Source organism: Pelodiscus sinensis, chromosome 7 (genome assembly GCF_049634645.1).
Source record: "Pelodiscus sinensis isolate JC-2024 chromosome 7, ASM4963464v1, whole genome shotgun sequence".
Classification (NCBI taxonomy): Eukaryota; Metazoa; Chordata; order Testudines; family Trionychidae; genus Pelodiscus; species Pelodiscus sinensis.
Genome location: NC_134717.1, coordinates 46,391,432 through 46,827,448, shown reverse-complemented (window position 1 = coordinate 46,827,448; position 436,017 = coordinate 46,391,432). Strand labels below are relative to the sequence as shown.

At 40.2% G+C, this 436,017-nt stretch overlaps 6 protein-coding genes across 22 annotated transcripts; 4 read left to right on the top strand and 2 right to left on the bottom strand.

The window, feature by feature from the left end:
- The first annotated feature begins 3,190 nt into the window (after nt 1-3,190).
- Nucleotides 3,191-329,623, top strand: TTN (titin). The gene is made up of 323 exons (XM_075934411.1): nt 3,191-3,413; nt 5,758-5,861; nt 10,358-10,561; nt 11,523-11,810; nt 13,170-13,258; nt 13,352-13,596; nt 16,950-17,250; nt 17,480-17,623; nt 18,113-18,229; nt 19,767-19,904; nt 23,264-23,401; nt 25,206-25,343; nt 27,763-28,029; nt 28,150-28,275; nt 29,611-29,889; nt 30,207-30,272; nt 30,748-31,006; nt 32,669-32,729; nt 32,847-33,059; nt 33,843-33,985; nt 35,029-35,234; nt 35,368-35,598; nt 36,178-36,422; nt 36,978-37,201; nt 37,305-37,469; nt 37,568-37,736; nt 38,269-39,959; nt 40,111-40,392; nt 40,670-40,936; nt 41,041-41,313; nt 41,427-41,690; nt 41,783-42,043; nt 42,421-42,681; nt 43,164-43,427; nt 43,533-43,793; nt 43,940-44,200; nt 45,296-45,556; nt 45,653-45,794; nt 45,881-46,046; nt 46,640-46,871; nt 47,684-47,968; nt 48,072-48,197; nt 51,924-52,112; nt 52,802-53,176; nt 57,496-57,552; nt 74,048-77,917; nt 78,725-79,003; nt 80,130-80,693; nt 81,152-81,433; nt 81,531-81,809; nt 82,302-82,580; nt 82,677-82,955; nt 83,084-83,371; nt 83,490-83,768; nt 83,897-84,178; nt 84,278-84,556; nt 84,649-84,927; nt 85,044-85,322; nt 85,437-85,724; nt 85,843-86,121; nt 86,216-86,497; nt 86,605-86,883; nt 87,005-87,283; nt 87,392-87,670; nt 87,802-88,089; nt 88,346-88,624; nt 88,861-89,142; nt 89,750-90,028; nt 90,140-90,421; nt 91,109-91,387; nt 91,487-91,774; nt 91,999-92,277; nt 92,374-92,652; nt 92,746-93,024; nt 93,143-93,430; nt 93,558-93,845; nt 94,755-95,036; nt 96,039-96,317; nt 96,424-96,705; nt 96,814-97,092; nt 97,212-97,499; nt 97,658-97,936; nt 98,083-98,361; nt 98,466-98,744; nt 98,864-99,151; nt 99,289-99,576; nt 101,073-101,354; nt 101,562-101,840; nt 101,940-102,221; nt 102,312-102,590; nt 103,112-103,399; nt 103,560-103,838; nt 103,928-104,206; nt 104,297-104,575; nt 106,460-106,747; nt 106,896-107,183; nt 107,758-108,048; nt 109,934-110,212; nt 110,328-110,615; nt 110,815-111,093; nt 111,221-111,499; nt 111,601-111,879; nt 112,007-112,294; nt 112,442-112,729; nt 114,628-114,909; nt 115,183-115,461; nt 115,573-115,854; nt 115,956-116,234; nt 116,759-117,046; nt 117,207-117,485; nt 117,574-117,852; nt 117,944-118,222; nt 118,861-119,148; nt 119,299-119,586; nt 120,170-120,460; nt 124,047-124,334; nt 125,687-125,779; nt 125,897-126,179; nt 126,526-126,712; nt 127,386-127,475; nt 127,576-127,843; nt 128,308-128,589; nt 130,029-130,307; nt 130,419-130,700; nt 131,766-132,044; nt 132,576-132,863; nt 132,991-133,269; nt 133,358-133,636; nt 133,727-134,005; nt 134,656-134,943; nt 135,103-135,390; nt 135,981-136,271; nt 137,580-137,867; nt 139,142-139,234; nt 139,349-139,634; nt 140,418-140,601; nt 140,980-141,069; nt 141,173-141,440; nt 142,417-142,626; nt 142,728-142,805; nt 142,914-142,940; nt 143,827-143,874; nt 145,837-145,893; nt 146,010-146,087; nt 148,125-148,388; nt 149,780-149,869; nt 150,496-150,573; nt 151,282-151,362; nt 151,971-152,054; nt 152,277-152,351; nt 152,584-152,661; nt 153,015-153,098; nt 153,622-153,705; nt 154,299-154,376; nt 154,531-154,614; nt 156,171-156,263; nt 156,837-156,911; nt 157,256-157,333; nt 158,841-158,918; nt 159,221-159,292; nt 161,391-161,474; nt 163,792-163,872; nt 164,118-164,192; nt 164,535-164,612; nt 164,838-164,921; nt 166,514-166,594; nt 166,782-166,862; nt 167,148-167,231; nt 167,500-167,574; nt 167,937-168,014; nt 168,229-168,312; nt 169,196-169,279; nt 169,604-169,675; nt 173,335-173,418; nt 173,647-173,895; nt 176,266-176,343; nt 177,028-177,111; nt 192,437-192,517; nt 195,211-195,248; nt 196,451-196,499; nt 208,052-208,132; nt 209,818-209,922; nt 210,507-210,584; nt 211,028-211,081; nt 211,860-211,940; nt 216,633-216,683; nt 217,523-217,918; nt 218,133-218,408; nt 219,164-219,439; nt 219,575-219,714; nt 220,231-220,357; nt 220,447-220,710; nt 220,816-221,082; nt 222,037-222,300; nt 222,395-222,534; nt 222,653-222,779; nt 222,889-223,155; nt 223,258-223,524; nt 224,167-224,433; nt 224,532-224,671; nt 225,557-225,683; nt 226,779-226,921; nt 229,481-229,604; nt 230,174-230,440; nt 230,604-230,701; nt 230,837-231,005; nt 231,102-231,368; nt 231,472-231,738; nt 231,830-232,108; nt 232,210-232,618; nt 232,736-232,860; nt 232,952-233,218; nt 234,509-234,778; nt 235,037-235,339; nt 235,452-235,754; nt 236,319-236,506; nt 236,601-236,715; nt 237,269-237,553; nt 237,770-237,921; nt 238,060-238,207; nt 238,328-238,505; nt 238,603-238,724; nt 238,823-239,110; nt 239,209-239,505; nt 239,611-239,797; nt 241,634-241,749; nt 241,845-242,144; nt 242,574-242,873; nt 242,962-243,067; nt 244,171-244,367; nt 246,101-246,406; nt 246,508-246,786; nt 247,899-248,198; nt 248,299-248,601; nt 248,704-249,078; nt 249,170-249,472; nt 250,253-250,552; nt 250,643-250,939; nt 251,048-251,332; nt 251,428-251,721; nt 252,224-252,523; nt 252,631-252,939; nt 253,035-253,225; nt 254,455-254,884; nt 255,488-255,796; nt 257,887-258,035; nt 258,121-258,153; nt 258,242-258,371; nt 258,467-258,766; nt 258,856-259,173; nt 259,282-259,578; nt 259,679-259,978; nt 260,536-260,850; nt 260,948-261,096; nt 262,367-262,517; nt 262,604-262,885; nt 262,989-263,291; nt 263,377-263,679; nt 263,797-264,078; nt 264,564-264,863; nt 264,952-265,254; nt 265,344-265,652; nt 265,739-266,020; nt 266,600-266,899; nt 267,053-267,346; nt 267,444-270,410; nt 270,517-270,837; nt 270,948-271,232; nt 271,451-271,750; nt 272,394-272,696; nt 273,454-273,729; nt 273,832-274,131; nt 274,219-274,521; nt 274,872-275,171; nt 275,303-275,590; nt 275,682-275,978; nt 276,062-276,364; nt 276,472-276,777; nt 277,588-277,875; nt 277,979-278,269; nt 278,374-278,661; nt 278,840-279,430; nt 279,521-279,625; nt 280,122-280,319; nt 280,408-280,704; nt 280,814-281,401; nt 281,496-281,798; nt 281,916-299,021; nt 299,312-299,608; nt 299,715-300,302; nt 300,392-300,694; nt 300,828-301,124; nt 302,065-302,352; nt 302,926-303,225; nt 303,323-303,625; nt 303,752-304,057; nt 304,158-305,924; nt 306,033-306,329; nt 307,773-308,060; nt 308,160-308,459; nt 308,545-310,611; nt 310,708-311,010; nt 311,419-311,724; nt 311,814-312,104; nt 312,236-312,535; nt 312,640-312,945; nt 313,216-313,521; nt 313,624-313,905; nt 314,215-314,808; nt 314,905-315,192; nt 315,303-315,602; nt 316,090-316,392; nt 316,709-317,011; nt 317,107-317,691; nt 317,822-318,127; nt 318,232-318,531; nt 318,775-319,350; nt 319,440-319,745; nt 319,835-320,428; nt 320,556-326,503; nt 326,596-326,749; nt 327,902-328,189; nt 328,321-329,623. Exons 2-323 carry the CDS (start codon nt 5,771-5,773, stop codon nt 328,617-328,619), a joined length of 110,289 nt encoding a protein of 36,762 aa, XP_075790526.1. The 5' UTR covers nt 3,191-3,413; nt 5,758-5,770; the 3' UTR covers nt 328,620-329,623.
- LOC102451731 (uncharacterized) lies at nt 57,559-69,612 on the top strand. Its single transcript, XM_006119440.4, has 2 exons — nt 57,559-58,512; nt 58,662-69,612. Exon 2 carries the CDS (start codon nt 58,709-58,711, stop codon nt 66,635-66,637), a length of 7,929 nt encoding a protein of 2,642 aa, XP_006119502.2. The 5' UTR covers nt 57,559-58,512; nt 58,662-58,708; the 3' UTR covers nt 66,638-69,612.
- Nucleotides 324,018-351,934, bottom strand: PLEKHA3 (pleckstrin homology domain containing A3). 10 transcript variants are annotated; one of them, XR_012905415.1, is made up of 11 exons: nt 351,017-351,934; nt 350,118-350,234; nt 347,306-347,461; nt 345,547-345,683; nt 344,455-344,619; nt 343,278-343,321; nt 342,802-342,914; nt 337,125-337,243; nt 335,255-335,327; nt 334,733-334,956; nt 324,018-331,287 (listed from the first exon to the last, which is right to left on the bottom strand). XR_012905415.1 is itself a non-coding variant. In XM_075934408.1 (10 exons), exons 1-9 carry the CDS (start codon nt 351,054-351,056, stop codon nt 335,286-335,288), a joined length of 933 nt encoding a protein of 310 aa, XP_075790523.1. In that variant the 5' UTR covers nt 351,057-351,934; the 3' UTR covers nt 324,018-334,956; nt 335,255-335,285. The 10 variants fall into 10 exon arrangements, 3 of the variants coding, with proteins under 3 accessions (XP_075790523.1, XP_075790524.1, XP_075790525.1); XR_012905416.1 differs by having other exon boundaries at nt 324,018-334,956; nt 337,107-337,243; nt 351,017-351,932; XR_012905417.1 differs by lacking the exon at nt 334,733-334,956 and having other exon boundaries at nt 337,107-337,243; nt 351,017-351,932.
- Nucleotides 351,935-351,976: 42 nt separating this feature from the next.
- FKBP7 (FKBP prolyl isomerase 7) lies at nt 351,977-359,395 on the top strand. The gene is made up of 4 exons (XM_006119443.4): nt 351,977-352,417; nt 353,789-353,940; nt 357,598-357,731; nt 359,020-359,395. Exons 1-4 carry the CDS (start codon nt 352,200-352,202, stop codon nt 359,179-359,181), a joined length of 666 nt encoding a protein of 221 aa, XP_006119505.2. The 5' UTR covers nt 351,977-352,199; the 3' UTR covers nt 359,182-359,395.
- Nucleotides 359,396-370,571: 11,176 nt separating this feature from the next.
- On the bottom strand, nt 370,572-393,825 carry PJVK (pejvakin). Of its 4 annotated transcripts, none has more exons than XM_025182793.2 (7): nt 393,379-393,825; nt 387,839-388,013; nt 381,300-381,495; nt 380,581-380,722; nt 376,746-376,863; nt 374,177-374,272; nt 370,572-370,889 (listed from the first exon to the last, which is right to left on the bottom strand). In XM_025182793.2, the coding sequence occupies exons 1-7, from the start codon at nt 393,457-393,459 to the stop codon at nt 370,588-370,590; spliced, it is 1,110 nt and encodes a 369-aa protein (XP_025038578.1). In that variant the 5' UTR covers nt 393,460-393,825; the 3' UTR covers nt 370,572-370,587. The 4 variants fall into 4 exon arrangements, with proteins under 4 accessions (XP_025038578.1, XP_025038579.1, XP_025038582.1 ...); XM_025182794.2 differs by lacking the exon at nt 393,379-393,825 and adding an exon at nt 390,924-391,933; XM_025182797.2 differs by lacking the exon at nt 393,379-393,825 and adding an exon at nt 390,924-391,933 and having other exon boundaries at nt 387,839-387,871.
- PRKRA (protein activator of interferon induced protein kinase EIF2AK2) lies at nt 392,095-410,951 on the top strand. Of its 5 annotated transcripts, none has more exons than XM_075933724.1 (9): nt 392,095-392,446; nt 394,953-395,122; nt 396,805-396,886; nt 399,458-399,525; nt 399,753-399,793; nt 403,068-403,185; nt 405,513-405,610; nt 408,728-408,902; nt 410,178-410,951. In XM_075933724.1, the coding sequence occupies exons 2-9, from the start codon at nt 394,963-394,965 to the stop codon at nt 410,333-410,335; spliced, it is 900 nt and encodes a 299-aa protein (XP_075789839.1). In that variant the 5' UTR covers nt 392,095-392,446; nt 394,953-394,962; the 3' UTR covers nt 410,336-410,951. The 5 variants fall into 5 exon arrangements, with proteins under 5 accessions (XP_075789839.1, XP_075789835.1, XP_075789838.1 ...); XM_075933720.1 differs by having other exon boundaries at nt 392,107-392,421; XM_025182802.2 differs by lacking the exon at nt 392,095-392,446 and adding an exon at nt 392,506-392,953.
- Nucleotides 410,952-436,017: the final 25,066 nt, after the last annotated feature.

Genomic DNA, 436,017 nt, shown 5'->3' with positions numbered 1-436,017 from the left:
GGATATGATATATCATGAGCTAATTTAGCTTAGTGGACAAGGCACTGAGAATTGGGCAATCTGGGTTCAAGTCCTGGCTTTGCCACTGACTTGCTGAGTGATTTTGATGCAGTCATTTCATTGCTCGGTGCCTCAGTTTCCTCATCTGGAAAATGGGGACGATGATATTCACTTTTGTAAAGCCCTTTGTGATCTAAAGAGGAAAAGCCCTGGATAAGAGCTATGGATCATTATCTAAGGAATTGCATGTGAACATATTTTGATTTTTTTTAAGGCAGTGGGTAGATCTTCAATTTGTCACAGCAATAAGGACAATGTGGCTTAGCCAGTTTTGAATCTGCCCCAATACTCTTATACTACAATGATCTTTATGTAGGTGGAATCACTCCAATGTAACAAAACACAATGTATATATGCAAAAAAGGCTGATGTTAAGTTAGTGAATGCAGTTTTAAACATATACTTTGCAGTTAGAGAACACTTTCCATTTTTTCTTCATGTTTGGGTATAAAGCTTTAGTTTTCTGTGATACTTCATAACTTGCTTTAAAGGAATGTTGTCACTCGTGGGATTTTTTATCCCCTTTCCCAGCAGAAACAGTAATGTTGGGTCACCATCAAAATTCACTTATTGGAAAGGTAACAACATGTCAGCTTTTAAAAAAGATTTTTTAAATGATTAATTTTACTCAGTGATTTTCATGCTACATTCTTAATTTTATGTTTGTCTCCATAACACCACCGACTTACTTTTTTTTTTAAAAAAAGAGAGAAATCTGAAGTCAATATGATATTACAGACATGATTTTTCACCAATTTTACCATTTGCACAACTTTGCAGACATTTTTACTACCTGTTAATATTGTTGTTCTAGAGTAATTTCTATTCACTATGAAAAATTTAGCAGTTATTTTTAAACCCCTTACAATCCCATAGGTTTCTTTTGGCTGTCATACATGCTTTGGTGGAGGCTAAATGAATCTTCCCCCATATAAATCCTAGCTATAGTCAAGGCCTGTCTCATATTATGACAATAAATGGATGCAGATGGACTAGCTTTACATCCATAGACTATGATACCAGTCTTCCAGCACTGTGAGGTTGACACTACATCAACGCAGGTGATTATAGTAAACACTACTGCTTCTTTCCTCTTACCCTTGTGCAGCAAAAATGCCCTTAAAGATGACCTTTTTAACCAGAAAGGTAAATTAAAGGCTAGATCAATTCCTTATATGTAAAACACCTTAGGAATGGGTGAGATGGTATAAAACTCTGAGATTCCCCTCACAAAGTTTTCCTCAGGTCAATCTATGAACAGGAAATGATGTATCTCCTGTTCTCCCTTCAAAACAGCACATTGCAGGGTGCTTCATCCATGAAGAGATATCGCATCTCAGAGGCTTCCTTTCCTTTACTCCAGCACCCTGGCAATGTGACTCCCCAATTTTCAGGCTGCCATGGAAGGAAGAGGGGTTCTTGAGCATGAAGTGGATTGGCATACAAACAGAAGATTTTCTATTTCTTCTGTTACAAATTCCTTGTGAAATATGCGGTGGAACATTGTTTACTTTCCCTTCCTCCTCCCTCAGCCTCTCTTCCTCCAATCTGAGTGTCTGGGCCTACATGGATCCTTCTGCATATTCTGAGGAGGGGGGGACAGTACCACAGAAAAGGTTCCCACCCTGTTGCCATTCCCCAGCCCTTTTGCAAGTGCTAGGCACATCTGGCCTCTTTTCAGTGTGTATCGTGAGGCATAAACCTCGTGTCTAACAAAGCATTTAGGCACAGTTGAGAAGGCATTTAAAACTGTGAGACGTCATGGGGAACCAATTAAGCACATGCTTAAGTAGTTGCTGGATAGGGGCCTAGGCAGATAAGAAAATGAAGGTTAGGTAAGGAGGCTAGGGTTGCCAGGTTTTTGACAGGACAGTCTGTTATTTCTTGTCCCTGTGTGGTAAAAAAAACAAACAAACAAAAAACCCAGAAAATACTGGACATGTAAAATGTCCGATATTTCCTGTCTCTCTCAGACGGAAGGACGGCGGGGACAATCTTCTTAAAGGCACAGCAATCTTTTTTTGTTCTGGTCTCCTGTTTTGGGTTTTTTTGGTTTTTGGGGTTTTTTTTTTTTTTTGCTCAGCCAAGTTTTTTTCCTGCCATATTTGGGAATTTTGGTGAAAGCATCTGGCAAGCCTAAAGGAGGCACTAACACCCTGACATACAGGCGTACACGGGTGCATTGGAATGATATCTGGGTCTGCGACGACAAACTGTTCCAGGTGGAGAAGACAGCACAAAGGCCTCTTCTGACTCTGACTTCTGGTTTTGAGGCAAAGGCAGCTGGTGACACAGTTAGCCCCACAGCATGGTAAAGCTGGGCCTCGCTCAGTCAAGGACCTGTCAACAAGCAAAATGGGAGAGACATTGCTGATTAGTTGGGGCTACATGAGTCATCCACAGCCCGCCCCTTCTTTTCTCCCCTTCGCCTGTCCCTTTCCTCCCCTCCCCCCCCAGATAAGGAGGGAGGTCTAAAGACTGGGTTTTAAAGCATGACAAAAGTTGCTGTTGTGCGTGTGCCTTCCTGACATTCGTATTTCTTCATTTCAGACATTGGTTTTGACAAATCCTACCGAAAGACATATTCAGTTAGCAATAGACAGATTTTTTAACAATAAAAAAACCAGTTATATCTACCTTGTATCAAACACAAACCTTCAACTTGTAATTAATATATTTATATAAAATAAGTCCCATGTATGAGGTCATCTTACTTATGTGACCTGATGATTGACAGATGCATTTGGTAGCTACTTAGTCATTGTAGGGGAAGAGACTGTAAGGTTGAAACTGACTGACAGTACCACTATTGATTTGGCTGTGTTCTGTGCTTTAACAAAAATCCTTCCTTGTCACTTTTTTCTTAAGTTTGTGATGTAACTAATTAGCACTTGCAAATAAAATGGTTGGACTTTAAACTAGAATATACTCTGAATATACACATCCATTTTGTCAGTGAATCCCTTTTGTGCTTCCAAAATTAACATTGTCAATCAGACCAACAGGTGGTGTATGATTTGCATCTCCCATGATGCTTTTTTTTTTAGCGAACCAATCAGAAGTGGCATGGACATGATGTGCAGAGCTGTCAGCAGATCAGGGGTATATAAAGTAAAACAACTATGTTAGCACTTCTGAGCAGTCGTGCATTCCCAGCCTCGCCTCGGGTGTAGGGATTGCAAAGAAAAGCAAAACTACACTGTCAAGACTGTGTAGTTTTGTTTTTTTTTATGATTAGAGGCTCAACGATTCTCCTATTGGGATTGTCTAAAATCTTACTCTGGATAAGGACGTCGTTTACAAAACTTTCGCTGGGCTTAGCCCACTCCTTATAGGCACTCTTGAGAAATCAGGTTAGTAGTATTTTTTTTTAAATAGTATAACTACATTTCTTTGTCAGTCATTGGTCATTTTGATAGAACACAAAAATACAAATTTATATTTATGGGCATATGTTGTATGACTATGTAATAAGGATATAGCATATGAACACTGAAGTTTTTTTATCAGGAATGATGTCTTATATTTTGAATGAGTTTTGATAAAATTCAGTTAATAGCCCTTTAAGTGCATGTGATATTTTAAAACATTTTAAATGTATATGGAAATGTCTGGTTAGCTTACAAACTTTTTTATGTATACTGAGAGTGTTCAAGGTTATATTACTCAGAGATAAACTGAGAAGCTCCAAAAATAGCTCTGATAAAATGCATATGGTATCAGCTAAGCGCTGATGACTTTTTAAGGGAATCAACTGCGAAGGTATCAATTACACAGCAGCTCTGGAACACTTGTCTGCTGTCAGTCATAGCTGGGGAGGTTATTTTTGGAGCCTGTTATTTCAGATGCAGACCTTTTAATCGTAATTATACAAAAGCCTTATAAGTTCAAAACCTTAATAATTTAAATATGCCTATCCAATGAGAGATTTAAACTTTCAATAAATTCAACATCAATTATACTTAATTAAATAATTCCCAACATATTTCTAGAGTTTGGAAATAATCTATATAGTTTTGATACTGTTTATTTAAATACTAAATTATTTTTCTTTCAAATACCTGTCAAATCATTAACCCACAATTGAAGTAAATATGAGAAAAATAAGTATATGCTAAAGTTATATGTACAGTCTTGTTGCACAGTTTTGGAAATTGTGATCACCTTGACATTAAATGTCAGTTATTCCTAATTTGTTTAAACTTTTTCACAAATTGAAAAACTTCAGAAATGAAACAATCACTCTGTACACCAAGTTAAAAAGTTATCTGTGCAACCCATTACCACACATGAAATCACACAGCTTGCATTTTCAAAAGAAGCCTTACAGAAGTTTGGTGTCCATATCCCACTGAAAGTGAAGGGAACCAGGCTCCTATAAATCTGGGTTCCTTTGAATAGCCAAGCACCAATTTCAATGAGTCTGTTCTAAGTATTTTTCAATTATGTATGGCAGGGGCTGGCCCAGACTTAGAGAGATTTAAATAAAGGTTCATTCACAAATATAAAACTATGTCTGATACTGTGGCAGTATCAGGCACAGAATCAAAAGTGCATCTACAAATCACAGTATAAGGGAATATATCACTACAAAGTCCAGACATCTTGGTAATCTTTTCTAAAGCATGTCTTATCTGATGAATCATGATGATTACAGTATATCACATAATATTTTAATGAAGGAAATTATAACTTCAGTTTTAAATAGTATGGCCTTATTACTAAAGAGATGGGTATCCATGCATTAGAAATATCTAAACGCAATTCATTTAAATTCAACATACAATTAAAATAAGTCCTTTTTAAATAAAGTAAAAATAACTCTAACATGTACACTTTTCTATGGCTTTCGGTCTGTTTATTTTATACAAAGAATTATTATGCATAGGAAGAGAGAACACTGTTTTTCTTTCAGATTTCATATCTCCCTGCAGTTGTTCATGTCATCAGTGTCCGTGACTACCTTATCCCCTAGCTCATGTTTCAAAGAGAGCTGTTTCTCAGTATTCCAAATTCCACTGAGTGCTTTTCTGAGAAATAGTTGAATTTTGTCTGCGTTCTTAATGCCAATATGCGTCTGTATATGATTAAATTATTCACTACTTACTATATACCTTAAAAAAGGGAAGCCTCCCAGCTGTCCTTTAGTAATTAAAGGCCAAGTAGATTGCAGACATCCACTTTCCTTTTAAGCTGCAGTTTAAAGCCTAATTCTGCTCCCAGTGAATATAATGGTGGTTTGCAGTTACAGAACACTTTCAATTCACCCCCATTTTTGGACCTGTATGAATAAGGATTATTTTCCCTTTATGACAGATAAGGCAACTGAGGCACTGTAATTCCAGGATATAATCAACAGTAGAACCCAGGCTTCTGGTGCCATACTTAATCCACTAGACCATAGCTCCTGCCAGTGAAGAAAACAGGTGTTGCATTATTGTCTTCAGTGGGAGCAGGTGTAGGCCCCACACATGAAATAATTATATCCTATAAAGTTCTACCAAATCCAGATTCTTTTTTTCTCAATATATCCAATATTAAAGCATAATCAGATCAACATGGTTGATGCCTGAGAAAGATAAATCATTCCAGGTCATGTACTAATAAAAAGTGCTAGTACAGTAAGAAAGGAGAGGAAATTAACTGTTTAAAGAGCTTAGCATTTGACATCTAATTATATTTTCCTGTTACTTTCAGAGTGCCTATAAAGATGACGACAAAAGCGCCAACATTTACGCAGCCGTTAAAAAGTGTTGTGGCACTGGAGGGTAGTGCCGCAACCTTTGAGGCTCATATTAGTGGTAAGACTGACTCCCTTCTTTTTACCTGCAGTTCTTGGTTCTGAATTATTTATGTTGTGGAAATGTAAGTCAAACATTCAACTGTCAGTGCTTTAGATAGTCCTATAATGTGAGGGATAAGGATTGTCAATATGTGAATATATCCAAATCTGACAGCACAGAAAGGGTCAAGTAATACAATGCCATTTTTTCAATGGATTAGCCTACTCCCAGGAGTGTTCTCAGATTCCAAGAGACAGATTGTGCACTGAAGAATTATGATGGATCTGAAGCAAAGGCCAGTTCCACTACCCTTCAAGTCTGTTGCCAGATTCTTACGCACTTTAATAAGAGAGGACTTGGGACTCCGAAAAGTAAAGGAATAAATAGGAATAAAAGTTCAAACTGTGCTAGTGAAAGATCTAGGGATGTGGACACTAAGTCTACAGAGATATGACAGATTGAGGGGCCAAGCAACAGAAGGTTCGTTGCTGATCTAAAGAAAAAGGGGGCAATTTTTTTTGTGTTGGGCACACTGGCTCATTTTCTGTTGATTTCTGTTTAACCCCCTCAACTCTATGATTTTGGTGGAGTGGTAAGGGTTGTAAGCACAGAATTTGGGCTTGTGTTCTCACTCAGAATGGTAGGAAAGTCTTTTTAGAGGTAGTGTAAGATTGTCCAAATGTAACTAAGATCATGGGGCAACTTAAAGAAGCACCTTCATTTTTTAAATGATGTGCCATATTATCAAATATTTACATGATAAAAATAACAAATGAATGCGTATCAACATGGAGAATGTATCAAGCCCCACTCAACCCCTATTCGTCAATCAAAATAAGTGCCAGAACAGCTAGTGCCTTGTTCCAGGACACATGCGCAGTACTACAGAGAAGTGATATAGAATGGAATGATTAAGGAAGTGTATTATGTGTTGGCATTAGCATTGTAACTGCCCTCACACTATAAAACAAATCATCCATTTGTACAATTACTCTTTGGCAGATATATAATCTGTCTAGCACCATCATCAACACTGCCATTTTCTGTGGCTGATATTCATTGTCCTATGGGTGTTTAAGATGTACTTACTCCAAAATGTGACTGCCATTCATGCTTTTGCATAACAATATTTTGGACGCTTTGATTAACATATAATCATTTGGGACATTTGAACACCTCTCTATGCCTTTTTACCTGTGAATTATTTTCAATTATTATTTTTACCTGTGAACTCACTTTTCAAAGTTTGATCCTCTGTTCCAGTGTTAGCCATCCCAAACTTCTGTAAAATGTAGGTTGATGTGCTGAGGAAACTCACCTTTGTAATAAATCTATGGACCAGAAAAGTAAAATAGTTAAATGTATCATTAAAACCAGTTATAATGCTGGCATTCTTGATGGATGTCTAATTTCAGCTTTTTTCTTTTCATTTATAATATCCTGTAATATTTGTGAGTGCAACTTAATTTAATACTATTAAAAGAGACATCACTTCATGTCTCATTCTTTTATTTTAGGCCCAAACCTTATGCAAACCAATCTTTCCTTAGCTCTTATTCATGTTGTAGGATACTGGAACATCCCTCCCCCCCTTTAGCCACTCATCAGATCTGACAGCTCTTGCAGTGATTCAGTATTAAGTTTTTCTAATGTACAAAAAATTGTTGACGTTTCATTTCCTTGAACCCGACCTTCTAAATTGCAGACAGTGTAACTTCATTTCTGTCACATGGATTGTGGTCTCTTTTATCAGTCATTTGAATATTTTTGTCAATCTTTGTCTTTATCTTTAAATAAAGCCATTTTATATGTCAATATATTATGCAGAATCCTAGATTGAATAGGAAGAGCACAACTAATCTGAGTGCACTAATGGTGTGCTTAATAAACACTACCGGATGCAGCCTATGACACTAGAGTAAATAAACTAAATTATACATATGAACCATACTGTGAATTGCGTGTGTGTGTGTACATTTCCACAGTATTGTTTGGATTTTGCATTTATTAATAAAAAGTTCACTTGGACTCTGGTTAATTTACTTAGGTTATACCCTTTCAAATACTGCGCAAGGCAAATATGCATTTACAAGCTTCACTCTGATATGCTCTGCGCTTGTAAAACTCAGGCCCAAAGTATCTCAAATTGGTCCCCTGACAATTGTGCCACCCCCAAATCATTGGTATTTGCTTAGCTGCATCTATGAAACAATAACCATATAAATGTGTTTCTATTTTTGGTTTGAAAAGTTTCTCTTTCCAAGACTGGTCACATATTCTTATAGATCATGTTTGCATTATTTAATTTTTATAAGTAAATATAAAAACCAAATAACTCATTTGTATTTTGAGAAACAGCAAAATCTGCAAATTTTCTAAACTAGAATGATAGTAGACTCTCAACAAAAACTTTTACAGCTCAGATTCTTCTTCAGTTTATTCTCATGTAGTCAAATCCTTGTCCTCATACAGAATTCAAATAAATAACTCTGTTCTTTAGAGTGGTTCTTTGTAAGTGATGGGGGTGGAATTCTGAAGCCTCAGGTCCTTTGGAACATACAGAGATAGAGTTTCTGTTGAGATTGCAGTAGCAGCTGTAGGACAACTCTACTAGTGCAGCCTCAGGGCTGCCTCCTGAGGCTAGAAAGGGCCTTTATTCAATGGGACTAGTCCAGTTCTGCAGTTGGGCATTATTGGAAGAGGTCATGCATAAAAGCACAGCCGTGCCCTGCACAGAACCCAACATTATAGGGACTTCTACAAGGCTGTTCATAAAGGCGATTTGAGATGAAGAGGCATGGATGAGAATAGTGATCCACCAGTTAACCAATATTTGGGTTCCTCCGTCTTAGATAAGGGGTTTCTTGGGACCACTGGGTACGTCTACACTTGCTCCCTAGTTTGAGCTAGGGATGCAAATGTAGCCGACCGAAATTGCCAATAAAGCAGGGATTTAAATATCCCGCGCTTCATTAGCATAATCTCACCCACACGTTATTCCACTCAACAGCTGATTCGAACCAGGAAGTGCGCTCTGGGACGTGTTAGTTCGAATCAAACCTCTTGGTTCGAACTAACGTTACTCCTCATTTTTTACTCCATTTTTTGAGGAGTAATGTTAGTTTGAACCAAGAGGTCTGATTCAAACTAACGTGTCCCAGAACGCACTTCCTGGTTCCAATCACCTGTTGAGCGGAAAAATGCGCAGGCGAGATTATGCTAATGAAGTGCGGGATATTTAAATCCCTGCTTTATTAGCAATTTCGGTCGGCTACATTTGCATCTAGCTCAAACTAGGGAACAAGTTTAGACGTGCTCACAAAGAGTCCTATCAGCTGAAATAGCTTCCACAGGGCCACTTGTCTCCTGCTCTGTGACGTAGGTAATAGACCAGCTGAGTGACTTAGTCTGCATGCTGGAAGAGGATTTTCACTGTCCAGTTTGTCGCCCTTTGAACCAGAAAGCTAATTATAACTACCCATGGAGTCTATACTGAAAGTGGGAGTCTTGCATGAGGGGCTTGCCCCTAAAAACAATAAGAAATTTGAACAGCAAAATATCTGACCCAATGTATCTGCTAGATTATATGAATCCCTCATTCATTCACTTTCCAGAAGCTTTGCTATCATCCTCTCCAGAAATATATGAAGATAACTTTTGATTTTACTTTGTGTGACAGTCACTTTCAGTGATAGCTTATTTAATAAATTCATTATTAGGGGAAGTACTATATTTTCAATTTACTCCTTGTTTCCTAATGCTTGGATTATATAATTTAATTACTCGGAACCTGGACTTTACTTTTTTATACTAGGGTGTGTCTAGACTAAGGAGGTTTTTTTTAAAAAAGTGGCCTTTTTTCTAAAAAACTTTACCTGTATCTAGACTGCTGCCGCCTTCTTTCGAAATTAAATCGAAAGAATGCCGCAGTTTTTTCGATCGCGGAAAACCTCATTTTATGAGGAATAACGCCTTTCTTCGAAAGTGTTCTTTCAAAAAAAGGTGTTATTGAATGCAAACAGTGCTTTTTTGAAGGAGAGCATCCAGACTGCCTGGGTGCTCTCTTTCGAAAAAGCGGCTCTCTTTTCTGAAAGAACTGGTTGCAGTCTAGATGCTCTCTTTCGAAAGAGGCTTGTAATCTAGACGTACACCTAGTGAACAAATCAAAGCCTGACCAGCTGCATGAATTTCTCAATTTTTCATATACCACTTAAATGCCAACTCCCTTGACAGGGCTTCCAAATGCTGCTAGACACTGTTTGAGGAAATTCTTAATGTGGCAACCAGTGAATTACACTAAAACCCTATGTTCTGTCAAGACATCTGCAACAAGGAAATGCCTTGAATGTTGTGATTTTCTGCTGTTGGTATTATTGCAGACCTGTGCATATGCAGCAGTTCCCTCAGGTGGTTGAATGCTGCTATATACATATTCGTAATTAGCAGAGGTATTTTGGGGCTCCTGGTCTAACAGCGATGCTCAAATGACTTTCTTTATCTACCACTTCCTATAGGTTCCCCAGTTCCTGAGGTGAGCTGGTTTCGGGATGGCCAGGTAATCTCTGCTGCAACTCTGCCCGGCGTGCAGATCTCCTTTAGCGATGGCCGCGCTAAACTCGTGATCCCCGCCGTGACAGCAGCCAACAGTGGAAGATACAGCTTACAAGCCACCAACAGATCTGGGCAAGCCAGTAGTACCGTTGAGCTACTTGTCACAGGTACAGTATGGATAAGGAGAAGCAGCAAACTACTGGCATTTCCCCTGCTCCTCAGTGGCGGGGGAGTTAAAATAAAAATAAATAGATCAGGGATTTATATTTATATTTATTTAAATAAAATGCATAAGTGTTATTTTTACTTTTGCATAAAAATAACACAGAGATATGATTTGGAAAAACTATACAAGATAGAAAAAGCAAATAAATTCTGTACTCCTAAAGCAAGCTAGTTTTCACAAAAACGTCAATATATGCTTAGATTCCTTATAGATATAGATAGAACTCTTCATCACTTCATGGTGAATTTTCAAGTATTACTGTTACAACAGTCTTAAAAAATATAAACTATGAACCAGACAAACATTCATGAGTATAATCTTTTCAGATGTCTGTACTAACACTAGAAGCCTTTATTCAAGAATCATCTTTACTCACATAAGTAGCATGAGAAACTTTCAATGGAATTAGTCATGTGAGTAAAGATTACTTCTGTGAATAAGGGTTCGAAGGATAGGGCCCTTATTAACTTCAGTGGGATTGTACTCACATGACTATAGAATGGATCCTTTGTTATCAATATATTATAGGCCCTGATTCTGCAAACTATTATGTGCATGTTCAACTTTACTCGTGAGAGTAATCCCACTGCCTGCAATAGAACACGAAGTTAAGTATGTGTATAAGTGTTTTCTGGACCAGGGCTTTACTTATGTGAATAAAGTTAAGAACATGTATATGTACTTGCAGGAAGAAGGTCTTAATTTATTTTAATTTTCAACAATGTAGCCCTCTTCTATATCAATACAACTGGAAGATAAATAACAAGACAGTAGTTAATATAGAAAGGGAATTTGTAAAGCATTTAAAGTCTGTGAATGCTTCTCGTATTAGAAATTTTTAGTCCTTATGAAGTTGACTTAATAGAGTGCATTTTTCTTTAATTTTTCTAATCAAATTGTAGCTGAAACAGCACCACCAAACTTTACACAACGTCTACAGAGCATAACAGTAAGGCAAGGAAAGCAAGTTCGACTTGATGTAAAAGTGACTGGAATCCCTACACCTGTGGTGAAGTTTTATCGGGATGGAGCAGAAATTCAAAGCTCCCTCGATTTTCAAATTTCACAAGAAGGAGACCTCTATAGTTTAATAATTGCAGAAGCTTATCCTGAAGACTCCGGAACCTATTCAGTAAATGCCACAAATAGCGTGGGACGAGCTACTTCAACAGCCGAATTGCTGGTTCAAGGTAATAGAATAGAGGTTATAATCCATGAAAATAAGAGCATGGACATTCTTGTTATGATATAAAGGGCACTCCTGCAATTAATGGTGATCAGAAATTTCATTAATAACCCATTTCTCAAGACTTTATAACCTGGTTGTAAAAATTTATTCCAAGATGAAACTTGGCATAAAAGATTCCAGGATGATCACAAAATGTTTGTTTTCAACATAAAACAATTCCCTCAGCTAGACAATTTTGAATTATATTAGTATAGTATAGACATCACAGAAGGATTTCTTTTAAATGAAAGGTTGTTTTGATTTGCTCTTGCAGACTTTTTAAAAAATTAGATTTTAAAACCAAGGTTTTTTTATCTACTGCTGTTGGTAAATTGAGCAAAACTCTTACCGACTTCAGTATGAACAATACTGTTTTTAATCTGCTAAATGATTATTTGTCACGGCAAAAACAAATTAAAGCACATTTTGATTTTTGCAGTAAAATGGGTATATATTAAAACTGCAAGAGCAATGTTAAAATGGCCCCATTTCTGTGCCTTATCAGAAGTTCCTCACTAGAGGAATTTGTGAGATATACATAGCAAATGAATGGTAGGCTAGCTTCATGGGGTAACCAAGTTAGTCTGTAACTGGAAAAACTTAAACAACAACGAATAATCTAGCAGCACTTTAAAAACTAACAAAACATGTAGGTGGTCTCATGAGCTTTCATGGACACAACCCACTTCTTCAGATGAAAAATATTCACGGTGAAATTCACAAATCAGTGCACATTAACTTCAGGTCTCTGCTCTCACAATGTGTCTGCAAAGTGTGAACTTGAAAATTCTGGAAGCTGCCCAGACTGAGGCACAGCAGAATTGCCCTTTCTGATCAACTCATTCCTAACATACATATTTGTAAAAGTCTGTACTTCATCTACTGTATTTTTTAAACTGAAAATCACCAAGACTGAATTGTACGTTGAATGGAGCCCTATCAATCATATTTATGATGCCATTATACACCAGGCAGCCTTTCTTGGCTCACCAGTTAGAACACAACTTTAGACTAACTATGTATGTATTTGGGAGACTGCAATGAATTTGAAGCATGCATTCAAAATCTTGTATAATTAATAAGCTTTTAATTATTTTGGCCTAATTTCATAGCTACACAAAAAGGCTAATCTTATTTCAACTGGTTTCACAATTATTTGCCTATAGATACCGCAAGAAAAACAGATGGCTGATTAATTCTTTCTCTGGTGTTTACGCATGCTGATATATAATTGGAATTGCACATTTAATTCCTTCTAAAAAGCGATTATTGTTTATTGCCACATAATTCTCCTGACTACTCATGTTTTACCTTCCAATAGGCGAGGAAGAAGCAGTACCCGCTAAAAAGACAAAGACAATTGTTTCGACTGCTCAGATTTCGCAAACAAGACAAGCCAGAATTGAAAAGGTCTGTGTTTTTTAAAAGCTAATAATGTTAAAAGCTTTAAATGTTGATTCTTAGCATTGGAGTGTCTCACCATTGTTATTTCTTTCATTATAGAAAATAGAAACCCACTTTGATGCTAGATCACTTACAACTGTTGAAATGTCCATAGACAGTACCACAGGGCAACAGCTCCCACACAAAGCACCTCCACGAATGCCTCCTAGACCTACATCAAAATCGCCAACTCCACCAATCAGTGCGGCGAAAGTACAAATGGCACGACAGCAATCACCATCTCCCATTAGACAGTCACCATCACCTGTAAGACATGTTAGAGCACCAACACCATCACCAGTCAGGTAAATCATGTTAACTATCAAGGAACGATTGAAGTTTGAGTCATTTCTACCAGTGAAATGAAAAAAAATGAAGAATGGTGCTGCCGCAAACTGAAAGCACAACATGGAATGGAAGAATATGGGCTTGTTCTGAGTCTTGGTTTTGCACAATTGTCAAAGCTTCAGGAGGAGGATTTTGGCAGTCGTCTGCAAATGTTCCATCCTCTCAGATAGGTTTAAGAAATCTTTCAAGAAAATGTATAGTTTCAGATTCTGCACTGTGTTCAACCACACAGCTAGAGTAATGCCCTATTTTGCTGCAGCCATACGTGATTAAGTTTGATCAGAATCTGGCCTTTGGTAATTACTGTATGGGAACAGAGAAAAGACCAAAGGCATTTGGCGAGTTTCATGTAAAATGGAAAGGTCAAGAGAAAAATCACTGTGAATATCTGTGGAGACAGTATATTGTGGACATGTTGGTAATGATTCCAGAATGAAGTCTGTGGAAGGAAGCAAAATGAGCATGGTTATGGGGAAATGAGGGTTTAGCTCTGCCATGTATAGAGGGCCTCAGGAAGGAAAGGGAGTGATTTGAAATGCACAGGCCACAGCTGTTGGATGGCACAGCCCAATTTAATTGCACTGAGGCACTGATGAAGAGATATTAGACTTTTCTGACTCTGTTGCCTCAACTCACCCCTGCACCAAGAACTGGATCGGAGAAGCAAAATATCTCTGAGCTGAATGAGGCCCCATTTAAACCTTTATGCCAGCTCTGCTTTGTGGTGAAGTTCAACACAGTAAGAACAGCTATTGTATGTGCAAGAAGTAGCAATGGATTTGTGGTATAATTTCCAGGAATAGTTAATACATGAGCACCTGTGTAAATGCAAAGCTATAGCAATGGCGCCATCTAGAGGGCATAATGAACTAAAAATACACTTTAGGAAGAAGACCTGTGTAAAATATATTGGCTCAAAAATAACATTTCTATTTGTATTAAATGTGAACATAAACATAAAAAGTATAGTGCTACAATGGTTCCTAAAGTGTCAGTATTGAAACTTTTGCATGGTACAATAGAGTCCCAATTATTGGACCTAAATGGGACCGGCAGGTGGTCGGATTACCGAAAATGTCGGATGATAGGGACTCTACTGTAGCTGGAGCCGCTTGTTCCCCATCCCTGCCTGGCCCTGGCCCCTTCCTTCCCTGCAGCTCCCGGGGCGCGGGCTGGGAGAATGGCCCTGCTCACTGCCCCGTCGCTCTCCTGGAGCCGCTGATGCCGGCACCGCTTCATCCCCGGGAGCTGCAGGCATCAGCGGCTCCAGGAAAGCAATAGGGCAGCAAGTGGGGCCAGTCTCCCAGCCTGTGCTTTATCCGACCCTGCAGCTCTCGGGGACGAAGTGGTGCCGGCAGAAGAGGCATCAGCGGCTCCAGGAGAACGACCAGTCAGCGAGCGCGGCCATTCTCCCGGCCCCCGCCCTGGAGCCACTGATGCCTCTCTTGTTGGTGCCACTTTGTCCCCAGGAGCTGCAGGGTGGGATAAAGTGGAATGTCAGATTACTGAAGGTCGGATAATCCAGACTCTACTGTACTAGAAATGTAATATAGGGGAACTCATTGTGGGCCAGAGATGTATTTAGTAGTGTTGTTATAGCAAATGGGAAAGTATTTTATAACCACATATTAATGCTCACAATTTTTTTAATTCCAGTCTTTCAAAAGCTTGGTTTATCCCTGTAACAGCAGATAACAATTCATGCTTCTGTGATAGGTAAAAGAAAATGTTGCAATAGAGATAGATCCCAATCTTGAAATGGACTGATCAAAGGCAGACTTCATGATTTTTCACTGATTTCAGTGGGGCCTTTAGCAGATGAATGTTTTGTAGTAAGAAGTGGACCTGAAACATAAGGCCTTGCATTAGAGAGCTGGTATGAGGCCTGGGCTAAAGCAGTCGTCAGTGCTGACATAAAGCAAAGTTAGGCTGTGAGCTAGGCAGGGTCTGCTCACAGAATCTGAGAAGAACAGGGCTAATATTGCAAAAACACACATTCCTAAGAAGCACGAGGCATTGACGATGTGCACAAACACATTACAAAAGGGTAGTACCAGAACCCTTCAAAGCCCACAAATTCCGCAAAATATAACAGGAATATACTAACTCTTCTTTAAGATAAGGTTGGGATGACAGTATGAAGGATACAGATGTTTTGATCGAACCAACATGTACAAAGTAAGGGGTGGCACCTACATACATCAGAGAGGCAATATGAAACTTGTCTGTATCAATGTATAAGAAGATATCTCAGAAGGAGTGTCCTTAGCTGGCATAGGGGATAATGGAAAGTCCTTCCTTTAATTGAGCTAGTGCATTGCAACAGACATGTATTAAGGCACCTGAAACCATTGAGCAAGGACATTAGGGCCCTGCTTAATTCACAATAAACCTTACCTAATGCCTTTCCCTAGGTCTGTGTATTTATTGGGCAGCTGTGTCAGAACTTGCTGTACAGGCTATCCGGCCAGCATGCAGTAGAACATGCAGAAAGAAACACACTCAGCCATATACCTGACAACATTTAATCACAAGGCTCATTGCAGCATTGGGGCCACATTTAGTACATAATGCTCCAATTGTATAGTCCGTTCCCAAAACTCCCATTACCCGAATAAGTCTATATAGTCTTTGATCCAATGTAAACTAACCATTTCTGGCACTTTTAAATTAAATGTATATTCCTGAGTGAAATACATTGTGGTGTTCTCTCTTAAGTCTTCATTGAAAAGCCAATTACGTTATTAAAAATCCATAAATACATTAAGAATCTGAAAAACTTATAGAAGCAGGAAACTTCCTCATGTCCATCCCTTTTTGCAGTGTCAAGCACATTGATGGTTTCCAGTAAATAAGTAATAAAACAATGAGCTCTCCCTCCTATTTACAATTTACATTATGTTAGTGTCCAAAATATCAGAGAGGATTAGGGTCCCACTATATTGAGAACTGTATAAACACAGGAAGACTGTTCTGAGGAGCATAATTTCAAATGAGAGAACAAGTGAATGTAAAAAACAATGTAAAGGAAGAAAGAGAATGGGAATATGGTCAACAGATCATATATTCTAACAATTTACACAATTTGAAGGTAACAAATCAACAAATATACTTTACTATTCTAAACAAATAAATCCTTTGTTCCCGGCTGCCATTCAGCCTATCACCATTGATTGGTAGATTTCTTGTAGTCCTGGAGTCTATAATTAGAATTTAGTCAACAAATTTCAAAATTCTCTTACTGGGGAGAGGGAGAAGAAAAGGAGCATGTGGTTATTTTATTACCAGTAATGTTATGTTTGTTCATTAGGTCAGTATCTCCTGCTGGAAGATTCTCCACTTCACCTATTAGGCCTGTGAAATCTCCATTACTGACCCGTAAAGCACAGGCGACAGTTGCAACTGCTGCTGACGTTCTTCCTCCTTGGAAGCAAGAAAGTTTTGTCTCTGCATCAGAAGCACGGATGCAGGAAACTAGAGTAACTACAAGTGCTACCCAGATAAGGACGGAAGAAAGATGGGAAGGGAGATATGGTGTTCAAGACCAGGTGACCATTAGTGGTGCGGCTGCTGGTGTCGCTGTTGCTGGTGTAGCTGCTGGTGCTAAAGAGGTAAAGAGTCTTTGAATTTGGAAAGGACATTGCTTAGGTTCTTTGTAATGAGACATTGTTGCTGAAGAGAGCTGCTAAATGTAATTTGAAAGACTGTGGGGAGTTTCCCTGTAAATATTTAAATAGACTTTTGAGATCAATATTCTGTGCATGTATTTGTCATATGCTTATTCTGTGTATGCAGCTTATAAAACAATATCTTCTGATGTGACTAATTTTGGTCCTACAGGACATTGATAAAACAGCAGCTGTTGCTACTGTACTTGCTGCAGTTGACCTGGCTAGAGTGAGAGAACCAGTTCCAAGCCCTGTAGAGCAGGTTGCTAAAAGGACAGCAATGACTGCGGTACACATTCAACCTGGTCAGGAGCAGGTAGAAGTGAAGCACAGCTGTTATATAATTTCCTCTTACTCCCTCATCCTACATGCAAATAAAGCATGTATTTTCACAGTGCAAAATTAACAAGATACTAAGTGCTTCACATAGCATGCATTATTGGTGCAGAAGCATCTGGACTGTAAGGGACTGCTAGTGGTCATTTCATCCATCACCTTACATCATGACCAAGTTGACTTAAACATTCTTACACCATTCCTGGGGAATGGGTGTCATGTCTTGTGTTTAATAACTCCAGTGCAAGTGATCCCATAATATCCCTTGGCAACTTACTCCATTACCTAATATTGTTCTAATACTGACAAAATAAATCCTAATATTTAACTTGAATTTTTCCAGCTGAGCTTAAAATAACTATTCCCCAGCATTTTCCCCTTAATTTATACTACTTTTTTTATATATTTCATCTCTGCTATGTGTTTAGATGTATTTTAAGGTTTTTTTTTCCCCTCCTATAAAAATCAGATAAGAAAGCAAGCTATGATAGTAGTTGCTACTGATAAATCCAAAGAACAGGAAATAATATCAAGAACTAGAGAAGGAATTGCTACCAAACAAGAAGTACACATCACTCGTGAAAAGGTGAATACAGTTGTTACAGGTGTAATATTGCTGGTTAAACCCTACTTTAAAGACAAACTATAAATGCATTTTTCTTTCTTTTTTTGTTGTAACTTATTAACTAAAAAGCCCAGCAATACAAATTGTGTTACCATATAACTCTTCTCCCCTAGTTTTCATTACTAATATCACTCACTCACATTAGTTTTCAATACGAGTATTCTCATAATTTTCTCTTGATGACTGATCTTTTTGTATAAAATATTTAAATATTATTGTGGCTGGTACTCTGTGAATATTATAGATTAAAGAGATTTTTAAAAAATGACTTTAAGGAAAAATGCCATTTTCCTACCATCTGTTGTATAGCTATAGAATACATCAAATGTGTATTCTTGAATTCTCCATTATTCATGTTTTTAAGCTGTTCCTGAGCTTATTTCATGTATGTGACATTTTCCTGTTAACAAACAACGGATAAGAGATATTAAAAAGCAACTTATCCTGCACTGAAAGCAATGTGAAACAAAATATTGTGACTGAATTTCAGATAACTTTAAGCATGTGTTTTGTTTTACTTTTAATTTTCAGATACATTTATTTTAACTTAAGCCCTGTTTCTGCAACAAGCGTGCATATGCTTAACCTTACTCCATATTCAAATGAGCAAAGTTAACCAAATGCACAAGAATTTGCAGGATCAGGGCCTATTGGTATTTCTTCATTCTATTTATGGATGACTCCCAGGAGTCTCATATGAAGATACATTAACTTCTGCCTCCCTCCCTTAGAAATGGTATATTTCTGCATTCCATCACCCTTTCAGTTTCTCCAGGCCAGACTACTCCTAAAGAAAGTAGGTGGGATCAGTCAAGTGCTGAGGTCAGGCTTCAAACTGAGAGGATAAAAAGGAATCTAGTGTTGAGGGTGGGTAATTCTCGATCTGAACAAGGGTTGAGTCTAGTATTGAGGATGGAATCTAGAATGAAATAACAAGGTTCAAGGTGAAAAACAGTCTGGACGGGGGAGCTTTACAGAACTGAGGGATAGAAATAAATAAAAAAACCATTAGATAGGGAGGAGCATGTTCTGTATTTTCATCTAAGCCTCCTAGATAGTTAAATTTACTAAAAATATGCATTCAAATTCATGGTTATTCTCCTGTTGATTATAATGCAGATAAGTTTCTTCCCATCCCAGTTTTTTACTTACTGCTCTTAAGTAGAAAAATGACGGTCTCTGTAGTAAGATATATTTTTTTCTCATTGTATATTTCATGAAAGTTCAGTTGTTGATGCCAATATTTAAAATCATATAAAACATTGGATTTTTCCTAAGAGTTGTCCTCATATATCAATAATATTCACTTGTATGCAGGATAGTTAACCCAGGGTGCAAACAGAATGACTCACAATCCCTTCCTTCTACAAGAACCTACAGCAAAATGCAATCTTCTTTCCCTCTACTAATTCAGCCTCTTCTCCAATGTTGTATAAATGTCATGTAATTTGCATTTGAAATCATACGTAATTAAAACTCTTTTTATTGTAAAAATCAGATAAGAAAGGAACCAGAGAAAACACCTATACCCAAGGTAATAATTGCTGTTGACAAAACCAAAGAACAAGAAAAAATATCAAGAGCTAGAGAAGAAATTTCTACAAAAGGAGAGCAAATTCACATCACTCATGAAAAGGTGAATAAAGCTGTTACAGATATAACTTTATAATACTGAAATAACAATCAATTTCATTAACATTTTTATGTACAGGCAATCCCCGGGTTACGTACAAGATAGGGACTGTAGGTTTGTTCTTAAGTTGAATCTGTATGTAAGTCGGAACTGGCGTCCAGATTCAGACACTGCTGAAACTGACCGCCAGTTCTGACTTACATACAGATTCAACTTAAGAACCCCAAGCGTCCCCAAGTCAGCTGCTGCTGAAACTGATCAGCGGCTGATTCCAGGAAGCCCGGGGCAGAGCAACTCTGCCTCGGGCTTCCTGTAGTCAGCGCTGGTCAGTTTCAGCAGCGGCTGACTTGGGGACGCCTGGGGCAGAGCAGCTGGGGTGCTGCTGGGTTGCTCCAGTAGCGCCGCTCCTCGGCGCTACTCGAGCAACCCAGCAGCACCCCAGCTGCTCTGCCCCAGGCGTCCTGATTCAGCCGCTGCTGAAACTGACCAGCAGCGGCTGAATCAGGACGCCTGGGGCAGAGCAGCTGGGGTGCTGCCGGGTTGATCCAGTAGTGCCCAGAGCGGCGCTGCGGGACCAACCGGCAGCGCCCCAGCTACTCTGCCCCAGGGTCCACAACAAAAGCCTGGTCTGCTGGGGGGGGGCACACTAGCTGCGCCCCCCCCCCCCCCCAAGCAGACCAGGGACACGGGGAGCAAAGCCGCAGCGGGGTGCTCTGGCAAAGCCTCAGAGGCACGGGACCCCGCCGCCACTGCGGCTTTGCTCCCGGTGTCCCTGGTCTGCTGGAGACGGTCCCCAGCAGACCAGGGGCACCGGGAGCAGCTTTTCTCGCCCCGGAGGTCGAGGTGGCGGGACTGCTGCCTGCGAGCTCCGGGGCGAGAAAGCCCCGTTCGTAAGTGCGGATCCAACATAAGTCGGATCCGCGTAAGTCGGGGACTGCCTGTATTTTCCTTTGCTTTTTATGAGCTGAAGGCTCCAACAGTAGAAATTTTGTTTTATAATGTACTCGTAACTGTTCCATAAAGAGGCCCAGTACTGCAGTTCCAATCAAAACTTCCACTGACTTCAAAGGAGTTCTCACTAGTCTGGAACTGCAAGACTGAGCTCTTAATGTCATCAGTAATTTAAGTACAGTATTGTGGTTGTCATTACTAATATGCCCTTAATTCTCAATTGATAATTACTGACTTGTATGAAGGTGGGTTTTAAGAGAACCTTTTTATTTGGTTAGACATCAGAATAGAACAATACTCGTTTATACAAAGGATTTGAGCCAATGAAGTTTTCTGGAAGTTGTGCCTGACCGCAAACTGTCTGATCAGTGTCGCAGCTAATGCCAGATGATTTCGGAACCCTTACTCACATTGAATAACTCTTATTTAACTGAGTAGCCCCACTGGCTAATAAGAGTAGATGATAAGTCAGAGTAATGTCCATTTCTACGCACATGTTAAAATAAGTTTTGTGTTATGAGAACACAGTGATGATCACTTACATGTAACTAATAGGGGGCGAATTCCTCCCTGATTCTCTCTCTCACAAAGTAACCCTATTGAATTTAATTGGGTTGCAGTTTGTGTAAAATGGGTCAGAAACTGGCATATGCAAAATAGTTATTCCATTCTATAAGTGGCATTTCATCTTCTTTCCTTTCCATTATCTCTGGAGTGGTGGCCCACCCACTAAACCTCCAGGCCCACTCAAATCTGAATAAGGGTGCTGCCACAGTGCCCCAAAGCATCACTCAGACACCTGAAATCCAGGACAGAGCTATGCTGCAGCTATTGCCTGAGTCCATGTAGAAGTCGAGCTTGGCAGATGAAGCACTGTGTCTGGGGGCACCAAAGCTAGGGAGAGGGCATGGCATCAGGGGAGTAGCTGAGCTAGCAGAGTCTGTCATTATCCATCTACTTGAAAGCTGGAGTCCACCCAAATTTCTACTCCTACCTATGCCACTGCCTTTTCTACATTACAGGCAGTCCCCGAGTTACGCGGATCCGACTTATGTCGGATCCGCAGTTACGAACGGGGGCGTTCCTCTCCCTGGTCTCCAGCAGACCAGGGAGAGGAAGCAAAGCGGCGGAACACGTGGGCAGCGGACAGGGCTGTCCGCTGCCCACGCGCTCCGAGGCTTGGCTCTGCTTTGCCCCCCCCCGTCCCCCTGGTCTGCAGACCAGGGGGAGGGGGGGGGGCAAAGCAGAGCCAAGCCGCGGAGCGCGAGATCAGCTGACAGCCCGGACGCGTCTGGGGTGTCAGCTGGCCGGGCGCTCCGCGGCTTGGCTCTGCTTTGCCCCCCCCGTCCCCCCCCCCGTCCCCCTGGTCTGCAGACCAGGGGGAGGGGGGGGAGGCAAGGCAGAGCCAAGCCGCTGAGCGCCCGGCCAGCTCAAAGCCCAGACGCGTCCGGGCTGTCAGCTGATCGCACGCTCCGCGGCTTGGCTCTGCTTTGCCCCCCCCCCCCATCCTCCTGGTCTGCAGAGGGGGGGGGGCAAAGCAGAGCAAAGCCGCGGAGCACACGGGCAGCGGACAGCCCAGACGCGTCTGGGCTGTCCGCTGCCCGCTGCCCGCGTGTTCCGCGGCTTTGCTCCCCGTCCCTCTGGTCTGCAGACCCGGGGGACGGGGAACAAAGCAGAGCAAAGCCACGGAGCCCGAGGGCAGCAGGACAGCCACGGCGCGTCTGGGCTGTCCCGCTGCCCCCGTGCTCCATGGCTTTGCTCCGGACACCTGTGGTATGGCAGCTGGGGCGCTGCCAGTTGGTCCCGTAGCGCCGCTGTGGGCGCTACTGGACCAACCGGGCAGCACCCCAGCTGTTCTGCCCCAGGCGTCCTGATTCAACCACTGCTGGTCAGATTCAGCAGCGGCTGAATCAGGACGCCTGGGACAGAGCAGCTTGGGTGCTGCTGGCTTGGTCCAGTAGCGCCGAGGAGCGGCGGTGCTACTGGACCAACCCAGCAGCACCCCAGCTGCTCTGCCCCAGGCGTCCCCAAGTCAGCCGCTGCTGAAACTGACCAGTGGCTGACTACAGGAAGCCCCTGCCCTGGGCTTCCTGGAATCAGCTGCTGATCAGTTTCAGCAGCAGCTGACTTGGGGATGCCTGGGGTTCTTAAGTTGAATCTGTATGTAAGTCAGAACTGGCGTCCAGATTCAGCCGCTGTTGAAACTGATCAGTTTCAGCAGCGGCTGAATCTGGATGCCAGTTCCGACTTACATACAGATTCAACTTAAGAACAAACCTACAGTCCCTATCTTGTACATAACCCGGGGACTGCCTGTACGTTACATCAACCTGTCCCACTTTCCTGAAAAAATCATGTAATTTAGTTTGAAACCATATATAATTGAAACTTTTTTTTATCATTAACACCAGATAAGAAAGGAAGCTGTGAAACCTTCTGTGCCTAAAGTAGTTATTACCACTGAAAAACCTAAAGAACAAGTCATAATATCAAGAACCAGAGAAGAAATTGCTACCAAACAAGAACGGGTACAAGTAACTGATGAAAAGGTGAAAGGAACGGTAATAAACGTGATATTCAGTCTCCTGTGATATCCCCTTTGCACACTAATACTTCCCCTACAAATACTAACTACAGGCAGTCCCCGACTTACGCGGATCCGACTTACGTCGGATCCGCACTTACGAACGGAGCTTTCTCGCCCCGGAAGTCGGGGCGAGAAAGCCCCGTTCGTAAGCTGCTCCGGTGCCCCTGGTCTGCTGGAGACCGTCTCCAGCAGACCAGGGGCACCGGGCGGGTTCCCGCGCTTCTGAGGCTTTGCCAGAGCAAAGCCTCAGAAGCGCGGGAACCGCTGCTGCTGCCCCTTGAGACCCGGTGCCTGTGGTCTGCTGGGGACGGTCCCCAGCAGACCACAGGCACCCGGACTGAAGCCGCAGCCGCGGGGGGTCCCGCGCCTCTGAGGCTTTGCCAGAGCAAAGCCTCAGAGGCGCGGGGAACCGCCGCTGCTGCCGCTCCAGTCTGGGTGCCTGTGGTCTGCTGGGGACGGTCCCCAGCAGACCACAGGCACCCTGACTGAAGCCGCAGCCGCGGGGGGGTCCCGCGCCTCTGAGGCTTTGCCAGAGCAAAGCCTCATAGGCGCGGGGAACCGCCGCTGCTGCCGCTTTGACTGAAGCGGCAGCAGCGGCGGTTCCCCGCGCCTCTGAGGCTTTGCTCTGGCAAAGCCTCAGAGGCGCGGGACCCCCCCGCGGCTGCGGCTTCAGTCAGGGTGCCTGTGGTCTGCTGGGGACCGTCCCCAGCAGACCACAGGCACCCAGACTGAAGCCGCAGCCGTGGCGGGGTCCCTGCCTCTGAGGCTTTGCCAGAGCAAAGCCTCAGAGGCGCGGCACCCCGCTGCCGCTGCGGCTCTGCTCCCCGTGACCCTGGTCTGCTGGGGGGGGGCACAGCTAGTGTGCTCCCCCCCCCCAGCAGACCAGGCTTTTGTTTTGGACTCTGTGACAGAGCAGCTTGGGTGCTGCCGATTGGTCCTGCAGCGCCCGTGGGCACTACTGGACCAACCCGGCAGCACCCCAGCTGCTCTGCCCCAGGTCCTGATTCAGCCGCTGCTGGTCAGTTTCAGCAGCGGCTGAATCAGGACGTCTGGGGCAGAGCAGATGGGGTGCTGCTGGGTTGGTCCAGTAGCACCCCAGCTGCTCTGCCCCAGGCGTCCCCAAGTCAGCTTCTGCTGAAACTGACCAGCGCTGACTACAGGAAGCCCGAGGCAGAGTTGCTCTGCCCCGGGCTTCCTGGAATCAGCTGCTGATCAGTTTCAGCAGCAGCTGACTTGGGGACGCCTGGGGTTCTTAAGTTGATTCTCTATGTAAGTCAGAACTGGCGGTCAGTTTCAGCAGTGTCTGAATCTGGACGCCAGTTCCGACTTACATACAGATTCAACTTAAGAACAAACCTACCGTCCCTATCTTGTACGTAACCCGGGGACTGCCTGTATATATTTCCAGGGTTTTTTTCTAAACCTTACTTCAACTAGAAACTTATGTCAACTATTAATTAGAATCTAGTTTTTCCTGGGTTGTCCTTCACTCCTAATTGTTTGCTTTAATAAGACCTCCATAACTCTCTTTCCATAACTCTGTCTGATTTCTTTGCAGTAAAGAGCATTTTAACTTTTGTAAACAATGTATTTTATTTAAATAGGCTTTAGGATCTAACAATACTCATTCAACATCTAATACAAAGTCACTTGGAGGCTGCAGTGTACAAGGATTTAAAACCTTAACCCTTTCCCACATTTCAGTTCTTTTTTAAATAAGACCAGATGTAATCTAAACTTTTTTTTGTTTTTACCATAATAATCAGATAAGAAAGGAAGCTGAAAAAACGACTATAATTCCGGCAGTAATTGCCACTGATAAATTCAAAGAACCAGTCACAATACCAAGAGCTAGAGAAGGAATTACTACCAAACAAGAACAAATTCATCTAGCTCGTGATCAGGTGAATACAGCTGTTGTAGATGTGAAATACACTGTTCCAACTTACTTTCTCTGCAAGCCTCCTTATGCTGTACCATCAGTTAAGAGCTACTTGTGTACTCTAGAATCCACTCAATTGCATTTCCCTTAATGTGTCTGCTTGACTGGAATGAGTTGACAAGGAAAAGAGTCAGTTTAATGAATCTCAGTAATCCTAGAAAATTAGCTAATGGCCCATCCATTTATGAAAAATATCACTTTAAACAGCATCACCTGTGGTTGTCTCAGAAAACCTGGTCTCAGCAGATAACTTTGAACTGGTGTTTGCTTATATACATTTCTCTTTCTGGTTTCCTTTAGTGTATGTAGGCTATTTGCCTTTTGATTTTATGGTTAATGGACCAATTGATCTCACTTTATCAGGATTTGTATTATTTTTGTTCTCACTATAATGCATATATTTAAAACAATTCATTTCTGCCCAATCTATTCTTATAAGCCTCAGATAACAGGGACCATTGTTTGTGTCTGTTTCCACTGGTACCTATGCCAGTTAAGAGGATTTCTAATGTAGTAAGGCTGAGTCCTGTCATCAGTGAAAGAGTAGCATGATTACGAACTATAAAATATGGCCAACTTTTTTCTTTGTGTAATTAATTAATTGAAAACATCACTGGTATGTTTACAAAATGTTTTCATTTTCAATGAAAAAAGTAAAATCAGAATAAATACTAGCATTTAATAATATAGTCATTAGTGTGCAAAGCCCACCTATCAATAGTAAAAAAAAAGTTTCACAGATAACCTCTGCCTGACCTAGCTTAGAGATATTACTTCACATGGTGAACTATTTTTAAAGTTGTATGTTAACTGTGTGAATGAAGACAATTTATTATTTAAAAGTGTTAATTTTTTCACATGCTGTTTTACTATAAACCATATCTAGGTTAATTATAATACTGAAAGAACAGCAGCAGTCTCTACTCAAATATCTGCTACTGACCAAGCCAGAGCTTGATGATGGAGAAGTAACACTCACATAAATTATGAAACCAGTGGATTAGGAAGTCATAAACCAGTGGTCCCCAACCTTTTGAGGTTGTCGGGCGCCAGGGGGCGTGGCCGTTTGCCCGCCGGGCACCAGGGGGCGGGGACACTAGCGCGCCCGGGGGGGGGGCCCCCCTTGCCGCATGCCCGGAGGCGGGCCCCCCCCAGCTGCGTGCCCGGGGGCGGCCCCCCCCAGCTGCGCGCCCGGGGGCAGGGCCCCCCCATAGCCGCGCGACCGGGGGCAGGGCCCCCTCCAAGGGCCGCGCGCCCGGGGCCAGCGCTCCCCCCCCTCCCGCCGAGTGCCGCGCGCCCGGGGCCGGCACTCCCCCCCCCCCCCCCCCCCGCCGAATGCCGCGCGCCCGGGGCCAGCGCTCCCCCCCCCCCCCCCCGAATGCCGCGCGCCCGGGGCCGGCACTCCCCCCCCCCCCCCGCCGAATGCCGCGCGCCCGGGGCCGGCACTCCCCCCCTCCCGCCAAGTGCCGCGCGCCCGGCGCTCCCCCCCCCCCCGCCGAGTGCCGCGCGCTCGGGGCCGGCACTCCCCCCATCCCGCCAAGAGCCGCGCGCCCGGCGCTCCCCCTCTCCCACCGAGTGCCGCGCGCCCGGCGCTCCCCCCCCCCGCCGAATGCCGCGCGCTCGGGGCCGGCACTCCCCCCATCCCGCCAAGAGCCGCGCGCCCGGCGCTCCCCTCCGCCGAGTGCCGCGCGCCCGGCGCTCCCCCCGCCAAGCGCACTCCCCCCGCAAGCGCCCGTGCGCTATGTGCCCGGGGCCAGGCCAGCCCCGAGCACCTGGTGGGCGCATTGAAATGCCCCCGCGGGCGCCATGGCGCCCGCGGGCACCGTGTTGGGGACCACGGTCATAAACAAATTCATCCTGTCACAAAAAACACCCTTTTCCTTTTACCAAAACACGCTATCAGTGATCCTTACCTAGTAGGAACTTTGTAAATTACACGAGTGCAAATTTTCCTTGGTTTGAAGTTACAGAAGTATAATTCCTACAGCTCATTGTGTGTGAATGGACAATGCAGTGTTTGCACATCAAACACCATATTCATATTTTGACTATTTCTCTTACCAATGTATGATGTAGAATTATGTACAGCTATCAGAAACTGTAGCTTTTTAAATACTTGTCTATTTGCATACATGTTGTATATACCATACACATATTCACAAATGTGCCAACAAAGTGATACATTGTATATATAGATATATGCATGTGCACAGTGTGTATCTATAGCTCTTCAATATAAATATATATTTACAGCTAGTGATTGTAAAATGTATATGTAGATAAATAGTCTTGCATCTTTTCCATAGTATGTAAAATATGGACATTTTCTGTCTCTGTAACATGTAAGTGCTATGTATGAATTCTGTAAATGTTCTCTTTAGATTGGACCTTACAAAAAAGCTGAAGCTGTAGCTACAGTTGTTGCTGCAGTTGATCAGGCACGCGTCAGAGAGCCCTGGGAGGTAGAGTATGCTGAAGAAGGCTATGCCGAGCAGACAGCTTTGGGATATGAATATAAAGAGCGTACAACTGCAGGTCACATTGTTGAGGTGCCAGCAGAACATCATGTTGTCACCAAACCAGTGCACGTGCCTTCTGAAACAAAAGTTTCCACCGCTGAAAAAATGGGAATGCATATATCAACACAGGTTAGATTTGATTTGCATTGCACTCCTTCTCTGGATGTCTTTTTTTTAACTGAAATTGTTTATTTTGCAGTTTGGTGATTATCAGAACATACTCACCAAACATTTTATTGATGAATATAGATTAAAAGAACAGAAGAAGCCAGAACCGAAAAAGCAGTCCTTGTGGAACACACACGTCCCCGGACTGCAAGTCCTCATTTTACAGTTTCAAAAATTACTGTTCCGAAACCAGATCATACTTACGAGGTAAGGAGTGGAGAAAGGGTATGTTAGGCAAACACAAGCTCAGTTAAAATAACTCATACGCTTTTTTTCCATATTCATGTTCCTCCTTCCCCCTTCCCTTACAGTGCTGTGCTACTCCCAAGTGCGGAAGAGGTTGCGCTATCCTTCTGATTTTGTATTGCCCTGTTCCCTAGTAAAAAATAAAAAAGCATAAATAAATGTATGTCCTTTATTTGTGAAATCCTTCCAAAAAGTGATTTTTTTTAAACCGCGACCCTTTCATATATTCAGAATGTATCTAGAACATGTGGTATTTAATTTATGTCTGGCACACACCTTCACCCTCTTTAAAGAATAATAAAAAATCCTTATTCATGCTCATTTTTGCATTAAAGCAATAATGCTTCGATAGCAGTGGGTTTTTTTCTTTCCAGTTGTTTTACTGCATACTAAACCAGTTTAGGAATTAACATACTCTATATCCCTAATCCAAACTATGTTTATGGTCCCATAAAGAACCATGTGCTTTTGTATTAATTTCAATATTAGGGACACAATCCAACTTAGTTATGTGCAAAGGTTGCACTTTGATATCTCTTTGGGCATTTTAATTGTTTCCTGGCATATAATTAGTTCTGTAATGCCTTAGGGTGTGTCTAGACTACAGGGGTTTTTCAAAAAAAGTGGCCTTTTTTCGAAAAAACTTCCCCTGCGTTTAGACTGCTGCCGCGTTCTTTCAAAAGTAAAAATTAAAAGAATGTGGCAGGTTTTTTTTGACCACGGAAAACTTCATTTTATGAGGCAGAATGCCTTTTTTCGAAAGTAATGGAAACTGTGCTTTTTCGAAAGAGAGCATCCAGACTGTCTGGGTGCTCTCTTTCGAAAAAGCAGCTTGCTTTTTTGAAAGTACTGGTTGTAGTCCAGATGCTCTTTTTCAAAAGAGGCTTTTTTGAAAGTATCTTTCAAAAAAGCCTCTTTCGAAAGAGGCTTGCAGTCTAGACATAGCCTTAGTGAAAATCTAAGTTCAGCAATAGAAAACAATAGATCATTTCCATTTAAGAGCTATGTTGCTATTTAAAGGACAAAATGCTAGCACAATATAATAGAGTCTATCACATGCTAAGCCACTTTAAGTCTGCATAACATAAATATATATACTATGTTATTTTACATATTTTACAGCATAGTGGTATTGAAAATGTTTTATGTAGCTTATCTAGTGTTAATAAATATGAGAATAAGGAATTAACAGATTCATATGTAATCTATCATACTTGCTTGCTTGGGAAATACATAGTGCATCTTTTGAAAGAAAGAGTAATACAACTCTAACTTTATTTTTCTTGGGTTGGTTAGGTTTCAATAGCAGGCTCTGCTATGGCTACTCTAGAAAAAGAGTTATCAGCAACTTCTGTTCAAAAGATCACCAGATCTGTGAAATCACCTCAAGTAAAGCCACATGAAACCAGAATGATGACAGAGAAAGTTGTCTCGCCACAATTTCCCTTTGGAGAGGCAGCTGATGCCTATAAGAGTCGTTATGATGTTGAGACCAAAAGAGACATAAGTGTGAGCATTACCGGTGGTGTGGTACGGGAGGAGCATATTGAATTAATGCAAGAAGGTGAAACCAAGGTTTGTCATTAAGTGAATTCCAATCAACTTGACTGACTTGCATCTTAAAAACAATATAGTTACCCTGTGTGTTCACAGTTTCCCTCGTTGCAAGTTTTGCCTTTTAAAATATCCCTGTTGAGCTTTGTCTATCTTAGGCTGTACTTTTTTTTTTTTTTTTTTTGCATGAGTATTTCTAAGATCCTTACATCACTTTGTCACAGCAAGCAACTGTCACTCTCTGCAAAGAAACATTTTCCTACATTAGTTCTGGCATGTCTGCTGTTTATTTCCTTAGCTTTATGGGAGGTTTAGTAACTCTGCTTTACATGTCCTAGGTGACAGAAACGGCTAGAGTTCCTGAGCCAGCAGAAGTCCCTGCTGCCCCGCCAACCTTAGTCTCAGTAAGTAGTGGAAATGTAGATATATGGTTACATTGTCTTCCTTCTCCTTACTTTTAAGATGTGTTGTTTCACCCTCATTTTGTCATGTATTTAATATGTTCAGTTGCTTTCTGGAGCTCTGACACCATTCCGTGTCTGTAGTGGGTTACCAGTCTCTGTTGCCATGTGACCTATCAGAATAATCGTTGCTGAAACGGAATAAGTGAATTCTCACAAATATCTGCCAAAAGATCAAGTTTCCTCTAGACTTTCCCTATGAAGAGTAACATATTCAGATAGCTCAACTCCAGCTTCAAAAGCTGTCATTTGAAAATGTCTTTTCTCTCTGATTTGTTTGAGGCACTGCATATCAGTACCTGGTTTTGATACAGAAGCTGAATTTTGAGTTTCAGGGCAATTTTAATTGTACAGTTGAAATGATTTGTTTATGAGTGAAGAGCCATATTCATTATATGACTGCTTTTGTGTGATACAGGGTCTGAAAAACATGACTGTTATAGAAGGAGAATCTGTCACTTTGGAGTGTTACATCTCTGGCCATCCAGCCCCGACTGTGTCATGGTACAGAGAAGACTATCAGATTGAGAGTTCAATAGACTTCCAGATTACCTTCAAAGCAGGAGTTGCTCGCCTTGTGATTCGTGAAGCCTTTGCAGAAGACAGTGGAAGATTTACTTGCACAGCTTCCAATTCAGCTGGAACTATAAGCACTTCATGCTACTTGCATGTGCAAGGCAAGTAGATTTGTCATAAGAAGAATACAAACACTTTACCCAATTGAAATGAAGAATACAAACACTTTACCAAGTTAAAACTTACCTCTATCTGGCTATTTCTGCACTATAGGGTTTTTTCGGAAAAACACATGTTTTTCCGAAAAAACTTCACTTATGTCCACGCTGCAATCGTATTCTTTTGAAAAAAAACCAAAAGAACAGAGAGGTTTTTCCTGCATTGTCAACCCTCTTTCTACAACAGTGTTTCTTAAACTTTTTAAGACCGAGGAACACCAAACAATATTTTTTTTATGAGGAAGACAAAGGATTTTTTTGTTGAACCAAAAAAAAAAAAAAAAAAAAAAAGGTTGGGGGCGAAAAGGGTTGGGGGAGGCCATTTTGAATTCTGTTGTTCTCCATGGCACACCTCCGACTGCCTCGCAGCACACTGGTTTGCCGTGGAACACAGTTTAAGAAACGCTTTTCTACAAGGAAGAAGCCTTTTTCTAAAAGAGCTCTTTCGGAAAAAGGCGTGTGTGGATGGCGAAGAGGGAGTTCTTTCAAAAGAAGAGAAAAGAGGAAAAAGTACAGATGCTCTGGTGGCCATTCCATCCATAGCAATCACAGCGTACAGGCAAGATAGTTTCCATTCAGTGTGGACGCTATCTTTCAAAAATGCAGATCGCCTTTTCCATGTGCTTTGGCAGTGTGAAAGCTCTCTTTCGTAAGTAATTTTTTCAGAAGATCTCTTCTGGAAAAGCTTGTTCCGAAAGAATCCTGCAGTCTAGATGTAGCCTCCAAGAACTAATAGTTCTAACAGTTATGGAAGCAGAGGGTGGGTCTTGTTTTGCCCACCCCAGACTACAGAGCTGGTAAACCTGCCAGCAATTCCTACTTAGTCTCTTCACCTAATAAAAGAATTTGTATTGACTGGGGCAAAAAAATCAAGGGCAACCTTTTAGAATTATACAGTATATGCAGCATCCCATTCCTGTTTTCACTTGAAGATATGTGGGGCTGCCACCCTTCACATTAGTTCCACATCTCCCCACTATTCTGGGGTCCCCTACTGTCAACCATCAGTAACAAATATTTCAGCTCATAGTGTCAAGACTACCATTCACTAGTAAGTGACCTAAAAATGCAAACATACATAGAAGGAATAAATAGCAAAGACCACCCGTCTCCCCCATGAGCATGCTCATTGATCATCACAAGTATCTGAGATGGGGAGGAAGAGTTTGCTTTGTTACTGAGCTATATTCAAGACAATCCAAAATCCACACTCTAAGAAACATTATGGCACTCCCAAGATCCCATGCACCAATAGGGCAAATGGCCATATAGGTCATATCAGATTGGCAAATACCACAGGAACAACAGAAGCACGGACCAATAATATATGAGAGAGAAATATTAAGGATGAAGGGTACTAAATAGCTCGGGAATGTGGATTGTGACTATTACAGCCATGTTGGGTAGTTGGGAGGGTCCCCAAGACACCTGGATGCCAGTCACCCAAGTCACCTGGATGCCAGTTATGAGCAAGCAGGTATTCCTGATTCACTGTCCCTGTGCAAGTACCTGGCCCTTAAAGCCAGGCAGCAAAAGTACCTTTTCTCCTACCTGCTTTGTCCACTTTTAAAATGTTTTGGCATCAACATTATATTTTCCTTACAGTGTCTGAGGAGATTGAAAGCCGAGAAACAGTTTCTGCAAAGGCTGTCACAGAAGAGAAACGGTAATGTTACTTTTCCACACAGACTGCTCATACTGTGAATTTTAGTTACTTCCATTTTATGTATTCCTGCTTCCCTTCAGCATCAGCTCATATGCTTTCTTTGAAATCTTCTTCCAGCTATGTGGAGTCAAAAGATGTGGTAATGGTTGATACCACTGTTACAGAACAAGAAATGTTTGGAGAAGCTGCGGCTCCTTATTTTTTAACCAAACCTGTAGTTCAGAAGTTAGTTGAAGGTGGAAGTGTCATTTTTGAGTGCCAAATTGGAGGCAACCCAAAGCCACACATCTACTGGAAAAAAGCTGGGGTACCTCTTTCTACTGGATACAGGTAGATAAGCTACTTAAACATTGAACTTTCTCTGATACACAAATAATACTTCCATAGACTTGACACACATTAGAATTCAGTTATCTCCTTTGAAGCAAGTCCATCCCTAGTGTAACCCCATTGAATGCAGTGGAGTGTCATTGGGACTGAATACGGTCTTCAGTTTGAAACTCCTCAGGCCATTCTTCCCTGTGAAGGGACGCAAAGGTTGCTTTCGTGGGTTAGAAAATGTATATTTTAAAAGGCTAGAAAAACAATTATAAAATACAAGATTGAACTAAAAATCAACACATACATTCATTTATATATAGAAAGGGAGACTTTGTTTGGAATTTTCTCTGCAATGTTCTATAGGATTGAGGGACTATTTAGTGAAGGAGCCATCTGAACACATTTTCTGGCACTCCTGAAATGTATCATAATTTAAGTACCTATAGAAAATGATGGAAATGATGTTGCCAAGAATCAAGCTCCCTGTATGTAAAAATTCTGATATCGGGAAGGTTATTGAATATGGTAATGGAGTCCTCAAGATTTCATGTACTGTCTTTGTCTCTAGGTTCAATTATTAGCATAGGTAGAGGATATCATTGAGCTTTGGTCACAGTGTTGTTATTTCGCTTGTGCTTATGTACTATTCCACTGAGTTGATATTGGCCTAAAAATTATCCCAACATTGGCTTTTTCAAGGAATAATTAGTCATAGACCTTTCAACAAGTAAATACACTAAGAGTTCTGCTGATCAGAATTATGGAGACTTTGTGTTTTCTGTGTTCTTACAGACACAAAGTGAGTTACAAAAAAGAGACTGGGGAATGCAGACTTGAAATTTCTATGACCTTTGCCGATGATGCCGGAGAATACACTATTGTTATTCGCAATAAGCATGGAGAAGCTTCTGCATCAGCCTCTTTACTGGAAGAAGGTATACATATGTGCATGATGGTGGGAGAGGAGGAATTAAGAAAAAAGTCAGGGATAAAAATGTGGAAAAATAAGACTGGAGTTTCTTAAGCTTGTTTTAAGGTTAGCAAGTTGTTGCCACTCAGTTTGATACAATGAAAACAGATTGGTCACAATGATTGATGAGAGGGTGTAGTATCTCATGCAATACTGAACAATTAAGTATTAAAAATGGAGGCATTCTTCTTTTAAGTGAATCTCCTAAAGGAGCTTCTGGACCTATGGGCACTTTCATGGAAGTTGTCAAACCATGATGATTTACAGAGCCACTTGCCAGTCACAGAGTGAAATCCTGGCCTCCCTTTGATTCTAATGGGGCCAGGATTTCACCCAGGCTGTTCACTTCTGTGGAAGCAAATAGTAAGGAATGGTACACAGACCTCCCTCCCTTCCTCCACACTTGCCCCTTCCTCAGAGAAAGAGAAGGTACTAGGAGCTCTGCTGAAAGATGAGTGTCCGTAGCTGCTTTCCTGTGGCACTGAGGATTTCTGCAGGAGGAAGAGAATGACCTTACGCTCGTACAGAGTTTAGAATTTCCTATTGAGTGTAGCTACAGAAGCCTTTCCTTTGCAGTACTCTTAATGCTATGCACAATATGTTGGGCCTTGTGGTTCTGGAGAAAGGAGCTGGTGATTGTGCTTGGGAAAAAGAAACTAATTTAAACTATTTAGCTGTCCATGTATATATTTATCAAGTACCATAGTTCCCGGAGGGAAGATGTGGAAGTAAAGTTAAGAGGTTGAGAAGAGACGAGTTTTCTCTTTTTAGAAGTGATTGGTGCTTTAAAACACCTGTCCTAGAACATGTAAATTATGAGGTTTTAATCAAGACTGGGTGGAGAGACTGTTGTACTGATTCTCAAAGAGCATCAGGATGTTCACTTGTTCCACAACAGCCTGTTTAAAATAATACATGCTAAATGATAACTGCTGCAGCTTATTTCTAAATTTATGCCAGTAAAAATAGACCGTGACTTATCAGAATTCATGTGTACTTAACTCCTAGCTGATTATGAGGTCTACCTAAAATTGCAACAAGAAATGATGTACCAAACTCAGGTGACTGCATATGTACAAGAACCAAAAGTGGCTGAGATAGCCCCAGCTATTTCATATGCTGACTATGAAAAAGAATATGAAAAAGAACAAGCTCTTATTAGGAAGAAAATGGCAAAAGACACTGTACAGATCCGGACTTATGTAGATGAACAGGTATGTATTTTAGCCTTTTGAATTATGATGGAAGCAGTTCATTTGTGTTTAGTTTCACACATGTCAGTTTTTCTACAAACTCTGTAAAATCTGTTCTACAAAATCTATCACAAAGCTGTTTCTTTTTGCATAGGAATTTCACATTTCTTCCTTTGAAGAAAGACTTATCAAAGAAATTGAATACAGAATTATTAAGACCACCCTAGAAGAACTCCTGGAGGAAGACAGAGAAGAGATGGTGGTTGATGTTCCTGAATCTGAAACAGTTGAGGCAGGATTTGATTTAGGATTAAAGAATTATAGAATCTTTGAGGGAATGGCTGTTACTTTCCATTGTAAGATGTCTGGATATCCATTACCCAAGGTATGCCAACACCCATAAATGTATGACACAGCTATTGTTTGTAATGATATGAAACAGGCCTGTTTCTATATGTGGAAAACATACTGGATGAGGTAGCTCCCTATCAGACAACACCTTCTGTATCGTACTTAGCTAGAAAACTACAAATTCCAAAAATAATGTATATTTTTCAATCCTTTGTTCTCCCATCAAGCTGAATTTCCATTTTGTAGCCTTGTACGATAGTTTATAGATAAGGAAATGTATTAGATTAACCAGAATGCTATGGTGGTTTTGCACTATTTAATCATCCTTGGAGTGTCACAGAGAAATGGTCACATAATAGTGAATCTGGCTTGTTTCTGTTTCATTCTTTATGTATCATAAAACTGTATTTTAATTTGGATACTGATTTTTATATCATATGCCACTGTTCTTTACGCATTTATTTCAGATAAAATTGTTTGCCTGCTAAATGTGGGTTACAGTCATGCAATAGTAGAAAAGTAGTGGGAAAGACCTACTGGTGTCCCAAGTAACATGCCCCTGTACTCTCATCTCCATGAGGGCTCACTTCAGTTTTTACTATTTCTTGTGCAGATTGCATGGTATAAGGATGGCAAACGCATTAAGCATGGAGAGCGCTACCACATGGAGGTTCTGCAAGATGGCAGAGCTAGTCTCAATTTACCTGTTGTTTTGCCTGAAGATGAAGGAATTTATACAGTCTTTGCCAGTAATGTTAAAGGAAATGCCATTTGCTCTGCAAAGCTATACATTGAACCCGTTGCGCCTGTTGGAGCTCCAGGTTATATGCCAGCACCAGATGTTATGAAAAGATACAGGTAAGTGCAGAGTAATATGCAAATCTCATGTTCATTCCAGTCCACTACCAATAAACAGGGTTCATTGGTCCCCATGTGTACTCCAAGCTGAACGAGCTTAGACTGTCAGTCCCAGCATTCCTCCATGCTGTTGGAAGTACTAATGTCAATTCAGTAAGTGGCACTCTGTTCTATTGTCAGCACTGAGCAATGTGATTCTGGAGGCACCATCTTTCACGTAATAGATTTAAACATAGTACTGGTTTTAGAACCCTAGTAACCACACCCTTTCTAATGTATTCCTCTTCACTTGGGGTTTTAACCATTGTGCACTGCGCTGTTTGAACAACTCTTACTTTCCATTACACAGATTGCTACATTTCAGTGGTCAGAGAACTTATCCAGTTCTAGATTATAAATAGGTGTTGTGTGTGTGTAAATGTGTACACAGTATAGACAAAAAGAAACAAATTATCAATAATAATTTTACCTCACCTTTCCTTCTCTATTCACTATTGCTTTAGCCTGGTTCTAGGTGTCATTGCTACATCACAGCTTTTTTTGTCTCCTCCTCAGGTCTCTTTCTCCCCGTTCACCAAGCCGTTCTCCAGCCCGTAGTTCTCCATCTCGTTCTCCTGCTCGCAGACTAGAGGAAACTGATGAGGGACAACTGGAGAGATTGTATAAGCCAGTTTTTGTGTTAAAGCCTAGTTCCTTTAAATGTGCAGAGGGGCAGACAGCGAGATTTGACCTAAAAGTAGTGGGACGACCCATGCCCGAAACATACTGGTTTCATAATGGTATCTTAATTTCTTTTCATAAGATAATTCTCTCAAAAAAATATTGTATTTTCCATATTGGGCAACAGTACTAAGTGTATAAACAAATTGTCTGTTTCTGCAGGTCAACAAGTGGTTAATGACTTTACCCATAAAATAGTAGTTAAAGAAGATGGCACACAGTCAATGATCATTGTCAATACTAGGCCTGATGATTCAGGTGAATGGACTGTTGTTGCTCAAAACAGGGCAGGCAAAGCTACGATCTCAATGACCTTGACAGTGGAAGGTATTTACTCTGAACATTTTGGAATAAAGTCTATCATTCTAAACTATAAAAGCAGCTACTTTAGTTTTGGTGTTGTCACTTTTATTTTGCTCTTTCAGCTCAAGAACATCTAGTGAAACCACATTTTGTAGAAAGGCTGAAGAACGTCAGTGTCAAGGAAGGTGCTAAACTGAAAATGGCAGTGAAAGCTACTGGTAACCCTAATCCTGATATTGTATGGTTGAAGAACAGTGATATCATTGTACCTCATAAATACCCAAAGATCAAGTAAGTGCTTCCCAAAGAGATGATATATAAAAACAGTAAAGATATCAATAAGCCTGGTCCTGCAAAGTACGAAGTGCCCCCTAGTATTCGTTGAATGCCTCCAGCTTCCAAAGCATGTGCTACCCTTGGCCTTTAAAGACTATGGGAATCTTTAATGAGGACTTCAATGAGGAATTGATCTGGCCTAAAAGAGTGTATATAATACTTGACAGGCTCAGGCATTCCTTTTGCATGGTATTGTACCTTTATATTATGTGTTTTATTAAAACAATCTACATAAGCTTTCTGTATCTACGGTCCTGCAGCAGTAAATGCAACTTGCACTGATTTCAGTGAGTGTTACTTTGTGTTTACAGAGTGCCTAGCACAATGAGGCCACATTCGTGTTTAGTCTTTAAGCACAACCATAATAAACTTGGTTAAGCATTATTTTTGGTTCCACCTAGAGTTTGCCTGCTTATGGGCTAAGGGATGGGTCCTAATTGTGAAGGAGATGCATGAGAAAATAATGTATATCTTTTTAATATTTCAGAATTGAGGGAACTAAAGGAGAAGCTGCACTTAAAATTGAGTCCACTGTCAAGCATGATGCTGCATGGTATACTGCCACTGCTATCAATAAAGCAGGCCGCGACACTACACGGTGCAAGGTGAATGTCGAAGTGGAATTTGCAGAACCGGAACCAGAAAGGAAACTCATCATTCCAAGAGGAACGTACAAAGCAAAGGAGATTGCAGCTCCTGAGCTCGAGCCTCTCCATTTGCGTTATGGTCAAGAGCAATGGGAGGAGGGAGACCTTTATGACAAAGAAAAACAACAAAAGCCATTCTTTAAGAAGAAACTCACTTCATTAAGGCTCAAGTGCTTTGGACCAGCTCATTTTGACTGCAGACTGACACCAATTGGTGACCCCACTATGGTGGTTGAATGGCTACATGACGGCAAACCCCTAGAGGCAGCCAATAGACTTCGCATGATTAATGAATTTGGATACTGCAGTCTGGATTACGGAGTAGCCTATCCTAGAGACAGTGGAGTGATCACTTGCAGGGCAAGTAACAAATATGGTGCTGACCACACATCAGCTACTCTTATTGTTAAAGATGAGAAAAGCCTTGTGGAAGAAACTCAGTTGCCAGAAGGCAGGAAGGGACTACAACGAATTGAAGAGATGGAAAGAATGGCTCATGAGGGAGCCCTTGCTGGAGTGACAGAGGATCAAAAAGAGAAGCAAAAGCCAGAAATTGTTTTGGTCCCTGAGCCTGCACGAGTTCTGGAAGGTGAAACTGCACGGTTCCGCTGCCGAGTCACCGGCTATCCACAACCCAAAGTCAATTGGTATCTCAACGGGCAGCTTATTCGTAAAAGCAAAAGGTTTAGACTTCGCTATGATGGTATCTATTACCTGGACATTGTGGACTGCAAATCTTACGATACAGGTGAAGTGAAGGTTACTGCCGAAAATCCAGAGGGGGTAACAGAACATAAAGTAAAACTTGAGATCCAGCAGAGGGAAGATTTCAGGTCTGTCCTTCGCCGGGCACCCGAACCGAGGCATGAGCCAGCAGCAGCAGAACCTGGTAAACTCCTCTTTCAAGTACAAAAAGTAGACAAGCCTGCTGAGACAACTACCAAAGAGGTGGTAAAGCTAAAAAGGGCTGAGAGAATCACTCATGAGAAGCTACCAGAGGAGACTGAAGAGCTACGCAGTAAATTCAAGCGTAGGACAGAGGAGGGCTATTATGAAGCTATTACTGCTGTGGAGCTTAAGTCTCGTAAAAAGGATGAAGCATATGAAGAAATGCTTAAAAAGACAAAAGAGGAACTTCTTCACTGGACCAAAGAATTAACTGAGGAAGAGAAGAAAGCACTTCTTGCTGCAGGTGAATTCACGGTTCCAGCTGTCAAACCAGACAAGCTTGGGCTTAGTCCAAGCATGGAGGCTCCTAAGATACTTGAAAGAATCCAAAGCCAGACAGTAGCTCAAGGTAGCGATGCACATTTCCGTGTTAGAGTAGTAGGGAAGCCGGACCCTGAATGTCAGTGGTTCAGAAATGGTGTACAAATTGAGAGGTCTGATCGGATATATTGGTATTGGCCTGAAGATAATGTTTGTGAATTGGTCATCAGAGATTTAACAGCTGAAGACTCTGCCAGCATCATGGTGAAAGCTATCAATATAGTGGGTGAAACTTCAAGCCACGCTTTCTTGCTAGTACAAGGTAATATGTAAATCCACTTCATGTACCCTGTTTGTTAACCAAATATGTTTTGTCTTTGTAGTCAACAGGTTATCAACTCTCTGTTTGTTTATTTATTTACTTTCTTACATACATACTTACTTACATACTTACTTACTTATTTATTTTGCAGCCAAACAGTTGATAAATTTCACGCAAAGTTTACAAGATGTTGTTGCTAAAGAGAGAGATTCCATGGCAACCTTTGAATGTGAAACCTCAGAACCCTTTGTCAAAGTGAAATGGTATAAAAATGGAATAGAAATTTTTTCTGGAGACAAATACAGGATGCACTCTGACAGAAAAGGTCACTTTCTTTCTGTGCTAATGATTGACATGTCGGATGCTGAGGACTACAGCTGTACATTGGTAGAAGATGAAACTGTAAAAACAACTGCTAAGCTTATTGTTGAAGGTAGGAACGAAAGCTTTATTGCACTCAATGTTTTTATAGTTATTTCTTCCTAGAAGAAATCAGCTATTATCCAGGAACACAGCAGCATGTATTTTGCTGCATAGCACACTGCTGGAATGTTTACACTTTGTTTATATTTTAATGCAACATGAAAGTCTGAAAATTATTTTATGTTCAGGATTTTAAAATAATATTTGATTTTGATTTATGTTTGCTTCTTTAAACTCGTATGTTTTTATAAGAAATCATTTGTGAGAATATTTTTGTTCCAATGCAGGTGCCATTATTGAGTTTGTTAAAGAACTTGAGGATATTGAAGTTCCAGAGTCCTTCTCAGGTGAACTTGAATGTGAGATTTCCCCTGAAGACGTGGAGGGGAAATGGTATTGTGGCGATGTGGAGCTCACATCCAATAGTAAATATGTGATTACGTCCCGACGTGGTCGTCAAATTCTCACTGTCAAAGATGTTAGTAAGGAAGACCAAGGAGAGTACAGCTTTGTTGTAGATGACAAAAAGACAAGCTGCAAACTCAAGATGAAGCGTAAGCCTCTTTAATCATGTGCCTCTTATTTCGTACAGCTTTAAGAGTAATTATTTTGTTTGTCTGTTTTGCGGATTAATTTATTTTTCTTTCATATTTCATAGCCCGTCCTGTCACTATTCTGCAAGGACTTACTGATCAGAAAGTCTGTGAGGGTGATATTGTGCAACTTGAAGTTAAAGTCTCTCTAGAAAATGTTGAAGGTGTCTGGATGAAGGATGGTATTGAAATTCAGCCAAATGACCGTGTGCATGTTGTGCTGGACAAGCAATCACATATGTTGTTAGTTGAAGATGTAACAAAGGAAGATAGTGGAAACTACTCTTTTAACGTTCCCAGTCTTCTTCTCTCAACCACTGGACGAGTTTCTGTTTATAGTAAGTGACTATTAGCCAATTCAGTGTTTTTTGAAGACATGGGTAGTCATTTGCTTGCTTTGTTTCTTCTTAATTTAAGAAGTTTTTACATGAATTTTTTTGTGACCTGCTAGGTGTGGACATAGTAGTACCTCTAAAAGATGTTCACAGTATTGAAGGAACAAAAGCTGTCTTTGAATGTAAAGTTTCGGTGCCTGATGTGTCTTCATCCAAATGGTACCTAAACGATCAACAAATAAGTCCTGATGACCGTATACAAGCTGTCTGCAAAGGCACTAAACAGAGGCTAGTGCTTGTCAGGACCCATGCTTCAGATGAAGGACACTATAAACTGATGGTTGGCAAAGTTGAAACTAGTTGCAACCTCATAGTTGAAAGTAGGTATTCATTAAGATGCACCGTTCTTAAAACACCTCTTGCTAATATAATAAAAGTGGTACTAATATTTCTAATGAACTTTTTTTTACAGAAATTCAGATTATTAGAGGCCTTCATGACATCACATGCACTGAAACTCAGAATGTATCCTTTGAGGTTGAGCTATCTCATGCAAATATCGATGTTTTATGGCACTTCAAAGATCAAGAGCTCAACGCTAGTCCTAAGTACAAAATTGAAGCACGTGGCAAAATATATAAACTGACAGTGGTGAACATGATGAAAGATGATGAAGGTGAATACACATTTTGTGCTGGAGAAAAGAAAACATCTGGGAAACTTGTTGTAGCAGGTTAGTATGTTTAAATCCCAAAACTCTTACACTGATTTTTAAAAAATGTGTCCAATGTAATAAGTGACTTACCTGGTGATTTTGCTCTTGCTATATCTTTCTCGTCTTTTTCCCCTCAAGTTTGTCTCCTCTTCTCTATCTTATTTTTTCTGTCTTAGTTTTGAATCAGCAGCACTTAAGTGGGTGCTTAAATGTTTTGTTAAACTGGAATCATATTACAGAATGATGCACAGTGCCTTCCATATGATTATGGAAATGAAGGCAGGATGTTGTAGCGGGTGGATTTCAGCAAGCCTGCATTTAAGTATAGGGGGGAAATAATATAATGAGACAGCTGAAACACTAAACAAATAATTTGTGCTTTTGCTCCCCAACAGGAGGTGCCATTGCAAAACCCCTCACTGATCTAACAGTGGCTGAATCCCAAGAAGCCATTTTTGAATGCGAGGTGGCAAATCCTGATTCTGAAGGCCAGTGGTTGAAGGACGGTAAACCATTATCTATGACAGATCGCTTCCAAAGCGAATCAGATGGTTTAAAGAGGATTCTTAATATTCCAGTCACCACCCTTGATGATATGGGTGAATATACCTACAAAGTGGCATCCTCAAAAACATCTGCCAAACTGAAGGTTGAAGGTCAGTAATTTCATCCTGACAATGCCTTTTAAGGACTTGCTTCAAAGGCCATTAAGATCAATGTCCTTTGGCTCAGACCCTAAGTATGATGTACATGATCATTATTAGAAACTGTATTTTGTATTTAAAGTGCATGATATCCGAGCCAGTAAATACATACAATTGTGGATGTTCCATGTTAAAATTTTACATATTTTGATAAAAACATATTCAGTGTACACTGTATGCCATTTAAAAGTTAACATTTGCCAACTGTAGAGTAGCATTTTAAACATAGGAAACTTTGTTAATCTAAGACATGACAGCTGCTGGGAAATGCAGGGTTGGAAGAGAGGGAGCTTTGAAAACCATAAGGGTATAAAATGTATGCTTTTGTATCTTAAAATAAAAGAAGATCATAACATATTTTTTAAAATGAAAATATTTAACTTTTTTTGAGTTTCAGTTCACTTTACCAGCTTTATTGGTAATTATTTTTCTAGCTGTTAAAATAAAGAAGACGCTAAAGAACTTGACTGTAACAGAAACACAAGATGCACTTTTTTCTGTGGAACTTACCCATCCTGATGTTAAAGGAGTTCAGTGGATCAAAAATGGCATTGAACTTAAATCAGATGACAAATATGAGATTACAGTAAAGGAAAATGTTTACACACTGAAAGTGAAAAATTGTGTTATCACGGATGAGTCTGTTTACAGTTTTAAGCTTGGAAGGTTAGGCGCCAATGCCAGACTCCATATTGAAAGTAAGTCAGTATGATCAATTGTGATAATTTCAGCAATTAGTTTAATGACTGATACAAAATGTAAGTCATATGGATGAATAAACTGTTATAATTCTCTTCCTTAAGCTGTTAAAATAATCAAAAAGCCAAAAGATGTGACTGCTTTGGAAAATGCCACTGTTTCCTTTGAATTGAGTGTGTCCCATGATACCGTACCGGTCAAATGGTTCCACAAAAACGTTGAGATTAAATCAAGTGACAAGTACAGGATGATCTCTCAAAGGAAAGCTCACAAGCTGATGTTGCAGAATATATCTCCCTCTGATGCTGGAGAATACACAGCTGTAGTAGGGCAACTGGAGTGCAAAGCAAAGCTCTTTGTGGAAAGTAAGTATTTCGTGTCACATTACCTCAGGTATTATAACTAGCTCCTGCACAGGATAATCTGTTACTCTTTGCATTTCCAATTTCATAAACATAATTTAAAAGAGAGTACTATCTGATTTGTTTCCATTTTCTTGTTTTTTTCATAGCTGTACATATTACTAAGACCATGAAAAATATTGAGGTTCCTGAGACCAAAACGGCCTCCTTTCAGTGTGAAGTATCTCATTTCAATGTACCTGCGGTATGGCTAAAAAATGGAGTGGAAATTGAAATGAGTCAAAAGTTCAAAATAGTGGTTCAGGGGAAACTCCATCAGCTTAATATCATGAACACAAGTAGTGAAGATTCTGCAGAATATACATTTGTCTGTGGGAACGACAGAGTTAGTGCAACTCTGACAGTGAATCGTAAGTGAAAAATAAAAATTAACCAAAGTGTTTTGTGTTTGGAAAATAGTTGTATTAATCTATGATTAAGGCTTCTTTGTGTTCAATATAAATGGAAACACACCTCATCTGCTGGTTAGAGCAGGTATATGAGAGTCAGGAGACATGGGATAAAATTCTCAAAAGAAGTACCTAAGGAGCCTAAGTCCCATTTTCAAAAGAAATGTAGGCACTTAGGAGCTAAGTCCCACTGACCCTTAGCATTCTAAGGTTGTGTCTGCACTACACCCATACTCGAAATAAGCTACGCAATTTGACCTACGCAGATTTCAAAATTTGACGCTGACTACACAGTACTTATTTTGAAATTAATCAACATTCTGAAATGTCCCTTACTTCTCACAGAATGAGGCCTTTATAGGGACATTGGAATACAAGCCCATTATATATTGAGATAATGGTCGTGCTCAAAAGACGTGAAATAGCTATTTTGGGATATCTTCAGTATCCCAAAATAGCGCTGCACTGTAGACATAGACTAAATGGGATTATGTTCCTAAATCATTTAGAAACTTTTGAAATTATTATTCCTTGACTCTGACACAATCTCTCTTTAACATTTCACAAATCATTTAACTGTTCAGTGCCTCAATTTCATCACCTATAAAATGGGGAATATGCCCCTTTCTAAAGCATTTTGAGATCCTTGAATAAAAGTCTTTATATGATTACAGAATTGCAAAGTTTGTGTTTTTGTATTTGTTTGATTTTTTGAGTTTAAAGCTCTTTTTTGTTCTAGAAAATAAGTTTATTCAGGTCACTCAGTATCTATGGGCTTTTCACTGGTTTTATAGATTTCTTTACTGAATTCACAATAATATGTGATAAATACAGACAAAACCAATCTTTGAATAGTAGTAACTTCCAAATAAAACGCTAAAAAGGCACTCTGTTTTTGATCATTTTTGTCCTAAATGTAAGAAGCCAAATTTCTATGAAAGGCTTATTTTATAACATTCTGCAAAACCAGTGAAGCTAGGACCTTGGTCTAAATGCAATCTAATTAAAGGATTGTAAAGCAATTCAGGCTCAATGTGGCTATTTCTTTCCTTTTAGCTATCCTGATTACATCTATGCTGAAAGACATCAATGCTGAAGAGAAAGATACAATAACATTTGAAATAACTGTCAACTATGAAGGCATCACATATAAGTGGTTAAAGAATGGGGTGGAGATAAAATCAACCGACAGGTGCCAGATAAGAACTAAAAAACTTACACATTCTCTTGCCATAAGGAATGTCCACTTTGGTGATGCTGCAGAATACAGTTTTGTTGCTGGGAATGCTGTTTCATCAGCCACTTTATATGTGGAAGGTATTTGTCTTCATAGTCTCTATATATTTAATTGACTTAATGGTCCTCTTGATGTATATCTACTGTGCTCATCGTTTATCCATGGTATTTCCCTAGCTCGTCACATTGAATTTAGGAAGCACATTAAAGACATTAAGGTTGTAGAGAAGAAACGAGCCATTTTTGAATGTGAAATCTCAGAACCTGACATTTCAGTGCAATGGATGAAAGATGGCCAGGAACTCCAACTTGGAGACAGGTAATCATTTTCTCCAGAATAAGATCCTAGTGTTCTTTATACCTTTTTAGAAAAATAGTCCTGTTCATTCCTCCTTTTGTTTTTAGAGTGAAAGTTCAGAGGGAGAGATTTGTCCATCGCCTCCTCATTCCTTCCACGAAGATGTCTGATGCTGGACAGTATACTGTAGTAGCCGGAGGAAACATGTCCAGTGCTACCTTAGTTGTGGAAGGTCGTGATATTCGTATCAGGAGCGTCCGTAAAGATGTTCAGGTACTATATATGAATAGGGAATAAATTCTTGTTCGCTCTGTTGTTTGAAGGAGGTAAATTGTTTGGGGTACTTCCTCTCCAGCCCCCTCCAAACAGCAATAGTCATGAGGTCAAAGCTGCCCAACAAGTTCTGATGGGCCACCCCCATCACCATTGTATAGATCGTGGGGATTCTAAAAGCCCATCTTCTCACCAGACATGTAACTTTCTAATCATCGATCCAAATAGGCAGGAGTGGCCCTAGATGAGCTGCCGGCAACTGGCGCCCTAGGCAAAACGCGCGATCGGCGCCCCCGCCTCCAAAGCCCTCAGTGGCTGTTTATCTTGGTGTCCTAGGCGACCGCCTAGGTCGCCTGGATTGACGGGCCACCACTGCAAATAGGACAGTAATAAGTTGCAAAAGAGAGTACCCCTGCCGCTTTGAGGCCTATAGAGTTACTTTTGGTTGATGCACTAAGTAGTAGGACATCCTGTGATCTGCTGCAGAGATCTAATTGAGCGCCTCATGAATCTTCTCCCTTATGGTTTAATGAATCAGGAAGGCAGCTGCAAAAGCAGTTAATATATGTAATATTTATTCTGCTTCATAAAAGGTCATTGAAAGACAACGTGCTGTAATTGAATTTGAAGTTAACGAAGATGATATTGAAGCTCGCTGGTATAAGGATGGCATTGAGATCAATTTCCAGATTGAGGAAAGATATCACTATGTTGTGGAAAGAAGAATCCACCAGATGAGCATCACTGAAACAAGATACAGTGATGCTGGGGAATATACCTTTGTAGCAGGAAGAAACAGAAGCTCTATTATTCTCTATGTTAACGGTATGCATGCTTGCAATATTGTTAAAGCCATGCTTGGTCATCAGATATTAGAGAGAGAGAATGTAGGTGAGGTAATATCTTTTATTGAACCAAATTCTGTTGGTGAGACAGAGACACAAACATTACCTCACCCACTTGGTTTCTCTAATAGTAAGTGTGGGCATTCGTTTTGCTCATCATTGCATTTCCTATCCTGTGTTTCCTGTACCTCTGTGAAAGGCTGTTGGCATTAAAATACTATAAACTTGGGATAACTTCAGAAAGAACCCTGGAACAGTTGGGGCTGCTTATGCTACATCACTTCTTTTGGTCCACTCTTTCCATTGAAATGGATACCAGATTAAAATGATATAGGACTTTTTAATCTCTGTATCTGCCTAAATCAGTCACTTCTCTTATGTCCAAGTGAATAAAACAGTAGTCCCTTAACTTTCATATCTCAAATATTTAGTATCAGAGGGAGCAACCTAATAGTTTTCAGAGATGTTGTTTACAATTTCATCTTTCAAAAAATCCTATATACTAAAACAGCTTGTTCTGAAACATTTTTTCCTGAGTCCTCTTTATTTCATCCCCATTTCAATATTCCTTGCCCAAGAAAATCACCCAATCAAGTAAAGGGAAAAATTCATTGAGTGAGAAATATTAAATTGGCTCCTTAGTCAGTGGGAACTTTGCATGAATAAGGATTGTGGATTCTGGCCAGTTGACAGTAGTACTTTTGTTTATCAGAGTAAGAAAGTTGTCTTACAACATTTGAATAATTTCAATAAGCAACACATATTTCAACCCTTTTTTTTTCCAATCTGCAGCTCCGGAGCCACCCCAGATTATTCAGGAGCTTCAGCCCACCACTGTGGAATCCGGTAAACCAGCCCGTTTTTGTGCTGTAATATCAGGTAGACCACAGCCCAAAATTTCCTGGTATAAAGATGAGCAGCAGCTTTCTCCAGGCTTTAAATGCAAGTTTCTTCATGACGCACAAGAATACACTCTATTGTTGATTGAGACTTTCCCTGAAGATGCAGCAGTTTACACGTGTGAAGCAAAGAATGACTATGGCGTTGCCACTACTTCAGCTTCACTTTCAGTAGAAGGTGAGTTTCCCATGTTCCTCACTGTGTATTTGAATTGTCATTGTCCCCATTTTGTGACATGTGCTCTTCCATGTGGCCTAACCTTTTGGTCTCTTTCTTTTAGTCCCTGAAGTTGTTTCTCCTGATCTGGAAGTGCCAGTTTATCCACCTACTCTTATAACACCGCTTCGAGATGTTGTTACTTCTGAGGGACAGTCTGCATGTTTTCAGTGCAGAATTACAGGGACAGGTTAGTTTAATGAAATCATATACAATTTTTATTACATTGGAATTGTTCAGTTGATACTCGAGCAAGTCTAATAGCATAAGAGCTGAAATCTATCTTTTTGAGGATTGTGTAACTATCTGTTATACATACGGAGAACAGTGTTGGCTGTATAATTGACTGGCAGCTAACAATTTAAAAAAGCTATCTCATAGCTGCCAGCAGACATGATATTTGAGTCTCCTAACGCTTAGCAGTTTTTTAATGGCTGGTTATGGGCTCAGTAGTTTAGGGATGTAAAGGAGTAGTCTACTAATACGATTAACCAATAGCCTAGGCTTATCAGTTAATCTAGTCTACTACTGGCTTTCCTCTTCCCCCTTGCTGCCTCTGTAACAGAGACAGGAGCATGGAGAGGAGGAAGGGGACAGGGGAGGCTGCAGCAACACAGCTTCTGTTCATGTTGGGCCCAGGCTCACCACAGAAAGAGGCTACTTCGCAGCAGCAGTCCCTGTCCACAGGGAGTCCGAGCTCCTCGTAGACAGAGACTCTGTCTGTGAGGAGCTTAGACCTCCCACAGATAGAGGCTGTTGCCACCCCATGCTGCTGCCTCTGTGTCAGAGTCAGCAGTGCAGTTGACAAGCAGCCGGTCTACGCGGGGAGCTGGTTTTTAAACTGGCTCCTCTCGCAGACCAGCTCCTGCCAGGCACCCCATGCTGCTGCCTGTGTATCAGAGGCAGCAGTGTGGAGTAGCAGGATGCTCCCCAACAGTTGCGCTGGGAGCACACTGGCTGCTAGCCCCACTCCCAGGGACTATAGAATAGTCAAATAACCACTAAGAATTCATGCGGTTACTCGACTATTCTATTACCCACTATCTAATATCCCTACAGTAGTTCTTACATTTTTAATCAGATGTGAACCTTTGTAATGCTCTTCAGAGAGACTGCTACATGAAGTTTAAAACCCAGTGCAGTGATATGGCAAAGCTTTGAAGACCTAACTGCAATGATGGGGAAAGCATTGTCCTATAAATGAGCATGAACAATGAACAAAGCTTTTGGTGCCACCTACTGATATACCATTTTAAAAAGATACAGATCAAAAATCTGCTCTGTCTTTCCCCTCAAAACCCTGAATAGCCCCAGGATGTGTCATTTTCTGTATCATTCACGGAAATGTTAAACTAAAAATATTACATGAAAATTAGCTTTTTTGTTTCAGCTAGAGTCAGAGGGGTTTTTTTTATTTTCACTTATTCAAAATATACATTCCTTATGTAAATGTACCATGTTATTTAAATAAAATACCATCTTATAACTAAAAAATTCATCCATGGCAGTATAGTGGCCAGTTTGCTAAATTAAGCTGCAGTAATAGTTGTGGAATTACCCCACTTATTCTTGGGCACGAATAATAATAATTAATAATAAAATATTTACATACTGCTATAGAACTATTTAGTGCCTAACATAAAACAGTACAAGATTCAGTCCCTGTTTCAAAAGTTTGCAGTAGATAATAGGCAGAACAAAGTCCATATTTAAATCATCTTTGAGTTGTAGAAATGGAAAAATTTGCATGAAATGAGTAGCAACTACTTTTTTTATCACTTAAAAGTACAATTCTTAAATTGGAAAAAGATTAGAAAACAAATCTGCTTTCATGATAAAAATTGTGATGAGACTCAGAAAATACATGTGGGACTTTATACTTGAACTACTAACATCTTAATTACAGCGATTCAAAGCATGCCAAACTTGTGTGTGTGCACCTGTATACAAACTATCTTTATGTGCATGTTGATGACTGAGAAATACATTAGCAGCAAGGCATATGGGGAGTCAATCTCGCAATTCCTGTGCTTTTTGTATTATTTACACATTAATGTGCATCTTTCTCAAATACAGAATGAAAATATTTATATTAGTTTAGCTGATATAATAATTTTGAGAATATATTATATATTTTCAAAGTGTATACAGTATGATAGTGTATACAGTATGATACTGTTTCCTGAAAACATGATGTTTGTAATACAATGACAGCACCAAGCCAGTTAAAATAATGTATATATGCCAGATTAGTGCAGTTAATGATGTCGTACACTGCCAAATTTGATGACTGGTGCTGGGCTCTTCCTCTCCAAGGGTATGTCTACACTGCCACCCTAGTTCAAACTAGGGTGGCTAATGTAGGCAATCGAAGTTGCAAATGAAGCCCGGGATTTAACTATCCCGGGCTTCATTTGCATCTTGCCGGGCGCCGCCATTTTTAAATCCCTGTTAGTGCGGACTCCGTGCCCGCGGCTACACACGGCACGGAGTAGGTAGTTCGAATTAGGCTCTCTAATTCGAACTACCGTTACTCCTCGTGGAACAAGGTGTAACGGTAGTTCGAATTAGAGAGCCTAATTCGAACTACCTTCCGTGCCGCGTGTAGCTGCGGGCACGGAGTCTGCACTAACGGGGATTTAAAAATGGCGGCACCCGGCAAGATGCAAATGCAGCCCGGGATAGTTAAATCCCGGGCTTCATTTGCAACTTCGATTGCCTACATTAGCCACCCTAGTTTGAACTAGGGTGGCAGTGTAGACATACCCCAAGGTAGCAAAGTCTGTGAGATCTAGGAAGATCAGCAGGCTTCATGCATGAAGCAAGAAGGTTTCTCACTGGATTCAAAAGTGACCTTTCTGGTCAGTTATGAACTGACATTAAAAAACTTAACAGAGGCCAGTACAACTAAACTAGAGCTTCTGCTATGATGATTTTCACTGGCTGTGAGGTTCCAACCCTAAGGTCTATAGGGTTAGTGGTACAAAAACTGGAAGGTTCTTGGAACTCAAAGAGAAAAACAGGCCAGAGAACAGGTTACTATTGTCACTTGTTTGAACAGTTTGGAGCAGCTCAATTATTTTATAACCTACTAAATGATTAGTTTTAAATGGGAATTTGAGATTTAAGGAGACTATAAAATGAAAGCAGTTCTCCAGGAATACAGTAATAATAAATAACAGCAGCACTTTTAAAAAACAAAACACAGTGAAATTTTCCAAGACACCGAGGATGCAATACCCTAAACAGCCAGCTATATTCATGCACTTAAGCATGCATCCAATTCTGCAAAATGGGGCATGCTTGAAAACAAAAGGGAAATGGACTCCCTACAACTTCTTCTGCTCCTTCCTTATGCCAGTATCCCACTCCTCCCCTTCTCATTCATTCCAGCAGCCACCAGACCCCTTTGCCAGGTACTGACTCCATGCTGCCTTCCTCCCATGTACAGCATCTCCCCTCTCCTTCATATACCTATAGCCATCAGCTTAGCTCCCACATATTTCTTCACAGGTGAATTCTCAATGGAGAGTTCTACTTAAAATGTGCTGCCAAGATATAACGGCTGGGATCTTTCATTTTTCATGCTCATTGACAATATTGGGGACCTTATTTACCTCTGCTATTTCAAAAATATCCAGACGGAGAAGGAAAAAAGCAAGAGATTTCCAGTCAATCTCTGAATGTAGCAGTAACAAAATAAGTTTTCCCTCATACATACTATGAGAAATGTAAAATACTCAATAAGCTACATGTCATTAAACTAGCCTCATTGTACATTATCAAGGAATGTTCAACTTCAAAAAGCTGTGATATAAGTGATTTCTAATTTTCACATTTTTAAAATACTTATTTGTGGATACTGTATCTTAATCTTACGTGTCTTTTTTTTACTATTATTATTTTACTTGGGCAGATCTGAAAATCTCTTGGTATTGCAAAGATAAGGAGATCAAGCCATCCCGTTTCTTTAGAATGACTCATTTTGAAGACACTTGCCAGCTGGAGATTGCAGAAGCCTATCCAGAAGATGAAGGAATTTATACTTTTGTTGCTAGTAATTCTGTAGGCCAAGTGACAAGTACTGCTAACTTGAAGTTGGAAGGTACAAAGTGCAGTTAAAAATACTTTAATTAAGGTGTGTGGTGATACTAATATTCATTAATAAATGTATGTGAGTTACTGTCATGTCATGTCTTTTAATTCAATTAATCAGTATCCCCTTACAATCTCCACAACATCCATTTGCAACTCCAAGACACAGGTCATGAACAGTGACGTTTCACAGTTTTTCAATCTTCATTGCACTTCACCTTTCAATTCTCTTCATTAGCAGTTTCCAGCATGCATCAATCAAGGAGGAATCCTTGTCTCTAACCATAGTCTATTAAACAGACTTTTACTGTTTTAACAAGCCTCTGCCTTGTAAAGATCTATAAAGAGTTTTTATATTGATAAAATGTTTTCATTTAAGAAACATTAGGAAATCTTAAACAAGGGCATGCCCCAGATTTGGGCAAATGAGAAAACAAATTTGCACCCATATCTTTTAAATTATTAATCACAAATTTCAGAACAGAAAATGGTCTAGAGAGTTTGCTATTTTAAACTTATGTTGTTCTTAGTGTTATTTAACCAGAATTTTTTTTATTTTGCAACAGGATTTATAAACTGGGGAATTAGTGATTGATACTGTAAAACTGCCAGGCCAAAAAGGAAAAAAAGAAATGTGAGAGACAGAACTTTGATTGTAGCGTAGGGTAAGAAATTAAAAGTTGGAATGCTTCTTTTCAGGATTTAAAAAGGTTGAAGAAGTTACATCAAAGTCCCAGTGGCATGTTTCTTCATCAGTTTCACTTAAGAAGGAGCCTGTTGGCCAAAGGCCCACCTTTATCCAGCCTATTTCAAGCTGCAACGTATGCAGCGGGGAAACAGTCAGATTTCAAGCCAGGGTATCTGGTATGCCAAAACCAGAAATCCAGTGGTTTCATAACCAACAGCTAATGTTGCCAACAAAAGATATAGTTTTCCATTTTGATGAGTCTACAGGCACAGCTATGCTTATAATAGTAGATGCTTATTTAGAGCATGCTGGCCAATACTCTTGCAAAGCAGGAAATAGTGCTGGAGAAGCAACTTGCACAGCTACACTTACAGTGACTGCCGAAGGTAAAGCCCCATTTTTGTTCAAAAGGATTCCGTTTGTTATATTCCACACTGTTACTAATTGCCTCCTTTCCTCTTATCACATCTTTTAGTTAGCAGCTAGTTCACTAATGTTGGTAGTTTTCTCTATAACCAATAAACCACTGTCATTTCTTCTACCTTAATATGTCATATAACTTAAAATCTCACAAAACTGTGTCCTATATATAGAAAATGTAGACATTTTACTAAACTAAAAAAGCACACACTTTAAACCAGAGCGCTGGTGACAGTCACACCATTGTCACATATACTCTACACGGGGGTGTAAAAGCTAACAGAAAATATGTCCGTAAAGAGTATCATAACAGATTATTTGATATCAGAATGGACAGCTTCAATGAAAAGAAGAGACGAAATATCAACTGTGGTTATCAATTGCATGAGTGCAAGTTATTTGCCATTCATCCACGTGAATTAATTTTCTTTTGTGTCAAGAGCATAATGCATCTGGCATGCTGAATTTTCCCATGAAGAATTCTTATTATCAATACCATTTTATTTTGTTCTGACGTTAGCCCATTAAAATACTTTAGATGTTAATATTGTTATTTTTTTGTTACTTGATTACACAGTGCAAGCCATAGATAGGCAAAGTTCTGGGAAAGATGTAAAAGAGTCTGTCCAGTCACAGGCAATATCAGAAGTTCATGTTGCTTACCCTTTCACAATGAAGGAAACCAAAGCATATAAAAAAGAAATTAAAAGAGTGCAAGAACCATCGTACCAGCGGGGTGTGCAGGTTTCGGAATCTCTAGCAGAAAGTTTAACCATGAAAACTACATCTGTGAAAGAAACAGAAACTTTCCACACAACTGTCTTTTCACAAACATCACAAAGCACAACGAAAGTATCGACTGCTGCTGTTCAGGAAACAAGAGAAGCATCCCCAAATATTCTCCTGAAACTCCACGACCAAACTGTGAAATCTGGTGAAACTGCACAGTTCATCTGTGCTTTAGAGAGTGAACACTTTCTAGAGGTTCTGTGGACCCATGAAGGTGAAAGGATAAAGGAGTCTAAACGAGTGACACTATCACAAAATGGAAGTGTCCTATTGCTCACAATTATAAATGTCCAACTATTAGATCAAGGACTGTACAGATGCACTGTACGTAATGATCATGGACAGACGACAACTGCTGCTGTACTAACAGTAGAAGGTGATTTTTAACATTATGACTTACCTCATTTCAACCTAATCCTCTCTGCGTATAGCTCACTCACATTGTCTAACACTAGTATTTAATTTAGAAAGCTATAGTTCAAGTTTTTTTCACATTTTGGACTCTATTCATAAAATATTTTTTCGGCATCAAGCATGGAATTTTGTAGCCTGTTTGAGGAAGTACATCATGGTTGTTTCCAGCAAGTTACAGTAAAATGGAATTTGTATCCATCAGTTTATCAGTGTAAGTCACTGATATCCAGTGAGACATTGAGAGAGTGAGAAATATACACTTGGAACAAAACACAGAATGGGGCAGAAGGAAACCATTTAATTTGCAAGTTATGCAGGTTTCTGAAGCTGGAATTTGAGATGATTTTTTTAAATAATGAAAAGGGAGGAATGTTAGATGAGCAAATGGTCCAGAGCTTAGACCACTCATTTGCACAGGGTCTCATACTGCTGCTAACTCAATCTGACTCCACCTTGAGAGGCACAAAAAGGCAACATATTTGCAAGGGTTTGTATTTTAAGCAATTTATTTGCATAGTTTTCTACTAGCACTCTAATTCTGGACTGTTTTTTACTCTTGAACACGTCCATTCATTGTGCTCAGTGCTACAAAATCCTCATTTATTTATTGGATTTAGGAGCTTCTCTTTCCCAAAGCAATATTCATGACCTACACAGTTTTTCTCTACATCTGTGTGCAGGTTGTTTCTTTTGTTTTGTTTTCTTGGTTTTTTTTTTATTCTTTTCCCCCTTGCCATTTTTCCAGTGTATTAAAATATCAGCAGGTTCTGCACATATAATAACATCTCTAGAGTACAGCCATTGATTTCCTTGACTCCTGTAGACCCCGAATGGGCCTCTTGTTCTTTTTCCACTGCTCACCATACATAATGTAATAGCTGCGTTTATGAACCCAGAAGATGAAGCAGCATGAACAAGAAAATAAAACTATCTCATACTGTTCCATGAAGTCATTTGCCATGCATCATTTATCCGGCTCTTATGCACCGGTTAACTTCTTTCTTTGCCATCAATCTAAAGTGTTGTCTTTACATGATTTTCTGTAGTTACCATTCAAAGGTAGTGGCATCACTTAAAATAAAGGCTCTCAATCACAAGTGATTTATATACACAAATTAACTAGATTTTAAAAAGTTCTCAATAATCACAGTTTCAATTGCACTGTTAATAATAGAATACCAATTTAAATGTATTAAAAATATTTTGGATGTTTTTCTACATATTTCAAATACATTGATTTAAATTACAATACAAAATGTACAGTGCCTTTATATTATTTTATGACAAATATCTGTACTGTAAAAAAGATAAACAAATGAAAAATATTCACCTCATTCAAATACTTTGGTGCAATCTATTGTAAAAATGCAATTTACAGAAGTAGAACCATTTTTTTTCATATAACTACACTTGGAAATAAAACAATGTAAAACTGTAGAGCATACAAGTCCTCTCAGTCCTACTTCTTGTTCAGCCAAATCACTGCAAGTTTGTTTACATTTACAGGAGACAGTGCTGCCCATTTCTTATTTACAATATAACCTGAAAGTGAGAACAGGTATCCACATGGCACTACTGTAGCCAGAATCACACAATATTTGTGTGCTACATATGCTAAGCATTTATATGCCCCTTCATGCTTTGACTTACAATTTGCACTTTATAATGTAAATACTTGTAATAAAACATAATATAAAATGAACTTCTTATGTCTTGTAATTGAAATCAATATATTTGAAAACATAGAAAAATATCCAATAATATTTACAAATACATTTAAATTGGTATTCTATTGTTTAACAGTGCTTAATCATAACTATTTTTAATCTTGCAATTAATTGTGATTATTTTTAATAGTTTGACAGCCCTAATTAAAACTAAAGTTGTGCTTGCTTGTGTTAGTCATTGTAGTCCAAGATGTAGTCCCATTTAAGTCAATGGGAAACATCCTACTGACTTAATTGGAAACTTGCTTTAGCCTAGCATGAATAGAGCCCTTAAATGTGTCATAGCTTGTATATTTCGTAGTTTATTTTTAGTTTGATCACTAACATGCTGAGCATTCCTTTTCCATAGTAAGGCTTTATTAAAAGTATAAGGGTGTTTTATTCCTGCCAACGGTCTAATCTAATGCTTTTCCTAACTTTATTCTTACCTAGCTAAAGAAGCACACGCCAAAGCAGTAACAAAAATTATGCTTGAATCAGATACTAAAAGCATTAAACCAGTCAAAGAGTCTCAGATTCAAACAACCTCCGAAATTAATGAAGAGTCTTCAAAGAAAACATCAAGCATATTAATCACATCAGCTCAAAGACCACAAGGAACTAAGAAACAAAGGAATGGAAACTACTACCCTGATGTCGTGCCATATGAAGAGATTATAGAGACTGGTGCCAAAGTACCAGTATTTCTTGAAACTCTGCTCCCAGAAACTATTGTAAAAGAAGGAGATGATGTGTCACTCTTTTGTCTGATAAAGGGTGTGCCTACTCCTTTTGTGATTTGGCTGTACAATCAGCTGTTAGTTGAGGAGTCTGCATTATGTTCCTTAAAACATGATGGGCCACTGTGCAGTTTAAAATTACTGAAAGTTGGTCAGAATCAGAGAGGTATATACAAGTGCAGAATAGTTAACTCTGCAGGACAAGCCGAGTGCAGCACTCATCTGAGAGTGAAAGGTTGGCAACTGCATGTTCTTTCCAAACATAAGTTCCTCTTGCATACCATCATTGCATTCAAGTACATTCAGCCCATGGGAAACAGTAAAGAAAGAAAAATGTCACTCATCTATGGATTGTTGAATGTTTGCTTCCCAGTGTTAAGGCATGTTAAAGGCATGCTAAATTGCAAACAAAAATCATAAAAAAGTCATAGACAAGTATACAATACAAATATATGTTTTGCAGCATTTGATCACTATTTCGTCAAACCTATCTGCTGTTCAAATTCGTTTAGCATGTACTTGTGTATGTGTGTGTGGATTTTTCTATCATTGCAACAGATATTCATAGTTTCAACCTTACAGCTCAATAACTGATGCTGTTAGCAATCATCACAATAATCTCTCTTTTTATTCTAGCTCCGGAAAAAGTTCTTCAGGAGAAAATAGAACAACAAATTGAAATGGAAGTGAAAGGTACAGTCAGATATGGATGATATGCTGAAGCACTGATTTATCATAAAGAATTAGTAAATCATCTAAAGCTTTTATTTGGTAAAATACCATATATGACAAGAAAAGTAAAACACACTTTGGAGCATATTTGAATATGCTGCATGTTTTGTTTTAATATGCTAAGGGTGACCTGCATTACAAGGTTAAGTTTTAAAATCAATTTAAAACTTTAAATTTATAATTGTGCAGCTGTACTTTTAACTTCTACTTCATGCTTTGCAGCTGTTTACTGCTTAAGCTTTTATTTGTTAAACTCTCTTGTTAATGCATGGGACAGTTTAAATTGGAACAAAAATTTAAAATCACAATGAAATTACTTTTAAACAAGTAAGCAACCTAACAATCGTTCTAAGGACACAATTTGATGGAAGGAGTACAATAGAAAATGTATGTTATTTAGGACATTTGAAAGCTACATATTCCCTTTGCATCCTTACACTTCATATACATACATTAATTCATCGTTATACATTTCTTACACTGGCTTGCAGATAGCATATGTGGTCCATGTTGCTTGCTTTTTTTGCATAATGTTGTGAAGTTAGTGGCTGTATTAGTTCGAATAAACGCCTTCTCATATTATTTTAGCTAATTATTTACAGCTACATTTTTATATATCTTTCAAAATATTTTTTCTCAATTGTTTGAAAAATTTACCCATAATCAAAGGGCTCAGAAAGGGCGTTTATTCTACTGTCTGCAAGTCAGGTAAGATTTTCTTCTTTGCCAACAAAAGACACACAGCTTTTCGGGCAGCAAAACCATACACCCCTCCCCCCCCAGGAACATGTTATTTTGAAATTCATTTTTGCTTGTTCAAGAAGAAATGTCCACAGTTTGAAGAAAGAACAGACAACGAACGATTTTCGTGTCAGAATCTTTAAAACAGAGCAAGGCATTGCGTTTATTCGAACAAATATGGTGAGTGAATTTTTTTTTTCTGGATTTGTGATGAAATCCGTAGCATGCCCCCTACTTAATTTAATATCTTGCCATTTCATTTTTTTCATATTATAAATATATGACAGAAGCAACAAAGTATGCTGTAATGTAATGTCATTCTCTTACAGAACTGTTCTTCAAGGAAGAACCTGCATGTCCGGAAAAGCGAAGAGAGATGCAAGATGTTTTCTACAAGACTGAAGACCACTTACACCATGGATTTGTATCTGCGCAGAGAAGTTCTTGGTCTGACAATCTTAAACCTTTTTTCACTCAAAAGCTGAAGTTTAGATCTGTTTTAGAGGGGGAACCTGCAGTTTTCCAGTGTAAAGTTGTTGCCTATCCAACCCCAGCAATGACATGGTTTCATAATAATAGGCCTATCCCAAAAGATCAGCGCAGAATAATAAAGACAGAGAATGATATGCAGATTCACAGCTCCAGCCTAGAGGTTAAAAATGTTCAGGAAAGGGATTCTGGGAGTTATAAAGTGTTTGCCATTAATAGTGAGGGTTCAGCCGAGTCAACTGCATCTCTGCTAGTTGCACAGAGCGAGGAGCAAAATGCAAAATATTTAGATTTCCTGAGAAAGTCCAGACAAGCCCATGAAAGTACTGAATGTCTGGCTCAGAAGAGGAAAGAGGATAGGCTGAAGGTTTATCTGCGGTGTACTGGCTCTCCTTTTGATAAAAGGCAGGAGACAGAAAAAATGTTAAGAGACTTGTCCCCAGAAAAGGAGAGGGTGAGAACTATAAGGTTTCCAAAACTCCTCGTAGCAAGGAAACAGGAGTTAGTGTACGATAAAGAACAGGTAGGGAGGAAACGTATTGCAAGGGATACAGATCATGGAAATTATGCTCTGCTTGATGAGGAAACAAAAATGAAGCTGCAACGACTACGTGAGGCCAAAAGAATCATGCTGGAAAAGAAGAAACTGGGCTTGTCACAGCAAGAGACTGAGTCACATCTTGAATCAGTGCAAAGCACAGACTTTAGAGATGGTAAAGAGTTAGGGACTCCTCTGGTCCATTGGGGCACTAAGAGTGAAGCAATACACTCTGACTTCCAAACAGTAAAACCAATCCATAAATGCACCTCTTCATCCAAAATGCCAAATGGTGAGGGGGGTGCTGCATGCCATGCTAAGCCAGAGAGTGTTAGGACACCAGAGGACTTTCACCTGCGAATGGAACGAATCCTAGGACTTTCCAAACCCTCGCAGAGTCCTCAGAACTCTTCTGAAGGAAACATCAAGGCAGAAACATTTCAAACAACATCAGCAATTGCACTGAAAGAACCAATGAGAGAGCAGGTTCTCGGAGACCCTCCATTAGAGCAACCAGAGCCAATTGTCAAAGCTACCTCCATCGACCATAGTCATACTCACAAGGAATCAAGGATAGATACCAAACCAAAAGCACAGCTGGGGAAATTCCAAACAATGACAGCCAAGAAAAAAAGCCCTGATTCTATAATCTATGTCCTTCTCTGCAATGGATTTAGTGAAACTACAAAATCAGAGAATGTGATGTCTGAGACAATCACAATAAACATCAATGAGCCTGTTGATACTTTTGAAAGTGTCAAAACAGAAAAGGCTGAAGAAAATGCAGTGTTAGTGCTGGAAGACTCTGCAGAAATCAGAGAGTCTGTATCGGCAGAAATCTGTGAAATAAAGGAAAAGCCTGCCAGGTCAGAGAGTCCTATTTTACAGCTTCTGAAGCCTGCCCCCCCTTTGTTTCTTCAGGAAATCGAATCTCAGGAAGCAAAGGAAGGAGCGAGTTGCATATTTGGTTGTAATTTCCGTGGCCATCCACAACCTATTGTCACTTGGTATAATAACGACAAACCCATACCACGTAATCAGCACTATGCCATTCACACAACAGAGAATCAGTCTACCTTGACTTTCTGCTCAGTTCTCCCACAGCATGGAGGATCCATCACATGTGTAATATTTAATGAGTATGGAACTGCCACAACATCAGGCATGCTCAAAGTGAAGATTAAAGAGAAGACTGAGGCTGAATCATTCACCACTTATAAAGCTAAGCTATTAAAGGATTATGCAGAAGAGGAAGAAGAACTTAGTCTTCTGTTTGACAAAATGAAAGAGAATCAACCAACTTTCAGTCATGACAGTAGAGCCACCCTTCATGTTCCTCAAGGTAACCTGTCCATGCCTTGTGTTTCAGACTTAGACCTGCTTTCACTTCCTGTGGAAATAAAAATAACTGCTCCTACTCCTACTCCAGAACAAGATGAAGAACTGAAGGACATAGTTCAACATGTTAAATGTATTGCTGAGCAGCCACCTCAGGACCAAGTTTCTCAGGCAATAAAACATAAATTTAAATTTTCCTTTGATGTGGTAAATAAACCACCAAAAATTGTGAAAGAGACACAAAAGTATATTAATTGTAGAGAAGGGGATTCTATTGTATTAGAGTGCTCAATATCTGGTGAACCTCAGCCAGTTATAACTTGGTTTCAAAATGGCAAAATCCTAACTCCAACTGAGAAGTTTCAGTTTGAGGAGGAAGAAGATGGTAATTACAGGTTATGTATTGATGAAGTTTCTGTGTCAGATGCTGGTACATACAAATGTATTGCTGAGAACACTGCAGGTGCAGTAGAAACTGTTTCCAATCTTACAGTAGACTCTAGAATGCAAAGCTTTTATAGTCATGCACAACAGATTAGTGATGCTGAAGAAGAAACTGTTCAAGATCAGAATGTAAAAATTCAGGAAGGGGCTACAAAGGAAATTTCACTTAATCTTTATGAATCCTCAGTTGGATATATTGCTGGTAAGTTTGATGATAGAGAGTATTCTGTAAGTGAATATTTTCATAATCTTAATATACTGAGGCAAGTAGAGCTCACAGAAAAGGAACAAAATGCATCCCCCAAAGAAACAGAATCTAAACTCCCAAGATTTATGTGTGACATTAGAAAGTCCATACTTACTGAGGATCTGCCAGTAACTGAAAGCCCATACTTCCAACGACAGAATGAAAAAGATGAGAATATAAATGTGAGTGAACAGGAGGAGTCAAAGATGGAAGAAGCCAAAGTATTCACTTTTATTGACAAGTTAAGCCAGGTTTCACTCCCTGAAGAATTGTCAATGTCTGAAAACCAAGATTTCCAATACCCGGTTAAAAAAGAAGAGACAATAAATGTTAGTGAACAAGTGGAGTCAATGATAGAAGAAGCCAAAATAGTCACTTTTGCTGGCAATTTAAGCCAGGCTCCACTTCCTGTACAACCATCAATATCTGAAAACCCTGATTTCCAATTTCTGATTGAAAAAGAAGAGAAAATAAATGTGTGTGAACAAGTGGAGTCAAAGATAGGAGATGTTAACGCACCTGCTTTTGTTGGTGATTTAAGCCAGGTTTCACTCCATGATGAAATGTTAGTATCAGAACGTCCAGATTTTCAGCACCAGATTGAAAAAGAAGAGATTATAAATGTGAATGAACAAGTAGAGCCAAAGATAGAACCCGAAGCATTTGCTTATATTGGTGATTTAAGCCAGGTTCCACACAGTGAGGATGAGCCAATGATTGAAAGCCCAGATTTCCAGCTCCCAATTGAAATAGAAGAGAAAATAAAAATGATTGAACAAGTAGAGTCAAAGATAAAAGAAGCTAAAGTACTTGCTTCTGTTGGAGATATCAACCAGGTTCCACTCCCTGAAAAGCTAAGAGATCAGTCTGTTACAACAGAGGAAATAAAAAAAGAAATTACTAACACACAGTTTTCATCAAGGAACCAACTTGAAAAGATAATTGAAAGTCATACAGAGAAAGCTACATGTATTAATATAGAAACTCCTGCAAGTCAGGATACTGATGATGAAGTAAAGAGTACAAAAGATAAAGATGCTGGTTTCGTGGAGAAACAATACTTAAAAAATACAGTTACTGAAGAATATGTTAGCAATATTGTTACTGATCTGCCCCAGGTTGACAGTGGAAGCACTCCAGGCAAATCCTTTAGTAATGGCAATGAAATGCAAATCCAGGGTGCAGGGTATTTTTCAGAGAAATCAGAGCCCAACCTACGCAGTCCTGCTCATGAGCTAACTCTCAGTGCACCTCCTGTGGTATGTTCTCTCAGTGACAATTTAGATGCACCATTTTCGAATGTAAATGATCAAATGCATGTCTTTGAGCAGAAGCTGAGTGCAAAGAAGAAGGAATCTGAGGATCATAGTTTTTTCAGTCCTATATCCAAGATAGTACAAGAAGATAAAGATCTGCATGAAAAACATGTATGTGACACTAACTTAAATAGGACATTTCAAGATTCAGCTACAATAGAAGAGAATGATGTGCCCTATTCTCCTGGGATATGTGATGAATTCAAAGGTACATCTGAATTAGAACAAGTTAGTTTTTATGATCCTAATGAAATAAATCATCCACAAGAACACATAGGGCAACAAAAAAGAACCATAGAAGGAAAAGAACAAGATTACAGAAGCTTTGTGCATGACGTAGAAGAAAATGTCTTTCTTCATGATAAAAAAATATCTGACTTTAGAGAGATAGAACAGAAGGAAACTTATTTTGATGAACAAACATTAGAAAAAAAAGAACCCGAAAAACATGACAGTTTATTTGATTTAAAACAGACTCCTTCTGTAGATCAAATTTTACAGGAAGAAGTTAAGAGGCAACAGGAAGAAACACATTTAAAAGATCAATACCGGGCCTGTGAACATGATGCAGCCGATATTGTATTTGATTTGAAACAAGTTTATTCTGCTACAGAAAATATTGGTCAAGAACAAGAGAAGCTGCAGCAGGATGAAATATATTTCAAAGGTCAACATTCTGTTTCTGAACAAATGGAACTTGATGCACACCACATGGAAGAAAATGTACAGAAAACCATATCACCTGAAGGTCAAAAAATTGATTCTTATCAAGAGTTTTCCAAAGAGAGTGAAGCTATTGGGGAAAATGATAATTCTCAAGAAGACATCTTATCTCAAGAAAAAGTAGAACCCCCAATCCAGGAATCAACATTTAATTTAAAACAGCATGTAGTGACTTTTTCAGCAGAGTTCACATCCGAAGCAACCGGTAGCACATCACCAGAAGAAATATGTTCCTTAAACAGAGTGTCATCTCCTGAGATCACGGAAACAGAAATGGAAAGAAATTATTTACAAAGAAATGACGAACTTGTAGAAGAAATTTCTTTAAGTGAAGAACTTCATGTTAATTACAAGATGCAGCTGGAGGGAGTTTATGTTCAAGAGCGGACTGTGTCAACAGAAACTGGAGTGACTGAAATGCAAATATTTAAAAGAGACCTAGTTGGCATTCCTCTTTCTACAGAACAAAGATCACCTGCAAAAGGAATTGATGAATCTGAGAAAAATGTATGTGTGGAAGTATTATCAAAGGAACAAATTAAAGACTTGACATTGGAGCAAACTGAGTCTATGCCTACAGAAGAATCCAAAGTGTCTATAAGTCAATATTTTCAAAACTTAGTGCAAGAAACAGACATTTCCGAAGGGGTGGAACCACTAAAGACCACAGACCCCAAAGCAGACAGTTTCATAGCAGACTTGAAAAAAGCTGCAGAGGAGAAAAAACACACTGCATGTAAACTGGAGCAGGAACAAACGCACATTCTTCAGGTACGGCATGATGCAATGAAAGAAATAAGCAGCTCTACTTGTAATGAAAGTAAAAGTGAAATTGTATCTTACACTAAAGAAATTCCTGAAGACTATCCTGCTATTCATCAGGAATCGGACACACAGGACACAGAGATTTCTTTTGCACAGTTCCTTCGTTCCTTAAGAAAGGAAGAATCCATGGTCCAGGAAAGACAATCAAGCAAAGAGTTAATTGCCTTGGAGAAACAGGAGCATAATTTAGCAGATCAGCTTGAAAATAAAATTTCATTTCAGACTAAAGAAATTGTAAATGCTGCTGAAGGAAATCTGGATGAAAGGGGCCTATCACAAAATGTTTTGCAATATCAAGAACTGAACACTGCTCAAGTTTCAGAACCTAAATCATGTGTGTCTCTCTCCAAATATTTACTTTCAGCCAGACAGCAAGAGATTCCTGATACCAAAGATTCTATTTTTAAGGTCTGTGACCAGAAGGAATCTATCACTTCTTTGGAAGTTGAAGATGTCACTTTCAGCACCGTTTATGACTATTATAATCAGCAGCAGGAGCTGATCCGTCCACTCTCTCCTGAATCAGAAATGTCAATAGAAATTGCTAGCATAAACGGAGATGAACTGACGGAGTCTGATCCATTCTATACACCACCATCATCAGTTGAGAATTTTGAATCTCCCATGTCTTTTGACTCTTACCACACTCCAGTTAGCACTCCTGAACGGTTCTCAACACCTTCAGAAGAACCATCCATCAAACTAAAGTCCCCTGAAGATTTGATAAGGGATGGTACACCACAAGAGGACTACAAAACTCCCACCGGTGAATATTCTGAACCCAGAACATTAAGTTCTCCTTTCCAAGAAAGGAGGTCACCTTATGACGAGCAACGTGCAGAGATGTTTGGCACACCATGTGAAGCAGTGGAACCAAAAGGAAATGAGATGCCTCCAGCATTTATCAAACCCTTGACCAAGAGGAAGATCTATGAAAACAGTTCACTGGGTTTTATAGCTGAAGTTACAGGCTTTCCCATTCCTGATGTGAAATGGTATCGGAATAAATCATTGCTTGAACCAGATCAGAGAGTCAAAATAGAAAAAGAGGGTGATATATGTATTTTGGAAATCCATAATGTTCAGAAATCGGAAGAAGGAGACTATATATGCCATGCAGTAAACATCATAGGGGAAGCTAAAAGTATCGCCCACCTAGAAGTTTTGCCTCAAAATGGAAGGTCCTTGGCATTACCTCCTCCAGTAACACACCAGCATGTTATAGAGTTTGACATGGAACAAGCTACAACTTCAAGGTCACCTTCTCCTCAAGAAATACTTCTGGAAGTAGAGCTGGATGAAAATGAGGTAAAGGAATTAGAGAAGCAGGTTAAAATAGTCACAACTCCTGAATTTAGTCCCAATAACAAAAGTATGGTGGTTTATCTTGATGTCCTCCCTTTAGCTCTGGTGGAGCAAACCACTGGCTTCACTGCACAAGGAAATGAAGATGTGAAAATTGATTTTGAAGTCACTGAAATGCCCCCACGCTTCACCACTCCCCCTTTTGATTTGGAAATTCTAGAAAATTCAGAGGCAGTGTTTGAATGTACTGTAACAGGTTCACCTACTCCCCAAGTACAGTGGTTTAAAGAAAATACCTGCATTACCGCAGATGGCAGGAGGTACATTGTGAATGATGAGAAAGGAAACCATAGTCTTAAAATTAAAAATGTAGGTCATTCTGATAGTGGCACATATCAATGCAAAGCAGCAAATAGTGTAGGAGAAGCTATGTGCAAATGCTCTCTAGTTGTACTAGATTCACAGAAAGCTCTTGCTAGCGCAAGTGGGGATGGAATGACAGATATAGCTCCAGGCAGCACTATGAGTAAGCCTCAGAAGTTTGATTTGCTTGTAGACAATACTCTTCCAAATGGCAGCCAAACTGAAATAGAGATTGAGTTTGAATTTGAGCGCAACATTGACGATTCTCAGAAAGCTGTCAAGTTGGTAGCTGCCACAGAACAAGAGTATGAAGAGGAAGGAGATAAATATGTCAATATTAATTTTGATGTATTTGCTGAGCCATCCAAAGAGGAGGAGATAGAATTTAAAGCAGAGAGTTCAGATAGTTGCTCCTTTGAATTTCAAGTCACAGAAATCCCTCCTAAGTTTATCAAACATATTTTTGACTGCACTTCATCAGTAGGTGCCTCTGCGTGTTTCCAGTGCCTTGTAGTCGGCTTTCCAAACCCAAATATCAGTTGGTACAAAGATGGGATACTGCTTGAAGGAGATAGGTACTGTATGGAGGAAAGGCAGATGGGCTTTCATAACCTGATTATTGGAAATTTAATCCAAAACGATGAAGGGGAATACAAATGTGTAGCTGCAAACAGAGCAGGAACGGCTGACACAAGTGCTGTGTTAAACATATGCTGAATTTTCAAATATGATTTCCAATACATGTTTGGATTAAACTCACAATAGTTTTGCACTGTTCTTAAGTTCTCTTTGTGAACATGTAGCATTCACTTTAGGTGCTTCCTTTATTTTAATGCTCATTGAGAAGTGAAATTCACAACTGGCAGGCACCACTCAAGTTCCACATGTTTCAGGAACTTGAGAGAGTTAAGTGTGGCAGAAGGCTTGTGCAGGCATTCTGCACAGTGATGAATTTCATTTCTTGCATGTTCTGCTAATGATACCCTTTTTATTGTTGTTATTCACATATGTAGAACTCCTTTGTCTGTGTCTTATATGTGTATATATACTTGTGTTATTTAAAAGTGAAATCATTTCTATGTTAACAGGTCTAGCACCATCTTGAAATATGAAATCCATTGTGTTCTTGTACTTTAAGTGTACAGAGTACTGGATTATACATACGCTTCACTCTAAATACACTACACCTACATTTAGTATTCCTCCTTCATAAGGCTTTGTCAGAAAACACTTTCATTCAAATCCTGAAATGCTTATGCATTATTAGCCTCTTTCCATCTTTCCCAGACCTGAAGAAGAGATCTGTGTAGATGAAAAGCTAGTCTCTTTCATCAACATAAGTTGATCCAGTAAAAAATATTACCACCTCCACCTTGTCCTTATTTTATACAGTCCCTATTCCATCAAATTGGCCATTAAAGACAATGTACCTGATTCTGATCTTGATAGTAAATCAGGAATAATTTCACCGCAAGCAATGCATATGTGATCAGAATCAGATCCAGTTAAAGTTCTCATGCAGTAAAGATTGAGTAGGAACTTCAGGATTTGTATCTTTACGATCAAATAATAAGCCTGGATACAAATAGATTTGTGCTGTACCTTTAGGAGTTACAGGAAGACATGAGGAGTTCAATATATCAACGGACAGAACACAACTATGAAATGATAAAAAAAAGTTCTTTTTCCCTGCACTTCTGTGCTGTGAATTCAAAATACATAGCAGTAAGAAAGCAGGAGACTTTCATGGAACATTTTCATTTTAAGATTAGAACTGAGTCTCCAGGGGTTCATATTTCTTCTATCAGTTATTATTCTATTGACATATAATGTTAAATACTGAACTGTTGGAAACAGCATGGATTCAGACTCTATATGAATCTTTATTTTAGTATAAGGACAGTAAGGGCATGGCTACACTAAGAAATTATTTCAAAATAACTAAATTCAAAATAATTCCCAAAATAACAAAATTGAATTAGCATGTCCCCACTACAGGGAAGCCTTGAAATTAGTACAGGGAAGGTTCCATTATAGAGGTTGTGCTTTCTCAACTTAGAGCCCCAGGAAGCTCTCAGGAATAACTGTGAATTACCCTGGAGAGTAGTTATTTTGAAATAGAAGCAGTGGAGCATCCATATAATGCTATTTTGAAATAACTGTTTTGAAATAGCATTATTCCCTGAGGAAAGCAGGAGTACAGTTTTGAAATAACCAGCTAATTATTTTGAAATAACAGACTTGGTAATGTGGATAATCTGCTTATTATTTTGAAATAAGTCTCTATTGTACACCAGGGCTTACTGTCCTCTAGATTAATTATATCTATGCAATCAAATATTTTAGGTTAAGAAGTAAGAAAGATAAACAAATTATTTAGGTGGAAGAGTCAATTTAGATTGAAGTGATCAGTTCAGGTCTAAGCTTAATTAGCTTACACAAAAATGTACACCCTGGTAAAACAATTATTTTTACATTTAAAAATATTTAATAATTCATTTGTAGAAAAAGAGGGAAAAACCTATAAAGTATGTGACTATGTAGCACTTTAAAGACTAACAAGATGGTTTATTAGATGATGAGCTTTTGTGGGCCAGACCCACTTGAAGTCGGTCTGGCCCACGAAAGCTCATCATCTAATAAACCATCTTGTTAGTCTTTAAAGTGCTACATAGTCCTGTATTTTGTTTCAGCTACACCAGACTAACACGGCTACATTTCTATCACTATCCTATAAAGTATATGACTGCTTTCTGGTTACACAAAAATACACGTGACATACAGATGAAATCCCAAATTCAGCAACCCTAGAGTGTTGCTTTAAATATGAATAATAATTCTTTTGCTTCCCTTTTACACAATACTATGGCTACCTAATAATTTTTGTCAGTTGACTTTTAAAATGTTTTAAGAGGCATGATGATTTAACACTTAAAAGAAATAATGCTTCTGTATAGTCAATTGTTTCATGCATGTTCTTATTTCTGTGTTTGACATGTATTTATATATGGTTCTGTATGTCTCAAAATGTTGTAGACATCACAGAAGCTACTCTATGTCACTGCATTAGTGGGGATTCATTCTGAACTTAGCATCCTCATAGAATCCTAAAGTTCCTGAGAAAATTGGGTCCAGTGGCATTTATCTTAAAAAGCCATAGCACATATGGGAAAATTTAAAAATTAATTCTTATTAAAGCTCCATGAAATCTATCAGCAGTATTCAGTCTGAAAATATTATTGAAGACACTTAGATGTTATAGTAGAAACATCTCCTAATTGGTGATAATGCTTTCATTATAATCCTTTTGAAGGCTTGCCTGTTTGTAGCAGTGGTTCTATGTGGGTGTTCTCTCAAGAGAGACAGGAAGAATCATCCATTAATGCAGATTTTAAATGGGGATAGGACAAAGGACTTAGGTGTAAAGAAAAATCCACTTTTTGTGGTTTGGAAAATTTTGGTTAACTGTAAAACAAAATATCCATTTCACCCATCACCACATTTTTGTATTCTGTTAGTCCAGAAATAGAAGTGCCCAAATACTTCGAAAGAGTGAATAGTTGTTGTTCTGATATTTCTTGTCCAACACAAAAGTGGAAGTATTGAAAATCTCACAAGTCAAACTATTTTTGTGACATTTCCAAAACTTGTTTTATAGACTCCGTTTACGTAATATCCATAAGGGAAGGGTATTAGACCTTTTGGTGCTTAACTGACCCAAATTTACAAACCTTTTGAGAGTCACATACCATGAATTTGGAATATACTCAATAAAATATCTAGCATTATTATTGAAAGACTCTATTTCCTGACTGTGTTATGGAGTTTGGAAAGACTTACCTGCCATTACACACCACAGGTGCCAAGTAATGATTAAATTAAACTGAGTGAATGAAGTCCATTGCTATATCACTTTCCTTAGCTAAACTCTACTAAGTACTATGGAAGACAGATTTCAATACCACTGATAACCACAAAATAAATAATAGTATACTTTGAAGTACGTATGTATTTTAAGTAGCTAAGATTAGTACAATGACATAGTCATTAAACCAGTTTCTGCTGAAAATGCTGGAGAATAAAAGAAATGAGAGTGGTTTGTTCCAACGCTGAGCTGGTTAGGAATGATTTTGTGTTGTGTCTATATTCATTCCCTGTACAGATGCACAGCATTTACTGATTTCTCATAGAGCAGAGGTCCCTAGAGATGTATGCATGAAATGTATTAATTAAATATGACATTAAATACCTGATCCACTGAAATGAATAGCCATACTGACTTTATATTAGAACCTAAACAATTATCCTAGATATTAAATATATGAATCTGGCATACATTTTTAGTAGAAATTGGGTAACATTAAAATTGCATCTCCAAACTCTGGGAAGGTTCAAATCCAGATCTGAACTTAATAGCTGAGAGTCTCTCTCTACTATATATATAAAATGATATTGAAAATGTCAGCTTCATGCACTGCATAAATTTGACCTAGGACACTAAAATAAAAATATTGTGTGCCAGGGTCTGATTTAAGTTTCACTGACATGAATCTGGAGCTATTCTTGATTTCAGTAATGTTATTCCACAGCTACTGGTGTAATTATGATCAGTATTTGACCCCATAACTTTTAAAGGTTGTGCTAAAATAGAACTTACGAAAATTAGTAATTTCATTGTCAGGTTAAATGTGGATTTTTTTCATTCTTTATAGATATTTTAAAAAGAGGGTACTCGATGTTTGTAATCAGTACTATATTTTAAATATTACTGTAGATGACATTTGTGAAATAAATATGTAAATAATTAAATGTGTTGTTTCTGGTATTTTATTAAACACACGTTAAAGTATTCAAGACACTTTGTGGATTTACTGTAAAATGTACTATCTTGGAACACACCCAAAAAACATTAAGTAAGCAGACAAAAGATATTTGTTGCTTTCCAGTCATTATTACTGTAGCTGAACTCATGGATTGAAATTCCATTGCACAGTCTTCACAAAGTATAAGAACCATCTTTACTCACATTGACTAGTTCCTTATTAGGAGAGAACTCCCTTTTGAGCTCTGTGGGATTTAAAATACTTTTCAACACTATACAGTGGGTCATTACCCCCTCAAGGTAATGGCCATAGCAGTTTATGATACATAGGAATCATACAGCACCCTTCTTACCCCAAAACTCATAAATCTACAGTATAAGCTCCTTTTTAAAAGATGATAATATATAAATAACTGCATGCATGTTTTTCTAATGTTTGTAATATTTTTTCCATCCATCTCCTTCAGTGATTTTTAAAATGTGTTGGGGTTTTTGGGGGAAGGGAGGAGAAAGATTCACAACTTCTAGTGATATGAATGACTCTGAAGGAGCATTTTATTGCTGTTTAGCTTTGTGGTTGGAATGCAGTATTTTCTCAAACCTACAACTGTGAACATGTAATTTAATTGCTAGACAACCACATATATTTTTGTACTAACTGTTTTTAATTTTTGTTGAAACCTCCCACATTCTTCTAGGGCCAAATACTGCAGGCCTTATTCAGAATTCAGTGGACATTTTGCCCAGTAAGGACTGCAGGATTTGGTTTCCACACTTTCTACATTCTGCTGGGGAAAAATATAGAAATATTGAAGGTAAACAACCTGGCTGTAACAATGGCTCCATTACTGCCTTTTGTGCCTACACAGGGCAACAGATATATCTATCAAAGTCTTCTTCATCTTCTTTTAAAACTACTAACCAAGTACAACAAATCATCAACATTAAGTTAACAGGAAGGAACTACTTTAATAGACAAAATCAAGGAAACAGAGTTATCTAGTATCTCTCTAGATACTGGGGGAATTCTGATGCTTAGCATCATAGATTTATTGTATCCCCTGAAATATCTTGGCATAACAGAAAACAATTTCGGGATAGAAATGGTGTTCCTGGCCTCCGTTTGTCAGAGGCTGGAGAGGGATGGCAGGAGACAAATCGCTTGATCATTGTCTTCGGTCCACTCTCTCTGGGGCACCTGGTGCTGGTCACTGTCGGCAGACAGGCTACTGGGCTAGATGGACCTTTGGTCTGACCCCGTACGGCCGTTCTTATGTTCTAATTAAAGACAGTGTCCCATACTGCTCCCAGTTAAGCCAATGTGATTGAGGCCACAGTTGTTAGCATAATGTATTAGTCAGACCCTTTTCGTAAATTTTACATAATTGTTTATTATTATGTATATACAGGCAGTCCCCGACTTACGCGGATCCGACTTATGTCGGATCCGCACTTACGAACGGAGCTTTCTCGCCCCAGAAGTCAGGGCGAGAAAGCCCCGTTCGTAAGCTGCTCCGGTGCCCTTGGTCTGCTGGAGACCGTCTCCAGCAGACCAGGGGCACCGGGCGGGTTCCCGCGCTTCAGAGGCTTTGCCAGAGCAAAGCCTCAGAAGCGCGGGAACCGCTGCTGCTGCCCCTTGAGACCCAGTGCCTGTGGTCTGCTGGGGACGGTCCCCAGCAGACCACAGGCACCCGGACTGAAGCCGCAGCCACGGGGGGGTCCCGCGCCTCTGAGGCTTTGCCAGAGCAAAGCCTCAGAGGCGCGGGGAACCGCCGCTGCTGCCGCTTTGACTGAAGCGGCAGCAGCGGCGGTTCCCCGCGCCTCTGAGGCTTTGCTCTGGCAAAGCCTCAGAGGCGCGGGACCCCCCCCGCGGCTGCGGCTTCAGTCCGGGGGCCTGTGGTCTGCTGGGGACCGTCCCCAGCAGACCACAGGCACCCAGACTGGAGCGGCAGCAGCGGCGGTTTCCCGCGCCTCTGAGGCTTTGCTCTGGCAAAGCCTCAGAGGCGCGGGACCCCCCCGCGGCTGCGGCTTCAGTCCGGGGGCCTGTGGTCTGCTGGGGACCGTCCCCAGCAGACCACAGGCACCCAGACTGGAGCGGCAGCAGCGGCGGTTCCCCGCGCCTCTGAGGCTTTGCTCTGGCAAAGCCTCAGAGGCGCGGGACCCCCCCGCGGCTGCGGCCGCTCCAGTCTGGGTGCCTGTGGTCTGCTGGGGACGGTCCCCAGCAGACCACAGGCCCCCGGACTGAAGCCGCAGCCGTGGCGGGGTCCCTCGCCTCTGAGGCTTTGCCAGAGCAAAGCCTCAGAGGCGCGGCACCCCGCTGCCGCTGCGGCTCTGCTCCCCGTGTCCCTGGTCTGCTGGGGGGGGGGGGGGCACAGCTAGTGTGCTACCCCCCCCAAGACCAGGCTTTTGTTTTGGACTCTGGGGCAGAGCAGCTGGGGCGCTGCCGATTGGTCCTGCAGCGCCCGTGGGCACTACTGGACCAACCCGGCAGCACCCCAGCTGCTCTGCCCCAGGTCCTGATTCAGCCGCTGCTGGTCAGTTTCAGCAGCGGCTGAATCAGGACGTCTGGGGCAGAGCAGATGGGGTGCTGCTGGGTTGGTCCAGTAGCACCCCAGCTGCTCTGCCCCAGGCGTCCCCAAGTCAGCTTCTGCTGAAACTGGCCAGCGCTGACTACAGGAAGCCCCAGGCAGAGTTGCTCTGCCCCGGGCTTCCTGGAATCAGCTGCTGATCAGTTTCAGCAGCAGCTGACTTGGGGACGCCTGGGGTTCTTAAGTTGAATCTGTATGTAAGTCAGAACTGGCGGTCAGTTTCAGCAGTGTCTGAATCTGGACGCCAGTTCCGACTTACATACAGATTCAACTTAAGAACAAACCTACAGTCCCTATCTTGTACGTAACCCGGGGACTGCCTGTATATAAAATATGCATATAAATGCAAAATGTTTATTCTACTACTTAAAATGCATAAATAACTGGAATATTAATATTTTATAATTGAATGAGTTAAAAAATGGGCCAGATGGTTCAATCAGTTTTTTGGCAATTCTCCCCAGTGATCCAGACAGGGAGTTCTCTATAAAAATGAATAGCATGATACAATTCTCAGTTTAGTGGAATGATTTAGTCTGAGTTATGACAGAAAAAAGAATTCGTGTTAATTGGTAAACTGTTATAGTATTGAAAATGCCATAAGGCATACAAAAAATGATATAACAGACCTTGTTTTATACATGTTCACTAGGAATTACTAAATAGAAATTTTCAGCAAAACAATTTAGTAAAACTACATAATTTTTTTCCATACAGACTTTTCTAGTTCTGTTGTTGTGTCTGCTGAGGAAGAAGGAACCCAACGTTACAGCAGCGGCCTGCAATTGTCTGATAGAGATAAAACACTTGAATGTATGCCTGAAAAATCAGTTTACTCCAGCAAATTAGAGATGAAAACAGAGGAGGGCAGTGTCCCAGTTTTCCTCAAACAGGTTTCTAATGCTGAAATAAGTTTAGGAGATGTAGCTAAACTCTCAGTTACTGTTATTGGCAGTCCAAAACCTAAAATTCAGTGGGTCTTTAATGGAGTAAAGTTAACCTCTTCCATGGATTACAAATTTGTATTTGATGGTAATGATTATAGCCTTATCATTCTGGATACAAAATCTGAAGATGAGGGTGAGTACATGTGCATTGCCAGTAACAAGTATGGAGAAACTGCATGCAGTGCCTATCTAAAGGTGAAGGCAAAAATGACTGGAGGAGTCTACAAAAAATCGGCCGTTGAACTAGAGATGGAGAAACCCCCGGAAAAGAAAGTAAGTCCTCACCGCCCTTGCTTTGTTAAGAAACTGGAACCTGCGCAGTGTGCTCAAGGTCTACCTGTTGTATTTGAGTACGCAGTGCTTGGCGAACCTGGCCCCGAGGTGCAGTGGTTTAAGGGAGATCAGCAGATTAATTCTAATGACTACTACACTGTGGTTCACAATCCCGACGGCTCGGGTTCACTAACTGTCAATAAATGTCAGAGTGATGACGGCGGGTTATACACCTGTAAAGCCACAAACCCCCTCGGCCAAGCCACGTGCTCTGCAGAGCTGCTCGTGCCCCTGGGCACAGCCAGCGGGAAGGAACAGCACGGTGGGAAACCGCTGGCGAAATCCTCCGAGGAGCCGGCAGGAGAGCAGACGGAAGAGTCCAGTTTCTGGCGGCAGGAGCAGGAAGCGTTGTGCACCGTCGGGCCAAAGGACAGGCAGCCGGTGCAGAGCGGAGAGGCGGCCCCGCTGCTTGAGGTTTCTCCCTCCGCCGCCAGCCTGCAGCAGGAGACGACTCTTCCCTGGCACGCGGCGCTACTCCAGGCCCCGCGGGCTGAAGGGTGCCTGGACGTTTCCCCTCACACTGCAGAGCCGGCGGCTTCAACCCCAAAGCCGCTTCCACCCGCAGCCTTTACCACGAGCGAGGTGCGGAAGCCCCTGAGCCTGCTGGAGCCGCGTCTTGAGCCAATTCAAAGTCCGCCAGTGGCTGAGCTGCCCGCCCCTCAGCGGCACGGGACGCCCGCGCTCTGTGTGCCGGTAGTGCAAGAGAACAGCCCGCAGGACAAGGAGACAGACCTGCACAGCGGCGCCCCGGGGACGCTCGAAGGGACGGCTGCCCGGGAGCCCAGAGCGCCCCTTCTCTCCGCCGTGGCCCGCGAGCAGCGCGTAGTGACCGCCAGCTCGGCGCTGCCCCTGCCGAGCACACAGCCCCAGGCCGGGACCGCCGGCCACGAGCCCCAGCCCTCGTTCTGCACCCCCCGGGTGGAAGACATCCTGGAGCTGCCGAAGGAAACGTGCTTGGCGCTCCCGGGACCCGCGCGCCAGGCGGCGCTGCTGCGGCTGGAAGGCGAGGAGGGATTTCAGCTGGCCGTGGCGCTAGCGCCGCAGCCAGTGGGTGAGGCTCATGCCACGGAGCTAGACGCCCTGGAGGTACCTGCGGAGGCAAACCCAGTCCAGGAACTGCCCGCGCCCTTGCACAGGCCTCTAACCGACTCCCAAAAGCTGTGTGCAAAAGAGGGCTCCTGGTCTGCCCCGGCAGCAGCTCAGTACAACGGGGCTTTGGCGCAGGAGCGGATGGTACACGCTGCTCTCCTCACGGAGGAAAAGTGGCAGCTCACGGGGGAACATGCGCACCAAGTGCCCGGACTAGACAAGCTAGTGGCTGCAGAAGCCCAAAGGGAAGGAGCGAGGCTGCTGAATTTGCCGGTGGTAGGTGGGCAAACCACACTCCCCAAGGAAGAACCTTGTAGTTTTGTGGAGCTGCCCGAAGATCACGCAGCCGCTAGGAGAAGCCCTACGATGCTGCACGCCTTAGTCTGGGAAGAACGGAATGCCCTCTGCGGTGAAAAGTCTGGTCAGTTTCCTGCCCTGGACGGGGCGATGAGCGTTCAGCCTGTCAAAGAGCTCCCTTCCGCCCTCCACCTCCACACAACTCATTCAGAGCACGTGTTGCCTAAGGAAGACATCCTGGCTTTTCAAAAACCTGTCTCCCATGTGGCTTTCCAGAGAGAAGAAAAAATGTGTAATCGGGCAGCCACGGCAGAGGAGAAGAGAGAATTATCTGCGGAACAACTGGACGGTTTTCGGAGCAGTCCGGAAGGAATACAGCCCACAGCTCTAGTGGAACCTCAAATACAGAACTGCCTTGCCACTGTGGCTGAGGATATCCCTGTGCCAAAAGAACAAATCATTAGTGCGACAGAAAAGGAGCAGAAAGCTGCCCTGAGAAAAGAAGACTCTCAAACAGTTATGCAGCTATCAAGCGTGATGGAGAGCAGGGCTTTAGCAGACCAGAGTCTCGATGAAACATTTGAGGAGAATCAGACAGTGAGCGGTGAGGTGAAATCGGAACCCAGATTCCTTTCGGAATCCGTTTGCACCGAGGAAAGAAGTGTTCCACTGGAGAGTGCAAATGTGTTAGAAGCCGCACAACATGATTTTGCTGCAAGAATACAAGAAGGTCAATCAGTGAGGCTTCCATTAATACTAGAAGAAAAGCAGCCTCTCCAAGAAGAACATGCAGTCGAACTACAGAGGTCAGAAACTGGAACCATAAAGGCAGAGAAGCAACCAAAGGAGACACTGAGAGCACATGAAATAGAAGACAGAGAAGTCCTGTCCAAAGAAAACCAGTTTGTTGTTCAAGTTCCTAAGAGTTGTAGCTTAGACATAAAGACTCAGATCAGAAGTGCCCTGAAAGCTGCAATCACAAGTGAACAACTTCTCTTGTCTTCCGAATGGCTGAGTGATATAAAAAATATTGAAGTAACAAGAGTGAAAGTCAACAAAGAACCTAAATACACAATGTGCACCTGCCTTATAACCATTGGGAGTTCCAGTGCCATAGAGATAACATTCTTTCTAGAAGAAATATACCCTCAGACAGTTGGCTTGAAGACTGAACTCAAGGCTGCTTTGTATTCGATTATTTACGAAGAAAAACATATTTTGATGGCAGAACAACCCCGAACTATGTCAGTAACTATGCCTCAGAAGTTGTTTATTACTCATGCACCTTTTGCAGAAATCTCATCTGCTGCCATAGCTGATAAGACGGTGCAGCAGGAATCCTCAAGGCCTATTTCTGATGTGTTGGAGCTGCAGCAGGGGGAAATAACCTTAGAATCTGAGGCACCACTGGGACAGCTTTTGTCCGCACGAGCAGTCAGCATGGTTGCTGTTGAAAGTCAGATCAGAGATGTCGGTGCAAACACAGTCACTGCAGACCTTGCTTTGGCAGCTGTGCCACTGGAGAAATCAGTGGAGACACTGACCGTGAAACAGAAAAAAGAAGAAATATCTGAGGACGATGGTGGAGAGGTTCTCTTAACTCAGGCAGGGACACCAGAGGGCAAACTAGTTAGAAAAGATTATCCTGTCATTCACAGAAATCTTGTAGACACTATTGTCGAGGAAGGCGATAGCTTAAGTCTGGTATCAGTAATAACAAATGTCCAAAAGGTGAATTGGTATTTTGAGGGTAAACTGGTGTCTTCAGGCAAACAGTTCAAGTGTTCACAAGATCATGACACATACACACTAGTAATCAACAAAGTACACAAGGAAGTGCACCATGGAGAGTATGCCTGTGAGGCACTGAATGAAGGTGGAAAAACAACAACATCAGCGAAAATCACAGTTGTAAAAAGAGGTTGGATTACGGGGATAAAATATTGCCTCCTAATATTCACTAATTTCTAATTAAATAGAACATTTATATCTGTATCTCCATATGGATCTGGATACAGATATGAAAAGTAATTAGTCTCCATTAATGTAATCACTGAACTAACGTAGTTTCCCCTTATTCTTTCTCCACTTCCAATGTCCTTTTTGACATTCTGTAAATTATTTATGTTACCTTCCCACTTTTTTCCTGAAGTTATTCACATTTTTTCTCTTCTCTGTAGTACTGTTAGTTGCCTTTTTTGCTTTTGTCTCACAAATGATCAGAACCCAGTCCTGCATAATAGTGTAGTCTTTACTTGTGCTTGCGGCAGAATTTCTTAATAGCGCATGCATCAACAAACACTTCCATCCCCTTATCCACAGAGCAATGGTCGGTTCACTTCTTTTTATCCTTCTCATCATTGCAACAGATCTTTATAACCTTTGCACCATTTTTAGCACAGTTTCATACACTTCTTCGTTTTCCACTGTTCCAGTACAACGTGGTATATTTCTATATCACATTGTTACGCATGTGTCTGGTAGTATCACCTTTTAGTACTTTTCTGGTTTCGTTATGCACTGCAATGTAGTCCATTCACTAGGTTTAGCACTGCTTATAGTCTGCTTCCATTTTGACAGTCATTTTGTTTTCTTTACAGTCACTTTCCTTGGATTGCTTGTAAATCATCTATTTAATTTCAGATGGTCATTTAATTATCAGGTTTTTGGGGGGGGGGATGTATGCTTATGAGCAGGTATTCAGATTGATGTGTACTTTTATTTCTAGTTGCGCCCATACTGAGGAGGAGAATCGAGTCGCAGGAAGTAGCCGTTAACCATCTTGCTAAATTTACCTGTGAGATTGAGACTGCTCCTAATGTCAAATTCCAGTGGTACAGAGCTGGCCGAGAAATATATGACAGTGACAAGTATTCCATACGTACTGCTAAATATGTGTCCACGCTGGAAATTCCAAGACCTCAGGTAGTTGACTGTGGAGAATACAGCTGCAAAGCTTCCAACCAATATGGCAGCGTAAGCTCCACTGCTATTTTAACTGTGACTGGTAAGTACGGCATCTTAATGCTAATTTCATTTTTGCATTAGCATCATCCTACTACTTTGCATTCATTTCACTGATTTATCACACAGGCTCAGTTAGCTAATTTTTCATCTGACAGGTCGAAGACAGAAAAGAATTGAATTTTGACACCACGAGTGTCAGGGTTTCCCCTTCCCCTTCTCCCCATCCATCTATGGAAAAATCATCTTGCAGTTGGTAATTGATTCAAAGGGTTTTAAGACGTCATGAGATGAGGAAGGGGGGGATCAAATCTGCCTTAAAATGATGTTATAATTATCTTATGAAATCATAATTTAAAATCATAAGATAATTATAGATTGATATACTTTATAAAAAGCCTATTATTTTGTATAACCACGGTGATCTCTGAGCCATCGAGTGAGAATTCAAGGTCTTCACCTCTGCGAGAATTCAAGGTCTTCAGCTCTGCGAGAAGAATTTTGAATTATTTTGTAATATATGACATTATTTGGCTTAAAGATTTGTATTGGAACCAGTTTCTTTGTTGTAGTGCTCAATATTTCCTTCCCTTAATTCATTTTCTAGCTGTGCTCTGCCTTATTTAACATTAAAATGCCTTGCTTGGATAATAATTACTGAATGGTTGGCTGTAGTGATCTTGCAATAAATAAAAGATGTTTACAGGCATATTCCAGCTTAGGGAATGTTATAAACACACCAAAAATACATTTATAATATCTTCTATGTTTCCCCCTATATTTTGCTCCGGTCTAAATGTACAGATTTATTTATTTATGTATTTATTCAGTTTCCATTTCTTATCGGATCAGACATTACTGGTTAAATTGTGAATTTAGCATAAATTAATAACAATCACAAGCATTTGACAAGCATTTTGGTCAGTCTTGCTAAATGAAATGCTGGCTTTTGGATCTCTACATGTCAATATATGGGTCCAGAAGGTCAAAATGTTTTCTTTCTTTTTCCACTTTTCAGTTTCTTTGTTGCTCACTGCTTAGTTTAAACAATTTTAACACGCGTGTCCGAAGACAGTCTTGTGCTCCTTTTCTCTTCCTTTGGAGTGAATAGTGATAATGGTGGCTTTGGTGTCAGCCCAATATAACCATGACACTATTTCTTTTTGCAGAAGCATTCCCTCCAACCTTTCTAACCCGACCCGAATCTATCACTACTTTTGTGGGTAAAAGTGCGAGGTTCCTGTGCACAGTGTCAGGCACACCGGTGATCGACACAGTGTGGCAGAGAGACGGCTCTGCCATCTCTTCTTCAGAGCACCACAAGATTTCAGCAGTTGATAATAAGCATATTTTAGAGATTAAACATGTCACAGTAAACGACAGAGGAATTTACACCTGCAAAGCCTCAAACAAGTTTGGCGCTGACATCTGCCAGGGGGAAATGATAATTATTGATAAGCCACATTTCATTAAGGAATTACAGTCGGTGCAGTCCGCTGTCAATAAGAAGATACGTTTGGAGTGCCAAGTAGATGAAGATAGGAAAGTGTCAGTAGTGTGGAATAAAGATGGGAACAAAATACCCCCAGGCAAAGATTACAAAATTTATTTTGAAGACAAAATAGCATCGCTTGAAATTCCTTTGGCCAAACTTAAAGATTCAGGAAACTATGTATGCACTGCTTCAAATGAGGCTGGAAGTAGCTCCTCTTCTGCAACTGTCACAATCAGAGGTAAGAAAGTTGTTCGTCTACTTTGAACATTTTATTTCATGAAATGTGTAAATCTATTAAATCTATACAGGCGATAGAAGGGATAAGACGATATCTACTTCCACTGAGAGAGAAACTGTTCTGGATCTTTGATTCCCAAAGTGTCCGGTCTCAGAATTCTGCATGGACTCCTGTCTTTCTTGAACCTACTTTGTCTGTTATTAATAAATGTTCCTTTTAGCTTTCAGTGTATTCCGTGGTATCTAATATTTCTTTTTTACTAATACGTTCTTTAGTTTATTCTGGGGTTGAAAGGATGTAAACTTCCTTACGTTATTTAAATAAGCACTTTTTTACAGGGATCACTAGAACTGTGGCTTAGTTGAGATTCCTGTTAGCACTGTTAAGTGTGAATGTTTTCTATCAGTCTTTCAGGGCTTCAGATTTCAGGTTTCTTTCTTTCTGAAATCTTTCTTTAGAACCACCATCTTTTCTGAAGAAGGTGGATCCATCTTATTTATTGACGCCGGGCGAGTCAGCGCATCTTCAGTGCAAAATCAAAGGGTCTCCTGAAATCCAAGTTTCTTGGTTCAAGAATAACAAAGAAATTAGAGAGAGTAACACCTACAAAATGTCATTTGCCAACTCTGTAGCTGGGCTTGTCATTTCCGACGTGAGAGTTGAAGATAGTGGAAGTTACTCTTGTGAAGCAGTTAACGATGCTGGCAGTGATAGCTGCAGCACTGAAATAGTTGTCAAAGGTTTGTTCTTACAGTCACTGGTAATTTTATTTGAGAAATTATTTTCTGATTTGGTGTCAGTAACTAATTCTTTATTGGTGCTTTAATACTTTTATAGAACCTCCTTCTTTCATCAAAACACTTGAACCGGCAGAGATAGTGAAAGGAACAAACGCTACACTTCAGTGTGAGGTTGCTGGTACTGGACCATTCGAGATTAGCTGGTTTAAAGACAAGAAGCAGATTCGCAGTAGTAAAAAATATAGAGTGATGTCTCAGAAATCTCTTGTTTTCCTGGAGATTTCTTCATTTAATAGTGCAGATGTTGGTGAATATGAGTGTGTTGTAGCTAACGAAGTTGGTAAATGCTTCTGCAGTGCAACATTCATACTGAAAGGTCAGTGGGCAAAGGAAAACTCTATGTAACATACTATAGAAGTAGAAGAAATCTACTCTCTTAAAAACTTTGTTTGTTGTTTCCTCCTATTTTCTTATTGCCATCTTAATGTGCCATCTTGTGTGTCTCTACCATTATGCTTCTGAATTTCAAAGGAAAGGCAGAAGGCAGCTTTTGCTAAAATTGCTACCAGTGCAGAATCTTATGCTAGACTGCAAGAAGTGAGAGCAGTTTAGTTACCTTTCACCCCTAGGGTGATTGAACACTTCCTTAAGTGATGTGTTCAACCCTTCACTTATCCAGGGTGGAAATGCAATTTTCCTCTTCCTTCCCCTCTCCCCTTCCCAAAACATCCCTACGGTTGTAGCTGATTAACTGGTGCATTGATACTGTATACTAGGCAAATAGATGTTTTTAAAAATAACATTAATGTACAGCAGCTAGGGCTTGGAAAAGGCGTAGTAATAAGTAAGTTTTTCTTTTTCGAATTAGAACCACCATCTTTTATTAAGAAAGTTGAAAATGTTACTGCACTTGTGGGAGACACAATTACCTTACAGTCCGTTGTGAAAGGGTCTGCTACTATTACTGTAACGTGGATGAAAGGAAAAGACATTATTAAAGAAGATAACAAAGTCAAAGTGACCTTTGAAAATGGTCTTGCAACGCTGCAGATCACGGGTGTCGATATTAGTTCTGGTGGCAAGTATACCTGTGTAGCTGAGAATGATGCAGGAAGTCAAACCTGTTTTGGAGAATTAGCGGTGAAAGGTCAGTGTAGGAACACTCTTCGCTTCGTAGCATTTTGCAGATAAAGGGAAGCGATTCCATGATGCGCCTAATGACAACTGTTTAATTCTGTTGTAGAACCCGCCCAAATTACTGAGAAGCCTGAGTTGATTCAGGTGACTGCAGGAGACCCGGCCGTTCTGGAGTATACTGTCGCAGGCACGCCAGAGTTAAAAACCAAATGGTTCAAAGATGGCAAACCGCTGCCTTCCAGCAAAAAGTATAGAATTAGTTTTAAAAATAACGTTGCCCAGCTCAAGTTTTATACCGCCGAAATACAGGACAGCGGCGAATACACATTCGAGATTGCGAACGATGTTGGAGGCAGTTCGTGCACCACCACCTTCACTGTGTTAGGTTGGTAACTTGCTCCATGCAGAGCGCCACGCGGGGCAGATTGAAAGCCCTCAGAGGGCAGAAAGCGGGCTAGACCTTGAAATGCTCATTGCACATGTTCTTCTTTTTCTTTCTTGGGTCCTGAGCAGACCGAACCATTGCTCCGTTCTTTGTTAAGCCACTGAGGAACGTTGACAGCGTAGTTAGCGCCTCCTGCCGCATGGACTGCAAAATCTCTGGCTCCCTTCCCATGCGGGTTTCCTGGTTTAAGCACGAGGAGGAGCTAACGACCAGTGCCAAATACACAGTCGCGTTTGCGGAAGGTTCTGCCTCTTTGGACATAAAACATCTAGACACGAACGATTCTGGCATGTACACTTGCAGGGCCACCAACTCTGCGGGCAGCAAAGAGGGCAGTTGCACTCTGGTTGTAAAAGGTTTGGCAGCTCGTTTTGTATTTTCTTCTCGATATGCCCATTAATTACTCATTTTCCCCCCGCCACGCAGGGTACACTTCTTACTCTTTGCAATTCTTTCTTTTGAACGCCCCTTTAGAGCCACCCAGCTTCATTGTAGAGCCAGAGTCCCAAGAAGTAGCTCCCGGGTCGACGGTGCGCTTGAAGAGTTCCTTAAAAGGGACGCCACCACTCACAATAAAATGGTTTAAGGGCGCCAGTGAGCTAGAGACCGGCGGAGCCTGCTACATTATGACTGAAGCCTTAGCGAGTTACTTGGAACTCTACGCTGTAAAGCCCTCCGACTCAGGGGACTACACTTGCCAAGTCAGCAACGTGGCGGGGTCCGTTGCATGCAGTGCAAACTTGTTTGTGAAAGGTTTGCATTCCCTTTCTTTATTGGCGTCTTTGGGTAGTTGGGCTGCTCTCAGTCACATGAATTGAGAGGTTGGCCTTTTGCATCTTGTGCCTCTTTCTGTATTCTTAATGCTTATCTTAAATCCATAGAACCTGCCACCTTTGTTGAGAAGCTAGAGCCATCCCTGCTGTTAAAGAAAGGAGATTATGTGCAATTAGATTGTCAAGTAGTCGGCACCAAACCGATTAAAATCACCTGGTTCAAAGGTGACCGGGAAATTCACGAAAGTGACAAATACAAGATGTCTTTTGTGGGCTCTAAAGCGACTCTGCAACTTACAGAAGTGGCAATCGAAGACAGTGGAGAATATATCTGTGAGGCCAAAAATGATGGCGGCAAAGATATTTGCAGTAGTGTTGTCTCGGTCAAAGGTTTGTATTCAAATTTCCCCAGTTCCTTCTCCAAGTTCGTTGCATCATTAAAAGGTCCCAACAATTAATACAAGCCACAATCTCTCTCTTGCGATATAGAGTCACCTTATTTTAGCAAGGAGTTTGAATCCCTGGAAGTACTGAAGGATTCTGATGTGGTTTTGGAGTGCCAGGTGTTGGGGACACCTCCATTTGAAGTCTTTTGGTTGAAAGACAACAAGCCAGTCAGAAGTAGTAGGAGGCACAGACTAAGCACTGAGGATTCCTTGATTAGCCTCCACGTGTTTAGGTTTGATGCCTCAGATGTTGGAGAATACCAGTGCAGAATAACTAACGCAGTAGGAAGCTGCGTCTGCAGTGCTGAGGTGACCCTCAAAGGTTGGTATCATTCGGGGAAATAGAGAACAGGTGTATTCCACCCTGACTTTCCCGCAGAAATTTACCCAGGGTCTGTTTTGTCTTCTCGATAGAGCCCCCGCAATTTGTGAAGAAGATTGAAAACATTAGCTCGCTTAGAGGAGGCACCGCTGTGTTTCAGGCCGCCCTGAAGGGCTCTTTGCCTATCACGGTGTCTTGGCTGAAAGATAACGATGACGTAATTGAGGATAGCAACATCAAAATGACGTTTGTGAACAACGTAGCCACTCTCCTTGTCAGGTCTATTGAAGTGAAGCATGACGGGAAATATTTCTGTCAGGCTAAGAACGATGCGGGAATACAAAGGTGCTCAGCTCTACTAACAGTGAAAGGTTGGTTGAAGCGCTGAGTGTTTTCAAAGATTTCGAACAATCTCATCTTAGCGTGTACGGTGTATATTAATACAATACACTTAACATACACATATATATCCCCGTATTTATCACAGAACCTGCAACTATAACTGACAAGGCCGTGTCAATTGACGTCACTGAGGGAGACCCAGCAACCTTACAGTGTAGATTTTCAGGCACTAAAGACATTACAGCCAAATGGTTCAAAGACGGAAAGGAGCTGACTTTGGGCCCGAAATATAAAATCAGTGTTACAGACCAAGTCTCCGTCTTAAAGATCATTCACACGGAAAAGAAAGATAGTGGAGAATACACTTTTGAGGTTCAAAATGATGTTGGGAGCAGCAGCTGTACCGCTAGCATGAATGTGCTAGGTTTGTATTGTTTCTAGTAGGGGGTTTTAAATATATCTGTGCTTTACTTTTGTGATACCAGAACTAGCACTATGGCCAAATGAGCTAATACCTTGTTTTTATTGTGTTGGATAGATCTTATCATACCGCCCAAATTCACAAAAAAGTTAAAGAAAATGGACAGCATTAAGGGTTCTTTCATTCACTTAGAGTGCATAGTGTCTGGTTCACATCCTATAAGTATCCAGTGGCACAAGGATGGCCAAGAGATAACGGCTAGTGAAAAATACAAATATTCCTTCCATGATAACACTGCATTCCTGGAAATCAATCAGCTGGAAGGTGCAGACAGCGGATCTTATACTTGTGAGGCAACAAATAAAGCAGGAAGTAACCACTGCAGTGGATATTTGACAGTCAAAGGTTTGCGCTTCTTAGTCTTTCACAAGAACAAGATCTTCCAATTTATTATTTATGACGTTTTTGGTCATACAATAATTCTTCTCCTCCCTTTCTTTCTCCTCCTCTGTTTTACTTGTAGAACCCCCGTATTTTGTGGAAAAGCCACAGTCGCAAGATGTTATACCCAATGCTAGAGTTCTGTTCAAAGCTCTTGTGAATGGCACCACTCCTATGCAGATAAAGTGGTTTAAAGATAGCAAAGAACTTATTTCCGGAGCTACTCGCTCTGTCTGGAAGGATGACACCTCAAGTGTGCTAGAACTGTTTTCAGCAAAGACTTCTGATTCAGGAAACTATACCTGTCAAATAAGCAATGACGTTGGGACAGCTACTTCCAAAGCAGCCCTGTTTGTGAAAGGTGTGCAACTCACAGGTTCTGTTTTTTATTAGAAAAAAATATTTCTTGAATATAAATGGAGTAAATAAAATCTTACCTTTTTGTTCATATTTAGAACCACCCAAGTTTATTCAGAAGCCTAGTCCTGTAGTAGTTTTGAGAAAAGGACAATCCACTACTTTCGAATGCCAAGTAGCAGGCACGCCCGCAATCCACATTACGTGGTACATGGATGGGAATGAAATAACTGACCCTGCTAAGTATGACATTGCATTCGTAGACGGTTTTGCCACTTTCAAAGTTACCAGTGCGAAAGTAGAGGATAGTGGGATTTATGTTTGTGAGGCTCACAATGACGCAGGTAGTGAAAGCTGCAGCATTGAACTGAAAGTGAAAGGTTAGTTATTAGTTTCACCCTACTCTCTTTTTTTCTCACAGCCCCGTGGGCTTTTTTTCGTATTTTCCTAGTAAGTTGCTATATGTTGTCCTCCTGCTTTTTTATAGAACCTCCCACATTCATAAGGGAGTTGAAACCTGCTGAAGTAGTGAAGGGTTTTGATGCCTTGCTGGAATGTGAAGTCTCCGGCACTCCTCCGTTTGAAGTAACGTGGCTGAAGAATAACAAGGAGATTCGCAGCAGCAAAAAATACGCCATGAGCGACAAGGAATCAGTATTCACCCTTGTCGTAACCAACTGCGATTTTTCAGATGCTGGGGAATACCAGTGCATTATATCCAATGATGGGGGTAGTTGTTCTTGCAGCACCAAAGTCAGTTTGAAAGGTCAGTTAAGTTACCGCGATAGGGAAGAGAACTCTAGGCATGGGGTTTCCTAACTATTTTTGATTCACTTAACTAGGATTAAACACTATCTTTTATTGTGGCTTCTTTTTGTGAAACACAGAACCACCCTCCTTCATAAAGAAGATAGAAAATGTCACTACGGTTTTGAAAAGTTCCGCTGTTTTCCAATGCACTGTAGCGGGTGCTCATCCGTTGACAGTGTCATGGATAAAAGATGAAAAAATTATCGAGGAAGATGAGAACGTCCATATTACGTTCGAGAACAATGTGGCCACTCTGAAAATAAAACATATTGATATTGGTCACCGGGGGAGGTACACCTGCCAGGCAAAGAATGAGTCAGGAGTTGAAAAATGCTTTGCTTTGCTCTTAGTACAAGGTTTGTGAGCTGTGCACTTTCAAGCTTATTTCGTAGAAGTAATTTAAAAGAGTAGTGCCCACTCCTAGAGATAACTATAATGAATCTACACTTTAATTCTTACTGCAGAAGCTGCTCAGATCATAGAAAAGGCTAAGTCAGTTAAAGTAACTGAAAGAGACCCAGTGACCTTGGAATGCACTGTGGCTGGAACACCAGAACTCAAATTGAAATGGTTTAAAGATGGCAAACAGCTTCTTCCCAGTAGATATTATACCATGAGCTTTGACAATAACGTGGCCAGTTTCAGGATTGAATCGGTAATGAAGGAGGACAGTGGTACCTACGCTTTTAAAGTTGAAAACGATTTTGGAAGCAGCACCTGTGAATCTGTTTTGACAGTGTTAGGTTTGTATTTTGCTTCATTGCATTTTGCTTTTTCGGTGGGGTGGAAAAAATTGGATTGCCTACCGGCATTTGTGAAGCTATTTGAGATGAAGGACATTAACTGTTCTGTTTTTACCATTGTGTTTGGGCAGATCAAACAATTCCTCCATCATTTACCAAAAAGTTAACGAAAATAGATCAAGTTCTGGGCTCGTCAGTTCATATGGATTGTAAAGTTTCTGGCTCACTCCCCATTACTGCTAAATGGTATAAAGATGGAAAAGAATTACATGATAGTGCAAAATACAGGAGCCTGTGCCATGAGAATACTGTATCAATGGAGATTTTAAATCTGGAGTTGGCAGATACTGCAAATTACACGTGTAGTGTGACTAATGTTGCGGGAAGTGACTCTTGCAGTGCCGTCTTAACAGTGAAAGGTTTGGAACTCTTTACATCTTCTCTTACTTTTAGTAGTTATTGAAAAAAATGTCTTTTACAAATAATTGCAATCTTACTTCTTTGAATAATACTGCGAAAAGTTACAGTATAATTTTTGCTCTTTCTGTGACGCTTCGTTTTCCTTAGGAGCTATTTAGAACTCTTTAATTTTCTTGATTGCTCACTTTGTTTCCTTTTCAAACATTCCTTCTGCCGAGGATTTAACTAAACGTATCCTTCCCTTGAAAACTGTAGAGCCAGCAAGCTTCCTAGTAAAACCCGAAAACCAGCAAGCCATCCCGAATTCTATGGTGGAGTTTAAGGCTGTGTTGAAAGGAACACCACCGTTTACAATAAAATGGTTTAAAGAAGATTTGGAACTTGTTTCTGGAGCTAATTGTTATATTGGGATAGAAGGATCAACGGGTTTCTTAAATCTCTATTCGGTGGATATTTCAAAGAGTGGACACTATACCTGCCAAGTTTCCAATGACGTTGGTAGCGATTCTTGTACTGCAACCTTGCTGGTAACAGGTGTGCACATTTGCTTGTTTTGTATTGCTCTCTTCTTGTCTGTCTTTTGTCGAGCCCAAATATTGTTCTTATAAATATTTCCAGGCTAGTTCTTTCTGTGATTTTGGTTTTAGAAACTCTTAACTCATGCTTAGAATCGGTTTTCTTTCATTCGTTCTTTTCTCTTTCCTTTTCAACATTAATTTAGAAATCACCTTTTCCTCCCCTATTCATTCCACTTTTTGTATGTTTCATAGAACCTCCGAAGTTTGTTAAGAAGCTAGAAGCATCAAAAGTAGTAAAACAGGGTGACTCGGCACGACTTGAATGCAAAATAAGCGGATCCCCAGAAATCCGAGTGGTATGGTACAGAAATGACAGTGAAATCATTGCCAGTGACAAATTCAGGATGTCGTTCAGTGATTCTGTGGCGGTGATTGAAATGAACCATCTGAGTACTGAAGACAGCGGGGATTACATATGTGAGGCTCACAATCCTGCTGGCAGGACGAGCTGCAGTACTAAGGTTATAGTGAAAGGTTAGAAATCACTCTTTCGCATATTAGTTTGTACTTAGATTTGTAATTCTCCCCTCCACAAGTACACATTGCTTATTTCTTTTCCTGGTGTAGCCTTTTTCTTCTTGTCCAGTTTGCCATTCTCCCTTATTTAATGGATAAGATTTTTTAAAGATGTAACCATTACTCCACTCTTCCCAGATGTGGAGAATAGTCCTAAATTACTCCTTGAATTGCACCATGATTCTCAGAATCCTGAAATCTGTTACCTCGTGGCGCTGAAATTTTAAGGACGACAAACCAGAAATCTGGTTAATTGTAGTTTAGCACAACAGTATTTGGTATGACTGCCTGAAGCCATGTGGGAATAACTCCTATTCTGTTTGTTTGGATTAGCTAAAAGAGTTGCTATGAAAGCATGTATCTGTCTTCTTATCAGCCTCCAAAATTGAGTTTATTATAGTATATGCCCAGAAAATCCGTGGAGAATGCAAATTCAGTCCACGGATTTTCCCCTAAAACATAAACTTGCTGTTACTGTGATGATAATCCTTGTAAGAATAATTTTATGTCTGTTACATAGACCCCAATAACTTTATAACGATGTCAACTGCTTTTCTTGTTGTAGAACCTCCTGTTTTTAGCAGGAAGCCTTCTCCTGTAGACATGCTCAAAGGCACTGACGTGAGTCTTGAATGTGAAATTTCTGGAACGCCCCCTTTCGAAGTTATGTGGTATAAAGATAAGCGACAAATCCGCAGCAGTAAAAAGTATAAGGTCACCTCCAAAAATTACCATGCGAGTATTCACATTCTTAAGGTTGAAGCCTCAGACATTGGTGAATACCAGTGCAAAGCACAGAACGACGTCGGGAGTGACTCTTGCATTTGCACAGTAAAACTGAAAGGTGAGTTTATTTGCACGGAATCTGTGTCGGGTCCTTCGTAGGAGACGCTTTTTGATGGTTTCTTGAGCGAATGCTGGAGGGCTTTACTACAGTCACGTGTTTCTTGTGCAGAACCACCAAAATTCGTGACGAAAATAAGCAGTATCTCAGTTGTGATTGGTGAACCAGTAGAATTACAAGCAAGAGTGGAAGGTTCTCAGCCTATTTCTGTCCAGTGGCTTAAAGACAAGGAAGAAGTCATCAGAGAAAGTGAAAACACCAGGATTACGTTTGTGGAAAACATTGCAACTCTACAGCTTGCAAATGCGGAACCAGGCAGTGCGGGAAAGTATATCTGTCAGATCAGGAATGATGCTGGAAGTCGGGAATGCATGGCTACCTTAACCGTTCTAGGTTGGTATCAAGGGTGTTGGCGGGATGCCGGGGTATACTTGCATCCTTTTAACATAAAAATGGCAAAGTGGGTCCGACCAAAAGTCCATCTAGCCCAGTATCTTGTCTTTTGACGGTGATCAATGCCAGGAGCTTCGCGAGGAGAAAGTTAATTAAATTAAGTTTCCCTGTCCATCCTTATAAAGTTCAAGCTGTTAGGTAACATATGAAGTTAACACACCTTTCTGAAGTGTGACCGCCTCTTTGTCCCCAACTATTATTAATCACGAAACCACTTCATAATTCGGCACCATTCATAATGCTTGTCCTCTGCTCAGGAGAGTTCAAAGAGACAGGGAGACTGGTAAAACGGCGTGGAGAAAATTTCGCCGCTTTGTCTTACACATCTGCACAGAAGTGGAGTCCCTAATCTTATTTTATTGTATTTTTATCACAGCGGTTAAAGTCCCCAACCAAGATCCTCGTTGTGCAGGGCGCTGCACAAACCCATAGTAAGAGATAGTCAGTATGAGACAGACATAAGGGAGAAAGGAAGTTTCATAAATTCCCCTGATTCATCAAATTGCTATGCAGTGTGTACCAGATGTGGCCAAAACAGCTATTTGTGCTAATGCGACGTGATTATGTATAGAACCTAGCGACTCAAGTACGTTGTTTACAATGGCTGTTGCTCGCATCTCCTTCCAGAGCCGGCAATCATTGTAGAGAAGGCAGAGCCAATGCGAGTGACTGTGGGAGATGTTTGCACATTAGAGTGCAAAGTGGCTGGCACACCCGAACTTTCAGTTGGGTGGTTTAAGGATGGAAAAGAACTGACAAGCAGCCACAAATACAAAATTACTGTCCACAACAAAGTATCTACGCTTAAAATTCTCGATTCAGAAAAGGGAGACAGCGGCATATATACTTTCGCAGTGCAAAACGATGTTGGGAAAAGCAGCTGCACAGCCTCCGTTGATGTCTTAGGTTAGTTCTGTAGTTCTCGTGCGTTTCACCAAGTTATTCTTTGGGAAATGTTCCCGCCTTTTAAACCTCTGTGGATTTGTCCACGTTTTTCTCATACAGATCGAATTATTCCGCCTTCTTTCACACGAAAATTAAAAGACACAAACGGCGTGCTGGGCTTATCGGCGCTTCTGGAGTGCAAAGTATCCGGATCGCCACCTATTTCTGTTGCCTGGTTTCAAGATGGAAATAAGATAGTTAGTGGAGAAAAACATCAAACCTCGTTTTCAGATAATCTCTGTGTTTTGCAACTGAATTCACTGAATGCATCAGATACGGGAGGTTACACCTGCAAAGCTACTAATGTAGCTGGGTCTGATGAATGCAGGGCAGTATTGACCGTACAAGGTCAGTATGGGTTGGACAACTAGCACGTTGCCATAAACCCACTTCTATAGAACATTCTTTCTTGGCTATGTCTCTTATTTTCTGGGTATACATTTTTTGGGGGGGGAGGCAGAGGATATTCATTAGAACATAAAATGTTTTGCTCTTTATTTTCAAATTGTACATTTACAAACCAGGCTCACTTGATACTGACTTGATTTTTTTTTTTTTAAAAAATTGTTTAGAATCCCCTTCTTTTGTGAAGAAACCCGAACCCGTGGATGTTTTACCGGGCACAAGTGTCGCTTTCACAAGTGTTATCAGAGGAACGCCTCCATTCAAGGTGAACTGGTTTAGAGGGGTCAATGAACTTGTGCCAGGATATAAATGTAACATCAGTTTGGAGGATTCGGTTGCAGAACTGGAGTTGTTTGATGTTGATCCGCTTCAAAGCGGAGATTATACTTGCTTAGTGACTAACGATGCTGGCAAAGCATCCTGTACAGCACATCTGTCTGTAAAAGGTTTGTAGAGATTCAAATTCCTCTTTTCTTCTCTAAAATATCGACACCTTTGAACAAAATCACTCAAATAATGTTCGACTTCTTATTGCTCATTAGAACCAGCAGTGTTTGTGAAGAAGTTGAGTGATCACTGTGTTGAGCCTGGAAACCCCATAGTTCTGGAAAGCACATACACTGGTAGCCTCCCGATCTCGGTTATATGGAAGAAGAATGGCAAGCCTATAACTCAGTCTGAAAAATGCAACATCGTCACAACGGAAAAATCTTGCATTCTGGAGATTCTTAATAGTACAAAAGAAGATGAAGGAGAATACACTTGCCATGTTGAAAACGAGGCAGGAGGGGATGTTTGTGAAGCACTGGTGTCGACATTAGGTGTGATCACTTTTTGCTTAATTATTCTCATCAAAGCGTCGTTTGCACCTAAGATTAACTGTTCCTTACTTATTATATTTGTGGTTTTTTTAGAACCTCCTTATTTTGTTACACAATTGGGACCTCTGGAAGTGTCAGTTGGAGATTACACGACTTTGCATTGCCATGTTGCTGGAACACCAGAAATAACAGTATCTTGGTACAAAGGAGATACAAAACTAAGATCTACTCCTGAGTATAAAATGTTCTTTAAAGATAATGTTGCTACTCTAGTGTTTAACAAAGTGGATAGCAATGACAGTGGAGAATATATATGCAAAGCAGAAAACAGTATAGGAACTGCAACTACAACGGCTCTCTTAACAGTTCAAGGTAATGATTTTTCTGTGAGCTTGTTCAAAACTATTCTTTGGAGTTCTTTCCCGCACAACCTTAAGCAGAGAAAATATCACACCAAGTATATTTATAACATACTTAATTTTTTTTACAGCGCGCAAACTTCCGCCTTCCTTTGCAAGAAAATTAAAGGACATTGAACAAACAGTTGGCTTACCAGTTAAATTTACGTGTCGCCTAAATGGCTCAGAACCTATTAGCGTGGCTTGGTATAAAAATGGTGTACCTTTAAGAGATGACCATTATGTGCAAACCTCATTCGTAGAGAATGTAGCGATTCTTCAGCTGTCTCAAACCGAGATGAGTCACACTGGACAATACTCTTGCACGGCGACTAATGCTGTTGGAACTGCTACTTCTAGCGCTAGGCTCACAGTCTCAGGTTCGTTTGCTGTTGATTCAAAGCTCCGTTCACGTTTTGATTCTTTGTACATGAACTGATATCAACAATGTTCGATTTAAGGAGAATACAAAGCAATCAGTATTCTACTTGTTCTTTTAATTTGTAGAACCCAAGCAACCTCCTTCCTTTGATATAACACCAGCATCCTTGGAAGTTCCGAGTGGAGAAAGTGCGGATTTTGAATGTCATGTTACTGGAACCCAACCAATAAATGTCACCTGGGCAAAAGATGGCAGAGAAATCCGAATGGGAGGAAACTATAATATTACCTTTATAGCAAATACAGCTCACCTGAGAATTCTGAGAGCAGGCAAAGGAGACTCTGGCCAGTATACCTGCCAAGCAAGCAACGAAATTGGAAAAAACTTTTGCTCAGCCCAACTTAATGTCAAAGGTATTGCTATTAAGTAGGCCTCACTAGTGTGGCTTTTTTAGGAAAAAAAAGTAGTTGCATTTTATTTTTATGCCCCCCTGCATCTTTAAACGTTGGAGTTAACCTGAGAAGGTCTTTTCAAATTACGTTAAACTGTGGCTATCATAGATTTTAAGTCTTCATTTTTTTTTCATTCTGCAGTGTGTGAGAGCACAAATTTTGAGTATATGCAAATGAGTTAATTTCTCTCTTAATTTCTCTTGGCATTATCCATGTTCTATGTAGTTTTACATACGATCACACATGTTCTTTTTCTAAGTTTGATGGAGTTCTTTGATTATTGATTTAATTTTTAAGTTAGAACATGGTGGCACTTTTATGTAGCCATGCTTAGAAGAATTTAGTTGGTAATATGGCAAACCGATAAAAACGTAGAAACTGGAAAAAAAGTAATGTTATTTTATATTTTACGGGATTAAATTAAGTCTTCAACTTGAATTGATATTCACTTACCGTTTATGGATGGGTGAACTACTCTGGAGTCTGAACCATCCAGGGACTTCACACAAAAACCTGCATGCGAGAGAAAGAGAGATCGAGATTTATATACACACAAATTTTGGCCCTGCTGAAGCCTATGACAAAATTCCAGTTCGCTTGATTGGGGGTCTGGATTTTCAAGACATTCATGCTTTGAAGCCAACTCGGCTGGGCTCACCTATTTAGCTGTAGATACGATTTTCATCTTCTCTCTTCTTTTTGTCACTTGAAGAGAAGCTTAATTTACTTTTGTACCAATGGTATTCTAGGAAGTTACAAGATTCTTATCTGCTCCAGGGCATTTATTCTGCACAATCATTCTGACAAATAAGAGAAAACCCTGAATGTTGAATGTTATTGTTTATTTGTATTCATTTATTTTGTTTATAGAAGCGCCAAAGTTTGTTAAGAAATTAGAAGCTTCACGTTTCGTGAAACAGGGGGATTCAGTTCAACTGGAGTGCAAAATAAGCGGCTCCCCGGAAATCAAAGTTGTGTGGTACAGAAACGACGCTGAAATCCATGCTAGTGAGAAATACAAGATGTCATTCAGTGACTCTGTGGCAGTTCTCACCGTTACTGATGCTGGCATTGAAGACAGTGGTGATTACATTTGCGAGGCTCACAATTCTGCTGGCTCTGCAAGCTGCAGTACTGTTGTCACAGTGAAAGGTTAGAAGCCTTTGTGTCACACCTATCACACTTCCTTTCATTCTTGCTCAGTGCCGTTACCTACGCTACTGTGCAGCCTCAAAATAGCAAAATCAACCTACAGGGATAGCGGCTTCAACAGAAGGCTTCGACGTAAATGGCCAAACACTTTTTTTTAGAGCAAGATCTCACCCTAACCCAAAGGACTATGCGTATCACACATTAGTGGTATTAACAGCAGTAGCATTTAGAGAACCCAGCGAGGACCCATAGTTCAAGGCACTGCATAAATATCCAGTAAGGAGGCAGTACCTTCCATAAAGACCTGCCATTCTTGCCTAATGGCAAGATGCAAGCAGTGAATGGAACGAACAGATGGTGGGGTAAACGGAGGAGGAAGAAACAGGAATAGGACAACCACGTTGTTTTGATGTAAAGTATTAGTGTGTTCCTTGTAGCCCGCTCTCTGCCTACTCTCTGTGAGCGGTCAGAGTTCCGCAAGTATGGCAGAAATGAAATGTGAGAAGGCATATTCGAAAGGTAGTGGATTTATCCATTTTGGGGAGCTATGTCATGCATAAGGGCTGCTTGGGAAAGAGCGTAGGCCAGGTTGGGAGAAGCAGACTGGCAATAAAATCTAGAAAATTTAGGAGAGAGGAAGCTGCAGTGGACAAAGAAAATAGATCTGAGCGTAGGGTGGGCTAAAGTAAAGTCCTAAACACAAGGTCACCCTTATTGACATCCTATGTTTGGGGAACCGAATAGGATTTCTGAATTCAAAATATGTGCGTAGGATTCCGATTTCTACGCTAGGAATTGATAAATGTAGAAATAGATATGACCTCAGTGTAAACTGCTAGCTGCTCATCACTTTTGAAAGCTAGATCACATTTAGATGTCTAAATATGACTTTGAGCATGACTTTTTAGGCTCCCCCTACTGACTATCTTGGACCCTGTTGTTAACCAGAAACCTCTTGCAGGACACACACTTATAGGTGCTGATGTTATTCTTTTTTTATAGAACCTCCTGTTTTTAGCAAGAAACCTACCCCTGTAGAGACACTTAAAGATTCGGACGTTGTCATTCAATGTGAAATTTCGGGAACTCCGCCATTTGAAGTGGCATGGTTCAAAGACAGGAGACAAGTGAGAAGCAGTAAGAAGTTCAAAGTTACATCTAAAGACTTCACAGCCAGCGTTCACATTCTGAACCTCGAAACTTCAGACACTGGGGAGTACCAATGCAAAGCCATGAACGAGGTGGGAAGTGACACTTGTGTTTGTGCTGTGAAATTCAAAGGTTTGTATAAACAAGGATAAGCAGCATTCACAATCCTTTTCATAGCATTATGGCTATTTCTTTCTAAAGTTGACTTATCTTTTACTGTGACTCTTTCCATCATTAGAACCTCCAAGATTTGTTCAGAAGTTAAGTGACACGGTAGCCTTTGTTGGAGAACCGACTACGCTGCAAGCTGTAGTGGAAGGCTCTCAGCCTATTTCTGTTTTGTGGCTTAAGGATAAGGGCGACATCATCAGAGAAAGCGAAAATGTCCAGATTTCCTTTATGGATAATATTGCTATTCTTGAGCTCGGAAGCACGGAAGGAGCCAACACTGGAAAGTATATCTGCCAGATCAAAAATGACGCTGGAATGAGAGAGTGTTCAGCATTTTTACAAGTATTAGGTTGGTAAAAGCTTCTAACCAAAAATAAGCAAAGTATCGTCATACTTCTCAGGCACAAAATCTTTACAAGTAGATTTGACCGATTTAAATGGCCTTTTCTTCTTTCAGAGCCAGCAGTAATTTTAGAAAAGCCAGAGCCGATGTCAGTCACAGCTGGGAATTCTTTTACATTGGAGTGCACGGTGGGTGGAACACCAGAGCTTATTACAAAGTGGTATAAGGATGGAAGAGAACTACAGAGCGGCCGCAAATATCAAATCACCTTTTTCAACAAAGTAGCTACCCTGAAAGTTCTTTCTGCGGACGGGGGAGACCGGGGACTGTATACATTTGAAGTGCGAAACGAAGTTGGTGAAAGTAGCTGCACATCCTCAGTTGATGTTTCAGGTTCGCAGGCTGCCCACTTTTAGCTGTCATTTAGCGCTGTTTTTTCTATCAACAGATCTTCCCCTCATAATAATAATTTTAAAAACCAACCTGTGGTTTTGTCGCTTTTTCCCGCACAGATCGCATTGCCCCTCCTTTTTTCACAAGAAAGTTAAAGGAAACATACGGAATCCTAGGTTCTTCGGCGCTACTAGAGTGCAAAGTTTCGGGATCGGCGCCCATTTCAGTTGCCTGGTTACAAGACGGAAATGAGATTGTTAGTGGCGACAAATATGAAATCTCTTTCTCAGACAACGTCTGTAGATTGAAACTGAATGCACTGGACGCATCAGATACAGGACCTTACACCTGCGTCGCTACAAATGTAGCTGGGTCTGATGAATGCAGTGCCTTTTTTATTGTACAAGGTTAGTAAAAGATGGTCAAGATGCCTTAGGCAAAATAATTCCTCCATTTGCTGGTATTTGTTCCTTGGCAATTTTCATAGAGTCTGTGAAGCGCCAGCCAAACTCTGATCTGGACCATACCGACCATATTAATTCATATCTGCTTTCTGTACATCTAGAACCACCCTCCTTCGCGAAGACACCTGATCCCGTGGAAGTTCTACCTGGGATGAGTGTAACATTCACAAGTCTCATAAAAGGAACGGCTCCGTTCAAAGTTAACTGGTTCAGAGGCATCAGGGAGCTTGTGTCAGACAGTACCTGCAACATCTCTTTGGAGGATACAGTAGCAGAACTGGAACTGTATGAAGTGGAACCATTCCACAGTGGGGATTACACCTGTCGAGTCACTAATGATGCTGGCAGTGTGTCTTGTACCACTCATCTTTTTGTAAAAGGTTTGTCTCAATAGTTGCTTTTATTTATTTGTTTGCTTGTTTGTTTGTTTGTATGTATGTATGTGTGTGTGTGTGTGTTTATGACTGTCGGGGTATTTCTAATTCTCTTCCTTTTTTATTTTTTGTCTTCCTATTTGTTGCTATAGAGCCAGCCACATTTGTGAAGAAATTAAGTGATTTCAGTGTAGAGCAAGGGAAATCCATACTTTTGGAAAGCACATACAAAGGAACGCCTCCTATTTCTGTAACATGGAAGAAGAACGGCATTCCCTTAACACAGTCTCCGAGATGTAGCATAACAAGTACTGAAAAATCCGGCATTCTGGAAATTCCTAGCAGTACAAAAGACGATGAGGGGGAGTACACTTGCGAGGTTGCGAATGATGCTGGAGCAGATCTTTGCCAAGGCCTCATATCAATCCTAGGTGTGTTGTTATCGCCGATTCCTTCAGTGCTCTTGTATTAATAACGGTCGCTATAAGAGTTGCTCTCTTTCCTGTGGTGCTGATTGCAATCTTTTGTGCTTTAGAACCACCTTATTTTGTTACACACTTTGAACGGGTGGAGGTGACAGTCGGCGAGTCCGCAACCTTTCAGTGTCAAATTTCTGGGACGCCGGAAATCAAAGTCTCGTGGTACAAAGACGATACAAAACTAAGATCGACCCCGGCTTATAAAATGTATTTCAAAAACAATGTGGCAACGTTAGTTTTCAACAAGGTGGAGAGCAGTGACCTTGGAGAATACGTCTGCAGAGCGGAAAACAGCGTTGGATTTGCATCTTCCACAGCTCTGCTCACGGTTAAAGGTGATGGTTTAATTTCACATAATTCAGTGATTACTCTTTATAAGATTGGCTTATTGTAAATGGAAATGGGAATTGTCTCCAGGTTGCAGGATGCTTATTTTCTCCTCCCTTCCTTGCAGACCGTAAGTTTCCACCTACCTTTGCAAAAAAACTGAAAGACATCCACGAGACCGTGGGTTCCCCCGTTACCTTCGATTGTCGCATCAATGGCTCGGAACCTATTGAGGTGTCGTGGCATAAGGACGGGGAGTTGCTACACGACGATGAGAACACACAAACAACATTCTTAAACAACGTGGCCACTCTCCAGATCTTGCAGACCACCATGACTCACTGTGGTCAATACTCGTGCTCAGCTCAAAATGCTCTGGGGAGCGCTTCTTCCAGTGGCAGGCTCCTCCTCACAGGTGGGTAGCAGCTAAATCTTTCCCTGGCCATGAGCTGTAAAACCCTGCATTGCTGTGTGATGCTAAACGAACTGCTTCTATAGTGGTGGTGGTGAAGCAGCTGGTGAGAGTTACTTTTTGTACCTTTCCACTTTTAGAACATCTGAGACCTCCGGTCTTTGATGTGAAACCTGTACCTATTGAGGTGGCTCTTGGAGCAAGCGGTTCCTTTAAATGTCACGTCACTGGATCAGCGCCACTAAAAGTCACTTGGGCAAAAGATAACAGAGATATCCGCCCTGGGGGCAACTACAAGATCACCCTGGTGGAAAACACAGCCAGCTTGACAGTTCTGAAAGTAGGCAAAGGGGACGCTGGACTATACACTTGTTATGCGAGCAACAGCGTTGGAAAGGATTCTTGCGCAGCTCAGCTAAGTGTGAAAGGTATTTACAAGTGCAAGCCTGTCTCCCTTTCTTGCCAAGTGCATTACCTTGTTAAAGAAACAAAACAACATTGAGCTGCTGCTTCTTTAATCCTTGAAACGGTGCAAAACGGAAAGCGTTCAATGGTCTGAAATCCAGACCCGTTGTTTTCTTACTGGGTTGAAGAGAGGCTAGGATTTTGACGGCAATAATTCTCATGTTGTTGATTATTTTACCTTTGAGTCATCTTGATCGCCGACATGATTGCTGATCGAAATCCTTTCACCTTTCTAAAGATAACTTCTGCTTCCCCAACCCAACAGTCCCTTAGAATTCCAACCTTTTAGCGCTGACAGTAGCTTGGGGACTAATTTTCACCACCGGTGCTCTGTTTGGTTAAATACATGTATTGTTGAAATGTTTATATTAATAGAACTTTCTTTGATATATCGATGGCATCAGCATTAATAACATATAAATCTCTCGGTCAGTTCCCATGTCCTAAAAACACCTTTCTTAATATCTGTTAGCTTAGGTATTTCCAACATATTGCTGAGTTTGCCCGTTTTTATTGCTCTCAAAACGCTAATCACAGTTCCTCTGTTGGCGTTAGTTGTTGTGCAGTGCAGATATTACTTGAAAATTAGTTCTGTACTAAAGCGACAGAAAAGGACCCATAAGAAAAATTAAAATACAATAAATGCAAAAGTTTAAAGAGAAGATTTATGTATCACAAATGTACTTTTGCCCCAAATGTAGCTCTAGGAATAGTCTTTAGGCATATGCATATATGCTAGAACTAAGCTATACAGCTCGCACACCCATGCACACACGTATACACACACAGATATCTATATTAAATACTATAGCAGAAACTTATGTAGAATTCTCTTCTATGCATGTAACATGAACAGAATTCAATATGAATTTCTATTATGGCTATGGTTACTAATCAGCTGGATTTTGGCATGGAACTTGAGTGGATTTGAGCAGAAATCTGGAATTTTAAAAGGCTGTTACCCACAATAAGAGGTGAACATTTCAGTGAAACAGCTCAATATATATCTAGTCTTGTGGGCAGGACCTATTAGAAAATTGAGTATATGATCTGTAAACTATTGAATTATAGCCAAAGGTAATGCTTAGATCTAAATGCTCGTTAATTACTATTATGGCAATTTAGTATGCAATAATCTTTGTGCTAAATAAATACATCGTATTATTTCCAAGAAACTCAGAAAATCATTCTACTAATATAATATGGACCATTGGCAAATACCTACTAAGAAACTTCATTGCTTTGGTTTGTTATGTACGCTGTTCATTTTTGTCATGCTGCCCCCAGTTACATTACTCATTAGCATAAATTCACAATCTGTAGATACTTTTACTCTTTTCCAACCCAAAAATGTATACGCTTTCGTTTAGATATTTCATTGATGTAGTAGTGTTTTAATGGATGAGTGCAGTGCACGTTAGTGAATCATCTTGTTTACTACTGTTGTTTGGTTTTATAGAACCACCAAGGTTTATTAAGAAGCTAGACTCCTCTCGAGTTGTGAAGCAGCATGATTCCACCAGATATGAATGCAAAATAGGTGGCTCCCCAGAAATCAGTGTCACCTGGTACAAAAATGAAACTGAAATCCATGATAGTGAAAAATATAGAATGTCCTTCATAGACACTGTGGCAGTCCTTGATATGCACAATCTCAGTGTGGAAGACAGTGGAGACTACACTTGTGAAGCTCGCAATGCAGCGGGTGCTGCAAACACCAGTACCTCATTGAAAGTAAAAGGTCAGAACCTGCACTTTTCCTTTTATTGATGAGTCCCTCTTTTAATCTTCTGTGGAAGGCCAATCAATCTTCTCTTCAGTCTTTACTCTCCCATATTAGTTCAACATAGTGACAGAATTTACTATTAAATGTTCTTTTCTCTGTTATGTCCCACGCTGATCTAAAAGTTCCTTTCTCTGCTGTGTTCCAAACATCTTCTTTTCCTAGAACCCCCTGCTTTCAGCAAGAAACCCCATCCAGTTGAGACGTTGAGGGGTTCAGATGTTCATTTTGAATGCGAACTTCAGGGCACTCCCCCATTCCAGATTTCATGGTATAAGGACAAAAGAGAGATTCGAAGCAGCAAGAAGTACAAAATCATGTCTGAGAACTACTTGGCTAGTATTCACATTCTTAGCGTGGGTGATGCAGACATCGGCGAATATCACTGTAAAGCTGTAAATGATGTGGGAGGTGACACTTGCGTTTCCACTATAACACTAAGAGGTTTGTATGATTTACACATCAGTTACATACCTGGCATCCCATCGTCCTCCTCGTGAACTTCCCTTATGATGCAAACATGACGTATTTTATCTTCACCAGCACCACCGATTTTTGTGAAGAAGCTCAGTGATGTCACTGCTGTAGTTGGAGAGGAAGTTGAGCTTCAGGCCACAGTAGAAGGTGCCCAGCCCATTTCCGTTCTGTGGATGAAAGACAAAGGGGATATCGTTAGAGAAAGTGAAAATCTTGGGATTTCCTATTCAGAAAACGTTGCCTCGCTACGGATTGGAAATGCAGAACCAGCCAGTGCTGGAAAATACATCTGTCAGATCAAAAATGATGCTGGAGTTCAGGAGTGCTATGCCACTTTGTCAGTTCTAGGTGGGTAACAAGGACATTCTCACCTCACTTAAACTGATTATATCTGCTGTCCTGAGATCAAATATGTCCGTGATTTGCCTGTCATTTCAGAACCTGCAGTCATTGTAGAGAAGCCAAGCCCAATGAAAGTCACATCTGGAGACTCGTGTACCCTAGAATGCACAGTGGATGGCACACCGGAGCTCACTGCTAGGTGGTTTAAGGATGGGAACGAACTATCTACCGATCACAAATACAAAATTAGCTTCTTCAACAAAGTGTCTGGGCTTAAAATCCTTGATGCAAGGGTAGAAGACAGTGGGGAATATACATTCGAAGTGAAAAACAGTGTTGGTAAAAGCAGTTGTACAGCTTCAGTGCGTGTTTCAGGTTAGTTGAACAACTTGTGACTACAATTTCTTTAAAAGGCCTTACGTAATACGCTGCTTTCACTGTGGGAGGACTCATTACTAATGTGAATTTAGGAACCCTCTATGGGCCAGCTAGCTTTGCAGAAATCACTGAGGCCAGGAATAGGTTGAAGCCTGCACCACATATTTCATCCTTGAGAATATGAGGATATTGCTAGGGTTCGCTCTCATCAACTGAGTCTGCACATCCCAGGTGGTGCAATATTTATTGCTCTCCTTATGAGAAAGTGTGAAAAAAATTAAAGGAGAAAGGTGTCCCTCAAAAGAGGTGAGAGGTATAGAGAGAATACTCCACCCCACTCTTATCTTCTCTCACAACGTCAGGCCTCAATGAGTTGACCTGTAAACCAGTTTTGGATTCCCTGAAGTCAACCTAGGTGTGTCAAAGAAAAGTGCTGTACTTCGGCTAGATGCTTGGGAAACACTTTCCTTTTCAGTTATTATGCTGTAATATTTATAGCTGTGTTTTATCCTGTACAGATCGCATTATACCTCCTTCTTTCACAAGAAAACTGAAAGAAGCCAATGGTCTCTTGGGTTCGTCTGTTGTTCTGGAGTGTAAAGTGTATGGGTCACCGCCTATTTCTGTTTCCTGGTTCCATGATGGACAGGAGCTCACTAGTGGAGACAAGTATCAGACAGCCCTTACAGACAATGCTTGCTCTTTGAAAGTTAATGCACTAGAGGAGTCTGATATGGGAACTTACTCATGCACGGCGAATAATGTAGCTGGATCTGATGAATGCAGTGCATATTTGACTGTTAGAGGTTAGTATCCAGAATAAGGCGGAGCTTTCAGATATAAAATATATTCTTTGTTGTTGTTTTTATGTTTTGAGGTCTGTACACGTGAGTCTAATCACCTGCGTTTTCTGTGGGCATATTTTACTCTTCATCAAATGCACTTCTCCTTTATGTGTGTTTGTAGAACCTCCTTCTTTTGTGAAGAAACCTGATCCCTTGCAAGTGTTATCTGGGGCAAACATCACCTTTACTAGTATCCTCCAAGGCACCCCTCCATTGGATGTTAAATGGTTTAGAGGTAGCGTTGAGCTATTACCGGGACATACATGCAACATCTCCCTGGAAAAATCAGTTGCACAATTGGAGCTGTATGGTGTTCAGCCACACCAAAGTGGAGACTACAGCTGCCTGGTGACTAACGAGGCTGGCAAAGTTTCTTGCACAACACAGCTCTTTGTGAAAGGTTTGTCAGTCTTGCAATTTCACATGTTTCTCTACAGAAAATCTTTCGGCATCTACCTTTAACTTTTACTTTCATATTATTCGCTACAGAACCAGCCAAATTTGTGAAAAAACTGAATAATCTGAGTGTAGAAAAAGGAAAATCATTAATTCTGGAATGCACATATTCCGGTACCTCTCCGATTGCCGTCGTGTGGAAGAAAAATGGATTTGAAATAGCTCATTCTGAAAAATGCAGCATGACTACCACAGAAACGTCTGCCATCCTGGAAGTTTCCAGTAGCACAATAGAAGATCAGGGACAGTACACTTGCAACATTGAGAATGATTCTGGACTAGATCTTTGTAAAGCTGACGTCTCAGTATTAGGTGCGCTCTTTTTCCACCCAGGTCCTTTCTATTCTAATGATTATTGTGGTATTTAATTTTTGGTACTAATGACGTGTCTCTGTTCTTCAGAACCACCTTATTTTGTTACACGCTTGGAACCTGCTCAAGTGACTGTTGGGGATTCTGTGTCGTTGCAATGCCAGGTTGCTGGCACACCGGAAATTACTGTATCGTGGTACAAAGGAGATACAAAACTACGAGCAACTCCTACCTCTAAAATGCACTTTAAGAACAATGTTGCCACTTTGGTTTTCAGCCAGGTGGATACTGGAGATAGTGGGGAGTATATCTGCAAAGCAGAAAACAGTGTAGGAGAAGCTTCTTCATCAGCTTTGCTTTCTGTTCAAGGTGAATATTTGATGTTATCACATTTAAAAGGTTGCCTAACAAAAGGGTACTTTCAGGAAAAATATCTTTTCTTAGGAACATTCTGTGTTTCTACCTGACAAGTTAGCACCCACTCCTGCCCTATCTAGAATCCTCTTAGCACTGATTACCTTCCGCTACTGAAGGATACGCTGGAAATGCATTTCCAATGCCAGTCCTGAGTTAACTAGTCCTCTCTCTAAGGCAGTGGTCACCAACCAGTAGATTGGGATCTTCTGGTAGCTCTCAGAGTCTCTGACAGGTGATCCTGACTGGCTTAACCAGGAAGCTATCAAGTGCTGGTGCTTCAGTTGCTCCTCTACCCACTGTCATGCTGCTCCTGCCCTCTGCCTAGGAGCTGCCCTCCCCTGTCTCCTGCTTGCTGTGCAGAGTGTGGGAAGGAGAAGGGGGGTTTGCTGATATCAGGGTGTTCCTGTTCACCCCACTTCTGTGCCCCATCTTCACACAGAGAGAAGGGGATGGAGGGAGCTTGGCAATGCAAATCTCTGTCACTCTCACACACTGTGTGTGTTTCTGTCATTCTCACTAACACACTGTACTTCAATCCGATCTCCTGACCCAACACACACGTAGGGGGTTGTTGTTATTTCTTTTACAGCTTGCAAAGTGTGTTAGTTTTGGTTTTTGACTGGTTTGTGCATTTAATAATTTTAATTTCTCTCTTATGCTTACATTTAATTCTTTGAGTGGTGAGTTATAACATGCCTAACCTGTCATTGCTGGAGTAATTATCCCTGTGGTAATTGCTGCTCCTGGAAGTGTCTGGCTTGTCCTAGAAGCCCCTAAGAAAGGCAGAGCAGGGGGGTCTCCAAATGCCACCCTTGCCTGCAGACACCACTCCTGCAGCTCCCAGTGATCAATGACGGGAACCATGGCCAATAGAAGCTATGGGCTCGGTGCCTGTAGATGGGGGGCAGCACATGGCACCATGGAGCCATTGCTGTACATGCCAGCTGCTTTCAGGAGTAATGCAAGGCTAGGGCAGGAGTAAGCCTGCCTTAACTCCACTGCTCCACCACCCAGAAGCCATCTCACTTAAACGGTGCCCAGCCAGAGCCTGCTTCCTGAACCCCTGTCCCAGCCCTGAACCTCCTCCTGCACCTAACCTGCTGCCCCAGACATGAGTCCCCCTGCACGCAAACTCCTTCCCAGAGCATGAACCCTAAACCCCTCCAGGACCCCAGTCTCCCACTCTGGGCTAAGTTAAGAGCCTCTCCCACACTCCAAACCCCTTGGCCCAAGACCAGAGCCTGCACCCCAACACCCTAACCAGCCTGGTGCAAGTGAGTGAGGATAGGGAAGAACAGGGATGGAATGAGCAGAGAGAGGCCTCGGAGAAGGGGTGGAGCAGGGGCAGGGCCTCAAAGAAGGAAGTGGGACAAGGGAATTTGGGTTAGAGGCAGATCTTACATTGAGCTTAAATTGAAAAAGTGATCATGTGGTTAAAAAAATTGGAGACCACTGCCCTAAGGGACACAGAATTCTGATTCTTCCCCTTCAGAATAGGGCATTCTTGATTATGGTTATTCTTCCATTTCTTTCCTATGTAGGAAATCTGAAACTATTAATCAAAAATTTGAAACTATGTTGACTGGTTGTCCAGAGCTCTCCTTTCAAACCAGCAGCCAAGCTAAATTATCTAACCTATAGTCACTTTCATCTTTTCTGCTAATTTACTGTTTTATGTTAGGCAAGTTGGTTGAAAACAAAGCCTGCATTTCCAGTATTTTCTTATTAATCAGCTGAGTCTTTGACAACATTTGGCATCTTCTTAGGTAGTGCTTACTGGAGAATCCACTAAGAGCTTTCCCAGAGTTTCATTCAGCAACTCTTCTTTCCTTGCAGAGCGTAAACTTCCTCCTTCGTTCACACAAACTTTGAGAGACATTCATGAAACTGTTGGCTTACCAGTTACGTTTGATTGTGGTATAACTGGCTCAGAACCTATTGAAGTATCCTGGACTAAAGATGGCGCACCTATCCGAGAGGACTACACAGTGCAAATGTCATTCTTAAATAACGAAGCAACGCTCCAGTTTTTGCAGACCGACAAGAGCCTTGCTGGGCAGTACACTTGTACAGCTTCCAATGCTATTGGAACTGCTTCTTCCAGTGCTAGGCTTGTGCTTACAGGTTGGTTGGTTGTTAAATCATTTCCCTTTAACACCACCAGGACGTTTTTCAGGTTCCATCTCAACTTAAAACAATTCTATGTAAGAACAAGATTTAAATCAATTGAGCTTCGCAAAGCTAAACGTGTTTTTCTGTTTTTATCCCGCAGAAGGGAAGAATCCTCCATTGTTTGACATCCCAATTGCATCCATGGATGCTTTTGCTGGGGAAAGTGCTGACTTTGAATGCCATGTATCAGGCTCACAACCAATTAAAGTCACTTGGGCAAAAAATAACGAAGAGATACGGACTGGAGGAAAATACCAGATCAGTTATGTAGAAAACATAGCCCATTTGACAATTCTGAATGCTGACAATTCGGACTCTGGAACTTATACATGCCAGGCTAGCAATGAAGTTGGAAAGGACTCTTGCACAGCTCAGCTTAGCATTAAAGGTATTGCCTGAGCCACGTGTATGGTGTGTGCACATTGAAATTCTATAAATTTAAAATAAATAAGTGACCTTGTTACTAGATAAATTGGACACCATCTTTTCACTCTATGAATTAGGAAAATGTAAGGATTTATCAGGAGGGACCAAAAGATTTTAAAAGGAATGTATGGGGAGGATTAAGGAGTGGAGATAATTATTTCTTCAGTGCTCTTTTCTTTGCATCTTTGCCAATTTTGCCATCCTACACTGTTAATATGAAAGTCGGATTACTTCTTCTTGCTTATACATGAAGTCTTGATTTCTTAAACAAAAAGACATTTTTTCTTAATGGGAGCCTACTTAATTTCTCTTATTACTTTTTAACTGCTAATCACAAAACATATTTACCCAGTGTGATGTTTTGCTATGCAAAGAGTAGTGTTCTTTTCATACTTTTGTAAATAATTTCCTTTTCAAATGTATGCAATTTCTTAACAACATACAGTCATTAAATGCATTTCTTGAAAAGACCTATATTGATTTTTTTATTTTAAAATTTGTTTTTAGAATTTAAGGAATATGTTCATCTCTTACAGAACGAAAAATTCCACCTAGTTTTACAAAGAAACTATCTGAAGCAGTAGAAGAAACAGAAGGCAACACCTTGAAACTTGAGGGTTGTGTTACTGGTTCTCAGCCTCTGACCGTTGCCTGGTATAAAAACAACCAAGAATTCTATCAGAGTGCTAACTGTGAAATATCATTCCAAAACAACATTATACTTCTGCTGATTAAGAGTGCAGGGCAGGCTGATGCTGGCTTGTATACCTGCAAAGTGTCCAACGAAGCAGGAAGTGTATTGTGTACGTCCTCCGTTATTATTAAAGGTTAGTTACTTTCACATTTTGCCTCCCAGTAGTCTTGGTTTTCTTTATTAACATGTTAGCTATCAATATATGTCTTCCAGAACTAATTGAATAATTCTTACTAAAAATCTTATAATTAGGCCATATATAATTGTGTGCAAACATCATGGACATTCAGTACCATATACACAATGAGATAATGGCAGCTACTTCTTTAGATATTCAGGCAGAATTCCTGTGAACTTCAATGTGACTTTTGTGTATCAGGATAGGATTGAGCACAATATGTTTATTTCTTATGACTTAAAATGAAGTACTAATAATATAATATAACAGTGATTGACTGATTTCCTTTATCCAACAGTATTACCCAGATCTTGGTGCTATCAGTAGATATTTGTAGCAAATAATGATCCAAAGCTGTGTATGCTACCAATGGCTAGATCTTTACAGTAAACCTTCATTTTTTTGTGGCAATTAATTAAATTCCAAATCTCGATCAGAATGTTTGTTCACTAACATGTGACAGATTTTTCCAGTGCTGTGTCAGCAGTTTTCAAAAACAGCTAAAAACTCTTCAGCTACTTGTGCAAGAGTCTCACAATCTATTTTTATTTGATATTATTTTATTGTGTTACTTTTTGTATGCTATCCTTTGGGTTCTAACACTTACATTGCATGCATTATTCCGAGTAAGCAGTCTGTGGAAGCTGCTACCCTGAACAGGCATATTGCATAGAAGTCTTAGAACATATTTTGTCAATTATTGATCTAGACCTTACTAAGCCTCATGGAAACACAATTTTTACTCCATTGCATATCTTTCTCTAGCATTTGTAGGTTTTTTCTAATCTCTTTTGGTTCCTATAAAATGGCATGTGTCATATGTTAAAGTAATAGAGAGGACTAAATTACCCATTAAAATGGGTTGAGTCCCTACACTCCATGTTGTTGTATCTTTTATACTATGTCTATGGAGTGATTTGCTTGACCCAAGACTTGCATGTAACACATTGCAAAGACTTGAAGCATGTAATGCTTTTTTTTTTACCTGTATTAATGTCAATATATTTGCTTTTCTGCCTTTCCCACCAATCACATTGTCTCTCTCCCTCACTCTTGCTCTCATGGGTTGCCACCTGAGATCCAGACTCGAGTGAAGCTACAAACGCAAGAAAATCTTTAAATTTTATGGAATAAAATCAGACTAAATGTTCCTGTAAGCTCTGAGATGATGATGGTTGATGATGTAAACAGTGGCAGGCAGTGTGAACTTTGAATTAAAGTTGTAAAAACAGAACAGCTTGGATCTTTAGTGATATAAAAATGTGACATCCCATAATATCCATCAAATTTTTACTCATTTTCTTTTCATGAGTCACAGTTTAGCTGTAAAGAAGGTTCAGCTTTTCTTTCATTGTTGGAAGGATCAGAACAAATCCCTCTCTATCTACATTTGCCTCACTGGGGGTAGTGTAATGTGGTAGCATGGGGTTTAGTGGTAATTGGTATGGAAGTATAAAAAAGCTCCTGAAACAATTTCTGCAGATACAATTTCTTTATAGCAGTTGTGCTTTAATTTTAATTCTCCTTTTAAAAGGAGTGAAAATACAACTAAAACTATTGCGTTGAGAGAATATGGCATACATATAGATTTCTTCATGCATGCTTGTGAAAAAGTACTCTCTTGAAAGTAATTTTCTTTTCCCAGACTGTGCACAGTTGGTATTACCAGAAACCAGACTTTTATGTATATTTCAAGCTGTAACTTTTTGCTAGAGTTAAGAAAGTACTAATAAATTGCTTTTCTCCCTTATCTTCTTGATTATGAACTAAATATTTACTAATCTGTTCTCTTGGCTTTACAATTAGATATTGCAGTTTACACGGCTTTTCCTTCTTTCAGAACCAGCAGTAATTTTAGAAAAGCCAGAACCGATGTCCGTTACAGAAGGGGATTCTTTTACATTGGAGTGCACAGTGGGTGGAACACCAGAACTTATTACAAAGTGGTATAAAGATGGAAGAGAACTACAGAGCGGCCGCAAATATCAAATAACCTTTTCCAACAAAGTAGCTACCCTGAAAGTTCTTTCTGCGGACGGGGGAGATAGGGGACTATATACATTTGAAGTCCAAAATGAAGTTGGTAAAAGTAGCTGCACATCCTCAGTTGATGTTTCAGGTTAGCAGGCTGCCCACTTTAGCTGTCATTTAGTGCTGTCTTTTACTTTAAGAGATTTCTCCCTTTTAATTAAAATACAAACCAACCTGTGGTTTTGTTGCCTTTTCCCACGCAGATCGCATTGTCCCTCCTTTTTTCACAAGAAAGTTAAAGGAAACATACGGGATCCTAGGTTCCTCGGCGCTGCTGGAATGCAAAGTTTCGGGATCGCTTCCCATTTCAGTCGCCTGGTTCCACAATAGAAAGGAGATTGTTAGTGGCGACAAATATGAAATCTCTTTCTCAGACAATGTCTGTGGATTGAAACTGAATGCACTGGACACATCAGATACAGGACCTTACGCCTGTGTTGCTGCAAATGTAGCTGGGTCTGATGAATGCAGTGCCTTTTTTATTGTAAAAGGTCAGTAAAAGATGGTCAAGCTACCTTAGACAAAATAATTCCTCCATTTGCAGCTATTTCTCTGTAGCAATTTTCAGGGTATTTCTGAATCTTCAACCGCACCGATCATATTAATTAATTTATGATTTATTAATTCATATTAATAATCTTGCTATTATTTGCTTTTCATCTTTATGTCTGTGTCTTAAATCCTTTCTAGAGCCACCCTCCTTCGTGAAGACACCTGATCCTATGGAGGTGCTTCCTAGGATGAGAGTAACACTCACAAGCCTCATAAAAGGAACGGCTCCGTTCAAAGTTAATTGGTTCAGAGGCACTAGGGAGCTTATGTCAGACAGTACCTGCAGCATCTCTCTGGAGGATACAGTTGCAGAACTGGAACTGTATGAAGTGGAACTATTCCACAGTGGGGATTACACCTGTCGAGTCACTAATGACGCTGGCAGTGTGTCTTGTACCACTCATCTTCTTGTAAAAGGTTTGTTTTGACTGTTGGTGTTGATAGTATTAGTACGTATGTACGTGTGCACTGGAACACATATTTTTGACTCTTCATATTTCCCTCCTTTTCTCTTATGACTTTTCCTTACTATTTGTTGCTATAGAGCCAGCCACACTTGTGAAGAAAATAAGTGATTTCGGTGTAGAGCAAGGGAAATCCATACTTCTGCAAAGCACGTACAAAGGAACTCCTCCTATTTCAGTAACATGGAAGAAGAATGGCTTTCCGTTAACACAGTCCCCAAGATGTGCAATAACAAGTACTGAAAAATCAAGCATAGTGGAAATTCTTAATAGTACGAAAGATGATGAAGGGGAATACGCTTGTGAGGTTGCGAATGATGCTGGAGCAGATCTTTGTCAAGGCTTAATATCAATCCTAGGTGTGTTATCGCCAATTCCTTCAGTGCTCTTGTATTAATAATGGTCATTGTAAGAGTTGCTCTCTTTCCTGTGATGCTGATTGAGATCTTTTGTGCTTTAGAACCACCTTATTTTGTTTCACATTTGGAACGGGTAGAGGTGACCTTTGGAAAGCCTGCATCTTTAGAGTGCCAAATTGCTGGGACACCAGAAATCAAAGTTTCATGGTACAAAGAAGACACAAAACTAAAGTCGACTCCTACATATAAAATGTACTTCAAAAACAATGTGGCTAAGTTAGTTTTCAGTCGGGTGGAGAGCAGTGACCTTGGAGAATACGTCTGCAAAGCAGAAAACAATGTTGGCTTTGCCTCTTCCACAGCTCTGCTCACAGTTAAAGGTGATGGTTTCATTTCATACAATTCATTTCTTACAATTCAATCTTTATAAGATTGGCTTATTGTAAATGCAAATGGGAATTGTCTCCAGGTTGGCAGGATGCTTATTTCCTCCTACCTTCCTTCCAGACCGTAAGTTTCCACCTACCTTTGCAAGAAAACTGAAAGACATCCACGAGACCGTGGGTTCCCCCATTACCTTCGATTGTCGCATCAATGGCTCGGAACCTATTGAGGTGTCATGGCATAAGGACGGGGAGTTGCTACACGATGATGAGAACACACAAACAACATTCTTAAACAACGTGGCCACTCTCCAGATCTTGCAGACCACCATGGCTCACTGTGGCCAATACTCATGCTCAGCTCAAAATGCTCTTGGGAGTGCTTCTTCCAGTGCCACACTTCTGCTCACAGGTGGGTAGCAGCTAAACCTTTCCTCAGCCATGGGCTGTAAAACAAAGGGTGCCCTGCATTGCCGTGTGATGCCAAATGAACAGCTTCCATGGTGGTGGCGGTGAAGCAGCGGGTGAGAGTTATTTTTTTGTTCCTTTCCGCTTTTAGAGCATCTGAGACCTCCAGTCTTTGATGTGAAACCTGTACCTATTGAGGTGGCTCTTGGAGCAAGCGGTTCCTTTAAATGTCACGTCACTGGATCAGCGCCACTAAAAGTCACTTGGGCAAAAGATAACAGAGATATCCGCCCTGGGGGCAACTACAAGATCACCCTGGTGGAAAACATTGCCAGCTTGACAGTTCTGAAAGTAGGCAAAGGAGACGCTGGACTATACACTTGTTATGCGAGCAACAATGTTGGAAAAGATTCTTGCGCAGCTCAGCTAAGTGTGAAAGGTATTTACAAGTGCAAGGCTGTCTCCCCTTCTTGCCAAGCGTGTTACCTTGTTAAAGAAACAAAACAACATTGAGCTGCTGCTTCTTTAATCCTTGAAACGGTGCAAAACGGAAAGTGTTCAATGGTCTGAAATCCAGACCCTTAGTTTTCCTACTCTGGTGAAGGGAGAAAGCACTGGCTAGGATTTTGACAGCAATAATCTTCATCTTGTTGGTTGTTTTAGCTTTGAATCATATTGTATCTTGATCGCTGACATGATTGCTGAGCGAAATCCTTTCACCTTCCTAAAGATAAATTCTGCTTCCCCAACCCAACAGTCCCTTAGTATTCCAACCTTTTAGCGTTCACAGTAGCTTGAGGACAAACTAATTTTCCCCAATACTCTCTGCTCAGCTGTATGGTATGTGGATTCTTCAACCCACATATCTCTAAATTTAAGATTGGATTAATTTACCCTTTTGTAAAGTACACCCGTGCTGTTGGGATTTTCACCAATGCGATTTCCTTCATGTGGGTGGTCCCTTTGGGTTTGTAGCAGCTGTTCAGGAGCTGTAATTTCCATTGATCTTTAGACAGGATGAATGTTGGCAAAGCCTCTTAAAACAGTGTACTTTTTTTTCTTTAAAGACAATTTTAAATAGTACTCAAATACTTATTTGCAGGACTGTTAGCTAATCACAGTTAACTGAAGATATTAGCTCATGTAAAATTAACTAAATTAAAAAATAGCTCTGATTAATCACCATTTTATTCACACAGTAATAGAATGTGAATTTAAATTCCTTGGATGTTTTCTTAGTTTCAAATATACTGATTTAAATAACATTACAGAATAAATAACTAAATAAAAGAAATAGTGTTTTTCAATTCACCTCATATAGGTATTGTCGTACAATCTATTGTAAAAGTGTACCTTAGAAATTAGAATTCGTAATTGTTTTCACCTAACTGCACTCAAATTTAAAAAAAAAATTTAAACTTTATTTTAGATTTTTTTTAAACTTTATTGCCTACTTGTCCACACTAATCCTACTGCTTTTTCCAGCTATTGCTAAGACAAACAAGCTTGTTTACAGTTCAGCGAAATAGTTCTTCCTTCTTCTTATTTACAATGTTACTGGAAAGTGAGAAGAGATGTTTGTTGTAGCCAGTGTTGCAAGGTGTTTACATACTACATATGCTAGAAATTGGTAAATGTAAAAGGTAGATCAGGAAACAGAGTATAGTCATATGCATATGGATTGGAACTAAGCTACACAGCATACACATACACACCAGGTATTTATATACTAAATATAAATTTCAGTCATCGCTATAGTCACAAATCAGCTGTAATCTAGTATAGAACTTCTAAAAGCAGTCTTCAAATATAAAGTATGCATTTTAAGATGCTGTCACCAACATCTTAAAGAGGTGAATATTTCAGCGAATTGTCACTATATATCTAGTTTTGGATGCAGTAAATATATGTAAATCTAGGTATATGAGATATAAATTACTTAATTATAGCTGTGGGTAATTCGTATATCTAGATGCTCTTGTTAGCTACTTATTTGGTAATTTAGTAAAGAATTTTGTGTAAAATAAATATGTTGTAATCTTTCCAAGGAACTCTGAAAATCATTCTACATATCATCCAAGATATTGGCGAGGACATACTAAACTCCCCTATTTTTCTTTGATATACATGCTGTGTGTTAGTTTTTGTCATGTTGTGCCATCAGATACAATGCTGGCAGTGTAAATTTTCAATCTGTAGATACTTTTACACTTCCCCTACCTTGCAAAAATATAGTTTTTTAGAATCTAACCATTAGATTTGCCATTGATGTCATCATTTGAATGAATCTGCAGTTTAGTAAACCATCTTGTTTACTCTCGTCATTTGGTTTTATAGAACCACCAAGGTTTATTAAGAAGCTAGACTCCTCTCGAGTTGTGAAGCAGCATGATTCCACCAGATATGAATGCAAAATAGGTGGCTCCCCAGAAATCAAAGTCACCTGGTACAAAGACGAAACTGAAATCCATGACAGTGAAAAATATAGAATGTCCTTCATAGATACTGTGGCAGTCCTTGATATGCACAATCTCAGTGTGGAAGACAGTGGAGACTACACTTGTGAAGCTCGCAATACAGCGGGTGCTGCAAACACCAGTATCTCATTGAAAGTGAAAGGTCAGAACCCACACTTTTCACTTCATTTCTTTCTTTCTGATGTTTCTTCCTCTTAAGATGATGCGGAAAAATTATAAATCTCTTTACTCAAGTAGGCTAGTATGACCTTCTCAGAAGCTAGGATATTATCCTTCTAATTTCCTATGACATGGAAGCTATCTGTTACTCTTCAGTATCAGTGCAATATAGTGATAGAATTTACTATTTAAATATCCTTTTTTCTGGTATGTTCTCAACTTAATTAACAGAAACCTAAATTTCTTCTTTTCATAGCACCCCCTGTTTTCAGCAAGAAACCCCATCCAGTTGAGACTTTGAAAGGTTTAGATGTTCATCTTGAGTGTGAACTTCGGGGCACTCCTCCATTCCAGATTACATGGTATAAGGACAAAAGAGAGATTAGAAGTACCAAGAAGTACAAAATCATGTCCGAGAACCATCTTGCTAGTATTCATATTCTTAGTATGAGTGATGCAGACGTCGGTGAATATCACTGTAAGGCCGTAAATGATGTGGGAAGTGAAACTTGCATTTGCTTTATCACTCTAAAAGGTTTGTATAATGATTTATCTATTGGATATATCCCTAGTATCCCATCGTTCTCAGTATTCGCCTCGTGCACTCTCCTTATGGTTTAAACATGACGTATTTTCTCTTTACTAGCGGCACCAATTTTTGTGAAGAAACTCAATGATGTCACTGCTGTAGTTGGGGAAGCAGTTGAGTTGCAGGCTACCATAGGAGGTGCCCAGCCCATTTCTGTTCTGTGGATGAAAGACAAAGGGGAAATCGTTAGAGAAAGTGAAAATAATTGGATTTCCTATTCAGAAAACATTGCCACCCTACGGATTGGAAATGCGACTCCAGCCACTGCTGGAAAATACATCTGTCAGATAAAAAATGATGCAGGAGTTCAGGAGTGCTTTGCTACTTTGTCAGTTCTAGGTTGGTAACAGGAAACAGAATAATACAGAATGATATTTTAACCTAACTTAACAAACTGATTATATCTGCTGTCCTGTGATCAAATATGCATGTCATTTCAGAACCTGCAGTCATTGTAGAGAAGCCAGGCCCAATGAAAGTCACATCTGGAGACTCGTGTACCCTAGAATGCACAGTGGACGGCACACCGGAGCTCATTGCTAAGTGGTTTAAAGATGGGAAGGAGCTGTCCACTGATCACAAATACAAAATTAGCTTAGTCAACAAAGTGTCTGTGCTTAAGATCCTCAATGCAGGAATACAAGACACCGGGGAGTATATTTTTGAAGTGAAAAACAGTGTTGGTAAAAGCAGGTGCACAGCTTCAGTGCGTGTTTCAGGTTAGTTGATTAACTTGTGAATTATCTTTGGTTCTAAAATGCCTTTCAAAGGCATCGCACAGTACGTTGCTTCCTTCAATGTTATGTCAGGCCACTCTCAGACTCCCTGCTAATGTGAATTTAGGTACACTGTGTGGGCCAGTTAGCTTTGTGGAGATCACAGAGGGTGAGAACAGGGTGAAGCCTGCATCACATTTTTCACTTTTGAGAATATGAGGCTGTTGCTAGGGCGCAGTCTTATTAACCAAGTCTGCATGTTCTAAGTCATGCAATACCAATTGTTCTCCATATGAGAAAGTGTTGAAATAACAACAGGAGAAAGGCGGCCCTCAGATGGGCTGAGTGAGAGGTTTGGAGAGCACACTCCAACCTACTCTTACCTTCAGTATCCCAGGCTTCCGTGAGTTGACCTGTAGAACTGCTTTGTATTCCAAGCCAAGCGAGGTGTACCAAAAGGAAGTGCTGTATTTCGCCTTTTAAGTTGTTATGCTGCACTATTTATAGTTGTGTTATATCTTGTACAGATCGCATTTTGCCACCTTCTTTCACAAGAAAACTGAAAGACATTAATGGTCTCTTGGGTTCTTCTGTTGTGCTGGATTGCAAAGTGTCTGGGTCACCACCTCTTTCTGTTTCCTGGTTCCACGATGGGCATGAGATCACTGGTGGAGACAAGTATCAGTTGACTCTCACAGACAATACCTGCAGTTTGAAAGTGAGCACACTAGAGGAATCTGATAAAGGAACTTACTCATGCACGGCGAATAATGTAGCTGGATCTGATGAATGCAGTGCATATCTGACTATTAGAGGTTAGTATCCAGAACAAGGCAGAGCTTCCAGATATAAAATATATTCTTTGTTGTTGCTTTTACATTTTGGGGTCTGTACACGTGAGTTTAATCGCCTGCGTTTTCTATGGGCATATTTTACTCTTCATCAAATGCACTTCTCTTTTATGTGTGTTTGTAGAACCTCCTTCTTTTGTGAAGAAACCTGATCCCTTGCAAGTGTTATCTGGGGCAAACATCACCTTTACTAGTATCCTCCAAGGCACCCCTCCACTGGATGTTAAATGGTTTAGAGGTAGCGTTGAACTAGTATCAGGCCATAGATGCAACATCTCCCTGGAAAATTCAGTTGCAGAACTGGAGCTGTTTGATGTACTGCCACTCCAAAGTGGAGAGTATACCTGCCTGGTGACTAACGAGGCTGGCAAAGTTTCTTGCACAACACAGCTCTTTGTGAAAGGTTTGTCAGGCTTGCAATTTCACAGGTTTCTCCAAATAAATCTCTTGGTGTCTATCTTTAATTTTTATCTTCATGTTGTTCACTACAGAACCAGCCAAATTTGTGAAAAAATTGAATAACCTCAGTGTAGAGAAAGGAAAACCATTAATTCTGGAATGCTCATACTCTGGTACCCCTCCGATTGCCATCGTTTGGAAGAAAAATGGAATCCAAATAGTTCATACTGCAAAATGCAGCATCACCACCACAGAAACATCTGCCATTCTAGAAGTTCCCAGTAGCACAATAGAAGATCAAGGACAGTACACTTGCCACATTGAAAATGATTCTGGGCAAGATATTTGTCACTCTACAGTCTCAGTATTAGGTGTGTCATCATTCCACAAAGAATCTTTTTTACACTAATGGTCATTGTGGCATTTAATTTTTAGTACTAATGACATGTCTTTGTTCTTCAGAACCTCCTCATTTTGTTACACGCTTGGAACCTGCTCAGGTGACTGTTGGGGATTCTGTGTCGTTGCAATGCCAGGTTGCTGGCACACCGGAAATTACTGTATCGTGGTACAAAGGAGATACAAAACTACGAGCAACTCCTACCTCTAAAATGCACTTTAAGAACAATGTTGCCACTTTGGTTTTCAGCCAGGTGGACACTGGAGATAGTGGGGAGTATATCTGCAAAGCAGAAAACAGTGTAGGAGAAGCTTCTTCATCAGCTTTGCTTTCTGTTCAAGGTGAATATTTGATGTTAACACATTTAAAAGGTTGCATAACAAAAGGGTATTTTCAGGAAAAATTTATTTTCTTAGGAACATTCTGTGTTTCTACCTGACAAGTTAGCACCCTCTCCTGCCCTATCTAGAATCCTCTTAGCACTGATTACCTTCCACTACTGAAGGACAAGCTGGAAATGCATTTCCAATGCCAATCCTAAGTTAACCAGTACTCTCCCTAAGGAATACAAAATTCTGATGCTTCCTCTTTAGAATAGGGCGTTCTTGATTATAGTTATTCTTCTATCTCTTTATAATTCAGAAAATTTGAGTTTTTAAATTAAATGTTAGAGATAAGTCCTGCCCTTATTTACTGTTTTGGAACCACAGTAACTGGTCATCCTCTTCCTGGCATCTCTGTGCAAAGCTGTCCCTTCACACCAACTGCCAAAATAAATGAAGTAACAAATAATCTCCTTGATTCTTTATGAGTCTCTTTCGGTATTTTATTATGGAAGTCAGTTGACAATCATGACTAGATCTTTTAGTTTATCTTCTTGTAAATCTTTCCAATATTCTTCTCAGGCAGTGTGTACTGGAGAATCCATCAAGAGTCAGATAAGTTCCCAAAGTTTCATTGTGCAATACTTTCCTTGCAGAGCGAAAACTTCCTCCTTCATTCATACGAACTTTGAGAGATATTCACGAAACTGTTGGTTTATCAGTTACGTTTGACTGTCGCATAACTGGTTCAGAACCTATTGAAGTATCCTGGTCTAAAGATGGCGCACCTATCCGAGAGGGCTACAATGTGCAAATGTCATTCTTAAATAACGAAGCCACACTCCAGTTTTTGCAGACCGACAAGAGCCTTGCTGGGCAGTACACTTGTACAGCTTCCAATGCTATTGGAACTGCTTCTTCCAGTGCCAGGCTTGTGCTTACAGGTTGGTTGTTATTAAATCATTTCCCCTTAATGTCACCAGATCATTTTTCAAGTACCATCTCAATCTAAACAGTAGGGACAACATTTATTTAACAATACCAACTGAGTTTTTCAAAACTATATGTGTTTTTCTGTTTCTTTCACCCTGTAGAAGGGAAGAATCCTCCATTGTTTGACATCCCAATTGTATCTATGGATGCTTTTGCTGGGGAAAGTGCTGACTTTGAATGCCATGTATCAGGAACACAACCAATTAAAATCACTTGGGCAAAAAATAATGAAGAGATACGGACTGGAAGAAAGTACCAGATCAGTTATGTAGAAAACATAGCCCATTTGACAATTCTGAGTGTTGACAGTTCAGACTCTGGAACTTATACATGCCAGGCTAGCAACGAAGTTGGAAAAGACTCTTGCACAGCTCAGCTTAGCATTAAAGGTATTGCCTGATCTATGTATATGATGTGCACAACTAATTTTTATATATCTAAAAGAAATAAGTCATCTTGTTGCTAAATAAATTGGATGCCATCTTTTCAATCTATTGATTAGAAAATATACATTTAAATCTCTGTCAAGAGAGATTGATGGGGCTTCAAGGAATATGTTTAGCAGAATTGTGGAGTGAAGATAATATTTTCTTCAATGTTCTTTTCTTTAAATCTTTACAGAGTTCATCATCTTAAATGGTTTATAGAAAACTGTTTCTCCCTTATTGCTTATACAAAAAGTACTCATTTGTTTAAAAAAAGCATTTTTCTTAAAGGCAGCATAAGAGAAATGATACATTTATTACTTTTTATCTAGTAAAGCTCCATATCCATTTACATAGTGTGGTGTTTTGCTATGGTAAGAGTAGTGTTATTTGCATACTATTTTATCTAAAAATAGTCCTCTGTAAAATGTATACAGTTTTTTACCACATGTACAAGTACTTAGGATATTTCTTGAAAAATCTTCTACTGAATATTTGATCTTAATATTTATTTTCAGAATTTAAAGAGTATGTTAATTTTTTTCAGAACGAAAAATTCCACCTAGTTTTACAAAGAAACTGTCTGAAACAGTAGAAGAAACAGAAGGCAATGCCCTGAAACTTGAAGGCCGTGTTTCTGGTTCTCAGCCTCTGACCATTGCCTGGTATAAAAACAACCAAGAGATCTATCAGAGTCGTAATTGTGAAATATCATTCCAAAACAACATTATACTTCTTCAAATTATGAGTGCAGGGCAAGCTGATGCTGGTTTATATACCTGCAAAGTGTCCAACGAAGCAGGAAGTGTATTGTGTACATCTTCCGTTGTTATTAAAGGTTAGTTACTTTCACGTTTTGCCACCCTGTACTGTCAGTTTTCTTTATCAACATGATAGCCATCAATATACATCTTCCAGAGCTAATTGAATAATTCTTACTAGAAGTCTTATCTTTAGGCCATATGTAATTGTGTGCGAACAACATGGAAATTCAGTACCATATACACAATCGGATAATGGCAGCTACTTCTTTAGATATTCAGGCAGAACTCCTATGAACTTCAATATGAATTTTGTGTATCAGGATAGGATTGAGCACAATATGTCTATTTCTTATGACTTAATATGAAGTACTAATAATATACGATAACACAGTGACTGACAGATTTCCTGCAGACTTCTCCATTTCTTTTATCCAACAGTATCATGCAAAGTTTGGTGCTATTAATACATATTATTAGCACAGAATTACCCAATGCTGTGCATGCTACCAATGTCCAGACCCTTATAGTAAGCCATAATTTTTTCTGGAAATTAAAGAAATTCCAGATCTCACTCTGAATATTTGTTCCTTAACATGTGACAGTTTTTTCCAGGATAATGTCAGTATTTTTCAAAAATAGCTTTAAATATTTTGTTACTAATGCAAGATTTAGAGGTTGTTTATATTTCTTATGGTGTCCATTTTAGAATCTATTCTTGCTTATCTTGTACATATGATTTTTATTCAATATATCTCTCTGGAAGCCTGAATATTTAATATGCATTCCTATCATTTAACCTATTCTGCTTAGAATGTATTTTTATAGTTTAAATAGCTTTTAGCAAATCTAGTACAAATGCATTTTATATCCCACTGTATGTATTTCTCTTTGTTTGCCATTGTCTTTATTTTCTCTTTTCCATACTTTAATTTTATGTCTGTCCTCTCTTAAAGTAATAATAATGAATAGATTACTGATAAAATTGAGAATTACATTTTTAATAATGAAAAAGAGATGTGACTGACTCTTCAGTTGTATAAAATATGATGTTCCATTACATCCATCAAATATCTGTTAATTTTCTTTACATGCAGTGGCAATTTTGCTGAGCAACTTTTTCTTTTATTGTTAGATTTGTTCCAATTCTTCCGTCTGTATCTAAATTTGTATAGTCAGAGAAGTGGTAGCATGGGAATGGTGTGGAATAATTGTTGCAGTATTAAATCATAGAAATTTAGGGCTGAAAGGGACCTTGAGAGGTAATCTATGGCAGCAGCTTGTGCTGTGGCAGGGCTATGGAAACCTTGACAATCCTTGACAAGTTTTTGTTCAGTCTGTCCTGAAAAACAGCTAAAGATGGAGATTCCACAACCTCCCTTGGAAGCCTATTTCCAGAGCTTGCTTAATCTTATCATTAGAAAGTTTCTCCTAATATCTAATTTAAACATTTCTTCCTGCAGATTAAGCCCATTACTACTTATTCTACCTTCAGTGGACACGGGGAAGAATTGACCGCTGTCCTCTTTATCACACACTGAACATATTTGAAGACAGTTATCAGGCTTTCCTTGGTCTTTTTTACAAGACAGTTTTATTTAAACTTTCCTTGTAGCCCAGGTTTTCTAAATCTATTATTATTTTTGTTACTCTCATCCACGCTCTCCAATTTGCCCACATCTTTTCTAAAATGTGCTGCCCAAAATTGGACACAGTATTCCAGCTGAGGCCTCACTAGTTCACAGTAGAATTAGACAATTAGTTCCAGATTTTACATAGGACACTCTTGCTAATACGTCAGAATGGTGTGGTCGAGGTCTTTTTTTTGTTTTTGTTTTTTGCAACTGCACTATAATGTTGACTCATATATAAATTGTGACCCCCTATAATCTTCAGAACATTTTCAGCAGTAGCACCAGCTGTGCAGTTAATCCCTATTTTGTAGGTGCACATTAGGTTTTCATTCTTAAGTAAGGTGCTTTCTTAAGTACAGTGCTTTGCATTTGTCTTTCTTTAATGTCATAATTTCTCCAATTTGTCAAGGTCATTTTGAATGGTTATCTTGTCATCAGCTGCAAAACTTACTCTCCACTAGGGATGTTAGATATTGGTTAATAGAATAGTTGAGTAACCACATTAATTCCTATCAGTTACTCGAATATTCTATAGTTCCCAGGGCAGGGCCAGCAGCCAGTGTGCTCCGACCCCCCTCCTGAGGAGCCCCCTGCTGTCCTGCATTGCTGTGTCAGTATCAGACTGGCTGCCTGCTGCCCCATACTGCTGCCTCTGATACAGAAGCAGCAGTGCAGGGTGGCAGCAGCCCCTGTCTGCGGGCATTCCAAGCTCCCCATGAACAGAGACTGCTCTGCCTCCTTCAGTAAACCTGGGCCTGCCACGGACAGAGGCTGCTCTGGTAGAAGACCTTGTCCGCTGGAGCTGCCTCTGTTGGTGGGATGTGAAGCAGACTCTGTCCACGGGGAGCTGGGACACCTCCGCAGACAGGGGCTGCTGCTGCAAAGCAGCCTCTGTCTATGGGGAATCCCCCCGCATACAGGAGACTTGAATATGGTGTGTTCCCATCTAGATAACATTTCCCTAGTTTGCTTAGGATAATATTATATGTGACCATATCAAAAGACATACTAAAATCAAGATGTATCACATCTACTGCATCTCCCCATCCACGAACCAGTAACTGTCAAAAAAGGAAATTAGGCTGGTATTGGCATAATTTCTTCTTGGCAAATTCATGCCAGCTATTGCTTATAATATAACCCCATTATTTTTCAGTGACTTACCCATTGATTATATAATAATTTGTTCCAATGTCTTTCCAAATATCAAAATTAGACTGGAGGGTAAATAATACCTCCGGTTCTCTTTGTCCCCCTTTTTAAAGTTCAGTAGTATGGTTGTCCTTATGTAGTCTTCTAAGACCTTACAAGTCTTCCAGAAGTTCTCAACGACTGACACTTTCCTTCATCTTTCTCTGTTCCCAAATTATTAAATATCCTCTCATATTGAGCTCTTATATCTTCCTAAAAGTAACTCATTTTAAGCCTTAGCCCTTTCTGATTTTGTTTCTATATGATTGTGCTGTTCTTTTAGCACTTTTTACAGGTTCCACTTTTTGTACAATTCCTTTTTGATTTTTAGATAATTAAAGAATTCTTCCTCTCTGTCCTTTACATCAGAATGGTTTGCAGTTTTGCCTTTAACATTATCTCCCTGAGAAACGACATCTTTTCACAACAACTTTTTTCCCCTTAACTATTTTTCCATTGGGACTATACTCACCAGTATTCTATGTTTTGTTGAAGTTTACTTTTTTTATTGAACTCATAGCTTCTGTTCTTCAATTATTTCAATATTCTTTAAGAACAAGTGCCAATTAATTACTGTATCAAGATAAAATGGAAGACATGAAGCTTTCTTTTTGCATGCTTATAAAAATTACTTTCTCTATACTATTTTATTTTCCAATACTATGTTGCATTAGTGTTCCCAGAAATGTATGTATCCACACACACTGCTTATCATTCTCTTATTTGTAGATGTGACTTATTTATTACAGTCAATATCTCATTTATTTCTGGTGTTTCTCTCATGTTCATAACACACATTTTTTTCTTGCTTATCGCCTAAAATATTTTCCTATTCCAGAACCAAAAAAGCCACCAGTGTTTGACCAACCTCTTAGGCCAGTGACAATAGCAGAAGAAGACATTTTGCAGCTCAGCTGCCACGTCCAGGGATCCCAGCCAATCAGGATTCAGTGGCTGAAGGCTGGGAAAGAAATAAAAGCTTCAGATAAATGCAACATTAGTTTTGCTGATGGAACAGCTCTTTTGGAACTCACTGCAGTTACTAAAACTGATGCAGGCGAATATATGTGCAAAGCTACCAATGTAGCTGGAAGTGACTCTTGCAAGTCAAAAGTGACAGTAAAAGGTATAGTAAATGGGAAAAACTCAGGTCATGTGATGAGAATTTAAACCAAAACTACAATGATCAAAGCTTTGTTTTCTGTGAAGTAAGTGGTCACAGTCAAATAGAAAATAACTCATATTTTTTGTTACTTTATAAAATATCACATAATCTGAAATATTGGCCTTATTGGAGCATTACAGTTAAAGATAATTAACTATAATTAGTATCATAAATATACATCTATACATTGGGAGAAGAACTGTAGTCCCAAACCTGAGGGTTTAGAATTTATCCTGCAGACAAAACAAAGATTTTTTTCTAAGATGAAGCTGACAGAGCGAATCTCCATCATCTCTGGCGGATGCTTCATGGGGAAGATGGGGATTTAGGCATTACTTGTAGAACATTACTCTGGGAGGCTGGTATATTGTCAGTGAGAACACTCCAGGCCTATGCGACATCAAGAGACACAGCAAAGTCTAGAGTGAGCCAGCCAGAAACATAGAAGAGTAAGGAAAAAGGCTGAGGAGAGCATTAAGAGAGAACACTCTACCCTGCTTAGGTGCAGCAGTGCAATTAATTGCGCTGGGTTACCTCAGTTTGAACTCACACTGCCCTGTCATTCGATTGAAATTAATACAATTTGAGATTAAACTCATTCTCTGAAATAGTTATCTCCCCACTACTATTGCAGATGAGCTCTGCAGAGTCTTTAATATATTAAAATAGAACCACACCTGGCATGGAGGCAGCAGTTGACCTAAGACTGGGTTAATCTCTTTAAACTTCTTGCTATTAGCTGATCATAAGACTAGGAAACCCTGTAGGCCAGGTCTTTAAGAAATGGGCACCAAAGAGAAGCCACTTGGTACTATCATGAGTGGGAGTTGCTGGGTAATACTTGATCAGAATTTTTGAAAACCAGGCCACTTATTTATGTGCTCTTCTGTGGATTTAGGAGCCTAAATTAAAGTAATCAGTTTTCAAAAATATTAAAACCTGATTCTGATGTCATTTGTATTAATGTAAATTTAAATTTACAAGCTATAACATAGTCAGTCTGACAGAATCTGCATCCATCTTAGGAATCAAATGACAACTTATAGAAAGTCATCAGAAAGTACATGATATTTTTTCTTTCACACAAGGAATGCATATGTTGCTTTATTAAATGGACTTTGCAATGTTTTTTATTGTTGCAAAGCCCATTTACTGAAGTAACATGCATTCCTTGTGTGAAAGAAAAAATATCACGTACTTTCTGATGACTTTCCATAATCCCTTCCCATTTAGGAGAGTGAAAAAGTTGTTATGGCTAAAACTGAGGTGTTCTTTTAAACCCTCCATCCTAATTCCTTAAATCTATTTTCCAGAAAAACCAGCAGCTGCACCAGCAGTTAAGAAAGCACCAGTGGATGGAAAGCTGTACTTCATCTCAGAGCCTCAGAATCTCAAAGTTGTGGAAAGTAAGCTTATTCCTCCAAAAGTGTGTCATTTTCTCTGTTGTATTGGTAGTATGAATGTATTTCCTGCAGTCTTAGACATGTGAAAGGTGAACATTTTGAATTTGTATTTCGCTATAGAGAGTGTTGCAACTTTTATTGCAAAAGTTGGAGGTGATCCAATCCCAAATGTTAAATGGACTAAGGGAAAGTGGAGACAACTCAATCAGGGAGGTCGTATTATCATCCAGCAAAGAGGAAATGAAGCCAAACTAGAAATAAAGGATGCAACAAAAACTGATTCTGGACAATACAGATGTGTAGCTTTTAATGACCATGGTGAAATTGAGAGCAGTGCCAACCTACAAGTTGAAGAAAGAAGACAAGAGGTGATTGAAGGAGATCTGAGAGCAAAACTGAAGAGGTAGGCATAAGAATGTTTTCTAGATCATTCTCTAGTTCTAAGTGGGGGATGCTATGTCTCTGATCCAGATGTAATTTAATAGTTCTCACAATCTATTGAACAAAATGACACCAATTATATGTAGGGTTTGATCATGGCAATTCTTATTCCTGTCAGTCATCCCTGAGTAGGCTAAGAATCCTTTTGGAATCATGTGCCTAACAGTTTGGATGAGAAGGACCCTCCAGCACAAACCTAAAGGCTCGCTCTATACCAAACAATTTTAAGCAGATTTGCTTTCCCTAAGTATTCTCTTAGAAAGGAAAAATATTGACAGGTGGTCTAATGATTCTCATTACTTAAACAGTACTCCAACCAAAAAGAAGGAGGAGGAGGAGGAAGAGAAACCCATTGATATCATGGAACTTCTCAAAAACGTTGATCCTAAAGAATATGAAAAGTATGCTCGCATGTATGGAATTACAGATTTCCGTGGCCTCCTGCAAGCCTTTGAGCTGCTAAAGCAAAGCCAAGAGGAAGAAAGCCATAGATTGGTAAGACCATCTCTTTTTGCAGAATATCTTGGGGTATGTCTACACTACCCCGCTAGTTCGAACTAGCGGGGTAATGTATGCATACCGCACTTGCTAATGAAGCCCGGGATTTGAATTTCCCGGGCTTCATTAGCATAAGCGGGGAGCCGCCATTTTTAAATCCCCGCTGCTTCGAACCCCGTGCAGCGCGGCTACACGGGGCTCGAACTACGTAGTTCGGACTAGGTTCCTATTCCGAACTACCGTTACTCCTCGTGAAACGAGGTGTACCGGTAGTTTGGAATAGGCACATTAGTCCGAACTACCTAGTTCGAGCCCCGTGTAGCCGCGCTGCACGGGGTTCGAAGCAGCGGGGATTTAAAAATGGCGGCTCCCCGCTTATGCTAATGAAGCCCGGGAAATTCAAATCCCGGGCTTCATTAGCAAGTGCGGTATGCATACATTACCCTCCTAGTTCGAACTAGGAGGGTAGTGTAGACATACCCTGGGTGACACAGCTCTTGTAAGAGGACTGATGAGAAAGATAAAGTGAGCTGTAGGTTCCCAGAAAGTTCAGTTGGAGAAAGATGGATGACTCTCCAGACTTTTTGGTGGGGGTGGATTTAAAACCGTGGAGCCTAGTTATTTCATAATAATGTTCCTTCATTTTAAACCATGTCTTGTCTTTCTACAGGAAATTGAAGTCACAGAGAGAGCTCGCAAAGAAGAACAGGAATTTGATGAACTAGTATCATTTATTCAACAAAGACTCACGCAGACAGAGGTAACATGATGGCTTTGGCTTGATAAGAGCACTATTTAATCACATAATAGGAATGTCATATTGAAGTGAAGACTCAATCTTTCAAATTAATATTTTTCAGCCTATCACTCTCATCAGGGATATTGAAAACCAGAGCGTTGTAGCAAATGAGGATGCTGTCTTTGAATGTGAAATTAAGATTAATTATCCTGAAATCAAACTCTCCTGGTACAAAGGAACTCAAAAATTGGACCCCAGTAACAAGTATGAAATAAGAATTAAAGGTGATCGGCACATACTTAGAATCAAGAACTGCCAACCTACAGATCAAGGAAATTACAGAATTGTCTGTGGTCCACATATTGCTAGTGCTAAGCTAACTGTGATTGGTAAGTGTACATTGAAAGTTGCCATTTGAAAGTAATTTGTACTCTTAAGTTACTCTTAATACTATATATTTTAACATGCTGCTGGAACATGCAGTAGAACAGAATCTTCATGATGCTACTTTCAAGGAAGGATGCATGTGCATCCTGATTTGTCATTTTTCTATCTCAAATGCCAAATCTCAGCGGTATAGCAATGGGAAAACCATTAACATAGGAGGGAGTCAGATTTCTCATCTTCTTTGCTTTCATTAACAGCACAAATTTCTCTCTTGACTGTTTCCTCAAATACTCTCCTTTACGAGCATCACATTTTGCCAATATTTCTGCTACTCACTCAGACTCATAAATTTCTGCTTTTGATTAGCTATTTCATTAATGTATTGATTAAATATTTCATTGATTTAATCATTTAAATGGATCAGTGCAATTTAGTATATCATTATGTTTTACCCTTTTCTTTTTAGAACCACCAACGATTATTACAAAGCTAGATTTTTCTAGAGTTGTAAAACAGCATGATTCCACCAGATATGAATGCAAAATAAGTGGCTCTCCAGAAATCAAAATCACCTGGTACAAAAATGAAACTGAAATCGATGACAGTGAAAAATACAGAATGTCCTTTATTGATTCTGTAGCAGTCATTGAAATGCACAAACTCAGTGTGGAAGACAGCGGAGACTACATTTGTGAAGCTCGTAATGCAGCAGGCGCTGCAAGCACCAGTACCTCATTGAAAGTGAAAGGTCAGAACCACAATGTATTTCTCTTCTCTTCTCTTCTCTTCTCTTCTCTTCTCTTCTCTTCTCTTCTCTTCTCTTCTCTTCTCTTCTCTTCTCTTCTCTTCTCTTCTCTTCTCTTCTCTTCTCTTCTCGCTGGTAATGAATACAAATATTCTCTAGTCATATTGGTGAGTACAAACTTCTCAGAATGCAGGATACATATTGTACCAATGTGGTATGGCATTGAAGCCATCTCTTATTGTGATGCATTTATTCACTGTTACATATCAGCTCAAAATAGTGATATAATTTACCAGAAGTGTAAGTAAGCCGATGTGCCTCAGTGTGGTGCTCTGGCAAGAAGTTGGCTGTCTGGAGCAGTTGGCTGCAATGGCAGGGGTGGGCGCTTCCAGTCTGGCTCCCAGGGCTTCCTGTAGTCAGCCGCATTATGCAACAGGCAGCCAGGAAGATTAGAGGGGCTGGTGGTGTGCCCCTGGTGGTACTTGTCCCCTCTGGGACTGTCCCAGCCCTTACTCCCTCCCTGCCACCATTTTGAGGGATGGGAGGCTACGGCTGCACATACTGGGTCCCCGTTGCTTTTCCTGCTTCCTCTGACTAGGAAGTGAGGGGAAGTGCAGAGCCTTCTGTGTTTCCCCTCTGCTCCTACCCAGGGAAGCCAGGAGTGAGAGGAATGCAATAGGCTCTGCACTTTCTCCTCACTCCCTGGTCAGAGGAAGCAGAAAGCAGGAAAATCAATAGGGACCCAGTATGTGCAGCTGCAGCCTCCCCACACTCCTAAATGTCACCTTTGCCTCCCTGCTCTCTTCCCTCCACACACCCAGCCCTGCACCTCCATACCCCCCTGCTCTGAGCCCTCCACACGCTCATAGCCCCCTGCCCTGATTAACCCCACTCCAACACCCTGCCTCAAGCCCCTCTGCATACTCCCAACCCTGCCTCCTGCACACCAGCCCCCTACACTGAGCCCCTCATACCTCCAACCCTGCCTCCTGCCCTTTGCCCTGAGCCCCTCATGACCCCCAACAATGACTCCTTCACACCCCAGCCCCCTGTCCTCTCCTCATACCCCATAACCCTGACTCCTGCACCCCACACCCTGAGCTCCGTGCCTTGAGTCCCTCCTCATATTCTCTATCTTGGACTCCTAACGCCCTCCCCCCAGACCTCCAGTCTCTTGCCCTGAGCTCCTCCTCACTCCAAGCTCTTGCCTTGAGTCCTGCTATGTCTCCCATATTGCCCCTTGCCCTGAGCTCCCCACACTCCATCTCACACTTAAATTTCTTTTAGGTGTTGTTGCATCACACCCTTCCCAGAGTGGTGTGACATGACAGTACCTGTAAGAAACTGAAGTTACTTTCACCCTTGCAATTTACTATTTAAATGTTATTTTCTCTTTTTTTCTGAACTGAATTAACAGAAACCCAAATTTCTTCCTTTCATAGCACCCCCTGTTTTCAGCAAGAAGCCCCATCCAGTTGAGACTTTGAAAGGTTTAGACGTTCATCTTGAGTGTGAACTTCAGGGCACTCCTCCATTCCAGATTTCATGGTATAAGGACAAAACAGAGATTACAAGTAGCAAGAAGTACAAAATCATGTCTGAGAACTACCTTGCTAGTATTCACATTTTGAGTGTGGATGCTGCAGATGTCGGTGAATATCACTGTAAGGCGGTAAATGATGTTGGAAGTGACACTTGCATTTGCTTTATAGCTCTAAAAGGTTTGTATAAAAACTTACACATCAGTTATAAACCTACCAACCTGTGATTCTTGTCATTCTCCTCGTGCACCCCCCTCATGATGTAAACATGATGTATCTTCTTTTCACCAGCACCACCAATTTTTGTGAAGAAACTGAGTGATGTCACTGCTGTAGTTGGGGAGGCAGTCGAGCTGCAGGCCACTGTAGATGGATCCCAGCCCATTTCTGTTCTGTGGATGAAAGACAAAGGGGAAATCATAACAGAAAGTGAAAATCTTAGGATTTCCTATTCAGAAAACGTTGCCACTCTACGGATTGGAAATGCGACACCAGCCACTGCTGGAAAATACATCTGTCAGATCAAAAATGATGCAGGAGTTCAGGAGTGCTTTGCCAGTCTCTCCATTCTAGGTTGGTAACAAGGAAACAAAACAATATAGAATGACATAGAAGGACAACCGTTTTCAGAGAGCAGTTATTAACATTTCACGATCATGGTGGAAGGGCATAACAAGTGGGGTTCTACAGGGGTCTGGTTTGGGGCTGGTTCTGTTCAATATCTTTATCAATGATTAGATGATGGCATAGACTGTGATTTTTAAGTCTGCAGATGACTCCAATCTGGGAGCGGTTGCAAGTGCTTTGGAGGATAGAGTCAAAATTCAAAATGGTCTGGACAAACTAGAGAAATGGCCTGAGGTAAACAGGATGAAGTTTAATAAGGACAAATGTAAAGTACTCCACTTAGGAAAGAACAATCAGTTTCACACATACAGAATGGGAAGCAACTGTCTAGGAAGGAGTACTGCAGAAAGGTATTTAGGGGTCATAGTGGATGACAAGCTGAACAGTGTTAGACTGTTGCAAAAAAAGCAAACATGATTCTGGGATGCATTAACAGGATTTGTGAGCAAGACATGAGAAGTCATTCTTCCGCTCTACTCTGTGGTGATTAGGCCTCAATTGGAGTATTGTGTCCACATTTCAAGAAAGATGTGGAAAAATTGGAGACAGTCCAGAGAAGAATAACAAAAATGATTAAAGGTCTGGAAAACATGACGTATGAGCAAAGACTGAAAGAACTGGGCTTTTTTAGTTTGGAAAAGAGAAGACTGAGAGGTGACATGATAGTGGTTTTCAGGTATCTAAAAGGTCACAATGAGCAGGGAGAAAAATTATTCTTCTTGGTCTCTGAGGATAGGACAAGAAGCAACGGGTTTAAACTGCATCAAGGCAGGTTTAGGTTGGACATTAGGAAAAACTTCCTAACTGTCAGGGTGGTTAAGCACTGGAATAAATTGCCTAGTGGGGTTGTGGAATCTCCATCACTGGAGATATTTAAGAGCAGGTTAGACTGTATGACCTTTCAAGGTCCCTTCCAGTTCTATGATTCTATGACATTTTAACATCACTTAAGAAACTGATTAAGTTTCCTGTACTGTGATTAATATGTCTGTGATTTCCATGTCATTTCAGAACCTGCAGTCATTGTAGAGAAGCCAGGCTCAATGAAAGTCACATCTGGAGACTCGTGTACCCTTGAATGCACAGTGGACGGCACACCGGAGCTCTCTGCTAGGTGGTTTAAGAATGGGAAGGAGCTATCTACCAATCAAAAATACAAAATTAGCTTCATCAACAAAGTGTCTGGGCTTAAGATCCTCAATGCAAAAGTAGAAGACAGTGGGGAATATACTTTTGAGGTGAAAAACAATGTTGGTAAAAGCAGATGCACAGCTTCAGTGCGTGTTTCAGGTTAGTTGATTAACTTGTGATTCTACAATTTTTTAAAAAGGCCCTACATAACACATTGCTTCCTTTGGTGTCACGTAAGGCTGCTTCCATACTGGGAAGAGTCACTTTCATTGCCACCTGAGGCACACTTTGTGGAGATCATGGAGTGCAGGAGTAAGTTGAAGTCTGCACCACTTTTTCACCTATGAGAATATGAGGCTGTTGCTAGGGTTCAGTCTCATCTATTGAGTCTGAATGTCTCAGATCGTACAGTACCTGTTGTTCCACTTATGAGAAAGTGTTTAAAAAATAAAAGGAGAAAAGGTGGCCCTCAGAAGGGGTGAGTTATAGCTTTGGAGTGTACATTCCAAGCTGCTCTTATCTTCTCTCTGTATCAGGCCTCAGTGAGTTGACTTGTAGACCTGCTTTGGATTCTCCCAGACCAATGCAGGTGTACCTAAGAAAAATACTGATGCCTGGGAAACATCTTCCTTTTAACTTGTTATTCTGTGTTTTATAGCTGTGTTTATAGCTGTGATTCATCCTATACAGATCGCATTTTACCACCTTCTTTCACAAGAAAACTGAAAGATATTAATGGTCTGACTGGCTCTTCTGTTATGCTGGATTGCAAAGTGTCGGGATCACCACCTTTTTCTGTTTCCTGGTTCCACGATGGACACGAGATCACCAGTGGAGACAAGTATCAGACGACCCTTACGGACAATACTTGCTCTTTGAAAGTTAATGCACTAAAGGAATCTGATATGGGAACTTATTCATGCACAGCTAGTAATATAGCTGGATCAGATGAATGCAGTGCATATTTGACTGTTCGAGGTTAGAGCAGTTTACATTTTTGGATTTGTTACATTATTCTAAATATCATTAAGTTGTATGGGAATATTTTACTCTTCATCAAAATGCAAAAGTGCTTATTGTGCTTCTGTGTTATGTGTATCTTTAGAACCTCCATCTTTCGTAAAGAAGCCTGATCCCTTGCAAGTTTTATCTGGGGCAAATATAACTTTTACCAGCATCCTACAAGGCACTCTTCCATTGGATGTTAAATGGTTTAAAGGTAGCGTTGAGTTAGTACCTGGACATACATGCAACATCTCCTTGGAAAATTTGGTTGCAGAGCTGGAGCTCTTTGATGTTCAGCCACTCCAAAGTGGAGAATATACCTGTGTGGTCACTAATGAGGCTGGCAAAATTTCTTGCACAACACAGCTCTTTGTAAAAGGTTTGTCAAGCTTGCAATTTCATGTGTTTCTCCAGATGAATCTCTTGGTGTCTGTCTTTAACTTGTATCTTCATATTGTTCACTACAGAGCCAGCCAAATTTGTAAAAAAACTGAATAACCTCAGTGTAGAGAAAGGAAAACCATTAATTTTGGAATGCACGTACTCTGGTACTCCTCCGATTGCCGTTGTTTGGAAGAAAAATGGATTCAAAGTAGTTCATTCTGCAAAATGTAGCATCACCACCACAGAAACATCTGCCATCCTGGAAGTTCCTTATAGCAAAATAGAAGATCAGGGACAGTACACTTGCCACATTGAGAATGATTCTGGACGAGATCTTTGTCAAGCTGACATCTCAGTATTAGGTGCGCCCTTTTTCTACACAGGTCCTTTCTATTCTAATTGTTATTGTAGTATTTAATTTTTGGTACTAATAACATGTCTTTGTTCTTTAGAACCACCTTATTTTGTTACACGTTTGGAACCTGTTCAGGTGATTGTTGGGGATTCTGCATCATTGCAATGCCAAGTTGCTGGCACACCAGAAATTACTATATCGTGGTACAAAGGAGATACAAAACTACGAGCAACTCCTACCTCTAAAATGTACTTTAAGAACAACGTTGCCACTTTGGTTTTTAGCCAGGTGGATATCGGAGATAGCGGGAAGTATATTTGCAAAGCAGAAAACAGTGTAGGAGAAGCTTCCTCATCAGCTTTGCTTTCTGTTCAAGGTGAATATTTGATTTTATCAAGCATAAAAGTTTACTTTCTTCCAGCGTGGCATTTCAGGAAAGAAACATCCTTTCTTAGGAACACTCAGTGCCTTTACTTGACCAGTTAGAGACTACCCATGTCAAGAGACCCCACAGCATTTATAATCTTCCAGTAGAAAAGACTGGCTTGAAAGCAATTTGGCCTGTGCTTTTTCTAAGACATGGTATCTTCTGTTTCTTTCCCTTAAGTTTATTGCATGTCCACAGTTATTCTTCTAGCTCTTTTCAATGCAGAAAATATGAGACCATTAATCATACTTAGGGCTAAGTTCTGCCCTCATTTACTACTTTGGAACCACATGGACTCAGTGAGTCGGAAAGAGTACAACTGGTCATACTCTCCCTAGCGGCCCTGGTTAGGGCCCTCACTATACACCAATACCCAAACTAAATTATCTTGCATATAATCTCTTTGAACTTTTTAGGGACTCTGATTTGTATATTAGGCAAGCTGGTTAAAAACAAGGACTGGATCTTCCAGTATCTTCTTGTATGTCTGCCTCACTAGATCACAATGCAGTATCTTTTTAGGTAGTGATTACTGGAGAATACATCAAGAGCTGATTAACTTCCCAGAGTTTCATTGTGCAATACTTCTTTCCTTCCAGAGCGTAAATTTCCTCCTTCATTCACACAAACTTTGAGAGACATTCATGAAACTGTTGGCTTACCAGTTACATTTGACTGTGGCATAACTGGTTCAGAACCTATTAAAGTATCCTGGACTAAAGATGGCGTATCTATCCGAGATGGCTACAATGTGCAAACATCATTCTTAAATAATGTAGCAACACTCCAGTTTTTGCAGACCGACAAGAGCCTTGCTGGGCAGTACACTTGTACAGCTTCCAATGCTATTGGAACTGCTTCTTCCAGTGCCAGGCTCGTGCTTACAGGTTGGTTGGTTGTTAAATTGTTTCCCTTTAATGTCAACATTATTGACATTTTTCAAGTTCCATCTCAAAAGATTAGGTGGAAATTTATTTAATAACAGGCTTTAAACCAATTGCACTTTTTAAAGCTATATGTGTTTTTCTGTTTCTTTTGTCCTGTAGAAGGGAAGAATCCTCCTTTGTTTGACATCCCAATTGCATCCGTGGATGCTTTTGCTGGGGAAAGTGCTGAATTTGAATGTCATATATCAGGAACTCAACCAATTAAGGTCACTTGGGCAAAAAATAACCAAGAGATTCGGAGTGGAAGAAAGTACCAGATTAGTTATGTAGACAACACAGCTTATTTGACAATTCTGAATGTTGACAATGCAGACTCTGGAACTTATACATGCCAGGCTAGTAATGAAGTTGGAAAGGACTCTTGCACAGCCCAACTAAATATTAAAGGTATTGCCTGAACTATGGGTATGTTGTGCACATCACATTCCTTTATATTTAAAAGAAATAGGTCATCTTGTTGCTAAATAAGTTGGAGACCATCCTTCCAATATGTGGATTGAAGTATCTATCCACAAATGTGTATTGAAGTATTTATCTGAAATTCTTTGACAGAAAGTGGTGGGAAAATTCTGGAGAGGAGAGAGTGTTTTCTTCACTGTACTATTCTTTGAAAGTTTGTCAACTTTTTCATCTTCAGTGGTTTATAGAAAACTAGTTTATTCCTAGTTACTTATACACAGGGCCTTTACTTTGTTTAAAAAGGGTATTTTTCTTAAAAACAGTATCAGTAATTTTTTTTGAAAGAATAATGTTTCACAGCCTTTACACATTGTGATGTTTTGCTGTTCTAAAAGTGATGTTCTCTGTGTATTTTTTTGTAAAAACAAAAAAACCCAATAACCTACGGAACCCTGTTTAAATATATGCAAATAGTTTTTAATAACATATAACCATTAAAGGTATTTTTTGAAAAATCATCTACTGAATATTTTATCTTAATTTTTTTAGAATTTAAGGAGTCTTTTCATTTCTTGCAGAACGAAAAATTCCACCTAGTTTTACAAAGAAACCATCTGAAACAGTAGAAGAAACAGAAGGCAACACTTTGAAACTTGAGGGCCGTGTTTCTGGTTCTCAGCCTCTAACTATTGCTTGGTATAAAAACAATCAAGAAATTGATGAGAGTCCTAATTGTGAAATATCGTTCCTAAAGAACACCATAGTTCTGCAGATTAAGAGCGTAGGACAGGCCGATGCTGGCTTATATACCTGCAAAGTGTCCAATGAAGCAGGAAGTATATTGTGCACTTCCTCTGTTGTCGTTAAAGGTTAGTTACTTTCATGTTTTGCCTCTTTGTGATGTATGTTTTCTTGATAACATGTTAGTTGTGAGTATACATCTCCTAGAGCTTACTGAATAATTCTCACTGGAAGTCTTATCTTTAGGACATGTGTAATTGTGATTGAAGAATATTAAATTCAGATAAGATTGTGAGATATTATGTGTGTCCCAAGACATACATTTAATACTCAGTGAAAATTTAAAATCTCTAATACTTGTTTCTTTTTGCCCATAAAAATGCCAATACATTTCTTCTCATATATTTTCCATCAGTTTCATTGTCACTATTCCTCACTTTTTCTGTTAAGGGCATCCAAGATGGCATTGAGTTAAATGACAAAATCAAGCTATTTTTTCTGTTTTTTTAGGTTAACATTTGATTAATGATGCTTTAAAATGTATGACAATGATGGTGAGGTAACCAGTTATACCTGGTGTGAACTGCAGATAAAGATTGCAAAAAAAAAAAAAAAAACCCAGCCTAAACATTTAGTGATATAAAAATGTGAGGTTCTGTAATAGCCATCAAATTTTTACTCATTTTTAATGTAATGCCAGTTTTACTATGCAAGGTATGCAGATTTTCTTTCATTGTTGGAAGGATGCCAACAAATGCATCTGTGTCTAAATTTGTACAGCCAAAGCATTTTGCTGTGATAAAATGGAATTGAGCAGTAGTTGGTTGTGTAATATATTTTATAGTTGGTCTTATAAAAAGCTTTACAGTAATACTTGAAGAATAGCACTTGTGCGTTAGTTGTTTTAATATGCTTTAAGAATGAGTGCAAATTGAAACTTCTGCATTGAAAGAAGATGGAACACAGAAAGTTCTCTTCTTGCATTCTTGTGAAAAACTACTTTCTCTATATTATCTTATTTTCCAGTGCTATGTAGCATTAGTATTCTCAGAAATCAGACTTATATTTATCAAAACACATTGCTTATCATTCTCTTACTTGTAAATATGACTTTTTAGCAAGGGAGGTGGGTGAAGATAGGGCTGAGAGAGGCAAACTCCCAGGCAGGCACATGGCCACAGCCTTCCCCAGGGCATTGGGAGAGTAGGTGCTGGGGACAAAAACACTCCACCCCCACTATGCCTACAGTAGGTGTTCTGGGGGTGGAGTGTGAACGGGGCTAAGTGGGGAGTTTGGGAAGGCTTTCCCTGCCTGTAATACCTGCCACCCTTGCTTTTTAGAGTCAGGATTTCATTTATTTCCGATGCTTCTCTCATATTCATAACACAAATTTTTTTTCTTGCTAATTGCCTAAAATATTTTCTTTCCTATTACAGAACCAAAAAAGCCACCAGTGTTTGATCAACCTCTTAGGCCAGTGACAATAGCAGAAGGAGACATTTTGCAGCTCAGCTGCCATGTCCAGGGATCCCAGCCAATCAGGATTCAGTGGCTAAAGGCTGGGAGAGAAATAAAAGCTTCAGATAAATGCAACATTAGTTTTGCTGATGGAACAGCCCTTTTGGAACTCACTGCAGTTACTAAAACGGATGCAGGCGAATACGTGTGCAAAGCTACCAATATAGCCGGAAGTGACTCTTGCAAGTCAAAAGTGACAGTAAAAGGTATGACAAATGGGAAAAAAAATCCGGTCATGTGATGAGAATTTAAAGCTAAACTGCAATGATCAAAGCTTTGTTTTCTGTAAATTAAGTGGTTCACAGTCAAATAGAAAATAACTCATACTTTTTGTTACTTTATAAAATATCACATAATCTGAAATACTGGCCTTATTGGAGCATTATATTTAATGATAATTTATATAGCACTATAAATACACATTGTATGCATTAGGAGTTCTGTGTTAAATGAACCATAGTTTCCTAACCATAGGGATTAGAATTTAAACTTGCAGATAAAACAAAGAGGTTTTACTAAGACCAAGCTGACAGAGTGGGGCCCAGTCTCTAGGGCATGCGTGCATGTTTAGGCATTCTCTGTATGTTTAGGGATTTATTGAAGGCTGTTACTGAGGGGAGCTTGATATAGTGTCAGGGAGAGTACTCCATGCCTATGTGTGGTACCATTCAGATACAACAAAATCTGGAATGAGCCAGCCAAAAAGATAGGAGAGTAAGGAAGAAGGCTTGTGAGGGTATTAAAAAATATTTTTTTGCCTAGCTAAGATGCAGCAGTGCAATTAATTGGCCCTGGATCAGCTTTAAACCACATTGTCCACTCACTTGACTGGAATTAATACAATTTGGAGATGAGATTTTATTTCACAATGTATGCTATAGCATCTGAGCTCTTCACAGCCATCCTCATACTAAGATAGCATAACCTTTAGCATGAAGGCAGCAGTGTGGCTACAGCAGCTTAATAAGTTTAAATTTCTGGCTGTAGATTGACCATAGTGCTAAGAAACTTTGTAGGCCAGGCTTTAAAAATAGATGTGCTAAAGAAAAGCCCTTTTTGGTACTGTCCTTATTTGGGAGTTTCTTGGTAACCAACTAATTAGCACTCTGGGAAATCAAGCCACTTATGTATGTGTCCAGCTGTGGATTAAAGAGCCTCAATTTAAGTAATACATTTTTTAAAATCTTAGAACGTGGTTCTGATGTAATTTTATTTACTTGCTATAATAGAGATCAGAATCAGGCCCACGGTGTCTGCTTCCATCTTAGGAAACAAATGAGAACTTAATGGAAAGTCATCAGAAAGCATGTGGCATTTTTTCTTTCACACAAGGAATGCATATGCTGCTTTGAGTCCACTACAATAAAAATATACTGATAGTAAATCCCTTCCCATTCGGGAGAGTGAAAAACAGTTTTATGGATGAAAGTGAGCTGTTCTATTAAACCCTCCATTCTAATTCCTTAAACCTATTTTCCAGAAAAAACAGCAGCTGCACCAGCAGCTAAGAAAGCACCAGTGGACGGAAAGCTGTACTTTATCTCAGAGCCTCAGAATCTTAAAATTGTGGAAAGTAAGCTCATTCTTCCTAAAATGTCATCTTCTTTATTTGTTATATTGGCAGTATAAGATCTCTTGCAGTCTCAGACACGAGAGATTAACTTCCTGATTTTGTATTTTTCTATAGAGAGTGTTGCAACTTTTATTGCAAAAGTTGGAGGTGATCCAATCCCAAATGTTAAATGGACTAAGGGAAAATGGAGACAACTTAATCGGGGAGGTCGCATTTTCATCCAGCAGAAAGGAAATGAAGCCAAACTAGAAATAAAGGATGCAACAAAAACTGATTCTGGACAATACAGATGTGTAGCTTTTAATGACCATGGTGAAATTGAGACCAGTGTTGAACTTCAAGTTGAAGAAAGAAGAAAGGAAGAAGCGATTGAAGGAGATCTGAGAGCAAAACTGAAGAGGTAGGCATAAGAATGTTTTCTAGATTACTCTCTGGTTCTAAGTGGGGGATGCTGTATCTCTGGTCCAGATGTAATTTAATAGTTCAGTCGTGCTCACAATGTATCAAACACATTTACACTAATTATATGTAGGGTTTGATCTTTGTAACTCTTGAGTAGCGAACACTTCTGTGCCTAACAGTTTGAAGGAGAAAGACCCTCCAGCACTAACCTGAAGGCACTTGGTCTATACCAAATGATATTAAGCAGACTTGGGGTACGTCTAGACTACATGCCTCTGTCGCCAGAGGCATGTAGATTAGGCTACCAGACATAGGAAAATGAAGCAGCGATTTAAATAATCGCCACTTCATTTAAATTTACATGGCTGCCACACTGAGCCGACAAACAGCTGATCAGCTGTTTGTCAGCTCAGCCCGATAGTCTGGACGCGCGGGTGTCAACATCAAAGGTATTTGTCGACCACCCAGGTATGCCTCCTGGGATGAGGTTTACCTGGGTGGTCGACAAATACCTTTGATGTCGACACCCACGTGTCCAGACTATCGCGCTGAGTCAACAAACAGCTGATCAGCTGTTTGTCGGCTCAGCGCGGCAGCCATGTAAATTTAAATGAAGCGGCGATTATTTAAATCGCCGCTTCATTTTACTATGTCTGGTAGCCTAATCTACATGCCTCTGGCAACAGAGGCATGTAGTCTAGACGTACCCTTGGTTTCCAAGGAATATCTTAGAAATAAGAAACATTGGCATGAGTTCTAATGACTCTCATTACTTAAACAGTACTCCAACAAAAAAGAAGGAGGAGGAGGAAGAGAAACCAGTTGATATCATGGAAATTCTCAAAAATGTTGACCCTAAAGAATATGAGAAGTATGCTCTCATGTATGGAATTACAGATTTCCGTGGCCTCCTGCAAGCCTTTGAGCTGCTAAAGCAAAGCCAAGAGGAAGAAAGCCAGAGATTGGTAAGACCTAATCAGACTGTAGCATCGGGAAAGTTATGAGTAATATGGTTTCTTGAAACAGTCTTCATGTCCTAGCTCTGACATTGCTGTATGCATTAAATTCGGATTCCAATCCTGAGCTTCTTGTTCTCACATCCCAAACTCCCAGCATGTTCTAGCACTGGCTGTCATAGTACCAACACTGACTCTTCTGTCCAAGCAAGTGCTGTTCCCCATGTTTTCACCTAGAGGTTAAAGTGAACTTTGGGTTTCCAAAAGATTCAATTAGCGAGAAAGATGATTCTATTGACTTGCTGATGGGGCAAATATAAAAGCATAGATCCTAGTTATTTCCCAATAATGTTACTCCATGGTAAACCATGTGCTGTCTTTTTACAGGAAATTGAAGTCACAGAGAGAACTCTCAAAGGAGAACAGGATTTGGAAGAACTTGTATCATTTATTCATCAAAGAGTCACACAGACAGAGGTGATATGATGGCTTTGGCTTGATAGTAAACTGTTTAATTAATTACATAATAGGAATGTGACGTTGAAGTGAAGACTGAACCCTTTACATTAATATTTTTCAGCCTGTCTCCCTTATTATGGATATTGAAAACCAGACCGTTTTAGCAGATGAGGATGCTGTCTTTGAATGTGAAATTAAGATTAATTATCCTGAAATCAAACTCTCCTGGTACAAAGGAACTCAAAAACTGGACCCTAGTGACAAGTATGAAATAAGAATTAAAGGTGATCAGCACATCCTCAGAATCAGGAACTGCCAACCTGCAGATCAAGGAAATTACAGAGTTGTCTGTGGATCACATATTGGTAGTGCTAAGCTAACTGTGATCGGTAAGTATATATTTAAAGTTTCCATTTGAACGTATTTTTTACACTTTTTAAATTTAACACTCTTAAATATCTACTAAAATATATATTTTAACATGGTAACAGCACCTGAAGTTGAACGGAATCTTCATGATACTGCTTTCAAGGAAGGACGCACATGCACCCTGATTTGTCAGTTCTCTATCCCAAATGCCAAATCTCAGTGGTATCGAAATGGAAAAGCCATTAAGATAGGAGGGAGATATTCAACACAAGTCTCAGAGAAAACACACAAACTAATCATCAAAGATGTTAGAACAGAAGACCAGGGACAGTACACCTGCAAGCTTCACAATCTAGAAACAACTGCAGATCTAACCATTGAAGGTTTGTAAGCAGATGGAAATCTCTTTGTTATGGTTACTTTAAAAAGTTTCTGGATGCTGCATTAACAAGAAGAGATTGAAAATAGAGTTTAAAACAAATGTTTCCAAGTCTGAAGATGGACCTGATGGAAAATTTTGCTGATCCATTCCTTTGAAGGAGATACCACTGCCAGGATAATCTAATAATATCTTGCTGTATAATTAATATGACCCATTATCCTGAAACAGTTTGAAAGAGTTATATTTATCCTGCTTAGTCGCCTATTTCTGAGATGCTTATATTTTCTTGAGATTTCAGATTTTCAGTGGGCCTATATACCAAGCATTCTTTATCTTTTCTTGATTGCCTTTGACGTCTCTTGAATACTTCTCAAAATAATCTTCTTGTGGAAATTCTCTTTTGTCTTCTTAACTTCTCTCCTAAACGGAGGACTTCAGGAGATAGAATGAAGAATACACATTTCTTTGTATTTCTTTGTCTTCATTTTCTTTTTCAATATCTTAGTAGAAGTCTATTGTTCGTTGATGGAATCACAAGAAATTATATAAGCAAACAAATAAAGATCTTTGGCAACAAGTATAACTAATATATTTTTGTTTTCTTTCCAAACCAGCTGAGCCTATTCAGTTCACAAAGAGCATACAGAATATAGTGGTGAGTGAAAACGAGTCTGCAACCTTTGAGTGTGAGGTTTCTTTTGATGACGCAGTAGTGACATGGTACAAAGGCTCCATTGAACTTAGGGAGAGTCGGAAATACAGCTTTAGAAGTGAAGGTCGCTGTCATTATATGACTATCCACAATGTCACTGCACAAGATGAAGGTAACCTTAATGGGATGTTCCCATTGTCACTGTTGTTTCTCATTATTTGTGTTTTTTAATGTTCAATACGAAGTATGAACTAAAATGCTTCCATGTTGTAGGTGTGTATTCTGTAATTGCTCGTCTTGAACCAAGGGGTGAAGCAAGAAGCACTGCAGAACTCTATCTGACAACCAAAGGTTAGTGTATATAGTGAACAGTTTTGTGAGTGTCGCCATGTATAGCAGCTGAAAGAGCATGTTGAAGAGCAAAATTATTCTAAATATAAATCTCTTGTTCTTTTGCAGAAATGAAACTAGAAGTGAAGCCACCAGGTAAGGAAAAATTGTGAATATGTCTATGAATCATTTGGCACTGATTTAATTTTGTGCCCTCCTTGTTTTTTTATCTTTGGAACTCCTATTTCTGGGTTTGATTTTAGTAAACCAAGGCTAACATATTGAGAAGGAATTTTCAGATCATAAAGAAGGAAGATTTTTCCCATAGGCAACAATTGTGAATGTTCTGATGACTCCACAGTTAGTGAGGAATTTATGGGCCTTGGGTCCTTTTTCACCTTACAGGAAGTCATCTTCACCCTTTCCTTGGGGCTCAGAGTGGACAGTGAATTGGGTATGGGCTATTAATGCAATATGGTGAAGCTCTGAGAGGAGGGAAAAAACAACCAATCAAAGATAGCCATCAACATATTATAGACAAGGAAGGGGATCATTCTAATTATACTTTCAAATCTTCCTTTCTATGGCTGTGTGTGTGTGTGAGAGAGAGAGAGAGAGAATCTACAACACTAAAATCTAGTTTTTTTTTTTAAAGACCAGAATGCAGGGAGTTAGGGAGCGATGCATTTGAAATGTTAATAGAATTAGGTGTGTGTAACTTGGCTAAACTATGATTGAGCAGGGGGACATGATAACTATACACATGTATTTTTATTATGTTAAATCAAAGGAGAAAGAAAAATTGCATAAGGTGGCCCAAGAGACCATAAATACATGTATTGAGTAAAACTGAAGAGAGGGAATATCATCTGAGTGTTTCCTAATTATGAGAATTCACAGGCTGATGAACAGGTTCCTATGGGAAGGATGGAATTCCTATCTCTTGAGTCATTTAAAATTAGACCTTAGAAAATATTGTGACCCAATCCTGTTAATCAGAATCTCTGCTTTCTATACATTTCTATCTATTTTGATTTTCTAGATGTTCCTGATGCCAGAGTTGCAGTTCCAATTGAAGCACCAGCTGAAGGTAAGATGAATAACCAGATTTTTATAATGGGATTTCTCTTTAAAATATAGGCAAAGGCACAGTGGGAATTTTGGAGATTCAGGAACCTCCAAGAAAATCACCCCTTTCTGTCCAAAGCTTGAATAATCTGAATTTGCTGGGGGGCGACAGTGACATTGTTACTTCTAGTGCTGGATGTATACTAGCACCCACTAACTTTAATATTTGTCAGGATAGACTGGCCAAGTAGATGTAAGTATGGGAACGGTCCCACAATCTTGAGGAATTTTTCTGGCTTCTGTACTACCCTGGGGGAATCAGACAGCAAAAAGATCTGTGTCCTCACTCCAGCTCCCCTTGCTCAGATGCCTGCCTGACTTCACGGATTCCTCTTCCACTCTCCTGCGTGGCAGTTTTCATAGCCCTAATAAGGAAGGGTCACTTAGGGCGAGGGTGTCCCCACTCCAGGATACTTTATCCACACCTGCTACTTCTCTGATCCATACTCCACTGATCATGCATTAAATTTAAACCAAGTACGAAGAGTGGTGTGGGAGCATTTTACTAGTGGAGGTGCTGAAAACCAGCCTCCTTACCCTGTCCACCTCCCCCACCCAGCTGGTAGTGGGCTTAGTCACAGGGGCAGAACCTTGTGGCTAGCAGAGAGGAGCTAGAGGGTGTGGCCACTGGGAACTAGAAGGGGAGTTGGCAACTGGGACCCCAGGCACCAGGCTGTGCAGCATCCAGGACCTGGGGAAATGGGGTAAGGAGCATTGTGGCAGGCAGGACTGCAGGTGTGGGGTTGGCAGCAGAGCCACAGCTAAAACTTGGGGGTGCTGCAGCACTGCCTACTCCCTTAGTTCGTACACCTATGTATACACCTTATTAAACAGCAACTGTAAGGAAAATAAAAAGAAAATTGAAAAGTTTAAAGGATCAAGGGGCCCTGCCCTATGGGCATGGGGAATACTAAACATCTGTTTCAGTTACTTAAGAAAAGTTCACAGAGCCTATTCCTCATATGCCCCAGCCTCTCTCCCAGGACCTGTCTGTGCTGCAGTGATACCAAGGGCAAAGCACCTGCTTAGGTGGAGGTACACATTCTCCCGTTGTGGGTGGCAGGACCCTTCTCCCCAGCATCAGGCCTATTGTTGGGTTCAAGGTCTCATTTCCCTTCCCACTAGATTCAGGTCTTCAAGGCTCTCTTGCCTGGTGATGTCTCCCTCCTCACTGGACCTTTGCTGTCCAGAGTCCCCAGATCCCTCTCTCCAGCTGCTGACCACTTTTGGATCTCCCCAGTTCTGGCCCTGCAGCTCCCTGAAGTAGCTCAGCCCTGTCTCCCCATCAGCATGGCTAAGTGCCATTGCTCCAGCTCCCTGGCTCCAGTCTGCTTCAGTTCCCACAATTCTGGCTCAGTGCTGATGCTGCTCTGTGTCCCAGGCCAGCTTTGGTGGCTGCTGCTGCTCCTTTTCCAGGCTACCTCTGTCTCTGGACTCTTGCTCTCTCCCCAGCTCTGTGGTGGCTGCTACTTCTTCCTTAGCTGTGTCCCTGCCCTACTCAGCTCCAGCTCACATAGAAGACAGGCCCCAGGCTCTTAACTCTCCATTGGCCTGTCTACTCTGTCAATCTGGCAGATTTATCACATGGGCCCTGGGGACTGTCAGTCACAGGACCTCCATTTCCCTTTGGCCTTTCTCCCTTTTTCTAGTATTGGAAGAGGGACCAAAAATAAAAAAAAAAACATGCTAAGTTTTAGTAGGGCAACAGCCCCCTTTACATTAGGATGAATATGCAGTTCCCACCCATGGAAAGTATTCTGACTGCTCCAATCCCCACCACAAGTACCTCTGATTTTTTTTAAAAAATTGTAATACTATCATTTTGTATGTCTGCATTCACAGTATATTAAGGACTTTTCACATATCTTTAGGAATGTAACATTGAAATACTTTAAATATAAAAGATACTCTTTATTTTTCTAAGATATCCCTATTCCTGTTTTGCTGCCTTTTACTGTTCCACCACCAGAAGACAAGAAAGGTAAGAACTTGTAGATTTAAAAGTGGAAATGTTGTCAAACAGAACTCACTGTGTTAAATCCCACTTTTCTTCTGATAGCTGTTAAATGCAAACAAAAAATGTGGGGTTTTTTTTAGAGACCAAGAAAGTTCTTGAAAAGAAAGTCTCCAAAAAGGTGGTTTCAAAAGTTCCTGAAGAAATTACGCCACCTAAAGGTAAAATGGATTTCTACATTATTTTTAAAATGGTATTTTTTTAAAAAGCAAATATATTTAATGAGAAATAATGAGAAGCTGTGGTGTTTGACTTTTTTATTTTTAAGCTATAAAAATGCTTATTTAAAGTCTAAAGGCTCATTCTTTAGGATATTTGAAAAATGTGTTCTGGAACACTGACATGTAGAAGTAAGGCAGAAGAAATTTCTCACATGATCCTCGTTAAACATTGTAAACTAGTGACACAAAGTATAGATAGAAAAAAATTAGCATGAACTATCGTACAATAACCTAAACTCTAAAGATAAAAAATATGAAAAACGTAGTTAAAAGACAAGCAAAACAAACACAAAAGTTACTCTGTAAACATGTACAACTCTTATAGTGTTATTTTATGAAATTGTGGTATGCACTTGCCTAATTAAAAAGACGTAGAGAATATTATAGTTTCTTGCTTAGTCAAAGGCCTTGATCTTGTGGATTAAATCATTTAGAATCAGCTATCTTTTCAGTGTTTTTCCCATTATGCTAGTTTATATCTATAAAACATTGATATCAGCAACATTGATGAAGCATATGTTAAAAACTCTCTTTAAATTAATTTTTTATGTATGTGAGTATTATTCTTTTGTTAAACTCTGTGCTGAATAAAAATATTTGGGGTACAATAGCATATTCTCAAGATGCTAGTTATTTGTTTCCATCTAGAAAAAATTAGGATGTAGACAATATGCAACCTGCTAAAAAAACTCCCATTGGTATTCCATCCTTTGACTTCAGTGGGCTTACAACAATACACTAAGGACTTGATTCAGTGACATTAAAATCAGTGGGAGACTTAACTTTAACAGGGTTTCAAAAAGAACTGTATCAGTTCTTGGAAGATAGGCCATCAATGGCTATTAGTCAGGATGGGCAGGGATGTCTTCTGTCTATTAGGGCTGAGAATGGGTGAACACTTGATGTTTACCTGTTCTACCAATTCCCTCTGGGGCACCTGGCAGTGGCCACTGTCGGAGGACAGGATGCTGGGTTGAATAGAGGTTGGCCATGCCTATTTTCACCATTCTTATGTTTCATCAACTTCAGTGGGTGTTGGATTGGGCCTTAAATGCCGAATTTTAGGCAAGGTACTAATTTCCTCATAATCCCCTTTTTTAGGGTAACATTAGAATTGATCCTGTAACATTTTAAAGTAATGGGAGTTTTGCCATTGACTTCAATGGGTCAGAAAATCTGTGCCTCCCCCTATGCTACATCTTTTAGAGATTGATAAAGGAGATATACCTCCTCAATATGCACCTGTACCTGCCTTTTTAAAGTGAATGGGAGCTATGTGTACATATCAAGGAGCGATTAAACCACTAAACATAACATGTTTCTACAGTTTTAGAGGTTGAAAAGAAACCAGCCTCCTGGCCTCCATCCTAAAAGTACAGAATATTGTTTCAACAAAATAAGTGTATCCAAAACATGTATACACAGAAAATGATCCTCTGTGGAGAAATAGGCTACTCAGTTTTCCTACCTCATGATAATCCGAATCAGAATTGTGCAGATTAATTCTTACTTTTTCTTGCACTCATCACTTTCTTGCATTCTTCAGACAGATTTCACATTGTTACCAAGATGTGCTGATGACACAAATTTGAAACATTTTCTTTCTTTTCTAACTTCCTCTTAGTGTTGATATATAAGGACTCAGTGTGGTAGTCTTCCAGTGAATAAATGGTAGAAAATTGCCATTGAAATGTGGGTCCTATAACTCAAAATAATGCTATCCTGGTTACATATTGAGGAGATAGCTCTGACTTTCAGCTAATCTATTAGTAAACTGAATAACTGTGTGTAAGACCAACCAAGTTTGGACAATATCAAGATCAGCAAAAGACAGTAAAACAGCAATATAATACTTAGACTACTTTATAAAAATGTTTAATATGCTACTTGAATTGCATAAATATGTATATTTCTTAAATTCAATACATACATTATGCCTCACAAACTCCATGTTTTAATATCAACCATCTTTTAAAGTTCCCAAAGTGCCAAAGGACAGACAAGAGATCAAAATTACTTCTGAAGCTAGAAGGGAAGAAGTTCATGAAAAGGAGGAAATATATAAAAAAAGAGAAGAGGTTTATGAACAAAAAGAAGAAATTTATGAAGAACAAAAAGAACCTTATGAAGAATGGGAAGAAGATTATGAAGAAGAACAGGAATATTATGAAAGGGAAGATTATGAAGAAGGGGAAGAGGAATGGGAAACTTATGAAGAAAAACAGGTTTATCGTGAAGAAGGTATATTAGAATTTCTTCATTTTCTTAATCTTTTTCCTCTTTTTGTTCTTTTTTCTTCACTTTCCCCATCCCTCTATTCTCTTGGCCTTGCTCAGTTTAATTCATTTGTATAAAAATGTTACTGCTGAATATAATGGAACATAAATATAGAAATTACGATTAATATTTTGTATCATTTTTCTTGACCTGTTATCTTTTAATTACCCATTAAAAATATAGTGACCTGTAAGAGCTAACATTTCAGCAGCTGCCATGATTTTTAAAGGACAGGCAACTTTTTTTTTCTTTTGGGCCCCTTTCACAAAAAGGATATATGGGCTTTCCAGTGTGTTTACTGGCTACCTAGCATAGCAGTGACTGCTTTATGTGTTGCACTGGGGTGGTGCAGATCTTCCTTACTCCTCCATTCTCTATGGATCTGAAACTGAACTTTTGATTCTGTGGAAGTTTTCCATTAACTTTAATGAAAGCAGGATTAGGCACCAAAGAGCTTGTATGAAAACAGGAATGAGCAGGTAGGGAAAGAAGACTGAAGCTCACCTACTATAAATCCACATTTATCTTTGTCAGGAATCTGAAGCCATCTGAAATGTATTTTCATTTGACTGGGTGCATTACAGCTGCAGTCTGGGAAACCTATTCCAAGTAGTCTTATAGTATAAAGTTTAGAGCAGCTTTCCAGGAATTTGAGTTTGACAGCAATTATTTCTTATTTACTCTTGTTTCTTTATATATTTTCCTTTGTCCAGTAATATGCCCTGATCTTACCTTATTTGTTCCCTAATTGGCACATTTTTTAGAATCTTTGTTGCAGTACTTTGGGGCATATTGTGCTATCAATCTGTATGTAGAACTTCCCAAATGAAGTAAATTGGTAAGTCATGGCCCATCATCAAGCAAGGCCAGGATGATTTGAACACAGCTCAAGCTGACACATTAGAATGTGGTTATTATTTTGTAGATTTTGAAGTTTCATTTCATTTCATTTCATATGCAATATGAACCAATCATTGTTTTGACAGTTACATGTTTTTAAATTATTTGAGAGGCTTTTCTTCACATTTCATCCTATCCCAAACAAAACTGACTTGGGTGGAATGTTCTAGAAATCTTTTTTTGAGCATTGAGAGCCAAGGACATGCTTTCCAATTACTTCATTGGGAGCAGTGTGTATGTAGCTGAGACAGACTGTGGTCCTACAGCCATTATCAACAAAGATGGAAATGAACAGATTTCCCCATGACAACTGTTGGATGTTCATGATTGTGCTTTTTATTTGTAAAATGTTATATTATCACTTGATGTTGGCTTGTTCCTCATCTTGAGATCAGGTGTATTTCTTCAGAGTTTCTATTTCTTCTTCATTAACTGAGATACTGTTTTTATTAAAGTGATTGGAGTTCCTCAGAAGCCTGTGCCTGAACATATCACACCAGAAATTACAGCTGAAAAGAAAAAGAAGGAAGTAACTGTGCATAAAGGTACACAAAGGGTTAAGACATTTCTGTAGAGGTAGGGTTATGGGCACTCTGAACAAGTTTCAGATCTCTCTTATGCTGATGTAAATCTAAACAGTGGGATCCTCCCCCAGATGCCTGCATTCCTATCTTCCCTATCTCTGACCCTGGCAGAATACATATGGGGCAAGAGGCTCAGGAAGACTGGGATCTCCCCTGTGTAAGAAAGTGGAGACTGGGGAGGGGATCTGGTTACAAAATGCTGCAGAGATTATTGGGAAAGGAAAATACAGGCCAATTCCCCCCACTCCCACCCTGATATACCAGTCTCAGGCAGCTGTGGCCAGGTGGAGTCCTTAGCAGAGCAATGAAGCTGCACTGCTATTCATAAGGATCATCTGGCCTTCTACGGAACCCTGGAGATCCACCAAGTTTGTGAATAAGCTGTATGAACCATTTCACAGGGGTCACCCTCACCCGTGATCCATGTGAATGGATGTTGAAGAGGGAATCCTGGCAAAAAAAAAATTAAAACATATCAAAGTCTTATTAAATAAGAGCTACCACACCCTGCTCTGACTGATCTGTATCTGGGTGATCATTTGCTAGATTAACTAAAATGTTGTGAAATGTCTTTAAATCACCTGCAGTTGTTAGGAAACCTGTAGCTGAGGAAGTTGAGATGACCACTCAGAGGCTTGAAGAGGAGGAAGTCAGACTGCCCAAAGGTACTGCTACCTACTGCATGATTTTAGCACCACAGTTACCTGAAAGAAGTGGGACGTTTGCACTTCGTGTGTTTGAAGAAACAAATGTTTTTCCTTTAACATAGATCTGACCAATTTTCAGTCAGTCTCTGAGTTACTGATGGTAACAGTCCTTGCCCAGCTTTAGTGAAAGGAAGATAAATGCAGCAGTTTGAGAGAGAGAAATGCTTATGTAACACCCAATACTTGAGGGCAGGGAGTTCTAATAAACTACAGTTGGGAAGGAGCATCCCCTTCACCCTTACTCCCCCCATATCTGACCTTCATTTCTCCTTCCTGGTTCATCAGTCAATTGTTTGGACATGTGGACACATCCCAGTTCCTTGCTGATTGGGCCCCTCCAGTTCAGCATTTTCCATTCCACAAAAGGGGTTACTCACCTGGAATCTAAAGCTTAAAAGAATGAGGAGACCAGGAATAGCCATTCAGCAGTGGTCACAAATTTCCTAACCCGCTAATAAGATTTGGAGAGTGGTAAGGGATCAAAAGAAACAAGCACTCTCCTAGTATCATTTTGTACTATCCCATGAAAGCCTAGCACAGCTCCAGGGCTGGATCATGTTACGTTTGTCTTGTTTGTGACATTTTCAACATATGCTGCAGATGTTAACTGTAATATTAATTTTAAATCCTCACTACATATGGGACTAACAATTGATATTTCTAAAGTGCCAGCAGTTCCCAAGAAAGTTCCACCACCAAAACCTACCCGGGTGCCAGTTGAGGAGGAAGAAATTACAAGAAAGAAAGGTACAGATCTTGTCCTCTAAATTACCTTTTCCATTCTTTCCAAAGTCACGTGTCGTTGCATGTGAATATATACGTGTCTATCAGTATTAATATCAATTTCACACTGTCCTGCAGTGACTACTTTCATTGTTTAATTAGTAGAATGTCCCATGCATAATTTTATGTCCCTGTATTTTGTTCTGTTACAGAAAACTTGTTTTTGTGTTCAATGTGTTTTCTGGGCAGCCTTCAAATTTTTAAATTCTGTACTTGGTATTGCAGTGTGATATGACTCTTCTTCTGTGTATTCTGTTTGCTGGCTTATATCTAAAGAGGAATGGTCTTTGCATACTGCAATTTCTTTGGAAAAGTGACGTCTATGTGCTCTTTTTGTGTAATAGTTACAAAAGCTACAAGCTCCTTTAAGATGCTTTTTGCACTGTGTAGATACTAAATTCATGTTTATTGCTTTTGTGTTTACTATTTTAGCACATACATACTAATTTTCTAAGTCTGTGCTTTAAGACTTAAATGTACAATAGACTCATGTATTTGATAAAGACTGATACATTGTCTACCACAAATGTGGTTCAGAAAAACACCTCTAAAATTAAATCCTATCTTTAAAGTACCGACTGTAGAAATGTGGACTATTTCAGAAGAAAAGATGTCTGTTTCTGTTCATGCAGAAGAAGAATATTCATATGTCCCAGGTATGTACAAAATGAAAAAGTTGTAAACACAAATTAAAATAACATTTCAATATTACTAGTTTCTTTTTATAGACAAATTATGTATTTTAAAACACATTGTACATTTATGTTTCATATTGCATTGCTTCTTTGTCATTGTTGTGTTCTTTTGTTTGATAGTCTTTGAGAGGAAAAGACTTTGAATATAACATCTTAACGTTATTAAAATGATTTTATTTAAAGAGCCAAAAGTACATGAGAGAACTGTCATAGAAGAAAAAGTACATGTTGAAATTCCTGAGGCTCCCCCAGTTCCAGGTAGATTATTTTAAAAATCTTATATATTTATTCATCTTTAATTCTTAATTATTAAAAATATAATCCTATTAATTGTGAGTATTCTTCCCCTCTTCAAATTATGCTGCAAATTTGTGAATGTGTTTATATTTGTGTTTTAGACAGCTTGCATACACATACAATATTCTTAAAATAACTTCAAAACTACTACAGACATTACCATTTAATATCCCTACATTTAATATCTTTAAAGTTCCTGAGGTACGTAAGAGAGAAGAAAAGAAAATACCTGCTGCTGTTCCCAAAAAGGTGGAGGCTCCACCAGTTAAAGGTAAATAAAATCTGTGCATCTGTGCTCAGGTATCTATTCTTCCAGTTGGCTACAGAATATAATGACAGACTTGCTCAGATTTCTCCCACTAATGGCTACTTCCTCAGAAATTATATGCCCTTATACAAGTATACAAGCATGAGTCTCAGCAAGTTAAGCCATATTCTTTAATGTTTGTTTGGTAAGCAGTTAGTATGTTCTTTGGTGCGTACAAAACATATATATGTTTAATACCAGGGTCAACTTTTTGGATTCCTTAGTATTTGTGGATGTACATGTTGAAAGTTGTTTTCAGTGTTTTGCTAAATAATTTTAGTAACCTCCTAAATATTCACAACTCTGTATCTTTAAAGTGCCTGAGGTGCCAAAGAAAACTGTCCCAGAAAAGAAGGAACCTGTTCCTGTCCCTAAAAAAGTAGAAGCTCCACCTGCTAAAGGTACTCCAATTCTTATGAAAAAAGCAAGGTCTTTTTGGTTTTTATTATTTTATTTTTTGTTGTCTTGCATACATTTGTGATTATACAACTTTGTTTTTACGTTATCTTTATCTACTGTTTGATTTATTTAAATATCATTTGTGCTGGAATACAGCTTACAATCACTTCATTTTAAACTTTGTCCTTCTTTTTCTTAGCCTTTTCTTTGACTTTTATCTATATGTAAATTGTATGCCCTTTGGTTAAGGGAGGGGCTTTTGTTTACTTCTGGAAGCACGATGGGAATTTATAGTGCTATATTAATAGTATTGACAATGCACTGTCCCTAGCTGTCAGTAATTTATAAATAGTTGTCTACATATCTTAATATCATATAGCTATATGTTGTGATATGTGTTGCAGTGCTTACATCCTTAATGAGTCCCGATAACTGTAGGCTCTAAAAAGGACTCTTTGGCACTGTACTCCGAATAAGTGTTCCAAAAACTAAAACACCACCATTTTGACAATGATATCTTTAAAGTGCCAGAAGTGCCCAAGAAACTTGTGCCAGAGAAGAAAGTACCTGCTGCCGTTCCCAAGAAAGAAGTAGCTCCTCCAGCTAAAGGTACATCACCTTTGAGTGTGTGCATTAACAATGTTTGTCTTAATCTTGTTGATTATTTCTAAATCTAACCATATGTTTTATGTAACTTTTATATCCAGTCTATCCAGTTTGTCTGTCTATTCTTTGTCTATGTATCTCTCAAAATCTTTTTAGAAATATTTTTTAAATCTGTTTTTAATATCTTTAAAGTGCCTGAAGCACCTACAAAATCTATACTAGAACAAAACATTCAACTTCCTGTATACACCTCTTTAATGTGCTGTTTTAAATATCTTTCGTACATTGTATATGTAAATAGTTTTGCATTAATGTCAGTGATTATTCGTGCATCTAACTGTATGTTTTATATACCACTAACTAGCAACAATTCTATTTTCTTCACTTAAAGAATGTGATCTTAAAATACATGTGTGCATATTCAGATTTTGGGTCTGATTTCTTCAGACACCTTTTCTTTTAGAAACCCATCTCTGTAAATTAAAGTATACAGCTTGTGTGTTATCTTCCTGAGAAGAACTGATGAGAACAGTTCTATAGTAATGTACCCAGTAATCAAAACTAGCATTCAGTATTCTAAATTTGATATTTTGAAGTGCCTGAGGTACCTAAGAGACCTGCCCCAGAAGAAAAAGTTGCTGTTCCTAAAAGAGAGGAGGCTCCACCAGCAAAAGGTATATTACCTTGTAGTACAAAAGACTGTTCTTTGGTGTTTTCGTTGTATTATGGAAATGTGTCTGAATGTAATTACCTCTTTAAATTTTCCATTTGTGTTATGTGTTGCTTTTTCCATTTTGTAAGTCCTAAAACTAAATAATATCTTTAAAGTGCCCGTAGTGCCTAAGAGAGTTGTCCCTGAAGAAAAATTACCTGTTGCTGTTCCTAAAAAAGTGGAGGCTCCCCCAGCAAAAGGTATGCTGATGGAGTGCTAGAACATGTTGATTTTTAAATAGCATCTATTCTTATCTTCTGTTCTTAAACTCTTGCTGTGTTTGTGTTGCTGTTGTGAGTTATATGTTAGTGAACTCTGTTTTTGACAGAGGATTATGAGTTTATTTTGTGTGTATTGTTGTTGTACTATTTTTGCTTTTATTATACAATATCACTGGTATTCAGTCTTCAAAAACCGAGTTACAGGAGTCTGTGATATTATCTACACATTGCCATTAGAAATTTATACATTTAATATTAGTACCTTTCAAAGTGCCTGAGGTACATCAGAAAGCACTTTGAGAAGAAAAAAATATATATTATGGAAAAGGGTATATCTGGTATAGACTCTAAAGGAGTGGAAGTCCCACCACCTGATGTTACATTGCAACCAGTGATCCATGTGACAAGAATCAGTTCTGCAGATTTTTCTTGTTGTCTTTTGAAGTGCAAATTTATTGTTCAAAGGCATGATTCCTAATACAGAAACGTGCCTCAGTTGTTATATGTGAATTTTTGCATTACATCATTTTACATGTGGAGTCCATAACTTCCCAGTTGTTCAGAGCTCTCTATGTAGTACCCAGCTCTTGAAAACTTAGTCCCTGATATGAAACCCATTGAAGAAGATGGAAAGATTCTTATTGATTGCAGTGGTTTTCGGATGAGAGCCTTAATGAAGACACTGTGGAAGTTAAGGATAACTGGAGAGTAGACACCTTTCAGGATTCAGTACCTAAGGGTTGTATCCATAACTTCCTTATCCACATGCAGAAGCACTATTCATTGTGCTACAGTTGAGAAACACTGGCTTGCTTTTGCACTATAACTCATTATCATTCTTGGGCAGATTCTAAGCTTGAATGTAGCTTGACTTCAATGAAACTAAGATCATTTACACCAGTTAAGGATCTGCCCCATAGTGTCCCAAGCCAAGATTCTCCACTTGTTCAATCAATTAATGAATAGTCAGTCAGACAGGGATAGTTAACTCATTTTTATTAAGATAACAACAAAAGAACAAAATTCCTAAAGTCCACATCTAAGTTACCGCGGTGAAACATGAATATGCAGAGAGGTATTTGTTTTATGTAAACATGTTCCTTTCTGCGTTCAGCTAGGCAAGCTGGCCTCTTGCCTTATCACAATTTGACTTTTTCCCTGGTTTCTCAGTTTATTTGTCAAGCACATCACCTGCCTACTTATTTAGTACTAGGCTTTCTTTACCACCCACAAAAAAGTAAGAAGGATTATTTAACTACTGCTGGTCCTCCATTGTAGCTGCCATGATGTTTGAGAAACTGTGGCACTCCACAGAAAAAACAGTTGAACTCTTAGAATTACTGATCATGTAGTTTGCCCACTGTCCCTAGTACATGGGCAAGGGACAGAATTTAGTGCAAAGCAAACATACACGTACAAAACACTTTGTTTCATGTGAATGGCTATAGTTGTCATATTGATTTTTATCATAATTATTATATCTCTGCTACAACCATTGTTCCACAAAACCTCTACAACTGAAACTGTCTTTAAAGAGCCAACAGTACAAGAATGGATAGAAGAAGAGGAGGAGGAGGAAGAAATGGTCACTTTTGTTCACAGAAAAGAGGAGATTTCATCAATTACAGGTATAACTAAAACTCAAAGGAATGTAGGCTAAAATGAAAACAATCTTGAAATCTTGCTATTTTAAAGTAATTTGTTGTTTTTTACCAAAAAGTATCACGTTTTCCCTCACTGTGTAGGTGGAGGCCTTTCATTACAGCATTTGTTTAAATGCTGGTAAAGTTTAATATATTATGACATTTTGCCACTGCTAACCATCTCTTCCACTTCTTCTGATCAGTCTTCAGCCAAACCCACCACAAAACAGCACAGCTTACAGAAAATAGATTTCTGGTTGCTTACAGAAAATAGATAAAAAACATCCAATCTAATCTTAAATATCAAAGGATCCCCTGTCCCTCAGTCTTTATGAAGATTGCTTGACCGACCAATTGAAAGAGCGTAAGGGGCTCTAAAGTATAACAACATTCTGTGGACTTCCGTAGACAATTCCATTATGTGTGAGAATGAACAAACCACAGAAACAGCTATCTCTTGCCAGTGTACGAAAGTGAGATTTGTGTGTTGCTTTTTTCTTTTTATATGTCTGGTATTGAAATTATTCTAATTTCCTAAAATTACACAATATTTTAAAGTGCTTAAGAAAAAACCACCAGACGAATGGATACCCCCTGTTCCTATTGAAATAGAAGAACCTCAGTTCACTAAAGGTAAACTAATGAAAATATTTTTTTCTAGAATCTTTATCTTTTCCTTTATCTTACACATGCTGTTTATTTGTGTTGTTTGTTTCAAATTTCTTTCATGTAAATATTTTGTGGTTTAGTGACAGTAACCATAGTCTGGTTATGTGTATTATCACTTGTTATCTTTATGTTGTTGTTCTAAATTGTTTCTTCTTCTTTTATGGTCCATTTTTGTATTAAGTTAAATTTCATGTATATTTTCTTTCATCAAAATCAAACAAGATTAAAAACTTTATTTGTATCTGCTCATTATTAAAGTGAATTCCAAATAGTACAATTAAATATCCCTACACTTAATATTTTTAAAGTGTCTGAAGTGCACACGAAAATTATCACAGAAGAAAAAGTAGCTATGGCTGAAAAGCAGGCAGCTCCACCCAAAAAAGGTACATTGCCTTTTGAAGCTATGCAACTGATGATTCTTTCTTAATATTGTCTTGTAACCTGACCTGTCTAATTGTGTCACATAAAATGTCGATTCTGGTGTGTGTGTTCATGTCCTCCTTACACTTGTAAAAATGTCAGGCCTCTATTCTTGTTGCCTACTTTCTGTCATTTCTGAGTAATTCAGTAGTTCTAAAAATAAACAATGTTTTTGAAGTTCCAAAAGTGCCCCAAAAATCTGTGCCAGGAGAGAAAGTACTGATTCCAGTTCACAAAAAAGTGGTTACTCCACTGACTAAAAATATTTCAGCTCTCTCTGGGGACACAGGAGACTTCTACATATCAAAATTTAGTGAGAACCAACAGGTCTTGGTTCTGTGAATTACCTGATTACAAACAATTTATATTCACTTGGTTATGAATTAAAAGAAACTTTTTTTTATCCAGTAAAAATGCAGAAAATTATGTGAAATGGTAACACACCTGCATTTCTTGTGCAGTCAAAACACAAGTATGCTAATTCAATAAGTATCATTCATATGCAGAAGCTCACTGCCTCTTTTCAAAAAGTGTATCACTATCTTTTCAGATCACTTTTATTTCAACTATGCGCCGATGTCCTTATCTTCTGTCATTTTCTTATGGACTTAAAAATCTTGCTTTTTTTCCCTTTTTTTCTGTGTGTGAAATTTTTTAGTTAAATACAATGTATTGGAAGCTACCAGCAACACTGAACAATCATTCATTTAAATTCCAGTGCCCTTAATATGCCATGCAAATATGTTTGTTATTTTTTTATGTACATGTCTCTTTCTATTTTTGTTTTCATGCTTTTGTAAGTATTGTTCCTGTAACTAAAACATACAATAATTTAAAATGTCTGAAATCACTGGGGCATTTACCCTCACGAATAAAACCTGGTGGTATTCTTAAAAGTTTATCAATTCCACAAGCCAAATATACTCTCATCTTCTTGTGCATTAAAATGTAAGTTGACTTGTTGTGTTTGTTAACTTAAATTTGTGTTTGTTTGTTGTTTGGTAACAACTCCATGTCTATTGAAGCTTACTTTCTAAGGGTACGTCTACACAGCAGTGTTATTTCAGAATAACTGATGTTATTCCAAAATAACAAAGAGCACACCTACATTGCAAGCTGTTATTTTGAAATAATGTCGATCTGGAGGACTTCTTACTCTGATTCCTGTAACCCTCATTTTACAGGGAGTAAGGGAAGTTGAAGGAAGAGTATTCTTCCTTTGACGTTCTGCTGCATAGACAGCACCAAAAGCCAAATTAAGCTATTTCAATTTAAGCTACACAATTGATGTAGCTGAAGTTGCGTTGCTTAATTCGAGTTTTGCCCTACTGTGTAGACGTCCCCTAAATGTGCAATCATTATGTACATGTTCATCCATAATTCCTTTACGTGAACATAAAAATAACAGAAAGAATCTGCATTTTGCAATTTACAAGTGTATTCTTACAATTACTATTTTTAAAATACCAGAAGTTCCAAAGCCAGTTGTCACAGAAGAAAGAGTGTCCATTGCTGTTCCAAAAAGAAAAGCACCCCGAGCAGCCAAAGGTACCCACATCCATGGATTAAATTATAACAGAAATGTTATAACTGCCGTGCTTTTGACCCTCCAGTCTGACTGCCATACAGCCCCAGTAACTTCTCTTCAATTCTGACATTCCACCAAAATCCCAGGAACTGCTAAAGGGCACCTGGGCAGCGCCATTTTATCAGGTGTCGGAGGTGGAAGGAGAGAATATAAAATATCATATTTCCCAACCATATTGAGAGAAAAGCAGTTATACTCTATCCCAATTACTGTTTCAGAGAAACAATGCTAAAACTAGACTTTGTCTTTAATGTATCCACAGTGGAAGAGCATTGGGCTTTGTCAGAAGACGTGTCCATCTCTCTTCACACAGAGGAGCAGGTTTCATACACAGGTATGAACTACACTGGAAGAGGTTTTGGCCCAAATAAAAATCGTTTAATCTTTCCATCATCTTTTTAAAACTATTTTGTTTCAGAAACAAAACTCCAGATTTCAAGCTGAGTATAAATTAATATTTTATATTGTATGTGGGGCATGTCAATATTATTCTGCAAAGTGGAGCCCTTTGATTTTTCTCTGTCCACAAGAGGCTTAATTCTTCTATCCTGACTTCCCTTTCGTTTTTTGGGGAATCTTATTCATTTACTTGGCTCCTGTCTTAGATGCAGCCCGCGTGCTGCCTGTCTCTCTGCCCTCTGAGGGGGAGCTGCCTGACCGGCTCCATCCTAAATACACAAGTAATCTCTTCTGGGTGGCCTGTCTTTCTTTCCCCCTCTCCTAAGGAAAGCCAACCCATCCTGAAGTAGTGATATAGGAAAGGCTTCTCTGACCCTTCCTCAGCTGCCCTCTCAGTACTTCATCTTACTCTGGCGCTGAGACAACCCAGAATGTCCCCAGGTATTGAAAAACCCCTTTGTTCTTCTCTGTTGAGAAACCTCTGATTGTTTCAAGACTGGGAGGAATTCAAAGACTTTTACAGGAGTGAGACTTGGCCTCACTGCAGCAGAATGACGGGTGGGATGGGCAGGGCAATGCACAGAGAATTGTGAGAAGAGGAGAATTGTAGGAGAAGGCATCTTGCTGGCCTCCCAAATAACAGTATGGGGGAGAAGACCAGCAAGCATCTTGGAGAAGAGCCCACACAGAGAGAATGAGCCAGGTGTCCCCCAAAGAGAGGGCACATCATGGTCTGTAGGCCTCCATCGGAAAGCAAGTGGAAATGCAAGGTGTGGGACAGAGTTTTCTTGGGCAGCAGAGTCTGCTGTGTCTGGTTTTGTAACCAAAACAATGAAAGTTCTCAGGCTCAATCTCAAGTTTATGGGTGAAGACTTACCTGGCACTTAAAATTAAACTTTGGGGCTCTTTCTTTATGTGCAGCCCAGCCAGAAAGTGATAAAGAAACTGGGCATGTTTCACATAGCCCTAAAATGTAGTGAGAATTTTGCAGGTTGTGGCTTTTGGTATCTAAAACTGCAGCCACTTGCTTGACGTTGACCCTTTAAGCAGCTTGCTGCTCCAAGCAAAGATTAGGTTGTTCCTTGGCAGAATATAGGTAGAAATATTTAGTGCAATTACTGCCAATTAGATTCCCTCTACCAAGAAGAAAGTTTGCTATGTCAGAGGACCTAAAAGGTCATCCAAATGCTAGCACACACTGGCTTTTCCAGGGTGACTTCTCATGTTAAAATATCTTCAGCAGTTTGAAAGATGGAAGAAGATATTACCCAGTACAATTTCAAAACGAGAAGACGCTCTACCAACAAGTGTGCACTCTTTCCTAGATAAATCTACACAGTTGATCATCCGTGCTTAAGCTTTTTGGAGTGTTTCCAGTAACTATCATGTCATTTTCTGGATGTAATCATGGGTTGCTTCCAATTTACTGCAAGCACAGGATCACAGCCTACTTCCATCTGTGCAAGCGGCATGTTTGTACCTGCTCTCCTATTTTACTGTAGGAAGACTAGGTTGGAATGTTTGGTTCTTCACAAATTCTTTGTCTCAGGTGACTGTCAAAGGGCTCTTGCTGTAGTTACTGGAGTATCTCAAAGAGAACCACAAAGGCATATTTTTGTGAAGGGGCCTGTTTTCCTCATTTGGAGAGGGAAAGTCACTGAGGTCACAGTGGGGCTGAATTTTTTCAGGATTGAATGGATTTTGTATCAAAGCTCTGACCTGGAATATGTATAAATACTCCGTTGGCAAGAAGTGGGTACAGCTAAGACCATCTGCTCATATGTATATGTTGAGGTGTTGGACCTTTTGTTGTATTAAATTATAGTGTAATGCTTCCGTCATACCTCATCAATCTGCACAGATCCCTTGCTGATATGAGAGCCACATATATGTTAGATACCCTTTTTAGATAACTTTCTTGTTTTTTGTTGACTTACACCATTGTCTATGTGTTCTACTTTTTACTCTAATATTTGTGCATCTGTACATTGTTTTTTAAAGTTCTTAAATGTGAATATTCTGTATCTTTAAAGTGTCTGAGATTCCGGAGAGAGTAGTCATAGAAGAAGTATTACCAATTTCTATCTCTAAAAAAGTGAAGAAGCCACCAATTAAAGGTACACTGTCTATAACATTAAATAGAATATATATGTGCTTTGTATGTCTGTACTGTAAACGTGAATTCCGCCTTGCATTTTTACTGAACGTTCTTCAATTGATGTTGCTGTTACTAAACTTACACAATTTAAAGTGTCTAGAGTGTCCAAAGAGTTTACCCAAGAGAAAACATGCTACTATTCTCTAAGAGTATGTCTACACTTGCACCCTAGTTCGAACTAGGGATGCAAATGCAGGCATTTGAAATAGTCAATGAAGCAGGGATTTAAATATCTCGTGCTTCATTAGTATGATCTTGCCAGCGTGTTACTCGGATCAACAGCTGTTTCGAAAGTGAAAGTGTGCGCCGGGACACGTTAGTTTGAATCAAACCCCTTGGTTCGAACTAACATTACGCCTCATTTTTTGCAGAGGAGCATCTGTATAAATTCTGAAAGCCAAATGTACATACAGCTCTTAGCACATTAAAGTTAAATTTGATCTGCTGTTTATACTAACTTGAACTCATGTTTGCTTGTTGTTTTGTGAGAATGAGCAAACTTACAGAGACACCTGTAATACAGGCAAAGAGCAGTGAGCACAAGGCCACTGACTAAATTTCCTCTGTTTATGAAATGTTGAATCTTTTTGTATCCAACTGGATTCTCCAGATGACAAATTTGAGTGAGATTTCCGTCTTTGTAAGGCCTCACTGAGGTCAATGGGAGAGTTTCAACTGGTTTCACTGGGCATTAGATCTAGCCCTGCAAAAAGCTGAGCAACTCTTTGGGGGTGCTGAGTGTTCTGGCCTGATCCAACTCCCAATTTAGTTATTGAGATTAGTTTCAGAGGAGGTTGGATCGGCCTTTGAAGGCTCTTCCTCCATACAGAAGCTCATCAGAATCATGTTCAGAGGTAGGAGGGATTTTAAATAAAAGTATTTATTTTATTATGAATTGATTTCCTTCCCTGTGTTTTTCTTAAGAGTTTGCAGAAAATGGTTGCATTAATTTTTAAATATGACAAATGAAAACCATGTTTTGAAATCTGAGCTAAAACCTTCCAGCAAATTATGTGCCTTTCATTTCTCCAGCCACTATTTCTCTAAACCAAGTTCAGCAAAGGCTATAATAATAATAATAATAATAATAAAAGACTTAGCTCAACACACATATTTCTACTTGAACTAAATGCACACATCCCCAGCCTAAAGTCCCCCTGTTGTAATTAGAAACCATCTAATCGTACATCAACACTGCAGCCTTCACTCTCCTTCCCCACCCTTCCCATGATAGTGAGTCTCAGAGCTTGAATCAACTGACTTGGTCTTGTGGGAGTCAAGTCAAGCTACAACACTAAAAATACCCGTGACAACATTCTGCTCAGGTTGGAGCCCAGCCTTTAAGACCTGCTCCCATCACTGGGTTTCCAAACCTGGCCTCCAAGCCAAGCAGGAACGGCTATTTTAAATCCATATAGTGAGAATCCAAGTAAGCTGACCCCATCTTTGAGACTTGTGGCTTCAAGTTTTGTTTGTTTGTTTGCACTGTAAACATACCTTAAGACTCCATTTAAGCAGCCACACCATTAGAACTTATTGTATGTCTGACTTCTTAGATACCAGTACGTTATTACATGGTTTGGCACTTGCTACTATTAATAGGCAGTACTCCTAGTGTAGATGCATACTGGGTGAATTTGATTTCTAAATCAAACATTCCACAGACCCACTAACCAAGAACTCTGTGGCTGTGTCTAGACTGGCCAGTTTTTCTGGAAAATCAGCCACTTTTCCGGAAAAACTTGCCACCTGTCTACATTGGCTTCTTGAATTTCTGCAAAAGCACCGACTTCCTACTGTAAGAAATCAGTGCTTTTTGCTTCTCCCGTTCGGGCAAAAGTCCCTTTTGTGCAAAACTTTTGCACAAAAGGGCCAGTGTAGACAGCTGAGATTTGTTTTGCGCAAAAAAGCCCCAATTGCAAAAATGGCGATCGGGGCTTTTTTCCGCAAAAGCGCGTCTAGATTGGCCACAGACACTTTTCCGCTAAAAGTGCTTTTGCGGAAAAGTGTCTGTGCCAATCTAGACGCTCTTTTCCGAAAATCATGCCAGTCTAGACGTAGCCCGTATGTCTTTTTCACAAAACAGTTTTTCTGAAAGTTTACAAGTATTCTCAAGAAAACAATTTGGAAGACCAACCAGCAAATATGTTGTGGGTGTCAGTACTGTATGTAGGTTTTTCCAATGATGTTATTACTTGTCAAGGCAGTACATGCAATAGTAGAACAAATACATATAATAGGTCAGTTGTGAATTCTAAATGTTAATATCTTTAAAGTGGCTGAAGAAGAGCCTTGCTATGTAGAAGAGGAAGTACCTGTCGTTGTTCCTAAAAAAGTTGAGGCTCCACCAGTGAGAGGTACATCATTTCTTTGCTTCCTTTCCTTCAATTTCAGACAAATACCTTTCCTTCAATTTCAGACTTTAACTTCTTAACTTGATGATTAAAATATAGCTTAGATGCTTCTAAATTTTTTAGCATTGAACATGTGCCTGTTTGTGTCATTGCCTGGGTACTCATGTTATGTGTGTGCTGCTTTTTCTTTTGGTTTCTTTGATATGGAAATCATTCAAATTTTCTAAAATTACAAAATATTTTTAAAGTGCTTAAGAAAAAACCACCAGAAGAATGGGTACCCCCTGTTCCTATTGAAATAGAAGAACCTCAGTTCACCAAAGGTAAATTAATGAAAATAAAATTCTCTAGAATCTTTATCTTTTCCTTTATCTTACAAATTTTGTTTGTTATGTTTCAAATGTCATGTAAGTATTTTGTGTTTTAGTGACAATAATCCTTCTCTGGACCTTCACTATGTAAAAACTATTATTTGTGCCCTTTGTTTATATTGGTTTTGTAAATTGTTTCTTATTTTACTGTCTCATTTTTGTATTGTGACATTTTATGTGTTTTCTTTAAACAAAAATTAGTCAAAATTAAAAAAAGACTTATTTCTTGCTTCTTATTGTTAAAGTGCATTCCAAATATTAAATTAAATATTCCCATCTATAACACTTTTAAAGTGACTGAAGTGCACAGGAAAATTATCATCGAAGAAAAAGTAGCTATGCCTGAAAAAGAGGAGGCTCCACCAAAAAGAGGTACATTGCCTTTTGAATCTATGCAACAGAGGTTTCGCTCTTAATATTGTCTTGTATTCTGACCTGTCTATTTATGTTGTATAAAATGTAGATTCTTCTGTAAACTCTAAGTTCTTTATTTAGTTTATAAAAATTTCAGGCCTCTGTACTTGTATTTTTGTTGTCTACTATTTTTGCCATTTATGACTAATTCAAAATTCCTAAAAATAAACAATATTTTTAAAGTGCCAAAAGTACCCAAGAAAGCTGTGCCAGAAGAGAAGGTGCCTGTTCCAGTACACAAAAAAGTGGTGGCTCCACCAGCTAAAGGTACATTAACTTTTTTTGGTGATACATAAAGCTTCTACATATCAAGAAATCAGTGAGAACCAACAGGCCTTGAACCTGTGAATTATATGATTTTTTTAAAAAGAGATTATATTAACTTCGTTATGAATTAAAAGGAATTTTGGTTTCTGCCCTGCAAAAATGCAGAAAATTATGTGAAATGGTCACACACCTGCATTTCTTATGCATTCAAAACTGCTGTAAATTATATGGTAATTTTGAGTGCACACTAATTTTGATAAACTGAGTAACACTCATATGCAGAAGCTCACTGTCTCATTGCTAAAAAAAAGTATTAATATCTTTTGAGATCATCAACTTTTTTTTCCAAAGATGTTCTGTACTTAACATCTGCCATTTCCTTGTTTGTGTTTAAAATGCTGTTATGTTTTTTCGCTGTGTGAAATTTTGTAGTTAAATTACTTGTAACAGATAATGCCAACAATGCTGAAGAATCTTACATTCAAATTCAAGAATCCTTACGTCTTACATATGCTTTCAACATTGTTTTTTGTGTGCTGTGTCTTTTTTTTGTTTTGTTTACATACTTTTATAAATATCATTGCTGTTACTAAAATCACACTGAGCAAAATGGGAAACTTTCAGTTGGCTTAGGTGGGCATTAAATCTAGTCCTGCAAAGCACTGAGCAACTCGTAGTGGTACTGAGTGTTCTGGTCTGATCTACCTCCCACTTAAGTCCTTGACAGTGATTCCATTTACTTCAGGGGAAGTTGGCTTCATTTTTGAGAGCACTTCAGATGTACAGCAGCTCAGCACCTTGCAGGATTGTGTCTAAAAGGAGGAGGCATCATAAAAGAGAAGCTAAAGTTAGCCTGATGAGATTTTCTTCCCAATCTTTTAGTTCAGAGGTCCTAGAACAGAGATGGGGAGCCTTTTTGGGTAGGAAGTCACTGACCCACTGAAAAATCAGTCGGGGACTGGAGTGCCAGAATGGGCTCCCCAATGCTGGGGGAAGTCCTAAGCCTCGGGAGCCAGATCAAGGCAACCCAGGGGCTGCCACCAGCCCTCGGGCTTTAGGTTCCCCACCCATCCTAGAAAATTACAGCACTGTATTTAAAATATGTGTATAAATGAAAACCATACTTTGAAATTTTGACCAAAATCTTCCATTACATTAAGCACCTTTCCTTCAGCAAACTAATGTTTCTCTAAAACAAATTCAACAGAGACTTCAATATAAGAAAGGACTTGGCTAAACACAGAAGATAACTGCTGACATAATTGTCTTTATCCCAAACCCAAATATACCCAGTTGTCTCTCCATTTGCTTTGTTGCAACTAACAGCTATCTAAGATTCCATTTGACATTCATGCAGCAAAAAATAAATGCCCCCTACATTTATTGTATATCCTGATTCGCAGATATTAGTAAATTGCTGCACAGTTTGGATCTTGCTACTATTTGCGGGACAGGCAGTACTCCTAGTGCAGGTGAAGACTAGATAAATTAGATTTTTAAATCAAGCATTCGATAGATACAAATTAATAAAGGACTAGATCAAATATGGTAAATATATCAATTTTATATCTTTAACATTAATATCTTTAAAGTAGCTGAAGAAGAGCCTTCCTACATAGAGGAGGAAGTACCTGTCCCTGTTCCTAAAAAAGTGGAAGCCCCACCAGCTAAAGGTATATCAACACTTACATATTAAATGTCAATTGTTCTGTATCTCAGCATTACTGAGTGTATTGTTTTTATACATGTCTCTATTACACACGTTATGTGTTACAAACTTCTTTTTTGAGTCACCAAGTGTTTGCTTACTGTTTTGATACCTTTCCTATCTCTAAAACTATACACTGTAATATTTTTAAGTGCCTGAGAAGCCTAAGAAAGTTGTCCCACCACCAAAAGTTCCTGCTGCTCCTAAAATTGAGGAAGCACCACCAGCTAAAGGTATAAAACAGTTACTGATTAAAATGATACTTACTTATCTTGAAAGACATGACAGAAGTCTTCCCTTCTCAGTTTCTTGGTTTCAGTGTCTGTTAATAAAGATGTGTTTCTTATAAATCAAAGTGTGACTGTTTGTATTACAGCTGTGTCTTCTGTTTACTATTATGTGTTTTTCCTTACTTAAACACGTTGGTTATTATCAAATAAAGGAAACACTATGATATTACAGACAAAATATATTCAGAATCCTACACATCAATATTTTTAAAACTTTTCTTTCTAAAGTGCCTGAAGTTCATAAGAAAGCCATTCCTGAGGAGAAAGTACCTGTTCCTGTTCCTAAAAAAGTGGAGCCCCCACCAGCTAGAGGTACATCAGTCATTTGCTTATAATTTGGAAATATGTCTTCCATTCTTTCAATTTCAGTCTTTAACTTCTTACCTTAATGAGTAAAATATAGCTAATATGCTTTTAAGTTTTTAGCATTACACATATACATGTGTCTGTTTGTGTCCATTGCCCATTGTATTCATAATCAGAGCTGTGTATTGCTTCCTGTATTTGTGTATTGCTTTCTTCTTTTAGTTACAGTATTGAAATCATTCCAATGTTCTAAAATTGCACAATATTTTTAAAGCATTAAAGAAAAAACCACCAGAAGAATGGATACCTCCAGTACCTATAGAAACAGAAGAACCTCAATTCACCAAAGGTAAACTAATGAAAATTATATTCTTTAGATGTCTTTATCTATTCCTTTATCTTACACATTTTGTTTGCTTGTTTGTTTTTATTGTTTGTTTCAAATGACTTTCACGTAGAGATTTTGTGTTTTTAGTGACAGTAACTACTGGTACTTCATTGAATATGGACTATTACTTGTGTCCTTTATATTGTTTTTGTAAATTGTTCCTTCTTTTGCTGTCTCATTTTTATATTAAATGAAATTTCATGTTTATTTTCTTTCATAAAAATACAATCAAGATTAAAAAGATTAATTAATAGCTGCTTATTATCCCAAAATGAATTCCAAAGATTATAATTAAATATTCCTATATTTAATATTTTTTAAAGTGACCGAAGTACATAGGAAAATTGTCATAGAAGAAAAAGTAGCTATGTCTGAAAAGGAGGAGACTCCACCCAAAAAAGGTACTTGGCCTTTGAAGCTAGCAACAGATGTTTCTCACTTAATAGTGTCTTATATTAGTAATACTTTAATTACATAGCCTAAAATGTAGATTCTAGTGCATGCATTTGTTTCCTTTTTTAACTTATAAAAATGTGAGGTCTCTGTATGTTTGTTGTTTGATTGTTTTTATAATTTGCAATTCAAATTTCCTAAAAGTAAACAATCTCTTTAAAGTGCCAGAAATGCCCAAGAAACCTGTTCCAGAAGAGAAAGTACCTGTTCCGGTACAGAAAAAAGCAGTGGCTCCGCCAGCTAAAGGTACATCACTTATTTTCTAGTGATACCGGAGGCTGCTACATATAGAAATCAGTGAGAATTGACAGGCCGTGAACCTGTGAATTATCTGATTTTAAAATGAACACTTTATACTGATCTGGTTATAAATTAAAAGAAATTTGGTTTTTGACTTGCAACAGAAAATTAGAAAATTATGTAAAGCAGTTGCTACCCTGCATTTCTTATGTATTCAAGACTTAGTAATTGCTATAATAGCTGCTAATTTTTATAAACTGAATATCAGTTGTCTGCAGAGGCTATCTGTCTCTTCTCTAAAAAAGTATCAGTATCTTTTCAGATCATCGTGTTTATTTCAACTATGCACAATTGTTCTTAAATTCTGTCATTTTCTTATGGGCTTAAAAACTCACTTTTACCTTTTTCATGTACTGGAAGATGCTAGCAACACTGAACAATTAAATTCTAGAGCCCTTAATATGTCATGTAAACATGTTTCAGTTATTCTTTTTATGTGCCTATGTCTCCTTCTGTTTTTCTTTTCATGCTTTTATTAATATATTACTGTTGCTAAAACAGCACAATGATTCAAAATTCTTTGGAAACTTACCTGAAGAAAAAAACTAGGTGGTATTCTTAAAACATATAAATTCCACAAGTAAAATGTATATCCATCTATTTGTGTATTAGAGTTTGAACTGACCTGTTGTCTTTGTTAACTCAAATTCATGTTTGCTTGTTGGTTAGTTAACATGTCTATGTCTATTTTTAGACACACAATCTTACTTTGTAAATGTACATTTATTTTGTACTTGTTCATCCGTAATTCTTTTACATGAGCACCAAATTAACAGAGCGTGTCCGCATTTTGCAATTTAGTATTCTTACAGTTGCTTTTTTTTAAAAGTACCAGAAGTTCCAAAGCCAGTTGTCACGGAAGAAAGAGTGTCCATTGCTGTTCCAAAGAGAAAAGCAGCTCCACCAGCCAAAGGTATCCACATCCATGGATTAAATAACAGAAATGTTATAACTGCCTTGCCGTTGGTCCTCCTATCTGAATGCCATGTTGTCACAGAAACCTCTCCTGAAGTCTGATATTCCACCAAAATTCTAGGAACCTTAAGCAGTACTAAGTCAAAACTATGGGTGCATTTTCCCTCTTTTTATCTGGTGCTGGAATTGGCAGGAAAGAATTTAAAATGTCTTATTTCTGTACAAAGCACACAGGTCGGATAACGAATATACATCCTCTACCGGAAATACTGTTTCAGAGAAACATTACTATAACTAGATTTTGTCTTTAATGTACCCACAGTGGAAGAGCATTGGGCTTTGTCAGAAGAAGTCTCCATCTCTCTTCACACAGAGGAGGAGGTTTCATACACAGGTATGAACTACATTGGAAGACTTTGGGCTCAAATAAAATCGTTTAGTCTTGCCACCATTTTTAAAAATCTATTTTGTTTGACAAGCAAAACTCCAGATTTCAAGTTGAGTGTAAATTAACATTTTATATTACACATAGAGCAAGTCAATATTATTCTGCAAAGTGGAGCCCTCTGATTTTCCTCTGTCTGCAAGAGGCTTAATTCTTCTATCCTGACTTCCCTTTCATTTTCTGGGGAAGCTTATTCATTTACTTGGCTCCTGTCTTGGATGCAGCCCATGTGCTGCCTGTCTCTCTGCCCTCTGAGGGGGAGCTGCCTGACCAGCTCCATCCTAAATACACAAGTGATCTCCTCTTCTGGGCGGCCTGTCCTTCTTTCCCCCTCTCCCAAGGAAAACCAGCCCATCCTGAAGTAGTGATATAGGAAAGGCTCCTCTGACCCTTCTTCCCTCTCAGTATGTCAACTCACTCTGGGGCTGAGACAACCCAGAATGTCCCCAGGTATTGAAAAACCCCTTTGTTCTTCTCTGTTGAAAAACCTCTGGTTGTTTCAAGACTGGGAGGAATTCAAAGACTTTTACAGCCACTGGAGTGAGACTTGGCCTCACTGCAGCAGAATGACGGGTGGGATGGGCAGGGCACATGCACAGAGAATTGTGAGAAGAGGAGAATTGTAGGAGAAGGCACCTTGCTGGCCTCCCAAATAACAGTATGGGGGAGAAGACCAGCAAGCATCTTGGAGGAGAGCCCACACAGGGAGAATGAGCCAGGTGTCCCCCAAAGAGAGGGTAGGTCATGGTCTGTAGGCCTCCGTCGGAAAGCAAGTGAAAATACAAGGTGTGGGACAGAGCTTTCTTGGGCAGCAGAGTCTGCTGTGTCTGGTTTTGTAACCAAAACAATGAAAGTTGCCAGGCTCAATTGATTTCATCTCAATTTTATGGGTGCATACTTACTTGGCATTTAAGATTTTGAGGCTCTTAAAATTCATGCCCAGCCCTGTATAAGGAAAGAAACCGGGCTTGTTTCACACAGCCCAAAAAGAATACTTGTTATAAGAATAGTGATAGAAATGTAGCCGTGTTAGTCTGGGGTAGTTGAAGCAAAATGCAGGACAATGTAGCACTTTAAAGACTAACAAGATGGTTTATTAGATGATGAGCTTTCGTGGGCCAGACCCACTTCCTCAGATCAAATAGTGGAAGAAAGTAGTCACAACCATATATACCAAAGGATACAATTAAAAAAATGAACAAATATGAAAAGGACAAATCACATTGCAGAACAGAAGGGGGATGCGGGGGGGGGGGGAGGAAGGTAAGTGTCTGTGAATTGATTATATTAAAGGTAGGGAGAGTGGGATGTTTGTGAGTTAATGGTATTACAGGTGATAATTGGGGAAACTGTCTTGGTAATGGGTGAGATAGTTCAAATTATTGTTAAGTCCTTGTTGGCAAGTGTTGAATTTTAACATGAATGACAGTTCAGAGGATTCCCTTTCAAGTGCAGATGTAAAAGGTCTTTGTAGCAGAATGCAGGTGGCTAAGTCATTTAGAGAGTCCTTTCTGGTTAAAGTGGCAAGAAAACAGTTTCTTGCCACTTTAACCAGAAAGGACACTCTCTAAATGACTTAGCCACCTGCATTCTGCTACAAAGACCTTTTATATCTGCACTTGAAAGGGAATCCTCTGAACTGTCATTCATGTTAAAATTCAACACTTGCCAACAAGGACTTAACAATAATTTGAACTATCTCACCCATTACCAAGACAGTTTCCCCAATTATCACCTGTAATACCATTAACTCACAAACATCCCACTCTCCCTACCTTTAATATCATCAATTCACAGACACTTACCTTCCTTCCTCCCCCCCCCCCCTTTATCCCCCTTCTGTTCTGCAATGTGATTTGTCCTTTTCATATTTGTTCATTTTTTTAATTGTATCCTTTGGTATATATGGTTGTGACTACTTTCTTCCACTATTTGATCTGAGGAAGTGGGTCTGGCCCACGAAAGCTCATCATCTAATAAACCATCTTGTTATTCTTTAAAGTGCTATATTGTCCTGCATTTTGTTATAAGAAGTGAGAGTTTTGGAGGTTGTGGCTTCTAGCATAGAATCATAGATTCATAAATTCATAGAATACTTGAGAAATCATCGAGTCCAGTCCCCTGCCCTCACAGCAGGATCATCCTGGATAGATGTCTGTCCTACCTGCTCTTAAATATCTCCAGTGATGGTGATTCCACTACCTCCCTAGGCAATTTATTCCAGTGTTTAACCATGCTGATAGACAGGAGGCTTTTCCTAATGTCCATCCTAAACCTCCCTTGCTGCAATTTAAACCCATTGCTTCTTGTCCTATCCTCAGACCCCAAGGAAAACAATTTTTCCCTCTGTCCCTCTGTCATCTCTTTTCTAAACTAAATAAGCCCAGTTATTTCAGTCTTCCCTCATAGATCATGTTTTCCAGACATTTAATAATTTTTGTTGGTCTTTTCTGGACGTTCTGCAATTTCTCCACATCTTTCTTGAAACGTGGTGCCCAGAGCTGGACATAGTACTCCAACTGAGGCCTAATCAGCACAGAGTAGAGCGAAAGAATGACTTATTGTATCTTCCTCATAACACTTCTTTTAATGCATCCCAGAATCATGTTTGGTTATTTTTGCAACACTGTCACATTATTGACTCATATTTAGCTTGTCGTCCACTATAACATATAAAACATCATCCACTTGCTTGACCTTGACCCTTCTAGCAGCTTGCTGCACTAAGTAAAGATTGGTTGTTCCTTGGCAGAATACAGGTAGAAATATTTAGTTCAATTACTGCCAATTAGATTCCCTTTACCAAGAAGAAAATTCACAACTGATTTGCTATCTCAGAGGACCTAAAATGTCATCCAAATGCTAGCACACACTGGCTTTTCCTGGGTGACTTCTCATGTTAATAAAACATCTTCAGCAGTTTGAAAGATGGGAGATGATATTACCCAGTGCCATTTGAGAAAGAGAAGAAGCTCTACAAAGGATGCACTCTTTCCATGTCTTAAGCTTTTTGGAGTGTTTACAGTAAATATCGTATCATTTTCTGGATGTAGACATGGGTTGCTTCCAGTTTACACAGCCTACTTCCATCTGTGCAAGTGGCATGTTTGTTCCTGCTCTCCCATTTTACTGTGGGAAGACTGGATTGGAATGTTCTGTTCTTCACAAACTCAAGTGACGGTCAGAGGGCTCTGGCTGTAGTTACTGGAGAATCTGAAAGAGAACCACATAGGCACATTTTTGTGAAGCAGCCTGCTTTCCTCATTTGGAGAGGGGCAGTCACTGAGGTCACAGTGGAGCTGAATTTTTTCAGGATTGAATGGATTTTGTGTCAGAGCTCTGACCCAGAGTATGTATAAATACGCTGTTGGCAAGAAGTGGGTACAGCAAAGATCATCTGCTCATATGTATATGTTGAGGTCTTGGTCTTTTTGTTGTTGTTGGTTTTTGTTGTATTAAACTATGTATAATGTTTCCACAGTTTGCACAGTTGTGTTGGTCATATGTTAGATACTCTTTCTTATATATCTTTCTTCTTTCTCAACTATTTGTGTTTCTGTATGTTGTTTTGTAAAGTTCTTAAATGTGAATATTCTGGTTCTTTAAAGTGCCTGATGTTCCCGAGAAAGTAGTCATAGAAGAAAGGTTACCAATTTCTATTACTAAAAAGGTGAAGAGACCACCAGTTAAAGGTACATTCGATATAGTTCTAGCTACTATATGACAGTTCTTTAATATTAGAACATACATTTTTTGTGTATCTGTGTTGTAAATGTATTGTGAATTCTGCCTTTTGCTTTTACTGGGCAATCTGGATTTGATTTAGTTCTTTTTATTGCAATGTGTTGTAGTTTTGTTGATCTGTTCATAAGTATTTTTGTGATGATGTTTGAAAATCTTAACATTAATATTTTTTAAAGTGCCTGAAGAACGTAAGACAGTTGTCCAAAAAGAACAAATATATGTTGAAGTTCCCCAGTATGAAGAGGAAGAGGTCACCCATTATGAAGAGGAAGAGAAAGTTACCCAGTATGAGGAGGAGGAGGAAGAAGAGGAAGTCACCCTCTATGAAGAAGAAGTAACCCAATATGAAGAGAAAGTTCCTCAATATGAGGAGGAGGAAGAGGAAGTGCCTGAATATGAAGAAGAAGCTCCCCCACCAGTGAAAGGTATAATGAAATTTTGGGATAAAATCAAAACAGAACTCTTCTGGTTTGCAAATATGTGAAGATTTTCTTTTAGTTATTCCAATACATTTTTTCTTTGTTATGACAATTAATTATTGGTGTTTGTTACAAAGTGTGTGACATGTTTGAATCCTTACAGTTCATTACAATTTTTTCAAATACAGTAAGTGTTCAATGCTGTAAATAATCAATTGCTAGTGTAATGGAGTCTGGGTAATCAGATAAGGCAATGAATGTATCAGTTTTATTTCATGTTGGTTATCCTCCATATTTTAAATGTCCATTGACCTTATTGAGATTTCCATAATCACAAGAAATGGCATTTGCATCCAGATGTTGGGCAGCTTAAGTGGCCAAAAGTGGCTAAGTGATCTAAGAATGCCAATTATATTGACTTTCATTTAGATGTTTTTGAAAATTCTAAATAATTGTGGGATGTTTTTTAACATCACAGAGGCCAGAAATGGAAAGGGCTCTTTAAATTATCCAGTCCATCTTCCAGAGCTTTTAAATATTTTCATAGGGAGAGTAGTTGATGAAGATGCTTAGAAGTCTCTATCACCCTTGCATATTAATCTTAACCAAAAAGTTAAGCAGGTCATCCCAAATTCTTGGTAACAAAAATTTTTCAAACAAGAAGGAATTTTTCAATAAAACATTGTATTATAAGACTATGCCCATTAGTTCAGTCTGAATCTGTTTACAGGAAATATTAGCTTTCAACTAATCTCCTTATCCTAATATAAAAATAAATTTTCAAACTATCCTGTTTTGATATTTAAATTTTTGTCAATGTTTGGTTTGAAAAAAATTTCTACAAGATGTTAGCTAATTTATGCTAACATTTTACTGTGTAAAATGATGATATACATTTTAATCAATCTAATCCCTATTTTTAAAAATAGTTGGTTCATGAGCATTTTTGAGATTTCATCTTTTTGCCCTAATTTGGAGATGGAAATTTTTTCAAAATCTGAAAAATACTCTTACAACAGAAAAGCTTTTTCTCATCCAGCTCAATGTCCAATATCTCACAACATAACGTAAAGATACAGCACAAAAATCTAAAACTGCCCATGTGATTTAGGAAAAGTCCCAATTTCAAAAGAAAGTTAACGGCTTACCAAAGGTCTTATTTAATATTTTCTTCATGACCACTCCTGGAGGCGAATTTATGGTTTACTCTGACCATCTAATGCATATCAAAACTATACTTTGAAATTCTTGTGTACAAAATTAAACCTGTCAGTAAACACACTTTACAAATATGCCTTTTTCCTTGTGAAAACAAGATCAGGCTATGCTCTGTGGAAGCAAGTATGTGGTTTGTCTAGTTTAGGAAAATAGATTGGGGTTACTTAAAATCTAACTTGACCATCTAAAAGGAGCTAAAGTTAGTTGTTTGCTTTGTTGTTTTGTTGGAGTGACATGGTTATTTTAACATCTTATCCTAATCTAGACAAAGCCAATGGGATGATTTTCTTCCTTAAAGTTAAGCAGGGGTGAAAATCATTTTTTAGGACAGGGTTTATTACCCTGCCCAACGGGGTGGCCAGTGACTTCTTGCAGTCTACCATGTATCCCATCATTCAACTTGTGTTGAGGCTTCAGGGTTGTGGAATTCATTATTTTTTAAGAAATCAATTTGGTGAAATCTTGGCTCCAAAGACAAAATTGTCCTGATTTTAAACAGAGACAGAATACCATCCTTTGTTGTTTAAGAAAACAGTCAGGTATATTCTGCCATTCACCATTACTTTTATATATGAATTAGTAGATGATTCTAATTAGCTAACAGTTCCATTGTGTAAGCAAGTTAGTTGATGTAGCGAGTACCAGCAATATACTCAAAATTTCTGAAAAAAAGAATTGAATCTTAATATATATTCCACATCTGGCCATTCAGCATTCTTAAATATAATGTATTAAGTGCCTAATCAGTGTAAGAGAGTAGTTTCAGGAAAAATATACTTGATATAGTAATAGGAGCTAGTGACATTTTTCATCAAACATTTTCATGTTGACCAAAAACTGTATTTTTTGCCCAAATTTCCTCATCACCACTACTATTTTTACAAGCTCTAAAAACCTAGTTTTAAGGGCCAGACCATTTTGTCTTTACTGAGAACTTGGACAATTGACATTAAGATAAATTTGCCTCGGTGAGAATTTCAGGTTATGGCCAAAATAAGCATATCCCTTTATAGTGCTTTTTTTTCTTTGGATATAAAATTGTTGTTGAATGGTACTTGTTTGTACTGGAGTTATTTTCTTGTGTTACAGTTGAGTTTGTGTAGTTTATGTTCTTGTTGTTTTGTAAGTAAATTCCTAAAACAAAAATGGTATTTTTAGTGCCTGAGGTACCCACAAGACGTATCCCAGAGGAAAAAGTACCTGTTCCCAAGAGAAAAGAAGCTCCTCCAGCGAAAGGTACACCACCTTTTCTCTGAAGTTATCAGACTTTCTTTTGTATTTAATTAATTTTATTACTTCTTGAATATTTGTTTCATAGTTGTAGCCAAGTGGGTCCTAGGATATTAGAGAGATAGGGTAGATGAATTAATATATTTTATTCCTCTATTTTCTCTTGGTTAAATAGACAAACTTTTTGGCTTACCCAGAGTTCTTCTTGCGGTCTGGGAAAAGTACTCAGTGAGTCACAGTTAAATATAAGGTGGAACATAAGGAGTTGATCATAAGGAGTTCACACAAGTTGCAAGAGACCAACATGATATGGACAGTTAGCACCTCTACAGTTGTATGGCATATGAGGGCTAGCTGGTTACAAAGCCATAAATCCAGTGTTTTACTGAGTCTATGATTTTTTAGTGTCTAGTAAAGTTATGAATTTAATGTCTCATGCTCATATTTTGAAGATATTGTCCAGGTCTACTTTAAGGATGAGAAAGGAGAGGTCAGATATGAAGTGATTTGAAAAGTGTTTGCCCTGGGATGATAGCTTGTTTTTCGTTTTTTTTGTTGTATGTTTGATATAAACATTTTTACCCTGTTCTTTGGGAGGCACATCTTTGAAATCTTTGGGGGCATGACTTTTTGCTTTTCTGTTTGGAATGACATGTGTGAGGTATTCTCAACCAAAGTAATGTTTTAAAGTGCCAGAGATGCCACAGAAGCCTGTGCCAGAAGAAAAAGTGCCCATTCCTGTGCCCAAAAGAAAGGAAGCTCCACCAGCTAAAGGTACAACAGTTTGTGATTCAATGTATACATCACAATCTTTCATTCTTTACTCTCCTTTTCACCATTCAGTGCATCATGATGAGAAAGATATATCTGATCTTGAAAATTGTTTTTTTAATGGTCTTATGTCTCATGTCACTGTTCTGTATCTTATGGTTCAAAAATGAATTTCTCAAAGTACAATAATGTCTTTAAAGTGCCAGAGAAAGCTGTTCCAGAAGAGAAAGTGCCTGTTCCAGAGCCTAAAAAAGTGGAAGCTCCACCAGCTAAAGGTACATTAATTTATGATGCATCCAAGCAATTCTGTTATTGCTTGTACATATGGAACATTACAAGTAAGAAGCCTGATCTTGTTTCAAGTGAATTCAATAGCAAAGCCGCTCATTGTTTTCAGTGGGTTCAGGATCAAACTCCAAACTGTAAATGTATCTATAATGCACCATTCAGAAAACCGGCTTTGTACTTTACACATTTGTACCCTATATTTTATGTTGTCTTTCTGTTCTGGAGTGGCAGAAAGGATAACAATGATTCATAAATCAAAATAATGTTTCGTTAAGTTCCTGCTGTGCTGAAAAAAGCTGTTCCTGAAGAGAAAGTTCCTGTTGCTGTGCCTAAAAAACCAGAACCTGCCCCTGTGCCTAAAAAATCAGAACCACCACCACCTCCTAAAGGTATACCACTTTCTAACTGAGTGTAATTTTATATATTCAAGGTCTGTATGTGTACACACTGTATAGATATGTTTATATATTTGTGTGTTTGTATGATATACTACTTTTTGTTTTATTGCATCTTTAATATTCAAAAATATTTGAGACACTTTCATGTAATTCTCTTCTTAAATATTGTTTTATGTATATATTTTCTTCTTATATGTTGCTGTCTTCTGTTTTATGTTTTCTGTGTTTTTTGATGTTTACTAAAAGTTAAATTTGTTAAAACAAAATATCTTTAAAGTGCCCGAAGTGCCCAAGAAAGCTGTCCCAGAAGAAAAAGTACCTGTTCCTAAAGTAAAGAAAGCTCCATCAGCTAAAGGTACAGCCCTTTGTGCTTTACGGAAGTGAGTGCTCTGTCATTTGGACATTGATATTTCAGTGGATTTTGGTGATCACAATTTAGATCCTTACTTCCAAACCCCACTGTCCATTGTTAAGGAATACTAGGGCTCAGACAGGGCTTGATCCTGCAGCATTGAAATCAATGGGAGCTTTGGCACTAACCTCAGTGGGCTCAGGATCAGACCTTTAATTATCACTTGGTTTCCAATAATAATGATCTGCCAAAAACAAAGCTAAGAGCCTTGTTGTATGCTAATCAAAGCAACAGTGCCCTCAAATAGTGTCTGCATGGCATAATGTGTCTTCTCAACAAAATGACTGGTAGGATTTTCTTTGACTTTCCCTTGGCCAATGATGTGGTATGATCTTACTGCCCTGCAGCATCTCCAATACTTAGCCGAGAGATCTGCAGTAAAGTATATTCTAAAATCTCATAGTAAGCACTGCCAAATCTACTACAGAAAAAGGCACAAATATGTCTGACTGGGTGAATAACAAGAACTCAAATCATAACTGTGTACAAGCAGAAATAAAGACTATTGTGTCCAGATATCACCTGGTAATGCTGAACAATTTGTGCCTATTCAGCGGAGTGGTTTACAACTAAAAACTAGAAAGCAAAAACACTGGCAGCTCTTAGTGTACACAATAAGATACTGGAAGGGTTTCTATGTCCTCCTTTTTTGCAATGTGAATATATGTTACTCAGGGTACCTCTAGACTACATGCCTCTGTCGCCAGAGGCATGTAGATTAGGCTACCAGACATATGAAAATGAAGCGGCGATTTAAATAATCGCCGCTTCATTTAAATTTACATGGTTGCCGCGCTGAGCCGACAAACAGCTAATCAGCTGATTAGCTGTTTGTTGGCTCAGCGCGATAGTCTGGACGCACGGGTGTCGACATCAAAGGTATTTGTCGACCACCCAGGTATGCCTCCTGGGATGAGGTTTACCTGGGTGGTCGACAAATACCTTTGATGTCGACACCCGTGCGGCCAGACTATCGCGCTGAGCCGACAAACAGCTGATTAGCTGTTTGTTGGCTCAGCATGGCAGCCATGTAAATTTAAATGAAGCGGCAATTATTTAAATCGCCGCTTCATTTTCCTATGTCTGGTAGCCTAATCTACATGCCTCTGGCGACAGAGGCATGTAGTCTAGACGTACCCTAATAGTGTTTGACTGGCAATGTGTTGTAGATTGCCATTAGAGCAGGAAGTTGCCCAAGCTGATCCTTTTAATCCAATTCCACTACAGTGTTGCTATGAAATACACATACAGAATATTCTTTGCATCAGTGATTATTGTTGTGTAAGTTTGTGTTCTTTTGTCTTGTATTGTGTGTGTCTTTCTGATGTTGCTTGGAAATGAAATTCTTAAGATGAAATAATATCTTTAAAGTGCCTGAGGTGCCAAAGAAACCTGTCCCAGAAGAAAAAATACCTGTTTCCGTTCCCCCCAAAATGGAGCCTCCACCAGCGAAAGGTACATGAATTAATAAATAACAAGGCAAAAAAGCAATGTTATTATTCCATTACATTTTTAATAACTTCACTAACATCCAGTCTCAGACTGAGTGTGCAACTACTGAGGTTTTGAAATGGACTTCACCAGGATTAGGCCTTACAAGATGCAGTTATAATTCTGGCATATGCATTTGTATTTTGGTTTCTGTGTTGTCCTTTTGTTTCTGATGTATAAAATTTCTCAAATTGCTATTATAACATCTGCAAAGTGTTTGAGTTGCCTAAAAACACTGGCCTTGAATAGAATGTATCTATTGTTTGTAACCTGATTCCATCTTAAAAATGCTTACAGTATGTTCTTTAGATCAGTTTTTGCTTTCATTGTGTCCTATCATTTTATGTCATCTTTCTTTTTCTGATGTTACTTGAAAATTAAATTTTAAAAATCACATCTTTTGAAGTGCCAGAGGTGCCTAAGAAATCTGTCCCTGAAGAGAAAGTATCTGTTCCTAAAAAGGTGGAGGCTCCAGCAGTTAAAGGTATAGTAGTTTAAAAATAAAAATATTAACACTGACACTAATGTGATTTATTCAACTTCTTAGCACAAAGCAGTTTATTATATGTGCTTTGTGTTTCTTCTGTGTTTGGATATTTGTTTGTAGGATTGTGTTTCTGTTGACTGTAAGTTTATGTGCTTGGATGTTGTTTTCAACATTGTGTAAATCACATAATATCTTTAAAGTGCCTAAGAAGCCTAAGGAAGTTGTTCCTGAAGAGAAGATACCTGTTGCTCCTCTTAAAAAAGTAGAGCTTCCCGCTGTGAAAGGTACATGCATTCTAGACTATGTGTGTTATATGTGTTAAAATTCTTGATTTTAATCTTTCTAACACTTACGTTTTCTGTGTGGTCTGTCAAATTCCCATGTATTCTTATGTGACAGATTAATTGTTGCAATACAAAATCATGAGATTGTGTTTTGTGTTGTGTTCTTATTTGTATCATTTTTTAAACTATTTAAAATCCCTAAAAGAAAGCTGTATCTTTAAAGTCCCTGAGGTACAAAAGAAAGCGGTTCCTGAAGAAAAAGTCCCAGCTGCTGTTCCTAAACCAAAAGAAGCTCCTCCGGCCAAAGGTATAGACAAGTCTTACTGAATTTCTTCAAAAGACCTATTCCTTCTGTTTGTTCCTAAAATATTTTGGACTGTTATCACTTTTCATAGAATCTCTTCCTTTTAACAAAAACTTCTTGTAGTTGTATTTATAGTATGTGGTTTTCTTTTGACTCGTTTTGTCTTACTCTGTACAAGTCATTTCCAGCCCTTCAAATGTAGTAATAGTTATAATACTATTTCCAAAGTTCATGAGGTACCCAAGAAACCCAGCTGGGAAGAAAGAATCTCTCTGCCTGTTCCTGCAGAAAAGGAGTATGAATATGAGTATGAAAAGTATGAGACCTATGAGGCTATAGAAGAGTTTGAGATTCCGGAACATGAAGACATTGAATATGAGGAGCTTCCAGAGCCTGAAGAGATTTATGAGGAGGCTCCAGAACCAGAAGAGATTTATAAGGAGGTTCCAGAACCAGAAGAGATTTATGAGGAGGTTCCAGAGCCTGAAGAGAAATATGAGCAGATTCGTGTGACTGAAGAGGTTTATGAGGAGGTTAAAAAGGTTGAGGAGATCTTTGAGGAAGCTTACGAGGTCACACCAGCTATAGGTACACCAACTCCTGATTTTTTCATGCTTAGCTGTGTATGTCAACATTCCCATGTATTCTTTTCCCCCCTCAGGTTCTGTCCTCCTTTCAATGCTCAAGTCTGTTTTTCTTGTCTTAAGTCCTCCTTCCTGTGTCTTAATTGGTAGTGATAATCAACTTAAGGACAATTTTCCCTCCCACACCTCAGAAAACCTATTTGGGAATAAGATGAGAAGACTCCCATGGAGCCTTCTAAAGCAAAGACAAATTAGTTTAATTGTAAATAAAGCAATTTACACATTGTATGAATGACAGCTTCTGATGCAATTTAACTATGTTTTACAACCAGTATAATTATGGGTTGCTGGATTATTTATTTTTTCAGAAATCTTTTGTCTAGCAATTATTTGTCAACAGTAGAGCGGTTAAAACTTAGGGCCTTTTTTCCATCATTATAATTTAAAATTCTTTATATCAAGCAGATGGTGAATTGACAATTATCATTCCCCACCCTGCTGAAAAATGATCTTCCTTAGTTTTCAGATGCTCACATAACTCTAAGCATAGTAATTGTTCTAATTTATGTTGGTGTGTGTGATAGGGATGTGGTTCTACAAGTATGTGATTTTTGCTCTTTATATCTTACATTCATCCTAATTCTTTGAAAGTAACTTGAAAATCCATAATAAAATGTCTTTCAAGTGCCTAAAGTGCCTAAGAGATCTGTGCCAGAAGAAAAAATACCTGTTGCTGTTCCTAAAAAAGAAGCTCCACCAGCTAAAGGTACATCAGATATTGAATAAATGTAAAACTAAAGCCCTCTGTCTCCCCAGAATCCCATCTTCCAATAATTTGGAATTTCCAGTAACCCCTCTAATTATTTGACCATTAAGACTAGAGTTTTTATTTACCAACCAAATCAAAATTAGGATTAAGATATCAAATCAACAATAATTCATTTAAAGTCTTGTAGCTCCTTTCTTAGAAGGCAGTTTTCTTTTTGGTCATTGTATGACATAGGGAATGGAATTATATTTATTTATTAAGATTTATAAACCTAACCTATTGAAAATGGTATGAAATTTATACAAACAAGGGCCTTCCCAGCTGTTCCTTGCTGATGAATATCATCAAATCTGTTAAACCTCTTTTGTCCCCTCCCCTCTTCATGTCAAATGAGTGAACATATCTTCAGAAATAGTGAAGCTCTTTCTTAACTATAGCTATACTTCTAGGGGGAAAACAAGACCACTTTGAAATCAATATGAACAGGATTTTACTCCTAGTCTGTTCCCTATGTCAGGCTCTACTAATTCAGATGAAGGACATGGATAATAATGCCACTGGCAGGGTAGCAGAGTTTCTGCTATAGGCCAGACCTCTATACATTTCTCGCTATTGGACCATATTTGCACAAGATACCCAAACTGTGCCAAATCTGCTAGTCCTTACTCATACAAATTATCCTACTGAAGTCAATGGGAGGCATTTTTTAGAAGGATTTAGGGTTTGATCCAGCTTTCATTGAAGTCATAAGAGAATCTCTCAATTGACTTTAGTGGGAGACAAATTGAGGCCAAAATTAAGAGTGTGGAATGGGAGCTTTGCTTGCATATCAATAGCTAGATACAGCTTCGTAGTTAATGCAATACTTCATCATCTGTCTAAGAGACCTCTTTAAAAGTCCATCCCAATTTAAAATTAATCCAACAAGGAGTTAGTCACGTGTATCAAAAGGAGGTTGAACACCAAGAGTCAGGAAGCAAGAGGCCTAGCCAGCTAGGTCTCAAACTAATAAATGTTCTGTATGATGCTGTGTGCTCATGTTCTTTTAATTTCTGTGATTTTTCTGTTGAATTATTGTTTTCTGTTTGATTTCTTGTCTCACCTTTATTCTTAAATAACATACATACTGCAATTCCTAAAAGAAAACAATGTCTTTAAAGTTCCTGCAGTGCGTAAGAAACCAGTCCCAGAAGAAAAAGTACCTGTCGCTGTTCCTAAAAAAGAAGTGCCTCCCCCTGCCAAAGGTACACCTATTCTTTAGTTGTCATTACAAAACAATAAACTCTTTAGTCTTTCATCTTCATTGTTTATTAAGTAAGAGAGAAGTATGCTTTGTCTCAGTCATTCTTTGTTTGTCTTAATCAAATATGACCCTGTGTCACATATTGCCTTTCTGTTTGTAATGAATCATGTAGTTGTATATGTAAGAGTCCTTAAAAAAATACTATATCTTTAAAGTTCCTAAAGTACGTAAGAGAGCTGTACAGGAAGAAAAAGTAACTGTGGCTTTTCCTAAAAGGAAGGAGCCTTCACCAGCTAAAGGTACAACAATCCTTCATGAAATGATAGTTAACAGCCCTATTCTTTTCTCATATTTTCATTAGCATGAATGTCCCGCAAGCATCATTTAATTCTTGCTTGTTTTACAAGTGTGTCTTTCTGGGTTCTTGTTCTTTTTTCTCCAAGAACTTTTAAAAGTTCTAAAAGATTTTTAAAAAAAAGTCTTTAAAGTGCCTGCCATCCCCAAAACAGCTGTCCCTGAAGAAAAACTACTGGCTCCTACTCCCGAAATAGAAGTTCCACCAATGAAGGGTAGAAGAAGCTTTGACTGGAATTTTATGGAAAGACTTTATCTCATTCCTAACTAACATCTTTTAAAGTGCAATTGATGTTCTTTGTGATATAGTCAAGGTCCCTCGTCTCCTGCAGCACCTTAGATTCTATAATGAGAAGTAAGAAACTCCGAGTCTAACACTTCACTTATGTAACAAAAGTGAATTGGAAAGTAACTGCACTTTCTTCTCTTGAAATTAAGGGGGAAGGGTCCCCAACATTTTAGTTCTAAAAGTATATAAGTAAATTTTGTTTAAATTGAAAATGTTAGAGAAATAACTTATACACAGTATTTGTAAAGAAAAAAAAAACGGAGGTCATTGAAATATTGTGCCACAGATATCAAGTTGAAACAATTCAAGGTAGTCCTTGGGAACAGAGGGCAAATACAAGTGAAAAAGAGTAAATGGCATCTATTTCATATGGTACCGCACAAAATAAAAGCAAACATTTTCAGTATCTTCAAATCATTCAAATCTGCAGTATTAATTCTGTACTTGAAGTAATATCTTCTCCTAAAGAATTGCAGGACCCTGGGGACTTTGGCAGTACTTTATTATTAGTTATTCTTTGTTGTCTTTGTTTATATTGGATTTTCGTTTTAAGATTTGCAAATAATTTTGAGAGTTTTAAAAGAAAGCCAATATCTTTAAAGTGCCTGAGGTTCCTGAAAGAGTTGTCCCTGAAGAAAAAGCACCCACTCTTATTCCTAGAGAAGAGGAAACTGCTCCCTATGAAGGTACATCAACTCTTCACTGGAGTTACAAAGCAATGAACTGGAGAAAATTAGGCAATCAAATTCATGGTGCCAATCTGTTTTCTATATAATTAGAGGGATACCATCACATTTAAATTTAAAGAAAAATGATCTATAAAGACTTTTAAGTTCACCTCCATCTCTACTCTTGGGTCTCTATGCCTTTTAATTCCAATCATATTTTTCTACTTTCAAAATATTTTTCTCTGAAATTAATGCCCATGAAAGCCCCACCAAGAAATGGGCTCAGACTCTGAGTCAGGAAAGCATTTATGCAATGCTTTTAATTCTGATAAGACTTGAGTGGGTGCAGATTAAATGCTGTCTTTCTTGAGTAGTGCTCTGTGCTCTCCTGGGCATAACTCACTACACAGCAAAAACTGTGAAACAGACTATCCAAGAGTGCTGTCCAATATACAAATTAAACTCACTTGAAAAACAGAGGAAAAATGTATATACCCTATACACATATACACACTCACACACTTCTTTAGTAATCTTAATTGGTATTGAAGCAACAATAGATAAAAAAAATCAAATAGAAGTGTGACATTTAAATTGATAATATCTATTTAATTTATGAATTTGTTCAGTAGTTATGTTGCTTTATATGTCTGCATATAAGTACAGGCAGTCCCCGGGTTACATGGATCCGACTTACATCAGATCCCTACTTACAAACGGGGTAAGGCAACCCCGCACTAGCTGCTTCCCCCCAGCAGACCAGGGAGACGCGGAGCGGCTTTTCTCAGCAGACACCTCAACTTGAGAATAAAGGACTGAGGGAAGTGAAGTGTAGGAGAATAAAACTGAGCTCTGGAGAAATGTTTGGCTAGAGTTTCCCCTACAATATGTACCAGTTCCGACTTACATACAAATTCAACTTAAGAACAAACCTACAGTCCCTATCTTGTACGTAACCCGGGGACTGCCTGTAATTCATAAAGCAAAGAGCTCCAGTAAATTACAGGTATTCATCCTAATGATTCACATCAGGTTCCATGCAAATAATTCATGTGTTCATTCTAACTACTCCTTGATTGTCTTTTGTGTGTGTGTCTTCCATTGCCCTTCTGTTCTTTACATTTTGTATTTTATAAATTCTTAAAATAAACTAATATCTTTTAAAGTGCCTGCAGTGCCCAAAAAAGCTGTTCAGCAAAAGAAAATACCTGCTGCTATATCTAAAAAAGAAGCTCCACCAATTACAGGTACATCACCACAGTCTGAAATCTTAATGAAAGAAAAGATATGTTTACCATATTTTCTTTAGCATCTTTTAAAGTTAATTTCATGTTTTACATGAAATATCCAAGGCCCAATTTACTGCAGTGGCTTAGATGTAGACTCTGTAGCATTTTAATTCAGAGGCACAAGCTACTACAAGTATATTTTTTGGAATTATTGATTTTTGCCACAAATGCTTCATCTTGGTATTACAGAAATAAAGGGTAAGACCTAAAAAAATTCTGTAATAGCAACATATTTTAAGGTGGATGCTTAATTGGTTGGAAAACCATTCCCAAAGAGTAGTTATCAGTAGTTCACAGTCAAGCTGTAAGGGCATATCTCGGAAGAGTAAATCTAGAGGAGAGCAACAAAAAATTATTAAAGGTTAGAAAACATGACCTGTAAGGGAAGATTGAAAAACCTGAGTTTATTTAGACTAGAGAAGAGAAAAGTGAGAGGGGACATACAGCTTTCAAGTATATAAAAGATTGTTACAAAAAGGAGGGAGAAAAATTGTTCTCCTTAATGTCAAGGAATAGGAAAAGAAGCAATGGGCTTAACCACCTATCAGCATGGTTAAACTCAGGAATAAATTGCCTAGGGAGGTTGTAGGATCTCCATCATTGGAAATTTTTAAGTGCAGGTTAGACACACACCTGTCAGGGATGGTCTTGGTAATACTTAGTCCTGCCATTAGTGCAGGGGACTGGTCTAGATGACTTCTCAAGTCCTATGATTCTGCAACAATAAAAATCCAGTACTGCAGAATGTTAAGGGCCTTAGATAATATTTTGTTTTGTTAGTGCTCTTCGTTTTTGTTTGTAGTTTGTGTTCAGCTTTTGTCCTGGGATTTTGTAAGAATTTAGAATTATCTAAAAGAACACTATTATCTTTAAGAGTCTGTGGTTCCTGGGAGAGCTATGTCACCAGAAAAAAAACCTACAGTTGTCCCTAAAAAAGAAGACGCTCTGCCAGCTAAAGGTACATAAATGCTTCATTAGAATTATAAAGCAGTGAATTCCAGAAAATCTGAGCCATTTGTTTTCATAGTTTAATATAATTCATTTAGGGTTTTTTTTCCCACTAACTTCTTGTTTTTCAAAACCGTGTATTTTGTTTATCATTATATTGATATTTTCAACATTCCTAAAACAAACTAATATCTTTAAAGTGCCTGTGATGCCAAAGAAATCTGTTCCCAAAAAGAAAGTACCAATTGCTGTACCCAATGAAGAAGCTCCACCTTTTAAAGGTACATCAACCTTTGACTGGAATTTCAAAGACAGAAGAATCTCTTAATTTATCCTGTACTTTTCTAACCTCTTTTAATATGTAATTAATGTTCTGTCTGATATAAACCCTAATTGTCTGTTTCAATTTAGTGATAGATTTGGCAGTGAGGATTATGTGTTTGTGGGAAAAAAGCTCTTTGTCTCAAGTTTGTTTTGGAAACTGTCCTTCTTTTATTACAAATTAATTTAAAAAAATCAATGAGAATGTTTTCCCACCTTATTCTTGAGAAAATAAATTGTTTTTGTTTAAAGCACAGAGAATTACACTCCTGGGTCACAGATTAAAGTGCCCACCATAATTTCTCATAAAGTTTTTAATGAACAAAATATTAAGGAAGACACAGATCTTCATGATTTAAATATTTTAATATTTGTAGTACAAATAGCTTTAAAAAAGTGAGAGAACAGAGCAAATCGGGGAGGCAGAATTAGATGCCAATCAGTCCTCCTATATAAAATTTCATAAAAGAAAAAATAAGCAAACTGGGTCCAGTTTGTCTGGCGGATGTCACTTATAATTTGATCTCTGGAAATAATTTACGATGCATCAATCCCCCTCTCCTCCCTGATTCCACGCTGGCTCACTCCCTGGAAATGAGATGCAAATCCTGGGCATTAGAAGTCTTTCCTCCATGCAGCAGGCAAGGGAGCACCCACCCACCCTCCCCTAGAGGTGATGAATGTCAGGTAGGGTTAGGAGTTGCTTGAGGGCATTGTACTAATAACTCTTTTTAGGGAGGCTAGGAAGGAATATTTCCCTCATCATGATATTTGCTGTGGTGGAGTAAGCTCTCAGTGTACTCGGCAGGTTTCAGAGAGGACATTTTCTGGTGAGGAGAAACGGTGGTAGGCTATAGGTGGTCACTTATTTTGTAGGTCTGGTGTGGATGTCCAGTACAGCTACTTGATAGAGAAGCCATCCAGTGACCACATAAATGGCCTCATTAAGGACTTAAAAGGAGATGCTGGATAAAGAACAGAGTGTGCGAGGGAGATGGGGACTCCTATGATTGGTACACCCAGGACCCAACCTCTCTTTCTTATAGCCCACCTTAACTGTCCTATGAGGGGGTAGATAGGAAGGTCCAAGCCTTTTGGCTGAGGGACCTGGATGGAAAATGAAGGGGGTTTGATGGAAACCTCTGGTAGTTGTTTGAATAAACATGGATTTGCCTGCACTGGACACTTTATCTACGGGGTAATCCCAATTAAATCCCATATTAAGTGTCTTTTGGTATAGCCAGGCAACAGATTTTGTTTAATGCATCAGCCTCTACTGGCAATTGGCATACTTCTGAGAAGCAGTGAAGAGTAGCTTTGTGTATCCCACTGCAGGATAGGGCCCTATGTCTGTTGTTTGTTGTGTTGTCTTTTTGTTCTAAGATGTTGTAAGTAATTATGAATCTTCTAAAAAAACCCTAATATCTTTAAAGTACCTGAGGTTTATGAAGAAATTCCCCCAGAAGAAAAAATTTCTACTGCTATTCCTAGAAAAGAAGAATCTCCACAAATCACAGGTACATCTCTTCTTCAAAGAATTTACAAATCAATGAACTCCAGAAAAATACAATAATTCATGCACATGGTTAAATTCATGTTCAGTATGATCAGTCATTGTGTTGGTTTTAATTGTTCCTTGCTTGTTTTACCAATTTGTCTCTCTTTGTTTTACATTGTATCTTTGTTTCTTATATGTTATAATTCTTAAAACCAACTAATATATTTAAAGTGCCTGATGTGTCCAAGAAAGCTATCCCAGAAGGAAAAGTACAAATTGCTGTTCCAAAGAAAACAGAACCTCCACCAGCCAAAGGTATATGTTAACTGATAAAATTGCAGTTTTTATTAGAGTCTTATTTTACTGTGAGGGAAAAAAATCATCTTTGTCTACGACTTTATTCATACTTTGTAATTGTTTGGTTATTTGTAAATTCTGTGTCAAACAGTTGTCAGAATGTGGCATCATTCATGTTATGTATTTCCCATTCTTATGTTTCTTTACTATACTTAATTGTTTGCATATGTCTTTGGAATTTCTACGTTCCCAAATTAAAATACATGAATATCTTTAAAGTGCCTGAAGTGCCCAAGGAATCTGTCCCAGAAGAGAAAGTACCCATTGCAGTTTCTAAAAAGCCAGAAGCTCCACCAGCTAAAGGTACATCACCTCTTCAGGGACTTTTCAAAGCAATGAACTCTAGAAAAATAAAAACATTCATGTGCATGTTTTAATTCATGTTAAATATAATCAGTCGTTTTGTTGGTTCTAATTGCTCCTGGCTTGTTTTACCAATTTTTCTATCTTTATTGTTTGTTGCTTCTCTGTTCCTTATATGTTATAAATTCTTAAAACCAACTAATATCTTTAAAGTGCCTGAGGTGCCCAAGAAAGCTATCCCAGAAGAAAAAGTGCAAATTGCTGTGCCTAAAAAAGCTGTGCCTAAAAAAACAGAACGTCCAACAGCCAAAGGTACATGTTAACTGATAAAATTGCAGGTGTTTTTTAGAGTCTTATTGTTCTGTGAGACAAAATTGTTCTTTGTCTAGGATTGTAATTGATTTGGTAATTTGTAAATTCTGTGTGTCAAACAGATGCCAGAATGTGGCATCATTCATGTTATGTATTCATGTTCCTCATGTTTTTTTAGTTTTCTTAATTATTTACATATGTCTTTGGAATTTCTAAATTCCTAAATTAAAACAAATGAATATCTTTTAAGTGCCTGAAGTACCCAAGGAACCTGTCCCAGAAAAGAAAGTACCTGTTGCAGCACCTAAAAAGCCAGAAGTTCCACCAGCTAAAGGTATAAAGCATCATAAATGAAATCATGAACAAAAATAACCTTTTCTTTTTCACTTGTAATCATTGTTTTTCCTGAAGTTTGTCCTGTTCTTTTTGTCATTGCAAATGCACAGTAAAGTCCTTTCATTTGCTAGCAAAATGCAGGACAATGTAGCACTTTAAAGACTAACAAGATGGTTTATTAGATGATGAGCTTTCGTGGGCCAGAGCCACTTAAAGTGGGCCAGGCCCACGAAAGCTCATCATCTAATAAACCATCTTGTTAGTCTTTAAAGTGCTACATTGTCCTGCATTTTGCTTCAACTACCCCAGACTAACACGGCTACATTTCTATCACTATTCTTTCATTTGCTAGTTTCTTCTCCCTTTGATCTGCAAGATAACTACTATTCTCAAGGCATATAAAAGAATATCAGATAATTGGCTGAAAGAAAAAGGAATGAAAATGTATTAAACATTGTAATCAATATATAATAATATAGCTAAGCCCCGCACATGAAATCCTTACAGTGAAAATGCTGCCACCAAATGGATATCATAGCTGTCAGAGTTTAAATAGGAAACAAAAAATGAGGAGTAATGTTAGTTCAAACCAAGGCTATTGGTTTGAACTAACGCGTCCGGGCACACACTTCCTGGTTTAAATCAGTTGTGATTCTAACTAGTGCGCCAGCGAGGGTGCAGGTGTAGACTTACCCATAGTGTCTGAACATATGTGTATGTCAGACAATGACAGAAAAGATGGAATTAGTAGAGGCTCATGTTTCCACATTCCTAAACACTGGGAAGTCCTTCAACTTCCATGCTGATTGTCACATCCTCTGATCACCTGGTCTTGTCATTCTTCAGTTTCTGGTCCATTATTTCTCCTGTTTGATGCCTTTTTACCAGAGTTTTTTATACATTTTCCATCCCCCAGATTACTTATCCTTTAACCAGTTGGCTTTGCCATAGAAACTATTTTATGTATGTTTCAGAGGCCCAAATTTCAGTTACCCATTTTTTCTGCTGGTGTTGCACTTTCTAGGTCATGTTGTTCTGTGTCACACTGCCCTGAGCCTTCCCAGGAAAAGGATATTTTTGCTTATCATTACATGTTTGTGTATCTCTTATTGACATCTTCCAGCATGTTATTTATTGTGCCAGCAATAATATCATTTTAAACAAATAAGTAATCCTTGTAAAAGAGTTATTGGCAAAACCACATTTATTTCAAGCAAGCTGTTATATTTGTAATCTTAGCTATACTCATTCACTATTCATAATTACAAATAATTCAAATATAGTAAATAAAACTCTTAATCTTACCATTTAACAATTCTTCATTTTTGATTTCTGTATCATATGTCAGAAAATGTATGTTATCATACCCTACTTAATCTAGTAAGTGGGGGAGTTATGGATAACACAATGATTCTTTAATTTCAGCATTTCTTATCTTTTTAAAACATACATTTTCAAATGCCTTTTTTAATTCAGAGTCCAGTTCTGTTTGTAAATCATAGCAAAAAATCTTTTAGAAACTTTTTTGTGTTGCATTTTGAGGGATGTCTCAATTTTACAGCCTTGCCCTTTAATTGTTTTTAGTGGTATCCCAACAGTAGTCATTATAAATACCTGCATGAGGTCCATCAAGTCCATTCACAACCAGCAGATAATAACATTGCAATGCTCCCATTTGGTAAACTTACATTAATATTAATGGACATTTAGTTGTTGACTTGCATGGGAACAATAGAAGACCCCCTAAGCCAGTTAATACTGGTCATTTGAGAGTCTCTAAAGTTGCCACTTTGGGTATTGTGCTACCACTGGCTAACTAAGAACCACTGAAATTCCTGTGAATAACATTGGCAACCACTTGGCTAGAATGATAGACCAATGGAAATTTTGTGATGAAAACATCCATTTGTAATTTGTACAGGATGTTTATGTTAAACTAATATTTGTATTTAGTTTCTTTAACGTTCTTTCATGTCCACTTGTTTTTCGTTACTTTTCTGTTTACAAAATTTTATATGTTATCTTTGGAATTTGTGAAAGTAAAAGACACTAATATCTTTAAAGTGCCTGAAGAGCCCAAGAAAGCTGTCCTAGAAGAGAAAATACCAGTTGCTAAAAAGCCAGTACCTCCAGCAGTTAAAGGTACATATTAACAGTGGGGTTGTCATAAAGAAAAAATATCTTCTCTTGAAAAGTAATGGTTGAGGTTATTTTTTAAAATCTCATTTACAGATTTCTTAACTAGAAGTAACACCGAATATGTGTATAAGAAATCACTCTTTGACATAGCTCATGTTCCTGATACGCTTTTATGATGACTCTTTTTATTCTTAATAATTTGCATACCCTGGAAATTCTGAAATGTAACAGAAAGTAATGCTGTTTCTTTAAAGTGCCTGAGGTGCCCAAGGAAGTCCCAAAGGAGAAAGAACCCGTTGCTGTGCCTAAAAAACCAGACGCTCCACTAGCCAAAGGTACATTTCATCACAGCTAAAATGGGGGGAGGGGAGAGAAAATGATCTTTGCTATGTTCTTGTAAATGTTATATGTCCCTCTGACTTTTCTATTTTCTGTTGAGAGAAACCTATTAATTTGAGGGCTCTAATCTCTTATCAGAGAGGTAGCCGTGTTAGTCTGAATCTGCAAAAGCGGTGAGGAGTCCTGTGGCACCTTATAGACTAACTGAAGCTTATGCTCCTACACTTCAGTTAGTCTATAAGGTGCCATAGGACTCCTTGCCGCTAATCTCTTAGGGTATGTCTACACTACAAAGTTAGTTCGAACTAACGGACGTTAGTTCAAACTAACTTTAATAGGTGCTACACTAGCGCTCCGCTAGTTCGAATTTGAATCAAACTAGCGGAGCGCTTAGTTCGAACTAGGTAAACCTCATTTTACGAGGACTAACGCCTAGTTCGAACTAGCTAGTTCGAACTAAGGGCTGTGTAGCCCTTTAGTTTGAACTAGTGGGAGGCTAGCCCTCCCCAGGTTTCCCTGGTGGCCACTCTGGCCAACACCAGGGAAACTCTATGCCCCCCTCCCGGCCCCGGACCCTTTAAAGGGGCACGGGCTGGCTACAGTGCCCGTGCCAGGTGCAAGCCTGCCAGCACCCAGCTAGCAGACCCTGCACCTGGCACGGCACAGAGCCACCCACCCGATGCCCCCCAGCTCACCCCCTCTTGCCGGGACCAGGCTGGCGGCTCCCGGGAGCTTCCCCTGGACCGCAAGAGGCGGGCACCTTCCTGGGCTAGTGCGGACATCGTGGACCTCGTCCACGATCTCTGCACTAGGCACAGGAAAGTGGCCGTCTAGGGCAGGAGAGCTGCCAGCCTGGCCACCCAGGACCAGGTGTGCATGAAAATCAAGGGGGTCCACTGAGACCCCCGACACTGAGCCCTGAGCTTAGAATGGCCGTCCTGGGTCAGACCAAAGGTCCATCTAGCCCAGTAGCCTGTCTGCCGACAGCGGCCAACCCTAGGGACCCTGGAGGGGATGGACCAAAGACAGTGACCAAGCCATTTGTCTCGTGCCATCCCTCTCCAGCCTTCCACAAACTTTGGGCAGGGACACCACTCCTACCCTCTGGCTAATAGGACTCCATGGACCCAACCTCCATCACTTTATCTCACTTCCCTTTAAACTCTGTTCTAGTTGTAGCCTTCATAGCCTCCTGAAGCAAGGAGTTCCACAGGTTAACTATTTGCTTTGTGAAGAAGAACAACTTTCTCTTACTAGTTTCAAGCCTGCTACCCATTCCTTTCCTTTGGTGTCTTCTAGTCCTTCTTTATGGGAACTCAGGAAGAACTTTTCTGAATGCACCCTCTCCACCCAACCCCTGCTTTTAGAGACCTCTATCCTGTCCCCCTCCGTCTCCTCTTTTCTAAGCTGAACAGTCCCAGTCTCTGTAGCCTTTCTTCATCTGGGACCTGTTCCCAACCCCTGATCATGTTAGTTGCCCTCCCCTCTCCCAGCCTTTCTCTTCCCCTCTCCCACCTCCTTTTCCCAGTCTCCCCCAGTTTTTTTCAATAAAGACAGAGTCAATGTTGGAAGAAACGTTATCTTTATTTTGTACATCAATAAGAAGGGGGGCTAGGGAAGGGTAAGTGGAAGGAGGTGAGGGAGGAATGGGGTACGAGCCCCCGATGGGGAGGACTGGGCTGGGTCTGCGGGCTTCTGGGGTGGAAGCTCTCCTGCAGCCCCCCAATTACTCCCTCTCCCCAGATGGCAGCCTGCGGCAAGTGCAGCCGGGCTGATGGCCGAGTGGTGTGATGTGCCCAGTGTGGGCACTCAGGGCACTCCAAGCCAGAACTTCTTTGCAAGCGGGGCACCCCTTAGAACTGTGTGTCCGGGGTGGGGGTCGGGACCCTTTAAGCGCAGCCCTCGGCTAGCCTGAGACAGCATCTCCATGCTCTAAGTCCTCCTTTTATGCCCTGCCGGCACTGCTTCCGGCCATCCTTAAGCCCTGTTCAGAGTCCACTCAATGTGGACTTGCTAGTTCGAACTAGCAAAACGCTAGTTCGAACTAGTTTTTAGTTCTAGATGCGTTAGTTCGAACTAGCTTAGTTCGAATTAACTAATTCGAACTAAGTTAGTTCGAACTAGCGCTGTAGTGTAGACGTACCCCCAGTTGTTTAAAACTCTCATCAATGTTAATGTTTGATAAGGATATTTGCATAGCAAAATAGGCAAGAGGGTCGACTTGAGGCAAATGTTAGAAATTTCTAGGAAAACTATGACAATTGTTTCTAAATAGTCAGAAGGTCAAATTGGATTAAAGCATTTCAAGGTGTGTGCTCAATGACCCAGGCTTCAGTTGGGGTGGGATGTGGTCCACAATGTGTAGATGGAGAGAAGCTGTAGAGATAAAAACATTTGAGGGATGTGGCAGATATGTGGAACAGAAAATGTCAGCCAAATGGCAATCTAAAATGACAGAATAATTTAACCAAGAAAGAGAAGAAAATCCATCAAGTACTGAAGAGCAGAAGGGGTATAACTATGAAATATTTTTATATTAATGGAAGGGAGGATAAAACCAATAAAAATGCGTCAGACTCATGGCTTCATTCATGATCTCCATGATTTCTATTTTCTTCTTAGGCTTAACATTTTGTATGTATCTGTAAAATGCCTTATAATAACCAAACCAAATATTCTTTCTTTAAAGTGCCAGAGGTGCCCAAGAAAGCTGCTCCAGAAGAGAAAGTACCAGTTACTGTGCCTAAAAAACCAGAGGCTCCACCAGCTAAAGGTACACATTGTCATTGATAAAATCATGGCAATAATTTATCCTGTTCTTTCTCTTGTAACTTTTTAAATTTTAATTTTGAGTTATCTTTCCCCTCGTGATCCGTGACTTTATACATTTTGTTTTGGGGGATTCTCTTCTCCTCTTGATACTCAACAAATCATTCTTATTCAACAGTGGAGCAAAGTAGTGTAATATGTACTATGTGTACTATAAGATCAGTCTTTTGAGCCGGGTATCACTGATGCTGTTTTGTGTCATAATTTCAGCTTTTCTGTTCTTAATTCTTTGTAGACATACGTCACATTCTTAAAATAAAATAAATTAATATTTTTAAAGTGCCTGAGGTTCCAAAGAAAGTGGTCCCAGAAGAGAAACTACCAGTTGCTGTGCCTAAAAAACCAGAACCGCCACCAGCTAAAGGTATATGTCATTATTTTTAAAATGGCAGGAAATCTTTTTCTTCTGACCATTATATAAAGACAAGAGCAAAGACCTTTCTCTGGTCTCTTGCTGTTGGCTGAGATTTGTAAATCTTACTTATTATGTGTGAGACAAACTGATTGTGGAATTTGGTATGTTCTTCAATATCGTTGAAAGCTCTGTGTTTTATGTTTTTTTGTCCTCAATATTTTGAAGCTATTTGTGAAATTTCTCATAGTGAAAGGTATTAATATTAATATTTTAAAGTGCCTGAAGTGCCAAAGAAAGTTGTTATTGAAGAAAAATTACCAGTTGAAGAGCCTGAGAAACCAGAACCTCCACCAGCTAAAGGTACATATTATCACTGATGAAATCATAAAAGTCTTTGTCTTATTTTCTGAATTATTGTTTGAACATACTGTTCTCTTTTTGCTCTTAGATTTGTAAATTGTTTTCATTGTGTACGGTGTGGTATGTGTGTGGGGTGGAAATAGAAAGAGGATTAAATTCAGCCATGCACAAAGTTCTAGAAGACTAATGAGTATGGAAAATTTAATGGAGAGAGAATGAAAAAGGACTAGATGTTTAGTTCTAACATCAGTGTTTTTGATGTTCCTGTGTTTTATGTTTCCTTAATGTTCTTAATATTTCAAACATATCTTTGAAATTCAGACAAATAATTTACACTAATATCTTTAAAGTGCCTGAGGTGTCCAAAAAAGAGGTCCCTAAAAAGAAAGTACCAGTTGCTGTACCTAAAAAACCAGAACCTCCACCAGCTAAAGGTACGAGTGCTCATCAATATCATCATAAGGAAGAGCCTTAGTCTTGTCCTCTTACACCTTTTTTTTAGCTGACTTTGGTCAGTCCGTTTTCTAATATTTAAGGTTTGTTGATTCTACTCAGTGAGAGATGTAATGCAAAGGTGTCAAACATCTGGTCCATTGCATATATCTAGCCATATATTTTTGGCATAGCTGTTTAATATATTCAAAATGCTCAAGGCCTGATTTTTTTTCATAGCTTATGGCTGTGAAGAAAACTTCCAAAATATGAACCCGATGTAAGCCAATACAGTGCTCTCTTTGAGTCTGCTGACAATATAGAGTGAGAAAGGTGTAAACAAGTCTGTCCTCTCCATCCTCCATTTACTTGAGCATTAACACCAAAATTTAATAGTGGCTATTAAATAAAATCATTAATTGGTGTCATTATAGCAGATAAAAGGAGGTATGGGGCGAGAAGTGCGCCTAATGAGCATGGAAGGCAATGCAGGAAAGGAATTATAGATAGAAGAAAATAAGAATCCCACCCAAACAGGAGTAAAAGGAGAGGAACAAAATAGAAACAAAGGCTAGAAATAATGATTATACTAAAGGGGAGTTTATTTGCCCCCACGTGATGCTGAGTGTAAATACTGAACAAACGCTGAATAATTATAATTAATAGTTTAGTTACTACATTAAGCTTAGATTCCATAATTGGATTCAGCCTCCCTTTGGGAGTTATCCATTGTGTAGGGAGAGGCATATATTCTTATATTTATATTCTGACATAGGGATCAGAAGTAAAAATGGAATTCAGCTTTCTCACACTGGGGCTACGTTTATACTGCAGGCTTCTTGTGCAAGAACACCTGTTCTTGCGCAAAAACTTGTGGAGCATCTACACTGCACATATGTTCTTGCACAAGTAAATTTACAGTAAGGCGTCGGAACAGAGGGCTTCCTGTGCAAAAACTATTCCTCTCCCCCCGAGGAATAAGCCCTCTTGCGCAAGAAGGCAGTGTGGACTGGCAACAGGGGTTTCTTGCGCAAGAAATCCCTATGGCTAAAATGGCCATCAGAGCTTACTTGAGCAAGACAGCATCCACACTGCCATGGACGCTCTTGTGCAAAAGCACATCTCTTAAGCAAAAGAACATGGCAGTGTGGTCGTGCTCTTGCACAACACCTTTTGCGCAAGAACTCTTGAACAAAATAGTTCTTGCACAAGAAGCCTGCAGTGTAGACATAGCCAATGTGTTTGACACCCTTGCTATAATCTCTGTGTGTGCATATATGTGTGTGTGTAAATGTTGTTTGAATATGAACTCGTTAATCTCTTAGGGTATATCTACACTACCACCCTAATTCGAACTAGGGTGGTTAATGTAGGCAACCGAAGTTGCAAATGAAGCCCGGGATTTAAATATCCTGGGCTTCATTTGCATCTTACCGGGTGCTGCCATTTTTAAAGCCCCGGTAGTTCGGACTCCGTGCCCGCGGCTATACGCGGCACGGAGTAGGTAGTTCGAATTGGGCTTTCTAATTTGAACTACTGTTACACCTCGTTCCACGTATTTTGTTGAGCTTTATCTTAATGTTTTTTGTCTAATGCGCTTTTTTCTGTCTGAGATCTGTAAAATGTACTCACTAAGTATAAGAATGTAAATGAGTAATCAAAGTCTGAATATTGAATCATCAATGTTTTTAATATCTCCGTTTTTTATGTTTCATTCTTCCTAATGTTTTGCACACATTTTGTAACTGTAAAATGAAACAAACTAATATCTTTCAAGAACCTGAGATGCCCAAATCAGCTGTCCCAGAAGAGGAATATTTTCTGGCTGTACCTAAAAAAACAGAACCTCCACCTGCAAAAGGTGTATATCATCAAAAATCTGTGTGTCATTTTTTTGACCCACCATTACTTTTCATATACTTTGTCCTGTCCATTTTCTATCACCTAAAATTTGAAAATTCTACTTATTTTGTGAACTGTACAGCTGGGGTGTCACTCACCTGACTCAATTACTATAGCCAATCCCAGGAAATATTTGTTTTCTTAAAAAAATGAAAATATTGTTATGAAAAAAACTTGCCAAATTTGAAGTCAACTTAAGGGCAGCGTACATTGCCTCTCTGCTCAGACTAAATGGTCAGTGTAGAAACATGTTCCAAAGTTCTGAATTGTAACTCTCTGTGTGGAAACTCTGGGTGCAAACTTAAAGATCCTGAGTTTGCACTATATGAACTCGTGACTTTTAAGTTCATTTCCACAGAGTCCACATGTTGGAGTTACAGTGCAGCACTTGGGTCCTTGATGCCGCCAACTCCCCCTAGCCCAAATTGCAGGTAAATGTAAACATGCCATTAACTTTCTGCAGTGCTCTCTTTGTGAGTCTGCTGACAGCCCATGGCAGTGTACATTAGGGTACGTCTACACTAGATTGATCTAGGGAGTCTAATGAGGTTGACCGGAATTGCAAATCAAGTCCGGGATTTAAATATCCCGCGCTTGATTTGCATGTTCCCGGTCGGTCGCCATTTTATAAATTGACTAGCCAGAAGTAACTGCCCTCGTCTACATGCGGCAGTGAAACGGGATTCCGATTTAAAGCCCTAACTCCAATTAGCTGGTATTCCTCCTGCAATGAGGAATTTTTAACACACTTTGTCCTGGGCATTTTCTGCTACTTACATTTATGAATTCTACTCATTGTGTGAATTGTACTGCTAAGATGTCAAATATCTGACCAACTTACTATATCTGGCTTGTGATGTATTCTCATCTGCTTCACATATTCAGACAGATCAGAATCTAAGAATTTATATTTTTTTAAAATGCAAGTATTTTTATGAGAAAACTTTCTAATTTTTACTTAATGTAAATTTATGCAGTGCTGTCTTTGTGATTCTGCTGACAGCCTAAAGCAATGGATCTGAACAGTGTAAAATTTTACACCCTCCCTGCTCTAACTCTCTCACATTCCCAGTGAAGCTGAAGATAAGCACAACATAGAATAGTAACCACTAAAAGTTTATTTACTACATAAAAGTCAGATTTCACAACTGATATTTATGTGGTCCCCTCCCATTGTGAGTATCTCTGTGCATTGCAGGAACTATACCTTAATTCATACCCAGATCAGGAATAATAATTGAAATATTATTCAGCTTTCTGACAAAAAAATTTTGACATCCCTGTTGTACCATGTGTGTGAGAGAGCCTCAGTGATATTTCAACATGATCTTATTTTGCCTTAGATATGTCCCGGTTTTCTGTTTCATTGTTTGCCTTTACTCTAAAATACACAACTTTGAGATTCATAAAACTTACTAATATCTTTAAAGTGCCTGAAGTGCCCAAGAAGGCTGTTCCAGAAGAGAAAATACCTCTTGCTGTGACTAAAAAGCCAGAGCCTCCCCCAGCTAAAGGTATATGTCGTCATCAGTGCCATCACGAAGAAAATCTTATTTTCTTGAGCATTATGTTAACATCTTTTTTGTTGTCCATTTTTTCCTATCTGAGATTTGTAAATTGTATTCATTGATTATATTTTCTTTCAGAGTGTGAGTGACTAATAAAAGCTTGAATATTGAATATCTGTTATTTATATCTCACCTACTGTGTTTCATTGTTCTTCATGTTTTGTACATATGTTGAGTACTATCATGTGAAACAAACTAATATCTTTAAAGTGCCTGAGATACCCAAAAAAGCTGTTTCAGAAGAGAGAGAACCAATTACTGTTCCTAACAAAACAACCTCCCTAGCTACAGGTACAGCTAGATCAGCATTACTACTTTTATTCTTCTACAGTATTTTAACATTCTTTTTCTTATCTTTCATCAGCTGAGATACGTAAAGTATATTTATCGTATGAATTGTATTGTGTGTGAGATATGTTAAGTTACTACTCAGTATTAGAATGTTACATCATAAATACATTTTGATATCCATGACTTTTGTTTATTTGTTCTTGTTATTGTTTCTTACACATCTTTAATAATCATAAAAGTAAACTGAAATATTGCCCTTAAAGTGCCTGAGGAACCCAGGAAAACTGTCCCAGAAGAGAAAGTGCCTGTGCCTAAAAAAGAAGAACCTACTCCTGTTCCTAAGAAACCAGAACCTCCACCAACTAAAGGTACATGTTGCCATTGACATGATCAGGAGGGAAAATCTTTGTCCTCTTCTTGAACATTTTTTGACATATTGTGTCCTGTCCTCTTTTCTCGGTTATGGAATTTGTACTCATTGTGTAACTGTGTGTGAGTGTGTATGTGTGCAAGAGAGAGAGAGGCTCTATAATATCTGAATATGGATGCTGTCATTAATGTTTCATCATTCTTTTTTATATTTTGTACATAGTCTTAAAATTCATGTAAGTAATCAGAACTAATATCTTTAAAGTGCCTGAGGTGGCCAAGAAAGATGTCCTAGAAGAAAAAGTAACTGTGCCTAAGAAACCAGAACCTCCACCAGCCAAAGGTACATGTCATCACTGACTTCATGAAGAAGAGGTTTTGTTCTCTTTTCTTGAACATTCATTAGTATATTCTGCCCTGTACCTTATTCAGTGATGGAATTTGTACTCACTGTGTAATTGGCACTCTGTGTGAGTCAGTGACAAAAAGAGGCTCTATAACATCTGAATATGGATATTAATGTTTTAATATCTCAGTTTCCTCTGTTTCTTCCTTCTCTGGAATGTTTTGTACATATTCTTAATATTCATGTAAGCAGAGGTGAGAATAATTCCGTCTGCCGCTCTGCTAAGAGCTGGGTGGGGTGCTCTACTGCAGAAGTAGCGGTAGCAGCACTCCCTGCCAGGCTCTCCTGCCGGCAGATGAAAGGAGATGTTTAGAGGGGTGGCCCACACCAGTCTGGGTCTGCCCGAGCCCCATCCTGGTGCCCTTTAGAGTGAGCAGGGGGCTGAACCTTCTCTCATCATTCCTATCAGTGCTGCTCGTTGCTGACTGTTCCCTTCCGTGACTGCCAGGGACTGAGAGGACAACAAACAACATCCCTGCATGGTTCTCCCTCCCTCCTGATGCAGGGACGGAGCAGAGGATTGCATGATCCACACTGTGTGCTTCCCCCTTGCTCCCTGACAATGATGGAAAGAGAAGAGTAAGCAACAAGCAACATCAGTAGGCATCGGGGGGTGGGGAGCTTCAGTCCCCCATTCCTCTAAAGGGCATCCTTGCCCACTGCATTGCCCTCTACACCCTAGCTCCCCAATCCTGAATCCTGCACTACCTTAAGGTCCCATCCCCTGACCTAAGCCCTCCCACACTCTACTCCAGTCTTAAATTTCTTACAGGTACTATCCTATCATATATACACCCAACCTCCTGCCCAAGCCCTTCCCTGAGGGCAATACAACAGTAACTATAAGAAATTTAAGTTACTTTCACCCCGTCTGTAAGTAAACAGAACTAATATCTTTAAAGTGCCTGAGGTGCCCAAGAAAGATGTTTCAGAAGAAAAAGTTCCTGTGCCTAAGAAACCAGAACCTCCACCAGCTAAAGGTACATGTTGTCATTGATGTCACCAGGAGGAAGAATCTCTGTCCTCTTTTCTTGGATATTCTTTAATATACTGTGTTCTGTCCTTTCTTCAGTTATAGAATTAGTACTTATTGTATAACTCAGGGCTACTCAACTTTGGAAGCCCCGAGGGCCACAATGATACTCACAGCACATGTGGAGGGCCACAACTTAAGTGTGCTTGCATATACAGGCAAATATATATGCAAATATCTTATTTCGCACTGGCAGGCATGAATACAAAGATTAAGGCAAGACTACACAACACACAGACCCCATTTAAGTCAGTTCTGCTGATATTAATAAAATGCAATATTTACCCGATTTGCACCCATATGACAGCACTTTTAATGAGCAATGACAGTCCAGGAATTTAACTATTAAAACACATATCAACAGAACACCATTATGTTGACTTACCGTTGTGGTGTGTGTTCCCAGTGGAGGCATTGTTCAAAGGATCCCACCCACGGGCTGCGTGTTGAGCCCCACGTAAACCCAAACCACATTGTGGGCCGCAAACAAATGTTGAGTAGCCCTGGTGTAACTGATACTCTGTGTGCATGTGTGTGTGTGAGATGGTCCATAATATCTAAATATAGATACCATTGTTAAAGTCTCATTGTCCTCTGTTTCATCATTCTCCTTAATGTTTTGTACATATTCTTGATATTCATGTAAGTAAACAGAACCAATCTCTTTAAAGTCCCTGAGGTGTCCAAGAAAGCTGTCCCAGAAGAAAAAGTTCCTGTGCCTAAAAAAATAGAACCTACTCCTGTGCCTAAGAAACCAGAACCTCCACCAGCTAAAGGTAGATGTTGTCATTGACATCATGATGAAGAAGAAGCCTTATCCTCTTTTCTTAAACATTTTTAATATATTATCCCAATCTTTCTTTAGTTATAGAATTAATACTCGCTGTGTAATTAATACTGTTTGTGTGTGAGTGACTAAGTGACAGAAAGAGGTTCTATAATATATGAATATGGATGCCATCATTAATGTTTTAATAACCCAGTGTCCTCTGTTTCATCATTCTCTTTAATATTTGGTACATGTTCTTAACATTCATGTAAGTTATCAGAACTAATATCTTTAAAGTGCCTGGGGTGCCCAAGACAGATGTCCTAGAACAAAAAGTTCCTGTGCCTAAAAAAACAGAACCTCCACCAGTTAAATGACATGTCATCATTGATATTAATGGGAGAAAGAATCTTTGTCCTCTTTTCTTGAACTTTCGTTAATATATCATGTCCTGGCCTTTCTTCAGTTATAGAATTAGTACTTATTGTGTAACTGATCTGTGTGTGTGTGTGAGAGAGGCACTGTACTATCTGAATATAGATACCATTGTTAAAGTCTCATTGTCCTCTGTTTTATCATTTTCTTTAATGTTTTGTACATATTCTTGATATTCATATAAGTAAACAGCACTAATATCTTTAAAGTGCCTGGTGTGCCCAAGAAAGCTGTCCCAGAAGAAAAAATAACAGTACCTAAAAAACCAAAACCTACTCCTGTGCCTAAAAAACCAGAACCTCCAGCAGCAAAAGGTACAGATCAGTAATAGAACCTTTTCTTCTTCTTTTTGAACACTATTGTAATATATTTTTCTTGTCTGCGATCAGCTATCTGAAATATGTAATGGGTATTCATCATGTGAGCTGTACTACGAATAAGAGATTGTTGCATAAGTGGCTAATCTGTGCTCGAATGTTGCATCGTAAATGCATTTTGTTATCCACCACTTAGTGTAATGTTTCTCTTTTATGTTTCATACATGTTTTTAACAATCTTAAAAGTAATGAGAACTAATATCTTTAAAGTGCCTGAGGTGCCCAAGAAAGTTGTCCCAGAAGAAAAACTGCCTGTTGCTGTGCCTAAAAAACCAGAATTTGCACCTGCTAAAGGTACATGTTATCACTGACATAATCATGAAGAAAAATCTTTGTCATCTTCTCCTGAATAATCTTTAACAAGTTGTGTTTTGTGCTGTTTTAGTTATGGAATTTTTATTCGTGTAAATTGTGTGTGTGTGAGTGTTAGTTACAAAGAAAGAAACTCAGCATTTTTTGTATCAGTTGTGACAGTGGCACTTGTCACAGTCAAGTATCAGTCATAATAAAAATTAAATAATACTTTTCAAATGGCAAAGTTGCTATTGAAGAAAAGATATTCTTAATCATGGCTAAGAAAGAGAGTCCCCCAATAAATATGCAATCTGTTCAATCATAAAAAAACCTTTTATTATTAACATAGTATGCCTAAAGCATTTCAATTCTCGTTTTCATTGTTGCTTTATTTTGCAAACATTTTGAGTCCTGTAAAGTTCAGTATTCTTCATTTTTTTTTAAAAAAAATGACAGCAACAAATCACCTGCCAATATAATGTTACATAAAACTTTCACTATTCAGAAGAAGAAATGTGCACCAGAATTCTCCTAAAAGACATAACTAATCCAGGATTATTTAGAAATCAAAATCTACCTTCCCACATAGATTGCTCATTACGACATGAATGAACCCATAATTAAAAAATAAATAAATAGTCAAATTAACCACAAGAACTAATATTGTACATGTACTTAGCTTGTACTGTGCTTGTCTCTGTCTCTGTGAATGTGTAGGTTGATGTAGTTTTCCTGCCTATTTGTATCTTCATGTGACTCAGTCTTATATGGCAGACTGTTAATATTCTTTAAAGTCCCTAAAGTCACCATGAAGATTGAACCTGAAGAACCAGAACCTACTCCTATTTCAGAATTAGAAGAGATCTCACTAGCAGAAGAAGAAGAGATCTCCGCAGCTGAAGAAGAGATCTCCGCAGCTGAAGAAGAGGAAATCTCATCAGAAGAAATCTCTCCAGCAGAAGAAGAAGAAGAGATCTCAGCAGTTGAAGAGATTGTACCAATAGAAGGTATACACAGTAGCCATAATCAAACGCACTCCTTCATTTCAAAATTGTGTACATCTTGCTTCGTAGTTCTCTGCACCTGTGTTGTATTTGTATTAAATCCCAGCTTTTTCCTTGTGTTACTGTATGTGTGAATATGTTCTAAATTCTCAATTCATTGTAATTCAGTCATAATAGTCTTCCTGTTATCTGTTTTCCTCATGTATTATTGTTCTTATATTAGTAACATGCTTTCATAATTCACACTGGACATTCACATTATGTGCAAGCAACAAAACATATATTCAGAGTTTTTTGGCACATTAAATGTTCTTCATCTGACTTTTATGATAGTAGGTATATTCTAAATCTACCATAATATTATTTAAAGAGCCAGAACCTGAAAAGAAGATTCCTGAAAAACCAAAACCACGGGTACCTCTTCCACCAAAAGAGGAAGTTAAGATGGAAAAAGTTCAACTTAAAGGTATAAGAAGCCACTGAAATCAGTATTAACAGCTTTACTGAATGCTTCAATATAACTCATTATAATTATATTTGCTCATCTTGAAGGGTGGACTTTTTAATATATTACTTTTAGCCTAACTCAGTGCCTGTTTCTGTTGCTTTCAGTCTAATAATACTCCTTACTAATTGTTTATCTATTGTGAACTTTCAGAAACATATGTCTTAGTCAGTTTGTGTGGTTTTCAGTTAAAATGAAGAAATTAATGAAAAAGTTAATATATTTTAAATTAATCTTTGCAAAAGATCTTAGCATAATATGATAACATATTCTTACACTCTTTCCCACTAGAAAAAAAATTCCCAGCATGATTCTTGGGTTAGTATGTTGCTGTGGTTGTTGAAGATCTCATTACAGCTAATTAGAAAAGTGTCTGCAATTTGTGTCCATTGTTTTTCTTTTGTCATGTTGCTAGTGTTGAACATTTATATGTTGGTCAGGTGTTTGGCAGGTTTCAGAACAAGATTTTTTTTCTCATTTTAAAATATTATAATTTAAGGATCTAGGTAGTAAAAATAAAATTGTCTTCTTTAAAGCTCCCACGCCAAGGAAGAAAGTTGTGCCTGAAAAACCTGTTCAGGCTCCAGAAAAAGTGGAACTCACGCCTGCTAAAGGTATCTAGTATATGTGCTGGGGAGGGGTGAATCATATTTTCTCATTCCTGCCTCTGGCAGGCACTAGACTAGTTATTGGCATTTGTCTTCTATGATATGCTCCTAAGTATCTCTCTCTTAAATAATTGCAACATTTTGTCCATATGTCTTATATATTTGTTGTTCTATGTTTTACACCTTTCATTTTACTAGATTTTATTGCACTTTCCTTTCCCACTGTGCAACTTAGGAGGTGATGGACATGTTAGAGAGCTGTATTAGGGGAGGGGACATAAAAGTAGAGTCCATCATGGGAACCCACACCACCCTATTTGGGTAGAAAGTCCTACTGCAGTCGAAATAAATAAGAATCTTTGTTAATTAATAATTAGTTATTTAATAACATGTTTAAACTCCATGTAGTTTATTGTTAAATAAACTACATTTTCATTTGAATATTTGAAATTCAAGGTGTTAGGGAAAGGTGTTTCCCTAAATGAACAAATTCCAAAGGAACAAAACACCTACTCAAAATAGACCAGAACTAAATCATATTTTTATAGGGATAGTACTGTTATTCAAATTTAACTTTTTTGTGAGCCAAAGGGATCTGCCAACATAAGTAACTGAACAGCTAATGATCAAGCCTTTTGTAGTAGACTTTCCAGCCCTCACCCTATAAGATTGCTAACTTTGGTAGGATGAATTCCCAGAGATTTCATTACATGACATTATTAAGATTAATCTTTAATTCCTGAAGACTCCAAAATAATCTTGGAAGGTTGGCAACCCTGCCCGCATGACAGAATTTCACTGAGTCATATTTTATTTTATATCTCTGTGAAAGGCTTAAGTGAATTTTGAATATAATGTTCTTTTCTCTTTACCTGTACTGAACACCGAGGCTGTGTCTACACTGGGCCACTTATTCCGGAAAATCAGCCGCTTTTCCGGAATAAGCTGTGAGCTGTCTACACTGGCCCTTGAATTTCTGGAAAAGCAACGATGCTCTACTGTACAAAATCAGCTGCTATTCCGGAAAAACTATTCTGCTCCCGCTCGGGCATAAGTCCTTATTCCGGAACACTGTTCCGGAAAAGGGCCAGTGTAGACAGCCCAGTAGTCTTTTCCGGAAAAAAGCCCCGATCGCGAAAATGGCGATCAGGGCTCTTTTCCGGAAAAGCACGTCTACATTGGCCACAGACGCTTTTCCGGAAAAAGGGCTTTTCCGGAAAAGCAGCCTGCCAATGTAGACGCTCCTTTTCCAGAAAAACTGAAAACGGAATAGTATTCCGTTTTAAGCAGTTCCGGAAATTCATGCCAGTGTAGACACAGCCCTACTGTGGTGATCAGTGACGGGAGATTCATGTTTAGACTATCAGGAAATCAGGGACATTCTCCTTGGAAGATTCCAAGGATTCTCCTTGGTAAAAACTGATCAGCCTCATTGCAAATTTTACTCTGTTAAGACTGAACTGAAAAACAATTTTTCCATGAAACTTCCCCAAAAACAACACCATTAAATATATGTGTACAGAAAGAGAAAGAGAAAAAAATCTGGGTGCTTTTTCTTCTTCCTAAGTTTATTCGGAGTTTACAAATTAAGATGGCAGTCGTCTTAATAAATAGCCTAGACAGGCAAACCAGGATGGTAGATAGATAAGTAGGTTGTGCAATTTTAGAGAGAGAAGAGTATTGGGGATGAAATCCACAGTGTGACAATGAGGAGAATTTTACCATTAACCATTAACTTTGAATTCTTTAGCTTTGTGGCTTCCTCAGACTCTTTTGTTGTTGTTGTTTATTGTTTTGTCTTCCTACTCGTGGGTCCATAAATCAGCATATGCAGATATTACATGGAAAAATGACTAAAACAATCTACTCCCATTTCAGTTGTTTTTATCTTCTGTTTTGAATGTTTTATTGTAAATCAGCATCTGGTTTGTATATTTGGATGACTATTACTGTTATGGACTTATATTAAAATTTGAAATGATGTTTTTTAAAGTGCCGGGAGTTGAAAAGAAAGGCCGCAGAATACTTCCTGAAGTTACCCCTCCACCTAAGGAAGAAGTTGTTCTTAAAAGAGGTACGGTAATTTGACCACAATATAAATGTGAAACCACACCAATCCATTCCCTAATTATTCAAAAGTAACATGGTAATAGGATTGCATAATGTCATCCCAAATAGTTATGTAGGAAATTACATGAATTAACTGCTACCTGAGGCCATGTCTTCACTATGTGGGAAGGTCAAAACAAGATATACAATTCTAGCTATGTTAATTATGTAGCTAGAATCAATGTACCTTATTTCGAGTTTCCATGCTGTTTCCACAGCGATCTCCAAACACTCCTATCGGCTGCCCTTACTCTTCATGAGTAACTCTCTGAGTTTGATTTAGTGGCTCTTTACTGATCCAGAAGATTAATCACGTCAATCTTCTGTGTAGCAAAGATGGTTCATTTCCTGGTGAAGAAGTTTGTGGGAGGAGGAACAGCTTGAAGATCCAGTAGAGCCAAAGCTATACAAGGAAAGCAGAGCGGAACACAGAATATCAGGACTTCCCACGAGAGGCTCTTCCTTGTCATGCTGTTTTATGGACCCCATTCCCTCTATCTTGGCAGTAGCACTAACACAGGAGCCATGCTGCCAGTGGGCACTCACCCATCAGTCACTGATTGCCCTTTCCCAGTGGGGTTTCTGCTTGGATATCTGCTGTGATAGAGGGCAGCTGGCTAATCAATTATTCCATCTTCCAGTCTGGCACTCTTCTCCAAACCTAGTGAAGGTCTGACCATGCAGAGTTCATACGGAGGTCGTATCATTTTCTAAGTATGGAACACAACGCTGGCCACTCCTTTCTTTCTAAGACTAGAGATTCCCTAATGCACTCATGCTCATTTGCTTTTTGGCATGTTATACAGAAGGGAACCAATGGCTCCCATTCTCTGCATTGAGTTATCTTTCCTGGTCCTGATATTCATTTGTCATTTCATATGTTAATGCAGAATTATCTACTCTAATTCATCATTAAAAATAACTCAGAATATATTATTTTTGTGCTCACAAAAATGTTGGCATTAATACAGTAATTCAAATTACAAACTACAGTAAGCATTTACAGGTAATTGAGGTACTTCATCAAAAAATGCTGAAAATAAACTGGTAATATGGCTTTCAGCTGGTGAATCCAATATTCATTCAGAATATCAGAAATGGCATGTAGTATCACCTAAAAGCTTCTCTCTTGTGTATCTGTAATTAAGTTTAACATTTTAATCACTATTATTGGTTTAATCTGTTATTGATAAAACATATGTGATCTAATATGTTATTCTTATGGGCAAAACTAAAATTGATAAATATTTATGTTTTACTTGATGTGCAGATATATACAAATTGAAGATTTTACATGTCTTCACTATTAGATTGAGTTCTAACATATCCTGAGATTATAGTTGTGTGTAAATTTGGTAACTTTTTAATTCAAATGAGATAATAAGTAATTTTAGTCTAAGTGACTGCTAAAATATAAATTTTTCAGCAGATGGACCACTCTAAATTAAAGCATTTTTTGCTCCAGGTGACTGCATGTAAAATTTCATTTATGATAATAATCATAATAATAACATAAAGCATATATTTCTGCACCCTATGCTGGTTGTTCCATATTCTCTGTTGTTTAGATGATTTTTAAATCTTTATCTTAATTACCATGTTCCTCATCCATATAAGACTCTAGAAAATGAAATTCTTTCTCTTTCAAAGTTCCTAGAAAGACACCTGAAGAGGAAAAACCGAAACCAGAGAAAGAACCTAAAGTAGAAACGAAACCAGAACCTAAACCAGTAGAAAAGATAAAGAAACCTGAAGGTATAAGTCAAGGTCACATTCATACGTCTCTGAATATGGAGAGACCCAGAACAAAATCCTAATTCTGATTAGCAATTTATTGGGTTCATTATCTAAATCAGGGTTCAGATCAGAATTGTGCAAATGTCCTCCAAGTCTGGAATTTGCTGAATTAAAGTTTTATTGAAAATAAACCCAAACTTTGGGAGAATCTAGTTTCAGATCAGAGTTATGTATCTTAGTGGCTAGTTCTCCTTTTGAGTCTTCACTTTATATAAAAGAGAATTTTTAAAAAGTTTTAAAATGTAAACTAAAAAGTAATAAAGTGTAAACCACAATCAATCCCATTATCCTTTCAATTATGGTCTTGTAACATTATGTCCGACTGGCTGTTTTCTGTTTCTAGTTTTATCTGACTCTGATTGTTAACAATATATATGTACGTTAAACCTAAGGCCAACTGAAAATCATAATCACATATATAAAACCTAACTAACTTTCAAATGTCATATTAAATTACTCTATATTAAAATTACTTCAGTTAATATATGTGGGTATTTGAGGAATTTAAACATATCTTCCAAAATAAAAATCATATTTTAAAGAGCCAGAAGTTCCCAAGAAGAAAATTGAGATACCACCTGTCACGAAAAAAGAAAAACCTGTGCCTGAACCAGAGAAAGGTACCAAATGTGTGGCGCTCTTTTCTTTATTTCTGCTAATAAACTGCATTCACCAGTGAACATCCTTTTATATAAGCTAAACTAATTTATTAATATAATGCAACCATTAAAATTGTCCTTTTTAGCCTTTTTGTATTCTTCTGGGTCTTATTTCCTCTGTAGTCCTTTAGTGCTTAAAGAATTCAACTCTCTTCCATTAGGGAGATCTCTGTATCTTGCTGTATATGTGTTTGCCCCTGTTGTCTTTTATCAGTGTATTTTGGAAGTTAAAAATTAAAAGTCTGTCTTCTATTAAAGTTAAAGTTTAATGTATTAAACTGTAAAGTTTTACTGTGAATTAAAGTTTCACTAACACTTTGTACTTTTCCTGAATTATTTTTCTGCATTTTGCAATAAGATTATGAAATATTTACACTAACCTATTCGTTATTTTGTGTTTAAAGTGCCAGAACCTAAGCCAGCAGCTGTCCCTCTTCCTGAACCAAAACCCACAGAAGGTGAAAATCTTTTCAACATGAATAATTGTGCATGTTTTCCTGTACATATTGCCTTTTGCCATTTAGTGCAGGGCTACTCAACTTTAGAAGCCCCAGAGGCCACAATGATATAGCACATGCCAACAGTCGCAACTTAAGTGTGGTTGCATATATATGCAAATAGCTTCTTTCACACTGACAGGCTTGAATACAAAGATTAAGCCTTAAGCCGCGGCGCCAGACACAAACGTGGCCAATGTGAGCCAGTCAGCACCTCTCAGGCTCTGCCCATAAGGCTAAGCAGCCAGCACTTCCCACAATACCCTGGCACTCCCAGCACCTCCTCCCTGGGGGCTAGAATTGCCAACATCCTGTACTTGTCTGTTCTAGCCAGCCTGTCTGCTTGCGTCTGTCAATGCTCACCCCAGCTAGGAGATGCCTCGCCATTATGGAGAGTGTTCCCAGTGGAGGCCATGTTCAAAGGATCCTACCCGCAGGCCATGTGTTGAGCACCGTGTAAATCCAAACTGCACCACAGGCCACAAACAAATGGGCCATGGGCTGCTTGTGGCCTGCGGGCTACATGTTGAGTGGCCCTGATTTAGTGGTACTGGTTAAAAATATGTTAAGCAAATATCTCAGCTAACTCTTCACACTACTAGGATTGAAGGATATTTTCTGAGTACTTGTCATGAGTGAGGATCTAGTAAATGTATGCTTTACATGGCCCATGGGAAAGTGTTGCATAGTAAATTTTAACAAACATATTCATGAAAATACATTTTAATTATTTCTGCAGCTCTAATATCTCCCAAATTAGCCGAAGAGGCAGCCCCTGTTACTGCTCCAGTGACGACTCCAGTGGTTGGAAAGAAAGCAGGTATGAATATTTATTCTGCAGAGTGTTGCTAATTTGCATTTTTCACATGACTATGTGCACTGAAAACTACTAAAGACTTTGGAATCTTACCATTTGTTATTTCTGGTATACTGAAAGCCCTCCCCCATGTGTCATGAATCAGGCTCTCATTGTACTATGTACTGACACACTCACAATAGGAAAAATAGTTCCTCCCCGAAAGTCATATAATTGGTGTTCAGCCTGTGCTCTTCAGTGTGGGTGATGAGACAGTCTTAACTTGTCTAATTAATGTATGTATTCTGTGAATTTCTTGGTAATTGTTTGCTGTGTTCAGGCATACATCTGTATATGCTGTATGCCTGTTACTTGTAGAACAAAATATATATATGTATGTTGTATATTTGGCAGGGTTGGCTGGATGTTTTGTTTGCTGTTTTGGGAGTTGTTTTGTATACTCTGAATGTTGGGAAAAGTACCAATAGCACTGAAGCTCCCTAGCACTACTGCTGTTTATATTCTTATTAGGGTGGTACCCAGAGGCTTCATCTCGGGTTAGGAACCCATAGGCTACGTCTAGACTGGCATGATTTTCCAGAAATGCTTTTAACGGAAAAGTTTTCCGTTAAAAGCATTTTCGGAAAAGAGCATCTAGATTGGCACTTTTTACGGAAAAGCATCTGTGGCCAATCTAGACGCGCTTTTCTGCAAAAAAGCCCTGATCGCCATTTTCGCAATCGGGGATTTTTTGCAGAAAACAAATCTGAGCTGTCTACGCTGGCCCTTTTGCGCAAAACTTTTGTGGAAAAGGACTTTTGCCCGAACGGGAGCAGCAAAGTATTTCTGCAAAAAGCACTGATTTCTTACAGTAGGAAGTCAGTGCTTTTGCGGCAATTCAAGCGGCCAGTGTAGACAGCTGGCAAGTTTTTCCGGAAAAGCGGCTGATTTTCCGGAAAAACTGGCCAGTCTAGACACAGCCATAGTGTACAACCACATCTGAGTAGTCCTTCCTTTCTGAATTTCTTATAGTCTAAGGCTATGTCTACACTACAGCCTTTTTGCGCAAGAACAACTGTTCTTGCGCAAAAACTTGCGGCGCATCTACACTGCATGTGCATTCTTGTGTAAATACATTTACAGTAAAGCGTGGGAACAGAGGGCTTCTTGTGCAAGAGTTATTCCTCTCCCCACGAGGAATGAGCTCTCTTGTGCAAGAAGGCAGCGTGGACAGGCAACAGCAGTTTATTGCGCAAGAAACCCCTATGGCTAAAATGGCCATCAGAACTTTCTTGCGCAAGAGAGCCTCCACACTGCCATGAACACTCTTGCACAAAAGCACATGGCAGTGTGGACATGCTCATGCGCAAAACCTTTTGTGCAAGAACTCCTGAGCAAAACAGTTCTTGCGCAAGAAGCCTGCTGCATAGACGTAGCCTAAGAGCTTCATCCACTTAACTGCTCTAGCAGAAAGAACAGCAGCACTGTTCTCAATTACTTTGTAGCCCAACCATAAACCAGAGGGGACCTATTCTAAAATAAGAGTGTAGTTAATTCTTTATTTAATCTTTGACCACTGCCCATTACTGTCTATTTTATATTCATTTGGTGATGTGGACAGCTGTTCAAAAATTCCATATAGGTTGCTAGGCAACATCAGAGTAACAATTTTCAGCTACTCCTAGTCTGAGTTGGGTTTGAACTGGTAGCCTAAAGGTGAAAGGCTCCCTGACCTATCGTCAGCTCCTGAGATAAAGCTGAACTGAATCACCAATGTTAAAGGTATATGCTACTGATGAAAAACACATGCATGTAAAAGATAGCATGAAGAAGAAGGCACTGGCAGGGATAGTTGAGCAGAAGACACAGTCGAGCTAAACATCTCAAATGAAACAGCTGATGGAATATTAAAACCAGAGGACAGTGGACAAGAGACAGACGTTCTTAATATGTTATGGTTGCCAAAGAAACTAAAGCAGAAATAATAACTATAGTTTCAAGGAAGAATCTTATTGTTAAAGATGAGAAGAGAGGGAGAGAAAACCTAAAATAGGCTCTTAGACAGGCCAGGTTTGCCTTTGAAAAGAGCCAAAATAACAACACCCCAATACATAGATATATGTGGCATCAGAGAAGAAAAGAGGAATAAAATGAAATGAGAGTTTCATAGGGAGGATGACATTGGGAGATTCCCTGAAGAATAGAATTCCATCCAAAAAACGAGAGAGATAAAAAAGAATAGGGAAGTGTATACATTTCCCTACCTGAAGTTGCACCAAAAAGCCTGAGAATGAAGACCAGAGATGTTCCAATAAAGAGAAAAAAATAAAATAAGTTTGCAACCTGAAGAAATTGATAAAAGATTATGTGAAGGATACTGCTGACGCCACTGAAGAAGTAGTACCTGAAATATATTTGACAACAAGAAAGGGAAAGAAGAAATATGTCACCATACAGAAGTTTGTAAAACTCCCTCTGGGTAAATTCATGAAGGCACAAGACATACATTAGAAAATTCAGAAAGTGGGCAAATTTGGTTTCAAGAACATTGATGTTCCAATAGTTGAAGAAATCATGGTTCCCTACAACCAAGTAAAGGAAATAGATATTTTTCAGAAAGAAAATATTGACAAGAATATTGACTGTAAAATAGCAAAAGAAGATTCTCTGGAATCCTAGGATACTGGGATTGTACTGAGAAATTATGAGGTAATTGGGAAATTCATTGAATATGGGGTGATTCCTAGCAAAAAGGCTTTTAGAATCTTTACAGAGTCAGTGCTCATGCCACAGGATTCAGAAATGAAAATAGAAGGGAAAATTTTGTAGAAAAAAAGAATCCACTGAAACCTATAGAAGGAGAGAGATTCAGAAGCATCAATGATTGAATACAGGGAGTCCCCGGGTTATGTACAAGATAGGGACTGTAGGTTTGTTCTTAAGTTGAATCTGTATGTAAGTCGGAACTGGTGTCAGCCGCTGCTGAAACTGATCAGTTTCAACCGCGGCTGAATCTGGACGCCAGTTCTGACTTACGTACGTATTCAACTTAAGAAACCCAGGCGTCTCCAAGTCAGCTGCTGCTGAAACTGATCAGCGGCTGATTCCAGGAAGCCTGGGGCAGAGCAACTCTGCCTCGGGCTTCCTGTAGTCAGTGCTGGTCAGTTTCAGCAGCGGCTGACTTGGGGATGCCTGGGGCAGAGCAGCTGGGGTGCTGCTGGGTTGCTCCAGTAGCGCAGCTCCTCGGCTGGGATGCACCTGGGATGCCCCCCCGCCGGCTTCCCCCAAGGCTTTGCAAAGCCGCGAAGGGGCTCTGGCGGGGGGGGGGGGGGAGGCAGCCCAGGAGCGCCTGGGATGCCCCCCTGCCGGCTTCCCCCGAGGCTTTGCAAAGCCGCAGAGGGGCTCCGGTGGCGGGGCAGCCCAGGCACGCCGGGGCTGTCCCGCTGCCGGGGCGTCCTCAGAGGCTTTGCTCCCGGTGTCCCTGGTCTGCTGGAGACGGTCCCCAGCAGACCAGAGGCACCGGGAGCAAAGCCGGGGAGGCGGAGGGGCGCTGGGGTATAAGATGAAACCCTATCTTTTAACTAAAAAATTAGGGGGTCGTCTTATACGCCCAGTAGCCTTATATGCCGGAAAATACGGTATAAAGAATGCAAGATAATAGACAGTGTGATCTGGGAAACATTTTCAGGAGTGAGGGGCAATCTGTAATAATTCATGAATGAGAAAAGGTGCGTGAGATCAATTTCTGTCTCATAAAAGATATTAGGTCACCTGCCACGTCTCTCTCATATCCAGTGACCTACAGTAGCCTTGTGAAATGCTTGTGCATGAATGCACCGTGAAGCAGAAACACCTATGAATTATGATAAATCATCCTTAACACTTGAGCATAGCTTCCTGTCATTGAACATGTACTTTGCGTACGCAACTTACATTTCTTGGCTTGATTCTTAAAATATATAGGCTACTTTTTTAAAGCTGTCAGAACAGGTTGAAACAGTTAACTCAACTGATGGGTGGGTCATACATGGCTTTTTATTATTGGTACTCACTAGACAAGGTATCTGTGTTCTTTGGAGGCAGTGACATTTGTGTGAGCTGCGATTTTTTTGAATGGCCTTTGTTTCAGTTGACATTCATTACTTTATGAATGTCTCTTGTTAAGTGGTCTTATACTTCTGTTTAGTGCCTCACTTGAGCAGGAAAGCCAGAGTCTAATGTTCTATTCATCAGTTTCTTCTACTACTGTCCTGTGAGGAATCATCAATTTTACAAAGTGTCATTTTCTCCATAACTGATGGTTACCATTTTTATTTATCATTTACAGACTTTTTTTGTTTACATTTGATTAAAAAATCCATAATTGAAAGCTTAGCATTAGTGAATGGCCATCTCACAGCGCGCCATAAAAATGATATTTTTTTGATAGAACTAAATGTTGATACATGGTGGGCTCCTAAGCTCCACTTCTTAATATTTACCCCAGAATCTGCAATTTTAGATGTTATACTTCAAAATATTCAATGTCACTCTAATTATTGACAGCATATGCTATATAAATATGTATATGTATACACTCTTCTCACTGTATATGTATGTACAGAGACAGGAAAAAGAGAAAATGTAACTTTAAAAAGGTTTTTATCTAAATGTTAATACATACATCTATTTAACCAGACTTAATGCATTGCTAATAATATTGCGGTTTTATTGCAGATCCCAAAGCACCAAAAGAAGAACCTGGCAAGGTTAGAACTCCTATTAAAGGTAAGTTAAATTATCATAAAATACAAACAGTGTGAATTTGCATGTATAAAATCCTAATTATAATGAATGCTCTTCAGTTTTCTCTGGTGAAAAAGACTAGACAGCAGACGTCCCCAATTTGACTTAGAATGACAAGAATTTTAGAAAGTTTCATATAAGCTGTCTTTCTCTCTCTTTTTGCCAAGACAATATTTGTTAAAAAGGAATGGCTGTTCCTATTTCTAAAGTCACATTTTTAATGAAATCCTCCTCTTTTTAAAAATCCATCTGATTCAGCCACTAATAGAGGATGTAAAATGTAACCTTGCTTATTTTGGCATATTAGACTCAACAGATGGACAAATGTAGAACAGAGCTTAATATCAAACTTTAAATAAAATCTCTCTAAAATTTTGCCATTCAGATTAACTAAGTAAACTTGTGATTCTGATTTACTTATAATTCTGACTATGTTCTGCCTCATTCTGGATAAAGCAAATTAAGCTTAACGATGAATACATTGTAGTCAGAGGAAAGCTGTGAAGAAGGGCATATCAAATCTCAGTATGGGTTTTTTTAGACATAATAGAAGTAAATGGATGCTTTGACCCAGTTGAACTTTTGAGCATGAAGAACTGCCTGGGACCCCAGCTTTTAACATAGTCCAGATAGACTTGTGGACGACTTAATGTAGGCTTGATTGTTCAGCTTTTGTGCTCAAATTGCATCACTGCTGATTTTGTCAAACTGGTAACTACGCATCTGGTTCATGAATCTCAGCTAGCCCAGCTTCCATGGCATGCATACAAGCAAAACTCTAAATTGGGATCTGTTTATTCACCTCTACCTCTGATTTACAGCCAAGAAGACACCATCCCCTGCAGATCTGGATAGGAAAAAACTAAGGCCAGGCAGTGGTGGTGAGAAACCTCCTGAAGAGCCACCATTCACCTACCAACTTAAAGCTGTGCCACTGAAGTTTGTAAAGGAAATGAAAGACATAGTACTGGAAGAAGCTGAATCTGTTGGTTCTTCTGCGATCTTTGAGGTCCTTATCTCTCCCTCTACTGCAATTACCAGCTGGATGAAAGATGGAAATAACATCCGAGAGAGCCCAAAGCACAGGTTTATTGCAGATGGCAAAGACAGGAAGCTGCATATTATTGATGTCCAGCTTTCAGATGCTGGCGAGTACACTTGTGTGCTACGTTTGGGAAACAAAGAAAAGACCTCCACAGCTAAACTCATTGTTGAAGGTATTTCCTTGCACCCTGACTAAGCTTCACATTCTTCAACAAACTTGTAAAGACTAGCTATAATTTACACCTTTAAATATGTTTGTGTATTGCGAGTTTTCAGTAATTGTCCTGATTTTCATTGATCGTTTCATATTTTCATTCTATATGCAGTGTACTTCTACACTGAATAAAAATAAAAAATGCATCAAAATAAGTTTCCTTCTTTTCCCAGAAATACCAGTGCGTTTTGTGAAAACACTTGAGGAACAAGTCACAGTGGTCAAAGGGCAGCCATTTTATCTAAGCTGTGAGCTGAACAAAGAGAGAGATGTGGTATGGAGGAAGGATGGGAAGATCGTAGTAGACAAGCCCGGAAAGTATGCGCTGGGTATTATTGGTTTGCAACGTGCCCTTACCATCATGGATGCAGATGACGCTGATGCTGGCACTTACACAGTGACAGTGGACAACACTGACCTCAAATGCGACTCTGTTGTTCAAGTAATAGGTAAGCATACAAAGACAAACTCTAAATTCTCTCCTTTGAATTTGTGTGCATAGAACTTCAAAATTAGGACAGTTGTACTCAATTAGTATCTGAAAAAGAGCATGAAAGTCACTATTTTTTTCCCTTTGGTAATGGGTTCATTATTCTTCAACTTTGTTTAATATATTTTGAAATACTGGCACTTGGTATTTTAAGGCTTAAGTCCCACAGAAGTTATCAGAAAAGTTGCTATGCAAAGGGAGATGAATCAGAATTACCATTTTATAGGATTAGGATTATACTGATCCTCATGTGGAACTCCCAGCCAGACTCAGTGGGGAGTATTGCTTGAAATTCCATGGTATCATTATCCAGATTTCATAAAAATTGTTGGAAGTGGACTCCCATTTGAAAGACTTCTTATGCTATTAGTGGTAATTTTGGCAACTATATGGATAGCCCTCAGCTCCTCATTAGGTTGCTGTGATTTATTACAGGGGTTTTGGATTTTTTGGCTAGCCTACCTACCTGATATCCATAAACTGCAAACAAGTCTTTGGGAAATAGTCTGCTTTTGTTGCATATGACAACTTCTGTTATCCCAGTGAGGGAGAATCAATTCCTGTAAACCACATGTGCTTATTTCAGGTTATAAACCAATATAAACTGGCAATTTAACTAATTTCAGTCATTTATGAAGCTAGTTATAAGTATTAATAGTCTATGGACCCCTAATTTTTATTTAAACTTTAATGTATTTAACTTTTTTCATGCAGAAGTGATACGAGACTGGTTGGTGAAACCTATAAGGGACCAGCATGTGAAACCAAAGGGTACAGCTACGTTTGTTTGCAATATGGTCAAGGATACACCAAATTTTAAATGGTACAAGGGAGATGAGGAAATTCCAACTGAACCAACTGATAAGACAGAGATTGTGAAAGAAGGAAATCTCATTCACCTCAAAGTTAAGAATGCTACACCTGAAGATATTGGTGAATATGCGATAGAAATTGAAGGTCGCAGATATGCAGCTAAACTGACCCTTGGTGGTAAGGAATGTTTTATGTATATTATATGTAATTATTGTATGTGCCAGTATTTTCAATCCTTTAAAATCAAGAATCAAAATTTAACAGCTATAAAGTTGTACCAGAACTTTTGTTGATTGCATTTGTGCATTTCAGAGCGTGAGGTCGAGCTACTTAAACCACTGGAAGATGTTACAGTTTATGAGAAAGAAACAGCAAGCTTTGACACGGAAATTTCTGAAGAAGATATTCCTGGAGAATGGAAACTGAAAGGAGAAATCCTGAGGCCCTCACCTGTAAGCAGCCTCACATTTAAAAATGCATTTCATTTAAAATGAGACCATCATGAGCATGTTCGTCAAACATTTATGTTGTTCATATTGTCATATTTTGATGTACTAGTGTGTCTTTGCAGTCATTCAGTGCTCCAGCTCAGGTATTAGAGAGGTTGAGTTTTATGGTGAGTGAAACTGTGGCCTTCCACAAGGAACTATGTTTCACAACAAATAACATAAAATCATTTTCAGAGACTTACATCATACCAAAAATTCCCAGACCCTTGTAAATTGCTGTTATAGTGCCTAAGTTAAACTAGGAGCTGAGTATTAAGGAAATATATTTTATTTTATTTTTTAAAAATTCTTTTAAAATAAAATTATTTTGATTTGGTAGCAATTTTGTTGCTCCCTGTGTGTAAAACAAGATTTGCAGTGTTTATTTCTTTTATGGTGTTTTTTCTTTTTTATCAACACAGTCCAAAATTGTGTATTTAGCATACCAGTTTCCTTTCTAAAAATGTGTAATTTCTCCAGACTTGTGAAATCAAATCTGAAGGAGGAAAACGCTTCCTAACCTTGCACAAAGTCAAGTTGGAACAGGCTGGTGAAGTTCTCTACCAGGCACTCAATGCGCTCACTACAGCCATCCTGACAGTGAAAGGTACACTATTCTAGCAAATAAAATGGAGTGTCAGTTAGTCCAAGTTCACACTGAGTGCTTGAAAACAATTAACTCTGTTTTGTTTCTAGAAATCGAACTTGACTTTGCTGTGCCTCTGAAAGATGTCACTGTTCCTGAGAAACGTCAGGCTCGGTTTGAATGTGTCCTCACTCGGGAAGCCAACGTTATATGGTCTAAGGGCACTGACATCATCAAAGTTGGAGACAAATTTGACATCATTGCAGATGGAAAGAAACACATCCTTGTAGTCAATGATTCACAGTTTGATGATGAAGGAGAATACACTGCTGAAGTGGAAGGGAAGAAGAGCACAGCAAGATTGTTTGTAGAAGGCAAGTATCTCATTATAAGCAGAGACTATGTGTAGATTACTAAAGAGCACATTCTAGAATTTCACTAACAATTTTAATGTACTGACTAGCAATATTTAATTATAGGTATCAGGATGAAGTTCCTCACACCTCTAAAAGATCAAACAGTAAAAGAAGGGGAAACGGCTCACTTTGAGTTCGAGCTTTCTCATGAAAATATGCTAGTGAGCTGGTTCAAAAATGACAAAAAACTCCACACAAGCAGAACGGTTCTGATTCATGCAGAAGGCAAGATTCACAAATTAGAAATGAGAGAAGTAACTCTGGATGATATCTCTGAGATAAAGGCTGAAGTCAAGGGCTTGCACACCAGTGCAAAGCTCCGAGTCTTAGGTAAAGTATTATTACCACTTAATATAAACAATTTCTTAAAGGAATAGTGACGAAACATTTCAATTTTTTTTTACTTTTCTATGTGCCTTCAAATATATGTTGATGTACTTTAAAGAACTGCATGGGATCTTCTTGAGGTGGATATGGCAAAACGCCACATTTACTGATAATACATCATTATTGTATTATATGTATATAAAATACTATACTAATGTACTCATACACACACATGCACTGTCTTGTTGCTTAGTTACCAATTTGTTGCTCCCCTTAACTCACTGGCCAGGTGAATTAGATGGAGGAGGGGAAGTGAGGAGCCAGGCTTCTGTCGGTCTGGATTGATGCTCTGATGTTGACAAGACAAGACCCAATTCTATAGTTTTGCACCCATGGTTTTTATATGTTTTAGTTCATAGATCTGGTGCTGTCCCAGGACAGTGTATCACCATGAGTCATCATCAGTTAACAACAGATGGAATTTTAATCCTTTTTTCTTGGAGGTTTACTTTTTCTTTTTCTTGGTGCGTTCTTTTGCAGGGCTCACTTCCATTATTCTTCAGCTGTCAAGGGGGTGCTGGCAGCTGGTCTCCAGACAGGCTGACTTCAGTGACTGATTCCTTTACACACACTCTCACATATTCACACTTTTACATAGACACACACCTAACTGTAAAGAGAGTTAAGGCAGTACACAGTTTAAAATGGTGTTTCATTTACAAAATATTTTTTAAAAAAGTTTAAAAACAGTTAAAATAAAAGATTCTCCAAAGGCAATTCTTAAAAGAATTCAAACAAATTAATTCAAATCCCATTCATAAAAATTGGGCCACAGGTCATGAGGTACCTACATAATGTCCCATTGGTAGATATAGTTTATTAAAAGGTCAATTTTATGCTGCAGCCATACATTGACTGGAAGTTTACTAACTTTCACAACCAACATGCCATTTCTAGAGGCCGATCCATACTTCACTGTGAAATTACAAGACTATTCTGCAATAGAGAAAGATGATGTTATCCTGGAATGCGAACTTAGCAAAGATGTGCCGGTAAAATGGTACAAAGATGGCCAAGAGCTAACAGCTTCCAAGAGAATTTCCATAAAGACTGAGGGCCTGCGCCGGATCCTAAAAATCAAAAAAATTGAAGATGGTGATAAAGGCAACTATGAGTGTGACTGTGGAACTGACAAGACAAAAGCTAATGTTAACATTGAGCGTAAGTAGCCATTCCTTTCTTACTGGACCCCAGCTGAAAACCCGAAACAAATAGTTTAATGCAGTAAAGTTGACACATGTTTTTGTGCTTCCAGCTCGTATAATAAAAGTGGAGCGTCCCCTTTATGGAGTGGAGGTATTTGTTGGTGAAACAGCTCGTTTTGAGGTTGAAATCTCTGAGCCTGATGTTCACCCTATCTGGAAGTTAAAAGGAGAAACTTTAGCACCTTCACCTGTAAGGCTCTTTCATTATTTTTAATTCACCATGTACATTTGAAAATCAAAATTCCTCATAATAATATGTGGCAGATAATGGCTAAGAAAAAATATATTTATTTCCTCTTTCTAACCAGAACTGTGAAATAATTGAAGATGGGAAGAAACATGTTCTTATCCTTTATAATTGCAAACTGGATATGACTGGAGAAGTGTCCTTTCAGGCTGCAAATGCCAAAAGCGCAGCTAATCTGAAAGTGAAAGGTAAAGTGGCAACATTCTCAGTGCACATGAAACTTCCTTATTAAATTTACCAATAAAAAAGACAGCAGAAGTGCATCTCTGAACTTGTAATGATCTTCTCAAATTTCAGAACTACCTCTCATCTTTATCACTCCACTCAGTGATGTCAAGGTCTTTGAGAAAGATGAGGCCAGATTTGAATGTGAGGTGTCTAGGGAACCAAAGACTTTCCGTTGGTTGAAAGGAACACAAGAGATCACTGGTGACGAGAAGTTTGAAATTATCTCAGAGGGCACCAGGCATGCCCTGGTAATTAAGACAGTTGCTTTTGAGGATGAAGCTAAATATATGTTTGAAGCTGAAGATAAAAGAACAAGTGCCAAGCTGATCATTGAAGGTTCGTTTGACTTGATGCTTATGTGGGTAATACACGTGAGAGTTGTCTCTTAATTGTTTTTTACATAAACATAATCATTAATGAGACACCTTGTTTGTTTAGGCATTCGTCTGAAATTCATTACTCCTCTCAAGGATGTAACGGCCAAGGAGCGTGAGACTGCAGAGTTTACTGTAGAACTGTCCCATGATAATATCCCTGTTGCATGGTTCAAGAATGACCAACGACTACATACCAGTAAGGTGATTTCAATGAAAGATGATGGCAAATTCCATACACTCACAATTAAAGATCTCTCCATTGATGACACTTCTCAGATCAGAGTGGAAGCTATGAACAAATCCTCTGAAGCTAAGCTTACAGTTGTTGGTAAGTGTACTCTATTTTTATTCCTTGTGAACTTACCTGGTGGCTATTATATATATTCCTATAAAAAGAGCAGACTGTGGGGAATCAGAAAGTTTTGTTGACAGATCCCTGCTCTGTCACAAATTCACTATGTGCTCTTGACAAGTCACTAAATCTCTTTGTGTCTTCATTTCTATGGTTATAAAGATAATAATTATTATTTTTAAACTTCCCAGAACTGTTGTAAGGATTTGTTAATTATTAAATGTACAGAGCTTTGGAGCTGTGAAGCATGGTAAAAAATTACATATTCTTTGGAGAGCCAGCACAATATTTTCCAGTGAAATTAGCACTTATTACTCTGAATATATGTCTTCCTGTGCTATTTTTGATTAGCTGTACTAATTGGTTTTTGCTGGCTTTTGTAATCAATCCACCACATCCAGCATATATATAGATCAAAACGTAGGAATAGTCAGAAAAATAGCCACATTATAAATCTTATCATTCCTCTACTCAGGCACTTGACAAGAATAAAAAGCTTTACGAATATGCCTTATGTATACTGCATGGCCTTAGATGGTACAAACTTTTATAAAAAGGATTAATTGTGCTTGTAAAACAATTGAAACTGTCATATCTTATCTCAACTTGTACTTGAAGAGGGAGATCCTTACTTCACTGCAAAGCTTCAGGATTACACTGCAGTAGAGAAAGATGAAGTGATTTTACAATGTGAAATTAGCAAAGCAGATGCTCCTGTGAAATGGTTGAAAGATGGCAAAGAAATAATTCCATCAAAAAATGTTGTCATCAAGGCTGATGGCAAAAAGAGAATCCTAATCCTCAAGAAGGCATTGAAGAAAGACATTGGATCATACACCTGTGATTGTGGTACTGACCAAACCTCTGCCAAACTCAACATTGAAGGTAGGGTGGTTTTGTCAGTGCCTCTCTGGTGCTCTTCTTTTGAATTTCTTTTGGAGGCTAGTGACATCAAATGTTCCCTTATTTTTCTCACCCCTCAGAGCGGGATATTAAGATTGTGCGCCACCTGTACAGTGTGGAGGTAATTGAGACAGAGACTGCCCGCTTTGATACTGAAATCTCTGAGGAAGATGTCCATGCCAGCTGGAAACTAAAAGGAGAAACTCTGAACCAATCACCTGTAAGCATAATGCTGATCAAGCTCAGACTTCTGTGTGACTAGAGACTCATAACAACCCTGGGATACAGAAATATAGTTCAGATCTTTTAACTTGCATTCTAACTTTTGAGATTTTAGTGCAGTTGATTCACATTTTTTTTAATTTTTCTTCACAGCCACGAGGGCTAGAATCTTACTTTGTTAAAACAAAACTGAGGCAAAGAGTCTTTCATATTTGCATGACTCTTGCTGGTTTAAAAGCACTAAATATTGAGAGACTCACTACCAGTATTGTGCAGCCAAATACTAAGAGGTCACCTAAGACTGACAACACTGACACAGTCCTGATGTAAATAATAAGCAATAGGAAACATACAATATTTGCATTTTTGTGTGTGTGAAAGAGAGAAATGAGAATTATCTTTAGTAATGAGACTATTGATATGTTCATTAGCATTGTCAGAAACCTGCTAGTCCTAGTGTATAATCCAGTTTCTTCAGTATAGCTAGGTTCTTCCCAGCATCCCACTATATCAGTGCATTGTTCTTGAATCAATTTATATCTTCAGTAGAGTTAACAGAAATAGCCCTAATGTTGATTTATGAACAACGAGCAGTCCCGTGGCACCTTAGAGACTAACAAATTTATGAGCAAGCACCTCTTTTCTATTGTGGGCTATATTGGTCAGTTTATTAGCAGTTCAGATTTCAAAAATATATCTTGACTAGACATTATAGATGTTTTAGAAATAATATAGAAAGTTCTTAGCAAGGCTATATATATCTCTGAAAAATATTCCCTAGGTGAGTGTTTTAGAGATATCTTTTGCGTGTCCACAAAAATTCTATAAACACAACTTACTAGTTCTATACTTCTTGTTTGTTGGTTTGTTTTTCTTCCTGAAGGAGTGTGAAATTAAGGAGGAAGGCAAAAAGCACTTTCTCGTATTGTACAATGTACGTTTGGACCAAGCTGGTGGAGTGGATTTCCAAGCAGCAAATGCCAAATCCAGTGCTCACCTTCGAGTGAAACGTAAGTACAGGCAGTCCCCGGGTTACATGGATCCGACTTACATCGAATCCCTACTTACAAACGGGGTGAGGCAACCCTGCACTAGCTGCTTCCCCCCAGCAGACCAGGGAGACGCGAAACTAGCGCCCCCCCACCCCCACCAGACCAGGGAGACGCAGAGCGGCTTTTCTCAGCAGACACCTCAGCTTGAGAATAAAGGACTGAGGGAAGTGAGGTGTGGGAGAATAAAACTGAACTCTGGAGAAATGTTTGGCTAGAGTTTCCCCTACAATATGTACCAGTTCCGACTTACATACAAATTCAACTTAAGAACAAACCTACAGTCCCTATCTTGTATGTAACCCGGGGACTGCCTGTATATTACCAGTAAATGAATGATCGATACAGTTAATGCTAAGTCTTTAAAACAAGAACTAAATTCAAATTAAAGTAGCTAATTCATTACGTCCCACAGACAGTTGTTTGGAATGGGTTGGTAAATTACTAAACTGTACGACACCCACATTCACTCCTTGAAGTCAGAGTGGTTCTAATGTTCTAGAGACACCAATGAACTTGATCCCTGTTAGTTTAAGATTTTTTAAAATAATGTTTATAATTACTGCTTATTGGAGCATGAGAAAAAGGACATTGACTTCAAGGCTCCTGGGTAGTCTTGCATCATCAGTTGTTATGGAACTGAAGTATCACAACTGAACATTTGTGGAAAAAATGAAGAGCTTAATGGACGGGGCAGATCACATGGTTGGAGATCACTTGTCTCTCCCTCCAATCCTAGCACTTGCAATTTCGAAAGGCTCATGCCTTATCTAGCAAGAGGCCTGCAGGACTTGGCAGGGAGACAGATGCACTGCAACATTCCTGCTGACCTTGTTCATTTTGAAGAAACAGGCTCTGCAAATAGGGAATCTCCAGTGCCCAACCCTCCCCCTTAAAAGCCCCAAGTGGCCCCCCTCTAGTTAAGGAATTTAAATAGCTTTGCATTGCCATGTCTCTCTCTCTTGGGAGAAGCCACCATAGAGATTAGTGGGTAGGACAGCAGCCTTTTCTTGATGGAAGTGACTAATGTGAAGATGATTTCTCCCCCTCAACAAGCACGAGTAATTGGTCTGCTCAGGCCACTCAAGGATGTAACAGTGACAGCTGGTGAAACAGCCACTTTTGAGTGTGAGCTCTCCTATGAGGGAATCACAGTGGAGTGGTTCTTGCATGGACAGAAACTGGAACCCAATGATAAGGTAAAGAAACTTCTTGCCACCGGCTTTCTTCCACTCCTAAGTTTCCCCTTTCTTCTTTTCCTCTCCTTCCCTCCCCTCTCTCCTTTATGTCTTATCTCCCTCTTCCCAGCAGTAGAAGCACGAAGACACAGGAATGTGCTGCTATTTTTGGTTATAGAGAGTTCTGACTTACACATACATTTGCATTTTTCTGTAAATAAAGCAGATCTGAAATAGCATGTGTACTTATTATACAAAGAAAAGTTAAAAGGTCTCAGAATATTAGCCACAAAAGTAGAGCTTTTTGTTCCTGAATTGTTGGGAATCACAGCCACAAGGTATATGAAATGGTTCCCCCTAAGGTGTGTTGCAGTTTGAATGAGTTTTATGAATAAATGAAGTTCCTGATTCTTTCCTCTGAATGCAGAGCTGTGGTCCAGTTCTGCATATATGGGGATTAAGACGATTGAAATTCCATTTCAGGAATTTGACCAGGCTTTCCAGATAATTTTCTAGACAGGTTTGCTTGACAAGCATTTCTCACTAGCTATTTTTAACCCTTCTTCAAGTGCTGGCTCTTAGCTCTGAGATTTGAGCTGCCTGGAATGTAGTTAATTGAATATTTGAAGTTTGCCAACAGCAGCAAATGTATGATAAAAATATAAAATACATGTTATGATGTTTAAGATGCACTTATTCAGATACATTCTTTTTTCAAATACTTATTTTTAAGTGTTGCAACTTCAGATCTCTAATTAAACAGAGCAGCTCTATAGAAAAGCACAAGTAAATATGCAAGGAATTATACAAGTTAATGAAATTTCAGTATTTGTAGGAATGCTGGTAGTGCTTCTTTAATGCAAATTGAAGTTTAAATTTTTACGGTAGCTTTTTCATGTATTGAAAAAAGAGTCTTGTTTTGAGTGAGATCTTCCTGGGTTTTACTTAGTTTAGTTAGAATTGTAATTCTTATTGATATACTTAAAAGTCTGCGAACAGTATTGAAATTCTGCCAATTACAGATTTAATAAACCAAGATAAAATTGACTTTCAAATATTGAAATCAAAATGTGCAAGGCTGTTATTCAATGAAGTAGATTAATCATTATTACTGACTTACATAATATAGTAGGAGATACTGATGCTTCAGTATTAAACATTCATGGATGTCATCTGATTCTCCATTTGGGTCACCATATGACTCATTTCAACTACTTAGTGAGATTTCATACCTTAATTCTGATTTTCCCTATGGGCTTCAGCAAAAGATTTGGTTACTCAGGAATATATGTTCAGGCACTGCATGTTAATGTGTTATGAACCACTTATTCCACAATAATCTCTTTAAACACTGTTACATTGTTTCCATGAGTCAAGATGACTTTACAAGAAAATTGGATTTGAGGTTCGACTATTCTTTATCTTAAACTCTCTTGGTCAAGCCAATTTATTACTTCATTTGAACTTCTTTCAGCTAAATGTTTCAAGCATATAAATTTTTGGGAGGAATGTAATGAGTATGCTCAGAAATGACTCCATCTCCTCTGTTTTCCTTCTCAATTTAGACTTCCAGTTTGCCTTCACTTTACCACTGTGTGGTTTGACTTTATACTTTCCTACATATAATTAAAACTAATTCTTTAGGAGATACTTCATGAACCTCACTCTGTCAGTGGACCCTTTTGTGTGGTTATAATGCTGCTGGATCCACTCCTAGAGTACAGGAAGAGCTAAGAGTAGTGTGCTATAACAAATAATTCAAGAGCAGATACAGAATTGGACCATCATAGAGCACTCTCTTCACGACGGGTCCTTAGTTACAAAAATGTAACTGTAATGTTTTACGGTGCATAAAATGTGCTTATAAGAAGAGTTTCAGTTCTTGCTTCTCCTATCGCTCTTACTTCAGACATAGTCACAAAGAATACCCACTTTCCACGATAAATCTATCATCACTGCCCATATTTACTTTAGCATTTATAAGCACCAAATCAAAATAAACTTGGTCTCAAGTAAACACAAAGGAAAATAAATATATTGATTTCTTTATTCCCAATTAGGTCATTAATCTATTTTAAACACACACACTGTGTGTGAAAATGGACATATACTTTTAAAATTATTAGCTATGTGATGTAATTTCTTTAGATTTTGACATATACTTCCTATCATTTGAACATGTGAGAGAAACTAAATACCAGTGCCGGTGTAGATAAGAGGAAAATCTGTCTGTCTGTCTATCTATAACTCAAAAATCTTGGGAGTAATCTGGATACATCATAAAAACAACGAGCAGTCCTGTGGCACCTTAGAGACTAACAAATATATTATATCATGAGCTTTCATGGGTAAAACCCACTTCATCAGATAAGTTGCTCACTGTGTATAAAGCTACAGACTAACACGGCTGCCACTCTGACACTAGATACATCATGTATAGATAGGAGGAAATTGCCCAAAATATGTACCAAAATGAGCAATAATGAAAACCAAATAATAATAACTGAGATAAGTGATATTGAGTGGAAGATCATCATATATATAGTATGGATACTTACAAAATATTTTTTCTTTAATTAGGTTGTCACACGTGCTGAAGGAAGAGTACACACGCTTACTCTTAGAGATGTCAAGTTAACAGATGCTGGAGAAGTGTCATTGACTGCTAAGGATTTCAAAACACAAGCAAATCTTTTTGTAAAAGGTAAGCCAGTTATCATAATTATATCTGTCTAGTGATTATTAGTCCTCATGCAGCAGGAAGTAAATGAACACTATATTAAACTGGATAGATCATACCTAGAATACTGCATAAACTTCTAGTTATCTCAATATTAGGAAAGAGTTGGCAAACTGAAGCAAACTCAGAGAACAGACACAAAAACTATTGCAGTGGTTGAAGGGAATGACTTATAAGAAAAGATTAAAATTACAATACATATATACAGCTTAGCTAAACAAATAAAGATTTGATAATGATTTACAAGGATACAAGAAAATTGTTTATCCTCATCTGTGTGCTTACAATTGTAATAGACTAAAACTAAAGACATGAAAATTTAAAATGAATATAGTGAAGGTCTTTCCAACAGCACAGTCTTTTAGTCTTGCGGATTATTGTGTCAATGGAAATTATAGGAGCCCATCACATGAGAGTAATTTAAAGGTGGATTAGACAGAGCACCTAGGAATGTATTGTATTGAATAATCCTGTATTGATATTTGGGCTAAAGTTATGATCTTCTCTGTCTTTAATTTCTGTGCTTCTTTTAGAACCTCCAGTTGAATTTACTAAACCACTTGAGGACCAGACAGTAGAGGAAGAAGCCACAGCCGTACTGGAGTGTGAAGTATCCAGAGAGAATGCAAAGGTGAAATGGTTCAAGGATGGACAGGAAATTCACAAAACAAAGAAGCATGATATCATTGCCGAGGGTCGGGTCAGAAAACTCATTATTCATGGCTGCACATTAGATGATGCTAGAACATATACCTGTGATGCTAAGGATTTCAAGACTTCCTGCTTCCTGAATGTGGAACGTAAGTCATTGTATAATTTAACCTCTTTGTTGCTATTAATATTATTATTAATAATGCTATCAGCTATAATGATTTGCATAACTATGATTATTCTCAGCTTTGAGATATATATGTATGTATGTGTGTATATATATATTTATACGTATGTATTTTTTTCTGATAGCTCTTCGTGTTGACTTTACAAAGCCCCTTACTGACCTTGAAGTTAAAGAAAAAGAGATTGCTCGGTTTGAATGTGAAATTTCCCGCCCGAATGTCAAGGTCTGTAATATCATGTTTTTTCTATCTAAACAACCTCAATCTGGCATCATTACAAAATAACACAATGCTAAGACTGATGATGCAACATATTAAAATTAATAGCAGTGTTACGGTATCAATTTTCTTTAATAATAGGTACGGTGGTTTAAGGATGGCGTTGAAATAAGAAAAGGCAAAAAGTATGACATAATCTCCAAAGGTGCCCAGCGTATTCTTGTGATCAACAAATGTTTATTTGAAGATGAAGCAGAATATGCATGTGAAGCAAAAACAGCTAGAACTTCAGGCATCCTAACAGTTATAGGTAAAACTAAATCTACTCTTAAATATACTGAATATGAAAGGCAAACAATAGCTTGATCATGATTTTAATCAAATGTTTCTAAATTTCTTAATATAGAGGAAGAAGCTGTTTTCACCAAAAATCTTCCCAATATTGAAGTAAATGAAACTGAAACTGTGAAATTCATTTGTGAAGTCTCTAAGCCCGGTGCTGAAGTAACTTGGTTTAAAGGAGATAAAGAATTACCAGAAGTTGGTAGATATGAACAGATCGCTGATGGCCGAAAGAGAATTCTCATAATTCGTAATGCCCGTCTTGATGACGCTGGAGAATACAACTGTAGGCTTCCAAGTACTCGCTCAACTGGAAAACTCAAAGTACATGGTAAGAGAATTACTGTCATAGAAACATCAGATAGATACAGATATGCAATTTTCCTTTCTTTCTTTATACTGAAAAAAAATCTGTTCAACATTTATTTTTACAGAACTTGCAGCAGAATTTATTACTAAACCACAAAATGTTGAAGTACTGGAAGGACAAAAAGCTGAATTTGTCTGCTCAATATCCAAAGATACCTTTGAAGTACAGTGGCTGAGGGGTAATAAGGAACTTGAGGCTGGGGATAAGTATGACATCATTTCAGATGGCAAAAAGAGATTTCTCATCATTAAGGACTCTATTTTAGAAGATGAAGGAAAGTATTCTGTCATGGTTAGTGGAATCAAAGCAACAGCACACTTGAAAGTGATTGGTAAGCTTTGTTCATTTTACTAATGCGTCTGTGCATATTTTGTTTTATTCTTTTAGAGGATGAAAGATGTGATTTTTTTTCTCAATTTCAGAAAAACTCAGGATTATAACTCCACTAAAAGATCAAGTAATCAAAGAGGGAGAAGAACTTGTTTTTAACTGTGAGGTTAATACAGAAGGTGCCAAAGCTAAATGGTATAAAAATGAGGAGCCAATATTCGACAGTCCAAAATCTATCATGGTCCAAAAGGATTTAGTTTACACACTCAGAATCAGAGATGCACACTTTGCAGATCAAGCCACCTATACAGTCTCTCTATCAAATGCCAGAGGGGAACATGTCAAGAGCTCTGCTACGTTAACAGTACATGGTAAGTAACTTGCATTTTAAAATGACAGACATTTAATCATGTCAAATGCTGATTTAAATAAGAATGCAAATGAACCATACTTAATTTTTTCGTTTTAACAGAGGAGGATCTCAAAATTGTTGTCCCTCTTGAAGATATTGAGACAATGGAGAAGAAATCTGTCACATTCTGGTGCAAAGTCAATCGCCTCAATGTAACCCTTCAGTGGACAAAGAATGGCGAGGAAGTTACACTTGACAGACGCATTCTGTACAAAGTTGACAAATACAAACACTCGCTTATCATTAAAGACTGTGGGTTTATAGACGAAGGTGAATACACTGTCACTGCTGGACAAGACAAATCTGTTGCAGAGCTCATCATCACAGAGGCACCTGCAGACTTCATTGAGCACCTTCGTGACCAGACTGTCACTGAATTTGATGATGCTGTCTTTACCTGCCAGCTTTCCAAAGAGAAAGCAAGTGTAAAATGGTATAGAAATGGACGAGAAATCAGAGAAGGCAAAAAGTATGCACATTTTATCACATTTCTCTTATGAAACTTCAAAACACATTTGATGTATTTTGGTATTTGTTCTGTGCTTTAATTCACTTTTTTAACTGACTATCCCTTATCTCCATAAAGGTATCTGTTTGAGAAGGATGGAAATTTACACAGATTAATTATAAAAGACTGTAGACTAGAGGATGAATGTGAATATTCCTGTGGCGTAGATGACAGGAAATCTAGGGCAAGACTTTTTGTTGAAGGTAAGTGCAAAATTAAAAAGGAGCTTCTGCCAGTTCTTAGCAATCAGAAGAAAGATTAAACATTATTCAAATTAACGGGCGTTTATTTCAGAAATCCCTATTGAGATCATCCGACCACCACAAGATATTTATGAAGCTCCTGGCTCTGATGTCATCTTCATGGCAGAGTTAAATAAAGATGGCGTGGAAGTCAAGTGGTTAAGAAATAACATGATTATAGTCCAGGGTGACAAACATCAGATGATGAGTGAAGGAAAGGTCCATAGACTGCAGGTGTGCGAGATAAAGCCTCGTGACCAAGGCGAATACAGATTTATTGCCAAAGATAAAGAAGCTAGAGCTAAACTTGAATTGGCTGGTAAGACATCTCCTTCATCATATTTATCTTATAAAATCTGAGATTAGCGAATAAAGATATTTTCACTACAGGTTGAACCTCTCTAGTCTGGCACCCTCGGGATCTGACTGGTGCCGAACCAGAGAATTTTCTGAACCACAGGAGGTCAATGTTGTCTTTCAGCATTACTAACACTCCCACTGCTGACTGGGCTCTTACAAGACACGTAGGGGTAAATTAGAGCTAACTAACAGCACAGAACACTGAGAGCCAGGACTGGCGGCTGTAAGCAAACTTTATGGAAACATTGGAAACTTGGCCACACCCATGTTAAGCAGACATCTGGCTAACTAAAATCTTGCCAGACCATGGATGTTCTCAGACCAGAGAATGACAGACTAAAAAGATTCAACCTGTTGTTTATGTAACATTTCATATACCTTTTCAGAATGTTGGATTAGAATGTATAGAAAAGGGGAGACTATCTGGAATCTCAGTCAGCTACTTCTCCATGAACACTGGAATTATAATTAATTCAAAAAAGGAAATTGCCAAACTGAAGTATCTATTTGTTTATGAAAAATATACCTTTTTTTCCCAAAGGAAAGAGAAAGGTCATTTCAGTGGGATTACTCACTTGAGTAAAGTTACACATGAGCCCATTTGCAGCATCAGATCATGAAAGTGCATTGAGTTAATGTCCAATAGCAACTCCTTTCTCCCTCTTTGCACACATGCTTAGTATGGCCAAATGGACAGAGAACTGTACTGGGACTCACGAGCCCTGGTTCTATTCTAGGCTTTGTCACTGGTCTGTTAGATGACTTTGAGCAAGTCATTTCACAGCCGTATCAATTTCTCCAGCCTTGTAAAGTGTTTTGAGACACACACAAGAAAAATTCTGTATGAGAACTAGCTATTATTATTACTTTTGTGCATTTCAGGGTGCCATGCAAAAATGCATAGATCTTGCTTTGTGCCCTTTAAACTCCTCCTGCAATATTCCTCTGTAGTCGATATTGGGGAGCATCTGCTGTGATTTCTGTGTTTTGGTAAGCCAGATATAGGCAGAACAGTTTCTCCCTTGTACTCAGCCACGTCTTGGTCCTGTGCCCATTAAAATCAGCAATAAGTCTCCATTGAATTCAATGCAGGAGCAGGTGGCCAGCAACCCCATGAATATATTAATAGTTTGTTTCAAATTCATATGCCACTCCCATTGCTTTTTCTGAGTTAGAATCTGTAAGCAAGAAGTATATCAAATAGTTTTGAAAACATTAAATGCGCATTTGCCTCACTGGTCTTTTTTAGCTGCCCCAAGAATCAAGACTGGTGACCAGAACCTTGTGGTTGATGTTGGGAAACCTTTGACCATGATTGTTCCATATGATGCCTACCCAAAAGCAGAAGCTGAGTGGGTAAAAGATGAGGAGAGCCTGCCCACACAAACAGTTGATACAACAGCTGATAGCACTACCTTCAAAATTTTTGAAGCAAAGAAATCAGATAAAGGAAGATACAAGATTATACTTCAAAACAAACATGGCAAAGCTGAAGCACACATCAATGTAGATGTAATTGGTAAGCTCTTCATTTATTAAGACCTTGTCTGCTCTAGGTTTTTGTCTGTTTGCAGCTATTGCTATAATATAGCAGTTTAGCTATCTGGGACATGTAGAAAGAAAATGCCATCATTTGCAATGGTAGGGGCTTACCCTAGTTTCCAACAGGAATAAGCTAATCTCTACTATTCATAAGCGTTCCACTTACTCTTTTCTTGTAGATCGAAGTAAAAACAAAGGTGAGGTATACTAAAAATACTTTTCACATAAATTTCAGATGTTCCTGGTCCTGTTAGAAACTTAGAAGTCACTGAAACATATGATGGTGAGGTTAGCCTGGCCTGGGAGGAACCGGAAAGTGATGGTGGAAGCAAAATCATTGGCTATGTCGTAGAAAGACGTGATGTCAAACGTAAAACATGGATTTTGGCCACTGACCATGCTGAAAGTTGTGAATATACAGTTACTGGACTTCAGAGGGGAGGAGTTGAGTACCTCTTCCGAGTAAGGGCCAAAAACAGAGTGGGCACTGGAGAACCAGTGGAAACAGACACACCTGTTGAAGCAAAGAGCAAATTTGGTAAGCCACAATTATAAAAAAACCTCAAAATAATGTTTTTAGTTAGTTTCTGTATCTTTCTTCCCAACATACATTATTGTTTTTCTCCCTTCCTCAATAAAATAACATACAGATGTTCCAGGTCCTCCTCTGAATGTAGAAGTTATTGATGTGAACAGATTTGGTGCTTCACTTACCTGGGAGCCACCAGAATATGATGGAGGCTCTCCCATTACTGGCTATATTGTTGAATTGCGTGACAAAGGTTCAATCAGGTGGGAACCTGCCATGACCACTGGAGCACATGAATTAGGTGTTACCATGACCGATGTTGTGGAAAACAAAGAATACTACTTCAGAATCAGAGCACAAAATCAGATTGGAGTTGGTAAACCAAGTGCTGCTACTCGAGCTGTTAAAATTATGGATCCAATTGGTGAGTATGAAAGTATTGGTAGTACCTGTACTGACTGTTTTATAATATAAAGAAATTATGATCATTCATACAGTGTGTATGTGGGAAAGACAAGGCGTGGATTAAATTTGTGAGGAGAATGTAGTGTAAGCTCAGTTAGCTCTTCCTATTTTTCCTTTTTTGAATACACCAGAAATATTTTGTGATCATTTGGTAAGTCTGCATTTCTCAAACTGTGGGTCCTGACCCCGTAGGGGCTTGCGAGCAACTTAGAGGGAGTCGCGAGCAACATAGAAGCAGGTCATGGTATCACAAAGTTTGAGAACCCCTGTGAAATAATCAGCTCTTAAGAATAACAACAGCAGAGCATTTTCCAAATAATTCTGCTCTGAAATTAGGAATCTCACTCACTCACACACACACACACACACACACACACACACACACACACACACATATATATGCCTATAAGGAAGGCTTTAAATAATATTTAGGTATCAATGCACCGTATAGTTCAACTTATATAGAGTAACACCAAATTTCCTTTTTCAGTTGATAATATTTAAGTTCTTCAACTTCTTTCAGAAAAACCAAGTCCTCCCATTAACCTCAGTCATTCAGACCAAACTAAGTCATCTGTGCAGCTTACATGGGAGCCTCCTCTGAAAGATGGAGGAAGTCCAATAATGGGTTATATTATTGAAAGGCGAGAAGAGGGAACAGACAACTGGATCCGCTGTAACCCAAGACTTGTCCCTAATCTGACTTATAAAGTAAGGTGGTTCTTTCTCAAATGAAATATTCAGCATGTGTTCATAATATTTAATATGATTTTTAATTTGCAAATGGTTATTTGTTCCTTTTTAGGTAACTGGGCTGAAACCAGGAGCCAGTTATTACTACAGAGTCTCTGCAGAAAATGCAGCTGGTGTATCAGATCCAGCTGAGGCTATTGGGCCACTGACTGCAGATGATACATATGGTAAGCTGTTTTCTTTTAGTTTTAATAGTTATTCTGTTAAGACATAAAGTTGCATCTATTCCAGTGGCAGCTATCAGTACTAAAATCAGGATGCTACTATGCAATGTGCTTCATCAGACATATCTGAGTACCAAAGGTTAGGCCTGACTCAGTGAAATCCTCGGCCAATTCTTTGCTACAACCATCTCTGGAGGTGGGCTAACTCTGCTGTAGGGTTACAGTACAGTTGAACAACAGGATAAGCCGCAATCCTGAGAAAGGAAGATGGCCTTTAAATTAACTACTTACCGAGCGAGGCCTAAAACTTTTAAAAATACATTTAAACTACTAATGGAAGTTAACTAAACAGTAGCAGTTGGGAAGTTTATCTTAAAGGATGCTAAAGAGCACACTAGTACAGAGAAGGCAGGAGTTAGCTGCTGCTGCTGGGCCCAGATGGCTCCTACCTGGCTGCTGGAAGTGGAGTCAGGTAGAGCCTGCTAACTGCAGTATCATTAACAACAACGTAAAAATCAAAAAGGTCTGAAAGTATCCAATTTTTCCCCTTTTCCAGTTGGACCTACAATGGACTTAAGTGCATTTAAAGATGGACTGGAAGTTATCGTCCCAGAGCCACTCAAGATCCGTGTTCCAATCACAGGCTACCCTGTGCCAACTGCAACGTGGTCTGTTGGTGACAAAATTTTAGAAAAGGGTGATCGTGTGAAAATAGAGACATCTGCAGCCTTTGCAGAACTTATTATTTCTCCAAGTGAACGTCCAGACAAAGGCATTTATACCTTGAAATTAGAAAACCCTGTGTCATCCGTTTCAGGAGAAATTGATGTTAATGTCATTGGTAAGCAGGCAAAAGCCTCCTTTTGGGTATTTAAATTATAACAATAACTTTTAATCAATATCTTGCAAAATCTTAAGATAGTTATACTATGAGAAACCATGTATTATCACAGGGGAGTGTCTTAAGTAGCCAACATCTTGCAATAAATAGATGCCATAGAAACCATGGTAAATTATTGATGGAAGGACAAATTAACACAATATCTGTCACTTCCAGCTCGCCCAAGTGCACCAAGAGAACTAAAAGTGATAGACATGAGCAGGAACACAGTGCAATTGACATGGGAACCACCAGAAAATGATGGAGGAAGTCCAGTGACTGGCTATCTTATTGAAAAACGTGATATAAGCCGGAAAACATGGACCAAAGTAAGTTTTTTGTTTTGTTTTTGTGATTACACTTAGTTGTCACTTCCTATAATTGTTTCCATTTGTACTGCAGAAGTTTGGTCATTTGCTATTTGGGAAGGAATTCTAGAAATAAATTAGAGCATTTCTTTTTCTCAGGTTCTGGATAATGTTGTTGACCAAGACTTCACTGTACCCGATCTCATCCAAGGAAAAGAATATTTGTTCAGAGTTTCAGCACGTAATAAATGTGGACCAGGAGAGCCTGCATATATTGATGAACCTATAAATATGTCAGCACCAACAAGTAAGTACTCATCTTTATGTTTCTACCATTTTATTGCCTTCGCTTTTATATAATATTCGGGGGGGAAAATCTGTCTCTCAGAATGGTTTCTAAGATCCTATATATCTTTCATTTTCATAGCGGTGCCTGATCCACCAGAGAATGTTAAATGGAGAGACCCAACATCTAAAAGCATCTTCCTATCATGGGATCCACCTAAGTATGATGGTGGATCACGCATCAAGGGTTATCTGGTAGAAAAATGCCAACGTGGTACTGACAAGTGGGAGCCCTGTGGTGAGCCTGTTGCTGAAACAAAGTAAGCATTTTACGTTCCAGAATCAGAGGGAATGTCATTTTAATTAACTAAAATATTCAGCTCTTGCCATTTTAAATATTGGTTTTATAACTGACAGAATGGAAGTACCAAAACTTAAAGAAGGTGAATGGTACTCATACCGGGTTAAGGCTTTGAATAAACATGGAGCAAGCAAACCAAGCAAGCCAACAGATGAGATCCAGGCTGTGGATACAAAGGGTAATTCTTTAAATAAATGAATTAAATCCATTATATTTTTTCTAATATTCTTCATAACACTGTTTTTATAACAATATTTTGATTTTCTCTTGAATCAGAGGCCCCAGAAATTTTCCTAGATGTGAAACTTCTGGCTGGACTGACTGTGAAAGCTGGAACTAAAATTGAGCTACCAGCTACAGTAAAAGGAAGGCCTGAGCCTCGAATTACTTGGACCAAGGCTGATAAAATTCTGAGACCTGACGATAGAATTAAGATTGAAACCAAACCCAACCATTCCACAGTCATCATTGCAGACAGCAAGAGAAGTGACAGTGGCACCTATATTATTGAAGCTGTAAATTCCAGTGGGCGTGCTACTGCTGTTGTTGAAGTTAATGTTTTAGGTATATTATATTTATCAAATTTATTTTAAATCAACATAAATGAAGCCAACCATATAAGCACCAGAGATGTTATTAATATTCATCTGTGTCATCTATAGATAAGCCCGGACCACCCGCTGCATTTGATATATCAGATATTACAAATGAATCCTGTTTCCTGACATGGAATCCTCCTCGAGACGATGGCGGATCTAAAATCACAAACTATGTTGTTGAGAGAAGAGCTACAGACAGTGAAGTCTGGCACAAGATGTCATCAACTATTAAGGGGACAAACTTCAAAGCGACAAACTTAATCTCTCAGAAAGAATACATCTTCCGAGTCAGTGCTGAAAACATGTATGGTGTTGGGGAGCCGGCTGTACATAGCCCCATCATTGCTAAATATTCATTTGGTAAGCTAACTAATTTGATGTTCAGTTTCTGGGCACTATTACAGAAAATGTATAAATGTACAAAAGTGGTTATATATTGAAATATATATTTATGAATTTGTATAGATCCACCAGGGCCTCCAACAGGTGTCACACCTTCTGAAGTCACTAAGGATTCTGTGACCTTAACATGGTGCGAACCAGATGAAGATGGCGGCAGTCCAATCACTGGTTATTGGGTTGAGAGATACGATCCTGATCACGACAAGTGGATAAGATGCAATAAGATACCAGTGAAAGATACAACATTCAAGTATGATACTATCAGTGTAGCTTTGTAAATGGTACCATAAATACAGATTAATGTAGCACTGACCTTTTCAACAAATATAATATTTTCTCGTTCTTTTTTTTTTTGCTGTCCTAAATGTAGAACAAACTAATATTGGATGGCATGCTTTCTCTTTCAATAACTAATTTTAATCAAGAATTCCTTTATGAAAGATGAAGACTCTTCTATTCTTTTTCTTGTTATGCCAAATGGAATACAGGCAGTCCCCGACTTACGTGGATCCGACTTACGTCGGATCCCTAGATACGAACGGGGTGAGGCAACTCCCGGCACATGCACAGCAGCATTCCCGGGGCTCGCTCACCTGGGTCCTAGGATCCTCCTCCTCCTCCGGCCGGCTCCGACTGGGGTCCCGGAGAGCTGCCGGGCAGAGGAAAAGTGCCTCCCCCTGCCAGCAACAGGCTGCCCCCTCCCCTGAGCAACAGGCTGCCGAACAGACAAAAGCAGCCCCTCCTCCCCCTATACATGCCGGGCTCCCGGAGCGCAGCAGCGTCCCCGGGGCTCGCTCACCTGGGTCCTAGAATCCACCTCCTCCTGCTCTTCGGCTGGCTCCAACTGGCCTCTGCCTGCAGCAGCTGGCCACAGGGACAGGGATCCCCCAGAGCTGCCGGGCAGAGGAAAAGTGCCTCCCCACGCCCGCTGCCCCCCCCCCCCGCAGCCTCGCATCCTGCACGCCTCCCCCTTCCCCCCTGCCAGCAACAGGCTGCCCCCTCCCCTGAGCAACAGGCTGCCGAACAGCAGACAAAAGCAGCCTCTCCGCTCCTCCTCCCCCTATACATGCTGGGCTCCCTGGGCAAAGACTCCACCAAAACAAACAAAGTGCTGGCCTCATTGTGTTAGCAAAAAAAGGACCCTCCTCCTAGAACCCTGGGTGGTGTGTGGAAATAAAGCTATTAGCTCAAAGCATGGTGCAGAGCTGTTTGGTATTTGATGAGTTACTCCTTTAGTCCTGAGTTTGTCACAGGGACAGAAATAGATGTGAAATCTTCTGAACAGGGGAACAGACAGCAAAACAAACATTAGAGGGGAGTTAACCTTTCCCTATGCTATCCAAAACTAAAAAAAATGTTTGGCTAGAGTTTCCCCTACAATATGTACCAGTTCCGACTTACATACAAATTCAACTTAAGAACAAACCTACAGTCCCTATCTTGTACGTAACCCGGGGACTGCCTGTAGTTACTTTCTCTAATGCATTGCTGAGTACCTGTGTGATTGCCCATCAGTTATTCTCAAAGTTGGAGCCATTTCCTTTACAGGAATCAGATCACACAGACATTCTGCAGCATTTGTATGTAGCTAACAATCTTCAAATCCAGGTAGCAAAAATATTGGGCAAGTCTCCAACATTAGTTTTCTGTACAAAAGTGTAATAATCTGCTGTTATCAAGAAGTACTGAAGAATAGCACATGCATGTGGACACAAAATTTGAAAGGCTATTGAACAAATGAGTTCCAGCCAAGAAGGAACACTAAAAGACAATAAAAATAGGATCTTTATACACATTAGGAGCAAGAGAAAGACAAAGGAAAGTGTAGGTTCTGTACTTAGCAGGGGGCTGGATTTGATGCCTCTCGATGTCCTTTTTAATCCTACATGCCTATGATTCTAGTGTCAGTATATCATTTAGTATCTTTAATCAATACCATTTAATATCACATATTTAACAGTAGCTAAGAATTTGGGGGATTTTATATATGTAGTAGTATAATGACTTTAAAAACACAATACTAAGCATGCATAAATACATGGGTTTGGTTTTATTGCTAAATATACATTTCATACCCAATTAACAGAGTTAAAGGTCTTATCAACAAGAAGAAGTACAAGTTCCGTGTCTTGGCAGAGAATCTTGCAGGACCTGGCAAACCAAGCAAAGAGACAGAGCCAGTCCTAGTGAAGGATCCCATTGGTATTTTGAACACACTTCTTTCATAATTTAATTTAACATAGAATACATTATTTCCTTGGTATTAAAGTCTATATTATTATTTAATTTGTGTCTAGATCCCCCATGGCCCCCTGGCAAGCCAACTGTGAAAGATGTTGCCAAAACATCATTATTCCTTCAGTGGACAAAGCCAGAACATGATGGAGGTGCAAAGATTGAGTCTTATGTCATTGAGTTACTAAAAACTGGAACAGATGAATGGGTAAGAGTGGCAGAAGGTGTCCCCTTGACTGAACATTTCCTCAAGGGACTTATGGAGAAACAAGAATACTCATTCCGCGTAAGAGCTGTGAACAAGGCTGGGGAGAGTGAGCCCAGTGAGCCCAGTGACCCTGTGTTATGCAAAGAGAGACTGCGTGAGTAGTATTTAAATTATATTATTCAAATACACATTTTACAGTTTTAAAATAAAAACTCAGTCTAAACTAGGCCTTCATGATTAGCCAACAAGTAAGCTTATAAATATTGAAATCTATCCTGTATCCAGTGTTCCTGTAAGATGTGCACTTGTGCAGCCACTCAGTAGTGATTCAAATGCTGCCCAGATGGTTAGCAAAGCATCCACAGCTAGGTTTTTGGTTTCTAATGGTGGTGCACATTCGCACATGCCTCAGTGCACATAAAAATGCATTCCACACATGGACGAAAAAGATTACAGGGAACATTACCTGCACCCTCTGTAAAAATGTAACTTTATAATAAGCCCAATATTATTTCATGTCTTCTGGACATCTGAGAGGAGAAACAGAAAAAAATTGTTTTTCTTTCTTTTACAATTTTTATAGACCCTCCTTCACCACCTCGATGGCTTGAGGTTATTAACATTACTAAGAACACTGCTGATCTTAAATGGACAGTACCAGAAAAAGATGGGGGTTCCCCAATTACCAACTACATTGTTGAAAAGAGAGATGTGAGACGGAAAGGCTGGCAAACAGTTGATACAACAGTAAAAGACATCAAATACACAGTGACTCCACTCACTGAAGGCTCTCTCTATGTGTTCCGTGTGGCTGCCGAAAATGCAGTGGGACAGAGTGACTATTGTGAAATTGAAGATTCAGTTCTCGCTAAAGACACCTTCAGTAAGTTTTCACATTTGCATGTTTAGTAGTTACTATAGACAAAGTTTTGGGACTTCTTTTCTCCTAAGATGGATATTTTGTTTTTTAGCTACTCCTGGACCTCCATATGCTCTTACAGTGGTTGAAGTGACCAAGAGACATGTTGACCTAAAATGGGAACCACCTAAGAATGATGGTGGCAGACCAATTCAAAGGTAAGATAATACAGATTTGTATAGCATTAGCAGCACAATAGGTGTGTAGATGTGTAGATATGCAGGAAGACAAGATTCTTTTCTCAAAACGCTTAAAATCTAGACAGACAAGGTATAAATGGAGAGAGAGGATGGAATCTCAAAGGGAAGGAGTCTGGTCATGTGTGTTAAGGCTATGAGTTCAAGAAGCAGGAGATCGTATATGACATAATTTGCTATTCAATAAATATTGAAGCATCAGGGTTATATGATGGAATCAAAGGAAATCACATTGTCTACATAATTCAGCAAGCTTTTAATGAAGCCAGAGCTATTACACTGCCTCTCCTAGAGCTGGAGGTAGCTCCAACCACCAAAATAACACTGTTGCGTTTTCTACTTCCCTCAGTTTCTCCCTTAAAACCTATACCCACATAGAGGGAAAGGGGGAGCCCATTACTCTCTTTTATATCAATCCATTCACCCTTATATCATCCAGTTTCTTGCTCCTAGACTATCCCAGTCTAATTTATGATTTCCCCTTTGAGTTATTTTCTCTTTCTACCTCTGGCTCCCTACATCCCTCCCTCTTCAAAGTTTCCCCTTGTCTGTCTCCCTCTTTCTGCACCTCCAGTTGGATTTTTTTTTCTGTCTGGCTGCCTCTGATGTCCCCCACATCTCTGGCTACCTACAATCACTTCCCTCCCTCTGGCAAGCTTCATCTATCTTAGGTGGAATTCCTATTGTTCAGAATTCTCCTGTAGAATACCAAGCTGGGCGACTTACAAATACCTTGAAGGACAGAACTAGAATTCAAACTAACCTTTGAGACACAGTTTACAGGCAACGGGGACATTGTTGGGAGAGCCTCCTTTTCAGGTCTGCAGCTCTCCTAATCTGGAGCATAAAGCAGTTGCTTAGGAGCGGGATCCCCAAACAGAGAGTCTCCCAACCATATTTGAGACTTAACAGCTTCGTGTGGTTAATATGTGAAGTTGATATTAGCTCTGCACATAATTCTGTCTGGTTTTGCTTTTTTTGTTTATTTGTTTTAATATCTCTTTGTCTATTGTAAATGTTCTATGATTCCATATTTCTAATGGTATCTTTTCTTATTTACATAGATATGTTATTGAAAAGAAAGAAAAATTAGGCACACGCTGGGTGAAAGCTGGCAAGACACCTGGACCTGACTGTCATTTCAGAGTGACTGATGTTATTGAAGGTACAGAGGTACAGTTCCAGGTTCGTGCAGAAAATGAAGCTGGTTGTGGTCATCCAAGCGAGCCAACTGACCTTCTTGCTATTTTAGACCCTACAAGTAAGTCATAATGTAATAATTAAAGTATGAAATATGGGATCAAATGCTGTATTGATGGATGTGGGCTCACGAACTAACGTGCTAAGTGATGCAAGATGGGATGAAGATGGACAGCCCTTGGTGGGTAAAGAACAGGTTAGGAACTATTTAGAAAAGCTAAACGTATACAAATCCATGGGTCTGGACTTAATGCATCCAAGGGTACTGAGGGAGTTGGCAAATGTCATTGAGGAGCCTTTGGCCATTATCTTTGAAAAGTCGTGGAGATCGGGAAAAATCCTGGATGATTGGAAAAAGGCAAATGTAGTGCCCATCTTCAAAAAAGGGAAGAAGGATGATCCAGGGAACTATAGGCCAGTCAGTCTTACCTCGGTTCCTGGAAAAATCATGGAAGTGATCCTTAATGAATCCATTTTGAGGCACTTGGAAGAGAGGAACGTGATTAGGAATAGTCAGCATGGATTCACAAAAGGCAAGTTGTGCCTGACGAATCTAATTAGCTTCTATGATGAGGTAACTGACTCTGTTGATGTGTGAAAGTCAGTGGATGTGATATACCTTGACTTTAGCAAGGCTTTTGATACGGTGTCCCACAATATTCTTGCCAGCAAGTTAAGGGAATGTAGATTGGATAAATGGACAGTAAGATGGATAGAAAGATGACTAGAAGGCAAGGCCCAGCGGGTAGTGATCAATGGCTCGATGTCAGGATGGCGGTCGGTTTCTAGCGGAGTGCCCCAAGGTTCAGTTCTAGGACCGGTTTTGTTCAATATCTTTATTAATGACCTGGATGAGGGGATGGATTGCATCCTCAGCAAGTTTGCGGATGACACTAAGCTAGGGGGAGAGGTAGATATGCTTGAGGGCAGAGATAGGGTCCAGAGTGACTTAGACAAATTGGAGGATTGGGCCACAAGAAATCTGATGAGGTTCAACAAGGACAAGTTCAGAGTCCTGCACTTGGGACGGAAGAATCCCAAGCATAGTTACAAGCTGGGGACCAACCAGTTAAGTAGTAGTTCTGCAAAAAAGGACCTGGGGGTTACAGTGGATGAGAAGCTGGATATGAGTCAATAGTGTGCCCTTGTAGCCAAGAAGGCTAATGGCATATTAGGTTGCATTAAGAGGAGCATTGCCAGCAGATCCAGAGATGTCATTATTCCCGTTTATTCGGCTTTGGTGAGGCCACATCTGGAGTATTGTGTCCAGTTCTGGGCCCCCCACTACAAAAAGGATGTGGACGTATTGGAGAGGGTCCAGCAGAGGGCAACTAAAATGATTAGGGGGCTGGAGCATATGACTTATGAGAAAACGCTGAGGGAGTTGGGCCTGTTTAGTCTGCAGAAGCAAAGAGTGAGGGGGGATTTGATAGCAGCCTTCAACTTCCTGAAGGGAGGTTCCAAAGAGGATGGAGAAAGGCTGTTCTCAGTAGTGACAGATGGCAGAACAAGGAGCAATGGTCTCAAGTTGTGGTGGGAGAGGTCCAGGTTTGATATTAGGAAAAACTATTTCACTAGGAGAGTGATGAAGCTCTGGAATGGGTTACCTAGGGAAGTAGTGGAGTCTCCATCCCTAGAGGTGTTTAAATCTCGGCTTGACAAAGCCCTGGCCGGGTTGATTTAGTTGGGATTGGTCCTGCCTAGAGCAGGGGGCTGGACTTGATGACCTTCTGAGGTCTCTGATTCTATGATTGAGATTGCAAAAAGTACTGTAATTATTTTGCATTTTTGCAGGCCCTCCTTCACCGCCTCTCGATTTACATGTGACAGATGCAAGCAGAAAACACATTTCCATTGCATGGAAACCACCAGAGAAAAATGGTGGCAGTCCTATTATTGGATACAATGTTGAGCTGTGTGAAGCAGGAACAGAAAAATGGATGCGAGTCAATTCGCGTCCAGTAAAAGACTTGAAATACAAAGTGGAAGAGGGCATTGTTCCTGACAAGGAATATGTGCTGAGAGTCAGAGCTGTCAATGCTATTGGAGCTAGCGATCCATCAGACATCTCAGAAAATGTTGTTGTTAAAGATTCAGACTGTAAGAATATATTTCTTTTAAAAAAGATTTGTAATTTATACATGAAAAAAGGATTTGGGCATTTTGAAGCTTTTTATTATAATATACTTTTACATTTACAGGCAATCCTACCGTCGACCTAAAGACTAAAGACATTATTGTTGTTGAAGGAGAGAAGTTAAGTATCCCGGTACCCTTCCGAGCGGTTCCATCACCAACCATTACATGGCATAAAGATGGCAAGGAGGTTAAAATAGGGGACAGAACAACAACGAAGAGTGACTATACATCGACATTGCTTGAAGTCACGAATAGTGTTCATGCTGATGCAGGTGTTTACACTATCACCCTGGAGAACAAACTAGGCTCTACAACTGGCTCAGTTAATGTCAAAGTCATAGGTAACTTAACTTTTTTTTATAATTATCTCTTTGGATGTGGTGACTTCCCCCTTCCCGCTTTGGGCCACTGATGACATAGAAGGACAATAAAAGTCCTATATCTGGCCTGGGAGTGTTCCCCTGGTTCAGAGTACAGGAGACAGATATGAGGTTCCATCTCCAAGGCCCCCCTAGGAGATATCTCAGGAGAAAGATTTGGTGGAGGGAGGTGTGTGAACACTGAAAAGATTCTAGGTGGCACTTTAGCCCCTAAGGCAGCTCAGAGAGATTGCTAAAACTTAGTTATGCCCCCAGGATTCTTAACTTGCACTGGGAGCCCCCAGGGTACATCTAGACTACAAGCCTCTTTCAAAAGAGATCGTCTAGACAGCAACAAGGATTTTGAAAAAGCGATCTGCTTTTTTGAAAGAGAGCACCCAGGCAATCTGGACACTCTTTCGAAAAAGCCCTGTCTGCATTCAAGAAGACCTTTTTGTGAAAGAGCTCTTTTGAAAAAAGGCGTTCTTCCTGGTAAAAGCAGGTTTACCAATTTCGGAAAAAAAGCTGCATTCTTTCAATTTAATTTCAAAAGAATGAGACGGCAAGATGCAGGTGAAGTTTTTTTGAAAAAAGGCCACTTTTTTTGAAAAAACTCAGTAGTCTAGACACACTCCCAGTGCCCAGAGTAGCCCTGGAGCTGGAAGATACAAAGGTGACTTAAAGCTATTTTAGTCCCCATTTTCCTGGGCTACAAGTTGCATGCTGTGCCTTTCAGAGGCATAGCATAGAACTGCACCCTGTATATTCATTCTATAGCCACGTATTTATATTTAACACATTAATCAGGAATAAAATCCCAAGCAAAGGTCAATTTTGACACTTAATTGATCTCTAATCCCTTAATGAGCCAATTAAACTAAGCCAATACGTTATATAAATGTTTCATATTTACTGCCATAAGGAAATGTAAATTCACATTTATACTGTGCAACTAATATTTGTTCTTTTGGTCTGCTTTGTGCAAAACAAAAGTAAAAAATATGATGTAACTTCATATTTGTACTAAAGTAGTTTCCTAGCTTCTTCTTCTTCTTGCTGTTAAGGTAATTATATGAAAATTACTATTTAAACAGGTCTGCCTGGACAATGCAAAAACATTAAAGCAAGTGAAGTGACTAAAAATTCATGCAAGATCTCCTGGGAACCTCCTGACTTTGATGGTGGCACTCCCATATTACATTATGTCTTGGAACGTAGAGAAGCTGGTCGAAGAACATATATTCCAGTGATGTCTGGTGAGAATAAGCTCTCATGGAATGTCAAGGATCTTATACCAAATGGTGAATATTACTTCCGTGTTAAAGCTGTCAATAAAATTGGAGGAGGCGAATACACTGAATTAAGGAACCCAGTCATTGCTGAAGATCCAAAGCGTAAGTTCTTATATCAATGAATAATCAACTTGACTGATTTTAAAGTATTTTCTCTATATCCTCTAGTTGTTTAAATTCTCTTTTTATTATTATTCTATAGAGCGTCCAGATCCACCCATTGATCTTGAAATTCACAATCCAACATCAAAGTCAGTAACACTTACATGGAAGCCACCGTTGTATGATGGAGGCTGCAAGATTATGGGATATATCTTAGAAAAGCTTCCTAAGGGTCAAGACAAGTGGGAAAGGTGCAATGACCATTTGGTACCTGTTTTGACTTACACAGTAAAAGGTCTTGAGGAGGGCAAGGAATACCAGTTCCGTGCTCGTGCAGAGAATGCTGCAGGTGTCAGTGAACCTTCTCGTATCACTCCCTTAGTGAAAGCTGTTGATCCCATTGGTATGATTTGCTTGTTTTTCTTACTACCATCAATTCTTAAACCTAATAGAAAATACTACATTTAACTTCATCTCTAAATGCAAATATTTCTTCTTATTACAGAGGTTCCAAAAGTCTTCCTTGCTGCTAATCTGCAGGCTGGCCTTGAGGTGAAGTGTGGTAATGAAATTGCACTGGAAGCACATATTTCAGGATCACCATACCCATCTATCACTTGGTTAAGAAATGATGAAATTATTAGGCCAGAGGAAATTAAGAAGAGAGTAACAAAGTTTACTAGGAGAAAGAAGGGTGAAGTTGAAGAAGAGGAGCCATTTTACCTTTCGCTGACAGAACGTTTGAATATTGACAACCACACACAAGGAGAGTCCTTGCTAGCCGTTCGTGACTCAATCAGACGTGACTATGGCACATTTACAATCAGAGTTGAAAATGATCATGGTGTTGCAAAAGCCTCTTGTGAAGTAAACGTATTAGGTATGCGCTTAAACATCTCATTGTTTAAAATGTCAGAGTAGATGCTAACCAGAGGATACTGAGAATTTTTTGCTGGTGTTTTAAATAATAGATACACCTGGACCTCCTATCAACTTTACATTTGAAGATGTTAGAAAACATTCTGTTGTTTGCAAGTGGGAGCCACCTCTTGATGATGGTGGAAGTGAAATCCTGAACTATGTCCTGGAAAAGAAAGACAACTCAAAAGCTGAAATAGGTTGGGTTACTATCACTTCAACACTCAGGCATTGCAAATACCATGTACTAAAACTGATTGAAGAAAAGGAATACCTCTTCCGTGTAACAGCTGAAAATAGGTTAGGACCTGGACCACCATGTGTTTCCAAACCTCTGGTAGCGAAAGATCCATTCAGTAAGTCTTATGTTGATATTTAAAAATAGTACTTTTAAAGAAATGCTAATATATATGGGTTTTTATACCATCCATCTAGCTAGTATCCAAATGTCTTCCAGAAATGCATTAAGCAATGTAACTATCATGTGTAATATGCGGTTCATTTCTTCTATCTTGTCTCCTGGGTAGGGGGGAAATTGCATGTGTAATATAGTGTTCTGTTTTAGGTTGTTGTTTTTTAATGTTGAAGATTGCACCTTCTGTTTAGTGCAGAAGGTGGTGAGGTTTGTGTTGGTCCTCAGTTCGTGTAAGGGTTCATGCTACAGTCTCAGATTAGTCCATCAGCGAGCCCTGTTGGTAGTACAGGTACACTTTAATTCTTTTGTAGGGAAATCCCATTTTGCCAGAGGAGTTAGATATCCTGGGTCCAACCCACTGAGTATCTTGAAGATAACAACAAAGGCCAAATGTATTTTAAATAGGAAAAACTTAAAAAAACAACAAATTGTCTTCTAGCACCTTAAAGACTAAAATATTAAAAAAATGATCCCGACCTATACGAAGATCCATATTATTATTTCTGATTTACAGATTGTTAACTAAACCACAGTAAGTTTAATGGACTTGTCCAAAATTTCACAGTAAGAAAATGGTAACACTGCAACTAGAACAGGTCGTTTCCCTGGGCTTGTTCCCAAGCTTAGTCATCAAGACCATAATGCTCCCTATAAATAAAATTAAATGAGAGAGATGGATAATGTATCCTGTCAATATTTATTTTTCTTTCTTTTTTTTAAGGTCCACCAGATGCCCCTGATAAGCCTGATGTGGTGGATGTTACCAGTAATAGTATGTTAGTTAAATGGAATGAACCAAAAGACAATGGTAGCCCCATCTTGGGCTATTGGATTGAAAAACGTGAAATTAATAGTACTCACTGGGCTCGTGTCAACAGAAACCTCCTGAATGTCTTAGAAATAAGAGCTGATGGGCTTTTGGAAGGACTTACCTATATCTTTAGAGTGTGTGCTGAAAATGCAGCTGGCCCTGGCAAATTTAGTCCACCTTCAGATCCCAAAACTGCTCAGGATCCAATATGTAAGTATTTTAGTGGAAGTTGATGCTTGGAGCTGACAAGGATAGGTTAAGTATCCATGAATTTTGATTTACACCTTTTTATTTCTTTAGTGCCACCTGGACCACCCATTCCAAGTGTTGTTGATACAAGCTCAACTGCTATTGAGTTAGAATGGGAACCTCCAGCATACAATGGAGGTGGTGATATCACTGGTTATTTTGTTTACAAACAACTGGTGGGCATAAATGAATGGTCACGCTGCACAGAGAAATCCATTAAGATTAGAAAATACACTGTTAAAGGAATTAGAGAAGGTGCTGACTATAAACTTCGTGTTACTGCTGTTAATGCAGCTGGGGAAGGACCACCTGGTGAAACTGAACCTGTGACAGTTTCAGAACCTCAAGGTACTGTTGTTATGCAAACGTAAAATGTCATTTAACCTATAGTAATCACTATGGCATTTTAGACTCTTATTTCTCTGAAACTAATGCACTATTCATATTTTTCTACAGAGCCTCCTCATGTGGAATTGGATGTTTCTGTCAAAGCAGGCATTCAGATAATGGCTGGGCAAACTCTTACAATTCCTGCTACTGTCACTGGGCGTCCTACACCTACTATTGTGTGGACTGTGGAGGAAGGTGAACTGGATAAAGAGCGGGTTGTTATTGAAAATGTTGGCACCAAATCTGAACTAACTATTAAGAATGCACTGAGAAAGGACCATGGAAGATACATGATTACTGCAACCAATGAGAGTGGCTCCAAATTTGCAGCAACCAGAGTAGAAGTTTTTGGTAAGATATATTACATGCTTTGAAACCAATTGTTAAGTATTCTTAGATATAATAAATCTTTGTTCATCTCTTATGCAACACATTTCCTTTTTCAGATGTTCCTGGACCAGTGCTTGATCTAAAACCTGTGGTTATAAACAGAAAGATGTGTCTGCTTAATTGGTCTGATCCTGAAGATGATGGAGGAAGTGATATCATTGGTTTCCTTATTGAACGCAAAGATGCCAAAATGCACACATGGAGACAATGTATAGACACTGAGAGATCTAAGTGTGATATTACAGGTCTTGTTGAAGGACAGGAATACATGTTTCGTGTTATAGCCAAGAATAAGTTTGGCTGTGGTCCACCTGTTGACTTAGGACCAATTCTTGCAGTTGATCCATTAGGTAAAATAACTTTTTGTGTGCTTATGTAAATTGTTAAAAACAGGAAGATATAGATCACTGAACAGTTATTTCATTAACACTGAGAGAGGATGACACTTATACAAAATGCACATAGACATATAATGAGTTTTTTGTGTTCGTAATTTTTTGATACAGTGTTAAGGATTTAGGCCTTCAGTAGAGTAATTGTTGAACTTAGATCTCTTACTTATATAAAATAACCATGACCTTTTCTGAAAAGGAGTAGGAGATAACCACTTTGTTTCTCCTTCCAATCAAGCAGTTTCTATTGCTAAATCTGTGTTTAAACTGTTGTAGAGACATTAATTGTTGCTTTGTTCCCTACACTATCAGAGAAACTTCATGCAATAATAATTTGGATGTTTTGCATATGAAATATGCTGCTTAAAATGCCAAGTCTATTTCAATTATTTGAATAAGAAACTAAACAAAACTTTTAGAATGATTTATATTTTTCTTTGTGGATTACTTGTGATTATAGGTCCTCCAACATCACCCGAGAGGTTCATGTACACAGAAAGGACAAAGTCAACCATCACACTTGACTGGAAGCCTCCCCGTAATGATGGCGGCAGTCCTATCATAGGATACATCGTTGATAAGAGAAGACATGACTCAGATGTATTTGAAAGAGTTAACCAGAAACTCTGTCCAACTACATCTCTTCTTGTAGAAGATCTTGCTGAGCTGCACATGTATGAATTCCGTGTCAAAGCAGTCAATGCTATTGGTGAAAGTGAACCATCACTACCACTTAACGTAGTTATACAAGATGATGAAGGTACACCCATTTGTTAGACATACATATGTACAGCTGCCTTCAAAAATCTATTAATCGGTTTCTTTGTTTTCTGTTACTATCTTCATTCTTTTTGTTTTCTTTTTCAGTATCTCCCACTGTCACATTACGTCTGGCTGTCAGAGGAGACACTATCAGAGTGATGGCAGGAGAGCCAGTAAATATTCCTGCTGATGTGACAGGTCTACCAATGCCAAAGATTGAATGGGCCAAAAATGAAGTTGTAATTGAAAAACCATTAGATGGACTTAAGATAACTAAAAAAGAAATAAATAGATCTGAAGCAAAAACAGAAGTCAGCATGCCTGCTGCAGTTAGGGACGATAAAGGCACTTACACAGTCACAGCTTCTAATCGGCTTGGCACAGCATATCGCAATGCTTATGTTGAAGTGTATGGTAAGTGTCTGATTTTTTTTTTAATGAAATGACAAGAACAAATATGTTTTTGCTTTTTGCTTAACATAATATTATATTGTATTGCTTTTATTTAGATCGTCCTTCTCCTCCAAGAAACCTTGCAGTTTCTGACATTAAAGCAGAATCATGCTATTTGACCTGGGATGCTCCCCTTGATAATGGTGGAAGTGAAATTACTCATTACATTATTGAAAAACGCGATGCCAGTAGGAAGAAATCTGAATGGGAGGAAGTCTCCGCCACAGTGGTTGACAGACGATTTGGGGTAAAGTTACCTGAAAAATTTTCTGTACTGTACAGAATATCTTTATTATGAAATTCAGTCTGCTTAAATAATACAAATAATATCTGCATGATACTGAAATAAAATAAATTTAACAATACAGTGAAAAACTACAGAACACTTAGCTATCTGAGCTGGTGGTACACTGTCCATGACCAGAATTTCTAGATAATCACTACTGCCATTGTGTATATCTATATTTTCCTTAAATCCCAAAAAGAAAATAATATATTCAGTTAGGTCATTTATTTTTTAAAGTGGTTAATATCTGAGCTAAGCAGACACATCCCGTTCGTATCTTTGAGGTTAATTTATACAGACACATAATTTTGTGTTTAGAGAGTAAGGATGATTACAATTTCATATAACCCAGTAATGATACAGTAACAGATAAGTTCTGTCATTTTGAAAAATCATTATAATTGTATTTACATTTTTGCTTGTGAAGTGTTATAAACATCTCAGGAGGATTCATTCTTACTCTTCAGTCAAAGTTAATCATATTGGTATATGTCCTAGTAATTCTCACTAACTTAAGACACTAAAAAAGTATGCGACCACTTGGCATTTTGGTCAATTTTGTTATGTTTTTCACTTACCCAGTTGTTCTGACCTGCAGCTGTAGCACTAGTCATCAGCTTCCCTCCAAGATATTGCCCTCTTGCTAAAGGGGCAAACAGCCCAAACAGCAGGAATGATTAAGACTGCTGATGTCTGCATCAGCCACAAAGATGATTAGGACATTCTCGTTCACTCTTGGCTCTGTGTGCGTGATATACAAGTCTCTATATGGTGAAATATAGAAAGCAGTTTGGTCAATGAAAAGGCAGTAGTCCACCAGGATTAGTCCCTGGTGGGTATTGGTGATCACAACTCTCATTGGCCATGAATCACCGTTCCCAGCTAATGGAAGTCCATGCCACTTCCCACCATTCCCATTGGCTGAGAACAGCGATCCGTAGCCAACGAGAGCTACAATCACTGATAACTGCAGAGACGCAGGTAAATATAGTGGTGGGGGTCTTCCAGGGACTAACCCTCGAAAACCGGCCCAGGCCAGCAGGCTGGTATTTGACCACCCCATAGAAGTACATATAAGTCATTCTTTGGGATAGCTAAGGAAGTGAGTTTAATTAGCATCAAAAAACGGTAAAATTCAACATTGCTTATTTTGGAAACAATCATTTATTAATTTAAATCGTGTTTTTCAGGTGTGGAAACTTGCAACAAATGGTGAATACCAATTTAGAGTTAGGGCAGTAAACAAATATGGGACAAGTGATGAGTGTCTCTCAGAGAAAGTGGTCATTAAGGATCCCTTTGGCCTTCCTGGACCTCCTGGAAAACCAAAAGTTTTAGATCATACTAGGTCATCAATGCTGGTGACTTGGGAGCCTCCTTTGGACAATGGTGGATCCCCAATCACTGGGTATTGGCTGGAGAAGAGAGAAGTCGGAGGTGTCTATTGGTCACGTGTTAACAGAGCTCCAGTAACCAAACCAGTAATGAAAGGGTTGGAATTTAATGTCCTGCGGTTGATTGAAGGCGTTGAATACCAGTTTAGAGCTATGGCAGTGAATATTGTTGGAATTGGCCCACCTGGTGAACCATCAGATCCTGCTTTAGCTGCAGATCCTATATGTAAGTATACTGTTTTTATGAGTGGCTTTAAAGGTTATAATATATAAAAAACAAATTTTGCAACTCTTATTGATGTTGAATTTAATGGAACTATACTGATTAAATCTTTGCAGGATTGGGGACTACATAATGTGATTCTGTTGTCAGTGTAATGATTTTCTGATCAATCATTTTTATTTTAGTTCAAATAATTAATTTTTAGCTCACTTGCCCTACTTTTACATCAGATTAACTACAATGACTTCAGTTAAATACTCCTGATCAAGCTAGGGAAAGGGAGTTCAGAATCTGTTATTTCTTGATCTTTGTAGTCAAATATTATTATAGTACAATAATGTTTATATTTTCCTTTAAATGTATGTATACATGTTATATGTGTGGTAAAAATACAAAGCATGTATAACAATTACATGTATGTCATATACATAACACATGTAAATATCTAAATATACATATTTGTGGTATTCTCAATTTTTACTGCCATTCTTTTTGACAAATGCATAGAAAAAATACTACTTTTGCTGATAATATGGCATTTTAAAATGTGAATTTGAGAATACATAGACACTAACTCCTAGCCAAACTTTTTATATTTCTTACAAGTTGTGCCTGGTGCACCATCATGCCCAGAAGTCACAGATAAAACCAAATCAACTATAGCTTTCAAATGGAAACCTCCACAAAAAGATGGTGGCAGTCCTATAAAAGGTTATATTGTTGAAATGCAAGAAGAAGGTAGTCCTGACTGGAAGAAGGTGAATGACCAAGACAAACTATTCCCAACTTGTGAATGTGTTGTACCCAACTTGAAAGAACTTAGAAAGTACAGATTTAGAGTGAAAGCTGTAAATGCTGCTGGGGAATCAGAACCAAGTCTTCCAACATCAGAAATACCCGTCAAGGAAATTCTAGGTAAGAGTCTTGAAATTAATTTTGATATTTAGAGATACTCTGCCCTTTTCTGATTATGTGCCGTAAGAGACAAAACAGTGTAAAGACTATGTTCAAACAACAGTGCCCCCCATTACAGACATAGCCCAATGCAGAGAATTATTCAAGAATATCAACAAAAATGGAAATCTAAGAAAGTGGTCCGGTGACCATCAGTAGGATATGATCAGCCAGAAATCAGACAAGTGGTACAACCAGACATAGAGAGCACATAGTGCCCAATGAAAAAGCACGGAGCGCTGAGGTCCTCTTGATGTATATAATGTGTACTTTGGAATGTATTGTGATAGGGTGAGATCACAGACGACCCCTCGGAGATACCCCCCGGGGAGCTGACACGGCCACTGCCACTCACCTTCCTGTTCTCTGGGGCTCCTCGCTGCCCGGTCCTGCTGGGCCAGCTTGGCTGATCTCCCCCAGCCAAGGCCCTGAGCTGAGGTCCCTGCCCCCACTGAGAAGCAGTACAGACACTGAACCACTTCAGGTCCAAGGAGAGTGCAGTTTAGGGCCCAGACTCCTGAGAGAGCACTCCCCAGATGGGATCAAACCCCAAAGAATTCAGTAAGCCCCCTTTAACAATGACAGGGGGAATGTGCACACTGGTTGCCCCCCGCCCCGTCCCCAGTTAACAGTCGCTTACACTGGGTTTGATAGAAAATAAAAATGGTTTTAAGTTGAAGCAGTAGGATTTAAGTACCGTATATACTCGAGTATAAGTCGACCCGAATATAAGCCAAGGCACCTAATTTTACCCCAAAAAACTGGGAAAAAGTATTGACTCGAGTATAAGCCTAGGGTAGGAAATGAGGCAGCTACTGGTAAATGTAAAAAATGAAGATAGATACCGGGTCTAGCCCCGGAAGTCGGGGCGAAAGCTGCTCCGGTGCCCCTGGTCTGCTGGAGACCGTCTCCAGCAGACCAGGGGCACCGAGCGGGTTCCTGCGCTTCTGAGGCTTTGCCCCCCGGCTTATACTCGAGTCAGCATCTCGAGAACTGAGGCGGGCAAAGCCTCAGAGGCGCGGGACCCCCCCGCGGCTGCGGCTTCAGTCCGGGAGCCTGTGGTCTGCTGGGGACGGTCCCCAGCAGACCACAGGCTCCCAGATTGAAGCGGCAGCAGCGGCGGCTCCCCGCGCCTCTGAGGCTTTGCTCTGGCAAGTTTGCTCTGGCAAAGCCTCAGAGGCGCGGGGAACCGCCGCTGCTGCCGCTTCAATCTGGGTGCCTGTGGTCTGCTGGGGACCGTCCCCAGCAGACCACAGGCTCCCGGACTGAAGCCGCAGCCGCGGGGGGGTCCCGCGCCTCTGAGGCTTTGCCCGCCTCAGTTCTCGAGATGCTGACTCGAGTATAAGCCGAGGGGGGCATTTTTCAGCACAAAAACTGTGCTGAAAAACTCGGCTTATACTCGAGTATATACGGTAGTAATAAGTGAGAACAGGCAGAGCAAAGTAGGTTACAAATGAAAAGAAACAAAACCGCTTGACTAATTCTACATTGAAACCTCAGTACAAACTTAATCAAACTCACCCTAAAACCTCTTTTCCAGCTGTCACTCTAAACCAGGGCTCTCCTCCCCACCCTGGGGTCTCAGACTTCTTCCTTCAGGTGCAGCCCAGCCCAAAGACCAAGGCCTCTCCTCTCCTATTCTTTTTGTTAAAGAATCGAGGCCCCTCCCTACCAACCACTGCTCAGACTGAAGGACAAAAGAGATAGTTTAACAGTTGAGGGTAACACCCTCCATGGCTCTCATTCACATGTTTGAAACCCACAAGGTATTCCCAACTCCATGTGTTTAATTTTCCACACACAAATGGTACATACAACAGAGTAAGATAAACAGAACCAGCAGATCATGACATGAAGATTGATGGGTTACATGAAATAATTCGCTCAAATCCCCTTTGAGTTATATATATTCATGTCCATGAGTCCATTTCATAAAGCATGGGGGGGGGGGGAGGTGTCCATCACATGTATGATTAGGTTTTAATCTATAACTGGCTGAATTTTAATTCCAATAACTGATCTAATAATTACATTTGTAAATCTTTTTGCAGAGGAACCAGAAATTTTTATTGATATTGGAGCACAAGATTTTCTCTCGGTTCGTTCTGGTACAACAATTAAAATCCCAGCCATTATAAAGGGACGCCCAGTTCCGAAAACATCTTGGGAATTTGAAGGAGAAGCCAAGAAAGCAATAAAGGTTATTAAAATAAATGATTACTTGCTAAACCTGTTGCTGTTTAATGGGATCTCTATTATGCTTACTTTTTCTTCTTTATTTACAGGATGGAGTGAATAATATACCTGAAGATGCTCAGGTAATGTAGGAAAATGGTTTCTTTATTGCTAATTTTTTCATGTTGTAATTATTTACAATAAAGATATGTATATATATTTTATGTGCAGCTGGAAGTAACGGATACCACTTCAATAATTACTATCCCGGAATGTAATAGAGGCCATTCTGGAAGATACAGTATTACAGCAAGGAATAAAGCAGGACAGAAAACTGTAAATGTCAGAGTTAATGTCCTTGGTAAGTCATATACATGTTGGAGTATTTATTTAGTATTATTCATGTTTTCTAGATATTTATGTAAAACTATTTCTGTTGTGCTTTTATACTAACAGATGTGCCAGGGCCACCAAAAGACCTAAAAGTGAGTGATATAACAAGATGTAGTTGCAAACTTTCATGGAAGATGCCAGACAATGATGGTGGAGATCGAATCAAAGGTTATGTAATAGAGAAGAGGACTGTTGAAGGGAAGGCCTGGACAAAAGTTAATCCAGACTGTGGAAGCACTTCCTTCGTTGTACCTGATCTTATAGCTGGGCAGCAGTATTTCTTCCGTGTACGTGCAGAAAACCGTTTTGGTATTGGGCCACCTGCAGACACAATCCAAAGGACCACAGCGAGGGATCCAATCCGTAAGTTAAATCAAAGTGGAACATCTCCTTTGGTACTCCAATTGCTACTAGAATGTAGGTTGACTCAATTTTTTTTTTATTTTTAAAAGATCCTCCTGATCCACCTATCAAACTCAAGATTGGTCTTGTAACTAAGAACACTGTTAGCCTGACATGGAAACCTCCAAAGAATGATGGTGGTGCCCCCGTTACCCATTATAATATTGAGTGTCTTCGCTGGGATCGTACTGGAGAAGGGAAAGAGTCTTGGAAACAGTGCAATAGACGTGATGTAGAGGAAACAAAGTTCACAGTTGAGGACCTGAAAGAAGGAGAAGAATATGAATTCAGGGTCAAAGCTGTAAATGAAGCAGGTCCGAGCAGACCATCTGCCACAGCTGGCCCAATAATTGTCAAAGACCAAACATGTAAGTACTAAACAATGCAGGGAAACAAAACATTTAATAATAAAACTGCAACAGTATTTGCTTTTGTATCCCTTTTAATGGCAATTTATTTTTTTCATATTATACTAGGTCCGCCATCAATTGAACTCAAAGAATTTATCGAAGCTGAGGAGGGAACAGATATTAACATTGTAGCCAAGATAAAGGGTGTGCCATTCCCCACATTAACATGGTTTAAAGCTCATCCAAAGAAACCTGATGACAAAATACCAGTACTGTATGATCAACATGTCAATAAGGTTGTGAGTGAAGATACTTGCACCTTATTGATCCAACAGTCTCGCAGGAGAGACACAGGCTTGTATTCTTTAAATGCTGTAAACAATTTTGGAGCTGATTCAAAGACAATGAGGCTGAATGTTCTTGGTAAATATTAAGGGCTTTTGTACAATTGCATATGTTAATTCTGTGAATGTGATGCTTTATATTAATAATCTTTTCATTATTCTTAAAATTTAACTTTCAGGACTTCCTGGACCACCAGAGGGACCCATTAAATTTGAATCCATTTCAGCTGATCAGATGACCTTGTCGTGGCTTCCTCCTAAAGATGATGGCGGTTCCAAAATTACAAACTACGTTATTCAAAAAAGAGAAGCGAATAGAAGGACATGGGTACCTGTTACCAATGAGCCTAAAGAATGCATCTTCACTGTACCCAAATTGCTGGAAGGCCATGAATATATGTTCCGCATCATGGCACAAAATAAATTTGGCATTGGGGAGCCTCTTGACAGTGAACCACAAACAGCAAGAAACCTTTTCAGTATGTATGATATTGTGTTACAATGTTAATTGCTCACATGCTTTGTAACGACTTTAACAAAACACATTCCAAAGAATCAGCTTATCTATTATGGCAAAGCTGTAAATCAGGTGTTCCTTTTATCTTTCCCATATATCTGACATTTCTAGAATAGTATAAAGTATTTTTTTATCATAAATACCCTGGTAGGTAGTTAATGCTTAACATTTTAATGTTTTCTCTCTTTTCTTTGCTATATCTTAAAATAAAAAATATCTTTGGTTTTATTGAAACCAGATTGGATCATACAGTTATATTTTGGATAATACTGACCTTACCATTATGGAAGAATTATTTTCCTAACTCCAGTTATAGAAAAAGACAATAAAGAATAAGGGAGCCCACTAGTTAAGTGCTGGTCTGAGAGAGAGAAGACTGCATTACAATAATTTTTCTAGACACACTGGCCACAGAAAGGAACACAAAGGGCAAATGAATGTTAGCTTTGACAGTTAAATGAGGCACAGATATTTTATACTGTAACATTTTGTTACAAAAAATTGTAATTGTTTTTCCAGCTGTTCCTGGACAATGCGACAAGCCAACAGTTAGCAGCATAACACATGACAGCATGACTGTCAACTGGGAGGAACCAGAATATGATGGCGGCTCTCCTGTAACGGGCTACTGGCTGGAGCGCAAAGAGACCACTGGAAAGAGATGGACAAGGGTTAACCGAGATCCTATCAAACCTATGACATTAGGCGTTTCTTACAAAGTAACTGGTCTTATTGAAGGTTCAGACTATCAGTTCCGTGTATTTGCTATTAATGCAGCTGGTGTTGGTCCACCAAGCATGCCATCTGACCCAGCAATTGCTAGAGACCCTATTGGTAAATATGTTTAATTTATATTTTTCAAATTGAAAATGTTCCATTAAGAAGAAAGAACATAATATTATACTGTAATGGTATGGTATTATTTTTCCAGGCCCTCCTGGTCCACCTTTTCCAAAAGTTACTGACTGGACTAAGTCATCTGTTGATCTGGAATGGGCTCCACCATTAAAGGATGGTGGTTCTAGGATCACTGGTTACATAGTTGAATATAAAGAGGAAGGAAAGGAAGAATGGGAAAAGGTAAGTGAAATGCTGTTATAGACCTGGGTTTTCTGTCTTCAAAAATATTTATTGGTAATGTATACTTGTACAAATTCTCATTGCAACAACTATTTGTTATAAGTTCTCATGTCATCTTTGTGCAATAATTATTTTTATATTTTTAAAATATACAGCCAAATGTAAAATATAATATTTGCCACACTGTGGTGTCTCAGGGTGCATCTACACAGCACTTGAAACTCGAAATAAGATATGCAATTTGTGCTTTGCAAATTGCGTCGCTTATTTCGAGTCTATTCAAAATAGTTTATTTTATCGTTTGGTACTGTGTACAGGGATGGCAAAATAGTACATCTGCTATATTTCAAAATAGTGGACACATTCAAAAAATGCAGGGTAGATATTTTGGGATACCTGTGCTATCCCAAAATAACTTTGCTGTGTAGACATACCCTAAGATACTTCAGTATTTTCCTAAACTCAGTTTCTCTAAACTTGTCAGTTCTGTGTAGCAAAGTATGTCTATAGTAAGCAATAAAGGAGCAAAAGGTTCACATGAAAGCTGATACATTACGTACAAAAATAAAGGAATCAATAGAATGTCAGATTATTCCTAGTAATTTTGTCTCCAAATTTTTTTACTGCTTTTCAATAGTACATTACTGAAAAATCTCGCTGGTGCATACAGAACATCATAAATACATGCCAGTTGTTCGGTTTGCCCATTTTACACTTTTGTTATAAGCCAAATGCTACCTCGGCCTGTCCATATAATCTGTGTAAATAGGTTATGCACAAGAGATCCAAAAAGGAGTACAAGAAAGGGATTTTCCTCACTTTTTCTTCCTTTCACCTCCAAACTGTCATTTTTGTTTACAACAGCTATACAGCCATTCATCTGCCTCAGATCATGGACTCCATTGTAACTGTTATGGCTCCTTTATGACAGCCTAGTTTGGGGAATTATTCAAAGAGATAATTCTGCATAATAGTAGATCTCCAAGTCACTCTCCTGTATTTCCATTTACTTATATTCCTCACAATGTTCTGGTCAATGCACACATCACTCATATTGCACTAGGGATGTCCTGAATGACTTTTCTATGGAATGCTCATTCTCTGTATTTGAATAGTGGTGATGCCACTAGATTTAGGGCCTTCTGTACTTCTGGATGTGGGACGGTTATGCAGTAACAGATGTATCACATACATGTGTACCACCAATAGCCAATTCCTTTGTTGTGTTTGTGATTTTCTGAGACTGACTGATGTTATAATCTTTTTCCAGGTAAAAGATAGAGAAATAAGAGGAACCAAGTTTGTTTTGGCAGGATTAAAAGAAGGAAGTTTTTACAGATTTAGAGTTAGAGCAATAAATGCTGCTGGCATCGGAGAGCCTGGAGAAGTTACAGAAGTTATTGAAATGAAGGACAGAATTGGTATTTACATTTTTATTTTTAACATTTTTACCCGTCAAAGTAAACTTACAGAAAATATACTGAATCCTTTTGTTTATTTCTTACAGTCCCCCCTGATCTTCAGTTGGATGCTAGTGTCAGGGACAGAATTGTTGTGCATGCCGGGGGAGTGATCCGAATTATAGCTTATGTCTCAGGCAAGCCACCTCCAACAGTCACCTGGAGCAGGGAAGAAAGAGCTTTGCCAGAAGAAGCTAAAATTGAAGAAACAGCCATCAGCTCTTCTATGGTTATTAAGAACTGCAAGAGAAGTCACCAAGGCCTCTATACTCTTTTTGCCAAAAATGCAGGTGGAGAACGGAGGAAGACTATTATTGTTGAGGTTTTAGGTAAATAGGAAGTTCAGAATTTACATAAAATTTTGTTCTGAAAATATGATTTCATACACTACAGTATATAAAACTAAATATATACTTGCCTTTCCCATTTTAGATGTACCAGGGCCAGTTGGCGTTCCATTCCTTACTGAAAACCTAACCAATGACTCTTGCAAATTGACATGGTTTTCTCCAGAGGATGATGGTGGTTCTCCTATCACCAACTATATTATTGAAAAGCGTGAAGCTGACCGTAGAGCTTGGACCCCAGTAACTTATACAGTCACAAGACAGAATGCTACTGTTCAAGGATTGATTGAAGGCAAGCCATACTTTTTCCGAATTGCTCCTGAGAATATTATTGGCATGGGACCATTCGTTGAGACAACAAAAGAGATTGTCATCAGAGAACCAATATGTAAGTACATTTTTGTTTTATGAATGATTGTAGTAGAAGAAAAATCTGCAAAAAAATTTATTCACCACATTGTGTTTATTTATAGCTGTACCTGAGCGTCCAGAAGATCTGGAGGTAAAAGCAATTACCAAGGATTCCGTTACATTGACTTGGAACCCACCTAAATATAATGGAGGTTCAGACATAACCATGTATGTCCTAGAAAGCCGTCTTATTGGAAAAGAGAAATTCCACAGAATTACAAAGGAGAAAATGCTTGATAGGAAATACACTGTTGAGGGATTGAAAGAAGGTGACACTTACGAATATCGTGTGAGTGCTTGCAATATTGTAGGACAAGGAAAACCATCTTTCTGCACAAAACCAATCACATGCAAGGATGAAATTGGTATGGGTCTGTTTTCTGTAATTCACTTTGAAAACAAACAAGTACACTATTGGGTATATAATTTTTTGTTAATATTGCTACTATCTTTTTTTTTTTTATTTCAATGATATCTTTTAGCTCCTCCAACACTTGAACTTGACTGTAGAGACAAGCTTATTGTTCGGGTTGGTGAAGCTTTCAGCATGACTGGACATTACTCAGGGAAGCCTGCCCCAAAGGTGACTTGGCTAAAGGATGAAATTACAGTTAAAGAAGATAAGCGCACAAAGATTCAGACTACTCCAACAACCCTTTGCTTAGGGATATTAAAATCTATCCGAGAAGATTCAGGCAAATATTGTGTGATCGTGGAGAATAGCTCTGGATCAAGAAAAGGTCTTTGTCAAGTCACTGTTGTTGGTAAGTATTACTGAATCATAATAATGTATTTGCTTTTAATAATAAGTAGAACTGAGCAAATAATAAAAAACTATTGAATATTAAAATGAGTGATTTTTAGAAATATCGTGAATTAATTCCCTTATTATTTGCGATGCAATGCTCATTGATTTTGAGTATTCAGTTAACTGCTGGTTTTAGTTTATTTATCATTACTAATTTGACATGCTCAAATAATAATAGTTTGCACCAATTAGAAAATTTCAATGCACTTTGTAAGCATTAATTAATTAAGCCCAATAAGAAAGGTACCAGTATGCTTTTACAAACTAAAGGAAAGTGACTTGCTCACTATCATGTAGTGAGAGAACAGTAGATAGTTCCTGTTTCCCAGTTCTTTGTTATAACCTTTCAGCAATACCTGTCATTTCAAGTTTTATTTACAGTAGGGACACTGTTCGATCCACGTATTGTTGGTTTTTTCTGTACATTGTTTCTTTTAACAGATCGCCCTCAGCCTCCAGTAGGTCCAGTTATTTTTGATGAAGTTCACAAAGATCATATGTTCATCTCTTGGAAGCCTCCACTTGATGATGGTGGCAGTGAAATTACAAATTATATTATTGAGAAGAAAGATGCAAACAGGGATCTCTGGATGCCAGTAACATCTGCCAATGTTAAGACAACGTGCAAAATTCCTAAACTGCTTGAAGGAAGGGAGTATGTTGTGCGAATTTATGCTGAAAATCTTTATGGCATAAGTGATCCTCTAGTATCTGATGAAATGAAGGCCAAGGATCGTTTCAGTATGTTATTTATTTGCCACTTTATTTTAATGATTTAATTGTGAGAAGGCTTGTTATACTGTAAATTCATTAAAAAATATTTCTTCAGGTGTTCCTGCTGCACCAGAACAACCAATCATTAAAGATGTTACCAAAGATTCTGCCTTAGTAATTTGGAACAGACCACATGATGGAGGCAAGCCAATAACTACTTATATTTTGGAAAAGAAGGAAACAATGTCTAATCGATGGACCAGAGTCACCAAAGATCCAATTTTCCCAGAAACTCAGTTCAGGGTGCCTGATCTCCTGGAAGGCTGTGAATATGAATTCCGTGTATCAGCACAAAATGAAATTGGTGTTGGTGATCCTAGTCCACCATCAAAGCCAATCTTCGCTAAAGATCCAATTGGTAAAGTATACAAAAAAATCCATTCGCAATATGTGTGTTTCTGAAAAACTGTTTTGGATAGGTTTTAATGGTCTCTAATTTTTTAATAGTCAAACCAAGTCCACCTATTAACCCTGAAGCAGTGGATAAAACTAAAAACTCAGTTGATTTGTCTTGGCACCCACCACGTCATGATGGCAAAGGAAAGATCATTGGCTATCTCGTTGAGTATCAGAAAGTTGGAGATGAAGACTGGAAGAAGGCCAATCTTACAGCAGATTCCTGCCCTGAAACAAAATACAAAGTTACTGGTCTTACTGAGGGCTTGATCTACAAGTTCAGAGTCATGGCAGTTAATGCAGCAGGTGAATCAGAACCAGCTTATGTTCCTGATCCAGTAGAAGTAAAGGACAGGCTTGGTAAGCGAAATAACCTCAGATAAGTTTATGAATAAAAGATATTGTCACAATTTGCTTGTTTATTAAAACTGCACTGTTTCTCCCAGAACCTCCAGAGCTGATACTTGATGCTAACATGGCACGGGAACAACTTGTAAAAGCTGGAAATACACTAAGACTTAGTGCTGTAATTAAAGGAGTTCCATTCCCAAAAGTGTCATGGAAAAAGGAAGGCCAAGAAGTTTCACCCAAAGCTGATATTGAGGTTACAGGAGTTGGCAGTAAGCTAGAAATTCGTAATACTGTCCACGAAGATGGTGGGATTTACTCTTTGACTGTCGAGAATCCAGTTGGTTCAAAAACTGTCTCAGTAAAAGTCATTGTACTAGGTAATTTATTTTTTATCTCTTTGTATACTGTATGCCTTTTATTACTTTATTGAAGATCAAAAATGAGATAAGCAGGGAGAAAATTAATAATTTTCAATGCAGAAATCATCAATAATAAAGCAATATAATATAAGAGCTGCATGAGAAAAAGACCATAAGGGCACATCTACACAGCAGGGCTAAAGCCAAAATAAGCTGCGCAACTTGAACTATGTCATTTGCGTAGCTTAAGTAGAAATAGCTTATTTCAGCTTTTGGCGCTGTCTACACAGCAGAAAATCCGAGTTAGAGCACTCTTCCTCTGACTTCCTCGTAAAATGAGGTTTATAAGAGTCAGAGTAAGAAGGCTTCCAGCTCGACATTTTTCAACATTATGTTGAAATAAATGCTTGTGTGTAGATGCAGACTGCGTTATTTCGGAATAACATTAGTTATTCCAAAATAACGCTGCTGTGTAGACATAGCCTACATATCAAGCAGAACGTTTAGTAAAAACTTTCTTTCTACCAAAAGTGCTAAATTTGGTGAAATTGGTTTTATGTATTAAATAAATATTATGTATTTTTTTTTAATTATTAGATAAACCCGGACCACCTAGAAATCTGCAAGTAAGTGAAGTTAGAAGAGATTCTTGCTACCTCACTTGGAAGGAACCAGAGGACAATGGTGGTTCTGTCATCACAAACTATGTGGTGGAAAAGAAAGATGTAGCTGCTGCCCAGTGGGTTCCAGTCTCCGCATCCTCAAAGAAACACAGTCATCTGGCTAAACATCTTATGGAAGGCACTCAGTATCTCTTCCGTGTTGCTGCTGAGAACCAGTATGGAAGAGGTCCATATGTTGAGTGTCTCAAACCAATCAAGGCTATGGACCCATTACGTAAGTGTTCTTCATTGATGAGCTTTGTTTGTTTGAGTCTTTTTTGAAATTTTATGAACTGATCTTGTTAGTAAAAATACAATGTAGTGCATATGTGTTGGTGGAGGGGAGTTTGTTCGGCCTATTAATCTTCTTGCTTTTTGTTTTTCAAAGATACTCCTGGGCCACCAAAGAATCTGCACCATGTAGATGTTGACAAAACAGAAGTTTCCCTTGTTTGGAACAGGCCAGATCGTGATGGTGGTGCTGAAATCACTGGATATTTGGTGGAGTATCAAGAAGAAGGTGCAGAAGAATGGATTAAGTTCAAGACAGTACCCATGCTAGAGTGTGTTGTTACTGGTCTAAAGCAAGGAAAGACTTACAAATTCCGTGTGAAAGCACAGAATATCGTGGGTCTTAGTCTTCCAGATACAACAATACCAATAGAGTGTCAAGAAAAACTAGGTACCTTTTTAATTTTTATGATTTTTTCACTTCTCATTTTTAGCATAAGAAGAAATGAAAAAATATATTGTAATTTCCTTCTTTTTTCTAATTTCAGTACCTCCATATGTGGAACTAGATGTGAAGTTAATTGAAGGTCTTGTTGTTAAAGCTGGTAGCACAGTAAGACTTCCTGCAATCATGAGAGGTGTACCTGTGCCCACTGCAAAATGGGTAACTGATGGCAATGAAATTAAAACAGAAGGCAACTACAAAATTGAAACTGACGATTATTCAACAGTACTTACTATTAAAGAGTGTGCAAGAAAAGATACTGGAGAATATCTTCTCACTGTATCTAATGCAGCTGGCAGCAAAACTGTTAGTCTTCATCTTACAGTTTTGGATGTTCCTGGTCCACCAACTGGCCCCATTAATATTCTTGAAGTCACACCAGAATACATGGTTATTTCCTGGCGTCCTCCTAAAGATGATGGTGGAAGCCCAGTACTAAACTACATTGTTGAGAAGCAAGAATCCAAGAAAGAAACTTGGGGAGTTGCCTGTTCTGGAATCCAGCACACAAAACTTAAGGTTCCACGCCTACAGAAAGGTTGTGAATATATTTTCAGAGTTCGTGCAGAGAATAAGATAGGCATTGGTGCACCACTTGATTCAATACCAACAATTGCTAAACATATGTTTGATCCACCATCTCCACCTGGTAAACCAGTGGTTTCAGATATTACAGAAAATGCTGCAACAGTGTCTTGGACCATACCAAAATCTGATGGTGGAAGTCCAATTACTGGATACATTCTTGAACGTCGTGAAATATCTGGCAAATGGGTACGTGTCAACAAGACACCAGTGCTTGAACTGAAGTTAAGAGCCACCGGTCTCTTTGAGGGCAATACATATGAATTCCGAGCTTTTGCAGAAAACATGGTTGGCATAAGCAAACCATCCCCAATTTCTGATCCAATAAAAATTTCACGTCCTATCAGACCACCTGGACCTCCCATTAATCCAAAACTAAAGGACAAGACCAGAGAAACAGCTGACCTGGTATGGACAAAGCCTCTAAAAGATGGTGGCAGCCCTATTTTGGGATATGTTGTGGAATGCCAGAAAACAGGAACTACACAATGGAACAGGATTAATAAAGATGAACTCATTCCACAGTGCGCCTTTAGGGTACCTGGGCTAATTGAAGGAAATGAATATAGATTCCGTATAAAAGCTGCTAACATTGTTGGAGAAGGAGAGCCAAGGGAACTACCAGAAACTGTTCTTGTAAAGGATATTCTTTCTCCTCCAGAAATAGACCTGGATGTTACCTGTCGTGACTTAATCACTGTCAGAGTTGGCCAAACAATCCATATTACTGGTAGAGTAAAAGGCAGACCAGATCCTGACATAACATGGTCTAAGGATGGCAAAGTATTAGTCCAAGACAAGCGTGTTGAGATGGTTCGTGAATTCCCTCGTATTGAACTCCAGGTGAAAGAAGCCACTAGAGATGATCATGGCAAATACATCATTGCCGCAAAGAACAGCAGTGGACATGCTCAAGCCTTTGCCCTTGTTAATGTACTTGACAGACCTGGACCATGCCAGAACTTGAAGATAAGCTATGTTACAAAAGATTCTTGTATTGTGACTTGGGAAAACCCAATAGATAATGGAGGCTCAGAAATTACAAATTACATAGCAGAGTATCGCCAGCCAAATCAAAGAGGATGGTCAATTGTCTCTTCTGATATAAGCAAACGATTAGTAAAGGCAAATCTCATAGAAAACCATGAATACTTCTTCAGGGTTTGTGCTGAGAACAAAGTAGGCCCAGGCCCTGTCACTGAGACCAAGACTCCTATCCTTGCCATTAATCCTGTTGATAGACCTGGTCCACCAGAAAACCTTCACATTGCAGAAACAGGAAAGACATTTGTCTATCTGAAATGGAGAAGACCAGATTACGATGGTGGAAGCCCCAATTTATCTTACCACGTTGAAAGAAAACTAAAGGATTCAGATGAATGGGAAAGGGTGCACAAGGGTAGTATTAAGGAAACACACTATATGGTTGATAAATGCATTGAAAATAAAATATATCAATTCAGAGTTCAGACCAAGAATGAGGGAGGTGAAAGTGACTGGGTGAAGACAAGTGAAGTTGTTGTGAAGGAAGAATTGCAGAAACCAGTCCTTGATCTGAAGTTAAGTGGTGTGCTAACTGTAAAAGCAGGTGACTCAATTAGACTTGAGGCAGGACTTCGAGGAAAGCCACAACCAGAAGTAGTATGGGCAAAGGACAAAGATGCTACAGATTTAACCAGATCTCCAAGAGTTACAATTGAAACAACTTCTAATGCATCTAAATTTGTTCTTACCAAATCGAAGCGTAGCGATGGTGGTAAATATGTGATTACTGCAACTAATCCAGCTGGTAGTTTTGTAGCTTATGCTACTGTTAATGTTTTGGATAAACCCGGTCCTGTAAGAAATTTGAAGATCTCTGACATTTCCAGTGATAGATGTACTATCAACTGGGACCCACCTGAAGATGATGGAGGTTGTGAAATACAGAACTACATCTTAGAAAAATGTGAAAGCAAGCGTATGGTTTGGTCTACATATTCTGCTGTTATTCTAACAAACTATGCACATGTGACACGCCTCATAGAAGGCAATGAATATATTTTCAGGATTCGTGCAGAGAATAAGATGGGCACTGGCCCTCCAACAGAAACAAAACCAATTATTGCAAAAACAAAGTATGATAGACCTGGCCGTCCTGATCCCCCAGATGTCACTAAAGTCAGCAAAGAGGAGATGACTGTAGTTTGGAACCCACCAGAATATGATGGTGGCAAATCAATTACAGGATACATACTGGAAAAGAAAGAAAAGCGATCATTAAGATGGGTTCCTGTTACTAAGAGTGCAATCCCAGAGAGACGCAAGAAGGTTACAGATCTCATTCCAGTACATGAATACCAATTCCGTGTAAAAGCTGAAAATGAAATTGGTCTTGGGGAACCAAGCTTGCCATCAAGACCAGTAATGGCAAAAGACCCAATAGGTACTATACTGATATATTTTACTGTTATTAAAATAAAACATCAAATTAACAGGATGCTTAGTTGTTCAGATGTATACTTATTCTTGCCCTTTATCATGTTTTTCAGAACCTCCTGGTCCTCCAACTAATTTGAAGGTGGTTGACAGCACAAAAAATTCCATCACTCTTGGATGGGGAAAACCAGTCTATGATGGTGGTGCACCAATTATTGGATATGTTGTGGAAATGAGACCAAAAGTTGAAAGTGCAGCTCCTGATGCAGGCTGGAAACAATGCAGTGTTGCTGCACAAGTTATTCATACAGAATTTACAGTTAGCAGCCTGGATGAAAAACAACTATATGAGTTTCGGGTTTGTGCCCAAAACCAGGTTGGCATTGGCCGACCAGCTGAACTGAAGGAAGCTGTGTCTCCTAAAGAAATACTTGGTGAATGTTTTCTACCTTATCTATGAATTTATCCATAATTTATTTGCTATATTTAGATTTTATTTCACATTCTAAACTTTTTTGTTTTGTCTTTCATGTTCATGTTTTAGAATCTCCTGAGATTGATTTGGATGCAAGCCTAAGAAAATTAGTCACAGTCAGAGCTGGATGCCCCATTAGACTTTTTGGCATTGTTAGAGGGCGACCAGCACCTAAAGTCACGTGGAGGAGAGTGGGAATTGATAATGTGGTCAGAAAAGGACAAGTTGACCTCGTTGACACTATGGCCTTCCTTGTCATCCCCAATTCTACACGTGATGATTCAGGAAAATATTCTTTGACAGTTGTTAACCCAGCTGGAGAAAAAGCCGTATTTGTGAATGTCAGAGTACTTGGTGAGTCACCATAAACAATTTGTAAGCACGTCAATTTTATTATTCTTTCATTATGTATTATAGGGATTTTTATGGCTTCTATCACGATAGCATTTGAGTATCATTGTACATGGCTACTATTACTTCTCCATGTATAGGAAGCCATTACCATGTTTTCATTGTAATTTAATAACGATTTTTAACAGAGGACTGAAATATAAATTAATGTTTCTTTATAGATACTCCTGGACCTGTGGCTGAGTTCAGTGTTTCAGATGTCACAAAAATGTCATGTCAGCTTTCATGGGTACCTCCTGAAAATGATGGTGGTAGTCCAGTAACTCATTACATCCTGGAGAAACGTGAGGCTGACAGAAAGACCTGGTCAACAGTCATTGCAGATATTAAGAAAACTAGTTTCAAAGTAGCTAATCTTATACCTGGAAATGAATACTTCTTTAGAGTAACTGCAGTCAATGAATATGGTTCAGGTGTTCCAACAGACATGCCAAAACCAATCTTGGCATCAGATCCACTAAGTAAGTATTTCTTAATGTCGATCTTTTGTTCTTGCTTTAATCTCCAGTAAGCTTCTGATTTTTCATGAATGTGGAAGTGTGTAAGTTCTTTATTGCTGCTAACCACTCAATTACATTAGAATAAATATTCCTAGGAAGATGTGTTTGCTGAATACAGATTAACAACCTGCATACTTATCGTAACTCTAATTTAATCACTCTGGGTATGTCTATACTACCACCCTAGTTCGAACTTCTAGTTCACGTTTCACGAGGAGTAACGGTAGTTCGGACTAGGAAGCCTAGTCCGAACTACCTAGTCCATGCCGCGTGTAGCCGCGCGGCACGGAGTCCGCACTAGCGGACATTTAAAAATGTCGCCGCCCGGTTTTATGCAAATGGAAGCCCAGGAAATTCAAATCCCGGGCTTCATTTGCAACTCCGTATGACTACATTAACCACCCTAGTTCGAACTAGGGTGGTAGTGTAGACATACCCTCAGATAATTTCTAATATGTTATGTTTTCCAAATGAAAAGAATTTCTGTTACATAAAATCCTTTTTTAATTACTGTAAAAATCAATCCGAATGCTTAGTAATTCTACCAAAGCACATCCACTGAAAAGGGTGATTTTTAATCTTGGGGTTTTTTTTTCTTTTTAAGGTGAACCTGATCCACCAAGAAAACTTGAAGTTACTGAAATTACAAAGAACAGTGCAACTTTAGGCTGGTTGCCACCACTGCGTGATGGAGGCTCTAAAATTGATGGATATATTATTAGCTACAAAGAAGAAGAACAACCCGAAGATCGATGGACACAATATTCTATTGTCAAAGATCTGAACATTGTTGTAGTCGGCCTCAAAGAAGGAAAGAAATACAAGTTTAGAGTGGCAGCTAGAAATGCTGTAGGAGTAAGTTTACCCAGAGAAACTGAAGGAATATTTGAAATTAAAGAACAGCTCAGTAAGTAACTAAGTAGTACTATGTCTACTCTTTAAAATCTATTTTAACAATGAAATGAAAAGGGGTTTTGTCTTGGATGGAGTCCTGTGAAATCAATTTTTTAAAAGATCTTTCTGCACTTGCATAGAAGATCCCACTTTGAGTCATCAGTCTCTTGCAATCTAGGAAGAACAAGTGAGACAAATATCTATTAGGGATGAAGTAGGCAGACTTACTCCTGCCTCAGCACAGGGGGATAGACTAGGTATATTCTTGAAGTACCTTCCTGCTCTCATTTATATGATTTGAAGGTGGAATCAGGAAAGCCACATACTCAACTCCCTGACAGAGGATGTGTTTCATGTCACTTCACAGTGACCCTTCTTGATGATTAAGTGGCATAGTCATGCTCCAAACTGCCATTGAGTTACCCTTGGTTAAAAGGATGTTGATGGTTTTTGAAGTGCTGCTAATATCTTAGGCATTGTTCAAATATATGAGAAGACAAACTGAACACAAATGTTCACTTACAACCTAAATCAGAATATAAAGATAGATGTCAGAAATGGAGCTTACACTGACAGCTGTCGAATATCAGGTTTCAGGGGTGTTTACAATTTAAACCTGTGGTTCAGACTATTAAGCCATTCCCACTGACAAAGGATACTACCTATCAAATCCTCAGCTCTCCTGCAGAGATGCACAGGACAGTTGCATGAGAAAATAAAATAATTTCTCCTGGAGATTACAAATATTTGTGTGTGTTTTGTCTCTTTAGTGCCACCTAAGATCCTGATGCCAGATCATGTTAATATTAAAGCTGGGCAGAAACTCAGAATTGAAGCACATGTCTATGGAAAGCCTCAGCCAAACTGTAAATGGATGAAAGGAGAACAAGATGTATTTCTATCGAGTCGTCTGGCTGTGCATAAAGCAGAAAAATCTTCAGTTCTCATCATTAAGGATGTGACTAGGAAAGACAGTGATTACTACACTCTTAAGGCAGAAAACAGCTCTGGTATTGCCACTCAGAGAATCAGAGTTGTAGTTATGGGTATGTTTAATTTTGTAACCTGTCAACACAGCTAGATTTAACATATTTCATGCTCTGCTGTTTTCATAAAACATCATTTTTTCTCCTTACATCATTATGCAGATGCCCCAGGTCCACCACAGCCTCCATTTGATATTTCTGACATAGATGCAGATGCTTGCACACTTGCATGGCATATGCCTCTTGAAGATGGTGGCAGCAACATTACAAACTATGTAGTTGAAAAGTGTGATGTAAGCCGAGGAGACTGGATAACAGTTGTAGCTTCTGTCACAAAGACAAGCTGCAGAGTTGGAAAATTGACCCCGGGACAAGAGTACATGTTCCGTGTTCGTGCTGAAAATCGTTTTGGCATTTCTGAGCCACTCACATCTGACAAGATGGTTGCAAAATTCCCATTTGGTAAGTTTTAAATGATGGCATTTCCCTGATTTTAATTCTTCTGACAGCAAAAGAACAGATAATGTTATCTCATATGTTTTTTCGCAGATGTTCCAAGTGAACCAAAGAATGCCCGTGTTACCAAGGTCAACAAGGACTGTATTTTTGTGGCGTGGAACAAACCAGACAGTGATGGAGGCAGTCCGATTACTGGTTACCTCATAGAGCGTAAAGAAAGAAATAGTTTGCTGTGGGTGAAGGCTAATGATACCCTTGTGCGTTCTACAGAATATCCTTGTGCAGGACTAATTGAAGGTCTCGAGTATACTTTCAGAATTTATGCCTTGAACAAAGCTGGAGCAAGCAAACCTAGCAAGCCAACTGATTTTGTTTCAGCACGATCCCCAGTTGGTAAGCAAAACATTTAAAAGATTTGTAACACGTCATTAATATTGATGATAAATTTATGATAGTTAATTTGACTTACTACTAGTAATAATTCATTTACTTAATTCTTACTTAATATTTGCAACTTTATAATCATAACTTTTCCCTTGTTTCTTTAGATGTTTTATATGTAATATGAGTGTGCTGTATTAATACATTGTGCAGTCTAGCATTTTTGTTGCAATCTAGCATTTTTGTGTGTGTTTTTAGAAGGATATGTGCTATAAATACCATCCACCACTGTAAAATACTTTTTCTCAAATGTATAATTTTTCTGATGAGGGTAAATTTATGATGATCTTGTTTGTTTTTAGATCCTCCTGGTAAACCTGAAGTCACTGATGTCACTAAGAGCACAGTGTCACTTGTATGGACAAGACCAAAGCATGATGGTGGAAGCAAAATTATTGGCTACTTCGTTGAAGCTTGCAAACTACCTGGTGATAAGTGGATACGATGCAATTCTATTCCACATCAAATTCCTCTAGAAGAATACACTGCTACAGATTTGGAAGAAAATGCTCAATATCAATTTAGAGCAATTGCCAAGACAGCGATTAACATTAGCTGGCCTTCTGAGCCTTCTGACCCAGTGACTATTCAGGCAGAAAATGGTAAGGAATGTATATTTTGAGAAGTATTTACAAACTCTGATAATAGTCAACCATGCATTTGTACATGATATTCATGTGATACGTTTCATTCTTGTAGGTTGGTTAGCTCTCTTCTTTTTGTTTCTTTTCAGTTCCTCCCAGAATAGATCTAGATGTATCTATGAAATCATTGCTTACAGTAAAAGCTGGAACTAACGTTTGTCTTGAAGCTAATGTGTATGGCAAACCTATGCCAACAATTACTTGGAAAAAAGAAGGAGAAGTTTTAAAACCAGCTGAAGGCATTAAAATCACCACTAAGAGAAACCTGTCGACTGTGGAGTTGTTCAGTGTTAACAGGAAGCAGACAGGAGACTATACTATTACAGCTGAAAATGCAAGTGGTTCCAAATCAGCCACCATTAAGCTTAAAGTACTTGGTAAGTTAAAGATTATTTATTCATCTATATTTATAGTTTGGCTGTTATAACAAAAGCTAGAGATATAACCATGGATCATTAATTTTTCCAGATAAGCCGGGTCCTCCTGCCTCAGTTAAAATCACCAGTATGTATGCAGATCGTGCAATGCTTTCTTGGGAGCCACCTCTTGAAGATGGAGGTTCAGAAATTACTAACTATATTGTTGACAAGCGTGAAACAAGCAGACCAAATTGGGCCCAAGTCACTGCCAATGTACCAATTACGAGCTGCAGTGTAGAAAAATTGATAGAAGGACATGAATACCAGTTCCGCATATGTGCTGAAAACAAATATGGTGTTGGAGAGCCTATCTTCACTGAGCCAACAACTGCTAAAAATCCATACAGTAAGCTTCTCTCACATGGTTTTGTGATTAATTGTTTTATTCACTTTTAAGACTATGAAGTAATCTCCAATAAATCTTTACAGATGTACCTGGGCCTTGTGATCCACCTGTGATTAGTAATATTACAAAGGACTTTATGACTGTGAGCTGGAAGCCACCAGCTGATGATGGTGGGGCCCCTGTGACTGGATATATACTTGAAAAACGTGAAACTAAGGCTGCTAATTGGACAAAAGTAAACAGGAAGCCTGTCATAGAGAGAACTGTAAAGGCCACTGGACTCCAAGAAGGAACAGAGTATGAGTACAGAGTGACAGCACTGAATAAGGCTGGACCAGGCAAACCTAGTGGACCATCTAAGGCAGCATATGCCCGTGATCCTCAATGTAAGTTAAAAACATTATTTTGATTTTTCTTATGAAATGACCAAAAGCTTTCACTCGTATTGTTGTTTAATAAACTCTTTGTAACTTCCTATTATTTTCATTCTCAGATCCTCCTGGCCCTCCTGCCTTCCCAAAAGTGGTTGACACAACCCGTAATTCTATAAGCCTGTCTTGGAGTAAACCAGCATATGATGGTGGAAGCCCCATTATTGGTTATTTAGTTGAAGTAAAAAGAGCTGACACAGATAACTGGGTCAGATGCAATCTGCCAAAAAACCTACAGGATACCCGTTATGTGGTAACTGGACTGTCAGAGAATACAGAGTATCAATTCCGAATTTATGCTGTCAATAAGATTGGATACAGTGACCCAAGTGATGTGCCTGACAAACACCTTGCCAAAGACATTTTAAGTAAGTACTCTGGAAAACAAATAAACTTGCTGATTTAAGGGGAGATTTGTGATTTAGATGTAGAAACTTAGAAGAGGGGCTTGCCTCAGCTTGTAGCAGGAAAGCACAGGGGTCCGGCAGCAGAAAGTTTGTTTTACAGAGTGCGGAAGGATTGGTAATTGGAAAAGAAATTAGATTAGAGTCTTTCTTTTCTGGCAAATACTGCCTAATCTTTCTGTCTTCCCACCAGTAATTCCCCCATCTTCTGAGGTCCTCAGTACTTTTCCCACTTTCCCCTAGCTTTCATTCAGGTTGTCCAGATCTTTCTCTTGCCTACCTTTCAAGGAATTTGGAATCCAGCTAACTATACTAAGAACTTCTCATTCTATGGGGCATCCTACCTTATTAAATTTTACTGAGCTCTTGTCCCCAGCTAACTTCATACACAACTAAATGAAGCAAAAGTGTAGCTCCGCCCAGTAATAGTTACATTTTTGTAGGGTAAAAAAATACAGGACAGCAGCTGAGTTACAAGTTCCTTTTAAGGTAGGAAGAAAGAGGGATTGATTCATATGATTGCTCAGGGGGAAAAAGAGATTTAGTTGATGAGAGGAGCTGAAAAAAGAGGAAGTACTGCAGGAGAAACTCAGCATATCAGTTATCTCGATACTAAGCCAAATCCACTTTTTAAATATTATAATATTATAATCACAGAAATAGCCCTTCCGATCCAGTACAATGCAAATAAACTGGGACGTCTGCTCACAGTAATTTTAGTGCTATTTTTAAATAATGAATTTATAAAGTATACATTTCTTATTACAAATGCAGTCCCACCTGAGGGAGATCTTGATGCAGAACTGAGAAAAGTACTTATACTGCGTGCTGGAGTCACAATGAGGATTTATGTGCCAGTAAGAGGACGTCCACCTCCAAAGATTAGTTGGTCTAAAGTGAATGCCAACATAAGAGACAGGAAAGGGCTAGATATCAAGTCAACTGATTTTGATACCTTCCTACGCTGTGAAAATGTAAACAAATATGATGCTGGAAAATATGTGTTGACTCTGGAGAACAGCAGTGGCAAAAAATCATACACCATGGTTGTGAAAGTACTTGGTAAGTGCCAGAATTATTAGTTATTTTTTCAATTACTCTAAAGCCAGTTACTATTGTCTGTATTTTGATTACTAAATTGAATATTTATTTTACATTCATATAGATACTCCTGGGCCTCCTATTAATCTGACTGTAAAAGAAGCATCTAAGGATTCCGCCTTTATTTCATGGGAGCCTCCTCTAATTGATGGTGGCAGTCCAGTCACAAACTATATTGTTGAAAAACGAGACGCAGAAAGAAAATCATGGTCCACAGTTTCAACAGAATGCCCAAAGACAAGTTTCAGGACAACTAATTTAGAGGAAGGGAAATCGTACTTTTTCAGGGTGCTAGCTGAAAATGAATATGGCATTGGCGAACCTTGTGAAACTCGGGATGCTGTTAAAGCTTCTGGTGAGGAAACTGATTATTGTTTTTATACTTTCTTTTAAAAGGAAATTGTTTTTAATTTTATATAAAAGGAATTGGTTTTTAATTTGTAATTTTATTCCTTCTAGAAACACCCGGCCCAGTTGTTGACCTAAAAGCTTTGGCTATAACAAAGTCATCCTGCAATCTAGCCTGGAAAAAGCCTTTCAGTGATGGTGGAAGCCGTATTATTGCATATACTGTTGAAGTTATGACAGCTGATGATTCATGGCAAGAAGTTATGAGGTCAAAGAACCTCCAGTTTTCAACAAAAGATTTGACAGAAGGAAAGGAGTATACTTTCAGAGTACGAGCGCAGAATGATGCTGGATATGGAACACCAAGTGAGATTACAGTTGTGGCAAGAGATGATGTTGGTAAGAATTTCTCCAAATTCATGAATACTGTCTGTCATTTATCTAAATTATATGTTGTTTTATACATATCATGCATGCATACATATCAGTTTAGTTTAGTTTAGAACTCAATTAACATCTTAAATAAACAAAGGGTTTTATGCTCAAATGAGTAATTTATAACCTTTTAATTTTGCAGTGGCACCAGATCTTGATTTAAGAGCTCTACCTGATTTGTGCTATTTAGCTAAAGAAGGTAGCAGTTTCCGTCTTAAAATCCCAATTAAAGGAAAACCTGCCCCAACTGTCACATGGAAGAAAGGTGAAGACAAGGTACTCACTGAGACTGGAAGAGTTGCCTTTGAAGCTACAGCAGTCAACACCACTCTTTTGGTACGTGACTGCCAGAAAGATGATGCTGGAAAATACACGATCACTCTGAAGAACAGTGCTGGCAGTAAGGAAGGCACTATTTCCATAAAAGTTGTTGGCAAACCTGGTATTCCAACAGGACCGGTGAAATTTGAAGAAGTTACAGCAGATGCTATAACCTTAAAATGGGGACCTCCAAAAGATGATGGTGGTTCAGAAATCACTAATTATATCATAGAGAAGAGAGATAATATAAACAATAAATGGGTGACATGTGCTTCTGCTGTCCAGAAAACTACATTTAGAGTTTCAAGACTTCATGAAGGAAATGAATATACTTTCAGGATCAGTGCTGAAAATAAATATGGAGTAGGAGAAGGTCTTAAATCTGACCCCGTGGTTGCAAGACATCCATTTGGTAATCATAAATGCTAGTCTTTTTCATTAAAATTATGTATCCTTGGTATTTTCTTTTTTGTGCTAATTTATTTTTTAATATATTATCTAGATGTACCAGATGCTCCTCCACCACCCAAAATTGTTGAGGTTAGGCATGATTCTGCATCTCTAACTTGGACTGATCCAAAGAAAACTGGTGGCTCACCAATCACAGGTATTCGCCTTAAAAATTTCTTACCATTTTTCTCTCTAGTTCTTCTCTCATCTTATTCAAAAATATAAGAAAACTATTACTTTATTCATTTTAATGTAACCCTTATTTATATATTTTTAAATGTATACTTCCTTTTTGTTCTTTTAGTATATATGCTTGCATTTAAAATAATAATAAACATTTTAAATTCAGTCTAAGAGAAAGAAGAGGAAATGGGGCATTATTGATGTTTCTTGCACATTTGGCCACATCTTGTAAGGAAGGGGACAATAGGTGCACTTATAGTATTTGCATGCCTAAACTAGCATTTGCATTCATAAATCATGTAATTGCATGTATACGTAATTTACATTCATATATACTCCTTTATCTTTAAATGTTATTCTTGCAACAGTAGATGATTCAATCTACACATACTGCTATAGTATGCTGAGCAGATCATTGTAAATACAGATTTTTAGACTGCTATTTTACATTGTACTATCCATCTTTGTAGGTTATCACCTTGAATTTAAAGAAAGAAATAGCCTTCTATGGAAGAGAGCTAACAAGACTCCATTAAGGATGAAAGACTTCAGAGTAACAGGGTTAACTGAAGGATTAGAATATGAATTCAGAGTGATGGCAATCAACCTAGCAGGAGTAGGTAAACCAAGCCTGCCATCTGAACCAATTGTGGCACTTGATCCCATTGGTAAGTCATCAGAAGAAAAATAGAAAATGTTGTAGATTGAAAAATATGGGCATTTGTTTTACTATTGGTTCATTTTGATTTTTTTAAGATCCGCCTGGGAAACCTGAAGTTATCAATATAACTAGGAACTCAGTAACGCTCATTTGGACAGAACCGAAGTATGATGGTGGACATAAGTTAATTGGCTACATAGTTGAAAAACGTGACCTGCCTTCGAAATCTTGGACAAAAGCTAATCATGTGAATGTTCCAGACTGTGCATTTACTGTAACTGACCTTATTGAAGGTGGGAAGTATGAGTTCAGAATTAGAGCAAAGAACACTGCCGGTGCTATCAGTCCTCCATCAGAATCTACGGGAACCATAATATGCAAGGATGAATATGGTGTGTAGATCATATAAAAATATAGGGTGGTGTATTGGTTTGTTAAATTATTGTTTTATAACACTGTCTTGCTCTCTTTTTTTGATAAGCTTATGCTTTTCTTTTACAGAGGCACCAAGTATTGTTATTGATCCTACATTGAAAGAAGGCTTGACTGTTAAAGCAGGAGATACCATTACAGTTTCTGCTATTAGCATCCGTGGCAAGCCACTTCCAACTTCAGTATGGTCCAAAGCAGGAAAAGACTTTAAGCCTTCAGATCTTGTACACATTGAAGCAACTCCAACTTCCTCCACACTTAGTGTCAAATATGCAGCCAGGAAAGATTCCGGTGAATACACAATCACTGCAAACAATCCTTTTGGAACTAAACAGGAGCATGTGCATGTGAAAGTTTTAGATGTACCTGGACCCCCGGGGCCTATTGAGGTCAGCAACGTTTCAGCTGAAAAAGCCACTCTTACATGGTCACCTCCTGCGGAAGATGGTGGATCACCCATCAAGTCTTATGTACTTGAAAAGAGAGAAACCAGTCGACTCCTGTGGACCTTAATTGCTGAAAATATTGAAACTTGCAGGCATGTTGTTAGCAAACTCATTCAAGGAAATGAATATATCTTCCGTGTCTCAGCTGTGAACCAGTATGGCAAGGGTGAGCCAGTACAGTCAGAACCAGTTAAAATGGTGGATAGATTTGGTAAGTAGAAAAAGGTTAGCACTTTAGCCTAGTATTTTTATAGTATATAAAGCCTAATGTATCTTTCAAAAACTCTGTATTTTTTCCCTAATAGGTCCCCCAGGTCCTCCTGGAAAACCAGAAGTAACAAATGTGACTAAAAATAGTGCAACTGTTGGCTGGAAAAGGCCAGTTGATGATGGTGGTAGTGAGATCACAGGCTACTATGTGGAAAGGAAAGAAAAGAAAGGTTTGAGATGGGTCAGAGTAACGAAGAAACCAGTTTCAGACCTTAGATGCAAAGTGACTGGACTCCTGGAAGGAAATGAATATGAATTCCGCGTCAGTGCAGAAAATAGAGCAGGGGTTGGACCACCAAGTGATGCTTCAAACCCAGTGCTAATTAAAGATGTTGCCTGTTAGTATCATATCTTTATTTCTGCAGAGTTCATGATAGCATATTAATATTTTGGCTGCCTATAAAAACTCATGTCTAATATAATGTGGGAATTATGTCTTCTTTTCACTACTGCAGATCCTCCGGGTCCACCTTCAAACCCACAAGTTACTGATACTACAAAAACCAGTGCATCTTTATCATGGGGCAAGCCTCATTACGATGGTGGACTTGACATCATTGGCTACATAGTAGAGCATCAAAAGGAAGGGGAAAAAGAATGGGTAAAAGACACAACAGGAACTGCTTTAAGAATCACTGAATTTGTTGTTGCTAATCTCCAGCCAGGAGCCAAATATAATTTCAGAATCACTGCCCTCAATGCTGTGGGTGCTGGTGAACCAGCACAAATTCCAAACATTGAAATCAAGGATCGGGAAATGATTCCTGATTTTGAATTAGATGCTGAGCTGAGAAGAACACTTGTTGTTAGAGCTGGACTGACTATTCGGATATTTGTGCCAATCAAAGGTCGTCCAACACCTGAAGTTACATGGACAAAAGATGATATCCCACTTAAAGGACGTGCCAACATTGAAAATACAGACTCTTTTACTCTTCTAATTATGACAGAGTGTAATAGGTATGATGCTGGAAAATACATAATGACCCTTGAAAATGCTGCTGGTAAGAAAACTGGCTTTGTAAATGTAAAAGTCTTGGATACACCAGGACCACCAATAAATCTCAAGCCTAGGGAAATAACTAAAGACAGCATCACCCTGCACTGGGATATGCCTCTGTTAGATGGTGGCTCACGAATAACAAATTATATTGTTGAAAAACGTGAAGCAACACGAAAGGCATATTCAACAGTCAGCACCAACTGTCAGAAATGTTCCCTTAGGATTCCAAATTTGGTTGAAGGATGTGAATATTACTTCAGAGTGCTGGCTGAAAATGAGTTTGGGATTGGTGAACCAGCAGAAACTACAGATCCTGTAAGAGCCTCTGAAGCACCATCGCCACCTGAGAGCCTCAATATTATGGATATAACAAAGAGCACAGTCAGCCTTGCTTGGCCAAAGCCAATACATGATGGAGGTAGCAGGATCACTGGTTATATAATTGAAGCACAGAAAAAAGGTTCCACTCAATGGACACACATCACAACTGTGAAAACATTAGATTGTGTAGTGAAGAATCTAACTGAAAATGAGGAATATACTTTCCAAGTTATGGCAGTTAATAGTGCTGGAAGAAGTGATCCAAGAGAGAGCAGACCAGTTGTTGTTAAAGAGCAACTGATGCTTCCTGAATTTGACCTCCGTGGAATTTACCAGAAATTGGTCATTGCCAGAGCTGGTGACAATATCAAAATTGAGATCCCTGTACTTGGTCGTCCAAGACCAGTTGTGACATGGAAAAAAGAAGACCGGCTGATTAAACAAACACAACGGGTAAACTTTGAAAACACTGCAACTGCAACCATACTAAACATCAATGAATGCACAAGAAATGATAGTGGTCGCTATCCCCTGTCAGCTAAAAATATTGTTGGAGAAGTTAGCGATGTAATCACTGTCCAGGTTCATGATATTCCTGGCCCTCCTACTGGACCAATTAAATTTGATGAAGTTTCATCTGACTTTGTAATTTTCTCATGGGAACCTCCAGAGAATGATGGAGGGGTACCAATAAGTAACTATGTTGTAGAAATGCGTCAGACTGACAGTACCACGTGGACTGAGTTAGCAACGACTGTTATACGTACCATGTTTAAAGCTACTCATCTCACTACTGGAGTCGAGTATCAGTTCCGTGTTAAAGCTCAAAATAGATATGGAACAGGTCCAGCCATCTCTTCAGAACCTGTAATAGCCAACTATCCATTTAAGCTTCCTGGGCCTCCAGGTACTCCTCAGGTGATTGCAGTCACCAAAGAGTCAATGACCATTACCTGGAATGAGCCTGTTACTGATGGTGGAAGTCCAATTATGGGATATCATATTGAAAGAAAAGAACGAAATAGCATTCTTTGGCAGACTGTAAGTAAAGCATTGGTAGTAGGCAATATCTTTAAATCAGCTGGACTTACTGATGGCATTGCTTATGAATTCCGTGTCATAGCAGAAAATATGGCTGGCAAAGGAAAACCAAGCAAACCATCTGATCCAATGTTTGCTCTGGACCCTATAGATCCACCTGGTAAACCAGTACCTCTCAACATTACAAGACATGCAGTAACACTTAAGTGGACTAAACCAGAATATAATGGAGGTTTTAAGATAACTGGTTACACTGTTGAAAAGAGAGACCTTCCTAATGGTCGTTGGCTAAAGGCTAACTTTAGCAATATACTGGAAACAGATTTCACTGTAAGTGGTTTAACAGAAGATGCTGCTTATGAATTCCGTGTGATTGCCAGAAATGCTGCTGGAGCAGTTAGCCAGCCATCTGAACCATCAGATGCAATAACATGCAGAGATGATATAGAAGCACCAAGGATAATGGTGGATGCCAAATACAAGGATACTTTAGTACTGAAAGCAGGTGACGTTTTCAGACTTGAGGCTGATGTTGCAGGTCGACCTCCACCAACCATGACATGGACAAAAAATGAAAAAGAACTAGAAGACACAGCAAAATTAGAAATAAAAAGAGCAGATTTCTCTACTGTTGTGATCAACAAAGATTCTACCAGAAGAGATGGTGGTGCATATATACTTACTGCTTCTAATCCTGGAGGCTTTGCAAAGCATATCTTCAATGTAAAAGTACTTGATAGACCTGGTCCCCCTGAAGGACCTTTGGCTGTGTCTGAGGTTACAAGTGAAAAATGTGTACTGTCATGGTTACCACCACTGGACGATGGCGGAGCGAAGATTGACCACTATGTGGTTGAAAAACGAGAAACTAGTAGATTGGCATGGACAAACGTGGCCTCTGAAGTTCCAGTAACTAAACTGAAGGTCACTAACCTATTACAAGGCAATGAATATGTGTTCCGTGTTATGGCTGTTAACAAATATGGGGTTGGCGAGGTCCTGGAATCAGAGCCTGTTCTTGCAGTAAATCCATATGTGCCACCTGATCCACCCAAAACACCTGAAGTTACAGCAATTACAAAAGATTCTATGATTGTCTGTTGGGGACGTCCTGATTCAGATGGTGGAAGCCCAATAACCAATTACATTGTAGAACGTCGTGACAGAGCTGGACTACGCTGGGTGAAATGTAACAAACGGGTTCTTACAGACTTACGCTATAAAGTATCTGGACTGACAGAAGGTCATGAGTATGAATATAGAATAATGGCTGAAAATGCTGCTGGAATTAGTGAACCAAGTCCCACCAGTCAATTCTATAAAGCTTGTGATACTGTGTTTAAGCCTGGTCCACCAGGTAATCCTCGAGTCTTGGACACTAGCAAGTCCTCAATTACAATAGCTTGGAATAAACCAATATATGATGGTGGCTCAGAAATCACAGGTTATATGGTTGAGATAGCACTGCCTGAAGAAGATGAATGGAAAATTGTGACTCCATCAGCAGGACTGAAGGCTACTTCCTTTACCATCACAGATCTCAAAGAAAACCAGGAATATAAAATCCGAATATATGCCATGAATTCTGAAGGTATTGGAGAACCTGCCCTTGTTCCTGGATCACCGAAGGCTGAAGAAAGAATGCTACCTCCAGAGATTGAACTGGATGCAGAACTACGTAAAGTTGTCAATATCAGAGCCTGCTGTACTTTAAGACTCTTTGTCCCAATCAAAGGAAGACCAGCACCTGAAGTGAAATGGACAAGAGAATATGGAGAGTCTTTAGATAAAGCTACTATTGAATCAACAAGCTCTTATACTCTACTTACTGTTGGAAATGTAAATAGATTTGATAGTGGCAAGTATATATTGACAATAGAAAATAGTTCAGGCAGTAAATCAGCATTTGTAAATGTCAGGGTTCTCGATACACCTGGAGCACCACAAGATTTGAAAATAAAAGAAGTGTCAAAATCATCTGTTACACTTACATGGGAGCCTCCTCTCATAGATGGAGGTTCAAAAATAAAAAATTATATTGTTGAAAAACGTGAGTCAACAAGAAAAGCTTATTCAACTGATAATGCCAATTGCCACAAGACCAGCTGGAAAGTAGACAACCTGCAGGAAGGTTGCAACTATTATTTCAGAGTCCTTGCTGAAAATGAGTATGGAATAGGCCTTCCAGTTGAAACGCCAGAATCGGTGAAAGTGTCAGAAAGGCCACTACCCCCAGGAAAGATAACTTTGTTGGATGTGACAAGAAATAGTGTATCCTTGTCATGGGAAAAACCTGAACATGATGGAGGCAGCAGAATTCTGGGTTATATTGTAGAAATGCAAAGCAAAGGCAGTGAAAAGTGGACAACCTGTGCTACAGTAAAAGTTACTGAAGCCACTATAAGTGGACTGATACAAGGGGAGGAATATTCCTTCCGTGTTTCAGCACAGAATGAAAAAGGTATTAGTGATCCTCGTCAACTGGGCATACCTATCGTTGCAAAAGATCTTTTGATTCCACCAGCTTTCAAGCTATTGTTCACCACTTTCAGTGTCCTAGCAGGAGAGGAATTAAAGGTTGATGTACCATTTGTTGGTCGACCCAAACCAACTGTATTATGGCATAAAGACAATGTGCCACTAAGACAGACTACTAGAGTAAACGAGGAAAGTTCAGAAAACAGCACATTGCTAACAATAAAAGAAGCCTGCAAAGATGATGTTGGATCATATTTAGTCAAACTTACAAATTCTGCAGGTGAAGCTACTGAAACTCTTAATATTGTTGTTCTTGATAAACCAGGGCCTCCGACTGGACCAGTAAAGATAGATGAAGTAACAGCAGATAGTATTACCATTTCCTGGGAACCACCAAAATATGATGGTGGCAGCTCAATCAACAATTATATTGTAGAAAAACGGGACACTTCTACTACTGTATGGCACATTGTGTCAGCCACTGTTGCCAGAACCACAATAAAAGCATGTAGATTAAAAACTGGAAGTGAATATCAATTCAGAATTGCAGCTGAGAACAGATATGGAAAGAGTACATATCTCACATCAGATTCTGTTGTAGCCCAATATCCATTCAAACTTCCTGGTCCACCTGGCACACCTTTTATATCAGCTCGCTCAAAAGATAGCATGGTAGTACACTGGCATGAACCAGTAAATGATGGAGGTAGCAAGATCACTGGCTACCATCTAGAACGCAAAGAAAGAAATAGCATCCTCTGGGTTAAACTAAACAAAACAGCTATTCCTGACACTAAATTTAAGACAACTGGTCTTGAAGAAGGACTTGAATATGAGTTCAGAGTTTATGCAGAAAATATAGTGGGTATTGGAAAGGCAAGTAAAGCATCTGAATGTTATGCAGCACATGACCCATGTGATCCTCCAGGTCGTCCAGAACCTATAATTGTCACAAGGAACTCAGTAGCCCTTCAGTGGAAGAAACCAGAATATGATGGTGGAAGCAAAATCACAGGCTACATTGTTGAAAAGAAGGAGTTACCAGATGGCCGCTGGATGAAAGCAAGCTTTACAAATGTCATTGAGACTCAGTTTACAGTAACGGGCCTAGTGGAAAATCAGAGGTATGAGTTCCGTATAATAGCAAGAAATGCTGCAGGTGTTTTCAGTGAACCATCTGAAAGCTCAGGAGCAATCACAGCCAAAGATGAAGTAGAGCCTCCTCGTATAAGTATGGATCCAAAATATAAAGAAACAATTATAGTAAATGCTGGTGAGTCATTCAAGATTGATGCTGATGTTTATGGCAAACCATTACCTTCCATTCACTGGCTAAAAGGTGATCAGGAGTTAACAAACACAGCTCATTTGGAAATAAAAAGCACAGATTTTGCAACAAGCCTCAGTGTAAAAGAAGCTATTCGTGTCGATAGTGGTCAGTATGTATTGCTGGCAAAGAATGTTGCAGGTGAAAAAACAGCTTCTGTTCATGTCAAAGTTCTCGATAGACCTGGGCCACCTGAAGGACCTATTGATATAACAGGAGTTGGTGCTGAAAAATGCATGTTGGCTTGGAAACCCCCACTACAGGATGGTGGTAGTAATATTTCACACTATATTGTAGAAAGAAGAGAAACCAGCCGCTTAGTTTGGACTGTAGTGGACTCTAATGTGCAAACCCTTAGTTGCAAAGTTACAAAACTTTTGGAAGGGAATGAATATGTCTTCCGTATCATGGCTGTAAACAAATATGGTGTTGGTGAACCTCTTGAATCTGAACCAATAATTGCAAAGAACCCATTTGTTGTGCCGCTTCCACCAAATGCCCCAGAAGTCTCAGCCATTACCAAGGATTCAATGATTGTTGTGTGGGAAAGACCAGCCTCAGATGGTGGTAGTGAAATTCTGGGCTATGTTCTTGAAAAACGAGATAAAGAAGGCATTCGCTGGACAAGATGTAACAAACGTTTGGTTAGTGAACTGCGATACAGGGTTACTGGACTTATAGAAAACCATGACTATGAATACAGAGTCTCAGCTGAAAATGCTGCTGGTCTTAGTGAACCAAGCCTACCTTCCACTTACTATAAGGCTTGTGATCCTATTTACAAGCCCGGTCCACCTAATAATCCCAAAGCAATAGATGTGACAAGATCTTCAGTTTTCCTTTCATGGGGCAAACCAATCTACGATGGTGGCAGTGAAATCCAAGGATACATTGTTGAAAAATGTGATGTTAGTGTTGGTGACTGGACAATTTGTACCCCCCCTACTGGAATCAAGAAAACAAATATGGAAGTAGAAAATGTATTAGAAAAACATGAATATAAATTCCGAATCTGTGCTGTTAACAAAGCTGGAGTTGGAGAGCATGCTGATGTTCCTGGCTCTATTATTGTTGAAGATAAACTGGAAGCTCCAGACCTTGATCTTGACCTAGACTTAAGGAAAATTGTAAATGTGAGAGCAGGTGGTTCCTTAAGATTATTTGTTCCTATTAGAGGGCGGCCAACCCCTGAAGTAAAATGGGGTAAAATGGATGGTGAGATCAGAGAGGCAGCAGTTATTGACATTACTAGCAGCTTCACTTCCCTTGTTCTTGACAATGTTAGCAGATTTGATAGTGGAAAATACACTCTTACTTTAGAAAACAGTAGTGGAACAAAGTCTGCCTTTGTCAGTGTAAGAGTATTGGACACCCCAAGTCCACCTGTTAACCTAAAAATTAAGGAGATCACCAAAGACTCTGTTTCACTTTCGTGGGAACCTCCCTTACTGGATGGGGGAGCTAAGATAAAAAATTACATTGTTGAAAAGCGTGAAGCAACAAGAAAGGCCTATGCAGCTGTTGTAACAAATTGTCATAAGACCTCATGGAAAGTAGACCAACTTCAGGAGGGTTGCAATTACTACTTCCGAGTCACTGCTGAGAATGAATTTGGAATTGGCCTCCCTGCAGAAACCATTGACCCAATTAAAGTTGCTGAAGTTCCTCAGCCTCCAGGGAAAATAACAGTGGATGATGTCACAAGAAATAGTGTATCGCTAAGCTGGTCAAAACCAGAACATGATGGTGGTAGCAAAATCTTACAATATATTGTTGAGATGCAAGTAAAGGGCAGTGACAAATGGTCAGAATGTGCACGTGTAAAAGCACTTGAAGCACTGGTTACTAATCTAACGCAAGGAGAAGAATATCTTTTTAGAGTGATAGCAGTAAATGAGAAAGGCAGGAGTGATCCACGATCTCTTGCAGTTCCAGTGGTTGCCAAAGACCTTGTTATTGAACCAGATGTAAGACCTGCATTCCACAGTTACAATGTCCAGGTGGGACAAGATCTAAAAATAGAAATACCAATTTCTGGTCGGCCTAAGCCAACTGTTACTTGGACAAAAGATGATCAACCATTAAAGCAGACAACTAGAGTTAACATTAGTGATTTGCCTAATCTTACTGTACTGAATATTAAAGAAGCAAACAAAGAGGACAGCGGCATGTATGGAATCACAGTTGCTAATGTTATTGGACAAAAGTCTGCATCTGTTGAAATTATAACACTAGACAAACCCGATCCTCCAAGAGGGCCTGTAAAATTTGATGATATTAGTGCTGAAAGCATTACATTATCATGGAATCCTCCATTGTATACAGGTGGTTGCCAAATTACCAACTACATTGTTCATAAGAGAGATACAACAACCACTGTATGGGAAACTGTTTCAGCTGCTGTTGCAAGAACTACCCTAAAGGTGACTAAACTGAAAACTGGTTCAGAATATCAGTTTAGAATATTTGCTGAAAACAGGTATGGACAGAGCTTCGCCTTGGAATCTGAACCTGTTGTAGCCCAGTACCCCTATAAAGAGCCAGGTCCTCCTGGCACACCATTTGTGACAACAGTAACAAAAGACTCTATGGTTGTACAGTGGCATGAACCAGTTAATGATGGTGGAAGTAAAGTTTTGGGTTACCATCTGGAGAGAAAGGAAAGAAACAGCATTTTGTGGACAAAAATAAACAAGACCATTATTCAAGACACACATTATAAGACATCTAACCTTGAAGAAAACATTGAATATGAATTTAGGGTTTTTGCAGAAAATATTGTTGGTGTAGGAAAAGCAAGCAAAGTTTCAGAGTGCTATGTAGCCCGAGACCCTTGTGATCCTCCAGGATGCCCTGAAGCCATAATTGTTAAAAGAAGCTCAATTACTCTACAGTGGACCAAACCAGAATATGATGGAGGTAGCAAGATTACTGGTTATATTGTAGAGAAACGTGACTTACCTGATGGTCGCTGGATGAAAGCTAGCTTCACAAATATAATTGAAACTCAATTCACTGTAACTGGACTTACTGAAGATCAAAGATATGAATTTAGAGTCATTGCAAAGAATGCTGCAGGGGCAATAAGCAAACCTTCTGATAGTACAGGACCAATAACAGCAAAAGATGAAGTTGAGCTTCCAAGAATCTCAATGGATCCAAAATATAAAGATACAGTTGTTGTAAATGCTGGAGAAGTGTTCAGACTTGAAGCGGATGTTCATGGAAAGCCACTACCTACAATTAAGTGGTTCAAAGGAGATAAGGAACTTGAAGAAACTGCTAGGTGTGAGATAAAGAACACCGATTTCAAGGCATTAGTTATTGTAAAAGATGCCATCAGAGTTGATGGTGGACAGTACATTTTACAAGCCTCTAACGTTGCAGGAACAAAGTCCGTACCAGTGAATGTAAAAGTATTGGACAGACCAGGTCCACCAGAAGGTCCAGTTCAGGTTACTGGAATTACTTCTGAAAAATGTTCGTTGTCGTGGAATCCTCCACTCCATGATGGCGGTAGTGACATTTCTCACTACATTGTTGAGAAGAGAGAAACCAGCCGCCTTGCTTGGACTGTTGTTGCTTCAGATGTTGTAGCCACAATGTTGAAAGTAACAAAACTTTTGGAAAGTAATGAGTATATTTTCCGTATAATGGCAGTTAACAAATATGGTGTTGGTGAGCCTCTAGAGTCTGTTCCAGTACTGATGAAAAATCCATTTGTGGTTCCTGATCCACCAAAGGCACTGGAAATTACCAACATTGCAAAGGATTCTATGACTGTCTGCTGGAGTAGGCCAGATAGTGATGGAGGCAGTGAAATTATTGGTTACATTGTAGAAAAGAGAGACAGAGCTGGCATCAGATGGACTAAATGTAATAAACGTCGAATTACAGATTTGCGATTAAGAGTCACTGGACTAACAGAAGATCATGAGTACGAATTCAGAGTATCTGCTGAAAATGCTGCTGGAATTGGTGAACCAAGCCAACCTTCTCCTTATGTTAAAGCTTGTGATCCTGTGTTCAAGCCTGGTCCACCAACTAATGCTCACGTTGTAGATACAACCAAAAATTCAATTACACTTGCTTGGGGTAAACCTATTTATGATGGTGGTAGTGAAATCCAAGGATACATTGTAGAGCTATGTAAAGCAGATGAAGAAGAATGGACAGTAGCTACTCCACAGACAGGGCTTCGTGTCACTCGATTTGAGATTAGAAAACTTGTTGAGCATCAGGAATATAAAATACGAGTGTGTGCGCTCAATAAAGTAGGAGTAGGAGAGGCTGCATCAGTTCCTGGAACTGTTAAACCAGAAGACAAACTTGATGCTCCTGAACTTGATATTGATTCAGAACTAAGGAAGGGAATATTGGTTAGAGCTGGTGGATCTGCTAGGATTCACATACCATTTAGAGGACGACCAGCACCTGAAATCACATGGTCTCGGGAAGAAGGAGAATTTACAGACAGGGTTCAAGTTGAAAAAGGCATAAACTACACAACTCTATCCATTGATAACTGTGATAGAAATGATACTGGAAAGTACATTCTTAAGTTAGAGAACAGCAGTGGCTCTAAGTCTGCATTTGTTACAGTAAAAGTCCTTGACACACCAGGACCACCACAAAATTTAGTAGTAAAAGATGTTAAGAAAAATTATGTGGTATTATCCTGGGAACTACCTGCTAATGACGGTGGTGCAAAAATAAAGAACTATGTGATTGACAAACGTGAATCAACCAGAAAGGCATATGCAAATGTGAGTGCTAAATGTGGCAAAACAAGCTTTAAAGTTGAAAACCTTACAGAAGGAGCAACTTATTACTTCAGAGTTATGGCTGAAAATGAATTTGGAATTGGCATTCCAGCTGAAACTGCAGATGCAGTGAAAGCCTCAGAGCCACCTTTGCCTCCTGGGAAAATCAGTCTCACTGATGTGACTCACACAAGTGCATCACTTATGTGGGAAAAACCTGAACATGATGGCGGTAGCAGAATTTTGGGGTACATAGTTGAAATGCAGCCTAAAGGAATAGAAAAATGGAGCGTTGTCACTGAAACCAAAGTGTGCAATGCAGTTGTATCAGGTTTGAGTTCAGGTCAAGAATATCAGTTCCGTGTGATTGCCTACAATGAAAAAGGCAAAAGTGATCCCAGAGCGCTTGCAATTCCTGTGATAGCTAAAGATTTGACAATTGAACCAAGTTTCAAGCTGATGTTTAATACTTATAGTGTTCAAGCTGGAGAAGATCTTAAGATAGAAGTACCATTTATAGGCCGACCAACCCCTAAGATTACTTGGACAAAAGATGAGGAACCACTTAAACAGACAACCAGGTTAAACGTTCATGACACACCAACATCTACTATCTTACATATTAAAGAAAGTAACAAGGATGACTTTGGAAAATATACAGTAACAGCATCAAACGCGGCAGGCACTGCAACGGAGCACTTGAGCATAATTGTGCTTGAAAAGCCAGGCCCTCCACGAGGACCTGTCCGCTTTGATGAAGTTAGCGCAAACTTTGTTGTATTATCATGGGATGCACCAGATTATAAAGGAGGCTGCCAGATAGCCAACTACATTGTAGAGAAACGTGATACAACCACCACCACCTGGCATATGGTATCAGCAACTGTTGCAAGAACAACAATCAAAGTGGCAAATCTTAAAACAGGTTCTGAATACCAGTTTAGAATTTGTGCTGAAAATAGATATGGAAAGAGCTCTCCACTGGATTCTAAACCAGTTGTTGTACAATACCCATATAAGGAACCTGGAGCACCTGGTACTCCATTTGTTACATCAGCTTCCAAGGACCATATGATTGTACAATGGAATGAACCAGTTAATGATGGAGGAAGCAAGGTTCTTGGCTACCATATAGAACGTAAAGATAAAAATAGCATTCTTTGGACAAAGTTGAACAAGGCCCTCATTTTGGACACAAAATACAAAACTGATGGCCTTGAAGAAGGTCTTGAATATGAGTTCAGAGTTTCTGCTGAAAACATTGTTGGAATTGGTAAAGTTAGCAAAGTATCTGAACTATATGTTGCCCGTGATCCATGTGATCCACCTGGCCGCCCAGATCCCATTATTATTACAAGAAATTATGTCACACTAAACTGGAAAAAACCAGAGTATGATGGTGGTAGCAAAATAACTGGATATATTGTAGAAAGGAAGGAACTACCTGAAGGTCGTTGGATGAAAGCCAGCTTTACAAATGTACTAGACACAGAATTTACAGTAACTGGTCTTGTGGAAAACCAGAGATATGAATTTAGAGTAATTGCAAGAAATGCAGCTGGTTGCTTGAGTGAACCATCTGAAAGCACAGGGCCAATTACTGCTAGAGATGAAATTGAAGCACCAGGAGCTTCATTGGATCCAAAATACAAAGATGTCATTGTGGTTCATGCTGGAGAAACCTTTATTCTGGAAGCTGACATCCATGGTAAACCTGTTCCTGACATTTCATGGTCAAAAGATGGGAAAGAGCTTGAAGAAACAACTGCAAGAATGGAAATTAAATCTACACTTCAGAGAACAACTCTCACTGTCAAAGACTGTATAAGAATTGATGGAGGTCACTACTCGCTTAACCTGAGCAATGTAGGTGGTACAAAATCAATACCAATAACAGTAAAAGTGCTTGACAGGCCAGGACCTCCAGAGGGTCCTTTGAAGGTTACAGGTGTCACTGCAGAAAAATGTTATTTGGCATGGGCTCCACCTTTACATGATGGTGGTTCTGGTATCTCACATTACATCATTGAGAAAAGAGAGACAAGCAGACTTTCCTGGACATTAGTGGCATCTGAAGTGCAAGCTCTTAACCACAAAGTAACCAAGCTTCTTCCAGGCAATGAATATATTTTCCGTGTGATGGCTGTGAATAAATATGGAATTGGAGAATCACTGGAATCTGAACCTGTTGTGGCTTGTAATCCATACAAACCTCCAGGTCCCCCTTCAGTGCCAGAAGTTTCAGCTATCACAAAAGAGTCTATGATTGTAACATGGGGTCGTCCAGCAGATGATGGCGGAGCTGAGATAGAAGGTTACATACTTGAAAAGCGAGACAAAGATGGTATTCGATGGACCAAGTGTCATAAGAAAAGGTTAACAGATTTGCGGTTGAGAGTAACTGGACTTACAGATGGGCATTTCTATGAATTCAGAGTTTCTGCTGAAAATGCAGCTGGTGTAGGTGAGCCTAGTGAGCCATCCATTTTCTATCGTGCATGTGATGCAATATATCCACCTGGACCACCAAGTAATCCAAAGGTGACAGACACCTCCAGATCATCAGTGTCCCTGGCTTGGAATAAGCCTATTTATGATGGTGGTGCTCCCGTCAAGGGATATATTGTGGAAGTAAAAGAAGCTACTGTTGATGAATGGATTACCTGCACACCACCAACAGGACTACAAGGAAAACAGTTCACTGTAACAAAACTTAAAGAGAACAATGAATACAATTTCCGTATCTGTGCCATTAACTCCGAAGGAGTCGGTGAACCTGCAGTTATACCTGGTACAGTCATTGCAGCTGATAAAATAGAACCTCCTGAAATTGAACTAGATGCAGATCTCAGAAAAGTTGTCACTGTACGTGCAAGTGGTACATTACGTCTGTTTGTTACAATCAAAGGCAGACCAGAACCTGAAGTCAAATGGGAAAAAGCAGAAGGTACCATTAGTGACCGTGCTCAGATTGAGGTTACCAGTTCATATACAATGCTGGTCATTGATAATGTAAACAGATTTGACAGTGGTAGATACAACCTAACTTTAGAAAACAATAGTGGCAAAAAATCAGCTTTTGTTAATGTCAGAGTCTTAGATTCCCCCAGTGCACCTGTTAACTTGACAATCAGAGAAGTTAAGAGAGATTCAGTAACATTAGCCTGGGAACCACCTCTTATTGATGGTGGAGCTAAAATTACAAACTACATAATTGAAAAGCGAGAATCCACTAGAAAAGCATATGCCACTGTTACAAATAACTGCACTAAAAATACCTTCAAAATTGATCAACTACAGGAAGGATGCATTTACTACTTCCGTGTCTTGGCAGCAAATGAATATGGGGTTGGTTTGCCAGCAGAAACAGCTGAACCAGTTAAGGTTTCTGAACCACCATATCCACCTGGAAAAGTAACTCTTGTAGATGTGACTTGCAACACTGCTACAATTACATGGGAAAAACCAGAGAGTGATGGTGGCAGTAAAATTACTGCTTATATGGTGGAAATGCAAACTAAAGGAAGTGAAAAATGGAGCACTTGTACCCAAGTTAAGACACTAGAAGCAACAATAACAGGCTTAAGTAAGGGAGAGGAATACACTTTCAGAGTGATTGCTGTCAATGAAAAAGGGAAGAGTGATCCAAGACAACTTGGTGTTCCAGTTGTTGCAAAAGATATTGAAATTCAGCCTTCTGCTGAACTTCTTTTCAATACTTTCAGTGTTAAAGCTGGAGATGATCTTAAGATTGATGTGCCAATTAGAGGAAGGCCTACACCAACAGCTAGTTGGAGGAAAGATGGACAGCCCTTGAGAGAAACAACTAGAGTAAATGTTCAAACATCAAAGACTTCAACATTGCTAGCCATCAAGGAAGCATCAAAGGAAGATGTGGGAAATTATGAATTATGCATTTCCAACAGTGCTGGATCCACAACATTTTCTATCACTGTAATTGTTCTTGACAGACCAGGACCTCCATGTGACGTACATATTGATAGTGTTAGTGCAGATAATGTAACTTTATCTTGGAAACCTCCAGAATATGATGGTGGCTGCCATATTAGCAATTACATTGTGGAGAAACGAGAAACTACCACAACCACATGGGATGTAGTGTCTGCAGCAGTCGCAAGAACATCAATTAAAGCAGTGCGTCTAACCACTGGATCTGAATATCAGTTCCGCGTGTGTGCAGAAAACCGGTATGGTAGGAGCACGTATACTGAGTCTCCCTCTGTTGTTGCTGAGTATCCATTTAAGCCACCTGGTCCACCTGGAACTCCTCAAGTAGTACATGCAACTAAAACTTTCATGACTGTAAGTTGGAACGAACCAGTCAATGATGGAGGTAGTAAAGTACTTGGATATCATCTTGAAAGGAAAGAAAGAAGCAGCATTCTTTGGACAAAAGTAAACAAAAGCCTCATAAGTGATACACAAATGAAAGTCACTGGTCTTGAAGAAGGGTTAATGTATGAATACCGTGTGTATGCTGAAAATATTGCAGGAATAGGCAAATGCAGTAAATCATGTGAACCAGTTGCTGCAAGAGATCCATGTGATCCTCCTGGTCAGCCAGAAGTTACTAACATTACAAGAACATGTGTCTCGTTGTCATGGTCCAAACCAGAATACGATGGTGGAGCTAAGATCACAGGATATATTATTGAGCGCAGAGAGCTACCAGATGGCCGTTGGTTAAAGTGCAATTTCACTAATATACAAGAAACTTTCTTTGATGTAACTGGACTTACAGAAGATCAGAGATATGAATTCCATGTTATTGCAAAGAATGCTGCTGGACTGTGTAGTGAGCCATCTGAATCAACTGGACCTGTGACCGTAAAAGATGATATTGATGCTCCAAGAATCATGATGGATGTCAAATTCAGGGACACTGTTGTTGTTAAAGCTGGAGAGGTCCTTAAAATCAATGCTGATATTGCAGGGCGACCTTCACCTGTGATTTCATGGGCAAAGGATGGCAAAGAGATTGAGGAAAAAGCAAGAGTTGAAATAGTCTCAACAGATCACTCTACTGCAATAACTGTTAAGGACTGCATTCGGCGGGATTCTGGTCAATATGTATTAACACTGCAGAACGTTGCAGGAACAAGATCTTTGGCTGTTAACTGCAAAATACTTGATAGACCCGGCCCATCTGCAGGGCCATTAGAAATAACTGGCATTACTGCTGAAAAGTGTCACCTGTCCTGGGGACCTCCTCAAGAAAATGGAGGTGCAGATATTGATTATTATATTGTAGAAAAACGTGAGACCAGTAGAATTGCATGGACACTTTGTGAAGGAGAGCTTAGAACAACATCCTGTAAAGTGACAAAACTACTTAGAGGAAATGAATACATTTTCAGAGTGATGGGAGTTAATAAATATGGTGTTGGTGAAGCTTTGGAAAGTTATGCAGTCAAGGCCCTAGATCCATTTACAGTTCCAAATCCACCTAAATCTTTAGAGATAACCAGTGTGACCAAGGATTCCATGACCCTGTGCTGGGCAAGGCCCGACAGTGATGGAGGAAATGAGATCTCTGGATACATAATTGAAAGACGTGAGAAAAATAGTCTACGATGGATTCGTGTAAACAAAAAGCCAGTTTATGATCTAAGAGTGAAGTCATTAGGTCTTCGAGAAGGATGTGAATATGAATATCGTGTTTATGCAGAAAATGCTGCTGGTCTCAGTCTTCCAAGTGACACTTCACCATTGATTCGGGCGGAAGATCCAGTTTTCATACCATCTCCTCCATCTAAACCTAAAATTCTGGATTCAACAAGATCAAATATAACAATTGGATGGATAAAGCCATTATTTGATGGAGGTGCCCCAGTTACTGGATACACAGTTGAATACAAGAAAACTGATGAAACTGACTGGTCAATAGCTATTCAAAATTTAAGAGGCACAGAGTACACAGTAATTGGGCTAACATCAGGATCTGAATATGTCTTCAGAGTAAGATCTATCAACAAAGTTGGTGCTAGTGATCCAAGTGATGTCTCAGAACCTCAGGTAGCAAAGGAAAGAGAAGAAGAACCTGCTTTTGATATTGACAGTGAAATGCGAAAGACTTTAATTGTAAAGGCTGGTGAATCTTTTACAATGACCGTACCTTTCAGGGGAAAACCTGTCCCGAATGTAATGTGGAGTAAACCAGAGACAGATCTCCGTACACGAGCATCTATTGATTCTTCAGATTGTTGTACCTCACTTACCATTGAGAAAGCAACAAGAAATGATTCTGGAAAGTATACATTAACATTACAAAATGTCCTAAGCACAGCTACTTTGACCTTAGTTGTCAAAGTTCTTGATACCCCTGGACCTCCATCTAATATTGCTATAAAAGATGTAACAAAAGAATCTGCAGTGTTATCCTGGGATGTTCCTGAGAATGACGGAGGTGCTGTGGTGAAGAACTATTACATTGAAAAACGTGAGGCAAGCAAGAAGGCTTGGGTCACTGTAACCAACAATTGCCATCGCCTTTCTTACAAAGTTACCAGCCTTCAAGAAGGTGCCATTTACTACTTCAGAGTCTCTGGAGAAAATGAATTTGGTGTTGGAGTACCCACTGAGACCAAAGAAGGAGTTAAAATAACAGGTTCGTTTCAACAATATATTTATAGTATAGTATATTTATACTATAATTTCTAGTAATTATCACAAGTTGTTAATTTTTATACAGCACCAAAGTTGTGCTGCAAGTTTTTACAAATATAAAAGAAAACTATTATGAATTTATACTTTAAATATTGCAACTAAGTATTAAAAACATCTATTTTATAGATGTCAGTTAAAATATATATCTTTCTCAATTCAAGTCCTGCCAAAGCAAGAAGAAAATGTATGTTGTATTGATTATTCTGGTATGCTGAATCTTTTTTATCTTAGAAAAACCAAGCCCACCAGAAAAGCTTGGAGTAACTGGTGTTACTAAAGACAGCATTTCATTGTCGTGGCTGAAACCAGAACATGATGGTGGAAGCAGAATTCTGAGCTACCTCATTGAAGCTCTTGAAAAAGGACAACAAAAATGGGTTAAATGTGCAGTTGTAAAGACAACTCATCATGTTGTCCATGGTCTCAAAGAGAATGTTGACTACTTCTTCAGAGTGTCTGCAGAAAATCAAGCTGGTCTAAGTGATCCTAAAGAAATCCTGCTCCCTGTTACAGTGAGAGAACAACTAGGTATGTCTGCTGCATTAAAACATGCCAAAATGTTTGCATACATTAAATTGGATGTTTAATTTTAAAATGCACATTTTCAATGTTTTGAAAATGCTTTGTTTTTCAGCATCTCCTGAGATTGACATGAAGGGCTTCCCACATAACACTGTGTATATTAGAGCAGGATCGAATCTAAAGGTTGAAATTCCAATTTCTGGAAAACCATTGCCAAAGATTACATTATCCAGAGATGGTGTTCCATTGAAAGCAACCATGAGGTTTAATACAGAAACCACACCAGAAAGTATCATCATTAACCTTAAAGAAAGTATGGCTGGCGATGCTGGTAGATATGACATCACTGCTGCCAACTCCAGTGGAACCACTAAATCATTCATTAACATTGTAGTGCTAGACAGACCAGGTCCTCCAGTTGGTCCTGTTGTTGTTAGTGATATCACAGAAGACAGCGTAACTCTCAAATGGCAGCCACCGAATAATGATGGTGGAAGTCAAGTTACCAACTATATTGTACTGAAAAGAGAAACAAGTACTGCTGCTTGGTCTGAGGTGTCTGCAACTGTTGCAAGAAGCATTATTAAAATCATGAAGCTAACAACAGGAGAAGAATACCAATTCCGAATCAAAGCTGAAAACCGCTTTGGAATCAGTGACCACATTGATTCACAGTGTGTAACTGTTAAACTCCCATACAGTGAGTCATCCATTTCTCACATAATAGTTTTGTTGTTGCTTTTAATTTTTTTTAAATGATGTGTTAACCGCGTCTTTTAATGTTTCTAGCAACGCCTGGACAACCTTCCACACCATGGGTCACCAATGTCACCCGAGAGAGCATCACTGTTGGATGGCATGAACCAGTCATTAATGGAGGCAGTGCAGTCATTGGATACCATTTGGAAATGAAAGATAGGAACAGCATTTTATGGCAGAAAGCTAACAAGACCCTTATTCGCACAACTCACTTTAAAGTAACCACCATCAGCGCTGGACTTATCTATGAATTCAGGGTTTATGCAGAAAATGCAGCTGGCATTGGAAAAGCAAGCCATCCTTCTGATCCAGTTCTTGCAATTGATGCTTGTGGTGTGTATTTTGTAGGGAAAAATCACCATTTTCATTAATGTTTTCATTTTAGTGTTCTTTCCTATACAGTAAGACATCAGATACTGCTAGTACTGCTATTAATTATTATTACTATTGTTTTTTCTTACTACAGAACCTCCAAGAAATGTTCGTGTCACAGATATTTCCAAGACGTCTGTCAGTCTTTCTTGGACAAAACCATCCTTTGATGGTGGCAGCAAGATCACTGGTTATATTGTTGAGAAACGTGATCTTCCAAATGGCAGATGGACAAAGGGCAGTTTTACCAATGTCATTGAGACTCAGTTTACTGTATCAGGACTAACCCAACATTCTCAATATGAATTCCGTGTCTTTTCTAAGAATGCTGTTGGTTCTATTAGCAATCCATCAGATGTTTTAGGTCCTATCACATGTCTTGATACATATGGTAAGAGTCTTGCAATTACATAACACTTTGTGATACTTCAGGTCTTAAAGCTAAAATTGTTTCATATAACCAGTGTTTGTATCCTTGTCTAGAAAACAACTGTGGGAAGCTGAGTTTAAAAACTGGAAGGATAGCATAATGCTCTAAGCACTGGGTTTACATTATCTAACCTCTCTCAACAAAGATTCAATCTGAGCAGAACTGATTGAGCCCTTCATCTTCATAAGATGGATAACTTTGAGTTCCATATAGTTAACTGTCTTTGGGTCACTTGGACAAGACCTGAGAAACTGAGATTGCTTTTGCTGTGTGTATATACATTAAAGATCATGTGACACTTTTCATAGGAGCAGAGGTTTGCCCTACTGTTCTTGGCCAAAATGTCCTTTCTTCCAGTGCTTTTTTTTTGTGATGGTATGCCCGGGACGGGCACCTATTTTCTCATCTCAATTGAATTGAATGGGATTCCCCTCTGGTGTACTGGCACCTATTTTCTGTTTCCTGGGGTGGGGTGGCTCCCGATGGAGCCAGCATCCCAGAATCCTGGGGTGGCCAGCATCTTTTTTCTTACAAAAAAAAGCACTGATTTCTCAAATATTGTGCAGTGCATCATTTGTCCTTCTATCTGTAGTCCTTCCCCATAGATGTGGGTGATTTTTAGTAATGATATAATATATTACTTAATTTGCAAAGAGTTTGAGATCTTGTGGACTGAAATGTGCTATGATCTATCTTTTATTTTTCTATCAGCCTACCTAAAACCCCTATTAACATAATATCTAGACACTGACATGTATTGTATAGTATATATTATATAGTGCCCTATATTAATTACCACTATTATATATTATTTTTGATATCTTAATGAAAATATAGGTATATTTTTGTATCCTCTGAGTGGTTTGAAATCTTTATACCATTTTGTTCCTCTTTTTTTAAGGTGCACCTGAAATTGACATGCAACCAGAATACACACAAGTGGTGAAATACAAAGCAGGTTCTGCAGTTAAGCTGAAACTTGGCATCTCAGGCAAGCCGATTCCTACAATTGAATGGTTCAAAAATGACAAAGAGATACAAACCAGTGCACAAGTATCTATTGAAAACACAACAGAATTTGCATCTATTCTCATCAAAGATGCAACTCGTTTTAACAGCGGAAACTACGAATTAAAATTAAAGAATGCCATGGGTTCAGCATCAGCTCACATTAGAGTTCAAATACTTGGTATGTATTGAACTAGAATAAATAACATTATTGTATTAAACTAAAATGAAGTTTATACAAGTTGCACCTCTATAAACCAGGACCTTCTGGTCCAGCAACATCCGTGGTCCTTCCAAAGCCAAGAGCATGGAGACTGGTGTGCAGCCCAGCTAGGCTGCTGTGGGAGAGGGGATGGGAACTTAGAAATTGCCGTGCTGCTGGGGGGACGGAAGGAGGGAAGCCTAGCACACAGCTCACGTAGGCTGCTGGGGGGGGGGCAGAACCCCGGTGTGTGGCCCACCTAGGCTTGGGGGGCAGGAGTCAGGAACCCTGGCACATGGCTCAGCTGGGCTATGTGGAATGGCAGAGAGCAGGACCACGGCTCAATTGGACTGACTGGGGGAACTGGGAAGCTTGGTGTGGCGGCACTTGGAGTGTGGAGCCAGCAGCAGGGAGGCCAGAAATGACCTCTCTTGGACCAGCAAAATCCCTCATTTAGGATCAGTCAGGCCTAAGCCAGTGACAGACCAGGGAAGTCCAATGTGTAAGTGTGTATAAATATATATAATGTCTCATTTCCACTGTCCTCAACAGACAAACCAGGACCTCCAAGTGGACCTATACAGTTCAAAACCATCACTGCTGAAAAGATCACCATAATGTGGGAACCTCCAGTAGATGATGGTGGTGCAACTGTAACACACTACATTGTTGAGAAACGAGAGACAAGTCGGGTAGTATGGTCTTTAATTTCCGAAAAACTAGAGGAATGTGTCGTCACTACCACAAAACTCATCAAAGGAAATGAGTATGTGTTCCGTGTCCGAGGTGTGAACAAGTTTGGAATTGGAGAGCCACTAGAATCTGAACCAGCGATAGCTAAAAATGCATTTGGTGAGAAACATATATTTATTAATACAAGTTAACAGTACTGATTTTTTTTAAAGTTGTATTGAACTGCTAAAATTTTTTCTTTTCTTTTTTTTTCCAGTTACACCTGGACCACCTAGTGTACCAGAGGTCACTATGATAACTAAGCATTCAATGACAGTTGTCTGGAACAGGCCAACTGTAGACGGAGGTAGTGAAATAAGTGGATATTACCTTGAGAAACGTGACAAGAAGAGTCTGAGCTGGTTCAAGGTTGTTAAAGAAACTATACGTGACACCAGACAGAAAGTAACAGGACTAACTGAAAACAGTGAATATCATTTCCGAGTTTGTGCTGTTAATGCAGCTGGACAAGGTCCATTCTCTGAAACTTCTGACTTCTACAAAGCTGCAGATCCCATTGGTAAGAAATAATTTACACAACATATCTTATTGTTTAAGAGCCAAGTTACAATGTGCAGACTTTCATGGGATTGCCTAGAAACAACCAAAGACAAATGTTATGATTGATTTTTAATATCATTTACAGACAAACCAGGGCCACCAGTTAAGCTAAAGGTTGTGGATACTACTAAGACATCTGTCACCCTTGGCTGGACTAAACCTGCCTATGATGGAGGAAGTGCAATTACCAGCTATACAGTGGAAAAGAGAGAAGGAGAACAAGAAGAATGGACTGTAGTCAGTGCTAGGGGAGAAATCAGAACAACTGAGTATGTTGTATCCCATCTTCAACCTGCAGTCAATTACTACTTCCGTGTGTCTGCTATAAATTGTGCTGGGCAAGGAGAGCCTATTGAAATGACAGAATCTGTACAAGCTAAAGATATACTCGGTATGCATCTTTATTTGATCTATTTTTACGGTTTTAATATTTCAAATATTTTTATATTTTGTTTTCAAATATCCATTATTCATATTATTTATTTCTGCAGAGGAGCCAGAGATTGACCTGGATGTTGCTCTCAGAACCTCCATTGTAGCTAAAGCAGGTGAAGATGTACAGATAATGATTCCATTCAAAGGGAGACCTCCTCCAACTGTGATATGGAGAAAGGGTGAAAAGAACCTTGGAACTGATGAAAGATACAACATTCAGAACACAGAATCATCCACATTACTTACTATTTCTCAAGTTACTCGGAATGACACAGGAAAATACGTTCTCACAATTGAGAATGGAGTTGGTGAACCAAAATCTTCATTTGTCAATGTTAAAGTACTTGATACACCATCAGCATGCCAGAAATTACAGCTTAAGCATGTATCTCGTGGCACTGTGACACTAGCATGGGAGCCACCACTCATTAATGGTGGTTCTGAAATAACAAATTATGTTATTGAAAAAAGAGATGCCACAAAGAGAGCCTGGTCTACTGTTACAACAAAGTGTTCTCATACATCGTTTAAGATAACTAACCTGTCAGAGAAGACTGCATACTTCTTCCGAGTTCTTGCAGAAAATGAAAATGGATTGGGAGAACCCTGTGAGACTTCAGAACCAGTGAAACCTGCAGAAGTACCTGGACCTGTAAAGGATCTAGCCATGAAAGATTCTACAAAGACTTCTGTTACCTTACAGTGGAGCAAACCTGACTTTGATGGTGGCAGCATTATATCAGACTATGTTATTGAAAAGAAAATTATTGAAGAAAAAGAATGGTCACATGCAGGCATAAGTAAGACATGTGAATTTGAAGTAGAAAAACTTAAGGAGCTTTCTGTCATGGAATTCAGGGTATCTGCTAAAAACGAAAAAGGATTGAGTGATGCTGTTACTGTTGGACCCATTACAGTAAAAGATTTTGTAATAACACCTGAAGCTGACCTTTCTGATATCCCTGGAGGACAAATTACTGTAAGAATTGGCCATAATTTGCACATTGAATTGCCATATAAAGGTAAACCCAGACCAACTATGAGCTGGCTTAAGGACAGCATCCCTCTTAAAGAAAGTGAACAAGTTCGCTTCAAGAAAACTGAAAACAAAATAAGTTTAAGCATCAAGAATGTGAAAAAAGAGAATGGTGGCAAATACACTTTAATTCTTGATAATACAGTTTGCAGAAAGTCATTTACAATCACCGTTATAACTCTTGGTCCTCCATCAAAACCAAAAGGACCTATAAGACTAGATGAAATCAAAGCAGACAGTGTTATTATGTCATGGGATGTGCCGGAAGATGATGGAGGAGGAGAAATCACCTGTTACAGCATTGAGAAGAGGGAAACTTCACAAACCAATTGGAAGATGGTGTGTTCTAGTGTTGCTAGAACAACATTCAAAGTTCCTAACTTAGTTAAAGACACTGAATATCAATTTAGAGTTCGTGCTGAAAATAGATATGGAGTAAGCCCACCACTTATTTCAGCAGATGTTTTAGCAAAACACCAGTTCAGACCACCAGGTCCACCAGGTAAACCTGTTGTGTACAACGTAACAGCTGATGGAATGACAATATCTTGGGATGCTCCAGTTTATGATGGAGGTTCAGAAATTACTGGATACCATGTTGAAAAGAAAGAACGAAATAGCATCTTATGGCAGAAAGTCAATGTTTCACCGATATCTGGTAAAGAATACAGAATTACTGGATTGATTGAGGGCCTGGATTACCAGTTCCGTGCATATGCTGAAAATTCTGCTGGTCTAAGCCCAGTTAGTGAGCCAAGCAAATTTACCTTGGCTGTTTCTCCAGTAGGTGAGTAAACAAGCACTTCACTAAGAAAATGTATATGCTGTAGTACATTGTTAGCCATCATACAGATTATAATAAAAATGATCATGTATGCAATTATTTTCCTTTCAGATCCACCTGGCACTCCTGATTATATTGATATCACTAGGGAAACTGTCACCCTTAAATGGACTGCACCTCTGCATGATGGAGGTAGCAAGATTGTGGCCTACAGCATCGAGAAAAGGCAAGGAAGTGATGATCGCTGGCTCAGATGCAATTTTACGGATATCAGTGAATGCCAATATACAGTTACAGGACTCAGCCCGGGTGACCGATATGAGTTCAGAGTGATTGCAAGAAATGCTGTTGGAACAATCAGCCCACCTTCACAATCTTCAGGTTATATCATGACCAGAGATGAATGTGGTAAGCATTATTTATTAATATTTTAGTATGTTACATTTGTATTTTTAATGTTGTAGTTTCCAAATCCAGCTAAGCTGCCACCTTTTAATATGACCTGCTGACTGGAGAGGGAGTGTATATCATGCCTTCCAAAAGCAGCAGACTTTCCCTGCCCCCCTCTACCTACCTTTCCATGAAGAGTCATCCTGTGGTACCTTAGGGCACGTCTACACAGCAGGGCTAAACTCGAAATAAGCTACGTAACCTGAGCTACTACTCTCATTGCATAACTTCAATCGAAATAGCTTATTTTGACTTTTGGCACTGTCTACACAGCAGTTATTTCAAAATAGAACACTCTTTCCTCAACTTCCCTTTACTCCTCATACAATGAAGTTTACAGAAGTCAGAATAAGAAGCCCATTATTTTGAAATAACGGGCTTGCTGTGTAGACATGCACTAATGTTAGTTATTCCAAAATAAAGCTGCTGTGTAGACATAGCCTTAGAGACTATATACACACACACACACTCACACACATATATATATATACTACACAGATAGATAGATAGATAGATAGATAGATAGATAGATAGACTACACACACACACATATATATGTATAGTATCATGAGCTTTTGTGGGCAAAACCCACTTGTTCAGATGAACTAGAACAGTTGGGGACCCCACAGGAATTTTTCCTTCAGTATATCATGAGTTGTTTGCCTTCCTCTGTTACCTCTGTGACAAGTTGTAGAGCAGCTGTTCACTGGAATTTGGATGTATCTAGGGATTCACAGCAAGGTTCTGCTATGTCTATGCTACTATATTAACAGTTAGCTATAGCTTTCTACTTTTCTTTGTTGCAACTTTGCCAGTAGTCTATTGCAGTGACATTATGTTGTTTTAGCCCTTGACCCAAAACATTTTTGCTTATTTAAGAATGGGCATCGTCTGGGGCTTCAGCCTTAGGATTTAGATCAGTGAGCTTGAGCAACATGACAGATTTCACTGTGGACAGCGGCTTACAATTCCTTTTCTTTTTTGAGTCAAATGTGGTGCCTTAAAGGTGTTCACAGTAATTAAGTCTGATTACAGGGACTAAAGAATACAGATAACTTTAAGATATGTTTGTCTTAGGTTAGGTAATGGTTCTGTTGCAATACAGAATTTAGAAATGCAAAATTGCTTCAGATAGCTCAGCATATTGCATCAGCACATTTCAATTAATATTTAATCTATAGTTTAATATGAGGAGTGGATTAACATAGAAAAATAATATTTAAGATATAACATTTCAAATAAGACAGCTTACAGTATATTGATTCCTTCATTTTTAAAACTCTGAATTTTCAAATTAGGGGTAGGTGTGTGAATGTGAGCCTCTATTTCTTGTTTATTTACTAGGAATGAATACCTTGCTAAATATGACTGAATGTATATGCTTTATTTTATCTTTCTTAGTTCCTCCAACAATTGAATTCAGTTCTGAGCACTTTGAAGGCCTTACTGTTAAGGCTGGAGAGAGCATTAGACTTAAAGTTTTTATCAGAGGCCGTCCAGTACCTCAAGTGACTTGGTTTAAGAATGGAAAGGAGATTGAAAAGAAACTGAATATTGAAATAACTAATGCTATTGGATATAGCACTATCTTTGTTAGAGATGCCATTCGGGACCATCGTGGCATATACACAGTAGAAGCCAAGAATGCATCAGGCACCAAACAAGCAGACATTACAATCAGAGTGCAAGGTACTTTGCAGTTATGTTTAATAAGCTACTCTTCAATTGGTATTGATAGTGTAAGTGGCAGCCCAAGTAAATTATTATTCTGATGCTTTATTACCACAGATACCCCAGGAAAAGTTGGTGGACCAATACGATTTACAAATGTTACTGGAGAGAAGATGTCTTTATGGTGGGAGCCTCCAGCTAATGATGGCTGTGCTGCCATTACCCACTATGTGATTGAAAAACGTGAAACCAGTAGGGTTGCCTGGGCATTAATTGAAGATAACTGTGAAGCCTGCAGTTACACTGCACTTAAATTAATAAAGGGCAACGAATACCAGTTCCGTGTCTCTGCAGTTAACAAGTTTGGTGTTGGCAGACCACTGGAATCTGATCCAATTGTGGCACAAATACCATACAGTAAGTTTCCTTTTTGTCTTGAATAAATAACTACACAGTTACCAACTTTCACTGCATGTTTTCTAAGCTGTTTTCCATTTTGCAGCTGTTCCTGATGCACCTGGCACGCCAGAACCTACGCATGTAACAGGAGACAGTATCACAGTCACATGGGCTAGACCAAAATCTGATGGAGGAAATGAAATCAACCAGTATATCCTGGAAAGAAGAGAAAAAAAGAGTGTCCGCTGGGTCAGAGTGTCCAGTAAGAGACCTATTGCTGAGACAAGACACAGAGTGACTGGCCTGACTGAAGGCAATGAATATGAATTCCAGGTTATGGCTGAAAATGCTGCAGGAGTAGGACCTCCAAGTGCTGTCTCCAGGCTGATTAAATGTAGAGAGCCAGTAAACCCGCCAAGTGCTCCTACTATTGTAAAAGTAACAGATACGTCAAAGACAAGTGTAAGTTTGGAATGGACCAAGCCAGTTTTTGATGGAGGTATGGAAATAATTGGCTACATCATTGAAATGTGCAAAGCTGATTTAGGAGAGTGGCATAAAGTCAATGCAGAGACTTGCATTGCTACCAAATATACTGTCATCGACTTAGAGGCAGGTGAACATTATAAATTCCGAGTGAGTGCTGTCAATGGTGCAGGCAAGGGAGAAAGTTGTGAAGTTCCTGCTACAATCCAAGCAACTGACAGACTGTCTTCACCTGAAATTGATATTGATGCAAACTTCAAGCAAACTCACATTGTTAGAGCAGGTGCAACTATTCGTCTGTTTATTGCCTTCTTAGGCAGACCTGTTCCTACTGCCACGTGGTCTAAAGCAGACTCAAACCTTAGCCAGCGTGCTAACATTCACACAACTGACTCATTCAGTACGCTGACTGTAGAAAACTGCAATAGAAATGATGCTGGCAAATACATCTTCACTGTAGAAAATAACAGTGGCAGCAAATCTATAGCATTTACTGTCAAAGTGCTGGACACTCCTGGCCCACCAGGTCCTATTACCTTTAAGGATGTGACAAGAGGCTCTATTACTTTAATGTGGGATGCTCCTGTTTTGGATGGAGGTGCCCGTATCCATCACTACATTGTGGAAAAGCGGGAAGCAACCCGTCGTAGCTGGCAGGTAGTGAGTTCAAAATGTAATCGTCAAATCTTTAAGGTCACTGATCTCACAGAAGGTGTGCCATTCTACTACCGTGTTTCAGCAGAAAATGAATATGGTGTAGGTGAACCATGTGAATTAACAGAACCAGTTGTAGCAACCGAGGAGCCTGCTCCACCTAAGAGACTAGATATTATTGATACTACCAAATCTTCTGCAGTATTAGCTTGGCTCAAACCTGATCATGATGGTGGAAGCCGTATCACTGGATATCTTCTAGAAATGAAACAAAAGGGATCTGACTATTGGGTAGAGGCTGGTCAAACTAAACAGCTTACTTTCACGGTTGAAGGTCTTCTGGAGAACAATGAATATGAGTTCCGGGTCAAGGCAAAGAATGATGCAGGCTACAGTGAGCCCAGAGAAGCTTTCTCTTCTGTTATTATTAAAGAGCCACAGATTGAACCAACAGCAGATCTTAGTGGAATAACGAGACAGCTTATAACTTGCAAAGCTGGAGGCACCTTTACTATTGATATACCAATTAGTGGGCGACCAGCTCCAAAAGTAACATGGAAACTCGAAGAAATGAGACTCAAGGAAACTGACAGAGTGACTATTAAAACAACAAAGGATAGAACTACATTGACTGTAAAGGACAGCATGAGAGGTGACTCGGGCAAATATTATTTGACACTTGAGAATACAGCTGGAGTAAAAACATTTGCTGTCACAGTGGTTGTCATCGGAAGACCAGGTGTAATCACTGGGCCAATTGAAGTATCATCCATTTCTGCTGAATCCTGTGTATTGTCATGGAAAGAGCCCGAAGATGATGGTGGCACTGATATTACAAACTACATAGTTGAGAAACGAGAGTCTGGTACAACAGCATGGCAGCTGATAAATTCCAGTGTGAAACGTACTCAGATCAAAGTCACTCATCTCACTAAATACATGGAGTATGCTTTCCGGGTCAGCTCAGAAAACAGATTTGGAGTTAGCAAGCCTGTGGAATCAGCATCAATAGTTGCTGAGCATCCATTTGGTAAAAAAACCACACTCATATTTTAAGAAATTATTTTTCTTGTTTATGTAATTTTGGCAATATCTAACTATTTTCTTTCTCACTTTTCACAATCAGTCCCTCCAAGTCCACCTACCAGGCCAGAGGTCTATTCCGTGTCTGCCAATGCCATGGCCATTCGCTGGGAGGAACCATATCATGATGGTGGCAGCAAAGTCACTGGATACTGGATTGAAAAGAAAGAACGCAATACTATTCTTTGGGTGAAGGAAAACAATGTGCCATGCTTTGAGTGCAACTACAAAGTCACAACACTAGTGGAAGGTCTAGAATATCAATTCAGAGTATATGCCCTAAATGCTGCTGGTGTGAGCAAAGCTAGTGAAGCTTCCAGACCTATAGTGGCTCAAAACCCAGTTGGTAAGTGTAACTCTTAGGCTACATCTGGACTTCAAAGAAAAGTCGGAAAAAGATATGCAAATTACAGACCGCAATTTGCGTATCTTTTTCCGCTTTTCTTTTGAAAGAGGCTATTCTGAAATTTGGCGCGTCTACACGATGCTAAATTTTGGAAAAACCTGCTCTTTCGAGCCATCCCTTCTTCCTTGTAAAATGAGGGTTACAGGAATGGTGAAAGAACATGTCTGCTTTTTTGGAAATTTTTCCGAAAAAGCAGACATGTTCCTTAGATGCAGCATTGCTATTCTGGGATACCTCTGGTATCCCAGAAAAGTGCTGCAGTCTAGATGTAGCCTTAGAGTACGTTTGCTTTTTATTATTTAAGCAACAACAGACTTACATTTTTCATTTCACATTGTTCTCTTCCAGATCCACCAGGAAGACCAGAGGTAACAGATGTCACAAGGTCTACAGTGTCATTGAGCTGGTCTCCACCACTTTATGATGGTGGTAGCAAAATTATTGGATATATTGTAGAACGGAAACCATACAATGAAGCTGGAGATGGACGCTGGCTGAAATGCAACTATACCATTGTCTCAGAAACATGCTTTACTGTGACAGCTCTTAGTGAAGGAGAAGAATATGAATTCCGTGTATTAGCCAAGAATGCAGCTGGTGTAATAAGCAGAGGATCTGAATCTACTGGTGCTGTAACTTGCAGAGATGAATATTGTAAGAAACATTCCCATGGATAATTTAAAATATTGCATAGCTTTCAGTTTTAATATTATAATATTAATGTTTTTATCTTTTTATATTAGCGCCACCCAAGGCTGAGTTGGATGCCAGACTGCAAGGAGAAATTGTGACCATAAGGGCTGGATCTGATCTTGTTCTTGATGCAGCTATTGGTGGAAAACCAGAACCAAAGGTCTTCTGGTCCAAAGGTGACAAAGAACTGGACCTGTGTGAAAAGATCTCTCTGCAGTACACCAGCAAACGGGCCATTGCCATTATCAAGTATTGTGACAGAAGTGATAGTGGAAAATACACACTTACAGTTAAAAATGCCAGTGGAACAAAGCAAGTTTCAGTCCTTGTCAAAGTGCTTGGTATGTAGTTCATAGATAATGGTTTGTTGTAAATTCACACTCATAGTTCATTAGAATTCACACTCATAGTTACAAAAAGAGAGAGCTTTTCATTAACTATTATTATTGCATCTTTGTTCACCCCTACTCAGATTCACCTGGTCCATGTGCGGGCAGAATCAATATTAGCAGAGTAACAGAAGAGAAGTGCACTCTGGCCTGGAATGCTCCACATGAAGATGGAGGTGCAGAAATCACCCATTACATTGTAGAAAGACGTGAAACCAGCAGGCTCAACTGGGTTATTGTTGAGGCCGAATGCCAAACATTATCATGTGTGGTGACAAGACTTATTAAAAATAATGAATACATCTTCCGTGTGAGAGCTGTCAATAAATATGGGCCAGGTGTTCCCCTGGAAACAGAAGCCATTGTTGCTAGAAACTCTTTCAGTAAGTGTTTTCGCCTTCTAGCTCTAACATTTATCGAGTTTTCTTCATATGTGAAATATTTGAAAAAAAATCTGATTTTCCCTCCTACTTTTGAATACCAACAGCTATTCCATTGCAACCCGGTGCACCTGAAGCAGTGGGTATTGGCAAGGAACACATCATTATTCAGTGGCTGCAGCCAGAATCAGATGGTGGCAGTGAGATCAGCAACTATCTTGTAGACAAACGTGAAAAGAGAAGTCTACGCTGGACACGAGTCAACAGAGATTACATCGTTTATGATACCAGACTGAAAGTTACAGGTCTAATGGAGCATAGTGAATATCAGTTCCGTGTCACTGCAGTGAATGCAGCTGGGAACAGTGAGCCTAGCGATGCTTCTCAATCTATCCTGTGCAAGGAGCCATCATGTAAGTAGTCTAATTCAAAATGTATTTTTAATATTTAGTACACATACTGCCTCATAATTAACTACAATGACATTCCAAATAAGAGATAACAAAGAATATGTGAATTCATTATGATCTCTAGCATTGTAATGAGTTTAAAATAAGAGTGATTATAGTTAATTTCAGATAATTTTCCAATCATTAGCTGTTTAGAATACTGTTACTGAATAAGGTCTTTTAAACTGTAGAATGTTCCCTGCAATAATTTGAAATATGTGTTCTGTTCCCAAGACACACCTGCACCTCCTTCAGCACCAAGGGTTGTGGATACTACTAGGCACAGCATAAGCTTGGCATGGACAAAGCCCATGTATGACGGTGGTGCTGACCTCTTAGGCTATGTGCTTGAAATGAAAGAAGAAGGCACTGAACAGTGGTACAGACCACACACTACCGCCACCCTAAGAAATGCTGAATTCACAGTGACTGCTCTTAAAACAAGCCAGAAATACCGTTTCAGAGTTGCTGCTACAAATGTGAATGGTATGAGTGAATTCAGTGAATCATCAGCTGAAATTGAACCTGTGGAAAGAATAGGTAATTTGAAAACCCAAGGGTTTTTTTTATGGAACTTTTATATTTTTCCTTAAAATCATTCAAAGATTAATTAATTTTCTATTTCTGCCCTCTACTCATCAGAAATACCAGAACTTGAACTTGCTGAAGATCTAAAAAAGACTGTCACTATCAGAGCTGGTGGTTCTTTGCGCCTAATGGTGTTTGTATCTGGCAGACCACCTCCAATAATTACATGGAGCAAAGAGGGCATTGACCTTGCAAATCGGGGTATTATAGACACTACAGAGAGCTACACTCTGCTTATTGTAGATAAAGTTAATCGGTATGATGCTGGCAAATATGTTATTGAGGCTGAAAATCAATCAGGAAAGAAATCAGCAACTGTAGCCGTCAAAGTATATGGTAAATATCATTGCTATTCCATATTGATATTGCACTGTACTTACACGTATTTTACAGACAGAAGGAAAAAGGTGTTTGCTGAAAGGAGCTTGCAATTTAAGCAGAACCTAGCAAATAATGATAAAAGACTATGGTGGGTGAGATGGGAGGGAGAAGAGATACAGTAGAAATCAAAAGGAAATATGTTTCTAAAAGATGAGTTCATTTATGAAGTCCAAATCCTGATAGCTTTACTTAAACAAAATTCAGTAATTACCCAAATCAGGAAAACTCCAAATAGGAAATAATCTATTTTGATTTTGTGTTTAGATACACCTGGCCCATCTGCCGCTGTCAGAGTTAAGGAGGTGTCGAAGGATTCTGTGACAATTACTTGGGAAATTCCTACTATTGATGGTGGTGCACCAGTTAACAATTATATAATTGAAAAACGTGAGGCAGCCATGAGAGCATACAAGACAGTAACTACCAAGTGCAGCAAAACATTTTATAGAATTACTGGACTTATAGAAGGAGCTATGTACTATTTCAGAGTGCTGCCAGAAAACATATATGGTATTGGTGAACCTTGTGAAACATCTGATGCAGTACTGGTTTCAGATGTTCCTATGGTACCTCAGAAACTGGAGGTGGTTGACATCACTAAATCAACTGTATCTCTAGCATGGGAGAAACCACAGCATGATGGTGGCAGCAGACTGACTGGCTATGTTATTGAAGCTAGCAAAGCCGGAACAGAAAAGTGGATGAAGGTTGTGACACTGAAGCCTACCGTCTATGAGCACACAATCATCTCTCTAAATGAAGGTGAACAATATTTGTTCAGAGTCAGAGCACAAAATCAGAAGGGGGTGTCAGAACCAAGAGAGATTGTCACAGCAGTAATTGTCCATGACCAAAAAGGTAGGTATAATAGTTAAAATAACAGGTTACAGACTAAAATTTGTGATGTTTTATTTACAAAATGGATATTAAAAGTTTTGTTTTGTTTTTTAATAGTGTTACCCACAATTGATCTGGCTGGAATAACTCAAAAGACAGTTTATGTGCCAGCTGGCAGACCCATCGAGTTAGCTATTCCAATTGGTGGCAGACCAACTCCAGCTGTATCTTGGTTCTTTGCCGGTTCTAAGCTAAGAGAATCAGAACGCACCAAAATTGAAATTGATGCTAAAGTAGCTAAATTAAGTGTGCGTGAAACCACAATACATGACACAGGAGAGTACACACTTGAACTGAAGAACGCGGCTGGAACAACTGCTGATACCATAAAAGTTATCATTCTTGGTAAGGATTTATTATTATCCATAATACTTTCTTTGTCATTAAATTTGTAACAATGGCACCCCAGCTTCTTTTTTAAACAGTAATTTATGTCCTTTTAAATTTTTTACTAGACAAACCTGGACCACCAACCGGACCTATCAGAACTGATGATATTGATTCAACGTCTGTTACCATTTCCTGGGAACAACCAGAGCTGGATGGTGGAGCTGCATTGAGTGGTTATGTGGTGGAACAGCGTGATGCACACCGCCCTGGATGGCTACCAGTTTCCGAATCTGTAACAAGGACAATGTATAAATTCACTAGACTCACTGAAGGTTCTGAATATGTGTTCCGTGTCGCTGCTACCAACCGCTTTGGAATTGGATCCTACCTTCAGTCTGAGATTATAGAATGCAAGAGTAAAATCAGTAAGCAAACATTTTGTCCAGTTCTCTACATTTAAAAATGGATAACAGCTTACATGGGCCTATGTATTAAACCAACACAGCTAGTTCTCCTAGAATAAATATTATTTGCTTTGTCCAAATAACATACTACACTCTCATGTGTATTAATCATGTTATACTTGTGGAGAAAAATGCTACACCTAAAGCTAATGTGTTGCCCTGTATATACATAATATACATGCTCTGAATAAAGTATTGGACTGTAATTCAGGAGACCTAGTTTTTACTCTCAGGTCTGGCACAAGCCTGCTGGGTGAGCTTATGGAAATCATTTCCAATCTCACCTCTCAGCCTCAGCTTTTTCCTTTGTAAAATGCTTTGTAATTTGGTTATGAAAAGTACTACAGATGCTACGTATTATTTATTATTAAGGATTTGTCCCCAGAAAGCTACACTTGTAAATGCATTATCCTATTTTCCTTCTTAATTCTGTGTATTCTTGTTATAGGCCTTCCTGGTCCTCCTGACACTCCACAAGTGATTGACATTTCTCGTGAAGGTATGACACTCACTTGGCATCCACCAGAAGAGGATGGTGACTCACAGATCACTGGTTATATTGTGGAACGCAAAGAAGTCAGAGCAGACAGATGGGTCCGTGTAAATAAAATTCCAGTGACTATGACACGTTATCGCTCCACTGGACTGATTGAAGGATTAGAATATGAACACCGTGTCACTGCTATCAATGCCAGAGGCACTGGCAAACCAAGCCGGCCTTCCAAACCTGTTGTTGCTATGGATCCAATTGGTAAATAATTTCCCATATGCTTAAAAGAACATTTGAGGACGAGACCTATATCAGTAATAAGACCTGTTATGTTTAACAAACTAAAATTTTTCATCGGGATAGCTGAATGTACTGAAGCAGATATTTTAATTTAATTAATAAACAGAAAATATTTTTAGAATGTCTTTTATTCATTAGTTTTCCAGTGTAAATGTCATCATCAATAAATACTTACCAAATGGTGCCTGTTAACATTTTGTTTTGCCTTTTACATATTCAAACTAAATGTAGAACTATCTTAAAATATATTTACTTGCTATTTGATCTTTTATTACAGCTCCCCCAGGTAAACCTCAAAATCCAAGAGTTACTGATACTACAAGAACATCAGTGTCCCTAGCCTGGAGTGCACCAGAAGAGGAAGGAGGTTCTAAAGTCACTGGCTACTTGATTGAAATGCAAAAGGTTGATCAGTTTGAATGGACCAAATGTAATACCACTCCGACCAAGATACATGAATACACCTTGACGCATCTACCACAAGGCGCAGAATATAGATTCCGTGTGATGGCTTGTAATGCTGGTGGGCCTGGAGAACCTGCTGATGTGCCAGGAACAGTTAAAGTGACAGAAATGCTTGGTAAGAAATTTTAGGTCTTTGTTCTTCCTGAAAATGGACATAAGCAATTGTTTTACATCAACAGATATAACATAATATGTTGGGTTTGTTTTCAGAATACCCTGATTGTGAACTTGACGAAAAATACCGGGAAGGTCTGTTTGTGAGACAAGGTGGAGTGATCAGGCTTACAGTACCAATTAAGGGTAAACCCATACCGATATGTAAATGGACTAAAGAAGGCCATGACATCAGCAAGAGAGCAATGATAGCAACTTCTGATACACACACTGAACTTGTGATCAAAGATGCAGAAAGAGAAGACTCTGGTACCTTTGATTTGGTACTTGAAAACAAATGTGCAAAGAAGGTTGTTTATATACAGGTCAGAGTGATTGGCATTCCAAATCCACCTGAAGGGCCACTGGAGTATGATGATATACAGGCTCGCTCTGTCAGAGTAAGCTGGAGACCTCCTACTGATGATGGTGGCGCAGATATTATTGGTTACATCATTGAGAGGCGAGAAGTACCTAAGACTGCCTGGTACACTGTTGATTCCAGAGTCAGGGGAACATCATTAGTTGTGAAAGGGCTCAAAGAAAATGTGGAGTATCACTTCCGTGTTTCTGCTGAAAACCAGTTTGGAATTAGCAGGTCCCTAAAATCTGAAGAACCAGTTGTACCAAAGACACCTTTGAGTGAGTAGATGTTTGTAAAATAAAATTCCTGTTTTAATCATGTCTCGTGTTTCTAAAAGTACAGTTGCATGTATACACACATACACACACAAGCTTTAAAAATACATGGTTATTATGTTATTTTTAATAGATCCTCCAGAGCCTCCAAGCAATCCACCAGAAGTACATGATGTCACAAAGAGCTCTGTTAGCTTATTCTGGTCCAGGCCTAAAGATGATGGTGGTTCTCGTGTCACTGGCTACTACGTTGAGCGTAAAGAGACATCTACAGAGAAATGGGTCAGACATAACAAGACTCAAATCACGACTACAATGTTCACGGTGACAGGACTTGTTCCAGATGCTGAATATCAATTCCGCATCATTGCACAAAATGACATTGGTGAGAGTGAACCAAGCCCTGCTTCTGAACCAGTCGTGTGCAAAGATCCATTTGGTAAGAAACACTTTGAATTAGTTTGATAACTCTTTGAATTTAGTTGATAATGAAGTTCTGAGAGATGTGAAATTTAATTTTTGTAAATGTTCTGTAATTTATAGACAAACCAAGTCAACCTGGAGAAATTGAGATCACTTCTATATCTAAGGACAGCATTACTTTAGAATGGGAACGGCCTGAGTGTGATGGTGGAAAAGAGATCCTAGGATACTGGATTGAATATCGTCAGTCTGGAGAGAGCGCATGGAAAAAGTGCAATAAAGAACGTATCAAAGACAGACAATTCACCATGGGAGGTTTACTGGAGGCTACAGAATATGAATTCCGGGTTTTTGCAGAAAATGAGACCGGAGTCAGCAGACCTCGAAGAACAGCCATGACAGTAAAGACTAAACTAACATGTAAGTTTAAATGTACTTTTCTGGTTTCTATGATTTGTGTGACAGATTAACTGGTATTTTATGTCCTAGCAAACTGTGATGTTGTTCTCATGAGCATTATATATTGGCTCTATGGTCTTAAAGACTAAGTTTGAAAGTTTAATTGTAAACTGATAAGTGAAGGATACATATAGATAAAGTAAATATTGGAGGAACATTAATAATTTTCTTTTTTTCAACCTTTCTTTTTTTCAACCTTTCAAGCTGGAGAAACACCAGGCATAAGACAAGCAATGACGGATGTTACAACTAACCTGGGTGAAGCAGCTCAGTTGACATGCCAGATTGTAGGGAGGCCTCTTCCTGACATTAAATGGTATCGTTTCGGCAAAGAACTGATACAAAGCCGAAAATACAAAATGTCATCTGATGGACGCACCCATACTCTGACTGTACTAACAGAAGAACAAGATGATGAAGGTGTCTACACTTGCATGGCTACCAATGATGTTGGAGAAATTGAAACAAGTGGCAAGCTACTCTTGCAGGCTCCTCCTCAGTTCCACCCTGGCTTCCCATTGAAAGAGAAATATTATGCAGGTGTGGGTGGCACCCTTCGCCTCCATATTGTGTATATTGGTCGCCCAGTACCTGCTATCACTTGGTTCCATGACAAGAAACCTTTGAGAGATTCAGAAAATGTTACTATTGAGAACACAGAGCATTATACTCATCTTGTCATTAAGAATGTCCATCATAAGACCCACGCTGGGAAGTACAAAGTGCAACTAAGCAACATATTTGGAACAGTTGACACTGTACTTAATGTGGAAATACAAGGTATTTAATGTATATCCAATAATTCTGTTGAACAACATTCTCTAAAACATTTACTGGCAGATTACAAAAATACTGTTTTCCTTTTATAGATAAACCAGACAAACCAACAGGGCCAATTGTTGTGGAAGCCCTATTGAAAAACTCTGTGGTAATCAGCTGGAAGTCTCCTCAGGATGATGGAGGTGCTTTGATAACAAACTATGTGGTAGAGAAACGTGAAGCCAAGGAAGGCACAGAGTGGCAACTGGTATCTTCAAGCATTTCAGGCACAACGTGCAGAATTGTTAACCTAACTGAAAATGCAGGCTATTATTTCCGTGTTTCTGCTCAGAATACATATGGCATTAGCGAAGCACTAGAGGTTTCATCAGTTGTTGTTATCAAAAGTCCATTTGGTAAGTGTGTACCAAAAACCATGTTTACATTTATCTGTGAATTACTAAGATAACATCATTTAGTGTTTTAATTATTTTATTCTTTACAGAAAAACCAGGACAACCAAGTCAACCAGTAGCAACTGCTGTTACAAAGGACTCTTGTGTTGTGTCCTGGAAACCACCAGCTAGTGATGGAGGTGCAAAGATCAGAAATTACTACCTTGAGAAACGTGAGAAAAAACAAAACAAGTGGATTGCAGTAACAACAGAAGAAATTCACGAAACAGTCTATTCTGTGACAAGTCTTGTTGAAGGTCTTGAATATGAATTCCGCGTAAAATGTGAAAATCTAGGTGGTGAAAGTGAATGGAGTGAAGTATCACAACCAATCATTCCAAAATCTGATGTACCAATCCAAGCACCACATTTCAAGGAAGAACTAAGAAGCCTGAATGTGAAATTTAGAGCCACTGCGACATTTGTTTGCAAAGTCACCGGTCATCCTAAACCTATTGTGAAATGGTTTAAGCAGGGTAAAGAGATCTTGCCAGATGGTGAAAAGGTTAAGATACAAGAATTTAAAGGTGGATATCACCAGCTTGTCATTACAAATGCAATGGATGATGATGCCACTATCTACCAAGTTCGAGCTACCAATCAAGGAGGATCTGTGTCTGGTACTGCCTCTTTGGATGTTGAAGGTGAATCAAATGTTTTGATACTTTAGTCAAATTATTTATTTAATTTTTCAAAGTTTAAGAATACTCTTACTGTGTTTTACTTAAGTATTATTTGTACTAATGGGATGTTTCTTTCCTTCTGCTACAGTTCCTGCTAAGATTCACTTGCCAAAAAATCTTGAAGGCATGGGAGCTGTTCACGCTCTCCGAGGTGAAGTGGTCAGCATCAAGATTCCATTCAGTGGCAAACCAGATCCTGTGATTACATGGCAGAAAGGACAAGATCTCATTGATAACAATGGACATTACCAAGTTATTGTTACAAGATCATTCACCTCCCTAGTTTTTCCAAATGGTGTGGACAGAAAAGATGCAGGTTTCTACATTGTTTGTGCTAAAAACAGATTTGGCATTGATCAAAAAACAGTTGAATTAGATGTGGCTGATGTACCTGATCCACCAAGGGGTCTGAAAGTAAGTGACATTTCAAGGGATTCAGTCAACTTGAGCTGGAATGCTCCAGCAACTGATGGTGGAAGCAGAATCACAAATTACATCATTGAGAAATGTGCTACTACAGCAGAGAGATGGATTCGTGTTGCACAAGCTCGTGATACTCGATACACTGTGGTAAACCTATTTGGCAAGACAAGCTACCAGTTCCATGTAATTGCAGAAAATAAATTTGGACAAAGTCAGCCTTCTGAACCTACAGAACCAATTGTAACGAAGGAAGATAAGACAAGAATGCTGAACTACGATGAAGAAGTTGATGAGACCAGAGAAATCACCACAGTCAAAGCATCTCACTCTTCTACCAAGGAACTCTATGACAAATACATGATTGCTGAAGAGCTTGGGCGTGGGCATTTTGGAATTGTCCACCGTTGTGTTGAGACAGTTTCTAAGAAGACCTTCCTGGCCAAGTTTGTTAAAGTAAAAGGAGCTGACCAAGTTTTAGTAAAGAAAGAAATTTCCATCCTAAACATTGCTAGGCATAGAAATATCTTGTATCTTCATGAATCATTTGAAAGCCTAGAAGAATTAGTCATGATCTTTGAGTTCATATCTGGAGCTGACATCCTTGAAAGAATTAGTACAGCTTCATTTGAACTGAGTGAAAGAGAAATAGTAAACTATGTACGCCAGGTCTGTGGAGCACTTGAATTTTTACACAATCATAACATTGGACATTTTGATATCAGGCCAGAGAATATCATTTATATTACAAGAAGAAGCTCCATAATTAAAATTATTGAGTTTGGTCAAGCTAGACAGTTGAAGCCTGGTGACAGTTTTAGACTTCAGTTTACTTCTCCTGAATATTATGGACCTGAAGTACATCAAAATGATGTGGTCAGCACAGCCACTGACATGTGGTCACTTGGTGCCCTAGTATATATACTTCTAAGTGGTATTAATCCTTTTATTGCTGAAACAAACCAACAAACTATTGAAAATATCATGAGTGCTGAATACAACTTTGATGATGAAGCATTTAAAGATATAAGCATTGAAGCCATGGACTTTGTTGATCGTCTACTAGTAAAAGAGAGGAAGGGTCGTATGACTGCTACAGAAGCACTTAGTCATTCATGGCTGAAACAGAGGACAGAAAAGATCAGCACTAAAGTCATCAAGACATTAAGGCATAGGCGATACTACCAGACCCTGGTGAAAAAAGAATGGAACATGGTTGTGTCAGTAGCTCGCATTTCCTGTGGTGGTGCAGTTAGATCTCAGAAAGGAGTTACTGTTGCCAAAGTAAAAGTTGCATCAATTGACATTGGTCCCATTTCTGGGCAGATAATGCATGCTGTTGCAGAAGAAGGAGGGCATGCTAAATATATATGTAAGATTGAAAATTATGATCAGTCGACACAAGTGACTTGGTACTTTGGTACCAGGCAACTGGAGAACAATGGGAAATATGAAATTAGCTACCATGAAGGAGTGGCAACCATGTATGTCAAAGACATTACTAAAGCAGATGATGGTACCTATAGGTGCAAAGTAGTAAATGACTATGGTGAAGATAGTTCCTATGCTGAGCTATTTGTCACAGGTATGAGAGAAGTTTCTGAGTATTATAGATGCAGAACAGTTAAGAAAGTGAAACGCCGAATAGATACTATGAGACTTCTAGAGAGGCCACCAGAATTTACTTTGCCGCTGTATAACCACACTGCCTATATTGGTGAAAATGTCAGGTTTGGAGTAACTATAACTGTCCACCCAGAGCCTCGAGTAACATGGTTCAAATCAGGTCAGAAAATCAAACCAGGCGATGACGATAGGAAGTATACTTTTGAATCTGACAAAGGTCTCTATCAACTTACCATCCATAATCTTACTGAGGATGATGATGCTGAATATACTGTTTTAGCTCGCAACAAATATGGTGAAGACAGCTGTAAAGCTAAGCTGACTGTAATTCCACACCCACCTCCAGCAGACACTACATTAAGACCAATGTTCAAAAGATTATTAGCAAATGCAGAGTGCCAAGAAGGCCATAGTGTGTGCTTTGAGATAAGGGTATCTGGTATACCAAAACCAAAATTAAAATGGGAGAAAGATGGTCAGCCTCTGTCCTGTGGTCCCAACATTGAAGTTGTTCACGAAGGCTTGGACTATTATGCTTTGCACATCAGAGATACTTTGCCAGAAGATAGTGGTTATTATAGAGTTACTGCTACCAACAGTGCTGGATCTGCAAGTTGTCAGGCTTATCTGAAAGTAGAACGCTTGACATATGTCAAGCATGAATACAAGACAGAAGAAGAGCGAGAAAAGCACGTACGAAAACAAATTGACAAGACACTAAGAATGGCAGAAATCCTTTCTGGGACTGAAACTGTTCCACTAACACAAGCTGCACAGGAAGCACTAAGAGAAGCTGCCATCCTCTATAAGCCAGCAGTGAGTACTAAGACAGTCAAAGGTGAATATGAAATTCAAAAGAAAGAAATAAAGGAAGAAAGGAGACTTCGTATGCCATATCAAATACCAGAGCCTCGCAGGCATGTACGTACCACTCTTGAGGAAGATCAGAGTATTAAACAGTTTGTGCCTATGTCAGATATGAAGTGGTACAAGAAACTGCGAGACCAGTATGAAATGCCAGGAAAACTGGACAGAATTGTTCAAAAACGATCAAAGCGCATTCGCCTTTCTAGATGGGAACAATTCTATGTAATGCCACTCCCACGCATTTCTGATCAGTATAAACCTAAATGGCGCATACCAAAGCTGTCACAAGATGACCTTGAAACTGTGAGACCAGCACGCCGCCGAACACCTTCTCCTGATTATGAGCTTTATTACAGACCAAGAAGGCGATCACTCAGTGACCTGTCAGATGAGGAATTACTCCTACCTACTGCTGACTATTTAGCCATGAAGAGAATTGAAGAGGAAAGACTGCGTCTTGAAGAGGAACTTGAGCTAGGCTTTTCTGCTTCACCACCAAGCAGAAGTCCTCCACGTTTTGAGCTGTCTGCCCTGCGTTATTCTTCAATAGGGGAACAGGCCAGTACAGAGGAAGCCAGAAAAAGAGAGCTGAGGTACTCAACCTATCATATCCCAACAAAAACTGAAACTGGAGCAAGTTATGCAGAACTACGTCAACGCCATGACAGGGCAGCCTATAGGCCACCAAAACAAAAGCAGAGAATAATGGATGAAAGAGAGGATGAAGAATTGCTTCGTCCAGTTATCACAACTCAGCGACTTTCTGAGTACAAGAGTGAGCTTGAGCGTATGGCACAGGAGGAAGAGAGCAGAATGAGGAGGAGACAAAGAGAAATAACTGAGATTACATCAGAAGAAGAAGCAGAAATAAAAATGGTGGAACGTGTTCAAAGGGAATTTTCACCACCCTCGAGGCTATTAAGGAGGAGGAGATCTCTTTCTCCAACTTATATTGAATTAATGCGCCCAGTATCTGAATTAATTCATCCCCGTTCACGGCCTGTAGAAGAAACTGAAAGGAGATCCCCTACACCAGAGAGAACTCGACCACGCTCACCAAGCCCGGTGACTAGTGAAAGGTCACTTTCTCGATTCGAAAGGATGGCCAGATTTGATATCTTCTCCAGGTATGATGCCATGAAATCTGCTTTAAAAACTCAGAAAACAATGGAAAGGAAATACGAAGTTCTGACTCAGCAGCCTTTCACCTTGGACCACACCCCTCGCATCACTCTGAGAATGCGCTCTCATCGTGTGCCATGTAATCATAATACCAGGTTCATTCTGAATGTTCAGTCAAAACCAACAGCTGAAGTGAAATGGTACCATAATGGTATTGAAATTCAAGAGAGCAGTAAGATACATTTCACTAATACAAGTGGTGTATTAACCCTGGAGATTCTCGACTGCCATATTGATGACAGTGGAACATATCGTGTAGTATGCACAAACTACAAAGGAGAATGTTCTGACTATGCTACATTAGATGTTACAGGAGGAGATTATACTACCTACTCTTCCCGGCGCAGAGATGAGGAAGTACCAAGATCCATTTTTCCTGACTTGACAAAGACGGAAGCTTATGCTGTTTCCTCATTTAAGAAAACATCTGCAATAGAGGCTATTTCTTCAGTAAGAGAAGTCAAATCAGAAATGACAGAGACAAGAGAATCACTCTCGTCATATGAACATCATGCTTCTGCTGAAAAGAAAATCACAGCAGCTGAAGAAAAATCATTTGAAGAAAGGGCTTCACACAAGAAGTTTAAGACCACTCTTCCGGCAACAATATTAACAAAACCACGGTCAATCACTGTCTATGAAGGAGAAACCGCAAGATTTTCTTGTGACGTTGATGGTGAACCAACACCAACAGTAACATGGTTACGTGCAGGTCAAGCCATTGTTTCTTCCAGGCGCTTCCAAGTCACACGAACACAATACAAATCTACCTTTGAGATTTCTTCTGTCCAGACATTAGATGAAGGAAGTTACAGTTTGGTGGTGGAAAACTCTGAAGGAAGACAGGAAGCACACTTCACTTTGACTGTACAGAGAGCAAAGATTCCTGAAAAAGCAATTTTATCATCTCCAAGAGTCAAATCTCCTGAGCCTCGTGTGAAGTCTCCAGAGCCAGTTAAATCACCTAAACGTGTAAAATCCCCCGAACCACCTATTGCTCACCCAAAAGCAAAATCAGCAGCAGAAGGCAGGACAGCTCCTACAGAGAAAGTGCAATTACCAGCTGCTACTCCTCCCAAGATAACTCAGCAATTGAAAGTGGAAGCTTGTGGAGATAAAGTAAAGTTTTCCTGTGCAGTGGAAAGCAGTATCTTAAGTGTCAGAGAAGTAGCCTGGTATAAAGATGGAAACAAACTGAAAGAAGACAGCCATTTCATGTTTCATTATTCAGCAGATGGCACCTATGAACTCAAAATCCATAACCTGAAAGAGTCTGATCAAGGCGAATATACCTGTGAAATCATTGGGGAAGGTGGTATATCTAAAACTAACTTCCAGTTTGTTGGCCAAGTTTTTAAAAGTATCCATTCCCAAATGTCAAGCATGACTGAAAAGTCTAAATCAGCTGAGAAAGAGGCTGAGGCACTTAAAGTTTCTACCCAGAAGAAATCAGCAGTTACAGCTCAAGAAAAAGCAGTGATCCAAGAAGAAATTGTAAAAAAGTCAGTAATTTCTGAAGAAGCCAAAAGATCACATGCAGAAATTAAAGCTTCTTCCACTAAAATGGCTGTGTCTGAAGGTCAGAAATTTACTGTGAAAGCCAACATTGATGGTGCATCTGAAGTTAAATGGGTACTGAATGGAATGGAGCTACCTAATTCAGAAGCTTACAGATATGGTGTGTCTGGAAGTGATCACACTTTAACCATCAAAAAAGCTAGTCATAAAGATGAAGGAATACTTACTTGTGAAGGGAAAACTGACGAAGGCATTGTCAGATGCCAGTATGATATCACCTTTACTACTGAGCTCTCAAATGCACCAGCCTTCATCACACAGCCCAAATCTCAAAATGTTAATGAAGGACAAGATGTATTGTTGACTTGTGAAATCTCTGGGGATCCATCTCCTGAAATTGAATGGTTTAAGAATAACCAACCAGTAAGTAATCACTTACATATTAGCTTTAAAAACTGTATTGCAAATTCTTGTTAAAGTTGACCATAATCAAAAACCATTTTTTCCCCCCCCAGATTGCTATTTCATCCAAAATCAGTGTAAATCGCTCCAATACTATATATTCTCTTAATATTCTAAATGCTGCAGTGAGTGACAGCGGAAAATACACAGTCAAAGCAAAAAATTACCACGGACAATGCTCTGCTACAGCATCCCTGACTGTACTCCGTAAGTTTGTTGTTTAATTATTGTTTTTTGAATTACTAGAATTCTCTTCCTGATAGAATTAGATGCAAAATATGTAAAGTGTTGTTGACTTGTGCGTTTTAACACATTTCTATATTTGTTATACAAAGTACAATGTAATTTATATTTTACAAATAAAATAGCATGAAAGATCCCTCATAACACCTATTTAAGCGTATTCAATTTCCTCCCAGATGAGTGTTACTAGCAAGCAGCGAACATTCTTAACTGCAATAAGCTTTTCATTAACCCTGGGTGCTGGTGATTACTGCTTCAGCAAATGTCAAAGTAGTTCATTTTTTTAAAAAAAGGTGTTACTCTGACATTTAAAAATGTATTGAATTACTAGTACTTTAATTAAACTTTTTTGCTGGCAGTTCAAGAATATCTTGATTCCTGGCATCAAGGGATTAGTGTATTTTTGCTGATGAGGTATGCTTGTGCTTATGTTAAAGAGAAAGCAGCTGTGATATTTATTATTTGTTAGATGACAACAGAACAATTCACGTAACCAGAATATGTAAGTCAAGCAAAGAAATTATAAATCAGGATTTAAAAGTCCCTGAAACTATTTCAGAATTTCTATTTGATATAAGCAAGGCAAATGCATAATCTCTTGCTCTATGATTCTAATAGTAAATCTGATAGGAAATGCCATGTGGTATGTCTTAAAATTGGCAAATCACAGCTGCAGCTAGATACTGAAGGAATAGCAAAGAGTTCCAATAGCTCTTTCTAGGTACATTTTAGTTGGCATTTTCTGGATTATCTGAAAAGGACTCAAAAAAACCAAATTGAAATACTCATTGTCAGAAAAAAACAGTAAACTTCTCTAATTAACTTCTAAACTCCAGAATTAAGTCTCTGGCTGCAGCTTTAATTTTCCTTTCTTCATATATGTCATAGACTAATAAAATGTCTGCTTCCTGCTTCATTATTTCATATATAAATTATTATTGGTGATTTAATGTTGGATCAAGTAATTGGAAACATTTTTATGGTCCATTGAAGTTTACTTTTAAACAGTAAAGCATACTCTTTTCTCCCTTCTTTAAAGTCAACATAGGATCACATTACTTCACCAGTTAATGAGATGACTTAGCTTTTTCCTTTTGTGTTTGCTATGCTCCACAGCTTTAATTGAAGAACCTCCAAAAGAGGTAGTATTGAGGACAAGTGGTGATGCAAGCATGCAGGAAAGTTTCTCTTCTCAGTCACTTCAAATGTCTGCTTCTAAACAAGAGGCTTCATTCAGCAGTAGCAGCATGACTGAAACGAAATTTGCAAGCATGTCTGCCCAAAGCATGTCCTCTTCCATGAAAGAATCCTTTGTAGAGATGAGCTCCAGCAGTATTATGGGGAAATCTAGTCTGACTCAACTGGAGAGTTCAACTAGTAGCATGATTAAATCCAGTTTGAGAGGTGAGCAATAAAATTACTGGTAGAACTAGAATATCAAATACCCTGGAATAGCACTTAGAAAACCTCTGCTGCAGGGAGATAGTTCTTAATGAAAATAACTAACTTGAAACTTACTTTCCCAAATTGCAAAGGAGTATCACCCAAAATTGAAGCTCTTCCATCTGATATCAGCATTGATGAAGGAAAGGTTCTCACAGTATCTTGTGCTTTTTCGGGTGAACCTGCTCCTGAAGTAACATGGTCCTGCAAAGGAAGAAAAATTACTAATCAGGAACAGCAAGGCAGATTCCATATTGAAACTAGTGAAGATCTAACCACCCTTATCATCATGGATGTCCAGAAGAATGATGGCGGACTTTATACGCTGAATTTAGGAAATGAATTTGGCACTGACTCTGCCACTGTGAATATTAATATTCGATCAATTTAGAGGGCTTCATCTGTTTTATTTACACTTGACTTTTTACAAGTGTCTACTAGACTGAAATATCTGATCTGTAAATATGAAAAAAAAACTATTTTTGTACCTACCTGAATGAGACGAAGTTCAAAGATATACATTATGACTTATAGTTATTATTTGACCTCTGAATTTTAAACATTTTCCAGTGACATGTACATACTGTATATAGCCGAAGTTAACGGTTATGGAGTTTTGTACCATTTATTTTGTGACTTTTAAAATGTAATTTTTGGAACTAACAGTTGGTAGGAGAAAGTTTCTAAAGAAACGAATACCCTGCTCAACATTTAACTAATTTTTGTGCCTCAACACAATGTTGATGTCTAAGAATGCCTCAACAGGTAGAGAGGCTCCCTGTTGAAGACTGCATACATCTCAGAAATGATACTGTGCATTGTACCTTACACATGCACAAATACACATGTTGAATCAGAAGTGTAAGGCATTGGTGATGTTTACATCTACCCTCCTGTAATCAGCACTTTAATGTTTTACATTGACTCTGATTGTCACACTAATTTTTATTTCCGGACTGACTTTCAATATTTTGAGCAAAGTGCAAGCGGCCAGCACTTTGTTCACTCATTGTTTGAGTACTGTTTCTGGCATATTGACTACCTAAATAGCTTTTAAAAAATAACATCACCTGGCCATTCCCTCATTCAACAAAGTTATTTGGGTACTCAAATGCAGCAGCAGTACTGAGTCTTGGAGGTTCCCAGGGTGCAGTGATTGTGCATTTGTGTGGTAGTATTAGAACTCTATTATAGTATTGTAACTTTTGGGCAACTAAGCAATGAACCACAGTTTTTTAAAGAAATCCAAGAAACTGTTGCTAACACCATAATAATGCCCTTACCTTCAATTTGATTTAGTACTCTTATAGTAGTCAATTTTATTGTTAGCTGTATTTGTTGAACCTCCTTGAGATAGTATTCATTGAAATAAAGCATGCTACCTGCACTTCACAATGTGTAATTTCTTGTCATTTGGTCTTTATGTTATATTATATTTTTCTGACATTTCCTTTTAAACCCCAGAAGTAGATGGAGAGGAGAGGAAACAATTGAGTCTTTACTCTTTCTGCTCATAGCCCACCTTTCTTTGGTTCCTCATACTCTCTCTTCCCAAAACACGTCAATCTTTTCACAGTGATAGAGTTAGGGAAGATTGGTGGGATCAAGGCTGCACGGTCATAGATTCCAAGACCAGAAGGAACAAACTGTGATTACCTAGCCTGCCCTCCTGTGTAATGCAGGTTGTAGAACTGCCCCAAAATAATTCCTAGAATATCTCTCTATAAAAATATATAGTCTTGCTTTAAAAATTTGTCAGTGATAGAAAATCCACCATGATCTTTCGTAAATTATTCCAATGGTTAATCATGCTCACTGATATATATGTACACCTTATTTCCAGACTGAATTTATCTAACTTCAGCGTCCAGCTACTGGAACATGCTATCCCTTTCTTTCCTCAATTGAAGAGCCCTCTAGTCAATATTTTTTCCTGCTGCTAGTGCTCATTTAAGTCACCCTTTTCTCTGTTAAGATAGATAGTATTTGCTAGTGGTGTTAATGTGTCCTGAGCTGCTGGTGTCCACAACTGAAGACAAATGTTGGTAAAGAGGGTTCAGTGAAGAACCAGGAAATAATTGAAGGATTAGAAAACATGCCTAATAGGCACTTACAGCACTCAGAGGTAAACTAAGCACTCTTGTTTTAGTCCAGAGGCCTGTTTATGTCTCTCCAGTATTGCCTTAGTGCTTTTGGCCACAGTGGGCACTCACGTTCATCAACCCTAAGGGCTGATTCTCCACCATGCCACCCAAATCTGGTGTGACGTAGGATGCCAACTGAGGTGCTTAATCGCCTTCTCAGTCAGTTTGGGCCCCCTTTATTGCTAAGCCAAGTTACACAAGCAGGGCTACAACCAGCTGCTGATACGGACACTGAGCGCAGCTCTGGAAGGACTCAGCTTAAGGGATTTACTACCACACCCACATGTTCACCATCCCTTAGGGTACAAATCCAAGTTTGTGCCTTCCTCAATGTGAAGGAAGGTATGCACAGCCTCTTTTTCTTCCCTCCCTGAGTTAGATACTACATAAACGTGGTAATAAATAAAAAATAATTGTGTTAATGAGGGAAAAAAATTTATTTAAGTGGCCAAACACAACAAAGAAAATAATGTGTTTTCAGTCTAAATTAGATTCACTAAAGAAACTGGTTATAGGTAATAATTTCTCACCCTAGCCATTATTTCAGGTAGATCTAGGACCTGTTAATGACGCTAATGTGAATTACAGATGCACAGATCAATAGTCCTAACTACATCTACAAGACTATGAATGAGATAATCATAATTTTGCCAATGATATTTACATGCGTCTTCTTGCATGAAGCAGATTTCAATTATGGCATCATAAGCATATTTTTATAAAACACATGGAATGCCACATCACAGGAGAGAACTGGGAAAGGTTAGGGTTAGGGAGTTGGTCCCTTAATGTAACTTGTTTCATTTACAATACACATACCAATTCTTGAATAGAGGAAGTCACAAATAGTACACAGGCATGCCCCTCTTTCAGGCCTCTCAGTCACTCCACCATTGCCTGGTTCCCAGGGAACTCCTGTGCCTCAAGAATTGACAGTAATTAGTGACAGGCACCTTCTGGTTGCCTCCCAAAGTGTGTGTCATATTGTCAAAGACAGACTATTGCTCACAAAGGAAGTATAAACGTTCAGGGGGTAGCCATGTTAGTTAGTACTGCAGCCCCCTCCCCCCCTTAGAAATGAACAAAAAATGTAGATAGTGTCATGAGCATTCCTGGGCACTTCTTTAGGTTGCAAAGAGCAGAGGAAAAATCTGGGCAACAGTGTCACCTGGTGGCTCCCAGCATAGCTTTAAAACTAGCACATTCATTTTTTATCCTTTCATGCCTATAGCAACTAATTGTAATACTGGTCCACACTAACCTTATGGCTACACTGCAGAGAAAAGTTGGGAAAAAAATGGCATATCTTTTTAAAGAGGCTTTTCTGAAATTTGGCCCAACTATACGGGGCCAAATTTTGGAAAAATATCCTCTTTCAGAACAGCACTTATTCCGCACACAGAGAGGAATACAGGGATGCCACAAGAACACGTCCGAAACTATTCCAAAAAAGTGGTTGTGTTCCTTGGATGTGGCGGCGCGTTTTAGCTCTGCAGCCTAAGACCCCCATTAGGTCTTGCAAAGTGTGAAAAAAAAACCCCACATAAACTTTGCATTTATGCACACACACACACATAGGAGAGCAATTCATTTACATCTAGGGAGCCATAGGATTCCCTTCTAGTGTGTGCAGGGACGGCCCAAGCCATTTTGGCACCCTGAGCACACGGTGCCGAACCGGGCACACGGCGCATGCGCAGCCTGTCCTGGCCCTGCCACCGCTGCTGGCGTGCATGTGTGCTGGGCCGTGCAGGGCCCCGCGGCCGTGGGGGGAAGGGAGCTGCTGGCCAGCGCCGTGGGGGGGAGGGGATCGGTGCTGAAGGAGCCGGGCGCATGGCACCTGATTGCAGCTATAAGGGATGCCGCGCGCCCTTTACAGCTGCCATCAGGCGACACCCACCCCCACTCCACCCCCAGCGGTTGGCATCCCGGGCAGCTGCACGGCTCACCCACCTCTCAGTCCAGCCCTGTGTGTGTGTCCTCCAGGAGGTGCACTGAATCACTTTCTGAGCTGTGCTAGCAGGCTCCAGGGCCCTTAGTTTAACAAGCACTGAGCGAAGCTAAAGCCATGGCATCAATTGGAAGTTAGGCTGTTTAATGTGCTGTTCACTACCTCAAAGTGTTAAGAGTACAAAAGCAGCCAAAGCTTGGGTCCTTAAGCTTTGTTTTTCTTAATTTAAATCAATCATTGTTCTGGAGTGGGGAATGGGTGGAGGGGGTCAGTATGTAGGAGAGATGATAAGCCCAGCCCGCTCTCACTACAAGAGTTTGGAGCATGGTGAGAAGCACCTGTCCATGGGCACTGCAGCAGCCATAGCCAGGAAACATACAAACAGATGCTGAAATATGTAGCAGATAGCTGTCCCTTTCTCCATCTCTGGCCCGCTTTATAGTTTGCCCAGTCCGTATGCCGCTGCTTCCCACCATCCCCGGGTCATTCTACAATATAATTCCCTCATACCAGACCCCTCTCTTTCTATTTTGAGAGAAACACTTGAATCCCAGCCACAGCCCATTGTTGTGGCACAACCAAACCCATACCTTGTTTGCAAGCTGCATACTAAAGTTGGTGTTCCTAGCTCTTAGGAGTTTGTGAACAGGACAAACATGGATGGACAGACCAACGCAAATTTCTGGTTTACCAGCCACCTCAGCGCCCCCCATCCAAAGGCTTATATACACCATTAAGTAGCAAAATTGATTATTCTGGCTCCCTAACCAGACCATAGCTCAGGTCCCTGAGAGTCGAGATTGGTGATCGCTCACTCTCAGACTCTCATTATGCTGCTGTGGTTTTTCTCCTAGTAGAACCCTGACAGATTTCATGAGGCATATTAGCACATGGGAGGATGAGTCAGCTAAGAGTAGCCATGTTTTGTGGTCAAAGACAAAGCTTCAAAATTTAGAACCAGGTCCCCACACAATTCCAATCCCTTAGAATAATTATAGTCAAAGTAGTCTCTGGCTTTGGCTACTTGGGTTCTATAAGCCCCAGTTCCTCCAAGGCTTACATGGAGGTTCTCCATCAGATTGGCATTGCAGCAGCTGCCACAGATTGTTCACAACTAATGAGCATCAGTTCAGCACAGCAACCAAGTTCAGGACCTATAAGAGCTGACTAGGACCTTCCACTACTGTTTGGCTGTGAAACCTGGACACTAAGCCACACCAAAGACCAATGTCATAGATTGGGCATAAAGTGGAATCACTTACATTTGCAATATAGATGTTTGTGGTTGCACTGGTCTACAGACAGTGTCTTACGCTTTTCACATACCTGCTGAGAATGCCACAAGACCTTCCACCCAATTCCACCAATCAAGGGAGGGGAGGAGGCCTAAATGCAGTTCTCCTATTACATGGGATCATCAAATCTGTTCCACTGTCACACCAAGCCCTTGCAACCATGCAGGAATAGACCAAATGGCAAGTGATCCCTTCAACTAAGCCTTGAAGTTTACTTCAGCTTTAGTGACATGAGAAGTACCATGAGATGGTCAGTACCAGTGAGATTAAATGTAGGTACACCCCAGTCATTAGGTGCTATCGAGTTCTACAGGTAAAGTGCCCTCTCATCTGTGGTAAAGTCCCAGTGGTATCAATTCATGTACAGTATAGCTCTTGTAGGTCAGTGAATGATTGCTGCACTAGAATACCATGGTGGAATCCAAATACAGTGGAAGCTTTGTTACCTAGTTATAGAGATGTAGCCGTGTTAGTCTGGGGTAGCTGAAGTTTCTTGCCATTTCAACCAGAAAGGACACTCTCTCAATGACTTAACCACCCGCATTCTGCTACAAAGACCTTTTACATCTGCACTTGAAAGGGAATCCTCTGAACTGTCATTCATGTTAAAATTCGACACTTTCCAAAAAGGACTCAACAAACATTTGAACTATCTCACCCATTACCAAGATAGTTTCCCCAATTATCACCTCTAATACCATTAACTCACAAACATCCCACTCTCCCTACCTCTAATATCATCAATTCACAGACACTTACCTTCCTTCCTCCCCCCCCCCGCATCCCCCTCCTGTTCTGCAATGTGATTTGTCCTTTTCATATTTGTTCATTTTTTTTAATTGTATCCTTTGGTATATATGATTGTGACTACTTTCTTCCATTATTTGATCTGAGGAAGTGGGTCTGGCCCACGAAAGCTCATCATCTAATAAACCACTTTGTTACCTGGCACTCTGGGGGATGCTGGTTAATTGAATATGCCGGATACTCAGGCTTATTGTTCTGTCTCCCCCCCCTACCATGGTGACCAATTCCCGCCCCCTTGGGAACGCCTGGCCAGTCACGAAGGCAAAGGGGTAGGTACGAGGAAGCAGACCACTTCTGTCCAACATACATATTTTCTCGCTCAGGGCATTTTCTTTGTGACCTTCTCCTAAGCAGGAGGCATACAAGCAGGTCAGCTGCCCAGGAGCCCTCTAGCAGACCTGGCTTCCAGCAGCTTGAGGTAGGCTGAGGGGGAAGGAGACGCCTGCTGATGACATTGGCATTGCTGGCTGTCAAAAGCTGCACAGTGGCCAAAGGCATCAAGCCATCCAGCTGGGAGTCAGATGCATGTGCCTGAAGACAGAGAGGTATTGTGGATGAGGGGCAATACCAGTTAATTGGAAAACTTGGTTAAAGTGCCAGATAAAGTTTTCACTGTAATGGGTTTCATGCACTAAGCTATGGTAAAAAACTAACAGGTTATGTACATCATGTGTGCACATGTACCAGTATAATGAAAACTAGGCTAATAATTACATATTTCAGAATAGTCAAAAAAACCTCAGAAACTTGACTTTGACAGCCACTTCTGGAAACAAAATACATTAAATCAACACCAAAAACACTGGAAAAAGATAACCAAAATACTCACACATCTATGGATAGTTTCGTAAATAAAGAGCTCATACAACAGCCATAAACAAATTGAAAGTGCATAGTCTCAGCTGCAGAACAAAAAAAAAATTACAATTAATTCTACTTTTTTTTGCATTAAAAGTTAAAGAAAAGTTATAGAAATAGTGTAGCATTAGAGGCTTTTTTCTTTTTCAATCAACTCAAAGACAGTTTGCACTTCAAATTTTATTTTAGATGTATCATGTGGACAACTATTTGGGTGCAATTTAAAAAAGTACAAATAAATAGAAGAAAAGTCGCAAACATTAATAGAAAAATGGTGCATCTGAAGTTAAATATACTAACTCACATCAACATGATAGACTGCAATGCCTCTGTAGCAATAATACACAGATTATTGAGTAATTTCATTTTTTTTAATACTTGTTTTTTTACAATTTACAAGAAAGTGGAGGTATAAACAGCATACATTAAAGCCAAAATTCTCAGAAAAATGCACTTTACTGCCTACTCTGTGTGTGCAAATGACTAATTACATTCAATTGGTAATTTGAGCACAAATTAAGGTTCTAATCCTGCAAACACTTATACTTACACATGTGGGTAGTTTAGTCAATGTGTTGCACCTAAGCATTGGCAGGATGAGAGCCTAGGTATGTAATTAATCATCATATTTATGAAAATTTAAACAAGACATTTAAAAGGAGAGCTTCCACTGGGTTGTAAATTCACATTCTTGTGCCTACACAAGTACAAAATGCTAACATGCACCAGATTAAGATCCATCAGACAAGGTACGTGGCAAATTAAAAGGAGGCTAACCTGGTGAACTGCATCCTGCCTACGGGCCACTTACTGCCCAGCCCTGTTCTAGCTCTACAGTTATGCCATAGTGAAGTGATAAAATAGGAGTCATAATAAACAGAAACGTCTCCCTTTGTATAAATACCTCAAATAAAGTATGTAGAGATACAAATATTTATACCTTACAACAGCAGCTTAACGGTCTATTTGAGAAGCAAACATTAAAATAATACTTTGTTAAAAATATGTCTCTGTTGAAGTGAGCAGAGTAGATCTACACCATGCTGCATTCACCAGTTAGTGATGCTACACACCACACCAACAATGTGTGTACATCTTGAAGCCTGGAGATCTTTAGTAACCAAAGTAAGTAGAAATTTATATGCAAAAAAATAAATAAATAAAAATTGTTAAATACCCAATATTTGGTACAAATGCTTCATATTCCGATAAATTAATTTTTACACATTTGTTTAGAAAAATACACTTGACATTTCTATTTTCAATTGGCTAAAAATAAGGACCAGATCACATATATCCTTGTGTTTTTAAAGGAAGGCAATATTAAAATTACCATCAAGCTGCTATGGTAACCCCCTAGGGACTCAATCCCTTAGTTCTTAAACAAGAAAAATTCTCATCTGAAGAGAAGTGAGTGCACAAGGACTGCAAGACTGAGTCCTAACTTTGTACAAATAACCAGCTGGCCCATGGCACAAGTTACATTCCCTCTTTTTCTCCCACCCCCAAATCTGAAACATTCTTCAAGATTTAAAATCTGCAGGCTTATCAAACTATCAGACCATCGTGCTTTTTTAAAAAGAACTACACTTTCAAAAGCAGATGCCTATCTGGTTAAGCCATCATTTGTTCCAAAATATATACACATTTAAACTGTGAAGTCATTAGGAAAATATTCTTGCAAACAAACTATATAAAGATAAAATACACTTTAAAGTTAGTTTTTACATTATTCTATAAAGTGCAGAAAAAATCCTCCTAAAAAGGAAATCACTACTCCCTATAACAATAATATAATTACAGCAGCTTTTGCATAGCATTACTTATAGAAAGTTGAATACTTCAGTTTCTTCAGGAAGAAGAGGATGGAAGAGTCTCTTCCAATTCAGATCTTTTCTTTGTAACTGATCTGTTTTCTTCAGGAATGGTTGATGGTGCCAAGTGTCCATTGAGAGCACTTCTGGAACAGTGAGCAGATCCTATTAAGATATTGATTGGTATTTAAACTGTGTCCCGATTCAATCCCTTAATCATTCTGCTTGCTAATGTTTCACACAGACAACATTTTTAAACTATGGGTTATAATTTACATGCTCTCTAGGGATTGTATTGAATTATTCTTGTCTATAGCAATACCTAATGGCTGAGTAATGTTAAAAGCTACTGATAACTTCAGATAAGCATACTCTGCAATACACAAATATTTTAAAAGAATCATCTCTGGGGTTCACATGGAAATTCAGTCAAGGATCACAAAAAAGTGTGAGAAGAATTACAGCAGCAAGAATCCTATCAAAACTCCACTGGGACACTTCAAGGTATTAATAAAAGTGTTTGCTTTGCTAAAAGAATCCAGTCTACTGCAGATTGTACCAGAAAGGATGTATGTCTACCTGATCAACTAGATGGCTCATTAATGGTAGATTTAAACACATGGAAATCAGTCAGAGATCAGTTTCTGCATTTGAAAAGTGACACTTTTATACATCAGATACTCAACCAGCTGATGAGCACAGAGAGTGCTGTGCTCCATGTCAGTCACTCTACTTAACAAGATTATGCCAGGTGATTAATGCATATTAAGGTTACTGGAAGACAACATAGAGCCTCTGATAACATTTCTATTTCAAATGACACATCTGTTCTACTTTGGCATTTATCTAGTACCTGGCGAGTTGTCAGAGGCAATCTATCACAGAAAAGTGGGCTAACAGATCTTTATTTTATATAGAGATGTGCTGTTTGGAAAGAAAGTCAGGAGCACTCTTTGCTTGGCCTTCCCTGGCCCCATCCTGCTTGGTAGCTTACATCCTACCCATAGCATATATTCATAACGCACTGAATAGATAGGTGGTGTGATGCAGCTGAGAAACAAATGACCACACTGCTCTAAGGACTGGAGGAATCCTTTGTTGAACAGAATATTTAAGACCTGTTCTTACAGTGCAGAGGTGGGGCAAATAGTGGCCCAAGGGCCAGACATGGTTTACCAGGGTTAGCCCTGGAAGGCCCCTATTGCTATACTTACCTGCACCTTTGCAGGTACAGGCAATTATATCTCCATTGGCCACGGATCACCATTCCCTGCTAATGGGATCTGTAGGAAGAGATACAAATCGGGACACCGCTTCTCACAGCTCCCATTGGCTAAGAATGGCAATCCACAGCCAATGGGAGCTGCAATAGGCCATACCTGAGGCAGCTAAGGTAAATACAGCAACAATGGCCCACCATAGGCTAACCCTAGCAAACCACCACCATTTTATTGCCCACCTGTGTTATAGTGCTCACTCTCTCCCACTTACTGACTTCAATAAAGTTAGACAGGAGTAAAGTCTCCATGTCAGGCATTTAAACAGCACCTCTTGATTACATCTGTGAAAAACCACTGAAGACAGTTTAACTGTCAAGTGTATTTACTGGTACAGTAACACAAAAATGTGGCTGGAGAGATGTCACTAAAGATAAAATGTTGACTAGCATTAATCATAACAATCAGAAAAATAGTGGCCATCTCTTGGAGTTTGCATTTGCAGGACTGACAATAAGAAAATACATTTTATCTTGTAAACTGAGCAAATCTGATACAGAATCAGTGAGAGGAAATAAACATGGAACTCCACAATGCCCTTTTCCAGTCATTTTCAAACAAGAAATGCTCTTGAAAGAGTATAAACAGTTTTTCGTTAATAAAATAGCAGGGATACAGAACCCCTATTGAAAGTTTGGTATTGTCAGTGCAACCTACTGGGAGAAAAAAAGACGGAACTGAATCAACTTCAGGAAAAGGGAAAATAGCAGAAGGGCTCTCCTGTCTAGCATGGTAAAAGTCAAAAACCACAGTAACTCTTCACTTAACATTGCAATTATGTTCCTGAAAAATGCAACTTTAAGCAAAATAAAGTTAAACAAATCCAATTTTCCCATAAGAATTAATGTAGATGGGGATGTTAGGTTCCAGGGAAGTTTTCTTTGCCAGGCAAAATTCATTATATTCATAAACTGTAGGTTTTAAACAATTTTAACAAGCAGTTTAATACAAAAATAAATGTTAAACTGTTTTAACCAAAAACATAAAACAGTAGTAAGACGAGGAAAATAACATTTGCTGTAAGGCTGTGCACCTCCCTGCTGTGTGTATGCAGGAGCAAAGAGAGGCTTCTCATTAGTGGGTGGATTGTGGGCATCCAGCTGCCCCAGGAAAAAACATGGCCCAGGACAGCTGTACAACATCTGAACTGTCACACATTTACTGCTGGACACTCCAGAGTGTGGGGCTCCAGGAGAAGTGGCATGGAGGAGGATGGAAGAGGTCAAGGTGCCCAGAATACACCTAGCTGAGACTTTTGGATGACCCCAGGCAGCTCCCCATTGGCAGGTGCCATGCCCTGATCCCTAGCCACGTCCCAGTCAGGGAAAAAGCTTTCCCAGCAATGTCCCCAGGGAACATTCCCAGTATTACTTGGCTGCCAGACCAGGGCCCCAAGATGAGGAAGCTCATCAGGGCTAGATTCAAAGCAACAACTTAGTGCAGATATTTCCCCAAAGCAACTGGGGCTGCAAACAGAAGCCTGCAGAGATCAATAACCCAGAGAGCTGCCCTGCTGCCAGGCACTTCATGCAGCTGGGCAAAGGAGCTGCTCTTTGCACTAACTTGCTTTGTGTGGTGACTGTCCCCGTGTTTTTATTCCCCTCGCTTTGTTGGAGGAAAGTGACACACTGCGTACAGAACTATATCCAGACACTGATGCCCGCTCCCCCACAGCTGCTTTGCAGGTGGCTGGTGGCCTGGCAAGTGTTTGGTGGAGTGCCCATTCCTGAGCAGGGAGAAAGCTGGGCCACAAAGCAACTGAGAGTTGCTGGAGGAGTAGGATGGGCATTGCGGTGTATTTACAAACAGTATAGTTGAAGAGGTGCCCCTGTCTTACTCCATATCAGCCCACCAAAGACAATGAGGCAGGTAAGGAGACTAGAAGTGCCTAAAGCAGTAGCAGCAACAGCTTCCCCTCACAAGGGCTGATTCTAATTGACTTTGCCTGGGAGTGATCAAATCCTGTCCCTGCTCCATCCCAGGCTTGCCGCTTCCTGCTCTTGCTCCACTACCTTCCCAGAGCATCTTGCGTCCTCCCTTCTCCCTGCCAGCCTTCCTGCACATGGCTGTGTACCAGCTGATTGCTGCAGCAGGAAGCAAGGGGAAGGTGGAAGAGGGAGGCACTGATCCATTGGCAGCCAGAAGGCACTGGGGATATAGGAGGGCTGACATGGAGGAAGCCAGACCCCCCTCGTTACATATTGTGTAATGCTCCCCTTATAAAGTCACTGCTTTTCTGGAGAATCCTGCATGCAGTGCACAGAGAAATGATGTTATAAAGGAACAATTCCATAACCTTAAACGAGCATGTTCTCTAATGGAGCATGGATGTACCTCTGAAGCAATGCTAAGCAGGAGAACGTTAATTGAGGAGTTACTGTACTTTAGTGAAAAAAGCTAGAAACTGAAGCAGTTCTACAAGCTAGAAACTGAAGCAGTTGTACAAAGAACAAGAACGTAACAAATTACCCAAAACAACATGGCTGATCTGACCACAGTCGTCATGAAAGAAGATAGACTGGGTCATCCATGGAAGAAGAACCAGACCATGGTCACCTCGTGTAGAATTCACCTTTGCTCAAAGAGACAGCACTAGGGGCAAGCACCAATTAGGTCTTAACTGGGATTTAAACAGGGGTAAAGTTACATTCCAAGAGAGGAAAGAGGCTGGTCCAAAACTGGATCATTCTTGAAAGGATCTATGCCAAACAAGAGCTAATCAACAAGAAAACAATCCACGGCCTTCCTATTAAAGTCACACTGTAGTAAAAACAAGTGGGAGTGTCACTTTACCTCAGCACACTCATGCCACAGGATCTAATTATGATGAGATAATTGACAGAGACTGTTGTTTTGCTTTATTGACTATGCTGAGTTGTTTCAGAAAAGCATTGCTCTGTGTATGAGGTCAGTAGGTATAAACTGTCCAATATTAATACATTGGGTTGTCACATTCTCCATTCAGTTCTCCTAGTGTAACTCCATGCAATGGAAATTAGCTCCATTCAATGGAACTGCCCTGGTGTATCTGACTCGCTATAATGGTCAGATTGGAAAGCACTGATCAACATTTTGCACAGACTTCCAAAATATTAGTTTACTAGAAAATTTAGCTGGCATTTCTCAGTCCTTTAACTCAATTAATATGTGTTTTTTGGAAAATAAAATGAAAATATATATGCTTCATGTAAATCATTGTTCTGGGGTGAAGCTGGGGATAAGGGGTTGAATATGCAGGCAGCCCCAGAGAGGACTACCCCAGCCCACTTTCACCACAGCAACTTGATGAGAAGCATCTCTCCATGGCCGCTGCAGCTCCAGTGGTGCACAATTTGCTGCATTCCTTTGCCCCCTGCAGCCAGAGTGAGGAATGCAGCTAACTGTGCACTTTCTCCTCGCTTCCTAACAAAGGGGAACAGCCAGCAATGTTCCCATATCAATCAGGGGGTGGGAGGGGAAGAAGATTCAGCCCTCCCCCTGTCCTCCCTAATGCACAGCAGAGGGGTGGGGAGACTTGGGGCTCACGGACAGGGGAGGAGGGGAAGGAACACTCCCAGCCAGTCCCTTTTGCCTTCTTCATGACTCTGTCCCTTTTCTGTATGATTTTATGAGAAGCAATCCCATTCCAGGCACATCCCACTCTCCTGGCACATCCAAACCACTATCTTTAAACTGCACATTTTCATATGCTTGTTGTTCATGTAATCGAGAGGTGGGCTAAAAACAAAAAAACAAAACACAACAAAAAACCAGCACCCCACAAGGATTAGTCCCTGGCGGGATGCCACTACTATATTTACCTGTGCCTCTGCAGGTATTGGGCAATCACAGCTCTGCTGGCCATGGATTGCCATTCACAGCCAGTGGGAGCAGCGGGAAGTTACGCAGAACAGTTCACCGTGTCCTGCCACTCTCATTGACTGCAAATGACAATCCGCAGCCGATAAGATTTGCAATGGTCCAGTACCTGTGGAAGCTAAATATAGTGATAGGAGCCCGCCAGGGACTAGCCCATGGCCTAGATTTGGCCTGAAGGGCCAGAATTTGCCTACCCCTGATGTAATCCCTATGTAGATCTTGTTCTACCAGATTTACTCCCCTTGGGGAGTATCTTACTATCATGTACAAATACAAATATTACATGTACAAATACTATCATGGATTTCAGTGGGACTACACAAGATCTAAGATCAGTCAAGGTGAACAATGGGCGGGTAAGTCAGCCCCATAGTGAACTAAAGCTGCAGTTTTAACTCATTACATAGAAATCCTAAAAGCAACTTTATTGTTTAATTCATTGGCTCTGGTTACATGCAAAGATTATAACTTTATGTATTCTTGCATTGGTGTCAGCAGTACAAGTGTGCAAAGTATGGCAATAAATGTTATACAACACGCACAGTAAAACTGCCTCTCTTCCAACTTACTCTCTGTGTCTTCAAGAGGAATAACATTATAGGATTCTGTATCGGAGTATGTTCTTCTGCGTTGCTGGGATAATCGATGGAGTGAAGAAATCGGTTCTTTTGTGGCATGAGTACTACAAATTAAATAGGATTTAATAGTTTAACAAATTTAAAACAAACATCTTGCCAGTCTATGAGCTTTTAATTTAAGATATACCTTTCTAGTATCTTTTTGATATATCTTATAGTTCTCTGATTAGACCTGTTTTAAAGATAGTACAGAGCAGTACTGAAGAATAAGCTAAAAGGAACTCCATGAGAACAGAACACTGTTAGCATGCAAAGATGTTAAAATCTGAAAAAAATGTGAATTTTAAAGCAAATCATCTGCATAGAAACTTCAGCTGATATTTCACTAGTGGGGGACTTCCTGGATTTGCCAGTGAGGTGTTTTCAGAAAGTGAATAAACCTACTTAACAGCAATTTGTATTCTTACCTCTCTGAACTGTACGTACCAGGATGGCTAATGGAGCGTTTCATCTACAAAATAAAGAAACAAGTTTTAAACTCTTTATTGAAACTTACAAAATGCTTATACACAGCCACATACTCTATTTATACTGCTCAGAGGGAGAAGATGATTTATTAAATTATTATTTAAAACAAAAATCAATCACAATTAACTAATCTTATTTATTTATTTGAAAGGGAAAGATTGCCAGTAAGAAAGGAATTTTCCAAGCATCAATAAAAGAGAACCAGTTTACTATCCAAAAATATTACCTGGGATCTATACATTTCATTCTCGCTTGCCTCAAAATTACCCACATTTCTACTGGGTAATTGGTCAAATCCACCCAAACCTCAAAACATTTTTAATTAACGCTAGCAATACAAAAGAATTAATCCAAGAGCAAAATTTCGCCCTTTTGTATGTAGACAAGGAGACCTCTGATTTCAGTGGGAACTCTCTAAGTGTGCCCAAGAGAATAATTTGACTCAAAGATTGATCAATACAAGTGGCTGTGTGAATGGGAAAAAGATTATCAGATACAAATAAGTAAAGGGAAAGACAGGAGAAAAGTAGCTCGCAAAAATCCATATATATGAAGTAAATTTGACAGGGCCTCATTTATCCCAACCCCTCAAAAGGAGCACAAGCAAAAATTAAGTGTGCAATAAAGTATATGAAGTATAACAAAAACAAACTTATCTGCTAAAAGCATATTTGAGAAACCAGGACATGGTTTTAAAAGGGACATATTAGCACTGGAAATCTCAAATCACTTTATCTGGCTGAACGTTAAGTCACAGAGAAAGCATCTGTTTTGATGAACAACCAGATTACAAAGGCCAATTCATATTTTTTAAATAACTCTGCAATATAGGTAACAGGATAATTACATTTTCATATGAACACTGCAAAGTACTGAGTGTTACACCAGTACTGGGGTAGGATTAGCAATGTCATCGTCCACAGGAGAATTACTCCTACGATGAATAGTTTATGAGAAGGCTGGAAAGCAAAAATGCTAGGGAATATTATCAGTAATGATTCACATTTAAACTTAAAAATGTCGACTTTCAGAAGAGTCAGGATGATACATACACATTATATTCTCCCAATCAGTAGCATAACACTTTAAAATATTACTGTTATAAAACACCCAGACCATTTGAACAGGTGAAGGTGACACAGGAGAAAATAAGGGATCAGGATGAGGCAGCTGAAACATCTCTGGTTTAAACTTGGCATTCGCTATCTTCACACATTCTTCAAGTGTTGTAATAAACGTGTTACATGTGGCACTGAGCAACGAGGAGGCTTCGTTCATGTTCTGAAAACAAACGACAGCAAAAATGTAAGCCGACACAGAGAATGTTACTTTAGAATCAGCTAATTTCCCAGTTAACTAGCTAAAATCCACAAAAAATACAAGTTTGGCAACTATACCTTTTACTCATACCTAGAATCAACTTTACTAAAAAATTAACACACACATATGATAGCAGAGGACTATTTTTGGAGGTCTGGGCAATACAGAAAAACACTACGTTTTTCCTGGTTCCTAATAACAAGAGCGTGAATAAGATTCCTTCGGCTGGAGTCATCAGTTTATTTTCTATTTAGTAAAGTAAGTGTTTTACAGTGTGACCCACCCATTAGATTTCCCAGTGAACCTTTCCGTAAGAGGGCACAATCCTACACTCATCAGTGAAGTGGCACACTTATTCCAGGGCTCAATTTGGTCATGAGGTAGGATTAGAAGAGCAAGCAGATGTCCTGTGGATGCTCAGATGCAAGGGGCACTTGCAGCAGTTTTCAAGACTTTGGATTCTAGTTTGCAAAAGTAAGAGAAGTTCTAGCAATAGCAAAGATCACTTACAGAGAAAGTAAAGAATAAAGAAACAGGATGTTTCAGTTATTATCTATTGTTGAGTTCTTAGACAAGGAGAATTCATGTGCAATCCAGCCCACTTTGCTTCTTTTAACTGAATGACTCAGCAATATATCTGTTTGTTAATATGTACTCTGATGACATTCTATATTGTATTTACACAAGATCTTTTACTGCTGGACTGTACTACCGTACCTCTGAATGTAGCATATGGGCATCAGAATATAGACTATTTTAAAATATTAAACTGACCTTACATCAATATCTTCCAACATTAAGTTGCTGATAAGGTGTATAAAGTGATAATAAGAACTTAAGATGATTTAACTAATCAGATTCTTCAGTATAATTTTAGAAATCTGATACCTCAATGCTGGGAGATGAGCGAGTCTCATCACGGTGAACAAATTCTTGTATTGTATGAACTTGCTGCATTAAAAGATCACAGTAGAGTCGAAGTTCGGACATTTTGGTTTTAAGAGATTCATTGGTTTCACTTATTTCTACAAGAAAAATAAGAAATAAAAAAATAATAATAACCTCTCCCACTAATCAGGGCATAAAACTTAATCTGCACAATTTTTACAAACCATTTTTTTTCCATCTACGAGATACACAGATTGAAATTCCTTTCAAAACTAAAAAGGAATTTTTAAATGACACAGGAATAGTTTCACAAAGAACAAGTAAATTAGGACGGGAGCATGGAGAAAAGTATATAACCAGCAAAGAAAAGAAACAACTATTTCTTATTTACCATGCCATCTCAGGAAACACACAATGGACAAAATCTGTGACCTAAAGAGGTCTGTTTGTCTAAATTCACAAGCATCTGAGCAGAGCAGTTGCTCACTCATGGAAACTTGCTAGTGATTAACTTGTCAGATTGGCTACAAAGAATTAGAGATCTTTACCCTCGTTCCACCAAGAAAAGCTAGGGAAGCAAAAATGGGGATTATGAAGAAAAATCAGAACAATGGGAACCAAATGATTCTCAAACAGCTACTGACAGCTTTTTGAAGGTGGCAACACCATAAAGCAGCATGTGATTGATTTCTATATTGTTTACAAGAATACTGTCCATGCACAGATGGTTCACCATTGTCCTGGACATGTCTGAGACTTGAAATGCCATTACTACAATTTATGTAAGCAGATACTATTGCCCAGGATTATGGTTTGACTTTTCAAAGGGGCCTAAGGAAAGAAGCCCAGTGACTTCAGTTCAGAATCCTAGCCAACATGTCAGCAGGACTCTTGACATAGATAATTGGTGATAAAGGGGCAGATCCTCACCTGGCGCAAAAAACTAACAATTTCTTTGAAATAAATGGAGTTAACACTGAGTTACACCAACTGTGGATCTGACCCTTCATTTTTAATAGCAACATTTCTATGATTCTGGTAAAAAACAATATCTGAAACAAGACAAATCTGAGCACAACATAGAAACCCAAAATAATAAAAAAAAAAGTATGACAACCAGCAGTGGCATAAAACACAGGAGGAGCAGTGAAGTCAAAAGCAAATTGCACATAAGCAATATAAGAAGTAATTTGACCTACTTGCTACCATATATTTACAATATTTTAACTTTTTTTTCCTTGTTCAGTTATGACTTTGCTTAACCACTCAGACATCCCCCAGTTAGAAGTTGCCACAGTACTGCAGAGATGCTCTCTGCACTACTTAGACTGGTAAAATTAATAATTCTGAGAAGCAATGCCAGCTGTGGGTTTTTTAAGCTTATCTACTTCACTATGCTTAATGATGCCCTTCAATCAAAGTATTATATTTTATTAAAATGAGCTCATATTTATACATAACACATATACATGCACATGTAAAGGGAATTGGACTACCCTGGAAAATACAGTAATTATAATTCTTCCTCTCTGCTAACTTTAGCAAAGGCTGATCTGTTCATTTCCTGTTCCCTTTGGAAATTCCAATTTAAATATAAACCAAAAGTTATTATATGTATACAACAGCGGTTACATCCATAATTAAGACTTATACCTTACATAAATAAAATTAAGTTCAACCACTAGAATGGGACAAATTAAGAGCCACCTTCTTAAAAACCAATTTTATTAGATTTCATACACTCTAAGGGTATAAATACCTTTTTCTTTTTTTGTTCTGGTGTCTGTCAAACAGGCTTTAGAACTACCCAGCGCTACTAGCCATCTCTGCCTCTCAGCCGCATTGACTGCTTTCATATAGAAGTGCTGTTCCCCTGGGATTATCAACTCCATTCTTGTGTTATCTGTTGAATGAACTTAGGATAAAGGAGGAAAAAAAGACTAATTTTGCAAACAATAATTAAACCAGTAAGAGTACTACTTATCAAACACAGATCATATTATCTCAAGCTATTTAAGATTGCATCTTAAGAAATGGAAACTACGGCACACAGTTCTTAACATTGTATGAATTTGATATTCACAAACATAACTGACTATTGCCCAACCCAGCGCTAGCTATTGCTTAGTTTTTGATGGGGAGGGGCTACTTTTCTGTGGAGGAGATGCGGGGTCTAGGATGGCGGTTGGGTGCAGAAGAGGGCACTGGGTAAGAGACTGGGGAGGAGACAACACTGTGAGTTCTGAGAGGATGTCGGGAGAAGGAGGGGGTTGTGAGCTGAGTCAGGGGATGGGGGGGTTAGAATTAGGGAGGGAATGTAGATGCAGGAAAGGATTCTGGTCTGGGGGAGGGGATCTAGGAGGAGGTGCAAACTCTGGGAGGGAACTGTGACAAGGGGAAAAGGGAGTGCAGACTGCAAAGGCTTTGGGTGGTGACCTGGGGCAGGGGAATGGGGTACAAGGTTTTAGAGGGTGTTTGGGTGCAAGAGAGGATTCTAGCCTGGGGGAGGGATTTAATAAGGGGTACAGAGTCTGGGAGGGAGTTGTGACAAGGGGTAAGGGGATGCAGAGGCTTTGGATGGTAACCTGGAGGAGGGAGTTGGGGTGCAGGAGGGGCTGGGATGCCAGAGGCAGACTGTGGCTGGGAGGCACTTACCTAAGTGTCTCCTAGTCAGCAATCTTGCAGCACCCCCAAGGCAGCCCCGGCTCCCTGCTTGCTGCAGCCCCAGACCACTTGAAACTGCAGACTATTTCCTCCATGTGGCTCTCAGCTCTGGGAAGGGGAAGAGGCTTGCCCTGCCCCCATCCCTCAGGACAATCTCTCAGCTCCTATTGGCTGAAAACAACTAGCCAATAGGAAATGAGAGCTTGGATGGGGCCAGTTCCTAGTGGCCGGTTGTTTCCAGCCAATAGGAGCTGAGGATTGGACTGGGGACAGGGAGATCACATGAAACCTCTCCCTCCCTGCAAAGCAGAGACACACACAGACTGTGCCAGTAAACAGCGGCAGCTGTGTGCTTGAGGGTCCCAGCACGGTGGTCCACGGGCCAGATCCGGTGGCTTGGCAGGCTGGATCTGGCCCCTGGGTTGTAGTTTGCCCAGCCCTGAGCTACAGCCAGGCACAGCATGAACAGATACTGTACAAAATTCCCTCAAAACAGTGCCAAAACATTCCTCACCTGAAAGACCACTGCTAGTCTAGTCCTGATTCCATCATGCTAACCTGAAGATTTTTGTAACATTGGGCAAACATCCAAGGAGGACTAAACTAAAACCAATCTCTTCTGGGCTCTGTGTCAAAGTCACCATCCTTCCAAGCATGAGAACTATATATCATATTCAGTACTAGATCCTTAATGTCAGAGGTCTCAGAGTGACAGGCATAAAATCTCTACCGCAGTACTCCCCGGTCTAGCACTAGGCAGCCCTGCATACATAACAGATGGAATTAATCCCAAATTACTGGTATCTATATACAGGCAGTCCCCGGGTTACATACAAGATAGGGACTGTAGGTATGTTCTTAAGTTGAATTTGTATGTAAGTCGGAACTGGTACATATTGTAGGGGAAACTCTAGCCAAACATTTCTCCAGAGCTCAGTTTTATTCTCCCACACCTCACTTCCCTCAGTCCTTTATTCTCAAGCTGAGGTGTCTGTTGAGAAAAGCCGCTCCGCATCTCCCTAGTCTGCTGGGGGGGGGCGGGGGCGCTAGCTTCGCGTCTCCCTGGTCTGCTGGGGGGAAGAAGCTAGTGCGGGGTTGCCTCACCCCGTTGTAAGTAGGGATCCGATGTAAGTCGGATCCATGTAACCCGGGGACTGCCTGTATGACTGTTCTTCCTCATACTATATCAAATGAACAAGCAAACAAGAAAAGGGTATTGAATGTTTCAAGAGATATTAGTAATGAGATATAAACCTTTCACTTCTAGGTCACTGATTTCAATCTAAGTACTAGTATTTGTAACCAAAAGTTGTTGCCATTCAATAACTGCTTGCTGGTCTACATAAGAGAAGTACATGGACTTGGTCCATTTTTTAGTGGTCAGGTATCCACATCCCAGATACCTCAAACAAAGTGCATCAGAAAAAAGACCAAAGGCAGAAAATAATGAAAGAAACTAATCATCTCATCCTAAACGTGGCACCCACCAGATCACTGCTGTGTCTCTCCCACCAAACAATTCCTAATATTCACCATTCCCTCCAAGATTAGAAAGGAAAAGAGCTGCAGCTGTGGTAACAGCTTCCAGATGAATTCATTTATATTTCAAATATAAGACATAAACAGAAAAGTTTTTTTAAAAAACTCAAGGGGTTACATGGCTGTTTTTTAACCTCATACTGGAGCAGAAAATATAACCTTTTTATTATTATTATGCTTCAGGAGTCATGTTCAGTAACTAACGGCAGTTGATGTAGCATGTCTGGAGATGTAATTTCCCTCCCCCCCCCACCTTTTTTTAAGCATAAAAGAAATTAGTGATACAAAAGTGGTACTGTATTAGGTCACCTTGTTCATCCCCCTTGCCGATTAAAATTCCCTCTAATAAAAACCTATTTAAATCTTACCTTTAATTTCACACACTGCCATCTTTATACTTCCTTTACTGCCTTTGCAAACATCATCCTGTGAATCATAGTAGGACAATATCCCATTGTCTAAAACAAACCAGCGAGGTTGCCAACCTAGGAAGACCATAAATATGAGAGAAAATTGTTATGAGACATTGTTTAATGGCAAAATCCAAGTCGATGCAAGGACGGGCAGGGACAGAAGACGCCTCGGCACTGCCCACTGGGGCAGCACAACTGGATTCTCTGGCTACGTCTAGACTGGCATGATTTTCCGCAAATGTTTTTAACAGAAAGGTTTTTCCGTTGAAAGCATTTGCGGAAAAGAGCGTCTAGATTGGCACGGACGCTTTTCCGCAAAAGCACTTTTTGCAGAAAAGCGTCCGTGCCAATCTAAACGTGGTTTTGTGCAAGAAAGCCCTGATTGCCATTTTCGCGATCGGGGCTTTTTTGCGCAAAACAATACCGCGTTGTCTACACTGGTGCTCTTGTGCAAAAGCATTTGCACAAGGGGGCTTTTGCCTGAACGGGAACGGGAGCAGCATAGCATTTCCGCAAGAACACTGACAATCTTAGGTGAGATCATCAGTGTTCTTGTGGAAATTCAAGCGGCCAGTGTAGGCAGCTAGCAAGTTTTTCCCCAAAAGCAGCTGCTAGTCTAGGCAGCCTCTGAGTCTAGGAACAACAGGACAGCCGCCATCAGACGCTAAAACTCCCCAGCAGGCTAAAATGCGGCAAATGACTCCACCCGCCACGCCAGCTGGTTTCCTAATCTCAGCAGACATCAATCCGCACCCTCATTCCCCTTTCCCCCAGCAGCTGCATCCTGCCCGCCTCGCCCACTGACACCCCGCAGAGGGATGCTACGCGTCAGAAGCAGCCTGCCCTGCCCATACCTGTCAGGTAATTGGTCCACTTGTACAGGACTCCTTCCATAGCTCAGGGCCAGGCTCCGTGCTGCATCCTCCTCCTCCTGGGAACGGGCGGCAGCAGTGGCAGAGACCTACCTCTCCTTCAGCAGCCGCCTAGGGACATGTACCGCCGAGCCGCAGCTGGGGGCCGAGAGCAGCCGCAGCCCCGCTATCCGGCTGGCCCTGCAGATGCTGCCCGCGGCGGGCTATGCAGGGCGGCTGGTGCGGCGGCCGAGCGCCTCATGTCCTGTGCACATGGCAGTCCGGGCGCGGGGGGCGGCCGGGGTCCAGCTCCCCGCAGGCTCAGCCCGCCCCTCTCCTCGGCTGCTTGTTTCTCTGACCCTGCCCCCAGCCGTCGCGTTTGCTGCCATTGACCCGGACGTCTCATTTACTTCCTGCAAGAAAGGGGCTGGCGCAGCCACGCCTGGCGAGCCCAGCCTGCCTCTGCTCGCAGCGCAGCCACGCTTTCGGCAGGAGCCCCGGGGCCCGTCCCCCACCCCGCCACGCAGGGATATGGCACGAGCGGCCTCGCTTCGTTTCTGCCCCCTTCGGCCAAAGCACGAGAAGGAAAATGGGGCAACAGCCTCTGTGGAAACGCGCACCCCCAATCCCTCCACCCTACGGGAGGGACGATGCAGACAGAGCCAGCTCCGGGGAGAGGGGAGGGACGCTCACATATACACTGAATACCCCGCTCCCTGCGAGACCGCCCAATCCCCCAGCAGCACCAGCGGAGAGACTGGAAGCCGCACGCCCTGCAAAATCCGTCTCCTCTCCCCGGAGGTGGTGCAGAGCCGCAGTCGCGCCCCCAGGGAGCCCTTGAAACACTGCCCGGGAGGGAAGCGAAGCGGTCTCAAGAGAGAGTCCGACGTTCTGGGCAGATCCCGCCGCGAGCACACGAGACTGACTGCACCGAGCACGCACTTTTCTGCAGGCGTTCACAATTGTCCATGGGGGAGGAGCAAGAGGGCGGGCCGCAGCTCCCTGGCCAAGCCCACAGACCTCGACCGTGCAGCGCTGCAGCTCAGAGATGTACACGCCCCAGTGAGAGCAGCCTGACGTCGAACAATGCCACGCAGCCAGCCCGAGGGGGGGGAGGGCTCTTACTCGTGAGGCTGCACGAAGAACCTGAATCAGCACAAGGCTGCAAGGGAGAGCTTTAGCAAGTATGACTTTCGGAGTCAAATTAGTTGTTTTCTTGCAGGCTTTTGGTCTTCTTACGATCCACACGCAGGCACAAAGGAAAGAGGATGCCCCTGCAGAGGACGTTAAAATAGAAGTCTTACATGTACCCGAAGAATGCAAGTCAAAGAGCAAGAAGGGGGATCTCCTTAATGCACATTATGATGGCTACTTGGCCGGTGATGGATCCAAGTTTTATTGCAGGTAAATAACTTTATATCTTTCTTCTTTAGCAGATTTGCCTCTCCTCTTCAAATTAAAAATAGGCAAAACATTTAGCATTGTGTTCCCTTTAAAATCGGCATTAAAGCACATTTGACACTACTGAATCTGTTCAGAGAAAGAGAAAGTTGTATGTTGTGTCCATCATTAAAGTGAGGTTTAGAATTATATAAAAGTATATATAAGAGCTGTACTTTCAAACCACAAATAATAAAGTTTTCCTGGTCTTGGCTTTTCTTTCCCTGGGCCCAGTAATGAAGCAGCATGCTCAGTTTGGGATGAAATATTATACCAAAATAAAGCCCACTACTGGCTGAAATAGGATAGTGTTGATAGGTTTTGGTGGAGATCTAGGTCATTCTGCTTCTCAAAATGTGGATTGTGATCCCAAAGCAGGTCACAAGTTGCAGCTCTCTTTTAATGGGGCCGGTAAGGTGGCTTAGACTTGCTGGGCCCCAACACACAGGGCAAAAGCCAAAGCTTGAGGATTTTAAGCCTGGGAAGCAGAGCTCAGGATATAAGCCCCTGCTGGACTGAAGATCTTGTGCTTGGGCTATGACTTTGCTCCCCTCCTCCAAGCCGCAGGTCTTGGATGGGCTCAAGCTTCGGATTTCCCCCTTCCTAGGGTCACACAGTAATTTTTATTGTCAGAAGGGGGTTGCAGTGCAACGGAATTTACGTTGCAAGTTATTGGCAGTCCTTGTTTGCGTGCTTGTTTTCACAGCTTTAACAATGTTCTTTTCACATAGGTTTATAAAATAGGACAGAGGGGTGGCATTACATGCTAGTGGAACACTTGGTGTTGTGACTACAATGGAGAAATAGTATTTAGGAGCTAAAGGATTAGTCACCTCTAGAGTTGAGGGACAAAGCCACCTGTTGGGTGGCCTTGTCATCCTACATATCCTCTGTAACTCACTGTTTTGTAGCTCATCCTATGTATTTGTTGCAGGGGAGGAAGAGGTTCTCCCCCCAATTGTGTGATTTGGAAAAATTCTGCTAAGGAAAATTCCTAGTTTCCTTGCCCAGTGCCCGACTGCTTTCTGCAATAAAATGCAATTTTGGCAATCAAATTATACTTGTTCTTTAACAAGTCAATGGGAACCTGCCTGTGTATGCAATTTAGTATTTATAACCAATCAGTTATACAAAAAAAAGTGAATGCTTCAATAAAAATCACCAGCTGTTTACTTTTTAGTTTACACTTTACTGTGACTTTTAAAACATGTTTTTAAATAATGTCACTTTTCAAAGATGGTACTATATTTAAATGTGAGAGTGATTTTTAACAAATGTTTGAAACACTTACTTTATTGCTGTCTACTCCCTAAAGGTTTTTTATTATTTTTGTAGTCGCACACAAAATCAAGGCCACCCGAAATGGTTTGTTTTGGGTGTTGGACAAGTCATAAAAGGATTAGATATTGCTATGATGGGTATGTGTCCTGGAGAAAAACGGAAAGTGACAATTCCACCATCACTGGCATATGGAAACCAAGGCTATGGTAAAAAAAATATAAAATTTACATCTGTTTTCTGTCTTTATGTTGTCAGATAATTTACTTGAGTATTGACCATGGAAGCTTTTTTGACAGAGGGTTTATGTGATAGTAAATTAGTGCCTGGTCCTGAAAATTCTTACTCATAGGAGTTTTTACCCTCAAACATAGTCTCAAGTGCTACATCTGGACTGCAGGCTTCTTTCAGTAGATGCTTTTTTCGGAAGAGATCTTCCAAAAAAACTTATTCCGAAAAAGAGCGTCCACACTGCAAAAGCGCATCGATAAAGCAATATGCTTTTTCAAAAGAGAGCATCCAGACTAAATGGACGCTTTCTCACATGTAAGCTGTGATTGCTATCAACAGAATGACCACCAGAGCACCTGTGCTTTTTCCTCTTTCCTCTTCTTCCGAAAAAACTCCCTCTTCCCCTTCTACACACACCTTTTGCAAAAGAGCTCTTCTGTAAAAAGGCTTCTTCTTCATAGAATGAGCAGAGCTCGACAAATAATGTAATCTACTCACCCGTGGCTGGCGAGTAGATTACAACCCGGAAGAGCCAGCGCAGAGCAATCTGCACATGCACAGAACGATCTGCGCATGCGCAGAACTGCACGGCTGGTGAGCAGGGCTCGCCGCCGCTTGGCAAGCCCTGAGAATGAGGATTACTAATGCTGGAAAAACCTGCCTGTTCTTTTGATTTTCTTGCGGGAGAATACAATTGCAGTGTGGACATTCCTCAAATTTTGTTGGAAAAATGGACGTTTTTCCGACAAAACTCTGTAGGGTCGACATACCCAAGGAATATAATGGGGTTGCTCATACAAGGCAAACACACATGAGTAAGCTTTGACAGAATTGGACTTGGAAATAACAGGTCCATACTAACAAGCTCTCTCCCTTTTGCTAGCAAGGAACTTCTGTGATAGAGACACCACAGCTGTTTACAGCACCTACCCTGTGCCAGAAAGAGAAAGATCCTCTTTTTGTTGCCATTATTTGAGGCTCCATTGTGCTGCCAGTCCCTGATCCTGTTTGCTTACATTACTTATTTTTTTAAAACAAAAACCACATTTGAAAAGCTATCAAAAGGAATCAGCTCTTCAAACCAGCCTTCCATACACAACATGCTTACAGCTCTTTAATTTCCAGCACTATAAGCAGTACAGCACTTACATTGACTCCAAGCAACCGTGGTGCTGCTTTCACCGGTGGCTTATTTCATGTGAATGAAGTATTCTGTGCTAACAACAAAGAGAGCTTAGAGAGCAGAAGAGCTGGTAATTTTAGTTCTTATAATCAGGGCTAGACAAACTATAGAATCTACTCACCCGTGGCAAGTAGATTTCATCCACACGCCCCGTTTACCGGCAGCGTGCACATGCGCAATGCGGCTCTTGTGCATGCGCAGTGTGGGGCTGGCGAGTGGCTTTCGCCGCCATTTGTCAAGCCCTGCTTATAATTATATTCCAACTTGATAACCTGAGGCTGTGATACTTCTTTTTGCAGTCAGAGGAACCAAATATAAAATTTATTGTAACTATTTGTTGGAGACACGATCATTTAGGATTGGAGCAGACATACAGAAGGGGTAAATTGATAGTTATTTTTTGGTGGTCTTTAGATGAATCTTTATGAAGAAATCTTTCTTTTGTGGGAGAAAATAAATATGGTTCACTTGACAGCTAGAGTAAAAATCAGATTTTCAGAAAGCTATTGTTTATAGAAATTTGGAGGATTTAGTTATCTATTTTTGAGGTTTCAAGAAAGGCCTTTTGAGTTCACCACAAATTTTTCATTATTAATATTATTTTCCTCCAGTTTTTGTACATTCTTATTCCTGTTGCATTACATTCACATTTAATTTCTAAGATGTGGGTGCGGCCCAGATTTCCTCCAATCACAGCAATATGAGGGTCACTACATGCCGCTCTGAATTTGTTTGACCAAACATTGTTTGGACAACTGTCTTGGGGCTAGTTTATTGAGAAGTTTCATAACTAAGAATAATTATTATTGTAGTTACCACTACCCCACTGGATGGAGCACAGGAAACCCTATCTGAAGAATTGACATTCAAGTACAATATATGAGACTAATGGGCTGATTCAAGACTTAAAATCTTATTGTGAAATGTTTCAGCTGAATGGACAATATCACAATTTAGTTCTTTGTAATCAAGATTTGTCTGGAAACATGGAACATTGACTAAACATGTTCCTGCTGTTCTGTGATCATAGTTTGATCCTTTGTTCATGTCAAAATTCCATGAGCCAACTTTGTCCTTGATTCTGGCATTACCATTACCTCAGAAATGAATTTGTCTCATTAACCATAACAAGAAATGAACAAAACTTGCCTTGGAGCAACAAGAAAAGTCATTGATATCAAACAAAAAGTGCATTATTAAAATCTAACCTTAGTGTAACTGTTTATTATAGGCAGTGCTTGAAGGAAGACTTTTTCCTGCAACATGCTTGTCCTGTCTCAACGTATTGCTGCATGCTGGGGAAGACAACTGTCTAAAATTCACATAGTCAGGATGCATGTGGCTTTTTAGGTTTTTACATGACTTTTTCTCTGGTATGTATAATTCTTAAAACCACTTGCATGAAAGTCTACTTTGTTAACTTATATTAATAAATGTTAGATAAACTTGTTGAAAATATATGCTATATACTATATCTCAGATATTTACACAATTGAAGCAATTTAACAAAACACATTTTTCTATTCAAAATTGAAACCTCTTAATACCCTATTTTTTTTTTGTTATAGATATCTCAAATGAGATATACCAGTTTGTTTGCCTGGTACTCTTAAAGAAGCAAGATGATTTACATTTTAATCTTCAGATTTAATAGGATATATATGTGTGTATATATATAAAAATTCAAAAATAAATTCTGATGATAAACTATCCTATGTAATAGCTTTAGGTGAGCCAGCATATAATTAGGGTCCAGCTGTATGTTTATACACTAACTGCATGTTGCATTGTTTACCAAATGCATGTTTTGGGATGACTTTTTAGACTTTGTTGATCCACTCTTGTTTACCATTTCAGTTTCTTGCTTTTAGAAAGCATAATACAGTAGCCCACCTTTGTATTTAACATTTCCTTTACATCTTTGGTACCAGAAGATACTTTGACACAGGAATATTAGAACCCACCCCATACGTGTACCTCCTAGTAGTGAGATGAGCTCAGAGACCTTGGGAGCTAAGTAAATCCTAGAGTGACTCTCCCTCAGCTTTCAACTGCCAGCGCAAAAGTGGCAAAGAGCATTTTCCATGATTGCAGTATGAGGATCTTTAGGGTTGAGACTCCTAATGAATACGGATCCATCCAGCTGTAGAGCCCAAAGAACAGGCCACTAGGCAATATCTCCCGGAAGACAACGGTAAGGAGAGTTGTCCTGGGTTCAGTGAGGGGAAAGGATTGTTCCAGGCCAAGAGTATGTTAGGAAGGAGTCCTAAAGAATGACTTTAACAGTATATTATTTAAAGCAAGAGGTCAGATTATTTGGGTATCACATATGTTAGAATATTGTAGAATTAACCTATTCATAATAGATAAATAGAAATAATGTTCTTTATATGTACCAGTAGCATGAGCTTTGACCAGTGTGACTACTACAATATTTGTGTTGTATTCTTAGCACAAGGCAAGATTCCACCTAATGCAACGCTGATCTTTGACATTGAACTGTATGCAGTGAATAAAGGACCACGTAGTGTCGAAGCATTTACTCAAATAGACATGGACAGTGACAAGAAACTCTCACGAGATGAGGTAATGTAACTGACTTGGAAGAAACCAAAGGATGCATATTCCTATATACATTACCTTTGATTCCACCTTTTACTTATCACTTTGATGTGTGCAGGCTGTGTCCCAGATTTACAAGGATGCAATGTTTGTTTCACTCTCAGGCAGTGTCTAATGTCTCCCATTTGGGGAAATTAGTGTATTGAAATGTGTGGGGACCATTAGTATATTTTAAGAGGTTAATTCACATTCTTCCTCCACTAAATTCTTGTCCTCTCCAGTGCAACGGCCATCAAGAGTGCCAGTTATGTTTTTGTGATAGAGATATTTGCCCAATATGAACTAAGAATGTTAAGAACTAGTTGCTCCTCCCCTCCCTTGCTACCTCTATTTGATATCAGATAGAGGCAGCAAGGGGAGGGAAGAGGGGGTAATTCAAAGCGGCAGCACTGCACGGAGCCTGGGGTATGGGCTCCTTGCGGCACTGCTGCTTTGAAATGCTGTGGCAGCGTTTCATAGGGGCAGTTCTGCACAGCTGATCCCAGCTGAATGTGACGCTTCCGCTTTGAAACGCTGCAGTTGCATTTCAAAGCAGCAGGACCATGTGAAGCCCGGGGTCAGCTGGGGACTCCCTAGCTGACCCTTGGCTCCATTCGGCATTTTCGCAGAATCCGGAGTCAGCTGGGGAGTTCCCAGCTGATCCTGGGCTCTGTGCAATGCTGCTGCTTTGAAATGCCGCATGGATCTCCACACGGCATTTCCATGGAAGCTGGGGTCAGCTGACCCCGGGCTCTGCGCGGGCGCTTCTGCTTTGAAATGCACAAGAGCTCCCGGACTGCACGCGGAGTTCCAACTGTGAAATACACAGGAGCTCCTGTTGGGGCTTTTGTTACATTTCAAAGAAGAATGCAGAAGTGCCCATCAACTACTCGACTACTAAATTAATCCATATTTAACATCCTTACTATGAACTAATCAGACATCACCAACTCATTTCACTTATGTGCAGTTTTATTTTGAAAATATCTTTGAAGGTGTGTATTCATTGAAGATTTTTACTATGCACTGTTAATTTATATTGAGAAGATAAGGAGATAACCATTTCCAGACATTATTTTTGATATAGAGTTCCTAATGTTTTGCTCTTTTTAGTTTACTTCTGTTCTAGAGTTTCAAGTCTCTGAGATTTTATCAGATGTCATTTTATATTGGTGATATGAATGCTCATATGCTAGTACTTATCATGGTGAGCTCACAAAAATAAACTCTTATCTATGTTTAGTATAGTTTTATTTTTATTTTTTTCATTTAGATAAGCCATTATTTGAAGGAGGAATTTAAAAGAGATGGTAAAAAACGTGATGCATCAGTTCACGATTCTATTTTAACTGATATATTTAAGAAGAATGACCATGATGGAGATGGCTTTATATCTGCAAAGGAATACAATGTCTATCAGCACGATGAACTATAGCAAATTATTGCTAAAATCTCCTACCTGCTTTCTGTACCCTGGATTTAAAGAATCTCTAAAATGCATTTTCATTTTGTCACATGATGTTTTACAATTTTTTTTTGTAATGGTAAATTTTTATACTTTTTAAGATGAGTGTTACAAATATTACCAGTTACATGTCAGTAATACAATGCGATACATTTTACAAAAGAAATAAAATTATAAAAAGGAATAGTCTGTCTTGAATGATCATTTTGGTATAAAATTTTATGATATTTTTGCACCTGACTTATCTGAAAATAACATCTCCACCTGATTAAGACAGAACACTAATTAGGTGACTCTTCTTGTGTCAGAGAGAATTAGAATCCTGATATTTGTGCACTAAGAATAAAGATGTAGTTTCAGCATCCTGAAACAAAAAAGCAAAAGAAGGAAATAAAAAACAGGATTTCCTAGAACACAGAACCCCTGTCAATGTTAAGAAATATCATGAAAACATACAGTAAAGAAAGTAAACAAAATTGTGAGCTCTGTTGCCATAGGAGTTGAGTAGGATTATTGGGGAAGATAGGCTCTGACCACACAGATGATAAGAAGTTACTCACCTTCGTGCCATAATGATGGTTCTTTGAGATGTGTCCCCATGGGTGCTCCACTATAGGGTGTTGGGCTTGTCCCGTGCCGCAGATCAGAGACTTTCAATAGCTGTAGTCAGTTGGGCCACGCATGCACAGTTAGCGTTTCGTGCTGTTCGCGCCCTTTGACCGTCGCACGCGGCCCGGCTCCCACCAACTCCTCTCACCACTCGGTTATCTGCATCTAGAAAGAACAAGGCTCCGGAGCTGGGAGGAGGTGGGACGTGGAGCCCCCCCGGGAAACATCTCGAAGAACCATCGTTACTGCAGGAAGGTGAGTAACTTTTTCTTCGAGTGGTCCCCGTGGGTTCTCCACTGTAGGTGACTACATAGCAGTACTCAGGATGTGCTCCAGAGTGAAGGTTTATCAGAGACTGAAAGTACTGCTGAAGCCACTGTGGAGTCAGCGGCCCATCATTGAGCTATTGCGTAATGGCTCATAAATGTAGCATTGAATGACCATGTGGCTGCTCAGCAGATATCAGGTAGTGAGACCCCTCGTACGAAGGCCATTGATGTGGCCACAGCCCTGGTAGAATGTGCCCTCGGCAAGTCATGAAGGGTTTTGTTGCAAATGGAGTAACAGGTATACTATCTGAGATAACAAGGGGTTGCCCTTGGACCAGTCCACTATGGATACTAATAAGCGATCCGTTTTACGCCAATCTCATGTGTCATGATTATGAGGGTTAGCCAGCAGCCTGGGGATTAAGGGGTTAACTACACCTAGCCAGGTGGAGTGACCAATAGGAATGTAGGTGGGACTTTTCAAACTGGGACAAAGGAATTTGGGTTTTTTTCCTTTCTCCCTTTTGTCTCTCTGAGAGAGAGTTCTCTACAGCTAGAGAGAGGGACAAGCATGTCTCTCTCTCTCCAAGACACCATTCTTCATTTTCTGTAAGTAGGGTAAAGTTTAGGTAGTTTCGTTAGGTTTATTGTTGTAAGGATGGCACTGCTTAAAAGATGTTTTGGCTTTTCTTTATAACTAAGTTCTAGGCCCATGGAGTTTTTCCATGAGTATATTTTGTTACCTCCCTATCTAGTCATTATGTTTGCAACAGGAATATTGTTGTAATAATAAAAGTTCTTTCTTTTATTTTATTAACCTGGCAGTGGTTAATTGTGTGCCTTGATTTTTATCTTAGGGGTGAGATTTCCCAAATAATCTACCCCCTGATTTCTTTATCAACGTTTGGGTGGTGGCAGCGGAAGTTTTGTTCCCAAGATCTAGGTTTTTAAGATTTTGGGGGAAGTTTTATACCAAAGCCTGGTAGATAAAGCTTTGGGGTACACTTGCTGGCCCCCACTTCTGCATTTATCATGCCAGAGTGGGGAAGGAGCCATGACATCATGTTCTGTCAATGTAGAAAGCAATTGCTCGACATACATCGAGGGTGTGGAGCAACACCTCTCGCACAAAGGCATGCAGTTTCGGGTAGAATGAATGGAGAACAATCAGGTTATTAACATGAAATTGAGAACAAACTTTAGGGATGAAGGTAGGGTGGGCACGCAACGTCACTGAAGGCCTATTGAAGACGGTGAAAGGTGGCGTTGCCATCAGTGCTGCCAGTTCACTAACCCTGTGTGCCGATGTCATTGCCAACAGAAAGACAACCTTCATGGTGATCATGTGGAGAGACGCCATGGCCATTGGCTCAAAGGGTGGGTACATTAAGGTATCCAGCACAAGATCCAAGCTCAGGAAGGAGGTGGTGGTCTACGTGAGGGTTTAAGGTTCGTCAAGCCTTTTAACAGCCTCTCAGTAAGCAGATGAGTAAATACCAACATTCCTTCAATGGGATGGTGGAAGGTACTAATTGCTGATAAGTGCACTCTCAGAGTGGCAATAGCAAGACCCGTATGATCGAGAAAAAGAACATAATCAAGGATTTGATGCATTGGTGATGTGTACGGGTCAATCCGATTATCAGACCACCAGGCTACAAATCTCCTCCATTTAGCAAGGTAAGGCTTCCTCGTAGATTCCCTTCTGCTATGCAATAAGACCATTTTCACTTGATCTGAGCAGAGATGTTTTTATGCTTTGAACCAGCTAGAAGCCATGCTGTTAGATGCAGGGTTTCCGGTCTCAGGTGCAGCAGACAGCCATGTTTCTGACAATGTGGTGGTTGTATTGACATTCGACTGAGAAACGGGTACCATGGTTGCCTTGTCCATATTGGGCTATGAGAATCACTTGGGCTGAATCTTCATTGATCTTCTCTAGTACTCTGTGTATGAGAATCGTAGGTAGAAACACATAAAGTAGTGGGCCGATCCAGGGAGTCCGTAATGTATCCTCAAGGGACCCCTTTCTGATGCCCGCTCTTGAACAATTGTGGTAACATTTCTTGTCGTAGCTGGCAAACAGGTCTATCTGTGGAGACCCCCAGAGACTGAAGACATCCTGAAGAATATCTGAATGAATCTCCCACTCGTGATTGCACGGGAAATGTCTGCTGAGCGTGTCTGCCTGTATTGCTCGTACCAGGTAAGTATGATGCTATTAAGGCTATGTCGTTTCGGACACACCAGTTCCATAACTGGACTGCTCGTGTGCAGAGTGATCAGGAGTGTGCTCCTCCCTGGCAATTTATATAATACTTTGTTGCAATGTTGTCTGTCAGCACCCTGACTGTTGTGCCAGCAGTGTGGACATGGAAGTGTTTGCATGTGAGGAAAACTGCCCTGAGTTCTAAGAGATTTATGTGTACGGTGGATTCTGTTGTCGACCATTTGCCTTGTACTGACATGCCGTTCATATCGGTGCCCCAGCCAATGAGGGAAGCGTCTGTAGTCAGCTGGCTCAATGGTTGTTGACGGTGGAAAGGTACCCCTGCCATGAGATTTTGTGGTTTTGTCCACCAGAGTAGGGATCTGCGGATGAGAGTGGTCGGAGTTACTATTTTGTGAATGCTGTGCTTTGTGGGGATATATACCGACAACTGCCAATGTTGAAGACAGCGCAAATGAAGTCTTGCATGCTGGACCACAAAAGTGGTGGCAGCCATATGTCCCATAAGTTGTAGACAAGTACGCACTGACACAGTAGGAACATGCATAATGATGGTGGTTAGATCTTGAATTGCTTGGAAGCATTCCAGAGGTAAATAAGCTTGAGCCATGATGGAATCTAGTCGCACCCCTATAAATGTTATGATCTGTGTGGGCTCTATCGTCGATTTTTACTCATTGATAATGAAGCCGAGGGACTTGAGGATCTGCCTGGCTAGTGTGATCATACGGGATTTCTCTTCTCGTGATTGACCCTTTATGAGACAATTGTCAAGGTAAGGGAAAATGATAATGTCCTTGTGACGTAAATGTGCCGCTACAACAGACAGTTTTTGAGAAAACCCTGGGAGCGGCTGCGAGGCCAAACAGCAGCACACGGTACTGGAAGTGACTGTCGACGATGACAAAACAAAGAAAATGCCTGTGGGCTGGCTGGATGGTGATGTGGAAACAGGCATCATGCAGGTCGAGGGCTGCAAACCAATCGTCCTTGTCTAACGAGGGTACTATGGTAGAGAGGGTCACCATCTTGAATCTTTGCTTTCGGAGATGCCGATTCAATTTCCTGAGGTCGAGGATGGGTCTCCACCTTCCGGACTTCTTCTCCAGGAGAAAATAACAAGACTAGAACCCTCTTCCCCGGAATTGTGTTGGAACGACCTTGATAGCACCAATGGACAGGAGACGACGGACTTCCTGTTTCAAAAGGCCCTTGTGAGATGGGTCACTGAAGAGGGACGGGGTTGGTGGGGTCATGGGCAGAATGGACATAAATGGGATGGTGAGCCTAGATGACACAAGCTGTAACACCCGTTGGTTTGATGTTTTAGCTGTCCATTGATCTTGGAACGGTCGTAGGCAGTGGTGGAAGAGGTAGGTGACATGATGTTTTGCCTCTGTAGGAAGGACTGGTTTCACACCCTCGACTGAGAAGTCAAACCTGCCGCTTTGTGGTCGCCAGATTGGTTGTATGGGGAGGCTGGGGGCACCTGCGTTGTGGGCGCTGCCTTGAATGGAATTGAGACTCGTTGTTTCCTCTGAAAAGGATAATCGTACCTTATTTGATATGGGTAGTACTTCTTACGCCTAAAGGGGGGCGTGTACATGCCAAGGGTAAGGAGTGTCATCTGAGAATCTTTCCCTCAATGGAAGTCTTCATCTGTTTTGTCCACGAAGAACTTTTTCTTTTCAAACGGGAGGTCCTCCACCTTGTTCTGTAGCTCTTTAGGGACTGTGGCCGAAGCAAGCCAGGATGACCTTCTCATCGCTTTCGCCATTGCGGTTGTTTGCACAGCTGTGTCCACCACGTCTAAGGCAATCTACAATCCTGCTTGCAATGACGCATAACCCTCATGCACCACAGATTTTAAAAATGGCCTCTTTAAATCAGGGAGATATTGCAGGAGATCTGCCACTTTGGAGTAGTTATCAAAGTTGTGATTTGATAATAGGGCGGCATAGTTTGCAATACACAGGAGAAGTGTAGCTGATGAATACACCTTCCTGCCAAAGATGTCCAGTTTTTTTAAATCAGATGTCATGGTTTTATACTGTGCCGTGGCTCACAGTTGCACCGCATCAACCACTAATGAATTTGGTTGCGGGTGATTGAAGAAGAACTCAAGGCCTTTGGAAGGTGTGGTTTAAAGTAAAAGGTTCGGAAATGTGGCTAGTCCTAGGGAGGTGCAGAAACAGGCAAACTATTACTAAATATCTTTTAAATCAGGGACCAGGGATTATCAACAGTTATGTTTACATCAATCTTACTCATAAGTCTAATTACTTATCTAAAACTCTTAACAATACTACTTAACAAAACTTTTAACTAAGTTTAGATAACAATACTCACACTTAGAAAAAACACAAAGTACAACAGCAACAACAGAATAGTTGGTATACGTTACACTCTACAGGAACTCGTTTGGTTCGGTGAGCGGGAAGTGGCCTTCGGGTGATCAGTCCTCAGACCTGGCTCATATTCCGCCATCCAATGTTTATTCGGGATTCCTCAATTTGATATAGGAGGGGTAGCTGTTTTATAGAGAGCTTTTGCGCACTTTTTTGTGATAAGCTAGCAGACCCTGTCTGTTAAGTGACAGGAGTAAGGGGGTGAGATGCTTTCCTGTTTTCCCTTTCTGCCTTATCGGGCATGGCGCAGTCAGCACAACCAGCACGAACTTTACATGAACTTTTCAGGTCTGGTTTTGGTTCCTGTTCGTCGCTGATCTTTAAGTTACATAGTGTAAGGGTTTTCATCAAGGGGAAGTTGACCTTTTGCTTGGATGGCAATACGTGCGAGAGGCCTGGCCAGCAAAGAGCCTGCTTCCACAGAGGGCACAAAATATTTTTTGTCCACTCACCCATTAGTTGGTGGTATGGAGGCTGGGGTCTGCTAGATGTCTTCGGCAGCCTCCACGATGGCCTCATCAACGAGGAGGAAAATCTTCGAACTTTGCTGAAGATGCAAGTTTTTCAGCAATTGATATTGTTTGGCCTGCACTTCGGCTAATTGGACCTCCTGAGAGTGAGCCACTCACTTGAAAAGCTCTTGAAATTGTTTCAAGTCGTCCGGCGGGGACATGTCTGCCAGGAAAACCACCTCATCAGGGGAGGAGGAGGAATGGTCCACTACTGGCAGCTCTTGTTGCTGATCGTTTGCCTCCGATAAGTGATCCTCTTCCGGCTCCAAGTGCTGAGTTACTATGAGTGGGCTCTGCGGAAGAGGGGTTGGTTTGTCTGCCTGCTGCTGCTGCAGTTCCACTGGAGCAGCCTGATGGGTCGGGGAGCAATACGAGCATGGAGATTGCTGATGTGACCGTGAATGATGGCAGCAGTGTGGAGAGTAGGCTGCCCTGTGACGGTGGTCATAATATCAGTCCGATCAAGATGGTGATGAGCGTCTGAATGACCTGACGCTATCATACTGTCTGCTGTAACTGGCATGAGACGATCGTAACGGCGAGTAAGAATAATGTGGTGATTGCACACAGGAAGGTGATGGGGAATATGATGGGTGCCTGTAATAATGACTTCCATGCGCCCGTGACTGGTCTCGGTATGGGGATCGAGGGCTCCTCCTAGAATAGTAGTGAGCTCTAGGGCTTTGGTGATGATATACGCACTGCAAGGGCGAGAGGCACAATGGAGGCGAGGGAGACAGCTCTGGTGGAAAAAGTAGAAGAAGGAGATATAGGACTCTTCTCGCTGCGCGCCTTGTCCAGGGCTTTCCCCTGTGCTGGTGCTGTTGTGCCTGGTGCACCTGTTGGCTGTCCCTGCTGCGGCACCACAGGTACTGGCAACAGTGCCGGTGCCGAAGCTAATGACTCGGTGTCATGTCGGACCTCCCTCGGTGCTGGCCGTGGCACTCTTGTCAGTGCCGATTGTTCCTGTGGGGCCGGTGCCGCCGGCACCTGTGAAAGACGGGATCCGCCGTCCGGTGCCGATGAAGGTTTTGGTGCCACCGGCAACCATGCTGGAGCTGCCATTTTTTGGCTTTTGTGGCTGGAGCCGGTATGGAGGAGCCTGGGACAAGTCCAGAAGTACCCGGCCTGTCTCATCTGTTGATCCTGGTGGTCGGTTCAGGCGGCAAAGACACAACAACACTCCCTGCTATGTAGCCAGAGCTGCCTCTGGGCATGTGATGGCCCCACACTGCCATGCTAGAGTTTCTGCAGGTTGCCTTCCGAGTTCATCCTTGAGAACCTCTGCCTCTGTGTGGGAGCAATGCCCTTGCAACCTCATCTCACTGTGTGTGGGAACAATGCCCATGCAACCCACTTTTGGAGGCTGGACACCAGTTCCAACTGGGGGGGTTCTGCAGTCCTGCCCTCACACAGTCCTGTGGGGGGCGGTTTCAAAGGGGGTGGTCCTGGGATGTTTGTGGGGGGAGATGAGGGCTCGGGGACCTCCGAAGGGCTCAGGCACCCCCTTTGATTCTCTGTTTTGTGTCTTTGTCTCCTTCTGCAGGTGGTGAGAGCCACAAAACACTGTCCTGCTGCTCAGGGTCATCTGTCTGGGAGATCTGGCCCTATCATGGCCAGATTTGCTGTCCAGGGCATCTCCAACTGGGGGGGGGGGGGTGCAGTAGATGCAACCCACATCCGAATCCGTGCCCCCGACCACCGGGCCACCCAGTATATAAACAGAAAAGGATTATTTCTCAATGGTCCTGCAGGCCCTGGTGAACCATAGCGGCCAGTGGTTCAGACATTTTCGTCAGCTGGTCGGGGAGGACACCCGACGCCCACGTGTTCCGCAACTCCAGCCTCTACCACAAGCTGCAGGCTGGGACATTCTTCCCACAGCTTAACTTTAGGGTCAGGGACACTGTGATGCAACTGTGCATCGTGGGGGACGTGGCCTACCCCCTCATGACATGGCTTATGAAGCCATACACTGGCCACCTGGACCCAAGCAGGGACCGCTTCAATGTCCTCCTGGGCAGGGCCTGCATCCAGGTGGAATGCACCTTCAGGCATCTGAAGGTGAGGTTCAGGTGCCTCTTGATCTGCCTGGAGGTGGGGGAGCACAACATCTCCCAGGTGCTCTCTGAATATTGTGTTCTTCACAACATTGTGGAGAAGGGGGAGGCCTTCCTTCTGGGGTGGGGGCAGAGGCCATCCTGGGGGACGGGCCTTCAAGCAGCTGCGCCGAACTGCCATTCGCCAGGCCCATCAGGTGTGGGGTGCGTGCATCTGGGAGGCCCCGAAGGAGAGTTTCTCTGAAGAACCCAAGTAACTCTCCCCAGGGTCCACCCACTAGAGGCCTGTGCCTTGCCCCCGTAGGCCTTTCCCACAACAACCCTCCCTTTCCCCCTTTCCTGTACACTCAATAAAAAACAATGGTTTTGTTTTTTAAAAAAGAAGTCTGTTTTTTTCTGATAAAAGTAACTGGGGAGGGGGCTGAGAACCTGAAACTGGGGAGGGGGTAGGGGGACTGAGAACCTGGATATGGGGAGGAGGGGATGAGAACTTCGGAGTGGGGAGGAGAGGCTCAGAGCTGGGGCTTAGAGTGGCACATGGTTCGGGTGCTTGTTCCACCTCGTGTCTGGGGACCTCAGTGACCTCAGGGGTGGGGGGGTCCTGGGAGAACAGGAGGGGGGGCTGGAGTGGGGTCAGGCATGGGGTGGGGGCAGAGGCTGGGAGGGGGAGCGGGTACTAGAGCAGGGACTGGAGCAGAGACTGGAACTGGTGCCGGGTACGCCATCATCTCCCAGACGGTGGCACAGATGGACCGTTGCGGCCCTGCTGCAGCAGCTCAGTCCACATCTGGGCCCACCATTGTGCATTGTCCCAGACCACCTGGGCCAGCATCTACTACATGTCCTAGAGGATGGACCCGTGCTCCGTCATTAGGTCCTCATGGGCCCTCCGTCGCTTATGGGGGTTGGGCGGCTGGCGTCGCTCACCCCACAATCACAGCTGGTTCAGCTAAGGAAAATAAAGAGACGTGCTCAGTCATGACACTCTCCCTGAGGCCTTGCCCTTACCAGCGAGCTGAGAGCAACAGTTCTTGGGTCAGAGGGTGGGGATGTCCCAGGAGCAAGGCCATGTGTGGCCTGGACTGCAGGCCCTGCCTCACAAGGGCCCAGAGGTGCCCATGGGACCATGCTTTCCGCCCACATCCCATGGACAAGCAGGCAAGGGAAGTGTCCATCTACACTGGGATCCAATGGCCAGGAGAGGGGCCTCGGGCAGCCTAGGCGTCCATCAGGGCTACACACACCTGCGCCTGGCAGCACTGTCCCAGGGAGTGGGTGGTGTCTCAAGCATGCAGGCATGCCCATGTGCGGCCCTCCAGAGTCTGTGTGTGTCCTTGTCCCCAGCCTCCTGCCAGCAGCATTCTAACCGCCCACTCCACCCCCCGGCACTCAGACATGTGTCTGGCCTCCTCAGAGCCTGTGAGCAGGAGCCCCGGGGTGCTCCAGGGCTGCTGCCTGGGGCTGCGTAGCGCAGACTGGCACTGCACGTGCTTCCACGTGCACAGAATGCAGCACCAGGGCCGTCTCTGCCTTCTCCTCCAGCTCTTCGTCCTCCTTCACCTCCTCCACCTCCTCCTGGGCTGAGATCCCCAGCCAGGTGACGACAGGCATCTCCAGCTCTGAGTCCACCACCAGGGTGCACCCCCAGGATGAGGTGAAGTTCATTATAATAGGGGGAGGAGTGGGGTCCTGCCTCAGAACGAGAACTGTGGTCCCTGTCCCTGCCGTAATTCCTTCACTGTACTCCTGACTTGCTCAACAGTCTGGTGATGGCCCCTCGTGGCCAGGGTCCTGGCCATCCGGCCGTATGTCGGCATTGCCTGGAGGGTCTCCTCTTCACCCCGTACCTCTAGGAGGACCAGGATCTCCACCCCAGACCAGGATGGCACACACCTTTTCCAGCCCCAAGCAGGCTCCTGGGAGCCCTGTGCATGCTCCCTGGGAGGGCCAGTGAGCTCTTGCAGGGCTTGTGGCTGGGACATTGGTGCCAAGATGTGTAGCAGTAGCAGCTGTGCAGTGTGTTGCAGCTCCCAGGGTTGCTTACTGGCACAAGCCCTGTCCCCTGTGTCTGTGGCTTTAAGAGCTGCCAGAAGACAGGATCTATAGAGTTGTGATGAGTGTGGACGGAGTGGCCAGCAGGGCACCAGTGTTATTTCCTGGAGGCCTCTTTTTTCAACAGACCTCCCTCTTCCGTGGCCACACACTCCTTTTTCTGAAAAAAAGTCTTATTCCTCATAGAATGAGCTATACCACTATCGGAAAAAGCCTTCCATTATTTTGACTTTTTGTTGAAATAACGCAATTGCAGCGTGGACGCTAGTATTGTTTTTCTGGACTAATGCTGAAGTGTAGACATACCCAGAGAGACATGTTTTCAAGCCACATGAGAAATCCCAGCATCACAGAAAGTGATCCAATAAAAGATGTTTCCTCACTCACTTTTTATCTCTAATATCTTGGGATTGCCACAGCCACAACTTCACTGCAAAAAAAACTTTTAAATTTGTGATATTGGGTTCAACAACTACTAAACCTGAAATCTAATAGAAGGGACACAGCATATTAGTTGCACAATGCAATATAATTATTGCTAAACCATTTTGTTTTCTTTTTTTCAGATATGTCAAGGCCACTAACATCAACAGGAAGTGTGAAAGCTTAAAAATAAACCTGATTTGAGTTAGCTAAATGCACAATGCAGACTTGTTTGTGGTCCCTACAAATATAATCAGAATATAGACATATGGTGAATTCACAGCCTAACATGGAATACACGTCACCAGTTATGGTCCTTTTAACCCTTCCCTTTTGTCAATGAAACATTAAACTGAGCTAGTTTTTAAATGTGCTTTTAATCTGATACTTCAATTAAACATTCATGACAGCACTAAATTATTAACACATTTTCTCATTTTACCAGCATACTCTGATGTAGTTAAGACAAAATATCATAAAAAACCAAATGTGCATAAGAAGCTTTTATAGTACATTACAAACTATAGGCTGATAAAGATTGCTACTTCGACATTCAGTTTCAACATGTTTAGATTACTTACCATGAACGATAAAATGAGAAAGTGCCACAAATATGGGGCATTTCTGTACTTAGGTAATACAATAATCCTTATAAAAGAATCACTTTACAATACAAAAAGGAAATACCAGCATAATCAAATATTTTGCACTTTTAATGTCTGCTGCATTTTAACTGTCAAAATTGAATAGTTTTGGAAAATTTGTGGCACGGTTACACTGAAGTCCATAACAATAGGCAAGCTCATAGATTATTTATTTCACTCTCTTGTGCCAAACATCAAAGCAGGGCACAGCATGCAGTCGTACATACTTTTGTCCATTAAAAGAACACTCCAGACATCCATAGACTGTTTCTCTTTTAGAATTTCCCATTCCACAAAGGGCACAAGGACCTTTGGGGATGTTATTATTAAGTAAATTAACCCGGATATGAGACCCTTCTCTGAGATAGCTTGTAGAGATATCAGTCATGCTTGTAGCTTTTTCATAATAGTCTGTAAATAGGTCCTCCAAGTAAGCATCTGAATTAGCAATGATATCCATTACCCTTTTATCTGAAAAAGAATACACACAAAATAGCAATGTTTTGTCATCACACTATGAACTCTCTCCATGACACACTGTACTTTTAATCAATTGATGGAAATAAATATGGAATTATGAAGCTGTATTAGAGACATCATATTATAGCTGTAACGAGCTCTTCCAATGAAACCTTAATTTTGACACTCACCTCCTTATCACTTCAAAGGGAGGCAGAAATGGCTCACAAATGTCTTCTGCCAGAGGACAACTTTATCTCTGATGAAATAAGAATCTTGGTGATAATTCACATCTGAAATGTTTCTCTGAGGTCTGCTCAACACTAAGGATGTTAAATTGTGATTATCTGACTAATTGTGTAGTCAATACAAATTGTGGATTAGTTGATAAGACCCGCTCTGCAGAGCCGCACTGGGGGGTAGCTCCAGGAGCCGGGACTGCTTAGTCCTGGCTCATGCTGGATCTGGGAGCCACCTGCACTGCCAGGCTCTTACTACATTTAAAATGCAGAGATGCAGCATCCCCAATCAGCATGAGCCAGGATTACTTGGTCCCGGTTTGCTCTAAGTCCAGTAGCCCCTGTTCGTGGCAGCCAGCCTTGTCTGCACACAGCTAGTCTGGGCTGCCACGAAGAGGGGCTGCTTGGCAGCAGCTGCCCCTACCCTGGAGGGGGGGCCCAACTCCCTGCTGGGACCTCTGTGGACAGGGGCTGCTTCGCAGCAGCCCCCCATCTGCCCCACCCCCACTGCCTCTGATAAAGGCAGTGGGGACAGGCAGGGTAGCACCAAGGAGATGGTACTGGGGGGAACGAACTTTTAAGATGACTCCCCCCAGCACTAGCTCCTGTTTCCCCCCCTTTGCTGCCTCTCATGCTGGGGGAGGAGGGAAATCGAGTAGTCAATAGTCCAGTTGACTACTTGCTAACATCCCTAGTCTACATTAGGACCTTAGTCTGAAATTAGCCCCCCGAGTAGATTTTCTAAGTGATGCATCCACACTACCAAGCCCATTATTCCAAAATGAGGGGCCATGGAATTTGAACTCTAGTCCTGCTTTTCATGAGGAGTAACGCTATTCCTAAACTTGTAAGTCTGAAATAATGTTAGTGTAGATGCTCTGGTGCCACTAACTCAAACTAATTGGTCTGTGGGAGGCCTCCTTCAACTCCTCAGAGTGATTCCTCAGACTACATTCAATTCCTCCCCATAGTGAAGACACGGAACTTTGAATTTGTAAAATCAGGTACCCAGAAGTCAAACTGAGTAAATTTGAAATAATTGCCTAGTGTATACATGACCTAACTTTTGGGGGGTTAGGAAGAAGAAAAAAGGGAAGGAAAAAGAAACAAGTATCTTAAACGCCACATATAGTTTATTTCTAGTGTCCACCAGAGTACCAGCACCTAATTTGGGAAAATTTGGTGGGTATATGTCTGAGCTGCTTATGGAATTGAAGATACTATTTACAATGGTACGCAGACTCACTGATAAACTCCGCAGGAGCAAAGACCTCTCATCAGATCTGCATAGCCATTGGATTTAAAAAATGCTCCAGCGTGCAAAAAAGTAAGCATGTACATTTGCAGGATTTAGAATCTCTTTAGGAACAGGACTGCAATCACTATATCCTCCCAATAGTGGTCTCTGACAACACTCTCCAATAACAGAGCAGGGATCATTTTCTTCTACTTCTAACATGAGTATATATGCCTCAGATCTCTTTCATTCTCTAAACATCCTCACAAAACAGATTTGAGATAACTCTTGTACCTAATGTAGGCCAGAAATATGAATGCAGATTATATTACAGTACAACAACAAAAGCAACTATTACCACATTCCCAGTTCTAAAGTTGTCACCTGTATCTAAAGAAATAAAGTAATTTCCATTATGAAAGGAAGCTGCGAGTAACTCGACACATTTGGAAATCTAGCTATTTTTATTTAGATTTAAGATTTTAGAAACCTAATTTTAGGCATCTATGGTTGAAAATACTGGCCTATATTCTTTTAATACATAGATACAACATGGAACTCTTCTTCATTTTATAACAAATGGAGTTCTTACATCAATAAGTAACGTATAATCCACTGAAGAAACAGAGTTAGAATCTGAACTTAGTATTTCTAAGAGTGATGTTTATACTGTTTGAACTAGGAGTTTAACATGCTATTTTCCTGACTTCAGACCATGAGCCAGATTTTCAATCCCTCTCAAATGTCCTGTGCACCTTTGTGGTGCAAAAGGGACTTAAAGCAGAAAAGGACTCCACTAGAGTATCAAAATTCTATAAGGAAAGCATAGATATCCCATATACTAGCTAGTCCTGACTCCTTCTGCAGAGCTCTTCCAGGCCAAGACCATAGTATGAAGCACTCCAAATAATTTGACCATCAGAATGAATTGTTGGAGACTGTTATCTACTGGTGCAGGCTAGAATAATATTGAGGCTACTTAAACTTGCACTACAAATTGATTTGGCCACCAGCAGCCCCCAGGATCAGGAAAGGGTAAAAGTGGAGTTAAGTCTTCCATACAAAGAGCACAATTAGAAGTGGATGTTTATGTCACCACATCATTTTTCTTGTTTTTGTTCTTGTATTTGTGGTTCTCCTCATTCTAGAATAAGACATTCTGAAAATTCACTAAAGTAGCAAAACTCTATGCTGCAGGATGACGTTCATATTACAATAAGTATGGCTACTAGGGATGGTAAACATCCAGTTTTTAATTGTACCCAACATAAAACATTGTTAGAACAGATAAGAAAGAAATCCTATAAATAGATACAGGCCATCTCCTTGTCAATTGAAGATTTTTCCTTACTGAGCATTTTAAAATAATAAATATTTACAGTCTCAAATTTACCTTATTTTTATGTAGCATACTTTTTGAGATTAACGACATAATGCTTTATAAATTGTAAAAATATAACACAGGTTTACTTCCTAGGTCATTGTGATTGTACAATTAATATTTGTTTCTGATCATCAATACTGTATCATTTGTATTAAGAAAAGAATTAGAAGTTTTCAAGATACAATAACATAGTCACAATAAGTAAGAGTATAATTATTTAAAATCAGACTCTCTCCATGTATATCTTAAAATCTTTACATTTATTTTAAATTGACATCATCACAGACAAAATAACTATTATCTTGGGGCAAATATTAAAGTGAAATTCTCTCTTGATTAGATGCTGGTGAACATCTGACCTTGCATTCTAAGTCAAAGAAACAAAAACATGCACTTAATCCATTTGATCATTGAATTTGGACATAAATATCAAACATACTTCGGCGGAACAGATTCCTCCTTAATTTGCTCAATGAAAATGATCCAGATTGCTCTTTTTCAAAACCTCCTTTTGAAATTGGAGTGACACAGAGCTCTGTATTAAAGAAAAAAGTACAACCTTCAAAAGACTGAAATTCAAAAGCTACACAATTTCCAAACATAGCTAAATATAAAATGTTTTCTGTTATATAACACATACAGGCAGTCCCCAGGTTACATGGATCCGACTTACATCGGATCCCTACTTACAAACGGGGTGAGGCAACCCCGCACTAGCTGCTTCCCCCCAGCAGACCAGGGAGACGCGAAGCTAGCGCGCCCCCCCCCCCCCCCCCAGCAGACCAGGGAGACGTGAAGCGGCTTTTCTCAGCAGACACCTCAGCTTGAGAATAAAGGACTGAGGGAAGTGAGGTGTGGGAGAATAAAACTGAGCTCTGGAGAAATGTTTGGCTAGAGTTTCCCCTACAATATGTACCAGTTCCGACTTGCATACAAATTCAACTTAAGAACAAACCTATAGTCCCTATCTTGTACGTAACCCGGGGACTGCCTGTATTATAAAGCTAAGGGAGTGCTTAACATTAAACTCAGCTTTCCGTGTAGTCATTCTACTAATCTTTTGCTACGTCTACACTGTGGAGCTATTTCGGGATACCGGAAGTATCCCGAAATAGCTATTCCACATCTTTAAAGCAGCCCATTATTTTGGAATAGATTTCAAAATAAATGGGTGCACTATTTGGCATCCCTGAAGCCCTTGTCAGATGAGAGTTAAGAGATGTTTCGAAATAGCGCTTTATTTCGAAATTATATCAAAATAAGCTACGGGTGCAGTGTAGATGCACCCTTTAATTCCTAGAAAAGACGGTGTCAAGCAACTGGCACACAGTGTTATCACACAAAATGAGATGGAACAGAGAGAAGCAAGGTAGGATGAAGTAGTAATTACTTCGTTTATTAACTTAGATGGTTTACAATGATCATCATGTCGGTCATGTCCTTACAGTTTCCTGGCCAGGTTAAACATCTGAGGCAGTCAGCATTTCATTAACTTACTGCCTCCCACATTCTCTGGTTCAGCAACATCTGTGCTCAAGCGTGATTTTAGTTAGCCAGATGCCCACTTATCATGGGTGTGGCCAAGTTTCCCATGGGCCCATGAAGTTTGTTTATAGCCAGCAGTCCTGACTCAGTGATCTGTGCTGTTATTTAGCTCTAATTTATTCTTAAATATTTTCTAAAAGCCCAGTAAACAGTGGAAGTGTTGGTAATACTGCTAGACAATACTGATCTCCCATGGTTCGGCATTGTTCAGGTGCTGAGTGTGCTGGACTAGAGAGGTTCAACCTGTATATTATGGGTTACTAGAAGACTTACCCAGCATTCACTGGGTCCTTCTAGACAAGAAGCGTATGGTGGTGTAGGTGGTGCAGGAATCAGGGCAGGGCTGCAGTCAAGGGGGGAGATATAAAAGGGGGAATTGGTTTGGGGCAGGGGAACTACTTACCCAGTCTGGTGGCAGGCAAGATGGCAGAGCCCCATGTATGCTGCCACTCTCTTGTTTGGTGCAGCTACCCCCAGTGGCCACTCTCAATATCACATTACTCCTTTCTGTGCCCTTCCCTGCTTTCACTTCCCTCCTCTTTCTGCCCCCTTCCCTTTCCATGTTACAGAAAACAGTCCCATTTCTGGCACTTCTTGTTTGCTTAGCACAACCACACCCTAACCTTGCTTTAAGTGGGGATAAGATGAAGCTGCATACCAAATTTGGTGGTGCTAGTTCTTACTGTTTAGGAGGAGTTTTTGAACAAACAGACTCACAGATGTACAGACAGACATTTCTAAAATATATAGATAGATTATTATCAACATACTTTGACCAAGTGTTGTTCTGGGCTAGAATAAAATGAGTGGAATTGATACTATATCCTTTCCAAAGAAGGGAAAGTATTAGGCAAGTAAATCCACTTTATCTTGTGTAACTATATATATTTTTAAAACTTTGTAAAGATTTGGAGGTAGCCATGACTGACTATGGTCTCAGATTGCATTTCACTGATTTGGTGCAAACTAATATAGAAGCCCAAGGCAAGGAAAAGGTTTTGTTTACAAATTCTAGACATGCCTCTTGGGGAAGGGGAGAATGGCCCTTCATGCCACATTATTCTTGCATGGAGAAGTAGATCAGATTGCCCTAAGAGACTGAGTTCCTTACAAACCAGCCAAGGCACACACTGATACGCAGATGCATTTTTTAATGTTTCATTACTAACAGTGTTATTTTCATTTTTTTAAAAACTTAAATTTAATTATCTGCCATACTTAATTCTGTGAAAATCTCTCTAGGATAAACCAGACCCTTAGATGTCACCTACATTTATCCTAGGAAGAATTAATTGTGAATTAAAACTAAGTCTCTGATGAGGTCAGACTACTCACAAATATAAAGTTAAGTATGTACAGAAATCTTGATAGGATTGGGGCTGACACACGTCAAGTCTCTGTTCAAGAGCAAAGTTTTAAAGAATCAAATTACTATATTAGCAATTATAATAAAAATTACTTACCAAAATTACCATCTAAATGAATATAAAGTTCAAATACACTAAATGCAATAGTTGTATGAGCTGGAAAAACAATAGCTTTGTCTCGTCCCTTGTGATTTTGGTCCTCAATAATATGAAACTATGATTTAAAAAAGAAAACAATTATTGCATTAAAAGCAAACATTTACAGGAAAATGTTTTGAACATAAATTAACATTCAGAGTAATAACTTTAAAATACTGCATGGAACTTTCAGTAATGGAAAGACTCTTTTGAAGTTGAAGATCTAGCTTCCTAAAAAATGTTCCTAGTTCTAATCGGCATATCAATGTCATCCTTTTGGATGTCCTGCACTTCATTACTTTCTACACTTAAGTAAAGTCTGAGACACAGAAAGCATCAGTATATCTGATACTACGGATGTAAATTCCAGTTTAATCAGTTAACCAGTCAAGTATTAATCCAGTTAATTGCTCAGAGAGCACGGACAGGCTGGAGAAGCCCCCTAGCTCATGACATGTCACAGGTGGGTGGTCTCTTAGCCAGGCCTGAAGTACCACAGGCTGATCTGTCCAGGTCAGACCCACTGCAGGCAGGGGCTACTTGGCCCAGACCCACTGCACCACATCATGAGTGAGGGCTGTTCCAGCCATGCCAGGCCCACCACACCATGGGTAGGCAGGGAGCTGCTCTAATCTGTGGCGCAGCATGGCAAGCCCAGCCAGCCTGGAGCACTCTCAGGCTTAGGTGCAGCATAGTAGGCTCGGCCAGGCTGAAGGTGCAGGGATTGGGTGCAGGAGAGAGTGTGGTGGTGTCTTGGAGGGAGTTTGGATGAAGAAAGCAGCTGTGATCTGGGGCAGGGGACTAGGGTGCAGAGGTTTGGGTTCCAATCTTGGTCAGGGGATTGGAATGCAGGGGTTTGGTTTGTGATCTGGGGCAGGGGACTAGGGTGCAGGGGTTTGGGTTGTGACCTTGGGCGAGAAGGGATTGTAACCTAGGGCAGGAGACTAGGGTGCAGAAGAGGCTGTAGGGGTTAGGGTTGGAACCTTGGGAATGGGACAGGGGTGCAGGAGGAGGTCAGGGGTGAGGATTGTGACATGGGACAGGGATGGAGAGCAGGATTTGGGACGGGATATGGATGCAGGAGGAGGGCAGAGGGTTTGGGTTATGTTGGGTGGGGAACAGAGGGTTGAGGTGCCTGAAGCAGGCTCTGGCCAGGAGACTTACATGCTTGACTCCCAGCCAGCAGCCTTCTCAGGCAGATTTGCTGTCTGCCCCATCCTGGTACTAGCTGCAGGGGCCATGTGGTATTTGAATTAAGGATGTTAAATATCAATTAATTTACTAGTTGAGTAATCGATAGGCACTTCCATGGACGACTCAACTAGTCGATGGGCACTTCTGCTTTCCTCCTTTGAAATGTACAAGAGCCCCAGTGGAGTCTCTTGTGCATTTCAAAGTTGGAACTCCGTGTGGAGCCCAAAGTCAGCAGGACTTCCTGCTGGCCCCAGGTTGCACATAGCGTGCTAGCTTTGAAATGCACAAGAGTCCCCAGCTGGGGACAGGACCAATATCTTGTGCTGCCATTCTTTGGTGCATTCTCCTATGGAATTCAAATATTACATGGTCTGGGACTATGCCACAAAAGATACAAAATCTTAATTCAACAGTATCAGAGCCCAGCAAGAGATACTGAACCTTGCAATAATACCACTGGAGTGAAAGTTGCAGAAGAAGAGCCTAACAGGGAGAATATAGGATGGATATTTACTGGAAACTCATAGGGTATGTCTACACTACAACATTATTTCGAAAGAGCTTATTTCGAAATAACGCGTCTAGACACAAAATGCATTTCAAAATAGCATTTTGGTATTTTGAAATAGCACATCCACACTGATAGGACGCTGAAACGCATTTAAGGTGGGCTGGAATCAGTTCTGGCAGGGCATCAGGTCAGGAGTTACCTTGTATGGCTGTTGCCTAAGCCTATCTGAGACCTGTGCTTCAAGGGACCCCTCCTCCCCAGACAGCCGGTTCTGAGGTTTCCCTGCTTGCTTGCCTACCTTGCTGAGGGACAGCCAAGCATTTTTTTCTCTGCATGCTCTGGTTGCCCTCAGTGATGATAAAAGGGAGTAATTCCTAACTTTTTTCAGCAAAAGCTCTGACGCACAATGGATCTATGCCTGGTCTCCCCTACCTCTGCCAAAACACCGTATCCCATTCCACATCTGATATATATAAACTGTTTCTGTTCTTCAGTCTGACCCATGTCTTTGTTTAATTATATTTTTTAACTTCTCATCTAATTTCTTCTGTGTATTTTTTCCAGTTCAGCTATTTTTCCATATTGTTTTGCTTTTTATTTTTATTTTTCACTTCTCTCCTCCTCCACACTTCTCTCCGCCTCATTTCTCTGTTCTCCCTCTCTGGAGTTAGGAGGAAATTTTGATCATATTTCTCAGTGAGGCTATGGTTTTCTTTGCATGAGAGTGAAGAAAAGTGCAGCTGGTTCTCTCGAAAAGTGAATAGGTACGGATAATATCAAAATGTCTTTGAATCAAATTTACAGAAGAAATTGTAAAGCTCACACTATCAAAACCAGCTCTTAAAGTTAGCTGCACTAAACTTGAACACTAATCTTCTAATTTTCTGTCTGCCCAATGTTTTCTTATGGTCTGTGTCAACATTGGCAAGATTTTGCGCAAAAGCGGCTGATTTTGCGAAAAATCTTTCCGCCTGTCTACACTGGCTGCGAGTATTTGCGCAAGAACACTGACGTTGTAATGTACTAAATCAGTGCTTCTTGTGCAAATACTCTGATGCTCCCGCTCAGGGATGAGTCCTCTTGCGCACGTGTTCTTGCACAAGAGGCCAGTATAGGCAGGTAACAACAATTTCTTGCGCAAGAAAGCCCGATGACTAAAATGGCCATCGGAGCTTTCTTGCGCAAGAGAGCGTCTACACTGGCATGGATGCTTTTGCGCAAATGTAAATCTTTTGTGCAAAGGCACATGCCAGTATAGACGCTCTCTTGTGCAAATACTTTTAACAGAAAAACTCTTCCATTAAAAGTATTTGCGCAAAATCATGCCAGTGTAGACACAGCCATGGAGTTTGCCTTTATATTTCATAATGGATTATAGCATTCCAGATTCCACCTACTCATCTATAGCATCATAGCTGGTCCATTTTAATGAGGAATCGGCAGCTTTTAGAAGTAGTCTATTCAGACCCAATTAATCCAACAGGAGGAACTGGGCAGAGAGAGGGGAGTATCTGTACTATCATTCATCTTATTCTGATGGATGTGTCAGGTACACAACTGGCTCCCAGCCTGGTTACTAGACAACCCAGGAAGTTCAGAAATGCCCAATGAGCTCCCTCAAAACAATTGCACTTGCTGACCGAGCAGAGGTGTCAACGGTCTGATACTTGAACCCTATGCCTACCACAGACCATTATTCAATGCTGATCACCCCACAGCCTTACTTGCCCTGCGGTCACTTATACTTCCTGCTCCAGTCCTTGCTCCAGCCCTTGCTCCAATATTCCTGCCTTGTTTCCCACCCTGTTCTTGCTTCTACTCCAGCCCCAGCCTATACCTGCTTTATCCATGGAGTCAAGATTTTACCTCAATAGTCTATACCGGAATAGCTGTTTGTCTAGATATGAACAGTATAGAGATGTTCAGGGTCTAATTTAATTTATATCAGTATAATTCCATCGACCTCTACTGTAATTTTACTCTGGATTTACATCAGTGTAAATGTAATTAAAATCTGCTCACAGTCCCTGCAATAAGAATATTACTCTACATTTTAATTAGTTAAAAAAGACTGTCAAATATATTTACCCTCATTGTTTCCCCGCGCATACCAGCATGCACAGATAATGAGCATTGCCGCGTTGTTCTAATACTTTCCATGACCACACACAGAACCTCTTTCCTACTTTCTCTTGATTGTCGGACTAGGCAGTGATCAAAGTTAATTTTTCTAAAATTAAAGGAGAAATAACCCACAGGTAGTTGGCAAATTAAACAGCAGCTAACAAATTAGACTATAAAATTAATAGGCAGCAGGTTTAAAACAAACAAAAGGAAATATGTCTTCACACAACACACAATCAACCAATGGAGGCCAAAAGTATAACTAGGTTCAAAAAAGAATTGGGGAAGTTCATGGAGGACAGGCTCATCCATAGCTATTAGCCTAGATTTCAGGCATAACACCATGCTTTGGATGTCCCTAATCCTCTGACTGCCAGTAGCTGGATCTGAATGACAGGGGATGGAACATTCAGTAATTGCCCTGTTCTGTTCATTCCAGCTGAAGCAACCGGCACTGGCAACGTGGGAAGGCAGAATATTGGACTCAGTGGTTCACTGGTATTACCAGCCTGGCCATTCTACTGTTCTTATTAAATGATCTGACAGCAAATCTCATTCATTGATTGACAGTGCTCAAAACCTAACAAAAACCTAATCAAAGAAGATTTCAATGTAACGTGTAACATCACATAATCTAGCCATAGAATCACTAGTGCTAAGAATATAAATATTATAGTACTAACCTACTAGTAAGTTCTTTAAGTAATGTTGGTACTTCAACCTCATGTTTGGTCACTATGCCAAATGATGCTTTTACTGCAATAGAATCTGATCCAGCCATATTGACCCCAACATCACTCATTATCTGATTTCCTCGTCTACCATAGAGTGAAACATCTGATTTGTCTTCATAATTCAATAGCTGATAGGATGAAACACCTGAGGAAAAGAGGACACTTGCTGTATTTTGAAAAAAAAAGTCTCATGTTCATATACAGAAAATAAAATAGAAGTCCATTAGGGTTATAAAGAGAATAATAATTTTAAGGGCTCAAACAAACTAAAGAACTGGAGTATCACCCTGAAAATATCAAAAACAAACTTTATTCTTCACTTTTGAAATTCAGAGCAGAAGAAGGGTCTCAGACAATACTACTTACTGAAATTCTTATAAAGTACTTTTTCATCCATAGTTATAAGAGCTCTTTACACGGGTGAGTATGAATTATCTCTAGTTTCTTAGTGAACTGAAGCACAAAGTGACTTGTCCCAGATCACATGGTAAGTCAGTGGAAAATCATGGAACTGAACTTAAACTCTTGAAACCAAGGCTATGTCTACACTACAAAGATAAATTGGAAAAAGGAATGTAATTTGTGATATGCAAATTGCATATCTTTTTCTGATTTACTTCCGAAAGAGGCTTTTCTGAAATTTGGCGTGTTTACACAGAGTCAAATTTTGGGGGAAAAAAAACCTCTTTCAGAACATCCCTTCTTCCTCATAAAACGAGGTTTACAGGGATGACGACAAAACACATCTGTTTTTCCGACCTTTTTTTTTTTTTGGAAAAGCGGATGCGTTCCTTGGATGCGGCAGAGCTTTTCTGGGATACCTCTGCAGTTTAGGCATAGCCTAAGTGTAATACCTTTACTAGACCACATTGCCATTCTCATGGTATTAGATGCGACTGTGTTGATACATAAGGCCTTTGGTTAGTACAAGGGAAGTTTATGACCTTTATGATTTTTTATACTATCCTAATTGAAGAAAAGTCTCAGGTAAAAATCATTTTAATAAGTGCTGACTTTCTAGTTATATTTAATAGAATCATAGAACACTAGAACTGAAAGAGACCTTGAAAGGTCTTCGAGTACAGTCCCCTACCCTCACAGCACCACCCAGTACCGGCTAGACCATTACAGTGGAAATTTAGCTGAATTTGTTTTTAATTTTTGTAATACCAGTGTAACACACATGACTACTAGTAGTATACTTGTCTTAATTTCCTAGCCCCCACCATCTAAAAAATATTTAAGCTAGAAAAGGTTAAAACACCTGTCACATGAAAAGAACCAGCATTCATTGATTTGTCTACTTTTATAATTTCTTCTGGAGAAGTAGCAATACACAAAGTAAGCCAAATCTGACTTTCTTGAAATGTTGCATGTACTTAGATCAGGGTTTGGCAAGAGAACCAAATCTGGCCTGCCAAGCGGGTTGATCTGGCCCACAGACACTCCGCTGCTTCTCCACCCCCAGGCCAATCACGGTCTCCTCCCCTGCCACAGGTGCGTGGCACTTAGAGCAAACCACCAACTGAACAGCTGGTGGTTCACTCTAAGCACCACATGCCCCTTGTAGGGCGGGGGCAGGGAGCAAGAGACTTTGTGAGCTCCCCCTGTCCCGAGGTCCCAATTGGCCTAGGGGCAGTGGGAGCATGTGAAGTCTCCTCCCGCCGGGTGCATGGCACTTAGAGTAAACCGCCAGCTGTTCAGAACAGCTAGCAGTTGTCTCTGTGGAGGAGTGGAGGCACAAACTTCATTCACTCCCCCTCCTGCAGGCCAGTCAGGGCTTGGGGGTGGAGAAGCACAGAAATGTCCTGGCCCCGCCCTTTCTTCACAAAGCTCTGCCCCATAAGCGTGCGCAGCACATTTCATTAGGGTGTGCACCAAGGGAATTTTTTTTAAGGTGAACATTTATTGAATACTCAATCATAAAGGACATGCTGAGAGTGAACGCGGGCTTTCTATAAATTTCTACAGCATCTATATTATGCAATTCGGAGCGTATTGCATAATACAACAATCCATACTTTAAAACTAAAAGAGCGTATTATGCGATTAAATTAAAACGCAACACCACTTTTTATTTTGAGACATTAGGGTGTGCCTGGGCACTCCCAGCACACCCATGCCTTCCCCCTTTCCAGAGTAGTCCAGGGCCACTTCAAAAATTGGTGAAATGTCCCCCACTCTAAAATTATTGCCCAGCCCTGACTTGGCTCTTAGATCTAAGAAATCCCTTTTTGTTTGAACTCTATTCCCTGAATGAGCCATTTTAATTAAAAATTTCCTTGTGATTCACAATATATTTCTGTTCTTCAAGTGGAAAAAATTAGAAGATACTGATTGACAATATAACATGACTGAACAAAGGAACTTACAGACTTTTGATAAAGTGAATTTTAAAGCTACTGAGTTCCACTTCTGTCAGGATTTTAATAACGTTTAAGCACCTAAGCAAGCTGATAGGGGGAGGCGGGTCGAGCCTCCTTGCTGGATCGGGTTTGTGGGGAAGAAGCCAGAGCCAGAAGTGGCTGTGCTCTGCTGCTCCCCTTCCCCTCCCCTGACTGGGGGAACAGCAGAGGGGAAAGCTTCTGGAGCCTGGGAGCGGCACACAGAACAAAACCAAGTAAATGCCACCCCAATCCAGACCCTGCACCCCCAACCCCTTCACACACCTCCTCCCCTGCCAAGCCCCCACACTCCAACCCTGTTCCTACCCCTGGACAGACACCTACCCCCACCCTGCTCCTGTCCCCTCCCCTTTGAACAGACACTCTGCCCCCAGCCTGCTCCTGCCCCACCCCTCAGGCCAGTAGGGTTGCCAGGTGTCCGGTTTTGAACCGGACAATCCAGTATTTGAGCTTTCTGTTCGGGAAACAAATTGAGAAAATATAAAAGAGAAAATATAAATGTCCGGTATTTTCCAAATAAGATGTAATGTAGATTGTGATGTAATGTCAAGTGTGTCCAGTATTTTTGTTGAAACCATTTGGCAACCCTACCAGCTACCCTGTCTCCTGCCCACTCCTGCCCCCAGCCTGCTCCTCTGCTCCTGCCCAGACACCCTGCCCTCAGCCTCCTCCTGCCCCTTCCCCCTGGTCAGACACCCTACCCCCAGCCTGTTCCTATACCTTACCTCCCACCCAGACCTTGCACCCTCACCCCCTCCAGCACGCAATCTCCAGCTCAGATCCTGCACCCCCATCCCTATCCCACTCACTGATAGCCCTGTCCATATACTTAACCCCTTATTTTGGCCCTATCCTAAAGCCTAGGGGGCCCACAAAATCCCCTAACCCTGGAACCCCAGAAGAGTAAATCTGGCCTGAGGTCTTGAACCTCGGTCCTCCCTGCTCCTCCCCCCACCATGGGGCTGGAGCACCAGGGGAGTGAGGTTTTTCAGTTGGGGGCCATATCTGAGGGTTGTTTTTTTTGGAGAGTTGGTGGTGGTGGTGATTTTTTTTCTTTTCACTTGAGTGGTCTCCGACTGATTTTTCTGTGGGTTTGTGGCCCCTGACCCAAAAAAGGTTCCCCACCCCTGGCATAAATAAAGATAACACTGAAATCTTTTGTGTTGGACATAATATTTAACTTTACTTAAAAATGAAGCTTGGCCAACAAGCTCCCAATTGGGGCCCCGTCCACATCTTCCCACAGCATCACAACAGTCCTGCACCCCCCCACATCCCAACCCTGAGCCCATCATACACCTGAACCCCCTGCCCTGAGTCCCTCATACCCCCACATCCCCAAATTCCTGCACTCCCACATCCCCAGACTCCTGTATCCCCACACACCCCAATCCTGAGCCTATCATACACTCAAACCCCCTTCCATGAACCCCTCAAGCACCCCAACCCAGACTCCTGCAGCCCCCGGCCATAAGACTGACAGAAGACAGCCTGAATGCATGCATTAAGCTGGATTTGACCAGTTATGATGTAAACTTCAAAGAAATGTGCGAAAAGATGCAGGAGCAGAAGTCCCATTAAATAAAATCTGTGAGTACCATGTTTCATTTATGCTATTATTAATCATTATATCAATTATCAATAATATCAACTTGTATATTTTCAGTCATGCAAATGAACATTCTTATATGGCTCTTTGTTGACCACTTGCTCTGAATTTTGATGTAATTTGGTTCTTAGGTTTGAAAAGGATGCAGGCCCCTGACCTAGTGGATCGCATTCTTAAATGCCTATCTCGTAATATTCATTGTATAGGAGCATCTAACTCAGGCTATGGTGGATCCCCATGATTTTCTAGACACCTATAAGTTTTGTGACATTCAGCATTACAATGTTTTTGTGGATCTGGACCAATAGTTTAAATTTTGAACCTCCTACATATGACAGAGTCTCCTTCAATGTTTATTGGAATTATACATAGCTAGAGGCAGTTATGCTGCTGAAATACATGACACAATTTATAAAAATAAAGTATCACTGTGGCCCAATTCTTCAGTCAGATCTGAATGGGCAGACACTTGACACTTGGCACAAGGGGTCAGTCACATGAATCAACTGCAGGCTTGAAGCCACTATTTCCATTCAACAGTGACATTTCATGGAGATGCACCTTGAGAACATATATATTAGTAGAAGACTTACCTGGCATTGCCCGGGTCCTTCAAGAGCGGGGGGCTGGTGGTGTGGGGAGTGCAGGAGTCAGGACAAGGCCTTGGGATGTGGGGGGAGCAGGGCAGGAGGAATGGGTGTTGAAATTGAAAGTTTTATTCTTTTTATATTTGTATTTTAGGATTAATAACGTAGCAATGTAAGGTAACATATTATCATATATATATAAAGTTTAGTAAGTAAAGAGACAGGATCTCATATTGTGTCTATGTCAGTGAGGGTTAGAGGAGGGTTGAAGGCCGGAGCCTTCAGTGTGAATTGTTTTAATTACAAAATTTAGTAAGGCAATTTACAATGCTGTCTGCTTTTGTTCAATATAAAACTTTGCTGTTTGTATCTCTGTGAAAGACTGTTTGTATGAATGAGATATGGTGTGAAGGTCATCGTTAAAGCCAGATGGGCAAGAGAGAAGGGGGAGAATGCGGGGTGAAGACTAACTGTAAAAGACAGACTGTGAAGAGACATATCGGTGTCAGAGAAACCATCATTGCATACCCATGGCCAAGAATTGATCAGATTGGCAGACTGACGACTCTAAAGGTGAAGGCATCCCTAAAAACAATTGATTAACAATCCAGGACAGGGTGAGCCTCTTGGAGATGTTTTGGGAGTGATTAACATCAACAAGATAACAGTAACTGGTCACAGACTGACATAGCGAAGTCCATAGACTTCAACAGAGAAAAAGGATTATAAAAGCAGGGTGCTTTGCTATAGAACTTTGGGTTCATCTTGCCACCAACTCCAGAAGAACATTGGATCATGACTGACAAAAGACCCTGCTCTCTCTCTGTGATCAATCTGACTGGCCACTAGATTGGTCCAGACTCTGGACTGGTAACTATAACATCATCTGGCAGGACTGTGTGGCTGTGTCTACACTGCACCCCTTTTCCGGAGGATCTTTTATTCCTACTTTCAAGCTGAGGGGAAGTAGGAATAAAAGTACTTGAAAGTAGGAATAAAAGATCCTCCGGAAAAGGGTTTATTTTCCGGAGAATCACGTCTAGACTGGCGCTTTTCTCCGGCTTATCCCCAAGCCGGAAAAAAGCGGCAGCCATGTTAATGCAAATACCGTGGGGGATATTTAAATCCCCCGCGGATTTTGCTATTCCAAAGTGTCTAATCTGCATCCCTTTTCTGGAAAAGGAGTGCAGTGTAGACACAGCCTGAGTGTATGGTGTTTGTGTGTGAGAGTGACTGAAAAGCATATGCAACTGTTGTATTCTCAATAAATGTGGCGTACTGCCTTTTCCCCTATAAAAGATCTCGCGTGCTTTGTTTAAGCATAACATAGGGGGTGCATGAGTTAGGTGGTAGGTTGAGGAAGGGGGCTGGAGATGTGAGGGTATGTGAAAGTTGTGGAGTGCACAGGGGGTCGAGGTGGGAGGTCTCATCTGCTAGGGCCTTTTCTCTCCCTCCAGACACCCCAACCAACAGGGGTCATCTCTTCTCCCCCAGCCAGAAAGAGCCTTCACTTTCTCCATAGCCCCTCCAGCCAGCAGGGGCCATCTCTCTCCCCAGGATCCGTCCTGGCAGGGGACTGCTCTCTCCCCCCAGCCCTCCCAACCAGCAGAGACCTTCTCTCCCCCCAGCTGACCCAGCTGGCAGGGGCTTTCTCTCTTCCCCTCAGCCAGCATTTCATAAGCATATTTGCGCAATTTTTAAATAGAAGTTTGACTATGTTTAAATTTATTTTCCATTTCTCATTAATTGCTTGAGTCATTAAGATAATTATATTTTAACTATACTAATGCACCACCATACTACATATTATAATTAAATATATAACATGAGGTCTATACTTATTGCAAAAACTTAATTATTCAGGCTTAAAAAAACCAAAAAACGTACCTGCTGAAATTTCTTTCTCTCCCTGAAGAATGTCTTTTAAAGTGAAAGGTGTTGAAGCAAATTTAGATTTTCTTGAAAGAAAACACTTTTTCTTCTTTATAACAAGACTCAGAGGTTGGTATTTGTCAGCTTCACTGAGGCTAGGAACGGGGACTAATCTCCCACCATCACCAACCTGCTTAACAAAGTTTTTGGTAGCAGCAGCAAACATATTATGATATTAATCATAAAAACTCCTGTACCAACTGCATCTTCAAAACTTCATACCCATGTTAAAATATTTTACAATATTTTTGTAACTGAACTATCACATAACAAAAATTAAAGTCTAGCTGCTTTGTTTAAAACCTAGTACATTTTGTTTGGAGAAGAGAATCAGTAGGTCATCACCACCCAGCTTCTACAGTATATTGCTTTTACAGCTTCCCTTATGTCAACTAATCCTGCACAATGAATAATACATTAACTGTGTAAACTGATACAAAGATGTTTGCTTGATCTTTAGTAGTATAAGGCCATTATCTGAAAGTAAGATGATTGCTTTAGAATCAAAAGACTGCTACATTTTGCAATCTTTTTTGTTGTGATTGCAAAGACAGTGATATATTTGCTGTTTAATGTGCCTTTTATCCAGCTGGATCCCAAAGTGCATTACCAATGGGAATTCACCTGAACAGGCCACCTAAGCTACATAATTGTGTAAAGACTTAACACTTTTTTAAGGGAAGGAGACTTCTTTCAGTAGTGGCTGCATAATAGCTCTGTTAAAGACCTCAGCCTGGAATAAATACATTTCAGATTGTGAGCGCCTTTCTAAACTTTTTTAGCTGATGAGTAAATAGGACTTTGTCCAAATTTACTGTATGCTAGTGTCTCCATAGGGTGAGGGAAGTAGGGATTTTGCTGTGTTTTGTGGTTTCACTTCTGAAAGGGTTTACTTTGCTGATGTTTACTCTTTTCTGGCAGGTTGGTGTATTAGGGTCATGAGGGCTTGAAATTTATGTTTTCTGCATCAGAAAGGACATTATTGGGTTTTATTGCCTACATGATCAGGTGTGAATTTTGTTCTGTGAGTTTGATGGGAAAGGGGGAGAGGAACATAGCAGTATGTTACTTCATGGATGGTGGTGTGTGTCTGTGGAGAGGAGAAGGAAGGTTGATTGATCTTGTCAGCATTTGGTAGGAGTGACATATCAAGGTACAATCCCGACTAATGATTGGCTATGTCATCCCTTTCCTATAACCTGGGATGCCCTTTACAATGTAGACTCCAAACTGGACTGGTCACCACCAGTATGTAAATCACTCCCAGCTATGTCTGAATGAGTGCTGCAGATAGACAGTCAAGCTTTGGCTCTTACTGATTTAGTTTTGCTGTGGAGCATGATGGGCAACCTAGTTCTATGTGTGGTCCACAATACATTTTGTTTACCACTGCCTAAGTGTGGAGTTACCAGATTCCACTAGTTTCCGTTCATGTAAGCTTTTTCCTAACAATATTAAAGTGACATGTATGTAAAGCAAAAGCACATGAAGTGAGGTGTGTGCTGAATGCATACACATTGACTGTGACAGCCATATGTTCCCTCTGCATCCAAAGTGCTATTATGGTTCAAACTGCACACCCACAAATTCTAGGTACAGAAGAGCAGTTAGCAAAACTACCCTACTCCAGGAAACCATCATGGTTACAACAATCTTGCAACCCATTCACTTGTCTAGGTCACCAAGCACTGCTGCAGGGTGACAGCACATACAGTCTCAGTCCTAGATTTTCCTCCAGAAATGTATGTACTGTACTGCACAGCCCTCTCTTGAGCAGTACAAATATACTGAGTCATTATTCCTTTAAGGCAGGGGTCTCCAAACTTTTCAGCCCGAGGGCCGCATTAACTATCAAACAGCAGTTCGGGGGCCGACTACACACTTGAGGTCCAAATAAAAAACAATCAAAACATGGATGTTGTTTTTAATTATTTATTTAATATTATTTTATTCAGTTATTATTTAATAACACATTGATACACTACACATGAACACCTGTATTAGTGTGAATGGTGAAATTGTTTCCTGGATGCCAAAATAGCACACATTTCTGGCTTTAGATTTGTTGTCCCTAACATCAACAGTGACCTGAGATTATCATCGGACAAGTTTGTTCTCAAATTGTTCTTCACATATTTCAGACGTGGGGAACTCAGCTGTTGCTTCAGCCATGAAGACCTTGCACTGCTGAAAGTGCGTCAAGTTGTTGGCCTGTACTTGTTCCAAAAACAAATTAGCAGCATGCCAGGCACATGCTATGGGGCACTGCATTAATGCACTGGGGAAAACTCACCCTTCAGGCCAGCGAGAAGAAATCCAGAGAGTGAGAAAAATACTTAAAAGGAGCAAGGGACAAATGAAGCATTAAAAATTAACATTTTTCCTCACCTAGAAGCTGATTTTAGGCACTAGATCTGGTGTTTTAGGAGAGATCTGAAAGAATTTAATATCGATTTAAATCAGGGGTCACCTTTTTAAAGTTCCCGCGGGGGTTCACGTTCCCCCGCACGTCGCCGGGCGGGCGTTACCACCACCGCCCATCCTGCCCCCTGATTGGCCGGCTGCCCTGTCAGTCTGGGCGGGGGAATGCTGCCCGTGCTAACCCCCGCCCCTGCGCCGTTTGCCGCCGCGCGGCCGCTTGTCATTGGAGCGGCCCGCTTCTCCTGCCCCGGCGCGGCGTGAGTACACGCCGCACACCCCTGACAGGGCCCCCCCCCACCGCGGCAAGAAGGGCCCGTTCGGCGGCGCCCCAGGGACGGTCTCCACGGGCCGGATGAGAGGGCCTCGCGGGCCGCATCCGGCCCGCGGGCCGTAGTTTGGAGACCCCTGCTTTAAGGGACTAATATGCACACAACTGAGTTACCTGGACACTTCAGCTTGAACACACTGGATTTGATACAAAACCTTTATTGACTAAAAAGAGAGAGCTTTCAAGTGAATACAAGTAATGAGCCATAGAAATAAAAAAAAATGGTTACAAGAAAAATAAAGGTAAAGTGCTAACATAACTACATTTGATTCAAAGGAAAAGTTTTCTTACCACATGCTTTCAGTCTTAGATCAGGTCACAGACCCTGGCCTATTGTATACAATAGCTGATGCTTTTGTTTCCTTAGGTGCACAGTGGCTACACTCCCAGGCCCGAGCTCTCTCCTCATGTCCTCTTCCCGGACTCCTGCACTCCAGGGCTGGCCCACAACATTTTGGCACATGAAGCGGGTAGCTCAAAAGACACCCCCATGTAGGGTTGCCAGGTGTCCGCTATTCTACCAATCTGGTTTTTGTGTCCTCTGTCTGGTAAAAAAAATTCAGAAAATACTAGACATGTGCAATGCCCGATATTTTGTTTTTCTGGCCGGGTGCTGGACGGAAGCCTGGCAGGGGCAGAGGAGTGGCTGGGAGGCAGAGCTGCGATTGGGGCTGGAAGCCTGTGGTAGCGTGCAAAAACCTGGTGGGGACGGGGGTAGCTGAGACTCCCACACACTCCCGCGGCCTAGCTTCTACACTCAACCAGAGGGAGTCCCAGGCTGGGAAGCGGGGCTCTGATTGGTGCTGGGAGCCTTTGTTTGCGTGCAGAAACCAGGCGGGGGGTGGGGAGAGTGGCTGGGAGGCGGGGGTGCAATTGGCCCTGGGAGCCCTCAGCTGAATGCCTCTGAGGAGGAGTGATGTCTTGAGGAGAAGCTCTGTCCCTGCTCCTGAGCGCTGTTCAAGCACGTTGTAGCGCTGTAGTCCAGGAGAGAAGCCCACAGGTGCTTTGTAGTTGAGTTTAGGTGCCTTTCGTGGGTGCTCAGCCAAAACTGACTGGGGTGGAATTTCTGCTTCTTTCCACTGGGACACCCAATTTTTAGCTGGTGCTGTTCGGTATTTTTTAGGAGACCATCTGGTAACCCTACCCCCAGGTCCCCTCCCTTGGGCCAGCAGCAGACACAATTTTCTACACTCTGGGTCCTAGTGGTGCCCCCCCCCCCGGCACCTGCCGCAGCCACCACAGTTCGCCTCATGGTAAGGCCAGCCCTGCTACAGCCCCTCCACACTCCTGCCCTGAGCCCCTGCCCCTCACACCTCTCAAGCCCTGGCGCTGACTCCCTGCACCCCGGTATCCCCCTCCCCGCACTCCAGCCCACACTTCAGTGTCTTACAGGTACTGTCTTATTACAACCCTCCCGCGCCTGCCCGGACCGCTCCCCCCAGGGCGGGCTGCAATGGCTGCAAGAAATGGGGGCTCCCTTGGCGGGGGCGGCTTGTGCATCACTCCCCGGCCAGCCTGGGCCCACAGGCTGCGTAATGCGGGGAGCTGGCCCCTCACGGAGCGCTCAGCGCAATGGGCGGGGGGGCCGCAGCGGCAGGCGGGGGAGGCCCCCCCCCGCACCACGCGCCGACGCGGCCCCGCCCACAGCACAGGCCGCGGCGAGGCGCTCGGCGGGCGCGGTGGCGGTAGCGGAGGTGGAGGCGGCCGGCCCGGCCATGTCTCAGGAGACCTTCCCGTTCCCGGCCGCGACCCAGCAGAGCCCGGCGGCGGCGCAGGACCAGGCCCGCAGGTCAGGGCGCAGTGGGGCATTGTGGGTAATTAGGGGCCCTTCTCCCGGTGCGCGGGCGGCCGCGGCCACCAACTGCTGGTGGGGGGGGAGAGGCTGGAGCGAGCCCCCGCCCTGTTACCACTGGGGCTGGCCCGGGCCGTCACCTCGCAGCGGGCGGGGAAAGCGCTGCTCCCCTCCGCCCGGGAGAGCGGCTCACCGGCTGCGCCCCGCCCTCCGGCCTGGTCTCCCAGAGTCTCGGCGGCCGGCGCGGGGCCTCGGCCTGGGTCTTAGCCCCGACTCCCGGGGGCTGCCAGTGTAGCTGCCGCCGGTGCGCCTCTGGCCCTGCCCCTCAGCAACCCGGAGCCCCTTTGCGGATCCCTCCCCGCTCTCTGCGGAGCTGACGCCTGTAGCCGTTGTGAACAGGGCTCAGCGTCCCTGCCCAGGGGGAACGTGAGAGCTGAGACAGGGCCCGGGGCTTCCACGCACCTTGTTCAGGGCAAAGCAGCAGGGGCAGACTGATCGGTGCAGTGACAGTCAATCACCCCCCTGGCAAGTAAGAGCCTGATCCTCCAAAGCACTTGGTGCCCCGCAGCCCAGCTTCGCAAACGGAGCCATAGGACAATTTGACAAAAGCGCAGGAGCTTGTGTCATGATACTTCCAACAGCAACATAGTTAGTTGCTTAGTTTAATTAATACAGGGAGGGGAAAAGGAAATCTAGTACATGTTCCAAGCCAGACAAAGATAATGTTTGTATGCCATGATCCTACAAACTCACCTTTGACTTTAAGCATGTGAGTAGCCCCACCTAAAACACCAGTTCCTGAAATAGCTAACACGGCTATATTTCTATCACTGAAATAGCTAGGTGTGTGTTGGAGAGAAGCTATCCAGACACTGTTTACTTTTGTACCTGCTGAGTTTGAGAGAGATTGAATTTGCACACATTATAGAACTGTTGCCTTCAGATATTTCTCACCAATGATTGTTTCTTTGCTGTGGAGAAGTAGTGAATACTTTCTGTATCTGTATCACTTGTCCATGTTGTAACTGAAGCCATTCCCAGTTGTCATGGTGATCAGAAGAAAGCAACAATAGCTTGGAATGTTATTTGGAAAATGTATTCTTTCCCCCATTCCTATCAACCTGTGGAAAAGTTGCCTCTAAAGCAGCATGCAGCTTCCACCAGACTTGAAAAACATATTCTTTGTCCCCATTCCCCTTAATTGCCAGTACAGGCTTTCAGTATCAGATAATTTTTCTTTTATCAGTTAGTGAGATCAGTTTGATTTTTTTTCATAACTTAAGTGGAGGATGACAAGTTGTCTTGAAACACAGATGATAAGACTTCTCTTCATGAGGAGGTGATTCAACATCAGTGCAATTCAGTAGCAGCCAAAACTAACTCAGGGCGCGTCTACACAGCACCTTTAGCTGGAAATAAGTTATGCAATTTCTGCTACGCAAATTGCAGAGCTTATTTCGAGTGTATTTCTAAATTAATTGTGTTGTTACTGCCTGAGCTACCTGTTTTTCCTCTAATTATGGAAGTTCTCAAATGGAGAGTCATGCAACCTCATGGAGTTGCAAGTATGTTATGTGGGGGGTTGCAAATACATATCTCCCAGCTAGCTAACATGTCTGCTGTGAAAAGTGATATTAACATGCAACTATTACTTTAAAATAGTGTAAAATATAAAAAAGTCTTAATTTTTAAGTGTGTGTGTTTTGGGGGGAGGGGAAGAGTCACACTGAGGCTTGCTATGTGAAAGGATTGCCAATAAATACATAAAATTTGACAACCATTGCAATCTTTTCCCATTCTCTGCTGCAGCTATAATACTCTTCCTTTCTTACTGTTTTAAGGGCAACATACCCACCTCTAGAGCCTCTTATTGGGCATTTTGAAACAAGGTTAAGCTCAGACTTCTGCCTAGCCATTGAAAGTTTATTTTTACAGTAGCTAGAGCTGGTAAAAAAAGATGCAAAAGTGGCAAGGAGTCCTGTGGCACCTTGTAGACTAACTGAAGTATTGGAGCATAAGCTTTTGTGGGCAAAGACCCACTTCGTCAGATGCATGTAGTGGAAATTTCCAGAGGTTACATGCATCTGACGAAGTGGGTCTTTGCCCACGAAAGCTTATGCTCCAACACTTCAGTTAGTCTATAAGGTGCCACAGGACTCCTCGCCACTTTTGCAGGTTCAGACTAACACGGCTACCCCTCTGATTAAAAAAAAGATGGAAATTTGAGAGATAATATTGGCCTAGTGAGAAGGGTGCTGCATTGTGTTCTAAGCATGCTATACCATGGGCTCTTGGATAAGTACTATGCATCCCTATATCTTTGTCTCCCCACCACAACGTAATGATGCCTTCCCCTTTTTTGTAAAATGCTTGTAGATCTGTGGATGAAAAGTACCATAGGAGCCAATATTAAAATTTCTTGAAAGTGTTGGTAACAGTAGTGAAACAGGGAACAGCGATTCCCATTTTTTAAAAATCAGCTCTAAATACAGATTTCCCTTCTAAAATGATAAATCTTTTCTTTGTAGCTTGGAGGAAATGATTGTTGCAAAACCAGGGAAAACACCAATTGAGTTGTTACATGAATATGGCACGAAGTGTGGTATCACTCCTGAGTACGAGTTTGAAAAGGCTGAAGGACAAGTACATCTTCCAAGTTTCACCTTTAAAGTTACAGTAGGTGACATAACGGGCACAGGTCTGTAATGTTGCTATACTTTGGTATGGTTGTTGGTAGTGGTTTCAGGAAAAAAATCTTTCTTCCGCTGTGTTTTTCATTAGAAAATACAAAAATAATCATTTATTTAATGGGTTAATATGTTTGACAAATACTGGAAGGCAAGCTTTTAAACTTTGAGTTTCACATGTGACTAAATATTAAACAGTGCAGTTTTAGGCTGTTAATTCTGATTTAATATTTTCAGAAAATTCAGTAAGAAAGGTAAAGAACTATAAACTGAGGCTACGTACGACTGTTCACATACTGAAGGGAAAAGCTCCAAGAGCTGCCTGCTAATTTGAGGATTCTGAAAAACCTAACCACTAGAAACTAAGTATTTGTAGGTATAGTTTAATCCAAACAGACCAATATTTTGTCTTCATGATAGGGACGTATGAGTATGCAAAAACATTATGATTGTGAAGTCAAGTACAGAGAAGTCAAGGAAATACTATAATTAAAGTTGCTTGTGCATCTTTGATTTGCTCCCTTTCTATGCAATCTTGGGATGTCATAGCCTAGGTGTATTTGTTTTTTAAAAACTTAAGGGATTATAGTTCTTTGATACAGAATATCTTCACAGTTCATTAGCAGGATTCAGAGCACAGTACTTGAGGTAATGCAGCAACTAATAATATGCTGTTATTCTCTGTGGACTATCATTAAAATGAGATGGGAAACAGTGTACCAGTGGGTTTCAAACCTATTTGCTAACAGAGGGATAAGGAGATTCATGAATTTGGGGTTCAAATTCCAGATTCTGGAGGAGTCTTCTATTTAGTTACAGGCAGTCCCCAGGTTACATGGATCCGACTTACATCAGATCCCTACTTACAAACGGGGTGAGACAACCCCGCACTAGCTGCTTCCCCCCAGGAGACCAGGGAGACGCAAAGCTAGTACCCCTCCCAGCAGACCAGGGAGACGTGGAGCGGCTTTTCTCAGCAGACACCTCAGCTTGAGAATAAAGGACTGAGGGAAGTGAGGTGTGGGAGAATAAAACTGAGCTCTGGAGAAATGTTTGGCTAGAGTTTCCCCTACAATATGTACCAGTTCCGACTTACATACAAATTCAACTTAAGAACAAACCTACAGTCCCTATCTTGTACGTAACCCGGGGACTGCCTGTATTTAGAATTCTGTCCCTATATCCCCACATCTCCTACAAAATACACCCTAGATTCCCTTAGCAAAGGCACTATAAAAAGCCACCCAAGCCTGCCTTCTGAGGACACAATCTCAAACCTCAACACAGGGATAGATGAAGCATGTCAGGAATAGGGCAACATCACAGAGTGCTTGCTTTAAAGATTTCAGACAGGGATGCCATTAGGGGTAAAATCCCATTTAGTTAGTTAACTAGATAAACATGAAGGTTAACCGATTAAACGGGCAGGCGGAGGCGTTCCTGCCCGTGGCACACCTAGTGCAGCCCACCACGGGGCTGCTCTGACTGAGCTGGAGTGCACCAGGCCTGCCACGTGCCCCTCCAGGCTAGAATGGGCAGGAGAATACTCCAGCCCCCACCATTTAACAGTAACCAGTAAGCATCATCCATTAAAGGTGATGCTTACCTGTTAACCATTCACATCCATAGATGATGTAACAATTTAATAAGAATATCATGTTATAAGGATATCAGATTGTCTATTTTAATACAGGTGAAGGTCATAGCAAGAAGATTGCAAAACACAGAGCCGCAGAAGCTGCCTTGAACATTTTGAAAGGAAATCCAAGTATTGGGTGAGTTAGATTTGGCTGTATAGAACTGCAGAAAATGTCATTACTGATCTAAAACAGTATTCAAAAAAGCACTGAACACACACAATATACTGTCAGTTAGGCTGTTAGGAGACTTCAGTTTCTCTGAGGAAAGTTTTTCTAGTCCAAGTTAAAAATTTGACACACAAATTTTCTAATGTGGTAATCTTTTCTGTAATCTGGATTCTTGTATTTAATTCTTTTACCAGTGAAACTGTCCTAAGATGAAATGTGTTTTTCCAGGTGTTACATCTGTTACAAGATGCTGTTCTGTGCTATAATTTGAAGCTGTTAAGTAGCTTTTTCATCCCAAAACATTCTTTAACAACAACAACAAAAATTGCTTGCATCCTTGACTCAATGTTGGTTTTCTTCATTTAAATCATTGTTGTGAGGTGGGGCTGGAGATGAGGGTTCAGTGTGCAGGCTTCCTTGGGTAGAGAGTTCTACCCTAGCGCTCTCTCTCACTACAGCAGGTTGGGGCCAGGTGAGAAGCGCCTCTCCATGGCCACTGGAGCTGCAGCGGCCACTGTTGGGGGAGGGATATATGTCATCTGCTGGGGAACAGACAGACACACAGATAAATTCTCTCAGATACATAGTAGATAGCTGTCCCTTTCTCCACCCTGGCAACCCCCATTGGGGTTATAGCTGTCCTGATCCCCATGTCTGGCCCCTTGCTGACCCCTGTGGTCATTATACAGTACTAGTATCCCTGTTTTCCATCCCATACCCCATTTCGGGGGCATCCCATTTTCCTTGCAGAGCCAAACCCTTACCTTTAAGTTATGATAAGCTGCATATCAAATTTGTTGGTCCTACCTCTTCCCATTTAGGAGGAGTTCTTGAATAGACAAAACATACACACTCATAGACAAACTCTCTCAAATATTTAAGATGACTCATGTGTGTTTGTTTTCTCTATATAATTGGTCAATTTGCTGTTTGTGCGGTTTCCCCCGCCCCCTGCCATGGAAAAGAGAAAAGACACGTTTAAATTCACAAGTTTTCAGGGGACACATTAGTACAGGGGTGGGTAATAATAAAAAAAATGATAGCCTGCCAGTCTTTAGAAACTGGCAGGCCACTGCTGCTATATTTACTGGTATTGGGAGATCACAGCTCTTGTTGGCTGTGGATTGCCGTTCATGGCCTATGTAAGCGATAGGAAGGGGTGTCCTGGTCGGCACCACTTCTTGCTGCTCCCATTGGCTGCAAACAGTGATTCACGGCCAACTAGAGCTGTAATTGCCTGATACCTGCAGAGTCCCAGGTAAATATAGAGGTGGAGGCCCACCAGGGACTAACCCTGCAGACTGGATCTGGTCCATGGGCCAGAATGTGGCCACCCATGCATCAAGTGTTTCTGACTCTAAAATTTTAATTCTCAAATAATTACATTATACAGTAAACTTCCGATAATCCGGCACCTTTAGGACCCAGGGGGTGCCGGATTATCAAATATGCCGGACTATCAGAAGGGGGGGCTATGAGGTGTCTAGGGTGGGGTGGGGGCGATGCCACCCCAGACCCCTCATAGCCCCCCCTTCTGATAGCCCAGCTCTGCCCCAGGCATCCCTGATTCAGCCGCTGCTAGTCAGTTTCAGCAGTGGCTGAATCAGGACGCCTGGGGCATGGCAGCTGGGGGGCTGGCGAGTTGGTCCCACAGCACCGAGGAGCAGCGCTACTGGACCAACCCGGCAGCACCCCAGCTGCTCTACCCAGGTGTTCCCAAGTCAGCCGCTGCTGATACTGATCAGCGTCTGACTCCAGGAAGCCCGAGGCAGAGCTGCTCTGCCCTGGGCTTCCTGGAGTCAGCCGCTGGTCAGTTTCAACAGCAGCTGAATTGGGACACCTGGGACAGAGCAGTTGGGGCGCTGCCTGTTGGTCCCCAGAGTGCCGCACCTCGCCGCTGCAGGGACCAACCCGGCAGCACCCCCGCTGCTCTCTTCCAGGTGTACCCAAGTCAGCTGCTGCTGAAACTGATCAGGGGCTGATTCCAGGAAGCTGGGGAAGAGCAGCTCTGCCTCGGGCTTCCTGGAGTCAGCCGCTGGTCAGTTTCAGCAGTTGCTGAATCGGGGACAGCTGGGGTGCTGCCGGGTTGGTCCTGCAGCCCCGAGGGGCAGCGCTACGGGACCTACCCAGCAGCACTCCAGCTGCTCTGCCCCTGGCTTCCCCGATTCAGCTGCTGGTTAGTTTTAGCAGCAGCTGACTTGGAGAAGCTGGGGGCAGAGCAGCTCCAATGTTCCGGCTGCCCGGAGCACTTCCAGGTTCCTGATGGTGCCGGACCATCAGGAGTGCCGGACCATCAGAGTTTTACTGTAGTATTTTCCACATCTGAGAAGATGAATTCCCTTGGAGACTAATGTAAAGATTTCAATGGGACTACTCACATGTAAAATTAAGACTATGCACTATAGTGTAGAGGCTTGGTGCACTATAGTGTAGAGGCTTGGTGCCCTATGTTATTAATGGATTAGTGATTAATTTATGTCCTTTATAAGCAGTTTTAAGTTGAAATTGTCAGTTTAACAAAAATTTAAACTATTTTAGTCTTTCAGAGCCAGACTCCATAGTTCCAGATTCGCCAAAACAACCACAAAATCAAACCAATCCTATAGGTACGTTACAGGTAAGATGTACCTTTTTTTATCTTCAGACCATCATGCTATATAGTTCAAATATGTTAATAAAGTGTTTCTTACATGAAATTAATAGTGGATAGCCTGAATTTAAAATGTATTCTGGATCTTAGACCTTTCAGGGATTATTTGCCTCAAACTGAAAGCTATTTTTGAACTCATTTGAATATATCTTTCTTATTATTTTTTCTTTCTTTCTTTTTTAGTGACAGAAGGCAGCATAGACAGCCCAGAGCAAGTAGTTCAGGTCAGAAAAGAGCAAGCGCTAGTTGTGTTCACTAGTTGGGTTTCCCACACTAGTTGTATGGGAAAGCATAGAGAGCCAGCTGTAGTGAGAATATGAAATGTATATGTAACTAGCTTTGCTATAATAAGTACACTTAAATCCAGTTAATGCTGTTAAAATAAAAACATGAACAGGTTTAAATATAAACATTTGGATTCCTGTACTATAAGTTTTTTTTTTAACGTTTGCAAAGCTGGTTGAAATTGGAGACTAATAGACAAAATCATCTGTTTATTTTTAACGTGTTCTGATGAATTCATGGTATTCTGTATTTCTGAAATCTAGAGAGTTTGTGGAAGAAGAAGAAAAGGCTGTATAGATGTCTGCCAATTTAAATAATGTGTTTCATGTTTGTTTTGTTTGGTGTTTTCATATGAAACATTTATTACTACAGTTTGCATTAAGATCTGAAGTTTTAACACTGTAGGATGAAAGTAGGGATGTGAACTGGTAACTGGTTAACATAATGGTCTGCGAGGTAGGATCCCTTCTTTGACCCCATGCTGCCATCTCCATCCAGCTGTGAGTCCATAGGCTGGGTGGAGCTGGCAGCCCTCCCCCCTCCCTGCCATTTTTGCACCCTCCCTCTCTCTGACCGTGAAGCTGCTGACTCCTAATCCATGCAGCCCAGTGGGGTGGAGCAGCCCCTGGAACCACTGACTAGGTCTACACTACAAAGAAAAGCAGGAAAAAGATATGCAAATTGCAAACCAAATGTTTTTCCACTTTTCTTTTGAAAGAGGCTTTTCCGAAATTCAGTGTGTCTACACAGCACCAAATTTCGGAAAAATCTTCTCTTTCAAGCCATCCCTTCTTTCTCGTGAAATGAGGTTTACAGGGCTGGCGAAAGAATGTGTCTGCTTTTTCAAATTTGTTTTTGGAAAAGCGGATGCATTCCTTGGACACGACATAGCTTTTCTGGGATACATCCGGTATCCTGAAAAAGAGCTGCAGGCTAGACGTAGCCACTGTGGCAGGCAGAGGGGCCACTCCAGCGCAGAACCCCTCGCCTATCCTCATTTAATCAATTAACCGGTTAAACTTAACTTTTAGCCAAACTAATTAAACAGGATTTTCTATCCCTAGATGAAACCTTAAGATCTAAATGCAGAGTGGCTCCAATCCAGTAAAGTACTCAGGCAAGTTTGCCTTGTTGAATTGGAACTAGAGTGCTCAGTACTTTGTGGGATTGAGACCAGGCACCCAACCCCGAAGACAGTTTTTGCATGTGCCTTAAACACAAATAGTCACATTGACGTTGAGGGAGCTTCATGTTAAGTGAAACTGTTTGCAGTATTTTGACCTAAATTTACTTGCATGGCTCTGAAAAATCTCATGGTTCGTGAATGACTAGTTGTAAGTAAGAATCAAAACCTGAAAATCTCCTACTGGAGATGAGATTTGTATGGTGATGCTTTTTCATAGATATTTAAGGTAGATGATACAGAAATCTTATCTTAAGACATGCTCTTCCCTTAACATCTTTTATTAATGAATAAATCCTTAGTCACATTTTGACCATTGCTTTTAAAATAAATCTAGTCAATGTATTTCTCTTACACCTTGTCATCTGCTTACAAATAATCAGTTTATGTACCATTCTGCTCTTTCAGATCTAATAGAGAAACTTTAGTTAAAAGATGTCTTACTGCGAGATCAAAAAGAAAAATTCACTGACAGCATGAATAGGATTGTGTTTTTTCAATTACTTCTCTGTAGCTGTGTTTTTATTTCATTGCTGTAGCTACAGTATTGCATGATGTGATATGTTCACTGTCACTAGTTTTGTTAATTGACTATCTTAAGCTGTCTGGTCTTGCCAAATCAGTACTAATTTGGATAGTCATTAACAGAATTGAATATAATAGCTCAGAACGATTAAAGGAGGAGATGGCAAATAGTCAAGCTTTAAAGCTTGACTAAGAGATTCTGGCTGATTTTTAACTTTTCTGAACAGGCCAGTTCATCTCTCTCTTACACAGCATGCAAAATCCTGCCAGTCTAAAAAGAAAAAGCTGAGGATCAAACATCCTATATAACCACCCTATATCCTTTCATTTTTAGGACAACACAGCTCTTTAAAAATGTAACTTACTAGTGTTCTGGGGGATTTTACATGTGCCACTCATAATTGAAAATACTGGAACTGAACAGGTTTTATTTGTTTGTCACCCTCTCTTCTTTGACTTATGTCATTGTGGATAATTGATACCCCTGTGTTTTCCCACATCAATATTAGGGATGTTAAAATGCGGTTAATTGAGTAGTTGACTAGTCGATGGAATTTCCATCAACTACTCGATAGGCACTTCCACATTCCTCCTTTGAAAAGTACAAGAGCCCCTGCTGACTCTGGGCTGCATGCGGGTGCCTGTTTTGAAATGTACAAGAGTCCCCAGCAGGTGCTTTTCAAAGTGCATTTCAAAGCCATGGAGTCTGAGTCAGTGGGAGTCTCCCGCTGACCCTGGGCTCCATGCTACACTGCATGCTGCGCATAGCCCCAGGGCCAGCTGCCCCTTTGAAACGCACAAAGGCGGCGTTTCAAAGGGCAGCTGCCGTGGAGCCAAGGGTCAGCTGGAGACTCGCCAGCTGATCCTGGGTTCTGTGTGGCACTTCCCCAGAATGCTGCCTCTGACATTTCAAAGGGGCAGTGCCGTGGAGCCCGGGGTCAGCTAGGAACTTTCAGCTGATGCTGGGCTCCACACAGCAGCAGAACCTGGGGTCTGCTTGGGAGTCCCCATCTGACCTTGGGTTCTGGAAAAATGCCGTGCAAAGCTTGGGATCAGCTGGGGAGTCCCCAACTGACCCCTGGGCTCCATGGCTGCCCCTTTGAAATGCGCTAAGGTGGCGTTTTAAAGGGGGCAGCCGCCACACAGCTGATCTGTGATCAGCTGCCCCTTTGAAAGGCTACTTTGAAGTACCTCTCTACCTCCCCTCCCCTTTTGCTGGCTCTATATCATAGAGGCGGCAAGGAGGAGGCGGGGAAATAGACTAGGCAACAGGCTATCCAATAAGCAAATGCTTATCAGATAGTCAACTAGTCTTTAACATCCCTAATCAATATATTGTACTCTTCAAACTATAAGAAATATTTCAGTGTCATGGTGGTAAATGTGTTTGAAAAATGGATAGTTAAGTTTTGCTAAAGAAAGATGGTAGCTGTTTAAAAGGGATGTTTAGAGACAAACCAAAGCAGAGTTGCTTGCATATTCAGATCTAACCTCTGTTTCTCTAGGAACTGGCTGTTAAGAAAGGTTGGAGACTTCCTGAATATTCACTTGCACAGGAGTTGGGGCCTCCTCACAAGCGGGAGTTTGCCATGACTTGCAGAATAGAAACATTTATAGAAACTGGTATATATTTTTTAAATCTCACAATTTCGCAATACCTAATGAATTGTGATTGTTGCCTCCCTCCATTTTATTTATATTTTAATATTGTACCTATTGGTCCTTTTAAAAAGCAGTTTCATGATTTACAAAATGCATCATTAGTACAACTAAAATGTTTGCTGTTAATGTTTGGACAGTGAAGACACATTTTCAGTTTCCTAATGTTAAGGAAGAGACCATATTAAAAAGCATTCCATTATTTAACTTGAAAATGCTGCAAGTTATGGTGTTAAATTTTAAAATGCAGACTTGCTGTGCTTTTAAATATTAGGATAAGTGATATTCTGCATGATAGTTCTGTCTTACTACCTTGATAAGTGCAAGAGAATGCATAATTACATTGCACTGATATTCTAAACAGTGCTAGTATATAAGACTTTAAATCAAGCTATTTAATTGTTGTGTTGAGAAATGTTTTAGATGCAATAGAAAGTGTTGAATGATACCTCTACAGTATACTGAATTAAAATGTTCCATTCTAAATTAACATACTCTGACATCATGAATAATAATATGCTATGTAGATACATAGAAATACTATTTCAACAACAATTATTTGCTGAATGACATTCATGCATTGTGCATGTTAGATAACCTCCAAAAGTTTTGTGTTGGCACTTAACTCCCTTGTATAGTTAATAAGTATAGATTTTGCTCATAAATTATTCTTGACCAGCCTTTCAACCTAGTGATCAGCATGTGACTAACTATGAATAACCTATGCACAAATGAGATTGTTCTGAAATTTTTTGGTTGTGCTTAGTGACATTGTAATATAGAATTTAGGCTTTGAGAAGTTGTGTAGGGGGATGGTAAGGAGGGAGAAGTAATTTGAAATACTAAGTGCAAGACACTGACTCTTCTTCCTCAGCACAGGTATTAACCTCACGTTTTGTAACTCAGTAATAATGATAGAGGCAAATAACTGTGTCTGGCCCTAAGTTTTTAAATGCTTAATGTGTTTTTTACATCTGAGAAATGAGAGGTTTACTTTAATTTAATGGAGCTTCTAGGAGAATACTGCTCTTTAACTTAAACACATTGTAAACCCTGTTTCCTTAGTGTACAGGCAGTCCCCGGGTTACGTACAAGATAGGGACTGTAGGTTTGTTCTTAAGTTGAATTTGTATGTAAGTTGGAACTGGTACATATTGTAGGAGAAACTCTAGCCAAACATTTCTCCAGAGCTCAGTTTTATTCTCCCACACCTCACTTCCCTCAGTCCTTTATTCTCAAACTGAGGTGTCTGTTGAGAAAAGCCGCTCCGCGTCTCCCTGGTCTGCTGGGGGGGGGGCACTAGCTTCGCGTCTCCCTGGTCTGCTGGGGGGAAGCAGCTAGTGCGGGTTTGCCTCACCCCATTTGTAAGTAGGGATCCGATGTAAGTCGGATCCATGTAACCCGGGGACTGCCTGTACTTTGTAAGACTAGATCAAAAGTTCTCCAAGTACCCCAAATATCTTCAACCAGTAGTTTTTAGCATTGTATTTACAAAGAGACTTTCAGGTTGAATTCAAATCCAGGTGGTCAGTGATTTGGATCACCTATTTAAATCAAAAGCAGGCTGCTAATGATTAAAATGTTGCCATCTAATGCCTCTTTGGTAGTCTTCATGAAGTGAGTTGATTTTATTTTAGTTCTTAATGTGTTCTTAAGGTGTTCTCCATCACAGAACCTATCATTGCAATTAACTAGCACCAATAGTTGTAGTCTTAGCCAAAAGTCCCAGGATTAACTGGATTTGTAGACTCAAGTGTTCTTTCATTAGAGGAGGCGATCACTTCAGATTAACACCATGTTATTCTAGAACAGTATGTGAACTTTCACAATTTCACATATTCTGCCTGTTCTGAATACAACTAGAAGGCTTCAGGTTTCTTAACTAAGTACCTTTTAGTTGTATTACTCACATTTTCCTTCTTTTGCAAGAATTGTAAGAGTTGGCTGCCAGAGTGTTTGTGTCAAGATATTATTTAAAAGGTTTTATAATAGTAAATTTATTTGTGAAATCCAAATGTGTCTAAAGGCCAAATTCTGCTTATCTACAGATTGGATAATCAAACTGTACTAATTTAGGAACTCAATGTTGCAGCAGTGAATCCCTAATAATAGTCCACAGTATTTCACATAAGCATTCAAAAAGCAGTCAGATAGTAACAACTTATTTCTTACTGTTTGTGATAAATTGGAACCAGCAACCTGCAGATGAATTATCAATCCTTTGAGCCACTATGTCCACTGCAGTGCATTTTTCTCTTGTTAATAACCTCTGGTTTTGTTTCTTTATGCAGGGACTGGGACATCTAAGAAACTAGCAAAACGAAATGCTGCTGAAAAATTACTTGCCAAATTCCACAGTTTCCCTCCAGATAGCATCAATATTTCCTTAGTAAGTAATGGGCAGAGCAGCATAAGTGCCATAGATCCTGTCAGACAATTCAAGTTATGAAAAAGCAAAATATGGTAGACACTTCATTAGCAAAGTCTTATGCCATATTCTTATTTTTAAGAGGACCCAAAAACTCTGTGCCACCATCCAAATTTGCATCAGATTATTATGACATTGGTGGAAGAGATTATATAGTGACAGCCACCATTAAAAATAGTGATAGAAATGTAGCCGTGTTAGTCTGGGGTAGTTGAAGCAAAATGCAGGACAATGTGGCACTTTAAAGACTAACAAGATGGTTTATTAGATGATGAGCTTTCGTGGGCCAGGCCCACTTCCTCAGATCAAATAGTGGAAGAAAGTAGTCACAACCATATATACCAAAGGATACAATTTAAAAAAATGAACAAATATGAAAAGGACAAATCACATTGCAGAACAGAAGGAGGATGCGGGGGGGTGGGAAGGGGGAGGAAGGAAGGTAAGTGTCTGTGAATTGCTGATATTAAAGGTAGGGAGAGTGGGATGTTTGTGAGTTAATGGTATTACAGGTGATAATTGGGGAAACTGTCTTGATAATGGGTGAGAAAGTTCAAAGACTTGTTAAGTCCTTGTCGGTAAGTGTCGAATTTTAACATGAATGACAGTTCAGAGGATTCCCTTTCAAGTGCAGATGTAAAAGGTCTTTGTAGCAGAATGCAGGTGGCTAAGTCATTTAGAGAGTGTCCTTTCTGGTTAAAGTGGCAAGAAACTGTTTTCTCTTTGTGATCTTGTCTAATATCTGTTTTGTGGGCATTAATCCTTTGGCGAAGTGTCTGAGATGTTTGTCCAATGTACATAGCAGACGGACACTTTCGGCACATGATAGCGTAGATTATATTTCTGGATGCGCAGGAATATGTGTTCTTGATCTTATAACTCACTTGGTTAGGTCCAATAATGGTATCAGCAGAATGAATATGTGGACAAAGCTGGCAACGGGGTTTGTTGCAAGGGAAGGTACCAGGGTTGGTATTAGTGTGGTATGTCCTGTGGTGGTTGGTAAGAATCATCTTGAGGTTAGGTGGTTGTCTATAGGAGACTATGGGTCTGTCTCCCAGAGCCTCTTTGAGTATGGTATCCTGTTCCAATATAGGCTGTAGTTTCTTGATAATGTGTTGGACAGGTTTAAGTTGGGGGTTGTAGGTGATGACAAGTGGTGTTCTATTGTTGGTTTTCTTGGGTCTGTCTTGAAGTAGATGGTTTCTAGGTATTCGTCTGGCTCTTTCAATTTGCTTTTTTGTTTCTCTGGGTGGGTAGTTGAGATTTATAAATGCTTGGTAGAGATCCTGAAGCTTCTGATCTCTGTCAGTGGGGTTAGAGCAGATGCGGTTGTATCGAAGGGCTTGGCTATAGACGATGGATCGTGTGGTGTGTTCTGGATGGGAGCTGGATGCATGTAGGTAACTGTATGAGTCAGTGGGTTTTCTGTAGAGAGTGGTGTCTAATTTTCCATTGTTGATTTGTACGGTGGTGTCCAGGAAGTGGATCTCTCGTGTAGAATGGTCCAGGACACTCTCTAAATGACTTAGCCACCTGCATTCTGCTACAAAGACCTTTTACATCTGCACTTGAAAGGGAATCCTCTGAACTGTCATTCATGTTAAAATTCGACACTTACCGACAAGGACTTAACAAGTCTTTGAACTTTCTCACCCATTATCAAGACAGTTTCCCCAATTATCACCTGTAATACCATTAACTCACAAACATCCCACTCTCCCTACCTTTAATATCAGCAATTCACAGACACTTACCTTCCTTCCTCCCCCTTCCCACCCCCCCGCATCCTCCTTCTGTTCTGCAATGTGATTTGTCCTTTTCATATTTGTTCATTTTTTTAAATTGTATCCTTTGGTATATATGGTTGTGACTACTTTCTTCCACTATTTGATCTGAGGAAGTGGGTCTGGCCCACGAAAGCTCATCATCTAATAAACCATCTTGTTAGTCTTTAAAGTGCTACATTGTCCTGCATTTTGCATTAAAAATAGTTATTCTTCTCTGTGCTATTCTTATTAATAGGCTTCAGATACCCCATCCTATCATTTAACAAAACAAGGGAAAGGAATAGAACACAAAGCTATTTTGGGAGGGAAGAAAAAGGAAGTGGGTTTTGCCCAAAAAAGCTCATGATACTCTCTCTATATATTTTTTGTAAGTCTCTAAGGTGCTACAGGACTACTTGTGGTTTCTTCAAATAAAGATATGTTATATGTAGATACCCTTGTTTGACATTCTAACAAAGAAAATCAAACAGGGAGAACTTATTTGATGAGTAACATAAGGAATCTCAAGAAGTGGGAGAGGGGAAATATAGTGCAAAAAATAAAGTGATTAGTGTTTTAGAATCTGCTTACAACAATAATAAATTATAATACCTTGACACAGACAACACGTGCTGATGAAATATAAGTATTTGCCCAATTAAGTTATTGGGAAACATAATACAAACCCAAAACATGGTGGCCTATTTAAGTGTACGTTCTGGGACAGGATAAGTTTGTTCACACTAAATTTGCACAGTGTATCTAAGATATCAAGGAGGCCACCAGGCAGCTGCTGCTGGCAGCTGTATATATACTTTACTTTCATTAAGCAGTAGTGCACATCACTTTATTCAACAGTACTGTCAACACGTTCTTTTGTAACAGGCACTGTGGAGGAAGCAACTATGCAAGAGGCATAGGAATGCATGGTCTGACCCATTTATAAGGAGTGGAGAGTTGAGATTGGCCAAAGAGGAGGAGAAGACACCAGGTGTGCTTGTGAGGAGAAGATGAGCAAATATGGGGAAAAAATTAATAAAAATGAGGGAGAACGCAGGCAGAAAGACTGTTTTAATCAGGCCAAAGAGTAGTGTAAGGGAATGGCGTAGTGGGCAGCCAGGCACTGTTCCATCATTCGGGCAGTTGAACAAAAGAACTGGGAATAACTGACATACTATCTGAAGATGCCATGTGGAAATCTGAATTTTCTGTGTTTTTGTAGATGAAAGTGATTATTGTATGACTTTTGTTGCTGAACAGCATTTTATTAATACATAAACAAAACTAAACCCTATTCAAATGTTTTCAGGGAAATGAAGTTGGAAGTAATTTAGGCTGTACCTGGGATGCCTTACGGAACTCATCAGAAGAAAAAATTATGTTGCTGAAGAGAAGTCCCCTGAGTATTCCTAATACAGACTACGTCCAACTGCTTGAAGAACTTGCTGAAGAACAAGGTTTTGTTGTAACATATTTGAATATAGGTATGAAATTTGGTATCTTAGAATTGTTATACATGAAGGATACATTCCTCCTCACAAACAAAACAAGCAGTGATGATAAATAAGAGCTCTGCTCATACTGTTAACTTTGCCTAGAAACTCTGAGCCTGCATTGGATATATGGGTGGATCCTGCATTCATATGCAGCTCCACTGAAGCCATGGTTTGTCCACTTGAGTATGACTGAAGCCTAAATTACTGTAACTACAACGGGATGGTTCTACAGATTTGGTCATTATTTATGGCCATCAGCACAAGGGCCAAAGACTTTCATATTGCCACTTACTGCAATATCAGACGTTTGGTCAGTCTAACTACAATTGTAAACTTTCCCTTCTATTCTGTTGTTCTGGTTTTTAAATCTCCTTATCGCCTTTCTTCCGTGTGTTATCTCCACTTGATTGTGACAATCATGCAACTAGGAAAAGCAGAATAGCTACAAGACTGTAATATCACTTACTTTTATTGCATTTTTAAGATAAACAAAGCATAGGCAGTCTGGACTACACAGGCAAATAGATGTCCAGATTAATAAGAAATTATGTTGGCACAAAAGTATTAGATTTGATAAGGAAAGGTAAGATTGAAATCTTAGCTCACATTTTAATGATATCATAGAATGCTGGATCTGGAAGGGACCTCTAGAGGTCATTGAGTCCAGTCCCCTGTTCTCATGGCAGGACCCAGTACCATCTATACTATCCCAGATAGACATCTATCTAACCTGCTCTGAAATATCTCCAGAGATGGAGATTCTACAACCTCCCTAGGCAACTTATTCCAGTATTTAACCACCCTGGAAGCTAGGAAGTTTTTCCTAATGTCCAGCCTAAACCTCCCTTGCTGCAGTTTAAGCCCATTGCTTCTTGTCCTAATGTAGTAATAAATTTACGAGTATCCAGCAGAGCTGCTATTCTAAAAAAGTTAGAATTTTGCAAAACATTTGATACTTACATAGTTAATATTTACAATCATTCTTTCCAGAGTTACTAACAAAATAACTATATATGCTACATAGCAGAAACCGAAAGAGTTGGATGGCCTATTCCAGATAGTCAACATTCTGTTGTTATCCTTAATACTTTCCAACAATAAGTGTTTTGCAAAATATTCTGAATAAGTAGTGACTAAAAGTCAGTGTGACTGTAGAAGTGATTTTAATGCATGTCACTTGGAAACATTTTAGGAAAACAAGGGAACTTGTGCAGTGACTTATACAAGGCATAATGTTGAACTAATTTTTTGTTTATATTTCAGAGGAGCTGAGTGTGAATGGACAATACCAATGTCTTGCTGAACTCTCGACCAACCCAGTCACAGTTTGCCACGGTACTGGGATTTCTTGGGGCAACGCTCACAATGTTGCTGCTCACAGTGCATTACAGTATTTAAAGATTATGGCTGGAAGAAAATGAAATTAACTTTTTTTCTATTTCAGATAAAAATAAGATATTTCAAAAGTTGGATGTTTTCCCATATATGTAGCTCAGATTTATTTTGGGCTATTTTTAAACCACCCCACAAACCCCATTTTAGTTATGCATTGCTTTGAAATGGGTCAGTTACCATAAGGTTTTCATTTTGGATTAGTTTACTGTATTTAGTTCAGTATTGTAAAGCAATGACGAAATTCAGTTGCAGCTCACTGAAGCATAAATTCTCCCGTAAGGAAAAAAGGGAGAACAATTTTATACCAGAATTAGAGAACACAGACATTAAAGATGGTAGCCATATCCTGCAATGTGCTGAATATCCGAACACATCATAGTTTTCAGTGGGACTTAGGGATTATCTGTTCCTTTTAGGGACAGCCCTTTGAAGAGCATATTCAGTTGCTGTTTATATCCCAGTGAAAATATTTTTGATTACATGTTTTAAAAGATTGGCATGGTGTTTGATAAGTGTTCCATTTTATTTTTACTTCATTGTGTGATCTTTTTAAATCCATTTTCTGAGAATGAAACCTGAAAACATCATAATGGCTACAGAAACATCACTGCACTCTTTTAATAAAGATATCTATAACTGTCATTGGCTATTCTTTAATAACTTATTTAAGCTAACTGCTGTAACTGGTATTTTTCATCGTATTTTACTAGTTCAGTCACACATTCCAAGAAAAGGGATATATGTTAAAGGTACTGCATTTAGGGAATACATTTGTTACACCAGATGTAATGTTAGAAAGATAGGTAATTACAATGCAGGAATTCAGTACAAGGAGAGAGAGAGAGAGAGAGAGAGAGAGAATGAATACCTTCCTTGTGTTTTAGCCATTCAGAAAAGCTATACTGAAAAGCCTCATTTAAAAAAAAAATACAAATAAACTGGTTTTTAATTGAAGCAAGTAGTCAGCAGTCTAATTTGGTTACATTTGGAAAATAGACTCACTTTTTTCAAGTACTTTGGCTGGAAATTAATGTTTGCTGATACAATACACTTTTCTTTAGGCTTATAATAAAGCAAGGAAACAGTTTTTTAGAGTTTGTTAGCATTTTTGCTGTTACATATTGTATGAATCTCAGAACAGATTGTGATCCTGCTTTTGCTTAACATTTCATGTAATATTTAGGCAGGAAAGTCAATGTCAGCATGTCCTGTGTTACCAGGTGACTGTTACACATCAATCCAGATACTAAAAGCTGCAGCTTTATTATAAATATTTCAGGGGAGAAAGGTTGCATGGTTCTGAGGAGGAATTTATGCAAATCAATTGCTTGGCTTGCTCTTTGGCTTCTGGCTGTAGATTATCTGGAAGAGCCCAGCAACCTCCCATCTCTCCTGCTATGTCTCTCACCTGTGGAATGGGTGTATCTGTTAGATTGGACGGGAGGAAAAACAAGTTGCACTGTTAGCTCCTACATTTGCCTCCTACACCCAGATCATTAAAATTGAAAAGAGAGACTATTGAGAGGGTATTTAGGTGTCAGTTTTATATGCACTTCCACAGAGATCAGCCACACACAACTGCAAAAACTACTAGCTTAAGATGTTTCCTTATGTTTTTATTTTAAGAAATTAAATTATTGAGAAAAATGACATTTAATTTCACATCATTTTGCCAGTTTTGTATGCAGTATCTTGAATGGCCAGATGAGGACACTGGCTACACAGTATATATCAGAAATTCAGTAGCAGACACCTCAAGGGAGAGAGTTGAAAGATTGCATACTTGTATTTCACCTCAAAAAAACATGAAAACAGTTTTTCATTTTAAAAGCAGTTGTGTAAATCTTCATGCCTCCTGTACATGCTGAAAAGAACTAAATCATTTACAGATTGTTACAACTAAGCATTTAGCTATTTATCACCAGATTACTGGTTTCTGATTTGAACACCACAGGAATGGGGATGGCAGTAAGGAAGGGTTTGTGAGGAGATGGAAGGAAGCCAGAGAACGTAGCAGTACCTAAAATACAAGGTGATTTTGTATACTTATTTCTAACAGCTTTTAACACACATTTTACTTTTGGTCCCAGATTCCAAGAGTGCTGAATGTTCCATGTTTCTCAAGAACAATTGAGATCTTTTTCCCCTTTCAGAAAACCCAACATTTAAGTCTTTAAAAGAAGGCAGGCCCAGCCAGTGCCCAAACTTTCTCTGACAGTACCTTCCTTTCCAAGGGTCCAACTTTCTTCAGTACTCCAATACACTCTGCTCCAAGGCTCCACTCAAGCATTCCTAGGCTACTTTTCAGTCTCCACACATCCAGCTTTAATGAGGCCATCCTTCAGGAAGCAAAAACCACACACATGCTCCCACTTCCGCTGGGTCTACTTTATATAAGCTACAGATCCATCCCATTTCTAGCAGCCTTTGAGAGGATTATGGTTGATTGGATCCAGCAGGACCACCTACAGCTGCCTAGTTTTGTTTCCTGGATGTGACAATTCACTCTCAATCAGCCCGTTCTGAATTCCCAGTTGCTTGAACAGAGTAAAACTTTTGAGATCAGTTGTTCACCTTCCTTTGGTAGGAAATCCAAAGAGTTACTTCTGTACCTAATATAACTGCATTAGAACCCAAACCTTTGTTTTTTCTATGCCCCAAGACTACCACTTCAGTTTCATAGCTTCTTCCACTTAGGCACAAGGAACTGAAGCACGTTACAAACTCAGAATATCACCCTTGCGAATGCTGGTAATACAGTGCCATATTAACTTCTACAATTAATTTCCAACTGAGAAGATTGTTCCCTTGCCTGTGAGATATAGCCATCCCATTGGTATAGCTCCTTTCCCAGTAAGATGTGGCTCAAGAGTTCCACAAAAACAGAATCTTCAAGCATAAACATTTATTAGTTACTTATCACTCGATTAGTGGTTTGTGACCTAAAGTGATTTGACTAACTGTGGAGCCAACAATCCACTTCCAATATTTTTGGTCTTCTGACGCTCGTTGGACCAGTAGGATCCTGAGAAGGGTCACTTAGATTTTCCTTTTCTTCCATTGTGTGCCAGGATTCCTGTGATCTCTGTGGCTACGTCTACACTGGCCCCTTTTCCGGAAGGGGCATGTAAATTTCACTAGTCGTCGTAGGGAAATCCGCGGGGGATTTAAATATCCCCCGCGGCATTTAAATAAAAATGTCCGCCGCTTTTTTCCGGCTTTTAAAAAAGCCGGAAAAGAGCGTCTAGACTGGCCCCGATCCTCCGGAAAAAGTGCCCTTTTCCGGAGGCTCTTATTCAAAGTAAGAATAAGAGCCTCCGGAAAAGGGCACTTTTTCCGGAGGATCGGGGCCAGTCTAGACGCTCTTTTCCGGCTTTTTTAAAAGCCGGAAAAAAGCGGCGGACATTTTTATTTAAATGCCGTGGGGGATATTTAAATCCCCCGCGGATTTCCCTACGACGACTGCTGAAATTTACATGCCCCTTCCGGAAGAGGGGCCAGTGTAGACGTAGCCTGTGTATTTCATGTGATGCTGTGCCCCACTTAGTCCAATGTGTGTCATCATCAGTGGAGAGTTGCCAATCCTGCCTAATCCTTCAGTTACAATGCATATCTTCAGGAAACCAGCACAGTATCCTATAGTCCTAGTGATCCTTGCTGAATTCTGTGTTTGTTCTTAATATGGAGTCAGCAATGAAGGTGATTTGCTTTCTCAGGATAGTTAAAGGACCTCTCTTGGCTGCTGGTTATTTGATACCACAGAGACACTTATCAGCTATAGCCTTGTTGCTTTCTGTTCCATTACTCTAGAGACAGGTTCAGCTCTGGGAGTAGAATATCCTCATCTCTTTGTGACAAAAAAAAGGGACATATCACATGGGAGGACTATTATATATTTTGTCAGCCAGTCAAACCCCAACACCTTAAATCAAGCTTCATGTACATTATGGAAGTGTGGTGGGAAAGTGATATTTGGCAGCATATTGCACAAGAACAAAGTTTTGGGTCAGGGAGTGACTTATTCCAGCAACTTCAGAGCAGCCTGATGGTCACAGGTTTGTAGCACATGGGATGATCAGAAACATTGTGTCATATATATTTTGTGAAATCCCAGCTTATAATTCAAACAATATGTATGTAACAGGATGCACGACCCACCCTCCTTTCTGGTGTTCGCTTGCCCTCCCAAATAAGGTTTGGAAACCTTCATTGTAATGCAACATCCCCGTCCTGTATTCTTTTGCAGTTTCCCTACCACCATTGTCCCATGAGATACAAACTTTACAGGGTTTTTCTCCACTCCCAGGCAGAGCCAGTCACTAGCTATGAGGCTTCCAACTCCCTTGCTAACTGACGTCTCCCTAAATTCTGGCTCCTTCCCAGTCTTTGTAGCCTCTGGCTCCAAAGGCCAGCAGGTGTTTCCAATATTCAGACAGGCATCAAACTTTTCCACTAGCCCCTATATGTTCCTCTTGACCTGCATGCTATCTGGGAGGATCTGTACAAACTGTTCCAGAACCACTTGATCCATGATCTGTCCCACTGTTTGGGCATTGGACCTCAACCATCCCGTAGCCCAGTCTGTCAATTTATTTGGGCAAAGTCCCAGGGTCCCATGCTCCCTTTCCACCAAACTGACAAACGTTTGCTGGTACCTTTTAGATAAAAGCTCCAGGCGGTTCAAGATGGCTGCCTTCACCCTATCACAGTCCCTGACCTATGCATCTGTCATGGCCATATATGCCTTTTACACTTCCCTAGCAAGGTATGGAGTTAGCCGCAGGGCCCAGGTTAGCCTGTCCCACCCAGCACCCAAGCCCTCCCACTTAAAAGTGCCCAAGAAGGCATCAGGGTCATCAGCAGCTGCCATTTTACAAAGGCTGAGCATTGGTGGGTTGGTGCCATCTTGCCATCCCACCCACCTACCCACACACACGATTCAATAGTGTCTGGAGGAGCTGCTGCTGCACTGCACAACAGGTGACTTTTCACATTTAGTTTACACACAACTTCTTTGCTGAATAGTGGTCACTGAGTTGGGATAAATTGTGCCGTAAGATGTTCATGCCCAGATTCTGGGATTCCAACTAAACCACTGCACATCTTGAGTAACTCCACTGAAGTGGTTCTATGATTCTATAATTGATTTAACAGACTCTCTGTACACAAACAAGCATGACGCATATATTTGGATGAGCTTAGATATGTGCTCTACAGCATAGCAGCAGCATTGCCAAGCTTGGGAAAAGCAAAAGTCATTCTCTGGCAGTGTTTCCATCTGGGCAGCATGCCAGCACTCCTGTACATTCCACAATGCCAAGAAATGCTCAAATATCTTATATACTCCTCTGGAACAAATTGTTTTCTACAAACTATGATTTACTTTTAATTGCATTATTAAATCAATTTTTATGAATCATGTAATTCCAAGACTAAGTGTCATGGGTCATGTCCATTCTGTATGTTTGATTACTTCTGCAGAACTAAGCCATAAACCTGTGGTCCCCAACACGGTGCCCGCGGGCGCCATGGCGCCTGCGGGCGCATTTGAATGCGCCCGCCAGGTGCTCGGGGCTGGCCTGGCCTCGGGCACATGGCGCACGGGCTCTTACGGGGGGAGCGCCGGCCCCGGGCGCTCGGCGGGGGGGAGCGCCGGCGCCTAGCGCACAGCGCTTATGGGGGAGAGCGCCGGGCGCACGGCGCTTGGCGGGGGGGGGGGGGCCGCCCTCGGCCGCGCGGCTATGGAGGGGGCCTGCCCCCGGGCATGCGGCTGGGGGGGGCGCCCCCGGGCGCGCACGTGTCCCCGCCCCCTGGCGCCCGGCAGGTGAACGGCCACGCCCCCTGGCGCCCGACAACCTGAAAAGGTTGGGGACCACTGCCATAAACGAATATGTTTTTATGCCTACACCCTCCCATGAAACTTGAGAGACATGCTGTGAGAATCCCTTTATCCATAACAAAGACAATTGTGAGAGAAACACAAATAGGTACTTATTAACTATAACAAAAATACATAGCCAGCAATTGCCAAATGCAAAATCAGCTACTTAGGCTGCAGTGGTTTGACTCTCCAAAATTTAAAGTGCCAGACTCAGAAAGGCAAGTTGGAGAAAAAGTTCCTATACAAAGGTTATGCTGCAGTGGGAATAGTTAATACAGATTAGAAAAACATCAAGAAGAGTGCTCCTAGGGAAGGAACTGTTTTAGTGTTAAGTCTTTCACAACTACTAAACTCTAAGAAGGAATTATTTTTAATCAATTGTATATAAATCTCCAAACTGCATGCCAGCATTCAGCAATAAATTCACATAACTGTTTAAAGGTGTGTGTAGGATTTCTGAGTCATACTCACAGTTGTGCTAGGAAATCAAACCACACAAATTACAGCAGCTTGAACAGTGTACATAGAGATTTATTAGAACAAGCACTAATAGCAGCAGTGTACAGAGTGATGAAGAGACAATGGACTATGCATGAACAATACTAATTATACAATTGCACTTCTTCAGAGATCTATTAGAAAATGCTTTTCAGTAAACAGTTTCCCAAATCTAGAATTGTTTGGATTTGCCTCTGAGGAAAAATAAAAACAAAAAAATATGTTTTTTTGTAAGGCATTAGCAACATTCATTGGCAGGCTAAACAAGTCATTTATACATGCATTATCCAATTACATTGCAACAGGTATAAGAGCATCGTTTTCCCCCCCAAAATTAGAATTTACATTTGTGATTTCTAACAGAATATGCAGGTAAATCAGGCTCAGCCTGAAGGAAGTAGATAGTACCATATGTTACATTTTAGAGCACAATGTAAACTACAGAATAGCCAAGTTCATGTTCATTTACTAACATAAGCTGTAAGACCTTCTCTTCAGATGGGTCTGGCGATAAGAGAATGGGATATACTCTATACCTCACCAATTTGAAACTCTTCATTTTAGACTATATTCCCTAGGTTGTAGAAAACCCCTCCCTACCTCCAGAGCGAATTGAACAACAGAGGTTCTTTTTGCCATTCAAAGTAATTTATTAAACCTCTAGGACTTTGTGAGCTTCTGTTTTTTATTGCAGGAGATGTGAAGAGCCTAATGGCTGGTCTGCATAAGGGATTTTTGCACCAGCATGCCTACACGAGGTAGTGACACTCGGGGTGGGGGACAGACTTGGCAGCTTGGGCAAAGTGTGTGTGGGGGGGGATGCCTCTGTGGTCCTGGAATAGGCAGGGCCTCAAGTAGAAGGGGTGGGTTGGGACAACCAGCTCTCATTGCTGCCTACCCCTCAGCCATCTTGAGAGCTGCCTGGAGCATGATGCTCTGGTGGTGATTTAAAGGGCCCAGGGCTATAGCTGCCACCACTCCTATGGTAGCAGCAGCAGTGGCCAGAAGCTCCAAGCCCTTTTGAATCACTGGGCCCCAGGACAACTGCCTTCTTTGCTCCCCCCCATTGTTGGGCCTGATGACACCAGTGCAAACCCCCAACATAGATACACAGCAACAATGCAAGGCACAGAACTCACACAGCTCTTCTCTGGCTTTAGTCTTTAAAGTCAGACAGAAAGAGTCATGTATACCGCAAAAGTAACTATATATGCTACAGTTTCAAAGAAGAGAGGGTAGGCACTTTCTTTAGTTTATGAGACAATCCTTTAGGGAGGTAAGGAACATGCCTCTCAGTAATTCACCCCATTTATCAACTCAAAAAAATGCTAAGTGGGAGTCTCCTTGTTTCACCAGCATATAGCACTAATAAACACTCTGTGCTAGTGGGGTCCTCAGGAAAAGTTAGTTAGGGCACAGACAGAGATTGTGGATTGCCTTAGACTCAGGTTTTGAAAGGTGAGTTCTGTATTGATAAAGTCAATAATTTATTTAATTTTCCAACCCCTCTCCCCTCAAAACATTCTCTCTTAGTTGAAAGACTCAAGGGAGGGAAAGTTAAATGTTTCCTAAAAATCTCAGAGGGGTAGCCATGTTAGCCTATAACTTTAAAAACGAGGAGCAATCCTGTGGCACCTTAGAGACCAACAAATATACTAGGTCATGAGCTTTCGTGGGTAACACCCACTTTATCAGATTACCCACAAAGATCATGGCCTAATATATTTGTTAGACTCTCAGGTGCCACAGGAGTGCTCGATGTTTCCTAAAGTACCATGAGTCCCAAAGTGATTCTCATAAATGCAACACAGGAAAAACGGTGAGGGTGCAGCACACGGGTCTGATACTACAAAGAGTAACCCCTGCTGCATGTCACACATCTGAGTAGACCCTTTGACTTCAGTGAGACTACTTAAGCATTTATTATATATTTTGAAGAGTTTGTTTGTGGATTTGTTTGTGCAAAATAAAGTCATACTTCCCAACTACTTACAGATACCAAATTTTGCATGAGCAGTCCTGCCACTTAAATTAGCTGAATGCACTGCTTGATGAAAGGTTTAAATTATTATTTTTGTTTTTCATCAGAAAAAAAGCCATGACTATTATGATTAGACTTTATAAAAAATATTTGCTAACAAAATTGAAATTGAAATTATTCAACTGTCATTTTAGTGCAAAGAAAATTTTTACTTTCACAAATCACAAAATAATTCCAATTAGTTACAGAAAGAGTAATGGAAGATTTACAAGTTTCTGATTCAAATTTACTGTACAGGCAGTCCCCGGGTTACGTACAAGATAGGGACTGTAGGTTTGTTCTTAAGTTGAATTTGTATGTAAGTCGGAACTGGTACATATTGTAGGGGAAACTCTAGCCAAACATTTCTTCAGAGCTCAGTTTTATTCTCCCACACCTCACTTCCCTCAGTCCTTTATTCTCAAGCTGAGGTGTCTGCTGAAAAAAGCCGCTTCACGACTCCCTGGTCTGCTGGGGGGCGGAAGGGGGCGCACGCTAGCTTTGCGTCTCCCTGGTCTGCTGAGGGGAAGCAGCTAGTGTGGGGTTGCCTCACCCCGTTTGTAAGTAGGGATCCGATGTAAGTCGGATCCATGTAACCCGGGGACTGCCTGTATATGACAATTGTTCAATAAAATGAATGTTTGAAGTTGAAATCCTACAAATTTAAGACTGTTTTTTACTTCCCTTTTTCAAGCACATTAATAAAAATTACTATTATATATATTTAATTTCTTGAACTTTCCCATAGTATAATCTATATAAAATGACTTTGCCCGGTTAATGATGGGCCTCACCTACAAGTATAAAATAAAGCACACAAATAACTGCACAAATGGAACGTAACTATCCTCTTTAGGCCCCATTCCTGATTGATTTCAATGCATAAAGTCTGCATGTGCCTAAGTCTTGGGTTTTTTTTTTCTTCCCTTGAGATGGCAGGTTTTCTATTGTTTTCATATAAGCAGCACAGTTCTTGCCTAGTGTGTCTATAACTCTAACTTTTGGTTTCCAGTTAGACCATTAATTGTAGGCATGGTATTCAAAAATCTGCTCTGAGCCTCTATATCAGGGTAGGGAACCTAAAGCCCCGGGGCTGGATGCAGCCCCCGACTTGCATGGATCTGACCCCTGAGGCTCAGGACTTCCACCCAGAATTTGGGAGCCCATGCTGGTGCTCCAACTTCCCACCATCCCCCCATAGGGCTCGAGCACACAAAATCTACTAGCCTGGGCCCTCCACAGTTCTAGTGTGCTAGGGGAATGTCTTTTTTCTTCTCAGTTGAGGGCCACATCAATGAAGGTTCTGTTTGGGGTTTTTTGCTGCTCATTTGTATGCAGCACCTGACTGATTTTTCTGTGGGTCAGTAGCTCTCGATCCAAAGAAGATTCCCCACCCCTGCTCTATATGGTAGCTTCACAGAATACTATACTGTCTGCTTTTATTCTCATATGTATAACAATAAAAGCTGACAGGAATTTCCATCTTATGCTTATTTTTAATCACAGTGGAAGAAAATCAATAAAAAGTATACTTACAATACTGCAAATCTTCACCTACAAAGAAAATCAGTAGCTGGGAGACTTTTATGACTCTCTGAGCATGAGGTGGAATTTTTATTATTTAAGTTTTCAGTTTCTGGTCTTTCAAGTACTTTGTACAGGATTAGTTTTTGCCACAAATGAACAACGTGTTAATAATACAAACAAGAGTCCTATAAGGCAATACAGATGGACTATCAATCCATGGGCAAAACAGACTGAGGAGCCACAATATAGATCCTATAATAGTATTTAGATGCTGTAACTGCACACCAAAAGATACGGAGTAGTGTACAAACATTCAATATGCTGGCCTTTCTTAAATTTCACATATACATGATAACGTGGTCTCACAGCACAGAAAAGCAGTGTGAAATTATTCCTGATTTATTATATCAGTTTGGTATATAAGCAGGAGAGGTACTGGAATACAGAATTCTCTATTGTCAATGTGTATGACACACACAAACACTTGCTATATTAAAGAAAAGTAGAGACAGATACCGCAAAGCAAACTCCTTGCAGTTCTACACCATGACAAAGATAATATACCAGAGGGAAAATATCCTAATCCAGATCTATCATAACAATAACTCAGAATGCTACAAGAGTTAAATTTTATCAAAAGTTTTAATTTTATTAAATACATTATTAATATTTTATGATAGATCTGTTAGTGCTAAGGAAAGACATTCTTCTAAGACAATCAACAAGTAGCAGTAAAAGATCAAACAGTTAGGTATCCTTGATGAATATTTATCATTTGAGTCTTGCTCATGTGTCCCACTTACAATATCTTGGGGACATGAAAGAAATACAAATTCTGTCACGCACATCTGTCTTTTCTTAAGGAATTGTTTTATCTCTTTCCCCCCTGGGACCTCTAATGGTAGACAAATTGGGATAGCAAGGTTAAAAAAAATTGGTCTAGAAAGATGTGAAACTTGCTTTTTCCTGTTTCCTTGGAAATACACACTTTTAGAAGCAGAACTATGAAGGCATTTTTTGGTGTTTTAGAGGAGGCAACATCAAGAACATAAAACGGACAGGCAGTTTTACCACACTTTTCCATCCACAGGGCTCTGCGTCTGTCATGGAAATCATGGATTCCATGACCTTCCACAAGTTCTGTGATTTCTGCAGCAGCCACTATGGCTGACCTCAGGAACACTCAAGCAGCTGGTCCAGGGCCACCTGCTCAGGTTGCTTCCATGAAGCCACCAAACCAATGCTGGAGTGGCCCCAAGACAGCTATGCCAGCAGCCACTTGGATGGCCCCTGGCAGTGGTTCCAGGATGGCTGGAGCAGCTGTGATCCATGGCCCCAGGCAGTGATCCCTGGGAAGAGCAGCTGTGGTACACTTGTCCTGGCAGCAGTCCCTGGGCAGCCTGCTGGAGCAGCTGCAGTCCCCAGCGCCAGGCAGTGGTCCCTGGGTGGGCAACCAGCTAGAGCAGCCACGATCCAGGACTCCTGGCAGTTGCCTCCCCTATCTCTGGGCTCCCCTATCTAGCAACAGCTCTCCCTGGATGTTCCCCACAACAGTGGCCCACCCCAGCAGTGTACCTCCTGATTTAATCACAGGTATTTTTAGTAACAGTCATGGACAGGTCAAGGATTGTGAATTTTTATTTATTGCCTATGACTTTTACTAGAAATACCCACGTCTAAATAATAGTCTTAATGATTATAGATTGAGACAGGTATCACATAATTCAGACTGAATATTAGGTCTTCCTCTATTTTCTTATCTGCGAAAATGCAACATCTCTTTTTGCCCGCACTGCAAATACACAGTTGGCCAAATTCTGTCCCATAGCTTTTAACTATAAAAGGAATAAAGAGCTCACCTACAATAAAAGTACAACATCCTGAGATGATTTCACCTACTCCTCTAATTTTTTATGCTGGAAATGATCAATGGGAAAATAAAGGAACATTGTTAACTTAAACAAGTTTCATCCAGAATATGATTATCTACTGCTGTAAGTAAAACCTCTAATAATAATAATAAAATACGATAAAAGAAAAATATCCTCTTTCTTCCCCACTTAATTTGCAATTGATAACACTGGGTAGTCAGCTTCTCTATTTCCTCTTTTTAATCAGTTTCTCCTGGTTTTTAAGTGGGTCTGTCACAGAATAAAGGGAAACCCAAACATTTTTAAAACCAGGAGAATGTGATTATAAAACCATAAAAACTGGCAGACACACAGAGGAAGATGAAGCACTTGCAACTATCTATCTCCCATTTTGAAACTCACTACATTTCATATCAATGTTGTCCTTTTAAGGAAGATTACATAAAGTAGGTCTGCAGCTTGGTGAAATACACAGGAAGATACAAACTACATTAGGGCTAACGTCTGTCAAAACCTGCTTTTCATTCTCTGTTCTAAAGAGACGTGTTAATTCCCTTACAATACACAATTAAAAAATTCAAACAGCATTAAATAGGTTATATGTTTGAATTTTCTGAAATGTCTATTTTCTTACAAATGTAACATTCCTGTCTACGACATTCATTAAAGAGGCACAAATCCTGTTTTGATATGTAGAGCCCTGCAAATCTACTGATGTCTGCTTTATATCTGCGGTTGTAGATGCAGATAGCCGCTGCTCATTCTGCAAATATGGGTTCAGATGTGGATACAAACTTTGTATTTGTGTAGGGCTCTATTGATGTGGCATAATAGACATTCTTCAGTATAATTAAACCTTCATTAGTACAAGTTAGCTACCTGCTTTTCTGTAAAAAATCTTGGCAGAATTCACTATCCACTTTTAAGATATGGCACATAATGACATTTGAATATTAAATGCCTACATATATAAACTAAAGTAAGCAAAATTGTGCTTAAGGCATTAGACAATGTTTCTGGAATTACTTCACAGTGAATTTACTAGGTGCTAAGACTTCTTAAAATTTATCTTACTGCTCAGTTAAGTAGCCAGTCTATTCTGAAGAATACAGTGAAATTACTCACCTAGGAATAAAATTAATTACAGAAGAATCACAATCTTCCATACCACAAAATACAGTGTACTAGCTGGTCACAGACAAAGTTTCTACACCTGTCTGGATCAATAGGAAACAAAGGAAAGCCCTAGAAATACATGTGGGTGAAGAAAAAGTTTTTTACAAAGAGCCAATTGGAGATGGAGAAAATGTTATGTCGGTTAATGAATCTCTCTTCACTCCCCCCTACCCCCGTGTTGCCCTGCTTATAGTTCAGAACTGTCCTTCCACAGACACAGTGATTATTTTTGAAACATGAACATTTTTAAAGAGAATTCACTTTTGCAGAACTCTTGCATTTTCAGGTGAATGCACATTCCTTATAGTCATGCCCCTCTACTTTATCTCCTGCCTCCAACAGACCTGGTATTGTTGCAGCAAGGCTATGTTAAACTTTTCTTTACGTTGTTTTTGCCTCTGAGGCACTCTAAAACTGATTGGAATCAAAGCTGTTTTCAAACAAGACTCAGAAAGCATTCTCCATTTGGTTGGATACCAATGAACTCCCCAACCATGTTTATCGTGGATGCCAAATAAAGGAAGTGAATAGTTTTAAAGTATCACTGCAAGGGACGCAGAGGAGGATTGGAAACCCAAAGACAAAAAGATTAATAAATTCATACCCATTGTAAAGAGACTACACTTCCTCACTCACTCATAAACCCATACATGGAGGCTAATGCCAAGCCATGAACAAGTGATGAGCCATCACAACTGCTGCCAGCAGAAATTCCACACATTCTGTTTCCCATATCAGGTAGTGGTGGTGAAGCTAATCCCATCCATAAACACATCTCTATCTCCTGTTTGATCCAGAGCAAAGGAAAAGCAGCACAGTAACCAGGCTCAGCAAAGCAGAAAGTGAAATTATTTCATGCTATGTAAACATAAAGTTTGAGCAGATGAATGAACAAATTAGCAGTAGCTATTTTCCTGATCATTATTTCACTGGCATTATAATATATAGAAGGGAATCCATTCACGTATTACACAGTTTTGACATTATTTCATGATAGACAACAGGAAAACTCCTAATATATTTTTCAGCACTATTAGTTCAACAATATCTGAATTTAATCTATTTTCTTTAGTGGCCATTCAGAGATAAAGAAAATGGATTTGTATGTAGTTTTATGAGACACATTTCTAAGATTTCTGATATTTTTGTTGTTGTTGCACGTATCGGGACAATCTTTTCCTAATTACTTCTGAGATTTCCTATCATGCGCATGTGCACATACGCATACCTTCTCTAGGTATCCTAGGGAGCTTCCTTATTTATCTGACAGACAGAAGTTTTATGTAAAGGTTCCACCCTCTTTGCTACCATGAGTGCTGTTCCACAACTGATAGCAATGGTGGAGATATTAAATGTAGACAACTGGAACTGTCCGGGCAATACCAATGGTGTCATTTTTTTTCCCTAAAAAACAAAACAAAACTCAAACCCATTAGTGCACACATATAACTGCAGGCCTGCTGACAGGGAGGGGCAAAGGGAGCAATTGTCCTAGGGCCTTGCGATTCAAAAGGGCGTGGGGCTCTTGATTGCTGCTGCTGCTACTCTGGCAGTGGCAACTGGAGGTCCAGGCCCTTTAAACAGCCACCACCGCGCCACATGGCTCTAGTTGTCGTTAAGGTCTACAGGTAAGGTGCCATGGCACAGCATGCTCCAAGCGGTGCTAATGGCTGGCTGCCCCAACCCTGCCCCTTCTGCCTGAGGCCCCACCCCTCCCAGGAGCAGGGAGCCCTTCCCCTCACAGCCCAGGAGCCCAGCAAGTCTCTCAGCCTCCCTTGCATCTCACAGCAAGATAATTTCTACTATGCAGAAAAAACTGCTGTCTTGTTAAAAATCGATGTAGCTAGGACAACAGAAGGAAATGCTGCAAAAATTATGTATTTAAGATAAATTACTGTTGGGACATAATCTGAGAGCTTATTTACTCAACATTACAGCACAGAACAAATTAAAATGCATATGCAAAATATTAATGTAATTACAATGTCTCCCATGGAAATTAAAACACAAGGATTGACCCATACAATGGAAAATTACACGAAAGGGATGGATACCTCTTTGTAGTACAGGCCACGATAATTTAAAACATCTTAATGTTTAAAAAAATCAACTATTTCTATTGACTTGATAAAATGCCTTCATATTTTTATACCAACTTTCCAATTATTTCATAATAAAACCTCAAACTAAGTAAGTATTTACAATTGCCTAATTAAATCATCAGGGTATGTCTAAATGGCAAGTGGGCATGTGCCCAGATCCATAGGAACATAGACACACACTGGCTGTTCTTGAACTAGCATGCTAACAATAGCAGGGGTGGATGTTACAATAACGGGGTGGCACAGACTAAATGGCTGGATACGTACATGTGCATCAGTCCTCTTGGGTGCAAGCTCACATAGCTAGCCCATGCTACAACATCCATACTACTATTTTTAGTGCACTAGATTGAGCAGAGCAAGCATTTGTCTATCCAACAAGGCTGGGAGGCATGCTCCCAGGTACATTATGTATCTCAGAACAAGGACATGCAGTCAGGATTTCTCTGCGATCTTTAATTAATTAATATGAGGTTCTGATGGAAATGGTCTTGAACACATCCTGTTTTGTAAACAAACTCATTTCTCATGGTGCTCTTTCTACTAGCTATCTAGTACCCATAATTCCTGGATAGAAAGAAGCATCTTAGAATGAGACTGATTTGGCACAAAGAGAGAATGAAATCCTTGCCACAGTGAAGTCAATAATAATTTTGCTGTTGACTTCAATGAAACTTGGATTGTATCTGATGGACTTCTTCTTTTCATAACAGCCAAAAAGACTAAAGGTCTGAGGCTACAAATCCTCATGCACATGGGCAATTGTATTAATGTAGTAATGGTCTTCAAAGTCAATAGTACTGCTCACATAGGTGACGCTTTCTCTACACTGCACTGTAGCTTGTACTACTACAATATGAACTGCCGTGTGCAACAAATGTTGTGTTCTAGATGCTCAGTGTGGCTGCTGCTGGGGCAAGGGTCAGCAACTTGCGGCTCTGGGGCTGCATGTGGCTCTTTGGTTGTCCTGACATTTTTACACCCTAAAATGTAGCACATGCTGAACCTCTCTAGTCCGACATTCTCTGGTCTGGCAACGTACATGCTCCAGTATAATTTTAGTTAGCTAGATGTCCACTTATCATGGATGTGGCCAAGGTTCCTATGGTCCCATAAAGTTTGTTTACAGTGATTAGTCCTGGTTCTCAGTGTTGGGTGCTGTCTTCTAAGAGCCCAGTAAGCAGTGGAAGTGTTGGTGCTAGACAATATTGACCTCCCATGGTTCGGCACTAGTCTGGTCTTGAGGGTGCTAGAGTAGAGAGGTTTAACCTGTATTATGTACATACATTTTCTCTTCTGCTTCCAGTTTATATTAAAATACAAATGTCTCATTACCAAGGCGACTGTTGTGGAATTTCTTGTCAAAAAGAAGCAGATGGGTTCTCTTCTATTACTAGTCTGTTCCAACATCAAACAATATAAAAAGTCTGAAGTCAGAAATAAAACAGATTGGATAAATACCTTCAATCAAAAAAAACGACAACCAAAAAAAGAAACATAGAAAATAAACATTGAAAATTTCAAAATGATTGGACTGAGTCTTATGGTTTCATAGGGTATGTCTACACTACAGAGTTAGTTCGAACTAACGGAGGTTAGTTCGAACTAACTTTGATAGGTGCTACACTAGCGCTCCGCTAGTTCGAACTTAATTCGAACTAGCGGAGCGCTTAGTTCGAACTAGGTAAACCTCATTTTACGAGGATTAAGCCTAGTTCGAACTAGCTAGTTCGAATTAAGGGCTGTATAGACCCTTAATTCGAACTAGTGGGAGGCTAGCCCTTCCCAGGTTTCCCTGGTGGCCACTCTGGCCAACACCAGGGAAACTCTATGCCCCCCTCCCGGCCCCGGACCTCTTAAAGGGGCACGGGCTGGCTACGGTGCCCGTGCCAGGTGCAAGCCTGCCAGCACCCAGCCAGCAGACCCTGCACCTGGCACGGATCGAGCCAGCCACCCAATGCCCCCCAGCCCTCCCCCTCTTCACGGGACCAGGCTGGTGGCTCCTGGGAGCTTGCCCGGGACCGCAAGAGGCGGGCACCCGCCTGGGCTAGTGCGGACATCGTGGACCTTGTCCATGATCTCTGCACTAGGCACAGGAAAGTGGCCGGCTTGGGCAGGAGAGCTGCCAGCCTGGCCACCCAGGAGCAGGTGTGCATGAAAATCAAGGGGGTCCACTGAGACCCCCGACCCTGAGCCCTGAGTTTACAATGGCCGTCCTGGGTCAGACCAAAGGTCAATCTAGCCCAGTAGCCTGTCTGCTGACAGCGACCAACCCTAGGGACCCTGGAGGGGATGGACCGAAGACAGTGACCAAGCCATTTGTCTCGTGCCATCCCTCTCCAGCCTTCCACAAACCTTGGGCAGGGACACCACTCCTACCCCCTGGCTAATACCACTCCATGGACCCAGCCTCCATGACTTGATCTCACTTCCCTTTAAACTCTGTCCCAGTTCTAGCCTTCACAGCCTCCTGCAGCAAGGAGTTCCACAGGTTGACTCTTTGCTTTGTGAAGAAGAACTTTCTGTTACTAGTTTGAAGCCTGCTACCCATTCCTTTCCTTTGGTGTCCTCTAGTCCTTCTTTATGGGAACTAATGAAGAACTTTTCTGTATGCACTCTCTCCACCCAACTCCTGCTTTTAGAGACCTCTATCCTGTCCCCCCTCCGTCTCCTCTTTTCTAAGCTGAAAAGTCCCAGTCTCTTTAGCCTCTCTTCATATGGGACCTGTTCCCAACCCCTCATCATTGTAGTTGCCCTCCCCTCTCCCACCCTCTCTCTTCCCCTCTCCCACCTCCTTTTCCCAGTCTCCCCCAGTTTTGTTCAATAAAGACAGATTCCATTTTTGACCACAATTGTCCTTTATTTTGTACATCAAGAAAAGGGGCTAGGGAAGGGTAAGTGGAAGGAGGTGAGGGAGGAATGGGGCACGAGACCCTGATGGGGAGGACTGGGCTGGCTCTGCGGGCTCCTGGGGGTGGAAGCTTTCCTGCAGCCCCCCAATTGCCCCCTCTCCCCAGATGGCAGCCTGCAGCAAGTGCAGCCGGGCTGATGGCCGAGTGGTGTGATGTGCCCAGTGTGGGCACTCCGGGCACTCCAAGCCAGGACTGGTTTTCAAGCGGGGCACCCCTGAGAACTGTCTGTCCGGGGTGGGGGTCGGGTCCCTTTAAGCGCAGCCCTCGGCTAGCCCGAGACAGCATCTCCACGCTCTAAGTCCTCCTCTGATGCCCTGCCGGCACTGCTTCCGGCCATCCTTAAGCCCTGTTCAGGGTCCACTTAATGTGGACATGCTAGTTTGAATTAGCAAAACGCTAATTCGAACTAGTTTTTAGTTCTAGACGCGTTAGTTCGAATTAGCTTAGTTCGAATTAACTAATTCGAACTAAGTTAGTTCGAACTAACTCTGTAGTGTAGACGTACCCCTAGTGAGTTCAGCTGGACTCCCATTGTGCCTCATTCGCAATGAGAAACTATCCAATAAGACATCAAACCTAGAAAAACATTCTGAAAAGAAGCAATAGACCTTTTCTGAAACCTATCCACTGCTGATGCAGGAAAAAAGCAGTTGAAGAGCTCTGAGGCAAGGCAAACAAGATGGACATTTGCTAAATAGATGAAGGCGCCAAGTGTAACCACTACTGCTAGTTTGTGGCAGCTCAAGAAATCATCAAATGAAGGAAGCATTCACAGATAGAGAATACGTGAAAGAATGTTTTATTAAAACATCTGATCACCTCTTTGGCAATTTTAAAAACAAAGATGAAATAATTAAGGAAATTAGAGAGTTGCCATTATCTGCAAAGACTCTAAAGGACAGAACTATTATGATGACCACAGATGTAATTAACCAGCATGTTAGTGACATGAAATCAGCACCATGAAATCTATTGCCTGTGATGAGACATATGATGTGGGTAACCTCGCAAAGGTTGCCTTAGTCAGCAGATATGTTAATGATCAAAGTCCTCAAGAAGAGTTGATCTCAGTATTGTCACTCAAAGAATAAATCTGATGTGAAGATATTGCATCTGATGTGACAATGCCTGAAACAAAAACATCCTGACATCAACATAATAATTTCTATTGCTACAGAGGGAGCACTGAGTATGAAGGGGCCACAAAGATGCTGTTTCATAGAATCACGGAGCTGGAAGAGACCTCAGGTGGTCATCAAGTCCAGCCCCCTGCCGAATGCAGGACTTTTAAAAAAAAGTATGGAGCCCGATGTAATTTCAGTTCACTGGCTAATCCACCATGAGGCACTGTGTGTGGACAACCCTTTCCAGAGGAAATCTCATACGCAATGTAAATGATTATGCAGAGTGTTAACAAAATAATGGCAAAGAGCTCTGTCATAGGCTTCGTCAAGAACTTCAAGAAGCCAATATTCCCATCTTCTTGTGTATAACAAGGTAAAATAGCTTTTCAGAAGCGCAGTCCTGATGAGATTTGCACCAGGTCCTGATTAAATTAGGATGTTCCTTCAAGAAAAGGGCTTAAATATGCAGAGCTAACAGATCCTTGTTGACTGAAGAAATTCTATTTGATGGTGGAATTAACCTCTCACTTAAATATGTTAAATCAGAAGCTATCACGAAAAGAAAATACTGTAATTTTGCTTTTAGATTAAGTTCTTTCACCTGAACGAAAGCCGTCTTTGTTCATAAGGGACATTGAGAAACATGGATGTTAATGCATTTCTGAACACTGAAGCAATACAAATAACATTACTGTGACATCGATGTTAGGTTCCTTGCAGAAACTGCCATCAAAATGCAAGCTGCATTTGCTGAACACAGTTAATTCCATCACCTATTTTATTTAAGTCAGAAGTTGGCTGTCATCTGCTGTATGCCTGCTACCTTTGTGTATATGTACAAGAAGCTTTGTGTGTGATGTGTCTCTCAAAATTTGGTCAAAGAAAAACAAAAAAAGTCTCTTTGTCTCTGAAAGGTTGACAACTGCTGTGCTAGGGTAAACCGAACAGTACCTAGTTTCCACTTACATAGCCCTGTTTGAAGCTCCATAAATACAAACTTGGTACCTTTTAGTTCATACCAGCAGTGTCCACATCAGGCAGTTACAGTGCAACATTTTGGTGCATGCTGCAGTTCCTATCCCTATAGTCCAAATTACAAACAAGCCCTAAAGTTACTCATGTGTATTCATAGGACTGGGGCCTTGATCAGGTAATGCCTGTTTTGTGGACTGATCTTACAGTCCTTTCAGACAACACAAACTAAATCAGAGGAGCGTTGTGCCTGAGCACAGATTTCAGGGAGGAATTCTTTTATATTTGTGGTGTATAATACTAAAAAAATGGCTTCTATAACTTTTTTTTAAATTAGCAGTATTATTAGGACCTCACAAATCCACCCTCTGCTAGTTTATACACTTTACTAGTCATACAAAACAGAGTGCTACACTCACTCCTCAGCAAGGATTTAACAGCAGATTTTGTCGAGATGTTTTGTATTATTGATCATTCTTTAACAAACTATTTTATAGTACATTACGAATTCTGAAACAGAAACATGAACTGAAGAAAAAACAAGATAATATACATTCTTGAGTGCTGGTTCCTATATGAATTTCAAACGTGGGTGCACATGTGAACCATGTGCTGGAGCCAAAAGATTCTGAATTCGTGTCCATTCACCTGCATGTGCATTCTAAGTGCTCCTCATGTTTGCAGCTGTGGCTATAAAAGGCTGTTTGGGTTGACACTATTCCAGTTCCTGCTTACTAGAGTCAGAACCCCAGTCCATCTGCACTCTCAGTTTCTTGAGAGAGCAATTTCTTGTTTGTTTACTATGTGTAGATAACACTATGAACAACTATATACAGTTATTTAGTTGTATTCCATGGTAGATTAATACACAGGACCATGGGGCTCATGCCCAGGGCTCCTGGCCAATGTGGGGGGTCCCAGAAAAATCTCTTTGCCATCAAAAATTGCTGTAACAGATCTATCAATATTTCTATAAACCAGAATTATCTAATTAGTGATTTTTCTTGTCGTTTTCCCAGGTTGTTTTCCCTTTTTAAAAAAGGCCATTTTTGTGTAATTTGTTCTTGTAAATCCAATATTGTATTACAATTCAGCTTTGCATATAGATATATTTAAATACATTGTGGGAAATGTATACTGTATGCAAAGGGCTGCTATTTTTCAGGGCTTACAAATGTGTTTATTTTTAGCTTTTTCTGAATTTTAAGTATATAAGCTAAAATATTTTCCCAGGGTTTTTGCTTTTAAATGTACTATAGTATGTATGATTCTTTTTGGTCACTTTTCAACAAACTTTGAGACACTCCTGTTGCAGTATGCACATGAATTGCTGCATGATTGGTCAGATGCCAACAGTTTCTGTTAGAATTAACAGACAGTAAAATAGAATCTTACCACCACCATATTTGTTTACGAAATTTACAGAATGGATTGGTGTTACTTCAGCAGGAGTGCTAAGAGAAATCTGAAACAAGCAAAGGAGGTTAAAGAAGTTGCTTTGCTTCAAAATATACGGACAATAAATCAATATTTCAAGGAGAGAGAGAAAGGAGAAACAGAGGATAAAATGACAAGGCTGGTTTGGCAGACACTATTGCTGGCAAGGTGGCCTTGGCTTTCAAGACAGAAACTACAGATCAAGACCTGTGGGAGGCAAGCAAGCCAGGATTAAGTTATGCTGGTGGGACAAATGCAGTAAAAGCAGATGAATTTAGCAGTGGTCCTGCATGTGGAATAACTCTAATGCAAGTTTCACTAATTTTTTCGATCGCTATAGCTTCAAAACAAAAACATAAAAAAATTCATTGCTTCTGCTTGCATGATTAAATGGAAGAAGTGTCAGCTGTCTGAACATCTATTCTCTTGTCAGCTGCACAAAGTAAATTTGTTACGTGATACTGGCTTATTTACTAATTGAAAATGTTTACTGCTTTGCCTGCAAACTTCTTTCAATGAAAGTGTATGCATTTATCAAAAGATTCAGTGATTGGAAACACCCAGAACATTTTTCTGAGCATAGGGCATAGGGTGCTGGCTCTGAGAGGGGGCTCAGGTTGTAGGAGGAGGTAGGGGTGCAGGTTACAGGAGGGGACTGAGGATTGGTGTGCAGTCTTCCACCAGAACTAGGTTTTTTTAGGGTTTAGCTTGGTTTTGGCTATGTGTTCAAACAAGATTAGCTTTATTTTGGCTCATCATGAAAACCGAGTTGCTTATTTTACAGCATGAAATTTGGCAACACTTTATGACCCCGGTGCAGACCACCCATGCCAAGAGACTCTTGCTATTGGCCACTCTAAGATCTTTACCAATGATACCCTGCCCTGGCTGTGGCCTTGTACCAGCTGTTCCCAATGTGTCCTCTGGCACCCTGTGTAAGAGGAGGAAGGAGAGATGGAACTGGTACTGCCAGTTCCCACGATACCCTGTTCCACCTCAGATAAGGCTCTTGTTCCAGCCTCTCTGTCCCACCAGATGACCACTACCAATCTCTGGAGCCATTACACTTTGTACACCCATTGGAGGATGTCCAGTCACTGGACATCCTCCAACCCCAGGGACTCTCTTGGGTGGTTCTCCCCATCAACTAGACTATCCTGAAACTGGCTCAGATGGCATGAAACACAGGTGCTGGAAGTAGGGGTGTGTGGGACGCTGCAGCACCCCCTGGCTTGAAGTGGTTTCCTTTATATACAGGGTTTCCAGTTTGGTTCAACAGCTCTCAGCACCCTCACTATAAACACTGTGTCAGCACCCTTGGTCGACATTTCTCTGCCTCCTGTGCCCCTGCTCTGGAGAAAGTAGAGAAATGGTATTTTGTCTTTGCCAAAGGCATGGAATTTCTCTTTACTCACCCACTCTCAACCCTTTGGGGGTCTGGATGTTGGCTCGCTACATGAAGGATGCCTATTTCAACGTCAATATTCACCCTATTCATCAAAAGCTCCTCTGTGTCACAGTACAGCACAGCCACTACCCGTTGCAAGTCCTGCCTTTTGGCACAGCGATAGCACCACACATTTTCACTGTCACAGCAACACAGATGTGCAGTCTCAGCTACTCGGTTTTTCCTTACCTAGATGAATGGCTCCTTGTTGTGCTCTCTCCCCCACCTATTTTCCACCATCCTCGTTCCTACCCAGACGATTGACTTTCCTGGGGCATGACTTGATACCATTGCAGTATGGGCCTTCCTTCCATCATGAATCAAATTGCAGGCCAGCACTGCAACTCCCACATCACTACCAGTGGCTGCCTCTCCCTTCTTGGACACATGACCATGTGCACCTCAATCATGTCACATGCCCGTTTTCATATGTGTTGCCTTCAGCTTAGCTCCTCTCTGTCTACAGATCAGCAGGGGTAGGGAACCTTTGGCCCGGGGGCCGGCTCTGGCTCCCCAACAATTCAATCCAGCCCCTGGGGGGGGGTATAGCAACCATGCAATGCTGCAGTGGAGGTAAAGGGGCCGTGTATAGAGACCTTGCCCCAAACTTGCCTGCAGCACCAGCTGGTCACATGTGGCTTCTTGTTCTGCATGTAAGAGAGGAGGGACGTGCAGGTGAGGTGGCTGCAGTTTGTTCCCTGCGCAGCAGCACAGAAACAACAGGAGCTCCTCCAGAGTTTGAGCGCTTGCTGTCCTTTCCCCCATACCAGGCAGCCAGGTGGCAACGGGGAAACAGATGCAGCCCATGCCCAACCTGGGGCAGCTGCAGCAAGCAGCCACACCAGGCGTCCATCCCAAGCCAGATGCTGCCAGCAACTCCTCCTCCTGCAGGTGAGTGTAGCTCAGTGGGCCAGCTTACCTTTGTTATATTCACTGCTTGACAGTATATTTTGCTTTATTATATTCAGCAGTAAAGCAAGAAACCTACAGGTTTGAATCCTGTAAGACACTGGCTTTAGCAGCTAGCATGGAGTGGGCAAAAGGGCCTACGCAGGCTGGATCTGGCCCACCAAGTGGGTTGATCCAGCCCGTGGAGACCCTGCCACCCCCCTGTCCCCAGGCCAATTAGGACCTGGGGGTGGGGAAGCACGAAGCTTCCTCCTGCCCTGACAGGACCACGCAGTGCTTTGAAGCACTATGCACTCATCACAGGGCAGGAGGAGACATCATGTGCTCCCCCACCCCCAAGCCCTGATTGGCCTGGGGGTGGGAGGACAGCATGAAATTTCCTCTGCCCTCCCTCCCCGGCCCTGCGAGGAGCGCATGGTGCTTCAAAGTGCCGTATGCTTGCGAAGGGTGGGCGGCAGGGTGAAGGAAACTTCATGCAGCTCCCTTGCCCCCAGGCCCTGATTGTCCTGGAGGTGGGGGAGTGGCAAAGCCTCCTCCCACCCTGCAAGGAGTACGTGGCACTTCAAAGTGCCACGTGCTCCTTGCAGGGTGTGGTAGGGCGGGAGGAGCTTTGTGCTCTCCCCTCTCCCCCAGGCCAATCAGTGCCATGCATTCCTCACAGGACTGGAGGAGGCTTTGCACACTTCCCCGCCCCCAGGCCCTGATTGTCCTGGGGGTGAGTGAGCATGCAAAGCTTCTTCCCGCCCTGCCAGAGGCATGGGTGCCTAGTGGGAAAGGGGAGGCAAAAGGGCTCCTCCACCCCTAGACAAATCATGGTCTGTGGGTAGGTAAGCCCAAAAGCATTCTGACCCCGCCCCTTCTGGATTATTGCCCACCCCTGAGCTAGCATGAGGCTTAAGACCTGTGAACTTTGACATAGATCAGTGTTTCCTAAATGGGGCTCAGCGGAACCCTGGGGTTCCGCAAAGTGAATGTAAGGGTTCCACGACAACTTGAACACTTCCCCTCTCCCCGTCTTAAAGGGACAGAGAGGCGCCAGTAATATTGAAAGCTCCTACCTATGAGGTTGTGCTACTTCCAGCGATTTTCAGGGCACTGAGCATGCTCAGCAGCTCTACTGAAGCCAGTGCCCGTCACCCTGCCCACACTAGCTATAAGTTTTTGCTTACTACACGTTAAAAGCATTTAAAAAGAAAGAAAAGTAGCTAAACAGAGGAGGTGAGTTAACACTGACTTGTGCGGGGTGAAGCGGCAGCATGCAGGGCTAGGATCGGTTCTGGGGCAAACTCAGGTCTTGTGAGGGGAGGGGTGCCAGGTAAACTCCACAACACAGAGTGCAAAGCCCCAGCACAGGCAGGGCAGGAGGGATAAAAACAGCCTCCCCAATGGGAATGAGGCACCAGTCAAAGTGTGGCCGTGGTATGGGGGTCTTTTTATTTGCTCAAACATGTTTTTTTTTAATCATTTCGGAGGCAATTAGCATGCTTAGAAGGGCTGCAGATGCCCCTGCCCTTTGCCCAGCACACAAATACGCCAGCTCATTCTCTAGTTCCCTTGCTGGCTTTCAGACACCTCCCCGCCGCCACTTCCAAAGGGATCTAGCAGCAGCAGCAGCAGCAACCGGTCCCGCTTCTCTTTCTCAGCCCAAGAGTCCTCTCCCCCTCTCCCACGCTGCCACTCTGCATTCCTAAGGGGACTTAGCTGTTGCTCGCTGCTGCTAGGTCCCTTTGGAAGTGCAGAGTGGCGAGGGGAGGGAGGGGCATGCTGTCAATCAGTGGCGCAATCACATGTTATATAACACTGGAAATCCCCGTACTCACTGTCAGGGAGCA

Bases quoted from the DNA above. Each gene is read 5' to 3' on its own strand.
- LOC102451731 (XM_006119440.4), top strand. From the start codon at position 58,709: ATGCAAGATGTTTTCTACAAGACTGAAGACCACTTACACCATGGATTT.
- PLEKHA3 (XM_075934408.1), bottom strand. From the start codon at position 351,056: ATGGAAGGAGTCCTGTACAAGTGGACCAATTACCTGACAG. The intron at 344,620-345,546 runs GTATCAGATTTC...GTTTGTTTTCAG, and splicing joins GCTCATCTCCCAGCATTGAG to AACATGAACGAAGCCTCCTC. The intron at 343,322-344,454 runs GTCTGGGTGTTT...TTTATTTTGTAG, and splicing joins CACCTTCACCTGTTCAAATG to ATGAAACGCTCCATTAGCCA.
- PJVK (XM_025182793.2), bottom strand. From the start codon at position 393,459: ATGGCTTCAGTTACAACATGGACAAGTGATACAGATACAGAAAGTATT. The intron at 381,496-387,838 runs GTACGTTTTTTG...TCTTTTCCTCAG, and splicing joins AGAGAAAGAAATTTCAGCAG to GTGTTTCATCCTATCAGCTA. The intron at 374,273-376,745 runs GTAAGTAATTTT...TCTTTAATACAG, and splicing joins TCATTTAGATGGTAATTTTG to AGCTCTGTGTCACTCCAATT.
- PRKRA (XM_075933720.1), top strand. From the start codon at position 392,168: ATGCGGGGAGCTGGCCCCTCACGGAGCGCTCAGCGCAATGGGCGGGGG. The intron at 392,422-394,952 runs GTCAGGGCGCAG...TTTTCTTTGTAG, and splicing joins GCGCAGGACCAGGCCCGCAG to CTTGGAGGAAATGATTGTTG. The intron at 399,526-399,752 runs GTACGTTACAGG...TTTCTTTTTTAG, and splicing joins AAATCAAACCAATCCTATAG to TGACAGAAGGCAGCATAGAC.
- TTN (XM_075934411.1), top strand. From the start codon at position 5,771: ATGACGACAAAAGCGCCAACATTTACGCAGCCGTTAAAAAGTGTTGTG. The intron at 87,284-87,391 runs GTTTGTGAGCTG...TTCTTACTGCAG, and splicing joins TGCTTTGCTCTTAGTACAAG to AAGCTGCTCAGATCATAGAA. The intron at 134,006-134,655 runs GTGAATATTTGA...CTTTCCTTCCAG, and splicing joins AGCTTTGCTTTCTGTTCAAG to AGCGTAAATTTCCTCCTTCA.
- FKBP7 (XM_006119443.4), top strand. From the start codon at position 352,200: ATGACTTTCGGAGTCAAATTAGTTGTTTTCTTGCAGGCTTTTGGTCTT. The intron at 352,418-353,788 runs GTAAATAACTTT...TTATTTTTGTAG, and splicing joins GGATCCAAGTTTTATTGCAG to TCGCACACAAAATCAAGGCC. The intron at 357,732-359,019 runs GTAATGTAACTG...TTTTTCATTTAG, and splicing joins AGAAACTCTCACGAGATGAG to ATAAGCCATTATTTGAAGGA.